This window comes from Notamacropus eugenii, chromosome 6 (genome assembly GCF_028372415.1).
Source record: "Notamacropus eugenii isolate mMacEug1 chromosome 6, mMacEug1.pri_v2, whole genome shotgun sequence".
Classification (NCBI taxonomy): Eukaryota; Metazoa; Chordata; class Mammalia; order Diprotodontia; family Macropodidae; genus Notamacropus; species Notamacropus eugenii.
The window spans coordinates 329170258-329746973 of record NC_092877.1 but is presented as its reverse complement, the minus strand read 5'-3'; the positions used below and the strand labels follow the sequence as shown (position 1 = coordinate 329746973).

The following is a 576716-nucleotide window of genomic DNA, read 5'->3' as shown; positions in this document are numbered from 1 at the left end:
AATTTGTCCATAAAATGACGCTATATTCAAACTACCAGTTGAGTGATTTCATCAGAGTATAGCACGGACTTCTCAAAAGAAAATTTTTGTACGTAGAGTTGATGGTGCCCTCCTTCTGGAGAGGTCTCATCACTTGGCTTCTGTGTCACTTTCCTTCTACATTTCAGATTACTCCTCTGTGTCCTTTATTCAGAGATGTGTAGGAACCAGGAGAGCCTATTGTTAAATTTTCAATGTGAGTATTTATACCTCAGAAATCAGTAAATGCTACAAATTAGGGCCTGATTTGCTGTTTTGTTGATTTTCTAAACTTAACAAAGTGATAAAATAAATATGTTAATCAATAAAATGTTAATAACGTAGATTAAGTTTTAAAGCGTGCTGTTCATATTTTCCTCCCTGGAGAACTGGTTGTTAAACATTTACCAGTGCATTTATTTTCCTGGAGAGTTGGTTGTTAAACACTTACCAGTATGCTCTAGACTTTATTGGACCATCCACTCATCTCCTATGCCCTCGATTTACTAGGGCTCAGAACTGGCCTTCCCCTCTATTCTCTTTATTGTTCTTGTTCAGTCATTTTCAGTCATGTCCAACTCTTCCTTTAGCTCATTTTACAGATGAGAAAACTGAGGTGAACAGGGTTAAGTGACTTGCCCAAAGTCACACAGCTGGTAAGTGTCTGAGGCCAGATTTGAACTCAGGAAGGTGAGTAGTCTTTCTGACTTGGGGCTGGTGGGGGGGAGGGGGAGAGGGAGGAGGTCTATTCATTGCACTCCCTAGCCCTTTTAGGGATTTCCTTAGCTTCTGTGGGTTCAAGTATCATCTCTATGCAGATGATTTGCAAACCTATTTAGTCCTAATTTCTCTCCTGAACTCCAGTCATGCAATGACTCCCTAATGCACATGTCCTTCGGAATGGAACATTGGAATCTCAAACTCACCCTGTTCCAAATGGAACTGATTACCCTGCTCTAAACCTCTCCTGACCAAACTTCCCCATTTCTGTTGAGGGCTTCATCAACCTGCCAATTATCCAGTTGTGCACCCTCAGAAACATCCCTGATTTTTGCCTTTCTTTCTCCTCCCCTAGAATGTAGGCTCCTTTAGGGCAGAAATTATTTCATTTATGTCTTCCTATTCTCAACAGCTCTATACAGGCTTCCATGTACTGGGCACTTAATACACGTCTGTTCAATTTAATGAAGGAACCTGAGGTTCAAAGAAATTAAATGATATGGCTGGCTCACACAGCCTCTAAATGCAATAGTTCTAGGTTTGAATCTAGTCTCCCCTGATTTCCATCCCAGAGCACTTTTCTTTTTTCAGATTTACTGTTGCTTTTTTTTTTTTTTTTAAAAAACACTAGTCATTTCCCCTTAAGCTCTCTCCTTCCTTTGAACCCTTTCTTGTAACAAATAAAAATATATCAGCAAAAGCAACATTGACTACATCTGCCAACTCATTCTGCATTTCTGTCATGTAGTCACCTGCCTCTTTACTGACCAGAGGAAGGTGGATTTCATTAGCAACTCTCTGGGATAGAGGTTGCTCATTTTAATTAATTAGTCTGACTGCCTTCGAGTGTTGTTTTCATTTATATTATTATAGACATGGTTCCTCTTTCCTCTTCCTCTTGTTGCTGATTTTCTTACTTTGTAAAGCTTATTTTTTGGTGGTTGGAGATGGTGAAAAGAAAGGAACCTTAAAGACCATTCACTCTGCCATCTTGTCTCCTGCTCTCTTAAATGATGAACCCCACCCCCAGTTGCCTACCCTAGATGATTCCTTTTTGCTTTCATTTGCCCTTTAACCAAATAAAATCATCTATTTTCTGTGCATTCTGGGAAGAAGCAGAAAAGAAAATATAAGGCAGGGAGTTTTTGAGTACCACTCACAATGTTCAGACATCAGGGGTTCTTAACCTGGGGTCTGTCTGTGGATAAATTTCAGGGGTCTGTAAATTTGGAACTTTTTGCATTTTGATAGCATTGGTTTCCTTTGTAGTTCTCTGGGATTTTGTGCATTTAAAATCATTATTCTGAGAGGGGGTCCGTAGGTTTCACTAGATTGTCAAGGAAGTCCATCACCAGCAAAAAAGATGAAGAATTTCTGTTCTAGGTGCAAGAACAAAAGGAGTGAGGTTGGTTGCCCTTACAATGGAGAAAAGAATGTCATGTTTGCACACTTGGCCCCAATGTCTTTCCTTCTCAAGATCTTGGAACATTGTGTACCCCTGAATTGTACTGGGTGGTGTTAGTGATGTTTGATCAGGAAAAGTGTTGCAGGGAGATTAGGTCCACCCTTTGGTATTCACAGTGAGTGAACATGTAAGAAGCACACAATGAAGGCCTTCTTATTTATGGCAGTGACCTTTACTAGGGAAGGGACCAAAGAAATCGTTTGTTGTATCTATTCATTTGTTGGAAAAAATTGGTTGTAGTCAGATCAAGAAATCACTATGACTGCCAGCCACTAGAGCCGTCATAAAGGTATTTTGTTGTACAAGGAGGCTTGGCTGGCTTGGTGTTCACTATAATGAGATTGTACCTCTAGTAAGGGAAAGTAGTGAGATGTCAGAGAAAGAGAACTGAACTTGAACCAGGTCAGGGGATCTGGGTATGGAGCAAGACTCTGATGTTTTTGAGCTGTATGATGTTGTTCAAGTTGGTTAAACTCTCTGGATCAGTTTCATCTGTAAATTGAGATTACTAACACTTGTACTATCTGTATCACAGGTTTGTTATGAACAAAATGCTTTGTAAATCTTGTAGAACTCTTTAAGTATAGGTTATTATTGATTTATTGAAATAAAAGAATAATTTAAGTTAAAGCATTTTGATTAATTTGAATGGTGACTTGGAAAGAATATTGTACTGGAGCTGGAAGAACCAAGAGCAAACACTAGTTCTGCCACTCAGCAACTCCTTAAACGTGTTTAAGTCAAGTCGACAAACATTTTTTGAGTGCCTACTGTGTGTTGGGGATATAAAGAAAGGCAGAAATAGTCCTGGCCCTCAAAGAGTTCACAATGTAATGATAAAACTCACTTGTAAATAAATCTGTTCCAGAAAAGTCATTTATCCTTGGCCTCTTTCATTATCCCATCTCTGAAACGGGGAAAGAGAGAAGGAAAAGGAATAACCATTTATATAGCACTGTTTATTTCCCAGGCATGTGCGAAGCACTTTGAAAATATTAACTAATTTGGTCTTCACAATAGCTTTGTGAGGTAGGTGCTGTTCTTACCCATATTCTAGTTCAGGAAATTGGGGCAACCAGAGGTTAAATTGTTTGCCCAGGGTCATATAGCTAGTCTGAGTCCAGACCTGAACTCAAGACATCCTGACTACAGGCCTAGCACTCTATCTATTGCATCATCTAGCTACTTGAATGAGTAAAACAAAAATAATGAAATGGGTGTAACAAAAATAATATTAATAACCATAGCACACATCTATATAACACTCTAAAGCATGTAAAGCATTCCAGACAGTATCTCATTGGAGTTTAACAACCACTCAATGAGGAAGGTACTGTAGTTATTATAACCCCTGTGTTAGAGATGAAAACTGAGTGAGGACACAGAAACTGGGTGCCTTGCCCATGGTCACAGAGCTGGTAGGTATAAAAGGTGGGATCTGAAATAGCCTTGCGGACTGTGCCCATCTCCTAGAGCCCTTGTGAAGAAAACAATGATTTTCATTCATTGGTATTACTGAAGAGGAAAGAGCTGAGTTTTCTCATTTTAAGAAAAATGAAATACTGAACTGAGAGAGGCAATTCAGATAGATGCAAAGGAATTCAAAGGATGGATAGGAAGCCCCTTAATTTCTCTGGGCCTCAGTTTCCCCATCTGTAAAATGATCGACTTGGACCAGATGACTGCCTCTAAGTCCTTTCTAGCTGTAAATCTGTGACCTTATGATCCTATGAACTGACAATTTAAAATATTATACACTCATAAACATATATATATGTATGTATATATATAACACTATACAGTTTGGAAAATACATATGTAAGGGTAGGGATTAATATCAATTAGTTACTCAATTAGCACAGCTGGATTAAAGTAGCTAATCAGATTCTATGCCTTGATAACTTAACCAGGTAAGAACACCTCTACTGAATCAACCAACCAACCAGTGAAAGGCTTTAAAATAGGGGTTCCTAACCCAGAGTGCATAGATTCACAAGGGTTCATGGACATATTTTGGGGAATCTATAAAATATAACCTGAATTTAAAAAATTTGATAACTGCATTTTAATATAATCAGCTTTCTTTGTAATCCTATATTTTTAATTTTATACAATTAAAAATATTCTTTTGAGAAGAGGTTCATAGGCTTCCCTAGATTGCCACTGGAGTCTGTGATACAAAAAAAAGTCAAGAATTTATTGATGGCTCCATCAAAAGTGCTTCTAGGAGCTGTGAAATATCCTCAGGTACATTTATCCTCATTTTACAGATGATGAAGCAGTTTCAGAGAGGTATGGGACTGTCCCTGAAGTCACTTCCCTGGTGTCAGATTTGGGATTTGAGCCTAAGTTCTTGAGACTTTTCAATACCTGGCAGTGGCTTTGTGATTTTTCAGGGGTCAGTAAAACTAAGTCACATAGGCCAAATCCAGCCTGCTTCCTCTTTTTGTAGGCCCAGGAGCTCAGAATGGTTTTTTACATTAAAAAAAAATAACACTTTATTGACCAATCTAAAACAATTCTTAGTTCACAAAAACAGGTAGTCAACCAGAAGTGGCTCATAGGCTTAGTCTGCTGACCCTGGTTTATATTATAAGTGAAGAAGATAACCCTGAGAATATGGGCTAAAAGAACTGAAAGCCCCTCTTTTATTGGAAAAGAAAGTTACACAACAGTGAGTGGCAATTCAGTGGAAGACCAGTGGGTGGCAGCAGTCAAAACCCACGGGAGGAGTTAGCAGGTGAGACAGAAGGCCAACATTGAAGCCTGGAGCATCTCCAACACTGGGCCAGCTAATGACATCATGGCCCCATGCAGAGGAGCCAGCAGCAGTAACATCAGAGAAAGACCAGGTTTCCTGCAGGGACACTGCCCAAGAAGCGTGAGTCACCATGTTTGCACATCAACAAACAAGCATTTTTTAAAGTATATATACATACGTCATATATGCATATATATCATATGTATATATGTATTAAATGTGTATACATATATACACACATATACACATGTACATATACATATATGTGTATACATATATGAAATGTCAGGTGTTATCCTGACATACCCTCTTTATAAGGGGTACCCTCAAATATTTTCGCTCAGCATGTTTCCTGTCCCACCGCAGTTTAGTGATCTGTGGGAGATTTTCTCTTTGTATTTGGAATTTTTACCATTTGTTTTACTATGATGTTTAATGAATGGTTGTATGCTCTGAAATAAATGTGCCCTCTTGTTGGACTGGTTAAAGTAAAAAAATTGCTGGGGGGTGGTCTTGTGATCTATGATTGAATGGATACTACCCCAAAATGTGCCTTGTACCTGAGGTAACTTTCAAGAGATTCCACCATTGAAGGAGGTCTGGGTCTACTTTTTAAATTATGAAGCGTTATGTAAGCAAGTATGTAAAAGTATTACTTGAAAATTTGAAATTCTATTTCCTCTCCTCTTCTAAACCCTCTGAAATCTGACTTCCGACCTCAGCACTCAACAGAAACTGCTCCTCTCCACATAGCCAACGATATATTGATTGCTCAATCCTTTTCCTTCTGACCTCCTTCAGTTTTTGACCATCTCTTCCTGGATGTCCTCTCCTCTTTGACTTTTTGTGACACTCTCTACCCCCTGACTGATCCTCAGATTTTACCTTTATTCCTGTCATGCCTACTAACTGTGAATGTTTGCCAAGACTCTGTTCCAGGTTCTCTTCTCTTTTCCCTCTACCTCATTTAGTGCCTTCCTTAGCTTCCACGGATTCAACGATCATCTCTATGCTGATGATTTTTAGATCTATTTATCCAGCTCTAACCTCTCTCCTGATCTCTAGTCCCACATCACCACCTGCCTGTTGGACATCTCAAATCAAACAAGTTAAAACAGAATTTGTTATCTTTCCCCCAAAACCAGCAAATGTTTTCCAAATCTAGCAATTGGGTCTCTCATTCCACATTTCCAAGTGTCTATTAAACATTTTTATCCCATGTGCATCTCAAACTCAACGTATTTGAAACAGAACTTAGTGTTTCACCCCAAATCTCTCCTGAGCTTCCTTATTACATTCAAGGACACTTAGAACAACCTACAAGCTAGGTGCTCTCATTACCCCCATTTTACAGTTAAGGAAACTGAGACAAATAGAGGTTGTGACTTGCCTATTTAGGATCACACAATTATTAAGATTCTATCACATTTGATCTCAAGTCTTCCTAACTCCAGGCCTGCAGCTCTATCTGCCATCTGAAAGATGATATTTCCATTCCTAATGTGGAATAGAAAGAATTCTATCCTCTATTTAACAAATATTTAATGGGCAGTTACCATGTGCAAGGCCTTATGTTGCAATAGAAAAATAGAGGCATATTATATAATGATATGTCTTGGGCCATATTTGAACTCAAGACTTCCCAACTCTAAACCCACTGTACCACCAGCTACTTCTGTTGTTGTTAGGGCTGGGCTGGGTTTGGGAAGGGGATTAAGATGATATGCTCATTTAGCATTCGTTTTATCCTCACAAGATATTGGGGTCTATATTATCCTGTCTTTTATCACCAAATTTATCTTTTATCATACTTAACTTATGGCAATTATTTCTCACTAATGGCACCACTCTACCCTGTCATCACCCATGAGCTTGCCCCTCCTCGCTGTCAGTATACACTACAAAAGACTGTGAATTGTCAAGCCTCAGTTTCTTTTCCTATAAAATGGGGGTGACAATATTTTGCATTACTCTCACAACATCGTTGTGAGGAAAAACTCTGCAGATCTTAAGTCACTATGTAAACGTGAGATGTTATTTTATTATCCTGGTAAACTCAGCAGGTTGTATTGAAGGCCTCTTGCTACAAACATGCTATTGTCCTTGGCAATCAAAGACAAGACAGAAACACACAAAAAAATAAATTTTTCAAAGATCAGTTTCTTGTTTTTTAGTTCTAGTATTTCACATAGATAATAGTTGGAGAGGGCATTTGCACTCACACCAGCTTAGCTGTCTTAGGGGAGGTGTCCTAAAGTCATGGTGCATTTTAAAGCTTTAATAGCTTTTAACAGCATTTATAGCTTAAAATTTAATTTGATTTAATTATTTTGCCATTAATGAGAGATGAAGGGAATGGGGGGGGTGGTCCCACAAGTTATTGTTGCAATCCAAAGTATGGCGAGACCTGGAATAATAAAATGAGGCTTTGGGTTAGCTAACATTTCTGGCAAAATGAAAATTCAACAGAAACCCCTTTGACTTTGTCAAGCTTTCTAAAATGCATTTGTCAGGTTTCTTGCTTTAGTAAGGATACTCACTTCCTAATTTTATGATGTACTGACTCCCTGAAAAGCTCGTCAAACAGACTAAACTCACAAGGGGAAGTACAGATGAATTTGTTTCTGTCAATATATTCAGTGTTCCTGGTGGAAATTGTCGAACTGGACAAACTGGTAAAGGTAGCAAGAAGCTTATTTAAGCTATCAAAATTGCACTGAGACTGAGATGCCCTGCATTTATTAAGCAGCCCTGAATGAAGTGGTGCAATGTAAATGGGAAAAAAGGGAGGATTCGTAAAACATTATCAATCTGCCTCTGAAGTGGAGGATAGGGCCCTTCATGGTCATTCTCCCCATGAATGGACAATCCATGGATGTCAAAGGCAGGCCAGGCTGGGTGGGGCCAAATGACAACTAACTTCAGGAAGGATCTAGGTGTTTACCTTAAAAAACAATGCAATCCCTGGTATAAGTTTGCTTTTTCATTCAGCTCCTGTTTCTGAAAGGTGCAAAGAGGCTGTAGACTTTGCAAGGTTCCAGTTTGCAAATGTGTGGTTGAGAGATGAATTATTACACAGAAAGATAAGCAGAGAATAATCTAAGTTCTGAGTATTCTATTTAGACCAACAAAGAAATGATTACTCAGAAGCCATGGCTACAAATAGAGTATTTTCTTGCTCTGTGCACCATTCCTGGACTCCCACTACAATGCAGTGGAGGGGAAAGGACACTGAATTTAGAGAAGAAGAGCTAGAGTTCAAATTTGAATTCTCTTATTACTGTGTAATATTGGCCATTATCACTTTGCCCTACTGTGCCTCCATTTCCTTATCTGGAAAATAAGAATAGCTAACATTTATATAGCATTTGAAGGTTTTCAAAATCCTTTATAGGTAGCATCGCATTTGATCCACACAACAAGCCTATGGGATGGCTGCTATTATTATCTCTTTTTTACAGAGGAGGAAGCTGAGACTGGGTTAGGTTAAGTGATTTACCCAGGGCCATACAGCTAGGAAATATCTGAGGAAGGATTCCTCTGGTATTCTTGACTCCAAAAGTAATTCTCTATCTCCTGAACTATTCAACTACTTCTTGAAGGACAAGATGAGGGATTCTTAAGTGGAGTCCATGAACTTGTTTAAAAAATTTTTTTATATCTATTTAAATATAAAGTGTTTCCTTTGTAATCTCATATGTTTTATTTTATGAATTTAAAAATATTATTTAGAGAAGGGAAACCATAGGTGTCACTGAACTGCCAAACAAACCATGCCATGAAAATAACTCCTGCTCTCTATGATCTATAAAGGTCCTTTTTAAACTCCTATTAAGAAATCCACAATATCAGGTGGCAGCCAGTTGGCTCAGTATATAGAGCATGAGGTCTGGAGTCAGGAAGACCTGAGTTCAAATGCGGACTCAGACACTCACTAGCTATGTGACTTGGGCAAGTCACTAAACCTTTGGTTAATCCACTGGAGAAGGAATTAGCCAACCATTCCAGCGTCTTTGCCAAGAAAACCTCATGGATAATACTGGTCCACAAGGTAATGAAGAGTCAGACATGACTGAACAAAAAACATTAACATACCAAAATGAATTTGTGAAAAGGGATTTTTGGGGAAGCCAAATGGAAAAGTGTGACACGAACTGGCCTTAAGATCTGAAGAGCCAGTTTGAATTGTTAAAGGTAGGCATTAGGAAAGAGAAGATGGTGACTTCCTAATTCTGAAGGAGGGCTCATGGTAAAGAATTCATTTCCCCTAAGGCTTCAAGGATAAAGTCAGATCTGCTCTGTTCTCAGGCTTGAGGAGGAAAGGGCTATGTACTAGAGGTGACTGTCTAGGCTTCTCCCACCCCAAAACATAGTGGCAACCACGTTAGCTGGCAGGGTAAGGGTCATCCCCTTGGCTGGTTGTTCAGATGCCACCTTTCTAAGTTCGTAGTATGGGTCATTGTGGCACTTTGGACAGAGCGACCTGTAGTCAGGACATCTAAATCCCAGCTCTTCTTATTATAGGACTGAGGGCAAATCACTTAACCTCTCTGAGGATGTTTCCTGCTAAACAGGAACATTACTTACAGACTTACTTCAAAGGACTTGCTTTATAATCCTTAAAAAATTATAGAACTATGAACTTGTTCATTTCCTTCTTGACTTGTTGTATGGACCTCTTGATACAGAAAGAATCCCTTTACCCATGTTAATCATACTTTTCAAGAAACTTGTAAGCCGAGGGTTGCCTGGGACGCGGAGATTAATTGACTTGCTCGTGGTCACTAGATAAAGAAAACGGCCTCCTGGTTTAGACTGATCAGGGTTCCTTTCTAGGTCCACCACATCGAGGATAGCAGTTCAGAGGACCCCCTAAAAGACAGACCAATTTGTACCATGTATGTTTCTGAAGTTGCTACTGGCTCCTTGTGGGCCTTTGGGCACCTCAGTCCTCTTCATATCAATTTCCTCATTAGTCAAATCTCACAGAATTCTCATGAGTATCAAATGATATTGAGAGCCCTTTTTGATTTATCAGCGCTTTTTCCTCTTTGCTTCACTCACCTAATAGTGATATTAATATCTGCTATCAATTACATAAAACTTCTATTTCCCAGCGGATTGGAAGATCTGTAAGGGTTGGGCTTTTAAAAAAAATCTCTGTTGCTTTAGCAAGTCATGGTGTCTTGCATATGTTTTAGGAGTCTGTCCCAGGCTTATAATTGTATTAGAATAGGAAATGCCCTATATGGAAATTCCTTCCACTTGAGCGGAATAACTGTCTGGAACTTAGTCTTAGAGGGTTATCTGGGGGCACTGAGAGGTTGAAAGACTTGACCAGGCTCATAGGAACATGTCAAAGGTAGGATTCAAATCCATGCCTCCCTAATTACAAGGCAGGTTCCTCAACTTACTATCACACAGTTGCTTCCCCCTTTCATGTAGCATAATTATTTTGTGAAACCTCAAAAGGTTCCATCAGTGTGACTTTGCCTTCTATTGGTGCAGATCGAAGGTTGTTCACATATTGGTAGAAGTTCTTCATGAGTTTCTGTGGTAAAAAAAAAAAAAAAAATTCATTCCCTCATGTCCCAACTTCTGGTGATGGGCCTCTGAGCTTAGCTAGGTTGGTTCTCAGATGATAACAAATTTTGCCAATAGACCCTTTTTCAAATCCATTCAAGGCTAACAGAACCTGGCAGTGCTTGGGCTCTGTGGACATAGCCTTTGAAAATCCAGGGGTACCATTTCCACATCATGGCAGAGCACAAAACTAAAACTTCAGAAGGATGAGAACTGGTCATTTTTCAAAATTATTTAAATCAATGATTTAGGTCCTGTGACTAAATGGCTAGAAAACTCGGAGTCAGGACGATGTGAATTAAGGTCTTACTTCTGAAGCATTGGCTGTGTGACCATAGGTAAGTAATTAACCTCTAAGCAACTTTCTAAGAGTAGACGTTGTAGAGAAGGGGCCAATCAGCATTTGTAGAGGGAGTTGTTTATATCTAGTGGAAAATTACTTATACCAACGAAAGGCCAGTCAGATAATTTTGTCCGTCAGAAAGATCTGATTCCATTCCACTTTTCCCTAATCAATTAAATACTTTGAAATTCTCAAGGTGCTACAAAAAAATGTAAAGCATTATTAGATGCCTCAGAAAAAAAGTCATTCATTAATAGGTCTAAATATCAGACCTTTTATGTATCACATATACCATGTTGCTGTTATAACAAGTTTTTTCTTTAATGTTTAAAACTATTTTGAGTAAATAAATGCATACCAAAAGGGATTTGGCCAAGGACACTCCTCCTCTGGAAGAAAGGCATTCCAGATGGCCAGAACAGCTGGAGGTGAGGGACTTTCAGATGAAAGAAAAGGAGGTGGATGAATTGTTCAACATCCTTCCATGCTTTTAGGAGTTACTGAGATGTAGGAAGCAGAACTATATAGGGCCATTATCTACAAGGTAGAAAAGGAAGACTGGCGAGAGGAATGAAAACCTCAATGATTTAAAAAAACAACAACCCAGAATGATTGAGGAAGTGTTGACAAAGTTCATTTAAGAAAAACAAAGTACTTACTGAAATGATCTATAAAATTTTCATGTGTGGATGCAAAGTTTGGAAAAACTTCATAACTGATTTGTTAGGCCTGATCCAAATATAGAACAGGAGTACAAATAAGAAACTGTATACTGTTGCTGGTAAACTGTTTAAATCCCTGATTAGCCAGGCAAAGTAGAATCACAGAATATTTCGAACCATGCCACCCCGCCATACCCATCAACATAAACACTAACTTGATAATAATCATGTATTAGCATCTTCATTTATTCATTCATTCCAACATTTATCAAACACCTCTGTGCAATGAACCATACTTTAAGATGAACCAAAATACCAGAGTATTTTGTCTTTCACGGTGCCACATTCTACAAATGCCATGTTCCTTCTTAGTCCTAGATTGGAAGATCACTGCCGTGTTGCCGTTTCACTGTGCATGAACAAACGAGGAAACAGAAATAAAGCAGGCAAGTCAAATGTTCAACATCAGTCTGTAAAAGCAATACTGCTGGTGCCTGCTGGTGCCAAAGAATGACCATTCAAGATATTTAAAAAGAGACTAGAAATCAGAATAAGCCAGCTTTAATCAAGCAAAATCGAGTTTATATTCATTCTTTCTAAAAATAAAATTAGACTTTTTCCAACCCTTTACATCTGCGTTTAATAATATTTTCTAAACAAAATACAGATGCTATAACATAGCAAGTGAAAGTCTATCATGTACAGCATACGATATGTTCAGTTTACATTTACGTCAGTTCTAATTTGGTCATTGGTACTCAACTCATTACTTTAACATAGGACTTAAAATAAATTTTCCACAATTGACTATAAACATTAAGATGCTGTCTTAAAACTGCTCAGCTAGAAACTGTATAGAATATACAGAATTACAAAGTCAAGGTGGTTTTTTTTTTGGTTTTGTTTTTTAATCAAAATATACAACCCTCCCCCAAAACGAACACAAGCTATCAGCATTTTATTTTGATTTTTATTTACGAATGATACAATTATAGAAAATATCTGTAAAATTATCTTTTCGTGTATAAATATTCTGCCATATTTACTTTGGTCTAGAATTATCAGCATACAAGTCCACTTAGAAAATATTCCACATGTGCAGACTGGAAGAATTCACTACTGATAATAGTGACTTCATAACTTGCATTGTCTGAAGCCAAAGGAACTAATGAAATAAAATACTTCTGGACACATAGCCCTCCATCTAGGGTAGTGTGAATCAGTGGACCGTGGGATTAACTATTCAATACTGTAGGTATTATTTCAACAAAGACTTTTTAACTTTCTTAAAAACTTTTTAAACAAAACCCAAAGTAAATGACTAGTGCGTGTGTGTTATGTATCAAAGAACATGTAAATTCACTTGTATTTTGCCCTTTATAATACTGCGTGAAAGTGGAAACAGGAAGTTAATGAGGCTGCAGTATTGTGGTTATTTAATAGCAAAGCACTACAAAATGAAAGGTCAGCTTCCATCCCATCCTTTTCTGGATTCTTAAGATGCATTCTTGCCCACCCAGTATAACAAAAGTCCTCTTCATAAAGATTTCAGAGTAGCACAAAGAGAAGGGCTAGAGCCCTTCAAGATCCTCCAGCAGATGCCAATGCTTGATACCATATTGGAGGGCCCAACAAACTCCAGATTAATTTCAGGGATTGCAGGGCACCCCTTGAGCTCTTGGCTGATGGCTTCCAGATGTGGCTTTTATGTGAGAGGACAGGTCAGGAATGTACCCTCTCTGGCAGGTGCAGAAAGTTAGGATCAGGGAGTCCTACACCTGGGAAACAACAACTTGAACCTCTTTAATCTGACAACCACGTGCAGCAACTAGTCAGTCTTTGGGAGAAAACGTTAAGGGTGCTTGTCAGCTGGAAATGATATTAGGGGGCACATATTGGTCTCTGACAAGGTATCTGTTACCTAAGACTGAAAAGAGGCATCTAGATTGGTGGTTCAATTTCGCAGGAGTCAGATAAGTAGAGGAGCAGTAAGCCTCTTTAATCATTCAGCATCCCACCTTTACAAACACAGTCCAGGAGTCAAATAGTGCTCATGTTTGGATTTAGGAGATTAAGGGCCTAACTTCCTCTGGCCAACCCAGGTGATCAGTGGAGAAAGAAATTCCACAGTTTCCCTAAGTATCTCACTCTTGCAAGGTAACTCATGTAGACTAACCAGTTTTTCCATAAGAAGGCCCACGGTGGTAGGGATTGGGCATTGTGGCACAATAACATGCTTGAAAGTTTACTACCAAAAGCTCATCTTTCTTTAAGGATTTTGGTTACTTGCCCAGTGGAGCTGGGAAAGTCCCATTTCATTTGAGCTCTTGAAATTGGATGGGTCTACCTTGAAATGGCAGCCTTCTGAGATTTGAATGGTGCCTGGAAGACTACAGATATGTTCAGGCAAATTTGACCCTTCATCTCAGAGGGGAGATGAGATGTTCTGAAGCTATCCAGAAGCAATATGCAGTTTAAGTAATTGCTGGTACATTTAGTAGTGTGGTAAAACATGTTTTGGGGGATACCAAGTAGAACACTGATGTCAAGATCTCCATAGTTGATCAGCCATAACTTCAAGAGAACAACGTTATCCAGTAGCACGCTCTGTGTTCTTAAATTAGGTATTTGGCTATACCGAAAATACCCTTTATCAATTTTTTCCAAATTCTCATTTGTAGAATGACCTATTTTCCCTCCATCACTTTCATTTTCTAACTCAACATGGACAGTGTAAAACTATGGGGTTTTGTTATTTTTTTACAAGGTTTGTTTTACAAGAAAAGACAAATGAATGCTTTCCATTAGGTTACTCATCTCCTAATTTTCCCCCAACCATGTAGAATTTCATACAATATCCAAAGTTTATCTTTTGAAAATTTTAACAGCGTTGAAATTGGATGGGGGGAGGGGGAAAGCATTGTAACATATTTCCTTCACCTTTTAACACACTGGTGAAGTTAACAATCTCATGTCATTTGAACTTTTAATTTCTTCAAAGTTATTCAAGTTCAGTGTTTCATAGCCAGTTTGGTAGCTCCTTATAAAGCTCACCAAAAAACACCGTTAGGCTGATTCTTTTTCTTTTTAAATTACAAAGTACTCACCGGCAGAAATATTGTAGCTAAGAATATCGTTTACCCTCACGTAATACTTGGGGAATACAAAGCTGTAGTTTTTATGCTCTGGTGCATTTTGTCTTTATAGTTAATGCTGAAACCTATGAATAGGAAGAAAAAGTGTCATGTTTCAGGAACTTACACAAATCTGAATTTCCTCTACACTTCAGCCATTTATGTCTGTTATCTAAAAAGAAAAAAAAATCATTGTCTAGTGGATTTCCCACCACTGTCAATCAAAGGAGAACATCTTCAGACATAGTATGTAGGGTTTCCTTCATCTTGTTTCCACCTGAGTCAGTGAAATGTTGATTCTCCAAAGGCTGAGGGATTTCATTGTCCCCATCCTCTTTTTTCTCCAGCTGACTGGGGCTTTTGAATAAATGTTTCTTCTGGTGCATCCCTAGGGCAGCTGCGGTTTTGCAGATTTTGGGGCACTGAAAGCAGGCATAGCCCTTCCCATTATGCTCGTGAATGTGCTTCTGCTCATGATTCCTCTTGGTGGACAGATACAGAAAGCTCTGCAAACAGAACTGACAACGATAACGTTTTTCACCCGTGTGAATTCTTTCATGGATTTTGAGGGTTTCATTTAAAGTGAATGCCTTATTGCAATACTGACAGACGAATTCTTTGACCCCAAGATGAATGCGTTCGTGTTTCTGTAAGTTCCCTTGAACGGAAAAACATCTTCCACATGTTTTGCAAGAGTAAGGCTTCTCTCCAGTGTGACATCTCATATGCATTTTGAGGTTGGAAGGGCTCTGGAACTGCTTTTGGCACAGTTCACAAGCATGAGGCTTAGATGTGGTAGGATGCCAGTGGGTCTGTCCTTGGTGTCCAGCAGATCCTTTATCTCCAATACAAAGCTCACAGTGAAGGTTGGGCATCTCCTTATTTTCTTCTCCTTCAATGACATTTTCCTTAGGGCTCCTTTTGACGGCAGAGTCCACATCACTAGAGTTTGTGTGTTCACTGCTTGGACTCCTGTTTCCATGTCTTTTCTTCCACTTGACTTTCTTCATTTTCTTTAATTGTTTGGATTTCTTCTTGGGTTTATAATTGTAGTATGGGCGCCATGGCTTGTCCGTGGAATCCTGGTCGCTCCCTTCATCAAACACTTCACTCATTTCCACACATTCAGATCGGCTCTGCCTGGCTGGGCTGCTTTCTCTCTGTTCTGTGTCACTTTCTTGAAGCAAATTGTCTTCCTGAGACTCGTGTTTGGATCTTCTCCCTCTTTTGTAAAATAGTTTGGACCCTAGAATGTGTCTTTTCACAATAGCCTCATTCCCAATTTTTACTGTTATTTGACAGAGCGGTGCAACGTTACTGTTGGTTGATGTTCCAGGCAAGGCCGGTTTTGCAATATATGTTTCAGTTTTACTGGTTTCCTCTATAACGCTAGTGGCTTTACTCAAAGTACCGCCAGAACTGGTAGCATACTTTGCTTCCTCAAATGTTTCTCCCCTGTTGTAGGGTGTAACTTTCTTCTTCTCCTTAATGCTTTTGAACTTGCTGGGGATTTTGCCAAAGTTCTCAGTATGCTTACTGTCATCTCTTGGGGAATGGTGAACAGCAGTGTTGGAAGAGATGGCGTTACTGCTTGTCATGGCAGCGACTGCATTACTGTGCATTATCACTGAGGAAACCCGGCTACTATGAACGATGACGGAGGGGGCTGAGCTGCTGTAGCTGATGACCGATGTGGCATTTTCACTGACATTACTGTAGGATGGAATTGTCACGTCACCTCCAACCTGTGAGCCAGAAGCAAGACTTTTTCCTCCTGAGGGAACTGGCTTCTCAGCAGGACTAAAGTTGTTTTTAACAGGGCTCAGCAGCCCTCCTCCTGGTACTGCCCCTGCTGCCACTGCCGCCGCTGCCCCTGCCACTGCTGCTGCCCCTACCCCTGCTGTTGCTGCTGTCCCTGCTGCCCCTGCTGCTGCTACCCCCCACAAGGCCTCATTTTGAGGATCTGTAGCTTGGTGGGCTTCTTTACCTGAAGAGGCATTGGGTGAAGTGGTTGGACTCTTTGACAGCATATTCACATTGTCTTGGAGAGCTAAAGTGGGCAATTCAGAGCTTCTTGGATTTTTAATAATGCAGGAACTAGGAGCTGACTCAGCAGGTTGGCTGCTTTCTTGTGAATTTTCATAGGAAGAATTTTTGTAGCTCTTATAGGGAGCTCTTTTGCATTTCATCGGCAGAAGTCTGTAAAGCTTGTAAGGATAGATATTAGGCTTCAGCCCTCCATTGGCCGTCTTCTTATTCACGGGAAGCCTATGGTCAATTGCATGGAAGGATTTCTGATGGTTTTTAAGGATATAGTAGGTCATAAAAGTCTCCAGGCAGAAGATGCACTGATACCGTCTCTCTCCGGTGTGCCATATTTCGTGCCTGGTTCTATATTCTGCCAAAGCAAACACTTTGTTGCAGTAGTGACAAGGGTAGGTTCTCCTCCACGAATGGACGTTGGCATGTCTTCGGAGACTAGATAGAGTCACATAACTGCGTTTGCACACCACGCACGTATAGAGTATTTGCCCATCCACAACCTTCACTGTATGTTCTACTTCTGGCAAGGTGCGGCTTGTGCCGGAATGTTCACCCACCTTATTCTCAGATGACTGCATTTCAGGACTTTTGTAGGAACTTTCAGTTTTTCCATCTGGAGATGAAAAGCTCTGTTGGTTTCCACTAGGAAGAGGGAGACGGTCTGAGTTCATGCAGATCTGCTCGTGTTTGTCCCGCCTGTTGGAAGTAGTAAATTGTTTGTCGCAGTATTTGCACATGAAAGCTTCTGGAGGCTTTGTGTGGAGTTGCAGGTGGGACTCCAGTAACGCTGGATTTTCAAATGATTTGGAGCAAAAAGTGCAGTCGTAAACACCAGGAGGAGGAGGAGGAAGAAGAGGAGGAGGTGGTGGTGGTGGTGGTGGTGGAGGAGGAGGAGGAGGAGGAGGAAGAGAAGGAGGAGGAGGAGGAGGGGGGAGAAGAGGAGGAGGAGGAAGGACTGGGGGTATGGATTCAGGAATGTTAGCCGGTGGGTTTTCATTTTCCTTAGGAAAATGGTTGTCTTCTTGACTCTTGTGAGAATCTGAAACAGAAGGAATGGCTGGATCTGGGTTTTTTTCTGGATGAACCTCTGTGCTGCTTGCTTGAGGGGGTGGTATTTTTGCCACCGCTGAACTGGAAGCTTGGGGTCTTGGGGGTGTCTTGGGGGGCCTGCAAGTTTGTGTCTTTGCTGGCGCCTCATCACGATTTTCTTCACTTCTTACATAAGGTGGGCTGGCAGCAGACTCATATGAAGGACGGCCTTGAAAAGCATCAGCCGCCGATGGGACAGCGTAGGAATGTTCAGCTAGCGTTCTGACTGGTTCAACCTCATTACACACATCATTCCTCTCTAGCCCAAAGCTCGAGGTTCTCATTGAATCTGAGACCTTTTTGAAACTCGCCCTCAAGTCCAGGGGAGAAAACATGCTGTTATTGTTTTCAGTTTCAAAGATGGAAAATGCATTTGTGATTCTTGGTCCATTTGCAATAGCTGGTTCTTCAGATAGTTTTTCGTTTTTTTCTTCTTTAACCACCCCTTTCTCTGTGATGCAAAATACATAGGGACCTGGAGAATTTGAGAAATTGCTATCTGTAAGATCTTCCAGAAATGATATTCCCAGCTTTTTTCCTGCAGCTGCAAGATCAGTCACTGTTTCCTGTTTCTTCACAACAACCGTGGAACTGTAGATATAATTAAGTATTTCTGTAAACACTTCAGCCTTGAGGTCATCCAACTCCAGGACGTGACTAGAAATGCAGATAGTACGGCTCCAAAATATATTTTTGAAATAAAGGCTGGAAGCTGCCAGAACATTGCTGTGGGCTTTAAATTTGGTGTCCTCCACGATGATAGTGACATCACATAAAATTCCCCGGATACGTTGTTCATTTAAGATGGAGAGCACTGTGTCGCTGTGAAAGTCATCTTTGAGGTCCTTTGAGTGGGACATGACTGTCATCTGGAATGACAAAAGGAAGATGGTGACTAGTATGTTCAGAGAGAGCGAAATTTTTCTTGAGCCATTTACAATAAAAATACACCTTAGCATTTATCCTAGAGGATATCAGTGAAGATTTAGAGCTTTTTCTGGAACTCTGTCATTTCTTTTTCTGTTTAGAAAGAGTATTGATAGATGGGTCATAGGTAGCTAGATGGTACAGTGTATAGGGTGCCAGACTTGGAGTCAGGAAGACCTGAATTCGAATCCAGCTTTATGTACTTCTTATCTATGTGACCTTGGTCAAGTCACTTAACTTTTGCCTCAATTTCCTTATCTGTAAAATGGGATAATAATAGCACCTACCTAAAAGGTAGGTGAGGATCAGATGAGATAATAATTGTACAGTACTTAGCACGGTTCCTGGTAGGGAACAAGTGCGATATAAATGTTAATTAAAAAATAAAATGGCAGCTAGGTAGTAGAGTGGATAAAGTCATCTTCCTGAGTTCTAATCTAGCCTCAGACACTAACTATATGATGTTGGGCAAGTCACTTCACCCTATTTGCCTCAGTTTCCTCATCTGTAAAATGAGCTGGAGAAGGAAACGGCAAACTACTCTAGTATCTTTATAAAAAAAAAACCCAAATGGGGTCAACGAAGAGTTTGATGTGAACTGAAAAGCAACTGAACAACAAAATACTTCCCCTCCCCCGCCAAAAACCCAACAACAGTTTATTGGTGTTGACAGACAGGGAGGAAGTATCTTTTATCTTTAGGTAATACTGACCACCTTATTTGACCAGAGTTTTGTTACCTTTTCAGGTTCACTTCATTCACATTGCTGTTCACTCGCCTTTGACCACCCTCATTGTGCTATCGATCTCAGAGATTCAGACAATACCAACACCAAAGCTTCCCAAATCGTTTAGACTCTTTCCCTCTCAATTTCTCCTTCCCATCAGAAAATCTAATTACTAAGTATCAGGATTAGGAGACATTGTGTGGATATAACTGAATTAGCTACCAATTTGAGGGAAGTTTCTTTAGTAGGTTGGTTTTGATCTGGGGGTGGGGGTGGGGTGATGAGTTTGACTTATAAGGTCATCTTAACCTCTTGTGATTAAAATCTTTCATCATCACCTCCCTATATTTTTCCAAAATTGAAGTTCTCTGTTGTGTCCACAGTTCATAAAAGAATAGAAAATAGGTCAGAAGGGAATCTTTTCTAAGAGACTAATGAAAAACAAAAACAAAATTCCTCCTGATATTGGATAAAGCAAATGCTTCATCCTTCTTTGGAATCTTTCCACCTTAATGTGGCAATTGGTAATCTTTTAAAAACTCTAGTTACTTTGATCACCAAAAAGTAGCTTTCATTTACAGAGTTGGCAGAAAAGAGTTGAAAACATAAAAGTAATAAACTATAGTTAATTCTGAACAAATGCTTGTGCTAGTTATAACAGAAAGATTGAGAAACTACCTCTTTTGCTATCCCTTTACACAAATCAGTTAAAGACTGGATGTATTGGGTCAAATTTTAGGTACTGGAATTCAGGTTTTTATACTTCATTCATTCATTCAGTGAGTACCTGCTACATCCAAGACAGTGTGAGTTCTGGATAAAGCAATGTAAAGGATGACATAAATAGTCTTTGCCTTCTGGTAACTTGAAGTTAGTTGATCCCATTGTTGGAGCCCATGCATTCATTCAATAAACATTAATTAGGCACCTACTATGTGTCAAGCACTGTGCTAAACATTGGGTTTACAAAAAGAAGCACAAGATAGTCCCTGCCTTCAAAGAGCTTATAATCTGATGCCCACCCTACAAATAAAAAATTGGAAAAGAATTTAAAGTTGTAGATAAAATTCCCAAATCCATCCTTATCAGTATCCTTCTCCAAGGTGCCAGTCTACCAATATTTTCTAGTAATAATAATTCTAGCATTCCCTTTTAAAAGCCAGATGAAATGAGAAAACACTGGGACTAAAAAGCAAGCATTTGTGGGTTTAAAAAAAGGACAAAAATAAAACACTGAAAAAACCCAAACCAAACCAAAACAACCCAAAGCATTTTATGCAAATGTGTCTGCTTCAAGAAAAATCAAAATAAAGCAACACAAGAGATTCATCACCATCACACTCAATTTTTCCTCGCAAAAAAAAGATTTTTTTTTTGTCCTTTATAAATATTTGCTCCCAGGTTTCTTTAGACATGTTATCTTCTGATATATATATATATGTATTCACAGATAAATATTAGAGGTGGAAAGAATCTTAGACATTATCGAGTCTGAGCCTTTTCTTCAGATAGGAATTGTGAAAAAAGGGGTCTTAGACTCTAATGTATTTTCAGCTTTGTTCATAATAAATCAAAGAGCCCTAGGAATAGAACTCACTCTCAGCTGTGCCTTCTTCCTCTCCACATCATAGCTGGCAATAATGTTTGTAGAGAAAGGCTCTGCCACCTCACCACCACCAATAGCTGCTACCAATGAACATATAAATCCAAGAACCTGGGCACAATGTGCTTCCCCAGACCACCAACCAGCCCTTTTTCCCACCTGGCCCCCACAGTCATCATCCAGTGGAGAACCCTTATGGGGAAGGAGCTTGCCATCCCCACCATCATTCTAACTGCTGAACCATCTGACACCAATGGACAGGCAAATAAGATCCTGGTTAGCCAGTATTTTTTGGATGTGATGGCAAAGATTGAGGGGGAGCTAGGTGGCATAAGCCAGGTAGGCAAAACCACTGCTACCACCTGGACCACCACCTTCCCCCAAACTCCAGTTCTAAATATCCTAGGACCCTACACACAAGAACCCCCCAAATATCAGTGCCCTCCCAGGTCCCTGCTTTCAGCACAGACCCAGTAACCATTATCTAGGGGGGGTGACCTTTGTGGAAATGGAATCTGTCCACTACCTCTGCAGGTGCTGAAGCCTCTACCTGCTTTACAACCACAGCTGTGAAAGACCCAGAAAAGAAAGTCTTCACTCATCCCTGGCAAACAATTTGACATTAGGAACAGATATGTTTTTATCCATGGAATTGACATTTTAAAAGGTGCCCTTGCACCGTAAGGACCACTGGAAACCTCCAGATCTTGTCTTCTTTTCCTATTTAGATGTGAGCTATAGGAGACCAGGAGAACTATGTTTCATTCCAATGCCCAAAGACAGTGACTTGCACATCATAAGCACTTAGTAAAGGCTTTTGCATTCCTTCATTTGTAGGTGAAGAGATTAAGAATCCAAGAACTCTGTGACTTGGTCAAAGCTCCACAATAAGAAAGTGACTGGGCTGGGATTTAAACTCACTCCTTGATCATTAACTACAGGACAGAAAACTGGAATTGTGGATCCATGTAACTTAAAGATGAAAGCTGGAGCAGCAATGATCTATCCAGAAGACTAGTAAAGCATCTTCCAAAATAACAAGGCAACTCAGTGGGAAAATCAGACGTGACTTACACAAACGTCATTTTCACCCAACTTTTTAGGAACTAGAGAATGTTGGGTAAAACTGGAGAATGACATAGCTGTTCCCTAGCTGCTATGGCATTACTGAGAAAACATTCCAAATAAATTTATTTTTAAATTATGTTTTGCATGACTTCAGATGCATAATGGCTGTTGGATTTCTTGCCTTTTCAATGGGAGGAGGGAATTTGGAACTCAAAATAAAAAAATGGATATTAAAAAAAAAAAGAATATTCCTAAGTGAGAAACAGCCTAGTGAAAATTATGAAGCAAGTCAAAAATGGGGCATTTTCTAAGCTTTTTTTCTCTCCATGGTTAATATTGCTATTATTCTGAATTTGCATTTTAGCAATATCCTTGTTAAATGAATGCCACACACATTCACACACACACACACACACACACAGGACTGGACCCATAACTTCATTGGAATTGTTGTTCAGTTGTTTTCAGTTGTGTCCGACTCTTTATGACACATTTGGGGTTTTCTTGGCAAAGTATTGGAGTGGTTTGCCATTTCCTTCTCTAGCTTTGAGGAAACTGAGGCAAATATGATTTTAAGTGACTCAATAATTACATAATTTCATTGAAACTAGAGATTTCTCTGACAACCTCTATTAATGCCTATTTGCCCTGTAGCTTCTTAGCTGGGGCCATTGAGAAGTTTATTGACTTGTCTAGGAACACATAGTCATATACTTGTGAGAGGCTGAACTCGAACCCATGACTTCCTGACTCTAAAGCCAGCTCTTAATTCATTTTGTCATAAGCTCTTACTCTATATCTTGCTATATAGGGCAGCTAGGTGGCACCATAGTGCAAGAAGACCTGAGTTTAAATCTGGTCTCAGACACTTACCAGCTGTGAGAACTTGGGCAAGTCACTTAACCCTGTTTGCCTCAGTTTCCCCATATGTAAAATGATTTGCAGGAGGAAATGACAGACCACTCCAGCATCTTTCCCAATAAAACCCTAAATGGGGTCACAGAGAGTCAGACACAGCTGAAGCAACTAAAGAACATCCAATAAACAGACGGGTTAGAAATTAGTAGTAAATGAGGAAACTCAGGGCCTTTTGCCTCATTTTCAGCATCCACATGACCTCATTATAGGTCCAGAGTGTGTCTCCATAACTCTCCCTTAAAAAGAGCCCCTATCTTCCCTCTTCAAAAATAACCTGAAACCTTAAGGATACCATTCCTCCTTATCCCAGTGGTGGATTTCTTTGAAAGCCTAGGAGGTATGTAGGTGTTTATATACAGGTAGATATGGGAGGAGGGCAGGGTTGGATTTGTTCTGCCTGACCCCAGAAGGAGGAGCCGCGAGAAATGGGTATGAGTTTCAGAGACCAGATAATAACTCAATGTAAAGGGAAAATGTCCTAAAGATTTAGAACTAGCCCAGAATGGAAAGGGCCGCCTTGACAGCTAGCTACAGAGTTTTAAGCAGAGTCTGATGATCACTTGTTTGGTATATGATAACAGCTTCTTGTTTAGACGTGGGTTGGAATAGAACGTTTCTGAAGCCCCTTTCCACTCAGCTTGGGTGATTTTTCTCTTCTGGACACCTAACCCTAAAGCCAAATCCACCCCCCTAATCCCAACCCCACCCAGGGTAGCAGTTGGTTTTATTAAGATTCCCTTTTCAAATGAGATGATATTTGAGAAGCACTTAGTAAAGTGCTTAGTATATATTAGCCATTTAATATATATTTGTTCCTCAAACAACCACCACCATTTTATAGGATAATGAAATTTGCAACTCTATTATGATCTGATCCAGGCTCTTCTGGACCTATATTAAGTTATAGCTATATAAGCTAAAGCTGTATAATAAATATATTAGCAATAGATAATAACAATAACCAGCATTTACATAGCACTTTAAGGTTTGCAAAGTGCTTTACAAATATTATCTCATGAACAACCCTGGGAAGTATTATTATTATTATAATAACCATTTTTTCAAATGAGGGAACTGAGGTCAGATTTGAATTCAGGTCTTCCTAAGTGCAGGTCCAGTGCTCCACGCACTGTGGTCTTTAGCTGCCTCTATGTATATGGGACACAGCTGTGGTTTCCTGCCTTCTGTCATGTCGGTAATCTATGATGACCTTTTTTAGATTATACCCTTTTAAGAGCCAAGTAAAATGACTTACCTTGTTACTATCAATAGTACGTCAGGGGACATTTAATTAATTTGTTTCAAGATGATGAGGAGGAGGAAGACGTTCTGACTCATGGTTCAACTGGTCTGGGATCCCAAGCCACCAACAGCTTTAACCAGAAAAGCCATTTGAGCCAGAGCTAAAAAATTAGGCCTACTGAAACTTAAGCTGTCTTTCAGAAAGTACTAGAGATTTCCAGGTTAACAATTTGACTAATTTTTTGCCTTCTCTAACTTATAAAAAAAAGTTCAAACTTGTCTGTAAAATAAAAAAAAAATGCGTATTTTATTTGCCAAAGCTAAAACCAAACAAACCCCACCAACTGAAAACAACGATGTGGACCCTGCCAGTTCAGATGTCCATGAAACTTGGGTAAGATACAAAGCAGTCAACACCCCCAGCATTCGAGAAGGTTAATTTTATCTTGTTGACCTTCACATTCAAAGGAGACATCGATGGCTATCTGGGTGTGTGGGCATGGCCGAGAAGAACAATGTGTGACCAACAGCTCTTTCTACCCTGTGCACGTTGGGAGAAACGTGCTCCTTGGTTTCTAACAACGGCCTCCATTTCTATTTACTGGTGGTCTTACTTGCATCACTGGCCCCCACACCCACCCTATATGTCTGTGTCACCACAAGCTCAATTCAGACCAATGCTGTGAAAGTAAGCTTTCCTGGACTCCTTTCTTTTTCTGTCTTTCCCACCTCCACCCCATTTCCCAACATTGCCTTTAGGCATTCACTGGCCCATGGTGGGATTGAGTTCAAACCTATGAAGAAACTCCTAGTAATTTGCTTGAGTTATGAGTTTGATTCAATGCAATGCTATAACACATATGAAAAACAGCACAAAGCAGTAGATAGAGAGTTAGCCTCAGAACCAGGAAAATCTGGGTATAAGACCCCTGTTCCCCCCAAAATAAACCCAAACCACAAGGGCTGTGCTCAGTGAACCAGAGCTTCAATCTCTCAGGGCCTATAGGCAGAGTATAAATTAACGACAAAGTATCCTGGTAGAGAGAGTTTCTTCACCTGTGACTGCTCTATACCAATGGAATCACAGGGTTCGTTCCTATTTCTATACTTAAAACACCACTTATTTATATGTCACTCTAAAGTTTGCAAAGCGCTTCACATACTTTCTCTTATTTATCACAACACTCTGAAGGTGATAGGACAGACATTACCATTCTTATATCTACCGAGGGCAGAAACTGAGGCATAGAGAGGTTAAGCAGGCCTTTCCCTCTTGGTTAGGCAACTAGCCAGAATTCAAACCCAGATCTTTCCAACTCCAAACCCAACGCTCTAAACATGGCACCATGCAACCTTTTTATTGAAATACATGAAGAATTTTTAAAAAATTCAGATTATGTTGCCTGTTAGAATTCTAAAGCTGGAGAAGCAAATATTTATCATTTTCATTAATATTGTTAATAATTGTAATTGTAATTGACCTAGTGAGATAAATTATCTTAACCGTTTAAAAGGGTAATATGAGCTTAGTTATGGATATTTCATAGGGAATATTTTCCAATATTTAATACATCAAAAAATATATACATATATAGCTATATATATCTAAGACCTTCCTAAGAGTCAGGCCAGTATGACCTTTTCCATTCCAAGGGACTGAGGAATGGAGAAGGCAGGTGATTTCTCCAAAGTCACACAGCAAATCAGTGGCAATGATGACATACAAAATTATGTTTTCACGATTCCTAGTCCACCAGACACAACTTCAAAAACTCCGACACGGCCACTCTCTTTTTTGCTTCTGATTTCCTTGCATAAAGAAAGGTAGATTTACCCCCACCTAATCCCATCACCCTAAACCCCATGAAAATAAGGAGATACTGTATTAGGATACTGACCTGAAGTTTTGCAGAAGTCAAGATCACTGTCCATTTTGGCCGAGGACAGGTTCCATATCAAAATGGAATCTGCTGGACTAGAAACCACTCTCTGTGGAAAGTTCACTGACAAAGGACAACACTTTGCTTCGGGCTATCGGGCCCCACCATCCCACACACATCCTCACAGTAAGTTTTCTTATAGACAGTGTTGGGAGATTACGTCAGACTTGCTCATGTGACAGGGTATTAGAAACACAGGCATCAGATCTCCAAAACAGATTTCAAAACAGAAGCCCTTTATAGCATTGAGCTGAGTCTAGGAAAAGGAAAATCCTCTCCCTTTTGCCGATCAAACACAACTAAAAAGGGCCCTGAGAAGTGCTATATTTACTCGACTTTTAGGGATCCAAATTATCTGGGTTCCCAAGGCATATTATGAAAAGCAAAGTTGTGCGGCAACGGATTAAGATTTATGCAGACTTAGTGCCAAAATAAATTAAGTGGAATTGTTCTTAGTCTATGAAGGGGGATTGACTCTCTTTGAATATATTATTTTATAGAGGTAAACGTCATGCCGCTAGACTTGTGCTTGCCTGTATGCAGAGGACAAGAATGAGTAAAGTTCATGTCCTTCAATGTTGTAACAAGCTTGGTTTTAAGATTTCATGTTGAAGTTTTTAGAGAGATTTTTTAAAAGGTGTTTCTCATCCCCCTTCCCCCCCTTTTCTTTGTAAACAGAGTAACCTTTCAGAGTGCTCCATATCACTTAGACTCCACCTCTATGTGTAGCTTGCATGGACACCAGCAAGCAGGTTTTAAGGTAATCTGAACATCAAGACCCTAGGTAGGGTATCTATTACTGTCTCACAAGAAAGAATCTGCCTCAAAAGCTCTTTCAAAGGCCATTTTCTGGGGAAGCTTATTAAAATGATGAGCTGATTTTCTGATAGTCTAGCCTGTTCCCAATTTTAAAACATTTCCTTATTTAGTTTTTAATCTGGATAGGGCAGTATTATCTACTACTGGACAAATCTTCTGGCTTTCGTATTTACAGCTCTCCCAAGTACAGCCACTGGCAAGAATGTGACATCCTAAAACCAGATAGAATACTTGCTGTTGTATTGGTGCCCCCCCTTCAGAGGGACCCCCCCAAAGTCACTGTACCATGCTTCCTCACTGACTTCTACACCAACCCGGAAGCCCACGGAACAACCACAATAAGTTTAATAGCTAACAGAGTTTCCTGGCCAGTGTGGTTAGAACTCTCTGTGCACGACATGAAGGTTCCCCAGGTCTGCCTGCCCTCATGTAAATAGATGAGGAACAATGATGCGAAACCCAAGGAATAAAGCATCCGCTGGAGTGCATGAAGATGTGGGCCTTGGGAAACAGGTGCTAGGTTTACGTTTAGTCTTCTGGTTTCTCCAGTCCACCCAATGCATTGCATAGTTCAAGGAGCACAGACGGGTAGTACAACTGTGTTGTGTCTCAGGGGTGTGCCCTGTTTTTTGCAGGGGTTGTCAAGAGCTAGCCACAGCAGTCCACCAATCATAGGACAAAGGGCCACACCTGGGTCTTTCTTATCTCAAGTAGCAGTACCAGGTTAACATGGATTTGGACATGCTTTACTACCCACCAGCAATTTTTGTTTAGACTCATTCTTTTCAGGTGGGCTCTATTAATAATAGTTATGACAAAAACCTATAACATCAATCAAGAAACATTTGTTAAGCACTTACTATGTGCCAGAACTGTGCTCTGGGGTCACCCTCATGCCTCCTGGAATCCCTCTTTCCAAGACTCAACACAAGAGCCATCTTGTCGTTGGGCCCCAGCTGCTGGTGCCCTCTTCTTTAGGGTGACTCTGGGTGCAACTTGTACATGTCTTGTACACACCTAGATGTTGTCTCCTGCACCAGAATGTAAGCTCTTCCATGTCAAGGATTAGCTGCTTTTGTCTTTGCATCTTCAGCGCTTACTGGCATGTAGCGAGCATTTAAGAAATGCTTGTTGGTGGATCGTTATCAATGTCATTATTGTTGTGGATGTGTACGTGTTTTCCCTTCAGAGAATTCTCATTTTAGATGTATAGCATGCTTACTCAGGGCTGGCATGTATTTGGCCCAAAATCATTTGTCTCCCAGTCTTTATTCATGCCCTACTCTCTACTCAATTTTTAATTCATCCAAGTTCTACTTGCCCCTCCGGAGGGGAGAGTCTACAGTTTCTATGTTTTGCACATGTGTATAAAACACACATAATGTACAAACATTATATAAACAGATATACACATGTGTATATGTGCATTATGTAAATAAAAACACAACACACAGTACCATACATACCTATGTCTATGCATGTCTATACATACACATGTATGCACTTATACAAGTGTAGATATATACATGTCTGCCACACATACCTTTTTAGGAAATTGAGTCATACCTCAGACATAAGCATGGAATCCCAGGTGCTAGGGAGGTCGATCAGAGCAGGCATTGTTGGGTGCTATTGCCCAATCCCCATGAGAAAGACTTGCCTCGCTTCAGATGTGTGGTCACCTTCCTGGACAGTGTTGCTTCACTAAGGGGATGTGGCTTCCAGCAGGTGCTGCTACTGTACAGCTGTGCAAACGACCACAAGCCACTCAGGCATGAGCTATGTTAGCTCACTTCAAATTGAGCGTGAGCAGGTGGACTGCCCCAGCATAGTGTCTCCTGGAGATTTGGACAATGCAGGCAGAATGGGTAGATGTGGTAGAGAGAAAGCTGAGTCAGCAGGGGTTAACATTCATCTTAATGAAAATGCAAAAGTCTAAGAGTAGAAATATTCTCCCTCCAAGACTCAGCTCCTACCTCCGATACATTTTTCAATCCTCACACGGTTGTTATCCTTGCCCTATTACTTTGCATTTTACTTTTACATACTTTGCATTATTTGCACATAAACATGTTGTATGTTGCAGTAGAATGTAAACCCCCTGTGGGTAGGGACCTTTCTGTTTCTCTTTGTCTCCCCAGTATGTAGCATAGACATAGTGGTGTTTAATGAAGGCTGTGATGGTTTAATTGTTCTCAAGGAGTTCACTATCCCTTCCCTGTTTTCCTACAGATCAGTCATCTGTCTTTGTGTCTTCTCTCTCAGCTAATCAAGAACTGGATTTAAATGGTCAGATTTGTCTTCTGACAGATAGAGAGGGAAATGTCCTTTCTCCCACTGCTGGGATTTTTCTTTTAGAGCTCCACACTCAAGCAGGTGCTGTAGAGACATGTTGTGATTCTACAGCTTGCTATCTGCCTGCTAGCTAATGCCAACCCCTACAGAGAGACTGCGCTGGGAGAAAATAGCAAAAAGCTATTTATAGAAATACGGAGGCTGGTGCCTCATGCTGGTCTTAAACACGGCCTTCAGAGAGATAAGAAGGGGAAGGACGACCAGTGAGAGCCTAGCCTTGTAGAGAGAGTCAAGAGCAAGGACAAAGGGGGAGGTTAAAGACTGCTCATGTGGCTGATCACACCACAGAAAATATACATACGTGTGTGTGTGTGTGTGTGTGTGTAAACACACACACAATTTTGTTGGGCTGGGTCCAAATTGGTGAGTCCATCAGCACAAGAAACTCCAAATGTGGAAAGTCCCTCCGCAACCTAAGATTTGCGACTTCTCTGTAACGGTCTCAGAGAGTTGCCTCAGGCAGAAAGGCTGTGACTTGCCTTTGGTCCCACAGCAGAAGATGAATTTGAACTCAAGTCTTCTTGATTCCAATGCTCCTGACTTTTGTGATATATAATCTTTCACTATAACCAATAAAGGTCACCAACATTTATATCATTATTATAGCTGGCCTGTAATGCAGAATTGTTAAGTTAGGTTAAATGGGTGTACGTGTGTGTGTATACATGTGTGGTGTGTGTATGTGTATAGACATGTTTATGTAGGCCAATAACACATTAGTCTGGAGGTTTAATTATGTTCACTCTTTAAAGGACATTTGAATAACCCAAATGCAATTTCAATATTGAACTCAATTTTGTCTATAAAACAGTACTGGACAAAGGGACCAAAGAGTCAGGAGGTAGACCAGGACCTGCGGCAGGGAGTAGGGCTAAACATGAGAAGTATGTATATATTTTATGTATGGATAAACACACATATGTAATTGCAAAATATTATTTCAATTTGTGGAGCAAAGGAAAAAAATGGCAAGTTTGCTGATTTTAAAAACATATTCAGAAATACAAAATCTCTTTGTGAAAGTGAAAATGTACATCAGCTGCAAATAAAGCATGCTATTTTCATCCGGGTGCCTGCACAGATGTGACTCAGTGTTACTGTATCTGTATCTGCTCACTGTATCTGCTCACTGTGCAGCTGTTAGCAGAAACACGATTGTATTTTTGGCCCTGTTTCTATCGCATGCTCACTATCAATTAATGTCATTTGTATTCAGTTCCATCTCTGGCAAAGTCCTCCCTCCCTCCTGACCCCCCTTCCTATCTTAATAGGTCTGTGGTCCTCCAGCTAGGTCTTTGCAGGAAGCCTTGGTCTCTCCAGCCTAGAACATTGAAGGTCAATTGTGGGAGAGGAGGAAGGAGTGGAGGAGAAAGGTTTTGACAGGAAAGACAAAAAACAATCAATGCCGATGGTCTGAAATGAAGCTGAATAGTATTTGGCTCGCATTTGTTTAAGAATTTATCAAACAAGTTAGAACATTCAGAACCTGGATTTTGGCTAGCCTGCTCTGGCTTGAAAGCAGGGAATAATTCCTCAAGCCCCAGTGATAGCCCAGTTTCAGTTCTGATGAACCAACACTCCATTTACCTTGCCACCGCCCTCCCCGCCCCCTTTTCTTTAAATTAGTACCATGTCCACCCTAGTCCAGTCCTTCGATAGTACTCCAATTCCCTGTGGTCTTCCAGAGATCACTGATGGGAGAAAGCTCACCACATTCACCAATTTTTTCAGGACCTTGGAATCTCGCTAGTCTGGGCTGCAAGATTTGAATTCCTCAATGAAAGATAGCTAAAGGCTCTTTTACTCATCTTGGCTTTCAATTACAGTAACTTCTATCCATTTCTTTTGTGCTGTCTTTTTCAGTCCAAGAATCAAAATAAGATTTGAGCAGCTCCTCCATCATCCATTATTATCATCCTATCTATTCCAAGCAGTGTTCTTATCTCCTCTCTGATGCTCTTTTTCTCCTCAGCATTGCTTTAAAAAAAACAAAACAAAACACCAAAACCTCAAACTCTCACCTTTTCATCATCTTTGGATTTCTCTGCCTGGGCTCATTTTAAGCTTTCAAACTCCTGATGCTCTTTTTATAGAACCTTATTATGCTACTATATGCACCCTCTGCTGTCTGCCTTTGCTACCATCTTTTGCATGCCTTTAAAAAAAATCTTAGTTAATAAATTTCCCCATATCCATACTGATCTTTTTTATACAGCCCCTCTCTTCTTCCTCATCAGAATTATTCTTTGCATCTTCTGAATTGTACTTTTCATGTCCCTGGGCTAACTTCCCCTGCAGCATAGTAATGGGATCATCACCTATTGTTAGGCTACTCATCTCCTCACTCAGCCCTTTCAATGCTCCCCAAAATCTGGGTGCTCAGCTTTCTTCTCTTCCATCACAAATTTCAAGGTGACATGTTCATTTTCCTCTAACATTTCCATCCTAGGAGCCAGTTTTTTCATGTTAAGAATCAGATCCAAAATAAAAGTTCCCCTGGTGAATCCTTTTATCTTTTGAAGGATGAAATTATCACAAAGGAAAATGATCAAAAAAACAATATTAGCTTTTCTGCTCTGGGCAAAGGATTTGGGTTCTATCAGATATCCAGATAATCAAAGTCCACTATCAATATAATATCATGCCTTGATGTGCTTATTATCTCTTTTCCATCCTTATTTATTTTCTCTTTCTGTTTGTAGTGTGTTCTAAGGATAATATAGTTTTATCCTTCATTGATAGTTTCCTAAATGTTCTCCACCATGTCTCCTTTCCCCTTTTGGTTCTTGGATCTCCTCACAAAAGGAACTATTTCTAGTATTCAATACTATTCCAACATTCTTTACACCTAATATTTTGAGTAATTTTGAAGGTTTTTTTTTTTTTTGAGTAAAGGTAAATATATCCTTCTAGGGCCATACTTCAATCACAGATTCCGTCCTATCAAACTTCAGTGACACCTATAAAGTCAAAACTTCCCCCCAAGTATCAGGATCTTGTTTGCCATGTTTCCTACCCACACTTTGTGTATTTGGGTTCTCATGGGAAAGATCAGTAATCAATGTCTTCAATGCTTTGCAATCATGTATCAACTACAATCATTTTAACAGTATAATAACTAATTGTGTCATATTACAAGAAGTTAGTCCTGGGTGAAAATCTTTATAAATAAAGGAATAGCCATGTTAGTTAACCTTAGGAGTGTGACTATAATCATTACGGATACATAGTAAGTATATACATATGTCTCATATATTATATATGTGCATTATATACCTATCTGCATGCACATATGTATATACATATATGGATACATTATATGTATCAAGTATGTGACCATGATAATATCTAGATCTTAATCTTTACATTAAAATGATGAAGAAAGGAAGCCTTTTGGAATGTAAAGGGCATTACTGGGACATCAAAGCCCTGCAAGAGGGCATTGTTGAGCCATACATGAACAAGTAACCTATAAATAAATGTGAATTCTATATGTTGTCGTGTCAGACCACATTGGGCAGATTGCAGACCGCCACCTTTGTTTCTTTAATAAAGGTTGACTTCTTTGCCCAGAAAGGTTTCCCAGTTTCTTTCTTTTCCTTCCTTCCTTCCTTCCTTCCTTCCTTCCTTCCTTCCTTCCTTCCTTCCTTCCTTCCTTCCTTCCTTCCTTCCTTCCTTCCTTCCTTTTTTTTTTCAGAGTATAAGCTCTAGAGGTCATGTTTGTTTGGTTTTTTTTGTTAGTGTCTTTTTTGGATTTTGTCTCTTGTGAACTTCTGGACATTTCCACTGCTTTCTTATTCTCACACCTGTACTTCCAGGCTTTAATTTGGTAGAAACACACAGGCAGGAGCATTCCATTCCCTTGCCCTTCTTTTCAGTTTAAAGTCCATTTTTTAAAGATTTATGACTAAAGGTAAACATTTTTACCCAATCTCATTCTCCTTGATCTCTCTGCAGCCATTGACACCGTTGATCACTCTCTTCTCCTTGATATTCTCTTCTCTAGGTTTTGGGGACACTACTTTCTCCTGGTTCTCCTCCTACTTGTCTGGCTATTTGCTCTTTTTCATTTTCCTTTGCTGGTTCCTCATTTGCATCACTCCCCCTGACTGTGGGCATCCCCCAAGGTTCTGTTCTGGGTCTCTTAGTCATCTATATTCTCTCCCTTAGAAAACTAATCAGATCCCATGGACTTTATTGTCTCTATATCCAGTCCCAGACTCTCCACTGTTTCAATCCCACATAAAAAATTGTCTAGTCAAATGGCATGTTAAAAACATCTAAAACTCAACATGTCTAAAACAATTCATTATCTTTCCCCCTAAACCTTCCCTTCTTCCAGACTTCCCTAATTTTGTTGAAGACAGTATAATCTTTCCAATATCACAAGTCTGCAATCTTAGCGTTATACTGAATTCTTCAATAGTTGCCAAATTTTGCCATTTCTACTGTTACAATATATCTAGCATCTGACTCCTTCTCTATACTCACAAAGTAGTTCAGGTCCTCATTGCCTCTTACCTAAATTACTGAAATAGCTTTCCATGGGGTCTCCCTGATCCCAGTCTCCCCCACTCTAGTCCATCCTACATATTACTGCCCAAATGATTTTCCTTAGTGCAGGTCTGATCATGAGATCAATAATTCCAGGGACTTTCTACTGTCTATAGGATATAAAGGTAAACCTCTCTGTTTGACTTTTAAAAGTCTACACAACATAGCCCTAATCTTTCTAGCTTCACTGGACATGACTCCCACCACCCACCATTCTCTGACATCCAGTCATACTGAGCTCTCCATAATGCCCTTCATCTGCCTCCACTTCATAGAGCCTCTCTCTTCTTTTAAGATACAGCTTGGCACCATTTTCTGCAAGAAGTCTTTCCTGGTTCCCCCAACTACCTTACATATACATACACATATATTTGTATCCATCAATTTATGCTACATTTATTTTTATATGTACCCATCATTACCTTCCCCATTAGAAGTTTGCTTATTGTTAATAATTATTGTTTTACTTTTTATACTTGAGTCCCTAGCACTGTGCCTTATATGGAACTTGTTGGTGAGTCATTCTTCAGTTGTGTCTGACTCTTTGTAACCCTATATGGGGTTTTCTTGGCAAAGATACTAGAATGGTTTGCCATTTCCTTCTCCAATTCATTTTACAGATGAGGAAACTGAGTTAAACAAGATTAACTGACTTACCCAGGGTCACACAGCTAGTAAGGGATGTGGCTGGATTTAAATTTAGGAAGATGAGCCTTTCTGTTTTCAAACCCAGTGCTCTATCCACTGCATTATCCTGCTGTTCTTGTATATAGTAGACACTTAATAAATACTTGTTAACTGGTTGATTGATATACTTTCTGTTTCCAGAAATAATTTATATTCTCTGCTGTAAGTAAAATTAGCTTTAAAAAAGGGTTTATATTTGCACAGACGTTTTAGCTTCCTAAGTTTTGTATTTCAGGGAGTAAGGCTCAAACAAACACTATAATTAAATAATAATGACAGAAAGCTTCCCTTATATAAAAATAACCTTTGGGGAATACAAGTGTGAACTGTGTAATCCATGGTTTGCTAACTGTGTTTCCTTTATGCATCATTCACTCAGTCTTTTGAAATGATACTCTCATGCATATTTAGTTATACAGACAATTCTAACCATTTTCTTTTCTCTCTTCCTGCCTCTTATTCTTTATGTTCTGTTAGCAGTTTTACTAGCAAGTGGACAGAAGGAAGGAGATACAACTCAAATGATCCAATTTTTCATTTTTAGCCGCTCTGGTCAAAATCTAGTTTGCTAGGGAAGGAGGTCAAAATGATTTCTGAAGGCAGAATTTTTAGACTATCTATGAATTTCCATCATTCACTTAAAAAACAAATTCTCTAGAGGTCCCACCCTATGTATGGGATATATAAACAAAGAAATGAAAGTATGTCTTACAATTGATATATCCCTCCTCTCTCAATTTATCTTTCTTTAAAAACAAACTACTGACTGGGCTATTGCCCATTTCACATAATTATTTTTTCTAACCTAATGAAAATTTTTTTTGGCTTGTTGCTTCTTCATATATAACAACGAAGGAAGACAGGAAGGGTTTTTCCTTTTCTTTCCCTCCCGCTCATAGTAGTCTTTCATAAAACCTTTTATACAGCAGGCACTCAATAAACATGAATAAATAGAAAATTTTTTTGCCAAGGCATCTTTTCATAGAAGCATAGATTATTAGACCTGGAAGGGACTTTAAAGGAAATCTAGTCCATTTTAAAGATGAGGAAACTGAGGCTCAGAGAAGATGACTGACTTGGCCAAGGTCATATAACTACTTAGTGGCAAAGGTGGGTCTTAAACCCATCTGCTGACATCTGATTCAGCATTCTTTCCATCATATTACTTCTCCCTTCTCCCCACCCCCTTCCACCCCACCACTATATTTCTCTCAAGTTGCAAAAAAGTATTCAATATATAATATTTTTTAAATCAAGAATCAAATGAAATGTTAATTTGATTTAATTTATTTTAGAGAATATTTGGGTGTTTGGGTTGAACAGTTTTAGAAAACAACTTGGTTCCAGTTTGAATTGGTTCAATAGTTTTTTTTTCTTATTGTAAAATGTTATTTAGGTCAATGTTCCATAAGATAAAATTTAGTTCCTGCAAATTTGTCCTATTTACTCTGGATTTTTTTGTCCTTGTTCTAAAATTGTTACAATTGCCATGTTATTTAGTTGTCATTCTCTTCTTATCTTTGCATTCAAGGCATTCATGTTCTTTTGATTCCGTTTTGTTCTTTTCCACAGTGATAATTTTATATTATAATAACAAATAAAAACTTTGTAAAAGTCCCATCCAAACTCCTCTAATTCTCTGTTTTCCTCCCTGCCCCACCCCCCTTCCATTACCAGTAATCTGGTGCTTGGTAGCATAAGCAATGTTAGAAATATGGCAGGATTGAGCAAGAAATTGGAGACTGCCCAGCAGTAGGAACAGAAAGATATGGGCTAAGAGTGGTTGGAGGATACTATTGGACATTTAATGGGGCAAGATTAAATTAGAGCTAAGCAGAACATGTTCAGAGAAGCTAAATTCTGTTCATGCTAACCTTTTAAGAGGGGAAATTAGCAAGAAAATATATAAACAAGTCAATGCAAAAGATCAGATAAACAAGGAATTGTGGGTAAGAAAGCAAGTGATGGCTCAGAGTAAGTGATACTTTATACAGTGTACCATCATGGGTATTTGGGGGAGGGGGCAGTCTTCTTTCTCATAGCAGCTACCATCCCTATGCTTTATCTATGGTGGTTCATGGCACAACTGCATTGGGTTGCCAGACCAAGGTTCCATTGCAATGGTGACCTTCTGCCTTCTCCCTAACCCTCAAGATGGATGAGCCATCCCTTCTTCCTAAGTATATGTACCTGTAGTCAGGTTCAGCTGTTTAGTTGTGTTGTTTTCATGACTCCATTTGGAGTTTTCATGGAATCTTGGAATAGTTTGCCATTTCCTTCTCCAGTTCATTTTTACAGATGAGAAAACTGAGGCAAACAGGGTTAAGTAACCTGCCCAGTGTCATCTACCTAGGAAGTATCTGAGGTCAGATTTGAACTCATAAAGATGAGTCTTCCTAACCATAAGCCCAGTTCTCTATCTAATGCACCACCTGCTGCACAGGTTCCCCCCCCCCCCCATTCAGTGTGTACCAGGCACAGTTATAACTACTTGTCTCTGATTAGAACCACCCACTGTTGTGCATTTTATAAATGCATGGAAACAAAGATAAAAATAACCAAGAAGTATACACAGGATATGCAAAGTTGGTAGTTCATGAATATAAAAATGAGTCTTCTTTTTTCAAAGGGGGAATCTTATACCTTGAAGATTAACCTTGTGATAATCCATGGTCTAGCTGAATTGGAAAAGCAGAATGTTATGGAGGGAGACCAAATGGGGCTTTCAACCTTATGAAAGGCCCCTAGTCACACTGATTATCACAAATTCATATACCACTCCTGTTTTAATATAAAAAAGGTGAAAAAGACCATCCTCATGTGCTCAAAATCCCACTAGGCATCAAAACTCACCAAAGCTCTTATTTTCTTGTATGAAAATAGGAATGATATTTCCTGATCTGCTTCACAAGAGTAATGTAGGACATATTAGTGAAAATACAGTATGTTGATGAATCAAAAAAAAGCCCCTCTCAATAAAATATTATTTTTAAAACAATCCATCTTCAGCTCATGTTGGGTTTGCTTGTTTTTAAGAATGACAACAGCTCACTTTTACATATCCCTTAAAGGTTAACAAAGTATTTTTCAAATACATTAATTTATGAGGACATTGTAAAATAATGCCTATGCTTTGGGTACTCATGTCCACAAGGTGGTGCTGAATTCACAAAAAAGCATGGGATTACAGATTTAGAACTCGTTGGTGACCTTAGAGGTCACCTAGTCTATACTATCTACTTAGTGATTTCATCAGCTCCCATGTATTCACTTATAATCTCTAGGCAGATGATCCTCAGATCTACATATCCAATCCCAGTCCATTTTCTGAGCTCCAATCCCACCTTTCCAACTGCCTATTGGACATTTCTAACCAGATTTCCTGTAGGCATCTCGATCTCAACATGTCCAATGCAGAACTCATTATCTTTCCCCCTCAAACGCTGCCTTCTTTCAAACTTCCCATTACACTTGACGGCGTCATCATCCTTCCATTTACCTAGGTTCTCAACATTGGCTTCATTTTCAACTCTCACTAACTCTACATAGCCCATCTGTTGCCAGATTTTCTTACTTTTACCTTTTCAACATCTCATGTATATATCCCCTTCTCTCCATTTAGCTCAGCTCCTCCTCATCTCCCACCTAACTTCTGCAACAGCCCAATTGGTTTTCCTACCTCAAATGTCTTCTCACTCCAATCTAGCTTCTAAAAAGATGTCCAACCTGGCCCTGGGGCCCCTAGGTTTGGAAGAACAGTGTGACTCCGTACCCTTGTGCTGTGCCCTCCTCACCCACAATGATAGTTTTCCTCCATTACCAAAACAACCTTGGGCAAACCCCTTTCTCTTCTTTGAGGGATAGTGTGGACTTTAATGGTTTGATTTGGGGGCCTATGAAGACAAGTTTTACTGAGGCAAAGGGAAACGGGATCTAGAGTGGCTGGAGTCTGGAGAAGAATGGGCTTGTCAGTCATGCAATCTACAAACTTTACATCATGTCTGTCTTGGTGTCTATCTCAAGGTGAGAGTCTGATTTTTATACGAAAGAGGAAATGATTTTCTTCTCATGTTTGGTTTGTCTAATACATATACATGTATGTGTATATATGTATATATATTTATGTGTGTGCATAAATGTATCAAAGGAACTTTAGTGCAGCCTGCTTGTCGTCTCATCTCTGATGTGTGTGTGTGTGTGTGTGTGTGTGTACACACACACACACACACACACACACACACACACACAGTTATATATTATTTTCGGTTTTCTCTCTTATTTTTTAGGGAGGGGGGAAGTGCTAAGTTGCATTGAGCTCCAATTAAGGAACATTTCATATAATTTATGACATATTTCTATACTTGCAAATTGTATCATTTTATGGGTATAAAGAGAATGCCTTTTATAAAATACTGTTTCTGGACAAAAACAAGATGCCTGAGTGATTTTCCCAAAGCATAGGTCTCATCATGTCACTCCCCACCCAATAATATTCAGTGACTCCCTGTTACTTCTGGGATCACATATAAAGTTTTGTCCTTTAAGACTTTTGGCTACCTTTCTAGTCTTCTAGACTCCCTGCAATACCCTATGATATGGCCATATCATATGGCTTACTTACTGCTCCTTATACAATCTCTGAACCTTTCCCCCGGCAGTCCTCCAAGCCTGAATTGCTCCCCCTCCTCACTTTCCACCACTTGATATTTCTGGCTTTCATCAAGACTCAGCTCAAATTCTATCTTCTTTAGGAAGACTTTTTTCCCCATAGTTCTCCACCAACCAACCTGCTCTGTATGACTCTTGTATGTATAGTACCTATTTATTTACATGTGGTTTCTCTTATTAGAAAATAAGCTCCTTGAGGGTAAGGATTTTTTTTTTTTACCTTTTTTCCTATCTCACTAATTAGCATCATGTAAGCAAAAAGTAATTACTTAATAAATACTTGCTGATGGATTGTCCAGCCCCTCACTTTATAGAGGAGTAATTGAGGCTCAGATATGTCAAGCAAAGCTGGTATGTGAATGGACAGTCTTTGCTTTCATCCTGTTGAAAACCAAATCTTTGATCCATATAGTGCCTTAGGAGTCTGTAAATAGACCCGAGACAGACATACACATCTCTTTTTGTGGAGGACCTAGTTGCTAAATGTATCAAAGAAAACTTAGAGTAGCCCACCTGTAATCACACCTCTGATATTTACCTGTGACATAAATACCATGGATTCCATCATAAAGAAGACCACAGTAAAGATGGTGTATGTTCCCTGTTAGATTGTAATACAATTGAATGTCCCTTCCATTATGCTCTGCACACAATAGTCACTTAATATTTGTTGATGTTAGTGATATTTAGAATGGACCATCATTTTAAAGTTTTACATATTGTACTCTAGAAATAATCTGCATTATCTTTAGATCATAAACTAGATTATGTAGAACAGGAATTCCCAGAAATAAGTAACATCAGAATCTCATCGGGAGTTTAGAATAATCTAGGAACAATAGTTATAAAGTTATGATACGACAGTCTTTACTAGCAACGTATTGGTAAATATTTAACAACTGGGTCTCCAAAAAAAAAAAAAAAGTACAAAGGATATACTTCAAAGTTATATTATTTTCCAACACTTTCTTAAGGCTAGACAATGAACCAAATAATAAATCAAACTCTGGTCACAGTATTTGCCAATTTCCAAGGTGTAAATGCTCACACTGAAAATTTAATAACCAGCTCTGTGAAACTGAGAGCTGGTGCTAGCTTTTCTCTAACTTTCTGCTCTCACACAATTTATAGCCAGTCCAGTAGAATGATAAGAATTACAGGAAGCAAAAACATACAGTAACATATCGGATTCAGAGCTAGAAGGAATCTTAGCAGATATAATGTCCAAGACCCACATCTTACAGGTAGGGGAATGAAAACTTAGAGAAATGAAATGACTTTCCTAAGGTCACACAGTTAGTACATTATAGTACCACGATTTGAACTCAGATCCTCTGATTCTATAACCAAGATTCTTTGCACTGTGCCATGAAGGGTCCTAGCTATATCATGGGATAGAAGAGTCAGCACCAGTTCTCACACTGTCATGTTACATGACAGCTTATCAGAGTTATATAATAACAAAGGGCTACATGAAGTTGAAAGCTTGATTTTGTGACTGTCTTCAGTGATTCTCAGCAACACAAGATCAGAAGTGGAGAAACCTCTTAAAGGGTCACATAGCTACTAAGTATCTGAGGTCATATGGGAATTCAGATCTTCTCAATTCTAGGTCTGGCACTCTATCCACCATGCCACCCAGCTACACTCAATGACCATTTAAATGATTATATCTCAGTTCCCTTTCTCAGTCTTCTTCGTTATTTGACTTTCTGTAGCATTTGGCACCTGAATTCCCATTCCTCCTGGATACCATCTCCTCCACTGACTTTATAAATTTGTAAAATTAAGTTTTTTTCTTGAATAATCCTTGCTTTCCTAACCTGGTTTATTGTCCTCCTGCCATTTTCTAAGGGAGAGTATCCTACAAGGCTCTGTGAGCCCTTTTTCCCTCTCTTCATCCCCTTCTTGGGTCATTTCATCTGGTCCCATGGAAAGATTAGAAAGCAATATCACAATGGATGCTTAGCTGTCAGATCAGTTGCACCTCTGGGCAGATGATGTACAAATGTACCTATCCGGCACTCATATCTTTCACGAACTTCAGTTCCACATCTCCAGATGCCTACTGGACATCCCACCAGCACCTCAAACTCAACTTGTCATCTTTCCTTATAAAACCGTGATGTTTCTAAACCTTCTTATTTATGTAGATGGCATGACCAATCCTACCATTCTCCCTATCTTTGCTAGAAACCACAAAGTAATCTTTGACTCTTCCTTCTCTTTCACTCCCACCCAACCCCCAATATCTATTCTAATGTCAAGACTTGTCAATTCTGTCTTCACAATATTGCTCACCCTGGTGGAAAAATGCTATCACTTTATACCTAGTCTACTGTAATAGTCTCTCTGTCTTCTCTTTAATCTATCCTTCACAAAGCTTCCAAAACAATGTTCCTAAGGTGGCTTTGTGGATAGGGTGTAATACTTGGAGTCATAAAGACCTGAGTTCAGATTTGGGTGTAGATATTTACTTAACTATGTTACTTTGGGCAAGTTGTTTAATCTTCCAGCCTTGATTTCCTCATCTGTAAAATGAGGATGACAATAATGTCTACTTCACAGAGTTGTTGTGAAGATCAAGTGAGGTAACATACGTAAAGTACTTTGCCAACCTTACAGCACTACATAAATATAATTTAAATAGCTACTGATAACTGATGCTTCTTCTCTGCTCAAAAAGCTTTAGTGATTACTCTTCAGCCTAAAATTAAAAACTCACTAACCAGATATCTAAGGCCCTCCACAATCTAGTTCAAGATATTTTCTGGCCTTGATTAACATTAATTTATTCTTTGTGGCCTATGGGCCAGCCAAGTTGGACTGCTATTTTCCAAACTTACATGTCATCTCTGACAATTCCACGAATCTCAGACTTTTAGCACTCTTGTCTTTCTTCAAGGCTCAGTTGGGACACAGTTCTATCCATGAAGTCTTCCTAGATCACTCAGCTAAAACTGTTCTTTCCATTTTAGCATTTTCCCAAGGCACATGGTCTAGATCTCTGCCATGCCGCATCACTTCCTTTCTCTAACTGTATTTATCTTTGTACATGCCATATACTACCCTGTAGACTATAAACCCCTTGAGGCAGGAGCAGAGTAATTTTAAAAAATCTTTGTCTTACTAAAAAAGAAACCATGAGGCATAATACAGTGTCAGACTTGGATTCAGAAAGACTTTGATTTAAATCCTACCTCTGACATTAGCTATGCAATGCTGACCCGTAAATGCATCAGATAGTTCTCTAAAATTTATTTACTGGTAGGAGTTTCCCATGCTGATTGTCACAGATCTTTTGCATGTCATTTTTATATTTGTTTATATTCCCAGTGCCCAACCCAGTGTCTTATTCACAAGAGGAAGTTAATAAAGGTTCATTGTATTGGAGGTCTCTCAGCAAGACAGCTCAGTGAATAATTGTGTCTAAGTTAGTTCCTCTTCATCATCTTCACAAAACAGCAATATATAGATATTGAGATAAGACAGACAGATAGAAATAGATATAGGATGAAATAACAAAAGAGAGAAAATGAAAGATTATAATAGGAAAAATATCACAGGAAAAACTAGGAAGTAGACTGAAGAAACAGGTAAATAAAAAATCTCCAACTTGATAAATAAATACAATGGAGTGTGTGTGTGTGTTCATCCTTTGTTGCCAAAGAAGATCATGCCATCAGAGAAATAATGACATGACTTGCACTTGACTTTGTTTTGAGTGAGGGAGGGCTGTGCAGGTCACCAGCCTCACTTCTCCTCCGGAGCCATCTAAGTCCAGTGAGCAGATATTCATAAGGATGACTGGAGATGACCCAGGATGAGGCAGTTGGGGCTAAGTGACTTGCCCAAGGTCACACAGCTAGTGAGTGTCAAGTGTCTGAGGTGAGATTTGAAGTCAGGCCCTCCTGACTCCTGCACTGGTGCTCTATCCACTGCATCACCTAGATGCTCCTAAATACAATGGAGTAAATAAAAATAAAAATAAATCTTCAGAAAGGACTATTGTTGCAATATAGTAACTACAACTCAACTCCCCCAAATGGAAACGCACTCTTTTAAATTCTTTTATTGAGCTCACAAACTGCACTGGAAGAGATAATGAGGGAAATTAGAACTCTTGAAGTAGAATGCAAGAAGACAAATAAGGGAATCCCCTGCTTAGAACATATGTTGTAAGATTTTAATAAATTTGTCAATGCTCTTAAAAAGATAAAGACAGAACATAAAAATGAGCCAAGAGAAAATACTAAAGTTAACTTAAAAGACAGCAAAATAATAAAAAATAACAGCATTTATATAGCATTCTAAAGTTGGCAAAAATGCTTTATATATGTTATCTCATTAGATCTTAAGGATGACATTATGTGATAGGTACTGTTATTATCCCCATTTTATACATGAAGAAACTCTGGATGACAGAGTTTAAGTGACTTACCAAGGGCCACTCACATAGTAGGTATTTGAGGCAAGCTTCAGCCTGAGGTCTTCCTGATTCCAAGTCTAGTAGTCTGTCTCTAATACTGCTTAAAGGTACTTGAGTTCTCTATAACACAGGGCAACTGAATTTCCACATAGCACTTAAGATAATAATCTAAGAATTACTGTTTTTTGACAAAAAATTATAAGAGCCAAAGTGTACTATTCCAGGAAATCATACTCTCCCTCCCTGTTGTTTGCAAAAGGTGCAGTATTGGAAATGGCAAAGTACAGAGAGCTAGAATCCATAAGATAGCAACAGGGAGGAACCCTGAGTTTAACTAATTCAGTAGTGTTGCTACCCAGTTCCTAAGACTCAACATCAAAGATAATATCTTAAAAGCCACAAGGAGGAAGCAATTCACATATTAAAACAAATCAGCTCAAATAATGCAGGATTACTCACCAAATAACAAGAAAAGGTTAGAAACTTATATACCAAATACAATGAAAATAATCCATAATCACACAGTCTGTAAAACCAAACATACCACATTGTGAGAAAAAATATATATGTAATATTTTGTTCTGTTTGGCCCTAGAGGAGCATAACTTGGAACAATGGGTAGGAATTGCAAAGAGGTTAGCTTAACCTTGATGTGAGGATGAAATTTCTAACAATTAGAGCTTTATAAAAGTGGAATAGGCTACCTTGGGATACCACTGGTTTCCTTTCACCTGAAGCCTTTAAGTAAAGACTGGATAAACATTTGTCAGGTATAGAACTAGATGGCTTCTGAGAGTCCTCTCTAAGTCAGATCCAGCAGTTCTATGTTTCTTATCAGAGCTGGGCAAGGGAGGTATGAACAAAGAAATATTTTAGTAAAAATAAAACGTAGGAATCTGGGTCTGCTAGGAAGAACAGTATATATTTATATGTGATGGCAGTTTCTTTTAAGCAAGATGAACCTTGTGATGATTTTTTAAAAAAGTAATGTAGCATGGATAGAGGGGGAAATACACTTAATAGTTATAACATTGGATGTCAATGGAATAAACTCACTAATAAAATGACTCATTGTTCTAGCTCCAGCTTCTCTACCTCTAACTCATTACTCAAGCTCTCGACCTGATGCACTGGCTCCTGGTGGTGAGAGTTCTCTACATCAAGCCCAGACCTAGACCCATTACACTACTACTCTCTGGTTATCTTCTAGCAATGATCACCCCTCTGGCTCATTTCCATTCCCCTCCTCCCTCCCTCCCTCCCTCCCTCTCTTCCTTCCTTCCTATATTTCCACATTAGTCATGTTGTGAAAGAAAAACAGAACAAAAGGGAAAAACCACAATAAAGGAAAGAGGGAGAAAGAGGGGGAGAGGGAGAGGGAGACAGAGAGGGAAGGAGAGGGAAAGGGAGAGAGAGAGGTGGGGAGGGGGAGAGAGGGAGAGAGAGAGAGAGAGAGAGAGAGAGAACAGTATGCTTCAATCCACATTCACACTCCATAGTTCTTTCTTTGGATGTGGATAGCATTTTCCATTACATGTCTTTTGGAATTTTCTTAGATCATTATATTGCTAAGAAGAGCTAAGTCTATCCAAGTTGATCATCACACAATGTTGTTACTGTGCACACTATTCTCCTGGTTCTGCTCACTTCACTCAGCATCAGTTCATGTAAGTCTCTCTAGGTTTTTCTGAAACCCTCCTGCTCACCATTTCTTATAGCAGAATAGCATCCCATTACATTCATATACCACACGACTTGTTCAGTCATTCTCCAGTTGCTGGGCATCCTCTCAGTTTTCAATTCTTTGCCATCACAAAAAGAGCTACTATAAATATTTTTGTACATGTAGGTCCATTTTTCTATTTTTATGATCTCCTTGGGATACAGAGCTAGAAGTGGGTATGCAGTTTTATTGCCCTTTGGTCATAGTTCCACATTGCTCTCCAGAGTGGTTGGATCAGTTCACAACTCTACCAACAATGCACACCCTCGCTCTTTCTACCTCTACCTCTGGTAATGACAATCAGACAAAATCAATTCTACCATTCCCAATAGAAAGAGGAGTCAATCAATTGCCCAAAAGCTCTGCTTATGATTTCAGTAACTTCCCAGACCAAAATACTTCTAATCCAAAATATCCCTCCCTTTCTTCCATTTCCCTACATGTGTACTATTCCCCCATTAAAATGCAGTTCCCTTAAGGTAAAGGCATATCTTAGTTCTTTTACCCCTTAGTACAATTTCTGGTCTCATAATAAATGTTTCATAAATGCTTTTCCATTCCTTGTTACTCCAATGACTCTATAGTCTTATCCACATAGATATTCTCTCCAATGATGTAGACACAACCAGCGCCTGCCTGCCTATCATTGCTAACTCTTATTTGTGTCCTTATAGAAGTTTGCCACAAGGCACTCACCCAACATGCTGGGAGTACTCATTTCATTTTGTTCATATTGCAGAGATCATGTGGACTATCTACCATTCTCACTATGGACCCTGTCCATATTTTTTAATTAATATTTCGTTTTCATTTCACCTTCATTTCTGGATACTTGTTCCTCCTTCCCTGTCTAGCAAGCCATTTCTTCTAACAAAGAATTTTAAAAAGAGATTAAAAACAGTTCATCAGCTATTAAAAAGCAGTTAATAAAAACTAACACATTAGCTGAACTTGACAGTTCATGCAGCCTTCTAAACCTGTAGTCCTGAGCCTCTGCAAAAAAAAAAAAAAAAAGGTACATTTTATCATCTCTTACAATGACTTCTAAGGTACCTTTCAGTTCCAGATCTATGACTCTATGGCCAAAGTGGGACATTATAATTACCCAGTGTTTACTTTTGGTATTTTTATTCTTTGAATTTGCATCATTATAATCACTATGTATGTTTTCCTCTGGTTCTGCTTACTTTACTCTGCCTCAGTCCATATAAATCTTCCCATCCTTCTTTGAATACTTTATATTCACACTTTCTCATCGTGCTATAGTATTCCATTACTTTCATGTACCACAATTTGTTTAGCCATTCTCCAATTGATGAAGCCACTATATTTTCAATCATACACGTTTGATGATATTTTTCACACTTCTTCCATTTAATTCTATCTTTGTATGGTACTGCAGTCTCCTAATGTGCATCCCTTCAAAGACGGCATTTTAGGTGATATTTAATTTTAATCTTGAGAAACTGAAATGTTCATGATTTGAAGTCATAATACATTAGCAGAAGAACACTGGTTTTAATTATATAGGCCTTAGTGTGAGGGATAAATTCGAGGTTATTAAAAAGAACTTTGTACTTTTCCAAAAGCAACCCATTCTCTCTCCTTTTCCTGTCCAGTTCTGAGCCTAGATAGTTCATATTAAAGACATTTTATTTTATCCCAGAAATGTTTTTTGGTTTGCATATATACACATCTATACACACATACATAAATTCAAATTCACAATAATGATAATTAGTATTTATAGAGTGCTTCAAGTTTTGCAAAGCTCTTTGCAATCATCTTTTATTTTCACAACAACCCTGGATGGAAGGTGCTATTATTATCCCAATTTTGAGGAAACTGATGAGAAAACTGAGACAGATAGAGGTTAAGTAATTTGCCCAGGGTCACACAGCTAGTAAATTCTGGATTTCAACTGAAGTATTCCTGACTTTAGGTCTAGCACTCTGTCCACTGCACCATCTAGCTGCCCAGATAGGAGAACTCTATGTGTTGTCTAGACTATGATGCGTGACTGGGATGGACAACAGTCAGTTTTCATAAGTTTGGATTTTCCATTAAGATATTATGGTCAGATTCATTTGTTTATAGGTATCATTTATGAAACTTTGTGTCTAGCCCCAGGAAAATGCAATCAATCCAATGCCATCTACAAACAGGGGCATCTATAATGAATCTCCCTTTTAACTTGGACTTGACACTGGATTTCCTCTATGGAAATACAAATATCTTTGAGAAACAGTTCTCTACTTTATACTTTTTCTGATATCAATGAATGATCAGAGGATTGGGCAGCTAGGTGGCACACTGGATAAATTGCTGGGCTTGGGGTCAGAAAGACTCATCTTTCTAAGTTCAAATCTGCCCTCAGACACTTATTAGCTGTGTGACCTGGGGTGAGTCACTTAACCCTGTTTGCCTCAGTTTCCTCATCTGGAAAATGAGTTTGAGAAGGAAATGGCAAACCACTCCAGCATCTTTACCAAGAAAACCCCAAGTGGGGTCACAAAGAGTTGGACACAACTGAAATGACTGAACAAAGAGGATTGAACAAGATCTTCTCTGTCATACCCTAGAAGGAATCTTGAATATGTAGATATGTTCATAGGAGACATCCTGGGCAATTAAGGGATTATTTTTGCTTTATGTAATCAGATGCTTTTTTATAGCAACACAATACTTGCAGGATCTTAAATTCTCATCTTTCAAGTCAATTGTATAATAGTAAAGATGTGGTCTACTGCGCCATATCATTTGTAAAGCCTTGCTTATCACTACCTAATTCTCTCATAAACGAAGTCCTCAAAACATTGCAGATCACGGGAGAAAGATTTAGAGGAGGAAGGGACTATAGAGGCTATCTAATCCAAAGTGTTATCATAAAAATACCATCAGGATGATAAAGAAGGGTTATTGATGTTCTCTTTGTTACACTGTGGGGTGAGATAGTCTCTTACCTTCTGGTCTATTCCATTCCTTCAGATACCCTGAAAATGCAGTCCTTGATACCTTCAAAATTATGTCACCTCCAGCACCAAACCTCTGTATATTGGTTTGGTGCAATTGTTTCTCCCTTTTTTGTTCTCTTTAATGTCTTTCAGGTGCTCAAGAAACACAACTAAGACTGTGATGGTAGAGTCCAAATGTGATGGCTCTACCATCCTTGATATGAAAAGAGTTCATTGTGGGGGGGAGGGGAGAAATAGAGAGATACAGTCTCCATCCTTCTTCTGGGTGTTGTTTTCTCTATTTTACCCTTGAATGCCTTCAGAATGATCTGGCTTAGTTGGATCTTCCACTACATTTTCTATAAACTGGATTTTCACTTCACTGTTTCTCTCTGCACTTTGATATTATACTGCTCATAATATTTGATCATCTTTCTCTAGAATATTTAATGAGCAAGTTTATATTCTAAACTATCATTATTTTGTTTGCCATAACTCTCTACTTGACAAATAGATCAAGCGTTTGCTGAGTGAGGCAGTTTTTAGGTTCATTTGGTCTCCTTGGTATGGCAGCCATTTCACACAGTTCTGTCTAATCAAATTTTTAAAAAATGTCAGTATTCTTCTATCTATTTCTATATTTTGTCATCAATACTTTGTTCAAATAGGCTAGATGTTAATTTTTAAATTGTGTGTAATATATTTTTCTCATTTTTTTCCTTATTTTTATTAATTTTTATCTTTGGTCTAACAAATTACTGGGCTGACTAGGCAGACTTCTTATTTGGGGTTAATGCTAATATCAATGACAAGTTATTTCCTGTCTGTTAAAATAGAATAAATTTCATTTTATGGTGACATTCTTTAGGGCATCCAAATATTTTTCTTCTCTTTATAGGTTGCCTTGTCTAAAAAAAATTAATCAGTTAAAATATTAAAAGGACATGGTGGGTAGGTTTGAGCCAGTTTAATTTTCTTATGTATTTAAAGAAACCCAGACTTAGCAGACCAATCTTCTTTTTGAGCACCTTGACTTGGGCTCAATCTATTGGTAAATGATTTTGGTTGTCAAAATGTAGACATCCCTTTTACTGTTACCAATGAACTGTAGTTAAGTGAATTATTAGCATTTAAAGTTCTTCACAATCTGGTCCCATCTTAACTTTTCTGCTTTGTTGTACATTACTTCCATTTCATCTTAACTTTTCTGGTTTTTTTATATGTTACTTCCATTCATATACAATATGATCTAATAACCACTTCCTATCTTTGTATACTAGGCCTGAAACGTTCTCTCTTCTGACCTCTCTTCCACCTGGAATCCCTGCTGCCTTAAACTAGGAGACCAAAAGAACTTGACACTTCTCATATAGCCAGTCTTTCCTGCTCTCCCCTGCCACCAGCTACTTGTACTTTATATTTTGTTTTCATGTGTTTTATATATTACATACATACATACACAAATACATGCATACACACATACATGTGTTGTCTCCCCTGGAATTCTTCGAGGGTACAGATGGCTTCATTTTTGTATTTGTATCTCTAAGATCTAGCAAAGTACCTGGCGCATAGTATGGGCTTAGGATATTTTTGTTGATTGACTGGTAAACTTTGAAGCGCTTTTCCTCATAGGCTCTGAGATTCCTGAGCAGTATAATTTGCCAATTTCATTTTCCTGGAAAAATGGGAGAGCATAGGACCTAGTGTTCAGTCTGATATCGCACAAATTTATGGCATTAGAAAGACAAGAGTCCTGAGTTGCCTTCCAAGCACAGCTTTGTATGTATGCTACCTCACCAATAAAATATAAGGTCTTCGTGAGCAGGGAATTGTAAGTGACCAGCCTGCTGGTGATGAATCTCTCCACACTTAGCTAGACTGTCCCTAGGAAAGTCTACTGCTGGGACCATATTCAAAGCCTTTATAGCATCATAGAATCAGAGTCTGCACTCCACTAGTATAATCTTTGAGAACACAGGAACACCTTCCCGCCCAGATGAGAGTATAGCTTCTTTTTCTTTTTTAAGCATTTGATTTTGAAAGCTAGAAAAACAACAAATTAATAAGCCCATAACATGCAACATAAAGGAAATTTTTAAAAGGAATAATAAAATTGAAAAGAAAGAAATTAATAAATAAAACAAAGGGCTTTTTAAAAAAAATCAGCAAAATGGATATGCCAATTTTACCTGTCCCCAAAAGAGATACATTTTGTTTTCCTTTATCATAAATGAAAAAGAGGAAATTCACACAAAAAAGAAAATAATTAACACAGAAACTATATACCCAAATAAGTTAAATGAAATGATTGAATAGCTACTAAAATATGAAATAAGCAAATTAATAAATCTAGACAATCCATTCTCAGAGAGAAATATGGAACAATACATAAATCACTTGCTAGGAAGCTAAAAAAAAGAACATCTTTCTTGTCAAGATTGAGAGAATTTGCTTCTCTCTTTTCTGTAAAAAGAATTCACTTATATATTCAATATTAAACAAAGAACAAATATTCCCTATGCTACATAAATCTCAAAAGCCAGAAAAATAAAGTACTTTATTTGGCCACTTCTATTAGTTAGATAAATATTATTTTGATACCCAAACCAGGGAGGGATAAAGAAGAAAATAGAAGACTAGTACCACTAGTGAATATTGCTGCAAAAAGGTAAATAAAATATTACTAAAGACACTAGAGCAATATATCCAAAAACTATTCCTTATTACCATCTTGGATTTTTACCAGATTACAAGAATAGCTTGCCATTAGAAAAACTCAGCAATTATAGGTAAAATATGTCTTAGAGTTAGATGGGAACTCAGATATCACCTAATCCAGTACTTTAATTATATAAATGAAACTGAGAACCAGAAATGTTAAGTAACTTGCTCAGAATTACACAGGTACCAAGGATTAGAGAAGGATTTGAACCCAGATTCTCTGATTCCAGAACCAGTATATTTTGCATAATACATTTTATTACAACACAAGGCATTTTATAACAAAAAATGTATGATTGTATCAATGGATGAAGAAAAAACCCATTCAGTGAGATACAGTATCTATGTTAAAAACCGTAATGAGCACAGAAATAAAAGTATCCTTTCTTACATGAAAGAAATGAAGGATGTTTGACTTCACCAGATCTTAAAGCATATTACAATATCATATTTATAAAAACCATCTGGCACTAGATTTTTTAAAAATAGAAAATAAATGAGTGGACAGGACATGATAAGCAAATATAATCAGCTGTCTAGTCTTCTAAAAACTAGTCAGGAAGGGAACCCTTATTCAGTAAGAGCTGTTGGAAAAACTGGGTAGCAGTTTTGTAGAATTTAGATTTAGGCCACTAATTTGTGTCATATGCTATAATAAAAACCAAATGGATAAAAGACCTAAACTTAAAAATCATATCATTAAAAGGCCAGAGGAGCATAAAGGGCTGATATTTTTTCTCCCCCTGCCCTCCCCTTCCTCTCTTCTTGTCTCTGTCTCAATCCCTCTCTTCTCTCTTCCCTTTCCTCTTTCTCTCCCACAAATAGGGGGGAAATTCATAACCAGAGATAGAATAGAGAAGGGATTATGAAACAGCATACAAGTAGACAATTTTGAACATATAAAATTTTAAAGCTTTTGCTCAAAGTCAATATAGCTAGAATAAAAAGAAAAAAATACAGACTTGACGCAAAAACTTCTGACAACCAAAATTCATTAAGATGTCACTAGTCTTTAAGATAAAGAGGCTTTCCCCAATTGATGTACAAGAATCAAAAGATGTTAAACAATAGTTTTCAAAACAAATAATAACTATTAAGAACCATATGACAAATTATTCAAAAATCACTAAGAGAAATTTAAGTAAAATCAATTCTGGGATATCACCTTGTAACACCAATGCAATACTAATACTGATAGCAGCCTCTACGAATATGCATGCATATTTCCAGGGTATATTTGCAAAATATAAATAACTCTTCCTCAAAGATGAAACTAAGATATTTCTTCAGATACCAGAAAGCCAAATTCGCCATGGTAACAAAGAAGGTTACACACATCACCAATCCAGAGCGCTGATATCCTCAAGCCTTCTCTCCATTAGGCCTCCCCACAAACAAGCCCCTCCCTCTCTGGCTCACACTACCTGCTCTGCCTCAGCTCTTTCTCACCCTCACTTCAAGCTCCTCCCACCTCCATGGGACTGAAGCTCCATCACAGCAGTCAACTGGACCCGAGCTCAGGTCACATAGGCCCATCACGGGCAGGAAAGATCTTCCCATTCCACTAACATTACACACCATATCCATAAATTGATAAGTGATAAATATAGAAAGGATTATGGGGAGATAGCCAAGCTAAGTCATTGCTCCAGAAGCTGTGAATTAATTCAACTACTCTGAAAAATAGCCTGAAATTATGCAAGAGTATATCGTTTGTGCCATTTGACATGGAAATTCTGTTGTTCTGCTTCTACCCCAGTGGGCTTAATAATAATAAGGAAAGACTCAACTGTACAAAAAATTCATAACAACATCATTGCTAGCAACAAAAATCTACCAACTAACTTAATGGTCAATGATGTTGGTACTCTGAACAAATTGCGGCCTGTGAATGTAATGGAACAGACTTGTGCTCTAAGCAAGGTTAATTCTGAAGAATTTCTAGAAACATGGGAAAGCACATAAAATGATGCAGAATGAAGAAAGCAGTCAAAAGAACAATATGCCCAACAACTGCCACAGTGTAAATGAAGAAATTAAAAGGCAACTATGTTAGGGTAAATACAATAAGTGATGCCATCAAATCATTACATATTTCCTTTTTTTTTTCTCAACTTCTACAGAAGTGGAAAGTCAGAGGTACCGTCATTTGCAATCAGTACAATGGGAAGTTTTACCATTTATATGTTCACTGAATATACTTTTGCCAGGGGCTGGCATATTTTTGGTGACAAAATGTGCCCCCACAAAAGGACAATTTTTTAATTAAAAAAATTTGTATTGCTATAATTCGATTTTACATCACCTGTATTTTCTAATGTATACCATCTCTTCATTCCTCCCAGACAGAAAAAGATAATTAAAAAAAAAGATTTTCATACGTAATGTGCAGATTATCTTAGGTGCCTGGTGGTTTCTGATAAGACATAGCCTAATTTAGTAGAAATAACACTGGATTTGGAATCAAGGGGCTTGGGTTGAAATATCAGCTTTGATATTTTCTAGCAGTGGAACTTTAGTCAACTTAATCTCTTTTAGTCTTAGTATCCTCATTTGGAAAATGAAGATAATCAAAAGTTCACTATCTTGCAGAGTTCTAAGAAAAGCAAGTCACAAATCTCAAAGCACTAATGTAAATGAGTTATTATATCATTCCTTTTTCTCTGGCTCACTTTTTCACTTACCACTCTATCTTGAAGACTATTATGAAACATTTTCCCCCAGAAAGTCCCCATTTAATTTCCATTTTTGCTGCTTTGAAAGTGTTGCCTTCTAAAACCCCACAACTTTCAGAAAGATGATGGTGCCACCAGCAGCGAATTACTGAATCCAAACATCGTTGGTCAAAAGTCTTAAAGATCTTTTAGTCTAACCCTCTTGTTTTATATATAAGGAAATTGAGCCACAAGAATTTAAAGGGTCACATAGCTAGTCCACCGGATATCACTGTGAAAACACAAACCATCTCTTCCTAGAATTCAGAGGAAGCACCATACTTGCCTAATTCTCAGAAATCCAGCCTCTAGAATACGGTCGCAATTAAAGGTCAAGTGTTTTTATATGTGTCCTATAGAAATCCCTTTTTCCCCTCTGATGATGGAGATGGGTAATTATTTTGCAGTTTGCATCTTTAAAAGTTACCTGGGGTACTGAGAAGTTAAATGATTTGCTCAGGGTGATACAGCCAACGTTGCGTCAGAGGTAGCACTTGAACTCAGGTCTTTCTGAGTCTCTCTATCCACTTTGCAATGATGTCTCTCAAAGAAATCTTAGAAAAACATGTCAGCGTCACAGCTGGGGATATAGTGATCTAAACAGAAAGAAAAGAAAGAAAGCAAAAAAAGAAAAGGAAAGAAAAAGAGAAAAACATTGAGAGACAAAGTCCATTTGCTACAAGTTAGTTTTTGTTTTATTTTGTTTAGAAAATGGTAATCACTTTCAACAGAACAACTTATTCTGGTCAAAACCTATTTTCCACATTCCCAGCAGCCCACAGTGAACATACTGAAGGTTTCTGCCTTCCCCAAATAGTTTACTTTCTTGAGTTTATCAAACACTCAGACATGAAGTTGGCCTGTTACTTGCTTTAAAGAGGTCACAAATTTAGAGATGGGAGGGACCTTAGTGGCCAGAAAGTCCACCCCCCCACCTCATTTTACAAACAAGGGAACTAAGGCACAGCTTGTCAGTGTCCAAAGTGGGCTTTGAACCCAGGTCTTCCATACTTCCAAGATGAGTGGCCTATTGACTATAATACGCTGGTTCTTGTTTTTTTTAACCTGTATCAATCATTTAGTTTCCCATTTTTTTTAACTAGAAATTCTATTTTTTAACTAGACATTGAGTAAAGATTGAGACGGCATGTCAGTGGTACAACTTTCCATTCTTTAAGAATGAAAATTAAGTTATCTGGAATGGAAGTCAGTGAATACTCACCAAAAAAGCCTACAGAATATACCTACTTCCCTACCCTGCATATACATGCTGTTTTGGATACACCAATTTTTAAAATGGGGGCACGCACTTTTCCATAGGACAGTGTCTAGTTTCTGTCTGTGTTTTACTTTCAGAACAAAGGCCCATGGTGTTTGATTGCACAAGAATCCAGCCGCACAGAAAATGGCCACAACATGTTGGAAACGTCAACACACCAGGCAGGGCGGGAACCATCGGGGGAATAACAGGCATTTAACTTTCAGAAGGGCAAGAGTCTAGGGACCAGGTCGATCTCACACTAGGGCCAAAATATTTGTTTGCTAAATACCACAAAGGATGACTAAGCACTGGAAGTTGGGTTTTTCTCCCTGAGCAGGCAGGCAATGCCTCGTGAAACAAATCGCAGCAACGATGCAGGTGGCAGTTAGGATTTGAGGGAAGAATTTTTTTCAGAGCCAATTTTTTTTTTTGAAACCTCAATAGGGAAAAAGGTTTTGTTTTGTTAAAAAAATGAAAACAAACTAGGGAGAAACTAGAAGCCCCTTATCAGAAACTCTCCAGCCCTACAAAAGAACAGAAATGCTCAAAATAGATTAGTCAGATGTGATTAAAGTTCTTGATATATTTCTTGGAAACATTTAAAAGAAAACAGAAAATTATATTAAGTATACCACAGATGCACGCCAAGAAACTCACTTCACATATAGACATGAGCAGGGAAACAGTTGGAGAAAAGAGATCCATGGAAGGAGACAGAGAGCGGTTGGTCAGAGATGGTAGAGAACCAGGCTTTAAAACAGGGTCATGTCAGGGAGAACATATCAAGAAGGAAAAAATGGTCAGCACTGTCAGAAGCTCATCTATAAAATATTAGACTAGATTGACTTTAAGGGTCATTCCAGCTCTAATATTTTGTGATTTAATGTGTTGGCAACTCCAGGATCACAGATTTAGAACTGGAAGAGACTTTGGTGTCAATGAGTCCAAACCCCCTCATGCTACAGATAGGAAACTGAGTCCCATAGTAGTTAAATGACTTGCCCAAGGTCACACAGGCAGCGACAGAGCTGAGATTCAAACCAAGGTCCTAGGACTCCAAATCCGGTGCTTTTTCCATTGTAACAAGCTGTCTCCTGTATTTCTGTGCAGTTTAGCAAACCATCCAGTTCTTCAGGCCTTTGCATATCATTAAAGTTGCTCTACAGAACATTGTTTTTATAAGTCAGCTCCCGGATTGCTGCTTGCCAGGAACGAAAAGTGGTTGCACCCCAAATAGATCTGGAACCATGACGTTCAGCAGTCCAAGTTACTTGTCGCTGATCCTTTTCTTCTTCACAAGGGAAAGGCCCCTCCTCGATGTCTCTCCACCGTCCTCTCTACCCTCCATTTTTTGCTTTTCAGGCAGGCATCAGTGCATGAGTCGCTGTACTCTGCTTATCCCCACGAGAGGCTCCTCCCCAGCAGGAGATGAAAGCCCAACCAGCCTTCAGGGAGCCAAAAGGGAAAGGCCTGAGCCGTCTATGGAATGCGTTTGCACAATGTTCACAGAGGAATTTATAAATGCCTTTGGTTACAAATGGTCAGATACCCATCTAACGCACACAGGAAAAACGACAATAATAAAATGGGGCCAGGGTCAAGTTCAAAAAGAAGGAAGTGACGGAGGGGAATCATCCTGACGAATCCCTGGGCGCCTCCTGTTTGTGCAGGGCGAAGGGTGGGGCCAGCTGTACCCCTGGGGTGGCTGAAATGCTCCAGGACGTGGGCCACCGTGAGGTTTCCTAAACAAGGAACACACAGCCAAGAGAGGGGCCAAGCCTGAAACTTGGCATTGTGTACCCTGATTGTCTATGGATAACCGGAGCCCCAGAGACGGGCCAGGAGACAGATTAAGTGGGAGAAAGAGCCCTAGGCATGCAACCTGGAGACCTGGGTTCAAGTCCCCTCTGATACTCACTACCCAGGGTGGTCTCAGTGGACAAGGTACTTGCCTTCAGAGTCAAAGTATTTCTTTCACTATGAAATGGAAATAAGACTGCTTTATTCTCTCTACTCCACAGGACTGCTGTGAAGAAAGTGCTTATAAAAATGTGATCTATTTATTATTATTGTTAGCCTCCATATTGCCCCAGGCTATTTAATGCTTCTCACAGTTTAATTAATATATAACTTGGTAATTCCTATTTATGGAAGAAAGGCGGGGGGAGTCTTAAAGGAAAAAAATAAAAGAAATGCTACCAACTACATTAATTAGCATGAATCCAAATCTTCCACACAATGAAAAATTAAAAACCACCTTGTCCTGCTGTGCAGTTGCTAGAAATATGGCAGGGAGAGCAGAGGATGATCTCTCTTGGAAGAATATCAACATTCCTTCAAGCTTTGCTTGCTGACTCTGGCATGCTCTGACCCTGCTCATACACTATATTAGGACAGGACCAAGGTGATGACTGGCACACTTTAGACATCAGAGCCTGGTCAAAGAGAGTGCCCACTGAGTGGGAGTTGGGAAGCCTGAGGGAGGTGGCCTGAATCTGCCGCTAACTGTGGGGCCTTGGACAGGTCATTGAGTCCCATTCTCTTCACTTATAAAATGTGAACGCTGAGCTGGAACGATCTCTAAAATTCAGTGATTTCCCCATTTTGTTATGTTTCCGGTGATCTGAGGTCACTGACCCAATTTTCTCAAAATATTCCGCTTTTCCCTCCAAGCAATATATTGTTTACTCTTGGGAAAGAAGAAAGAATAGGTCTCTTATTTAACTCTCTCTCCTTCAAGGTCTTTTCCTATTCAATACTTATCAAGCATCTGTTGTGTCTGAGACTTTGGGGCACAAAAAGATTAAGAATTAGTCAATCAACAAGCCCTACTATGTGCTGGGCACTAGAAATAGAAAGTAAAAATTGAATTAGTCTCTGTGCTCAGGGAACTTACATTCTATCAGGGGAGATAATATGGATAATTATAATAATTATGAACATATTTTTATTAGATTGGAAGTTCCTTGAGGGTAGAGACTGCCTTTTACTTTTCTTTGCACTCCCAGTACCCAATACTGTGCCTGGTACACAGCAGGAGCTTAATAAGTATTTATTAACCATGATAGTAGAGATAAGTAAAATATTTACAATATAAAACGCAGCATAATTTTTGAAGGGCAATCACTAGCAGCTGGGTGGGGGAGGGAAAACCTAGAAAGGCTTCATATAGAAAATGATTCTTAAGCTGAGTTTTGAAGGAAACAAAGGATTTGGGGAGGCATAGGTGAGGAAGCAGTGTATTCCAGGTAAGGGGGATGGCCAATGTAAAGACATGGTGGTGTGTGAGGAAGATGGAGAAGGACAGTTTGGAGGGACTCCAAAATACACAAAGGGGAGTGATATGTAACAAGGTTGAAAAGGCCAGGTTGTGAAGGGTTTTAAAGGCTGAACAGAAAAGTTTAAATTTGATTATAGAGACCATAGGCAGCCATTGGCAATTAATGAATGGCAGAGTGATTTGGTCATGACTGTGCTCTAAAAAAATCCCTTTTTAGCAGCAGTAAGAAGAGGTGAGAGACTTGGGGCAGGGAGCCCAGTTTGGTGGCTATTGTAAGAATCTATATGAGAGGTGATGGAGGTGATAGAATTAGGATGGTGGCAATGTGAGAAGAAAGCACTGACATTTAATTCTGGAAGAAACTTTAGACATTATATAGTCCACTGTTTCCATTTTTTAGATAAGGAAACTGAGGCCCAGAGAGACGCTTCTCAGAGTCCCTACTTTCATGGACCTTACCATCAATAGTCTGGTTCATACTGACATGTTCAAACAAACAATAGCCTTGGCACATGCTGGGTTAATTTTTTTAATAGCATGATTCAGATTATGTTCCAGATGGGAGTTTATTCTGACAACTCTCTTATTCACTAATTCTCTTTGTTTTTATATCTTTTATTAGCATGTTGTTACCAAGGAAACAAACCAGTTTTGACGCAAGATCAATTATAACAAAAGTATCAGCCCCTACTTATTAATTCTGTGACCTTTTCAGTCTCCATCCTCCTTTGGACACTATTGGCCACCATTTCTTTTTTCCCCATGGCTTCCATGACTATGTTTTATCCTGATTCTCCTTCTCTGACAGACAGTTCTCCATTTCATCCACAAGTTTATTTTCCTTCTGCCCTCTAAATGTCGATGGTCCTCAAAGTCCTGTCCACCTTTTTTTTCTCTAAACACTTTCAGTCCTAAAAAAAGATCATTTATTTCTACAATTTCAACTCTCATTTCTATGTGAATAAACCCCAATCAGTAGTCATAGCTATGGCCTCTTTCCAAGCTCCAGTCTTACATTTTTAACTACATGCTGGACAGCCCAACCTGTAGGTCCAACTGCTTTCACATTCTCTTTCTGACCTCCCTGCTTCTGTGCATCATACCACAATCCTTCAGGTAACCAACACTCTAAACTTCAGAATCATCTTTAGACTTCTCTCTGAGGTCTTCAAGTCATAACAGTTCTTCCTTCATGATCCTTTTCAAATCTTGACTGGCACAACTCAAGATTAGGCCTTCATTAGCTCCTAATAAATAGTCCCAGGTGAGAGCTAATGAGGGCCTCATCTAGGCTTGTGCTAGTTGGGACCGTTCAAGGTCATTAAAGGTCAATGAAATAAAGGTCAGTACAATATCAAATAAAACCATCTATTCAAGGTCAAAGATAATGACATAGAATTGTAGCATTGGAATGGACCCACAAACCTCACTTCATCCTACAAATGAAGAAACTGAGGCCCAGATGAATCAAATTATTTATAGGACATATAAATAGTAAGGCAACAGAGTCATGATGTGAACTCAGGTTCTCATACTCTAAATATATTGCCTCTTTTCATATACTGCCTGCCTTCCCAAGGAAATTAGTAGCAGAAAGAGGATCAAAATTCACACAAGGTCATAGACTGAGAGCTAGGAGGGATCTCTGTGGTAATCTAGTCCAATCCATTTATTTTACAGTGGAGGAAATGTGTGTGTATGTGTGTGTGGGTGCAGTACAGTTAGGTGAATTGCTCAAGGTGACCGAGATATTAAGCAACTTGCCCCTACATTCTGTTCGTCACTATGTCTCATCTAGACTCACAGTCCTGTACTTTTTTCCATGACTTGCCTCATAGGAGAAATGCATCAACTATTATTTCAAGGTCATTCATCAATTATAATGACCCCAGATCATTTTTACAAAACATATACTAAAACAAAACACTTGCTCAACTCTATTTAAAATAGGACTATGATGTGGTTGTTCCCCTCCAAAAATGCAGATTACAACCTATGCCAGTTTATTTTGTTTGACTTTTATCCATTCCCTCCCCCAAAGTTTGGCACAGGGGATAATCCCAAAGTAGAGACTTTCCCTGCTTTCCCTTGATAACTCCCTTTTAAGAAGCCATGAAGTATGAAGAAAAAAAATAACTCCTTATACTACTTTATGGAAAACGGGGAAGGCCTTGAGTGTATTTGGTACAATTAGAAAGACATTGACCCTTTTAGGGTTAATACTTCTGGTGGGGAAAAATTACTTAGAAGTTTCTGGTCCTGAGTTCCTTACCTCTTCCAAATTAGGATTTGGAAAATACTTCGTCCCAAATGCTATATTTAGATTCTGAATTACTTCCCATGACGAAACTCGTGACTTACTATGACAAGGAAAGCCTCTTGGGTCTTAGATTTTTACTAAAAGTTTCTTTGAAAGTATTAAAAAAGTCTCTCCTATGCTTTTGACTAAGATAACATCATATTGAAGTTACTGCTTTTAACTGGGAAAGAAATCTTTAGCACTTAAAATATGTATGACCCCATATATACATCATGTATAATAGATATTTTAAGTGGATATTTTCTTAGGGCCATAGTCCAGAACGAAATTATTCACTTACCTATAGCCAGGAAGTAGTCATAAAGTGGAATTATGTACAGGAAATCACAGCTCAGATGATTTATTATGCTCTAGAAAAATAATTCTAACTTTGTGCAGTTGTTTTGTATCAACAAGGCAAACCTAGCTAGTCAAGAGTTTGGGCCAGAAAGTTTTGTTTATAAGGATACGTAATTGAGATTGTAAACCCCTGGGGCAAGGACCATGTTTTTGCATGTACAGTACAGAACTGAGTGTGTTTTTGGTGCTCAACCAAAGAAATAAGAAGGTACTGGTAGGGTTGAAGGGACTGGTAGGAGGTGGGGGAGGAGAGGGCACTGAGGGGGTTTTCATAATTCTGTCTCATGGTCAATTACATTTTCAGAGCTCACTTAAATCCAATCGGCTAAATTTTTCATCTCTTTAAATGTAAAAACAGCTAAAGCTTTAATTTTTTATTTGCTTTTTCAAATAGAAGTCCAATTGTTTCTTTAATGCAATATAATCCACCCTTGTTTCTAAAACTCTTGGGCTAAACAAACAATACCCCACCCATGCTAGAGGAAACTGCCTCAACACCCGTGATTGGTGCATTTGCACAATAGATGTTTTAAAGGGATAATTTCATCCGTTTGCAAAAGCTTTTAAAAAATTTTTTTTCCCCTAATGATATGAAGTTGCCTCATGACTTATCTGTTGCTTTCAGTCTGTCAAAAAGCGATGCTGGAGCAGGAAGTCTGGGAGATTTAAGCTTTTCTATCTATTTTCATATGATCCCGTTGAGCTCTACCAAGTCAAGAGAGACAGACCAGTTGCATCACTGAGAAAATGGAAGCTGTATGTTTTTTATTTTATAGATAAGTGTAGATAGATACCCTTGTGTTTCTATATAAACTGATCATAGAATTTTACAAATGAGGAAACTGAGGCCCACAGAAGAGTGATTTGCCCAATGCCAGAGAGGCAGTAACAGTTGACAGTTTGTGTCAAACCCAGTAATCCTACAGACTTTTGCAAACACCGAGGTAAATGTCTGACCAGTCAGCCTTAGCCCTGCAAGTCCACAACTGTTCAGAGAGATTTGCTGACTCTGAGGAATAAGGCCTCATGAGGCCCTCTGTTTAAAGTGGAAACAGGCAGCTTCTGATTCGTGTGCCTGGATGTAATAAAGCAATGATTTTTAAAACAAAACCAACACCAGCTCCTAACACAAAACCTCATACAACCAGCAGACAGCTCCTTTGCAGTGACCAAAGGCCTGAGAGATGAAGAGCCAACAATGGAAGGCAATTAACAATAAATGAGTAGAGAAATCCTTGTTCAGTTTCAGCACAGAAACTGGTTGACACAGAAACTCCCGGAGAACAATTCCCAGGACCAGGGGAGGCAGGCCCACAATGCACCAGGGCTCTAAGCTCTCGTCAGTTGTGTCAACTGTCCAAGGTCTAAAAATTCAAAAGCAGGATTTTGAGTTTACACCACACCACACGAGTGGTAGAGTCTCAGTCCAAACCCCAAGGCTCATTCAAGACCTTCAGAGAATCTTCTAATGATAAAGGAGAAGATAAAAGAATACTAATCATTAAATAACTAATCAAGGCTTTTGGGGGGGAGTCAAGAAAGTGAAATAAAATCTAAACCAATCAAAAAATACAGAGGTTGCAGCAATAGAGCAAAAACAGCAGAATTTTCAGATGTTTATAGCTACGCATTTATAACAGTATACACACGGAGACGTTCATGGTCAAGTTTACTCCAGCCCTTGTTTACTTGGGCTTTACAAAATCTTACAGCCTGGAAGAAAACAGCATTGGAGAGAGAAACGGAATTCTAAATATATAATCTCAGGAAATAGGAGATGAGAAGGGAAAAAAAATAAACTCAAAACTACTTACCATTATTCTATTCAGAGATAATTGCCAAGAAAGCATGAAGATTTACTATGATTCTGTTTTCAAGTCATAACCTCCCTGGACATCAGCTTCCTCATCTGTAAAATGAGACTTAGATGACCTCTGATATCTCTTTAAGCTCTAAAGTCTATGTTCTTCTGATTCTGGTATCAACTTTGTTACATCCTATTAACACATTGTTAAATTGAATAGGCCTTGGGTTTATTTTCCATGCTTAGCAAATTAATGTTCTCTACTTTCACATGTCAATATTGAGGGGAAAAATTTTTTTTAAAAATTGTCATCTCTTTCCAGTTTTGATTTATATGTCCTTCAGGAACTTCTGGGTTTACCAACATTGTTATTAATAATTCACATATTCCAGCAACATATTCGGATACCAGGGCCTCTGCTAATAGACTGAAATATACACAATCAGCCTCAGTTTGCCACTTTTCTAAAAGTTTCCCCATCTTCTCCATGATCAATAGCATTCCCTTTCTTACCTAGCCTTCAAAGCCAATTATTCTCTTTCTCTTTTTTCCTCCTTCCTTCCTTCCTTCTCTGGCTTACCTTCAAGCCCTTAACAACCCTAAATCATACTGTTCTATCTTTCTTTCTTCCTTTCTTTTTAAAAGTGAAACAAATAGAATCTGGTCATCTTTCAATGGATTTCACTGGCAGCACTTTCTTCCCGTCCTCTTCCTACCTCTTTATCCCTCCATGGCAGTGATCATGCTACTGTCTCTCAGTTTCTGACGCCAGACATTTGGTTATTTTTCATCTGGGTTGCTTCTGTATTATTCCTTCTTTAAAAGTCCATTACTGCTACAAATACCACAGGTCTGTTCCAATGGCTTCCTTGAATATCATACCTGGAAAATCATCAATCCATCCCAGGACCACCTGCATCCCCTCCTTTTCTGCTCCTCCAAAAGCCAGCCCTAACCTTGTCTTGGAGTAGATAGGATGCACCTGGGAAAAAGAGTTCTGAATTTCCAGAAAAGCCCCCAACAGGAAGATGTAAGCAACTTCTGCTACTTAAAATGTCTATTTTGAATGTCATTTGCTTCCCATTTGTAAATATTCTCTACTATTGAAATAACTGAAATCAGAATGTCCAATCAAAACCTATCAGTGTAGGTGTATTCCTCTCCCCCATTCAGAATGTAAGCTGGTTAAGGGCAGGGACTATTTGACTTGTTTTCCTGTCTCCAGCACCAAGCAGAGTGTCTTGCATATAGTAGGCACTCAGTAAGTTTTAATTGAGCTTAAATAATTTGTTAAGCTGAATTATCTCTATACCAAAGAAAGAACCTAACATCCCCCCAAAATAACAAAGGAATCTGTATACATTAATAACCATCTCAACTAGAGGTTCTGAACTTCAGGTCCATGGGCTCTTTTTGTATGTTTGTGTATTAAATTTTTTTATAATGAAATTTCAATATTATTGGTCTTTTTTGGTAATTCTACGTATTTTATTTTATGTGTTTAAGAACATTATTCAGCAAATGTGTCCATAGGATTTACCAGACCTCCCAAGGGGACCATACCACCAAAGAAAAAAAAAAAAAAAGGGATCCCAGTACATAGAAAGTTACTCCTGGGATTCCTTATGGAGGCTGTGGCTGGAAAAAGGGAGAGAGAAAAGCTGAAGGCTGTATTGCAATCAATAAGTCAGCCCCTGCTAATAACCCCCACGTGACGATGAATCAGCCAGGCCAACCCAGTGGCAGCAGCTGTCAAGAACATAGTTTTACACCATCCCTACCCAGCAGGCTCACAGACTGTGTTTATGGACGGCTCCCCTGAGCCTGCAGAGTCAAGTTAAGACTTCTCCTCCTCCACAATCCCCTACCCCCACTCCCTAGCTGCCTAGTCTCCATCTTCTTTTGTTTTGTCCAGGCCTGTGCCCTGACTGTTGGCATTGTTCAGTCTCTGTATTTTCCACACGCTGCCCTGCCCTCTTGGCCTAATAGCAATCTCTCCCTTTTTTCTCCGTGCCAAATGACTACCCTTTCCTCTTTCAAATTTCTTCCCCAATAGTCTCACTTTTGTAGAAAGTCTTTCAAACAGTGACAAGGCTCCTTCTTTTGCCCTAATAAGGGTCCCCCCTCCAATCCTCCAGAAGAAAGAAAGCTACTGCTGCTCTGGGATTTCACCACATTCTAAGTTGGCGATTTGTGTTTTTGTTCTCTTTCTCAATAAACATAGAAGGCCTTCCAGCAAGGACTCCATATCACCCTATTGAGCTGGTAAAGGTGAACATGATTGCTAGGCCTCAAATAAGGCAGGAGTTTAGATCTGGTATGAGTTTGGGGCAGGTTAGGAAATATGAAGAGTCCTAGCATATTGGAAATGAAAGGGAGTTCAGAGACCACCTGATCCACCCCCTTTCCTTTATATAGGATTTCTTTGGTGCCCACAGGCTGAGGGTGGAGCTATTTTTGTTTCATTATTTTAGACAATAATGAAATAAATGCCTGAGGTTTTTCTATATTTGAATTGAGAGCCAGGAGTGGATGAATTCAGGGCCTTAACAGCAGCTTCTATAGGCCTCCAATGGCAGCTGATATTTGGGGTGTCAAAGACTCTTACAACAAGAAAACACATAAAAGAAACATCACAAAGGGAAAAGATGCATGAATTAGGCATCAAAAGAGCCATCCTTCAAGTCAGCGAAGTACTTGTGCTAAGGCAATGATATACAAAGGTAATCCAACAAGCACAAGTCCCTGGGAACAGGCTTTGATTTAATGATGCCCACAGAACTTTCCAGGGACAGCCAGCAGGGAAGGGATATGACCCATAGTCAGCACTCCTACATTTCAAAAGCAAAAATCACCTTGAAAAAGCAAAACCACCTCACGTGCATCATCAATCCATTCTAACCCTCCAGTTCTCATCCTCAGCTATGCTTAAGATGGCAGCAATTTTATAGAAGGCATTGGCATACGAGGACAATTGGCATAGAGTGCAGCAAGGATATTGGTGACTATTGGCTCATTTGGAACCACACTGTCTCAGGAAGCCCAGGAGAAGAAGAGGCAGATTCCCAAGTAGCAAATTCAGAAACATGTGTGTGCATGTACACACACACACACACACACACAAACAAACAACAATCCAAGGACAGTCTTCAATATAACAAAGAGGCCAACGATCTAGCAAAAATCATGAAAAATATTCCAAAATAGAGGGTATCTATAAAATGGGCATGTCAGAATATGAAGCCTTTCATTTGAAGTCAGAGGACTTGGGTCTATGATACGATGACTCCTCTTTCTTGCTAGCTGTTTGTGGTAGTTAGATGCAATCTAAGTCTCAGTTTTCTAAGGTATAAAATGGGAGTGACGATATTTTCCCTCTCAACCTCACAAGGCTGCTGTAAAGAAAATGCTTTGTAAGTGATAAACACCAAATAATTCTTACATGTACAAGAATATATGCATATTGTCCTATAGCCCATACGCAGAAGCAAGGCTTTTTACAGATAGGGCATACTTCTCCTCAAATATTCAGCTCAGTCTTGGTCAAGTGTGGAAAACTATTTTGGACCATTCAAAATGAAAATGATTAATCAGTAAATATTTCCTCAATACTTTCTATAGACCAGAAACTGTGCTAGGTACTGTAGGTACAAACACAAAAATGAAACAATCCTTACTCTCAAGCAATTTATGTCCTATCACTAGATTTTGTCAATATACTTTGAAAGATGATTCATAATGTAATTGTCAGATCACCTCTGACAAATGAAAAAAAGAATAAATCTAGCTATGAAGTGAAAAGCAAAACTGAACGATGCAATTTTAATGAGCAAGCTTGTTTCTGAAGAGGAAATGAAAAAGAGTACCTCCTTCCCTTTGGAGAGGTGGAGGACTATGGGTGTGAAGTCTTGCATAGACCTTAAGACTTAGTTGATGTGTTGATTAGATTTGCTTATCTGATTTTTTTTCCTTTAAATTTTTTTTTCTCATAAGAGATGGTTTGATGAATGAGAGGGAAGAAGAGATATATTTGAAAATTAAGGTGGTGCAAAAAAAAAATGAAAGATAGCAATGGAGTTTTTTAAAATTAAAAAATAAAGTGAAAAGAAATTCAGCTCTGAGAATTTGACTTTGGATGATGCTGAAAGTTGACGTTTCTCAAATCAGATACTATATGTATAACCTGCCCAAGGAAACCAATTCCCATTGGCCTCCCAACCATCATCAGCAAAACATTCTGAACAAATGGCTGGAATGTCTCTAAAAGGATCCGATTATTCATAAGAGAGAGCATAAAAGCTTTAACAAGAAGGTCATTGCTGTCAGCCAGGTTAGAAGGAATTATTAATATATCCGTAAAACCACTAACAGAAAAGAGCATTTGTCTCGAAGTACCAAGGTTTCAATAAAACCTGAATATAACTTCATTTGAGAAGAGGGCCTGGTCAATCAGTCAGTCAACAAGCATTTATTTAGCATCTGTGTAATGCACCAGAAATACAAAAGAAAGGCAAAAGACAGCTACTTCAGAAAAAAGTTCTTCCCTTTACATGAACCAGAAAAAAAACATTTAAAAAATACCACAGAATTTTAGAGCTAGAAGAAATCTTAAAGACTCCCTTCTCCAAGTCCCTCATTTGACAGATAAGGAAACTGAGGTCCAGAAAGGCACAGCAAATGAGCAGGAGTGATCTTATGATCCCTAATCCAGCTGTCTTTCCACTATGCCACGCCCATGACATTTCATGACTTGAGTGGTCCACGGCAAGATGAGTTTCCTGATCTGAACTGGATAAGGTTTCATCTCCTTTTTAGCTCTCAATCTAGATTTAAATTCCAGAATTCCCCTGCAAAATACTCGAAAGTAATACCCCAGAAATTTCCTGCAGACCTCCTCCACACACACAAAAGCCCCTGCTTCTCTGGATCCCTAAGAAGAGCAGGGACTTTTTAAAGAGCTAGAATTATATGCTAGATGAATGTTACGATCACATGCTGAATGAAAGCTGCAGTATCTTCAGTTACAGTGGAACCAGTGATTATAGGGGACAATGGAAACCAAACTGCATAGTAGCCCCAAAGTCACTTTAGGAAATTGGCTTCTGAAGCCTTGGTCTACCTCCCCCCACAGCCTAGATCTGGAATATTGAAGAGTAAATAAACAAACAAACATCAAGAACAACAACAAAAGCTTTCCTGTTTGAGCATCTATCAAAACCAACTACTTCTACACATATTTTAATATTAAAAAACTAAGAATACTTTTTCCCAGGGGAAATGGATAGCATGAATCTGACACATCCACAAATGTGTTTGCCCCATACTAAGTGTGATTTAATGCTAAATTCAATCCAATAAGTATTTATTTCACGTCTGATTCTAGGTGCTGCAAATACAATATGCCTTGCTCTCCATGAGCATAACAGTCTATTGGGAGGAAAACACATGTATCACAGAAAAGTATGAAAGTACCAAAATACATACAAGTACATACAAAGCAATTTTAGGTGGAGGGAAAGAACACTAGCAAATCAGGGAAGGCTAGATAAAAGAAGTAGTCCCTGAGTTGTGCTTTGAAGGAAGCCATATGAGATTGAGGCGAGGAAGGAAACCATTAGGAATGGAGTCAGCGTAAGAGAAAGGTGTTAGACTCCCTCTCCTAGTTCCTTTTCTCCAAACCAAGCAATGAAGGAGAATTCTTGTTTAATGATACCACTATACTGTCTACCAGTAAAACTAATAAATAGGAGTGGTCTTGGCAGACAGACAATACAATACAATTGAGGGCAATGCCTCCGATTTTCTGCAAGGCAGAAAATTTTGAAAGATAAATTTTTTTCCTCCTCCAAAAAAAGGAAAAATACTACATATTATCCTCATGGAAATCAGAAATTCATCCATCTGGGATGAATTTTTATCTTATTATACTTTCTTAGCTAAACCTACTCTGTCTTGACCTTCAAAACACCTTAGCCATAAAAGGGGTAGGGAAGAAAGGCAGAGAGCTAAGGTCTGACCTTCTAAATAATAGAAACTTACTTTCTAAGAGACATCATCTTTATCTTGGGCAAGAATTGTCACCCATTACAATTGACAGGAAGCTTTCGTAGCCTCCTGGAAAAGCTGCAATTATTATTAGTAGAGAGGCTAAGAAAAGCTCTAGGATTTGTTGTAGGTGGCCATCTGAAACAGAAGGGCAAGTACGAAGGCCAAAACACAACAAAGAAATCAAGAAGAGTCATGCTGGATTACTCGATTACCTTTTTTTCCATCCAGTATTTGTTTTATATGAATTACAATGTGCTATTTATTCTCCATCACACACATATGGCTTTCTATTTCTTTTAATTTTCTTAAACGTCACCCTGAGCAGTAACTTAATAGAACATTGACTTTGCAATCAGTCTAGAAACATCTCGAAGGAGGCAAACCTATGACGTAGTAATGCCCACTGTTTTCAAGTTAAAAATAAAAAGGCTCACCTTCCTTCTGAACCCTGGAAAATCTAATGTGGGACTGATTGGCTTTTCTTTGAATGGTGAAACAATTTTTATTGTATTTCTCTAATCCAGTAATTAAGATTCAAACAGGTTCAAAAGGGTTAATTAGTGATAGCCTATCAAAATAGCAGACATGGTAGTTGTAATCTTGTTGAATAGCAATGATGTTTTAATTACAAATGCAGGGCTCATTATTTGTTCCAGAGTAAGCTACGATGCACTAAGTACTAGGGAAATTGGTCCTGTGACTCGTGCTAAAAACAAATGGGCATTCGCTGCAATAGTGCAGCTCCTAGTTCCTTTCAGTTTGTGGTCCTCTGCTTGAGTCGGCAATGCACAAAATGTACTTAGTCATTTTCAAGTCAAGGGTAAGAAAAGAAAATGGCTTCCGAGCAGTACAGATTTTTTTTTTTTAAGCTTTGCAGGAAAGATATTTCAAGCTCAAGCTCAGAGAACGGAGCCATGGGGAAATGAATCATATTCTAATTGCAATCAGCCTGAAAGATTTCTCACAAAATATTGAAACCTACTTCCAAAAGGACATTTAGCCCACACAGGTCTGATTTTTGCAGATACTGCCAAGACATGTTAATCGGGCTCTATGAATACAGCCATTCTTGACTAAAATAGCTCTGAATCTCCATAGTCTCCATCCACATCAGAGAGAAAGGTGTCAGGTATATCTTCACTTTTCCTTCCCAAGCATCCCAACCCAAACATGTATTCACTTGAGGGTTTGGGCTCTGATTGGGGTTCTTGTATCCTGAAGGCTCTGTGGTTCCCTTTGTGCTAAATAAAGTGATTATAGGGGGAGGAACCCCAGGCAGAAGCAGATTCTGATTCTCAGGATTTCTGAAATGCCTTTCATGTTAAAGGTACTGGTGCACCAGTGATAATGAAACTATACCTTTGTACACAAACGTTGGCCAGCATCTCTAAGCAGGTTATAAAGAAAACCCCACTTTTGACAGTAATGAGTACAGAGATGGAAAAAACCCTTCAGCCTTCAAGCTTTTGGCATACATGCAGCTTCTGAGGCAAAGGGCATGGGTTTTTAGGGTCAAGAAACCGCCTGGAAATCTCAAAACTAGATCATCCTTCTTTTGGAAAAGGAACGAAAAGAACTGTAAAATTCCTATTTCATATTTGCATCAAAAAAATTTAATGGGCTTCTTTTGCATATTTATTATTGCATTTTTAAACAGGGTTTGGTTGCCAAGGAAACAGGTTCTGGCCCAGTATTAATTTGGAATTAAAATATATTTGAGAAGTTGTGCTCAAAGGAAAGAGCCTGTAATAATTCATCTGAGAAGGGACTAGAATTTAGGTTTTACGTAACCATAGCTGTTTATTTTCTGGTCCTTAGCTACTTTTTATGAAATAATCCATTACAGTGGATCACTGAGACTTGGTTTCAGCTTTCAGGGCCACCTATATCTTTCCTCTTTCCTCCATTGAAAAATCTACCCTCTACAGCCTAAAAAATTAAAGAAAAAAAACCCCACCTAATGTGCTTATTTCTGCACATTTAACAAAACTACCTTTATTGTCCTCTTTTACATAGTACGTTTAAAATCCGTTTTAGAAAATTTAAATATTTTTCATTTCCCTTATTTAACTTGTTTGCGTATTTTGACATTTTCACCAGAAACCCAATAATTTTCAGATTCAGGTTTAAAATGGGATTGAATGAAAAGCCTTTTCAAAAATTCCTTTGTTAACTAAATAGCGCCACACCTTTCCTACGCGATTATTTTCAAGGATGGAATCTTTCTACTTTTATAGCAGAATCTGTTTACAAGTTTAAAAAAATAACAACAACTCTTATCAAAAGAAAAGGCTGCCCAATTTAAGTTGCTAGAAAAAAAAAGCCACAATTGTCCTAGTGCACTGTTGTTCCAAAAGCCATACTCTAACCCATTCCTACATTGACTTGAGAAATCTACAAAACATGCAAATTTCAACCTACCTGCAATTTCAACTTCCCTCAATGCCGTGCCAGCATGGTAGCACACTCTGCCATCTTTATGTAAAGCGATGGAGACCAACTGAACTCCCCGTCTTCTTGCTCACAATTTTTAGATGCAGTTGTCAAAAAATCATACGGAGAACAGCTTGAATGTACTGTCATCACCAGAACTGAATTTATCAATAGGGAAACAGGATGGGTTGGGGGGAATGTCTTCATCCAAGATTTCTCTGAAGCTGCAACCAAGGAGGTGGGTTTGTTGGATTTTTTTTCCTTGCTCCTCTGAGAGTTGGAAAGCCTGGAGCTGACCACTGCAAAGGCCACTTGTCACATTTGCTGAAAATCAACCTATGGCTACCAGGGCTGAAAATCTAAATTTGAGAACCAGAGCCCCATCGACACACGATGTGTACTGCACAAGAGTTAAAAATAGATTTGACGTGCCTCCTACCTGCATAATAAAGATGTAAGTTTCAAATGCTCTAATTTGATATTCACATTAATTAACAATACAACATTCATTATTTAAATGACAGCAAATGCAGGAAGAAAAGGGTGACACCATCTGGAAGCAGTTTTTTGGTTGTTGGGTTTTTTGTTTTTGTTTTTTTGGGTTTTTGCTTTAAAAGGGGAGGGGGGGGGGGGTAATGAAACTCTATTTTGAATGTGACGACAAGCAAACAGCCAGGAGCAAATGAAAACAGAACTGAAAGGTGATGCTTAAATATCTCAGCCCTTACAGAAGCAAAAACAAGTCTTCCCTACCAGATGATATAGCACACAGAGCATTTACATACTCACATTTGAAATACTAGGCAACGTATAATGAATTCTGTACACAGCATGCACACAGCACAAGCAATGTTAATCCTGCCTGCCCTTTTCGGCTGTCAGGGGGAAGATACATACTGCAGCATGGCTCTAGGAAAGGAGGAGGCAGGAGACCGCTCACCTTAAATGCAGTATCTGATTAATGTTGTAAGTGACATTGCATATCAGCTACAGTCTTGGTTCAACTGGGTAGGAGGGAACAAAGAAAAATGTCATCAACTGGTGATGCAAGATGAGTCCAATCACTAAACACCGCTTGGTAAACTCCAAATTCTGCAACCACACAGTGGTAGGCATTTCAAGCCCTTTTCCAAGCGGCTGGATCTTCCTGCTTCTGAGAATAAAACAAGCCTTTTGCTAATGAAGAAAGACTGGCAAGCACTCTGTAATATCCTCTTCTTGAAGAAAGAATTCAGACAGTATGTATTTGGTCCTGGGTGTATTTCATAGATTGTGAGTGTTAAACCTTAGATTTTGTTTTAAAAAATGTTAAAGATAGCATAGGCATTAGATAAATATTCATTTTAATGGATGGTGGAGCATCTCGACATCATTTTGCAGAATCCTTAATGGTACTGATAGGACTGTAGAAGGACGGGGTCTCGGTGCATGATCAGCTGTCTCTGTCTGAGCGATATGCTGCTAACCACAACACGAGCAGAGTAAATGTATCTGCTAAATATATCAGCTAAATATGCCGAGGTGGCAGGTACTCTCTTGGACAGAATTTTGTTGAAATATGAATAGTTTGGTTTCATTTAGGAGCACAATAAAACACACTAAAGGAAAATGTATTTTGTGCTGGGTTCTTTTCAATTTACGGCAGGCTATTATAAAAGCGAACCTAAAGGATATTGACCTACATATAACACACAGACTAGCAGCATGCCAAAGACTGTTAGAGCAAGGGAAGGCAACAATCACTATTTTTTTTCTCCTCCCCCCAACCCAGAAAAAAAATTAAATTGAAAGTCCCAACTCACAACTGCGAATTCCAGAAGGCTAGAGTACATACTGTACGTGAAGAAACCATGTTATGCTGGGATGCTATCTTTCTTTGTTTTTCTCCGAGGCTTTTCTTAGCTAAGATTAGACAGTGACATCATGGAAGTCAAAGCCGGCACTAAGGTGCTAGAGTTTTTAGGGCTGACATGTTTTTGGAACATTATGTCTCATCTGTCCAAATACCCAATTTCATACCACCATCTTTCTCGACATCTCTCCTCCCCACCGCACCCCACCACACCCCCTGGTCTTCAAGATTAATGGGATCTGGTTCGACTGGATATAATAAACTGGGACTGTCTTCTATGAAGATTGCAAAAAGTAAATAGTGGGAAATAAAATTTTGTAAATAAAATAAAAATTTCAAGCATCTTTCTACATCCTACTATTTATCCCTTCCCCTCGAGAAACACAAGCACACGGATGCACACACACACACACATACACACACACACACATACACACACTCCCCTCTAAGCTCAAACGGCATAAAAAAAATGCTTTAAAATTACCAGATAGAAAGGACTGCTTATTCAGGGTTTTGAACACATACCTAACAAGCATATAGTAGTTGTCTACATCTCCACTGTCACCATGTCCTCAAAGAGAGCGAAACAGCCCAGCTTACTGGAGATGCTCCCTCAAGACTATGCATGGTCAGATAAAGAACTGAAAGCGCTTAATTTACTATGTTGTAAAAAGAAAGGAGTCTCTTATTTTTAAGGAAATAGAACAGACTCCTCTTCCTCCTCTGTGCTAAGCCACAAAGAAACAATACCCTCCCCCACCCTTAGAACCTGGAAAAAAGCCAGGACATTAAAAAAAATGCTCCGAAGCTGATTTTGAATATGTGCTATTTATTTGGTTTTTGTCAGTTTGCTCCTCTTCCCTTCTCACCCCCACCCCACCTCACCCCACACCAAAGAAGACTTTGTTTATCTGTCGTACTGTTGGATAAGCCAGTGTTAATTTTGCCTAAGTTTGAGAAGAAATGGGCAATTTCTTGAATTGAGAATCACTTTTCTTTAATAGCCTTTGTTTTCTCAAAGGACTAGATAACAACACTCACGTTATCTGTACAGTCAAGTCCACTGGAAAAATCTTCCAAAGGAAAGAAAAACTCAGGTGCCAGATTTCACAACTAGGTTCCTTCCTTCCTTCCTTCCTTCCTTCCTTCCTTCCTTCCTTCCTTCCTTCCTTCCTTCCTTCCTTCCTTCCTTCCTTCCTTCCTTCCATCCTCTTTCCTTCCCTGAAGCTTCAATGATTTTAATGCATAGAAGTAACCAATAAGCCAAATACTTTCAAAAACCAGGAATTAGGTCATCCAAATAGGCATACCTTAACCATGTAGATTTTCTTGCCCAGTGGAGCACATCTCTCACATTCAACTAGTTCCGCAACAAATGAAGCTCTGACAAAAACCACTAGCTACTGGCATCATGTCCACTGGTAGAACCTTGTTCTCTCTTCCCTCCTCCTCCCCTCCCCCACTATAGAAAGAAAGAGAAAGAAAAAAAGAAAAGCTAGTCGATATCAGAATGAAACCTCTCAGGGCACTGGATTCCTCTACTGTCTTGAGAGGCCAAGAACTGTATAAGATATCAGGGAAAATACTTCTGATACCAAATTAATGGTAAAAAATCTGGTGATAAGCAAAGCACGTTTGATCACTTCCCCAGTTTCGCCTTCTGTTTTTTATAACTGCTATGGTGGCTAAATTCATATGACTAATTGTAGAAGACCCTATATCCCCTTTGATGGTACAGTAACAATGGCAACCAGAGTAATCCATACCAGTCTCCCTTGAGGTAAGCAAATACCATTATTTCCACTTTAAAGAGACAGAGTTTGGCTGAGTGTGGTCAGGTCTTTCTTACCACTCAGCATGCCAGATGCCAAGATGTACAGTCAGTTTGCTAGGCCAAGCTGCTTCCACATCTCCCTATGGAATTCATCATTATGCCCTTTTCAAACAGGGTCTAAAAAACATTCATTGGTTTATTTTGCAATATTCCAAAACTCTCTGTACAAATGTGGAATATTTCTCAAAGACATTTCCTGGTGGTGTTAAACAAATTCAGATTATTACTTGAAAAGTTGAGTTGGGCTTTGGGAAATATCCATTCGTGCACTTTTTTTAAAAGAAAAGAAATATGCTTATCTGTTAAACCAGAGATTCTTTATCTCTTTTGATAAGACCCCTTCAGACCTTATGAAACCTTGAGATCCCTTCTCAGAATAATATTTTTAAATGAATAATATAAAATACATAGAATTATATAGGAAGTCAGCTATATTAAAATATAGCTATCAAAATAAAAAAAAAAAGGTCATCTTCCTTAAGCTTTTTCATGACTACAAATAGCAAAGATTTATCTTCATTTATGAGTTTTTTTTAAATTTGCGAGCTCTTTCCACAGTCTTCTCAATGTATAAGGCTTGTTCATCATTTTTCCTCCTTTTAAAAAAGAGACAACTCAAAAATCTCTTTCTTCATAGACTTTTTAGAATAGGAGGAGTAGTCAAAAAAGTGAGGTCCAAGAATCATAGAATCATAGATTGCAAGGAACCTCAGAGGACACTTAGTCTGACCCCCTCATTTTAGAATGAGGAAAGTGAAGCCCAGAGGAGTTAAGTGAGTTGTCCAAGGTCACACAGGTTGTAAGCCTCAGAGGCAACATTTGAACCCAGGTTCTCTGATCCCAGAGCCAACTCTTTCCAGGAGTGACAAACAGAAGCTTGGATGATTAGTCATTAATGAAGCCAGAATTGGAACTCAAGTCATCATTCTACAAGTTTCATAGATCAGAACTGGAATGGACCTTAGAGATCAATGAAAAAGTCTCATTTTGCAGATGCAGAAAAAACTAAGACTGAGACAGAAGGGACTTAATCAAGATCATAAATACAATAAGGAGCAGATGTGGGATTTGGACCCAGGTCTGTGTTCTGATTTCAAATCCAGAATCTCTTCTATTTATACCGCACAGCTGTTCTCAAGTCAGAAGAATCAGGGACAATTGTTAGCATCTTAGCGGTGACATTTCTAGAGGTGCTGAAGCCCAGGAGCCCGAGGAAGTTTCTGTATGATAGATTCCATTTTTCTTTAGTATTAAAATGTTTATGTGCTCACAGCTTAATTGCTTTGGGCCTGAGCAAATTGCTTTCAGGCCTGTGAACTCAAGCCAAATTGCATGGCTCCAGTAAAAGTACATAATCTGTGCATTAACCGTGTCTGAAGCAATCAGCGATAGCCGCAACAGATAACACAATCATATGAGGACTCTAGCCCCCAGGTTGCTGTAGTGCCTTCCGTGCAGGTCATTTTAATCAGAGAGGTTTTATGCTATGTGCTTCAGGTCAGCCAATTAGAGGTTCGTCCAAGCAGGAGAAGCAGGGGCTTGCTGAGATGAGGATGAAGTGCTAGATTCCTAATGATGTCCTCACCAGGCCTGTCTCGCTCAAAACCATAATGGGGTTTTTGTTAGAGAAGATTGTTATGCTTGATAATACCTTTAGGATGTATTTATGTTGCTACCAATTGTATTTAAATAGAACCTTTATCCTGAGGAGTTCAAAATATTATTTAATTCTCAGTCAGTCTGGTTCCTTGACCTTCAGGTTTAAAATTCACTCTTCCCCTGTGGGATTTATAAAAAAAAGTATTTTTCTCTAAATCCCCAGATCCCTATTAAATTAAAAGGAGAGAGAGAATTGGATTGATGATTTCCATCATCTCTATAGGCTTTCCTTGTATGAAAGTAGGGACCAGTGTGGTAAACTGGAAAGAGTCTTTGATTTGGAATCAGAGAACCCAGGTTCAAATCCTAGTTCTACCATTCATTACTCACGTGACTTGAGAAAGTTATTTACCCTCTCAGTTTTCTCAGCTGTAAAATTATGAGACTGAATAATCTCTAGGGTTCTCTCCAGATCTAAATTTATCATCCTATGAACTTTATTTTATAGAACAAGGAAACTGAGTCATGAGGGCAAATGACCTTGGGCAAGTCAATTAATATCACTAGACTTCAGTTCTCTCAATTGTAAAATGAAGGGGTTGGACTATATGGCCCCTGAGGTCCCTCCCCTCCAGCTCAGGAGTGGTGATCTTGTGAAATTTAGCCATGATCATACAGTGTCGATGGAAATTAAGTAGAACTAATGCATCCTGGAGATTGGCATATAAGGGTAGGTCAGGGTGTCTTTCATCTCTATCAATGTAGAGTAACTTTATACATCATCCAGATGGCTCCCCAAACACCCCGCAAATCTCCCTAATTGGCAATACTAGCTATACTCTGTCTCTGAACACATATGGGGTGATCATGTTACCTACTTATGTAGAGTACTCACTAGTGGTTTTAACTGCGCATCGAGACTCTGCCTTGCCGCACATCCAGTGGAATGAGGGAGTTAGAAATTGAAGGTGAAATATCACAGATGGAGTGGTCAGGAATCTGGACCTGCAGAAAGAAGGACCTGGATGAATTCGCTTTACTGAAAATACATTTATTAAGTATCTACCACATGCAAGGCACACAAGTCTAGGCTGGAAAGATATAAAGATGAAAGTTGGTATTGTCCCTACCCTGAGAGAGTTTATAATGTAACACTTCAGTATAAAGGTGGGATTCAATTAAATTCAATATGTATTAAGCAGTTGCTGTGAGTACCACACTGGCTAGACTTTTGGTGTTCAAGTTCAAAAATTGAAATGTCTGCCCTCCACAAGCTTACATTATCCTGGGGAGAGGGGAGAGAATACTATATACACAGAAATAAATATACAGAGATAAATGTAAAATATGCACAAAGTTACGCAAGGGATGAGGAGAAATATTATGCTAGAAATAACTATAGTAAAAACGATTGCATACGTAGAAAAGGCTAAAACAGAGTGCCTTTCGAGAAATCCAAGAAGGGAAGGATCACTTCCAGATGGGGAAGGTGTGTATACAGGGGCAGCGATGTAGCACAGTGGATAGAGTGCTGGGCTTCGAGTCAGGGAAACTCATATTCCTGAGTCCAGATTGGGCCTCAGACACTAGTGTGACCCTGGGCAAGTCACTCACCCCTATTTGCTTCAGTTTCCTCATCTGTAAAATGAATTGGAGAAGGAAATGGCAAACCACTCCAGTGTCTTTGCCAAGAAAATCTCAAATGGGGTCATCAAGAGTCAGACATGACTGAAAAAAACCCAATAACAATGTATATGGGGACATCAATCAATCAGCCAGCAAACATTTATTAAGTGCCTACTACATGAGAGATCTGGGAACTTTGTTGTTTAGACCTCTCTGACTCTCGATGACCCCATTTGGGGTTTTCTTGGCAAAGATACTGGAGCGGTTTGCCATTTCCTTCTCAGGTTCATTTTGCAGATGAGGAAACTAAGGCAAACAGGGTTAAATGATTTGCCAGGCTCACAAAGCTAATATGTGTCTGAAGCCAAATCTGAACTCAGAAGGATGAGCCTTTCTGATTCCATGACAGGCTCTCTGTGCACTATGGTGTGATTTAGCTGCCTAGGAGCTAGGGATACAAATATGAAAGGGAGCTTACATTCTACTTGAATTTCAGGGAGGAGAGAGATTCAAGAGAGGCTTCATGGACAAGGTGGCACTTGAGGTCAAGGAAGCCAGTAAGGATGCTATCATGGCAGTCCCGGTGAGAAGTAATAAAGGTCTGAACAAGGGATGGTACCTTAGGAGAGGTAAAGAGGGAATAGATGGAAGAAATACTGAAGAAGGTAGGTCCACAGGCCTTGAAAGTTAGATGACTTATGGGAAGAGACAAGAGTGGTGACAAAAGTTCACACCAAGGTTTCAAACACAGGGGACTACGCAGACAGAGCTTCTAATGGGAGAAAGCTTGCCGGGCAAGTTACTACGTAAGATTTTCAGTGTTTGAGAAGAAAGTAGGCAAACTGGAGCCAAATACACACACACACACACACACACACACACACACACACACAGAGCAGAGGCTGGCCATCCTCCGTTCAAGCATCAGCAAAATTGTGATCATTGTCTTCATCATCATCACTTTTTCCCCTTGTGAAATGATGTCCGAGTGTTTTCAGTGACTATAATTGGTCAGGATTCTGCTCCTCAACAGTGCCAAGAGCACATAATGACTAAATGTTTATGGGGAAGAACATTCCTGTATTCCAAACTGGACTTTTGTCTGCTATCATCCAGCTCTGGACCCTGTAAACCAACAGGCTAAGTAAAAGAATGGGATTTCCTATCACTGGAATCAGCAAAATAAAAAATCAATCGTGGCATGGGTCTGGAAAGGGAGAAGGATCAAGGAAGAGATAGGTTGGAAAGTGATGGTGGGTAGGTGAATGGGGGAGAGGGAGGGAGAAGAAACCTTGCTGAAAGAATCTCCCCTGAGACCTGTTAGCCTAGGTTCTTTCCTACTCTTTCCCCACGATGGGTAATAATGACTCCAGAGCTCAGCCTAAGAAATACCATCTTTTCCTTTAGCCAGATGACTCTGATGACCAAATGAGACCAGTCAATAAATATTTATTAAGCATCTACTATGTGCCAGGAACTATGCTAAGCCCTGATGATATAAGGAAAGACAAAAGATCATCCCTACCCTCAAGTAGCTCACAATCCAGTGACAGAGACAACTATGTTCAAACAAGCTGTAGGCAGGATAAAGTGGAGATGAACCAGAAGGAAGGCAGGGGAATGAAGGGGGATCAGGGAAGGTTTCTTATAGGATTTTAGCTCAGATTTGAAGGAAGTCAGGGGGTAGAGATGAAGAGGGAAATCATTCTAGGCATGAGGGGCAACCAGATAGTGAAAGTGCCTGGAGTCTGGAGATGGGCAAAATATGTTCTTTGAGGAACAACAAGGATTCCAGTGTTACTGGACCACAGAGTAGTGGGGAGGGTGTAAGAAGACTGGAAAGGTATGGAGGGTTGTTTGTGAAAGGATTAACTTTTTTAATTTTTAAATATAAAGGGAGGAAAGTTTTTCTACAGTCTCTCCAGTCTGCTGAGAGGACTATTTTTCTGGTTTCAGTCTCCAATTGTCTTCAGTACAAAACACACACCTCTCCTCCCATCACAAGTGTGGAGGGATCAAACCAAAGCCTTTAGCAAGGCGTCCAAGCACAGCTACCAACAGAAGGGCCAGAGCACATGCCCAGCTCCATGGGAAATGTTCCCATCCCACTTCTGCTACACTATTAAAATACCTTGCCTTTGCCAATGTCATTGAGCTGCCCTGATGCATGAAGTAAGGACTCATACTTCCCACTCAATGAACTAAGAAGAATAATGAGAACTTAGCGTCCCTTGGCTGCGTGAAGTCCAGAAAGCAGTCTTTTGTAGGATCATCAACCCCCTTTCATCTTTCACTGTAGGTAGCCTGAAGATTCATTACACCTGGGGTCTACGAATTCCACACTGGCAACTGAGACTAAGTTGTATCCATCTTACAAAGGGATTTGAATGCCAAACAGGTTTTTATGTTTCATTCTGGAGGTGATAGGGAGCCACCTTAGGTAGTGTGGGAAGCGTGGCAGGCTGTCATGATCAGAGCTGTACTTCTAGAAGATCATTTTGACAGCTGAGTGACAGGTTCAGTAGAGTGGGGAGAGATTTGTGGGAAGCAGACCAGCCAGCAGGTTATTACAATAGTCCAGGCTCGAGGTAATAAAGGCCTGCATTAGAGTGGTGGCAGTATCAGAGGAGAGGAGATGTATGTGAGTTGTTATGAAAATCAAATCGACAGGATGTGACAACTAATTGATACAGGGGAGGAGTGTGTGAAAAAGAGTAAGGAGTAAAAGATGTAAAAGAAACCAGTTTTGGTTTCTGTCCTAAGTGACTGGGAAGACAGTGGAATCCGAAACACTAACAGGGAAGTTAGGAAGAGGGAAAGGTTTGCAAGAAAGACGAGTTCCAGTTTTCAAAATGTTGAGATAGCTAGAGGACATCCAGTTCTAGGGCAATAGTCAGCTGGAGATATAATACGGGGAGTCAACAGAGATGTAAAGAGTAGATAAAGAGATCTGAAAATCATCAGCATAGAAATGATCACTAAATCCGTGGGAACTGATGATATCACATAGTGAAATAGTACAGAAGAAGAAGACAAGAACCCCATGGGACATTGAGGCATGACCTGAATGAAGGTCCAGAGAAAGAGAATATGGAAAGGCCAAACAGAGGAGTGGAGAACCAGGATTAAAGTAGCATCATGAAAACCTAGAGAGAAGAATGCATCCAGTCTTGTCACAAAGCTATGTTTTCACTCCCTTTTGGGGAGTGTTTTGGGGAGACTGTTTTACTCAATCTTTCTGCCTCTCATTTTCTCCACTCCTTGCTTTTTGTCCCATAGCTATCCTCTCCTAGAATACCTTCCCCTTTCTTTCTGTCTATCCAAATTCTACCCATAGCTTAAAATTGAGTTATAATCCTACTCTCGGAATTTTGGAATCAAAATTGTCATTAGACACTGTGTGTCCAGCCCCATCATTTTGCAGGTGTACTAGCCTGTCAATCTCACTGGGAAGCTAAAGGCCCACAGACTGACTAGTCACATCAGTGTGAAGTGACTCCTGTCCCTGTTATAAAAAATTGTCTGTATTGTCACAATGACTAAGAGGTTAAATTAGCGAACAAGGAGGTTCAGGTAAGTTTGGGTCTAAGGACAAAAACTCTGATAATGCACCTGACAACATAATATAAATACTGTTCTTTTCCCTTCTCATCCCTCACTTGGTAGGAAAGATGGCTATGTTTTTCCTATAAATGGCTGGTGATCTGAGAATTAAGGAAGATAAGAGAGGGGAGAAAGAAAAATAAAATATAGTAACAAGAGATGAAGTGTAGCAAGACCTACAAGAGAACCCAAGGATGTAGACCCTCTATTGGAGCTCACTTTTCTATGGTGAGGATGTTGGGAGATATGCTGATGACGGTTTAAAAAGGCAAACAACAGCTAAAGTCGGCCATCTGAGAGGGATGATTGAGTGACCTTTAGAGAGGTGTGATGCCTGTGAGCATCAAGGGATGGGAGGAGAGTGTCATCTGGCTTAATGAATATAGAGCCTAATGTTATGCATAAGTTCTCAAACCTGGGGGGTGCTGGAAAGATCCAGAGGCAAAGGTAGTAGCCTCTGGTGCATTTGGGAGGCACTGAATAAGAGGTCAGTGGAAGCATTAGGAAAGAAGAAAAGAAAAATTTGAAAAACTTTTGTACCTTTTCATCTGTTATCAGTAAAAGAGTTAAAGTCATAATGATTACATTACTTTCCAAATAAACACATAAAGTGCTCATTATAACTGATCAGTGGTCAAGTTTGCTGACAGGTCTTAACAAGCAAGGGTTGGCAGGTCAGCCTGCTGCACGTTGTTAGAAAGTCTAGCATGCATCAGCAGGAATATGTGCATGTAATGATTTATTTACAGTGTGACATTATATGGTTATGTGACACAATATCGCATCATCAAAATTTCAATGCAGGAAAAAACTCAGAAATTTACAATAAATTATTAAATTTAAGATGCATCATTTAAAAAAATTATATTTTTGAGATGATGAAAATTTTTTTAAATGCTAAAGAGTTAAAGAAAGTAGATTTCCAAGGGAGTTCCTAGTAATTTTTTTTAAAGGGGGCAGTAGGCCAAATAAGTTTGGGAACTTCTGATCTAGAAGGAAAAGTCATTCCCTAGAGCTGCTTATCGGATCCATGTAAAATCAATAAACATTTAAGTGTGCTGTGTTGCTGTATCTGCCATGACTCTGGCTCTTTATGGAATTTACCAAAAAAGGGGTCAAAGGAGTAAGGAAAGAAGATGGAGATGTAATGTCATTACCATGAAGTGTTCCCAAATTGGAATACCATTCAATTGGTATTTTATCTTGCCTTATCCCATCACCTCCCTCATTGTCTTGAAGAGTTGCTAACAGTATTTATTGTTATTTTACTTTTAATAGGATTAGACTTTGTCTAAAACAAGGTCCCTGCTCCTTATGACCTTGCAGTCCCATTGGGGATGCTTCTTTATATTCCTCATAGTACTTGTCACAGAACTATCCAGGTTCTGTGAAAAGCGTGTCTCTTTACATCTCCCATAGGACCTAAAATAGTGTCTCACCCATAGCAGATAGTTAATAAATATTTGTTAATCTATCTATCAATACCACAGAGGATAAATATTTGTTAATCTATCAATACCGCAGATAGTTAATAAATATTTGTTAATCTATCAATACCACATTAGGGTATGAGGTATATTGACTTGAATGTTGATCTTGAAGTCAAGAACTTCTCTTGAATCTCACTCTGATGCGTATGATGTGTGATTGTGGGCAAGTCACTTAAGTTTTCCGAATTTTACCTCCCTAATTTGTAAAATAAGGGTAAGTAACATCCTACAATTGTAATCATAGGATAATAGAATATCAATCTCACAGAGTTGTTGTGAGGTTTAAATGAAAGAAGGTATAGAAAAGACATTGCAATTTTAAAGTTGTATGTTATTATTAAAGTTTTATATTATTATTGTTGTTAATAATAATAGCTATGATTTGGAAAGATCATTGAACCTGGATTCAAATTCTACTTTTGACTCAATACCAGTGAGTATTGATCCCCAATGCAACTAACTCAATACTCAATACAATGGGCAAGTCATTTAACCTCACTGGGCCTCAGTTTCCTTAACTATAAAATAAAGAAGAAAGATCTGGATGACCTCTAACATCTCTTCTAGATTTCTAGATCCTTTTCTATTATTTCAACCTGAATTATATTTATTAATGCAGGTCACCAGGAGCAAAGTCTGAGGATCAACCCCTTGGATTCTCCCAAAGGAGTCCGAGTTGTACCCCACAATAAATGATTATTGATGGATTAGGTGTTAGTCAAACGTTACTTGAGTGCAATTGTGAGCAAAATAGCCCTTCGGTAGGAGGTTAAAAGTGGGTGGAGATCATAGGACATCTTAGGAAAATTCAACCACAGTAGTAGTGAGTTTTTACTAAGTTAAGGTGAGCTGGCTAAATTTAGCAAGCTGCAATAAAACTCACTCACCCCCACCTCTCCCTATCTGATTTGCAAAGAAACAGCTCATCATGTTAGCATGAATAGCTTTAAAAAAAAGTCATCACAGGCTTCATTTCCCATCACCTTCATACTTAGATTTTGAAACCAAAAGGTGCAAAACTGAAAAGGCCACATAAACACCTGCAGGAAGCCTTGAGTGTTCAAATTCTCACCCTTGGGGCACCCATTTTCCAACTCCAGGTTATAAGGGCTATTTAAAAAGGCAGGCTTTAATCTCATTGGCCATGGTCTTTGCATACCCAGGCCCAGTGAGGGGGCTGATCACTAAGGAAGGCACTACTCAAATGTGGAGATAAATGGTCAGAAACCTCAGTGCTGAAAACAATTCCTGAAGGGTATCACTGAGGGGGTAAAGCATTCTGAGAGCATTCCAGATATATCACTACCACATATACCCCTTGAGAGAAAGACCTAGAATGGTCACAGATGGTGCTGGTAGGCCCTCAGCAATTTGGTTTCCAACCTCAAGTGCTCTCTTCAAAATCACCAGTGGTCTCTTAGTTGCCAAATCTAACAGCTTCTCCTCCTTCCTTCTCTTGACCTCTTGGCCACTTTTGACACTGCTGATCACCTCCTCTGGAATATCCTTTCCTCTCTATGTCTTTGTGACATTGGTCTCTCCTTGTAGTCCTCCTACCTGACCACGCCTTCTCAATGTCCTTTCCTGGTTCTTCTACTATGTTACGCTCTGTGACCTTGGACAGGTCATTTAACCTCTATTTGCCTCAGTTCCTCATCTGTAAGATGAACTAGAGAAGGAAATGGCAAAATACTCCAATATTTGCCGAGAAAATCCTATGGACAAAAGTCCACGGGGTCACACAGAGTTGGACATAACTCAACAATAACAAATACCATTCACCTACATATTCTATAATGTAGCCCCACTGATCTAATTATCTCTCACACATGACACTTCTATCTGCTGACTACATGACTTAGCACTGGTAGTTCCCTCATGCCTGGAATTTTCTCTCTCCTCATTAGTGCCTCTTAACTTCATCTTAAATGCTAATTACGGCAAGAAGCATTTTCCTGCCTCCCCAGCTGCTACTGCTTTTCCTTCTGAGATTATCCTTCATCTACTCTGTAAATATCTTTTTTCCCCCAGATCTGTACTTTAATACACTCTCCATTTTACATGACAGACCACCAGGTACTTCTTTAGTGGCAGGTATCTACACTTCAGTTGCACCCATCAGCATCCTAGGACATTTAATATTATCCTATTTGTGGCATACTGTTAAGTTATTCTGTATCTATCCTGTATGCACCTAGTTATTTACATGGCATCTCCCTTATTAAAATGAGGGCAAGGGCTGTTTTTTTCCTGCTTAGCACACAGTAGGCACTCCCTTTGTACCCATCTCTGCTCACTGTCTAGACTTTCTCTCAGCCCTTCCATCAGTCTTGTCTTTATGAGAGCATTCTCCCCTCACTCACAGCCCCCTTTATGTGTAGTCTTCCTCAGTAAAATGTAAGCTTCTTGAGAGTAAGAACTAGTTTGCTTGTATTTCTACCATTTCCAGCACTTAGCAGAGTTCCTGGAATATACTGAATGTATACTGAATGCTTAATCTATTTAGACAATTCATTTACTATTGTAAGGTGATAGCCTGGGTGCCACACACTCACACATGCACACATGCACACACACACACACACACACACATTTTTTTAAAAACCAATCTGTAAAAAAAAAAGAAAGAAAGAAAGAAACCAAAACCCCAACTCCTGGTGGAGGAGTGGGTTGGGGGACAGAAAAAATCAGGTAGAATAACCACAGATATTAAAAGAGAGAAGAATTACTTCTATCTGTGGATCTAAGAAATCAGGAAAGGCTTCAGGAAGGAGGAGGCATTTGAATATGGCGTTGAAACAGAAGGGAGACCTCAGCAGATAGACATGGAAGGAATTATATTAGGCAAGGGGGATGGTATGGACCAATGTAAGCACCTGCAGAGGAAAACAAGTATTTAAGCAAGTAGTGTGGTTGGTGCAGAATGTGGAATCTGATGTTTCTAAAACAGAGATCTGACCACATCACTCCCTCGCTCCAAAGACTCCAGTGGCTCCCTATTGTTTCTAGAATGACATACAGATTTCTCTGTTTGATATTTAAAGCCTTCCACAGTCTGACTCTAGCTTATCCTTCCAACTCATAGGACTTGACTGTCCTTGCCACAATGTAACAATGGCACAAAGTCTACAATGTAGCCAGAATGATCAAGTTTCTGTTTGTCACACATGACCTTCCATTCCTCAACTCCATCCATGCCTATATAAGGGCTATTATCACCCATGCCTAGCCCTCCTTGCCTCCATGTTTTCGAATTTCTAGCTTTCCTCAAAGATGAGCTTAAAGACTCCCGCCTACATGAGATATTTCCTGATGCCCACCTCCCCCAGCCCCTAGACTGTCAGTGTCTCCCCTGTAGTCAATGCCTTGAATATTTTTTGTTTCCTTATACAGTTACCCCCAATTGAATGTAAGGTCTTCAAAGGCAAGGGCCATTTCATTTTTATTTTCATTTAAGTCCTAGAGCAGATAGAAATGCTTATTGATTCATTGATTGAAAGGAAGCACTCTGAAATCAGACAGGAGCCAAGTTTAAGAGGAGATGAAATGCCAAGACTTAGAAGATTTGCATTTCCCTCTAAGTGACTGGGAGCCACTGAAGGTTTTTTGAGCAGAGGGGAGTGACACCAATGAAATCCTATATTAAAAACATTAGTTTGGCACTTTGTGAAGAGTAGATTAGAGAAGGACCAGATTATATTAATATGGATGAGAGGTAATGGAATCCTGAATTATTCTGGTGGTAGCATGAGTGGAAAAGAGAAAAACATGTCACTAAGTAGAACTCTATGTTACCAAGTCAATACAGGGGAGTTGAGTGGTCCTTGCAATGAGTTTCTCCTGACTTTACAATGTTAATAAACTAATTCAATGTCATATATGAAACTAAGGAAACCTAAGTTAAAGTTTAACTACAAAGTTGTCTTTCTGAGGCCAACCCCAGGGGGAAAACTGTTTAACAGATGCTTTAATGAAAAAAAAAAAGTTGCACCTCTTAAATGGCACTATTTCAATAAACTAGATTGAAAGGAAATACTGAGTGCAGCCTTCTCCACTAAATCAATCAATCAATATTTAAGTGCCTACTATGTGCCAGGTACTGTGCTACTTAGATAACTGATGTGAAAAGAATTTTTAAAGTCTGTTTGGGAGGTCCTACCAAGTAGGAAGAGTTTAGAGCACAGCCCCAACAGGAGGCACAAAGATAGAGGTAACATTTTTGATGGCAGAACCAAGTTTTTTAAAAAAAGGCTAAAATGTTGAGCTGAAGCTAATAAGATGACATTTTAAAGGAATAAGAGTAATGTGGGTTTATTTTTAATTCAACATTAGAAGTATAAGATAAAGGAAACTTGACAACATTAAGTCTAGAAAATCTGGGGGGGTGGGAATAGCATGTCATAGTCTCAAAATGAATCAACAATGTGATCTGGCAATTCCAAAATCTACGTCAAGGGAGGCATACTATCAGATCGTCTGGTCAGACCACAGCTGCAGTGTGGCTTTCAAACATTCTGCGTAGGAAGGACAGTGATATGTTGGGGAGCATCCAGAGGAAGGTGATCAGGGTGTCAAGATCATGACTTAGGGGGAAGAACTAGTAATGGTTAACCTGACAAGTGATTGACAGCAGTCTTCCAAGTATTTGAAGGGCTGCCATGCAGAAGGAGGATTAGACTTTCTCTATTTCTTCTTTTTTCTTTTTTTTTTTTTGAAGGCAATTGGGGGTTACATGAATTGCCCATTGTCACATAGCCAGTAAATTTCTGAGGCTGGATTTGAACTCAAGTCTTCCTGACTCCACAGCTGATGCCCATTCACTGTACCTAGATGTCCCAGATTAGACTTTTTCAGCTTGGCCCCAGAAGGCAAAACTAATTCACTATGAACAAAGAGGCTGATTTAGATTTAATAGAAGGGGCCTAATTAAAGCTAAGCCCAAGTAGCAAGAATTGCCTCAGGAGAGGGTGGGTTTTTCCCTTATTGAAGATCTTCCAGTACAGTCTGGATGACTATTTGCTGGCTATGTTTGTAAAGGTGATTCTTGCCCAGGTACGGGTTGGATGATGGCTGCTGACGGTCCCTCCAGCTCTGAAATGCTACCATTCTCTGTTTTTTCTCAATGACAGTCTGTATCCACAATGTATGTCATTTTTTTTTTTTACTCTCTCCTATCATCTGTTCTAAAATGGCTCCACTCCAGTGCTGGACACACTGTCCAGGGCCAGTGTTCTCACAGAAGAGCAACTTCAAAGACTTTTCAACAGACAGAGCACACAATATCCTTTGGGGCACTCAGAAGCAACTCTTGAGGTGCAGAGATCATTCAAATCTGTCCTCCTTTATAAAGTTCAGTAAATCCCAGGCATGTGTAAATTAGGCAGGCCAGAAACTGGGTGGGGTAGTATGCCTGGAATAAAATTCTTCTAAAAATTCCCATAAAATTTTTAAAAATTACAAAAAATTACATTATCTTGTTCATTTATTTAGGAAATGATAATTTGTGAATTTCAAAGAGATAACCAGGTAAAAAGACACAGAAAAAAACCCCCAGAGGGGAATTACCATAATACCTAGAGCCCAAATGTTGGTGCTAACAATAAGTATAGTCATTCCCTTTACGGATGCTTTGAAATGACAGTGGGCCTAGATTCTATGTTACTCAAAATATTAGACATATATTACTTCCCCAGTGACTCAGCTTCCCTAAAAATGTCATCTATGAAGTCAGGGTGGGGATCTTCTTTGGTCTGACTGAAACAGAGAAGACATTAGGGTTAAAAACAAAACCTCAAAAGTAGTCCCACTGTATGGTTCTTGAAAAAATTCCAGTTGGGTATTTTCTAAGTCTGTTCTTTAGGAGAAATGGGGGAATTTAAGTGTGAGAAATTAAAAGCCCACGCTGCAATGGATGGTTGGCCCTAGTGAATCTGTAAAACCTCCGACCTTTTTAAAGGCAGTGTTAGAGGGGTTGGGGTGATAGGAACGGAACAGTATTCGTAATGTTGACCTTGAGGGGTAGGGTGCTTGATGCTTCTGGAGTGTTAAGGCTGTAAAACTATGGGGAAAATACCACTGAAGGAATTCATATTTTAGCCTCTTCCTCCTGGCTACTATATGCAACCTTGCATTTTTGTTTGAAAGCTGATAAGGCAGTAGATAGAGCTCTAGGCCTGAGTCAGGAAGACCTGAGTTCAAATACAAGCTCAGACACTTACTAGCTGTGTGACCCTGGTCAAGTTACTTATCCTCTGTTTACTTCAGTTTACTCACCTGTAAAATAGGGATAATGATGACACCTATGTCACAGGGTTGTTGTGGGGATCAAAGCACGAAGAACAATTAAGGTATGTAGTAGGCACTATATAAATGCTAATTTACTCCTTCCCTTCTCTGATTATCGCTGTCCAAACACTCAGGAAGTAGGGCTGGGGAATCAAGTCTCTTTACAACACTCGGCACCCACCATGACCAAATGATGTATCTCTGGCTTGTTCATCCTCCACAATAGGACGTATCTATTACTGTGATACACAGCAATCAACCATTAAGTCATTCTTATCAACATCAACTCCTATGTGATCAGTGTTTTTAAGAGACTTGGCTTCAACACATCAGAGATAAGGGATTTGGTGAGTGTGGGTACTCCCTCAAGCAGCATAAGGCAAAATCCCTCTATGACTTTGAGTCTTTGTGTGATGTGAACCCCATTGACAGTCTGGTGAAACCTATGCACACCTCAGATAATGGCTTTAAATGCATAAAATCAAAAATATAGGATTATAAAGAAAACAAATTATATTAAAACAAGGTTATAAATTTAAAAAAAATACCTCACAGACCCCAAGTTAAAAATAATCTCTGATTTTGTACAGGGTCTTAGGAAGTTGCTATGACTTAAAATGCATCAGCTTTTAGCCAGTCTGGCAATGAGCCTTTCTTTAGTAAGTGAGGCTGGTCCTTGGGCAAGAGGCATGCAGTGTGTTACTAAGGCTTTCCAGCTTGGTCAAAGCCTGCCAGGGCTTGAAGCCCATGCATTCTTTTAGCACAGCCTTCAAGAATCCTGGGTCTCTTCTATGCCACAATAAGGCATCAGAGTGATGAAAACAATAATAATAGCTAACATTTAGCTAGCATTTATATAGCACCTACAATGTAACAATCATGGGGTTAAGCGCTTTACAATTATTATCTCAGCTGATCATCACAACAACCTTAGGAGGTAGGTGCTATTATTATTCCCAGTTTACAGTTAAGCAAACTGAGGCAAATAGAGACGTTAAGTGACTCTCCCAGGGTTATACAACTAATAAGCATCTGAGATCAAATTTAAATTCAGGTCTATCCAATTCAAGGCTCAGTGCTCAATCTACTGTGCCACCTTGCTTCCTTTAACATGAAGGAGGGAGAGGCATCTTTGACTCTTCCCTCTTTCTAGTCACCCATATCCAACTATTTCCCAAGGATGGTAGATTCTGCCTCTACAACAATACGGCTTGTCTCTGCTCATGATGTGACTGCTCCCTTTTGAGTGCTCATCACTTTCCATTTGGACTATTACAAGTCTCCCAAGTGGTCCACCTCTTTTAGTCTTTACTCTTTTCAATTCATCCTCCTTCAAGATACCAAAATAAAGTCCCAAAGACACAAGTCTGACCCTTTTACTTCCCTACTCAACAAGCTTCAATGATTCCTTTTTTCCCTCTATGATAGAATATAAACTCTTTTATAATTTAAAACCCTACACAATCTGGCTGCAACCTACCCTTCCATATTGTTCCCTCTCCCTGTTGTTGTCAAATTGGACAATTGGCTGTTCTTGAAACTCAACGTTCCTTATCCCAACTCAGTGCAGTTGTGCAAATGGCGCCACATGCCAGGAATTCCCTCCCTGCTCATTTTGGTCGCTTAGAATCTCTGTCTTCTTTGAAGGGAAAGTTCAGGTTCAAACTCTTCTATGAATGTTTCCATCAAAGCTTTTAGTAGCTTTTTTTTTTTCCATGCCCAGTACAAGATAGCCCAACCTAGATAAAACAGACAGCAAATCTTCTCTAAAATCAACTTTCTAAGACAAATTCAGTCTGTGGGGGATGGGGCAACTCTAGAGTATTGTGAGGCTGCCTAGCCATGGAGTGGGGAGAGGTGGGTGCTCACTTAGGGTACACCATTCAGGGGGAAAACATCTATTAGCTCTCTGTTTTAAATAAATTCTAAAATTACTGCCACTTAAACATTTAATTCAGCTGCTTCTCCACGGTAAAAGAGTTTAAGGGCTTTTAGCAGACCTCTAAATTTCAGCACCCTGAGTCAAAACCCCAGTTACTTCATCCTAATCATGGTTCTGCTTTCCTTGATCTACTGCTCACTCTCTTCTCAAATTATCTTGTATTTGCTCATCTGTGAACATGTTTTTATCACCACCCCAAGTAGAATATACCCTTTGAGAACAGAGATTGTTTTGTGTTTGAATCCCCAAGTCTAGGACTGTGTCTGGTACGTAGTAGGAATTTAATAGCTGTTTGTTGAATTAGAGATGCTAAACCATCTGAAAATAAGCTAGTACCCTGTATATTTTTAAGGGAGTGTCTACCAATGATAAAGGAATAAAATCGATTACCCAATGATCCTTTGCAGTAATGTCCAAGGACCAATGAGCCCTCTGCAATACATAGGGAATCACTAAAATGGGACAGACCCTCTGCCTTAGATAATTTTCAATGCAATCTTTCCTTAAAACAGGGTATCTAGAATGATGCACTAAACCTCTTGGGTGATCCTGACCTTTCCACTCTACCATTTTTATCTCATTTCATGAGTGTTCCATTTCTCTTATTAACTATCCCAGTATCTAGTTTGCTTGTCTGAGATGTACAGACACTGAGCCATTGGTTTTAAGTTACTTCCTAGATCATTTCCTTGATTAATGAACTGCCATCAGAGAATTTACAAAGACCATTTTTTTGAGCTCTGATGTCTCATCTTTGTACTTTAAAAAAGTCTAACCTTCTTTCATGAATGGCATTGTATGAATTTTAATTTTAGGTATCAAATGGTAATTTCAGGTTGCTCTTTCAGAGATTCCTTAATCCAGCCTCAGATATTTACTAGCTATGTCACCCTGGGCACTTCACCCTGTTTGCCTCAGTTTCCTCTTTGGTCACATGAGCTGGAGAAGGAAATGGCAAACTACTCCAATATCTTTGCAAGAAAATCCAATGGACAGTATGGTTTCTGGGATTGCAGAGAGTTGGCCAGGAACAACTGAACAACAACATAATGTTTTCATGAATAAATGGATGTATGGATGACAAAACATTTATTAAGCACTCACTACATACCAGGCACTGTGTTAAGTAGTAGAGATTCAAAGACAAGTAAGATGGTTCCTGTCCTCAAAGAGTTTGTATTTTAATTGAGGAAAACACAAATAAGGGAGAGGTAGCCTGGTAAGCAGGTTTTATTCAGGGAAATCACAGTGGTGGAGACTCCAGTCATAGGGCAAGCGATTGGTAATGTCCTATCATTGATTTAATTATTGTTCCCAGAGCTAAAAGTGGAAATTGGCAAGGGAGGAGGGGCATGATGTATGGCTACTCTGGGATAGCACTGGAAAGAAGCAGCATGCTGAATTGGGGTCAGGTTAGTTTTGGTGACCACTCATCAGTCAAGAAGCCTGGGGGCTCTGGGCAGGACTGAACTTCAAGTGTTGGATGAGAGGTGGATTCAGGGGGGCAAAAGCATGTTGTGAAGATGAGCAGGAGCAGCAGTGAATTTTCCTAATCCCTTTCATTCTAGTGCCCTTTCTCTGGTGATTATTTCCAATCTGTCCTGCATAGAGCTTGTCTGTTGTTTACTTGTCATCCCTTCCACCCTCCCCTCATTAGACTGTGGGTTCTGGAAGAGCAGGGACTTTTTGCCTTTGTCTCTCTAGTGTTTAGCACAATGCCCAGCAACTAGTAGGTGCTTAATAAATGCTTACTGACTGACTGGAAGTTATACATTCATTCATTAACAAATATTGATTTAGCATCTAGTACAGCCATGAAACTTTGCTTCAATTAAAGACAGTAACCATCTGAAAATAAGTATGCTAGAGTAGAACGGACCTTCTCGGTCATCTGGGGCTAATTTCATTTATGCCAGTACAGTAGCTCTTTGAAGATGGGATCCATATTTATAGCTAACTACAGTAATATAGATTAGTATATGTGTGTGTGTATATATATACGTATATATATATAGTGTGTATATATGTATATGTGAGTGTATGTATATATACTATGCATGTATTTACGTATATGTGTATTTGTGTGTGTATATGTATATGTGAGTGTGTGTATATATACTGTGCATGTATATATATGTGTGTGTATGTATATTTGTGTGTGTATATATATATATATATATACACTCATACATATGTATATGTATGTGAACACACACACATATATACATATACATATATGCATGTGTGTGTGTGTGTGAAATGGCTTATTGTTTAGAGCTTCTGCCCTGTACTCAGGAAGATGTGAGTTTAAATACAGCCTTAACCATTTACTAGAGTCACTTAACCCTGTTCACCTCAGTTTCCTCATCTGTAAAATGAACTGGAGAAGGAAATGGATCTTTGCCAAGAAAATCCCAAATGGGGTCACAAAGAGTCAGACATGATTGAAATGACTGAACACTATATATATATATATATGTATATATGTATGTATGTGTGTATGTGTATGTTTGCACATGTGCACATGTGCATATGCATATATGATGACACTCAGCAAACATTTAAGACATTTATGCCAGCTTCTGTATACATGTATACATATATATACATACACACATGTATATGCATTATGTATACATACACATACATACATATATATGTATATACACATACATTTATGTGTGTGTGTGTATGTGTGTATGTATTCCCAGAGGTAGGCATAAATATCTTAAATATTTGTTGAATATTGAATAGATAAAATGAGAAAACTGAGGCTGCTAGAGTTTAAGTGACTTACCCAAGATCCTACCTAGATAAGACCACTGCATTGGAAGGTCCCTGGTCCCAGCCCCTCCATACAGCCCAGACAAGTCAGCTACGCAGGACGATGCACATGCAAAGTGCTGTGCAAGGTTCTGCAGGGCAATAGGAAAACAAGATGCACTCTCTTCCCCGCAAGGAACAGACAATTTGGGAAGATGAGGTGCACCCACAAATGATGGGCTGTTCTAAGTGCCATCTGAAGGTTATGATGTGCTGTGGAAATTCAGAGAAGACTTTGCAGAAGAGGCAGCCTGTAAGTTGGGCTTTGAAACATGTGGAGGTGGGAGTAAACGGGAGGGTATGTCAGTTGGAGAGAAATGGCCCAGGCAAGGAACAGGGAAAGCCCAGGGTGTATTTAGGGAACAGTCGAATTATGTAAAGATGTAGAGAAAGACAAAGCTAGAAAGGTAGGTGAACAGCCTCTTGTCTTAATTTTCTGTCTAAGAAACTGGAAGCAATAATTCCACCTTCCTTATAATACAAAGACCTCAGTGGTGGAACATGAACTCTATAAAATATTCTTTAAAAAATAAGCATTAAAGTAACTGTCAAAAATTCGAGATACTACTATTTCCCTCCTTGCACTCTACTGATGTGCATCAATTAGCTTATAATAGTTTTTATTTAGTGCTTACAAAAGGAACAAATCAATCCTCCCCTGGTTTATTTGACCTGAAAATTAAAAAGAGTTACCCTCAGCATTGCTCCTGAAAACAAACAAGAACGAGCTTCCCTACCTGGGCAGTTTCATCACCAGGCCTGACGCCAGAAAGGGAGAAAAATTCCTAGATCAGTTTAAGCTTCACTGTAAATACTGGGGGTAAATCCAGAATGTTCTGTGGCTTATACTTGTGTAGCCAGAGCTGCACACAGGCAACCAGAGAGAGTGGGTTTTTGCTGTTTCCCTTTCTTCTTACGGCTACACAGTCTGGCCTATAATCTTGACGGTTCACAGCAGGGAAAGGCCATGTTAAACATAGCACCGAATGGTGTTACGTAACTAGATAGAGGTCCTATTTCAGGATTTTTCAATCCCCTTTCTTTCATTTTTAAAACCTGGGGACTACTTGGTTTGGTGGGACAAAAGATCTCACTCATTTTCAACCTCTCTTCAGTGTCTGCTGTCTGAAAATAGGGAGTCTAAGGCTTGACCATATTAAGGGATTTGCCCAAGGTCATATAGTATGTCAGTGGCAGATGCAAGCTTCCAGTCTCTTACTATTGCCCAAAACAGCTATTACTACCACAATAAAATGCCCCAAACAAACCAAATCCACCACCAACACCAACACCCTCCCCGTGCAAAAACAAAAGCAGAACAGTCATTGGGATGTGGGGGGTGGGGAGGAAGGGGCACACATTTCTCATGAGATCCTCATTAGGTAGGGCCTAGTTTTTGTGTTTAGACTATTGATAAGCTTTTAATTCATTTCAGAAATATAGGCATCATCACAGACTCCCTGGAGGGTCCCCACGGATCAGCCTAGCTCCCAATCCTATCTGAATTCAGAGAAGACAAGCCATACCATACATGGCCCAAAACACTGACTGGCACACACAGAACTCACAGAAATCGTGGCGGACCAAATGACTATCCAGAATGCCCTGAGCAGTCTTGGAATCATTCTCCATCTCTCAGTTCTATAAGGGAAGAAGGAGGGGTGGTGGTGGGGATGGTGGTGGTGTCTTTCTTTCCTGGTAGAAAAATTCTGAATGTGCCTCTCCTGGGAGGGTGTCTGTACTCTTTAACCCAGAGACTGAAGAAGTCAGTCTACAATCAGCATTAACTAAGCACCACAGTGTGCAGAGAGGATTGTAGGAGGATCCAAAAATAAATTGCAGACACATTTCCTGCCCTTAAGAAGCATACTTGAGTTAATGACGTAGGTAAGGACTGAATAGGAGAAATGCCAGTAAATCTGGGGGGGAGGGAGGGACAATGCAAACTTTGAATAAATATAATGTGTGTGTCTATGTGTGTGTGTGTGCGTGTGTGTTGATTTCTGAAACTATTTGCAGACCGGTTCTAAACCAGGATGGGAATATGAATATAGTTGTGTCCAAGTGGAATAGTTCTGGCAGAGTAGGAAATCCAACCCCTCCCAGAAAAGTCCTTTTTTTTTTTTTTAAAGAATCTTCTTTGGGAAGCATAGCATTCCTGGCTCCCATGACAAGAGACTTCTGCCCTAGGAGATCCTGAGACTAATAATAATGATATTAATAACTATTTAGGTTTACAAAGATCTTTACAAATATGAAAGAACCACCATGGGGCACATGAAGGAATTCCACCTCCCCTATAATTTCTTACCCTTACCCTGGTAATAGTAAGCAAATCAACTGTGCCATTGCTTCTGGAAAGGGTGTGTCTCTAATCGACCTGTCCTACATCTCCACTCACCATTCCAGTAATTTTCCAGATAAAACACTCGTTCCTAGCCACAGTTTCTTGTATGCAAGTTCTCTTCCATTATTATGTAAGGGCAGGGACTATCTCTCTTCGGTATCTGCTAACCTGGGGCTTACTACTAACAGTAAAAGCATTTATAGAATGTTTTAGGGTTTGCAAAGCACTTTACAAATAATATCTTACGTGATCCTCACAATAACCCTGGGAAGTAGGGGCTACTTTAGTTCCATTTTCCAGGTAAGGGAACTGAAGCAGACAAGTGATTTGCCCAGGGTCACACAGTGAGTACACATCTAAGGCTGGATTTGATCTCAAGTCTTTCTAACTCCAGGTCTAGCTCTTCATCCACTGTGCTACCTAAAACCTTGTCCAAAAGGCATCTTTCTTCTGACTTTCGACTGCTCTTGACTTTTGCCCACTAGACCTCAGTTCCAAATACCTGTCTTCTAGATGCATAGTCAACTGATCCTACATAATAACCTGTTTGTCTTGGGAGGGTTATGAGGTGAATTGTATGTAACCTGATACAAGGCTCCCATTAGAGCAGGAGTCTCTCAAAGGGAGGTATGTGGTCCTCAGGGAAGGTGCAAAGAAAATAATAGAATATCTCAGTGGTTCTTAAAGTGGGACCAAAGATAGAATTTAGGGCGTTCAGGAACCTCAATGGAGGGGAAAAATTACATCTATAATATTTTCACTAACCTAAATCTGAAATTTAGCATTTCCTCATTTATTTGAAAATGTCATTTTGAGAAAGAGACCCCAAGCTTCCCAAACTGCCAAAGTGATCCGTGTGTTTCTCTCTCTCTCTCTCTCTCTCTCTCTCTCTCTCTCTCTCTCTCTCTCTCTCTCTCACACACACACACACACACACACACCCCTCAGAACTCTTGGTCTATTTGTTTTTATTTTAAAAATTAAACTATATTAATATTTAAAGTAAGGATTGATACTGGCAGCCTCATTGAGCCTTTAGGGCAGATGGGCACATGTCCCACCTGGTAGGTGAGGAAATATCATGTGAGAAGAGAGGAAGGTCCGTATCCTGACAATAGTCTCCTCCCTTTACTCACTAGCTTCAGGGTTAAGTAGGTTTACAGACCATATTATCTAGTTTTAAGTAAACCAACCTTCACAAAATGGACAAATGGTTTAGAAAGACTCCTGCAAAAAAAAAAAAACAAAACTGCAGACTGGGCATAATACTAATAATATTGTGAGCATGAGTAAATGTTATGAAAACTGACGGATGATATTTTTGCTACTCTAAGTAAGGGTTCTTCATCAGTCTCATTGAAAGGTAAAAACAAGGACATCCTAATCAGAGCTGACAAGAAGTTCCCCCCTTCCATCCTCATTAGAAATTATTGGAGTTATTTAAAATATGGATTTATAGTCATTTGCTTTGCTATGAACCTTGTGCCATGAAATATTGAGTGGTGGAGTGGATAGAGTGTCAGACCTGGAGTCAGAAAGATCCCTCTTCCTGAGTTCAAATCTGGCCTCAGACTCTTACTACCTGTGTGACCTTGGGCAAGTCACTTAACGCTGTTTGTCAGTTTCCACATCTATCAAATGATCTAGAGAAGGAAACGGCAAACCCACTCCAGGATCTTTGCCAAGAAAACCCTAAATAGATTCACGAAGAATCAGACATGACTGAAAATACTAAACAACAAATGAGAAATCATCACAATTCACAAAGCATTTAAAAACTAAGACTTTGGGACTGAAAACAACATGTGCTCCTTTAAAAACTCTCATTTCTCTACATTTTAAAAATTGGAAACAATTTTCCAATCTGTTAAAAGTGCTTTCAAGTGAACAATTTCAGTGAGATTCAATCTCATTTGTTCAAAATATGAAAAAGCAACACCCTTAAATTAATTTGTAAGAACCGCTGGACATGGGAAAGATGGAAATTAACTAGCTGGACTTCAACAAAAATCTTTTTGTGATTGGCGAATAGAAATATCATGCTTTAATATTTTTCCATTTGAATCTTTGAATCTTTATAATGTATTTGTTTTCATCTATGGAAGTCATTAAAACCAATGATCAAAATAAAACATCTTAAAACCAGACCTTTGAATCTCTACATCACAAAATGTTAAACCAAGATTTTCAGAAATAATGAAGGATATATAAGTACATCATTCTCACTAAAAATATTCTTACTCATGTTTTAGTAATAGCAAAAGATTTTTGCGTTTTTCAAATTGTATTAAAGTTTATTTCCTCTTTATCTCATATTTTAAATGGTGTATGTGTATTTTAAAAATTGCAACATATTAATACTATTTATCTCATATTTTAAAATGATTTATATATATTTATAATATATACAATATATTAATATAGTGCTACATACATAGAATTTATAAATATGTATATATGTAAAGAGAAAGTTTAGAAGTTTTTTATTAATGGGTTATATGACCAAAACAAAATTGGCAATGACCACTTACAAGGTAGCAGATATAACAGCTGCCTATATTTATAAGACACTTTATAAGGAATATATGTACACATATATTTTTATATCCCATATGTATGTATATTATATATGTATATATATATTAATGGGGGAAAGAGAGAGAGAGAGAACATAACTCTTAACTCAGGAACCACATATTAGCTGCTCTGGACTCATGCAGATCTGCATTTAATCTTGAGTGTCTTACTCTGTAACCTCTTTGGGTTGTATTTTGAACCAGGGTTTCCCCTGGGAACATCAGACTTTGACTAGGTTTCTACAAAAAAGGAAAAAAGACACTCAACTCCTATGAAAGCACTCAAGGCAACAAAACATCTAAGAGAGGACAGACTTTATTTAAAAAGACCAGAAACACTAAGGACTTACATCAGAGCTCATAAACAGTCACTCCCATTCATTCTCCTTTCCCCTTTTGCCAGCCTTTGCCTTCCCAGGACCTTTACAATTCTCCTAACTTTTGGTAATACTTTGGATGGGCCCGGGGCAGCTACCACAAGGGGAAAGCACACTAGAAAATACTGTCACCAACTCCCTAGCAACGAACTCCATCATCAATACAGTTATCAACTCATTGATCTTAGTTGCTGCAATAACTCCAAAGCCAGGAATTTGAGTCAATGCCAGAACACAGTGCCATGTTAATGGAGCACCCAGGGCCCCAGGCAAGGTGAGTTCACATATTGTAAAGGAGATACAAGGAGGAGTAGGCAGAGGCTTGCTCAGCTTTTCCTGAGGCAAAACTCTAACTGATAACCATATATTATCTTATTTAATTTTTACAACTCTGTGACGTAGGTAGTGCAAGTGTTATTCCCATCATCTTTCAAACAGAAATCTGAGACTCTGTCACATTAAGTGCTTTTTACAAGGTCATATAATAATGTGTCGGTGGCAGACAGCTCAGGTCTTCTGACTATATCCAGTGGGTTATTATTCTATAACACCTTGCCACCTGAGAGCTAGTGGTAAGTAACCCTATTTGCTTCCATTAGAACCTACCAAATGATACAGCAGCTGATTTGGGGGTTACCAGCTATCCCTGTTCTTTGCATTTAGATGCAAAGATGTTTCTATTCTCATTTCCTTTCATAGAAACTTAGAGCTTGAAGAAATTTAGAAATTATCTCGTCTCATGTTATACATGCATAAACTGAGACTGACAAGCAAAATAACTTGCCCAAGGTGACACAGCTAGTTAGTGGAAGACCTGGGATTTCTGACTTCCAGGCCATGATGGCTTTTTCCTAGTAGGATCAAGGTGAGATCGGAGCAGGTGTTCTTAATTTGGGATCTATGACCTTTTTTTTTTTTTTAATATTTTGACAATTGTATTTCAATATATTTGGTTTCCTTTGAAATAGTATATATTTTATTATATTCATTTAAAAACATAATGGAAAGGGTTCCATAGGATTCATCAGACTGCCAAGAGTCCTTGCCAAAAGGAAAAAAAAAGAAAATTCCTGCCTTAGAGAGGCCTAGTAAAGGAAATTCTGGTAATCCAGAACACAGGAACCAGTCTGAGAGATTAGTCTCATCCATGTCCCTGTCTGTCCCTGTGTTCCAGGCCACCATTACATCTAGAAATTTTCCAGAGCTTAGAGTTTAGTGTTTCCAGTCCCTGAGAATTCTGCATTTTCTCCTCTCTTCCTTTCTCTCTGAAGCCCCTCTGAATTCTTGTATATGTTCTTTAATACAACTTCTATGTTCCCTGAAATCTTACCACATGCAAGAAGATTAAAGGTCCTAGAACCAAATGAAAACAAAGTTTTAAGGTCCAAATGACATTTGTCCAATCAGCGATGGCCCAAACACTTTGCCACAAAGAACTGTAAGGCACAAGTATTACTAATTTGAAGATAGCCCTTACATGTCCCCCTGTCTCTAAAGCTTCAGACTTACAAATCAGATAAAATTTGGGATTTATTTTACAAAGAGGATTCACCTGTCGCCATAACTAAGGTAGACAACCATTACTTTGCTCCAAGGAGCGGAAATTTACAAAATGCTGACAACACTTCTATCCTTCAGAGAATAAAAACACGTAAGCTTAGCACCTAGTTAGCAAAAATAATTAGTTAGCATAGGAAGCGACCAGATGGCTCACTTCCTCTCGCCCACCTTAAAAAAAAAATTGATTTGAGGGCATATTTCATGCAGCTTGCCAGAAGTACAGGTTTTGTGAAGACTGCCCTGGGCACCAAAAAAAAAAAAAAGTGGTTACGGTCAAGGAATTGCCACTAGTTTCCTGTAAATGGTCCGCTCCTCCAAAACACTTAAAATACAATTCAGTTTGGCAAAAAAAGAAAAAAGAATCAGTTGACCCCCCCTGTTCTCATGACTATGTTATCTAAAATGAGGTGAACCCGTACTCGGTTGGGGTTTTTCTCTAAATTTACCAATGCGACAATGGCATTTTATGGGCAACAAGTTGGAGGAAAGGAGGATGTTTAGTCAGGTCAATCAGAAGACATTAGTAGGGGTTCCTTTGTGTTTGTATACAAGTTTAAATGCTTTTGCTTTTGTTTTCCAGGGAAATCTGTCTCCTTGCAAAGTGGATTCCAGCTAACTGTCACCATCTAGACGTTGGTGACATGGAAAGTATTCTAGACTCAGATTCAGATAACGTGAGTTTGAGACCTGGCTATGCCACTGTATTGCTAAGTGACCTTCAACATATGGTAGGATTTTAGACCTAATAAAGGAAATCTCAGGGGTCATCTGGTTCAACCTCCTCATTTTATGGATGAAGAAATAGGGGCCTAGACAGGTCAATAACTCCCCCAACTTCATGCAGGTAGCTAGACAGCAGAGCCAGAATCGGGCTCATCATTTGATTTCCAGTTAAGTGCCCTATCTACCATGATACCACATCCTCCATCTCAACCTCATTTACCTCATCTGTAAAATGGGAGTTAAGAGGACTTGGATTACCGACCTCCCAAGATTAGTGTGAATATTAAAGCAAGGTGATGGGGAGTGCTTTGTCACCAGAAATTATCATATAAACATGAGCAGAGTTTGCAAAATGAGAGGCGAAGTGAGGACCAAAGGTTTGCGGGAACTAAAGTGTTAGGTAGAAAAGTACAATATGCGGTAAAGACAAGACACCCTACGCAGAATTCTGGCATCTGCTCTTAGGCCAGATGTGAGGGCATACGCAGGAGTAAAAATAATCCTTCTATAAATAGGGCACTGGACAGTGGAAGCGAGAGTAATCAGGTTAGCAAACTCGGGGCTACGTTTCCACAATCTGCCGATGCAGCCTGGGCCCAGCAGTTCCATGCCTGGCTTGCGGTCTTCCTTTGCCAGCTGCTCCAGGTGGGCAAGGGCCATGTTAGAGACAGAGGGCACCAGCTAGCAAGAGGGTTTGTTTGGAAGTGGGAACTCTTAGTTCATGACCTAGGAAGTAAACTCTCCCCAGGTCCATGAAGACAGGCAGGCAACGCTCCAATGGTCCCAGCCAAGGCTGGGGGACCAGAGAAGGGGAGAGGAGGAGAGAGCCCTGAGCCTGGGCAGCCTCCCTCTGGGCTGCAGCCCTGGCACCTTGGATCCTGGAGGGCTCAGGCCCCCTTCTGCAGGCCAGATGGGAGCCCAGGCTGGCATTGCAGGCTGGGTGACTGTGCCCAGCCCAGGCCCTGTTGGCACGCCTGCCTCTCCCTGCCCCTGCCTGCATTCCAGCCAGTGCCAGGCTCCCAGCCTCCCCAGGCCTTGAAACCTTTCTTGATCGCGCTCTCTCCCTCTCTCCACTCTCTTGGCCTTGTGCAGCTGCTAGCCGGTGGCTCTGGGAGGGGGCCCTGGGCTAGCTGAGGGGGAAGGTGCAAGGGGTCGCCCCGCCACACTTACTCTCTGTGCAGACTCCTCTGCTGCCCGCTCCCCCAGGCTCAGGGCTCAGGAGCGCTGCCTGCTTTTACCTCTCTGTCTCTCTCTCTGGCCCTCTGTCTCTCTCTCTCTGTCTCTCGGGCTCCTTCAGCTGCTGCCCGGACCAGCTCCAGATATCTGCCCGCTGATGTCACCACTGTGACTTCCTGCATTGCTCATGTTGAGGAAAGTTGGGGCGCTACAGCCCAGCCTGCCTTCCACCAGGGGCTTAAAAAAAAAGCTGGGAGGGGAGGAAGAGGAGGAGGAGATGGGCAGGGGGAGGAGATGGGCAGGGGGAGGAGAGCAGAGGGGAGGGCAGGGCACAAGAGGCGTTTACCTTACTTTGAGATTTACTGCAGCTGCTACTCCCATCCCCCCAGTCCAATTTCCTGGCTGCTGGGGAGAGGCTGGTGGACGGAGCAAGCTCTGATGACGTCAGGGGCAGAAGCTCACAGTATCTGACTCAGCAGCAGCCGCAGCCGCAGCAGCAACAGTGGCCTTAGTTACAGAGCTGCCCTGCTAAGGGGAAGGGGACAAAAAGAACCTTTGAGGGCCTCCCTCTCCCCTACCCCCCACGCTTGGCTCGCCACCACATCCTTGTCCTCTTGGTGGTGTTGGGAGCTGGGATACCCTGGGAAAATTCCTTTTTGTCTTCCTAGGTCTGCCTCTGCCTTGGTACTGGCTGAAAGGGTGCCCTGGATGGTGCCAATCAGCCTAGAGATTTACAGTCAGGGGAGCTACGTTTGAATCCCAACTGGAGTTACTAGCTGGGTGACCTTGGGAAAGTCATTCCTTCTTCTGCCCTCACTATCTTCATATGCAAGGAGTTGAATTAGATAACCTCCAAGGGACCTTCAAGCCCTAAATCTATATTCCCTGTCACCCTCACTGGGCCTCCGGTTCCTTATTTGTCAGTCAATTAACATTTATTAAGCCCCTACTATGTGCCACCTACACTGTGCTGAGCACATTTGTCAAACGAGGTGATTGAACTAAATGATCAAGGGTAGTAGAAAAGAGTACTTACTGGATTTGGAGTCAGGTCTTGGGTTGGAATCCCACGTCTAACAGCACTGTGTGATCTTGAACAATTCACTTCATTTCAATAGGCCTGCTTCCATTTTCTCATCTGTAAAATGAGGGGGTTGGACTTAATGACCTCCAAAATCTTTGCTTGATCTAAATTTGTGCTACTGTGTGTCTTCCAGCAGTAAATCCTTAAATTCTGAGGGCAGTGCACACACGAGTAACCCTCTAGGACCCATAGCGTTGCTAAAGCTTTCCTCGGTACAACTGGCAAGTCTTACAAGGTGATGATTGGTGATCCCTCACTCTCTTTTCTGCCATCCTTTCTCTCCTTTTGGTGAATGCCCAGTTTAACTCTTGGGGTTGTTGGAAGAAGCCTATCCAAGTAGCTATTGTCCAAATCCTCAACCCTCTTACACTCATCAAAAGTTGTCCATCCCATGTTGGATTCTCTTGGATAACTGGATAAGGTTAAACAGAGTCTTTCTTATGTTGGACCCCAGAATTCTTGGTTGTGGATTATTAATTCACTTGCTTACCCACAGAAAGCTATTAGAGGACCTCCACACTTTATTCCTGACAAGTAAGTGACTGAACCCAGTGTGGCTGAGCTGTCTTACTGATATGGAAAATCCCCCAGCTTATTTTTGTCCCTTTGTCATCCCTTTCTATTGCCCAGCATGTGGAAATGGCCATGGGCACTTGGCCAATGTGCAGATGCTGGCCTGCCTGGAGGGTAAAGGTATAGGTCTGTCAACCAATGAAATTTTACTCTGCTTCCTCTGTATCATCTCACCAAAAGCCATAAAACCAAGGCCCCAGAGAAAGGGGGCATCTCGGATCATGAGGAAAATCTGAGGCCTTATACATCAAAAGGGGCCAGGTCCCTTTAATAATTCTGGGGCTCCCAACACAAATATCAAAAGGAACGTTTTGGCCTTCAAAGAGCTTACTTTCTATCTGTGGAGACATGCACTCAAACAGACTTACAAAATGCACACACACACACACACACACACACATCCCAAAACCAAAAAAAAAAAAAAACAAACCTGAAGAAAATGACTGTAAAGGTACAGTTTCAGGCCTTTTATAGCAGACTAGCAGAGGACTTATGCCTAGTCAGGGTTATCTTGATATTTTTTGAATAGTAACATGAAGGTTGTTTCCAATTGTACCTGTGTGAGGGGGCCAGCTGTGAATCCTGGGGCCTCTCTCTTCAGATTAGTCAGTTTTTCCACCTGTGATGGCAATAGAGGCAGGAAATTGGCCTCACCACTGGGAATTCTGCCAGTTGCTACTCAGAGGAATCGCTTTCATTCCATGGAGACTTTGTTCCTGAAGTCATTGGGATTCTATAGCCAGAAGAGCAGGTTGAAACCAACTTCTTTCTCTCTGTGCCTCTCTGTCTCACAGTCTCTATTATTATTTTTTACTACAAATAAACTTATTTTACAAAAGAAAACAATCTTGTGATTATTAAATCCTTTCTGATCATTACAGCTTCTTCCCATATCCTTATGGAACTGTGAATTCATTGGAATTTTTCTACTTGAGCAGAACAGCACCTTTTCTGCAAAATGTAGTCTTAGAGGATCCTTTCTAATTGAATCAGACACCTCTGGTCTAGAGCACTGAGAGGTTAGGTAACTTACCCAGAACCACCAATCTATAAAGGTTACACAAGATTTGAGCCCAACTCCTGGCTTCCTCCAGTTCTTTATCTATTATTCTGCTCCTCCTCATATTGTTTTATAGTCACCACAATTTTTACAGAGTTATAAATTAGTGCTAGGTGGTGCAATGGATAGAGTGTCAGATCTGGAGTTGGAAAGACCTGAGTTCAACTCCAACCTCAGATACCCAATAGCTATGTGACACTGGAAAAGTCATGTAACCCTGTTTATCTTAGTTTCCTCATCTATAAAATGACTGGAGAAGGAAATGACAAACCAAAAATGAGCTGGAGAAGGAAATGGCAAACCATTCCAGTACCTTGGTCAAAAAAACCTCAGATGGGGTCACAAAGAGTCAGATATAACCTAAACAACTGGACAACCACAAAACAACAATGCATACGTACTACTTTGGATTGTATTTTTACCTAACAAATTTTTCTTATATATCTTTCCATATGTTGACGGACTCCACATATTTGACATTTTTTAAAACCAGATAATACCTCATCATGTGAACATATTATAGTTTACCTAGCAACCAAAACAAATTCCAAATATAGATAGTGCTTCAAGGTGTGAAGAGCCCTTTACATGTATTAGCTAAGTTGATCCTCATAATAATCCTGTGAAGACAGTGTTATCATCCTTATTTTACAGATGAGAAAACTGAGGCCAAATCATGTGTCCCTAGTCACAGTTAGTACATTTCAAAGGAAGTCTCAGTCTCTCCCCACCCCAAAGCCAGCATTCTTTCCATTGTTCCATACTCCCACTGTACAGAAAACCCCAAAGTATTTGTCACACATTACCCCCCAACCCCCCCAAAAAAGCAAAGAAACCTTAGTTTGATTCACTTTCCACATTCCCACATAGCTTGGTCTTTGGCAGAGAACTGCTTTGAAGTCATGTACATCTTTAGAAACTTGTTTATTTGACCTCTTCTTTCCACTTTTCCTGTTCCCCAGAGTCTTGGTAGTTTGGGCTGTTAGTCAGATAAGGGTATCTCCCTACTTAGATAAGATTTAGATATATTTTGTGATACTGGAATAACATGAAATGGAAAAGAAAATGAATAGTCCGGAACTGTTACTAATCCCAAGACACCAGCTTTCTTTTTCTGTTTTCTCTAGGGCTGACTTTAACCGTGGAGACCAAGAGAAGGCAGTAGACAAGGCATCTAGCGGGGTAATACAAAGAAGCTCCTGAAATTACACCTCCTTCATACGCTGCTCATCCGAACTCGAAACCATTGGTAGCACCCACATGCTCCCTGACCCACAAATGCCCCCCATGTTTTACTTGTGCTATAGACAATCTAAATAACTATACTTAATGTATTTTGATGATATAATAGATTGTGTGGATATGTTATTAAGCACATTAATGCTTTGTGTATGGTTTGTTCACGGGTGTCCTCTTTGGGGTTTTCTGTGGCTATGATGTCAATCTGAAGCTAGGAGCTCTGGAGGGACGCTGAAATCATTCATTTGGTAAAGTGTGCTATGACATTGTCTGGAATTGAAAAATAATTAATAGAATATTTTTTTTTAAAAATAGGAACATAGTTTTCATTTTAAAAAAACCTTCAATAATGTGGATTAATTTAACAGTGTTGCCAAGTAGATGAATGGCTTGGCCTTGTTGAATAGATTCATTTATAATTGATAATATAGATTGCTTGTATACAAACAATTAGTGTTTTGTGTGCTTAAACCCCTCTGTTCTCACAGTAGTGTTCAGACCTTCTTCTTGCAAATTTGTCCATCTAATTGTTCGACAATTCTATTACAAACTTTAACTGACTCGGATTTGAATGTTAAGAACAATGAGAGTGTTTATAGAGCACTTTGGGGTTTACACACTCTTTTGAGACACATTACTTCATTTGATCTTCACAACAACCCCAGTGAGGAGGTATTATGGCTATTCTCTCCATTTTACATAGAAGGCACCTGAAGCACAAGAATGAAGAGAAATGCCCAGGGTCACCCGACTAACAAGTAGTAGAGGCAAAAATCACTGAGGTTTTACTGAATCTGCCTTTTTAGATGATGAGACTCCTATCTGTTTTATTGGTTTTCTCTCTACTCTCATAGTCCAGCCCAAAGAGCTTCATAGAAGACAATCATGTGTTTAAACCATTATGCAGTCACTATAACCAATTCTGTTACTTCTAATATTTTGTCATTTCAATATATATTCTGGTCAGGGGAGTCTTTCTGGCTAGAGAGGCAGTGTGATGATGCAGTGGATAAAGGGCTGGTTTTGAAGACACAAAGACATGGATTCAAATCTTGCATTTAACTCATAGTGGCTGTGTTTCCCTGAGCAAGTCTCAACTTCTTGAAGCTCTCTAGGTAACTCTTTAAAGAGACTACAAGCTGCCGAGAAGGTATTAAGTTGCAGCTCCTTATGCCAATGATGTTATAATTTCAGTCCTTTTCCCACTCTCTGTAGCTATCTAATGGGGCAGCAAAGCGGTGTCACAGTGCACAGAGCACCACGACTGAAGTCAGGAAGACTCATTTTCATCAAATTCAAATCTGATTTCAAACACTCACAAGCTGTGTGACCCTGGCAAAGTCGCTAAATCCTGTTTGCCTCAGGTTCCTCATCTGTCGAATGAGATAGAGAAGCCACTCTGATATCTGTGCCAAGGAAACTCCAAATGTGCTTGTAAAGACTGGGAGACAACTGAATGTACTGGACATCAACAATAACGTGCTTCCCTAATGTATGCACTAACCATTTGTTTTTAGTATTTGGTATTTAGTAAACATTGTAACATGTAAACATAGTAAGCCTATTTAGTAAACATTGAGTTGGAGGCAATTAAAAGGAGAAGGAAATATCGTATGCAGATTAGATTTCTTGATCAGGTAGAATCAAACTCTAACCAGCATTACAAATACAGAACTTTTAACATCTTGCAACAAACTAGATTGTAAATTTCATGAGGAATGCCTACTAGTTTGGATCTAAAATTTCATCTACGTAAGGACTTCCCCAATGTTTAAACTCAGAGGGCCACTGCTCCAAAACTATAATTGGAGCCTTAGAGGGTTGATTGAGGCACTGAAAGATTAACTAACTTTCCCATAGTTACGTAGCTAGTATCTGTCTAAACATTATTCCACACTGCCTCTAATCTCCTAGTAGCTACTTACTAAATACTTGAGTGATTGATTGACTGTTGAAATGAATGTATCTCTCATATTTGGTTACTATGTCATTTCCAAGGAGTCAAGAAAATCTGAGATTAACAAGGGCTACTTCTCATTAAGTAATGGAAGGATATAAACAAACCATTTTTAAAAAGAATTGCAAACTGACAATGATCATGTTTTTTAAAAGTTTTGGATCATTAATAGAAAGAAAAACATAAACTAAAACAACTCTGAGGGCTTATTTTCATATCTTTCAAGGTGGTAAAGATGTTTTTTCTCTCCTTTGTTCAGTTGCGTCTGACTCTTCAAGACCCCATTTGGGGTTTTCTTGGCAAAGATACTGGAGCATTTCTTTCTCTGACTCATTTAAAATGAGGAACTGAGGCAGAGGGTTAGGTAACTTGCCCAAGGTCACGCAGCTAGTAAGTGTCTGAGGCCAAATTTGAACTCATTAAGTTGAGTCTTCCTGACTAGAGTCTGGTACTCTAGCCAGTGTGCCACTAACTGTCCCAGAAAAGATGTTAGCAGATGAAAATCGTTGGGTCAGAGGGTCTAATATAAGCACACTAACATGCTATTTTGGAGCTGTGAATTGGTTCACTCTTTCTGGAAAACAACTTATGTGAAACAGGTCATATTCTTTGACTCAGGGATCCTATTTTTGGGCAAATAAGCCCCAAAAGGTCAAAGACAGGAAGAAAGACCCCATAAAAAGCAAAATATTCATAGCAGCACTTTATGTAGTAGTAAATCAGAAACCAAGTGGGCGCCCATTGCTGAAAAAACTATAGCATATGTATGTAATGGAATTTTATTGTCCAATAAGAAATGAAAAATTGGAGACATTCAGAAAAATATGAGAAGACATATAAACTGATACAAAGTAAAGTAAACAAAACCAGGAGAATAATGTATACATTAAAAGGGAACCAGATTCTGGGTAATTGTAGTGACCAACCAAGATGCCAGAAAATGAAACATTCATCTTCCTTCTTAAGGTAGAGGTACGGGACTACAGGGACAGAATGTTGCATAAATTGTCAGATGCCATGAGTGTATTGGTTGTTTCTTTCTTAACTGTTTTTCTTTGTTACAAAAGAAGGGTCATGATGGAGGAGAGGCAGGGTAGATGATTTATGTAGAAATCACCATGATACAATAAAGAATACCAATAAAACTTTTTTTAAAGCAAAAAGAAAACAAACAAATAACCTGGAGATTAACTAGCAAAAATGGTTCTGTGGAAATGCCATTTTCAATGAAAATTGGCTGTCATCTCTGTTAGGACAGAATTGGGCCCTCAGGTAGAGGATGAGTTTTCGGTTTTGAAATAGGATTAAGGTCACTAAGTAAGACAGAAAAGGAAGAAAAGGGAATTGGGAAGATATTTGTCCTCTGAATTTGGCAACTATGGAATTGGTTTGTGGATTATAAAGTTTCAGATGACTCAATTTCTTATGCCAGGCCAGTGTACAGCGATATTTTACTTCCTAAATTAGTTATAACGGAGGACCTACATAAATCTGGTAAATTAATGCGTCCGAACAGGTTTGAGTGAATCATTTCTTTTCCCAAAGGGCATCCTGCATTCGGAGTGGAGGACGGAATGGCAAATGTCATAGATAATGCTTCCCAAAACGTTTTGTACATGTTTAGTTTTTTTTTTCCATTTGCAGTTTTATTCGTTAGAATTCTTTGCAGGTGCAATTTGGTCAAAGATGGATTGGATTTACCAGGTTGCAAATTATAATGGAATGAAAACTTGATTTTCATGGCTCTGACTGGAGCTGTTGTATCATTTGAGGCATTAAATGCCTCATGTTCTTGGATAAAAGTTCACTCTGATATCTCATTTTGGTATAGAAATGACCCTATTCTTGATATCCATGACAGCCTCGTACAAGCTCTGGATCAGGTGCTTTGATGGTGAAAAAGGCTTTGAGTAGTCTCCATCTTCTTTTCAAAGACCATCTCAGCTAAGTATAGATACCTTTTTCTCCAGAAGGCTAGTTTCTTGGTAATGAATACTTTGGCTATGGCAACACATGAACCAAAGAAAAATATAAGATGACTATCAGATCTGTTTGCTCCTCTTCTATTTTCTAGTGTCAGTGGTAGAATAGGGCAAGGTTGTTAATAATCACAGATTTTATGTATTTTTTAAATTAAAAAAATTTTTTTTTAACTGGGTCTCCAATTTTCACCCATAAGTGCAGTGACCACTCATGGATCTGATCTGGCTACTGATTTGCAAGGAAACTTTGAATGGATGCATATCCAATCTAGGCCAGTTCTCCTTTCCTTAGGCAGCTTTGCCCTTTCCACCCCACCCCCTCACCATATTGGTGCCAGACTTAGTTTAGACACTTCATCATCTTAGCCTGCAGGAGAACTCCTGAGCTCAAGCAATCCACCAGCCACAGTATCCTCAAAAGCAAGGATTACACCTATGTGTTACTATGCCCAGGCAATCAGATTTTACGTTGTCTATAACCACAAATGTAACTGTTGATACTCTAAATGTCAGCTCCTTACCCAATCAGTAATGAGTGGAAATATTTCTATAATACTATTATGCTTCCCTATAAACAAAATAAAAAAACAGCAGGAAGTTACAGCTAGACAGAAGAATGACTTACAAGTTCTACTTGAAAAATAAACAGTAAAGTTGGTTTTATTGTATTCCAAAGGCAACCAGGAACATATTTCTATATCTGTCCAGTCTCAGATCTCCAACTATGTTTCTTAGAGGCTATTTTCCTGTCATGTTACCATGAAGGAACTCCCATCTACCCCAATCATTTCCAACTCTTACTCTGGGAATCATAATCAAATCAACACTGCCATTAACTTCTAGAAAGGGTGGATCAGTGGACTATCCTGTGGATTTACTCATCGTGCGTGTAATTTTCCAGAAAAAGCACTCTTTTCAGCCATCACTCCCTTGTCTTTTCCCTTAGAATGTAAGAGACTCTCTTTTTTTTTTTAACCTGTATCCTTATGCTTTAATAATTATTGCAAATATTTAATAATGTTTTTAGGTTTGAAAAGCATTTTGTAAATATTATCTCATGTGATCTTCACAACAACCCTGGGAGGTAGGTACTATTTCAATGTATTCTCATTTTACATATAAGTGAACTGAAATAGACTGAGATTAAGTGACCTGCTCAGGGTTACACAGATAATAAATATTTGAGGCTAGATTTGAACTCACGTCTTCCTGTCTGCAGGACCACTACTTTATCCATGGTACCACCTATCTGCCTAGTGTTATACTTGCCAAATAGTAGTGCTCAATAAATGCTCATTCATTATAAATAATGCAAATTCTTTGGATCACATTAAGGAAATATCTTTTCATTCCAATGATTTTTTAGAATCATTTTTTAGGTAAAAGAGAACTACATTTTTTTTCAAATGCCTTTTCTGTGTTTGTTAATACAATCACAAGATCTGTTGGTTTTGCTGTTAGTAAAATTAATTGATTAATTAATAATCTAAGTTTGAGACATTTTTGGCATAAATACAACCTGGGCATAATGAACATTTTTGAATATATTGTTTCCATTTCATTTGCCATTTTTGTGTCAATATTCATTAGTAATGTTGGCCTATATTTCTCTTTCTGTACTTTATTCTCCATCACCACCATGGTTTAGATACCAAGACCACAAAAGGAGTTAGGTAGGGAGCCTTTTTTGTTTTTGAGAATAGTTTGTGTGGCATAAGGATTATTTATTTTTAAATGTATAATAGAATTTATTTGCAAACTCATCTGGGTCAGGGTTTTTTTCCCTTTAGGAATATATGATTTACTAAGCTCCCTTTTTGAGTTTAGGTTGTTTAGATTCTTTATTTCCTGTTGTGTTTATTTTTGGCATTTTATAATTTTGAAGATGTTCATTCATTTCATTTGTTTTTAGTTTTTTAGAATATAATTATAAGTATATAATATATATTATATATGATATGTAATATTCGATATGGAATATAGAATATTCTATATTGAACATATTATACATAGAATATATAATATTCTATGTGAAATATATTCTATGTAGAATATAGAATATATAAAATATGAAATATATACTATATAGAGATGATATAAAGAATATTTCTATGTATTAGTCTATGACATTACATATAGAATATAAATATTATATATAGATATATATAATATTATATATATTATATGTTTCTGATAATTTTCCATACTTCCCCTCCATTTTGTGGTCTACATTCTCATTTTTATATCTGTTACTTATTTTTCTCTAGTTTAAAAAATTAGTACCTTATCTTTTAAAAATTGTTTTGTTGATCAATTCAATAATATTTTTGCTTTTTTAGTTCTTGTTACATTTTCTTTATTATAATTTATATTTTGCTATTGCCTTATTGTGATATGGTCTTCTTGCAACTTATTTATGACTTTAGGCACAGCATAATTGGTTTTTGCAATAGTGCTACATGATATGGAAAAATAAATATACTTTTATAATACAGGTTAGAGAACATATTTGGATTTGTAGTTCTGAGGATCAAGTAAGTACTTCATTTTAGCCCAGAGAGGAGATCTGGACTGTCACGATCCTTAAGCTGGGACATGGACTTGAGCAATACCCAGGAGTTTAGACAAAGACGTACTGCCTGTGAAAAGCCAGAGCATGGGAGGAGATATAACTGAGATGGCCGGAGTTAAGCAGCAGCAACAGACACAAAGAGATGATACCCTCTGCCCCACCCAGCACTTAATGAACTGGGTTGGAGTAGCTGCCTAGGGGCAGTGGGAAAACAATGTTTGTGGTTGTGGTTTGTCCTTCCTTCTCGAAGAAGACCATGACACCAGGAAGATGATGCCATGACTTGAAAGTGAATTGGATTACAGTGAGGGAGAGCTGTGCAAAGTCACCAGTTTCACTTTCTTCTCCAGAGCCATCTAGATCCGGTGGCTAGATATAGATCAGCACAACTGGAGATGACCCAGGATTCAGGAGACCTTGCCCTTTTTAAGCTGCTCTTTTCTAATTCTCACTTTTCTTGAGGCAATCCCCATTCAGTGACTAGGGCCAAAGGAGGGCCCTTTTAATTAAAAAATCATCAAACTGGGAGGAGGAGACCCACAGGAAAAGCAGAAAAAAGAGAAAAGAGTTGATGGGGAGAGAAGTGTCATAGTGGAGCCATTGGGAACACGCTAGTGCGTTAGAACAAAGGTTTTGGACTGAAGTTGTTGGCTGTAATTACCTCTAAGAACCAAGAAAAGTTCTAAAAGAAAAACAAAGTTCCCTCTTTCACTGACTTCCCAGCCCCATGCCCACCTTTAGCGATTCTTCTTGCTTTTTTATCAAAGCTGTTCATGGTATCCTGATTTTGTTTCACTTATATATAAAGAAATCTCGAGTTGGCCATGAATGCTTGTGTTATATACTTAGTATGTGCCAGGAAAATGGAATAGAGGAAGTCAGAGGTTAGCTGAAAGGAGACAAATTTAATTTTGTTGTAATACGATTAGAAAGATCAATCTATGGTAATGTTAGGATAGAGAGCTAAACCTCCATCTGAATGTTAGACATTTTCCTAACTGGGGCTCCAAGCAATTATAATTTTAATGGTAATTTTTCATCTGACATAAATTCTATAAAAGAGCAGAGAAAGATAACATCTACCCATGAAGACCGTTATATTACCCCCAGACTAATTGTTATAGCAAGTTGTGGCTGACTGAATCCCTGAAGTCTCTGAGTCAAGACAGGAGGACAGAGAGAAGGGGATAGTGACTCAAGAGAAGGCCTTCCCTTAAATGGTCCTAAGAGAAGAGACAGGTGAGGCCTGGAAAGATTCAGTCTCAGTCTTTTCTAGGAGGAATGATGGAGAAGAAAGGATCAAGTATCTCCTGTCACCTCTCACCTCTAGGGCGCAACCGCTGGTGCTATGCTTCTTTAGGGTCAATTTCAATGATTGCTACATTTCTATAAAATCTAGTTCCCCCCTCTATATTCTCATCAGAACCACAATTTCCTTCTTGCTTATATTTCCCTTATATAGTTATGAAAGAGATACGTTAAAGCCCTTTTACAAGCCAGGTCCTTTTTCATTTTAGCTAGCATTTCCTTTAAGTACTTAAACGTGGTACCATTCAGTATATATATGTTAGATTATCTATGGTACCTTTAAACATAATGTAGTTTTCCTAATTGTGTCTCTTGACGATGTTTATTTTTACTACTGCCTTTTCTGAAATAATGCTTGTGACTCCTAATTTTGTAGATTCAGCTAAAGTAAAGTAAAGATTTTATTTTTATATACAAATATATTTTATTCATATAATATAAATATATTTATGCAACAGATTATATGTGTAAGATTTTATTTTTTTAAAAAATTTATTTTTCTGTTTTAAAATGTATTTATTATATGATACTCCTTGTTTGCACTTCTAAACTTGCACTGGTACACAGCAGGTACACACCAGGTACGACGCCCACAGGATGTTTGCTATTCTCATAGATTCTAGGATATTCAGTGAGCCCTTCTGGGCAAATAATATTCAAGATTTTTCTTTCATTTTTCATCAATTACAATAGTTCTTATAATTTAAAATGGTCATATTATCATAGCTTAAGAGCTAGGAAGAACCTTAGGGATCATCTAGTTTAGCCCTCCACCTGCAATCCATCATTTTACAGGTGAGATAACTGAGGCCAGAGACCCGCCCAGTGTCACACACATAACAATTAGCAGAGTTGAAGTTTGAAAACAGATCCTCCAACTACAAATCCAGCTCTTTTTGTATATGAATTTCTTCCTACTGGATGTTTACTTCATTTGCTCCCTAATATTGAAAATTGGAGATTATATTTTTGGATGAATTAAACTTGAGGTTTTCCAATGATGTCATACATTCTACTGATCTTAATCTTGTCCTCATTTTCTAATATTTCCAGGAAATTTGTTTCCTCAAATATGGTATTTGGGCTCTTTGTCTTATAATTCTCTGATTATCTTGCTGAACTCCGCTTTCTAGGTCAAATTGTTCTGGCCTTTGAAAGTTAGAAGAGTTCCTCAAATTTTTCTATCTTTTAATTTTGCTCTGACTTATTGAACCATTGTGGCATATTTCTTTCATTTCTCTGCAGTTCTTTCTTTCAGAGTATATATTGCTTCATTTAAATTCTGCATTGCCTATTCTAAAATAGTGGTTCTCCTGTTTACCTCTGATAAATTTCCTCAAAGTGTTCTCATTTCCCTCTCTGGCTCTTCTTTGGACAAACATTGTGACTTAACGCTGAATCCAGCCCATAACTGAACAGGTTCAGGAAGAGAACAAGTTGTTTGCTTCTCGAAAATAAAAGATTCTCCCTGAAGCAAAGATCCATGTTTTTTAACATAAATATTCTTTCAGTGAAAGTGGTGGTGGGTCAAGGAATACCCAGTCTCTGAAGATAGATAGGACAATGGAGGTAGATATTGGATATGAGAAGGCTGAAACATTTTACAAATGATGAATTGTATAAGAGAAGAGGCATGATGGATTCATCAGAGTTCGATGCTCAGAAAATGAAGTCTGCCGCTCATGTAGCTAAAGTCAGCCCCATGACTGTGTACATTAGGTCAAGAGATTGAGGGCTGGAATTCTTGACCTGGGTAGGGAACTTGGGTTTTGCTTTTTTTTTTTTTTTAATTTTTTGATCATCATATTTCAATATAGTTGGTTCAATATAATTGTAATCCTTTGCATTTCCATATATGCATATAAAAATATTCTGAAGGGCAGCTAGGTGGCGAAGTGAATAGAACACCTGCCCTGGAATTAGGAGGATCTGAGTTCAAATACAACCCCAGAGACTTGACGCTTACTAGCTGTTTGATCTTGGGCAAGTCACTTAACCCCAATTGCCTTGCCTTCCCCTCTCCAAAAAAATATTCTGAGAAGGGGTTTGTCGTGGTCACAAGACTAACAAATGAATTCATGTCACAAAAAAGGTTATTGAGCTTTTATTTATGTGGTTATCTCTATTAATATTTACTTTGTGGGAAATTAAAACTGATAAATTTAAAATGTTTATTTATTTACTTAAAATAATATTGAGCTCATTACATGTTAACATAACTTTTTTAATGAAAAATACCTATTTTCCAAAACAAATAGTGGGAAGTATAGCATTGTTTTATATATTTTTCAAGTCTTTTTAATGTCTGACTTAATAGAAGACAGCTGACTTCTCAAATAATAACTAACATTTGTATGGCACCTCCTATGCTCCAGAGGCTATGCTAAGCACTTTACCAATATTCTGTCTGTCGTCACAACAACTCTGGGAGGTAGATGCTACTATTATCCCCATTTTACAGATAAGGAAACAAGGGCAAATAGAGGTGAAGTGACTTGCCCAGGGTCACACAACTAGTGTTAAGTGTCTAAGGCCTGAGTTGACCTCAGATCATCTTGATGCCAGGTCCCTCGCCACCCACAGAGTCAATACACAAATCAATATGGAAGGAATAAGTAGAAAAGTTACAGTTTTATACTTTAGTGGATCTATTATTTCATCCATTGGGTAAAGCTGGTCATAACTCTTCCAAATCCTTCTCATCCTGTGTACCTTTTGTTCATGCCTACTCACAAATCCTTCACAGAGATTCCTCCTTCCAAGGTGATATGGTTCTCAAAGTATGATCCTTGAACCCTGGCAGTGCCCAAGACCCTTCCAGGGATTTCATGAGGTCAAAACGACTTTCAAAATGCTAAGATGTTATTTGCCTTTTAAAATAGCCCTGTCTTTTTCAACTACACCATTTTTAAGAGGGCCAGATTTTCTTCATATTCTTCTACCAATAACATATGGCAATGGATTGAATACAGAAGCTGAAGTGAAAACTAATTTCCTTAGTCTTTCTGCTGGTTTTTTTCTAAAAAGTTTCCTTTGTACAAATTTCTTACTTTCTCATCTTTTTTTCACTAGTTTTTTAAACTTTATTTGACACATTTCTTGCTATTAGATGATAAACAAGAGCTAGGCTTATGCATAACCACCCATTCAGCCTTCTTGCTGGAAATCCTAAGAAAAAAAAGCCCATATTCTTTCAGTGATGCCATAAGGCCTCAAACCACAGACCACCATGATGTCAGAGGAATCACAATTACAGGCACCCTAAAAGGAACTGGAAAGATGTGCAGGGAGTTTCAACTGGCGGCAGCATATTGATAAAGACAAACTGTGTATGGGAAGTGGTATAAAGAGCACTATTAAAAACTTAAATGATTGGAGAAGGCAGGAGAGGGGGAAGATGACACATCAAGGGAAGCTAGAAGTTGGGAGGGGGAGGGAGATGCTGGTAAATGTTTATCAATTGACTTGAAGGGAAAAAAAATATGCTGCATATACTTTCAAGTTTACTTTGCATTATTAGCATTTTCTCCATCACTTTCTTAAGTCTGGACAATAAATCAAGCCTTGATTTGTAGCATTTGCCAGTTTTCAAGGTATAAATGCTCACACTGAAAATTTAACAGGAGCTTGTATTGAGCTGGTTCCAGCACACTTGCTGGGGGAAGGTTGACTTTTTTACTGGTTCCAATGTTGCACTGGCATTCACAAACATTGAAAGAATCCTATCAGGAAGCCTCCAGTCAATTGGATGGATTCTCTGTGGAGGATTTATGGAAAGACACAGATCTGTAGGTGATCAGGTACAAAGGAAAAGAACTTCTTCATTCTAGAATATTTATAACAGCTCTCTTTGTGATGGCATAGAATTAGAAATCGAGGTAATGCCAATCAATCAGGGAATGACTGAATAAGTTGTGGTATGTGATTATGATGAACACTACTATGGTCTAAGAAATGATGAACTGGTTGGTTTTAGGAAAACTTGCATGAAATATTGCAGAAAGGATTTTAGGAAAGACTTGCATGAAATAATGCAGAGTGAAATGAGCAGGACCAAGAGAATGTTGTATACAGTAACAGCAAAGAGGAACTGTGAGCGACTAAGCTATTCTGAGTTACATGAATATTCAAATCAATTTACAAAGGACCTATGAAAGAAGAAGCTATTTACCTCCAGAGAAAAAACTGATACATGCAAGTATGTATTGTGTAGTTCTACATATGTGTGTGTACGTGTGTGAAATGTTTGCCTTCTCCAGTATGGGATTGGGAGAAAAGAAGAGAAACAGCTTGAAACTTAAATGAAACAACAGCAAAAAAATTAAAAAAAAAATAAAGACACAGATCATGCAAGAGGAGAAGTTTGCAATCTGGACTAGCATAGGGAGTTCTCAATCACCACAAGATTATGTTCCTGTAGAGCAGAGGTGTCAAACACATGGTACCCAAGCCCATATTGCCCATACTACTCTCTTGTGAGGCCCAAACCAGATTAAAATGTAACTGGAAATAGTTAATAAAATAAATAAAAATATAATAAAACATAGATAACATTACATTTTTTTAAAACTCAAGGTTATGCTAATAAATCAGTATTCTACCTGTAGGAAGCCTTAGATACCAATGAGTAGCCTGAATTCTATTTGAGTTTGACATGACCATAGTTGAATATTAATATAAGCATTAGGAAATTAAAGTGGTATCTCTTGCGGGACATTTATAGTTTAGCAGCTATCAAAGCCTTACATCCAAGAGATAAAGTCCTAATCTAGAATTTGAGGCATCAGTCATGATTGGAGGAGGGTCCAAGAGATATTGGCATCTTCTGAAATCATACCAAGCAATACAGACTATCCTTATTCCCCCCACTTACACAACCACATCTGATGTTCAACATCCCTCTAGAAATATGAGGTATGCCTGAAAATTCTTTATTTCAAATAACAAAACTTTGAACCTCTCTGTCAATCCAAACATTGAAATTTCACCTGCAGGTCCTGTCGAGTGTCTCCATGGCACCTCAGAAAACAAATATTTTTCAGTTGTTGTCAATCATCACTGTTACCAAGTGTTATTATTATCATCACTGCCACCAATAACTATTTCTTGTGTCTCCATTCTCAGAACCAGAAACATTTTAGAACCCAAAGTAAAAACAAGTCTGTTTCACTATTCATGTAGTACAGCACGCCCCCTGGTGGCCATATGGGAAAATAGCATGCTCTGAAGGTATGTTTAAAGTTAAAATTGAATATAGATGCAGTCATGGTGTTCAAAAGAGACTAAAAAAAATCTGATACAGCCCCTTCCTTGCTCAATATAGGCGAACACCTAGCTACAGAGAAATACTTCTTTTATATCATAGTTCCTGCTCCAAAAACCCATTTCTTAGAGCAAGAATGCACAAATATTGTGTCTGAAATGACACATCATTATCAATCAGTCAAAAAGCATTTATTAAGTGCCACATTTGTATCAGGCACGGTGAATTGTTACAGTTGCATCAATTCAATGTACAGATATCTGTGTTAATGTGTCAGGGTCCTCTTCTACCCCAATGAATCACAGAAAGCCCGGATGTTTCGATTTATTCAATCAATCAAAATTAAAGTAGGTATAAATAAGTTCTTAATCAATTTGAAAAGATCCCAGGGCTTTGTATCACTAGATAAAAATAGATGACACCACACAGGAAACATCTTATGATTAGCAGAAAGGAATTAGTCATGCCTCCTGTGGCTATGCATAAAAACAGTGAGCTAGTTTGGAGACAGTCAGTCTAGTGGTGGTCAAATCCAATGATAAATGACATACGAATTGCTTTTGGAGAAGGGGGAGGTGAGAGCATATTCTCTCTCCCTTTCCTTCCCTGTCCTTTTTGATCAGGTGCACTTTGAAAGGTCAGACTCACTGGAGTTCCCATCACCATTAGCAACAGATTTTACTGACGCTGGTAGTAATGTCCCTGGAGCGGCAGTGGCTAGCATAATTATCAGGAACTAAGAGATGGTCTGAGGACCAACTAGACACACGGAGAGAGGATAACTTCAGGAATCTATGAGGGTACCAAGCTGGAATCCAAGAGGAAGCTACACCTTAAAGCTCAAGAACTTCCCAAAGAGAGACAGAGACCTTTATGAAACAAGACCTGAGAGATAACCCTTTAGTTACCTGGCTGTCAGAGTTTGAACCCATGCCTCCAGGGCCCTTATATGGACAAGGGGAGATTGCACTCCTGGTTTAAGGAAAATGCTTCTTTTTTTCCCCCCTTTATTTAATAGCATTTTTATTTTTCCCAATTACATGTAGAGATAGTTTTCAACATTCACTTTTCTAAGATTTTGAGTTCCATATTTTTTTCTCTCTCCCTTCTCCCCTTCCCAAGACAGCATGCAATCTGAGATAGGCTATACGTTACATGTATAATCATATTAATCATGTTGTGAAAGAAGAATCAGAACAAAAGGGAAAAACCACAAGAAAGAAAAAAAAGAGAGAAAATAGTCTGCTTTGATCTGCATTCAGACTCCATAGTTCTTTCTGTGGATGTCAGTAGCATTCTCCATCCTGAGTCTTTTGGAACTGTCTCAGATGATTGTGTTGTTGCGAAGAACTAAGTCTATCAAAGCTGGTCATTGTACAATGGTGCTGTTACTGTATACAGTGTCCTCTTGATTCTGCCACTCTAGATCATGTCAGTCTTTCCATCTGTTCATCATTTCTTATAGAGCAGTAGTATTCCATTACATTCATATACTGCAGCTTCTTCAGTCATTGTCCACTGATGGGCATGTCTCTGTAACAACTCTCTTTGCTGATCCTGCTTAGTAAATAATATTTCTAACAGCTAATTAAGTCTAGGTGATAATCCATAAAGAGCACACCAGTGTAACCTTACGAAAACTCATCAAACCTCAAGGTTACCCTTTAGAACCCTAAAGAACGGTAGTAAGTGTCCTCTGGAGATCCCAACTGCCAATACAAATGGGAGCTGGGGGAGTACTCCCAGAGTGAGTGCTATGTGTATAGCATAATATAATACAATCTCATTATCAAAGAATCACAGTTAGAAGGAACCTCAGAGATTCAGCTTGGCATAACATCCCTGACAAGTGGTCATCCATCATCTACTTGCCGGGTAATATTAATAATACTTAACAATCATGTAATGCTTTCAGAGTCACAAAACGATTTCCTTAGAGAAACTCTGTAAGAGTCCACAAAGTTCTCTAGAATTTTCAGTGCCTGTATATGGTTTTTGAACAAAGAATAAGTGAGTGCCAAATTTAAAAGCAATACTTGGGACATCTGCAGTTTCTTGCACATCTGCTGTTTGGTGATATCAGCAGGGTTCGGTAACAAATTAGACAAAACATTCTGATGGCTCAAAGACATGTGTTTGTTTATACAAATGGAGAATTATACTTAGATTGCAAGTTCCAAGGTTGGATGGAGGAGTTCTCTTAGAATTTGAGTTCCCAGGCTCCAGGGTGCTACAGGCTACTTTGAATAGTACTGACTCCATTTTGAAACTGAATTTTTCACTCCTGGAATCTACACATTTTCCCTTATACAGCGATACCCTTTCTTCCTTTTTGTGTAGAGGCAAACCACTCAAAATTTCTAATGTTAAAAATGCTCAGTGCATAACTTGGAGATAAAGCTGGATATCAACAGTCTGCATTTCTCCCTTTAGATTCCCTTTCCATTGAGTTGCCCTATCTAGTCTATTGATTACCGTCTCTACCAGGGGCTCTAGTTTGGTTCATAGGAGCATGGATTTAGTCCCAAGATCATATGGCTAGTATAATGCAGAGTTCGTATGCCAAACCAACTTATTGTTACATATGTTGACTAGTGTTATGGAGCGGGGTCATTGCCAGTCCTCCTGACCTATGTCTTGCCATTGCACTACAAAGACTGTGAAGGAAAGAGTGAGGCTGATGACTTTTCCACAGCTCTGCCTCACTTAAATCCAATTCATTTGCAAGGCAAGATATCACCTTCCTCATGTCATGGGTCCTCTTCAAGAATGAAGGACTACCACCACCAACAAAACAATATTATAGAAACATTAAATGAGACTTATGGGGATATCTAGGTGTCACAGTGGATAGAGCACCAGCGTCCGAGTCAGGAAGACCTAAGGCAACTCACTTAACCCTGATTGCCTCCAAGAAAAAAAAAGATATGCTTATCAATGTATGCAATCACTTTTTATTAATTGACAGCGGGCAACTGTCTATTCAACAATACAAACATTAACTGTTCTAAGAACAAGTTACCAATCTGAATCTTAAATGTTCTGGTATGCCGAGCTCATACCAAGTCTCATGAGAAGGCCCTGGAGAGGCCTTCTGGCAAGTTTCTGTCAATTAACAAACAAGTCACCTCAAATTTGCTAGAAATTTCTGAGTGTGGGGAATATAGGAGTCTGTCCTAGGTTCGATTCAGGAGATGGCTGGGATCTCAGGTGGATTTTAAAGTTCTGGTTAAGGGCTTTTACATTTGAGTTCTGATTAGGAATTGATCACCTAAACTTAAACTACTAATGGAAACTTTAATTTCCAGATGTCATTAGCAAATGTTTATCCGGTTTTTACCAGATTTGAGGAACACACATGTCATTACAAAACTATATGCAAGTGTTTTATAACAGAAAAAAAAATGCTTACTAACTATTTAATCACAAACTATAGGCTTCAAACCAAATGGAGCTGCTCATGAATAACCACTAATTACTTGCATGTAACAGGTGGTATGACCTTTTTTATTTGATATACTTTTGGAAATGTAGATCTTTTTATTCCAGAGACTGAACTGACACTCCCATTGCAAAACTTTCCTTGTTCCTGGTTGGTCCTTCACTTCTGTCTCCTGTTGACTCAGCCACCTCTGCCAAGACTAGGACCCATCAACCCATCATCCCATATCAGGAATGGCACACTGGCTTCTTAACCAGACTCCTTGCTTCCAGGCTCTCCCTCTCCCAGTCCATCTTACCTGCTACCACCAGATTAATTTCCTCAAAGCACCATTTTTATCATGTCTCTCTCCTGTTCCGCAACCAGACTCTTTACCCTGTCACCAAAGGCTCTTCAAGATCTAGTTTTCCAGCTTTCTCTCCCACTCCACCCCTACAAATATCCTATAGTCTAGTCAAATAGGGTTCCTTGCAAATCTCTAAACATACTCATGAAGTTTCATCTCCCTTTGATGTCTTTGACCATTCTGCCCCACTTATCAGATTCCCATCTGTCCTTCAAAGGTCAGCACAAATGCTATCTCTTTTATTAATGCTTTCCCCCAGGTCCCAGCCAGGAATTTAGTCTCCAGTATCATGTTCTATCACCCATATAACTCTTACCTTATATTGCTTTAAATTAGAATTATTTGAGTATGTGTTTTCCCCTCTCTAGAATATATGCTTTCTGAGGGCAGAGAAATAAGCATATAAGACACCTCTATAATCCTTCTGTCACTTAACAGCTGGCTTTGCACATGGTAGGTGCCCATTCAATATTTGTCAAATGAAAGATGGAACTCTTTCCACTCCATGTTGGGAACTGAAATGTCAGCTCTTAAGTTGCCTAGAGCCAGGAAGACCTGAGTTCAAATATGGCCTAAGATACTTATCAGCTGTGTTGTTTTTGTTCAGTTGTTTCATTTGCTTGAGCCAACTCTTCAAGACTCCATTTAGGGTTTTCTTGGCCAAGATACTGGAGTGGTTTGCCATTTCCTTCTCCAGCTCATTTTACAGATGAGGTACTGTAACTGCCTTGGCAAGTCACATAACCACTGTCTGCCCCAGTTTCCTCATCTCTCAAATGGGAAAAATAATATCCCTTTCCTCCCAGGACTGTTATGGGAATTAAATGAGATAATATTTGTAAAGTACTTAGTGCAATGTCTGGCACATAGCAGGTGCTTAATAAATGCTCATTCCCTCCATATCTCAGATTTCATTGAACCTAGAACATATCAACCTTCTCTGATCCACTTCTTGCCAGGGGACTGGGAGGATCATTAGCTGACATCCCAAAAGACCTTTCCTCGGAACTCCAACCCTTTCTCTCCCATTCCCAGTGGGCTCTAGACTTTAGAAATATGCCATTGAGGGCCTCAGGCAATGGGTTCTTTCCTGCCATAGAGGAAAGAGAAGCTAACAATGCTTATGAAGTTCTATGCCCACCCTTTTGGGGACAATTTAGATCTCTGACCAAGAGCCACAATATGGACACTCTATTGCTAGGTAAAGAAAGGCAAAGACAACAATGTAGACATTTATTCCTTCGCAGGCCTTCAGATCAAGATGCTGAACATTGTCCTTGGACACTCCCACCTCGAATGCCCTGTTTTGTGAGGAATCCTGGTGTCTGTGGGCCTTCCCTCTACACTTTTTGTAGCTCATTTTGTACTCCTTTTCTCCCTCTGCTTACATTATCCTGTCATTATTGACCTTGGGATCCTCCTCGGGGTAGAGATGGGATTGTTTTAACTTCATTTCCCCTGGCTTGGACACTTCCTTTGTTTCTAGTTTGGTTCCAAGTGTACTTTGTGCTTCCCCTGCTGAAATCTTATCAATCAAGCCATTCATTCACCAGCCCCCTCTCCAGTTCATCCTCTTGGCTGCTGAATGTTTCTGTATCACTCTTAAGACTGTCAGGCCAAGCTTGGCAGTATTGTTATCAAACCAGCAGATTCCTGTTCCCGGTGTTTTCTCTGTGACTTAAGTGTTCCTGAACCCTTGAAAACAGACAGCTCACTCCCTATATGCATAGGGACACATGCTTCTCACAATTTTTAAAATTCAAAGTGCACAATTTTTAACTTGGGGCCAGGGCTACAGACCAGCAGTTCACTGACTTTTTCTATATCTTGACCTTTGGGACTTCCCCTTTAGACCATCTACCACCTTTAATATGGGTTACATTCTTGTTAACGCCTTATAGTTTAGTCTCAATTAAGAGGCTTTTCTTATAGTATCATATTAGGGTTTGAAGGGACCACTTTTTTCAACCCCTCCATTTTACAAAAGAGAAAACTGATACAGGTATGTCGGGGGCATACCTGTAGTCCCATTACTGGAGGAAGCTGAAGCTAGTGCCCCAGAATTCTGAGCTGCAATAGGGCTAAATTCTGTCTAGTATATATGTTAAGTCTGGCAATAATATGGCCAGCCCTCTGGGAGAAGAAGACCTCCAAGCTTCCTAAGGAGGAGCAAATTGGTCCAGATGAAGAAAAAAAAAGAAAAATTTAAAATTTTCAACACTGAAATTGGGTCTGTGATGGGGCAACTGAAATTCCAGCCTGAATTAAATACTTATGTCTAGTCTCAAGAAAGGGAGGTGGGGAACCTAAACACAGGAATGTTAGACTTGCCCAAGTCCAAGCAAATGATGGAGACAGGGACTGAATGCAGGTTCTCTGATTCCAAAACCTGTTTTACTTTTCCTCTCTACTGCACAGATCTGTCTATTTGTAGGCATCTCTAGACTGGGGGGTTTTCATCTGGAGGTCATGAATTTGGTTTTTAAAAAATATTTAGATAATTATATTTTAATGTAATTTCTTTGTAATTTCAGGATAATGGATTCCAATATAATTAATTCTTATCCTGTGGACTTCCTTTCATGCTTTCAAAACTCATTATTCTGAGAAGACCTCGCCACACTGCTAAAGAAGACTGTGATACACACATAAAAGGTTAATTACTATTCTAGACTGTATCTGCTTTAAATAGGGAGGGGGCTCCCAAATTATGTTCCTGTCTTGCCTTCCCCTCTCCTCTCCTTTATCTTGTCTTCTCCTCTCTTCCTCTCTTTTTTTTCTTAGCTTGTCTTTTCCTTACCTCTCCTCTCTTGTCTTCTTTTCTCCTCTCCTCTCCCAGACTTTCCTTTCTTCTCCCCTCCTGTGCTCTCTTTCCTTCTCCTCTCCTCTCCCTTCCCTTCCTTTTCCCTCCTCTCCTCTCCTTTCTTCTCTTCTCTCCTTCCTCCTCTTCTCTTTTTTCCTTTCCTGTGTGCTATTAAAGGACTTTGAGTATAATCCTGGTAGCAGTTTTTCTGCTAAATATGTAGTTAAGTACATATAGGATAAATCAGGTGGCACAACGACTAGAGCTCTGGACCTTGCATCAGGAAGATCTGAGTTCAAAAGTAGCCTCAGACATTTACTAACTGTGTGACTCTGGACAAGTCACTTAGTCGAGATCTGCCTTAGTTTTCTTATCTCTAAAATGGTGACAGTAATAGCACTACCTTCCAGGATTTTGTGAGGCTAGCATGAGATAAGTGCAAAGTATTTTGTAACTCTTAAATGTGCCATAAATTCCAGGTCTTATTATTCATTCCCAGAAAATTGGCCACTTAGTTGATAAATTCTAGCGCCATTTCTGCATCATGTAAAAGCTCCAGATCTAAACACAGAATAAATTCTAAAGGTAAAGGAGCCGAACAAAGTCAATATTCATATCCTTGCTACAAATGGAACCATGCAATATAAAGACCTGGTTTGCAGCTTTACTAGACTCACTCAAGCCCCGCCTCCAAAAAAAAATCTCTACTGGAGGCAACATGATTTTAAAAGCACTGATGGATTGATTTTCAAGACTCTGAAAGAAAGAAAGGTATTGAACAAATCCAGGACAATATTCTTTTTTTAAAAAATTTATTTATTTTAAGTTTTCAACATTCATTTTCACAAAATTTTGAGTTCCAAATTTTCTCCCTATCTCTCCCCTCCCCCCACCCCAAAGCATTCTAATTACCCCTATCACCAATCTGCCTCCCTTCTAACATCCCTCTCTTCCCTTATCCCCATTTTCTCTTTTGCAGGACAATATTCTTGCTGAACAATGTGCATCAGTAATTTCCAACCCATCTGTGCCTAATTGTTTAAATCTGTCAAGTCTCTAAGAGTATAACCTACACATATCAAGAACAGTCTTAAGGAAATAAGAGAAGGTAAAAAAAGTCAGACCTTGACAAACTATGGTCTACTGCAGACCACACCATCATAGTCACACAATTACCGCAAAGTGTAGAGTCTACCACAGCCTATTGTGCTTATTATTTATTGATTACTAGAGCTAAATACAGCCTTTAAACTTCCTCTCCAATGTGGTGTTTCTCTTGCATAGATAATAGTCTATGTCTTGTTCCTTGAAAGATGCAATTGGTGTTTCACAGAGAAAGATATAAAACTGGGAGGTGGATGCTTCTGCAAGGTATTCATCATTGTCACAAAGAAGGTCCTTCCAAATGGAAGAGGCATTCCCCATGGATGGCGAGATTCACTCAGACCATCCTGTTTGCAGAGGATATGGTTATTAATGCTATAAGGCTTTTTCAGTGAGATTCACAACCACTCAAAAAAGATTGGTTTAACTTCCTACACTGGTAAAACCAAGTAGATGAAGAATAACTTGACATTCTGTGGAATGATCTAACCATATATAGGATATGTATATCTTGACCAGGAATGGTAGATGGGCTGTTAACTAGAACCAGAATGAAAAAAGAAGCCTGGGTTGTTTTTGGACCATTGCACAGAATTCATGATGATCCCAAACTGCTCCATCACACAAAATTTTCTGCCTTCTCCTTATGCCTTCTCCACTGTTTTTTTATCATCATCATTACTTAGATTTCATTGGATTTTCCTTCTGTACATTCTACAAATAGATTGGGAAGAAAATAAAAGAAGGTAAACTGTGTTCTTTATAATCCCAATACTCTCCTTGTAATGCTTTGTGGCTATGATCATGGATATATTCTCTAAAGAGTCAAAATGGTGGGTATTCTAAAGAACAATGGAGAGAATTCGAGAAGGTGTTGATAGGTTGCAGAATATTACCAATGAAGACTTGCACATGAGAAAGGATAACAGATGTTCAGGAACCTTACAGTTATATGCAGACTAGCAAAGGTAGCACAGAACCTTACCCCTGGAAATGGAGCATAGGCAGTCATGCAGTGAGTACAAAAGATCTAACAGATTCATACATCGAGGATTACACTCATACCCACCTAAAGGAAGGCTGTCATCATATTGGATTCGTTCCTTCACAAGAGAATCTGTGGGAAGGCATGAATAGGAGTCACACAGGGTGAGGTGACATGGAGGGGGTGTGACGTGCACTTTCAGCTGTACTTGGTAGCTATTCTGCACAATGGATAGAGCCCTGGGCCTGGAGTCAGGAGGACCCATGTTCAAATCCAGATTACTAAGCATAAGTGCTTAAAAAATGCTTAGTTTATCTATCTCTAGGGTTCCACATCCCTGATTGTTTCCTGGGGAAATGGGACACGAACTGGTCCTTGAGGGAGAAATTCAGATGGATGGGAAGGAGACAACACACATGAAGAAATCAAGAATTAAATGGAAATATTGTTTTCATGGAATAAGGAGGAGACTGGTATGATTGAAGCTTTGTATTGGAGGAGAAATGGAGAATAACATTGTGCGTGTGTGGTGTGTGCGTGTGTTTATTGGGGGATGTTTGGGTAATGTGAGGTTTTCAAATGCTAGGCAGAAACATAGATGGGAGTAGCTAGAGTTGGCAGGGACCACTTGGTAGAGGCATGGATGCTGTGTCTGCCTCTGGTGAGGCTCTCAGTGCTTAAATTGAAAGCCATTATAAATCCTATTCAGCCAATGGCCTCAGGGAAGCCATTTCTCTTTTTAGTGCATTATCCTAAGGCAGAGAGTAAAAGTTCCTCTCCTTGTTCCTCACTTTACTTTTTAAGTCCATTAGTATGAGACAGGAAGTACATATCTCTTCTACCCATTTCATTCCATCACCCCAAGAATCTGCGAGGGAGCCAGGAAGAGCTATGCTGTCATTCAGTTGTTTTTCAGTCATGTCTGACTTTTTGTGAACCCATTTGGGATTTTCTTGGCAGAGATACTGGAGTGCTTTGCCATTTCTTTTTCTAGCTCATTTGACAGATGAGGAAACTGAGACAAACAAGATTAAGTGACTTGCCCAGGTTCACATGGATACTGAGGGTCTGAGGCCAGATTTGAACTGAGGAAAATGAGCCTTCCAGAATCCTGACCCAGCATACTATACAATGCGCCACCCGGTTCCCAGAAAGAGAGATAGGAGGATACAGTGGGTGGAGATTAGTCTCCCTAGGGGACTATTTAATCCAGTTTCCTTTTCACAATGTCCTATAGTCTATCAACTAGAATTTTTTAAGCGCCTATACTACGTGCTAGGAACTGTGTTAAGCTCTATGTATAATTAACTATGGAATCATAGCACTTCCTCCACCTCCCAAAAAAACAGAGTTTAGACATGGATCAGGACAAAACTATTGAAGAGTCTAGCACAGGAGGGAGACATGATCAAAGGGCCCTGGATTCCACTCCGGGTTCCCCTCTTTGCCCCTTGGCATTCACGTAGCACTTTATTTTGTACCTCTATTACGTCATTATTGTGTACACAGTATTGTATACTATAATATCTCTAGGGTTCTAATCACCTAATTGCACGTATTTTTGTTTATGTGTCTGTTTCAGAGTACCATAATAATAGCCAACATTTATACAGTGTTTATTAAGTACCAGGCACTCTGCTATGTATTTTACAATTATTAATCTCATCTGATACTCATAACAATGCTGTGAGGTAGTATTATTTTCAGGATAAGGAAACTGAGGCAAACCAAAGTTAAGTGACTTGACTAGAGTCACACAGCTAGTAAATGTTTGAGGCTGGATTTGCACTCAGGTCTTCCTGATTCCAGACTCAGCACTCTAGTGCCTGCCTTAGATGACAAGTTACAGGGATCCTTAGGCTACATCAGTAAGTCAGATAACAGTGCTGGGGGTTGGAGAGTGTGGACCATAGAGGCAGATTACATGATAAGGCCTTTGAGATGCGGTGTCAAGGTGTGTCACATATGGTAAAGTCTGCATAGTCATCCATCTCATGGGAAGGAATTGAGTTGGTGTCTCCTATCTCTTCCAAGTTATGTGAGCAGTTAAGCAGCTCGGATCTGCTTGGGGTGGTCTCTAAAAGGGGAGTGGCCAAAGGGGAAAGCCAAGGAGACGAGATATCCCAAGTAGTGATGGGTTTTCCCACTGCTTGGTTCTCCTGGATAGGTTCTGGGACAGCTTGAGGCCAAGGCAGCAGTAGGGGTGGGGACAAGGTACCTAATGGAGGTGGTAGTTCTTCCTCCTATCTCCACAGATACAAGGATCACCTCCATGCCATGAGGAATCATTGAAATACTACTAGAGTGGAATATTTGCATAGGAGCATAATATCTGATAAAAAAACCCCAATTCATCATGTCCAAAACCGAAATCATTATCTTTCCTCTAAATCTACCCTTCCTCTTAGCTTCTCTCTTTCTGGGGAGGGCACTAAGATGTTTCTAGTCAACCAAGTCATAAACTTTGAAACCATCATCTACCTCATTCTCCCTCATTTCACTTATCCAATCAGTTGCCAGATCTTACATTGAGAAGCTTCCTGTGATGAACAAATAGTTTAGTAGCTAATGAGAGTTACTGAGTTAGTGGGTATTTTTCTCACTTGATTTTCCCTTTCTTGAAGAAATGGCAGCATAGTCTGAACAAAATCATTTGCAAGCAAGATTTCACTTCTTTCTGATGTCTTACGATATCTAAAGACAGCATCTGTGTGTTATTAAGTCTGCAAAGACTCTAGATCTGATCAGTCAGCAATAAAAAAAGCCAGAGAGACTAAACAGGACTTGGATGTCTTCAGGCGTGTGTAATTTGGGAGCCTGTTGAAAAGTGCTGATCTTAAGGTAAACAGAGTCACCAAAGCCAGAGATGTCTGTTGTTTGCCTTTAGTTGTTTTTTATTTATGCTGATACCAGCACTTCTAACTATGGCAGTCAGAGCTACTTACTTCAAAGAGTTCAGCCATCCCTCTTCCCTTTGTTAACTTGGCTTTCTGTCTATTGCTGAATTACCCAAAGAATTCTATTTGCCTTCTCTTTTTTCTTCCCAGTCTATTCTTAGAATGGCATAATAGTCTAAATGAATGGAAGGAAAATATCCAATTAAGTATAAATAATTATGATGATTAAGGAGATAGTGGAAGAAAGAGCTCAAAATTGGGTGTAGGAACAAAGAATTTTAAATTGGAAGGAAACTTAGATGTCACCTAATGTGACCCCCTTACATTGCAAGTGAGGAAACTGAGGCGGACTTAGAGAGGGAAAGAGACTGCCCTAGATCCTAGACGGAGAATTTGAACTTCAGTTTCTGACTTTCAGTCCCGTGCCCTTTTTACTTTACTCTGCTAATCAAATGAAAGGGAGGATTAATAAAAGAGTGTGTGTGTGTGTGTGTGTGTGTGTGTGTGTGTATGTATGTGTGTGAAAAGACTGCCCTTTCAATTTATATAATCATCAGTCCAGAACTAGAAAGGATTTTAGAGACCCTCTCTTTTATAGATGAGGAAACTGAGGCACAAAGAAGTGAAATGACTTTTCTAAGGTCACAGAGCTACTAAGTATTTGAGGCAGAATCTGAATTTAGGTCTTCCAGACTCTAAGACCAGTGACCTCTCTGCTACATCACAATGCCTCTCATTGGACATGTTCATTTTAAGTAGGCCTTCCATATATAATTATTCATTAAAAAATATCCCCTACTAAGTATATGTGTCATATTTGTCATCATATGTGTAAGCTCATGTGGAAAGCATGAATTTAGTATTGATTGTGGAGAGTGGGGGGGGGGGAGTGTCTTGATATTTCAGCTACTGAAAAAGTTTACATGCTTTTCTTCTGGATAAAGTGATTCCAGCCATGAGTACTGAAATTTAAACCACGCTAAGTGTCACTGAGGCATGAATAAAACCACACAGGAATTTTTTTTCAATGATCTTCCCTCCTGGTTTCAATCCCATATTGCCAAAAGCCTGTTGGACATCTCCTGGATATTCTTTGGATACCCCAAATTCATCATGTCCCAAACTGAAATCATTATCTTTCTTCTAAACCGGTCTTTTCTCCTAGACATTGCCATAGCCAAGTCATAAACCCTGGGACCATCCTCAGCCTCATTCTCCCTCATCTCACTTATCCAATCAGTTGCCAAATCTTATCAATCCCCATCTCTCATATCCATTCCCTTCTCTCCATTGAGGTAAAGGCCACCCTAGTTTAGGCCCTAATCCCTTATCACCTGGACTGCTATAATCCCATCCTAACTGGTCTCCCTGCTTCCAGTCTTTCCCCTCTCCTATTTATACTTCTGTTAACAGTTAGTCAAAAACTTTTTAAGCTTTTACCATGTGCAGGTATGTGCTTAAGCCCTGGGGATACAAAAAAAGAGGCAAAAATATGGTGCCTGCCTTCAAGGAGTTTACAGTCCAGTGGGGAGACAACCTGCATAGCTTCAGAGTGTGGTAAAATAATTGTCCTAAATCACAACTGCTACAAAAAACAAAAGAAGGGAGAACAAAATTCTTCAGTGGCTCCCCAGTGCCTACAGGGCGGCATTTAAGTCTTTGCCAGTCTGGTTCCCACCTCCCTTTCCTGCCTTGTGGTATTTCATGCCAACTTCCTTCCTGGACTCTCTTTTTTAGCTAAATTGGATTATTAGTCATTCCCCAAACGCAGTACTCTATCTCTTGCTTCTCTGCATGCCTTTGCATAATGTTTTATAGCTCGTGTCAATAAGAGGGCGAAGCAGACTTAAACTAAGTGTAAGAAGGTAAGTTCCTAGTCATCAGAATACCAGACCTAGGGGTGGAAAGGCCCTAGATCCAATTCTGTCTTTGACATTTACTAGTTATACGAGCATTGGCAAATCGTTTAACTTCCTTAAACTTAAAACTTCTTCACGTGTACAATGGGATTAATAACACCTGTCATATCTACCTGACAGGATTGTTTGTAAGAGTCAAATGAAATGACGTATATAAAAGACTTTGCAAACTCAAAATCACCATATACATATGAGCTATTGTTAAAGGTCACTAGCTTCATTCTTCACTTTTTAGTGTTGGGTAATTGATTAATAAAAGAGTTGAAATGTTGATTAGTCCTAAGCATATTGACTTAGGTACTTCCACTAGAATAGTATTAACAATGACCTCTTTGGGAAAGAAGTCCCAGCAGCAGCAGATGGTTCCAGAAGCTGGCAGCAGATGACAGCAGTTCATCAAAGAAGGGTCAGGCAGAAGGGAATAACAATGAGAAGGCACAGTGGAGTAGTAATGAGGCTGGGAATGAGGATTCAGAGAGTTAGAGCTCTAAGAGTTGTTCTAGCCAGGATGTAATGCTAGGACTGTGAGTTGTCTGCTACATATTCCCTTTACCTTTCAGTGTATAACGGGATTTCCCCTGGTTATTTTCTTTTCTGTACTATCCCAGTTAAGAGTTTCGTGGTTGGATTTATGGCTCCACTTTTACTGGTAGAGAATTTATCCAATAAGGGCTTGAGCTGAATTTTCAAACATCTTATACTGAATTTGGGGTAGTCAAAAGTTCCATTGATTATGAGAGTCATACTACACCTAAAAAATAGCCCATTCTCATTTTCATCTTTCAGAATCTTTGTCTTCCTTCAAGGCTCATCTCAAGTCCCTTTTCCTCTAGGAGGCCTCTCCCATCTACCTCTCCCCTGAATTGGGAATATTTTTTTCCCTCCTCAATTTTCTTTTCACTGTATCCATTCAAGTGGTATCATGACATAGTAGAGAACGGAACTTGGAGTCAGAAAGACCTAGATTCTGATCCTGACTCAGATATTTATTAGCTGTGTGACCCTGGACAAATCACTTAAGCTTTGTCAACCTTGGTTTCTTTCTTTTATAAAATGGAAGCAATAATGACACCTATCCCACAAGATTATTGTGAGACTCAGATAAAATAATACATATAAAGTGATTTGCAAATACTAAAGTACTATGCAAATGTGAGCTTTTACGTTGCTTTTACTACTCCCATCCAGTAGGAAGCAAACTCCTGGAGGTCAGGGAATATTTTGTTTTTATCTTGAAATGATCAGTACCTTGCACATATTATCATTTGGCACCTAGCAAATATTTATTGAACTGAATTGAATTGAATCCTGATTCCAAATTCAGTGAATTTTCTACTATGTTAGTATCACGCTACATTTCTCTATTCATATTCATGTCATATTCATGACAACCAGTCATATTGAACTACTTTCTGTTCCTCTAACAGGACTCTCTATCTCCTATGTCCTATGCCTTTGCATTGACTGTCATTCATGCCTAGAGTGTCCTCCCTCCTTACTTGGTAGTTTCCCTGGCTTCCTTCAAGACTTAGATCAAATATTACCTTCAGCAGAAGGCTTGCCAAGCCACTCAACTGCTAGAACTGTCCCTCCTAAGGTTGGTTACCTTCCCTCTGCTTGTATGTATCTTATATGTACACAATTATTCATTTCCCTATTAAAATATACGCTCCTGGAGGGTAGGAACTGTCTGTGTCCTTTTTCGATATCCCCAGGGCTTGGCATAGTGCCTGGCATGAAGCAGTCATGTAATAAATGCTTATTGATTGGTTGATTACAAATACAAGAACTTCTAACCCAGAGATGGCCAAGATATAGAAAGAAAGAATATATAAACAATCTGTGTTGTGTCGAGTTATTGGTTCATACATTTAGTGCTGTAGGAACTTCAAGGAGGAAGACATCACTGTGGGCTAAGGATGCTGGGAGGATGTTGGAAAGAAGCTGTACTTGACCCTGGCTTTGAAGGCAGGAGAAGATTTATGTAGGTGGTATGCATGAGGGACAAATGTAAGAGGGAGGGATTCCCAAGAAGGGGGAGCAGGTAACCAAAATTCAAAAGTAGAAACTCACGTGACATGTTGGAGGGACAACGAGTAGATTAGTGTGACTGACTGCCACATAGAGGGCTAATGAGCTAGTTTTCAAGGGGAAAAGCTGGAGACAGCTTTTGAATGACCAAGAGTCAGTCAGTCAATAAATGTTTGTTCAGCACTTAGTATATGCTACACACTACGCTAAGCATAAGGATACAAAAGAACGGTAAAAAGCAAAAAAGAGTCCCTGCCCTCAAAGACCTTCCATTCTAACGGAAAAGACAACATGTACCTATATAGATATAGGTGACACAAGGAAGATACACAGAACCACAGTAAGAAAGGAAAGGCTTCTTGCAGAAGGGGGCGTTTGAGCTGAGTGTCAAAGGAAGCTAAGCAGATGTGTGAATGGGGAATGTAGCAAGCACGGGGGCAGGCCAGTGTAGCAGAATTGTAGATTTCATGGAATGAAGTGAATTATAAAACTGAAAAGGTATGAAAAGGTGTATTGCTAATGTATTTTTGATGGAATGGGAAGATCTTTCCCATCCATTAATAGGCCTATGTGACCTGCTTAAGTCATATGGTAGCCTAAGTCACATAAGTTTGAGACACATGAAGCCTGGGGTGGGAGGAGTTTCCTGAATGGGTGGAACAGGAAGAGGCAGAGCTGGAGCAGAGCTGAGAGGAGGTTGGTCAGACTAGTCAGAGCTAGGAAGGACAGAGGAAGCAGGCAGTTGGCTATGAGGGAGAGAAGGGCACTTTGCTTAGGGGAACCTGTTTGTGGGAAGGCCTGATAATGTGTATAGACTTCTTGGTTACTATGATGGATTTCTTCATTGCTATGATGGATCTGGTGTCTGAATAAATGTTTTGGTTCTGCCTTCCATGTGGAAAGTCTGTTATATTTTGCAATTCAGAACTGTGTGTGCATATTCATAGCTGCTGTAGGCTCTGTGAATATTACGTTGGCACTACAAAATGCTAGACTATAAATAACTTTAAATGTGGGATAGAGGCATTTGCATTTGATCCTGGAGGCAATAGGGAGCCATAGAAATTGATTTCATAATTTTTTCCTTACTGTGATCCTTCTTTTTAACATCTCTGTTACTTAGCTGTGGTGGTTAATTGATTGGTTTGTATGAGTGAAGGGACATCTAACAGATAGATGGTCTCAAAATCTTCCCCAGACTTATGCACTATTGGACTGTATAGAAAGTATCTGAGCTTAAGAATTCTGGTGCAAATGACAAGATAAAACCGAATATCCATGGGAAGTAAAGATGAAAAACGCATGTGATAGGAAAGGATATATTGATGGGAGTTGAGGCATTTCTTAAAGTATATATTTTGGTGAAATATTATGGCTAGGTTAAAGCTCATTGTCATTCTGGACTTTTATCCTTAATATAGTTCTTTTAATAGAGACAGAAGGAAATTAATACTAGAGCTTCCATCTTGAGATTATCTCTTATTCATTCTCCATATATCTTGTTTATACATAATTGTTTGCATATTTTCTCCTACATCTGATTGTAAGCTCCTTGAGAGGAGGTGCTGTTTTTGCCTTTCTGTATCCCCAGCACTTAGTATAGTGCCTTATATACAGTGAGCACTTAATAAATGCTTATTGACTTGATCTGACTATTGAGTGCAGGGGCTACATTTTAGAGAAATCACTTGGGCAACTAAAAGGAAGACAGATTGAAGTGGGGAAAGACCTGAGGCAGACAGACCAATAGCAACAGTCCCAGCATGCATTGATGAGATCTTGAACAGAAGTGACTGATATGAGTAGAGAAAAGGAGACAAATTTAAGAGATATTGCAACAGGAAGTTAAAAAATGAGACAGAAACAAGATCAAAAGGAAATATAGGCAATGAGGAGGCATTGAAAAGTGTTGAGTGAGGTTAGGAAAAACAAAACAATCCAAACCCAAGATAACAAACACAATACAAGAATCCCTGGTGTTTGATAAGGATCTTAGGCTAGGCAAGGTTGCTCCATCTCTCTTTCTGAAAACTGAAGATGCTATCACTATAAAATGGATGCTTATTGCCAAGCTTAACAATCCCAGGCTCATTTGTAAATCTGCATGATCTGGGAAAGGCAGATCTAATTCATCAAGGAACCTTCCAGAAATTGGATGACTCACCCTCAGTCATGCAACTAGAAAGAGATTCCCAAGGCTCTTGACTCATAATCTTTCCCAGAAGAATCCCTTCTCTCAAGAGCTCATCATTTCCAACTACACTTATTAAGTGCCCATGCAAATGCATTCTCTCTAACAGTTCCCTGGCTCTCATACTTTTCCCTCATGCTCAAACTTTTGAATGGAAAATGCCTGCTCCCTTCCTATCCACACTGACCACCCTCCTTTACCTGGATCCTTGGACCTGTTAGCAAGTCACTTAATCTCTTGGGGACTCAGTTTCCATATCTGTAAAAAAAGAGATAATCGTAGCTGTTTTGCTTATCTCAGTGTTGTTGTGGGAAAACCTTTGCCAGAGCCAAGCTTCAAGTTCATAGATTGTGAACTCCTCAAGGGTAGAGACTGTCTTTGTATTCCCAAACTTAGTACACATTAGGTACTTCATAAATACTTATTGATTGACTTGACATCTTTTAACTTCAAATCCAGAAGTCTTTCTACTGTTTAAAGATGAAGAAGTAGGGGTGGAGCCAAGACATTGGAGTAGAAAGATGCACAAACTCTAACTCTTCCCTCACAGCCCATAAAATACCTGTAAAGAAAGACTATCAACAAATTCTAGAGCAGCAGAAGCTACAGAACAACGGAGTGGAGGAGATTTCCAGCCCAGGGTAACCTGAAAGGATGGGAAAGATCTGTTGTACCAGATGCAGAACAGAGCAGAGCACAGCCCAGCCATGGCTGTGCTACAATGGGAAGAACAGGGCTGTAGCAGGCATCACAGGCAGAATCCCCAGCAGCAGCAGAAGCAGGTCTCAGATCCCTCAACCCACAGGTGCTAAAGACACTTCAAAGGTCAGTGAGAGAGCTTTTTCACCTCTGTGAGAAAGGAGCAGGGTCTTCCCCTAGCCCCCACCCCAGGTGGTGGTGGCCACAGCAGGCAGTGGCTGGCATTCCTTTGTTGAAGCCTTAACTTAAAGCCCCTGGGAGAATTGAGCAGCTGATCTGATCCTTAGCCCTGAGTGGGGGTTCTGCCCCCACCAAAAGCCTCTGGGGGAATTGAGCAGCTGATCTGAATCTCAGCCATGAGCCTGGCCAGGGAGTATGCTCCTCTCCCTTGATAGTGCCACTTTGGAGGAACTGAGATCTTACAGGTCCCCAGAGTATACCCTACTCCTAACAAAGGACTCAAAAGTCAAGTAACTGATTGGGGAAATGCCCAAAAAAGGGAAAAAAAATAAGACTATAGAAGGTTACTTTCTTGGTGAACAGGTATTGTCTCCCATCCTTTCAGATGAGGAAGAAAAATGTTTACCATCAGGGGAAGACACAAAAGTCAAGGCTTCTGCATCCAAAACCTCCAAACTAAATATACAATAGTCCCAGGCCATGGAAGAGCTCAAAAAGGTTTTTGAAAATCAAGTAAGAGAGGTAGAGGAAAACTTAGGAAGAAAAATAAGAAAGATGCAAGAAAATCACGAAAAGCAAGTCAACAGTTTGCTAAAAGAGACCCAAAAAAATGCTGAAGAAAATGACACCTTTAAAAATAGGCTCACTCAATTGGCAAAAGAGATCCAAAAAGGCAATGAGGAGAAGAATGCTTTGAAAAGAAGAATTAGCCAAATAGGAAAGGATGTTCAAAAACTCACTGAAAAAAATAGTTCTTTAAAAATTAGAATGGAGCAGATGGAAGCTAATGATTTTAGGAGAAACCAAGAAATTACAAAATAAAACCAAAAGAATGAAAAAATAGAAGGCAATGTGAAATATCTCATTGGAAAAACAACTGACCTGGAAAACAGATCCAGGAGAGATAATTTAAAAATTATGGGACTACCTGAAAGTCTTGATAAAAAAAAGAGCCTAGACATCATCTTTCATGAAATTATCAAGGAAAACTTCCCTGATATTCTAGAATCAGAGGGCAAAATAAATATTGAAAGAATTCACCAATCACCTCCTGAAAGAGATCCAAAAAGAGAAATGTCTAGGAATATCGTAGCCAAATTCTAGAGTTCCCAGGTCAAGGAGAACATATTGTAAGCAGCCAAAAAGAAACAATTCGAATATTGTGAAAATACAATCAGGATAACACAAGATCTAGCAGCTTCTACATTAAGGGATTGAAGGGCTTAGAATATGATATTCCAGAAATCAAAGGAATTAGGATTAAAACCAAGAATCACCTACCCAGTAAAACTGAGTATAATACTTCAGGGGAAAAAATGGTCATTCAACGAAATAGAGGACTTTCAAGCATTCTTGATGAAATGACCAGAGCTGAAAAGAAAATTTGACTTTCAAACACAAGAATCAAGAAAAGCATGAAAAAGTAAACAGGAAAGAGAAATCACAAGGGACTTACTAAGTTGAACTGTTTACATTCCTACATGGAAAGATAATATTTGTAACTCTTGAAACTTTTCTCAGTATCTGGGTAGTTGGAGGGATTACACACACACACACACACACACACACACACACACACACACACACAGAGAGAAAGACGGAGAGAGACAGAGAGCACAGGGTGAGTTGAATAGGAAGGGATCATATCTAAAAAAATAAAATTAAGGGGTGAGAGAGGAATATATTGGGAGGACAAAGGGAGAAATGGAATGGGGCAAATTATCTCTCATAGAAGAGGCAAGAAAAAACTTTTCCAATGGAGGGGAAAAGAGGGGAAGGTGAGAGGGAAAAAATGAAGCTTACTCTCAGTACATTTGGCTCAAGAAAGGAATAACATGCAGACTCAATTTGGTATGAAAATCTATCTTACACTACAGGAAAGTAGGGGAGAAGGGGATAAGCAAGGTAGGGGGGATGATGCAAGGGAAGGCAAATGGGAGGAGGGAGCAATTAGAAGCAAATGTTCTTGGGGAGGGACAAGGTCAAAAGACAGAATAGAATAAATAAGGGGCAGGATGGGATAAAGGGAAATATAGTTAGTCTTAGACAACATGACTATTATGGAAGTCATTTGCAAAACTACACATATATGGCCTATATTGAATTGGTTGCCTTCTCAGTGGGGATGGGGAGGGAGGGAAGAGAAGTTGGAACTCAAAGTTTTAGGAACAAATGTTGAGAATTGTTTTTGCATACAACTGGGAAATAAGAAATACAGGTAATGGGGTATATAAATTTATCTTGCCCTACAGGACAAGAGAGAAGATGGGGATAAGGGAAGGGAAGCGGTATTAGAAGGGAGGGCACATTAGTGGAAGGGGCCATCAGAATGCATGGTATTTTGGGGGGAGGGGAGAGATGGGGAGAAAATTTGGTACTCAAAATTTTGTGGAAATGAATGTTGAAAACTTAAAATAAACAAATACATAAATTTAAAAAATAATAATAAAGATGAAGAAGTCTAGTGACCTCTGGTGAAACAATTAGATTTACCACAATTATGGAGTCTTGGGCAATAAGTCTCTATGGCTTGGAAAATTCATGTCTTCATTAGATCCTGAGAAACTTAATAACTGGTCAACTGATAAACATGTATTAAGCACCTCACATGTGCCAAGCATTGGGCTAAGAAATGCAGAAGACTGAGGAGTTCTCTGATAAAGAACTCTTACTAAGCACCTATAATGTGTAGCACACTGGCTAGGCACTAGAGGAGAAATAAAATTTAGATAAGACACAGAATCACAGATTTACAACCGGAAGAGACTTTTGAAATCTCCTAGTTCAAGGCTCTCATTTTGCAAATAAGGAAATTGAGGCTTAGGGGAGGTAAGTCACTTACCAAGTTCACCCAGGTAGCAGGGATTCAGAACCAGATCCTTTGACGTCAAATCTTGCAACTTTTTCATTTGCACCCTTAACACATTGATTCTTCCCCTCAAAGAATCTAATGTAGAAGGATAGGATGTCAATAGACATGACTATAATCTAAATTTACATGCAAGGTCATATTAGAGAGTTATCAAACAAAATGTTATGTGAAATCTAAGCAATCTCCTAACGAGAGAACAGAGCAGATTTGCTGGAGGAGATGACATTTGAACTCTGCTTTAAAGGACGGTGGGGATTCAACAGATGAAAAAGACAAATGAGAACCTTCTGGAAATAGGGGAACAGAGTAAGCAAAGGTGTGGAGATATGAAAACACCATGTTTGGAAGGCAGAAAGTTGTCTAGTTTGAACAAAGCGCAGACTTCACAGATGGGAGTAATATTCAGGAAGCCTAGAAAATTCTCATGGCACCATCACTTTATGAGACAGAGTAAAGTAAGTAGCCACTGAACATTTCTTAGCAGAGAAGTGAATGAACGGCCTTCCCTGGTGTGCGCCTGTCTCTGTGTGCCTCTCCAGTGGGCCGACCTATGGCATGGTACCTGGGAGCTGTGTGTTTTCTCTCTCCTTTGTTTTCTCATGGATTATGTCTATGCTAACCCTTCCTGATCAGGTTTCTAGTGGACAGGTGTCTGTGACTAAGATTAAGACTCTACCCTATCAACCTTGGGTGTGGGGAGCAGGTAGATGTTTGAGAATTCCAGACATAGCACATTCCACTTTGGGATAGCTCTACTTGTTATAAGCTAGGTGGTGCAGTGGATAGACTACTGGATGTGGAGTCAGAAAGACTCATCTTCCTGAGTTCAAATTAAGTACTTACTAGCTATGTGACCCTGGGCAAGTCACTTAACCCTATTTGCCTCAGTTGCCTCATCTGTAAAATGAACTGGAGAAGGAAAGGCAAAGTGCTCCAGTATCTTTGCCAAGAAAATCCCAAATGAGGACACAAAGAATTAAATATGACTGCAAACAACTGAAGAACAAAACTTGTTACAAAGTTTTTTCTTATGTTGAGCCAATCTCTGCCTCTCTGCAAATGTCCACTCATCACTCCTCATTGTGCTTCCTGGGACCAAGCAGGACAATTTTAATTCTACCTCTATAGAAAAGTCTTTTATGAAGACAGAGATCACATCCCCCTTAAGTCTTCCCATCTCCGGTTAAGTATCCTGTTCTATCCCTCATTCCTCACAGAACTTCGTTTCATTCAGACCATGCTCCAGCTTATTAATATCCTTCCTAAAGTGTGGGGCTCAAAGTGCAACACGATTCTCCAGATGGGGACAACCCAACCAGGGCACAGGATCTTCATCCCTTGTGTTGGATGTTATGCCGCTATTCATGCCACCAAAGAATGCATTGATTTTGTGAGCTGCCAAGTCACAGAGGTGAAACATATTGGGCTCATAGCCCAAGAAATCCCCCCATTCTTTGTTTATTGTGCTATTTTTTCCACATTAACTGTGACCTACCTATACCTCGCCCATCACACATAGTTAATTTTTTAAACTACAAGGGTAGGATCACTTGGGGGTGGGGGTGGGGGTGGGAAATCAAATCAGCGATTCCATTGGTAGAGGAACCGCCTAGTGAAGAAAACTCCCTTTGTCAAGACTTATCAGTGCCTGCTTTACAAATTATTTTCTTAGGCACCCTGAGAGGCTAAATGACCTGCCCAGAGTCACACAATCAGGTTGTACGAAAGTTAGGATATGAACCCAGATCTTCTCAACTCTCACTCTTTTCGCTCTGCCACACTGGAGTTTTCCATTTATACTTACTGAATGTTATTGTATTTTGGAGCTGTCATTTTAGCTCATCAAGGTCTTCTCAAATCCTAGTTCCATCATGTTAGGGGCAGCTCTGTGGCATAGGAGACAGAATGGACAGTGAATTCAGGAAGATATGAGTTCAAATCTGGCCTGAGACACCAGCCATGGGACTCTGGGCTAGTCACTTAACCTCTGTTTGCCTCAGTTTCCTCAACTATAAAATTGGGATAATAATAGTATCTACCTTAAAGAGTTGTTGTAAGGATTAAATAAGAAAATAATTGTAAAGTGCTTAACACAGTACTTGGTACAATGAAGGCACTCAATACATGTTAGCCATTGGTGCTATCCCAGCCTCATGTCATCTGTAATTTGACAAGTGTGCCACTTACAGCATCATGAAAGTCACTGATTAAAACAAAAATCCCTTTATTCTCAGTCCCCTGAGAAAGGCTTCTCATAAATCAGAAGTACAATTTCAGGAAATCACAAAAAGAGAATACTTATTCCATTTTCATTACAGTCATCATCAGGGAACAGCAAGGCAGGGTGAGGACTAAATGGCTGAGTCACAGCTGATGTGAAAAACCAAACAGCTGAAAATGGAGATGGAAGGATATTGGAGATCGCATCATCCCCTGAAGTCAGAATCCTTCTCCAATGAGAAGGACCAAAGACAGCAAAAATACAGCAAGTAGAATCTTCCAAAAAATTAGCATAACGAAGCTATTTCTTTAAAAATTAATTTTGTTCTCCCTATGAATCAAATGGATTTACATATACGTACACATAGGCACACACATATATATGTAGCTTCTTATAGACCTTAAAGTGCCACATACATACCAGCTACTATTATTATTAATTTTTTGAGTATTTATTATGTGCTGGAAATACACACACAAAGCTCTCAATGAGCTTATTTTTCTAATGGGGAAGACAAGTTCATATAAAAGTATATACATAGCATAAATACAAAGGTAACATATACATATGTATTATACATGCATATATGGACATGCATGCATATTTGTGTCCATATGTGTGTACACACACACTTACATACAAAGTAGTTAAATACAAGGTCCTATGGGGGGAACTAGTGATTAAAATGAATTCTATTTGCCGTTGTTCCGTCATTTCAGTTGTGTCTGACTCTTTATGACCCCATTTGGGGTTTTCTTGGCAAAAATACTTAGTTGTTTACCATTTCCTTCTCCAGCTCATTTTAGAGATGAGGAAACTGAGGTAAAGCAGGGTTAGGTGACTTGCCCACAGTCACACAACTAGTAAGTATCTGAGGCCATATTTGAACTCAGGAAGATGAGTCTTTCTGATTCCAAGACCAGTGCTCTATCCATTGCACCACCACATTTCAGTATATTTCAAAAGATCCATGATTTCTTAGTAGCTAGGTGATATAGTAAAAAGAGAGCTGAGTCTCAAGTCAGGAAGACTTGAGTTCATATCCAGCCTTAAACAGGTATTAGCTGTGTGATCCCAGGCAGGTCACTTAACCCCTGCCTGCCTCAGTTTCTCCAACAGTAAGATGAGAATAAACAGTGCCTACCTTCCAGGGTTGTTGCGAGAATAAAACGAAATATTTGTGAAGTGCTTAGCATAGTGCCTGACACACAGTAGGCATTTAATAAATGTTTATTCTTTTCCCCACCCCTCCTTCTTGGCTATACTCTCTATTCCAGTGCCTTAGTAGACAATCTACAAGTGAGCAATAAAATTCATCGCCCGGTAGCCAAGGGAAGGGACTTTCCACATTTAATGGGGCGGATTCTCAGATGACAGACAGTCTAACTCGAAGCCTGACAGTTCAAGCACTACCTGTTGTAGGAGGCCTTCCGAGGTTCTCTTAGGCGCTAGAGGCTTCTCCCCACAGTTGTTCAGTCGCTCTTCGGTAGTTTTTCAGTTGTGTCTGGCCCCTCATTTGGGGTGTTTTTGGCAGAGAGACTATAGTGGTTTGCCATTTCCTTCTCCAGCTCATTTTACAGATGAGGAAACCAAGGCAAACAAGGTTAAGTGACTTGTCCAGGGTTACACAGCTAGTAAGTGTCTGAGGCCAGATTTGAACTCAGGAAGATGAGTCTTTCTTCCTCCAGGCCAGGCACTCTTTCCACTGGGCCCACCTGTATTTGTATACTCATATACTTGTTGTCTGCCATACTAGAATAAAACTCGAGGGCAGGGATGTTAAGAAATGTTTCTGTATCCTTGGTGCTCTGCACAGCTCTGGCCCTTAACAAGTGTTTACAAAAATGTTGGTTGATTGGTTGATTGGCTCAGCACCTGCCAGGACTGATGTAGGACTTGAAAACTAAGGTTCACCCCTATTCCTAGATGAAGTAACAGGTCATAGGTCATAAAAGATAGATCAGGAGAAGACTCTTGCTGTCACATATTCTAGCCCAGTCACTTTACAGATAAGGAAACCAGGGCCAGAGAAGTTAAATGACTTCTTCATCCTCACATAAGTAGTAAACATCACAGGTAGAATTTGTCTCTAGGGAACAAGGCTCTTTCCGCTGTACTTTCATAAAAGGCTTTCTTTCCATGACACTTTTAAAAAATGATGATGAGATCAAATTTTGATCAATAACAAAATTAATTAAACAGACATTTACAACTATGAACACTTATAAAAAAAAGAAATCCACTGCTACATGGTTGGTGGAGCTGTGAATCAGTACAAACACTTAGGGAAGTAATTTGGAATTATGTAAATAAAGTGACAAAAACATCCAGAAATTATCCAGAAATTCAACTACTAGGCTTCTACCAAGAAGAGGGCATTGATAAGAAGAAAGCTCCTGTATACTCCAAAATATTAATAGCAATACTTTTTGTGATAGGGAAGCTAGGTGGTACAGTGGATGGAATGCCAAGCTAGGAGTGGCCTCAGACACTATCTGTATGACCCTGGGCAAGTGACTTACCCTATCTGCTTCAGTTTCCTCATCTGTAAAATAAGCTGAAGAAAATGGCAAACCATTCCAGCATCTTTGCCAAGAAAATCCCAAATGGGGTCATGAAGATGCAAAAACAGCAACAAAAACTTGTGCTTTTTTTCTGTGTGTAAAAGAATTGAAAATAAATGCCCATTTGGGGGTGGAGGGATGGCTGGACAAATTGTGGAATGGAATTGCTGTGTTGTAAGAAGTGGCAACTATGACAGCCCCAGAGAAACAAGGAAAGATTTATGTGAGCTTCTATAGAGTGAAGTGAGTTGAGTCAAGAATACAATGTACATGGTAACTACAACAGTCTAAATGGAGAGAACAGCCCCACCCACAAACTAATAGAAAGTGATTGCCACAGAATTGTGACAAACAAGCGAGTGGTGAAAGAAGAGATGGAAGAAGAGCCTCCCACGTCCCCCCCTTGGTAGAAATGGAAGAGTCCCAAGGGGTGTGAATTGCACAATATTTTCAGACTTCATTTTCATTATATTGATCAGTTATTCTGGGTTTCTCTCTCTTTTTTGGGGGGGGGTGTATTTAAAAATACTCTTTGTTGTATGGGATGGCTCTCTGGGAGATGGGAGCAAGATCTAGGGGAGAAACTCTGGTGAAGTAAAACAAAAATAAAGATATCCATAGAAAGTTATTTTTCAAAAAATGAATTCCAAACATGCAATTAAACTCATCTCTGATACAAAATTTTCTCCTTGGAAGAAACCCCAATACTGATCTCACTTGGCCTTATGGGTGACAATTATTTGGATCCTTATTAAAACCCTCTTCCCTGGTTCTACCCCAGGGATCCCCCAAATCATTGTTAAATGCCAGCCTGCCCATGAAGAGAGACAGAAACTGCTAAATCCCGCTGTAACTAATATGATAAACTTGAATTAAACTGAATAGATCATGGGACTGTAGATTCAGAGTTGAACAAGACCTCAGAGGCCATCAAGTTCATCTCTCATTTCACAGATAAGGAAACTGATATGGAGATTAAGTGGCTAGCCTAGGGCCACACAGCTAATCAGAGGCAAGGTTTAAATCTAGGTCTACATCATGGGATCCCAAGCCAGTGCTTACTGAGGAACTTCCTTCAAAGTTTTCTTCCCCATCTTAGCAAACATCTAGTGAAGGAGTGGGGAACCTGGGGACTGGAGTCCACATGTGGACCTCTAGGTCTTCAAATGTGGCCCACTGAACCCTTGATATAGTGTAATGGAAAGAGCCACTCAGCTAAGTCAGAAGGCCAGCATTCTGGACCCCACAGTTCAAACACTGACCCTGCTTCCACCAGTCATGTGACTTTAGGCAAATCACTTCTTGGGATGTCAGTTTTTTCATCTGTAAAATCAGGAACGTTAAACCAGATAGTTCTTAATTCCCAGCTCTAAAATACTATGGCATATGTCTCACCCTTGGGACCCATTTTGGGGGTCCTAGCAATCCCTATGTCTTCAATCCACCCCAATCAACTCAGTCCAGGTCTACATACCTAGCGCTGGCTTAGAGCCATGATCATTCTCTCATGCTTAACTTGTCAGTGCCCCAAGTAATTCTCTAAGAGTATAATTTACTGACAAGTTATAATAGTGGACATAAGTGGAGGTATTTCTTAAGTTGGAATTCCTCATAGTTCACACCAAAACAGACAAAAAATTCACATAAATAACACCTCAGAATAATGAGTATCCAAGGGTGAGAGGCACTGAGGTTTCTTTAGTTATTGGGACACTAGTAAAGCACAATACGAACAAAATTGATAAAGAAACATATATTGGCCCAGAAAAGAACTTAGGGACTTTCTGGAGGAATAAGTAACAAGATGAGCAATTGTTCGCCTGGGCACCCATCCAGAGGCACGCAGCTCACTGGCAGGCTTCCATATAAACACGAGGTGGGGCATGCAAGATTTGGAAGCAAGAATGAGATAAATGGGGATATCCCTGGTGGGAACAAACCTCTCCCAGAGAAGCAAAGGGGAGTAGAAGGGGGAGCTAGGGCATGCTTGTGAAATACCAAGTAGCTAATCAATCAGCATTTATTAAATGCCTATTATATACCAGGCATTCTGCTAGGTAAACACTGATGATAGAAAAACCAAAGGAAGATGGATCTGTCCTCCAGGAGCCCAAGGTCTAGTGGGGGAAATAAGACCTACATATACAGATGTATACAAAACAGATAAAAAATGATGCAAAATAAATTTGGGGAGAAGGGAAATGCACCAACATCTGGGGGACAGGGGAAATAAAACAGGAATCATTTTCATGGGAAGCAGAAGTTCTTAACATTTTGGGTATTTTAGAATGCTTTGAGGAGGCTCTATGGCCACTTCTGAACAGTGTTTTTAAAATAACATTATCCTTCTCAGAATGCTTTAAATTCATAATGAAGGAACAGCTAAATTGACATTAGAGGTTAGTAAAAATAAAGACATAGTTTTTTTTTTTTCCCATCCAAGTTTACAGACTCCCCCTGAAATCTATCAATGAACTCATGTGTGTACCAAGGATAGGAAACTTTTGGCTTGGAGACCACATATGGCCCTCTAGGTCCTCAAGTGAGGCCCTCTGACTGAATTCAAATTGCCCCAAGCAGGTCAGGGTGCTTGCTTTCCCAATCCTCATAGCTTTGCAGGAGCTAGTCTCATTTTGCTTACCTGGGGAAGTAGAAAGAGATGCTGTTTATTTGAAGAATGTGGCCAATTGGTGGTTAGAATATAGCCCTGGCTATTGGTCACAGAGTCAGGTGGGATAGCCAAGATCACAGGGAAAAAGGGAGGGGCCACCTTGGCCTGGGCAGGGTCCTCAAGAAAGGAAGGTAGACCCTTCCTGGAGATTCCTTTGGATTCATATTCTATAAGATGTGTGGCTCTCCTTGTAGCATCTGAGTATCCTTTAATCGTCTGCCCCCAGAAAAGCTCCCCTACATTTGAATCACTCTGTGGGTCAGTCCCTACTCACATTTATACAAAATGTGAGACATTTAAATGAACAAAAACAAATGAAGTGATGAAAAAAGATTCCACTCTACCTACATTCTAGGATCATGGATTAAGAGCTGAAGGACCTCAGAGACCACCTAGTGAAACACTCTCATTTTTACAGATGAAGAAACCAAGATCCAGGGAGCTGAAATAACCTTTCCAAAGTCACTCAGGTAATCATCAGGGGTAGAATTTGAACTCAGATCCTTTTACTCCAGAGGCAGGGCTCAGGGCTCCTTCCACAGAACTATGCTAACCACTAGAGAGGGGTATTCTTATCAGTTGTCAATATTTATTAAATACTTAATATATGCCAAACACTGTGCTAAGAATACAAATAAGAAAAAGAAAGACCATCCTTACCCTCAAGGAACTTATACTTTAATAGGGTAAGACAATATACAAAAGGAAGGTGAAAAGGTGGGCTGGGAAGGGTGCCAGAAGGTAGCAGGTTTAGGGGGCATCATATTCTTGGAGTCAAAATCAAGCGCAACAGCACATGGGAAATGGATTCAGCTAGAAAATTCTGAGCCCTATATAGAGGATGGCTTTGGGAGGAATTTATGGCTCTGCTCGCCAACTCTTCAAGCAAAAGTGAAAGGCAAGTGAAGGTGCTGTCTAAAACGCAATTACCAGGGAACATGTATGGAACACAGTCAAGTAAGGGCTTGGGAACCTGTGAGAAGGGCACACACCTGGAGGGCTCGCACAGCAGAAACTTCTGGGGCCAGGGCACACGTGCATGTAGCAGTTCACACCTGGGGATATTTGTGGCTCTGTTTTTCATTACTCTCTAAAGGGCATCATGTCTCTATTTCCGGCTGTATTTTCTCAGCTGAATATCTTCCTTGATCTTCTTAGTCTCCCAAATGGCTCTCTACTACCATCTGCTGGACTTTAGCTCTTCAGGATGACCTGTTGCTCTCTGTTCCTGGTCACAAAGGTGCAGGGAGGGCTACAAAGAATGTCCTTAAAGAGAGCAGGCTGACCCTCTTTAGTGACTAGTTGAAGCTGTGGGTCAAGGAACTCATGAAAACCAGCAGAATGCCCCAGGTGGGTAGTGAATTCATGCTTTTGGCTACCTTCTTCTACTGCTGACTTGAAAATCTTTGGTCCCAGAAAATTTTCTGACTTAGTGTTGGGCTAGATCTGACTCTAGTATTCCGTTAGTTCAAGTTGGATTTGGGACAAAATGAGGCACTCATAAGTCATTGAATAGTTTAACAAAAGGAGGTTTGGTTAGCTCTAACATTGAAAGAATGGGCAACAAAAATACAGTGGCACTTTGACTTCTGTAGATATGGCCTACCTCATTTTCATATGGAAATTTATCTGGTCAGTAGGATTTGATAACTAGTAGTCTAGAGACATCCACCAAGTAGGAGTATAAATTCACATGGGTGGGACTTTTTAATGCCTTTAGATGACCAGAAAGGAGTCAGGGATAAATTACGTCTCTGGGACAATAGGGACAAGTAATCCTGTTGCAAAGGGAGGTGAGAGAGAGGGGCAAAGAAGAGAACATTGATAGATAATGGTCTTTTCACATACCACCCCCATGATGGTAAGGTTATAATGAGCTTCTAGACAATGTTACACCATTTTAATGTTTTCAGGGCTTTTACTGGACAATCCTCTTGGCACAGTAGTACTAAGGGGAAAAGAAAAAGAAAGAATTGAATATCCCCTTTCCCCAAAGAACATTTTTCAAAAATGTGGAGGACAACAGCCAGAAATCCTATGCTTTTCCTCCCTCATTCTGAAGGACTAAGTCTCAGATCTCAGGGGTCTGGTCCATAGGTGATGGATGCCACTTCTTTGCAGTTCATAGTGGGTCTCCTAATGCAAGGCAGTGATTATAAGCTGATAAGCAGAGCAGAAGCAGGATATTAGGGACACTGCAAAGACGTCAACACCTCCAGTACAGTCACAGATTCTTCTCCCACTATGACATAAGCAAGAGTAATACCAAGGCTATGAGAGCCATGCCACAGATGATGACTCTTCTGGCAGAATCTGTTCTTTATCATCATAAAGTCATAAACTTCTTGTATGAAGCCTGTCCTGGGACAGTTGATACAGATTTTCTTCCAGTACTGTTGCCCCCTCAGTATTCCCTGATTCAGTCACCAAAACCTCTCCTTCCCTAAGAGCTATTATCAGGGAAATGATATGATATTTTTGTGCCCCCATACCTCGATTTTCAGACTACGGTCAGGGCTGTCTCCTTTCTTCCACAGGGACTAAATACAGATTCTTCCTCACTCTCACCTAGTAATTCACAACTGCCACTAAATCAGGTAGGGGATCCCCTTTCTTCCATGTAAATACATACTCACCATCATTATACAGCAATAATTCTATCTCCTCTCTGCTATTAGAAAGCAGGACACTTCTCAACACCATTGTCTTGTGGTCCTCCAAGCCATTTCTGGGAAGGAGTTGTCTGAGCCATGCCAAAGGAAAAGAAGCCTGCCAACTGAGAGGAATGTGAACTATTTTTCCAAAATATATGGAGCCCTCTAGAGAAAAAAAACAAAAAACTTTGTGTCTAAGGTGACTGTGCTTGGGAGGAAAAAAGGAAGGATTACTAGAGCTATGTTTAAAAATGGTCCATTCTTCTCAAGTAAATCTTCCTGGAAACTGGACGCTGGAAGCCACTGGGATAGAGAAGCCATATCCTAAGGGGATATTCAATTGTTTCTTGATGGTATTTATTCATCATAGACATGGTTTCTAGGAGACTAGATACCTAATCTATGCAGCACAGGTATTAACAGGAGTGAACTTCTTTTTCAGAGTTGAAAGAGTACCATTTTTCCAGTTGGGGACAAGCCAAAGTTCACTTGGATCAGACGGGAACTTCTTCTGGCACAAGGAGCCCATGTGGGCAAGAGTAACTGTTATTATGACTAGCGCAACATGGCACCAACACCTCTATATTCTTGTTGGTCTGGACTCAGGGAGAGACCAGGGGAAATTATGGCGATGTTTTTAAAAAGTCATCATAAAAAAGTTACTTTTTAAAAATCCCCGGTTGCTTATTTTTCCAAAATCAATTTTAGTTACTCTCTTCCTCACCATTCTACAGGAGCTAGGAAGGGGCTCAAGATTATGTAACTCGATTGGTTTCTCATTATTGACTACAAGGAAGCTTTGATAATTGTCAAATGGTGTCCTTGTGCCTGCTGAGGGACCTTGGACCTGATTTGTTGTGCAACTGCTAGCCTTGCTAATAAATTGATATGCTTGAACTTGATTTCCCCACTCTTTATCAATTTCATTCACAACAGTTGGCAAGCCAGTCAGGAGGTTGAGAAGGGGATCCCAGTCTCCAAAATATCCTTTTAGCAGAACTTCCAGAGCATATTGGGAGATTTCTCCATGGACGACTGACCTGGAGTTTAGATTCCCCCTCTACGTTGATCTCAATTTTCTAAGCTAAGGTAAGCCTCCACATTAGTGGAGGAGTCCCTGGAAGTAATAAAGTCAAGGTAAAGTGCTTAAGAGAATAATAAGATCCAGTAGCTGCATACTGAAGGAAATGGAATTTTTTGAGACCATGGGAAGTTCCCAGTTCAACGATGAATGACAAAAAAAAAAAAAAATTCACTATTGTGTAAAACATGGTCTAAAACTAAAAGGGATTTAGCTGATAAATTATTTGGCATTTTGATTATTGTATATTAAAGAAATCAGAATTGACCATTGAACAATCCACTGCTAGTAAATGAACAATTTGTTTGTTGAGGTGCCCTGTCTAAAGGGTCATGCCTTCCAATTCCTTGAAAAACCCACTCTTATTTGTCAAATTAAAGATTTTGAATTTGCCTTTTAGAAAATTGTTCTAACTGATTTTTTAAATTAAACTTTTAGTAGGAGATTAGAAGGAAAAATCTTGCCAGCAAGTAAATCTAAGTGTCTATCTTATCGTGTTGTCTGTATCTTGATGAATGTTGCTGACTTCTTCTTGTGGTCTGATCAGCCAAAAGAAAGAGTATATTTTTCTGAGAAATTTTCAAAGTCTTCAAAAAAAATCTCTCTCTCTCTCTGTCTCTCTCTCTGTCTCTGTGTGTCTCTCTCTCCCAGCTGGAAGAGACTCAGATAACAACGAAGGGAATCTTTGTTACCAGTATGTAGATATTTATAGTGTTATCTACTAGAGACTAAAATTTGTGACTGAAATGTAAGTTCTCAGCTGTACATTTCCAAATTATAGTTTGAATATTTTTAAGAAAAGGGAAATTGAAACTAGTTGGAAAGTAGTATCAGAGAAGAAAATTTGATTTGGGTAAATATTTTACACTACGGTTGCCTTTTCTTCTGTGAATAATATAACACAATATAATTGTTTAGGTAAACTAGAAACAAACTCCTCTAAAAAAATTAGACTGGACAATGTATTTATAAGACTTTAAAAACTGGAAACGGTAACAGTATTGAAATTAAATGGTGTTGGATAAGGAAAACATGTGCAATTGCAAAGGAAAATTTCAGTAGAATAAAGATAACGTGAATAAAAGGTTTTGAACTTTGAAAAGAGAAATTTGAGGGTTTTGATCCCATTGAAATAAGAAGGATATAAGAAACTTTTAGAGAAATGCCAGTCAAAAATTTCAGATAAGCAGTATTCTATCAAGTCAGAAAGTTTACCAAATGGGGACTCTTAGAAGTAAAATTTTGCAGTATAAATTTATTGGGGTGTATATGCTAACATTATCCTTGAAATGGTAAATCGCAACCCATAGGGCCTCCCAAGAATCAAGGCAGGGGGATGGAAATGCTCAGTTGAGGGTTTCCCACAGAATAATAGATGCCTGAGGATGGGGGGAGGAGAGGAGATAAGACGGGTACATTATCCATCCACTAAAAGCATTGGAAGGGGCTTGATTAAGAAAGGGGCAGCTAGGTGGCTCAGTGGATAGAGGACCTGGTTTGAGTTCAAATATGACCTCAGACACTTGCTAGCTGTGTGACCCTGGGCAAGTCACTAATCCGCAGTTGCCTCAATTTCCTCATTTGTAAAATGAGCTGGAGAAGGAAATGGCAAACCACTCTGATACTTCTTGCGGAGAAAACCCCAGTTCAGGTAAAGAAGAATCAGACACTACTGTAAATGACTGAACATCAAAATTAAGAAAACACAAAGGAAATGCTTTGGTTCGTTGGATGATTTTGAGCTAACTAAAAAAAAAAGCGAGTCCTAAATTTTGAAATGTTAACTGTAAACAGCCTTTGGGAAAATCGAGATTCTGCACATTACTATTTGAGATGGCAAACTCAAACTTGACAGGACTGAAATTTTGTTCCGAAACTATGTGACTCATTTACAGTGAGAAATGTTCTCCTATCAGGGAAATTGTAGAACTTAATATAAAATACATTTGCTATTTTTACATATACATACATTTATATATACTACTCTGCTGAAAAATACATAGATCTAGGAAACAAGTTAAAAATCCAGTCTCAAAAATTTATCAACTGTGTGACCTTGAGCAAGTTACTTTATCTCAGTTTACCTCAATTTCCATACTCTGTCAAAGCAATAATAGTAAAAGCATCCACCTTCCAGGGCTGTTGATCACATGAGTAATAAGGTATTTAATGCAGTGCCTGGTTTATGCAGAGTGTGAATGATGCAATAGTCAAACCTTGCAGGAATTCAATTGGACAAAGTATTTCTTTGGTAATATTCTACCACCAAGATTGCTTTTCTAAATTGGCATCGACTCCGTTCAGATTTAGGCCTCGTAAATGGGAAAACTTAAGTCTTACTACTTATAACTGCCCTGTGATATAGGTTAGCAAATTATTGCACTGATATATTTAAGAAATTCAAATAAAACTAGGAAATTTTTTAAAAAAAGAAACAGTTTTAAAGTACTATAGAAGGTAAGGTTCTGAGTCACTTTAAATAGCAGAAAAGGTATGGTATGTGGTAATCACCATATAAAGGTTAACTGTTGTCTGTGCTAGATTACTCTGTGTTGGGTTTGACGTGATGAGGAATGCTAGTATTGATAAGATGATAAGGCATTCAATTTGTTGCTTTGGGCATTTTACACTAAATATATTCAGCTGAATTATGTTACCATGTTTTTAAATTTTCTTTTATTGTGAAATTTGGTGTGGCATTGTATCAGAAGAGCTGTTGGAGTAATAGAGAAGTTACAGTATCCAAAACACTTATTTCTCTCTTGATCTCAACACTTTTCTCTTTTAATCTGGATCCCGTCAGATTATGAACTGAGCTGTTAAAAGAATGTGATACAAATGTTTGAAAACTGTTAAATATTTTAATGCGGTTTATTTTTGTGCTTAAAATGGATAATAATATTAATGGCTTACTTTTGAGAGAAAGAATAGCAGTCTTTTTAAATTACTGTTGTCTGTGAGGTTCCTAGGAACAACCACTTGGGCTGGATCATAAGATCTGATGACCACTTTTGTGAAATTCTTAAGTCCTGAGGTCTAGGAACCAGTTCAGGGATAAGGAATCTGCCATAGGTTCCCTACCCCTGAACTAGGACTTCTCCCAGTCAAAGTGGGGAAATTAATTTAAAGAGTTTCATCTCAGATCATTTAGAAAATCATGAAATTGTATTTGTAAATAAATAGATGTAACTTCAACAAATAACTATTCACTGTATGGGTGAACTAGTATGCACTGTATACGTGTAAAACTCAAGAATATAATTGCTCTTAAATTATAAATGAAGGATAATTGAAATGTCTTTATATTTGTACCATTGTTAACTGTTGTTGGAACATGAAAGAAATGCAATATTCTAGCCCTAAACTGTGATTAGTGAATCTTTGTTATCTGAGGTAAAAAATAAAAATCTCATGGGACTGTAACTGAATATTATTACAAGTTTTGATTTTAAGCATGATTTTCTGAAGTCTTAAACCAATGCACCATTATTCAAAGGGAATTCTATGTAGTGCCCAAAGGGAGCACAGTCTAAGAACTACTACAGGTGAATGTCTATGCCAGGGAAAAGTTGAGGTGACAACCTTGGGATAGGCAAAGGTAAGAGCCTCTTGACTCAGTTTCCCCATTATATATTTCCTTTCTGAATAGGAAAATTTCTCACCTGGTTATTTCTTACCTTGGCTTTTGATAATCTGTGATAATATGGAAATTTGCTGTAGGTTAGCTGGCAAATATGTCTCATTCCTACAATCAAACAAAGTTAAGGGATTTTCCCCCATTATGGCTTATGTTATATCAGTCTGTGCGCTTGAGGGGACAGTCTCAATACTATCATAACCATGTCCCTCCTTTTTCCTTTCCTAAAGTGGAAGTTCTACTGTTGCAGTACTAAATCTATTGATTAATAGATTAATGCTAAAAGATGAGTTGCTATAATAGGATAAAAGTATGAAAGATGTTACTGTTTTCAACCTGAATTTGTAGTCAAGTCCATATCTTAAGCAAATAAGTAAATTAATTCCTAGCTTTGCAGCCTCATTGTTACTAATTATATATTCTTGTTTCTAAGATTAGTCTCTTGAAGTATCTCATTCTTTCAGAAAGATAGGAGGACAATATCCTCAAAAGTGAGAAATTAAGTGAAGTCCTAAACTTTGAAATTGCAATAGCATCCGACTGTTTTATAATGGGTTTCCAAATGTTTCTAATAGGATATTCAGACCTTGAGTAATTTTTGAATAACGAGGTCTAAAAATTAGATTAAGGATTTTACATATAAAATTGCATTAATAATTATAATGTTCTTCTAATAGCTCTGTTATTTATAGGATTAGAAGAATAAGTTCTTAACTGATTTACATCACATAAACCACTTACTGGATAACCAAATTTAGGAGCTTGTATTAAATTGTGTTGAGTATTGTTACTGGCAGATTTAAGCAACATTCCTAGGAATCTTTGTAAATGACTTGGAATCAGAGAAGCAAATCTTCTAGGAGGAACCCTTTCAGAACTGCCCTGAGGAAGAGACCTATTGCAGAATATCCAACAAAGATGTTTCTAGGGACCAAATAACGACATGGAACATCTGGGACTCAAGATGAAATAAATGTGCTGCTTAGATGAACATTGGAATGGGTTGCTAGGTTGCAGGGAGAATTTATGTTACTTGATATTGGTGATCATTACCGTATTGTGCTGGCCTTTTGGTTCATGGTGTTTGTGTTTACTAAATTTTCTTGGTGAACCGTATACTAGTCCTGCAATAAAAGTCCTCTGGTTCATATCTCCTTATTGGAGTCACTGCCATAAAGTAAGAAACCAGAAATCTCTCCCTTGAGATTGAGATGTTGGCCTAAGCCACAAATGAGTCCATCACTTCCCTTCAAATTGAAATAGATTCTTTGGCTCAAATGGTCATAAAAAAGCATATGGTCTTAGACTTTCTTATAGTTTCACAAATAAGTGTCTACCCTACATCAGTCAATACTATCGCTCTTGTGCTAATCAGGTAAGATTGTAACAAGTTTCCACAAAATTCAACAGGTTGTAGCAAAAACTCAGTTGAAGATACCCCATGGCAGAATCCTTCTTCCTAGTTTTCTTGGCTATCTCCCAGTTATAAGGAGGAGGCATATTGACAATCATAAACAAATGGGGTCTCACTAACTATCTTCAAGTCTCATAATTGTTTTTTGGCTTTGTGTTAGATGTTGTGCTGCTTGTTGTCCTAAAGTTGTTCAGAACTGGTTTCTGATAATCTGATGATGCTTCAGAATACCACTTCTAAATCTACAACAAACCTTATGCACTTGGCATTGGATAAGGATCAAAGGGGGGAATGTGGTGAACAGCATTCATCTTGTGACTTAAGGTTCTGTATCAGCTTTGTTCATATAATTTCAGGGAAATATCACAAAATGTTTTGGGACAGCTTTTACGGGAAGTTTGCGGTTGTTATTTGTCCATTGTTCTCAAAGCAGACCATGACCTCAGGGAGGTGATGCTATGACTTGCAAATGAATTGGATTTAATTGAGGAAGGCTATGCAAGGACACCAGCCTCACTTTCTCCTCCAGAGCAGTCTGGTCCAGTGGCAAGGTTCAGATCAAGAAGACTGAAGATGGCCCCACCAGGGGAATATAGAACTTAGTACAAACCACAACTTTTCTGGAAAATGTTCTGCACATCTGTAAAGTTAATGGTAAGTGGGGGAAGAGTTAAAAATCTTCCCCATCCATTAATAGGTTTTAGATATCTTTTGTTAACTTCTAATGAGGCACAGGGTCACAAAGGTTGTGCCTTCCAGCCCTGAAAAGAGTATGTATACTCTGAGGTGAGGTTTTGCTTTGGGGCTTATTTTTTGGAAGAAGGTTGTGTGCCAGATGAGACTCTGGGCAGCTGTTTTAAGAAGCCCCCCAGCATTGAAAACCCAGATGTTGGTGCTTCTCTCTCTCTCTCTGGTAATGATTTATGAATTGTCTATGGTCAGACAGTTGGAAGCCCTGCCCTGTCTGTTGGTCTTTCTGTTTGTAATTTCTGTTTGTATTTTCTCTGAAGTTTAGGGTGCTGACTTTTTCCCCTGAACTACATGAATGATATATGTGTTTGATTAAAGTAGATTGCTGGCCCCTCAAAAGTTGCTTTCCTTTTAGAAAAGCAGATCTAAAAACGTGTACAGCAGGCCCTCCTGTGTATGCCAGGGTCCTTGCTGTTACAACATCTGGTGATTGTACCCTTTGGTTTTGTTATATTTTGGCCAGTCAGAAATTAGAAATGCCTTTGTTGCTCAAGATTATGTAACTTGATTAGTTTCTCATCATTGATTATAAGAAAGCTTTGTTAACCACCAAATGGTATCCTCGTGCCTAGTGAGGGGCGTTGGAACCGATTTGTTGTGCAACTGCTAGCTTTGCTAATAAATTGATATGCTCAGACTTTATCTCTTCAGTTTTTATCAATCCATGACAGTAGTACCACTGCCCCACACTCAATTTGGAGATAGGAATAGCCAAGATGCTGCTAGAAAAGTAGTAGTCTGAGTTTACAGTCAATTAATTAACAAGTATTTATTAAGCACTTACTATGTACCAGGCAGAGGAGAAGCTTTGTGAGTTCATATGTATCAGAAAAGGTCTAGATTGGGGTCTCCTTGAAGGCAGGGAGTGTCTTTTACCTTTATTTGTATGACCAGTGCTTATCACAGTGCTTGACAGATAGGAGACACTTACTAAGTGCTAATTGACTGACTGGCCTAGATTTATTACAAGGATGGGAAGTAATAATAGTATTTTATTTTTGTAAGGCTTTTAAAAAAAATTTACAAAACCTTTTATGGGTATTACATCATAACAACTTTGAGAAGCAAGTACTGCTAACATTTTATAGATCAGAACTAAGGCTGAGAGAAATTAAAGATTTATCCACAGTCACACAGCTAGTAAAAGTGTTTGGAAGCTGAACTAGGTTTGTCCTGACTCTAGAACATCCATCTTTTTTTCTATCGTACTCCAAGTTGGTGACTCGACTGGAGCTCAGGAGAGACCAAGGTTTAATATATAGATCTGGGAGTCGTTTTCATAGAGATAGCCTCAGAGATCCCTTCAAGTCAAATCAAGTCAAGTCAAGCTAACGAGCATTTATTATTTACTGTGTGTCGGGCACTGTGAATAGCCTGGAAATATAAACGTAAGCATAAAGACAAGCCCTGCCCTCATCCTAATTTGGAAAGATAACAAAAAGGTGCTGAAAAAAAAAGTAGGGGAATCCTGTGATGGTGAAATTATTATTCTGTAACTTTATTCCACTTTCACGTATTGTTACTTAGAAAGCCAGCAAGGATTGGTGTACAGAGACCCTACCTCAAAGCCAAGGAAATCTGGTACATGCCACTTCTGACACATATTTACTGTGACCCTTAGATCTCTCAGTGTTTCAGGCAACTTTCTAAGATTATAAATTGCAATAAAGGTGCCCACCAGCACTGATAGAGTCTGCTTGCCTAGGAGTCAAGAAGAATTAATTAAGCACCTGATATGCCAAGCACTGTGCTCAGTACTAAGGATACAAAGACAGGCACAAATAACCCCTACTTTTATGGAGCTCAGAGTTGAATGGGGAAGACAACATGTGAACAACTACACACAAACAAGACGTGCATATATAGGAGAATATAAATTAGAAATAATCTCAGAGGGAAGGCATTAGCATTGAGGGGAAGTTGCTTATAATGATGAAACTTTTAGTCCTTCTCCCTATTCTAAGATAGTATGTGTTATAAAAAATATAATATTCTTAATTTTATTTGAATAAAATATCAGCTGATAAAATCATTTGCATAGATTGCATTATGAAAAGTATAGAGAGTACTCCAAAGAGATTTTTTAAAAATAGGGGAAAAGGAGTTATATATATGAAAATAATTATAGCAACTCTTTGTGTGGTGACAAAGAAATGAAAACTACAGAGGTCTATTCATCAATGGGAGATTGGCTGAACAAGTCATGGTGGATGAATGTAATGGAATACTATCTTATAAGACAATGAGAGGGATCATTTCAAAGAAATCTAGGAAGAATCACATGAAATGACCTGGAGTGAAATAAGCAGAACCAGCACAATTAATACGGTAACTCTGAAACAACAACTTTCAATTGAGATAGACAACTTTGAAAGACAGTGCAACGACCAACCACAGTTCCAGAGGACTACTGATGAAATATGCTTCCTACCTCTTAACAGAGAAAAGACAGACACAGAGTGAAGATTAAGACATTTCCCCCCAATGTGTCCGCTGAGGAAATTTGTTTTTCTTGGTTATCAATGTTTACAATAAGGGATTTGTTTTTCTTTCTTTCTCATGGGGGCGTGGGGGATTGGAGAGAGACAAGGTAGAGTTATTGATTAAAAATTAATTTTAAAAAAGTATAGGGAGCATGATGATCTTTTTCCTTAAGGGGAATATTGTTACATATGGTTTAGAAACTGCTGCCTTAGAACGGTGTCAAGGGGGCATGCAAGAATGTAGTGGTGTGGAATGACCAAGTGATGATACTTTAGGGCACTGCCTCCCCAAATAGCAGAATATTGAATTTCACCCATGTAGGTATACAATTTATCCCCTAATACAGGTCCCAATCTTTCTTCTGTCCACGGGGCAGGTAGGTGACACAGTGGATAGAGCACTGGACCTGAGATCAGGACGACTGAGTCGAGTCCAGCATCAGATGCCTATTAGTTGTGTGACACTGGGCAAGTCACTTAACCTGCATTTATTTCAGTTTCTTTCATTGTCAAATGAAGACATGATAGCGCCCACATGGGAGGATCAAGTAGTATGGTAGTTACAAAGTACTTGGCACAAAGTAGGTACCTAATAAATTCCTTTTTTGTGTGGCCAAAAGAAAAAAATAATCATCCCTTGATAACTACCTTTTGGAGGAGCCCCTCTACTTGTAGTTAGGTTGCTTCTCCGATAACAGCCCTGCAAGTCAGTCCCAGGGTCCTCAGTATGGTAGAACCTGACAGAACTTGAATTCTGCTCTCATACCTTCAAGAGTCCAGGATTACTTTAATATCTGCCATAAGACAGAAAAGAAAGGCTTAATTGAAGGTTTTCCAAAAGCCCTTGTTAAAATCAAAAAGGTTTTATCATAGGAAGAATATATCAATAGATTATCATTTCTAGGGTACAAATGTAAGGATCTCTGGTCCTTGGGCTACAGGCTGTGTTCGTTTTTAATAGCAATTTGAGGGATCAAAGATATCAGTCATGGCTCTAAGGCCTAGGCCCTTCAGAGAGGAGGACATCCATGGGGACCCATGAAGGCATTTGACCTCAGAAAAGTATAGATGAAAATCTGAGGGAAAATGTTACATCCCACTCAGCACTGGTGGGTGTTATAACACTTTGTAGTAGTCAATGAACACTTATTGTATCCTGTATGCCAGACATTGTGCTAAGAGCTGAAAATGCAAAGAAATGTAAAAGGTTGAGGAACTCATAGTCTAATGTAATTGGGACTGGTGCTTTCCACGCACAGAGAGCATCAGCTTGCTTGGCTGATGGAAATTTGCCCCTTGGAAAAAGCTAGGGAGCCTGCTTCCACCAGAATTGTAATGATAAGGAATGGAGCCCTGGAGAGACCCAGAAGCACACATCGATATTCTGTAACTGGTTTTGGTCTGCTGACAATATGGTTAGGAGAAGCCTTCTCCTAAGGCTATACATGCACTCCCAAGGGAATCTTCAGAAAGGTCTGAGTGAGCCTTGACTGAGGCTCTTTGGCGGCTTCCTCTTGGAGGATCTTTAAACACTTTCCCTGATGGTGTCTGATGAGAAGACTTGACACTTTATCCTTCTCCCTGTCAAGGTCATAAGGCCCTGAGAAATGGGCCTCAGTCCTTGGCCTCTGCCTTTGTTTTTTTCTATTTCAAGTGAAGGGACTAGAATCTCTGATCTCAAGAGTTTTGAAAGGTCAGGTGAGCACCCAGATATTCTATTACCCCAGAATCTGAGTTTTGCAACATCGATGTCCCCAAAGCACATGGAGTACCCTTTAGGATCCAGCTGATCCATAACTGTGACTCATCTGGCAATCATGCCACATCTGGACATGAACTTGGTAGGACCAAAGCTATGTAAGAACTGAGCCAAGTTTGAATCTATTCTCCCCAGAGATCAAGGTGGCATAGGGGAGAATGTTCCCTGAGGCAATGGCGGGGAGGATGTTTTCACTTTTGTTCTTATTACAACTTTAAAAGAAATATCTTTTGGTTATAAAAACACATGCTAAGTTGTTGAATGAAACTGGGCACTACTCACGGTTCATAACAGTTGGGGTGAGGATAGAAGACACAACAGGTTGGGGCTTGAGCAGAGAGTTTTAGACAAAAATACCTCAAACATCTCAGGGTGGTCAACTAAATTCTAGCCTTAATCCTAACCCTAGAATTCAGAGATGAAGAAATAGCTTCCTGGCAGCAGGTCACAGTGTGCCAGACTAGGAAAACACCAGGTTTTAAAGAACCTCAATTACTCCTGGGAAGTGTAGGAGAATGGGTCTAATGTGAACCAAAAGATCAAATTAATATTGCCATCACTACTGGAAAAAATAGAGTCACTAGACTCTCCTTAAGTCTCCTTTCACCATTCCTGTGAATTCCTAACCAAAATCCTCCCCCCTGATCATCATTCCCTTCTGAATGTTGTCTGTACTATAGGAATATAAATTCCCAGAAGTCAGGGACTATTTCTCATTTGTGTTTGTATCACCTGGGTTTAGAACAGTGCTTGGCACTTAGTAAACACACAATAAAATGCTTTCATTCATTCATTCATTCAAAAGGGCATACTGGGTTTGTACCCGGATGTCTTTGAAGTACCAAAGTCCCTGGAGCTGAAAGCTTTCTTAGCTCAATGTACACAAACATATGGCAAGCAGGATTTGATCTGTAGTCCATAGTTTGCAGATCTCTGGTCTAGGACATTCAGAAAGAAGAAAATCTGAGGTGGTCATTAGCATCACTAGGGTCTAGAACAATTCTGTCCAATATTTGGCAGCCAGGACAAATCCACATTGAGGCTATTGGATGTTTTGTCAGGGAAGGGAGAAGGGGAGAGACTGTGAGAAAAGAGGAGAAAGTCCCTGTATCAAAATATTTCTCTAGAGACCCACATTAGAATTCTATGTCTGTCTGTGTATGTGTGTGTGTGTGTGTGTGTGTGTGTGTGTGTGTGTGTGTGTGTGTGTGATTTATCCAATAGTCATGAGCTTCTACAGTTCTCACTTGTAGGTTGGAGCATACTTTACAAATATGCCCAGCGAGGCCTCTGAGAAGGACAAGGGAAATGAACAAGGTTCCCTAGGTTTCCCTACTGTTAGTAGAAAAGCACAGATGGCCATGTAAATGTGGATGACAAAGCCTGGACTTCTCAAATGATAATCCATATGGAACCTGGAAACAGTATTTACACCTGGGGCTAAAGATTAAACAAATTTCCCTTGTGGGGGGGAAAAATCACACCTTCCATCTCAAATTGCTGACTGTAGTGAAAAATGAGCAAAGTGTGGAATTGCAATTAAGCTCTCCAGATGGCTGGAGTTTTTCCTTCTCCTGTTTTTTTTTTTTTTAAATTAGATGAGTATTTCACACAACATCCCCTCCCCCCTTGGGGTGGACCTGGCAGAAGCCAAGCACTGTATCAACTATTTTATTCCTTAATAATAAAAGCATTTGGGTGAGCATTGGGGGGGCAGCTAAAGCATGTTCTAATCTAGGTCCAGGGTTGGCATGCTTTCTAAAGTAAAATGCCAAATTATCATTTATTCATTGGGTCATAGGGGTTGGGAAGACTGGGAAAGGATGTTATCTAGGAGTATGCTGGCCAATGTTTAACAACTGGCTCCCCACAGCAAAAAGTGCTCAGTTACACTTTTAAGTTTAATGTGCATTACTAACATTTTCTCCATCAATTTTTAAAGTCCTGACAATCAACATAACAATTAATCAAGCCCTGATCTGTAGTATTTGTGGATTTCTGAGGTGAAAATGCTCACATTTAAATTTAAATATTACTTCTTTGTATCTTATTCCAGCAGGCTCCAGCACACCCCTGGCTATTATCTAGATGACTGCCTTTGAATTTTCAACACTTTTCCTATCTTCACTTCTAAAAGACAAAAACCTCTGAAAGGGGTCATACTCTATATCAATACTTTATCATGGGGTTCTTAGCCTTTTTTTTATATTATGGACTCCTTGGGCTGTCTGGTGAAGCAAACAGACCCCTTCTAAGAGTAATGATTTTAAATGCACAAAATAAAATGCACAGGATTACAAAGAAATACAATTGTATTGAAATACAGTTATAAAAATATTTTTTAAACAAGTTCAAAAACCCAAAGCTAAAAATCCCTGATATATCAACAGTTAGATGAAAAATGCTCCAAATTACTAATCATCAGAAAAATACAAATTAAAGCAAGTTTGAGGTTCCACCTTACACTTATCAGTCCGGCAACAATGACAAAAAAATTGATAAATGTTGGAAGGGCTCCAGGAGCACAAACCTATGAATAATGCAGTGTCGGTAGAACTATGAATTGGTTCAGCCATTCTGAAAGCAATTTGGAACCATGTCCAGAAAATGTGTCCATACTCTTGGATCCAGCTATGGAACTATTAGGTCTATAGTCCAAAGAAATCAAAGAAAGAGGAAATGGATCTATATGTACATAAATATTTGTAGCATCTTTTGCAGTAGTAGCCAAAAGTTAGAAACTAAGAGAGTGTCTTCTTATTGGGTAAACTCTGATCAATGCAAGGATAAACCAAAAGTCCAAAAGAATGAAGACAAAACATGGCACTTATCTTCTAATAAGGAGGTGACAGATGGAGTCAAAATGAAGAAAGAGACATACATTTTTAGACATGGCTAATTTGGAAATTTGTTTTGCCAAACCAAGGGATTTGTTCTCTCTCTTTTTTTCCTCCTCTTGGCTTCCATGAGGCAGCCTGGTGGTGCAGTGGATAGATCATGGGACCTGGAGTTGGGGAAGACTTGAGTTCAAATCTTGCCTTAGATACATACTAACTGACCCTGACCTAGCCACTTAAATCTGTCTGCCTCAGTTTCCTCATCAGTAAAAATGGGAACAACAGTAGCACCTATCACCCAGGGTTTTTGAAATAGTATGTGTAAGGCACCTAGCATAACACACATTTGTCACTGTTCAGTCATTTCAGTTGTGTCTGACTCTTCTTGTCCATTTGTGTCAGCGACTCCATTTGGGGTTTTCTTGGAGTGGTTTGCCACTTCCCCTCCAGCTTGTTTTACAGATGAGGAAACTGAGGCAAACAGGGCTAAGTGACTTACCCAGGGTCACATAGCTAGTAAGTATCTGAGATGGGTTTTGAACTCAGGAAGATAAGTCTTCCTGGCATTTCTGTCTACTGTGGCACCTAACTGCCTATAGCACACACAATAGGTGCATAATAAATGCCTGTTTCCTTTCTTCTTAATGGGGTAGTAGCAGGATGGTCAGATTCATTTTTAAAAGATTACCAAAACCAGTTTCCTCCCTCATGACAGGGAGTTAGGGGACTACAGTCTACACTGTCAGAAGCATTCTCTGTATTGAATGTTTCTGCTTAATCGTATCTAGCACAGTGGATAGAGCCCTGAGCCTGTAGTTAAGAAGATCTGAGTTCAAATTTGACCTCAGACACTTACTTAGCTATGTGACCCTGGACAAGTCACTTGATCCTTTTTGTCTCAGTTTCATTATCTGTAAAATAAGCTGGAGAAGGAAATGCAAACCACTCTAATATGTTTGCCAAGAAAATCCCAAATAGGGTCATGGAGAGCTGGACATGATTGAAAATGACTGAACTACAAAATGGAGTAATAACAGCGCCTATGTTGCAAGATTGCTGCAAGGCTCAAATAAGATAATAGTCTAGCACAGTGCCTCACACGCCCAAAATAAGCACGTAGGCTCGCTCCCCTCGCCTTCCCTTCTTCATCAGTAGGGAAGGGGATTAGGAAATGGTTAGGATGTGAAGACAAAAGGCACAATAAAAAATATTTTTGAACAAGGATAAAAAGAGCCCAAGTGTCCATCAGCCTTTGTGGGATTAGGAGCAAGGCAAGGCCATGCAGCAAGCATCAATTAATCACATGCTGTATGCCAGGCACTGTTTTAGGAACTTGGGATATAAAGACAAAAACTACAATTGTCTCTGCTGTCCAGGAGTTTAGATTCTACTGAAGGGAATCAGTCCAGATAATTAAATATAAAATAATCCTTAATTTAATTTGTTGCAGTGGAGAACACTAGACAGGATCAGGAAAGCAAAGAGGAGGATTCCCAGTAGCAGAGGAGTGGGCGGAGGCATGGTCTAGCCAAGGCTGAGCAAATAGGCCATTTGGCTGGAAGACAGAGTATGTGAGGAGAAATTATACAAATTTAGTCTAGGAAGAGAAGTTAGAGGCAGATTGTAAAGGGTTTTAAAAGCCAGACAGAGGAGTCTGGATGCAAGAAATGAGAAAAGATGAGAGCAACTTTGAGAGAGAATGTGGGAAAAACAAACCACCTACTTCACAATTTTACCTGTTACCCATCCTGGTGTCCACTACATACCTAATCCCTCAAAGGCATTAATTTACTACTAGGATGTTAGCTGAACTCTGCTTTTATTTTTCTTGTTTAAAAAATATATTTTTTATTTTTAAGGTAAAAATTGTCTTTAACTTATAATCATTACCTACTCCCCTTCCATATTGACAAAGAAGGGAAGGGGAAGGGAAGGAGCTGTGTCCCATCTAGCCACAGTCGTTGGGCTACTGACAATCATTCCTTGGCCCCCTGTGTTGGGTAGTACTACAAAGAGAGGCAAGATGAGCAAAGCTTCAACCAGATGATCCTTCCTAGCTACCAAAAACAATTCTGGGTGACCCTCACCCCTGTATCACTGCAGTGAGAGGATAAAGAAAACCTCTTTTAGCTTTGAAGTATATAGAGCCTCCCCTGGCAGATATCAGAGGGCCTTCACCTGGAATGCTTGCTTCACCAACACCTGCCAGGGCAGAATGTAGCAAAGGAGAGCCAACAAGTCCAGCCCAACAGCTTGGGATCTCGTCACAAGAGACCAAGTTCAGAAATGTGCCTGCTGTTGAAGACATTCCACACCTTTACCACAGCATGGTGTTCCAATTGCTTTACTTTCTTTTAAAAAATTTTTATATATTATTGATATTTTTCACTTTCATATCACCTTCATTCCTAACTATGCCTCCCTCCTTCCCTTACAAAAGATTTTATTCTTAAAAGAAAGGGAAAAGTTGCTCACAGAATCCAATGAGCACATCAATCACTTCTCATATTTATTCCACATCCATAATCCCTTGTAAAAGCATGGAGGTACACTTTCTCAAATCTTCTCCTTTCTTTTTGCTTTTTATCAGCTATGGGTATTTAGGTTTCTAACAGAGTATATACATATACATACGTACATGTATATATATATATTTCTATCACTATCTAACAAGGTATATATATGTATCTCTCAAATTTGGAACATCCTTTTGTCAACATATTGTCTTTGCAACGAGCAAGGGCACTCTGCAACCTTCAGAGAAGTACTTAGCGGAAGTAGGGTTTGTGTGCTCTAATGAGTCATGGTATTTTCTTTGGCTCCCCCAGTACCAAGGGACAAATGGGGCTTTGACCTTGTGCCTCACTCTCTAGCCAGGCCACAATTCCTCCCTCTGCCTCATGTTGAGATTCTCCACCACTCACCAGGGTTCTCTCTCTATGGTGTCCCTCTCCCTGGGCCCACCTTTCCCTCATTCCCAGTTTTCTTGGAGGTCAAAGTGCTCTCCCAGCACCCCTGTCACCAGTGATATCCACTGACTTGTCCCGTAGGTCTAGCACCCTTATCTGAGGCTGAGGATGTTAAATGACTTATCCTGGGTCATATATCTAGTAAGTGCCTGAAACAGAATTTGAATTTAGGTCTTCTTGACTGCAATCTACCCACTGAGTCCTCTATGTTCACGTGCTCTAACTCAGAATCAATACATAGCTTCCATTCTTCATGCAGCAGAATGTAAGTTCTTTGAAGGCAGGGGCTGGGTTTTGCTTTTTGTTTTAATCTGAATACCTTGTCACACAGTATCCTGCACATACAATAGTCAGCATTTAATGGTTGATAGTAAAATTGAATTAAGTATAACATGCATAAACGAATATTAAATCAGTGTCCTCAAAGACTTTCTACTCTGTTGTTTCCTGAGTGTGGCAGTCTCTGAAATCTAGTGTAACCAGGTTGGATTGAGTGCCAAGTCTGTGTCCTGGTTATGCTGGGCCACTTCTCAGGAAGCAGTTAAGGGTTGGTGCTGGAATGAAGAAGCCGCATCTGTCCTGGCCTCTTAGTGGAAAGAGCAGCAGTACTCCCAGATATCAGGAAATGACTTCAGCCCATCTCCTTTTGACTTGCACTTCTCTCTATTCATACAAATGCCACGAACCTGGCTCAAACTATCACCTCTTTAAAAAAAAAATAAGTTAATTTATTTATTTTTAGTTTTCAATGTTTACTTCCACAAATTTTAAATTTCCTCCCCCTCCTCAAGATGCCGAGCAATCTGACATAGACTCTACATATATATTCCTATTAAACATATTTTCACATTAGTCGTATTGTGTAGAAGAATTAGAACCAATGGGAGAAATCATGAGAAAGGAAAACATAAAACAAAACACAACAACAACAAAAAAGAAAGTAGTCTGTTTCGATCTGCATTCAGACTCCATATTTCTTTTTCTGGATGAGGATGGTATTTTCCATCATGAGTCTTTTGGAATTGTTTTAGGTCCTTGCATTGCTGAGAAGAGCTAAATCTATCAAAGTCAGTCCTTGCACACTCTGGCTATTACTGTGCACAATGCTCTCCTCGTTCTGCTCCCTTCAGTCAGCATCAGTTCATATAAGTCTTTCCAGGCCAAACCATCACTTCTTGTCTGGACTGCTCTAATAGCTTTTGAATGGAACTCCCTGCCTTACGTCTCTGCCAGGCCTAATCCATCCTCCACTCAACAGTCCAGGCCAGATGGTTGTTCTAAAGCAGAAGTCACTCCCTGCTTCGTGGGCTCCTACAGCTCCCTCTGACCTCTCCAGGACCAAATATAAAGCCCTCAATTTGACTTTTAAAGCCTAACCCAAATGGATGCTGGCCTGTTGTTGTCATTTTTTCAGTCAAGTTCAACTCTCTGTGACCCCACTTGGGGTTTTCTTGGTAGGGATGCTGCAGTGGTTGGCCATTTCTTTCTCCAGCTCATATAACAGATGAGGAAACTGAGGCAAACAGGGTTAAGTGACTTGCCCAGGGTTACCCAACGAGTAAGTGTCTGTGGCTAGATTTGGAATCAGGAAGACTCATATTACTGATTCCAGGCCCAGTATCTATTTATTTATATATAGATAAATCTATATGCATATTTACATATAGATATAACTATATGTATAGACTCCTGGTGACCCTATTTAGGGTTTTCTTGGCAAAGATACTAGGTTGGTTAGGCATTTTTTTTTCCACCTCATTTTACAGATGAGGAAACTGAGGCAAACTGGGCTAACTGACTTGCCCAAGATCACCCAGCTAGTCAGTATATGAGGCCAGATTTGAACTCACAAAGATGAGTTACGTTACTCCCCTGTTCCCATTCTGAGATCCAGTGACACTGGCCTACTTGTAGTTCCTTGGACAGATGACTCCTTCCCCCTTCTCTGTACTAGAACATTCTCCCTCTTAATTTCCTTGACTTTCTTACCACTTTTTGCAAATGACTTATCCTGATCCTCCAGCTGAGAAAGCCTTTTCTCCACTCTGAATATTATCTTTTTTGTTATTTATGTGTTGTCTCTCCCATTACCATATAAACTCCCAGAGGACAGGGATTGGTTTTTTTTCCTTCTTTTCCTTGTATCTCCAGGACCTTACTTAATAAATGTTGACTAAGTTCTTCAGGAAAGCCCTCCTAACTACTCTGGCCCACGTGGGAGGAGGGAAAGGGAGGGGAAAAGAAATATTTATATACCACCTACTGTGTGCCAATCACTATGCTTTGCAATTATTATCTCTTGTATTGCTAAGGACTGTTGATTTCATCACTGCAACTTCTCCTGAATGTGCTTCCTTCTTTCCTCTCCCATGGTGATTACTGTAATAGCTGCTAGTGAGTCTGCCTGCCTCAAGTCTCTCCCCTGCTCCAATCCATCCTCTATTCAGCCACTAAAGGGATTTTTTCCTAAAGGGTAGGTCTGACCAGGGTACCCTTCCCTACACAATAAACTCCAGTGATTCCCTATTGTCTCTAGGATCAAATATTATAATTTGTCCTTCATTCTCAAGGAGAATCATGACATCAGGGAGATGATGACATGACTTACATTGAACTGGATTTAAGTGAGGCAGGCCTGTGCAAGGTCACCAGCCTCACTTTCTCCTCCAGAGCCATCGGGGTCCAGTGACCAGATATCAATCAGAATGACTGGAGATGACCCAGAGGGTCAAATATAAATGTTCTGTTGGACATTCAAAGTCCTTCATAATGCAGCCCTCTCCTGCCTTTCCAGTGTTCTTCTATCTTACTCCCTGATGCTTACCCTTTGATCCAGTGACATTCACCTTCTGGCTGTTTCATGAACAAAAGCTTCTATCTCCTGGCTCTGGGCATTTTCTCTGGCTCTTCCCATGCCTGGAAACTCTTTCCTCAACTCCACCTACTGACCTTCTTGGTTTCCTTTAAAGTCTCAACTAAAATTCCCAGCTAAAGCAGAAACACAGGACCAAGTAACCCAGAAGCCCTGGTGCTTGCAGCACAGAAAAGCCCAGACCTTTTGTCAATTTAGGTAAGTTCTTATTGTGTCTGCTGAATTTGGGCTAAGGGTGGGGCCTCGAGGCCAGGTGTTACCCTCTAGGTCCTCAAGTGCAGCCCCCAATAGGCACTCAGGAGGGGATACTGGATCTCAGAATCTCATCTTGCACTGGAAGGACAGAGCTCTTAGACAAAGATCCAATCTGTGTCTTTCGGCAGGTCTCTGGAGGGAACTGGAGAAGTGGTCTTAATTGGTCAGATTGGGAGGGAATAGGGCATATGATGAGGCTAGCCACAGAGGAGTACCTGCGATAATAGCTCCGAGGTGCCCCCTTTCTCACCTTGCCAGTATAGTAGGTGCAAGAAAAAAAGAAATACCAACTAGATGATTAAACCCCTATAATAAGCAGGTGCAGCTTCTTACTTCGTAACTCTCCCCTTTTTTGTTGACTGGTTTCTGCTCTTGTTTCCTAATAGTTAGGAGTGATCACACACACACACACACACACACACACACACACACACACACACACACACATACTCATCCCAAACCTTAGAAAACCTAAGGAAGCGTATGCTCTTAAGAAATGAGAATGAAAGGAGACATGTAAAACTCTGTCCTTTTCCACAGGGGACCCAAGTAGAAAAAAATCCATTGGCGATGAACCAAGGCAGCAGCTGAGCCAAGCCCCGTGAGGGAAGAAAGAAGGGCACAGGGAATAGGCCCAGAATTCTGAAGGGTGCCTCATGCTGGCAGGCACTACCATCCTTACCCTTTTGTCTCCCTACACCACGCACCGTAATTCAGTAACCAATGAGACATAGCTTTACCAGTTTGATTTTGGCAATGTCACTTGAGGAGCTTCTTGGGATAACCACACTTAGAGCTGGAAAGGACTTTAGAGATAGGTGCTCGTCTACAAAATGGAGGCAGGAGGTTGGATTAGATGAGCAAATGAGGCAAAGACAGGCAAACCAACAGAAGGGCAGGAATTAAGAGCGTTTCTAATTTCAAATTCTCACAATAATAATTACCGTAAGAATCATAATTAACACTTGTTTATCACTCTCAGTTTTACAAAGCACGTTACATATATTACTTATTTGATCCTTACAACACTTTTGGGAGCTAGATGTTGTTATTCTCCCCATCTTAAAGATGAAGAAACTGAGACTGAGAGAAGTGTAACAGCTTATCCAACGTCAGGTAATATATGTATGGAGCAAGAGTCAAATTCAGATCAGCCTGGCTCCAATCCCAGGCTCAATCTAATATGGCTCCTTGGCATTGAGCCATGAAGAAATCACCTCAATACCAGCTAGTAGCATATAATACCTTTAGGGTATTTTCAACCAACATGTTTCAAAACTACCTGCTAGAGAATCATGCTAAATGCTGGGGACATCCAAATGTAAATAAGCCACAGTCCCCATCCTCAGGAAACCCACTCTACCTTCGAGTTCTCCCCCTGGTTAGTCTCTCTTTCCTGTTGCCTGCTTCTCATCCCTTAGTAAGGGATTCATGTCACAAAGCTTGTCTGGATTGACACCCTGATAGAGTTGATGGCAGAGAAAGAATGCATAGCCAAGTTTTCCAAACCTTTGTCTGAAGCAGAGAACGCTGTGTTCCACTCCTCTGGCTTGGAGCAGGACTTGAAGGGATCCTTTATTTTTGTCTTCCTCTTCCTTCATGGATAAGCTTGGAGAAGAATGGAGGGGAACCTACAAAAGCAGGATTGTGACCCTACCACCACCAACAAGTACATGAGCGAGTCTGGAGAGGCTGAGCAGGGCAGTTCTGGGTTTAGTAACTAGGCCCTCTAGCAAACCAGCCCCCCAGAAAACCACAAACGCACACCGGAGGCCAGCAGGATGGATAGGAAATCAGCAAAAATCTGATAAAGGCATGCTGGCAAATAACATTTGCAGCAGGGTAGCAGTTAAGAATGAACCCAGGGGACCAGAGACTATATAACAGGAAAGCACTAGCACAAATTGGCAATTAACCAGGGTAGGCAAATCAGGAAGTATATGTAGCATGAATGAATGAATGAATGAATGAATGGATGAGAAAAACATTTCTTAAGTGCCACTTTTGTGCCAGGCACTATGTTAAGATCTGGGGATATAAATACAAGAAGTACTCATAGAATTTTATGTTTTCATAGGGGGAGCTGACCCATGTAGGGGACTGGTGCCCTGGGGGGAACTTTGGGTCTGAGGAATCACCAGGATGATGAGTGCTCCATTGGTCAATTCTTTCCATACACAATAGTAACATGGATTTGATTACTGTGCCCAAAGCCAGAAGGGGAAAGTAGGGGAAAGGGTTAGGAGGGAATACTCAACAGTGGCGGGGAAAATAACAAGATGGCCGCTGCTGGAAGGCTAGACTTTATGTGAAGTACATCTTGAGACCAGCTAGATATAATAGGTTAAGTACATTTACACTCAGTCTCCAAGCAAGAAGGAAATCCTCCCAGGAAAGGCACTCCAAAGTTGATTTCCTTGGTCAGGGACCCACCAATATTTTCTGACCTCTTATATGTGATAGGGAAGCTGCTGTCCAGTAGAAACTTGATAGGGGCATGAGCTCCCTGAGCTTCCACATTAGAAGCAGCTGTACCCAGACTGAATGATTTAGGAGCAATCAATACTCTGTCTTGAAGCTAGCCCCATAATTGCACCATTGTGACAGGAAGCAAAAAAAGGGAGCAGGGAAACCCTAGATGAAGTAAGGTACCTAGGATGTGGCTGTCTACTCCAGAATCCTGGTTCCCCTTTGTATATTTTTGTCATTGTTGTTTCCTTCCAAAAAGACTTTTCTCTAAGGAAGACTCAGGGATGGGGGGTGAGATGGGGTTGGGGGAGAGGGGTTGTTCCTTCGGGTTAAGTCCAACATCATACTCCTCCCAGGCAGGGGTTTATCAAACACACAAATGAGGGAAGGGTCGCTCGTGTTTTGGGGAAGAGAAAAGAGAGTGCTATCAAGAGTGGTAACAAGAGGAAATAAAAAACCAGGCAGGGCTGGTACCAGGGTGGCTACGGAAAAGAAATTCAAGGGCAAATGGAAAACCAGTGGCTGGAGTCGAGATTCAGGCTAGGGAATCCCTACTAGATTAGAAAGCAACACATACTGAGTATCAAAGAGCTAACTCTTTAATCTATCTCTCCAAAGCTCCAAACCTTTACATGGAAGCCGCTGATGTTGCCATCTTGTCCTTTCCCCTCCCTGTACTGGCATGTTAGTATAGAGAGGGGTAGCTTCTGCCATCCCCTCTTGTGACTCAACCTGCCCCTCAAGCCCTGAGGCTTGTGTGCCTATACCCCATCAGTTGGGCAGCTCAGTGCCTAGAGAGTCACCTCAGAGACACTGGCTGTGATTAATCATGCTGCAAGGCCTGTGGAAACCAAATCCTGTCACCTTCTTTTTAGCCATCCCATGTCTGTGTCATGCTTGGGGGGCCCCTGACACTCTCCTCAGCCAGTTGTGGCTACTTACCTACCTGCAAGCTCCAACCCATTCACAGCCCAGGATCCTCTGCTCTCCTGATAGGAAACTTCAGGGGAGACCCAGGACTGAACCAGACCTTAAAATCAATAAGATTCCTATCATATCACCTGCTTTTATTGTGGACCTTCTACCTGCTCTGTTCTTACATACCTATCTATTCCTTACGCTTGGTCTTGACTGCCCACACTATTCTCTTATAATTGGGTTAATTGGAGGTATATTGCCATGTGATGTAAGAAGTCTTAGCTTGAAGACTTCTACCCATTGCTCCTGCTTCTTTGGAGACCCTAAGGAAATCAGACTTGAAGAAGAGAAAGTTCAAAATGGTGGTCTTCAACAATTTGAAGGACTATCATGATGAAGAAGGATTTGACTAATTAATTTGACTTGGCCTCCAAAGAAGCAGAGGCAGAAATTGCCGAGAAGAAGGCATCAGTTCAGTATGATGAACAGCTTCCTAACAAATAGAATTATCTCAAAATGGATTGGGCTGCTTCGGAGGTATGGAATTCACCGTCATCAGAAGTCTTCACACTGAGACTATTTGTCAAAGATACAATTCAACAAACATAACACTGAGTTATCGTGAGGATCAGATGAGAAAATGAATGAAACTACTCAGCAAAACTTAAAGTATGGCGTAAATGTAAGGCATTAATATTAATAAAGTGACAAAAAAAGAAATTTTTAATGTTAAGATTTGGAGAGGTCAAGGAATGGGAAGAAGGGGGGTAGGGTGGGGAGAGTCCACTTTAGGCAATTCTAAAAGGCAGGAGTTGAAATATTCAGTTCATGGAACAATCCAGTTGGGTTAGAACACAGAGACACAAAGCGTGTGTGTGTGTGTGTGTGTGTGTGTGTGTGTATTCTCTCTTCTGGAATTCTGCCACAGCTTAAACTCTCAGGGTGAGTCCTCTGAGAGATGATTACCCAAGTTCAAAGTACTTTGTTGATTCTCATTCCTAAAATGAAAGCTCATAAGCCCCCACTGACACACTGACCTTCAATAGTTTAGCCAAAGAGCACGATTAGCAGAAAGAAAAGGCATTTACCACAGTGGAATAGTAAGGACAATAACTACAAAATATTCCACCACCAGCCCCTCCCCTTCTCCCTAGAAACCTCAAGTTCACCCTCGTACAGAATCATATATTTTTCAGTGAGAAGAATGGACATATCCATAGAAGAGGCTTCACAGAACCAAGACAACCCATTATAGGGCCCAAGGTCCCTTCTCTTTTTCTGGGGTCTTTATGATGCTTTCCCAAGTGTCTCTGTTTAGCAGGTCACTCACTCTTTTGAGTTCTTTGGGCCTATTCCTTGACACAGCTCCTCTTTATTCTACAATGGCCTGCTCTCCATTGGGTAAAGCAGCTCCTACTGAGTGAATCACTCTGCTGTAAGGCACAATTTCCAGCAACAAGAGTGGGGAAAGGACAGAGAAATCTCTTCCCCTGCCGTCTCACTCCCATACTCTGAAAGAAGAATGAGGGAAAAGATGAAAACTTCTCACCTTCTGTAATTCAGCTGTGAAGGATATTCTCCCTTCAGAGCTTACGTTTGCTTTTTAAGGGTCACCAGGGATGCAGCTGACCTTTCAGCTAGCCAATGGCCAGATGTCCTACAGGGAAGGAAATTGAATGAGGAACTCCACCTCTTCTAAAAGGAGCAAAGAACTGTAAAAATTTCTCTATGCCTCCTTTACATGTGAAAGGAAGTAATCAGAGCTTGAAAGATGAAATGAAGTTAGATTGTAGAAGGTTTTAAATGCCAAGTAGGCTGAGGAACTTGTATTTTGTTGTTGAGTCATTTCGGGTTTTCTCAGCAAAGATACTGGAGTGGTTTGCCATTTCCTTCTCCAGCTCATTTTACAGATGAGGAAACTGAAGCAAACAGGGTTAAATGACTTGCCCAGGGTCATGTAGCTAGTAAATGCCTAAGGTCAGATTTGAACTCAGGAAGATGAGTCTTTCTGACTCCAGTCCCAGCATTCTATCCACTACACCAACTGGCTACCCCTTATAGTTTCTAGTAGAGGAAATAGCCCCTAGAGATTTTGAAAAGGGAAATGACATAGTCAAAACTTTGGCTCAGGAAGATTATTTTGACTGGTATGAAGAGGATAGATTGGAGGGAGAAGAGACAGGAAGCTTTACATTTGTAACGGCAACAAATGATAAGGTTCTGTCTATGTCATTAATTCATGTATAGAGAAGATAATTAACAGAGGAGAGATTATGGAATTATATTCAGTTAGATTTGGAAACAGGATGTGAGGGAGAAGAAAGAGACAAGGATGTCTCTGAGGTTATGAACTTGGGTGAATGGGAATGTGAAGATGCCCTCAATCAGTCAACAAGCTTTTATTAAATGCCTGCTGAATGCCAGACTCTGTACTATGCATTGGAGATACAAACCCAGAGAATGAGACAATCTGTCCTCTTTTATAGACTTGATAGAAATAGGAAACTTTAGAGGAGGTACAGATTTAAGTCTGAAAGATGATGAGTTTGGGCTTGAATCAGAGATGCCAACAGGATATCCAAATGCAGAACTCCAGTAGGCATTCAGAGATGGGAACTGGAGGAAGGAAAAAGATAGATATACATTTGGGAACCATCTACATAGCCTAACCCTTGGGAATTCATGTTGGAGGTGAGAATCCTGTTTAGGTTGGACTGGATCAGGGATTGGCAAATTACAATCCATGGGCCCAGACTATCACCTGTTTTTGTATAGCCTGAAAGCTAAAAGTATTTCATTTTTTATATTTTTAAATAAAGCTTTATTGTATTTTATGACACAAAAACCATTCTTAGCTCAAAGGCCTGACAAAAACAGGTGGCAGGCTGGACTGGGCCTTTGGCCATAATTTTCTGACCCCTAGGCTAGATAATCTCTGTGATCCCTTACAAAAATTCTGATTTTGGTTAAATAAGAGAAAGAAATTTTTAATAACTAAAGCTCATTGAGAGAGATAGATTGCCCCATAAAAGAATAAGTTCCTATTCACTGGAGCTGTTCAAAGACAGGCTGGATGACTGTTTGTTAGAGATGGAGGTAGGGTGGGGGTGGTGATGGTGAGGGAGAAGTGTGGGGGGACTTGCATGAGTTGGACTGCATCAGTTCACTGTCCTCCAAGGTGCCTTGCAAAGATGAAATTCTAGGCGCCTAAGATAGCCCTCTAGTGGTGGAAAAGTATATTAAATATGGCATCCCTTAGCATCCTTCAACTGCTGGTACTCTTTGTTTTGATTTGCTCTATAAATTAGGTCACCTTCTGATCATTTATTTAGTCTCTCAACTAGGTTTTCTTGCCAGAAAGAAGAAAATACTCTAACCATCTAATTCTTATTGATTATTAATAACTTAGTCATTCTTAATAACTCAAGTAACATGGCATAGAACATAGAACACTAGAGTTGACCTTAGGAAAATCCAAGTTCCAATTCCAACTATGAGTCAATTCCAAATATGATACTTACTAGCTATCTAGCAAGCAAGTAAGCAGTATATCCTCAAAGTCATTTATAAAGCATGGTTTTTAGTGCAGCCATTACTATCCTAATTTTTCAGATGAGTAAACAGTCTCAGAGAGGTGAACTGATTCACCCACAGTCATATTGGCTAATTAGAATTGGAAGTAACAGGTCTTCTAATACCTAGCTCAGTATGCATGCCTCTTTACCAAGTCCCTGCCTTCTGTTGTAAATAACAAATTTGCATTCCAGCTAAATAGCCGAAATGATTCATGTGAGTGAGTTCATCAGAAACTCATTTTCCCCAGGTGGATGGAAAAAAACAAGTTTCTGATCTAACAACGACAAAGCCTATACCCTGCAGCAGTGGTTAGGATGATAGTGATTGTGAAGGGCCCAGCCAGGCAGCTCTGCCTTTTTTTTCTCAAGTAGTTGGCTTAAATTGGGACCATTTGGAGCAGTATAGCAACAATTTCTTCTTTTCCTGGAAAAATGGGAATATCTGATCACAGTAGAGACTTCTTAGCACTCACTAGGAGGTGACCAATGAGCTACTAACAAACAGGGTGGTGTAGGACATTTATTGGTGCCTTTTTTTTTTTTTTAGTTTTGGAATTTTTTAATACTTTTTTTTTTTTACAAAGGACCCTAAGACAAAGATCCTTTTTTACATTTAATTTTCATTTTATTTTTTCTCAATGACATGTAAACAAAATTTTTTAACATTCTTTTTTTTAATTTTGAGTTCCAAATTCTCTCCCTCCTTCCCTCTCCTTCCCCTCATTGAGAAGGCAAGCAATTTGGTATAAATTTGCAGTCATGCAAAACATTTCCATATTAGCCAAGTTGAAAAAGAAAATGCAGACCAAAAATAAAACCCCACAAGAATATTAAAGTAGGTTAAAAAATATATTTCAATCTGCATTCAGATGCCATCAATTCTTTCTTTGGAAGTAGATTTCATTGTTCATCATATATGTCTTTGGATCACTGCATTACTGAAAATAGCTAAGTTATTCATAGTTGATCATCATACAATATTGCTATTACTGTGTTCAGTAATTGCTGTATGCAGGTGTTCAAGAAGAATTAGCACTTCCGGTGTGAGGGTTTGCTGAGCTCTTTTCGGGGCTGCTTATCCTCCTTTAGGATCCACCTGGCCCTCAACTCTCATTTGTGGCTTCAAGAAACTGTAGCATGCCCAGCAGCCATACCCTGGTAAACCATCTCCACAGAGGGCTAAACCAGGCTACAAACGCTTTGGTGAATTGGGGTGGGCTGTGTCTACCCCAGCATGTGAAGACTTCCTCTGGTGGAATGGGTGGATGAGAACAATTTGTTCTAATGGCCATGAAGGTGGCTTGGTCAGACATCAAAGACACCACTACATCCCAGGCCGTCACTAGTCATCCTGTCTTTTGTCTTGCCACTGAACTCCAAAGACTGAAAGAGTGAGGTTGAAGACTTTATGCAACTCTGCTTCATTGAAAACTGCCACACAGGTCAAGACACCACCCTGTGATATCATTGATTCTCCTAAAAAACTAAGGACAAACAACAACTGTGTACAATGATTCTGCTCATTTCACTTTGCATCAGTTCATGACATCTTTCCAGCTTTTTCTGAAAGCATCCTGTTCATCATTTCTTATGGCAGAGTAGTATTCTATCACTATTATATACCACAACTTGTTCAGTCATTCCCCAATTAATGGGTGTCTCTTCAATTTCCAATTCTTCATCATGACAAAAAGAGCTTCTATAAATATGTTTGTACATGTAGGTCCTTTTTTTTAGTGATCTCTTTGAGATACTGACCTACTAGTACTATTGGTGAATCAAAGGGTATGCAGTTTTATGGCCCTTTGGGCACATTTCCAAATTGCTCTCCAGAATGGCTGGATCAGTTCACAACATCACCAACAGTGCATTAGCGTCTCTATTTTTCCACATCCCTTCCAACATTTGTCATATTCCTCTTCTGACATATTAACCAATCTGATAAGTATGGGGAGGTACCTCAAAGTTGTTTTAATTTGCATTTCTGTAATCAATAATTACGAGCATTTTTTCAAGGATCTTTTTAAGATCTTTTGTTATCTATGTTGTGTTTTATGTACAGATGGGAATCAATTGAATCAATCATCTTACTTATAATAATTATCCAGATACTTTTACCCTGATACTTTTACCAGCTGATAGTACCTCTAGCAAACGAATTCATCAAAAGCACTAAAGGAGATGTGAAAAGTCCTTGATTGATTTGCAAGGAGTAAAGTGATTGATGCCATTGAATGAAATGAAAGGATTGATTAAGTAGGTTCAGTCATGTTCTGTAGGTCCAGGATAAAAGAGTAAGCTTATTTGGAATTCCTGAGTGGTGGAAACAGTTCAGAACAAGCCCCTACTAGAGTATCCCTTGGGAGCAGAAAAAAAGAGAGGCCCTGCCTTCCCCTTAATGTGCATATGCCAGTCTGCCAAAGGGATCCATCACACATACACATACACAGACACACAGACACAGACACAGACACAGACACAGACACAGACACACACACACACACACACACACACACACACACACACGGTTTAGCCAGAAAATGACCTTGTGAATTTGAAAAGGCAGGAAGATATTGAATTTTCATGAACATTCTAGAAGTATCCTTGAAACAGTGGTATCTGTAATAGGAGCAGAGAACTAACTAGACTTTTCAGGATGCTAAAAGAGCCAGGCAGAAAGCTACAACATATCTGAGAAGAACTGTTTCACAAGGATTCCACAAGGAGAAAGAAGGACTTTTAGAAACCAAGAACTCTGAGTTTATCCCTTTGCCAAATGAGCTTTTTAAACTTAAGTCCACCATCTTCTGAACTCTGTTTATACATAGGAAAGAGACAGTGTATTCCAGACTTTTGATGGGATTGTTTTAAAACAATTGTTCTTATTAAACAAGCCTTAGCAAATATTGGTTTCTAAAAGCTACTTAAGTCTGTCTGGCTAATTGATACCAACTTAAGGGAAGCACACTGGTGAGGGCTTGTGAGTATTGGCATTAGAAAGATACCACCAGAGACTTAGCCCTTCACAGCAATGCAAGGACCTAAAACATTCCCTATGGACTCTGGAGGCAAATGCCATCCACATTCAGAGAAAGAAATATGGAATTGGAACACAAAATAAAGCAGAATATTTTCTCTTGTGTTATGTTTTGTTCTGTTTGAATTTTTCTCATGGTTTCTCCCATTCTTCTATGCAACATGACTAATATGCAAATGTATTTAATAAGAATGTATGTGTAGAACCCATTTAAGATTGCATGACGTAGCGGGAAGGAAGGGTGGAGGGAGGGGAAGAATATCTAAGACTTATGGAAGTGATTGTAGAAAACTGAAAATAAATCAATTAATAAAAAAAGAAAAAAAGATACCATCAAGCCCTCAGGATTACCCCTTAGAACCCCAGGGAAATAATAGCCAGCTTTCTCAAATGGGATGCCCAGGACTGAACACAACATTCCTGATGCTGGTGAGCTTCATGATTAGTGATGGTAACAAAGGCTCCTAACCTGACAGACATCTGGATTGAGTTTTGGATTCCTTAAGATTAGAGGGGGACATCCAAGCCCCTGGAAACATAGTGACCTTAAAATTAATTGTAGTCAAATATATCTTTAGAAGTGTACTGTAAATGAAAGCAGGGTCAAATAAAGAGGAAGAGATATTGTAATTATTATATTATACTTAATAATAATAGATAGCTTTACAAATATTATCTTATTCTGTTATGACAACAACCCTGAGAGATAGGTGCTATTTTTATTCCCATTTTACAGATGAAGAAACAGAGTCTGAATAAAGGTTAAAGGGACTTGCCCAGGGTCATAAAATTAACAAGTGTTCAGATTTGAACTCAGGTCTTCCTGAGTCCAGGTCCGGGGCTCTATCCACTGTGTCACCGAACTGCTAGCACTGCTTCAAAAACCAGTTAAAAATTTCTGTTTGCTAACAGATGCCATTTTTTTTACACAACACACAGCTCAATAGTATTAAAAGATCAATGTTATAGAGATGTGTGCCTTAAAACACTTAAACAGAACTTAATTTCATTCTTTTAAATATTTCAATTTTATCTCAGGCCACAGACTTCATTTCTTCTCCCTCACAAGTTGTTTCTTTTACCTTGAAGATGGCTTTTAGTGATTCCATGAATACTTATTAGACATCTCCTGTGTACAAAGTACTGTGAGGGCACTGGAAAGTATCATGTTTAGATAAGACATGATCTCTGCTTTCGTAGAACTAAAGTTTTAGATCTAAGGGGGAATAAGATACCAAAACAAACCACTATGTGTGATACAGTGGAAAGAGCCCTGGATTTTGAGTCAGAGAACCTAGCTTAAAATTCTGCTTTTGATACTGCGTTGTGCCTTCGGGTGAGTCAAGTAAGCAATCTGGGCCTCAGTTTTCTCATCTGTAAAACAGAGTTTAGACCAGATGGCTTCTATGGTCTTTTCTAGCTTTGGATCTAAGATCCTATAATAAATACAAATGCAAATACATACAAAGGAGTGCCAAGGAAGAAGGTGCTACTGACCAAGGCGTCAAGGACAGGGGACATTTCAAGCTTAATAGTGTGAATTCACCAAGGTGACAAGCCAGGAAGTCTCAGAGGAGATTTTGGGGAAAGAGAACAGAATCGATGAATGAAAGGAAAGAGCTTATAAGTGAGTAGTATAACATACACCAAATTTAGAGACGGTATTGGTAAAGCACTTAAAATGCTATATAGACAATACGATGGTGGTGGTTTTTGTGCCTGTAAGGCCAAACAAAGGAGTTTGATTGCTTTTCTCTCACAGTAGAGAATCATTGCTCATTTTTTAGTGGAAAAGAGGTATGGAGGACAGATTAGGGAAGAGAAAGAATTGAGATTGGAAAACCTGTCAGAAGGCAGGCAATAGTCTGAGCAGATGGCAATTGGAGAAGAAAACCCGAGCAAGGGATGGATGGAAGAGATTATGGAGAGGTAGGATTAACAGGATTTGGTAATTAGTTGGGTAATGAATGAACTGCAAATTCAATATGAATCAAGAGTTCAACATGGCAGCCAAACATACGAACAAAGCCAAAAGGCAACAAAAGAATCAATCTTAGGCCAAATTAAAAGGCTTACAAATTAAAAGGGAAGTGGTACCTGTTGACACCTGTGAATTCTGCTCTGGCCAAACTGCATATGAAGTGTTATGTTCCATTTTGGGAAAGACATTGACAAGCTGTTCGGTACTGAATGGAGGCCATCCAGGGAAGTTAGAGGTCTCGAGGTCCTGCTATATAAATATTGGTGGAAGGACCTGGGGGTGTTTACCCTGAGAAAGAGAGAATGTAAGAGTTGAATGATAGCTACCTTCAAGTATTTAAAATACCAGTGTATGAAGAAAGGTTGTACTTGTTTCACTTGGCCCCAGAGAACTAATAGAGCAACAAGTCATGTTGCAGAGGGAAATTTTGAGTTAGTGTCAGGAAAAACTCCCTAACAACTAGAACAGTCTGCAAATGAAATGGGAGGTCTTTGGAAGTCTTTCACAGGAGGCCAGATGGTCACTTGGGTATGTTCTGAGGGAATTCTTGTCCAGGTGCAAGTTGGACTAGGGGGTCTCCAAGGTCCTTTCCAACACTCACATTCAAGAATTCTGTGATTCCTGTTTAATGGTTTCACCTGAGGCTCATACTTAGCATTAAAAGACCTGTTTCATAGGGAAATGGACAGCTCATGTTTCAGATATGGTATAATGGGAATGGCCCATTGAATGTCTCTAAGGGACCATGTGATACCTACTCTTTTACAGAGCAGGAGGAAAATCATGACTGATCACTCATGCCTTCATCCTTCTATCTTCAAGGGGATTATTGGACTAGAATTATATTGATTTGTTGCATGTCAGATATTTTGTTTGGAGGTTCAGAAAAAATACACTTTTCTTGGTCACTCTAGAGGGGGAAATTAACAATTAACTTAATATTAGCCAACTAAGCTCCTTCTTACCAAAGGCTTATTACACAAAAATCAATCATGATTAGCAAGTAAACTCATTTATCTAAGTAAACCATAAAAGAGAAATTGGGAAAGTGACATAGGTTAGTGGAGACAATGGAATGAGCAAATGACCTCTTCCATTCAGGAATGAGATAAAGTCTCAGCTCAGCTAAAAAGAGAACGTTCTCACTTGGAGAAGTCTGATCTTTTTATTGTCTCTGCTAGTACATGTACTAGCAGTCAGTGTGTTACAAGGTTGACTTTCTCCATGTCTGTTACTCTACAAAGGTCTCTCATCCATTATTCTAAGTTGACACCTCATTCTTTCAGTCTCTCAGAAGGGTCTCCATGGGTATTCAGCATCATGGGCTCAAAGGTATTTCAACCAACCAAAAATCAAATTTTCCTGCATGTACAAAGAATGCTGTATCATACATATGTCCTTCAGGGAAACATCCCCAAACCTCTCTAGGCTGAGACATCACGTTTACCTTGGGGCATTTGTCCTATGCCTAGACTAGTCCAGAAGTGACTCAGCTCCCGAGAACAGAACCACGAATGTTGGGTAGACATTGCAAAGTGGCAAATATAGGCTTGATGTCAGCAAAAACTTCCTATTAATTATTACTTATTCATTTCAGTCCTGTCCAACTCTTTGTGACTCCACTTGGGGTTTTCTTGGCAAAGATGTTGGTTTGCCAATTTCTTCTCCAGCTCATTTTACAAATGAGGAAACAGAGGCAAACAGAGTTAAATGACTTGCCCAAGGTCACACAACTAGTGTTTGAGGCTACATTTGGATTAAGGAAGATGAGTCTTCGTGACTCCAGGCCCAGCACTATGTCCACTGTGTCAGCTAGCTCCCTGTCCTAATAATTAGAGCTGACCAAGAGTACAATGGATCTCCTGGAGAAATAACAGGTTACCCCTTCAAGGAGGTCTCAAGAAAAGGCTAGATGACCATTTGTTGGGTATGTTATAATGGGAGATTTGTCTGATACATGGATGGGACTAGATGACCATGGAAGTCCATTCCAACTCTCAAGTTCTATGATTCTATGGTTCTGAGCAGGAAGAGTATTATGGGGCCAAAAATTCTTGGAGTAATAGTTAGTGGAACATTAAAGCGGAAAATCATGGGGTCACTGCTAGGTACAGAGGCAAGTCCACCTGCCAGAGATAAAGAGTTGGACTGCATGAGTAGAGACGAGTCACAGTAAAGACAAAGTTATTTTACTGGACACAAGAGTAGGAAAGGTGGTGGTTAAAGAGTAGGTAGTAGTCAGGGAAAAAAATTTCTTTATGTTCCTGATCTTGAATTAATTTGATAACTAAAGCTCCCAACCTCATCCTCATCTTCCTACTCAGTCTAGTGGGAGTCAACTTGTGTTCCTTACTCCAAAGATTCTCATAAGTATCACCAAAGTATACATCCCTAAATGAGCTACAGCATATTCCAAGGATGTCCTACTTAGGGAAACAATATGGTTTATTTGTAGTATTTATAGTAAATAATACTGGAAATGGGAAAGCATAGTTATTTTGTGCCACAGTCCAATTATTAAGCATCTGATGCATGCATGGTACTAGACAAAACAAAATAAACAAAAAACAAACAAATCAGTCCCTACCCTTAAGATGCTTTCATTTTTCTAAGGATTCAACACATAAACATATACACACAGATGTAGTGTGTGTGTATATATATATATATATATGTACACACATATATACACATATATGTATGTGTATATGTGTGCCTGTATATATGTGTGTGTCTATACATATATATATATGTGTGTGTGTGTGTGTATATATGTACACACATATATACACATATGTGTATGTGTATATGTGTGCCTGTATATATGTGTGTGTCTATACATATATATGTATGTGTGTGTGTGTGTGTGTGTGTGTGTGTGTATATATATATAAATAATTTAGGGAGACAAGTGACGTCTATGATTAGGGGAATTGGAGAAGTCTTCCCTTAGGAAGTGACCCATAAGCTGAACACTGAAGGAAGGAAGCTAGGGTTTCTTTTTTATTTTTTTTAAATTAATTTTTTTTTAGTTTTCAGCATTCACTTTTATAAGATTTTGACTTCCAAATTTTTTCTCCCTCCTCTCTCCTTTCTTCAAGACAGCATGCAATGTATGTACAATATGTGGAGATAAGTCTGTCAGAGTTGGTCACTGCACAACCTTGTTGTTACTGTGTACAATGTTCTCCTGGTTCTGCTCACTTCACTTTGCATCAGTTCATGTGAGTCTTTCCAGGTTTTTCTGAAGTCCTCCTGCTCATCATTTCTTATGGCACAATAGTATTCCATTACATTCATACACCACAACTTGTTCAGTCATTCCCCAATGTATGGGTATCCCCTCAATTTCCAATTCTTTGCTACCACAAAAGGAGCTGAAGCTAGGCTTTATAAAAGGGGGAAAAAAGCAATCCAGAAATGGGAGGGAAGGGGGATGGTGGAGTCAATGGAAAGTCAGGGGCGGGAGATAGAATGCTGAGTTGTCAGAATATCAAGTAGGACCAGTTTTACTGGGATATAGAGTATGTGAAGGGGACTATTGTTTAAAAATAAAAAAAAAGAAGCAGGAAAGGTCATCTAGAAGTATATTGTGAAGGGCTTTAAGTGACATGGCAGAGAATTTGTATTTTATCCCAGAGGTAAATAATGATCAGCTGAGGTTTTATGAAGAGGAAGGTGAAATAGTCAGATTGGTGCTTTAGGAAGATTATTTTGGCAGCTGAGCAGGGAATGGTTTAGAGAAGGGAGGAGGGAAGTGAAAGCCAGGAACCCAGTTAGGAGAATGTTGCAATACTCCAGGAGAGCCAGAAGATGGTCTGATGAAGGAGGAGTTTTGTGTTAGTAGAGAGAAGAGAATGGATGTTGGAGATAGAGGGGAAGTCACATCAACAAAACTTGGTGATGGATTGAATATGCGAGAGTGAGAGAAAGAGGGTCATCAAATATGAATCCAAGGTTTGGTCCTTTATAAGGAGAGTAGTCTTCTCTTTATAGTGGAAGGAGGCTTCAGCCTCACCCCAACACAGACATACAATTGAATCCATTCAAAACAGGTAAGATTGCTACCTCTGGTTTGTGCTAAGTCTGAATAGCAATTAGTTCTGTGACAATTTTTTGACCTTTTCTCTTTTTAGACAAGCTCACAGAGACTAAACTTTCTTTTTCTTTAATTTAATATTTTATTTTTTCCAATTATATGTAAAAACAATAATTTAACATTTAGAATTTAACATTCTTTTTTTCAAATGTTGAGTTGAATCTAGTCTTTCTTGTTTTATACACAATTTATTTATTTTTCAGTCCTTAACATTCACTTCCACAAGAATTTGAATTCAAAATTTTCTCCCCATTTCTCCCTACCCCACCCCAGAATAGCATGTACCCCATGTACCCCTTCCTCCAGTCTGTCCTCTCTTCTATTATCCACCCTTCTTCCATCCCCAAGGCAGATAGAGTCTCAGACAATTGCCATATCAGAAGTGTAGTCTAGCCTATCTCTAGAAGGCCTTATCTCCACAGACTTGTCTACTCAGTAAAGAAGATAGATTCCCAGACAGTGAGGAAGTACCAAGAAGAACTAACTATCGCCAAGGCAATATTCCCAGCACTGGTGGTGACTATGAATAGGCTGGCATAGTTCTCAATCACAAAGTATAGCAGACTCTCCATGCAGAAGGCAGAAGAAAAGCATTTATTCAGACACCAGAAAGCCAAATCCCCAAACCAGAAAACCAATCTATCACATAGTAGCCAAAAAGTCAATACACATTATCACTGCAGGGGAAAAAGTCATTCCCAAGCCTCCCCCCAAACTCCCTTCCCACAAACAAACAAACACTCCTGAGCCTAGCTGTTGGCTTGCCTGTGTCCTCTCTCTCCACCCTAACTGCTCTCACTTGCTTCCTTTCAGTTCTACTCCACCCTTCCTGTTCTACCCTTTCAGCAAGCTCCTCCTACCATGTGTAACTTAGGCTTCCATGTGATTTAAGCAGGTCACATGGGCCTTTTAATGAATGGGAAAGATCTTACCATTTAAATTACCATTACACTAATCCACAATGCATGTCTAGAGAGAAGGGAAACATGGAAACAACCAATATAGAGGTCTCATACCTTCTATCTCATGGGCCAATATCTGGAAGACAAACACAGAGACAGACTCATAATCAGGACAAACTCCTGGAGATACCAGATAATGGAGTCATGTGGATAGCAACTCCTGAGGCTTACCTGGTACAAACAAGTGGATAGGAACTCATATCTCTAAAGCACTTAACCACTGGAAACCATTTCCTCCCAACAGCCTTGTGAGGTGGGTAGTACACGTGTTACAGTTCCCATTTTATAGGTGAAGAAATCAAGTATTAGGTGAGAACACAGAAAATACATAAAACATGTATTTACTATTCAAAGTACACCATGCCCCAGATGCAAAATTAGCATGTTGTGATGCTGGTTAAATGATTTGCTCAGGGATTCACAGCTAGCAATTGTTGAAAACAGGATTTGAACCTAGGAATCCTGATTCCAGTTTTGTCTATGTATTCCCACTGTATCAAGCAATCTCTCAACTGAGTCTTCAAAAAGACTCCAAAGTGGTGGCTACCCTATTAGCCACCAGCAACAGCTAGACCCGATGTTCCTGGTTCCTTCTCTTCCTTAAGCCTCTCCCACTATATTTTATCTCCATTTTCCCATAAAGGCAGTGCTCGGCAGCTCCACTATAATAGGCAGTCTTGGGTCTCTCCTTTGATCTATGGTATGGACCCCAATCATTGCTCCCAGCTAGGCCACAACCGCTGGAATGGTATTGACCTAGAGAGGCCGGGTCTCTGCAAATAGAGTGACTTCCATTACACACTTCACAATGCAGATGTGGTCAGTCATTTCAGTCATACCATACTGTTCATGACACCATCTGGGGTTTTCATGGCAAAGAGTAGTTTGCCATTTCTTTCTCTGGCTCATTTTAAGGAAGAAACTGAAGCAAACAGGGGTAAGTGACTTGCTCAGGGCTACAGAACTAACAAGTATCTGAGACCCGATTTGACCTTACTAAGATGAGTCTTTCGGATTTGAAGCTTAGTGCTCTATCTACTATACCACCTAGTTACACCCCCACCCCCACCCCATAGTATGAATAGTACCGTCTTATTTACTTGTATTTCTCTCAGAACTAGGTTTTCCAAATGACTGTGGTTTTTAGACAATTAAAGACTAATACTTAAACCACCATAAAACTTAATTTTAATCATTTTTGATGGAAGTCATTCTAGTGTACTATATATTTCCCTGCCTTAGGAAACATAGTACACTTAATAGTACTTAAAGTAATTTAATATTTCCTAGATGACTTAATGTCTCTGTTATGAATATCAATTATTGCAGTGTGTTGTAGGAAGAATAATGCAATTTTCATAGATACAGGTCTTTACAAATCACTTTCCTCTCAACAACCGTTTGAGTTACATAGTATAAGTGGTTGGGGCCTGTCCCCGATTGCCTGGAAGCTTACCTCTCCTGTAAGCCAACTGATATACTGGTCTTCCAACGGTTCCAGCCCCTCCTGTGGGGGAGGGGAATGACCAAACAGTTCACCCAAGGAGGTTGCTTACTGCACTTTATTGCTTACATCACTTCTACCCGACCTTCCCTTGTTCCCCCCTATATGCCCCGCCATAGCTCCTCTCAAGTTCCCTCCTGGAGGCAGAGCCAGCTCTGTAAGGGGCGTTCCCAGCACCCGAAGGTGGGTTCTCACCCCTGGGCATCTCCGGGCTCACCAGGGGGCCACGGTCCAGAGCTCGGCCCTCTACATATAAGTATTGTATTCCTTTTTTAACAGATGAGAAAACTGAGGCCTAAGAGGCCAAGTCACTCGTCCACCCATGCAGCTAGGAAGCTTCACATTCCAGATTTGAAACAAGGTCTTGTTAACTCTCAGTACAATGCTTTTCACGAACTACCCCACACTCTCTTGATTGCAACATGGAACTTGTAAATGGAGATTATTTGGGCCTTAGAACTGATGGGTACCAAGCATGTGAATGGCTCTGGAAATTATGTTCTGGAAAAAGTCCCTGAGGCCCTTCTGCTCTTTTGTCTTTTGTGTCTTTATAATAAAAAGGGAGTGAAGGGTACTGAGCTTCAGGGGCTCCAGAATGTGATAAAATGGCTGCCTTTCTGCAAAATTAATTATTAGATCAAGGACCAAAGCTGCCTTCTGCCAAGTGATTTTCTTCCTCTACAGAAAAATCTTTTAAAACATTTTTTAACACAATTAAAACATCTTAAAACAAGGGTTTTTTTTTTGTTCCATTCACAACAATCTCCTTGTTAATTTCGGTCCCCTTTCCTATATTGCTTGTATTATATTTTTTGAAGGTGTAAAAGAAGGAATGGTGTGGTGAAAAAAAGCACTGATTTGGGATCAGTAAAGATCCAGGAGCAGCTGTTACCACTGACATTTTCTAGTTGTATGACATTAGATAATCACTTAACTCCTCTACCTCACTTTTCCTTTTCTGTAAAATGGGCTTAAGGCACTATACAGTTATCTCTTTCACATCATGACTTTCTCCATTGTGGTTTCAATATGTCATGGGAAATAAAAATTAGAAATTGAATGGGAATTTTGGGAGAGTTTTACAGAAGCTGCAGAAGACAGGCAAAGGCCAGCAGATGGTAAAGAAAAAGTTTGGAAACTCAGAAATGCATAAAACATATGCATGGTATTATATCAACCCAAATTTTACAATAATGTATTTATATATTATATATGTATGTATAATATAAATATATATTATTATATAATATTACACTCAGTAAAAGAAAAAGAAAAAATTCACACTCTTTCTCTGGTATGAAGGGAGGGCCAAAAGAGGACTACATGCCCCTAACCCCAAGACATGGAAGGAATAAGTGCAGCTCCTCTTTCATAAGGTTGTTATGTGAATTAAGTGTATGCAAAGAGCTCTGTATAGGTTAAAGTACTCAATATATCAGTTATTAACAACCACAATTTTAAGAGATGGTGCTAATACACTATTTGCTCTCCTTTATGGTTTCGTTTTTTCTTTCTCATGACTCCTACCATTCATTCCAGTTCTTCTGTACAACACGACTAATGTGCAAATATGTTTAATAAGAATGTATATGTAGATACACGCATGTGTACATGCATAGATGGGTATGTACCTATATCTATCTATCTAAACAGACACAGACAGACAGATATAGGTAGGTAGGTAGGTAGATAGACAGACAGACAGATAGATACATAGATAGATAGATAAACAGTCTATTTCTTGATAAATCAAAAAATGAAAACTTCTAGGAAATTCTTCAGTAGGAATTCCCTAAGTCAATGAATTTCTAAATCAGGGCAAAGACAAAAACTTAAATGTATATCACTTAACGAATATGTCAGTAGTTCATTGATAGACATTATGCTGTAGTGTATTCAGGGCTAAGCTCAGAGTCAGGAAGACCAAGATTTAATTTTGTCTCTGACACTGACAATGTGCCCCTCCTTTGCTTTTCTGTCTCAGTAAACTTTCTTGGGCTTTACTAGGTTATAGAGACTGTGACCTGAGTTAGTAGTGGTTTTTCCTATACCAGGAGTTCTCTAGATTGATGAAATTTTCATTTATTCAGATTTTTTTTTATCTTAGACCCTTTCCCCATAAAGCACTTTCCTGTTCGATTTTCTTATCTATCCATTTTTAATGTTGCCTTGCCTGAAATCATGATTGCCATTTTGCATTCAGTTGAGACAAAAATAAATTTTACTCTAACATCTTAAAAAAAAAAAAAGTGTATATGTAGAGCCTATAATTGGATTGCATGCTGTCTTTGGGACTGAGTAGGGATGGTGGAGAAAACTTAAAACTTATGGAAGTAAAAGTTAAAAAGTAAAAATAAATAAATTTATATTAAAGAAAATGAAAAGAGTTGGCAACAGTATTTGTTGGAGAAGTCATACTCCAAAATTTAAACATATTTTATTATCAGCCACCATCAGAAAATATTTCTGTTGATATGATGCCAGGATGCAATATTCTCAAAGTTTTTATTCATGTTTCACCTTTAATAGAATTCCTGGAACAAGGGAGAAATTCAAATTTTGTCTTTAAGGCAGGGATTCTTAACCTAAGGTCCATGAACTTGTTTTTGATATTTTGAGAATTATATTTCAATAGAATGTGTTCCTTTGCAATCCTATGTCCTTTGTCTTTCGCATTTAAAAACATTGTTCTGAGAAGCAGGTGTATAGGCTTCTCCAGGAACACTAGCACCAACTCTTTCTTTTATGCAGAAATGAGCATGAGGAAAGAAAGAGCATAAGCACAAAATGGGGCAGGGGAAGGGTACAGGCAAAGGATATAAGACATTGAAGATAGAGGCATCCTTTATACCAGGGTGGGGGATAATCTAGGAATACTTCATGGAAGAGGTGGTACCAACATTAGACCTTGATCAATGGCAAGGATTTCAATAGTGATGAGCATCAAGGGTGGTCTATTCTGAGCATGTAAAATGGTATGAGCAAAGCTATGGAGATGAGAGAGTCAGGACAAGATCAGACAATGGAGAATTATCCCATTTGGTTGGGATATAGACTGTTTGAAGGGAAGTTATATGAGAGAAGACTGGAAATAAAGTTTGGAGGTAGATTGTGGAAGATCCATACTGATAGGATGAATTCTTTATCCATTGAGGAATAGTTGAGAGTGTAGAACTTGGAGTGAGAGAGATCTGAATTCAAATTCTATGACATTTACTAGCTGTGTGATCCTGGGCAAATCATTTCATCTCTGTGTACCTCATACAGCTCTCAGATTTTCTACTAGCCAGTTGGACAGAAGTCAAGTCATCTGGCCTGTTGAACTCCATGCTCAAGTCTTGAAAGAATTGGCAGAAGTGACTGGTAGACATAATGCTATGACACTTGTCAGTAACTTATGAAAGATCATGAAAGATGGCAGCAGTACCACAGCAATGGAAAAGAACAAAGCCCCTGATTTTTTAAAATACCAGAGAGAATGGAATCTTCAAAATGTAGGCTAGAAAACTTGGCTTTGATTCTTGGCAAACCTAAAATGTGTTAATAATGAGAGGCCAAGTGAACATCCTGAAAAGGAAATGATCCCAAAGAACTAACATTCCTTCCCCAAGAACAATCCATGCCAAACTAACCTTATTTCCTTTTTTTTGACAAGGATATAGACGTCAGAGAATGTTGGAAATATCATTTACTTAGGTTTTAGCAAAATATTTGATTAGATATCTCTTGTACTTGTGGAAAAGATGGAGAAATGTAGGCTAGATGACAAGCCAAATGAACTAAGAGCTGGTCTCATAAAAGACTTTCTGCTCATAAATAGAGCAGAAAGTTGCTTCATTTTGCATAAACTAGCACCCTTGTTTCACTGGAACCTACTTGAGCAGAATTTGGCAAGCATGGACAAAAAAGTCTTCTCTCAGCAGCATTATACAATTGTACAAAGGATTACCTATTCTTAAAGGTAATTTTCAGAAGAACCACAAAATTTTTCTGTGACCATATGGTTTGCTCACCATTTAGCATTAAGAGATGTTTAAATAAAACATCATTTGCATGCAGCAATATTTCTGGATTTACACTAAGGAAATTCTTAAAAACCCATTTTCCCTGGAAAAATCATCATTCCTACTGAAGTAAGGATTATAGGATAAGAAACTTCAAAGAGTCTTCAATGGACATACCATTTCATCAATGTTGCTACCTTCCTCTAATAGCGTAGGCACTGGTTCTCAAACTTCTTGGTCTCTAGACCCTTTTATACTCTTAAAAATTATTGAGGACCCTCCCCTCAAGAGATTTTGTATATGCGGGTTATATTGATAGATATTTACCATATTAGAACTTAAAATGCCATAGCATTCTGTTAGGGTCAGTTAGGTATTACCTTGGATAGGATACTGGCCTTGGGAGTCAAGAAGATCTGAATGTAAACTCTGACTCAGACACTTGCTAACTGCATGACCCTGGGCAAGTCTTTTAATCTCAGTTTCCTCATCTGTACAGTGGACATAATAACAGTATTTGTTATGAGTATCCAGTGGGTATCTCTTTGCAAGTATTTGCACAGCAGAAAAGCCAGTGGCCTTGAAAGAACTGCACCTTACAACCAAAACCAAAATATGACTTGAAAACAAAAAAGGTCAGGAAAAGGGACTGATTCAATTATGTTTAAGGGCAACCATTAAATAGATCATGAGGGAGGCTAAATAAATAGCTTTCCTCCTTTCTGGACAACATGCATGATCATCCATTTTCATATTTACCTCAGATGAAGACACTCTGAACAGTAAACAAAGAAAGCTGTCATGGAGCCAGGGGCAAAGGACAGTCGAACCACCACATTGTGTGCCATTTGCAATCATGTGTTTAATTTATTTCATGCTAATGGCAAATGATCTCTCGCTGTGTATAAGAGACAAAACATTTCTTTTTTTTATTAAGGTACATAAAATATGAAAGTATATAGTTTGTTTTTCTATATTCTTACTTATAGCATTCTTAAGAAAAAGTTTTTGTGATTACAAGTCCCTCATTTAAAATCAAAAAGCTACCAAAGAGATTTATTATTTTCAAATGATTTACATGGCACAGTAGGAAAAGCACTGGATTTGAGGTCAGAAGACTTTGTATTCAAATACTGGCTCTGTTACTATCTGTATGACCCTTGGTAAGATAACTCTGGTCTTCATCTGAAAAATGAGAACTTGGGACTAGATCAGGAGATCTGCCAACTTGTTTCTTAATGTTTTGATAATTATTTCCATATAAATGATTTTCTTCGTAATCCTATGAATTTGATTTTATGTATTTAAAAACCTTATTTTGAGAAGAGGTCCATAAGCTTCTTGTCCAAGACGGGGTCCAAGATACAAAAAAAGTTAAAAAAAATCCATGGCCCCTTCCATCTCTAAACTTATAATACTTTTTCTCCCTAGCTAAGTGGTCTTATCTTCCTTTTTTTTCCTTTACTACTCCATACAGGAATAATACCCCTTGATGTGATATAGAATGTTAACTGCTGTAATCATGTAGACTTTATTTCCAGAGATGTTCATGATTCAGGGCCAGGTCAAATAACACAATGGCAAAGTAGGTGAAATGTACCTTTAGCACCTAAGAAGCTCCCTTTCTTGGCACACATCTTATATCATGGAATAGTGAAAAAAAACACTGGGCTAACCATTCAGGAGACTTGGATTCTAGTTCAGGCTCTGTGACTAATCAGCTTTGGAACCTTGGTTAAGTCATTTAAACTTGCTAAGTTCTCAGTTCCTTTATGTGTCAAATGAAAGGCTTCAAAGAGTCTTTCCAAGGAGAAAAAGGGGATGTGAGAGGGAAAAAGTGAAGCTTATTCTCATCACATTTGGCTTAAGGAGGGAATAACATGCACACTCAATCTGGCATGAAAATTTATCTTACACTACAGGAAAGTAGGGGAGAAGGGGATAAGTGGGGTGTGGGGGGGATGAGAGAAGGGAGGGCAAATGGGAGGAGGGAGTAATTAGAAGTAAACACTTTTGGGGAGGGACAAGGTCTAAAGAGCGAATAGAATAAATAGGGGTCAGGATAGGATGGAGGGAAATACAGTCTTATACAACATGACTATTATGGAAGTCTTGTGCAAAACTACACATATATAGCCTGTATTGAATTGCTTGCCTTCTCAGTGGAAAAGGGTGGAGAGGGAGGAAGGGAGTGAAGTTGGAACTCAAAGTTTCAGCAACGAATGTTGAGAGAATTGTTTTTGCATATGACTGTGAAATAAGAAATACAGGTAATGGGGTATAGAAATCTATCTTGCCCTACAAGAAAAGAGAGAAGATAGGGATAAGGGAAGGGAGGGGTGTGATAGAAGGGAAGGCAGGTTGAGGGAAGGGGTAATCAGAATGCAAGATATTATGGGGTGGGGGGAGGGGAGAGATGGGGAGAAAATTTGGAACTCAAAATTTTGTGGAATGAATGCTGAAAACTAAAATAAATAAATAAATAAACATTTTAAAAAATAGTCTTTCCAAGAATTTTTTGATATTTAATAAGTCTGTAACTAGTGACCAAGGGCCTCAAACTCTGACCTGAAACAAATCTTAGAAAAACTCCCCTACGAATATCACTTTTTCTTTGGTTTGTTACACTCTTGCCCAAAATTTATTCTGGGAAAATTATCTCAGAATACACATCATATTTAGATCTCCACAGACATGAGTAAAAGTAAGCACTCATGGTAACAAATGCATTTTATTGGGTACAGGACAGCCTTTATTGCACTTCAAAATATGCAGAAGACTCAAAGAACTCACAGGAGTCCATAAATAATACAGAAAATATGTAAAAGATTCACAATAGCTCACAAACAATCAATACAATATCATTCCCTCTAGGTGGGTCCCACTTTTCAAGAGGGTCCTGAGTCCTCTAGAGTCAGAGTGTTCACAATGGTCTGCAATTCCTCTTGAAAGTCTCAAATTCCTCTGGAATTCATCTTGAGTCTGCTATAAAGACAACAACTCAACATTCCTTTTTAGCCCCCCCAAGACCTGTACAGATTTGATTCCAAATCCAGTGACCCTCCCCCTATGCCATGCTGCTTCCTTCAGCTCTAAGCTCTTGCAGTTATATGACTCTCATTCGCTAGAAAGGCTCTGCTCTTAATGAGCTACAAAATAGCTAAGAACAACATATATAAGGAGTAATCTAGTGAGGCTTAAACTCTCTCCAGGGATGTTTGCATTTTAGTAGGGATTTTGTTGACCAAGAAGCTGCCAAGGAATTGATTCCCAAAGCTATAAATTTCCAACAGTAGAATTTCAGGTCTCCCGTAAATTCCTACTTTGATGCCTCCTTTTGGCAGCTGAGTTATCTTGGATGATTCCTAAAGGCCATGGCAGAAGGGTATCAGCGTGGACAGGTTCTTCCAAGTCAGAAAAGCTTCAAGTATGGTCCCAAAGACAGTTTGTCTGCTTTCCAAGGAGCTAAAAGTGGAGGGCCTCATCATCAGAGACCCATTACTAAGTGACTAAGTTTTTAGCTATTGTAACCCAAGAATCAAAGGAAAAGATAATAGGGAAAGGATGAAGGAAAGGGGAAGGGAATATCAGGAGTAGAGAACTTTCCACTTCGAGGCCACATGTGACCCTCTAGGTCTTCAAGTGCAGCCCTTTGCCTGAATACAAACTTCACAGAGCAAAAGTTTGGATTCAGTTAGAGGGTCACATGTGGCCTCAAGGTTGCAGGTTTCTCACCCTTCCATTTATATATCACCTATTATGTGCCAGACTTTGTACTAAGTGCTTTTTACAAACATTGCCTCATTTGATCTCGACAGCAACCCTAGGAGGTAAGTACTATAATTTATTCCCATTTTATCATTGAGTAAACTGAGTTAGACAAAAGTTAAGTGGATTGCCCAGGGTTACACAGCTATTGACTGACTCCTAGTCAGCTCTCTATCCACTGCACCATCAAAATATGATTTTTAGTCCTGAGAGGCCCCTTCTCTTTCTGTAGTGAAGGTAGCAGAAGGATAGAAAATGAAGTAGAAGGCATTCAAAATTAGATTGCTTTTAAGATATCTATAAATACCAGTTGGTACTCTCAATGCAGCTGAGAGATGCAGTGGGTAGAGCACTGGAGTGGAGTCAGAAGACCTGCCTTCAAATTCAATCTCAGACACTCATGAGCTATGTGACATCCGGCAAGTCATTTGACTTCCAGTCAGCCTCAGTTTCCTCATCTGTAAAATGGAGATAATCATAACACCTACCTCCCAGAGTTCTTGTGAAGATAAGATGAGATAATACTTGTAAAGTGCTTTGTAAACCTTAAAGCACTGTATAAAAGATAATCTATTATTATTGTCCATTGATCAACAAATAAACATCCAACATTGAATTCTTGCTTTAAAGGAAACCAAAGAATAAAAGGGGGGTTATAGGGAGATGGAAGATAAGTTAATTGGTTCTCTTTTTTGAGAAGCAAAGAAGGGAGCTTGCAAAATTGGTTCTATTACATATCCAAAGACAATGAGAAACATCCATTCAAAGAAGAGGTAGTCAGCCTTTCTCAAATGATATTCTTCAGAACACACCTTTATGGTCCAACAATTGACTGAAAATCAAAGAATTAGCATGGCTTCGTTAAGAACAGTTTCTGCCATTACTAAGTTCATTTCCTCTTTTGCCAGTTACTAAGCTAGTAAGGATCCCAGGGGTAATACATCGGAGTCAACACTGAACAATTAATGACTATTCTTTGGGTCTAGTCATTAAGCCAGTTCCAAATCCATCTAATTGTATTGTCATCTAACCCATCTATCTCCATTTTCCACAGAATAACATAAGAAATTGTGTCAAATGCTTTAATAAAATCTTAGTAAGCTCTATCTACAAAATTCCCCTGACCAACAACTGTAGTCACCCTTAAGGAAAAATAAAGTTGGTCTGGTAGACCTATTCATGACCATACCAGGAAAGTTTTTTATGGTGACCACTTTCTTTTCTAAATGTTCATTAGCCATCTTTTTAATAGCACACTCTAGAACAGAGGTTTTTAACCTTTTTTTTATATCATGGACCCCACTAGAAGTCTGGGGAAGTATGCAATGAACCTTTTCTCAGAACAAATGCACAAAATAAAATATATAGAATTACAAAATCAACCAATTCTATTGAAATAGTATTAAGTAAAAGGGAAAAGGACTTACATATACAAAAGTATTTATAATGGCTCTTTTTGTGGTAGCAAAGAATTAGAAATTGAGGGAATGTCCATCAATTGGTGTATCAGCAAGGAACCCAGCAGACACAGGAGGGCCTGCAGTACAGGTTCTTAGTTCTGCTTTTCTAAAAGGAAAGCAACTTTTCAGGGGTCATCAATCACTTTAATCAAACATACATATCATTCACTTGTGTTTGTCCTTCATTGCTGAAGAAGATCATGACATCAGAGAAATGATGACATGACTTGCACTTGACTTTGTTTTGAGTGAGGGAGGGCTGTGCAGGTCACCAGCCTCACTTCTCCTCCAGAGCCATCTGAATCCAGTGACCTGATATTCCTCAGGATGACTGGAGATGACCCAGGATGCACTGGGAGACTGGCCCCTTTAGGCCAAGGTCTATGCAGGTACTCACTTAGGGTGAGGTAACTCCCACTCATTGAATAGGCCTGTTTAAGAAGTAGCCAGGGCTTGGCCCCTTTAATGAAGTAAAGAAAAAGACCTCAGGATGGGAGGGAAAAGCCAGCACCCTGAACTTCAGAGAAAATACAAAGAAATAATAATCAACAGACAGGGCTTCCAACTATCTGACCATAAGCAATACATACATCACAGATGCAGACAGATGCAACTGTCTGACCATACATACGTAGGTACCAGAGAGAGAAGCACCAACCTCTGGGTTTTTAAAGCCAGGGAGTGGCTCCTTAGAAGCTGCCCAGAGTCTTGTCTGGGCAAACAAACACTTCCAATGAGTAAGCCCCAAAGTAAAACCTCATCTCAGAATATTTATACACTTTTCAGAGCCAGAGGACATCACAACCCTTGAGAATCAGTACCTCATTAGAAATTAATAATAGGTGTGGGCTTTCCCTAAGCAAGCTTCCCTTAATGGGCAGGTCCATCAATGGGTGGGGAATATCTTTAACTGTAATTAACATTACAATTGGGGGATGACTAAACAAATTGTGGTATATGAATGTAATAGAACACTATTGTGCTATAAGAAATGATGAGCAGGCAGATTTCAGAAAAACCTGATGCTAAGTGAAGTGAGTACAACCAGGAGAACATTGTACACAGTAATAGCAACATTGTGTGATGATTAGCTATGAATGATTTCATTCTTCTCACCAATGTAATGATCCAAGACAATTCCAAAAGATTCATGATAGAAAATATTATCCACATTTAGAGAAAGAACTATGGAGTTTGAATGCAGATCAAAGTATACTATTTTTTACTTTTTTTTTGTTTCAGTTTTTTTTTAATGGTTTTTCCCTTTGGTTCTATTTCTTCTTTCACAGCATGACTAATATGAAAATGTGTTTAACATGATTGCACATGTACAACTTATATCAGATTGCTTGCCATATTAGGGAGAAAAAATTTGGAACTCAAAGTCTTATGAAAAATGAATGTTAAAAATTATCTTTATATGTAATTGGAAAAATTAAAATGCTATTTACAAAAAAATAAGTATTAAGTTATTTTAAAAAAAGAAAGAAAGAAAAAGACCCCAGGTTAAGAACTCCTATACTTGATTTTTGTCAGGAATAAGTCAAGATCACTGGCATCTAGTTTATAGATTCCATTGTCTTCTCTTTCCCCTTTTTCTGAAAATCAAGAAGACATTTGCTCTTCTCCAATCACTGGCTACCTCTCCAATCTTCTTTCAACAATTATCAACAGTGGCTCAGCAATCATATATGCCATTTCTTTCAGGACCTGAGTATGGACTTCACTGGGCCAGGTGACTTGAATTAACTGTTTGCTCTCTTACTATATAAATCTTATTTGTCTTGGATACCAGTTCCCTATTGTCCTCTTTTGCTCTGTCCTTTCTAGCCTAGAGTCAGTCTCCTTGGCAAGGAAAATAGAAGTGAAGTAAGAATTGAATAACATATTGCCTTCTCTTTCTGCACTATCCACACCTATAGTGGCCCTATCCCCTCTTTCCTCTTCCTCTTTCCCATGACATAATTAAAAACAACAACAAACAAACAAAAGAGACCCCTTCTTGCAAACCATCATTTATGACAATCGTTTCCTCCCTGTTGGTGAGAATCATATTGAGAGTCAGATCTTCCCTACATTTTGAAAGATGGAATTACCATTAAGCCAAGTTAAGAAATCATTAGCTGCTCTAACTAGCACCCCAGCAGATGTCCAGATAATTGAAGTCTTCCATCATTACTACATCTGCAACTGAGCCAAGCTTGTGACCTGTTTCCCACAGTCCTCATCTGCTCTTTCTTTCTGTCTAGGTAGCCTGTAGGATATTCCAATGATGAAATTGTTTCTGTCTCTGTCTCTTCTGGGGCAGATAGGTGGTACAGTGGATAGAGCACGGGGCTTGAATCAAGAGGACTCATCTTCCTGCATTCAAATCCATCCTGAGACACTTTCTAGCTGTGTGATGCTCGGCAAGTCACTTAACCCTACTTACCTCAGTTTCTTCATCTGTAAAATGAGCTGGAGAAGTCAATGGTAAACCACTTTGCCAGGAAAACCCCAAAATAGCTTATGAAGAGTTGTACACAGCTGAAAAAGATAGAACAAAAAGCCTCTACTGATCTTCACCCATATATTCTCCATTATATTTCTGTTCTCAGGTTCCTGGATTTCCTACCTTCTCCTCCCCTTTTTGATATATAATTCTACCCTGCCTCCTCCTCCCCATGTTTTTTTTTTTAAACAAATCCCATTTCTTCTTAATAAAGGATCTGCACCCAGACCCAGATTCCAGCCAGTTCTCTTCTGATCAAATTTTAGTGATATCTATGAGCTTCTTTGCTTACCTCTTGGTGTTAGCACTTCTAATTCATCTTGCTTATTACCTACAATCTGGGCATTTGTAGGTTGACATTGAGGTCATTGGTTTTTCTGCTAACTCTTTTCTTAAATTTTGTCTCCCATGAACATCTGGGTATATCAACTACTCTTCTTCTTCCTCCATTGTAGCCACTCTCTGATATCTGTTTTGGTGGATACACAGAGACACTTTTCTCCACCTCTAAAGGTCATTCATACAGTCTATGCCTTCACCTGCGTGGCTGATGGGTTTGGTTGTTTCCATATCTGCTTGTCACTTTCTTAATTTATTAAGTCAAGGCATGCTCTGTTGCCAGGAATCACTTCTAAGGAATCTGGAGATACTGTGAGCTATGTTTATACAAGTACAGAGAACTGAAGAACATTGAGTCAAGCCAAGTCAATGAGTTTTTATTCAGTCCTTACTTCATGCTAGACACTGTACTAAGTGTGGGAATTATAAATATAAGCAGAAGGAAAATATAAACAGAGGAAGCCAACATATATAAGGAAACTGAAAAGGACGAAGTACCCACGCAGGGGGATGTGGTTGAAAAAGTCTGGATAATGAGAGCACAGTGTCAAAAGAAATAAAGAGAGGGCTGGCCTGGGCATCTTGCTTCAAATGCAGATTCTAGGAGGAATCAGGCAATCAGAAAAAGAGACTTCAGAGACAGAAGGTACTTCTAGTATGAGAATTTCAGGGGTGAAGTGAATTTTCAGGCTGGCCTGGTAGAGAAAGTCTACCATGTGGCTTCATATACGTTGGTCAATAAAGACCCAATAAACCTTTGTTCCCCCTCAGGAATAGGTCTTAACTGTTTAACCCCAATTATTTAAGTATATGCCTCAATTATTACAAGTTTATAAATTCAGAGGTGGAAAAGACCTGAATGGTCATCTAGTCTAGTCTTCTTTTTTTAAATGCATAATGAGAACAGCCATTGAAGGCTCAGTCTTAAGAGCATGAACAACATGTTCTGCCTGGGGTCAACCAAGTATCGAGCTTTGGTGAGTCTGCTTTGAGGCCTATATATTAGAAGGGTCCATTTTCTGATTCAGAGAATGTACATATATCCTGACTGCTTCTTGTCAGTGACAGAAGACCTAGAAAGTACTTTCTGAGAAGATGTAGTAAGAACTGATCAGAAATCTCTGAAAGTAGGAACTCCTTCTCTACCACCTCTGTCCCTGAAGAGAGTAAAGCAACATACAGGTTGCTCCCTTGTTTGTAGGACAAGGTGTTTCAGAGAGTGGATGGATCCATTGCTGGATTGGGCCAAGCAGTTCACTCCTCAGCACTGACTCCTCCCTGAGCTCAGCTGATGCTGCTACCATCAAACTCCAGTGTTGTATCTCTGGAGGGCCCTCAGATCCCGGAAAGCTCACCAAATCACAGTCTGATGTATTCCATCTCTAATACGCACTCATCTTTGATCAAAAAAGTATAACTAGAAGGGGAGAAGAAAAAATCTCAGCATTGGGGATTCAAAGCTACATGGCGACCCCAATGAGACAGGTATCTGACCTCTGAGGTACCACCCCTACTCAGAGAGCTAGAGAAGGTCTTCCTCCTCCTTATGCAAAAGCAGCCAGGAAAGAGAGAGGTTTCCCTTGTTCTAGCTTTCTGTATGCTCACCCAGTTATGGATCAGCAGCCAATTCAAGGTCTTTTTGTCCCCTAGTGGAAACTAACCCTCAGAATACCTGTGTATTTGAATTGAGTTGGTTTACCTTTTAGTTTATGCATTTGAAAATATTGCTCTGAGAAGGCGTCTGTAGGCTTCACTCTACTTCCAAAGGGATCCACGACTTCCAAGGTAAGAGAACTGCGGGTGCTTATTGAAATCTTGGAATCATGGAAGCTAAGGGTTAAAAAGGATCCCATTAGCTGGTTCATTTCATAGATGAGGAAATGTTCATCCTAAGTCTCATTTTCTCCTTTGGAGCTCAGCAGGGTATAAGGAACAAGCCTTCCTAAATCTAGAGGAAAGTCTTAGCCCCTCCTACCTCACCATTTGTCCCTGGAACAGTCTCCATGCCCATCAGTTATACAAGCAGCATAGACTACTGCCAACAAAGGGGAGTCCAAAAAGATAGCCTGCCCACACAGAGTTTCATCTTGGCCCCTCCTACCCTCAGTCAGCCTCCTTCAGGGCTGCATGAGCAGGTCTGCATTCAGGAATAAAAGCCATATGTAAAGGGAAGCTATACTGTTTCTCCCTCAGACAAGGACTCACCATGGATTTCTCTCAGCTGGAATGAAACAGCCCTGTATCTTGACTTCTGGGGGTGAGAGGGTGGAGGGGAATGGAGGTACATAGGCAAGGACTATAGGGTAGAATGGGTATGGGGCTAGAAGTAGCAGGGGGTTGAATTGTGGCCAAAATTATCATTGATCTTTGACTTGAGAGTGGAATAACCTGAGAGGGTGATAACCTTAGCCTCCCCAAAGTCAATTAAGTCTCTCTTCAACTTGAATCATCTCAAAGAAAAAGGAAGTATCTGAAGGTCTGATAATTGAAAAAATGTACTCCTGAAAGATTGAGTAACTTGAGCTACTCCTTGCTGTAGGAGTTTCCAATATGTCAGTCCCCAACAAGAGTGGGCATGGAAAGTACTTATAGTTCCTGAGTTAATTGGCACAGGTTATGTGTGGACATGATCGAGACGCATATATAGATATATTATTTGTGTCTATGAAGTGTATACAAATATAAAAAATCCCACACAATTCATGTATAATTAAAATGTTTAGATGTGTGCATCTTATATGTACATGATATAAACATAGATTAGAGATCTTGATATGATATATATAAAATATGTAAATATTAACGTATCTATAAGCAGCTTAATAACTTAAACTAAACCATTAAACTTAAAACTGTACTAAGAGTTTTAGGATATTCTGTATACAAATACCTAAATAATATAAATTTATATAATATGTACACATATACACATACATACATACATACACATAATTTCTAACCTTTCTAATTCTATCCATTTCACTTTAGGGATGAAATTGATAAATAACTAAATTATGTCTTTACCCTTCAGTATTCCACTAAAACCTCAGGCAGATGGTGGTCAAGTTCCTCATCCCTAAATAACCATGTGACCAACTGTCTCCCCACAGGTTTTTACCTGTTTCTCATAAAGAACTTGCCAAGGACTGGATAAAACAGGTACTACAGGTTAGAATGGTCTATCAAGAGGGCTTGGATCTGCTTTGTAAAAGCTGGTGGCTTTTGCGTTCTGTTTTCTTTTTAATTAGTCAGCAAAACCTTAACTTCTACCACCATCAACACTAAAGACAGAGGAAGCTGCTTCTTAACTGGGTTGAGGTGCTGTTCATTGTGACTGATGCCACCCTTGCCCTCTGAGGTTACCAGTGCTGGATAATAATGATGATGGGTGACATGTTTACAGATAGCATTTTAAGGTTGCAGAGCCCTAAGTGGGCACTCTCTTATTTGATCTGATGAGCTAAATGTTATGGGAATTATTAATCCTTTTTTACACATGGTAAAACAAAAACTGAAAGGTTAAATAGTTTGCTAATTCGTTTGTTAACTAAGTGGCAAGATTCACCCACCCTTCTCTCCTGGTTTCAAGTGCTGGTATGGTCACTAGGAGGACAACTCCTCACAAAAATTGGAAAAATACCCATGATATCATGCTAATCAGATTATTTGCAGATAATCTGATATGGGAGGAGTGTTGTAAAGAAGTAAAGGGCAAGCCTTCCCTTAATACCACTGAAAAAATATCCAGAAGTCACCCATAAAATGCCCCTTTGCTATATTCATTTCCTGTAAATTCATAATCTAAACTTTGAAAGAGAAAGAAATCAAAGGCTTTGAACAGAGATCAAACAACTACGTGTTGCTATAAATAAAATGAGCACCAAATACATGGAACAGAATGAAACTGGTATAGTACAGTTAAAAGATGGAAGTAACATCCATTTTGTAGGCAAACTTTATGATTCTGGATATTTATTGTCATATTTTGTTGAGATATTAGTGTTGGGTTTGGGAGTAGGGCAATAGGAGATGGTTGGGAGAGGCTGATGGTAGGGGAAGCATGATTTGATTGACTGTGTTATGCTGGCTCTGTTATCTAATGTGTGTACCTGGAATGATTCATCATTTATTTAATAGCATTTATTAAAGGCCTGAGGAGAGGTATTAGGGAAGAAACAAAATTTAGATATGACAAAGTCTCTGCCCTTATGGAGTTAACAGCACTTCCTTGAGTTGGGTACAAATACAAATAATCAAAAACAATCAATTAAGTGCCTTCTATGTTCTAGACATTGTGCTAGAAGCTACAGATCCTAAGACAATAATGAAAGACTTTGCCCTCATGAAGATGGCATTCTTTCAAATGTATACGTACAAGTATAGACAAAGTTAAAAAAGGGTAATTTGGGAAGAAGAAAAACACTGGCAGCAGAAAGGGATTGGAAAGGGTCTCATTTCTGTCCATTGTATCAGAGATGCTGTAGTAGCAAACACTCTAGCACACCTAGAATGGCCTGCTAGCACAGGTTCTTTGATCTACTTTATAAAGGAAAGACCACTTCCAAGGGGTTAACAATTCTTTAATTAAATGTATATAAGTCATTTGTTAGTTCAGTGGAAAGGTCAACACCCTGAAATACAAGCAGAGAAACTAGCACAAAAATTCAACAGAACAGAGTAATACAACCACCTACACACACCAAGAGATAGGAGAGCACAAACCTCTGAGTAGTGGGATGGGGGGGGGAGGTGGCTTAGAACAAAAGGTTACTCAGAGTCCCATCCAGGGAATCAAACAATCTTTCTCATAAGCAAACCCCCAAAGCAAAATACCAACCTCCCAGTATATATAGTTTTCCATTAACAGGCTCAGAGCTAAAAGGCATCACAATCCTTGTGACTCAGCAAAGCTGTGAACTACCAGGGTTCAAAGGAGATTGAGCCTTCAGATGTTTTCAATGAGTCTGGGAAACTGAACTCCAAAAAGAAAACAACAAAAAATCTCACTTTGCTTGCTCTTAGTCAGACAACGGAGGCAGGAAGATCCATCAGGAGGCTATTATAATATTCCAGAGTGTGCTAGGGCCAGCTTCAGATGGCTCATGACAGCTATTTATTGAATTTTCAAATACCACAAATCAAGGTTTGCTTTGTTGTTTTTGACTGTCAAGACTTAGAAAGTAAATGGAAAAAATTAGATACAACTTATATTAGTTTGTCCTATTTTTCAGGGAGCCAATCGTTAAATATTTATCAATACAACCATGAAGAGGGTAGTAAGAAAAGCTTGTACAATTAGTTCTGCTATAACTGCTATAACTTGACATACATGTTCTTAAAACTCACCACACTTATGCAAAATTGCTCAATAAAAACCATAAGGCTTAGGGGGAAAATGGGGTAGGAACATAATCAACTGTGCCATAAAAAAGTTAAGAATCTGGGGGGCGGAGCTAAGATGGTGGAGTAGAAAGACATACATACTTTAGCTCTTCCCCTACAGCTCATAAAATATCTGTAAAGAAAGACTCTCAACAAATTCTAGAGCAGTAGAAGCCACAGAAAGACAGAGTGGAGGAGATTTCCAGCCCAGGGTGACCTGTAAGGCTGACAGAAAAGGTCTGTCGCACCAGAACTGAAGAGAAAATTTGATTTTCAAGCACAAGAATCAAGAGAAGCATGAAAAGGTAAACAGGAAAGAGATATCATAAAGGACTTTCTAAAGCTGAACTGTTTACATTTCTACATGGAAAGATAATATGTGTAACTCTTGAGACTTTTCTCAATATTTGGGTAGGTGGAGGGATTATACACACACACACACATACACACACACACACACATAGATAGAGAGCACAGGATGAATTGAATCAGACAGAATGATATCTATAAAAAATAAGATTAAAGGGTGAGAGAGGAATATATTGGGAGGAGAAAGGGAGAAATGTAATGGGGCAAACTATCACTCATAAAAGAGATAAGAAAAATCTTTTTCAAAGGAGGAGACAAGGGAGGAAGTGAGAGGGGAAAAGTGAAGCTTACTCTCTTTACATATGGCTTAAAGAGGGAATAACATGCTCACTCAATTTGGTCTGGAAATCTAGCTTATACTACAGGAAAGTAGCTGTTAAGGGGGCAAGTGGGATGGATGAGGGGAATGATAGAAGGGAGGGCAAATGAGAGGAGGGAGTAATTAGAAGTAAACATTTTTGGGGAGGAACAAAGTCAAAAGAGAGAATAGAAGAAATGGGGGGCAGAACAGGATGGAGGGAAATATAGTTAGTCTTACACAACATGACAGTTATGGAAATCTTGTGCAAAATGACACATATATAGCCTGTATTGAATTGCTTGCTTTCTCAGTGGGGATGGGTGGGGAGGGAAGAAGGGAGAGAAGTTGGAATTCAAAGTATTAGAAACAAATGTTGAGAATTGTTATTGCATATTACTGTGAAATAAGAAATGCAGGTAATGGGGTATAGAAGGGAGGGCACATTGAGGGAAGGGGTAATCAGAATGCAAGGTATTATGGAGTGGAGTGAGGAGAGAGATGGGGAGAAAAATGGAACTCAAAGTTTTGTGGAAATGAATGTGGAAATCTAAAAATAAATAAATAAAACTTTAAGAAAAAAAAGCCAAAAAACAAACAAACAAAAAGTTAGGAATCTAATGAAAACAGTGACACAGTTTTATACATGTTAAATGGGTAAGAAATTCACATTTCTACAATAAATAGTTGCACAATAACGGTCTCAGACTGATGCTCTGCCTTTGACCTGGCTCACTGAACTTCCAAAGCTGGTATCTATGGGATGTAGGGGCTGGGCTCAGTCATGGTGGAAAGTGGCTTGGGGTGTGTGTGTGTGTGTGTGTGTGTGTGTGTGTGTGTGTGTGTGTGTGTGTGTGTGTGTGTGTGTGTGTGTGTCTGTATTTGGGGGAAGAAGGAAAGGGTTTGGAGTACCTTGGTGTTGACTAGTCCTCCTCCCACAGCACCAGAGGATACATAATAAACATTGAAGAAGAACTGATGCTTGTTTGTGGAAGTGATAATGAAAGACATTGTGAGCTACTAGGGCGGGATCTGCATTCTTGCTATTTCTCACAGATGAAAATAGCTCATAAGCAAACTCAAAATTCATTATGCTTAATTTATTCCCTGAAATATCAGTCATGTTGGAACAAATACACATTTTCAAAACAGGAGTTATAGAAAACTGATGGTTCTAGGAAGAAAGAGGTGTCTGGATAGGGAGATGTTGGGGAAGTAGAAGGCACGGAAAAGTCCTTATGAAGAAGGCAGTATTTAAAATTGTCTTTGACTGAAGGGAACCTAATATTGGCCTTAAAGAGAAAGGCAAACCTCCCCAAATACTTTATCTTGTTAGCATTAATTATCTTGTTTCCATCTTTTCCAATAAAATTCAAAGAGAAAAAGTCCTGTGATGTCACTATATCTGTGTACTATTGTGCAGGTAGATAAAATAACAGCTTTTTTGGTAAATGAATAAAAATAGTGCTGTGCAAATTCATATTCAGTAAGCTCACTGAAAGATTCTTCAGGATACCTCCAGAAGTAGACAGGATGAGAGGGGCTTCCCCATCCAACTAGTTGGTGTAGTGGATAGAGTGTTAGCCCTGGAATCAGGAACACTCATCTTCCTGAGTTCAAGTTATTAGCTGTAAGATCCTGAGCAAGTCTTTTTACCCTGTTCGCTTCAGTTTCCTCATCTGTAAAAGGAAGTGGAGAAAGAAATGGCAAACCACTCCAGTATCTCTGCCAAGAAACCTCAAATAGGGTCACAAAGAATCAAACACAATTGAAAAACATATATTTGTGTACGTATATATGTATATATTTTTTAAAAAGCATCATTTACTATAGGCCAACATTTTGAAAGTTTTTCATTCCATGTAGATTAAAAATCATAAGTATTTGATGTAGTGATATCTATGTTATTCTTCAATTTTTCTGAATCAATTCAGGAAATAATGGGCATTAGTATATGTAGGATAATGCTCTGGTTTAATTACAGTTTATCTGTTGAATTCTCAATGCTCTTTTGAGTTCTGTATTTGTAGTATAGAGATGTGTTGCTTTTTGATTATACTCTTGGATCTTAATCATATTAAGGTATCTATATGGAAGTAAAACTCTTCTGATTGCATTCAACAAATCCATTGGCATGTACCAATTTTTAGTCTTTACTATGGCTTGAAAGAATGATATCTGCTTGTTCCAAAAATATTTCTTTTTCAAGTTTTTATTGATATCTTTTTTTAATGTCACTATAATTTTCCCCAGTATCTCTACCTTACTTCCAGAGAGCTATCCCATGTAATAAATGTAGTTTTTTAAAGATAAACAAAAAGAGGAAAAATCAGTATAACTGATCAACAGATTGAAGGAATCTGAAATGTGTGCAGTGTACAACGCCTGTGGACATCTCACGTCTACAAAGATGTGGGGTAGGAGTGTCTTTGGTAGTAATGCCATTTTTATTATATTGACAAAGCCATGAGCACTAAATATTCCTCCAGCTATCTAAAGTGTTCTTTATTTCTTTAAGGAGCACTTTATAATTGAATTTATACAAGACTTTTGTGAGTGTGGTAGATGATCCCCAAATATTTTATGCATTTTGAATTTCAAATTGTATTTCTCTTCCTGTTATTTTTTCTTGGAGTTTATAATTATTATATAGAAATGAAGCTGATTATTGAGAATTCAGTGAATAGGCCTGTTTAAGAAGTGAGTCTATGGATGACCCTTTTAATGAGAGGGGGAAAGAGAAATAATCAAACTGGGAGGGGAAGACCCTCAGGGTTGCTGGCCAATTTACAGTGAATTTACATTCATTCTGCTTGGGCAGTGATCTATTATTGTCCAATCAAGGAGAGCCAGAGTGAATTGGCTTTAAGGTATGGTCTTTAAGAAATAAATCCCAAGATAACTAGGCAGACCATCAATATTTACCTTCCTTTTGGCAGTACACCCTCAGGTAAGGTCATGATACTCCATGTGGGGATGGAAGAAGAGAAGAGAGGAGAGTACCAGTTGAGTTGCCCAACTGGAACTGGCCAGCTAGGTCCCCATAGAGACAGCTTGGATTATTTACAGGTTGTGGTTTGTCTTTTGTTCTCTAAGAGGAGAATGACATCAGAAAGATGATGACATGATTTGTAATTGAGTTAGATTTGAACAATCCTATTCACTGAATGGGCATTGCTTCACTCAAAGTGAAAGCCTCAAAAGACCTTAGATTAAAAAGGCCAGGGCCTCCCACTGTATCCTGGGCCATCTCTAATCATCCTGATCAATATCTGACTGCTGAACCCAGAGGACTCAGGAGGAGAAAGTGAGGCTGGTGACTGCACAGCCTTCCCTCGCTCAAATCCAATTCAATTGCAAGTTGGGTCATCCATTTCCTAATGTCATAGTCTTTTTTGAGAACAAACGCCAAACCATAACCTGTGAGTAGTCAGAGCTGTCCCAATGAGGACCTAGCCATCAAAATTTACTTTCCTTTGGGCAGAACATCCTCAGGTAAAGGCATGATACCCCATGTGGAGAGAGGAGAGGAGAGGAGAGAATGGGCTTAGTTGCCCAACTGAAATTGGGCAGCTGAGTCTTCATTGTTCAGTGCCAGGAGGGAGAAGGGGACCACTGTTAGAGTAGAAAAAGAAACAAGAGAACACGCAAAGCAAACCTAACTTATACTTTGAACTGTCCTTACATGTGGCAGTTCCTATCTACCAAGAGACCTCTAGAAGCAGCATGGAAAAATAAAAACTGGATTTGGCATCAGAGGGCCTAGAACTGAATCCCACTTCTGCCAGCTTTCATCTGTACGACCTTGGTAAGTCACTTAATGTCTTTGAACTTCAATGACTTCATCTGTAAAATGAGAATGATATGATGATCTAAGAGAGATTAGATAAGGCATGACCTAATGACTTAGATCGAGATCTAAGGGCCAGGACTCAAATCCCCAAAAACTTGGAGTAGAGGTGAACTAGGAGCAGAAAATCAGATGTGTCACTTGCATGAGGACATTAGGACTTTTCCCCTGGGAGTCAACATCCAAGTGGGTAAGCTTCCTTTCAAAATCACTGACATAGGTTTGACATGGAGGATGCACATTTGGCTCTAGTATTTAGTGCAGTGCTGGGCATATAGTAAGCATTTTAGAAATTCCTGTTAACTTGACTGACGTGCTTTGCAGCCTGGGATCTCTTTCTCATCTCCCTCTTTCTCCCCCCCCGCCCCCCAAAACCCAACTCAGACACTAGAATTTTCACTTACCATTCTGAAGGAAGAGTAGGGGCCACTTACTCCAACCTTCTCTTCACTGAGAAAATAAACTATCACATGTATTTTCATTGGGGGTGGGGGACAGGAGAGAGTTAAGAGGAAGAACATGTTTTAGAATTTGAGAATTTCAACAAGAGCAAAGCTATGGTAAATATTTATTTAGCTTGGATTATCCTGCCCAGGAAATTCAGAGAGGCTTGAACTTCTCATTATTTATCTTCAGTTTCATTTTTTTATTCTTTCATCATAGCACTTTCTCTTTTATTCATGTCCCTTTTTGGTAAATTGGATAAAATGTTATCAAATTATAACTAATCTATAGGGGCAAATAAGGAATTTAGTACAGCATCTACTAATAGCTTTAAGTCATATGTTAGACCAAATGCTTTTTAATATCTGAATGTCTCAGTATGAATTCTCAATACCTAATGTAGAAAAATGATAGCTTGAGTTTGGGAGCAAGAGTGCTTAGAACCATACAGGAGATATCTAAGTTTTAAGGAGATGCCCTATACTTATTTTTTTAACTTGGGTTATTATAAAGTAATAACTTGTTCTCACCAGCAGGCAGGATTGGTCAGACTCTTAGGTGCTTCTTGTGAAGGTGAGCCAATCATCAAAAGTCTCCCCAAATCAGTCATAAGCCAAGATCTTATATTGTCTCTAAAACTCATCAGGGAGAGCCAACTTTCAATAGAATCTATGAATAAGTTGGCTCTTTCAGTCCATGGCTAACCATAGCTCATTGATGATAAAAACCACAGAACGTGAATGGACTTTAGTAGCCATCTAGTCCAACTCATTCAGGATAATGAATCCCAACAGCAGCACGCCTAGTGAGTGCTTGTTCTTTCTTTGCTTGAAAATTTCCAATGTGATGGAGAATGGAACTGAATAATTGCTGAAATTCCATCTCCATGATGAAAGGTGAGAAGAAGTCAACCAGGTTCCTATGGAACTCTTTCTGATTCTCCCTGCCATATTCTCTGGTTCCAGACAATTGTAGCAGAATTATCTGACCTTTTAGAAAGGCCATTGATGAACCAGAAATTAACCAGATGGTAATTAATTAATTAATTAATTATTTGATGGCATCAAGAATGGTAAATACTACTAATAATAGTTAGATAATTTAAGATTTGCAAAGGACTCTACATATATTATCACATGTGGTCCTCACAACCCTGTGAAGCAGGTACTTTTTACAGATGAGAAAACTGAGATTGAGAGGTTAACTGACTTGCCCATGATTTCATAGCTAGTAAGTAATGGAGGCAGGATTTGAACTCAGGTCTTCCTTGTTGCAAGACTGTCACTCTATCTACTGTATCATTCAGCTGCCCTGTTATGCCAAAGGATCCTGTGCCTCCCCAATATCCTGTTCAGAATCAAGAAAGATTCTGAGAGTATCAACCTGGGTGACTGGAAAGAGAATGGTGAACTCTCCAGAGAGCACTGCAAAATTCCAGGACAATATTTTTGAACCAATTATCCATTTATAATATTATATTTACTATTCCTTATAATACTGTATCACCAAATCACATGGTTTCTAAAATCTAATTAACTTTCGTTAGAGTTTGTCTACATGTGCCTTATTCATTCACTCATTTGACAAATATTTGTTAAATAGGAGCTGCGTTCAGGATGCTTTGCTAGGCTGGGAGGGAGATGGGTTGGCAGAACACAATAAATACAATCCCAGCCTTTAAGAAACTTAAAATCTTTTTTGAAAGAAGAAGTGAGAGGACAAAAAAGTAGTGTAAACTAGAATGTGAAACTCTGTCTGTTGAGAAGAGAGAAATCATTTCTGGCAGGAGGAGAGATAGGAGACCATGAAGAGGAATGTAAGAGAATGTCAAAGATAGACTTTATTAACTTTACAATTCTACTGGGGGCCAGCCAAGTGAGTAGGTAAATAGCTTGCCTTCCAATGCCTGGGGGCCACCTATGCAAAAATTTCTTTTTTCCTTCCTGCTTCCCCAAACTCAGTTAACCACTTTTCTAAATTCTACCCTCTCTACTCTTCTCTGATCTTATCAATTTTCTCCTAAGTTTGCATGAGACTGTTGGTATAGTGCAGGGGTAGGGAATCCAAAAAGTCATACTTTTAAGATCTAGAGGGCCGCATGTGGCCTCAAGGCCAAAGGTTCCCCATCCCTGGTATAGTGCAATGAGAACCCACCACAAATCAAGGAAAATCTGGATTCACATAAATTGGTTGGTTGATTCTGGATAAATTGACCCGCCTCTCAGTGCTTTAAGAAACTCTTTAATAATGATAATATTATGACAACACTATGAATTATTATATGTTATATTTATATTATATCATATCATATCATTATATTACATTACATTACATTATGTAATTGTATTATATTATGTTGCGTTATATTATAAATTACATTTTGAATAATTATAATAATACTATAAATTGTAGAGAAGGTGTTGACCTGCATTGGTAGAGGAACTTTCCTCACCTGGAAATTCTCCCAACCAGTGAAATCACAGGTTTAATCTCTTTCTCTGCCCACGTTTGCTCCTTTATGTTTTTGCATAAACAAAGTGATGAGTAGGGCTATGTCCTGGCTGCTCCTTTCTGGTAATTCTAAAGCCTGTCTTCCTTCAGCAATTCCCTACCCAAACAAGTGAGAAGATGATTTCTCACCATCAGCTTTGCTTCAGGCTATTTTAGCAAGTGAACCAGCCAGTTTTCCATGGAAGAACGATTTCCATAAGAGTCCTGTAGAGTACAGGGTGTGCTCAACACACCTGGCTTCTAATGAGCTGCATTACATTCAGAAGGCAGCAGAAGCTTTGCTTCATAATAGCTCCTTAACATCTAGTGGATGTCACAGCCTCAGAAGTTCCAATAGCATGTCAGGGCAATGGGGTAAAAGGAGGAGAGTGGACTTCCATATGGCCTGGGTATTTGAGCATTAAAATCAGCCACTTAACTCTAGCTTCCAGTGGTTAATTAAATCCTTAAAGTGGGGGAGGGAGAGACATGATTTGGGTTAAAATAACAGTATTGCCTTCTTGTGACTCATGGGGAAATGACGATAATTTCAAAATTGGTCAATTCAGGATCTGATTATTAGAGACAGTGTTCTCCTTCAATTAGAGCTATTTGAATGAACTATTCCAAAATGATGGACAAAGAGCACTTTGTCAGGGGATAAGGTCAAATCAACCAGGTTCTATCCTACATTTTCTTTTCTTCTCTCCATGTACTATCTCTTTTGGTGAGTTCATTAACCAGCACTTGTTCAATCACCTTTATCTGGATGACCTTCAGATTTATACCTATATAGAACCTCTCCCTAGAACTCCAGTCCAATTACTAATTGCATATTGCCACCTAGACAGCCCACCTCAACTTCAACAAATCTAAAACTGAATTAAGCAGCTTTTCTTCTAAACTTCCCTCTAATAGCTCTGGTTCTAAGAGGATCAACATCTCCATCCTGCCAAGTCATCAGGCTCATAATGTTGGAGCCATCTTTGGTTCTTCCCTGTTTCACCTCTCATGATTCCAGTGTGTTGCTAAGTCTTGTTTCTAACCCAACAGTATCTGTCATTGGTCCCTCCTCTCCATTCACACTGTACTCACCCTCAGGATCAGAATGTCCAAATCTCAGTGTTGGGATGAACCTTAGAGACCGTCTATTCCAACCCATACCTGAATAAAGATCTCTCCTACTTACAAGTGGTCATCTAGATTTGCTTTAAAATCTCACATGAGGGGAATCCAATACTTCTTGAGGCCGCCCATTCTACAACTCCATCTGCTAAGGGAAATAGTGGGACAGTTCCCAATCTGCTTTCAAAAATATCAATCCTGCCCTCCAGGAGCCTATAGTCTTATAACGGAGACAGAAAATCACAGAACCACACAGAATTTCCAAATAAGTCTTTTAACTGGTTCAGCTTCTCTTCTGGCTGAAGCCATAGCTAACAATATAATTCTTAGACAATTCATCTCCCATATCATAAGAGAAGTAATCTTCTCAAGTAATGAGTTATTATTTATATAGCATTTTAAGGTTTGCAAAGTATTTTACATATACCATCTCATTTAATCCTCATCACAGTCCTGTGAGGTAGATACTATTATTATCCCTATTTTACAGACAAGGAAACTGAGGAAGAGAAAGGCTAAGGAATTACATAGGACCACACAGCTAATAAATGTCCAAGGCCACATTTGAACATGAGTCTTTCTGACTCCTAAGTCCACTGCTCTGTTGGTGGTGACACCTAGCTGCCTCAATGTATTGCCATGAGTTTGACACTTCTCCCATTAAAATTTAACTTCATCCATTAAAATTTAAACTCCTGATCTAGCCATTCAAGGACCCTTCACAATTGTATTTTCCAGTCAAATTAAAGTACTATCCATTGCCTTCTCATCCTTGCCTTTCCCATCTCCTACTGTCTTCTTGTGTTTGGCATGGCCTCTCTCCTGCCTAGTCTTCATGTGCTGGACTGCTGGCCTTTCTTTAGAGTCCAATTCTACTGCCAACTCCTCTGTGAAACCTTCCTTTACCACTTCCCCCATCTTAGGAAATGTAGTCTCTTCCTCAAATTCTAATAACAATGTGCCTGGTTCTCCTTTGCTCCTAACACAGGGACTCTCTTCTATTTGTATCTCCAGCACTTATTAGCACAGTGCTTTGCACGTAGTAAGCACTTAATAAATGGTTCCTTAATTTATTCATTTATACCTACTACAACCTACTACATGTAATAAATGTGGAATTGAAATGGAGGCTTCCATGATCCCCTGAGCAAGAGCTGAAGATATTTCCTTCCTCTGAATTTCCAGTTCCCTTTATGATCTCCTTTGTGCATCTACACAGTTCTGCTTAATTTCATTCTGAATTGTGTAATTGTTATTTGTGGGCAGATGTTACTAGTTGTAAACTTCTTTTTAAAAAATGCTTATTCTTAGTTTTCAGTATTTAATTTTATAAGACTTTGAATTTTAAGTTTTCTCCCCCTTCCCTAACCCCTCCCTAAAATGGTGTGCAATCTGACATAGGCCATACATGTATAATCATATTAAACATTTTTTCCCATTAGTCATGTTGTAAAGAAGAACTAGAACCAAAGGGAAAAAACACAAGAAAGAAAAAACACAAAAAGGAAAAATAGTGTGCTTCAATCTGCATTCAGACTCCATAGTTCTTTCTCTGGCTGTGATTTTCCATCATGAGTCTTTTGGAATTGTCTTGGATCATTGTATTGCTGAGAAGAGCTAAGTCTATCAAAGTTGGCCATCCCACAATTTTACTGTTATTGTGTACGATGTTTTCCTGGTTCCGCTCACTTCACTCAGCATCAGTTCAAGCAAGTTTTTGCAGGTTTTTCTGAAGTCTGCCTGCTCATTGTTTTTTATGGAACAATAGTACTCCATTCCATTCATATACCACAGCTTGTTCAGCCATTCCCCAATTGATAGGCAGGTTGTAAATTTTTTTAAAAGAAAGGATTGTGTCTTCTTTATCTTTCCCCTGTTACCATTATTTGGTGTACTACACCAAGTATCTACTATGGTAGATACTCAGGAGCTTTGTATGAACAAATGAAAGATAGAACAGGAGTGAAATGAAATAAAAACACCCATTCAACTCATGAAACTCAAAATAATGCAAACTGAGAATTCTCACTTGTGGTTCCCCACCACTGCAATATGAAGATGTGCATGTACTCTACAATCATCTGGAGTCAAACTTGGTCATTCTAATTATACAATGATTAGTTCTATCTGATTGTTCTTTTATCTTTTTGTAGTCGTTGTGCATTACAGACTCTGGAGGAAAGAGTGAGACTGATAACTTCGTCTGAAGTTCTGCCCCAAAGATGAACAAAAGCTTTGCTTCCAATCTGGCTTTTCCTGGCAGCCTGGCATGATTCTGGGCTACCTGCGCATCATGTCTTAGGGTAGGTTCTTCCTCCCACTACTTAGTGGCATTTATTTTGTATTCATTCTTAATAACTTCAATTTCACAAGTGGATGACTGGATGACTTTTGTAGAATGGCCCAGGTCTTTTGCCATGAAGCAGGGGCCCATCTTTTTAACACCAACATTCTCCTAATAAACAGAATTGAAGTTGAAGAACCCCAAAAGGGAGTGAGGTGCCTGCTGGATGGGGAATAGGCTGCAAATTGCATTACAAACAGAGCAGACTATGATACAAATAAAGAATTGCTCAGGAGAAATGGAATGCATCAAAGAAATGGATAACTGGGAAGAGAAATGGATTGATCATGTATAGAGAAAAAGGGATATAAATGGAGGGACATCCTGCATGCTTCATTAGCAGCCACATAAAGTCAAGAGAAGGAGACGGAGGTTCCCAGAATATAAACACTGACCCCCTAGGGCAAACTTATGGGGCAAGAATGACAGAGTGGGTGGGCATGGATAATTTACAATCAGGATCAGTGGAGGGACTACAGACATCTTGAGATCACAAATTCCTTAATATTAAATATGTTCATTTTACCTTATCCTCAAATTATCCTTTTGAGCACTCACATTTACCTATGAGGGGAAGGAGAAAGTGAGAGAGGGTGGGAAAGAGGAAGAAACAGGGAAGAAGAAAGGGGAAGGGAAGGAAAGACAAACAGGGAGGAGACCATGAGCAGAAAGAGGTCAGGATTCTAAAGAAAGGAATGAGATTAGGTATACAAAATAGGCCAATTCATTACATTCAATTAATCTTCTTAGGTGACATGGGCAAATCCAGTAAAATGAGGGGAAAGGATGGGGATAATCTCCCCTGATTTGACCTTACATCATAATCATCTGGAAGAATGTGTTCTACCTAAGTGGTTCTCAATGTTTCTTAGCTTTAGATATTTAGGGACAAAAACCATTCTTCTCCACCCTCAATTTCCCCTCAATCTTTTACCACTGTCCAAAATGCGTGGTTTTTTGGAGCACTAGAGGGGGTGTTGGATTGGAAGTCAGGTGACTTCTCATAAAGGACCCCTGGATTTACTCTGAATGGGGATGGGGGTGGAGTTGCAGATTAAATTCGGTTCCCTGACTGAGTTAAGGTTCACAATTAGCTAGTTAGCTGTCTTAGTGTTAGAGACACATGTGACATGCTGTCTCGTGGAAGGGGGATTTGGATCTGTTCTCTGGGCCCCAAAGGACAGAATTAGCAGCAGTGTTTGAAAGCTACAGAGGCATATTAAGACTTAATGTAAGGGAGTGAAATTCCCTAACAATGAGAGCTATTCCAAAGTGGAATGAATTAGGTCAGGAGGTAGTGAGTTCTTCATCAATGGAGGTGTTCAAACAAAAGCAAGGTGACCAATTGTCCAGTATATTGTCTGGATGGAGGGGAGGGATTCTTGCTTAGGTGTGGGTTGGACTAGATGCTAGGCTCTGAAGTCCCTTTTCAACCTTGACATTTGGTGATTTGGGGAATCATTATAATTTATAAATAGTTGAGTAGCTACTTAAAGAAGCCTATTCATTGAATGGGTGTATCTCACTCAAAGTGAATATGCCACAGGACCTCAGCCTGAAAGGGCCAGGGTCTCCCATTGCATCCTGGGCCATGTTCAGCCATCCTGATGAATATCCAGCCACTGGACCCAGATGACTCAGGAGAAGAAAGTGAGCTTGGTGACCTTGCACAGCCCTCCTTCACTCAAATCCAAGTCAAATGCAAGTCATGTCATCATCTTGATGTTATGGTCCTCTTGGAGAACGAAGGACAAACACAACAACAATAGTTTATAAATAACATCTGTGTGAGTTAAGGATTGATTACTCATGTACCCACTTCACAGATACCTACCTTAACAGTAAGGGGAAAGGGAATAGGAAATAGCGCATTTATACAGCTCCAATATGTGCCAGGCACTGTTTGAAGTACTTAACACAAGCCTAGAAAAAGTATTTACTTATTTACCAAGGAATAAACAGAGGTGATCCATTTCCAGGTTAGAACCATAGCTAGTGTTTTATTAAAGGGACCTCTTTCTAAGCAGCTGAAGGCTCATATAGCTAGGTGGCATTAAGTCTTGGACTTGAGGTCAAGAAAACTTGAGTTTGAATCCAGCCCCAGACAGTTACTATCTGTGGGACCTGGGGCAAGTCATCTAATCTTTCTCCCCCTCAGGTTTCTCATCTATAAAATAGGAACAATAATGAAAACACTACGTCACAGGACATTGTAAGGATAAAATGAGACAATATTTCTAAATATTTTCAAACCTTAAAGCTTTATATAAATATCAGCCACAATGAGAAATCTGGGGGAAGGGGGTCTGAACCTGAGATTTCATTTGTGTGGGGAACTCCCAATGTGGAGACTTTCTTCACCAATGCTAATAGGGCTACTCCTCTATAGCTTTTAGTCTTAGAGAGTTGATTGGAACACTTAGAGGTTAAGTGATTTGCCTCAAGGGATGCAACCACTTGTTGGCCCTTCTTTTTCAAAGAGGACCAGTTACATCAGGAGGGTAAGATAGACTTGCTAATCAACTGGATTTGTGTGAGGCAGGGCTGTGTAAAATCATCAGCCTCAGGCTGTCCTCCAGAGTCATCCAAATTCAGTGGCATGACATGCAACCAGTATATATGAGAAGTAGGACTTGACCCAGGATTGTGATGTTTAACAATGGGTTCACTAGAGAAAAAAAAATGTGTTCTGGACACACTTGGAAGTTTAATTTGCCTTATTGACACTTTCTCTATCATTTTCTTAAGTCTAGATGGTCAACAAAACAAAAACAAGCAAGCTTTGATTCTGCCAATTTTCTGAAGGGTAAATGCTAACCAAGATGGTTCCAGAACACTCTTAACTCAAACTCAGATTTTGCTGTGACCAAAGCTGGCCACGCTAAAATGACCCACCATGACTCTTATTGAGAATATTGCCTATGATTATTAGTGTGAAGAAGGAGCTGAGAAACTGGAGGAAGAGATCCCAAGACCCAGAAGATTTCCTTTCTACTTACTGCATTGTCTAAATTGCCTAAATCCTATGACATTCTAGAAACTCACAATTTGTTTTGCTATTCATTTAGCTCTGTGGCACCTGTTCTCATGGCTTGGACTTTGCAAAATGTTGATGTCAGCATGAAACAAAGAAGGGTGGAAATATGGAAAGTTCTTTCCACCACCAGATGGAAAGATGTGACATAGCCCTCAAGTAAGCGCTTAGTCAAAAGCCTATAAGTTCATTCTGACTTTCCTACTTGATTATAAACTACTTGGGAGCCAGGTCTGCTATTTTTGATCTCTGTATTCATTTCTAGCACAGCACCTTGTATGTTGTAGGTGTTTGATAAACATTTGTTTAATTGAATCATATAAAACTGAATGACTTTCCTTTGTGGAAATGTGGCTATGGTAGAAAAAGACTACATTTCCCAGAATGCTATGGGCTTGAAGGTACATGGCTGAAACAGAAGGGAAAGAAAGGGAAAAAGGAGTCTCGGGGATGTACAGGACAAAGCAGAAACCAGAGAGTTGACAAATTTTCAATGAGAGCAGTTACACCTTGGAAATGAGCAAATGCTACAATTCAATATACACTTTATTGTTTTGTTGACTATCTAGACTTAATGAAGAGATGAAGAAAATATTAATAATTGCAGGTTAAAATTAAAAGAGCGTCCTAGGTACATTTTTTCAGAGATTTGGTTGTTAAACATTTATTATCACACTCCTGAGAAGTAAAACAGAAGTGTCTGGGAGAATGGTGGATTCAAAAACTATCTTCAGGATAAATGGTTGAGGTTCCTATGCCAAGGACCTCCAAAGCCAAGTATCTTCAAGGACCAGGTTGCGATGACAGAGATAGCATGGCAGACAGTGCCTGAGGTTTACTGACCTAAGGTAGTAAGGCTCCGTAGAAGTTAACGTGAATTTCTTGGACTGCTCGCTTGAGTGGGAGCCAAACAAACATGGATGAGATGCATAGAGAAGCTCCAGACTTATCCATGTTTCAATGACTTCCTTGTTGATGTTTGGACCTTAATGCTAGGCTTGGGCTGGAATCCCATTTATATCCTCTTTGGGGTTCATAGTACTGTAAATTTACTTATGTTACATCACCCACTGTTCTCTCATACTTTGCTCCATTCTCTGAAGAGGAAGTAGCTCTTTGCCTTGCGAAAGTCAACTCTTGAATCCTTGACCAGTTCCTCCAGGGGCTTAACCCTTCAAATGTTCTTCTCTCACTCCCTCTTTGTCTCTCTCTTTCTTTTTTTTAACTCCTATTCTTTTTATTAATTATTTTATTTTTTAGTTTTCAACATTCTCTTCCATCAGATTTTGAATTTCAAATTTTTTCCCTATCTTTCCCCTCCCCTTACCTCAAGATGGCATGTATTCTGATTATCATCTCTCTTTCTATTTCTGTCTTTTTCTCCTAATCTACTAGCTCCCCTGAAACTAAAATCCTATAGCTTTCCTCCCTTTCCTAACCAAAATCCTAGAAAAAGTCATCTATACACATCACCTTTACTTCCTCACATCCCACTCACTTCTCTACCCCTTTCAGTCTGATCTCTGACCCTCCCATTAAAACTAGGCTCTCTAGGATTCCCAAAGATTTATTGATTCCTAAAGCAAAAGGTCTTTCTCAGTCCTTTTTGACCTCTACATATTTCAGCTTCAATAACCACTTTCTCCTCCTGGATATTCTCTCCTCCCTCAGTTGTCAAGACACTGTTCTATCCTTCTTTCCTGTCTAACACTTTTGAAAGATCCTTATCTATCTCCAACCTCTAAATGTGAGTATCCACCAAAGCGCTCTCCTGGGCTCTCTTTCCTCTTTACATTCTCTTGGGGATCTTATCAGCTCCCGTGGATTCTATGTTCATCTCCACATAATGACTCCTAATTCTGGTTATCCAGTCCTAGTCTCTCCTGAATCCTTGTCCCACATTTCCAGTTACCTGTTAGATATCTACACTTCCACATTTGCGTGGCATCTCAAATTGTACACATCTAAATTGGAACTCACCACCTTCCACCTTCCCTCAAAAATGCCCCCTTTCTCAAACTTTCTTATTTCTATTGAGGGCACCACTGATCTTTTCAATCACCCACAGTCATCCTTGACCCTTCCCTCTCCTTTAGATTCTCTTATCCTATTAGTTGCCAAGTTTGTTTGATTCAACATATCTCTACAACATTTCTAGAATTTGTCCCCTTTCTATTGACGTGTGCATCTCTCACCTCAATCGCTACAGAAATGGTCTCCTACTTGGTCTCCTTGCTTCCAGTTTTGCCCTTCTCTAATATTCCAAACAGTTGCAAAAATAATCTTCCTGAGGTTAGACTATTGCCTCCCCCCCCGCCAACTTCTTCTGGAGCCTTCAAAGTCTCTCTCTCTGTTTCCTCTAAGATAAAAATACTAATTCCTCTCTTGTGGCCCCACCACAATCTGATTCCATCTTACATTTCCAGATTTTACTCCTCATGTTCTCTCTGTTTCAGACCAACTGGTCAAGTGGTTGTTGTCCAAAACTGGCATTCTTTCTACCTCTTCATCTTTGCTCAAGCTATCTTTATACATGGAAAGCCCTTCCTCCTTATCTCTGACTCTTGAAATTCCTGACTTTCGCCAAAGTTCAGTTCAGGAGTCATATCCTATGGGAAACTCTTCCTGGTCTTTTTGTCTGCCATCTTGCCTTCCCCCAGTTACCTTATGCTTAGGTGTTTACATAGCACATCTCCTGTTAAAATGTAGGCTTCTTAAAGGCAGAGATGGTTTTTCCTTTTGGTCTTTGTACTACCTGCCCCTAGCAGCATAATAAATACATGTTAAATCAAATTACTAAATATATTCAAAATGCTTGTTGGTTACCTCAGTTTCTCTCAGGTGACCTGTCTGAAAGTCAAATTCAGAAGATTCCAAAGGAAATCCTAGGTGGGGGCATGCACCACATAGAAGCATTATTACTATTAATAAGTTCATATATTAAAACTACTCTGTCTGTCCTGAATTTACACACCAGGTGCACATCTCTGGCTTCTATAGGTTGAAAGCCCTTTCTCTGACACCCAGGAATCTACCTGGAATGGGCCAGCCCAGACTTGAGAGACTTCTCAGAAATGATTCTACTTTCTTGTTCTAGAGATAGCCATCCTCCCCATCTCTGTAATCCAGGGCTCATCATTGACTCATAATTGAAGTAGATATCGTGAGAGTGGAGAACTGGAGGCATTTTCAGAGCCTATTAGTTCACAGACCTCCTGGAATTAATCAGCCTTGAATAGCTGATTTACATACCTACTGAATCCATTCTTGCAGTATAATTCAAAGGTTTTTATAGCAAAGTTCTCAGGACAGAGATTCTGTGATGAGCTGATTCATTTCTCTAAAATCTCCCAAAACCTGGCCTAAAATATACTTCCTCTAGGTAGCCATCCTTGATGGGCCTGTTGAACAAATCTCATTTGTTGATACATTAATTTGTATTTTTGAAATAGTTTTGTGTGGTTTTCTCTAAGGTTGTTTTTTTTGGGGGGGGGAAGGCGAATGGTATCCTTTCTATACGACTTGGTACAGTGCTCTGCACATTGTAAACATTAATGTTGTTTCCTGACTGATGCCATGACTAGGTGAGGCTGGGATACCTCTTTTGATCTCCGTTAATTTGGGGTGAGAGTTACTCTCTCTGAGTTGAGGATGGTTGAGTTGTGAGTCATTTGGTGCTCTGTCATACCTCAGCAAGGCTTTCATTTTCAATACCTTTCATGCCACTCTTCTAGTCTTGTGCCCAACTGACCCCAAAGTCCAGACCTAGAATAATAATGATAGCTGCTAGGTGGCATGACGGATCAAGCACTAGGCCTAGAGTTAGGAAGACCTGAGTTCAAATCTGGTTTCAGACACTTAACAGCTGTGTGGCCCTAGAAAAGTCACTAAATCTCCATTTGCCTCAATTTCCTCCACTGGAAAATAGGGATGATCATAACAGCACCTATTTCCCGGGGTCGTGAGGATCAACTCAAATAATAGTTATCAATCTTTTAGCAATGTGTCTGGCACACAGTAAGCTCTAAATAAATGTTAGCTATCATTATTATGTTAATAAGTAATTATAATATTCTGGTTAATTGCTGATGAATCATAATAGCTGAAACTTTATAAACGATTTCATCCCCTTCTTACAACAACCTTGTGAGGTAGTTATTATATATACTAACATATAATAATAAATATTATTTATGATAATCTATGATTATCCCCATTTTACAAATGAAGAAAATGAGGCAGAGGATAAGTGACTTGCCCAGGGTCACTCAGCTATTTTGGGGAGTGGGCTTACTGATTTCAGGTCCAGCATCTCACATAGTGCTTCCTAATTGGCACTCTGTCCGTGATGCTTTTGCTCCATTCCAACTCTAATTACCATTCCGCTCCAACTCCTTATACCACCAATCTTTTCACTTTTGGTCAGCCTTGGTTCTCATGACTACTTGCAGGGACTATTGACATAAGTGAGAAGAGTATCCAGCTTAAAGTTAGGAGAACTGAGTTAATGTGATAGGACTGAGAAATGCTGTGTCACCATGGACAAGTCACTGAAGGTCAGTTTCGTCATCTAGAAAATGGAGCTAACACTTTCATGACCTACCTCACAGGAGTGTTGCTTAGGAGGGAATCACTTAAATTTTAAGTGTTTAATTTAATATGAGTTTTTGGCCGCCCTGGGTCCCCATCCTATAGCATCAGGACAGACTCCAGGCTGAGTGTCCACAGGAACACCAGCCCCAAAAGCAGATGGCAAGAAGAAGAATGCCATCTGTTTCCTTGATTTTCTTTTCTTTCCTGGTTGTTGGGTTCCCCCCCCCCCCTTTTCCCCATGTGTATGCTTTCTGTTTTTATTACTCTCCCTTCACATCAGTCTGATATCCAGTCACAGAAGACCTATTAGTAAAACATAACTTGGTTCCAATGGAAAAAGAATGGTCTGCCAATTTTTACTTCTCCCCAGGATGAATCTAGTAACTTCAAAGTGTCCTGTAAAATTATGGAAAATGAAAATTTGATTAATCTTCTAAAATTCCATGCAGTCTTCAGGGGGGAAAGCAAGAGAGGAGAGGAAGAAGAGGGAGTGAAGGTAGGAAGAATGTGATAAAATGGTCATATTATGACTCCCCAAGGCCAAGAATCCTTCCTGCTCTAAACAAAAATCAGTAGAGCTACCATTAACATCCCAAGAAAATTCAGAGAAGTCATTTAACTTCTTTATCAAAGCTCTCCTCTATAAAGGGGAGACATGTGGGTGCATGCATGTAAGGATGCTACTAATTATAAAACATTGCTTGTGGGGACTTATAAAGAAGGAGCAGGAGTGTGTGTGTGTGTGTGTGTGTGTGTGTGTGTGTGTGTGTGTGTAGAGCAGATGTATGCCTTGTATGCCCTGATTTCCTGGTTCATTCTGCAAAGAACTACTATTTTGTATTGCCAGAAACATTCACAGGTTTGAAGGTCTGACAGGCTGATGAGGGTGATAATGCATGTTAATGTATGATACGATAAAATGATAATACATATGGTAGGAGTGATAACACATTGTTAGATTTCTTTGAAGAAGCTCTGTGTGTATATGTATATATATATAATATGTGTATACACATAATTTATATATAATATATAAAATCTATATCTCTAGATAGCTATAATCTCTAGATATAGATATATATCTATAGATATAGAGATATAAAATCTATAGAGATATACCTATATCTCTCTACATAAAATCTACAGATATCTATCTATATAGCACTTATATAAGATTTATAAATCTATTATTATAAATCTATTTGATAATTGCCCTCCCTCAATTACCCTGGACAGTAAGTATTGACTACTGACATTGTAATGCATATTTTAAAGATGAAGAAAGTAGAGACTCAGAGTCTAAGTTTGCCCATGGGCACTTGCTAATGACATCCATAAAAACCATACCAGCCTGTCTCTATCACAACAATATACTTTAGAAACCCAATGAAAGATGCTCAGAAATTGCATGAGTAGACATAAATGGTCATTGCTTAGCTTTAGAGGTCATATTTCTGGTCATCTAGCTCATTTAGAGTTCTAAAGGGGTCACCCAACTCCTTAATTTTATTCAATTACTTTAAAAGACGCTTTATTGATGACGTCTTTTGTTTTAACATCATTTATTTCTGTAAATACCTCTTCCCTTCATGCAGCCCCTTCACTTTACAAATATGGAGAGGGAGGCCCAGGGGGATTCAGTAACTTGACTGCCCAGTAAAAGGATAAGCCCTGGAACCCAGGTCTTCTGACTCCAAATGAAGTAGTTACATAATACTACACTGCCTCTCTTTCTTCCTTGGCTTGCTGAAGATATATTTGTTGAGAACCACTACTAAGCAATGAGTCAATCAACAAACATTTGTGATGTGCCTACTCTGTGCCTGACAGAGGACGTGGGGTAGTGAGCGGATAGAATGTTGTTTTCTGACCCAGGAAGCCCTGAGTTCAATTCTGCTTCTGACATTTATACTACTTTTTAGGACCCTGGGCAAATCATCTCACCTCTCCAGATTCTAAGACTATAAATTACAGACGAGGTGCATTGGTGAAGAGAATTTCCTCCTCAAGAAGTTCCTTATACCAATGATTTAAAATCATAATTTCAATCCCTAACCTTATTATTCTGCCAAACTCGGTTCTGGAGATACAAAAACAAACGAAACAAAAAGACCCTGCCATCAAGGGTTTAACCTGGGGAAGGGAGAAGACAACATGTACACACAAGTAAATAAAAAATATATACAGAGTGAATAGCAGTATTTGGGGTGGGGGACAGTCAGGAAATGGAACTGAGCCGCGCAGGGAGCCAGGGATTCTAAGAGGCTGAAATGAGGCTTTGTTCTCGGGCAGTGAGGAGATAGGATACAAAGTGTACAAGCTATGGTGGGACCTTATCGTAATATAATAGCTAGCATTCCTATGTTGCTTTAAGGTTTGGGGAGCACTTTGCACGCTATCCATTTGATACAACACCCTTATGAAGTAGGCATTATTACTGCCACCCTTTTACAGATGAGGACACAGGCTGAGAAGGGTTAAATGACTTGCCCCTGCGTCTAGAAGTTAATATCTGAGGCAGGATTCTAACTCTGGTCATTCTGACTCCAAACCCCTATCCACTCTGCCACCCAGAGCCAGTCGGGACAGCCACCTCTCTGAGAAAAGAGGATGTAGGCTGAGCAAAGGCAGAGAGAAGCTTGCCCCAGCCCTCCTGGGGAAGGTAGGCTTTCAAGTCCCCTTTCTTCCTTGTTCTAAGCAAACTGTGCCATCTACAGTTTGGGCTTGTCCTTTGCTGACCCACCCCAGAGATGATTTCGGATGAAGAGTCCCCCCCACCTACACCCGGAACTCGGGGCGGATGCTGCTCCATCAGGACCAGTTCGCAGGCTGACAGCCCAGCCCCAGCCCTCGCCATAAACTTCAACCAGCCACAAGAGTGTGCCTGTGAGGTGACTGCAACATTTTTCCTGCCAAACCAGAATTAGCCGGTATAGGAATGAAAGACTGTGGAGACTTGGGCTTGCACAGGCTGGACGCTCAGCTCTTGCCCCAGAACCCCCGAGCCCCCCGGCTCCGCGGGGCAAAGGGCTGAGGACGGCGGGGGTCGCTCCACCTGCTCGGACCAGCCCGGGGCTGCGGCCAAGCAGAGCTGGAGGGCCAGGGCACCGCAGCTACAGGATGACAGGCTTCACTGCAACCAGGCTCGGCGTTCGGGGGGTCCAGGGGCAGCAGCGAGGAGCTGGGGAGCCTCGGAACTAATGCCCTGCGAAGCGGCTCACCCGGGGCTGGCCGGGAGAGGTAAGTGCGCCCGGGGCTCGGGCACTGCCCCTGGGGATGGGGGCCCAGCGGCAGCCGGGGCCACCGGGGTCCTGCTGGCAGCGGCGTTGGGGGCTGCCAAGAGCAGGGGTGGGGGGAGGAGGAGGAAGGATGCACAGGACGGAGGTGGGGAGAGGGGTGCGCCCCCCCGCCCTGCGAGCCAGGAGGGGACGTGTTCCCCGGCCCGGCGGCTGCAGCCTGGGGTAACTGCGGGTCATTGTCTGTGCTGCTGGTGGGAGGGAGGACAGATGGACGGACGGAAGGAGGGGATGCGTGCTCTTTCCTTGCGGTCTTTAACGCGGGGGAAGCCGGTGAGAAGCTCCCGGGCCGACATCCATCCCCGCTCCGCCTCCCGGGAGCCCCTGGCCCGGCTCCCCTGGTCCCACGCCCAGCGCGGTCCTGCCCAGGCCCAGCTCCGAGGGTAGAGCAGGCTGAGCCGGCGCCGGTTCTGGTTACTGAGGGACAGACTAGAGATGCTATTTATGGGGAGAGGGGGAGGAGCGGGGGGCGGGAGCAGTGCGGGGAGGGGGCAGACCGCGGCTCCCAGGGCTAGCTGGCCGGGGACTGGAGGTGCCTCAGTTTCCTACGGGGACCGAGGCTCTAGTAGAAGAGCTGACGGGCCTTGGGAAGAGAGCCCGCTAGGCTCCGCGCCTGCCGGGCTCTGGGCCGAACCTGGAGATCCCGACTTGGGGGTCTCGGAAGAGACAGGAGGGGGAGGTCATGGAGTGCAGAGCCAATGGGAATGCGAGGATGGTGAGGGGGCCCTGGGGTGGAGCCCCCCGGGCGAGTCTGGCCCGCCCTCGTTATCCGGATAGGCTGCGGCGGTCTGGCCGGGAGGCGGATCCACTCCCTCCCTCGCCATCCCTCCATCTCTGCATCCCTTCATCCGTCCCTCCATCCAAGAGCTGGGCTACAGCTACCGCTACAGCCGCTCCCTCGGCTGCACGTATATCCAGGCCCCTCTGTGCATTCAAACCCCGCACCTCGGGGTCCAAAGCAAAGCGCGAAAATGAGACAAATCCCTTTTTATCCCCTGCAGCGAGTTAGGAGGCCCCTACGTGTCCTTCTCATCCTCCTCGGACCGTGAGCTGGGGGGGACCACAGAATCCAGCCTCCGCATTTTGGGGGTGCGGACATTGAGGTTCAGGCCCTGAAGTCACCTGTGTAATGATGGGCAGAGCTCTGGCCCTGATCCGAGCCCTCGGACTCAAGCTGGTGCTCTTTTTCCTACATCAGAACTACCTCTCTCCCTGGTCATTTTTGGTGTCTAGGTGCTGAGACCTAGGCACCAAGCCCCGAGCAATTAATGTTCATTCAAGTTCATTGAATCACAGTGTGATTATACTTTATCACTGAAACAGTTTTCTGCAATCCAGTGACACCAGTCTCTTTGCTGTTGCTCACACAAGACCCTTTATCTCTCAACTCCAGGCGTTTTCAGTGGCTGTCCCCCATGCCTGGAATTCTTTCCCTATTTGTCCCCACCTGCAGGCTTCCTTCAAGTGCCAGCTAAAATTCCACCTTCTACAGGAAGCCTTCCTTGATCTCTCCTGTGCTGGTGCATTCCTTCTGTTGATTACCTCAAATACATCCTTCATATAGCTTGTGTTCCTGTTGTCCCCCTAGACTGTGAGATCCTCAGGGCAGGGCTGTCTTTTGCTTCTCTGTATCTCCAGTGCTTCTTAGCATAGTATCTGGTACATAGTAGGCACTTAACAAACGTTTATTGAGTAGCCTTGGGAAAAGAAATCCAAGGCAAATTAGAACTTCCTGGATTCTCCCTTGTCTTCAGTGGAAATGCTACAGTTGTCCTTTGCCATACTTATATAATCTTTTCTGATATGGTGTATGTAGAATATCATCAAACATTCCATACCTGCCAGTATTCAACATCAAATACATCCAATTGAAATCATATTTACTTTAAAAACAATTATTGGATAATAGCTTGAATTCTTCAAGATATTATTCTCTCAGGGTCATGAGGATCAAGTGAGGTATTTATAAAGTGATTAGCACAGTGCCTGGCTTGTAGCAGATGACTAATAGATGCTTCCTTCCTTCCTTCTTTCCTTCATTCCTTTCTTCCATCCTTCCATCCTTCCTATCCTTTTTCCATCTTTTCTTCTTTCCTTCCTTCCTTCCTTCTTTATAGAAAAGTATCATTTAAATGAAAATAGCCATCATATGGACATTCAGGTTAAACAGACTAGTTGGAGATTATATGATGCTGTTTCACATCGCAGTTCTAGCCCTCTCTTCATGAGATGTCTATATTTATAGATTTTAACTTAATAGATCCCACCTTTTCACTTAAAACTAGAATACCAGAATTTTTACCAAAGAGAATTAGCCAAGTTAAAAACAGATGACTGCTTTACTTGTGACTTTATTCTTAGAAGAGACTTGGGCAAAAAAAGAAAGAAATGAAAATTTTGGATTCTGATGCTCTAGAGTAGGATATATTGAATGTTCCACAGCCCATGCATGGCTAACAGTGAATATATTAGATTAGTTGAGCTGCTTAGCATTATTTAACAGCTTGCACCTGCTGCTTTCTTCTGTCCATGTAAAAGGAAATTTGGATTTGAGGAGAGAGTTATTAAGAGGAAGAAAAAGAGCCAGGGGCAAATGTGACTTACAAAGGCCATTTAACCAAAGACAGAGCTGACTCGGGTTTTGTTTATATGCAAGTCAGCGTGTTTATTAAGTGCTAAGCACTGGTGATAGAAAGGAAGAGAAGACAGTCCCTGCAGTTAAGGGCTGGTAAGGAATCCCTTGAACTTGTCTTTTTGAGATGCATGTTCATTTCTCTTGTAATAAACCTGGTTTTCACGTAAGTCTCCTGATGTTGTGATTACCTGTAGACACTGCCCTTAAAGTGTTCAAAGTCTAATGGGAGAGATAGCATACAAATAGAAAATGAAGGAAGCCAGAGAAACTTAAAGGAAGAGATGAGGAGGGCATTAGTTCCAGGCACAGGGGGCGTCCAATACAGAAGCACAGTCTGGAGATGACGGAACAACTTGTGTAAGAAACAATGAAAGATGCCTGTGTCACTGGATCATAAAGTATGTATGTGGTGGGAAGTCAAGAGTAAGGAGAGGAGAAAGGTAATGAAGGCTTTAAGAGCCAAACCGAGGGTTTTATATTTGATCCTGGGGATAATAAGCCACTTGAGGTTACTGAAGAGGGATGACATGGTCAGACCTGAGTTTTAGGATGGTCACTTTGACAGTTGAGTGGAGGATGGACTAGAATAGGGAGAAACTTAAGACAATAGTCTTTAATATTCACTTTAACTTATATTCAGAAGTAGTCCTTAAGGTTAAATTTCCTGAATCAGATCTAATTGTATTCAGAAGCTTATTAATAGCTACTATCATTACACTAATGATGAAGTTTGAGATAACTCTTGCTTTTTAGTGTTTTATGGCAAATAATCTAATGCCATACATTTTTAAAGTCACGAACTAATGATGATACAGTACACTATTCTTTTTCATATCCAAAGACAGGTATGACATTCAAGTGCTTCATTCAAGACATTCAAGGCAAAGGCTGCCTTTCTGGTAGACCTCTGAAAGTTTGCTTCCATTTACCTAGTGAAAATCATACTTCAGGACTCTGAAGCAACAACAAAAAGTCTAGTTAAAATGTATCATGTGTTCAACAAACATTTTCAAACCTGGTATGAGCAAGGCCTCGTACTAGACCATGTGAGAGATAAGAAGATGGATTCACCACAGCCTGGTCCTTCAAAGCTCAGAGAAATGAACTGTGTACACAGTATAGAGATAGACACTAGTACTTCCACAGATCTGTGATCTCACTACCCAAATATTTCTTCTAATGGAAATTACCACTCATCCTTCTAAGACAGTATATGAGTAGGAAGTTAATAAGTGAAGTTCCCCGAACAACTTCAAATTTGTATTTACCAAGCACCTGCTATTGCCAGGCTTGGGCTGGTATTGGATATATAAAGACAGGAATAGACAGTACCTACCCTAAAGAAGTGTACATTCTACTGGGGTGGGGGTGGGTGGGGGAGGGCAGGTAAGAGTGAGAGGGACAACAATATGCACCTAAATAATGAAATGCAACATGTGTACGAAATAAACACAAAAATATTTCCATTATATGAGTTGGATTTACCAACCAGCAAAATAATGCAACTTTCCCTCATTTGGGTGGAAAGGTGGGAGCAATGAGTGGTAGAATGTTGCAGGTCCAATGTGAAGGGGGCTTTCTTCTAGTAACCCTAATTTTTTTTCCTTTATCCAAACCACAGATTTACTCATAGAATGACTGTATGTGTCTGCAGGACTGTATGGTGGAGGAGAGGGGGTGGGGAGGGGAGAATAATTCACTGGAGAGGGAAGAGTGATTTTATAGAATGTTTATGAGCTACAGAGAATACATTATCTGGTTTCTGTATTGTCTGTGAGGTGGAGTAGAGGTTGTTCTGTACCCAATATGCAGTTACTTAGAGCTGCTGTATGAGAATTAATGCCCCTTTAATTCACCTCTGTGGAGACCTAGTCATGAGCTATATTTAAAGATTTTTCCAGCATAACCTTTGAGTAGGGTGAGGCAAGCCAAAAAGACATTTTGGGGGGTCTGACCCTCTGATTGGACATGGTCTGTATAAGGCCAGAAGGGTTACAAATCCTAGACTGCAGGTCAAACGTACAAGTGCCCATATACTCCTGTAAATCTTCCATAAGTGGTCTACCCAATTTATTGGGTTGGAGGTGGAGCTTCCTCTAGGTTTCTTGACATTGTGTGGTAAGGTACTGGAGCATGTAGGCTATCAGATATCACTAGGTCTCATAACACCCTTGGGCAACCTTTATTTTGAGTCATTAATTTCCAAAACACAAATTTTTCTCTATAATTATTTGTTGGAAATACGTACTCCAATGCCCTTTGGATGTCTTGCCATTTACTATTTGGAGACAGTACTATCTCATTTCTCTTATGTACCATAGAGCTGGCTGTATCCCACAACAGTTCAATTAATTCATTCCCTATCATTGAGACCCAGCAATGGAAGATGCCATCAAAATCCCTAGCATCCCAGCTATTCATTAGTAATAGAAGAATACTGAGTCATTAAAAGCACTGTAAAAATTCCCAAAAACCACTCAGCTCACTTTCTATTCAATTCTGGGCCATCTATAGTGTCTGTCTGAGGTCTGCGTACCAATAGATTTATAGGTTGTTCATGCAATAATAGTACATCATAATCTAGAAAACAAGCTTTTTTCATCCACTTGGTTTTCCTATACAAATAATATATGGATAAACCAGACTCTTTTAGGTATGACTCTTGTTTAAAAGAGTCCGGTGTTCCGGCACAAAGTCATCTGCAAACAGAAATGTCTGAAGGGCCGGTCATCTCTAAGGATCTACATTTGGACTTTGCACTGAACATCATCCATCATTGTAGGAAATGTGTTTGTTAAGCAAAATCTCCCTGTTTTTTGCCTCATTTGATACAAACAAGGAGGATCATTGGGTAAATTATCTATTGTTATCTTTTTCAAAGAACTTTGTGTGATTTTCACATATGCATGTGAATTATCTTGTTGGAAGAGAGCCTTTAAAGGTCTACCAAATCAAATGTTGGATTTTTGTTAATAGTCAACAAACAATGAACACAGTGAGATCCTATATTGTCTACACGTTTTTGTAAATTTTGTACCTGTAATGATATATTTTGCTGAAGAATGCTGTTTGAAAAAGCCTCCTTGGTTCCTTCTCATGCTTTCACAGAGATGTGGATATTTGTGTAAACTATTTACATAAAAGCTTTATAAAGATAGGACATATGGACTGGTCAATATTGATTTTTTTTGTTTGCCTATTTCTTAATAAAAATAAGGCTTGAGATTTTCCCTCAAATGTTTGGTATCCTTTCATTTAACTACCACAAGAATTAATCTTTCAAAAAGCTTTCAAAAATTATGTTATCCACACAGCCTGAGACTATTTTTGTGTATATTTGGCCTAATCAGTTGTCCTCCTCATCTTTGTTTTCTCTGGTGTCATTTCTTCTTCCTCACAAAGCCCACTGTCATCTGTGATGACAGAATATGAGTATGATGTTTCCACTGTGATTAAAGGAGAAAAACATTTCTATTTCTCATCTGCTCATTTTCCACCTTTATTTCTTCCTTGGTTGCCCTCTGGGTGATCAGGCTTAGATGAATTTCTCCCCAAGCTTTCTGCCAATTTGTTTTTCCTTTTATTTCTTCTTGTTCTTTTATGAGCCTCTCTTGCTTATAATCTTCCATCATCTTGTTCTACAAGAGTTTGCAAATTAATTTATGTTCCAAATCAGTATTGCTCTTGGCTACCATATATCTCTGCTTGGTGAGGAGATCAGATGTTTCCTGGCTGAGGTGGTTTCTAGAAATTTTTGGTTTCATCATTGATGTGCATCAATTAAACTTCCCAAGGAAATTTTGACAGTCTTTGCCAATATCTGTTCTTTATCCATTTCATGTGGGGGGAAGGGAGGCATTAATGGGTTATTTAACAGACCAAGTGGTTCTTGTTCAGTTGCGTCCAACTTTTCATGATCCCATTTCTTGGCAAAGATACTGGAGTGGTTTGCCATTTCCTTTTCCAGCTCATTTTATAGATGAGAAAGCTGAAGCAAAAAAGGTTAATTGACTCGTCCAGAGTCACGCAGCTAGTAAATGTCTGAGGCCAGATTCGAACTCAGTTCTCCTGACTCCACTCCTTACACTGTATCCACTGCACCACCTAGCCTCTGGCCAGGTTGGACTTCCCTTGATTGTGTGTCATATCTTGTTATGTTCTTTCATCTCATGTCATATCTTTTCTCTAAAAGGTTGATGATCTGACTGTATGTGGGTAGTTAGTTTTGAAATGACATCCCACATAAGCAACCAGTTGTTCTTTATTTTAATAGAGTGTTCATATTTGTAGTGTTCGTTGGTGCTCACCATGCCCAACGCCTTCAAATTTTCTTCTTGATGACATTTTTCATTATATATATGGACGTGAGACTTCATATAGTTCACAAGCCTTTGATTCTTGTTTCTTCCTCCTCATCATGTTTTCCAACATACTCTTTCATTACCCCATGCCCACCATTGCATTTAAGTCACTGAGCAATAAAATATGTGTTGATTTGATTTGGGGGGGCAGGAGTTCTCAAGTTCTTGGTAAAGTGTGTATACCTCCTCATCATCTGTAACAGATGTTTCATGTTAAGCTGCAATTATCTTTAAGGTAATCTTTTTACAAATGGTTATCCATTGTCTTGAAAAGGAAGATTACCAGGTAATTATGTCTGGAAAGTTTAATTGTCTTACTTAACTGCCTTTGGACACGTAATAGAACCAATGCTGCTAGTGCCTTTATTTTCCTCTCTAAGAAGAATCTGTAAGTCATTCTTACATTAGCTATGACTTCCTTTTGCCTTCTTGTTTCATTTATAGTGACAATGTTAATACTGATATTCATTTCCTCTAGTACTGTGGTCCATGAACTTTTAAAAAATATTTTGATAGCTGTATGGCAATAAAATTGACTTCCTTTGTAACCTTATGGTTTTTTTTTTTATTTTATGCATTAAAAGCTTACTTCTGATAAAGAATCCATAGACTTAGACTGGTAAATGTTTAACAGCTGACTTTCTTGGGGGAAATGTACATGGGATGCACTTTAGAGTTTAATCTGCAATATTAACATTTTCCCCATCACTTTCTTTAATCTAGACAACCAGAAAAACAACAAATCAAGCCTTGACTTGTATCCTTTGCCAATTTCTGAAGTATAAATGCTTTTGCTGAAATTTTTTATTACTAAAATTTAAATACACAATAAGAAAAAGAAACATATTATAAATTTAAATATTGCAACTTAAATATAAAAAAGTAAGTGCACAGTAGAATGTAAGAAATGATTCAGAATATATGGCAATAAATTTCCATTTCAAGAAAGTTTATATAATAAATACTACACGTTGTGTTGAGAGACGTCCATCTTTGCTTCCTTGGAAGTTTTCTTTTGTTCTTTGCTGTGCTCTTTTTACTTTCTTCTTTTTCCTTTTCCCTAACCCACCCCAGGCTACAATTAAGCACAGATATATACATATGTATATATAGATATATACATATATATATGTGTGTGTATGTATATATGCAAACATATATACATACACACACATATATGTCATGTACATATACACACATGTGTATGTACATGTCTATATATATAGACATATACTTTCCCTAACAAATTCTACTTCTCATCTTTGTTTTTATATTTGTGCATATCTCTTATTTCCTATCCCTCTTAACTCCTCTTCTTTACTTCTGCCCACTACCTTGCCCTCCTATTATTTAACATACACACCCTCCCTCCAGGATCCCTCCCTTATTCTCCCTTTCCCATAAATCTAAATACCCTTCTATACCCTCCTTTGATCTATTCACTCATCCTCCCCTCTAAAGACCCATTTTCATCCTCCCAAGGAGCCCTCCCTTATTCTTCCATTACCATTATTACACTGAAAATTTAACAAATAACTCCTGAGCCAGTATGAGCTGACTCTAGTCCACTCCTGGATACAATATACAAAAAGGTGAACTCCTCCTTAGTAACAGGTAATCTTGTTCACTGCCCAAGAATTTGACATGTAAAGTACCAGCATGTATATGGACATGTTATATGTGGATAGTCAAGAAAGTATTGCTCTCTGCCCCATTTCCACTGTACTGACTTTGGCACTGCAGGAAGAAAACAGGCCGTTTTATATTGTCATTTGCATAACACTGGTGGTTGAAGGTGTCTCTGTTGGAGGAGCTAGTGGTCTCCTTCCTACCCCTTTTCTATTTGGAATTTAGTCGTAACCTGGTTACTTAAACTTGCTCATATTTTTTTACTAACTTAGGGTCACTATGACCCCTTAGGTCCACATAATTCTCTTTTCTGCTGCTTTTATGGTTCTATATTATACAAAAAGTTAGGAGTGTACAGTGAGCCTGGCCCAAACAGGAAAAATCCCAAGAGTTAGGCAGAAATTAGCTAAGTTTTGGTCTCTTTATGATTGAGGTAAAATGTAGGAGTAAACAAATAAGGAGATTATGTTATAATGTCTGTTCGTGGATGGGGGAGGTTAGGGAAAACTTAGGGCAGACGTTTTCTTGTAACTTCCTTCTGTCCTTGAAGAGATTGATACAACTGGTAGCTTCAGCCCAAGCCTTCTCTTCTAAGATGCCTATAGAGACCAATGGCCTTTCTTGACCTTTTTTTTTTTTTTTTTTTTTTTGCTGATATTCATCTCTGTTTTTATTTTTCTCTTTACTTGTTGCTTTTGGCCCTGTGATTCTGTCTGGCTCATCTCTTAAGTTCCCTTTCTTCCTCTTGGTTCATTTCTTAAAGACTCTGGTGTGTGCCTTTTTAAGAATTTCAAGGCGTGACTCAGTTCTGCTTTCTGTCTCAAAGATCTAGATAATCCTAAATCATTCTCAAGGCTAAGAGGGGATTGCTTGTCCTCCTGAAATACAAATCTCAAGATGCTGGTCAGCTCTCAAATTCCCCATTATATTCTTATGGCTTCTAATTTCAAAGGATCAGTCACCTAGGGACCAGTTTGATAGTGATGTACTTATCTAGGCTGGTCCTCAGAAAGCAGACACAATTTGTCACCTTGGAGTCAGGAAGACCTGTGACCTATGACAGGCATGACTCAGAGTAGGTCCATGACTCAGGGTAGGTCCACCAGTTCAGACTTGGGAATGAAACAAAATGAGACAGTCACAGACCATCTATAATCTTAACACAAGACAGCTTATTCAGTAAGAACATGGAAAAACCATTTAGCAAAGATGTAGTGTTAGTTTGGTTAGGTAGAGTATGTCTCAATTTCCCCTTTGCCATGGTGGTTCTGCTCATCAGAGGGTTGGCTTGACTTGAAAGACAGTGGGAATGCTGTCAAGACAGAGGGTCTTGGGTGACTCTTACAGTGAGTGAGCTTTTATGTCTTAGGCCACTGGAAACCTCCTTAACAATTTGAGCCTCAGTCCTTTGAATGAATTAAGTTTGGACGACAGTTTCATTTCTGTTTTAAGAAAAAACTAGTCTATGTGACAGAAACTTTCCAGTTTTCAAGGCCATGCATGGTGCATTTCTAGCATGATGGTACCTACTTCTATGGGTTCTGACCAGATTAGGAGTAGATACTGTTTCTATCATGACCACAGTACAAATCCTGTCTCAGACACTTACTAGCTATATGACCCTGTGCATATCACTTAACTTGACTTTAGTTTCTTCACCTATAAAGTGGTGATAAGAAGACCAACTTAACTTGACAGGCTCAGTTTCCTTGTTTGCAAAATAGTAATAACAACACCTACTTCACAGGGGTGGCAAAGTGCTTTGTAAACTTTAAAATATCATGTAAACATTCGCTATACATGCCTACTAGACAGCCTTTAAAAACCCAGGTTCACCTCCATGCTATGATGGGTCTTTGGAGAGGAGCTGTACACATAAAAGGCAGCATAGGAGGGACAGTGGGTCAAATGAGTGATACGCATGGCAGACATAGGAGCTCCAAGGACAGAGATGACTGGAGCTCAGGACTCCCACTTATTTCACATTCCTCCAACTCACACAGCATTAGAAGAACTCAGGCTATCTACCTGAGTAGAATAGAAACCTGCTCTACTCCATACCCATGAAGTATTCATCTAGCCTTCACTTGGAGACCTCCATTGAGAGGGAAGCCAGTTACCACCTAAGGAAGCCATTGCATTTCTGGTTCGGTATCATTGTTGAGAAGCATTTGAGCTAAAGTCTGTCTCTTCTTCATATTGTCTCCTTTCCAGACATACTGGTCCAATGACTATTTCCTCACCTCATCCCACCCTTTCCTACCTCTAGACATCCCCATCACAATAATAATTCACATTTCTATAGTGTTTAAAGGTTCACAAAGCATTTTCCTCATAACACTCCTATGAAGAAGATAAAGGTGAGATTATCAAACCTGTTTTACAGATGAGCAAACTGAAACTCTAAGAGCTTTCAAGAGACAGACATGTGGTTACATAGCAACTATGTATCTGAGGAAGAATTTGAATCCACATCTTCTGACATCAAGTCCACCACTCTCTACTATGGTACTTGGATTATCCCAGGCCAGTCCTTGAAGATAGTTTTCTTCATTTTTTTCCTGTTACTCTTTCTTCAAGATCTGGCTCTGGTGTCCCTATCCCACGCTGTTCTCCCCTCTCCCCACATTGAAAGTGATTTCTCATTCTTAAAATTTTCTAACAACATCTAATCTGAATCTCTCTTTTGTCCTTATCATGTTCTACTTTATAGCATTCTTCTGGGGAGTATCTTTTTATATCCCATTATTAGATTGTAAAGTCTTTGAGTACAGGAACTGTACCATTTTTTTCTAATCTTTGTTCTCCTAATGCATCAGGACATGGTCCACGGTAGGGAATTAATATATGCACATTGAATTGACACAAATTGAATTGAATTCTATTTTTCAGCTCGAGTATGCGTGTGTGTGTGTATGTGTATGTGTGTTTGTGTAAAGAGAAGAGGAAGGGAAGGAAAAAGGGAGGGAGGGAGGGAGAGAGAGAGAGAGAGAGAGAGAGAGCGCGCAATTCCTGAAGATTGTTTTCTTAAGGAAAGTTGTTGAGGCACATCCCCCATTACAACCATGTAGTGAGAACACCTTAGTTCTCACACAGAGTTCCTCCCTCGGATAATGCTTCCATTTCTTGGACGCTGGCAAATTTCCAGATTTGAAGATCTTGGCATCCAACTTTGAGTAGGAAGGCTCAGTGCTTCCTTGAGGCTAGCACTATTGTCTGTCATCTTACAAGCTTCTGTATATAGGAGGCATGGAATGTCAGGTTGTTCAGGTACTGATCCTTAGCTCCCTGACCACAGTGCCCTGCCAAGACTCTGGAAAAGCTGGACTTGGTCCAGTGATATTGAAACTCCAGAGATGCTGGTTGTATCTGGACATACTGGGGCCACACCATCCACCATCTTGGTGATGCTCACAACTTTTTTAAGGGATTCTAAACTCATTATGACATAATTCCAATATAGATGACCCTTCTCCCCCAGTCCACAGAGGTCTTACTCCCCAACCCCACCTCCAAATTATAGAACTATATACTGCATGGGGCCTTCATAAAGTGAAAAGAATGTGACCATTACTGCGCAATGAAGTAGCTTGTTTTTCATCTTTGATCTTCTTCATTCCCCATCACTCCTGGATGGTGTCCTCTGACTCCAGGTGGAAAGGACTTAGGAAGTGGAGCAAAGATTAGGTTCTTAAGGTCTCAGAGAAGCCTCTATCCTTGACCTTGTCTCCATTTCCCTATTCCAACCCAGTAGAATTCAACTTCTGAAGAACCAGTTCTGGAGAGGCAGAGCCAAGGTGGAGGACAAAAAGCAGGCAGTTGCCTGAGTTTTCCCCCAAACCCCTCTGCATATCTTTAAATAATGCCTCAAAATAAATTCTAGAGTGGCAGAACCCACAAAAGGATGGAGTGAAACAATTTCCAGCCCAGGACAACTTAGAAGGTCAGCAGGAAAGGTCTGTCACATCAGGATGAGAATGGAACACAGTCCAGGGCAAGCTAAGCCAGTTCAGACTGGGCCCCAGCAAACCATGAGCACATCTTGGGATGACTGAATCAGTGGCAGCAACCACTGGCAGAAATCGCCATGGTTTCTGGAACTCTCAGTCCACATATGGTAAAGGGGGATTGGATAATTGATCAAAAGGAGATTAGAGGGGTCTCTTTGTTGGCACTGGGGATAGGACTCTGTTGCATTGACCGTATTTGGATTTTAGTTGCAGTCCTGACTCTTAGTTCCAGGGCAAGAAGGAGCACTAGCACACCACAGCTTGAGCCATAGGGGAGTGGGGACCCTCCAGGGTGCTTGTGGTCACTCATAGACCAGTGCATGGTACAGGAGAGTAGTGAACACATCTCTCCCTAGATGACTGCTCCTTGGAAGAACCAAAAACTTACAGGTCCCCAGAATTATCTCTGAAAATAGTTGCACAAAAAACCTCAAGCTTGGGACCATGTTCCCTCCACTCCAGAAGCAGAGCCCTACTTTAGCATAGAGTGAAAAGTCAAGAAATGAGCTGGAAAATGAGGAAACAGCATAAAAAGATCCTGACTATAAAAAAGGGACAGGGAAGATCAAAATTTAAACTCAGAAGAAGACAACAAAGTCAAAGCTCCTACATCCCAAGTTTCCAAGAAAAATATGAATTGGCCCCAAGCCATGGCAGAGCTCAAAAAGGATTTTGAAAATAAAGTAAGAGAGGTAGAGGGAAAATTGGGGAGAGAAATGAGAGTGATGCAAGAAAATCATGAAAAACAAATGAACAGCTTGGTAAAGGAGGCATAAAAAACTACTGAAGAAAACAACACCTTTAAAAACAGACTAGGTCAAATGAGAAAAGAGGTCCAAAGAGCCAATGAGAAGAAGAATACCTTAAAAAGAATTGGCCAAATGGAAAAGAAGGTCCAAAGGCTTCCTAAAGAAAATAATTCATTAAAAGACTCCACCTATCACCTCCTGAAATAGAACCCAAAATGAAAACTCCCAGGAATATTACAGCCAAATTCCAGAGCTCCCAGATCAAGCAGACAAAAAGAAACACTTCAAATGTCATGGACCCACAGTCAGGACTATACAACATTTAGCAGTTTCTACATTAAAGGATCAGAGGACTTAGAATATGATATTGTGGAGAACAAAAGAGCTAGAATTACAACCAAGAATCACCCACCTAGCAAAAATGAGTATAATTCTTCAGGGGAGAAAATGGATATTGAATGAAAAGAGGTCTTTCAAGCATTCCTGATAAAGACCGGAACTGAATAAAAAATTTGACTTTCAAATACAAGACTCAAAAAAAGGATAAAAAGGTAAATAGGAAAGGGAAATCATAAGGGATTCAATAAGGTTAAGCTGTTTACCTTCCTACATGGGAAAATGATACTTGTAACTCCTAAAAACTTTCTCATTATTAGGGTTGTTAGAAGAAGTATATATAGAGAGAATACACAGGTATGAGTTGAATATGATGGGATGATTATCAAAAAATAAAATAAAATTAAGGTATGAGAAAGAAGAATGCACTGGGGGAAGGGGAAAGGGAGAGTCATAATAGGGTAAATTATCTAACATAAAAAGGGTCCAAACAAGAATTTATGATGGAGGGGAAGAAGGGGGAACACATGGGGGGCGGGGATCCCATTAACCTTACTCTCATTGGAATTGACTCAAGAGGGAATAATATACACCCTCATTTGGGTGTGGAAATCTATCTTACCATACAGGAAAGTAGGAAAGGAAGGGGAGGGGGAGAGGAGATACTGATAAAAGGGAGGGCAGATTGAGAGAGATAAAAGTCAAAAGCAAAACGCTTTTGAGAATGGACAGAATAAAAGGAGAGAGAGAGCAGGATAGACAGGGTGGATAGTAGGATAGATAGGATGGGTCAAAATACATAGTTGGTAATAATTACTGTGAAAAAAATTCCTACAGCAAGTTTCTCTGATAAAGATCTCATTTCTCAAATATATAGAAAGTTGAGTCAAATTTATAGAAATAAGAGCCATTCCTCAACTGATAAATGATCAAAGGATATGAACAGGCAGTTTTCAGACAAAGTAATCAAAACTATCTATAGTCATATAAAAATGTTCTAAATCACTATTGATTAGAGAAATGCAAATTAAAATAACTCTGAGCTACCATCAAACACCTGTCAGATTGGCTAATATGCCAGAAAAGGCAAACAAAAAATATTTGAGGGGATGTAGGAAAATTAAAACACTAATGCCCTGCTGGTGAAGTTGTATACTGATTCTGCCATTCTGGAGAGCAATTTGGAACTATGCCCAAAGGGCTATAAAAGCATGCATACTCTTTGACCAAGCAATACCAGGGTGATACAATGTCTGAGTCAGGATTTTAATCCAGACCTTTTTGCCTCAAAGCTCAGGGACCTTGCTATTATAGGGCTATCCACTGTCTTCTACTTCCTTTCTTGTTGTTAGTCTGTCCTTCTCAAAAAGGGCCATGGCATCAAGGAAGTGATAGCGTAACTGCAAGTGAACTGGATTTAAGTGAGGGAGGGCTGTGCAGAGTCACTGGTCTCTTTTTCTCCTCCAGAGCCATCTGGGTCCAATGGTTCTTCCCCTTCTTGACTTCCTTTCTAATATTATCCTAAAGAACATGGCATTCTGGCAAGATGGCAATCCTTTAATGGTGATGGAGAGGATGAGGAGAAAATTAAAACATTTTTTTTGTCATGATTAGTGAAATAATTTGTTGTTTACTTTTCAGAATATTGTAGAAAAATGTACACCAGTCATGAAGATATTGGGTATGATTTTGAAGATGGACCAAGAGAAAAGAAGACCCATCAACCTAACCCCAACATTGATGGCGGATGGGCTTGGATGATTGTCCTTTCCTCTTTTGTGGTGCATATACTCATTATGGGGTCCCAGATGGCCCTAGGTGTGCTGAATATGGAATGGCTCGAAGAATTTCATCAAAGTCGAGGCTTGACTGCCTGGGTTAGCTCTCTCAGCATGGGAATCACGCTCATTGTTGGTATGTCTGTCAGGGTCCTGGAAACACTAGATAAGTAGACATAGCATGGAGATTCTTCTTTTCCCCTTACTAGCTTCCCAGACCTTACTAGCTTCCTTATCCCATTTAGGATTTTCTTGGTAAAGATCCTGGAGTGGTTTGCCATTTCCTTTTCCAGCTCATTTTATAGATGAAGAAACTGAGGCAAACAGGGTTAAGTGATTTCCCAGGGTCACAGAGCTAGTAAGTGTCTGAAACTAGATGAATTTTCCTGCCTCCAGGCTTGGCATTCTATCCTCTATACCATCTACACTATCTTTAATTATCAGAAGAATTAGAGAGAGGACAAGGATTGAAAGTAGTCTCCGTTGGTGTGTGCACATGATGCAAATTACATGCCAGTCATACACCAACTGACTTCTGACTTCTGACTTACCTCTTTTCACCCCAGGTGATTGAGGCCTTTGATGCAGTGTCACCAAAAACAATAGTTATGACGTTATGGTAAGACCCGCATCAGCTAAGCCATATACTATTTCTTGTTTTTTTAAAAATTTTTTCCCATATCTTTTGTCTCATTTCACAGGTGAGTACCTCAGAGATCATTATCCTTATTTTACAGATAGAGTAACTGAGGTTAAAGAGACTAAGTGACTTGGCCATTCTCACCAAGTTAGTGTGTATTGAAGTAGGATTTGAATCTGGAGGATTTGGGTCTTCCCATCTCCAGCACTCCAAAATACTTCTCTATGAATGCATGAATGCATTTATTAAGAAATATGGAAAGCACTGTACTAAGCCCTGGGGATAGAAATGAAAAAAGAGAAAGAAAAAACAGTCCCTACTCTCAGAAAGCTCACATTCTAATTGGTAGGAATGACAGAAAAAAAGAAAATCCAACTGCAGGGCAGGCCTGTCAGGTTGATGGCAAGGGTAGCTTCTGTGGGGTGTCTGGGAACAGAAAGTCAAGGAGGAAAACACGGAGAGCCTAGAAAAAGGGAAGGTGGTAAGGATGAGGACCTTAGGATGCAGTGCCCGGGCTAATGGTAAAGCTTGGTGGTCCTCTACTTCCCAGAAATGAGTAGTTAATCACTTCAAAAGTTAGGAACAGTCAAGCAACCCAGACTAGGTCTCAACAACCCCAGGACCAAAGGAAATGCAAGGAGAAATGGTACCCTGGATAGAGGCGCATATTCCTGACATCTGGCCAGCCTGGACAGGTCCTAAACATATTTTTATTATTGTTATATTTTTTAATTCCAGATATAAAAACCACAAATTTTGAAAGCCTAATTTGTAAAATATTTATAAGAAGCCCTAAATTTAAATTATGTCTTTTCCAAAAGGGATATTTTTACCTTCCCAGTTATTTCTGTAATGGTAATTGGAACAGATAACTTCAAAGACTTCATCCAGCTTAAAATTCATGGTTTTATGAAGTTAATTTAACTATCTTCAATAATATGCTGATTTTATCTAGATGTTAACACAGCATTTTTTCGTAGGTCTGGAGTTAGAAGTCTACAGCGATTATATCATCTAACCCCTAACTTGATGGCCTTCTATGGTTGTGCACCTATTTTTAGATCTCAGATTTAAAGGTAGAGGGGATCTTCAAGGCCATCTAAGTTCTCACTGAAGAAACTGAGGCCTGGAGAAATTACGCTTTGTTGTTGTTTCGTCCATTTCAATCATGTCCAACGCTTCATGACCTCTTTTTAGGGCTTTCTTGGCAGAGATACTGGTGTGGTTGGCCATTTCCTTTTCCATCTCATTTTACAGATGAGGAAATTGAGGCAAATAGAATTAAGTGACTTCCCCAGAGTCTCACAACTAATATCTGAGGTCAGATTTGTGCTCCAGGCCCTGAATGCCTTTGTATCCCACATACAATCCAAGTTTCTTTTCGACATGATACTCCTTGAATCCTAGCATTTACCATTTTTCTTTTTGGGCACTAAATTCAAAAGATATTTTTTACTCTAACATTAAAAAACATAAAAAAACTGTAACATAAAAAAAACCCAGTCCATTGGAAGCATTTGCTTATGAGCAGTTTCTGGAGCATAGGGAATATAATCAGACCATTGAAAGTGGCCTTTTCAATTCTAAAAAGGCCTATTACTAGACAACTGACAAGCATGAGTTTCCCCCCACACCTTTACCCACTCATTAGAGTTTCATTTATATAGTAGAGTAATTTGGGTCTAGAGTCATCAAAATCATTGTAAAAGATACAGAAAAATGTCTTTAACCTTTATCTTAAAATTCTTTAGGATTTATCATCATTTGCCCTTAATAGTTCTTATCAGAAACCCAGAGGGTCCCAGGACTGATCATGTGGTCATTACCCATCTTCATGCCTATCTTTATTTTAAAATGTTTTTCTGCTGCCAGATTGTCTCCAAGATAGGGTGAACAAATGCAATCGCTGATTAATTCTCCATCATCACTGTGTTTAAGATTCAGGCTTCTCATGCATTTATGGATTACCGTCAAAGATAGCCATTAGCAAAGCAAAGCTATATGTATCAAGTAAGGTAATAGAGTAAAGCCCTTAGTCAAGTGTCTGGCACAGAGAGAGCAATATTTAAAAGTCGCTGGTGTTGTTATTCTGTTTCTATGCAGATCTTTAATTTTGCCTCATTTGGGGATGAGGCAGAGGTTCCGTGTAGATTAATGCTGACACAGCACCTTCCCTCTGCCCCAATTCCCACCATGAAATTCAGGCTGCTGGGGTTTGTAAGAGGCTCCGATGGAATGTAGGGTTAGGCAACTCTCCAAAAGGCCTAGAGCAATTCTCAAAAGGAGAATGACGAGGCTATAGCTTGCCATAGGTCAACTAGGGGGTGCTACAGAGTATAGAGAGCAGGGTCAGGAGCAAAGGAGATTCATCTTCCTGGGTTCAAATCTAGCCTCAGGCATTTCCTAGTTGTGTGGCCCTGGGCAAGTCACTTCACCCTGTTTGCCTCAGTTTCCTCATCGGTAAAATGAGCTGGAGAAGGAAATGACAAACCACTCCAGTATCTCTTGCCAAGAAAACCCCAAATGAAGCCACAGAGAGTTGGACCTGACTTAAACCACAGAACAACACAAATTGTCATCCTAATAAACAATATACACAACCTCATATTTTGCTTGATGGATGAGCCTATGAAGCAACGGACCTCTGGATAGCAATTCAGTATTCACTCATTTTCATGTGAGAAATATAGACAACAGGGTAACCAGAGGAGCCACATTTGTTGCATTAAATAATAATAAAAATAAACTAATATTTATGAAGATTCAGCTGGGTGGCATAGTGGATGGAATGCTGGACCTGGAATCAGGAACACCCAAGTTCAAATACAGCCTCAGCTAGTGGTGTGACCCTGGGCAAGTCACGTAACCATTGTTTATCTTTGCTTATGGAATAATAACTCTACCTCCCAGGGTCGTTATGCAAATCAAATGAGCTAATATTTGTAAAATGCTTTGTAAACCTTGAAGAACTGTATATTATATATACTATTATATAATATCCTATATAGTATAATATCACATAGGCTATATTTGACACATTAGTTGATATATTACATATATTATCTCTATTATTATCTATATCTATATATTATCTCTATTATTACATATAAAATAGATATCTATTATATATGATATCTATTATATGTTACATCTATTATATGTTATATAACATATTTATTATTATATATTATTGTTATATTATATACCATACCTGTTATAGGATATAACATCATATATCTATTATTATATTTAATATATTATACCTATTAGTATGTATGATATTACATATTACATCTATTATTATGATATATACCATACCTATTATTAGATATATTATATCTATTACTACATATCATATTGTACATTATATCTATTATTATGTAGCCCTTTAAGGTTTGCAAAGTGCTTTCAAATATTAACTCATCTGATCCTCACAACGGGAGGTGGGTGCTATCATTATCCTCATTTTAAAAATAGGGAAACTGAGGCAGACAGCATCACACAACTAGTTAATGTCATAGGCAGGATTCTAACCCAGGTCTGTTGGACTCCAGGTCCACCACTCCAGCACTGGTCCTTGTTGTATAACTCTTAGAAAAAAGGATAAATCAGCATATTTACCTCACAGGATAATAAACATAAATAGGGATGGGATAGACCTTAGGCTGAGCTCACTTGGCCCAACCTTAGCTCTTGTTACAGATGGGGAAACTGAAACACAGAGCTGTTAAGTGACTTGCCCAAAGTAATAGATGGGAGAGCCAGGACTGGAATATATAATCTGAATCCAAAGTTTTCCACTGAAATTCACCATGTCTAATCTACTTAAGTCAGGTAGAGAAACCTCAGAAAACTTTATACATTTCTTGACAAATGACATATCAGGTGTTCTTTCAGATAGATTACTGGAAGTGAGCTGGTTTGAGTTTATTTGTTTGAATGAGGTTTTTTTTTTTTTAAATATTATACAGAATTAGCAAGTTGGCAGGGTCGTCAGAGGTCAGCTAGCTCAACTGTTACCTGAATAAAAATCTCTTCTACAATATTACTGGCAAGTGGTTTTCCAGCCTTTGCTTGAAGACTTCCAGTGAAGGGTTTCCTATTAATAAGTAGCCTTTATATATCACTTTAAGGTTTGTAAAGTACTTTCCATATATGATCTCATTTATCTCATAAAAACTCTAGGAGGTAGGTATTATTATCCCCATTTTACAGGTGAGGACACTGAGGTTATCACATGCCCAGGTCCCATAGCTAGTAAATGTCTAAGGTAGAATTTGAATTCAGGTCTTCTCTATCCACTCTATCCATTGTACACCTATTTGCACCTCTTGAGGCAGTCCATTCCATTCTAATTGATTTAAAAGTTCTGAACATCCAATCTAAATCTTCATCTTTCCAACTCTTACCCTAGCTTTAAGAAACTTTCCAAGTTCCATAACAGCAACTATTATGTTTTAAGGCAATTTGTTTTTAGTTGCATTCTGGTAAGGCTTTATTAGGGAGGAATGGTTCATTCTTTTTGATGTTCCCTGACAGGACCTTTCATTGGTTTGTTCATTAACACATGTGGCTGCCGCAAGACTGCAATTATTGGAGGGATTCTGAATGCCCTGGGCTGGGTGCTGAGTGCCTACGCTACCAACGTGCATTATCTCTTTATCACATTTGGAGTGGCTGCCGGTAAGTGATGTACCTGCCCGGAAATCGAGCTTCCTTATTTTTATTGTGCCTTTTAGCAAAGGGGTTGATTGTGGAGGAGAAAACATCCCTCTAAATCACCTTACTCTATGTTCTCTCATCTTTCATAAGAGTAACAAATGCAGTGAGTGTGATAGGAAAGGAAAGAAAGTTCATGTTGTCTTTTCTTGGCACATGGGCAAGACTTCTGGGAAGGCTACAGTGGAAGCTTGGTGCTGACTGCCCCTCTAAAGCCTTCCCCATAAGAGATGGGCTGTCTCAAAGTATGTCTCTATCCTGTCTGCTTACTGCCTTGCTTCCAGAAAATCCCTTGGCTTTAATAAGCCCCCTCCATGAGGTCTTTCCTGATTTTCTCAGCTGTACTAGTGCCCTCCTCAATTGCCTTAGCATTTATTTTGTATTACTTACTTTTAATATATTCACGTATATATAAAAACATACATATAAATACATACATATACATGCACATGTATTGTCTTCCTCTTCAAACTCTAAGTTTTTTGAGGGCAGGAACAGTTTCATTTACGTTTTTGCATCTCCAGCACATCCTAAAAATGAATAGTCATGGCACACAGCCTGGCACATAGTAGGCACATAGCACGTAGTAGGAACTTAACAAATGTTTATTGATTGGTTAACAGGTATTTAATAGATGCTTGTTGAATCATCAAGTATTCACATTTTAGAAGGGAATTAACTCAGGTTACAAAAGAACTAAACAATAAATTATTTCTTGGGCATACAGATATAATGCTTTAGGCCTAGAAGGGACCTCAGAGGCCCTCTGGTCCAAGGCCTTCATTTTCAGATAAAAAAACTGAACAGACTCGTTCAAGATGACAGAGTTAGTATGTAACAGAGAGGGAATTTGAACTTGAGTCCTCTGGCTCCCAAACCAGTGCTTGTCCTACTGTACTAATGTGTTTTCACTGTTACTTCTTTGAAAGAGGAGCTCATTCAAGGGTAGGCAATTGGTTTAAATGAAACATATGCATTAAGAAAGTTTCTCATTTGATTTCTGTACCATGACTTGAAGTACAGCAGTTTTTCTCCCTATAGTCATGTTTGACTTAGTGAGATATCAGTAAAATGCATGTGTGTTTATGTGAGCAAGTGTGTATTTGTGTATGTATATATGAGTGTGTGGGCATGTGTGTGTGTGTGTGTGTGTGTGTGTGTGTGTGTGTGTGGAAAGAGGCACTTCAAGAAGTCCATCTGAGGCAGAATGTTTATTCAGGAGTGTGGAGGTTTCAAGTGGTTTCCGGGTGACCCACGTGTGCTGTGTGGTTCTGCTGCTACGGCCCCCCCAATTTCCTCTGGCAAAAGGCAGCTTCCTGTATCGTGTTTAGTTCTGACCACATTATGGTGTACATTTGGCCTCTGAACGTGAACTACAGAGTTTGAATGACAACATCTCTGAAAGTACATCTTTGTTGTTGCAAAGCATTTTAGTGGCTAATCTCCTCAATCTGGTTACAGGATCGTAGGCTCTCAGAGATGGAAGCGGCCTGGTCTTACCCATGCTAAAACATACCTACATCTCTGGGCCTCACTTTCCTCATCTGTAAAATACTAGGGCTGGATTAGTTGGCTTTTAAAACCTCTTTTGGCTCTAAATTTAGGTGGTGCCGTGGATAGAATACTGGGTCTGGAATCAGAAGACTCCTCTTTGTGAGTTCAAACGCAGCCTCAGACACTTACTAGCTGTGTGACCCTGGGTAAGCCACTTAACTGTTTGCCTCAGTTTCCTCATCTGTAAAATGAGCTGGAGAAGGCAATAGAAAACCCCTCCAGTATCTTTGCCAAGAAAGCCTTAAACGCAGTCTCAAAGAATGGGAAACAACTGAACAACATTTATATGGTGCTTACTATGAGCCACCACTGTGCCAGGCACTTTACATTTGATCCTCTTAACAGCTCTTGGGGGTGAATTCTATTATTATCCCCATTTTACAGAATAGGAAACTGAGGCAATCAGAAGTTAAGTGACTTGCCCAGGGACACACAGCTAGTAGGTGCCTGAAGCCAGATTTGAACTTAGGTCTTCCTGAATCCAGGCCCTATGCTCTCTCCATGGCAACCTTCCAATGAGAATGTTTTCATGTTCACCTCCCAAAACCACATGTTATATCAAATGTTCTACAAAGATTGTGAACGTTTCTTTGGAACTGAGATTAGTCACATCATCCTTTGCCCTTTGGCTGCGTCAAACTGAAGAGAACTTTGCAGAAAAACAAGCCAGCATTAGCTTCTGAGAGCACAAGGAAAATTTAACACTTAACATTCAGAGTTATCAAAATATAATGTTCTGTATCTAAAATGTTCATTATGTTCTCTTTATAATCAGACTTAATTCCAACAATAATCAGAAAGACAGCTGTACTTTTAGGTTATAAATTACCTAGCTTAACAAAATTTTAGCTTCAGACCAAAGAAGACAGCCAATCTGGAAGGCAAGAAGACCTGCGTTTAAATCCTGCCTCTGACATATTGGCTGTGTGATCCTAGATAAGTCACTCAACCTCTCAGTGCATTTGACAACTCTGTAAGATTACATGTTGCAGAGAAGGTGCCAATCAACATTGGTAACAACAATTTCCTCACTTGGGAGTTCCCTATCCCACTGAAATTATAGGTCTAATCCGTTGAGGTCAATAATTTGCTGAAAAAGCTGCAGTAAAGAGGGAAGATTATGAGATTTCCTATTAGAGGATTTGTACTTAAATCCCAAGCCTGACCCTTACTAGTATGTCACTTTGGTTAGGTCATCTTTTCCCCCTGTATAGGCTGGGCTGTGAAAACTCATGAATGAAAAGATGGAGGAGGATTTACTTAGTGTTTTCTCTGTTTAAAGAACTGTTCTGAGTGGATACACATAGAAACGTAAGCACATCGTGCTCTCAAGAAACCCATATTTATTTTACCAAGGAAGACCTCAAGTGTTCAAGATGGCAGGTGGCCTACTGCTCATGGCTTCCACAGGTCAGGTTCAGTTACATCATACACCAAATACTCCTAGTGCACTGGCATTAAAAACTCACTGTATTTGGCACTGGGGAGACAAAAAAAGGCAAATTCGCAGCCCCTGCCTTCACGAAGCTCATAATCTAATGATTATTTCATTATTATATAACAAGTGTAAACAAAACACATACAGACTAGAGAGAAGGTCTTCTCAGGAGACTCACGACATCTGAGATTCCATCTCAACAGACACTCGCTCTCATCCTAGTTGTACTCCAGTAAACAGTGTTTATGAGCCGTTTTCAGGCAGCGAGGTGGTGTTGTAGATAGAGTTAGGAAGACCTGAGTTCAAATCCAGCCTTAGACACTTACTAGCTGTAAAACCCTGGGCAAGTCACTTAACCCTCAGTTTCCTCTTCTGTAAAATGAGCTGGAGAAGGAAATGGCAAACCACTCCAGTATCCTTGCCAAGAAAACCCCAAATGGAGTCATGAAGAGTCAGACACAACTGAACAACACACAAGCTGCTTTGGCGAAATTAATTCCTGCGTTTGGTGGCTAGCCTTCTAGCAATAAGCCTCTCGACACTTAGTCTGATCTTTGAATGATAAGGGGATGCTCTGTCCACTGGGCCATTTTTAAACTCTTTCATTTTATCAGAGATTTCGTTCCATGAACATAGCCTTGCAGAAGACAAGGTCAATTTCCTTGCCATATAGGAAAACCTCAGAGTAGAATATTAACTTGAGAGAAGTTCAGACCTTTTTCAGCTGAGGCTGGGACATATTTTCATTTCATCAGGGGTTCTCAATCTGGAATCTGTGAACTTGTTTGTTTGTTTTTTAATTGGGGGTGGGGTGAGGCAATTGGGATTAAATGACTTACCCAGGGTCACACAGCTAAGTAAGTATCTAAGGCCACAACTGAACTCAGGTCCTCCTGACTCCAGTGTTCTATACACTGCACCACCTAACTGCCCCCAGAATATTTTTAACAGCTTTATTTTAATATGATTAGTTTCCTTTTGTAAGCCTTTGTATTTTACCTAATACATTTAAAAACCCTGTCCTGAGAAGGGGTTCATATGCTCCACCAGACTGCCAAGGGGCCATAACACAAAAAAGATGAAGAATTCGTGCATTATGTGGAGATTTCCACATAATTTATTTTAATGGGAATCAGGACTGTAGCTTACTCACCCAAACACATGGATCTATTAAAAGTGCCCTCCTGAGAGGTTGCATGAAAACATTTTATTGCTTCATTTCACAGGAGTGAGGTTTTTGACATTCATTTATATTTTCAAGGTACCTTTAAAATGAAAGATGAGTTACTGCTGAAGGTCCTGGGGGAAAAACTAGAAGATCAAGGGATTTTTTTTTTCTTCCCAGCCCAAAATATTTTTTCCAGATTTTTTTTTGAGAGATGAGGAATGAAAAATCACAAAGAAAGCATTTTTTTCCTGAATTTTTCTTTTTTTCTTCTGGATCTTTACATCTCCAATTACTACAAATGAGGCATGTCTATATTCTATCAATTAAGTAGGAAAAATCCAAACTTGTTATGTGATATTATAGAGACACAAAACAGACATTGGTTGACTGAATTTGTTTATTTATTTTAACTCTCAAGGGGTTAGGTTGACTTACTTTAGATCAGAAGTTAAGTTGTTTGTTTATTTTTTTTGTCTCATAGACCCATTTGGCAATCTGGTGAAGGGTATGATCAATCCCCTACTCAGAATAATGTTTTTAAATGCATAAAATAAAACATATAAAATTACAAAGAAAACCAAATTGAAAGTTATCAAAATATTAAAACAAAAAAACAAGTTCCCAGATCCTGGATTAAGGGCCCTCAGCTGAGAGGCAGCTGTTTCTCATAAAGCAGATGGGGATATTTGCCCCAATCTCTGAGAAAAGAGAACACTCAGAAATAGAGAAGATGCAGCTGCTGCTTAGTGGTTAACAGTAAGTCATTCATGTCCTGTAGTGCATTCTGAAAGTCAAAGAAGAGATGAGCAAAATGGAAAACAACCCCAAAAAAAGGCATTAAATTAATAAACAAAACTAGGAACTTCTTTGGGAGGGGCTGGAAACAATAAATTTTCTGTTCCGGTGAAAGTTCCGTAAGGTCAGGAAATGTCTTTTTTTTTACTTTTTTACCGTATGTGTTCCTTCTACATCGTAAGCACTTAACAAATGCTTATTGATTTGTTCACTTGATAAATCATTAGCTAGTGTGATTTATAAAAAAGAGGAAAGCTCAATTACCAGTAACAAAAATAAAAAGAATTCATAACAAAATAAAGATGTTGATTCGGATTGTGTTATAAAGTATGGACAAAAAAAATTGTGCAGAAAATACTTTTTTGGGGGGGGAGGAAGTATTTCTTTTTTAAAATGGATTTTTACTATTATCTTTTTTATCACCTACATTTCTCCCCGTATTCCTTCTCAGAGTCATTGCTTATAACAAATAATTTTTTCAAAGAAAATGAAAAAAAATCTGACATTATATGCGGTGTTCTACATTTGTGAACCCCTACCTCTGCAGCAGTAGGAATAGTATGGAGGAAAGTCTGGCCCTTCTTTGACCTCTTTGTACTGAGCCCCACAAGCCCCTGGGCCTTCTGTGAGCACATGGTTCTTATTATAATTGCTAAAATATACATAGAGCATTAAGGATTAAAAGTGTTTTTATTCAACTCTATAAGGTAAGTACCAAAAATCATTATTCCCATTTGACAGATAAGGAAACTGAGACTGAGAAGTATTAAGTGACTTACCCAACATCCCATAGGTAATAAATGGCAGAGCTGGAATTCAAATTCAGGACAGTATTGACCACTACATCCCACTAATGTGAGAGCAAAAACCAATCAATTAGTTAATCAAAACATTTATCAAGCGCCTATTGCAGCTCAGGCACTGTTTGGAAAGGGCTAAGTGACAGCAGAGCAGATGTGGCATCATTATTCAGTTCAATAGTGAAGTAAAATGGGATTAGATATTATTTTGTCCACTGATCATTTTCCTTCCTGGGACAGAAACATACATACATACATACATATATATATATATACATACATATATATATTTACTGCACAGAGGATTAGAATCACTTCTACACTTGTGTTCAAACTTCTGAGACATCTTTTTTTTTTTTAAGCTACTTCATAATTTTTTTTATGTAGAAATTTTTGAAGTATTGTGTTTATACTATCATCACAAAACACCTATCCAAAATAATGCCAATAGAGGATAGAGGGCCCACCTCAAAGCCATGAAGATCTGTGTTGAAGTCCAGACTCTGACGCATATTGTGTGATCCTGGGCAATAACTTTTCGGTGACTCCAGAAAACTCTCCAAGACAATAAACCACCAACAATTTGCATTCTGTGTGGGTGAAAGGGAGGAGTTCCTCACATTCAGGAATCACAGATTCGGACCAAAATATTTCTTCCTTTGTGTATGTATGTATGTGTGTTTGTGTGTGTATAGATTAGATACATATATACACATATACATATTTATCTCTATGTATACATGTAGTCACCCATATCTAAATCTGTTTATCTATCTAGATCCGTCAACATACATAACTTGCACTTGCGTCTTAGCTATAACACTCAAGTTTCAAAGGTAGTCTTCGTATGTTTTCTCCCTTAAGCTGTAGGTAATAAGACCCCCACCAGTGAGCAACCCTTCACTCTGAGCTAGTGGACCTAGGTAGGTCAACGCAAAGATATTTACTGAGACAGCATAATTAGAACAGTAGTTACTTCCCTCTCTATAAACCTGAGGTACACTATCCCCCAAATACATATCAAATGTAGTTCTAGTTTACTTGAATCATTAAGATTTAGAGAATCATTAGGTATTTGGAGATTAATGCCTTATGTGCCCTTGGAATTTGGGTGGTTGGGGGCGGGGAGTTGCAGGAAGAAAATCAGGATGTATGATTTTATCGTTGTGGAAACATTTTCTATATAGGCAGATCAATGACTCCTCTGTAATGTATAGTCTTAGGAAATTGCCCAAGCATTGTCCAGAGTCACATAGTAAGAACAGGAAAGAGGACTTGGTTGGAGATCTGTGGATGGCCCTCCCTACTGTGTGGCTTTACCTCTCCTTGGAAGCCACACATGGTATTTATTTTAACCAGTTTTCTTCCATATTCTAATGTTAGGTCAGAATTCAGGGTCTGAACTCTGGATCAGCAACACCTCTGCCAGGTGATTTGCAAGGATCCACTCCGTGCTTTCAGGCATGGCCCTCTGGCCCAGTGGTGGTCATCCATTGGGTCATCAGGGATGGCCCAATGACTCGTATCATCCAACATCTGAGTACTCTATTTCATAGGATACATAAAAAGACGGTAGCACAGAAACAGCCTTCTTTTCATGCCTAATTTAACTATCAGAGCTGTCTCTATAAATGAGGAGTAACAGAATTCTGTAAGAGACCCCAGTTACTAGGAGACCAATTCAGAGAAGGTTCTTAACCAGGGAGGTGAATATTGGCCAGATCTGGTTAAAGGTCTTTGCAAATGAAGGTAAAAGCAGATGCTGTGAAGTCACACAATTAAGCCAGATGTTATGGGAGACAGACAGAGCTCTCCAGTCATCATTCATAACACCACTCACATTTCTATAGCACTTAAGTTTTCTGAAGCCCTTTACCTGCGTTTTCTCACTGTGAGGTAAGTGCTATGATTATCCCCATTTTGCTGATGAGGAATCAGGATCAGAAAAGTTATGACTTGCTTAAGGTCACACAGCTAATATCTGAGATGGAATTTGAACTCAGGCTTCCTGACTCCAAATGCCCTCTGTCACCTAGCTGCCTCTTGTCATTGACCACCAGAGGTAGAAATACAACTAAGCACAAGCACTTTCAGTATTGCAAGGAGGAATCAATAAATAACAAGTTCCCTCTCCTTTGAGAATCTGCTTTATTTTGGAACTTACAAGTACACAGGGACCTTTATGAGCTTTGTGTTAGAGGGCTCCAAATGTGAACCAAACCTATGCGCTAACGCTGAAGTATCTGGACAGGGGCAGGATGGTTCAGTGGGGAGGGGTCTTGTTCACCCCACGTTCAGGGTAAGCTGCGAGTGAACAACAAAGAAAAGAAACTATGCTGTTTTCAACAGTCTATGGTGTTCCTCTTCTGAAAATGGTGTACTTCTTCTCAAAACAAAGGCATCCAACAGCTTGGCCAGTTTGTAACAACTTGCTTTTCATTGACTATTAATATCATTACCAAATTATGAAATAGAGCAGAATGAGACTTTAGAGTTGACCAAGTCCAACCCTGTCATTTTACAGATGAGAAAACCAAGACACAGTTTTTACTATTTACTATTAATATAGTTACCAAATCATAAAACATATCACAGAAATAGGCCTGGAAGAGACTTTAAAGGTTATGAAGTATAATCCCCTCATTTTGCAGATGAGGAAACCAAGACTCGGGGAGATGAAATCAAGTTGACGAGCATTTATAAAGTATCTGTTATGTGCCAGGGACTGTGGGAAGGGATGGGTATACAAAGAAATGCAGGAAGAAACCTAGGCCCTGCTGTCAAGAACTCTCACTCTAAGGGGGTGACATAATTAGTAATGTATACAATATCTTTACATGGAAGGTAATTGCAAAGGAGAAAATATGAGCAGCTGGGGGGAAGGGCAAGACCCTGAGAAAGGGCCATTTGCAGATGTGGTAGAGAGACTTGAAAATATCCAGGGATTCTTAGAGGTGGAGGTCAGAAGGGACAACATTCCAGGAATGGGGGCATCCCAGGCAGTACAAAGGCACAATGATGGGTGATGGAATGTTGTATGTAAGAAATGACAAGTTCATGAATCATAGAGCATATGGAGGGGAGTAAAGTGTAAGAAAATTGGAAAGATGGTTATAAAAAGTTTAAATGTCAAAGGACTTTATAGTTCATCCTTGAGGCTAGAGTAGTTTATGGAGTTAGGAAGAGGGAGTGACTTGGTCAGCCCTGTATTTTAGCAAATCACTTGGGCTACTGTTTGGAGGATGGTTTGGCATGGGGAGGGACTTAGGGCATCCTGCAGCAAAAAAGTTGAAGAACTACTGATAGAGATAAAAACCCGAACTCCCAGCTCCTTACACTGTGATTCCAGTACATACTTATGCCCTGATCAGATTCCTGACTTCAGTTTCTTTTTCTAATAGTATTTTTTCAATTACATGTAAAATTTTCAACCTTCACCTTTATAAGATTTTGAGTTCCATACTTTTTTCTCCCTCTGTCCCTTTCTCCTCCTTCTCCAAGACGCTAAGCAATCTCATATGGGTTATACATGTACAATCATATTAAACATATTTCCATATTGGACTGTAATTTCTGAAAATTACCCCCAAATGTCTCCTGGTCACCCTTATAAATAGTTACTTGCCTGGATGCCCAAACAGAAAATCTGTAAATAGTGTTATTTAAATGTATTTTATCCTTAGTCTAGTATGTATTAGCGAGAAAGCGAAGTTGAAGTGGAGGGAGGAAATACCACCTTTCTGTGGCCAGAAATTGCCTTTAGGCTTTATCTACAGGTAGCCAAAAGTGCTTTAAATATACTCAAATCAAAGCATGCCCTTTTATGTCTCATTTTCCTTTCCATAATCCATTGACAGGGTTCGGCAGCGGTATGGTCTATCTCCCTGCGGTGGTCATGGTGGGGCAGTACTTTCAGAAGAGGCGAGCCCTAGCTCAGGGGCTTAGCACTACCGGGACAGGATTCGGTACCTTCCTCATGACCGTCTTACTGAAGTATCTTTGCTCAGAATACGGTTGGCGAAGCGCGATGTTCATCCAAGGGGCCGTGTCTTTGAACCTGTGCGTTTGCGGGGCACTCATGCGGCCTCTCCCTCCCAACGAGACCCAACACAAGGAAATCCTTACAAGCAAAGGTGGGGAGAGGGATCTCCAAGTCCCTCTGTCCCATTCAACGGAGTCCATAAAATCGAACGGGCACTGTAACAAAACAGAAGAGAGAGAGGACGGGCCGGCCAAGGAAGAAATGCTCAGTAACTCCCCAGCCCCGGACAGCAAGGGCCAAGACAAGGTGCGACTTGGAAAGAACATGTATGCCCTGCGGGTTCTTAAGATCGTGAGCCGACTCACCCTCCGAATCAGGAAGGGCTTCTGGGACTGGTACTCCAGCTACTTCGGAGCCGCGTCCCTGTTCACCAACCGCATGTTCGTAGCCTTCATCTTCTGGGCTCTCTTCGCCTACAGCAGCTTTGTAATTCCCTTTATTCATCTCCCAGAAATAGTCAAGCTGTACAATCTGTCTGAACAAAACGATGTTTTCCCCTTGACCTCGATCATAGCAATAGTTCATATCTTCGGAAAAGTCATCCTTGGCATCGTGGCCGACTTGCCCTGCATCAGCGTTTGGAACGTCTTTCTGCTGGCGAACCTGAGTCTCGTCATCAGCATCCTCCTTCTGCCGCTGATGCACACCTATGCCAGCCTGGCCGCGATGTGTGCCCTGATAGGCTTTTCCAGCGGCTACTTCTCCCTCATGCCGGTGGTGACTGAAGATCTGGTGGGCATAGAACACCTTGCAAACGCTTACGGCATCATCATTTGTGCCAATGGAATATCTGCCCTGCTGGGACCGCCGTTTGCAGGTAAATAGCTTGTGGTCTGAGTAGTGTTCCGGTTACATAAATGACCCCATCTCTTCTTGGGTTGGTGATCACACAGTATTAGTCTATAAGCTTTACATTTAGTTCATGGCAAGTAAAAAAAAAGAGGCAGCTACAGTTCAGGGGCTCACAACCAGTTAATCTCATGGGCAGTGAGTCTGATGAAGCTCTGAACAGATCCCGTCTCAGAATAACATTTTCAGATGGATAAAATAAAGTAAAATACCTAGGATTACAAAGGAAAACAAATGTATTGAAATAATTATTTTTTAAAATTTCAAGTTCAAGAACCTCAGATTAAAACCCTCTGGTAATCATCATCATCATGGCAGCTAACATCATTATATGGTACTTACTATGTGCTTGGTGCTGCACTAAGCACTTTACAATTATAGTAGTAAATAGGGCACTAGACTCAGAGCAGGGAAGATGTGGGTTTGAATTCTCCCTCCTTTACTTGCTGCTGTGTAATCCTGGGCAAGACTATTCACATTTCTAGGTTTCAGTCTCTTCATTTGTAAAATCAGGGAGTTGCATTCAGTGACCTCCAAGGTCCCTTCAACTAAATTGATATGAGATTTACAAATAACTGCCTTGTGTAGTCTTTTTTTTTCAAGAAATGAAATAAGCTGTAAACCCTTTTTTATGTATTCATGCTCCCTTTTTCTTTCCCATTCCTTCTGTGTTTTCTTGCCCCTTAGTATTTAGTAAGTTACCAGGGTCTTCCTTCAGGAAGGATTTAAGCACTATTTGTTTTTGGTTTATAATAGCTCTCATATCCCTGGAGGTACCTTTTTAGAGTTTCTATGATGAGGATATGGGGCAGCTAGATGGCTCAGTGAACAGAGTACCAGCTCTGGAATCAGGAGGACCTAACTTCAAATCTGGCTTCAGACACTTGCTATCTGGGTGAACCTGGGCAAGTCAGTTGCCTGTTTTGCCTCAGTTTCCTCATCTGTAAAATGAGCTAGAGAAAGAAATGGCAAACCATTCCAGTATCTTTGCCAAGAAGACCCCCAATGGGGTCATGGAGAGTCAGACACGATAGAAATAACTCAATAACAACAAAAATAATGGTGATGAAAAAATTTTAGAAAGCACTGATGACTGGTAGCTGGAGCAGCTAGGCTTGGTCAGTCTGGGCTGCTGGTCTAGGTCATCAGGTATTAAGCACTATGGGTACACGGGCAATCTGATTGGGTTATCAGATGTCAAGCTACCAAGGAAGGGTGAAGAAGCCCAGTCTTTAAGTAAAGAAAGGTGTACATCGTTCAATATCAGGGTGATCTCAGCAGACCTTCCTGGAACCTGTGGTCACAGAAAACAGGAAACAGTCATGACTGAGGACTTTTGCTGTCCTTTAAACTAGAGGCCAGACCTGTCTGCTTGGCCTCGCCTTCTGTGTCCAGCTACTTAGAACTTAAAATGCCCATGGTGGTGTGTTTAGTGAAGCTCCTTCATTCTGAGTCTCCTCTCTCAGGGACATCTTCTCCACATAGATTGGGAATGGAAGTATGCCAGAGGACTAGGTATTGGATGTGTGGTTTCCTTGACATTGGGAGGATTGTGTAATGGCCCCCTTCCTCCATGGGGACCCTAACATCATCCCTCTTCTCATTGCTCCAGTGGTGGGGTCCTCAAAACCTAGGTTAATCAGATCTTGTATGATGTAAAGATTGGGTCACCCAGGATATATTCCCAACCCTCCAATAGACCTTAAACTTATAACCCTTCCAGTCAGCCAGGCATGTTAGTATATGTGGGAATTTCTGGTTTTCTGGACTTTGAATTTTGTGTTTGATATAGTTCTGGATCTCACTTTAAAGATGGTGAATGAAGTTGTGAGAGTTTGAGATATGTAGTCAATGGGACTAAAGTATGAATGGCCAGGTAGGCAGGCAGAACTTGCCCTTGGGGCAATAAGCAATCGATGGTAATTAAGAGATTCCTGGTAACTTTGGAGAGAGTCATTTCAGTTGAGTGGTAAGATCAGAAGTCAAATTGTAAAGACTAGATGAGAGGAGAGGAAATGGAGGCAAGAGCAAGAATAGCTTTTTTGAAGAGTTTGGCTGACAAGGCCAGAGAATATAGGACAAGAAGAAGGAAAGTTGGGATTCTAAGAGGCAGAGATAAGGAGGAGAGCATTCCAGGCTTAGGACTCAGCAAGGGCAAAGGTACAGAGGTGATGCACCATTGTGTATATATAGAGATGTTGGGTGAACCTCAGCAGCCTCCTGGAAGATTCCATGCTGCCATAGTTGGCTTGTCAGAGAAATCTTCAGTATAAAGAATTGTGGAATGAACCACTGATCATATTGGGCAAATCCAAGAACCTTTCAATGTACTTGCCACTATGGAACAGCAGAAGATCACTGACTTTCCAGGGCACCATCTGTTGAATGCATGAGAGGAATTCATTTTTTGGAGGTTGATGGTACATTGTCCTAGTTTAGTACTTAGTATTCAGGATTGTGGGCTATATCTTTGTTGGCCTTTCAACTTCACAGACATGGTGGTATTATTTAGAATTATGACAACAGACAAATTTCAGGCCCCCGTATAGTTCCCTGAGCAAGTGAGCTTTTAAATCCCTGTTGGCCAGAGCCCGCAGCTACTCACTATGACCTATAATAGTCAGGGAAATAAAATCTACCACTGCTGTTGTTCAACAGTACATCTTGATACCTAGCATTGGTACTCTGTGGTTTTCATTCAGAACCTGTCCCTGCCTCTCATTGATCCCAACTTGACTGTGAACTGGACACTTGTGAGTGGTCCCCATTAAGCAGACCTATTTGAGGATGGAATAACAAATGAATGAATGAATGAGAGTGATAGATGGGCAGATTGTCTCTTTTGTAAGCATACTTACTTCTTTAGGCTCTACAGCCAACTGGGAGACTTTTTGTCATCATATAGTACTGGTCCCTTAATCCCACATGACCTAAAATAGGCTCCCTGACAGGTTTCCATGGGGTTACTTGGACTGGAACTAGACAGAAAATGTTTGGGCATGCTTCAGGATTAGGCCACCATAGGCCAGTCCACTTGTGCTCAAGTGAATGAATGAAACATTGATTAAGCACTTACTATGTGCCTAGCACATAGTTCCAAATGCTGAGAATTTAAATACAAAAGTGAACATAGTGTCTGCCCTCAAGGAGCTTATATTCTAAAAAAAGAAACAATACATATAGTGAAGAATGGTGGCTACAGTGAACATTGAGTGTGAAAAGTTTCAGGGACGGTGAGCAGAGTGATAAGGGAGCAGATTGACACATCCTTTCCAGTAGCCATGGAAGCATTGTTATGACTACAGTTTGAGAGCTGGAAAAGGATGTAGGGAGAGGAGCATCTGGTGAGATGTTGGGGATTGGGTAAGGGGAAATATAAGATAAAGCATGGCTGGAAGTGATCTATATTGTAGGCCCATGAAAGAAAGGGTCCATAGAGGACACTGAGGAGAACTCATTCATTTTATAGATAAGAAAGCTAAGGCACTGGGAGATGCAGTGATTCACCCAAGGCCATATAGGTTAATTATTGGTCTCACTTGGATTTAATTCCAAAGTCAAGTGCTCTTTTACCACACCCTGCTAATTACCTCTGGCTCATCCTTGGTATATTAGCCTAGCTCAGGGGTGTGCCTAGCTTCTTCCTTGCATATTCTATACCTGCCCTGACCTTGATGAAATTTATCTCTACCTGAATCTCTGGTTTCATCCACCTAGATTGTTAGCTATATGGTACCTGTCCTTGACTCTTGACTGCCCCCTAGTGAGTCCTTGCAGTATGACCTCCTGTATACATTTAGTCTTTGAAGGTATGTTGTCTACAGTTATTCAGAGCAAGCAACTAAGAAATCATTCAAACTGATTATGACAAATTGGTCCAGGAAGCCCCAGAACTTGTCATTTTTTGCTAAAAGTTAGACAAAGCATCAAACAAACCACCATACACTCAACGTGCCCATTTTGAATACAGAATGTCATCTTTCATTCACCATTACTCTATGGATAGATGACAGCTGTCAAGTTCTCACCCATTAACAAGTTGAAAGGGTGGAACAAACACCTGAACCTGGGGAGATGGGACCATAGTTTAGGCCAAAAGGAAAGAGAACACTTTGATGAGGTTAAGGCCAAAAAGTACTCACAAACTTGACCAGGCTCAAGAGCTAGCTACTAGGAGCTGCTAGGTGGCACAGTGGATAGAGTGCTGGGACTGGAGGCAGGAAGACTCATATTCCTGAGTTCAATTCCAGCCTCAGTCTGTGTGACCCTCAGCAAATTACTTAACCCTGTTTACCTCAGTTTCCTCATATGTAAAATGAACTAGAGAAGGAAATGGCAAACCGTTCCAGTACCTTTGCCAAATGGGTTCATGAAGAGTTGGATATGACAGAAATGACTGGACAACATCAACAAAAGAGTTTTTACAGTCATAGAATGGGAGCCCAGAGAGGCTTGTCCATAACTGAGGACAGAGCTTCATAGAACAAGAAAGCATAATAACAGAGGAAGCACAAAGCACCTTCAAATGACCAGTTGACCCACCCAGTGTCAGAGAAATTGGGTGCCATTTTTCAGTAGGTTTAATTTTACTGTTTCACAGAAGCATAGAAGTTTAGAGATGAAAGGAGCCTTAGTGGCCATCTAACAGAACTCATCCCTGAAAAGGCATCCCTGCTACAACATATCCTACAACATAGCCCCAAAGGGGCCATTAAATCTCTGCATGAAGACTTCCAGTTAAGGGGAGCCCATTATCTCTAGAAACAGCCTGTCCCACTTGCAAATAGTTCTAATTATTGGGAAGATTTTCATAACATCAAGCCTCGGTTTGTCTTATTTTTTTTAAATAACTTGCACCCATTGCTCCTGATTCTACCCTCTGAACAAACAGAATGAGTTTCATCTCTCCTTCGGAGGTTGGCCTCTGAAGTCCCTTCCAACTCTCAAACCTGTGATCCTATGAAAGACAGTTTGTTTCCTTCAGAGTCTCTACCCAAAGTTCCTATGAGCCACTCTCTACTTGCATCAGCACCTTGTGGTCCATGCACCTCACAGATCTAGTTTGGTGATGGTTTCATAAATGCATCTCATATGATTAAAGATAAAGTCCTCAAGCGCCCTGTGCTTGGTGAGTGAATGCATACAGCCCCTTGGGATCTCTATTTCTGAGGGCCGAGTGTAATGGTGTGCTCATGCAAGTATGCAGGGACAAGGTGTCTGCTTCAGATGAGTGGAGAAAGGATGTGGTGATCATGGTAGTCTTCCTGCAAGGACAGGTTGGTTTCCTTCTTGATGATGGCCTCTGACTACTTCCTCTTGTAACCCCCACCAAGGACATCGGCCCAGTCTGGGACTGAAGGGACCACCTGAGAGTCCTACAAATAGCCAGGTCATGCATGTTAGCCTTTGAATGCTGAAGGCCATGTAGGAGGAAAGAGAGGAATAGGTTAGGTCAAAGGTTAACACCTTCCAGGGGCCCCCACCTTGGTTTCATGGGTGACTGGGCCCCAAGACGATTAATCAGCCTTTTTCAGTAACTTAAAGTAATATTGGTAAGTTGGGATGAAAAGATGGAAAGAGTTTGGTATAGTAGAAATAAGGGGAGGGAACAAATATTTATTAAGTACCTACTGTGTGTCAGGTATTGTGCAAAGGGCAAAGAGCCCAAGTTCTGGTTCCAACTACATCACTAAATTGCTAAGTGACTTTAGTTAAGTCCCTTGATCTCTGGATCTTGGTAACCTCATCTGTGAGATGAAGGGCTTGACATAAATTTCTTCAAGTTGCCTTCCAGCTCTTAACATCTTGAGATTTTAGCTGGGAAAATGGGGGTGGGATTCCTTATGTCTGATTGATCCTTAAAGAGTTGGTTTGGGAGATGATATGTGTTGTTGGAGGTCCCCATGGAGTCTTTAACCTCTCTCTCTGAATTCTTCAGACTAATCATTCCCTTTAGTGCAGGTATTCCATAACAGACATATCCCATAGTTTGTTCAACCATTCCCTCATCATTGGGTATATATCTGGTTTCCATATTTTTCTTATAACAAATAATGCTGCTATGAACATATTTGTCCATATGGCTTTTTTCTTGCTGTCAATAAATTCCCTAAGGGTATGTAGTCTCAGTAGTGGACTCTCTGGATTAAAAAGTAGAAATTATTTGATAGCTTTCTTTGCACAGTTTACAGTTTCATCTACAGTGAATTAGCATTTTTGCCTTTCCACAAGCCCCTCCAATTGGGATTTTCTTGTCTTTTGGCATCTTAGCTAGCTTGGTAAATGTGAAATGATGCTCATAAAATCATAGACTTAGAGATGGAAGGGGCCTCAGAGGTGATCTAGTCCAATTCCCTTCTATTACAGATGAGGAAACTGAGGTTGAGAGAATTTAACCCACTTTGTCTGAAGTCACATAGGTAGCAAAGCCCAGACCTGGGGATTTGAGCTCAGTTAGTCTGACTCCATGTCAAGTATTCTTTCCCCATCTGCCTGAGATGGCCTATCAGGGTTGTGTTAGCTTACATTTCCCCTAATATTTGTGATTTTGAACATCTTTTTTTAGATGGCCAGTAATTTGTTTCATCTTTAGAAAACTGTTCATGTTGTTTGGCCACTTGTCTATTGGTCATCCATTCCCAGTGGCTCACCATATTGATGCCAAACTTAGTGCAGACATCAGTGCCCCTTACACATCAACTCCCTATAAGTTTTAGATGTCAGACACATTCAATGCAAAGAATCCTCCTCCCAATCTGTATCTTTTCTTCTGATTCCAGTTGCATTGATTTTATTTTTTGAATGCTTTTTAAATTTGCAGGTGGCATAAAGCTGGGAGATATAGCTTCCACATTGGATGACAGGGTCAGGATCCTAAAAGATACTGACAGGCTCTAGAATATGGGGGCCAAGAGTAATAAACTGAAATTTAGTAGTCATGTTAAGTCTTACACTTTAGGTTCAAGATGATAGCCTCCAAGGATCCTTTCAGCTCTAAATTTATGATCCTATGTGTCTGGGCTACAGTTCATCTAATGAACTGGATGTTTTTAGGGCACTAAAAACTGAATGTGAGCCAGCATTATGATATGACAGACTTTTAGCTAATGGAATATTAAATTACATTAAGGGAGGCATAGTCCTTAACTAGGAAAGTGAGAGTCCCACTTTACTCTGTTCTAATTAGACCATATTTGGAGTATTATATCCAGTTTCAGATTCTACATTTTAGGAAGGACATTATTACTGAAGAATGTCCCAAGGAAGACTTGATATCATGCCAGATGAGAATCTCTTGAAAACATTGCATTGGCAGAAGAGAAGATTTAGGGGGATCTGATAATTATCCTCAAGTATTTGAAGGACTGTCATATCAGAGAGGATAGATTTATTCTTTCTGACCACAGCGGGAGGAGTTGTGAGAAGTCAGATTGAAACATGATGTAATAAACCATCCAGATAATGGACATAATAAATTTAAGCTTGACATTAATAATTAGACTATCCAAATAATCTTAATAATTAGACTATCTAAAAATGAATAAGCTGCCTAGGAAGATAGATGGGAGGTTGGATGGGTTATGGGGTATCACCATTGTTAACTGTTCTTCATAGGACATTTTGTAGAAGAGATGCTAGTTCAGGTATGGATGGGTTGGACTGAGACTTTTTCCAACTTTTGAGAGTCTATGATTCTGCCTGGCAAATAGATTAGTAACTGCTCATTGGCTCCCTGAATAATGGGCATATCTCCTTGGCATGATCCAGTTAGTTGTTCCTAGAGCTCAGTGCTGACTTAACTGTAATTACTGGAATTAGGATTGTAGTGTCCAGGCCTTCTCTGTTCATTGAAGGGGGTTTCCTATACTACTCCTTGCTGTAATATTGATAAAAGATGTGAGGATCTTTGTTATTAGGCCCTTCATTCTGCCAACCTGACCAGATGGTTAGAGATAACAGTTTGGGATTTCACATAGTCTCTTTGTGGCTTGTCTGTTATGATGGATTTTTTTTTAAATAAAAATTTAATTTACTATTTTTTGAGACGATGTCTCCCTGCCTCACTGAGTAGTTCAGGAACCACTCATGGACCTGACCTCTCCACTCTTTATTAGTCATAGGAGCTTTGATCTTCTCCATTCCCATCCCTAGCTGATTTACCCCTTCTGAGATAACCTGATGCCCGCCCCCCCCACTCTGAGGGGCTCATCACATTGATGCCAAACTTAATGCAGATACCAGATTAGCATAGCTCAGAAGTCCAGAGCTTGAGATCTACCAGTCTCAGCCTCCCTGGTGCCACCGTACCCAGTGAGCGTATCATGACAGATTAAACAAGATAGTCATGTAAGCAGAGGCTTCTACTCAGAACCCCTGTAGCAGGGCAGGTGCTTTTACCCTGGCTTTTACTAGTCTAAGGATCTAACGTAGCATCCTAGAAGTCTAGAGAATAGATCAGGGGTCCCTAAATCACAGAATACTAGAACTGGAAGCCAGGCACCTTAAAGATAACCTAATCTAATCAATTCCATTCATTTTGCTGATGAGGAAATTGATAATTAGAGCAACGCCATAATGACATGCCAGGAGATACAGCTAGTTGGTAGAAGGTTTGGGTCTAGAACTCAGATGTCCTTATTCCCTTACAGTTCAGTGTCCTTTCTATTATATGATGGGCTTGGAAAGGCTTCTGGCAGTAGTGGTTATCTCACAGGGCTTTTGCTGCCTTTTAAGTTATACCTGCTCAGCTCCACCAGCCCTTAGCCCCTCGAATTTAAAAAACTTTTAATAATCCCTAAAAAAAAGTTTCTTCATTGTCAGTCTCTGTGGAGGAAGCATCTCCTAGAAATGGATGGACATTGTTGTTGGGTTGTATCTGACTCTTCATGACTCCATTGAGGTTTTCTTGTCAGAAATACTAGAGTGCTCTGCCATTTCCTTTTCCAGTTTATTTTACAGATGAGGAACCTGAGGCAAAGACTTGCCCAGAGGCACACAACTAGTAGGTTTCTGAGGCCAGATTTGAACTCAGGTAGATGAATTTTCCTGACTCCAGGTCTGGTGCTCTATCCACTGAACCATCTAACTGCCCTACCAAAAAAAAAAAAAAAGATGGTGGATCATCATAAATACCCTAAGGGATCAGGAATTCTTCCCTGACCCTGAGCCTCCTCATTTTAGCTATTGTCCGCTAGGAGTTGTATGATCACAGGACCTTAATTAAAGACATTCTGTACTTGTACTATCAAGAATCTATCTGTTCTGTAGGATAATCACCTTCTAAGTCAACAAGCATTTATTAAGCACCTACTATTTGCTAAGGGCTGATGATACAAAGAAAATTGTGTGACCCTGGAGAAGTCACTTAAAATCTTCCAGAGCGTCCCACTCCTCATCATGAACAATCCAAGCCCTCAAAGATCTCACAGTCTAAAGGAGGAGACAACATGCCAATGACTATGAATAAACAAGATATATGCAAGATAAATTGGAGATATTTGTGTAGTCCGAGTGGCTAGGATTTCTCTCGCCAAGAACCACCTTCCATGTAACTGGAATTTTTAAAATGTACATTTTGGAGGAAATGTCTGAGCCCAGAATACAAACTTTTCCTGCCTCCACGAAATTGTGTGTGTGTGTGTGTGTGTGTGTGTGTGTGTTTGTGTAAATGAACTGGAGAAAGAAATGGCAAACCACTTTAGTATCTTTACCAAGAAAACTCCAGATGGGATCATGAAGAGTCAGACTTGACTGAAAAACAATACATATATGCACATATGTACATATATGTACACATACCAAGAAACACTAACTAGATTATAAACTCTTTGAGGGCAGTACTGCTTTCCTTCTATCCCCAGCACCTGATCCACAGTAGGTACTTAATAATGCTTAATGACTATTTATTTCCAATTTTTGTGTCAAGCCACCTTACATGAATCAGAAATTCAGGAAAAGTAGGGAAGAAAAGTGAAACCTAATGATCACAGTGCTGCTAGAGTTGGTGGCATCTCTGGCACTGTCTCCCCCAAAGCGGGACAGAGGCAAGGCAGGAGGGGTACACAATTGCACCACGTGCCAACTAGAAATCACAACTAGCTCAGGCTTTGCCACAAAGAATTACAACCACAGATGAATTGGGGGAAAAAATTAACCCAGGAAAATGAATTTATTTCTTTTTTACCCCCAAAAAACTTAGACTGATAACAAATGCTCAGTTCCAGTGTTTTTCTAAGACTCAGGAAAAATCACACAGCTTTGCTATGAAAACTTGAGAACAAAACCATACTTCCAATTAAAAAAAAAACAACCCAACAAACAAACAAAACCAAACCCTGGCTTCTGGTTTCAGCATCACCATTCAGCTCTGGGAACTTTAGGACCCAATTTGCCTCTAGCATTTCCAGGCATTGTCATGTAGCCAGTCCAACAAAACATACTCAGTTCACTTCTTTCAAAAATGTACAAAATAATCCCAAACTCAGAAGTCAGATTGCACTGGACAAGAGTCTACACATAAAAACTAAATACCAAATAGTATTTTTTTCATCTCAAGAAGACAATTGCCTGTTTATTTTGTTCACCAGGAAAACAAGTTCCCCTCCTTTTCATGGTGGTTTCACATGAAAAGAGGATACAATTAACATGGTTGGATGGGGCGAGGGTGGCGTTTATTTTGAAGATGTTCTGAACTACTGATATGAGCCAGTTGGGAGGCAAGTTTGGGTCCAGTGCAAAGAATTACAGTGTTGAGATCATATCTTGGGAGAGCAGTGCTGGAAAGATTTATTCAGTACATTGATTCTTAGAAACTTTGTCTATGGAAGTGAATCATTTCATCATGGAGGTCAAGGTCAAAAACTGCCCCTAAAATACCATCCATCCTGCCCTGCATTACCCAATGTGTGGAGGACAAAGGATAGGGAACATAAAGGCAGGATCTGAAAGCAGAGGTCAGGGTCCTAAGAGTTCTGGAAATAGACCTGCCGATTATGTGTTCCTTGAATTGAGGACCTCCCCTGCATATGAGTGATATTTGGGCTCTGTGTTGAATCCTGTTTCAGATACTAGCTGTGTGACCCTGGAGAAGTCACTTGAAATCTTCCAGAGCATCCCACTCTTCATCGTAAAATAGGGATAATGATGTTTCCTAAGAGAGTTATCATAGATTCTATAGAAATGTGAAATGCTGTTTTTGTTGTACTGTATGTTATTTTTGTATTATATTTGTCCCAAGAGTTATTTTGTCACCAGGAAAATGACTTTCCCTCCTTTTTATGGTGATTTTACATGAAAAGAGAATACAAGTAACATGGTGGGGCAGAGGGTGGGGAGGGATGTTTATTTTGAAGCCGTTCTGAACTTCTGACATGAGCCAGGTAGGAGACATTCTCTGGTAGAACTCTTCACAGGTGACAAAAGATGGGATTTCCTAAGAAATCTTATTTTGCTTAAAACAATTTACTCAACTATGGCTCCATAGCTGAAGATTTAGAATACATTTTTATGCATTTAGTCTTTGTTTTTTGCATTTTGTCTTCATTTTTATGCATTTTCATCTTTTGAAACTGGGAACAGGAAATTACATTTTAAAGTACTTAATTATAACCTCATCTCTCACGGAGGCGGCGAGCAGATAGATCTTCAGATCTGGTATCAGGAACACCCTAAATTCAAATCCAGTCTCAGACATTTACTAGCTGTGTGATCCCAGGCAAGTCACTTAATCCGTCGGCCTCAGTTTCTTCAAATGTAGCATGGGGATAATAATAGCACCAGATCAAAGGGTGGCTCTGAGCATCAAATGAGATCTATTTAATGTGTTTTACAAACCTTTTAAGTACTGCATAAATGTTCATTATTATTAAATCACTTGTTGAAATGGAAGAACTTAATGCTTAACATTTAAATGTTCGAATTCTTTTCATAAATAAAATAACTTCGATACAGCTTAGTCCTGTGGTTCTAATTAAAGTCTGCCTGTGAACTTCTGTGATCTAAGGACAAAAACCCAGGATGAACCCTTAGAATTAAAAGCAGAGATGGAAGAATGACAAATGAAGGAAATGTTCCAACAGTCCTGTTGAAACATTACCAAGTAAAATGATTTTGCCTTATATATATATTTGTATTAAGTGACATAGACACATAAAGAGGGATGGCAGAAAAACACAAAAAAGACTTCTTGGATTTGTTTTTGTCATGGGCTGTACACTGATTCTCCCCATTTTTCTTCTTCTTGCAGGTTGGATCTACGACATCACCCAAAAATATGATTTTTCCTTCTACATATGCGGCTTGCTTTACATGGTGGGAATGCTCTTTTTACTTATCCAGCCTTGTATCCAACTAAAGGAAAAACCAAGAAAAAAATACATAGAAGGCACACATGTTTAGTGCCATTTGAAACGGAGTTCTCAGCACCCCATTGCTACCCTAAAGAAACAAAGGTATCTCATTTAGGGCACTACTCTGGCAGGCACTGTTCTGAATGCCAGCTGAGTTTATACAGGTGACATGATACATCAAAGCTGAGCTATTCAAGAATTTCCAGAAACATCCTCATAAAAGCAAATACCTTGTTGCACATAGGGCCCTCAGAGCTTGCTTTTTTAAAAAAGAGAAAGGTTGTTGGTTTTTTTTAACCTCTTTACAATCACTTCCTTTGTGAGCTGGGGGGAAAAAAGAAGAAAAATTTATCAGACTACTTAACATAAACAGGCTGATAAATTGGTTTGTAAGCACAAGACTGCGGCTAGATTTCTGAACCAACTCTTACCTGTAGAGAATTACTATTGTATCAGTGTACAATAAAACTGGCATATGCTCAAGATTCAAGTAGTTTTGTACAACTTAAAAATATTTCTACGATAAAGAAATGAATGCAGTTTATATTTTTCTCAAGAAATTCTGAAGATTATAATATTGTCACTCACAAAAAACGATCTCAGTACATTTTCAATAGTCATAGGTAACTAGTGATCCAAGGGCTATTACCTTCTAGGCACTTTGATTCTGATAATGCCTGTCTCAGATTTAAGGGCAAAACTTTGGGTAAATAAAAACTGGGAGTGGGGAGAGGATTGTGGGCTGGGTGGTGGGACAACCAGTGTCATGGTTTCCTTGTATGTGAAGTATAGAATCCTTTATGACCATCCTGAAAGGACGGTTATGAAGATAAACTGGTCTTTAAAAAACTCCTTGTCAATACAATATAGCAATGATAAAATGAAAAGTTACACATGTGTGTCCTTTTAAAACAAGTTAGCTCTTCATTCTGGTGATTCCCATTACCAAGCAGATAACCCATTTACTTGTAGTCTCAACAGTTTTGTAAGCAGTTCTGTTGACAGGTTTCTGAACGAAAGAGCTACTATATATGACATTGGATTAGGTTCTCCTTGAATCATCAAACTATAAAGCTACAAGATGCCTTGCCATCCACCCAGTCCAGAAGTTTTAAATTGTCTTATCTCTGGTGTTGGTTGCACACAATATAAACAGAAGTCCCATGAGAAAACTTGAATTTCAGTGATACTTTCTCTTTAAAATACTCAATGTGATACCATGTACGTGTTCAAAATATTTACTATGTATGGCATTTGGGGTGTGAGAGGCAATGAAAATTGAATTAGTTTCCATTTTTGTGCTAAAATCTCCCTAAGCCCCTTTTATCCTACAGTAGGGGTGGGGAACCTGCAGCCTTGAGACCACATATGGCCCTCTAGGTCCTCCAGTGCAGCCCCAAGGACACAGGTTCCTTACCTGTAACCTACAGATAATCTACATAGCAAATGAGCTTTAAGATGAAGTCCAAAACACTGGACTATAAAGAGAAAAGTATTCCAAACCAAGATTCACTTATTTACCAATAGTTACGTGCTTGGGAAGGATGGTTCCATCACCCTGCTTTTGGATGATATTTATGGGGTCTGTCAATACGTTTGAAAGCAAGTGTTCCATGATCAAAATAGTTTGGCAAATACTTGTCTAATTCAACCCTCTTATTTGATAAGTGAGGAAACTGAGGTCCAGAGAGGATAGATAGGTGGCTTAATCAAAACCACACACCTAATGAAGAGCAAACCTGGAACTAGGTGTGAGATCTCCTGACTCCCACTCCAGTGCCTGCTGTCCTACATACCACACTGCCCACAATAATCCATTTTTCTAAGTCAAATCTTTGTCAGATTGCAGAATGCTCCAAAAGAGATTTTGGAAATTTCTGGCTGCCTTAATCATTTATGCATAGCTTAGAACTGTACAATATTTCTACTAAAATGTTTCCCATTACAAAATTATTTCAGTTCCTCAGGACCTAAGACATAGAGTGAAATGTGTCTAAGGAACCTAAATCTTGTTCATTCATGGTAATATAAGACAGAAATAGCTCCAAGAATATATGTGTGTATGTGTGTGTGTGTGTGTATACACATAAATTCATATGTGTATATATACATATATTTCTGTATATGTATATATACCTATATGCATTTATACATATATATGTATATCTATGTGTGTGTATTTAAATGACCAAACCTAATTTTAGCCAATAGTTTCAATCTTCTACCAAACCTTTCACTAGAACTGTTAGCAGGTAATAAAATGGACTTATTTCTCTCACTTCCATTTTTCTTGCCCCTCTCTCTGGTAGAAAGGGTTGAACAGTAAAATGAAAACAGTTGATGAAAAAAAATAAACCAAGATACTTTACCTGCTAATAATCAAAAGCTATCCAATAGATAGAAAATAGATTGCATGTCATGCTCTGTTCAGTTTAATGCTTGTTATAGTTACTCGTTCTGTCACTGTTAAGTATTAGAGCCTCTTCTGTATAGTTAATATAGAGTTTGGAATATAATCAACAGCATGGAAAAACCACTGTAGTCATTGTAGGACATTACTTAAATTTTCTGATGAAACCAAATAAACAAGGGATGATATTGTTGACGGTGTCACTGGTGCTACAGCGAATGCATTCTGATGGGTTTATCATTGGCTTTGTATCACCCAGAGGAAGTGTAAGGCATACAGATTTTTTTCCCTAACTGCCTGTACTTCCTCTATTTTGAAGATCAGGTTGTTCAGGTCCAATGTGTTACAGTTGTTCGTTGAGTAAACATCTGTATGGGAATAATCATTTCTATCAAATGGTTAGAATTGTTTGCTTTATAAAAAAATGAAATTTGCTGTCTGTATTGTTGTCTTAAATATATATTCACATGCATATGATTTAATGAGAATGCCATAAAAATCAAGTAGAGCATACACGTGTGATGCCTCCTGCTGAATACATTCTATGATTTAAGTGCTCAGAATACTATTATTGGGGATTGGGAGCTAGTCATATATTTATATAATTTGTTTTATAATTTGTCTCTGATTTTTTTTTAGATATGCCTATGAAATAAAATTTCATTTCTTAAGAGAAGTTCATTGTGTCTTTGTGTAATTGTAAGGAGCTACGGAATATAAATCTCCACAATCCGCCCAGCCAGGCTGGCTATAAAAGTCACCAGAACACTCTGGGCAAAGATTCCGTTGATGTTTGTGCTCCAAAGTGCTGGCCTGAGGTTCCCAGCCCAAGCCATCTGACTTAGGGTTAGAAAATTCCTTTTAACTCCTGATCTTCAGCCTATATACCCCAAAACTCTATTGTGGACTCTATCCAACAAAGTTTTACAGGAATTTTATAGATGGAGCCTTCCTTCAGTTTCCATCATGCTCCTTGATTGGCAGGCAGATACATCTAAGGACAAGATTAAGAAGTCTAGCTAAAGCCAGCAGAACCATTGTCCTCCAGTCCAGTTAAACAATCCTATCTTTCTTGTGCCAGTATTTCAGCAACAACATCACATTTTGTTGATGTAAGAATTTAGAGAAATAAATTTCCCCCTAAGTACTGCTTTGGCTGCATACCATAAGTTTTGGGATATTGTCTCGTTGTCATTCTGTTTCATTAAATTATTAATTATTTATATGATTTATTCGTTGACACACCTATTCTTTAGTATTATTTAGCGGTCATGAGGGGTTAGACATGACTGAAACAACTGAACAAAATTTATCACCATTTACCTCCTATTGGAAAAATATCAATTGCTCATGGGTAGGCCAAGCCAATATAATAAAAATGACAATTCTGCCTAGGCTAATTTACCTCTTCAGTGCTATACCAATCAAACTACCAAAAAAATTATTTTATAGAGCTAGAAAAAATAACAAAATTCATCTGGAAAAACAAAAGGTCAAGATTATTAAGGGAATTAATAAAAAAAATACAAATGAAGATGGCCTACCAATACCAAATCTCAAACTATATCATAAAAGAGTAATCATGAAAACTATCTGGTACTATGGCTTTCTTGGTGAAGATATTGGAATGGTTTGCCATTTCCTTGTCCAGCTCACTTTATAATAAGGAAACTGAGGCAAATGGGGTTAAGTGACTTGCCCAGGGTCACCCAACTAGTAAGTGTCTGAGACTGGATTTGAATTTAGGAAGATGAAACTTCTGGCCTGGTGCTCTATTATACTATGCCACCTAGCCTCCACTGACATAATCCAACTAAAAACTCTGAGGAGTCCCCAGTAATTTAAGAGTGGAAAGAGGTACTGAGACCCCAAATGTCTGAGAACTACTGCCCTATGCTAATGAAACCACAAGTCCAGTCTTCAGCCTTAATTTTATGTTAAAGGCAATGATTTTGTCAGCTTACTTGTTAAACAGAAAACTGACCCCATTGATTGCAGCCTTCCATTCCCAATCTTTCACCTGCTGCATCTTTTCTTTGCATCCTCATAGCCTTTCTTGATCCATAATTGTGTTTTGTCAGTCAACAAGTGTAAATGGAAGACGGGCCACCGCTATATTGTGCTATGTTTCCAAACCAGCAAAGGTTTACTAGAGTACACAAAGTTTTTCCAAAAGTGGTGTGGGGTTAAAAAAAAATGGTCCAATATGGTCCCTGCTCTCAAGAAGCTTATAATATGTTTGTACTTGGAGAGACAAGACAGAAACATGCAAAAAGTGGGACAAGAATATAAGAGGTAAGTAATTGTTCTTGACAACTGTGGATATATCACCATAGGACTATAATTAGGTCAGGGCATTGGTACCAGTTAGGAAACTGATTTGATACCTAGTTAGCCAGACTAGGAAGCTCTTTCCTTTGGCCACACCCCTGTGAGCCCCCCCTACCCTATCCCAGCTCACTTCCCTGGCAACAGCGACCTTATTGGGGGTTCTTCAGGCCTCTCAGTATCTATGGGACTCACTGTTCTGAGATCTCTCTCTCCATTCCCTACCCAAGAGGCCTTGTATCTCAATGTCCCACAAAAACAACAGGAAAACAACAGCATTTGTCCTAAGGACCAGAGCTGGCTGTTGTGGCTTGGGTTGTCCCTGAAATTCCTGGTACCGAAAGTTCCAGTGGGGCAGAGGGCAACCTAGCTGCTGCGCCCAGAAGAAAAGATGCAAATGGACTTACAGAATGCTCCAGCTGCAAAGGCCCTCCTCACTCCTTCCCTTTTGAGATGAGAAAATGGCAGCCCAGAGGTGCCAAGTGATTTTCACAAAGCCACACAGACACAGTTAATAGATCAGGTGAGGGACTAGCATTGTAATGTTCCCCCTAGGTCCAAGGGTGTGGGGGTGGGGGGTGATGTTAAAATAAAGAAGAAAATTAGATAAAATAAAACCTGAAGAACATTAGGGGCACCTAGCAGGGTGCCTGGAACATTCTAGGCACTTATAGTTAAACTGCTTGTTGAATTAGTGTGGTTACAACTCCAACATAGTCTCCTATTTTTAGAACTGAATTCCATTGTTTAGAGTTGGAAAAGTCAGTACATATATAGAGAGAGCGCATTTAGGGTTAGAATAGAGGCTGAAAGAATCGAGGGTCAGAATCGAGGTTAGGGTTAGAATCAAGGCAGATAGACAGACAGACAGACAGACAGATAGATAGATAGATAGATAGACATAATAAGTATAGATATCTCACTTTAAACCTAAATGGTAATTGAGTTTTGAAATGAATTCCAAGACATGAGACTCTGGAGACAAAAAGTCAAAGTAAGTTTCATTGGCCAAGAGTTACATGTTTCACAAGATCATTTCTATCATTCTACATTCTTATGTGAGTCTGCTCTTAGTAATAAATAAAAACTTCCTAATGGAATGTAGGAAAGGAATATTTGGCCCTAAAAATAAGTATTCTTGGACCAATGAGAGAGTTCAATTAAACTGACATATACTTAAATTTAAGGATGGTCACCATCAAAAAGGAACATTTCTCTGTATAAGCAGCTTGTCAAAAATGATAAACATCCCATAACTATAGGGAGACATCAGATGTTCCTATATTTGTAAAAAAAGAAGGAAAAATTAGCAAGGGCCTCTATTCGTTACTTATGGTCAGTCCTTGAAACTGAGTTTATTTTAATTCTATAGCCCTAAATTTAACGCACTCATGGAATTCTATTCAGAAAAAAAAAGGTATAGATCAATAACCACAGTATGTAAAAGCATATTCATTCTTCAGTGCATGAGTTTTATGGGGGTGGGAGGAGAGTGGGAATTACAATCTACACGAGATTAAGAATTACTCTTGCACTACTGTAAGTATTTCCATACCAACATAGGGAAATGATGTTTTGTAGTCCTGGATACTTATTTCAAGTGGGAATTTGACTAATAAATATGGTTTTGTAGTAAGTATGTCTAGCTGAAAAGTAGGTATATAAGATTTTTTTTAAAAGGACATTGATTTACCAACATTTAAGCCATAATAGAATTAAGTTAGAGAATTCAGTAGCATTATCCTGGCTTACCCCCCAACCATACTTCTACCCTATAAAGATGAGGCTGGAAATACTGCCAAACAGATACCTGACAGAGCTTCAGATTTCATGACCCTGATTATACTTGGGCAAAAAAATGGTGATGAGGGAGGAAAGAATATAAAGCACTGTTGGAAAAACTCCAAAGACTTTCACCAGCTATTACCACTTTTCTCCCTTTCAGTCCTATGTAATAATAATTCTTGAAAGCAGCAGCTATAAGATTTCTGACCCTTAGATTTACACACAAATATCTATATAATTTGTAAAGCTTAGTTTTATGCCATTAAGAGGGGGGATTGCACATCACTGGAAGTACAGCGTCTTCAGATGCATGCTCTGTGAAGAAAGTTAAATATTGCTAAAAATTAATAGATAAATAAAGCACCACAAATAATGAGTAAGGAAGAAAATTGAATGTATTTAAAAACCAGACAGATTTCTTCATTTTTGTCTTTTCAGAGTGATTTTACATATTTTCACATTTTCTAGGTATCTGGGTGCATCATTATTATGCATGACAAAACCTGGCGATTGTTGTTTAGAAGTGGAAACATTACAAACGAAACCTTTTGCTGTTAACTTTTCAGATGAAGAGTTGGTTCAGTCTGTATCTACCATTGTGTGTTAGCATTCTGAATCATTTAAATGTTTACACAGAACGTTGATGTTATTGTTTGGGTCTAAAGGCAGGTCACCCTTTGCCATATCTCCAGCCAAAAACTGGCTTGTTATCTTTCGGGCTTATTCCTCTTTCCTTCCCTTACACACTCATCCACACACACACAGAGACACTCAAAAGTGACTATCAGGGCGGCTTTACATCATCCAAAGTGACATAGGGAAGTAGTTACTTATCAGCTTGGGGACAACTCAGTGACTGCTTTTGGCATACAGTCACATGAGCTCATTTATCTAACTCTGGATCAGAGTCCTAAGTGTGGAACTCTCAGTGTGCCAAGCACAGATGGGGGTAGGGGATCAAGTTGGGGGAGGAAAGCAGAGTTAGTTTCCATATACCGTGTTCTGTCTGAGAATATTTAGTACTCTCCACAAGAACTGGCTTCAGGAGCAAGAAAAAAAAGTCAGAATGGCCAATGACCCTTCCCATGCTGCCAAAAGTCATCTTATGAATTATTTTTAAAAGGCTTATCAAATGAATGACTCATTTATGCTTACTAGAACCATGTTATGTGAATGGAATGGGAAGATAAGGGAAAGATGCATCTTGGAGACTTTCTGCCATGTGGTGAAAGAGACCGGATGCCTGATGTTTTGCTGTGTAGCTAGAGGTCATGATTTAATCCACAGTTTGGCTGACTCCATGGTATTGCTAGGTAGCATCTAACAGATTTTGATTAGGTTTCTGTTTGGAGACTCAACACTTTTTTAAAACTTCTCTGATCAGCAAAGAAAAAAAAATTCCCAGTACATTGTTGTCAAATCAAGAATGTCCCAAAGAACGAAACAATGATGAAAACCCCAGTCAAATTGTGAAACTTCTGTCAGAGGGGAGGTAGGTGGGTGGGAAGGGGAAGGGGTTCAGGACCCCAGGGATGCCTAGGTCTCCACTGGCACCTCCTTCTTATCATCATTTTTTTGTCTCCTCTTCCGAATCTGCCGCTGAAGTTGGAGTTTGTTGGTAAAGAACAGTTGTCTCCAGCCAATGTCCTTCGCCAGGGCTTTCATGTCTCGAGTGATGGTGTCGCATGTTAAGACCACAATCTGCTCCCACAGTTTGTCAGAGGTGCAAAGCTATCAGTGGGAAATGGAGAGAACAGATTATGTCCCAGACTGATCTCAAGGGGACTCACAACCCTAGTCTCCATCCCTGGCATATATTCTGATTCATTAATCCATATTCATTGAGCATCTTGCCCCCAGAAGGTGCAGAATGAATGAATGCCAGCCACATGCAAGGGTCTGCACTGTGTATAAACGTGTAAGACACAGAAGGAGAAACCCAATAAAAACAACTGTTGACATTTATTATATCACTTTAAGAGTTACAACACAGATCTCATTTGAACTCAAAAAAATTTATGAAGTGAATATAACAGTATTATTATTAGCATTTTAGAGATGAGGAAACGGGCTCAGTCAAATTATGGGACCGAGGTCACACCCTAAAGAAGTCCAGACTGGAATAACTAAAAGTTGAGACGTGATAAATATGGACAACAAAAGATTTATAAGGATTTAGAGGTCACCAGTCTTGCCCAACACACCTCCATTTGCTGTCAGTCATACACACCCCTTCTACTGCTGTCCATAGGAACAGACTGTGAGAACACAACACCACACCTGTATGCAGCAAAGTACACACAGTGCCTGCCTCTACTGATTACCTCAGCCGGTTTGGACAGAATTGTTAGCATTTTGACTCCCCCTCAAAAAGGAGTTTCAAGAGCATAGACTATCTTTTTGTATTCCCAGCACTGAGCACAATGCCTGAAATACAGGAGGTACTAGATAAATGCTTACTGACTGACCTGCTGGTAAAGAACTTCTCAAAAGCATCTCACCAGAAAGGGAACGAAAAAGTTAGTTGAGATTATTGGATTTATTTTAGAGCCTCTACCTGACAAGTAGAGGGGCACAGTAGAAGAAATACTGAACTTGGAGGAGGGGAGCCAAGAGACCTGGGTTCAAATCCTATTTCTGCTCCTTAGTAGCTGTATAAATGAGTATTCAGAACCTCGTTTTCCTCACCTGTTAAATGGGGCTCATCATACCTACTCATTGAGTTCAAATGGACTCTATACAAGCAGGCATGGTAAAGTGGTCAGTTTCATTATCTGTTTTCTGGGAACTTCGCTGAATTTTTAATTACCCAGAGTTCAACTTCCTTTTAGAGATATTTTCATTTCCCTTGCTGTGGTCATTATGTGTACTATATCTCTTGTTTCTTGTTGCATAATGAAATTCCATTATATCCATAGCTGTACTGTAGTTTTTCTTCCCATTCCCCAATCAATGGACACCTATTTTTCCCCCATTTCTTTGCTGCTGCTTCTACTGCTACTACTACTACTACCGCTACTACTACCATTACTACTACTACTTGTGTGTTCATCCTTCATTGCTGAAGAAGACCATGCCATCAGAGAAATAATGACATGACTTGGACTTGACTTTGATTTGAATGAGGGAGGGCTGTGCAGGTCACCAGCCTCACATCTCCTTCAGAGCCATATGAATCAGTGACCAGATATTCATCAGGATGACTGGAGATGACCCAGGATGAGGCAACTGAGATTAAGTGACTTGCCCAAGGTCACACGGCTAGTGAGTGTCAAGTGTCTGAGGTGAGATTTGAACTCAGGTCCTCCTGACTCCTGCACTGGTGCTCTAAACACTGCACCACCTAGCTGCTGTTACTACTACTACTGCTACTACTACTACTACTACTACTACTACTACTACTACTACTACTACTACTACTACTACTACTACTACTACTACTACTACTACTACTACCACAAATATATACCCACTGTTACAAATATCTTGGTCCATATTAGATCTGTTTCTGTCTCTGACTTGTTGAGGGCATGTCCCCAACAGTGGATTGCAGTAGGATACGGACAGTGAAGGATTTTTCTTGCATAATTGCAAACTGGTGTCTAGAATTTTTGGATCACCTCACAGTTCCACCAACGATATCCTCACGACCTTGTCTTCCTACAGGTCCTCTATGTCTGACTATTCTCACTTTTTGTCCTCTGCCAATTAACTGACTCAATTTTTTTAAAAGATAGGCACATAAGATGAAAATATGGGCAAGCAAGTAAGGAGATATACAAAATACCAGCATGGTCCTATAACATCTAAAACCCCAAACACACAAAGGCTGAAGATCGGTGCTACAGATAACAAAAACCATTGGGTTTGAGGATGTCTTTGGGAGGTGAGAGTGGGGACGGGAGAGGAGTTGGCCTATGTTGGGAACAAGAAGACAGTCAAAGAAGATATAAGAGCAATTAATGTTCAGTGAGTGATGATGGTGAATAACAGTGAAAAGACTAGGCTATGTTTATGTGTCCTGTTCCAAGGAAAATGATCTTGGGACTAGGGAGGAGAAGGCAAAAATGTTTTTATCAGGGAGTAGATTCTCAAGGCAAGTAAGGAAATGGACAGAATGTCACTGCCCCGAATGAATTCGAGTTACACCAGGCCTAGACAAACTACATCATAGGATGTGATTGCTGAGACACTCTTGGTGTTACTGAAAGATTTTGGATGAGTGAATTAAGGACTGGAGGAAGACAAAACTTGTCCCAATTTCCAAAACAGGGAAGAGAATAGAATTTGCAAACTATGAATGAGCTTGTGAGCATGACTTTGATTCTGGACACTATCCTAGAACATATTTTTAAATGAATGGTTGCTGAGCACTGAGAAAGGGAAGCAGTTATCATCAAAAAGCAGCCCAGCTCCATTGAGAATAGGATATGCCAGGCCAACGTCATATCCTTTTTTTATTAGAGTAACTGGTAGACTGGAAGACCGCATATCCGGGTTTCAGCAAAGCACTTGACAACATCTCTCATGTTACACTTGTGCATAGGATGGAGACAGATAGATTAGATAATAGCACAATTAGGTGAATTCAGATATTACTGAATAACTAGACCTAAACAATAGTCACTAATGAATGGGTCAGTATCAGACTAGGGAGAGGTCTCTGGAAGAATGCTCCAGGGACTGGTCCTTAGCCCTAGAGCTATTCAGCGTTCTTTATCTATGCTTTGGAAAAAGCTATAACCAGCTCAATTTTTTATGCTTATAAAATCTGTAGATGACACAAAGCGAAAACAGATAGCTAACACCGAATCTGAGGAGAAGCAAGATCTAAAAAGAACCTGACAGGTAAGGATGACATGTCTAATAAAATAAAAAATGAAATTTAATTTTTAAAAATGTAGAGAGTTCCACACTTGAGTTCAAAAAACATACTTCAGTCTAAGGAACAGAGTATTGCTTTACAACAATTCCTATGTAAAAAAAATTATGGGAATCTTGGGTAAATACAGGCTCATTATGAATCAACAGGGTGACAAAAGAATCATAGTGATATTCATTTAATGATTAGCAAATATATATTATCATCTGATTCTACAAAAACTCTTATTATTCCTATTTTACAGAAAAGAAAACTGAGGCTAAGAGAGGTTAGAGTGATGCGGCCAGAGTCACACAGCTAGAAAATGTCTGAGGCAGAATTAGAACTCAGGTCCTAAAGACTCCATGACCAACAACGTAACAGGCAAAAATAAATAAAAAGCAAGGCTAAGGTTGTGGAGGCATATTAAGAGAGGCATAGAGTCTGGGACAGAAAGCTCATAGTTCTGTCCTCCTATGCCCCAATCAGGCCACATCTGTACTAGTGTTTTCAGTTTTGGGCATCATATTTAGGAATTCCATAGATAAGCTAAGAAGGATGGTCAAGACTACAGAATATGTGCCATGTTGAAGGAAACTGGGTATGTTTCACCTGAAGAAGGAAGAGATAAGGATGTGTAAGAGCTATCTTCAGTACTTTAAAGGGGAGAGGGATTCCATTTGCCCTATTTTGCCCCAAAGGGAAGATCTAGGAGAAATAAGGGGGTTGCAGAGAAAGAAAGAGAGAGAGAAAGAAGGAGGAAGAGAGAGACGGAGACAGAGACTCAGTGTAAAGAAAAAAATTCCTAACGATTAGCTCTATCTAAAATATGAAATATGCTGCCTCTGGCACTTACCAGTTCCCCTCTTGTTGGCCATCACCAGAGGCTGCATGACAACTTTTGGGGAACACTGTAGAGAGAATGGGTTGATATGGGCTAGACAAGTTGACCCCTGAGGGCCCTTGTACCTCCAAAACAAGGTAGGGCAATATAATCAAAAGCTCACTATTACTGGAGTCAGAGAAGCTAAGGTCAAATCCTGTCTTCAGCTAACCAGTATGACCTTAGGCAAGTCACCCCCGAGGCTCACTTTGCTCATCTGTAGGATGGCAGGAGCCTTCCTTGGTGGTACCAGTTCTAAATCTATGATCCTAATGCCTTCTGTGATTCCATAACGCACAAAGTATATTGTACCAGGTACTGTTTTGGATGTGGTTGTCTCAGGGATAGCAGTGCCAATCCACATAGAGGGTTGTTGTCTACTGCTTTGGGAGAGAAGAGGTTGGATAAATGTCTTTTACAGAAGGGACCTACCTCTAGTCCCAAATCCTCATTTTACAGGTAAGAAAACTGTGGACTGGGGAGGTCAAAGACACATGCCCAAAGTCACACAGCTCTCTTGGATCTTGAGGTATGGGAGTTTGCATCTGAAAATCTGGATGTGGTTATGGTGATGTCACTGGTAAGTTTCAATATAAATTCCATTCCTGGTTCCATAATACTATTTAGCTGACCCTGGGGAAATTTACTTTCAGCCAGAGTATATTCACTGGTATTCCATTCATTCTCCCCTCTTGAGGTATCTAGGTTTTCCTTGAGCAGTAGCTATTTCTACAATTGATGTCTTAAGGAGACATCAATTCAAATTTCAAACCGATCCCTGGAAGGTATTGCCTGTTTAGCTTCTTCCATTCTTTTTAGCTCCCTCAGGCTTCACTCATCTCTCAGATTAATACAAAGGAAAGAGAAGTCAAGTCAAGCCAGGATCTTTCTACAAACTCTCTATCCTTTCCATCAGAGAAGGATAAAAATTAGAATTATTTTAGCTTAGAAGACTATCACTTTCAACCTCGGATAAGGTAAAGAAAGATCAAATTTGTGTCAATAAACTAAGAAAGATGCATGCTTCCAACATTTCCTTAAATGCTACTAAACTTTGCTTTGCCATTTGAAGTAGGTAGTGTAAGAATGCTCAGCATACTAGAGTTGTGCTAGTCTTAAGTGTCTACTATGTGCCAGGTACTGTGCTAAGCACTGGTAAACTGAGTCAAGGCCCAAGACATCAAAGTCTAGAAAACCTATGGCTCTGAAATTCCAAACGCCACTCCATGCAAGTCTCTATCATATAAAAAAGGCAGAATTATTGGAACTGGGAACAAAATGAGAACTGCAATGTTATCCAAGCTGCAAACACAGCAGTTATAGCATCTTGTCAAGAAGTGATGTAGATGAATGGACAAAACAGTAATTGGAGAATGTGTTCTAACTCCCCGACTCTCCCTTCGATAAATGACTTTCCGAAAAAGAACAATGCTCCTCACTGTACTCGTGACTCATGCCTTAGTGTGACAATCAATGAGGATTTAAATAAAATACATACATATAAAGCCGCTACACACTCATCATTAGTCATACTTTTTTAGGAAGTACATTCCATTCTTCAGGCCACTTTTTATTGTTTAGCTTTCCTATTTTTTATTGCATAGTCACAAGGTATTAGACATCAAGAATTTTGTTTAAAAAATTTTTTGAGTGGAAATCCCTTGTGGGCAGAGATTGTTTTATTTTTGACTTTGACTAAGTACAATACCTGGTAAAATTCTCAAATGGGTCTGTGATCCCATCAACCAGGAAGTTTTATCCAACAATGCAGACCACAGCACAACGCTCATCCTGTGGAACTCTGGTCCATGACCTCCTTCCTGTTGGTCACTCTTGGGGGCCCACCCAAGGAGCAGGAGGCCTTCTTCACTTTCTCCTAACGTTGTAAGGAGACCATAGAAACATCTTGGCTGTCGCTCTCATGCCTGGCAAGTAACCAACCCTTCTCTTCCTGTCATATAATACCTCATTGGCTACATGTTCACTAGGTTCCTCTCTATTGTGATTTGTTGTTGTTTAGTTGTGCCCAACTCTTCACGATCTCATTTGGGTTTGGGTTCTTTTTTGGTCAAGATACTGGAGTGGTTTGCCATTTCCTGCTCCAGCTCACTTTACAGATGAGTCACTTTTAATTTCAGAGACTATTATATTCAGAATCATCTTCCTAGCAATACTAGTAGAAAGTTAGTATTAAAAAGATGGGCTTTGGCTTTCATAATCTTAGAGTCATTAAAGTTTTGCAATTTCTTTAAGAAAATCCACATCACTCTCCTCTCCTTTTTCAACTCTGGGTCCCTTCACTCATGGTCCATTCATTTCTACTGTTTGCTCAGATATACATGCCAAAGGATAAGTTCCACAGGGCATGCATACCAATGCATGTTATAATCTGAAAAGTGGGCATTCTTCCTCCACTTAGTTCTTCTGTGGATGATCAGAAAAAACCCCTCTGAATGATTATAGATTTCTTCCAAGAGGCTCTTCATTGCTCCAGAGTTTGATGTGATCAAAACAACATCACAGAGTAGATGCACGACCCCACTGGCCACAAGAAATGCTTCTTCACCTTAGACTCTGTGCTGAATCTTCCCCATCACTTTTGGTGAGCATGTCTCCCTATGATCAGAGAGCTGTTAAACAGGATCATTTCTACTTTCTTGACTTTCAAGGAGTCTTGAATGATTTTGATGTATGAATGGGAGACACCTTATGGAAAAGATGATGCAAAGTAGCATTTTGGTCTACCAAAACAAATTTTTTTTGCATAATCACCAACAGTAAGTACAGTGGTGTCTTCAAGTCTCTTTCATTCAGAACAACCTTTAGTTGTGAAATGTTAAAGATGTTGCCCACTGTCAAATATCACTGATTGTTCCCTATGAATGCCCCATTGAGGACGCTCTCAATTCATGTGTATAGATAACTTTCATAAAGATCTTGTGTTGATGAAAGAGTAGACATATGGTGGTTGGTAGTTGCTGATGCTCTCAGTTATCCTTTTTGAACATTAAGGTCCAAGATTTTCTCTACATCTTTGGTTATCTTTCTCTCCTACTGATCTTTCAATGCCCTCACAACTGTGTGGACAGTCCTCCTCTGTCTACACTCTAATTCAGCTGCTTTTCTAATCTTTGTTCTTTAGCACCATTTCTATTTTTCCAATTAGCAAATGGAAACGGTGGTTAGGGTCCAAGTATGGACTCCATTGACTATGATGGAGAGACAGTTTATAATAAATTTTGCAAATCTCTTTCTTTTTTTAGTTCTTCCATTTTATCCTTAAATACCCCTGGGAGACTTCTGTTTAGTTGGATGTTTTGCCAAGCTTGCTCTAAATTGGTTTTACCTTCCAGTGATTCTCTCTGTTTTATAGATGACAGTTCTGAGGTAGTAATTGTCCACTGTCCTACTTTATGAGATTTTACAGAAGTCACTATATATCTGGTCTTGCCTTTGGTAGCCTCCTCTCTGTCTGGCAACTGCCAGAAAAGTTTACTAAGATACTGCTGGGCTCTTTTGGTCTCTTTGTTATGGAAATTAATTTACATTGGTTTGACTTCTGTATAAAATTATCATAATTAATATCAAATGTAATTTTTGTTGTTCATTTCTGATTTTTGAAGGTCAATTATGTGTTCTGGATGGAGTGGTTTCAATAGTAGTCTGTATTTTTCTCATTATTAATTTTTCTTGCTTCCTTTCTAGTTCTGATCATAGCTCTGACAAGTCAACGGTCTCACTGTACACAGAGAGCCAATTACTAGAAATTCACAATTTAAAAGGGGGAGAGACAACTAATGAAAATGAGCATTTCCCAGTCAAGAACCATGATTGAGGTCTCAGAATCTCCTAACCAGATAACATCTTTTCCTGACTATTAAAATACAACACATTTTAGTTATTTAATGATATTATTTGATGTTCACCAAGTCCAATGACTACCAATTATTTTCCTAAAGGAAGATGTGAAGTTTCTGGTAATCTATGACTCTTTGGCCTCACTCATTCCTTTATCCTGAATCATGCTTTCCCACATATTTCTCTTTATCCTCACCATTTCTTGCTTTTTTTAATGAGATCACCAAGTATCTTAGTGTGTATTGATTTAATTTAGAAGATCTTCAGTTCTTCATATAATTTTTCTTCCTTTTCATCATGTTCAAAGTGGTCTTCTTGTAAATACTCCTCATCACTAGTATTATAAATCATAATAATCAAATAGCACACACAATCATGTTTCTTGTTGCCTTCGGGAGTGTGGTGGCACTCACTCCACCAATTCCTTTTTCTGCTTCTCCAATAAGAATCTTGGAGTAAGCTAGTCAGTTGCAACTTCTTTCTTCTGGTTTCACTTAAAGCAAGAATGTCGAGATGAATATGATTCAGCTTCTCTGGCAACATTTCCACTGGTTAGTCATTGGACAAGAATCTCAAATTTAGAAATGGTCAAATAAAAGTTTATAGATGGTCTGAAAACTGCCTGATTCTTGGCACCTGCTCTCCCCTTTCCTACCATCTCACCACTGTGGCTGTTGTTATTCTTGCTCGTCCTTTTTCTCCAAGAGGATCCACGATCACTGCAAAGGGGGGGATGCCCTCGGAAGACTCGTGGCCAGTTTGTATTTTTCTTTCTTTCATAAATGCTGGGGCCAAGAAAACCATCACCAAGTGACCAAGCTGCTGGCCATGAGCCTCTTCATCCTTAGCTGGTTGGTCCTCAGAAATCAGGCTTGTCCTTATGCAAAGCCTTTTCAGCATGGATGAAACTACCAGAGTCTATAGTCTTGTGGCACCTGTCTTTGAGACCCCAAGGTCACCTCTACATTATAAGGCAACAGAGCAAACTTTTGTGGAAAACTTGATAAATAGGGAGTGTTTAACAAACACTTGTTGATTGATTCCTTTCTTTTCTTCATTTTGTCTTCTTTCTTTTCATAAGGGGGAAGGGGACATAATGTTAATGTCTCCCCCCTCATAAACATCCATCTCACCAAGTGTCATAATAATTTTCTGAATGCATAGGTCAGACCATGTCATTTGCCTGCTTAAATGTCTTCAGTAGAGTCTCATTATCACTAGAATACAATACCATCTCTCTCTTTAATGGGCATTAAAGATTCTCTAACTTCAAACCCACAGGATCATCTTTGGCTCTCCCTTCTTCGCCTTCCATATCCAATATTCTACAGCTTCTGTTCCAGCATTTTTAAAATGGTGATAATAATAACACCATGTAGGTTGTTGTAAGGATCAAATGATATAATGTATGGAAAGTGTGCCATGAACCTTTAAGTGCTATAGAAATGGTAGCTAGTGGTACTATTCTAGAACTGTGATACAACCTCCAGTCTCTGCTTCCTGTTCCCATCTCCAGAACTTTCACTCAAAGCATTCATTACATTTCCCCTAGACTAATACAAGTGTCCTGACTGATTACACAGCTAATCTCTCTCTTTCCACCACTCTTCCAAATCCATCTTACTCAATACCACTAGATTAAGCTTCCTCGTACATGTCCTTGTTAAAAAAAATTTTCACTTGACATTGCCCATTAAATGAAATACAAACCTTCTTTTCTTGAATTCAAGGCCCTTTAAGGGGACTCAGCCATTTCCCATTTCTGAGCCTTTGCCTATACAGTTCCCTATACCTGCAAAGCCCTCCCTTTATTAGCTGTATTATTGAAATCATCCTTCAAGACCCAGATCAAATGCCATTTCCTGACTTCCAGACAAGATGGTGTATTGCTAATGTAATTTTTTGCTTAATTTGAAGATCTTTCCCATCCATTAATAGGTCCATGTGACCTGCTTAAATCACATGGAAGCTTGAGTCACATGAGCCTGTGGTGGGAGAAGTTTGCTGAATGGGTGCAGCAGGAAGATGCCTCTGTTTATGGGAAGACCTGATAAGGTGTGCAGACTGCTTGGTTACTATGATGGATTTGGTTTCCTAGTGTTTGAATAAATGTTTTGGTTCTATCTTCCATGTGGAGAATCTGTTGTATTTTGCGATTCAGAATTGTGCCGGCATAGTCATGGCCACCATAGGCCCTGTGAATATTGCATTGCCGTTACAGGTGGTTACCTGAACAAGAGACAGACCACCTGGCTTCCATAGACCCACTTTAGAAAAACCCTGAAGTTTGCATCAAACTGAGTAATGACAAGAAAGTCAATGAGAAATTTTAGTCAGTGGTTTTTTCCTACCTGAAAACTGCACCAAAAGTAAGCCAGGACCCCATGGATAATAATAGGAAAGCCCCCCCACCTCCCATGAGCAAAGTTAGTACTATCATTGGATAACCTCCCAGGGTAACCACAGTCAAGACACATAAAGTCTACAAAGAACTGTGACCAGAGGAGTCCTCTGAGAAAGCCCCAGGGTAATCAGAAAAATCCTCCCTGGAAGTTCTGGGGAGTGGCAACAGGTCACTTAGTCCAACCAGAATGTCCTCTCAGGGCTTGGAGCAGGGCATGCAGGGCCAGGGGGTGGGGCGGTTTCTTGGGTCCCTGACACTCCATCTGGAGGTGATGGCACACTGAACCTCCAAGATCCAGGTGTGCTTGATCCCTGGAGGAAAGAGCCAGGTCAGGAACCAAGGGGACCCCAGGCTAGATCAAGCAGGGTGGACCATTCCAGCAAAAGATGCAGGAGGGTACACAGCTCTGAGACAAAGTAGCTGATGAGCAAATTTTAAAGAACACCAACTAGGGGAGAAAAAACACAGGAAATGGTATCAGTAGATCTAGGCTTGAATCATGTTTGTACGACCAAGACAAGGCTTGCATGTCTCCAAGTCTCATTTTCTCATTTATAAAATGAGAAAATTGGACTAGATAACCTCCAATCTGAATGTGGGCATCAGTCTTCCAACTCTAAATCATATGAACTTAGATATTATTTGTCAACAAGTCAGTTCTGATTCTGGACTACAAGCTTCATAAGGGCAGGGACTCCTATCTAATTCTTTTCTGCATCTCTGACAGAGACCAACACAATATCTTTATACACAGTAGGCATTCAGTAAATACTCGTTGAGTTTATGAATAAATCTGTGTACTGCATCTTCTCTCCCTTATGGGTAAGGGTCTTATACTTGTCCTTGCCTCCCCCTCAGTGCCTAGCACGGTGCTTTGAATATGTTGTTGTTGTCATTTGGTCATTTTCAGTTGTGTCTGACTCTTCATGACTCCATTTAGGGTGTTCTGGGCAAAGATACTGGAGTGGTTTGCCATTTCCTACTCTGGCTCATTTTATAGATGAGGAAACTAAGGCAAACAGGGCTAAATGACTTGCCCAGGGTCACAAAGCCAGTAAGTGTCTGAAGCCAGATTCGAACTCACTAACATGAGTCTTCCTGAATGTAGTAAGCATTTAATAAAAATCTGCTGAATGAATTGAAAGGAAAGACAAGTGAGCATCTCATCCCATAATCAGCAGCTCTCTGAGGCTTAGTTTTATACAGTCAAGATATGACATTCCCTAAATACAAGCAGCAAAGGGAAAACCTCAGAAAGTTAATGAATTTATTTTTCCAATCAAACCTCAGGCAGAAATGTGACATGATCACATGATAGTTACAAGGCAGCCTGGGGCATGTACGTGTTGGTGGAAATAAAACTGTAAAAGAAATAACTTCCAACAATAAGTCATTCCCTTAATGTCAGGATCCCCTAAAAGAGAAATCCTGTATTTCAAAAATATTCTAAAATGGCCATCAGTTCATTTTTCTCCACCCCCATAGGAATGAGCTCGGGGATCCATCAGAACAACAGGTAAAAAGATGATGGGTAGGGGGCAGGAATGAGACGCTCCTCCCACTCCTCCTCTCCCTTCCTGCCCCGAGGTGTGATGGATAGCTGGTTGGTACAGCCTAGCCCACTCTGTTAGGCTCACGCCACACTCAGCCCACAGCAGAGCTAGTGAGGGATTTAGCGCCCTCTGGTGACACTTTGCTTATTTAACACTGGTAACCCTGGATATTTAGAGTTTCAAAAATTGTGGTGATTTAGGGCTGAAAGGAACCTTGCTAGTTGTGACACTTGGGGCAAGAAGCTTTACTTCGATAGGTCTCAGTTTCCTCATCTGTAAAATGTAAAGCATTGACCTAAATGACTTCTAGAGATTCTTCACCCAACCCCCTCATTTTGCAGATTGGGAAATCGAGGTCAGAGATGAAGTGACTCGCCCAGGATCACATGCATAGTTCATAACAGAGCTGACCTCTTAACCCTTAGCTAGTATTTTTGCTGCAACATCACCCTATATGCCTGGCCTGCAAACAACTCAGCATACAACCAGCCTGTGATGATTGTCTAGTTCACAATTCCTTTGACTTGAACAAAAAATAATCCGTTTGTACGGCCCATCCTTTAAAAGCTAGGCAACTTGAAGCCCAGGAAAGGACAAGATACTCCGAATGAGCTAGGTACCAACCCACCCCTCCAACACTCTCGATGCTCCCACACCTCCCACCACTGCTTGGTCGGTTCTGCATACCCAGCAATGCCCTCCCGACTCACTTTTGTCTCTGGAGCCCCTCTGTATCAGGCATTTAAAAGCCAACTCAAAGTCAACCTCCCCAAGAAGTCCGCACTAATTTTTATTTATTTGTTTGTTTCTTTTCTTGTTTGTGTAACTTATTAAAGGCCTACTGTGCACCAGGCAACAGTGATACCAAGCAAGGATTTGGTCCTTACTTGCAAGGAATTTACATCCCCATAAGACTCCACATTTTCACCTCTCAGATGTCAGAGGCAGTTGGGTGTGTCAGCAGATAAGAGGGTTGGGTCTGGAGTCAGAAAGATCTGAATTCAAATCCAGCCTCTGACCTTTACCAGCTATGTGAAGTCGGACAAGTCTCTTAATCTCTGCCTCAGTTACCTTAGCTATCAAGTGAGAATACCAGCACCTACCTCCCAGTGTTGTTCTCAAGATCAAACGAGATCTATTTGTAAAGTGCTCAGCACAGTCCTGGGTACGATGTAGGCACTTAAATGCTTATTCTCTTTCCCTTACCATGGAGCATAATAAATATTTATCTTGGTGCCTTTGCCCATGTTATAAAGTTCTTTTGATACAGGGAGCCCCTGCCTTAACTGAACTCCATTGTCTCCCTTCTCACTTAGCACAGCCAACTGCCCCACTGTTGACACTTAATTAATGCTGACTGATTGTGGATAAGCAGGGAAGGGAGAGTTAATTTCACTGTCTCTGAAAGTATGGTAAAGGAAAAGCTACCTCATTTAAAGGCCCCCAGAGTGAGCCCTTCTGTGTCCTCTAGAGCCAAAATGGTGAATCCAAAAGAAAATCGAATTTTCTCAGCTTGGCTTTTCTCCTAACTGGCTGCACGACCTTAGATGAACCTTTTAACTAGCCTCAAGCTACCCATTTGTAAAATGAGAGCATGACACCAGGAGATCTCCAAGGTGTCTTTCAGATCTGACTTGCCAAGTCTCTGAAAACAAATACCCCAAACCAAAAATAACAATAAAAATGAAAAATAAAAATCTCTGGCTATTAAAATGTGGTTAAAATGAATTTTCTTTTCCAGGAATATAAAAATAAATCCAATCCTATTACTTTTCCTTCTGGAGTAAGAAGAACTCTGACTTTGGAGTCAGAGAACTTGGGTTTAAATCCAAGTTATGCATCTTATTCTACCCTTGTGACTGTGGGCAAGTCATATCATTTCTCTGGGACTCAATTTCCTCAGGTGATCTAGATGATGTCTAAGATCCTTTCAAACTCTAAATCCTTTGATTACCTACCTAGTAGGTAATGGTTTTGCTGTTGTTAAGTCATTTTCAGTCATGTCCAACTCTTTGTGACTCCATTCGGGATTCTCTTGGCAAAGATAATGGAGTGGTTTGCCGATTCCTTCTCCAGCTCATTTTACAGATGAGGAAACTGAGGTAAACAGAGTTAAGTGACTTGCCCAGGGTCACACAGCTAGGCCAGATTTGAACTTAGGAAGTGAGCCTTCCTGACTCCAGGCCCAGCATTCTATTCACTGGGCCACCTTGGACCCTTCTACAAACAGGGAAAATGTCAAAAAAACCTCCTGATGGGAGGAGTTTAGATCCTTGCTGAGAACCCTGGGGCTTATAGTGTTCCTTCCTCTTCTTAGCCTTGGAAGAACACTCTATGTGGGCTCATGCTAGAAGGGAGATAGAAAGAGGGGGATCTGGGTTGTTATGGAGCTGAGTTACTACAACTGGGGACCCTGAAGGTCTTTGGCAGTGTGTATTCTAGGATAAGAAACTGAGCAAGGAAGTCAGCTGCTCAAAGAATTCAGTGGATCAAAGAATTCAGACTGAACTCATGGCAAGTGGTCAATTTTTTAAAAAATTCAATTTTCAGCTCCAAATTCTCTCCTTCCATTGAGAAGGCAAAAAATATAAAACTTATTACAAATATGAAATCATGCAAAACAGATATCTGCATTAGCCACGTTCCCACCCTCACTTCAAAAAAAAAAAGGAAGAAAAAGAGAAATATGCTTGAATCTGCCCTCAGAGTTCATCAGCTCTCTCTCTGAAGGTGGATGGCACTTTTCATCATGGGTCCTTTGAAAATGTTGTGGATCCTGGTCTTGGTCAGAGCAGCTAAGTTTTTCCTAGTCAGTCATCTGTATGATATTGTATTACTGTGGATTATGACCTCGTGATTCCGCTCACTTCACTTTGCATCCGTTCATACAAGTCTTCCCAGTCTTCTGAAACCACCTCCTTCATCATTTCTTACAAAACAACAGTACTCCATCACAATCACTTATACTGAAATTTGTTCAGTCATTCCCCAATGGATGGGCATCTCCTTAGTTTTCAATTTTTTAGCTCCACAAAAAAAGCTTCTCTAAATATTTTAGTGCATATAGATCCTTTTCCTTTTATCTTTTTAGGATACTGACCTAGTAGTGGTATTACTGCATCAAAGGGTTTGTTTGGGGGGTTTTTTGGACATAGTTACAAACTGCTCTCCAGAATGGCTAGATTAGCTCACAACTCCACCAAAAGTGCATTGGCATCCCTACCTTCTCACAGCACCTCCTCCAGTGTTTGCCGTGGTAGCTACTCTTTTTAAGAATTGTAGAAGGTGGGGGGAGGAGCCAAGATGGCAGAGTAGAAAGATACACATATGCTAGCTCCAAACCCACAGCCCATAAAATACTTGTAAAGAAGAACTCCCAACAAATTCTGGAGCATCAGAAGCTACAGAACAACAGAGCGGAGGAGATTTCTGTTCCAGAGAGACCTGAAAAACCAACACCAAGGGTCGGTCACGCACCAGACCCGGAGCAGAGACCAGCCCTGCCTTGGCCGAGAAGCACCAAGGGGAGCAGATCTGAGCAGGCTTCAGGGACAGAATCTCCAGCATCTGCCCAGGTCCCTCCACCCACAAGCACCAAAGGTCAGTGAGAAAGTCTTTTTGGCTCACTGAGAGGGGAGCAGGGTATCCCCATAACTCAGGCCCCTTTGGGAGGCAGCAGAGGAGGCAGCAGCAGACAAGGGCTCCCAAAGCAGGCAGGAGCCCAGATCCACTGTTGAAGGTCTCTGCATAAACCCCCTGAGGGAAATGAGCCCCGTGTGGCAGCCCTGTCCCTACCCCAGCAGCTGAACTTAAACTCACACTGAATAGCAGCCCTGCCCGCGCCGAAAGCCTTGAGGCTGGGAAGCAGCATTTGAATCTCAGACCCCAAGCTCTGGCTGGGTGGATCTGGACACCAGGTGGGTGTGGAGAGGAAGCTCAGAAGTCAAGTAACTGGCTGGGAAAATGCCCAGAAAAGGGGGAAAAAGAAATAAGACCATAGAAGGTTACTTTCTTGGTGAACAGATATCTCCTCCCATCCTTTCAGATGAGGAAGAACAATGCTTACCATCAGGGGAAGACATAAACGTCAAGGCTTCTGTATCCCAAACATCCAAAATAAATATTCACTGGACTCAGGCCACGGAAGAGCTCAAAAAAGATTTTGAAAATCAAGTTAGAGAGGTGGAGCAAAAACTGGGAAGAGAAATGAGAGAGATGCAAGAAAAGCATGAACAGCAGGTCAACACTTTGCTAAAGGAGACCCAAAAAAATGCTGAAGAAAATAACACCTTGAAAAATAGGCTAACTCAATTGGCAAAAGAGGTTCAAAAAGCCAATGAGGAGAAGAATGCTTTCAAAAACAGAATTAGCCAAATGGAAAAGGAGATTCAAAAGCTCACTGAAGAAAATAGTTCTTTCAAAATTAAAATGGAGCAGACGGAGACTAATGACTTTATGAGAAACCAAGAAATCACAAAACAAAACCAAAAGAATGAAAAAATGGAAGATAATGTGAAATATCTCATTGGAAAAACAACTGACCTGGAAAAATAAATCCAGGAGAGACAATTTAAAAATTATGGGACTACCTGAAAGCCATGATCAAAAAAAGAGCCAAGACATCATCTTTCATGAAATTATCAAGGAAAACTGCCCTGAGATTCTAGAACCAGGGGGCAAAATAAATATTGAAAGAATCTACCGATCATCCCCTGAAAGAGATCCAAAAAAGAAACTCCTAGGAACATTGTGGCCAAATTCCAGAGTTCCCAGGTCAAGGAGAAAATATTGCAAGCAACTAGAAAGAAACAATTCAAGTTTTGTGGAAATACAATCAGGATAACACAAGATCTAGCAGCTTCTACATTAAGGGATTGAAGGGCAGGGAAAATGGTATTCCAGAAGTCAAAGGAACTAGGACTAAAACCAAGAATCACCTACCCAGCAAAACTGAGTATAATACTTCAGGGGAAAAAATGGTCTTTCAATGAAATTGAGGACTTTCAAGCATTCTTGATGAAAAGACCAGCGCTGAAAAGAAAATTTGACTTTCAAACATAAGAATGAAGAGAAGCATGAAAAGGTAAACAGCAAAGAGAAGTCATAAGGGACTTACTAAAGTTGAACTGTTTACATTCCTACATGGAAAGACAATATTTGTAACCCTTGAAACTTTTCAGTACCTGGGTAGTTGGTAGGATTACACACACACACACACACACACACACACACACACACACACACACACACAGCACAGAGTGAATTGAATAGGATGGGATCATACCTTTAAAAAATGAAATTAAGCAGTGAGAGAGAAATATATTGGGAGGAGAAAGGGAGAAATGGAATGGGGCAAATTATCTCTCATAAAAGAGGCAAGCAAAAGACTTTTTAGTGGAGGGGAAAAGCGGGGAGGTCAGAAAAAAACATGGAAGTTTACTCTCATCACATTCAACTAAAGGAAGGAATAAAATGCACACTCATTTTGGTATGAAAACCTATCTTACAACAGAGGAAAGTGGGGGAGAAGGGGATAAGCAGGGTGGGGGGGAGGATGGAAGGGAGGGCAAGGGGAGGAGGGAGCAATTTGAAGTCAACACTCTTGAGGAGGGACAGGATCCAAAGAGAGAATAGAAGCAATGGGGGGCAGGATAGGATGGAGGAAAATATAGTTAGTCTTACACAACACGACTATTATGGAAGTCATTTGCAAAACAACACAGATATGGCCTATATTGAATTGCTTGCCCTCCCAAAGGGAATGGGTGGGGAGGGAGGGATGAAGAGAAGTTGGAAGTCAAAGTTTTAGGAACAACTGTCGAGTTCTGTTCTTGCCAGTAGGAAATAAGAAATACAGGTAATGGGGTATAGAAAATTATCTGGCCCTACAGGACAAAAGAGAAGATGGGGACAAGGAAAGGGAGGGATGATAGAAGAGAGAGCAGATTGGTGATAGGGGCAATCAGAATGCTTGGTGTTTTGGGGTGGGGGGAGGGGACAAATGGGGAGAAAATTTGGAACCCAAAATTTTGTGAAAATAAATGTTAAAAGTTAAATAAATTAATTTTAAAAAAAAAGAATTGTAGAAAGCTGTTAAAAAAAATTTTTTCTACCCAACTTCCCCCCCACTACCCCTTTTCTCCATAATTGGGTACCACCTGGAACTTCTGATCTGTCTCTTCATTATGTTTTTAGTCATTCCTTTATACTGACTGCTTTTTATCTACATAAATATATAAATAATCATGAAATGTCCTGCACTTTGGTCTCATCCCTAGAGTATAAACTGTGAAACCTTTGGTTAATTGACTACACAGAATTTAACTGGCTGTGAAGTTTCCTTTCTATCTTGGTACAGGAAAGGAATAAGCATTTATATAGTGACTACTCTTATGTTGGCACTGTACTAAGCATTTTTTACAAACATCTCACATATATTTACAAATCTTATCTTACATGATCTTCAAAACAGCCCTACAGTATAGGTGCTATTATCACCTCCATTTTACAGATGAGGAAACTGAGGCAGGCAGAAGTTAAATGACTTGCTCAGAGTCACATTGCCAGTAAGTGTCTGGAACAGGATTTGAACTCAGATCTTCCTGACTCCAGGTCCCACATTCTATCCACCGTACCACCAGCTGCCTCTGTAACTTGGCAGCTGGAGGCTGCCTTAGGGACATGATAAATTGTTATAAATTGTACTGGTAACTTCCATATCTAACTAAACCTCAAAAAAAGCCAAACTTTAAACTGAATTTGAGACCTTTTTTTTTTTTGTCGTTAGAATAATAAGTCTACCCACTGTAACAAGGCATGTTGGGTATGATCTCTATCTCCTCACTCCATGGTACCAGAAGGGCACCAGAAGTCCCACCCCTGAAGCAGCCTGTCAGAGAAGGCACGCATGGCATTTTTCCAGAAAGGGTGAGAAGACAAGGGAGTTCCAGGAGGTGGTCTAGCTGTCCCTAAGCAGAAGTGGTGGGTATTCTTTCCTTACGTGGGGAGATGCCCATCGTCAGGCATGTCCTAGCTGTATTTGTAAAGTTGGTTTTCCAACCCAAATGTAAAACTTCACACTTCTCCTCACAAAATTTCATACTATTCGATTTGGCCTGATTGTTGAGATTGCTTTTAGGCCACGGAGATCCCTCCCAGCTCTGGAGTTCTGTGAGCCTTGGTTGGGCCCCTGAGCAGCTCACTTAATGTCTCACTGTCCCAGGTGAGATCAGAAGTTATTGGACTGCCTGCAAGTTTGTTTGTTGTTGTGATTCACCCTTCATTCTTGAAGAGGACATGAGGAGGGTGATATCATGACCAGCAAGTAAATCGGGTTTAAGTGAGGCACCAGCCCCACCTCTACTCCACAGTTGTCTGAGTCCAGTGGCAAGGCCTAGGTCAGGATAACTGGAGATGACCCTGGATACAGGGGGAGACCTTGGTCTATTTAAGATAAGGTCTTTCCCAGGTCTCAGTTTGCCTGAGGCAACACCCATTCAGTGATTCAGTGACTTAAGGTAAGAAATGAGGCAAAAGATGGCCTAGTTTGCTTACTCAGAAAAAAAATCTCTGGGAGAGGATTTCCCTCCAGAACAACAGCTATTTACACTTGAAAACACAAACAAATGACTAAATTCTGTAGGATCTTTTCCCCCAACTAAAGCTTGAGTGATCAGGTTTTGTTTATTTCTCTGATCTAGCTTTGCCTTAGTCCCACTAAAATCTGAACCCTAGTATATTTTCAATAATGACACAAAATAAAATGGAAGTACCAAATGCTTTTGTTTCTCTCCCAACAAATATTCCTTTGGGGGGAAAATACAAGTTAACTGTTTATCTAAACAAGTAAGAATTCCAAGAAATATGGAACCAAAATCTTGATTTTTTTTTTTTTAAAGAAAGCTAAGCTCAAGGGGAGGAATCAGAAGACCTAGTGCTTTATTTCAGAAAATCCCTGATTTGGGGGATGCCAACTTTCTGTTTCATATATTTATACCTGGAAATGGACATCTGCTTTCTTTCCCCAAAGGAGAAAAGAATAGCTACTATACTCCCCATAAAAAGACCACATAAAGTTCCTTCTGAGGTGGGTATTTTTCAATGGACACTGGCCCTCCGTACCCTGTGCTAATGGCACTCCTCTGACAATAATAATAATGATTCTGTGTTACGGAACTTTTCATTTTTAGAAAGAAACTGGTACGTATAGTTAGAGATTTAACATAACGTCCCCTTCCCTCTCCATGTGATTCCGGAATTGGTTGCATTTGTAAGCTTGAACGTTTTTATCAGTGACTTATCTAAAAGGCACAAAGGGTGAGACTACAAAAGAGGCAGATGACCCCAAGCTGGAAGGGATAGCTAAGGCATTGGATGGCAGAATCAGGTTCCAAAGATGTCACCGGGCTACCACAGTGGACTCAAGCAAGGACAATGGAGGTTAAGAGAAATAAAAAAAATTAACTTTCCCAGTACAGGATCGGGGAGTGTGTGACTAAAAAGATCTGAGGGTGTCAGTGGACTGCAAGCTCAAAATAAAGTGCAAGGGAACAAACATTTATTAAGCATCTACTGTGTACCAGACTCTGTGCTAAATGATTTGCAAATATGATCCCATTTGATCCTCACAAGGTAAGATCTATAATTTATCCCCATTTTATCACAAAGTGTGGCTTGCCCAGAATCACATAGCTAGTAAGTGTCTGAGGCTACATTTGAACTTAGGTTTTCCTGATTCCAGGTCTAATGCTCTATCCATTGCACCACTCAGCTAGCTGACTCTTTAGTTTTCTACCCCAAATATAAAACTTCACACTTATCCTCACAAAATTTCATCGTATTAAATCTGGCCTAATAAGCTGGGATCCTTTTTTGGATTCTGCCCCCTGCCAACTGCTAACTATCCCTTCTAACATTCTGTCATCTGCAAATTTTATAAGTGTGTAATCTATGCCTTTACCTAAGTCACTGATAACAATGTTAAGAAACAGCACAAGGCCAGAGAATCTGTAGGGCCTTTCACTGCAGACAAACATGCTGACAAGAAATCAGTAATAGTTTGTTAATCTTTACATCTGGCCATTCAATGGGTCCTGAGGCCTCCTGGATTCTATAGAAACATAAAATAAGGCAAGATATCATATGGAGGTACAGAAATATAAAGCATGGATTCTATAGAGATATAAAATAAAGCTTTTGAAATCTGTGAGATGTCCTAGAACCTAGCAAACCCCTTCTCTCCATCTGTCCACAAAGCTGGCATAACAGGACTCTGCTAAAATCCATATAAACTATATCTACCATATTCCCCTGATCTGCCAGTCTGGTAACCCTGTCAAAAAAGGAAAGGGGCTCAGTCTGGTAAACTCCCTGTCTGATGAAACCCTGCTGGCTCTCTGTGGCTCACCAGTCGTCACTTTGATGACAGGTTTGAAGATGTTACCAAGAACTGAAGGCAAGTTCGTTAGTGGATAGTTTACAAGTTCCTTTCTCTTCTTAAAAACAAAATCAGAACCAGTGGTGCCCTTGCAGTCCCTCTCCTGGTCTCAGTGACCCTTCAGATATAGTTGACAGTGCAGTTGCAAGCTTTATTCTTTTCTATTCTATTCTAACCCCTATTCACTGGATGGTTTAGAATGAAGACCACACAGACCCAGGGACTTAGACCCGTCAAAGGTGACCGGGGCTGTCCTGCTGGATTCCTACTTTTCTTAGGATACCTCATTTGAAGGCAAAGTAATAATTTTTAAAATATACCTAAGAATAGTAAATACATAAAAATAAAGTGATGAACTCACAAAATGCTAAAATAACAAAAATCACAGGGGTACTTTTGAAGAGACACATCAGATTTCAGCTCAAAAGGGCCCCAGGTCCAGGTCACTTGGGCATAGAAAAAAATTTGTTCTTTCTGCACATAATAACCAGTGATCTCTACTTTGACTGGAAGAAAGCATATGTCTAAGCAGTTTTAGCACTGCTTTCATTATGCTTTCATTCTGAAAGAAAAATGGTGAAGTATTATTCCTCAAACTGGGGGCATAGAACAGTTACAATGGAACTGAAGACAGAAGATACCTGAAACTCAAATTAAAGAGTTGGCATCTAGGTGGTGCAGTGAATAGCACACTGGAGTCAGGAAGACCTGAGTCCAAATCCAGCTTCTCTTAGTAGTTTTGTGGCCCTGGGCAAGTCACTTAACCCTGTTTGTCTCAGTTTCCTCATCTGTCAAATGACCTGGAGGAAAAAATGGCAAACTACTCCAGTATCATTGCCAAGTAAATCCCAAATGGAGTCACAGAGAGTTAGATATGAAGGAAAATGACTGAACAACACATGGTAGCAGATGGCCTTGGAAAAACATGAGTTAATTAGTATCACTTTGCCTAAATATGATTGAAGGGAGGTAGCTTCCCTGCCTGTAGAGATGAGTAATGAACGCCAGCCTTTGGACCCCAGAGAATCAGGGTCAATCAACGATAAGGTTGTTTGTTTGCAAAAGCATCAGAGACTTATAACCCAACTCTAACACTAAGTACTTTGTGAGAAGGACATGAGGTTTATTTGATTTATTCCAAGGGAGAAGACTTAGGGATACCCTGACCATAAGTAAGTGGAGATCTGCCACTTGGTCTTACATTCCAGATGAAAACAAACAAACACTGTGGATCAAAGTCTGAATTCTAGATCCCCAAGAAAACTTTTCATAAAAGCCTATGTCCAAATGGGCTGATCTCCACCTGAGAGAACCGCTACCTGCGATGTTACCAGCTAATATTTCATGTGAGTGTCTGTCTTCACATCACTTTTAACACAGAGGACTCCAAACAGGTACAAAATTAAGTATTGTTATTATTATTACCTTTTGAAATCTGTGAGATGTTTGAGAGAGCCTGGCAATGTCTTCAAGATCCAGGTAAGAAATGATCCGCAGGAGCAGAGGGTCGGAGAGCCGCTCGAGGAAATCATATTTCCCTTTGCATAGATTGATGACATACTGCAGGATTTTGGAACCAAATATTAAGGCAATTTGAACTGTAATTCAAACAACAGGCATGAATGTTAGGCACTGCCCTTTACATATGAAGACCAGCTGCTGCCACCTCGCTCCTAACTCAGGTAAGGCACCAGCTCTGGGATGTTTCTCTGGGCCTGGTGCTAGGTTACAGAAGTCATATTCGCCTTTCACTCCATTGCCTGGGTGACAGAGGCCATCTATCACTGGGTAGCTCTGTAGTGCTGAGAGCTAGGGAAAACCATCTTTCCCTATACAAGAACCAAGGCTCCCTCCCTTTCAAACCCTTTCCCTGTTAGGTGGTACCATAGTGCACAGAGCACCAGGCCTGGAGTCAGGAAGATCTGCGTACAAAATCAACCTCAGACACTTCCTAGCTGTATGACCCTGGGCAAGTTACTTACCTCTGTCTTTCTCAGTTTCCTCATTTGTAAAATAGAGATAACAGCACCGACTTAGTAAGGATGTTGTGAGGATCAAATGAGAGGTTTATAAAACATTTAGCCAAGTGCCTGGCACCTAGTAGGCACTTAATGTTCATTCCCTTCCCTACATGAACACATTATATGGTCATATATAAACAGTTTAGCCCCTGCAATCAAATAAAACTTCCCAGATTAGTCTGAGACATATTAATAATGTGCAGGGGAAGAGAGGGTTTATACTTAAATATTCAGAATCTGTGATTTGATGGGAGGGGATCCTTCCACACTAAAGCAGATCAGAACCCAGCCAGACCTTAGCAGATGACCTTGGGCACTGCTCATGGTTCAGTAGCCAACCCTTTGAGTTTGAGTTTTTCCAGACTCTGGTTAAGTTCATCCTTAAAAAGACAGATGATCTCTGAGCCCAACCCTGAAGCCTCAGCAGCCTGCAGGGATTTGCTCTCCTCCACTGGTCTAGCCTTGGAGAAGCCTGGCCAGGTCCTCCTCAGTGCTCATGCCCTCCCTAGATTCACTCTCTTCCTCTAGTCTGTCTGGTTAATTTTTACACAGTCTCCATGAGACTGGGAGCAGCCTCAGAGCAAGGACTGTCTTTTGGCTTCCTTTGTATTCCCATGATTAAGTTAAGTGCCTGACACACAATAGGTGCCTAATTAATGCTTGTTGACTGACTGAGCACCCAGTACTATCTCTGTGCTGAAACCAGCTTCGACCAGATTGAGTGAGTGGACTGTTAAATTTTCAGTGAGCATTTACACCCCAAAAACCAACAAACGCAATATATCAGGGTTTGATTTCACTGTTTTACAGATCATTTCGACTTAAAAAAGGGAGAGAAAATGTTAATAACTCAGATTAATTTTAAAATGTATCCTACAAGCACCCCCACCCTCCAACCCCAGTCACTTAAACATTTACTAGCACACTCCTGCCTCCATTCAATGATAAGACAAGAGAGCAGGAGTTTCATGGAGGAATTGTTATTCTGCAAATAGGAACCAACCATAAATCATCAACAATTCTCCTAAATTCCTGTGGTTAATACTATTTTTTATGCAGTCAGACCAAGCTTTTACTTCATTCACTTCTGTATCTATAAACATAGATTCATAGCTCTAGAGGTGGAGTTATCCAGGTCAATACTCAGCTGAGTTATGTCTACTCCTCCCCTTCCAGTCTAGCATCTCTTGCTGGGGAGTGGGAGCGAAGGGGGTATGGGTATCTCCTCTCTCCTCCTTCATCCTCAATGACACCAGGAATGATAACACCCATAATGTTTTGGTCATTTTCCTTACCAACAGCTGTGTTATCATGGGAAGAACATTGTACTTGGACCTGGTTTCAGCTATGTGACCTGGAGCAAATTATTTTACCAAAATATGCCTTAGTTTCTTAATCTGTACAGTGGAAATGATGATAATCGAATAGCCTACCTTATGGGGTTGTTTTGATAACTTCATGAAATAACTCATAAAACACCTGTAAACTGTAACGCACTGTATACATATCAGCCACAATAATAGTAGCTATTATATTATTATTGTCTTTACTAATATGAAGAAGTGTCCATGGTTGTTTACTTTCACTTCTGAGGTCAAAAGGTACTTTGAACAGTCCCTCTCACCTCTGTTTTTTCCCCTTTTCAATATATTATCTGTACCAGGGCTGAAAGAATTCCTGTGGACTCCAGATTCTAGACCTACTATTGTGTAGTAGAAATGAAGCTTGGCTTTACTGCAAAGGTCTACGGGGAGCATAGATATTGCTACCCCAGAGGATGACAGGGAAGTGATTTTCTATGGGAAAACTTCAGTAGAACAATGGGGATGTTTGCTGAACTTGCTATAATCAATTGTCTATTAATATTTTACCTTCTTCTCAGAATACTCCACCCTACCCCCCTCTGTTTGACTGCTGAACCTGACTTTATTATATGATATACCTTCATTCATCTCCCAAATTGGAATACCCCCATTAATCTCCTCCCAGGACATCACCCTTAATTGATTTTGTGTCTCTCAAAATATTATAAAAAGATTCCAGCTTTGCTCTAATTCGGCGAAGCATTTCTGCGGGGCACTAAGATTTTGTGTCTCTGGAGCAGATCTTCTCTTTCAGTTCCAAGAAATAAAGTAATAGTTTAAGCAAATTCTGCTCAATTCTTTGATATTTCACTAAATGCATTGCCATGATTGGGTCATGTTGTACTCAAATAAACTATTGGTGGCTTCTCAGAGCTTTATATTAACTCAGTTCAATTTAGGAAAATGCTTCATAGATACTGTGATCCATAAAATCACAGAATTTTATGACTGGAAGGGACTAAAGATAATTTGTCTAAAGTCAGTGAATTTCTTTTCTTTGTTGTTGTTCAGTCATGTCAGTCATGTCTGATTCTTCATGACCCCATTTGGGTTGTCTTTTTTTCTTTTCTTTTTTTGGCAACTGGGGCTATATGACTTGCCCAGAGTAATACTATTAGTAAGTGTCAAGTGTCTGAACCTGGATTTGAACTCGGATTCTGCTAGCTCCAGGGTCAGTGCTCTATCTACTGCACCACCTAACTGCTCCCTATTTGGGGTTTTCTTGGCAAAGATACTGAAGTGGACTGCCATTTCCTTCTCCAGCTCATTTTACAGATGAGTAAACTGAGACAAACAAGGTTATGTGATTGGTGCAGAATTGCACAGCTAGGAATCTGAGACCCAGATTTGAATTCCAGAAGAGAAGTCTTCCTGACACCAGGCCTGACACTATCCACTGCACCACCTAGATGCCTGTTGGAATTATTTTTCTTTTCTAAAAGAGTATTGAGTTAGGATTGTCTGAGGGAGAGTGCAGAAGTACATTAAAAAAGAAAACATATACATATGAAGATATATATAGAAGGTACATGATACATATAAAAGAAGATATATATAGGCTATATCTATATTATATATCATATATTATATATTACGTATATAAAATGTGCAATATATATGATATATAATACATATATACACACACATATATCTTCTTAAAGCTTGTGAGTTCTATGCTCTTATATTACACACTGCTAATTTTATACTGATGATTTGAATCAAAGGAAGCATGATATGCAGGAAGAATGTGTTGTGCAAATTATTCTTTTACTGCAACTTAATACCACTCAGTACAGAAAAATAAGCTGACCTATTCCTGGAAAGTACCTTTACTATGTGGCTTGGGTCTAGATCCAAGAATATTTGGTTTCTGTTAAGATATTTCATGTTTGCTTTGGTATCTGAATTTTTGTAACTTATTGTCAGTGTTGCTATTTCATTAGAAATTTATCGCACTTCCTCCAAAGGTTTTGTTTAGAAGATGTAATGCATTCTTAAATACAATTTAAATTCTGTGTCCCCATTTCTTTCCTGTGGAGGTTTAAGGCCAAGGTCAGAACTGAATTAGGACAACAGCAACTGCAACAATAAAAAATAATTGCTGACATTCATGTATCACTTTGGGATTTGCAAGATGCTTGACATACATTATCTCAGTCAATCCTTGAAACAATCTTGTGAGAAAAGTACCACAACTATTCTGATTTTACAGATAAGGAAACTGAGACTCAAGGGAGGTCAACTGACTAGGTAGCATCAGAGGCAAGGCCCTCCTAACTCCAGTCTGAGCGCTCTCTGCTCTAGTCTGTGGCAGTAGAAGTTACTCAAATTCCATGTCCCTCAGTTTCCTTTTCTGGTTGGACCAGATGAGTTCTAACTTCCCTCTTAACTGAGAATCTATCCTCTACCAAAATGGGGAAATTCGCTTGGAATTTCCTATTTGTTCCACTGTCTAAGAGCTCCCCCTAATGTAACTGAAATGGTAACAAAGAGGTTAGTTGACTTTTCCAAGGTCATATGCAGAGGCTGGTACAGGATGGCTAACTGGGATTATATGGCATAGGTATTTCTATGGGGTATGAGGATATAAGAAGGGAACCTTTATTCTGAATTATCAACTTAAAAACCATGAACAAACACCAATATTCAAATATGTAAAGAAGGATTTTTAAAAATATTGTATAGGGAACCATAAGCTATTATCCCATTTGTTTAAAATCACATATTAAGCTGCAAATTTAAATTGTTTATATTCGTTTTACAAAGTAATAAAGCATACTTGTTTGTTTTAGAATTCCTTTTTGAACTTTTTTGGCTATATTTCTAAACTTCGTGACCATATTATTTATTATTATTATTGCCTTTATTTTTGGCCAGATATGATTGAATTGGTATAGGAAATTCTTGTTGAAACACTTCTTCTAAGATGTCCATGAGAAGTTTCTCTGAAATCTATCAATTAGCATGGAGCCCGGCACATAGGTGCTTAATAAGTGTTCATTGATTGACAGAATGACTGATTGATTGACTTAGAGCCTTAGAGAGTTGCCTCTAATAGTGAGAAGCGACTTACCCAGGGTCACCCAGCCCAGAAAAGGGTGGGACAGTTGGGGGGCTGTAGCTGTAGAATGTTGCCTGTGTTGTCACATAGTTGATTTATGAGTTGGTTTTGATGAATTTATTTTTTAACCTTTGTTAGGAGGGAAGGGTTGCTGGGTATTGGTATATTTGGAAACCAATGTGATGAACTGGGAGAAGTAAACCCTGATTTTGTATTAGTTTCCTTTCTTCCATAACTGGGAAGAAATAGGCCTCACAAGATCTATGCAAGGGCTGTTACATAAAAACAAAAGGCATCTCAAAAAACATCATGATAATAAGAGCTAGTATTTATATAGAGCTTATTTTGTGCTCAGTGCTGAGCTAAGCACTTCACAATAATTATCTCATCTGATTCTCACAATAAATCTGGTGGTACTACTGTCCCCATCTTACAGATGAGGAAACTCAGGCAAACAGGTTAAGTGACGTGCTGGGGGTCAAACAGATAGTATCTGAAGCTGGATTTCAGCTCAGGGCTTCCTGACTTCAGGCTCAGCACTCTATCCACTGGGCCACCTGACTGCATGCACCTAGCAGTAGTCACTGCATGACTGCAATAATGAAAATTAGATAATATTAAAAGGTAATTGAGCTCTGTGTTCAATTGAAATGAACCATCTCAGTCCTGACAACAAAACATCTCCAAGGGGTGAGGTAGGAGACCAGGGGTGTGGAATGTGGTTTGTGCTGCCAAATGCAGTCACTAAATTTTGCCTGAATGTTTTTCTTTGTCATGAGGGAGGGTTAAACTGGAGTTCAGAGGTGATAAGTGGAAATAACTGCTGTATGTAAACAAATGGCAACAATTAAGCAATTAAAAATATTTATGGCAAAAGTTTTTGTTACTAATCTGGTAAAAAATACTTTATTTTTACATAATGAAAGTAATCATGTTTGTTTGCTGAATAGCTAAAAATGTTCTAAGTCTGCCATAATCATGATAGATATTAGATTTTATTATCTTACAGTTTTAATAAAAAATTTAGAATTGATCCATTTGGAATTTGTTACAGTATTTGGTATAAGATCTATATTTAATCTCCTTATTTAGCATACTGCTGTTTTCTTCCTGACAGCTTTATTGAATAACGAATTCCTTTCCCAGTAGTTTGTGACCTTGGATTTATCAAACTTTAGTCTACTGGATGCACTTGATGCTAGTTCTTGATTTTCTAATACGTCCTGATCCATTTTAAAATGTTTGCATAAAGTACCAGATTGCTTCAATAGTAACCACTTCATAGTGTAATCTGAGATTAGTTGGTACAAGTTTCATAGCCCTGGACATTTTTGTTAATTTGTTCTTTCATAAACATTTTGTAATTTTTAAAACATAGTTCTGATGGGGTGCTTGGGTGCCTGTGCTTGGACCCCAATTCTAAAATCACATTTCTCCCTAGCCTCAAAACACTATCCCAGGCAGTGTCTCCTCACCCCAAGGACAGCCTGCCCTAGATTTCTCTTCCTAATACAGCAATCAGTGGTACCTATAGCATTTATTAGTTTGAACCAGCTGTGCACTGGCTGAACTGTCCATGTACTGAGTCATAACGACATTTCCTACTCACTGACCAATCATACGTCCCCTAGACTTAGACATGCGTATACTCCCTTACATTTATCTTGCCTAACAAGACATTGATGGGGGCAGCCTGGGTATTTCTCAGTCAACCCTGACCATTAGCTGACTTAGCTACATCTTAGGCCTAAAACCACACCCCCACGTAGTCCCCCATTTGGGTTATTTCCCGATGAACTCTGGGTAAAATACCTGTGCAGTAGATACTAAAAGTGCATGTTCCTTTAAGAACTAACCACTCCCTAATCCATCCCTGAATCATCTAATTAGCATATTTGACACAGGTTTTACTATAGAATATCCTATATAAACTTTAACTATACCTCTCTAAGGTTGCAGGTTTCCTAAGAACTCTTACCCACTGAAAAGTGTAATAAATCTTTACTACCTTGACCTCAAGAATGCTTGAGTCTGCGAATTTTCTCCAGATGGCCCATGCAAGGAAACACCAGTCTTGGGGTTCCTATATCTTGCCAGCCCTTGTCAGTTCTGGGGAGTATACGTATTGGCACTGATTTTCATTGACACTGAATTAACTATATAGCTTAGTTGAGGTGTTTAAGGATTTTCTCTCTAGAGCTAAAAGGAATGTTAGTGGCCATCTTAAGTACATTGATTCAACCTAGCCATGTGCATCAAAGCTTTCCAATTATTTAATTCTTCCTTTATTTCTGTCAAAATTGTTTCATAATTATATTTATAAAGGTCTGTCTTGGTAGGTTTCTGACCAAATATTTTGTCTATTTTGTTGTTTTTATAAATTCTATTTCCCTTTCTAACAATTTCTTCTGGTTTTGTGAGAAACATGTAAATATTGATGACTTGAAGGGGTTCCCAATAATTATGTTAAATTTATTTAGTAAATTTGCTAAAGTTATTTATTCTTTTGACCAATTTCTTTGTTGTGTTGGATATGGCTTTTTACATAACTACATAACTATGCCCTACAAATAGATATTTAACATATTCTTTACCTGCACTTGTCCCCTTATTTTGTTTTCCTTGCCTTGCTGCTTTGGCTAGCATTTCTAAAACAATGTAAAACTGCAATGGTGAGAGTAAGCAGACTTGCTCTACCCTTGTCCTTATAAGGAAATCCTCTGGTCTTTTTTCCATCACAAACCGGAGGGAACTGCTTGGAGAAGTACCAGGTTGGGTCACTTGGCAGTTGGAGGGGATGAGGAAGACTGAAGTCTAACTAAGTCAGATACAGTTATAGTGAAAATTCTATTGGAATAACCAGCAATTCTCGGTGGTGGACGAATGCATCCCAAATTCTATGGTAATTAATAGGAAAATTAATTAAATCCATAAACATTTGCTTACCTTCTATGTGCATAACACTCTACTAAGCATTATATGGGTAATGCAAGATAAACCTAGTTATATGTAATCCTGGGTTAAAAGCCAGAAATCAGAAAACAAGGATCTAGCTTCCCTCAAATTTTCACCAACTCTACTTCCCCACAGGCATGCAGCACTGAGTCATCAATTTCCACCAATAAGAACAGTCTTATGCAAATAAGCTTTGAGTCAGGGGTCCCATATGCTTTAATCTACAGAAACTTGCTTTGTAGTAATCTCTTCAGAATCATATCTGTTTCCTAAGGGTTTTTTTTTCCATTAAATGATGACTTTCTCCAACCACCAGACAGATAACAAGAAGTTTAAATAAACAAGTTATGCACAATGGTAGGAATTTAGATGAAGTCATAACTTATTTAATCAAATGTTTTCAGATTCAAACTCCCTAACAACGCCCCCCTCAAAATCCCTCATTTCTAGCTCATAATATTCAATGACAGAAGGTTTCAGTAAAATGTTGATCACTTGCAGATGCCCATGCAAGTTGTCCTGATTTTATGGGAATACATAAAAGTTAGATACAAATGGGATGTAGTTCTGGTGGTGACTGTGGTTGATGCTTCTGAGGCTCAGTTTCACCAAAAGTCAAATAAAAAAGTTAAAAAGAACTAAATGGTCTTTTATATTCCTCTTACTTCTAAAATTAGTTCCCAACTATTACCTTTAATCTTTTCTTTTAAAATTTATTGATACATTTTATCTTGACCCAGCAGATATTTCTCAACAAATGCTCAACCACATACTACATACTACACAGCAATCTTTGAAAAGTTAGCTTATTGACTATTAACAGGAAGAAGGAAGAAGACCATTAGTCTGGATATCATGGAATTAACCCCGACTGTTAGATGAGAGCTTATTACCTCTCAGCGCTGACTTTTTTTACACCATTGTGGTCACTTTTTTCCAAAAACACTATTTGATTAAGAATGTGTTTCAAACGTATTATTATATTACATATTTTATATATAAGGTGAATATTTAATACATGAGCTATATATTTTAAATATACATAGCTAAAATACAGGTTAAACTATAAGATACACATTTTTAGAGAAAAAGGCTTGCAAATCATAAGCATTTATGGGAGAGAGAAGGATAAGTAGCAAAATGGAGCAAATAGACAGACTATTAGGCTTAGAATTAGGAAGATAGTGCTTCACATTTTGTCTCTGACATTTACCAAGTGGCCTTGAGCTTCTCTTAACCTCTCTCAATTTCCTCATCTGCAAAATGAGAATAAGACCTCACAGAGTTGTTGCGAAGTTCAAATCAGAAGACGCATGTAAAGTACTTTGCAAACTTGAAAGCTATTATTAAGAAGCACTAATAATTGATAAAATCACTAGCAAGTTCAACATGTAGGAAGTTTTTATTTAGGGAAATGGTAAAATTCACAAAGTCAGTAATAAAAGTATTTAATATATCCAGACTCCCCAAGGAATCAAAGATTCAGTGAGGTTTTTGGTTATGCTTTCTAAAAATATTTTCAAGCTATTTTTAACAAAGCATTAAAGTCAAAGCTACATTTACCTTGATACTCTTATAATTATATAGACCTGGGCTATTGAACATTTAGCTATGGTGCCCTAAGAAAAGAGGTATATGTTGTGTTCTGTTTCACTTACTAGCCAATATTCTATTTTTCTTAAAATATATCACCATGTACACAGGATGTTTGAGAAAGCTTTCCTCCAAAATGGTCCCTCCTAAGTATATGGTTGATCCACTCCATGATACCTGGGAGGGACCATGGAAAACAGAAGAGGGAGAACACAAGATGGGAGAAGGGTAAATGTTTTATTTTAAAAATAGAAGAGGACAGTTTGTAAACTATAGGTCAGTGAACATGACTTGGACTCTTGAGGAATTACCAAATAGATCATTAAACACTTAGTTGGCAAACCTCTAAAGAGAGAAGAGGTGAATACAGAAAGCCAACATGGAGGAATCAAGGGCAGTGATGTCAGACTTACCTCATTTCCTTTTTTTTGCCAGGATTACTAAACTACTGAATGAGGGGAATGCGTTGGACATAGTTTACCTAGTCAGGGGTGGGGAACCAGCAGCCTGTAATAGCAGGGACCCCAGTATACACAGGACATCCTGCTATACAGGTTCTTACACCTGCTTTTCTAAAAGGAAAGCAACTTTTGAGGAGTCAAAAATCTACTTTAATCAAGGATGTATATCATTCACTTAGTTCAGGGGGAAAAGTCAGCATTCTGAACTTCAAAGAAAATACAAACAGAAATTACAAGTAGAAATCACAAACAGAAAGACCAACAGATAGGGCTTCCAGCTGTCTGACCATAGATAACACATATATCGTTATCAAAGAGAGAAGCACCAACATCTGGGTTTTCAAAGCCAGGGGACTCCTTACTGGTTCCCCAGAGTCTCATCTGGCACATGATCCTTCTTCCATAAAATAAGCCCCGAAGTATAACCTCACCTCAGAGTATATATACACTTTTCAGAGCTAGAGGGCATGACCCTTGTGACCCAGTGCCTACTTAGAAATTAACAAAAGGTATCTGAGGTCTATTAATGGGCAGGGAAGAACTATAACTCTTCCCCCCACCCACCATTAACCTTACATTAACATTACACAGCCTCAAGGCCACATGTGACCCTCTAGGTCCTCAAGTGAGGCCCTTTGAGCAAATCCAAACTTCACAAAACAAATTCCCTTAATAAAAGGATTTGTTCTGTAAAACTTAGACTCAGTCAAAAGGCCACACTTGTGGACCTAGAAGGTCATGTGTGGCCTCATTGCCACAGGTTCCCCACTCCAATAGATTTTAGCAAAACTTTTGATCAAAGTTTCTTTTATTATTGAGGAGAAGATGGAGAGAAATGGATTCAAAACCAGCTGGATGACTGGCTAGACTTGGAGAAGAGTTCAATGTCACTGGAGCAGGAGGTCTCCAGTGAAGGGCCCTAGGGGTCTGTGTTTTCCCCTGTGCTAGTTAATATTTTTTATCAATGTCTTAGATAAAGGCATAGAAGATATGTTCACCAAATTTGCAAATGATACCAATCTGGGAGGGATATTTAACATATAAGATGACAGAATCAGGATCTAAAGTGTTTTGACATTGATAATAAGATGAATTCAATAGGGATAAATGTTAAAGTCTTTCTGAAAAAGATCTAGGTGATATTGTGGATGATATAGTGGTTCAATTTAGTGATGTAGCTGCCAATAGGAAAGGCATAACTTCCAAGAAGGAGGAGGTCATTTAAATCCCACTGTACTCTGTCCTCATCAGACTCCATTTGGAGTGTTAACAGTGTTTCATTGTGGACCCACAGTGGAAGGACATTGATAAGCTGTAGAGAGTACAGGGAAGGACACCCAGGATGGGGAAGAACTCTGACTCATGCTACATAAAGGTAAACTGAGGGAACTGGGAGTATTTAGTTTGGAGATATGCTATCTTCAGTCTTTGAAGGTTTACTCTGCTTGGTCCTGAGAGTCAAAATAGGAAAAAGAAGGGGAAGCTGCAGGAGGGCCTTCCTATCCATGAGGGCTTTCCCAAAATGTGATGGATCCCTTCCTTGGAGATCTTCTAGCAGAGGCTGGACAACCACTTATCCAGTATGCTATATTGGGGAACCCTTTTGTGTATTGATTAGTTGGACTGGCTGGCCACTGAGGTTCCTTTGAATCCAAATTCTCTGACTCCATGATCACACATATTTTCTAGATGTATATAACTACTGAGATGACTTTTGTCAATGCTCCTCTGAGGATGAATACCAAACATAGCCCTAAATGGGAAAATATGCCTGCCAGAGGTGTTTGCCATTATCATGGATGTTAGAGACAGGTTTGACACTAATAATGTATCAAGGAAAATTTATTGCAGCAGAGTTTAGAGGAATTGAACACCTTTGGCCAAAAGTGGGCTCAGCCCCCCCCTTAGGAAGGAAAAGCACTGGATATAGAAGCGAGATGGGTTATATACCATTAGTTCAAGACAGATTCTCCCACCAGGAGACAGATTGGTCTGTTCTCTATTAGGTCACCATCTTCTCTTCATACCCATTATGTAATCACCCTTGGTGTGATTCCCCCCTCCCAAACATGCTTTAACATAGGACCCAAGATCAGAAAAGGGAGGGATAATTTTATGCAGATAATGTGTCTGCTTATATACATGAGATTCATTAAGCAAGAGCATTGAATAAAAACTTTCTCCAGGTTATTCTAAGTCATTTTTCCTGACTGATTCAGACCAGTTTCAGGCCTGGACTTTCTTATCAAAAATTCTGTGACTTTCTGAAGGCCATTGCCTATCTCTTGATTGGCTGAGTCCACTTGCGGTCTGCTGGCTTTCTTATTATCTGACTCATTCTCAATGACTTCATCAACTAATAACTTCTGTGGAAACTTCACTTTTTGCTGTCTCTCCCAATGGAGGATGACCTTCCCAGGGTATAAAGGGAAGAGTGATTCTCTCTGTGTTGTAGGTTCCTCCTAAATGCCCACGTTTGAGATGATATCATGTTGATTTTCATCACCTCTGATAGTAAGGCAGGGCATTCTCAGTAAACCACTCAAAACCACTCAAAAGAATCTGGCCTATTGATCCATGGGACAAAAATTAGATGGATGAATGATGAATGCCTATGGTTCAGAATATCTCCTGTATCTGGATAAGTAGACCATGAAGTTAGTATATTAGTGTACATCTATATCTATATCTATATCTATCTATCTATATATCTATATCAATATCTATATATGTGTGTGTGTGTGTGTGTGTGTGTGTGTGTGTGTGTGTGTGTACATCCTTGAAAGTCATTGCATTTAGGTGGTTTTAACACTGAAAAGAAAAAGAAAATCAGGCTCAATTGTATTTGGGAACTAGCTCCATTTTTTCAATCATCTCAAATTGTTCCCTTGAACATGAAAAACCATCTTCTTAGATGAGTGTTTTCCTAGTTATGGTTGGGGGCTATGAATCATAAAATACAACTATAACCAAGGAATCAAAATCTAGGTAGACCACAAGGCAAAAGAGGGAAGTATGGGGGGCATAAATCTACTACAACTTATTACCACGGTAGAATGAATGCAACCAGTGTCCTATGAGTCATGAGTTATTATAGAACTATATCATCAGAAAAGGTGGACCAGTCAGGTCATGGGAGAGGCCCAGAAACCTGACTTGGGAGATCACTGGTGCAGGGAACTTCCAGGGAGGTCCACACCTCTTCTTGAAAGGTTGCCTAGAGCATGGACAGTTTCCAGGACTTTCTTAGGTCACAGAGTCAATAGGTTTCAGAGTTAGGACTTGAATAAGTCTTCCTGGTTCTGAGGCCAGCCCTCCTTCCACTACACCACAAACCAGGTAGCTTAATTACTGCACTGAAATACGTGAAATGCTAAACAGTGGAAGAGGAAGGCTTCCAGTGCGTTGGATAGACTCTCTGGTGGAGGACTGGTGGGAATATACGGACGAGAATAGCACAAGATGAGAAGGCGTGGATGAGTCACAATGTGAACTAGTGGAGGCCCTACTCAAATCAAGGAGAACACAGCTCTACTAATGTATTATTTTAAAATATAATATATTTTACTCTTCTTAATAACACTTAAATTTTATAGAGCACTCAGGGCAGCTAGGTAGTGCAGTGGACATAGCCCCAGGCCTAGAGTCAGGAAGTATGAGTTTCAATCTGACCTCACACACTTACTAGCTTTGTGACCCCTATGCAAGTCACTTAACTCCATTTACCTCAGTTTCCTCATCTATAAAAATGGAGAAGGAAATGGCAAACCATTCCAGAATCTCTCCAAAGAAAGCCCAAAATGGGTCACAAAGAGTCAGAGATGACTAGACAACAACAACATTATAGCACTTTAATGTTTTTAAAATACTTTACAAATATTATTTCATTTTATCCTTACTCGGGGAGGTAGGTGCTATTCTTATCTTCATTTTACAGGTAAGGAAACTGAGTCAGGCATAGGAACACAGAGCTGCTAAGTACCTGAGATGGATTTTAACTCAGGTCTTCCTCACTCCAAATCTAATGCTGTATCTACTATGCAACCAAGCTGCCTTGTCAAACTGTTTTTTAGTGAGAAAGAACAGACTCCCAGTATTATTCCTATACCCTACCTTGAAGATTCACATCATCCAAGAAGTCTTCATAGCATTCTTTAGTCACTCCAGGTCTGTTCATACGGTGGTCATTTCTCAGGGAGATCCTCCACCATCTAAAGCTGACCTGTAAGGAGAGAAGTGGTGACATTGGCCAAGAGTCATTGTCAGTGTTGATGGATTGAAACATAGGTTTCCAGTTGTATAAACTATTGTACTAATAATACATCATTATGGTGGTGACTTGAGTGGCCAACAATATGAAAAGAGAAAGGGACTAGATAGACAGAGACATGGCTTGTCCACTCACTGATTTACCTTGGAAAAGTCACGAAATTTCTCAAGTCTACTATGGTCTATAGATATTCAATAGTATCATACAAGATTCCTTCATGGATTGTAGCCACTAAAATTACTGTGGGACAATTTTCTGATTATCCATATCAAGTGCTATGTAAACCAGGGCTATGGATGCCTAAGAAAAGTGACTGCCCCCATCACAGAGAACCCAACTCAGATGCTCTCATTTGTGGACAGCATCATGGCACCGGATATCTGCAAAATGATGGGATGGGACCAGACAATCTCCCAGACCACTGTCAGCTTTAATATTTGAGGATTCCCAACCCTTTTTAATTCTAATGCCTTCTTTCTTTTAATTATTTCCTCTTTATCCTGTCTATAGCTTGTCTGTCTGTATTTGCTTGCTTGTTGGTAGACTGTAAGCTTCTTGAATTCTTGTGCCTCTTCTTGTAGCCTCTGCACTTAGCACAGTGCTGGTGCATAGTAGGTGCTTAATAAATGTTTATTGATTGATGATTCTATGATCTTATGTGTATCAAATATCAGGAAAAAATAAGACAATAATTCCAAATTTGATATGATGTCTAATCGTGTACTTGTACACATCTGTATTTTGCTTCAGGAGATCTGTGAAGCTGCCCTATCCTTGCCAGGCAGATAGAGCAACCAAAGGTGATGCCAGCTTAGAATATAAATTGTAAAAATGTTGTGGAAGATGGCAACAGATTATCAGTAATGCAGGCTCATAAAATGGAATTAAAAATACATTTAAAGAAAAATTGGTGAGAGAGCCTTCTAAGCAATTATTTCCTGAAGAACAGGGATTGCCTTTTGCCTCTTTTTTACTCCCAGCACTTGGCCCTGTTTCTGGCACTTAGTAGGTGCTTAACAAGTGTTTACTGATTGACTGATCCCAAGGGCATTCATGGATGAAACTGGAAGAACAAACAAAAGACAGAAAATATCTGCAAAGACAGTGATACCACATTCAAGGCAGCAGAATCTGTAGTCGACTGAGTCAGAGAGACCTGAATTCCATTTTGGCCTCAGATACTTACTAGCTGTGCAACCCTGGGCAAGTCACTTAATGTCTCTCGCTCTCAGTTTCCTCATCTGTAAAAAGGGGGTGGGGGGGAGAGATAGTAGCACCTACCAAGTAGAGTTGATATGAGAATAAAACAAAATAGCATTTGTAGAATGTTTTGCAAACTTTAAAGTAGTGTATTAATAAGACAAGAGGAAATCCCCTCTCCTAACGCAAATCAGCAACCATTCTGCAACTTATACTCTTAAAATATTGTACTGAAAGACTGAGACCCTTACCTAGGGTCAAAAAGTCAGTTGAGATGGGTCTTTTTGCACTACTGAGTCAAATGCATTTTCTTATTTAGAGTTAAAAAAAGATAGAGGGCAATGTGACTCAGTGGGTGAGATCTGGTCTTAAGAATCATATAAGATACCATGAAAGATGCAATAGATATCACTTCAACTACCCTCTGATTTTTAACATCAGAGAACAGGGAGAGTTACAGACTCATCAAAGGTGTCTGCCATTGTCATGGAGAGGGATGAGTCAGAGAGGGATTCCCTATAAGTGGTGAGGTCCCACAAGTGGTCCTGCTTTTGGATGACACTGTATTAATTAAATCAAGTCCAGGAATACTGCATGTCTCCTAAATGAGATTCATAATCAATCAAAGCAACTTGGTTTATCAACCCCACAGAAAAATCAAACAGCTGAAGAATGTCTATTGTCAAGACTATAATATAGATTTAAATGACCACCTATAGTACTCGTCTATCCACATATAGGTACTGCAAATGCACATTGAACTGGGCCCAGAATTGTACATGAGGAGAAGAGACCCAGAAGGCTGTCTTTGGAATATTTCAGAGTTCTTTAAACTAAGATTCTCCTTAAAACAAAGGACCATCTTTTTTTTTTTCTCATTATTAACACTCTTTCACTGACTCTGTATGGTTATAAGATAAGGGCATACACAAGGGATGTGAGGAACAGAATGAGAAAGATGTGTGACCAGAAAACAAGGTGAGCTGAGTACATGGTAAAGTGAGGGACAACCAACGTATAGACCACGTGTCTGCCAATAATAGTGACATAGCTAACAGCCATCATTAATATACCATTCTACAACCTGGCACATCATAACATTCTATACCATAGTGTTTAGTGTCAGTGAGTAGTCTGGGGTGACTGAAAAGTGCTTGGCCTTAATGTAGTCATCAAAGAGTCATACACAAATGGGAGCATCCAGAGTTCCTCACCACCTGCCCCTCTATTGTTTCTACTCCACATGGCAGTGACAGATAATGCCTTTCTTGAGCATACATGGCCCTGGCTTATATCACACTTGATATGCATAATCAGAAAATTGTTCAACCAAATTAACTTTGCAGTTATGTCAATTAAGGAAACTTGTATATTAATTTGTAATGGAAGATGCCTTGCTGGAAAGTTTTTATAACTGAGTTTTGTTCTACTGAGTCAATATTTTTTTGTAATCAATAAGCAACAAATGAAGAGGTCTTACATTCTCTATGCCTTTCAATCAATAATGTGACAAATGATGCTAAAATCACTCATATTTTCATCGAAGTCTCTGGTACATGTGTATAAGCCATTGTCATAAAAATGTTATGGCTATGAGAAAATAGGTGCATAGTCATCATGTCTGCTTGGTGATCTTATGTTGGTTAACAATACTGTCTGTTATTCTGCGCCCCCCCTGTTTTTTTGATATTTTCCTCTCTCTGAGCTATCTCAAAAAATCAATTCTTGTATTATCTTTAAAATTATATCCAGCAGATATTTCTTTGTATACTTAGTCAAGTCATCTACTCTTTCCAATTTTATCTTCTCAAGTTCCACCCCTCTTCCAGGGCCTAAGAGGAGAAATGTCACCTGTGATGACAGTAGTGAGGATATCCCTGGGTATGCTACAAATCCTATATACCAGCTAAGAGACCTTAGAAATGGCCTGATCTTTCTAGCCCATGTTTCCTCATGTGCAAAATGTGAAGGTGGAGATTAGATGATCACTGAGGTCCTTTCAGGCTTCGACTCCCATAGTCCTCATTTTAGAGAAAGGAAAACTCAGAACCAGAGAAATTAAAAAGATTTGTCCAAGGTTACATAGCTATTAAGTCGGAGAGGCAGAGAGTGTGAACCCAATCTGTCTCCCAACCAATGTGACCTTTGTAGTTCTGTTTATTGGCAATTAGGGCCTGAATATCTTATTTCCCGGACAATCTCAATTGCATTACTAATGGAACTACTTGACTATGCCAAATCACTCTGTTTTCTCTGACTGGCCAATAATAGGTCCCAGCCCAAGACTCACTTCTACATTATTTAGGTTCGGATGGCTCAGAGTGAGTAAAAATAGTAATTGTCTCTGTTCTGGTTAGAAACCTTGAGGGTCTTCCCCTCCCATGTTGGTTCTTTGTGAAGGCAAACTAGGCCATCTTTTGCTTCACTTCTTACCTAACCTTTAACTACTGAAAGGGCGTTGCTCAGACAAACTGGGGCCTAGGAAAGACCATTGCTTCCAGGGCCATCATCAGTCATCCTGACCTATGTCTCACCAGTGGATTCTTGGAAGACAGAGTGAGGCTGGTGACTTTGCACTTAAATCCTCACTTAAATCCAATTCACTTGGAAGTCAAGACCTCACACTCCTCTGAGAGAAGGAAGGATTAACAACAATTATTTACATGTAGATAATTCCCTTGAATCCAAACACTTCCAAGCACTTAGTAAAGCAGGACAGTTGAGTGGGGAGACAGCATTTGTATCAGTTTAAGGAAGGATCAAAAGTTGGAGTGTACACCACTATGGTCAGTTATTCAGATTACGCAGGCCCCATGGGAAAGGAGGTCGACTCTCTAGTGCCCTCATGCATACTTTCAGAGATGGCAGGAGCTGAATAATGAGAACTCCAAAGCCCACATGCCCCAGTAGTTAATTGAGTGCCATAACTGAACCAAACCTCTTCAATGAAATGTCAGCGAACCAACAACTGCCTAAGATGGCAATACCCGTTACTGCTGAAAGTATATGTCCTCAGTTATCTCAGTGGGCATGTTCACACTTTGTATAATTAAATCTCTTCAGACTATAGCTGGTCCTACCCTTTATAAATGCATTTTCAGTTTGAAACCACCGAACTGGACAACGATATGGTACAGTGGATAGAGCACCTGTCCGGGAATCAGGAGGACCTGAGTTGAAATCTGGCCTCAGATACTTACTGGTTATATGACTCTGGCAAGTCACTTAACCCTGACTGCCTCCATAAATAAATAAACAAATAAATGAAAAATGAAACTACTGAACTAAAATAATTTCTAAATTTCCTTCTATGTCTGAAGTTCTGTAATTCTCTGCAATACTCTAACCTAACCTTACCTTGGTCCTCTAAGGTAGACTTGCAGTGAAGGACCTTTTTAAAGCAAAGTGGATCATGTTCTCTAAGAAAAAACAATATAACAACTGAAAAGGAGAGAAAGGAGTCAGGGGGAAGAGAAGGCAGGCTGAGAACCTCAACAGGCATCCCAGCTATATCCCTGAACCTTAACCACATCCTTCACCTGTCTGCCATTTTGAACTTCAAAGAAAGGTCAAGGAAGGAAAGGAAAGAGGGTGGGTTCACTAGGGCAAATTTCACATGCTCAGGAATGAAAAATTAGAATTAAATGAGGAAAAGGACTAAGAGTACTATTAATAAATATGTATTGAGTATGTACCATGTGCCAGGCACTGTGCTAAGCCCTGGGGATTCAAAAAGAGCCAAAAAGATAGGTCCTGCCCTAAAGGAGTTTACAATTTAAATTAATAAAGCTTACATGCTAGTAGCACAGTGAACAGAGTGCAGGGCCTGGAGTCAGGAAGACTCCTCTTCTTGTATTCAAATCCAGGTCTCAGACACTGAACTAGCTGTGTGACCATGGGCAAGTCACTTCACCTTGTTTGCCTCAGTTTCCTCATCTGTAAAATGAGCTGGAGAAGGAAATGGCAGACTACTCCAACATCTTTGCCAAGAAAATCCCAAATGGGGTCAGACTGACCAGAACAACAACAAACAATACTGCCATCGTTGACTTTAAGCATAGCATTTGGCTGGCTTCCCCTTGGTGGAAAGGAAAGTGACCCCATTTCTGCCTCATATAGGGGCAAAATGGGTTAGGGATGCTGAATGGAAGTGAGGGGAAAGGGAAAGTGTCTTTTCCTCTGGGCTTAGGCACAGTGGATGAGACCCAGGGTATGGCCAATGTGCTTTCCTCATCACATCCTTGTTTCTTGTAATAATGCCTCTCTAGGTCACTTTTGCGGCACAGGAGGAAAGACCTTTGTCCAGCAAACAGTTCTCTGCCCACTTAAGTAGGGAAATGAAGGATCCAAGAGGACAAGAAGCACCTGTTCAACCTTCCCCACTGCCAGAAGCCTATGGACAACAGATTAAAAGGACAAGGCACGCAGTGTTGATACTATACTGTTAAATGTAATGTGAAAAAAGAAAAAACAGAAACATGAGGGTGATTAAAAGTTTCATATTCAAGCCTCATTTTATTCTTTGTGTAGGGGAATATTTGTTGATGTTTGTCAAGTATCCAATGAAAAAAGAAAAGAAAAGAAAATCTGGGGGAGGAAACATTTCTTGAGACAGGAAAATCATCAGTTAATCACAGGCTCTGACAAAGTCTTTATAGGAGCTGTCTGGTTACCGGTTAATGGAAAGCTTTCCTAGGAGGAAAATTAATATTATTCTGCATCATTTAGTAATTCACGTTACTCTGTAATCCATACGTTTCCCCATTTTGTCAGACCCCAAGTCTAGCTCACAAGGTGTGGTACAGTAATGTGATCCCTCCAACCTAGCTAACTAGTTTAAGTGGGACTCTCATCTTTATGGACAGATAAAGAGAACCAGCTTGAGCTGGGTCCTCCCTAGAGGACAACACCCCTATCCTATCTCCTTGTTAAAATTAGGGGTGATTTGGTCTCTCCAAAGTGGGGGCCAAACCAGAAAGAACCTGATAAAAATGGCTCTGATTTTCTGGCCAAGATTACTAGCAGCACTTGGGTTCCATAAAGCAATTAACATTCCTTAATTGCCAGAGAGCCTCGTGATGAGCCATACCTGAAGGCCAACCCACTTTCCCAGCAGCCGACTAATCTTCCCAGAAGGTTAACAGAGAGGAGCTAAGGTAACTATTAACTCACTTCCTCATTAAAATGTCTACCAGTCAGAACTGTCCTACCTTTGCCAGGGGAGATCCAAATGATGTACCGTCAGGCCAATCAGAAGGAAGACACCCCCAGGGTTTAAAAGATCATGTTGGCCCTCACTTGAAGTTTCTGGTCACTGAGAGAGGCCATTGACTCAAATGATTGGTTATTGCTAGCCTGACTAACAAACTGATCATGTTCAGGTCCCTGGCTCTTTGGCTGGGATGGCCAATATAACCCACATTTACTAACACTTTACATATCACTGCTAATAAACTGTTATCATATGAGCCACAAAAATTCTGTTGGAATTTCTACCATATGGCATGCTAAAGTGTGAACCCAAGTTGGCCATTTGTAAATCAAAGCATACCTCTGGCCAATAGTTTGTATGATCAATAGAATAAAGAGATGTAATCTGCAAAATTGATAAACAAATTGTTATCTTGCTCTGGATCTCTGCTTGCCTTTGTTACAATTTTGCTCCCTAACACCTATTAATTGTTAACTTACGTAATACAAAATTTCATCAATAATTTTAGGGAGAATTTCTGCTAGGATTTAGAGTGATACTTGACTCTGCACGGCATAGTGGCTCACAGAGCTGGCATCAAAAGTCTAGAAGACCTGGGTTCAAGTCCTACCTGTGACCAGTACTGGGTGGTCACAGCCCAGGGCAAGTCACTTAATCTCTCAGTGACCCATTCCATAAACTTCAGAGTGGGTGTCAACCTGCTCTAGCAGTGTTCTCACCAATTCTGAAGCCAATTAAATCACAGGTATAGTCCTTATATCTTACCTACTTTTCTCCCCTGGCTGCCCTACTCTGGGACCTCACTCCCCCACCAGCTCTAAGAGCAAGCAAAGTGGGATTTTTGTTGTTTTCTTTTTGGAGTTCAGATTCCCAGGCTCATTGAAAACATCTGAAGGATTGCTCTCCCTTGAATCCTGGTGGTTCACAGCTGTGCTGAGTTACATAGGTTTTGTGCCTACTGGGAGTGGGCCAATCAGGAGTCTCATCTTTGTCATATATACTGCTCAGTACCAATATCAAAAATTAAAAGGGTGAACTAACCTCCAATGGGCAGGAAATTAAAACAAATTAGAAATTACTTTTCCCAACTGTATGCCCATAAATTCAACAATCTAAATGAGATGGGTGATTATTTCAAAAAATACAAATTGCCCAGATTAACAGAAAAGGAAGTTGAATACTTAAATAACCCCATCTCAGAAAAAGGAATTAAACAAGCCATCAATGAACTCCCTAGGAAAAAAAACTCCAGGGCCAGATGGATTTACAAGTGAATTCTATCAAACATTTAAAGAATAGTTAATTTCAATATTATACAGACTATTTGGGAAAATGGGCGAAGGAGTCTTACCACATTCTTTTTATGATACAAATATGGTTCTGCTACCTAAACCAGGAAGAGCCAAAACAGAGAAAGAAAGTTATAGACCAATTTCTCTATTGAATATAAATGCAAAAAATTTAAATAAGATATCAGCAAAAAGAATACAGCAACTTATCACAGGAATAATACATTATGATCAGGTAGGATTTATACCAAGAACACAGGGCTTGTTCAACATTAGGAAAACTATTAGCATTGTTGATTGTATCAACAAAAAAAAGAAACCACATGATTATCTCAATAGATGTAGAAAAAGTTTTTGACAAAATACAACACCCATTCCTATTGAAAACACTGGAGAGCATAGGAATAAATGAAACTTTCCATAAAATAATAAGCAGTATCTACCTAAAACCATCAGCAAGCATTCTGTGCAGTGGGGATAAGCTAGATGCATTTCCAGTAAGATGAGGGGTGAAACAAGGATGTCCATTATCACCACTATTATTCAATATGGTACTAGAAATGTTAGCTACAGCAATAAGAAAAGAAAAAGAAATTAAAGGAATTAGAATAGGCAAAGAAGAAACTAAGTTATCACTCTTTGCAGATGACATGATGACATACTTAGAGAATCTCAGAATCAAGTAAAAAACTACTTGAAACAATAAACAACTTTAGCAAAGTTGCAGATTACAAAATAAACCCACATAAATCATCTGCATTTCTATATGTTACTAACAAAGCCCAACAGCAAGAGATAGAAAGAGATCCTGTTTAAAGCTATGGTAGACACTATAAAATATCTGGGAGTCTACCTGCCAAAACAAACCTAGGGACTATATGAACACAATTACAAAACACTTTTCACACAAATAAAATCAGATCTAAGTAAGTGGAAAAACATCAGATGCTCATGGGTAGGCCAAGCTAATATAATAAAAATGACAATTCTACTTAAATTAATTTACTTATTCGGTGCCATACCAATCAAACTACCAGATAATTATTTTCTTGAGCTAGAAAAAATATCAAAATTCATCTGGAAGAACAAAAGATTCAGAATATCAAGGGAATTAATGAAAAGAAATGCTAAGGAAAGTGGCCTAGCCCTACCAGATCTCAAATTGTATTATAAAGCAGTAATCATCAAAACTACTTGGCACTGACTAAGAAACAGAGGGGTAGACCAGTGGTATAGATTAGGTACTCGAGACACTGTAGTCAATGAATATAGCAATCTACTGTTTGATAAACTCAAGGACTCCAGCTTCTGGGATAAGAACTCACTGTTTGACAAAAATTGCTGGGAAAACTGGATAACAATGTGGCAGAAGCTGGGCATAGACCAATGCCTGACACCATACACAAGAATAAAGTCCAAATGGATACATGATCTAGGTATAAAGATTGATACTATGAAAATTACGGGAGCAAAGAATAGCATATTTGTCAGATTTGTGGAGAATGAAGAAATTTTTGACCAAACAAGAGATAGAGAACATTATGAAGTGCAGAATGAATAATTTTAATTACATTAAATTGAAAAGTTTTTGTACAAACAAACCCAGTGCAACCAAGACTAGGAGAGAAGCAGAAAACTGGGAAAGAATTTTTGCAACTAGCGTCTGTGATAAAGGCCTCATTTCTAAGATATACAGAGAATTGAGTCAAATGTACAAGAATACAAGTCATTGTCCAATTGATAAATGGTCAAAGGATATGAATAGGCAGTTTTCAAAGGAAGAAATTAAAGCTATCTTTAGTCATATGAAAAAATGCTCTAAATCACTACTGATCAGAGAGATGCAAATCAAAACAACTCTGAGGTACCACATCACACCTATTAGATTGGCTAACATGACGAAAGAGGAAGATGATAAATGTTGGAGAAGATGTGGGAGAGCTGGAACACTAATTCATTGTTGGTGGAACTGTGAGTTGATCCAATCCTTTTGGAAAGTCAGTTGGAACTATGCCCAAAGGGCTACAAAAATGTGCATATCCTTTGACCGAGCTATATTGCTTCTGGGACTCATAGAAATGGGAAAGGGTCCCACATGTACAAAAATATTTATAGCCGCTCTCTTAGAGGTGGCCAAAAATCGGAAATCAAGGGGATGCCCATCAATTAGGGAATGGCTGAACAAATTGTGGTATATGAATGTAATAGAATACTATCATGCTATAAGAAATGATGAACAGGAAGACTTCAGAGAGGCCTGGAAGGACTTAAATGAAGTGATGTTGAGTGAAAGGAGCAGAACCAGGAGAACTTTGTACATAACAACAACCACAATGTGCGAGGAATTTTTCTGGTAGACTTAGCAATGTAAGGACTTAAAAAACTCACAATGGACTCTTGAGGCAAAATGCCTTTCACATCCAGAGAAAGAACTATCAAATAGGATTGCAGAATGAAGCAGACCATTTCCTTTTGCGTTATGTTTTGTTTTGTAGTTTCTCCCATTCATTTTAATTCTTCTATGCAATATGACTAAGGTGAAAATGTATTTAGTAGGAATGTATGTGTAGAACCTATATAAGATTGTACACGGTCCCAGGGAGGGAGTGGGGAGGGAGGGGGAGGGAGTGGAAAAAAATCTAACATATATGGAAGCGATTGTAGAACAATGAAAACAAATAAATAATTTAATTTATATATATATATATACACTGCTCGGAGGTTGGTATTTTGCCTTGGGGGTTTTGCTTATGAGAAGGACCTTTTGCTTCCCTGAATGGGACTCTGTGTTCTGAGCCCACTTTGTTAAGAGTCCCCATGCCCCCCCACTACTCAGAGGTTTGTGTTCTTCCATCCAGTGGTATATATAGGTGGTTGTATTACTTTGTTGAGAGGGTAAGAGCCCTGTCTGTTGAATCTCTGGGCTAATTCTCTGTTGGTATTTTTTCTGTTTGCATTTTCTCCATGCTCAGGGTGTTAACCTTTCCCCTGAACTAGTGAAAAACTTATATATGTTTAATTAAAGGATTGTTTACCCCTTTGAAGCTGTCTCTCCTTTATAAAGCAGATCAAATAACCTGCGCTAGCAGGCCATCCAAGGTGTGCTAGGGCAATTGCTAATACACCAGCCATGCTCCAGGAAGCTTGTTCTTGGGAGCGCTTCATCATCCTATAAGATCTCAGTCTTGGGACTCTGCCTCATCCTTCCCCTCTTCTCTGTCTCTCTGAGTAGAGGGTACAGCCATGAGCCCCAAGCCACCATTTAAGGAGGGAGCTCCCATTTGTCACCCAGCTGCTCTGCCATGCCCCCACCTTGGCCACCTACCTTGTGTGGAGTCTTTCACCATCAGAGCAGAAGCAAGGACTGTCTTTCTTTTTTCATATTTGTTTCTGCTGGCACATAGTAGGTGCTTCATAGATGTTTATATGACAACGACCGTTTATCTATACTTCTTGAAGGTAAAGACCTTTATTTTTTCTCTTTGAATATCCAGCACCTAACCACTGTGCCCTACTCATAGAGATTTAATAAATTTTTGTTGTTGAACGAACTCACATTTATGCAGCACTTTCCTCACAACTAATTTATACTAATTTATACTTTCCACATACTAATAATAGCTAACACTTATACAGTGCTTACTATGTGCCAGACACAGTGCTAAGCCCCTTACAATTATTCTCATTTGATCCTCACAACAACCCTGGGAGGAAGGTGTGATTATTAGTCCCATTTTACAGATGAGGAAACTGAGATAAACAGAGATCAAGTATATTGCCCAGGGTCACATAGCTAGTAAAGCTATTAAATGTCTGCAACTAGATTTGAACTGAGGTTTTCCCGACTCCAGGTCCAGCATTCTATTTTCCACTGCACCACCTCACTACCAGATAGATAATTGCAATGATCATTTTTATAGATAGGGAAACTGAGGCTCAGAGAGGCTGAATAAGCAGGTAAATGAACAAGGCAAAGTGTCAGACCTGGGATTCAAAACCGGATATGTTGGCTTCTCCAGTGCCTTTTTCCATCATACAAAGAAAAAGAACTTGCTTTTAGAGAGAATTTCTACAAAGTAGATGCCCATGAATTGAGATGGCTAACCATGTTCTGACACAAGAATGTCATGGACTATTACCGTGACATAAGAAGTAAGGATTATGAAGAATGTAGAGAGACACAGGATGCCCTACATAAACTGATGGACAGTGAAGTAAACAGAAGCAGGAAAACAATATACATAATGACCTCAACAACATAAATGAAAGGAAAACAAACCTGAACACTGTAATTAGCTCGTCCAAGCTGCTGGCTCCAGAGAAGAGTGGAGAAATCACCTCCTCCCTTCTTTGCAGAAGGAGGAGGCTATGAGTATGGAATACTGCATATGGTCTTCACACAGAGTCAATGTGATGGTTGGTTGTCCTGAATGTTTTTTTGTTTTAAATCTTCATTATAAGGGATTGCTTCCTGGTTAATGGGGGGGGGGGGGGGCATATATTTTTTAAATCAAAGTGATATAAAAACCAAAGAAGTCAATAAAAATAAGATTTTTGAAAAAGAAACTGTCAACTTTTTTCTTGATCAGAATTCCCTTGGCACAAAATGATTGAATTTTTCTCCCCAAAATGAAATTTAGAATAAACTACTTTGAGATTGTGGACACCTTATCTCTTGTACCTTGACACAAATCTCATTTGACACATTATTCTGTACACAGTCCAAATGCTAAAACTAATCAAATATAATTAGAAAGCTATCTCAGCCCTGAAAGGTAATTTCTAAATCATATTCTTTAAAGATGGTATTCTTGTATTTCTTTGCTCATACCTCATCGTTAGACTTTTCCTAACCACTGATCAAGAAGAGATGCTCCAATAAGGAAACAACTGACTCCACTCAGCAGGCTGGAGCAGTTTTAACTCTTTATATTGAGTTAATAAGCATAGCTTCTAATGAGTACCAATATTCATCGATTGACTACCCACATCCGATCCCCTCACTGGGCATTCTAAGGCTGCCCAAACATCTTTCTAGGAAATGGTTTCTCTTACTTAAGCTCTGGCTACTCATTGTTCATTCATGGTTTTCTTTTTCTGCGGAGTATGTGTATTCTCAAGACAAGTTTCTCCATGATTTCTGAATCATGGATAATCAAGAGATTTCCCATAGTGTTCAAATACTTTATTTAAGACTAGACTGGGAAATTAGGTCCTCTATTAAGTGAATGGGATTATTTCAGAATGCATGACTGAAAAATTTAAATGCATTGTTTCCATTTAATATTGTATCCAATATAACTGTTATTTTTAAAGTCTGTAGTAAATGTTCACCATTCACTGGTATTCCAAATAGCAAACACTTTATCTCCCTGAAAGATTATGAAGCTACTTCTCAGAAGCCGTATTTAAATCAGAAATAACTTAGATATATTTTCATGGGAATAAATATTTGGACTTTGCCATGGATTTGAGGGCCATCTCATCCAGTATCTCTTCTAATATGGCTATCAAGAAAATTTCACATGTTTAACAAAGGTAATAGTGCTATTAAGTGGTACAAGTAAAGCTGGAAAAAAAATTGGTTTGAAGCAAGCAATCAGTCAACAAGCATTCATTAATCACTCACCAATCACTGGATAATACAAAGAAAAAGTGCAAAAAAGTCCTTGCCCTTAAGGAACTTAATATTCTAAGGGGAAGACACATGTAGAGGTATATACAAGATATGCACACAGTAGACACCAAGGAACCAGGAAAGATCTCCTGTAGAATCTGTAACAGGTGAAGGTGAGGAGGCTTAGGGAACAGATAAGACAGAGGCAAAGAGATGAGAGATGCCAAATTGTGAATGAGAAATGGAAGTGGACAAGTATGATTGAACTACAGAGTATGTAAAAGTGTTCAATGTGTAAGAAGAACAAAAAAAAAAACAAATTGTGGTTCATGAACGCAATGGAATATTACTGTGGTGTAAGAAATGCTGAATATGATAAATACAGAAATAGGAAGTCTTACATGAAATGATGCAGAGCAAAATAAGCAGAGGCAAGAAAACAAAATGTGCAATGACTAAAATAATGTCAGTGAAAAAACTGGCCACTACAAAGCAACTGAAAGTGGAACGCTGCAAAATGATAAGGAACAAGCAAAGGGCTAAAGGAGAAATGTAAAGCGACACCTTTCCCCTTCCTTTGCAGAGGTGAGAAGTCCACTGTTGTGGAACATTGCATATATTTTCAGATTTTTTTTGATGGATTGATTGATCATTTTTTTCCTATATTTTTATTCCTATTTTTTTTTTTACTATTTTTATACATAAATATGTTTATTTTAAAATATATATAAATATTTCCTATATTCCTTTTTTTTCCTATTTTTCTTTAAAAAAATTTTTTGTTATATGAGATGGCTCTCTAGGAAAGGAGAGAAGGAGGTGGGAAGGGATTCTAGGAGAATTTTAGACAAAAACAGGAGATAGCAATAAAAAATCATTTTTAAAAAAAGACCAGAAAGGTAAGAGAGGGTTAGATTGTAGACTTTCAAATGCCAAAGAAGATTCTATCTGATCCTAGAGGAAATGGGGACCCATTAGAGTTTATTAAACAAAGGGGTGACATGATTAAATCTGCACTTTAGGAAAACCACATTAGCATCTGAATAGGGGATGGATTGGAGGAAACCTAATAATTAGGAGGCTACTGTAATAATCCAGGCAAGAAGAGATGATGCCCTGTACTAGTCAGGAACTGTGGATATGGTTTAGAGATGATGTGGCTTTAGAAACCAGAAGCTTGAACAATTGACTGTCTATCTAGTCTGAGGAAAGATAAGGAGAAAATGTTACCATAGTTTCAAACACTGCGTGACTGGAAGGATAATGGTCTGACAGTAAAAAGATCAACATTCTATCAAAAAGACATAACATTTTTCCTTTAGTTTATTAAGTTTCTCCTAAAATAGAAGTGTGTGTCTTTGGTCCTTGAGGGCAGGGACTATCCTTTGCCTCTTTTTGTACCCTCAGAACTTAGCACAATGCCTGACACATAGTAGACATGTAATAAATGCTTATTGACTGACTGACTGCCTTCATAATTATTCAACAAGGATTTATTTAGCATCTAATACATGCCAGGTCCTCATTTATACTCATTCAATTAATCAATACTAGATGCTAATATCTTCTAGGACCTTGCTATGTAATTCACTCTGCTAAATCTGGGACCTTAAGACAGGCCCTTTTGGAGGTGGAGGACAGTCTCAAAACAAGTACCATAATCAAATGTGACTGAAAGATGTCTTCCTCACAGACTCTGCCCTTACCAGATCCACTGTCTCACAAGATGGCACCTGGTTCTGCCAACAGGACACTATTAAGACATACCTTCTCTGTGGTCATGGCTCCTTCCCAGTTAATGAACTGCAGAAGAGACATGAAGAGGCATTTCTCCTTGAGACACCCAGATAAGGTGTCTCATAGTCCCCCAGCCCCTATACTCTAAAAGCTCTATTAGATCTTACACTTACTCTGTAATGAATCCAATCAACCTAAAAGCAAAAAAGTCATCCAGGCTACTTAAAGCCATTGTGCATCCCTAAAAGCTCATCCTCATGGAGCCCCCATTTATTTGGGCTATGTTACTTTGTCCTATCTGTATGAGATGGACTAATTGTAGACTCTGCCGGTACTGCTGAGCAGAGAAGAGGGCTACTTCTCTTATGTCAGTGCTAATTTAATTCAATTCAACTCCCCAAGCACTTACTAAATGCCTGCTATGTAGTGGTGCTGGGCATACAAAGATATATAGCCCAAGATGTACCAAGATGTTCTCAAGGAGCTTAGATACTGGGTAGACAAACATGCATATAATTAAATCTATAAGACCTTTCCATCTATAAAACAAAAGTCTAACTTATGAGTAAGGAGTTGTGGTGGTACAGGGTACAATCCAACTATGGGTTTAGTTGTGTCAGAATCTCCAGGGAGTCCAACTGGTACCACCATAAAGATTAAGGGAAAGATGGGCCCCAGGAAAGGGGTACCATAGTGACAGTAGCTCAATACACTGCACAGTCCCAACAGTCATCATGGGACACCTCCTTCCCTCCATCTACAACACCCCCCCCCAAAAAAAAGATGCCTGCTTAACAGAGAATTTGTGCTGGTGAAAAGTAGTTTATATTAGCTACTGTCAATAATAACTAGTATACAGATAGCACTTTGGGCAGCTAAGTGGCACACTGGATAGAGTGCTGGGCTTAGAGTCAAGAAGACTCACCTTGAGTTCAAATCCAGCCTCAGACACTTACTAGCTGTGTAACTCTGGGGAAATCACTTAACCCTGATTGACTCAGTTTCCTCATCTGTAAAATGAGCTTGAGAAGAAAATGGAAAACCCCTCCAGTATCTTTGCCAAGAAAACCCCAGTGGGTCATGAAGAGTCAGACATGACTGAATGACAACATAGAATGCTTTAACATAAGCAAAACACTTGACCTACATTATCTCATTTGATTCTCACAACCACCCTGTGAGGTAGGTGAGGTGAGGTAGGTATTTTCCCCATTTTAAAGATTTAGAAACTGAAGCAGATAGAAGTTAATTTCATATAACTAGTAAGTATGGGAGCTGAAATTTGAACTCAGGTCCTTCTGCCCCTAGCACTGTCTCCACCATGTTATCCAACTATCAAAATGATAATAATCATGCTACATTTGTATATAGTGCTTCATGGCTTATAAAGTTCTTTCTTGACAAAAATTCCAAGTGTAGTTTGTGCAAATGTATTACAGATAGGTTTGAGATTCAATTTACAATCATCCTTTCCACATTGCAGGGGTCAAGGTTACAGTACTCTTGTGATCTGGAAAATCCATGTAAAAATCTCTTTGTACTAGGGAAGTCTGATTTTTTTCCTTTTTCTTTTATGAGGTGTTTACAATATTTTGTTGTAAAATTTGTGTTGATATTATACCATACTGTACATATATTTTATGCATTTCTGAGTTTCTCAACTTTTTCTGTGTCATCTGTTGGTCTTTATGTGTCAGTCTGTGGCTTCCTTAAAACTCCTCCAAAATTCCCATTTAATTTCTTATACCTATTTGTAACATATTGAAATGGCGATGGGGAAAGTCATGATGGGGAAAAGGTAACTGTACTTGCCAAAGTTGCAAGGACACTAGTTTGCACCAGAGGTGGTACTTGAACTCAAGGTTTTTGATTTTTTCTTTTTACTTCAGTCATTGATCTTTTGACCACAACTATTTCTTTTACACAAAAGAAATGTGTGGAACCTGCTATAGGAAACTTTGAAGAAATAATGGGCAAAAAATCCTCCCAGAATACTTCATAATGATATTATGAATACACATAATGATTTCATACTTGGCCTGAAAGAAAAGATGAGAAAATATACCTTCCTTCCTTCTTTGGGTAGGTGAGTTGTGTTATGGACTGTGAACACTTTGTCAGACAAGGCTGATGTGTTGCTGAGCCCTGCATGCTTAATTTTTTTCTTTTTTATTCATTTTATAAAGGATATAACGTCTATTAGAACAAAGAACATTGCTGGGTAGCAGATGGAAGAATATACTAAAAAATAAGAATGCTGCAAAAACACAAGATAAATTAAATGTGAAAATTTTTTAAAAATTTAAATGTAAGTTTTAAATTAAAAATTTTAATGAAAAAGGATTATAGCAACTTATCATGAGAATAATACACTTTGATCAGGTAGGATTTTTAACAGGAATGAAAGGCTGGTTCAATATTAGGAAAATCATCAGCATAATTGATCACATTAACAACAAAACTAACAGACACCATGTAATTATCTCAGTAGATGCAGAAAAGACTTTTGACAAAATACAACACCCATTCCTACTGAAAACATTGGAAAGCATACAAATAAATGGAGCCTACCTCAAAATAATAAGTAGTATCTACCTAAAACCATCAGCAAGCATTCTATGCAATGGGGATAAGCTAGATGTATTTCCACTAAGATCAGGAACGAAACAAGGAAGTCTATTATCATCACCGTTATTCAATGTAGTACTAGAAATGTTAGCTTTAGCAATAAGATAAGAAAAAGAAATTGAAGGAATTAGAATAGCAAAGAAGAAACTACATTATCACTCTCTGCAGAAGACATGATGATATACTTAGAGAATCCTAGAGATTCAAGTAAAAAACTACCTGAAATAATGAACAACTTCGGCGAAGTTCCAGGGTGCAAAAATAAACCCACATAAATTGTCTGCATTTCTATATATTACTAACAAAATCCAACAGCAAGAGATAGAAAGAGAAATCCCATTTAAAGTTACAGGAGACATTATAGAATATTTGGGAGTCTACCTACCAAAACAAACCCAGGGACTACATGAATAAAATTATTAAACACTTTTTGCACAAATAAAGTCAGATCTAAATAACTGGAAAAACATCCATTGTTCATGGGTAGGCCAAACTAATATAATAAAAATGACAATTCTACCTGAATTAATTCACTTATTCAGTGCCATACCAAACTACCAAAAATTATTTTATAGAGCTAGACAAATAATATCAAAATTCATCTGGAAGAACAAAAGGTCCAGAATATCAAGGGAATTCACGAAAAGGAATGCTAGGGAAGGTGACCTAGCCCTACCAGATCTCAAATCATATATTATAAAGCTGCAATCTTCAAAACCACTTGGTGCTGAACATTATGCACAGTAAGAGCCACAGTGTGCAAGGACTATATCTGATAAACTTAGCCATGTACAACAATGCTAGGACCTAAAATGTTGCCAAAGGACTCATGACACAAAATGCCGTCCATATCCATAGAAAGAACTATAGTGTCAGAATGCAGAATGAAGCAGACTATTCTCTCTTGTGTTATGTTTTGTTTTGGTTTGGTTTTTCTCATGGTTTCTCCCATTTGTTTTAACTCTTCTATGCAACATGACTAACGTGAAAATGTGTTTAATAAAAATGCATGTGTAGAATCCATATAAGATTGCATGCTGTCTTGGGGAGGGAGAAAGAGAGAGGAGGAGAAAATTTAAAACTGATGGAAATGATTGTTGAAAACTGAAAACAAATTATAAAAAATTTTAATTTTTAAATTAAAAATTTTAATGAAAAAAGCTTGATTTTTAAAAGCTGATTTTATAATAAACTGATATTATAATAAGCAAGGAGTTGTTAACCTAGCATTCATGAGTTGAAAAAAAATATTTTGATAACTCTACTTCCACATAATTGGTTGTCTTTGTAATCCCATGTACTTTGTGTATTTAAAGGCAGGATTCTGAGAAGGGGTCCCTAGACCTACCAGGCTGCAAAAAGAGTCATTGACACAAAAAGATGGAGAATCGCTGCTCTAAACAGTTCATTGAATAGCAAGAGTCAAGGTTATTACACATTTGCACAGCAGATTATTTAAAGAGATGATATGTTTGGACAACTAACTAGTTAGAAATATTGTTACATATTTGCTGGCTCTGCTTCCTTCCTACCCCTGACTGCTGGCCTTGAAAGTGGGGTGGAGGAGCTGGATCATAAGATAAGTAAACCTACTGCACCAGCACATAATAGAAAGAGAATTAATTAGATTTGGACGACCTGGGTTTAAATCTCAATTTTGCTTCTTAATGCCTCTGTGAATTTGGACAAGGCTCTTAATTTTGGGAAAATTACTTTGTTTTAGTCCTCACTGAAAGGAAAGGTGTAGAAGCCCTAAATTTGGAGAGGATCTGGATTCTATGTCCTAACTCCTTAGGAAGGATTCCACGTGACCTAGTTGATAAAATGTTGGACCTGAAGGCAGGAAGACCTGAGTTTAAGTCTGGCCTCAGGCACTTACCAGCTGGGTGACCCTGGGCAAGATGACAGCTGTTTGCTTAAGTTTCCTCATCTGTAAAATGGGGGTGATAATAATAGCACCAACCTCCCAGGCTTGTTGTGGAGATCAAATAAGAAGATATTTGTAAAGTGCTTTTACAGACCTTACAATGCTTATGGACTTATACAGACCTTAAAGACTTAATAGATGCTTGCTGGTATAGCCACGAATCTTAGTCTTGGTATCATTCAAAAGATGATGGAAGAAAAGGAAGGGATGATGGAATGAGGAAATACAGTTTGTAAATGCGAGCTATTGTTGCAATTAAAATCAGGCTCCTGGCTCAGTGCCATTAGGACAAATGCTTTAGGTTGTTTTCCCGCATTAGGGATGAGTTTATACTGATTCATCCATACTCTTCTGCTCAATCCCTCTCTGAATCAAAATATTTCGAGACAGATGGCTGCAGACGGACCTGTGCTGTGCAACAATGAAAGAGGCTCCCAGCTGTCATGCCCACGGAGGGATTGGATCTATGACCCTTAGTTAGCATGGCGCTCAAACCAGTGAGGTAAACTATGCACAAGCTGCCCTGTGTGTACATTGTAATCAAGAGGCATGCTATGGGCAGCCCTCCAGTTAATTATGCAAATATTAGATCAAAGACCCAGAGATGGGAGGGATCTTTAAAGGTTATGCAGTCCCACCTCAATTTACAGATCAGGAAATCCAGGTGTCTACAAGCATTTATTAAAGGTTCACCATGTGCAAGGCACTGTGCTAAGCAAATGAGGCCACGAAGCCAAAAGGGAGAGTCCTTGCCCTCAACACACTTACCTTACCTTCTATAGGGGAAACAAGAAGCACAGACAGTTATACACGAGCACAGACGAAGTGTATAACAACTTTATCTTGTTAGGCAAAGCGGGGAAGACAAGTGTAGCTGAGAGGTCACCCATCTAGCAAGTGTCTGAAGCTGGATTTGAACTCCTGCTGAGTCATGTTCTATCCACTGTGACACCTAGCTGCCCTGTTTTAGCTAATTCTTAAAGGAAAGCAGCATTCTTAAAGGGGCAGTAGTGTTGCAGTGGACAGAGTGCTGAGCCTGGAGTCAGGAAGACCTGAGTTCAAATTCAGTCTCACACACTTACTAGCTGTGCAACCCTGGGCAAGTCACTTAATCCTGTTTGCCTCAGTTTCCTCATATGTAAAATGAGCTTGAGAAGGAAATGGCAAACCCCTCCAATATCTTTGCCAAGAAGAGCGCAAATGGGTTCATGGAGAGTCAGACACAATGAGCAGCGACTCAACAACAAAGGAAAGCAGGGATTCTAAGAGGGGTGAGGTAGGAGGGCACTTCAGACATGGTGGACAGAAATAGAGGATGGTGTGGGGGATGCAGCAGGGAGGGCAGCTTGACTGGTCTGGATAGCATTGATTTGTAAAAACACTGGAAAGGGAGGGAGGGGCCCCTTGTGAGGAGCTAGAGAAGCTGCTATGTGAACCTAGGGGTACTTGGCAGCTACTGGAGTTAACTGAGTTGGGGAGGGAGGGTGGTGATGTGAGAGATTAAATGACTTGCCCAAAGCCCCACAGATCTTACTTAAGTGGCTGAAGTAAAGTCTGCACTTGGTTCCTGTAGACTGCAAGTTCATTCATCTTTGCACTGTAAAGTCAGCTCCCTGCTTTGAATAATGCTAATAAAGCTACACTGTCATTTCTCTTTCCTAGTGCTTCCTGGCAAAATATGTGGTTCTTTATTCTTGTAAGATTTAGAATTTCAATTCAGGACAAGTCCACAGTGCTTAATGAGCATCTACCATGGGCAGGAGATACCAAAGTCGTCCACAACACAGCCCTTTATGATGGTTAACTAAGGAGAGAGGATCTATACATGGGAGACCATTAGAGAACATGACAGGCTATATATATAAGAGCTGAAATGTGCTGGAGGACCCAAAGCCTCTGACTCCAAAGACAGTGGCTAGTCAACACAGACTCTGGGACCTCTCAGCTACAAGTGTCTTCCCTTCTGCCTGCCTCAGTTTCCCTATCTGCAAAGTGGGGATAATAACAACACCTGCCTTCCAGGGGTGTTGAGAGGATGAAATTAGATAATATTTGTAAAGTGCTTTGCCAACCTTCTTTTAATTATCATCACTGAGTTTACATCCACAACATCTCCTGTATTCGGCTCTTCCTCAGCTCACGTGACTGTCACCATAGTTTACACCCTCATCACCACTCTGTGGAATACTGCAGTAGCCTCCAAACTGATCTATCTGTCTCCAGTTCTCTCCTCTCAACCCATCTCAACCTCTCAACTCTCAACACAGCTGCCAAAATAATCTTCCTAATGTAGGTCTTTGACCACGTTGTTTCCCAGTTTAAAAAACAAAACAAAACCCAATACCTTCAGTGGCTCCCTACTGCTAGTAAGACAGGGATTTTTAATCTGAAATCTAGATTTCAGGGGGCCTGCAAACTTGATTGAGGAAAACATATCTTTATTTTCACTAACCAAAACTCAGCATTTTCTCCAGTTATTTCAAAACTTCCTGAACATGGGTCTATAGGCTTCACTAGACTTCTAAAAGGGCCCATGACCCAAATAAGGTTAAGAACTCAGTGCTCAAGGATAAAATACAAATTCCTCAGCCTGGCATTTAAGAGTCTGATCTACCTTTCTAGCATTGATTCACATTATTTCTCTTCACATACTCTACATTCCAGTCAACATGGACTATTAGAGGTTCCCAAACTTATATATTCTACCTCATATTTCCACACATTTGCCTATCTCCCCAATTTGGCACTAAGTGTTGGCAGGCTGGGTCCTAGCAGTATAACTAGACCAGGTTCAAAAGTACTTTGTGGGTCTGTACTGCTATAACTATAGCTTGTAAACCCCTAGTGGTGAGCTTCCTTTAAAAGTCAGCCAATAGAAAAAATTAGCTCCGAACCAAAGCATTTACTAAAATGACAAAGTAAAAACGTGGCTACAAAATATCCCCCTTATAAACTTAAGGCACCCTCTCCCACAAATATGAATAGAATCTCTGGAAAGAAGAGGTACAAACTTAGAATGCACACACAGGCAAAGTATGTGGCTACAGGATGTCATGCCTCTGGTAACACAGGGCTCTTATATAACCCTTTCTTGCTGTTTCCTTGTGCTGCTCTGAGAACAGCATCTCTGTCGGGTGGGGATTCCTTTCTATTGATTAATTCTCCATTGCTGAGGCTTATTCTCTCTTGAATCCATAGTTGGTTCTCTGTGGTCCCCTGAAGATGCCACAGTAGATGGGAGGTAGGAGGAGGAAAGAGAAATTCCCTCCCATGCATTGATCTCTGATAGAAGGGTCAGTTATATTCTTAAAAAACTGTTCCTAGCTTCAACCGACCCATCGCCTGGGAGGATTACCTATTTTAAAACTACCAGGAATGTGGCCAATTTTGAGCCAGAAAACGTCAAACTCCCCTTCCAGAGGAATCAGGAACACTTTTCCACACTTCCTAAAGGGATAACAGGGCAAAGACACTTTTTTTTACACTTAGTTGACTATATTAACACTTCATTACCTCTGCTATTGGCCCCTTGCTTTCTGCAATTAAAGCAGCTAAGCAAGTCCATGAGGTGGACAATAACACAACTCCCACCTACTACATGTTATCCATGTTTGAAATGTTTTCCTTCCTCTTTTTTGGTTTTCATAATCCTATTTTACCAGCTTCCCATGGCTCTTTCCTCTCTTCCTCTCCAATGATTTCCCACAAATAGATGCGAATAGTCAGATTTCTGCAAAGCTTTAAAAAAAACTAACCACCTTCCCTCAGGAGTCAATTGGGGAAAAAGCAACAATGATGAAACAAAGAAACCCTTTGTATTAAATATTGTGATAAGGGTCTGATAGTGAAGATGTCTAGTTAGCTACCGTAAATACTTAAGGCTAAAATAAATGGCATTCATTCCCCAATAAATAAGTAGTCTACGCATATGAAGAAACGATTCTCAAAGGGAAAAATATAAATGACTAACAACTATATAAGACATGATACCAAATCACGACCAATAAAGAGAAACTGAAATCGGAACCACTCTAAGGCCTTACCTCATACCCAGCAATTTGACAAAGGCTCCCGAAGGTATTGTGGAAAAGTAGGAACAATAAAGAGCTATGGATTTCTTCAATCATTCTGGAAAGGAATTTGGAATTATGATAGAATGAAAAAAATGATTAAATGTTCACTACATGCAAAGTCCTGTACCAAGCCCTGGGGTGAAAGTGCAAAATCAAACACAATTACAAAAAGAAAGTTTCTGAAACGCCCATAACTTTTGATCCAGAGATATCACTTCTCGGCATATACCTTACCTCAGGGAGGTCAACGATTAAACAGAAAGGGTCCAGAGACACCAACAAATTTTAGTGGCCTTTTTGTAGTTACAAAGACCTGGAAACAAAATAAATAGATGCTCATCTTTCCCTCTGCCTTATGAATCCTAACTCTTCATTCTCATTGTGACCTCCAATCCTGCCTCCCCTCAATTCTTCCTCCCCAAGCCTTCATCCCCTCTCCTCATCTCCCCACATTGGGTACTTGGTGAATCTGCTTGAGGGCAGGTACTCTCTGACTTCAGGCTCTCCTCAATGTTCACCTAGACTATTCTAATGGTAATAGAAGTCTTCTAGATCTTCTTCCGGTTTCCAGTCTCTCTGCTCTTGGGTCCATCTTTCTTACAGTCGATAAGTTACTATTCCTAACGCAGATCTAATCATTTTGCTTCTCTACTCAAAGTTGCTTCTAAGGCCAACCCCTTAGCCTGAGATTTAAAGCCTTTTTAGCACAGGACCATGATGTCATTGGGCCTCTTTGAAAATGATGGACAAATGATAACCATAGAGTCACCATCTACCTTTCTTGCCTTACTTTTATGCCTTCTATATCCTGTCCAAACTGACCTAGTGACTGTTTCTTAAACTGAGCATACCACCATCTCCCACCTCCAGATCTTTGTACAGGCTGTGCCCTGCGAACCAGTTTCTCTTTTCTACTTCTTACAACTCCTAGATTCCTTCCAGGCTAAGCTCAGGTTGTTCTTGCTTTCTCCTTCCTGAAATGTTCTTATATTTATTTCTGTTGGTCCACGCTGTATTTCCTTAGGTCTGGTAAACTTCTTATGGGCAGGAGCTGTAACTGTTTTCATGTTTGTGTCTCCAGTACCAGGCACATAACAGACAATTTGCAAATGTTTACTAGATGGAATTGAATTGAAATGAGCACCCACTGAAAAATCCCTTTTATGTAATGTTTTAAGTTGAGCATTTTAGAACAAAAAAACTCAAAAAACGAAATAACCCCACCACAACACATCTAAAACATCCTGTACTACTGAGCAGTAAGGACATCTTAATGTGGAGTGTCTGAAAAACCTCTAGTAATTTAATTTGTGAGCTTTTAAAACTGAAGTTACATCTTGCCTGGATAAATTATAAGGCAGGAAATGACAAAAAGGTGACCTGGAGGTTTCCCTCCCACTCTAAAATTTACAAACCTAGTCAAGTCTTAATCATCCACACAAATGGATCAGAAGAGGAGTGCCTGTGATCCACAATCACACTAATCCAAACACCATTACATTTAAAATGGGACTGACGTGTTCTGGTAAAACCATAACACTTCCAAGAAAATAATGATGAATACAGAAGAATCCAGCTTCCCCAACTAATACACTCTCCCCCATCTCTGCCCTTCAAAACACTGGAGATAAGCAACGTGGTTATCTCTTAGCCCACCCTAAAACAGAGCTAGACTTTCTCAGAGTTGGCTGTGTATGTGTTTGTGTACACATGTACACACATATGTGATGCTCCAAAAATGAATGGTCTTAATAGTCTAATATACACACACATTATGTACACACAGATGTGATGCTCCAAAAATTTGAGTGTAGTTTTAATAGTCTAAACAGTGTGTCTATTTACATATTATGTACACACATATATTATATATACTTATAGATATTATACATATATGTTATATATACACAGAGGTAAACATACATACACATACATATACCCATCCACTCTCTCTCTCTCTGTCTCTCCCTTTTTGTATATATGTATATACACATACACATTCACTTTCACATGTACACATAAACCTAAAGGGCATGGTATATGTGACAAATATGATTCTTAGATTTGCATGCATTAATACGTGTATGTGTTTACTTACATGTATACAGAAGTGTATGAACCACGCTCCTTCTGTCTACAGATGTGAGTGCACATATGCAGGCATGTGTAAACCTAAGAATATATATATACATATATACGTGTGTGTGTGTGTATGTGTGTGTATGTGTGTTTATACTCCTTAAGTTTGAACAGGCCATTGACAGATTGATTTTAAAAGACTTTCTCACTGGGCTGCACCCTGCATGGGGGAGTAACAATAAATGACATATAAGAGAATAGCTGTATCAAAGTACTTTACCATTCACTCTGCTTAATTAGGTCAGAAAGAATTAGAAAACAAGATTTGCCAAGGATAATCCTGACTCAGAGAGTTGCCTGCAATACAGGGCCAGGAAACAAAGACAAAGCCAATAAACTTTCCAAATGAATATATGATCAGACTGGGTGAAATGTCTGAGCTGGACTCTGGGGCCATGTCATCCAAAGTCAGAATTCACCTCCTTATCCATCCAGCCCTCAAGACACAGGCAACAGTGGCAGAAGCACTTTGGGCTCTTGCCTTAGGGACAGACCACTATCATCTGCTCAGACACCCTACTCCCCTGAAACGGGAAACACAGGCTTCAGTAAAAGAAATAAAACAAGTCAAGTAAAACCTCAATTAACCAGAATGTAAAGCAACTAGAGTCACCAATTAACACAAAGTGGGATCTTGAAAAGAAGATAAATGACTGATAATTAATTTTCTTTTGGGGCAGCTAGGTGGTGCAGTGGATAGAGCACCAGTGCAGGAGTCAGGAGGACCTGAGTTAAAATCTCACCTCAGACACGTGATACTCACTAGCTGTGTGACCTTGGGCAAGTCACTTAACCCCAACTGCCTCATCCTGGGTCATCTCCAGTCATCCTGATGAATATCTGGTCACTGAATTCAGATGACTCTGGAGGAGAAGTGAGGCTGGTGACCTACACAGCCCTCCCTCACTCAAAACAAAGTCAAGTGTAAGTCATGTCATCATGTCTCCGATGGTATGGTCTTCTTCGGCAATGAAGGATGAATACACATACACAATTTTGTTTAAAAACACCTTTTAGTATTAGTACAAGGTGAAGGTGATACATTCAGATCCTCAAAATCTCATCTTTCTATCTCTTCAATTTTTATAATATATGACAATTGTCTAGAGAGTAAAACCTTCAAAATGCTTTGCAAACACTATTTCATTTGGTCCTCAGACCGAATGGGTGAGGTACTAGTATAATTCGAATGATTTTGCAGATGAGTAAACCGAGACTCAGAGAGGTCACACAGTTACTAAATACTGGAGACTGAATTCAAACCTTGGCCTGTCCTTACTGCCAGTACAGGGCTCTCCCCCAAACACCACTGCAATGTACAATTTGGTGTGTATAAGGCAATGTATCATTTTGGAAGCAGCGCCTAGTCTGGAGTCAACAAGACCAGAGTTGAAATCCAGCCTTAGACACTTACTAGTCATGTGATCCTGGGCAAGTTATTAAATTTCTATATGCCTTGGTTTCCTCAACTGTAAAATGCAATTACAAAAGTACCTACTTCGACAGGGATATTATGAGGATTAAATGAGATATTTGTTAAGTACTTAGCACAGTGCCTGGCACAAAGAAGCTGCTTAATATATGCTTATTCTCCTCCTTTCCTTCCCCCTAGCATGCAGTGATGTTTCAAGATCCTAAATCATCAAAGGACTGTTCCTTGTACAAGACATGGAGGATGCTGACAAAATAGAAGATGATACTGGGGAAGAAGTAGCTGAGAAGCTTGTCATCTGATGGTTTAGAATAAAGATGATGCATTCTTGAAGCCCTTTAAGAAAGACGGGACTGTTTGATGGGATGCAATGTGGAAGCACATGGAAGAGGAATGTGAATGGAACCAGATGAGGGTGAAGAAATTGCAGAGGAAATGAAAGAGAAGGCTACTTTGTAATAGAATTGTAGTGACTTGCACTAATTAGGAGGCATTGAATTTTAAAATCTGATTTGAGAAGAATCTAGAACACAGTTAAGAATTTCCAGGAAGACCACATCTAATGTAATTGCCTACTTGTTTATGGATTTTTGAATTTTAATATGACAGTGATCTATAAAGAAGTTTAGTCACCATACTAAGGTTATTGTTTTTCACTAATGTCAGGAAAAAAATGTTATTTTGTTGGTGTGGGAATTTTTTCCACCAACATAGGTCTAAATTATAACTAGGGGAGAAGGTGTCTTAGGGATTTTTCTGAGTCTCTGAGAGGCTGATTTGTCCAAGGTCATGTGCCAGAGGAAGGAGCTGCACCCAAACCCAACACTTTAACTCCTATGTCATACCAGCTCTCTGATTTTTGTTTAAAACCTGCAGCACAGTGGGATGGATAGAGGACTAGATATGGAATCAGAAAGACGGGTTCAAAACCTGATACCTTATTAGCTGTGCAACTTGGGACAAGTCAACTAAGCCTGCTTCCTTATCTATAAATGGGATGCTAATGACATCAACCTCACTGGATAGTTGTGAAGCTCATATAATATAACCGATGCAAAGTACTTTGTAAAGGTTAAAGCACTATATATGTAAATGTTTCATCAATAATAATAGAAAAAATAATTTTTCATCAATAATATAGGGAATAAGAAAAATAGCTTCCAAAGAAGTCAACGGACATAAAACTGTACAAATTAATAATAGCTGAGCTTTACTCAATGCTTTCAGGTTCTCAAAGTGTTTTGTTTCATACATAGTGTTACATACATATTCACGATGGACTGAGTGATGGAGAGAATGAAAATGTCATCATACCCATTTTATAGGAGAGAAAATTGTATCTAGGAGAAGTTAGTTGATTGCCTATGGTCATCAAGACAGCAAAAAGTTGGGCTGGTCATATGGAACACAGAGCTATAGAATTTCATCAGTAGAATTCAAGGAGATTTGTACTTAATTATTGTTAATGAGTTAATTATAAGCATAGATGATTTTTTAGTTTTCCTCACTGATCAGGTTAATGTCTTTTACACAACTAAATCTGTCTAAGAATCATTAAAGTCAAATGCTTTCAAAGGAACTGGGTGGCTTTAAAAAAATATTCTGCCACCACTGACCCACAAAAAACATCAATTAAATTGTTGTTGTTGTCTTTAATGTGGCTAAGGACTAAGGACTGACCTTTTCTGTGGGTCTGGTACTCAATTACTTCAATAATTCAAGGGAGCAGTGATCTCATTCCTGTATGGGTAGTCTCTCCACCAGTGCAGGTCACCAGCTATCTGTGGCTCCCCATCCTGCGTGACAATTGTCAGATTCTTCCCATCAATCCTCCTTCTTCTGGTTCTTTAGACATTTTGTGAATACCAAAGCAGCCTTGTGGTTAAGTTCTGTGCTGGATAAATCCCCATGTTTAGAAAGCACTCCCACCTGATTTTTACCATGCAGAATCTTCCTTCTTAATTCCCCCACCCCACCACATTCTTAGTACTTTCCCCTTCCTCAGTTTATCCTCTGTTAAATGTTACTTTGTACCTGTTACATCTCTGCTCTCCAGGAGAATGTAAGCCCTTGAAGACAGGGACTATTTAATTTTTGAAAGAGCCTGGCACATAGTAGGTGCTTAATGATTGCTTGTTGCTGAAATGAATTTTAAGGTTCATTTTAAGGTTTTGTTAGAAAGTCAAATTACATGAGTTCAATAAATCCATAATCCTTTATTGTCTTTAATATGCCAGGCAATCAACAAGAATGTAAATTGTAGTAGGGTCTATAGTATATATGAATCTGTGAATCCAAACGTCACAAAACAAATCCCCTTCATAAAAGGATTTAATCTATAAACCTTAGACTCAGTCAAAAAGTCGCACCCAAGGACCTAGAAAGCTACATGTGGCCTGGAAGATGCAGGTTGCCCACCCCTGGAATATACTGATCTACGTGGGGGGAAGGGGGAGAAGGGAATAAGTATTTACATAGTACGTACTATGTATCAGCACTGTGCTAAGCGCTTCACAAATATCACCTCATTTCATACTCACAGCTACTCTCGGGGTAGCTGCTCTTATTATTTCCATTTTACAGATGAGGAAACTGAGGAAGACAACAGGTAAGTGACTTGCCCTGAATTACACAGACTGGGTTTCAACTTAGATCTTCCTGAATCCAGGTCCAGCACACCTATCCACTGAACCAGGGTGTTTTCTCACTAGGTGTTCCCTAATCAATGAAATCATATGTTCTCAAGGAATGCAGGAAGGCAGGCAGGCAGGCAGGAAGGAAGGAAAGAAGAAATTCCAGGTAATGGAATTCACATCCTACCCTAGAAGCAGGGGCTCCAGACATTTAACTTGCCAAGACATTTAACTTCTAAAGCCCGAGGCACTTTTCTAACCTTGTATGTAACAGGTCAGTCATGGGCATTGGCAGAGAGTTTCTTTATGGGAGCTGCCTACACCAATGAAACTACGAATCTAGACCCCAAACCAAGCCAAATCAAGTCTAAAGGCTCATATTGTTCCTCGATGGATGGTCTCTTTCTATGAATTGTTGAGAAGTCAAAATAATGCTATAATTTTTTCAGTTTTGGACTCCAGAATGGATCACATGTGAAGTGGGAAGGAAGCTAGATTGGGGTACAGGAAATGTCACACCAAGAGCACTTTGACTCTCCCATTCCCCCCAAAAACTTAAGACTTTTCTAAAATTCAAAGCTAAAAAGGTGAAAACAAAAGGGATGCCCCCTTCCCAAACCCAAATGAACTGGAAGAACCACATGGATATTGAGCCTAGCTTCCTAGGGGAACCTTCATGATTTAAACCATTTAGAATGATGACAATTTCTCAGGTCGTAATTTTGTTATGGACACTTAAACAAATTAGATTATCAGAAATTGCAGAAGTTCCACAAAGGAACCGTCCTCCTGAATTAAAGCAACCCCTGTTTTCAGATGCATTTCAACATCTGTTGAAATCTTTTCCCCCCTTAAGTGTAGCCTTATTTTGCTCTAAGTAAGTTAAACTTTGTTTTCTGATGGATGGAGGTCATTGCTCTGAATCATGTTTAAAAAATCCAAAGCTAGATCAAGGCTATATTTCAAGAGAGTTGAAGAGAGTTTCATCCAAAGAGCTGACTTCAGTCCCAATGAGTAGCTGGACAAGGAGCTAATTGGGGGCAGAGGTACTCATGGGCTGCCTTTCTGAAGTAGTGAGTGGGGTTGTGACAGGTTGTAGATGAACAGTATAGTAATAACCCAGAATTTGTTCTGCCTCATCTTAAACCCTGCTCAGGCTGCATTATTTAAATGAGTCAAAACACCCTAGGTGAGCACATTAACCCAACACAAAGGCTAAAACCTTTCACATGTAGGTCTTCAGATTATTTTCAACGCCATTTACAAGCTTTTAAAAGCAAAGCAAAATTACCAATATAGTTTTTTCCCCTTTTAAATTGGAAAATATTCATCAAACTTTAAGGAAACATGGGGTTCATAAAAGCAGAGGTGTGCTTGAGCCAGCTAAAACCAGCCTTTACGAGCTGATCGTTAAATTTTCAGTGTATTTACACCTTGTAAATCAGCAAATGCTAACAAATCAGGTCTTCATATATTTCTTTCTTGACTAGCTAGACTCAGGAAAGTGATGCAGAAAATGTTAATAACACAGATTAAATTTAAAAGCATGTCTGGCATACATTGTTCCCCCAGAGAACTAGTTATTAAATGTTTACCAGCACATCCCTGCATAAAAAGTAATAATTTTCTAATGTTTTTGTAATATTAGGGGAACTTACATGATTTAAAAAATCTTACTTAAATCTTATAAGATTTTAAAAATCTAATAAACTCTTGGCGGGGGCGGGGGGAGTGTTAGTTTTATTACTGTTTTTCAGGAGTAATTTGAATTTGTGTTCCAGACCTGCCCCTGGGTGCACTTCTAGCCTGGGGAAGGTTACTTACTGCCTCCATCCCTATAAAGGCCCCAGTGAATAGGTTTGCATTGAATTTAAATGCTTTGTGTTGATTATATTTATATACACTGGAACTATGACTTTGGGAACACAGATTAAAAATATACAACCTCACAGTTTTCCAAACAGGTGTTTGGAGATTAGCTGGAGCAGGAAAATCTTGTAGGTTTCCCCTAAGACAGGCATCTATTATTACAGAAAGGATGACATTTTAAAAACTTCGACACTTCAGTACTGCTAAAAGTTCTGTCACTAAAAATTACTACTTGGGCATTAACGAATTAACTAGCTTATTGGCTCTTGGCATTTATTAGTCATTGCTATAAGCATGCCCCTAAAAAGGTAAAAATGCAGAGTCACAGGTGGCTAAGGGCTGCACCTTTCAGAAGATAAATAATTTCTCTTTTCTTTTTCCAAATGGGTGGTACCCATGATCAGCTGTTGATGAGAGAGACAAAACAGGAGAATAAAAATGGGTTATCCAGAAAGACTGCCATCTGCCTTCCAATTATTCATTGGCTCAAAGATTTAGGTTACATCTGGCCATTAAAATATCTACACCTGCCACAGTTCCCCAGAAAGGTGAGGGAGGAACACTGCCGAATTGCTTTTAATTTCTCATCTGCCTTTCCGCTACAAGTAGTGCCTCTTTGTTGAGTGACTAGCTAGCCTAGAGAAACTAATTTATCAAATGTATCCCTCCAAAAATTGTGTAACTTACAGCATTTGAAAACAATAAAGTTACATAAATCCATATGTGGGCAACTAAACACTTTTCTATTCACTGACATTTTTGAAGCTCTTTGCAAAAAGGGATATTTCATTCATTGTATCTGCATTCCCATGGTACTACTCACTGGAGTGAGTACTACTCACTACTCACTCCAGCAAGTCACCTAAGCTTTATTAACTGTAAAAAGATGGATGGACTAGAATTCTGAACTCTCCTGAATGCTTCCAGAACCAGATGAAAATGTCATTGGGAACTACTTAACAGAATAAACAAAAATGCAATAAAATAGATTTGAAGACAAGTCAATGTGGGTCTGCAGGGATCTTTATGTATAGATAAGTGGCTCCTGTTCCTATTTGAGTTTGACAACATTAGACTAGGTCACTTTTAAGACCCCTTTTGACTGTAAAATGATGTTGGTGTCAAGTATCAGTGATCAGTTACCTTTGAAGAGAATCCAGCAAAGCACAAGCACCAAAAAATGTATCAATAATGCTCACTGACTGCTTTGCATGAATCATATTCATAGCTGTAGAGGGCAGCTAAGTGGAGCAGTGGATAGAGCAACAGACCTGCTGCAGTCAGGCCTCAGATACTGACTAGGTGTGTGACTGGGCAAGTCACTCAACCATGTTTGCCTCAGTTTTCCCAACTGCAAAACTGAGATGGAAAGGGAAATGGCAACTATTCCAGCATCTTTGCCAAAAAAAATGCCCCAAAAGACTTACATGAACTTGTGCTGTGTGAAGTGAGCAGAACCAGGAGAACATTGTACACAGTAACAGCTACATTGTGTGATGCCTGACTTTGACAGACTTAGCTCTTCTCAGCAACGCAAGGATTCAAGGCAACTCCAAAAGACAAATGTCGGAAAATGCTATCCACATCCAGAGAAAGAACTAGAGCATCTGAATGCAGATCGAAGCATTTCATTTTCTTTCTTTCTTTTTCTCTTTCTTCCTTCCTTCCTTCCTTCTTTCCTTCCTTCCTTTCTCTTGGTTATTCCCTTTTGTTCTGATTCTTCTTTCACAACATGACTGATGTGGAAATGTTTAATATGACTGTACATGTATAGCCTGTATCAGATTGTATGCTGTCTTGAGGAGGGAAAATTTTAGAACTCAAAATCTTATAAAAGTGAATATTGAAAACTAAAAATTGATTAATTAAAAAGAAAATCCGGCCACAAAAAATCAGACATGACTGAAATGAGTGACAATAAATAATAATAACCATATGTATATACACTACATAATGATAATAACAAACAAAATTTATACAGAATTTACTATTGTGCCAAGTGCTTTACGAATATCATCTGATCCAACAACGCTGGGAAGTAGGTGCTATTCTTCTCCCCATTTTCAGATGAGGAAACTGAGACATATAAAGGATAAGTGACTTGCCTAGGTCCAGAGATTAAAGTATTATCAGTTTTCATAGCCCCATGGATTGGATTTTTTTTAAAAAAGGCTTAACTGAGCATGATTATTGATTCTTCAAACGTAAACATAAACCTGGGCAGGACATCACTTATATTCAAGGTCTACCTGGCCCAAAGCCTGGCAGGAAGAATTTGTCTTCTTTTTATATCCCTCAGTACTTAGAACATACTTGACATTTACGTGTTGAAAAAAAGATTTTAGAGAAAGAGAAGTCAGGAAGGTTTTTGTGGTTGTTGTTGTTGGGAAGAAGGAGGGGTATGACTCTAATCCAATTCTGTCCTCAGCCCCATACCCCCTTTTTTGGGAGGAGAGATCTGGATTTGATTTCCACCGTTGACACTTGCAATGGTAAGGGAATTTGAAGATCTTCCCTGCCCCTTAATAGGCCTGTATGACCTGCTTTGAGCTCTGGGCCAGCCCACACAGCCTGAGTCACATTGAGCTGATAGTGGGAGCAGCTTGCTGAATGAGTGGAGCAGGAAGGGTGCAGCATGGAGAGAGTGAGGAGGAGCTGAGAAAGAGTGGAGGCAGAGCTGTGACGGAGCACAGAAGCTAATGTGAGTGAGAGAGGAAGTGATTTTGCCTAAGGGAGTTTGTCTGTGGGGAGGCCTGATGAATGGAAGGCTTGAGGATGGCCACGATCCCTGCATTGTTAATGTGCGTAGATTTTTTTGTTACTATGACGGATTTGGCTTTCTGGTGTTTGAATAAATGTCTTGGTTACCTGTTTGAGGAAGAGTTTATATTTTGCAAATTTACCTTGGAAATACACATGCATATACATAGCGGCTGCTGTGGGTATCAGATAGGTGCTATAACACTTTACCACTGTGTGAAGATGGCAAGTCTTTGCTTATCTAGCTCAGGGATAGTGTAGAAAAGACTGGACAGGTCATTTAATCTATCTAAACCTTAGTTTCCTCATCTGTAAAATGAGCAAAATGGGGGCAAAGCCAAGATGGCGGAGTAGAAAGACGCACATACGCTACCTCCGAACCCACTGCCCATAAAATACCTGTAAAAAAAAAGAACCATGGGCGAATTCTGGAGCAGCAGACGCCACAGAATGGAGCGGATGAGATTTCTGCTCCAGAGAGCCTGAAAACCTCTCTCAAAAGGTCCCTCGCGCCCCGGACCCGGAGCAGAGCCCAATCCTGCCTCGACGGCACAGCGCGGAAAGGAGCAGATCCGAGCAGGCTTCAGGGACAGAATCTCCAGCAGCCGCGCGGGTCCCTCCACCCACAGGTGACAAGGGTCAGTGAGAGGGTCTCTTTGGCGGGTCGAGAGGGGAATGGGGTGCCCCCATAACTCAGGCCCCCTCGGGAGGCAGCAGCGGAGGCGGGAGGAGACCAGGGCTCCCCAAGCAGGCAAGAGCCCAGATCCATTGTTGAAGGTCTCTGCATAAACCCCCTGAGGGAACGGAGCCCGAGAGGTGGGCCTGCCCTGACTTGAGCACCTAAACTTAAACTCACACTGAATAGCAGCCCTGCCCCCGCCCAAAGCCCTGAGGCTGGGAAGCAGCATTTGAATCTCAGACCCCAAGTGCTGGCTGGGCGGATCTGAAGGTGAGGTGGGGGTGGAGAGGACACTCAGAAGTCGAGTCACTGGCTGGGAAAATGCCCAGAGAAGGGAAAAAAAATAAGACTATAGAAGGTTACTTTCTTGGTGAACAGGTATTTCCTCCCTTCCTTTCTGATGAGGAAGAACAATGCTTACCATCAGGGAAAAACGCAGAAGTCAAGGCTTCTGTATCCCAGCCCACTCAATGGGCTCAGGCCATGGAAGAGCTCAAAAAGGATTTTGAAAATCAAGTTAGAGAGGTGAAGGAAAAACTGGGAAGAGAAATGAGTGACATGCAAGCAAAGCATGAAAAACAAGTAAACACCCTGCTAAAGGAGACCCAAAAAAATGCTGAAGAAAATAACACCTTGAAAAATAGGCTAACTCAATTGGCAAAAGAGGTTCAAAAAGCCAATGAGGAGAAGAATGCTTTCAAAAGCAGAATTAGCCAAATGGAAAAAGAGGTCCAAAAGCTCACTGAAGAAAATGGTTCTTTCAAAATTAGAATGGAACAGATGGAGGCTAATGACTTTATGAGAAACCAAGAAATCACAAAACAAAACCAAAAGAATGAAAAAATGGAAGATAATGTGAAATATCTCATTGGAAAAACAACTGACCTGGAGAATAGATCCAGGAGAGACAATTTAAAAATTATGGGCCTACCTGAAAGCCATGATCAAAAAAAGAGCCTAGACATCATCTTTCATGAAATTATCAAGGAAAACTGCCCTGAGATTCTAGAACCAGAGGGCAAAATAAGCATTCAAGGAATCTACAGATCACCATCTGAAAGAGATCCAAAAAGAGAAACTCCTAGGAACATTGTGGCCAAATTCCAGAGTTCCCTGGTCAAGGAGAAAATATTGCAAGCAACTAGAAAGAAACAATTCAAGTACTGTGGAAATACAATCAGGATAACACAAGATCTAGCAGCTTCTACATTAAGGGATCGAAGGGCATGGAATAGGATATTCCAGAAGTCAAAGGAACTAAGACTAAAACCAAGAATCACCTACCCAGCAAAACTGAGTATAATACTTCAGGGGAAAAATGGTCTTTCAATGAAATACAGGACTTTCAAGCATTCTTGATGAAAAGACCAGAGCTGAAAAGAAAATTTGACTTTCAAACATAAGAATGAAGAGAAGCATGAAAAGGTAAACAGCAAAGAGAAGTCATAAGGGACCTGACAAAAGTTGAACTGTTTACATTCCTACATGGAAAGACAATATTTGTAACTCTTGAAACTATTCAGTATCTGGGTACTGGGTGGGATTACACACACACACACACACACATGCACACGCACATGCACACACACATAGAGACAGAGTGCACAGAGTGAATTGAAGAGGATGGGATCATATCTTAAAAAAAATGAAATCAAGCAGTGAGAGAAATATATTGGGAGGAGAAAGGGAGAAATGGAATGGGGCAAATTATCTCTCATAAAAGAGGCAAGCAAAAGACTTATTAGTGGAGGGATAAAGAGGGGAGGTGAGAGAAAAACATGAAGTTTACTCTCATCACATTCCACTAAAGGAAGGAATAAAATGCACACTCATTTTGGTATGAAAACCTATCTTACAATACAGGAAAGTGGGGGATAGGGGGATAAGCAGGGCGGGGGGGATGATGGAAGGGAGGGCATGGGGAGGAGGGAGCAATTTGAAGTCAACACTCACGGGGAGGGACAGGATCAAAAGAGAGAACAGAAGTAATGGGGGACAGGATAGGATGGAGGGAAATATAATTAGTTCTTACACAACACTACTATTATGGAAGTCATTTGAAAAACTACACAGATTTGGCCTATACTGAATTGCTTGCCCTCCAAAGGGAGGGGGTGGGAAGGGAGGGAGGAAGAGAAGTTGGAACTCAAAGTTTTAGGAACAACTGTAGAGTACTGTTCTTGCCACTAGGAAATAAGAAATAAAGGTAAAGGGGTATAGGATGGAGACAAGGGCAGAGAGGGATGATAGAAGAGAGGGCAGATTGGCAGACGGGCAATTAGAATACTCGGTGTTTTGGGGTGGGGGGAGGGGACAAAAGGGGAGAAAATTTGGAACCCAAAATTTTGTGAAAATGAATGTTAAAAGTTTAATAAATAAATAAAAATAAATAAATGAATGAATGAGCAAAATGAAGCAGAAAGGGCAGTCAAATAGGAAGCCCCTGTCTTGCTCTGAATAGAGCACATCTCATGAAGTTTAGAGTCTGCACACTTCTAGGAAAACATTCTTGAACCTTAGACTACTGGCTGCCTTGGTTGCCTTGTGTTTTATTTCCTGAACACAGATGACTGGAGAGAGATCCTGAGATGGATATTTCTAGCTTTGAATGTAACTCCCAGTCTGAAAGGCTAAGGAAGGAAGGAAGGAAGGAAGGAAGGAAGGAAGGAAGGAAGGAAGGAAGGAAGGAAGGAAGGAAGAAAAGGAGAAAGAAAGGAAGGAAGGAAGGAAGGAAGGAAGGAAGGAAGGATGGATCAAATCTAAGGTCTAAGTTGTCTCTTCTCAGGGCCCTGGGGTAAGGGTATAAAGAAAAACAAAATAAGGAGAGGGAGAGGGGAAGAGGGAGAGGAAGAGAGAGAGATGCGCACAAAAAAGAAGTGCCTCAGCCTTCTGGACCAGCAGCCAATCAATCAATAAACACTTCTTAAATGCATACTATATTACCAGGCACTGTGCTAAACACTGGGGATACAAAGAGAGGCAAAAGACAGTCCCTGCCCTCAAAGAGCTTACAATTAATGAGGGAGATAACAAACAAACAAATATACACAAAGCAAGCTGTATCAAAGATAAATAGGAAATAATTTACAGAGGAAGACCAATAGGTGGCAGAGTGGATAGAGTGTTGGGGCTGGAGGAAGGAAGACATATTCCTGAGTTCAAATCCAGCCTCAAACACTTGTGAGCTGTGTGACCCTGGGCAAGTCAATTAACCCTATTTACCTCAATTTCCTTATCTGTAAAATGAGCTGGAGAAGAAAATGGCAATCCACTATAGTATCTATGCCAAGAAAACCCTAGTGGGGTCACAAAGAGTCAGACATGACTGAAACAACTGAACAACAACAAAACTTACAGAGGGAAGAGTCAATGCTCCTTTCATTGTTCTAGAGGATAATACTTATAATAGTAAAATAGATTTTAGAATTGGAAGGGACTTTAGAGGTCTTCTGGTTCACACCCTTTATTTGACAGCTAAGGAAATTGTTTAGCAATTTGACTAAGGGTCTAATGGCTAGCTAATCAGTATCCTAACTCAATTCTTCTGACTCTAAATCCAAGAAGCCCCCTTATACCTACCTCAGGATTTCTGTGAGGATCAAATGAGTTAATTTTTAAAGAGAATATTTTTATAAGCCTTAAAATCATACAGATATCAGCCATTAGAACCCTCTGGACCTCAAGTTTCCTCATCTGTAAGATGAGGGGATTAGACTATATGGCTTCTGAATTCTCTTCCAGCTTGAAATCTAGGATTTATGATTTCATTGGGATAAATATGAACCTCTCAGAACAAGGAGGGTGGTACTGATGGGGGATGGAACTATAATGTTAGTGAGAGTTATAATCTTCCTCACCCATTAATAGGTCTCACATGGAGCCCATTAAGGAAGCTTGCTTAGGGGCAGGTTTGCTTGCTTGAAGACTTTCATACCTTTTGGTAATCAGGCACTGAAGCAGGTGGGTTGTGATGCCTTCTGACTACATGTATTCTGAGGTTAGCATTTTGCTTGGGGACTCATTCATTGGAAGAAGGTTCTTGTGATTTGGCCAGATGAGACTCTGGGCAGCGGCTAAGGAACCCCGCCACCCCTCCCCCGTTTGAAAACCCAGATGCTGGGGCTTCTCTAACTATATATGTATGTAATGGTCAGACAGCTGCATGTCTGTTCATCTGTGATGTATGTATGCTCAGACAGAAGCCCTGTCAGTTTTTATGCTGTTTTCTCTCTTTATATTTTCTCTGAAGTTCAGGGTGCTGACTTTTCCCCTGAACTAAGTGAACGATATATGTGTTTGATTAAAGTAAGACCACTGACCCCTTAAAAGTTGTGTTTCTTTAAGAAAAGCAGATCCAAGAACCTGTACCAGCAGGTCATCTTGGTATGCTAGAGTGCTTGCTGTTACAGGGACCTGGACCCCTAAAAGGAAAAGATCATGTCTTTGCCCTTGAATTTTCCCACACATTTCTACCTAGATATTCAATAATCCTTTGAACTATCCTTTCCTTGTGGCTCTCGGACCACTTAACTCCTTTCATTGTCTGCACCTGGCCCAGCCCAGACTACCTGCCACTCCTTAATCCCATCCAGATCTTCCCACAGTCTTTTTCTGTATAAAAGTACCAATCTTACCCCCATTCAATAGTGTAGACTCACTAGGAATCTCACCCACTTCTACTGGTGTCACAAATTGTGTAGATTTTCTAGAAATCTTGCTCATCTATTGTGTTATAATAAAACCTCATTACTTCTACTGAAAGACCTGAGTGGTTGAATTCCTTCGAGGCAGACCCACCCTGTACCCTTGCATTTTGAGGTTTCCAGTACCCCAAACCACAACAGAAAAATGTCACCCTTCTTTTAGTGAGCTAAGCCAAAGTCTAAGTGGGGTGCATGGTTTCTTCTTTAGAAGAAACATTTACTGGGTGACTTGGGCAAGGTTGTTACCAAATGCTCTGGGGATGCCAACTAATAATAGAAATACTGATGGAGAGCCAATACCCTGGCTGTCAGACCTATCAACCATCTAACACTGCAATATTTCGAGGATTTGTCTTTAATCAGTGTGGGTACTCTCACAATCCTCCCACAGTTTAGTTAGTGGCAGGTGACAGTGAGATCACTCTGCTGGTGGGTGACAGAGGTCCATTTCCCTAGCACTGGGACAATGTGTTGCTTACCCTATGCGCATTCGAACTCCAGGGGTGTTACCCTATTCATCTGGCTTCCTCACTCCTGTTCTCTCAAAGATCATCCTGGCTGTCTTACTGACAGTCAATGGATTTTTCTCAGTTTTAACCCTTTTTTCCCTACCCTCTTTGCAGGATCTGATTCTTTTAAATACCTCTTCCTTCTTCATACTCTTTTCTCCCTTGGCTTTTGAGACACCACACTTTTTATTCTTCTTTCTCCTATCTCTCTGACTACTCTTGTATCATTCATTGTCTCCTCTAAGATTCTGTGAATTTGAAATATACTGGGGAAATTTCTCAAAATGCAAACTAATTACCTCTGTTGAATGGGTTCCTCGTGTCTCTGGATTCTATTTAGCAGGACCTCAGGTTTAGTGTAGGGTATTTTGGTCAATCACAAGTACACAAATATACATTAAGCTCTCACTCAGCATATTCTTTATAACAGAAGGGGAACCAAAAATCAAATAGCAAGCTTTTAATTAGGGCAGAATACTACAGCAAATAACAAATAAACAAACACAGATTCTTCACACAGCTACAGTGAGCTTTTGTCCGTCCTCAAAGGCAATCTTGTCCTTTTTGGGGGAGACAGCCTAGATTAGCCTAGGGCTAACCAACAGGAGTTTGCCTCTGTTAATCAGAATGGGAAATACACCCTCTGGATGCACACAGCCCCTCAGGTCAAGATCCCCACCTCCCAAAGTTTATATAAGCCTTATCTTTTTAAAAAAAATAATATTTTATTTTTTCCCTACTTGCATGTAAAGACGATTTTTAAACATCACTTTATTTTTTTAAAAATGAATTTCTTTTGGTATTTTCTGTTTCTCACAGCATCCTAGTATCCCTGGCATCTTCCCCTTTCTCTCTCCCAAAAAACCATTCCATATGACAAATAGTATTTTTTAGAGAGAAGAAAAAAGTCAGCATAACTAAAACACTGAAAAATTCTGCGAATATGTGCAATGTACAACACCTATGCCCCCCTCCCCCAAATTGCTGGATTGGGGCTTTCTCATATCTCTTCATTGGAGCCTCACCTGCTCTTTATAATTGTTACATTTACTTTTGGTTTTTTGGTTTGCCATTGTTCTTTCCATTTAAATGACTGTAGTTACTCTGTATATTGCGTTCATATAGAGCTTTCCACACTTCTGTGTATTATATACTTCCTTTTCTTTTTTTTCCTTTTTGGTTATCAGCCTTATCTTAAACGGAATTCCCCCAGGCTTCCTTGATAAATACTTTCAACACCTGTCATATCCCTGGACCTAACACCAAGACAATGAAAATGGCCCTGAAGTTTCCATAAGCTCCCAGGAACATGCGCATTGAGGGGAGGGGCAGTGAGGAGGATGGCACTAGGGACTTCTGCCTGGTATTCCTAAACCTACGTTCAAGCTTGCTTAAAGTCTAATCAAAAGAGCAATGTTTTTATCACCTCCTTGGGAAGATAAAAACTAATACAAAAGAGAACAGAGAATCAAGATTCCAAGTGCTATGTGGAGGCTGGAAAGCTAGGTGAAAACCAAATGAAAATGTAGAGGGAAAAATGCAAAATCTTGTATTTAATATTCAAGAATGTAACTGTATAAGGACAGCATGAGGGTAACTTGGCTTAGAAGCAGCCCATGTAAATAAAATTGAGAGGTTGTCTGACTACCAATTTAATGTATTTTTATTTATTAAAATTTTTTATTAACACTTTTTATATCACCTTAATTTCCAAATATATTCCTCTTCCATCAAGCAAGCCATGCCTTGCAACAAAGAGTAAGAAAAGAAAGAAGAAAAAAAATCAATTCAGGAAAACCAGTACAGTTTTCCAAAAATCTTAGCATAGTCTTAAGCTTTAATATTTCAAACAATTCCATTTAAACTTTAAAAGCTTAACACTGTGCTAAACTTTTAGGACACCCTGAATACCAACAGAATCAGATAACATCTGCAATGTTTCACACCAATATAGCAGTCCGCCTCTTCTTTGGGGACAGACTTGGTTACCAGTTTTTTTTTCCATTAACATGTTGACATTGTCTAACTGGTTCTCCTTAATGCATCAGCTCAGTTCATATAAATCTTCATATTTTTCACTGAACTCTTTATGCTTCTTGTTTTACTTTACGGTAACATTCCATTCCATTAATTGGTTTGGCAAGGTCCCGATCAATTGATGGCACATTTTTCCCTCCCATTCTTTGCTACCACTATGAATATTTTATTGTATGTGGAGCCTTTCTATCTTTGATCTCTGTGGGGTATATGTTTAGGTTTGAGAATTCTAGGTCAATGTGTATGGCTATATTAGTTATTTGTTTTACCATAATTCCAAATTGCTGTCCAGACAGGTTTGGTCAGTTCACAGCTCCGTCAACAGTGAAGTTATGTTTCTCTTACTGCAAAAACTCCCAACGCTGCCCAATTCCATCTTTGGTTATCTTTGTTAATTTGAGTAATGGGTGTAAAGTTAAACCTTGGAGTTATTTTGTTTTCTGTTTTCAGAAGTTCTGGGAAGTCTTCTTGCATTATTTTTCGCATTATGATGTTCAGGTTTTTTGACTTGTGTTCTGGGAGGTCTATGATCCTTAGGTTGTCTCCATGTACTTGTCTTATAGAGCAATGTGTTTTCCTTATATAGAGGCCATGAATTCACTTAACATTATTGAGGGGTTTTTTGCTTTTTTCTTTAAGATTGTCCTTCACTTAGGATGTTTTTATTCCCAATCCATTTTTCTCTCTTCTACTTCTTTGCAGAGACAGTGGATTCAAGGTTTTCTATTAAGATAATTAGCTTGATTGTGCAAGTTATAGAGTCCATCATCTGTTCCCACCTAAATTCTTTTCTCAAGGCTCTGATTTGTCCCTTGACCTATTCAGGAACATCCTGCTGTGATTCCATGCTCTCTCCTCTCCCACAATTTTCTTTTTCCAATGAGCTCTTCTCAATAGCACATATTGGCCTCAGGCATAGCTTTCAACTGACATGGTACTGCTGCCCCATAAGATAGTTTTTCTATCCTTTTAAAAAAATGTCATAACCAATTTTAGCTTTTTTAGAAAGAAAATTCAGGCCTACGTTCAGATCTGGTCATAAGATTAGGGGGAAAAAAGAAGAGCCTTTTCTTCATTTAAGAGAGTGATCTGTCAGCTCCTCATGTCTTGGTCCTCAAAGCTAAGCTCTTTTCAAACACAGAAGAGCCAAAGAGTTGATTAGAACTTAGTCTGTTGTTTTAACTTACATCTTCCTGCTAACAGGATCAAAGGCTCTATTATTTTGCGCCTCTTAGGTTTATAAAGTTCCCTTAATTCATTAATTTCCTTTTATAAAGTTAAATTTTATGTTTAAAATGAAAAAAAATTCATTTTTTTTTTTACCCAATCCTACCTTTAGGAAATAGTGAAATAAAATAAAATAAAAACCTTGCAACAAATATGCCTAGTCAAGTAATACAAATTCTCACATTAGCCATGTCCAAAAAGGATATGTCTCATTCTGCACCCTGAATTCATAACCTCTCTTTTAGGAGACAGGCAGCATATTTTCTTATCAGTCCCCTGAAGTCATGGTTAGTCACCGCACTGATCAGAGTTCTTAAATCTTTCAAAGTTGTTTGTTTTTACAGGGTTAATTATTGTATAAACTGTTTTTCTGGTTCTGTTCACTTCTCTCTGCATCAGTTTTTACTAGTCTACTCAGGCTTCACTGAAACCATCCCTTTCAAAATTTATTATGGCATAATAGTATTCCATTACATTCATAATTTGTTCCGCCTTTTGCCATTCCACAAATGATAAGCACCCCATTAAGTTTCCAATTTTTTTATTACTATGAAATGAACTGTTATAAATATTTTTGTTCATATGGGTCCTTGTACTTTTTCTTTGATCTCTTTGGAAGCACAGGCCTAGTAATGGTATTGCTGTGTCAAAGGGTATGCATAGTTTAATTACTTTTTGAGCACAGACCTAAAATGCTTTCCAGAATGGCTAAACCAATTCACTGCTCCACCAGCAATACCCTTCCAACATTTGTTATTCTGCCTTTTGGTCAACTTGGTCAATTAACTCACTAATTCCTAACTGAAAACCTGCATTCCTTTTCAAACATTATCTCTTCCCTTCCGCATTACGTCAAAGAGGCTATGTGGGTCTGAAGCAGTTTCCCTCAGCCCCTCAAGATACGGTGGGTTTTGGCAGGCAAAGGAACCAGAGGAAAAAGGCATCAATTAACGAAGAGGCTGGGAGCAAACAAGGCAAACCTATCTTCTTACATCTCAAAACCATAATTGTAAATTCCTGCCTTTTGCATGCAAATGTTGCAGGCCACAAACCTCACAGATTTTGAGTCACCTTATTTGAGTGACCTCACAGACTTTGAGTCACCCCAGCTCTGTGGGGACCAAATTATCCCTGAGGAAGCTCTCAAACAGACCTCTCCAAGATGTGGCTGAGATGGGGAAAGCACAAAGTCCATGGGATGGAAAGCTACCTTTCTGAAATCTAGAGAGAGACCAGGCCTGCCATGACCCAGGGTATACAAGGAGAGGAAGAATCACCTTGATTCTCCATCTTCTTGGCAGAGTAGAGAGGCATGGGATGGGCAAGATGGGCACATCATCTTAGTCCATCAGGAAAAGGAAGCGATTGCCAACAATTGCTGGCAAGCAAAGCACAGGCAGTCTGCAGAAGTGTTTTATCCTAATTAGAACTGCATAAAGAGACTGTACTCTGTAGGATTTTTAATAAAATCTTTCTCTGAAAAAAAGGGGGGTAAGGCATAAAGTAAGTTTTAACACTGGACTAGAAGCTGTTGGTCATCTTCTGATGGAAACTAAAATCAAACTATGGATAAAAGTACTGATGGAAAGGACTTTTCAGGGAAACAACAGGCACCTCTCATCATATGGTCATTTCATATACAGAATTTTGTATTGTTACACTGAATTTCTCCTTCTAAATTCTCAATCTGTCTCTGATTCTCTTTCCTTTGTAGTGAAAAGGTTGAGAACAACCAGTTCCCTAACTAAGTCACTTTCTCCACCATGCCCATACTCTCAGTTAGGAATGAAAGGGAATTGGAGAAGAGAAGAGCAGTTGAGTTGAGTTCCTGGGAGAACCCTGAACCCCTTGGCCCTCAAGTTCTCTCCTCTGCACAAGATCTGGACTTGGGGGCTGGAGAGATTCTGCTCCCCGAGTTTCTTGGTATCACCTCTATTCTATTTAGTTCTGTGGTTTTTTGACTCCTGACACCTTCTGCTAGGAGCCCTTTGAGCAAATACTGTAATAATTATTAAGTATGTGGACTTAGGGTCACGCTTTAGTTACACAGATTTAGTTGCATGATAGATGTTAGTGGGTGTCAGGGACAACTTTAAGGTAAGGGATTGTATTTTTGCCTGTGTTGTGTGAATGAACTTTTTTTCCCTTTCTTCATATCATGGACTGCAACTGGTCTGCTTTCCCAAAAACACCTTCTAAGAGTGTATACAGAGCAGGGTTTTATCCCTGGAGGCTTCTCCAGGGATGGATTACCTTTGGAGGTTTCCTTGTATTTTTCCAGCAAACAAGTCCTCTCTACCCCACCCCCACCCCCAGGATACATCGTGCCACTGGGTTTTTGTAGGGTAGGACCACTCACGCAACTCTGAGACAGCCTCACTACTTGTTGGGTCTGGTGCATATGTTGGGTCAGTAGTTATCAAATCTTTGGCTTGAGTGTGCTTCCAGTATTTTCTTTCACAAACCAAATCAGACTGGACCCAGAAAGGCATCATTAAAAAGCATTTAATGAAAACAGGGTTACCCAGTCAATCAAAGGTATTGAATGAAGCAGTTACAAACTCTTGGCATCCATACCAAATGAATTCCCTCACCAAATGTCTCCTGGGAAAATTAGTTTCTTACTCAATTAACCCTGACCTCTCTACATTTCAACCTAACCAGAGTGGGTCACAGTCGGTACAAATGACTGGGCACAGGTGTTACAACCCACTTTGTTGGGACTCTTTGTCTGCAGTCTTGCCACTGTAGCAAGTTTGGGGTACATGGGCTTTTGGGTGCATCTCTCACACATACATCTCTTGTCATATCTCTCAGACAAACCCATTTTAGAACAATAACTACAGACCATTATGAAGAAGACTGTCAAGCTCTATCTAAGACTGCTGCCTGACCAGAGGGAGACCATCCAGCTCCCATGTGTCCACTCCAGCAAAACCTGAAAATCTGTACTGGGTAAGGCAAATAATAATGATCAAGAAATCTGATGGAAACTGTAGCAATTTCTTCCCCCACCCTCAAACTGCCAGAAACGCATAGCCAAAAGAAAAGAGAACTGTCCACAAAGTCAGTGTCAGCCCAGGACCCCCGGCCAATGTGCATTCAAGGACACAAGAGCCAAGCCAGAGACTCTTGAAGCCTTTAGAACTCTATGTATGCAGGAAGTAAGAGTGCAAGGCTTCCATGAGAAAGCTCAGAATCATTGAAAATCAGCTCTTGGAAGTCTGGGCAATACCCCAGGACAGCACTCAGACTTGGGCAGTCCAGGCACTCAGAGGCTCCAAGTTCCCTGAAACTCTGTCCTCAAGTGCCACAATGGGCCCTGAAGATCCAGTGCACTGAATCCCAAATATCAAGCATAGCTGAACCTCAGGAGGTAGAAATCAGTACAGAAACTGAGGTGATTCATGGGGAACCAAGCAGAGCTGACCACTCCACACAACAATGCAGAGATCAGGTGGTGAGACCTAGCCCTAGTTCAGGAAATAAAGTTCAGGGGATGAGTAAGCCAAAGAAGGTATCAATCAGTATTTTAAAAAAATTAGACCCAGAGATCCCTCTTCCCCATTCCCCCAAGGACAGAGTAACTTTATAACAACTGCAAGGAGAGACACATAGAAAAAAATGGATTTTCTAAAATGTCCATGTGAATGCTTAGAAGAAATTAAGAGAGATAAAAAAATGAAATAAAAGCTTTTGAGGAAGGAAGTGGAGATGAATAAATAATTTAAAAGAGAAAATGATCAATCTTACTTAAGTAACAGATTCCCTGAAAACTAATAGGCCAAACAGAAATCAATAACTCCAGGGGACATCAAGGAAAATTAAGACAAAATCAAAAGAATGAAAAAATAGGAGAAGATAAAGGATATCCGATATGAAAAGCAACTGGCAAAGGAAACAGGTCAAGAAGAGATAATATAAGAATCCCTAGAATTCCTGAAAACCATTATATGTGTGTGTATGTATATCTGTATGTGAAATAGAGACCGTGATTAACTATACTGATGCCATAAAAAGGAGGAGGCTATTGAAATATATGTATTTTTAATGTACAGAAGAGAACAGAAGGCAGTTCAAGGAAGGATGGACAGACAAACAGGACGGCTCTGAAAGTGAGATGTGGCATTTATTACACACTTTTAAAAAAAGCCAGTGGTATGAAATAGACAATCATAGTTCATATATAATCTTCTTCTGTGATTTGATATACATATACATATGTATTCATATATGTGTATGGAAGTAGTCTCTTGAGTGTATTTAAATTCAGAATTCAGAAATAGAATTTTTAAAAAGAGAGGGCTGCTGGTGTATGTGCCAACTGTGGTGGCCCTAGCAAGCTCTAGACCCCTCCTTCTTTATTTGTCTCTCTTCCCCTTTTCTCCCACATCTCATCTTTTTATAAGGCTTTTTTCTAAGCATTTTCCCAAGTCCTGACTCCTTAACTGTTGTTAACCTGCAAACTTATAAAAAATTTCATGAGATCCTCTGAATTAAACCAACATATAATCATGAGTGACCAAAATGGAAAGGTGGCAATGGAGGAGACAATGCTTATGGGGGAATGATGTCCAGGAAAGGACACTGGAAATATCCAAAGGGTTTGGAAAATTAAGGGGATAAGGAAATGAGGTCAAATAGGGATAAACTGACCCAACCTCATTTGGCTCAATGACAGAGTTGATTTGATTATGGATTCAGTATTGCAAAGGATGGAAAGGAGAAACAGAGTGAAGAAAGGCCAAGGAATTACGACTGAGTCAACCATCAACTCAGATCTTTATGGATTAGTGGAAAGCATGGAAGTTATGGAGGAGAAGCTGGGGAGGAAATTATGCAGGAGGAAAGTGGAAGAATTGTGAGCTTTGTCAGCTCTTATAACAGTAAAAAGTAGTGAAAGGAAAAATAAATGTACCAAAAGCATGGCAAAAGATCTAAAAAAGAAAATTTAAAATCTAGGATATTTAAACAACAAATCAAAAGATGAATGCTCCAAACCACTGATAATTAGAGACATGCTAATTAAAACAACTTTGAGGCTCTATTTTGTGTTCCTTAGGTCAGCAAAGTTAACAAGAGATGAAAATGACAAATGTTGGTGGGGATTTTGGCAAGGCAGGCTAGTTACTGGTGAAGCTGTGGAATGGCCCATCCATTCTGGAAGTAATTGGGAACTATACCTCCAAAAGCACTGAACTGTGCACAACTTTTGATCCAGCAATACCACTACTAGGCTTATGTCCCCAAAAGATCAAAGAAATAGGGAAAAGGTCCATATTTGCAAATATATTTACAATAGTTCTTTTTTTTCTTTTTTTCTTTTAGCAAAGAACTGGAAACAAAAAATTTAGTCAAACACTGGGGAGTGGCTGAATAAATTATGAATATAATGGAATGGTCATGCTCCTTACTTCCTGGCAGAGAGCTGATGGTTCCAATGCGCAAATGAGGCATTTACTTTTAGACACAGACAACGTTTGAGTTAGTTTTGCTTGACTATGTATATTTATTACAAGAATTTTGCCTTAGGATGGGTGGAGCCAAGATGGCGGAGTAGAAAGACACACATGTGCTGGTTCTCCCACCACAGCCCATAAAATACCTGTAGAGAGGGATTCTCAACAAATTCTGGAGCAGCAGAAGTGGAGAACAACAGAGTGGAGATTTCCACCCCAGGGTGACCTGAAAGGCCAACAGGAAACGTCTGTTGCACCAAAGCGGAGCAGAGCCCAGCCCAGCCTTGGCCTCATGGCACGAAGCTCACAAACTCGGGGCAGAATCTCCAGTCACAGTAGCAGCAGTTCACAGATCCCTCAACCCACAGGCGCCAAAGGTCAGTAACAGCATTTTTTCAGCAGGCCAGGAAGGGAGAAGGGCCTTCCCATAGCTCCAGCCTTAGGCAGCGGCCACAGAGGCCATATCTGGCAGGCAGCAGCAGTTCCCACAGCAGCCCCTACAGCTGCCTGCATCCATTATTGGATCGTAAAAACCCTGGGGGCACTGAGCATCTGACTCTTACCTCAGCCCTGTGTAGAGGCCCTGCAGCAGCTGATCTTTATCTCACACTGAATGGTGGTCCTGCCCATGCAGCTTATCTGAATCTCATCCCCCAGTGCTGGCTTGGTGGAACTGGAGGCCAGGTGGCTGTGGAGAGGAAACTGCTAAGATTCTGGGCACAAAAATCTCTGCCTACTCCCAAACCAGTATACACGGTTGATTGTGCCACCTTGGAAGAAATGAGATCTTACAGATTCCCAGAGTATGTATACCCTACTCTTGACAAAGGACCCAAAAGTCAAGTAACTGGTTGGGAAAATGCCCAAAAAAGGGAAAAAAATAAGACTATAGAAGGTTACTTTCTTGGTGAACAGATATCTTATCCTATCCTTTCAGATGAGGAAGAACAATGCTTACCATCAGGCAAAGATATAAAAGTCAAGGCTTCTGTATCCCAAATATCCAAAATAAATATTCACTGGACTCAGGCCATGGAAGAGCTCAAAAAGGATTTTGAAAATCAAGTAAGAGAGGTGAAAGAAAAACTGGGAAGAGAAATGAGAGAGATACAAGAAAAGCATGAAAAGCAGGTCAACACTTTGCTAAAGGAGACCCAAAAAAATGTTGAAGAAAATAAGACCTTGAAAAACAGGCTAACTCAATTGGCAAAAGAGGTTCAAAAAGCCAATGAGGAAAAGAATGCTTTCAAAAGCAGAATTAGCCAAATGGAAAAGGAGGTTCAAAAGCTCACTGAAGAAAATAGTTCTTTCAAAATTAGAATGGAGCAGATGGAGACTAATGACTTTATGAGAAACCAAGAAATCACAAAACAAAACCAAAAGAATGAAAAAATGGAAGATAATGTGAAATATCTCATTGGAAAAACAACTGACCTGGAAAAATAAATCCAGGAGAGACAATTTAAAAATTATGGGACTACCTGAAAGCCATGATCAAAAAAAGAGCCTAGACATCAACTTTCATGAAATTATCAAGGAAAACTGCCCTGAGATTCTAGAACCAGGGGGCAAAATAAATATTGAAAGAATCTACCGATCATCCCCTGAAAGAGATCCAAAAAAAGAAACTTCTAGGAACATTGTGGCCAAATTCCAGAGTTCCCAGGTCAAGGAGAAAATATTGCAAGCAACTAGAAAGAAACAATTCAAGTTTTGTGGAAATACAATCAGGATAACACAAGATCTAGCTGCTTCTATATGAAGCGATTGAAGGGCAGGGAACATGGTATTCCAGAAGACAAAAAAAAAAAAAAAGAATTTTGCCTTACCATTTTTCTTTTTTTTCTATTCAACTGGGAGCAAATAATAGGGCTAGCAATTGTATTTGTCAAACTTTATTGTCAATTTGACAACTGTATTGTCAAAAAAATAAAAAAGAAAGAAAGGTATTAAAAGCATTTTAAAATACATAGAAGCAGACTGAAGGAAGTCTGGAAAGAAAGGTAGATGAACAAAGCATTTTTGAAACTAATGTTGAAGCTAGCTGGGCCTGGAGTCAGGAAGGGCTGAGTTCAAATACAGCTTCAAACACTTAAAAGCTGTGTGAGGATAGGCAAGTCACTTAACCTCTTTGCTTCAGTTTTCCCAACTATAAAATAGAAATAATAACAGCACCTAGACCTCCTAGTGTTGTTGGAGTTGTTGAGGATCAAAAGAGATCGTAATTGAAAAGCACTTAGCATAATGCCTGGGACCTAGAAGTTACCACCAAAAATGCTTCTTCAAGGCCTTCCCTCTTTACCAAATATTTAAAAGGAAAGTAAACTGTGACAGAGATTTGCTACTTCTTGTAGCATTATCATTAGTAGCTCATGTGGAAATGCTTATTTTACTTGGTGTTTCTTAAGCTCACAATAACAGTAATTTTAAAAGAATTGACCAGGGTAGCCTGTGAGCTCTTCTGATATCTATGTAAAATGGAGGAGCCTAGAGGAAGGCTTGTGAGTGGACTGAAAAGACCCCTTAGGAGAATTCCTAGAAAGGAAAGGCCATCAGCTGCCTACCCCACCTGGCCTACCCCCAACTGATGACATCAGATCCTCCCAAAGTTCCTATCATTTACACCTAAACAATGATTTCTTACATTTCAGTCATAATCAAATCCAGAACCAGAATTTTCTCATGAATTCTTCTAGCTTTTGAAGGGCAATATTATCATGAAGGCAAGGAAAACATTATCATTTGCTTTGCTTTTGTAAGAAAATTCCAGCAGATATGAGAAGCAGCCTGGTAGAGCAGAGAACACTTGTTGTGGAGTCCAGAAGACCTGAGTTTGAATTCTACTGCCAGTATTTACTAACTCCATTACCATGGTCAAGTCACTGAACGCTTTTCTGAACCTCCATTTTCTTATCTATAAAATGGTGATAATACCCATCATACTTACTTCTACTATGTATGGATGGTATATGTTAAACAGATACTTGCCTCTTTCATTAAAAGGCTGGGTTCTCAAGGGAAAAGACTATTCTTGCCTTGCCTCACTCTATCTCCATAATATGATAGATTTTTATCAAAAGCTTTACTAAGATCTAGGTAAACTCTATTTATAGCCTTCCTTTTCCCTCCCCCTCCTCATCTACCTCTTTTAGCAATTTCATCACAAAAGGAAATGAGGTTAGTCTCGAAGGACCTGTTCTTCATGACACTATTCTGGTCCTTTGTAATCACTGCTTCCTTATCTAGATGTTCTACAGCCATCTCTATCATGATTCATTTTAGAATTTTCCCAGGAATTGAAGTTACATTCACTGGCCTATGGTTTGCAGACTCTGTTCTCTTTTTTTTTTTATAAATAAAATTGGGCTATTTGCTTTTCTCCAATCTTGTAGCACCTCTCCCGTTTTCCATGATCTTTCAGATACTGCAGATGGAACCTCAGCAATCCCATCTTGTGGTTCTTGTAAAACTCAAGGGTGGTCTTCATCTGGGCCAGGTGACACAAATCTCTCCAGGGGCAACTGGGTGCTGTCTTCCTTCCATTTACTTGTCTTCTCCACTGTCACTTTTCTTTTTTTGCCCCATCCACTCTGTGCAAAGCTTGTGTTTCTGATATTCCTTTTTTTCCCATTTTTTTTCTCTTTAAAACTATAAATTGTAGAGACAGGTGCCTATCTACCTACGGAGAAGCAGTTTCCTTATCATGAGCTCTCTACACAGAAGAAATCACAATTCTGGTTGAAAACATTTTCATGTGATTTGATTTGATCTAAGACGTGGAAATCTTTTTTTAGAACTCTGACCCTGTTGTCTAATTGCTTAGCTATACCTATCAGATTAATTTCATCTGCAAATCTAATAAGCCTAACATCTACGTCTCTAGCCATATCATTGATTAAAAAAAAAATATTACATTACATAGGACCACAGATCCCCGGGGCACATTTCTTTCCAAGCTGACATCAAACCATTAACAATTGTTCTTTGAGTCTGGCCATTTAACCAATTCTGAATCCATCTAATTGTATTATCATTTAGCCTAGCCCACATCTCTACAGCTTTCATAATAATAATAATAAATAGCATTTAAATAGTGTTTTAAGGTTTACAAAGCACTTTACAAATGCTATCTCATTTGGTTTTCATAACAACCATGGAAGGTAAGTGTTTTTAATTGTCCAGTTTTACAGAAGAGGAAAACTGAGGTTGGGAAAGGCTAAGTGACTTCCCCAGGGTAACACAGCTAGTTAGAGTCTAATGTGGGTTTGGAACTCATCTTCCTAACTTCAAATCTAATACTCTATCCACTGTGCCATCTAACTGCCACACAAGAGTAACATGACTATCAACTATGTCTATGGCATTCCCTTGATCCACTAAGCACTCACTATGAGCCAGATTATGTAAAGTGCTGGGGATATAAGTACAAGCAGAAAGGAAGACAGTCCCTGCCTCAGAGAACTGACATCCCAGTTTAGTTAAGGATAATCTGGCAAGACCTACTCTTCAAGAAGTCATGCTGGCCCCTTGGTGAACATCGCTCTATTTTCTAGAAATTAATTTCTTTAAATTCCACCTCTTCAACGAAGCCTTCCCTGTCAGGTGGCCTGGCTCCTTCAGATCTTACAGAGCACATTATTCTGCTTCTTTCTAAGGCACCTTTTTATGCATTTCGTTCTCTGCATTTTACTTAGCATTCCCCAACTAGACCACAAGTTGCGTAAGGGCAAGGGCTGTCTCTTACCTTTTTGTTTGTCTCTTCCAGGGAAAGGGGTGATTAATAAATTGAATGAATGAATCAAAGTACAGAATCTTGGAGTTGGATGATAGTTTAGCCATCCTTTAGCGCAACACCCTCATCAACCAATGAAGAAACAGGATGAGGGAGATTAAGTGGCTTGTCCTAAAATCCTATCATTCCCTATTTACATAACTGGGACTAGGTTATGTGATTCTCAGTCCAAATGCTCTTTCCCCTGTCTTGCTCTCCTAATCTAAGAGAAAAGATTGTGATAAACGGAAGTGAAAATAGTAATCTCTCTATCTTTCTTCACTTTGAAGATAAGAGAGAATGTTGATTATTCAAATACTCAGTCATGTAATGCCTTGAAATACCAGTTACATCATTTCAGACACTGATTGCCAACCTTTCTGGAGTATGACATTATTTGTTCCTCTTTGCAATGCTTGCTTTCCATACCTTAGAAGTACCATCGGGAATTTCAAGAAAATTAGAAGGAATGAAAATTGTTATTATTCAAAACTTTATTTGAGTGGAGATATACATGGGTGTCAAAAGGCTAAGTTTGGGAATCTCTTCTAAAAGATTAGGAGTACAACATGATCAACACCTTACATGACTCATGTAGAATCAAAGGACATACTCATTCTAGTTAATCTGCTCAGAAACAACCATCAAAGAAAGAAATCAAGACATCAGGAGAAACAACAATGTCCTCAGCTCTGGGGCTCTGCAGAGGAAAGACAGACTCAGAAAGGAAGGAAGCTTTAGTATTGAAGGGTGGAAAACCAGAAACCATGATGTGAAAAAGGAATGAGAGGACTGAGATGACAAATGAATGGTGGTAAGCAGCAAAAAATGTGAAGATTCTGATTCAATTCCACTGAACAAATCCATACTTAGTGCCTACTTTGTACAAAGCACTCCTAACAACCCTGAAGGAATAAGAGCAGTAATGTGAAAATATTCTGGCTGAGGCGAGAAGGTAGCTCATGGAAACAATGAGAAGGATTAGCATAGAGTTTTATGAAAATGAGAGAGAGAGAGAGAGAGAGAGAGAGAGAGAGAGAGAGAGAGAGAGAGAGAGAGAGAGAGAGAGAGAGACTATGTAGAGAGAAGGGTAAGGTGAATAGCAGTTTTAAAATAACCTCTATAGGAGGATGTCAGTCAGAGCAAGGAATGGCAAACCAATTAACTAATTATACATTGGTAGAATCTCAGAGTCAGAAGAGACCTTGGGGACCAACCAGTCTAGCACATAACTGCACAAGAGCTCTCCAAAATCTACTCAGGGTGCCAGTCACACAGCCTTTTAAGACCTCTTACCTCCTATCCACCACAAAGAAACTCTAAGTGATAGCTGTAGAACAGGGGGAATCTGTGGCTCTGAGGGCACATGTGGCCCTCTAGGCCCTCAAGCACAGCCCTCTGACTGAATCCAAACTTCACAGAACAAATTCCCTTAATAAAAGGATTTTTTCTGTAAAACTTGGACTCAATCAAAAGGCCACACCTGAGAACCTAGAAGGCCACAGCCTTGAGGCTGTGGGTTCCCCATCCCTGGCCTAGACCCTTGGAAAGTTATTTTTTATATCAAGCGTAAATTTCCCTCTTTGCAGACTTCCACCCACCGTTCTGGCTTCTCTCCTCTGGAAGAGGCAGGGCAAGTTTAATATTGGATATGTCATTATTTATTTAAGAGAGGCAGCAGAATGTGGTAGTTGTGGACAAAGAGCTGGCCCCTAGGATTGCAGGCCACTTTCTCTCAGATTGTGTGAACCCAGACAAATGACTTGACCTCTTTAGTGCCCAAAGAGAATCTCTAAGGCAATAAAGTGTAGAAGAGATGCTAATGGGCACTGACAAGGAGAATTTCTTCCCCAGGTAGTTTCCTACTGTGTCTAGACCAAAACAAAACAAAACAAAGTTATGTTATTTAAGGTTAGGGTATTAAGATGTGGTCGAAAAATTCTCAAGACAGTCTTGAAATAAAGTTGAATTCATTTTAACATACCAGTAACACCTTCATCTGAATAGCACTTTACAAAGCACTTTCACCCACAGTATCTCATGGGCACCTCACAAGGGCACTACCAGTAACTCCAGTCTATTTTCCTCACAGGATTTCTCTATAAACCTTAATATACCATATAAATGCCAGTTGTTATTGTCATCATCATCATCATCATCATCATCATCACAGATTTGCAAATGGTGGTCAGATGGAGACTGAAACCCAAGTCTTTGGATTCCCTATCCAGGGCTGTTTCCATGACATGCTGCTTCGAATCTCCATGTGTTCTAAGTATACACCTCAAGGCAGAAGACTCAGACTGAAGCTACTGGGACTGAAGGGAACATGCATTTAATAAAAACACCTACTGTGGCCAGGCACTGGGGTAAACACTTTACAAAAATATTACCTTATTTGCTCCTCAAAACAACCCTTGTATGTAAGTGCTATCAGTATCCCCATTTTACAGTTAAGGAAACTGAGGCAGACAATGAGATGACTTGCCTTGGGTCACATAGCTTTTAAGCGTCTGAGGACAGATGTAAACTCAGATCATCCTGACTCCAGTCTTAGCACTCTACCCAGCACACCACCTAGCTGCCTCTTCTATCTCTTCTAATACTAAGAAAAAGTACTTAAAAAAAAATCTCTGTTCTTTCCCAACTTTCCTTCCCCATGCTTTCCCAATAACATCTATTGTTATGTACTCTTTTCTTTAATGTAAATGTTTCCCATATTTTGATTTTTGCTGCAAACATAGAGTACCCAAGGGTTAGCTACAAATAAAACAATTTTTTTTTTTAAATCAGGGAAGAAAGTATGGATGTTAGGAATTTTTCTGACTGGGGGCTCTGAGCTACTATGAGTGTATGAAAAGCTTTTTCTCTGAAATAAACTCCTTAATACAGAGAAAAGGATCACAAGACCTAAAGGCTGTTATATTGAGGGCCCAAGTATAGCAAGCCCTTCCATGACTCACTTTCCTAATTCTCATTCTCACTTACAGGTTGAGTTCTCATAGGGGCCTATGATCAGTACTCCCCACAGGCTTCTAGGGGATAACCCTGAGTGGACAGTATTTTCTAATACCACGCACCCTTCAATGGCATACTTCCCATTGATTGTCTGCCAAATTTAATTTGCTTTTGGAGAGAGCAAACAAATATAGTAAGGCCATTATCACACACACAAAAAAATTTGCCCTGCACATTTTCACCTTGTATACACAAGGTCCCTAGAATGTGTGGGCTCATATTTAGAGAGCCAATCATTCCGTTTGGCATGAGGAGAGGGGTGCTGAGAGAGAGGAATGGAGAGAGAGAGAGAAAGAAAGAGGGGAGGAGAGAGGGAGAGGGAGGGGGGAGAGAAGAAGGGGGGGAGAGAGGGAGAGAGAGAGAGAGAGAGAGAGAGAGAGAGAGAGAGAGAGAGAGAGAGAGAGAGAGAGAGAGAGAGAGGAAGAAATAGATAAGCAGGGACAGAAATGGAGACAGAGAGGGAGGAGAGACAGGGAGAGAAACGAACAGAGACACACAGTTAGGGAGAGGGAGAGAGAGAGAAGGGAGAGGGTGTACCATTAATGGGATAATAATATCTTCCCCGTCCATCAATGGGCTTCACATGGAGCCCATTGAGGGACAGAATTGCCTAAGAAGGAGCTTGCTTAGAAGGAGACTTGTTTGTGGGAAGGCTTCCACACCTTTTGGTACTAAATTGATTAGGCACTGAGTCATGAGGGTTGAGATGCCTTCTGGCTCTGAGAAGTATTTTACTTTGGGGGTTTGCTTATGAGAAGGACTGGTTGATTCCTTGATGGAAACTCTGAGTAGCTGTATGTTCAGACTCCATCAAATGTTCAAATGTAAAGACTCTCTAGATCTTTGGTGTATGTAAAATGTATAGCAATATTGCTTTGATTTCAGACAGTCAGGGTCCCATCGGTTGGTCTTTATGCTAATTTCTCTGCTTGTATTTTTTCTGTTTGTATTTTCTCTGCTTGTCTTTTCTCAGATGTTCAGGGTACTGACTTTTCCCCTGAACTAGTGAATGTAATTAAAGAAGATTGTTGACCTCTTAAAAGTTGCTTTCCTTTAAGAAAAGCAGATCCAAGAACCTGTGCTAGCAGGTCATTCTGGGTGTGCCAGGGTGCTTGCTGTTATAGAGAGAGAAAGAGAAAGACAGAGAGACAGACAGAGGGAGAGGGAAAGAGAGGAGGGAGGGTGGCAGGGAGAGGGAGAAAGGGATAGAGAGAGAGATTACATTCACATCTGATTATGGGGATTAACGAAGGCTTCAAAAAGAAATAGTTTTGAGAAATGGGTAAGATTCAGCTCCTCTAGGGTAAGAGCTGTTTCTTGTTTGAATCCTTCTATCTCTGGAACTTACAAAGTTCCTGGTATATGGCAAGCACTTAATAAAAGCTTACTGAATTGAATTGACAGAGTGGGAAGGGGAGAGAAGGGAAATGCAGGTCAAAGGATGTCACTGAGGGAGAGCATGGGGGTCAAAGATTGTGGGGTACCGTGTGTGTGTGTGTGTGTGTGTCTAGGTAAGGCTGAAAAACAATTTGGATTGGGAACTAAAGAAGGTTGCACTTAATTCACTCCACAATGGAGAGCCATTAAAGGTGGATGAGGAGGGTCGAAAGGAGAAAGTTTCTCAGTCTGAGAAGTAGAGAACAAAACAGGGATTGAAATCCAAGAAGAGTGAGGAGATTGCAAGCATATCCCAGAAAAGCTCTCCAAGTCACCTGGTCCAGCTGAATTTTATTCCAAAGTATAGAAATAACTTGCAAAGGTGAATGATGAATTATTCTTGAAAGGTGAAAACCTCTAGAGGTCTAGGAAAAGTCCTGATTTTCCAAAGGGGGGAGAAGTTGTATTCTTCTCCCAAGTGTCCCAATCTGAAATTGGATTCTTGACGGAATTCTTGGGATGATCCGTGAGCTCTTGGAAGGTGGTGATCTCTACAAATTGATGTGGTTCTTCAAGAAGAAGACACGCCAAATTCACCTCATTTCTTTTTTGGGCAGAGTTACTGGTAGATCAAGGACATGTCCTACTAGATGCAGCCTACCTGGGCTGGAGTTGGGCATTTGACCTCTGCCTCCTGGCTTCCTTGGCTTCCTTTAGGTGTCAGCTCAAATTCCATCCTCTTGTTAGAAGACTTTTCCATCCTTCCAGGTTCTAGTGCCTTCCTCCTGAAAGCATCTTTCATTTACCCTGTATATTCTTTGTTCACACACAGTGTGCATGCTGTGTTCCCCTTTACATTGAATTGTGAGCTCCTTGTGGGCAGGTTTTTCTCTTTCTTAGTGTTACCAGCACTCAGCATATTGCCCAACACATAGTAGGTGTTTCATAAATGCTTATTGACTTACCTGAAAAGATGCATTAGTAAACTTTGTTTTAATATATACAAATACCCAGCATACACCCAACTGAATTTGGCAAAGCAGTCTCTGTAACATCCTTACCATCCTCTATCTTCACTCCACTTTCTCAAACTCCTAAAAAAAAAAAAAAAAAAAGAGGTCTCTACTTCTTCCCTTCAGTTTCTCATCTCCACTTACACTGCTCTCCTTCATGTCTCCACTCTTTGCAATCTGGCTTTTGTCCTCATCACTCAACGAAAACTACTCTCTCCAAAATGACCAGTATTTTATTAATTGCCAAACCTGATGGCTGTTTCCCCCAGGACTCACCCTCGAATGTTCCACAAGCATCTCACCCTCAGCATGTCCAGACAGAACTCATCTTTTGCCCAAATCCCACTCCTCTTCCTTTATTTTTGTCAATCCCCTCAGTTTCTCCGGTTTACAATCTCAATCTTCACAGTGTCTTACTTTCCCTCACACCACATATCGATCTAATCGAGTCAGTTGCTAAATCTCCCCCAACACCTTTAGCATTTGATTCCTTCTCAAAACTCACAGTCACACCTTAGTGTTGGCTTCTATTACTTCTTGGCTGAACTATTACAATAGCCCCAGAATTGGTCACCCGGCTCAAGCCTTTCTTCCTTCCACTACATCTTTCACATAGCTGAAAACATGATTTTTTCTTAATTGTAAATCTAACCCTAATGTCATTTACCTACTCAAGAAACTCAAAATAAGGTCCCTATTGGGGAGTTCTGTTCCCAAACAAAAACTCGTCTGTTTGGAATTGAAAGACCTTCATAATCTGCCCCTGACCTACCTTTCTGACCTCATTATAGATTACTCCTTTTTCTGCATTCTTGCCTTTAGTCATACATGACAATATCTTTATGCTCTTTTTTCATTCTTGGAATACCTTTCCTTCCTCATTTTCAGTTCTTAGAATTCCTGTTCTTAAGGTACCACCTCACACCTATGAGATTGGCTAATATGACAGAAAAGGAAAATGATAAACATTGGAGAACATGTGGGAAAACTGCAACTAATGCACTGTTGGTGGAATTGTGAACTGATCCAACCATTGTGGAGAGCAATTTGGAACTATGCCCAAAGGGCAACCAAACTGCTCAACCTTTGGTCTAGCAATACCACTACTAGGTCTATATCCCAAAGAGATCATAAAAAAGGAAAAAGGACTTACGTGCACAAGAATATTTGTAGCTCTTTTTGTGGTAGCAAAAAATTAGAAATTGAGGGGATACCCATCAATTGGGGAATGGCTAAACAGGCTGTGGTGTATGAATGTAATGGAATACTATTTATTGTGCAAAATGGAATGATGAGCAGGCAGATTTTAGAAAAACCTGAAAAGACTTCTATGAACTGATGCAAAATGAAATGAGCAGAACCAGGAGAACACTGTACATTGGAACAGCAACATTATAGGATAGTCAGCTATGAATCAATGAGCTCTTCTCAGCCGTATAATGACCTAAGCCAATTACAAAGGCCTCATGATGGAAAACGCTGTCCACATCCAGAGAAAGAATTGATGGACTCTGGAGGCAGACTGAAGCACGTTATTGTCACTTTATTTTTTCTCATGGATTTTTTTATTTTGGTCTGTTTCTTCTCTTACAACATGACTAATATGCAAATGTGTTTTACATGACTATACATATATAAACCTGTATCAAGTTGCTTAACATTTTAGGAAGGGTGAGGGGAGAAAGGGAGGGAGAAAAATTTGGAACTCAAAATTTTGCAAAAAATGAATGTTAAAAATTGTCTATATATGTATACATATATATAAAGTTGGGAAAAATGATTTTAAAAAATCTGGGTTCTCTTCTAAGACTCAGTTTAAGCACAACCTTCTAAAAGAAGCCTTTCCTGATTCTTCCAATTGTTAGCCCCTTCCCCAAACTATCCTTAATTTATTTTGTATATATTATAGTCTATATGTACTTTATATACATGAACAACTATACACATACCTACATATACACATGTATTGTGCAAGTATACATACACATATGTACACACATACACATGTCAGTGCTTACATACACTTACCTTTTGTCCCCCTGAAGCTTCTTAAAGGTAGGGTCTGTTAATTTTTCTTTATGTATCCCTAGTGGCTAGAATGGTGTCTGGCATATAGCAGTAGGTCAATAACTGACTACCTGATAAGATGGAGGTCCTTTAATAATAGAGGGATAAAGAGCTAGTTAAAGACCATCTCCCAAGAATGGTAATTAATGAATTGAATTCTGATCTCTGCTGGGGTTCCACAGAACTATGTCCCTGGCCTTATTACAACAATTTAAATAATTTGGATAAAATCATAGATGGAATAATAACCAAATTTGTGGCTGATGTGCAGTTTGGTATATAGGTAAGTAAATATGTAAAGAGCATATTGGATGGCAAAATCTAGAGCTAAAAAGATTTAAATGGCCGAGAATAACAGATCAAATAATAAGATGAAATGTAACAAGGATAAATATAATGCACTGGATTTGAACTCAAGTTAAAAAAAAAATACAAGTACAGAATAAGGGAGATGAGCAAGATATCTTGTTCATGTGAAAAAAGGCCTTGAGGTTTTGGTGGACTGTTTGCAGTCCTAACTTAATCTATCTTCACACAATCCCACACATTTTCCATTACTTCTAGCAGTTTCTTGGCCTGCCCTTCATAACCTCTTTTATGTTAGGATATTCCTATGTGCTAACAATCAATTAATTCAAAATGAGTTAAAAGTATGTAACATGTAGGCCAAAAGGTGAATTCACTTTTAGGCTGCATGCATGATGGCAGGGTAAGCTTAGAGTGAGGCTGCTGGTTGTCCTGTGGCTGCACTTGAAGCTTGGATCCCTCTGCCTGTGGCGATTGGAGATATTTTAGGAATGCTATTGACAAACTTATGAAGAGGACAGTGACCAGGACTGCGAAGGAAACGGAAACCTGGCATGTGAAGATTGTTTGAAAGAACCAGATGAGGATGTGCAGTATGGAAAAGAGATTTTGAAAATCTTTGAAGGGCTGTCATATCAGAATCGATTGGTTTGTTTTTGCTTGATCCTAGAGGAAATGGAGGAGAGAACCAGTATCAACAAGTGGAAGCAGATGAGCAGCAGATTCTCAGTTTAATACAAGGAAAATTATCCTACAATTAAAGCTTCGGTAGGGAAGCTTTATTTATTTCAGGCTAAATGTGTTCATAAAGTTGTTACTAGTCCTTTGAAATTTGTGTTGGGCATAAATCCCCTTCTAAGGGGTCCTGTTTTTACAGAATCAGTGAAAACCAGGGGCTTTTCAGAGCCAGGACTGCCCACTCTTTCCCTATCACCACACAAGGGTTGGGTCTGAGAGTTAGTAATGAGACAGCTGTGGCTTCTCATTGGCATCACAGCCTGGTACTTTTCCTCGATGCCATGGCCCAAAGGCAGCTTAAATATTGTGAAGACTGATAAATGCTGGTACTTCTCACCTTTGCTCCCAATTCACTCCCAACCTACTACAGCAATGATGTTTGTCTCAAGGTTGAACACAGTCCCTTAGAGGGAGGTGTTCACGTGATCTGCATTTTGTAAAAGGGATTCCTACCCAGCCATGGACTGAACTAGATGAATTCTGAAGCCCCTTCTACCCTGAGATTTTGTGATCACAGCTGTATTTTGGGAGGATTAATGGGAGCTATTGAAATAGTGCTTGGAGAAATGGTTAAGGCTTAGAGGAAGATTGCCAAAATTCTAAAAAGAAAATACACTAAACTGAACACCAGAGAAGAAAAAATAAAAAAGTGTTACCCTAAATATGGGGACAGGGGGGCAGGGAGTGAGATCTTTATGAACAAATAGGGGGAAGAGTCTGTTACCTGCTATGTGCCAGGCCCTGTGCTAAGTAAGCATTTTACAAATATTATCTCATTTGATTCTTACAATAACTGTGAGGCAGCTGCTTCTATTATCCCCATTTTACAGTCTGAGGGAATGGAGGCAAACAGATTAAATGACGTGTCAGCTAGTATGACACTGGACATGCATGACCAGTGACAGAGCCAGTAAATGTCTGAGGCCAGCTCGTACATTATGTATGTACACATACAAACATGCAATAAACTTAAAAAAAAATTGTTTACACTGGTAACTTCTGTTTCTCCCCCTGTTCACTGTATGTCCTCTTGTAATTTTTGCTCAACAGGCCCTGCTCTCAAGGAGCTCAGAAGAGAGACTGGGGCTGGATATAGACAGCTGGGAATCATCTGCATTGGGATAATCAGGTTTTCCTGGCTCTGGGCCCAGCGCTCGGTCTGCTGAGCCACCAGCTGCTCTATATACATTAATAAGTTTGTACCTAGATAAGATTCCAAATATTGTGAGAGAGCAACGTATGAGAAATAACACAGAATTAAGTGACTCTATTTCTGACCAGCTAGAAAGGACTAAGATGTGTCCCTAGGCCCAGAGACAGCTGTGGGCTGCAAACTTGAGGGGTCAGTTGGTCTTTCTTCCCCTTGATGGGCTGCAGGCTGAAGCAGTGGGCAGGGCTAGTGGAGAGGTGGGTTGTGGCATCAATCAGACAGCTACTTTTATTCCTCATGTGGTAGCAGGCAAAAGGAGCTGGACAATTCTAGCCTTGAATGTCCCCATAATTTCACAAACTCTCTAGAAAAGGAATAAGTGGATGGAAAATCAAGGAGTATTTTTTACTTCATTATATCCAGGAAGGGAGTTCCAGGGAGTCTAGATTTTGTTGGGAGTGAGTAAAACGAACAGCGCTGATCAATTATGGGCCCTCACAAAGATGATTAATTTTTGGAAATACCCAGGAATGAGGGGGCCACAGAGAAGATTTTCCAAAAGGCTGTGGACTTTTTATGGGAAATAAGGCCCTGGGGGAAGTATGCAGGAAAGAATGCACAGCAGCTGTTGGACAGATTGAGGGCCCCCCCACACTTGTGGACCTTCCAAAGCCCCCAGAGGCATATTCAGAATTCAAAATATAGGTCAGTGAGCACAAAGGTCCTTGCTGTGATTTGTGGGGACTTCAAATTTTATCTAGGAGGAAGAACGTTGGGGATAGGACCAAAACAACACTGTTCAATCCTGTTTCAAACCTTTTCTTTTTTCACACCTCCTAAAGTGACCCCTTCTTCTGAGGTAGAAGCAGCATTTACCCTCATGTAGGTTAGGTTAGGTTAGGCAAAAGGCAAAGAATTGTGCTTGAGATTTAACTGGTGCAGGGGGACTAAGACTCAAACTATTGACATAGTTTCCTAGTTCTAGCATTTAGAAAAGTGTAAAAGCCCAGAGTATGAGCCATCAAGGGCTCCTCCAGCTTGATACAGGCTGCTGGCTGGGTGCTGTGCCCAATTGAATCAGTGCTGTATCCCTGATGGAGATCCTTCCCAAGGTATTAGAAACTTATTTTGTGAAATGCTAAATGATTACTGTCCAGTTTCATTCTAATCTGAACCACAAGGCCTGTCTGACTCCCTCCCAGCAGATGATATTACTTCCTAAATAGAAACTATTTCATATCACTCCTCCTTTCCCCTCCATTCTATGCCTCAAAATGTCTTGAAATCACCTCCTCTTTTCTCCAGTGGCTGATGAAGAGGTGGTCCTTCCATCTTTAGGAACCACACCTTTCTCCCCAAGTCTGCACTCCTGTCCCCTTCTCTTGATGCCCCTCAGGCATTCCCTTTGTCTAATCTTCAATGTGTCTGTATCTATCAGTTCCTTCACTGCTATCTAAAATCATTCTCACAATTTCCCATTCTTTAAAAAACAAACAAATCCCCCCAAAACACTCTTCCTGTTACCCCATTGCCTCATCAAGTTATCAACTTACATATGTATATGTGTGTGCCATGTATATGTATGCTGATACTGGCATGTATATATGTGTGTTATATATATAATCATATACGGCATGTGTATATACACATACATGTTGATATGTAGGTGTGGGTATGTATGTAAGGGTTTGTGGACAAATGTGTGTTTGTATATGTTGATTAATATATGTGCATGTACATGTATGTTGGTTTATAGGTGTGAGTATATAGGTATGTTAATGTATGTGCAGAGATGTGTATGTGTGTTGATTCATGTGTGTGGGTATACATGCATACTGATACATGTGTATATGTATATCACTATAGGTATGCACATAAACACATGTTGATATCGATGTGAGTTGATATGTGTATATATGAATATATGTGCATATCTGTACATACATATGTCAACACACATGTGGACCTGCATACTCACCTACCTATCTACCTATGTATGGATGTATAAACTCCCAGAAAAGGGGGTCTACACCTGTAACTTCCATGTCCCCTCCTCCTGTTCACTTTGTGTCTTCTTGTCATTTTTGATCAATAGGACTGGCTCTTAAGGAACTCAGAAGAGGGACAAGGGCTGGATATAGACAGCTGAGAATCACCTGCATCAAGAAGACAAATGATATAGTACAAGAGTGAAAAGAGAAGATGGCTGAGGGCTGTGCCTTGTGGGCATGATGGTGGGCATGATGGTGGGGATGAAGAGCCCCAAAGGAGGCAGAGGTGTGGTCAGCACCAGAGACACAGGAAGAGAGAGCAGTCAGGAAAACCCAGAGAAGAGAGTCTATAGAAAGATGATTACATGCCATGGAGAGGTCCAGAAGGATGAAGACTGATGAGATGTTATGAGATCTTCTGATGGAGAGAATGCTGCTAGCTGGGGAGAAGAGTTTCAGCTGAAAGGTGACCCTCAAAGCCAGACTGATGAGGTTGCAGAATTCTTAGAGATCATCTTGGTGGCCAGCCTACTTTACAGATGACAAAAAGAGGCTCAGAGAATTTTAAAGACTTACTCAGTCTTCTGAAGGGAGCAAAGTAGCAAGACCTGGATTTAAAACTGAGTTCTTCTAATTCCAAAGCTAGCAAACACTCACTTCACATTACCAGCTTGATCTCTCTCTCTCTCTCTCTTTCCATATGTGTATGTATATGTGTGTACATATACATATGTACATATATTCATTAAACTACAAATTCTACCGTTGTTTGGATTACATATAAATTGGTCTATGGGAAAACCTGTTCCCTTTATTTAGGCTTCTTACTGTAAGCTCAGCTGAGAGATAAACAAATCAAATCAACAGAAACTTCTTTCCTGAGTTATTCTTGATATCTCCTTTTTAGCAACTAAGTGTTACATCAGCATATCTGCAATGATATGACTATGTTTCAATAAGTGCAACTAATGAATACGTGGTTGTGTATATTGGAATTTATGCTATTCAGAGTTTTACTTGATGTAAAATAAGGTAATTGTGGTTCCAGTCTGGAAGCATGCAGCGTGAATTTGAACAATGCAATCACTTCCAGGGATTCATTATTTGTACTCATTGGGACCTAGTTATACAATATAAAGGGCAGGGGAGAGAATAAACAAATTTAGACCAAGACAGATAGGAGATATTCTCCAGTAAGTCTCATAAAAATTTGAGTAAAACATTTTGTAAAACTTAAAGCATTCTAGTTGAGTTGTTTTTCATTCATATCCGAGTCTTAATGATCCCATTTGGGTTTTCTTGGCAAAGATACTGAAGTGTTTTGCCATTTCCTTTTCCAGCTCATTTTACAGATGAGGAAGCTGAGGCAAACAGGGATAAGTGACTTGCCCAGAGTGACACAGCTAGTAAGTGTCTAAGGCCAGATTTGAACTCAGGAAGATGAGTCTTCCTGACTATCCACAGTACCATCCAGCTGCCCAAAGCATTATAAGCATTATTTAAATGTGAATTCTAGTTAGTAGTGTGGTTCCTGTTTGCCTTTTGACTGTCTCAAAAGTTTCATCATCTTGGATTGCAAAGAACATAGTTCCTCGAGGGGGATGTGGGGATGGGGTAAAATATTCTTGAAATTGTACAACTATTCCTTAATCTATTTAATTAGCCCCAAATTGTAAGAACTGAATCTTTCCTCTTAAGAAAAGCAAAATTCTCTTATTATAACAGCAATACTAACAACAATTGACATTTGCGTAGTGCTTTGAGGTTTGCAAAGTACTTTGCCTTTATCCCATTTGATCTAGGATTTACCTGTTATTATAATTGCCTTGCTATTTAATGTGTGTATGGCCCAGAGAGGCTACTGATGAACCTTTTCAAGAAAAGGATGTGATCTGTCCAGTGAAAGCATAGGCTCCCTAGCCCTTCAAATGGGGGCTGGAGATAGATGCTCTGCTGGCACCATATCCTGTCTTCTCCAAGCACACTCTGGTATTCTTGATCTGGTTTTCTATTTCTGTCCATCAGCATATGACTGGTCCATGTATTGCTTGAGTCAGATTCAGCGAGTTTTTGGTTTCCTCTGGCCAATGAATGTTTTCCGTTGTGTAAAGACTTCCCTGGTGCAGGCTGATAGTGGCCTTAGCCTTAGTGGTCCTCAGGTTTGCCATGACTCTTACAAGTCTACGGGCAGTTTCTGTGCTTCAAAAGCATAGGCACATTCAATCACAACAGCTCCTGGATGTTTCATGTGCCTCTGATGGGTGCCACGGCCTACTGCACTGAAAGGATTTCTCAGGTGACCGAGAGCTATTTTAAACTGGCTAGGGACTACTTGACTGCTTCCTTGATCAGGGCTCAGTAAAAGCAGTCAAATATGACAAAGCATTATGAATATACTTACCTTCTATTATTTTAGTGATTTGGGAATGACTAGGTGCTAAATGGATAATTAGCCCAACATTTTGCCCACTGCTAAGGGCACACAGAGTAAGCCTTAATAAATGACTAACATTATCAATTGTGGCAGATCATACCATATAGATTAGCTCCAGTATGTCTGAAAATTTCTTGGAACTGTCCAACCCACAAGCATTTATCAAGAGCCTACTATGTGTCAGGCACTGTGCTAGGCTTTGGGGACAATATAGGGAAAAAAATTATGTCTACCCTCAAGGAGATTACACTTAATAAGAAAGGCCCAAATATGTGCTAGGTCTACTATTTTTTAAGCTCTACAAGCTCACTATATAATGATGGAGTCAATTGAGTATGCTGGTCCTTATATCTGAATGAATGGGAATGAAGTCAAAGGTGCTCCAACTAAGGACAAAAAAGCCTCAATCAATTTATATCTGGAAGGTAAACTAAAATGGAATGCTGTGGTACAGAAAAAGTGGTCGACTGGCTGCAGAAACTGAGTTATTTCCTGTGGGTATTCTACAAAAAGGAGAGTGGCATGGATGAATGAATGTTCTCGTCAGTCCCTCTGAACAGTGGCTTGGTAAGGAGGGGGGGACTTCATCTTCTACCTCTGTGGTCATCTGCCCTCCTTCCCTTGTTGTTTGTCTTTCATTTTCAAGGAGGACCAATGACATCATGGTGACATCTTGACTTATTCATGAACTGGATTTAAGGGAGGTAGAGCTGCACAAGGTTGTCAGCCTCAGTTTCTCTTTCAGAGTCTTTAAAATCCATAGAAGTCCAGTGGCAGGACAAGAGTCAAGAAGATTGATGACGGCAGTGGATGCGGTGGGTGACATTGTTGTCTTCAATGGCTGACCAAGCTCTTAAGCTCTCCACAGCACCTTCAAGGCCACTGGAATAAATTGTTCTCATTCGTTCATTCCACCAGGGAAGTCTTCACACGTTTGGGGAATACATCCCCTAAATCACCAGTAGGTTTGAGGTTTAACCCATTGGCCGAGATGGTTCTGTTGGAGTGTGGTCACTGTGCACACGGCTTCTTGGAGCCACAGGTGAGAGTCGGGGGAATCAGGGGGACCCCCAGGGTGGATGAGCAGTCCTGAAAAGGGCTTGGCAAGCCTTCTCACCAGAAGGGTTAGTCCTCTTGAACACCACACACACCCTGATTTCCCCCCCAATAACAGGCAGGAGTTGTGTCAGAGAATTTGGCTGGGGACGTTTAGTGCCAACTGTTCTCACTATGTCATCTCAGTAACCAGATCTTTCTAAAAACTAATAGAGTCTGACTACCTAAATGATATCAACAATCATGACAAGAAGCACGCTGGTGAGGGCTCGTGAGCTTTGGTGTTAGCAAAGACAACCCCCTAGTGCACTGAGGGGGTCTAGGAGCCCTTCTATGAGAACCTGACTAGTAAATGGGAGGGGAAGTTGGGACGGCTGCCTCCCAACATTGGCTACAACCAGGAGGATCTGGACGCTGTTATTCACAGATCACTTCTGTTGTTAGCATTTATACAGCTTAGGTAAAGTTTACACAGCACTGAACAGAAACTACCTCATTTAATCCTCCCAACAACCCTGGGAAGTAAGTGCTATTACTATCCGCATTTTACAGATGAAGAAATGACATGGAAGTAACGTTTTGACTTCAATAGAAAAGAATATTGACTCAAGAACATCCGTAAATATCTTCGAAACTATCTTCTTTGTTATGATTTTCTGAATTAACCTCAGGGCAAAGTAATTTCTCCTCTCAATTTAATTCAATAAGCATTTTTTTTTTTATGGTTGGGTGACAGACACTTTCTAGGTGCTGGGGGTACAAAAACAAAAATGAAAATAACTCTGCAGCCTCAAGAAGCTTATAGTCTACTGGGAGGGTGTAGGAACAACCTGTATGCAATGAGCAAATGCAGAATATGCGCACATATGTATATACAATTTTTTGGGGGGGAGAATATGAATAATTAGTGGTAGTGGGGAATCAACAAAGGCTTCATCTGGGAGCTAACTTCTGAACAGAGCCAAGACATATTGCTAACGTAGTATTGTACATACCCTTCATTTTGCAACGAGTTAGATACTGCCTGGGGAGATTTCTCTTACAGGACTGTTGCTAAATAACAATTCAAGAGTTAAATTTTTATGTACAGTTCACCTTCCCAAACTAAACTGTAACCCTTCTTGGAGACAGGGACCACGCCTTATTCTTCCTTGTATCCTCCACAATACCTAGCAGAGGGCCGTGCTTACAGTTGAGGTATCTATATCTACGTATCTGTTAATCGATGAAAAGGAATGAAGCAAGAAGAGCCCTGGCAGCGGCCCCCTCCCCCCCCACATGCGTCATTCGGCGGTAAGCACGGCCCCAGGTACAACACATCTCCACCTGGGCACTGCGGACAGGCCCATTTTCTGGATCCGCAGATCTGCTCTGATAACGCACTGCTCTTATCAGCTTCGTCGCCTCCTAGCAGCCAGCCTTTAACTGTAACCGCCCCGGACAAGCTGGAATGCACGGACAAGCACGCACGGCACACACATGTGCATGTCCACGCTGGCTTATCTGCACACGCTCACTCTGAAAGTCTTCATCATGAACATCCGTCGTGCTAACGCGAGCGAAGACGTCTGTACTGCACGTGCGCTACGACACGAGTCACACCGAAAACACCATTTATCTCATGCCGAAAACAGCCTGGCTGGATCTCCTGAGTGGGACGACAGAGCAGACGCGTCCTAAGCCCACACGGCCGCTGGGCCTCCGGTCAGCTCGGTCAGCCCCGGAGGGCCACCAAGGTCGGGCTGGGCCACCTCGCTGACGCGGCAGGGGCCTCGGGGTCACCTGGCTCGCCCAGGTCGCAGAGCTGCTCCGGGCCACCAGGTCGGACCCCAGGCCCGGCGCTCCACGCTCTGAAGCCTGCCTGCTCGCTGCCCAGCGCTGGGGCACAGCGGGGGGGCTGCGGAACACGCACACCCGCCGCACTGCGGAACAGCAGAGGCCTGCGGGCGGGCACGAAGCGGGGAAGGCCTGCTTCCCCACATCGAGCGCTTGGCAGCTTATTAAGGCCTATGGTCAATAACGTTCCAGGGCTCCTCCGAAGCCCACAGACTCATTCTGAGTGCTTAGAAGGCCTGGAGGAAGGAGCAAGGCACCTTCACACACTCTTCTTTTTGGAAGGATCGAAGTCGTCCAGAAGTTCCAGTCTACTCTCATCCGCACGTGATTGACGCCCGGCCACCCCAGGGCAGCACTTCCTCCATGCCAAGGGGTAGAGGTGTCTTTGAGGACACCATGAGAACACAGGGTTATCGTTCTCAAAAAAAAAAAGGTACAACGTGCTGGCCATGTTCTGGTTTCTACAAGGTCCTAGACCTTCAACAAATCTGTTTAAATTTTGACCAATTAAAAAAAGGCTTTTAAAACACTTTCGACTTAAGAGAAATGAGAATTTTCACAGCTGGAGCTCTGGGAAGACGCACGATACAATAAAACCCTGGCCCGCTCTCTCCTTCCGAAGGCGTCTGGGGCGCTCCAAATAGCCCACCCATGGCACCCCGGGGGTCCGTGCCTGGAGCGCACCAGGCCCCGGGCCAGGCGCCGGGAGGGGATCCTTCGGCCCGCGCCTTCCCCTCAGGGAGCTTCCCATCTCCTGGGGAATGTTTAGAAACCCGGAATAGGGAGAACGCCCCGACCCCGGGGGTGCTCCCGAGGTGCCCGCGGCGGCCCCCCCCCCCCCTCCCGCTCCAGGCCTCCGCAGGGCCGCGGCCAACAATGGGGGGGGCCGGCGGCGGCGGCGGCGGGGTGGGTCCCGCACTCCCCCGACGGTCCAATCCTCGGTCACATTGTTGAGAAGCAGATGTCATTATGGGTGGAGCTGACACTGCCGAGCAGCTGAAACATTTTTCTAGCCCAACTCACTCCCAGCCTGCCCCGGGAGAGGGTCTGCGCCCCAGACAGGTGAGTAGAGCTCCGTCCAGCACCTTCTCTCCCCAGCACCGCCCCCCGCCCCAGCCCCCACCCCCTTAAGGGGAACCCGGAAGTTCTGACCCGGGCGGCCGGAGGCGTAAACGCTCGAGTGAAGAGTTCAAAACTTGCTCCGGCCTCTGGGCGCCCGCGCAGACTCGGGCCCCGGAGCCTCCCCCAGCCCGGCTTCTCCGCGGGACGCTCAGGAACCGGCCGTGCTCTGGCTCTCTCCTCGTTTCCTACTGCGGGCCGAGGCCTGGAGGCAAGCAGGGGTGGGGAGGAGGGAGACCGGGGCGAGCCCGAGGCAGGGCCGAGGCGGCCTCTGCGGGCCTGTGCCTTGGCCGCGGCTGGGATATGACCGAGGGAGTCTGTGCGGTTGTTCAGAGCTAGGGCTAGGGAGCTTCCGGCCCACTCGGGCAGCGCCGGGGGGCCGTATCTGGGGTGGGGTCGAGCGGGGACGGGAAGGTGACCCGAGTGGGCGTTCCACGGTTCGCACTCGCCTGGGACCGGGTGATCTGCAGCTGGTAGTAGTCTTTACTCGGCGCCGGGCCTTGTCCGCCGGCTTCGAACAGAGTCTCTGGCAGCAGCGACGCCATCTTGGGACGCCACCGCCGTCGCCTCGGCAACCAGGAAGGGGCGGGACTTGGGCTGGGGTCATGGGGCCAAAGTCCTGGTAAATCGGGGCCCAGCTTAAGGGCTAGAGGGCTTCCAATTTAACGTGCTCCGGGCACCCCTTTATCCTCTGTGGGGCCTGGTTCAAACCACATCCATGAAGCTTATACTTTGGCGACCCCATTGACCCGAAGGGGAATTAGTTCCTGCTACCAAAAGAGAGACGGGTGGGGGTGGGGGGGGTGACCCCGGCGGAGGGATACCAATAGAAGCCTACACATCCCCCTTCCTGGTCCCTCGTAGGGATCGGGAGATCTGAAAGCGGTCGGGGGGGGAAACGGGGGTCGGGCGGTGGGGGGGTGGGGGGGGGTAATGTGATGTGCCGCGGGTCGGGCAGTGGGGCCTGTCCCGCGGGCATGTCCCTGGCGAGGAGGATAAAGTAGTTCCTCGCCAGAGTGTTAGAACGGGTGGGGGGGCGGGAGGGGGAGGGAGGGAGGTGAAGGCGGAGGGGGACGCTCGGCGCGGTGCTGCGGCTCAGCTGATAATTGAAGGGACCGGAGGATCCGCTGCCGCCGCCACCGCCGCTGGGGGGGGGTGGGGGGTGGGGGAAGAGAGTGGAAGTTACTGCCGCGCCACGGAGTCCGGAGCGGAGACTCGGGGCCGAACTAGGTAACTGAGACGCGCCTGCCGGGGCCGGGCTGGGAGGCCCGCCGCCGCGGGAGGGGGGAAGGGCCGCTGTGGAGCCGGGGGGAGGGGGCGCGGGAGACCTGTGGGGGGCCGGCGGGCGCAGAAAATCCCCGGGAGCCTTGTCGTGTCACCGCCTCCATTCGGCCCCATCTCGGGCCTGCTGCAGGCCGGGCCCGAGGCGCCAGGCCCGCGGTAAGGGGCGGGAGCTGCACTGGAAAGATGAGTTGGAGAGGTTTAGGATTCGGGGCCAGGGGAGGGGGAGAGAGAGTGGGGCAGGGAGCGCCCGCCGCCCCCGGAAATGAGGGTCCTTTGGAGACAGTTAAAGGGGGTGTGTGTGGGGGAGACGACAGGAGAACTGGGGGTCCGAAATGGGGGTTCAGTCGTCCGAGGGGGGTGTAGGAAGAGAGTAGTGGGGGGCCGGAAGTGCAGGTGGGGGGGGTCTATGGAGACGGAGAGGGTTCCCCGGAAATGGGACAGGGGGCCCGGAAATGGGGGGGAAAGGACCACTGGGAGGCCCGAGGCGGCCCGGAAAGGGAAGCCTGGGAGCCGGCGGAGGCACCCCGGGGCTGGAGGACAGCCGAGGAGCCGAGCGGGGCTGAGAGAGGCCGCGGGCCCTCGAGCCGGGGCCGACCGCGGTGTGTGCGCCGCGGAGCGAGGATGGAGGCGGGGAGGGGGCGGGGACGCGGAGACCCCGGAGGAGGGGGCGAGCCAGGGCTGCCCCCCTACGGAAAAGTGAAAAGTTGGGTCCGCCAAGGCTCTCGGGCCCTCGGCTCGGAGTGCTGGCCACGGCCTCGGCCTTCCCCGGCGTGTGTGCGCGCGCGTGTGTGTGTACGTGGGCACGTGGTGCGTTAAATAAACACCGTCTTGTCGCCTCCCGGCCCCCCCAGCACCCCTCTCTCCCGGAATGCTTGTACAGGAGGGAGTTTCAGTGACAGTGCCCGAGGACACGGACCCCACGCGTTCTCGCGCATCGTCCACCCACGCGGCGAGCTTCTCCTTGGAAGAAGCAATTCCCCTTCCTGCTGATTTTGAGGGGGGGAGGTTAGAGCCCAGCCCCCACCCCAGACTGGTCTAAATGACGCCGGTGCCCGAAGTCCTGACGGGGGTGGGGGGATTGGTTTCTCCTGGGCACTGTGGCGTACCGAGAGGCTGCTTGCAGTTCGCGAAGAGGTTTTCGGGTTGGTGAACGCCAGTTGGCCGTGGAGGTGGGCCCTGACGGAGGTGAAGCGGGATTGCATTCGGAGGAGGAGGAGGAGGAGGGGCTGGGGGCTCCGGGCCCGGGCTGGCGCCGGGCGCGCTGTGGGTGTGCTCGGACTCTCCCGGGCTGGCTCCGGGGCTGCCCAGCCACCCGATTTCCCTGCTTTCCCAGCCTCGGTAGGCCCCTGCCTGCTGGCTCGGAACTTTTCATTCTGCTCGAGAGTCTCTCCCGACCGGTTAGGGGGCATTGAATCTCTCAGGCTCCCGAGAGTTGAGGCTTAAAATCCCCGTTCTGAAATAAAGGCAAGTTTAGAAAGTTGAAAGAGCTATTGAGTAGGGAAAAAACCGGCTCTTGGAACAAAGGTCCTAGTTGTGTGGGAGAAGGCAAGAGGCCTGTCTCCGAGGCCTGTGTGTGTCGCATTTACACCGTGGGGGAGGGAAGCGTTCAGGGCTTGCTTTATTGGTTGGAGTGATTGCTGTCAGAGGTTAGTACATAATTAAATGCTGAGGATGTTTTTTAAAGGTTTGTTCGCTATATATAGTTTGCTCTGTGTACAGTGCCACAGTTGAGTGTGAATTTTAGTGTAGACAGAAGCTCCAATTCTCTTTTCACTTAAAGTACCAGAAATACCGAATAATTATGAATTTAATGTCATCTTTGTAAATGTAATTGTGAGATTCCCCGTATTTCATTTATTTTCAGTTTTAATATGTACAATATTGTTGGAGTTTGTTGGGTTTTATACATGTGTATGATGTCTAAATGTTTTCTATCCATCTAGAATTAAAGTATACCTATAATTAAGAACCTGTGATTTCTATCTTACAGGCTGTTTTTCAGGAGTTTGAATATGTTGTTTTAAGCTACTTAGTTAAGTTGTCATTTACTTTGTATGCGACATTTTTTGTCATTTTTATTCTTTTAGAAATATGTACATTTATATGTTTACAAGCCTCTAACATGAATATAAATTAGCAAATTTTGGAAGTTGAGAAACTGAAGGTTAAAAATTTTGAAGTCCTGAATCAGACCTAGGTAATCTGTAAAATTATTACATTGACCAAGAAGTTATTTAAATGCTAAAAATTGTGAAAATTCACCATAATCAGTTTTTGTAGTCAGAAATTGAAGATTTGAAAATAACCAGCAGGAAATTCTTCTGAATTGTGTTATTTAGTTATATTATTAATATTTAAAAAATACACTTGAATATAAAGTTATTTTAAAAAGACCTGCTTTACTTGTAATTTATGCATATGTTATTTACGTGTCATATATATCCTTGTGCAAATGTAGAAAATATAAGAATGAAGTGAATTGATTTGATGAAGTCATTGAAGAAAAAACACTGGACTACGAATGAGAAGACCCAGGTTCTAGTCCTGGTCTTATTAAAAACTACTTATCAGCCACATGAAACTTGGGCAGATTGCATTATCTTTGAGTATCAGTTTTATCTGTGAAGAAAATGGACTCGGCAATCTCCAAGGTCCATTCTCACACTAAACTTTTACTAGTTCAGGTAGAAGTGAAAGTAGGGTCTAAGGGCTATTCAGAGCTTCTTCCATTAGTGTTCAAATGAAATATGAATTTGTCATGTGACACATTAAAAGTATAAAGAAAATTGTCAATTAAAGAAACTTGAATTTCAATTACTAAAAATATCAATTTTTGTGTTTATGTAGTATTATTTTAGAGGAAGGAAGGAAACAAGTAGTTACTAAGATACTTCTACAGGAATTGTGCCAGGCTCTTTACAAATATTATCTCATTTGATCCTCACAACAATGCTGTGAGTGAGGTGCTATTATTTATACCCATTTTACAGTTGGGGAAACAGACTGAAACAGGTTAAGGGGCTCTCCAGGTTTACACAGCTAGTCTGAGGTCAAATTCAAACTCTGTTCTCCTAGACTCCAGGCTCTAAGCGGTATCTAGAAGCTGCCTAAGAGTTCAATTAACCTTCAAGTAATCTTAGTCAAGGTAAATGAATAAACCTGACAGTTGAAAGTGTCATAACCAGAGAAATAAAACGACACTTTAAAACCTAAAGAATCAATAGGAGCTTCAAATTAAATTAACAGTGATTCTTTGGTTTTTGGATATTTTTTCTTACAGTCTAGATGGTAAAAGAAAATGTTCTATCCACTCCTCTCCCCCTTTTTGTCCTTGATATATTAACTGGGAAATATGAATCCTTGTTATGTTTCAAGATGTATTGCGTTCTGTCTCTTATTTCTTTACGGTTTCTCCCCCTCACCCCCCATTTATAAGGTCATGCCCTTTTAAATAGGGACCTCTTTGTTCCTCTGTATATGCTTTCACTCATACAGCCCATCTGGAATGTGCTCCACTACTTCAGATTCTATACTGCATTTAAGATGTGGTTAAGGCTCATCCCTCCAAGAAAACTTTCTTAATTCTACCACAAGGAGTCTTTCTTTTGAATTTTCCTAAATAACATGTATGAGATCTATACCTGCAGTATTATGAATCTGCATCTTGCCTCATAATTGTTATTCAGTTGTTTCCTCACCTAGGTTGTAAACTTTTTGAGGGAGGACAAGGATCTTCCTTCTAGGAAAATGTTATCTAGAGTGCAGTGTTTCCTAATAAAAAATGTACTGTAACTGTTGGTACTTTTGTCAGCTAGGACTGCACTTAAGGGGGAAAGTGGGTTGGATATTTGGAGTTTCAGAACCACATGGAAACTGGATGAAAGAATAGTTCAAGTTTATAGCAGTTTATCAACAGGGAGAAATTGCTATAGTGTACTTGCATAGGATTTCTCCTTCCTGCATACCCTTAGCAACTCTTAGGACTTATTCTTGTCTTAATTCTTCTAGATCAGTATAGAGAGGCAGAGTGGAGGAAGTATTTATCCATTCTTGAGTTAAACCACCCAGGTTCAGAAATCTCTCACAAATACTGGCTGGGCCTTTTGCAAGTCCTTCAATTTCCCAGTGCTCCAGGCAGTGTTTTATATAAGATTAGAAGTTGCAGAATAGTTAGACATCTGCAAAAGTTCCCTACAGTCACAAAACCAAAAGGCTGTCTGTCTCAGGACCAAAAATTTCCCCAAATCTTACTCAGAGCTCCTGGTTTTTTTGTCTGTAAAATGGTGTTAATATACCACTTACAGGGATTTTGTGAGGAAAACTGTGTACACTTTATTATACAAATAGAACTCTTATCATCATCATCTCATAGGATCATAGGTTTGGAGTTGGAAAGAACTTGAGATGTGAGACTGAGAGCTTAGGGTGATTGGGCAGAGGTTTGACGCAGGCAATCAAGAATTTGCCCAAAGCTCTTTTACAGATGCAAATTTATATTATTTCCCTAAATAGGGAGAAAGTAAAAAAATGCAAAAGGTCTAAATATCGAGTGTATCTTTTGGACTTTTTGGCATCTATTTTTACACTCTTCCCATTCTGGTTGTGGACTTTTCCTTATCAAGGTAAGGACAAGACCCTATTTACTGTTGATTTTGACTCTTCCATAGCATAGTGACTCATGCTTTGGGCGCTTGGTACTCTCTGACCATTCTCTCCCTTCCCCTTTTTCTCCCCACTTTATGAACTCCATGATCTGTTATTTAATACTTTTCATAACTGTAATCTGGCCTTTTTCTGTTCTTCCTGCCTTACTCTACAGCTTAATGCTCTAACCTCACCTCTATGATCCAGCTATACTGACCTACTGACAGTTCCTCACATTTCATCTTCATTGGCTTTGTAGCAGTGAGCTGTCACCTTGTATCTCACTTCCTTTTGTGTTCCCTGGCTTCCTTCAAGACAATTCAAATATTCCCTTTGGCCTTTTCAGCAGCTAATGACTTTACTTTTTAGATTACTTTGATCTCCCTACTTTCTCCAGATCTTATATGTCCCTAGTTACTTACATATTATTTCTCCCATTAGAATGTAAGCTTCTTGTAAGCAGACTTTTTTTTTCTATCTTAGCATCCTCAAGTGCTGCCTTTCATGTTGACTTGATGGTGTTAGCTGCCTGGGATAGTTAGGCAAGTATCCTGGTAATTGTGTCACATTATCAGTTGGTTATATTTAGTTTAGATATTAGATATTGTTAGACTTTATTTCGAAAGTGTTCTACAATTAAAGTTATTATGAAGCAATATATGTGAAACACTTTGCAAACTTTTAAGCACTCCATGCAAGCTGGCTTTTAGTAATAAGCGTAAATGAAATACTTAGGTACTTGGTATTTTTAGTAGAATTATTTCTTTTTCACATAGAACATATTAAATATTTTGAAAATAATTTTTAAATGTTCATGTTTTGTTTATGTGGCACCCTTTGTCTTTATGGAGCATAGAGAGTGCTGGACTTCTTGGAATCAGGAAGACCTAAGTTCAAGTACAGCTTTGGATAACTTAATAGTTATGGAACCCTGGACAACTATGGATTCTGTCTCACTTTCCCCATCTGTAAAATCGAGATGATGATAACACCTACCTTTAGGGTTGTTAGGACCAAATGATTGTAAAGTGCTTTTGCAAGCCTTAAAAGTGCTATATAAATGTTAGCTATCCCTCTCCCTACCCTCCCTAGTAGACCATTTTTGGTAATGATAGAAGAAAGGGGGAGGAGGGAAAGCAGTTCAGCAAAACCAGTCAGTTTATCAGCCACATATGACAGAATGTGCAGTATTCTGTACTCAGTGTCCTTTCACTTGTAAAGTGGGTGGGGAGGTGCATTTTCCTAGCTCTTTTCTTGCACCCAGATTGGTCACTATAACTAGATAGTGCTCACTTTTATTCTTTCCTTTTACGTTGTTGTGGGTTTTCCTGGTTCTGCTTCTTCCACCCTGTGTTATAATACTTCTCTCAATTCATATTTATTGTTTTTTTTTATAGGGGATCAGGGAGCTTTAAAACTTGAACGGGGTCTGATTTCGGTGTGATTTCTATGACATCATTAAGTCAACTAGGCTGGATAAAAGAAATAAAAACTGATCTACTGGACTCCCATATTTTAAGTTTGGACCTTGGGGTTTGAATATTTGTTTTGAAGTACTGGAATCATCAGGGCTATGTTACTTTGTTGTTGGTTTTTTTGGCTAGTTTTAGAAGGCTTTTGGGACTAAGGGTTTTTAAAAGAAGATTGCTTACAGTTATTGATACTTTATGATGATCCCTAGTTCTAGTGATAAAATACCTTTAAATTGTCTGCTGTAATAAACTACACTTGACAAATTTTTAACATCCAAGTCATTTTGCTTTGCTTACTTAGTGCTGTTTCAGAAAGTCTCTTCTGTCTGTTGAAAATGAATTTTAATAATAAATATTAGTAGAACACATTTGGTGCTGAATTTGCTTCCAAAACATAATAATGTATCATAAGCTGTATGAATTGTTTGCATTGCCCATTGCAGATAATTGAGTTGATTGGATAATTTGAAATTTACAGTGAAGGTCTAAATAATATGCCCTGCTGCTATTGTTAAATAATTTGAGTCTCCAGCAGCGTTAAAATGGTAGGTTAGCTTTAGCTCATTCCCATTGTTTCCTGTTAGAAAGAATACTCTTGTTGCAGCAAATGTAATGATGTCATTACCCATACATAGATTCTGAAAGCTTTTATTTATTTGTAAGCATAAGTGCCAATCACCAGTCTTCTAAGACCTATTCAGTTTGAATTTGTATTTTAATCAACTTGTCAAACACAGTGAGTTTTGGAAGTATTCCTTTGCTCCTACATATTAAGTCAGTCCCTTCTTAACTACATCCGCATAAACAGATTACTTTGTGCTATATATTTTAGGTCACTCAGTCTGATCAATTTTAAGAGTGATTTGTTCATTTAGGACTTTCTACTGATCAACAGCATGTTTGTGCTTTAATGATCTACAAACTTTTCAGGAAAATAATTTTAGTTTGTGTTTACTTACCTGCAAATTACTGAACAAAACGTAGTAATTATGTTCTATCCCCAAATCCACTTTCAGTGTTATTCAGATGTTATCATACTAATCATTAATGTATTATATGTATTTTATGTATCAATATATGTATACATATGTATTATGTATGAAAAGTTGAACAAAAACAGAAATTTAAAAATGATGCAAGACTGATTAATATTTAACCCCAGAACAAGTAAGGAGTCATTTAAGTTAATTGAGTTGAGAGTGATGCTATCCAACTGGAATTTTAGGAAAAAACACTTTGGTAGCCAGGTAGGTGATGGTTTGGAGTGGGAAGAGACTTGGGACAGGGAAGGATTACTAATTACCAGGCTATTTCAATAGTTCAGGTAAGAAGTAATGAGACCCTGAACTAGGGTGGTGACTGTGAGTGAGAAAAGGGAACAAATGCCAAAGATGAGGAGGTAGCAACAGCAAGATTTAGCAACTGATTAGGTATGTGGGGGTGAGGGAGCATAGAGCAGTGGAAAATGACACTTGAGGTAGTGAACCTGGGTAACTGGAAGGATCATGGTATCCTTTACAGCAGTGTGGAAGTTTGAAGAAGGAGTGGAGGTGGGGGAAGATAATGTAATAAGAACCATCACTTGCATATTATAACCCATCCAAGCTTACTCATTCTGTCCCACTCAAAAAAAGATGGGACTTTTACTCATTGGTCACTCACTTCCTGGGCAGCTCCGCCTAGGCCACTGGCTGATCTGTGGGTAAGGGGGTGGTTATACTGAGTTTTTATGGGTTATGCTGGCTGTTCCCAGTGGCACAGCTGTTGTTAGTTAGGAGTATGTGTTAGTTGGGAGTATGGACAGTGGAGGGAGAATTTGGGAGTCTGGAAGTGTTGGGGTAAGGTGTGGTTAAGTTGGACAAGGTTCATGATGGGGTTGGTGCAACATATTTTTCCATTTTCAGATTGGTTAGTTATAGTATTAGTTAGGTAACAGTCCCCAAAAGGGTTTAACACCCCCCAAAAGGGTTTAACACCCCACTTTGGAGATTGTTGTTCAAGGTCAGTGGCCATGCATCCTTTCTGAAAGTCACTGTGTTGTAATAACTTGTCCATATGACCTTGAATGGAAAGTTTGTGTACTGTAAGTTACGATCTGTTATTGGAGAAATAATTGAATAGCTGCTCTACGGGGAAAAAATACGTTTTATGTCAGAGAGGCAGGATGTGTGTATAAGAGAATTGGCCTAAAAGTTGAGAAATACAGTGTTTGTTAGTCAGGTAAATTGATGCAGTGGATGGAGTGCTGGACCTGGAGTTGGGAAGACTTGAGTTCAAATCCAGCCTCAGACATTTAATAACTGTGACCCTGGGCATGTCATTTAGGTCCTGCTTTAGTGCCTCATCTCTAAGATGGGGATAAATAATAGTATCTATCTCCCAGCAGAGATCAAATGAAGGTAATATTTGTAAAGACCTTTGCAAACCTTGAAGTACTATAAAAATGCTGCTATTATTATTAGCCAGAGGGAATGCAATAAACATTTCTATAGCATATTCTGTGGGTCAGGTGCCGAGCTTAATAAATGCTTTTATATATTGATGATATGACCATCAGTTAAACCTCTCGTTTCCCTAGGCCACTTTCTTAGTTCAAAAATTGTAGAAAAGGCCTCCGTTTGCATTGATAGTAGAAATTCGTTCCTGGAAGTTCTCCATCATAATGAAATCAAGTTAAAAAATTGTTATGGTTATATTTAGTACTACTTCAGACACAATTTTCTTGGTAGGCAACCTATTTTAAGAAAAAAGTAAATTCTAATGGTGTACTTAAGTAAGATGGTATGTCACCATCATTTCAGTGATGAGCTTTACTTTTGCCTATCTTTGTAGAATTTTTCCTAAAGCTCCTTGGTGCATTCCAAAGTTGGGTGGCTTATGATGACAGTCTAGACGTTTCAGAGTTAATTTTATTTATCATTAGTAGACACAAATCATGTAGAGAATTTTTAGGGCAGTGGAAAATAGTCTTTTAGCTTTTTCAGTTTCTTAGGAAATGTAAAATTCAAATATGTCCAGCTGGAATATTGCTCTCTTCTCAACTCCTTCAGTAGATAGGAATAGCAGTGTATAACATTTTGACCTTTAAGAAAAATGAGCTCTAATATAGATAGTTAGAAGAGTCCTTAGAAATCATCTACTTCAGTTGCTTCATAGTCTCTTGGAATACAGTGTAGGTAAACCCTGGTTTTCACCAGATTTGATTTATGGAAATTTTCTTTAAAGATAAAGAGCTGTGGTTTCCGTCTGTTTGATATGAGGACCATTGTTAGCATTAGAAAGTTTGCAGATGCTTACATGATAGTATTTGTGATATTAATATGTTTATTGAGGGAATTCATAATGACCAAAAGCAGCTATGAATTGAATAATATTTTTGTAGTTTTTAGTGATGACTCTCTTAAGTGTGTTTATATTAATCATAATAGCATCTACATAGATGTGAAAATGGTGGTAGGTATTGTGAGACATTTTTTTGTTTACAGCTTATAGATTGGCTCATAGCTTCCTAGATGTCTCAGAATGACTCTAGCTGATTACCAGTTTGGGAATTGTTGAATTAGGTTTGTTATTCATCATTTTATAAAAGTTGTACATTTAGGGTTCATTCATTTATTTATTGAGTACCTGCTTATGTTCCTGGCATTGAGGTAGTTGCCTAATTTCTTCTTTTGGTCTCCTGAAGCCAAGGATAGTTGGTTAGGGAAGGAAGGAAGACAGACACAAATGAAATAGAACGAGAAATGTGACAAGGCATGGATCTGCTTGTTCCACATGAATGACATTTACAGGAAGAAATTATTATTTCATGGATGAAAAGGTCTCTGGGGTTTGAAGTACTAAGATGAGGCTTCATTTAGTGAATTGGAGACCACTCTAGGATTTGTTTGCATAGGTGGTTTGGAGGGCAGGCCATTTCTGGTTGAGTCAAATGGACTTGGTGACCATGGAGGTTGGGAAATCTGTGGAAGTTTTTGAATAGAGGAGTGAATAAGAAAGTAATTCTAGGAATATTAACATGGCAAGTTGGCACAAAATGAGTTGTTTGGGAAATTTTAAATTACTTCAACCTGGAAAAATTCTTCTTAAACAGTTTTAAGGAGTATTTGTCAGTCAGCTGCCATTTTTAAAGCTGTATGGTAGGAAATGTGCAAAGAACTGGGGATCCAAAAAAAGGCAAAAGAAACCTCAGTTCTCTAGGAGTTCAGTCTGTTGTAGTGTCCTGCCGGGCTTTATTGTCAGAGGGGACTGGGAGGGGTCAAATGTGAGTTATGCCCTGAGCCAGGTTAAAATAATTAGGATAGATAAAAATACCATAGGACATAGATAATGTCCATATGTATTTTTCTAGGTCAGTATGGGGTCTGCAGGAGTCCTTATCTATACTTTAGTGACCCCATTTCTTTTTGAGTTTGATACTTCTGTTCTAGAGAAGGTACATACCATGCTATAAAAGCTTTAACCTTGAGGGGGTGGGATGGGTCTGCAGATGGTCTGGACCAGCCTTGACAAGTTTTGGAGAGAGAGAAATCTGGCCACTGGGTGTTCTCTGTTTGTTACTCTGCTTCTGCCCTTGAAACTTCCTTTCCATGGCAGTGTGGAGTTATGATCTACGTTGGAGAATAGATTCTTACACCAGTGAAACTGCAGAATAATTGAATGGAAAGGTACTTACTATTTGCCAACCACTAGGATAGCCAAGCAAGCCAGTTCTTGCCTTGAGGAGTTCAGTCTTGAATTGGAGAAGATAACACCTTAAAGAAGGTTTAACTGAGAGGTGGGTGGAAAGGCTTCATAAATGATAAGGACAGAGGAGTGGGGCATATGTCCAGTGATCTTTAGAATTCTGTAGAACTTTGGAAGTATTAATATTGGTAGCGTAGGATAGGTCCAAATACCAGTAACTATTGAAATTATTTTTATGTGCCTCAATCCTTGGGCCAGCTGCTATATAAAGAAAGCTGTATACAAAGGCTATATAAAACTGGAAATCTCTGACCTCATGAAACTTGATCATGCTGGGTAAAGAGATTTGGAATAGTGGAGATGAGTTGAGTGGGGTTGTATACGGTTTTGAGGAAGGTTGTATGAGAGGAAAAAGGAAGCCTCTTGTTGGGGTGAAGTAGCAGTACATAAGATTGTGTAAGAGGGCCTCTATTTCTAGATTGAAATGTTTTTATAGAAAGAGGCCATTTGTTTGCCCTCAAATGTGGTAATGGCATGAAGAGATGATGTATTAAAATAATTCTTGTTTGAAAGCAGATCAAAGGAGAAATGAATAGAAATTCTGTATATAAGCACTATTTGGATTACATATTTCTTTTATTGAATAAGCTCCATCTCTTTTCTCCTAATTTTTCCTTTTAAATGCTATTTTATTACACCAGGAAAAGCTTGCCAGTTGTTTAAACTAGTAACCTAATCACAGAATTTGTTCCAATTCTAAGTGACAACCAATTTGAGCATATGTAGGATTGTTTGGTCAATGAGTTTATTAATACATTTCTATATATGATATGTATGCTTTTTTGCAGAGTGAGACTTATAGTTGTGTTAGGTTTTGTAGATCACACACTGGACTCTACATTTTCAGTCCTATTTTTAGGAGGACTTTCTCTCTTGGTTAGTTAGCTATGTGCAGTGCAGTGAAACAGTATATATAGTAAAAGTGAGTACTTGTTAAATGTTCAGTTCCTGCTTTAAAAGTTGATTGTTTACTCAGTTTTTATCAAGAAGTAAACACTTTAATATGTTTACTTTATAATGTGTAAATCTGGTCCAAATGGTTTTGATTTGAGGTTGCAGAGGACTTGTGTTTATAATATTTAACTTTTCTAGGTTACATTTTACTTTTCTGATTAGATTGTTGATGTGCTTTTATATTATTTGTTGATGTGGCTTTTATATTGTAGTTTTTATTAATTTGAATCATGGATACTTATAGTTGGTTTATCAATACAGGATATATATCCTTTTATGGCTTCATAGTGGAAAATTCCATCTTTTCAGTGTTAGAAAGGTACAGCTAAGATGCTAGAAATTTCTGCATGTTTATGATAGTCTTTTATGATACTTACATATTGCTGTAAAGAGCTTCTGGTGAGGAAGTTTCCTTTGCCAGTATAGATTGTAAACTGTTGCCCAGGATCAAACAGCCACTTTGTGGCAGAAGTGACTTGAACCTTTGGATCTTCCTAGCTGAGGTAGTCACTGTCCACTCTGTTATACTGTCTATCTTGATTGTCTTGTGTGCCAACTCCTATTGTAATCTGCCAAGATATGTTTAGGATGGTGCTTTTTGTCAACTTAAATTTAATAAATAGCATGAAAAGTTTCAGCTATTCTAGTATTAGAACAAGGAGCTAAGTTGATCATATTTCTGCAGTGTGTTTTCCCCATGAGGGAAATCCATCCCCTACACTGACTCGGATAAAGCAGATTAACTCAAGAAGAAATATTAGAACTCACTAACCCTAAAGTTGGGCCAAATGCATTTGTTTCCTTCCTCCAGTAGATGGCAATGGATATGTTAACTGAATATTTTACAGTGGTTCTTAAATTCTTGAGTCCTTTTTTTGCTAATTATGTTTTTTGAGGGTTAAATTCTTAGATGTGATTTGCAGTAATTCTTTGTCTTTGCCCTGGTGATGTTTGTCTAAGAAAACTAGATAGCTGGTCATTGTTTTGCGTTTTCCTGTTTCCTCAGTTTCCCCCGTGTGTTGGAAAAGCTTTATATTTCCAGTTGTTCCTGGGTAGTAGTAACATGTCGATGCTCAGGCAATTCAAGGATTTTTGGTTTGACTTGTTAATATGCTTCTGTTTCTTTCTGGCTGCTTGCTACTTCTATTGATTTCTGTTGTCTGTTCATCAGACTACTTTTTTCCAAGTAGTTTCCTTTATCACCTCTTACGTTCTATTGGGTAGAAGGAAATTTATCAGTTAGATGATAACATATGCTTTGCTGTCCTTGTAGCAACTGTTTTTAATGGAGCTGTTTTATTCTATGCTGGACAAGTTTTTAGAGATAGGTATAACAGTGTAATTGCTTTACTACTTTCTTTGGGACAGCCAAAACCTTATTGTTCATATATATTGATAAGATATGATTTGCTCTGTGGGGCTCTTGTGTTCTGAGTCTTTTTTTAAAGGTAGTTGACAAACTTATCTTGAATATGCCATATAATAGTAAATTACTTAGAAGGCTTACGTTCCTTGTCGTATTTTTTTTTTTTAGCAGAACCTTAATATCTATATTTTTAGTGTTCGTATGGGGTTAGATTCTTCAGAAAAATAAGTTAAGTGACTGTTTTAGTTAGGTTTAGAATAACTTCACTAAAGTGTCTCCTCCTATAGAACAGAGATAGATGTGAGTTCTTTGAAGATTTTACTAACAGAGTGCCAGGTTCCTCACCATTAGACTGTGTTTTCATCTTTTGAAGGTGGGGCTTTCTGAGTTTGGAAAGACTTGATAGGTTATCAAATGATTGGCCACCTAATGATGAATTTTTTTTTTGGTAGAACAATTTAATTTAAGATAGACACCAAGATTAAAATAGACATGAAAATGAGGGTTTTGTCTGTTCTTAGAGGTAGTGCTTATACCTACTAAATCAATAATTGAATGCCTGAAATATATTTATTGTAAAATTATTTTAGGAACTAGGTCAGTTTTTCCTCCTTCAGAACACAGTATAAAGATCATTTTTTTTTTTATCAGTCTGGTATTTATTGAATGTTGTCTTGAGAGAGAGAGAGTTGTGCACATGTGTGTGCGTAGTGGTATAGTACAGAATGATAAAGAAGCTGTGCCCTCAAGAACCTTACAGTCTAGACTAGGTATTAGCCTGTTTTATTATTATTATTTTTTTTGTCTTCATGAACTGCCTTGGCAGCTTGTTGAAACCTATGGCACCTGCTTAGAATAATGTTTAAGCATATGAAGCAAAATACATAGGAAACCAAAGATTACTGAAAATAAAGACTTTTTTTTTCCTCATAAGCTCATGGACCTAAATTCTGATGTCCTGCCTTAGTAGATGTATGTTATTCTTTTATGCAAATGAAACAGCAAATGATGAATTACGAGGCAGCATTGCAGGAACAGTGGAAAAAAGTGTTGGTCTGGAGTCAGGAGGACCTGAATTCAAATATTGCTTCAGGTACTTACTGCCTGTTTGACTGTGGGCAAGTCAGTTAACTGCAGTTTGACTTAATTTCCTCATATATAAAATGGGGATAATAATACCTCCTACCTCTGGGTTATTTTGAGGATCAAGTGAGATGATATTTGTAAAGTACTGATACAGTGCCTGGCACATAGTAGGTGCTATGTAAATGCTAGTAATTATTATTGTTATTACAGATTAGTTGCTTTAGTGGCTAAATAAACAGCTAAAGGGTTGTGTAAATAGAGACAGACTCAGTCTGTTTTTTACTCAACAGCTGGATAAACTTACTGATTCCATCTTGAAGGAGGTCTCCACCATTTTTAGAGATCTCTTGCCCCACCAAGATATTCTGATGGAATTATCAACAAAGAAAACATTCTCACTAGAACAGACTTGATCTTTGTAACTTCTGAGATCCCAATGTTAAATTATTCTCCTCCATAATCCTGTCCCTATTACTCAGTCTCCCAAATGAGGAAAGTGTCTGAACAACCCCATGTGATAGGCTCCTTTGACCACTGGTGATATCTCCCTAAGCCTGTGTAAAAACCTACATATATGTTATCTCCCTTTGTTCCTTGACTTTGCTGGCCACCTGGCAACTGCCCTATCAGCTGATGCTAATTAAACTTCTTGTATTCTAGCTTTGGCCTTTGATTTATTGACCTTCAGTCAGAGGTACCAAGGTGGCATTATTCTCCTGGAGGATCTTAGAATCTTTAGGTTGATAAGCCTTGCAGAAAGTGGGATTTGAAATTGAGGCTTGAAGAAAACCAGGTAGTGAAGATGAGAAGTCAGAATGCTTTAGACTCAGCATTATAGTCTCTGAAAAATCAATAAATATTTAAAGGCTTCCTATATACTAGACTCTGTGCCTAGGCACAGCTATAAATATGAATTGGACAAAATAGATTCCAGACCAAAAGAATGTAGCTAGTAGGAAATGAAGACATGGCCAGCTTGGAGAGCTCTCTTTATAAATGGAGGTTTTGGGGAGGGATTGGTTGTTTGCTCTGCTCTCCAACCCTCCAGTTAGAGGGGCAGAAAGTACTAATGACGAGTGAGTACCAAAGCCTAAGGCAACTCTTAAGGTGATGAATTTCCTGGGGCCATCCATGTTAGAATCCAGTCCTAGGGAGATGTGAGCTGTCATATACAAAGATTACCAAGATCAGCTTAATCTGATCATCTGGATCAGCTTTTAATCAGCTGGATCAAGAGAGACAAGTGTGAAAGAGGCATAAAGTGTTAGAAGATGGGCTATGGGAAGGTGGTAATAGCATTTATATTTGATCTTGGAGAGAAGGGAGCCCCTGAAGATTTTTGAGTTGGGGGAGTGATATGTGCTTTAGGAAAATAGCTTGAAGATCTGAGTGTAGATAGCCATGGGAAGGGGAAAGGAACAAGTATTTATTAAGCACCTACTATGTGCCATGCACTGTGCTTCACACATGTTATCATTTGATCCTCAGAACAACAGTAGCAAACCTTGTAAGGTAATTGCTGTTATGATCTCCATTTTCACGTGAGGATACTGAGGTAGGAATGTTCAGTGACTTGTCCAGGGTCACACAGCACATGTAAGTGTCTGACTTCAGATCTGAGCTTGGGTCTTGCTGACTCGGTGTCTAGTGTTTCATCTACTGTGTCACCCAGCTTGTCCACCAGGAATAGAGACCAGGCTTGACCCAGATCAAGACTGACCCGGGGTGGGGGAAAAGAACAAAGTAAAAAGTGCACCACAGAGAACAAAGGGAAGCAAAGAAATGATGGACAGCTCGCTGCACAACGTGTAGTACTTACTATGTGAGCTTTCTTGAAATGGAAGTTTGTTACTATGTATTTTGAATCCTCTCTTACATTCTGCTGTGCATGGATGATTTTTTCTTATGTATTTGTTTTAGTATTTAAGTTTATAATGTTTTTTTCTTATTGTGTATTTAAGTTTCAGTAATTAAAAAAAAAAGGAAAAAAAGACTGACCCAGAGTTGTCTAGCTTATCTTCTAACTTTGCATACTTCCATGCTGTCTTGGAATGAGATACAGCAGTTGGCCCTCAAGATGAGATCAGTCAGGCGAGGGAACCCAGTCATTGGGTAGTTTATTGACCAGATGCTCAAACTAATGTCCCTTCTTTCTTAATAGTTTAGAAATCATGCAGTTCATTCCTCACAGAATCCTTAGAATGGTAGACCAGTTACACAGCACTTCCCAGTTAAAATCATCTTTTAGCAGAGGACTATGCCATTCTGCTGCTGCTTCAGTGGTTCCTTGTCAAACTGCTTGACTTGGCACTGAAAACATTTAACAATGTGACTCTTCTAGACATTTCGCAATATGCATACATTCAGCTCAGCCAAACTGGTTTCCTTGATGTCCGTCCAAACAGCATTCCATTTTGTGCCCCTGTAACTTAACAGTGTGACTCTCCCTGTCATGTCTGGGTACCTCTAAGCACATCTTACCTCTGCTTCTTCTTAATCCTGGATACCACCTCCCCTTCAAATTACCTGGTTGTTGATGTATCAGAGTAGAGTACCACACGGTAAAGGTAAACTTCTTGAGGGCAAGGCCTGTTTTTTTTTTCTTCTTTGTAAATAGTATTAGCACACAGTACCTTGTATATAGAAGGCATTTGATAAATGTCTGGTAGTGGTAATATAACTTTCTCATGTTCCAACTGGCATTTTGAACCTTCATTGAGGACCTTGACCAACTTATTTTTTTTAACTATACGATGTCTGTGTTTAGGCTAATATTTGAATTGACTAAAAAATAAAACAAAAGATTAACAGTGCATGTCAACTTGGGTAACAAATTTTGAGTTTTTGTCTGGTTTTCTACTTACTTTTACATAGTGGAGTATGTATACTTGGGTATACATAGGATAAGAAACTTTAGAGGAATTTGTAGGTTCAGACGTCGGTTCTATGTAGGTAATGTTTTTGTTTTAATATCTTGATCATGTTGGTCTGACAAAGTAAATTTGAATAGGAATTTCCTGAGGAACTAGAATTTAACTAGTCCAGTGGCTTCATTTACAGAATTTGAGACTGGAATGCACTTAGGTTCCTTCAAGACTCAGTTCACCTCTTTAGTTCACTGGCCTCTTACTACTAGAAACCATAGCTAGTACTTTGCCTCCTCAGATTATCTGATTTTTACTTGTTTTGTATACCTGTACTAATATTCTCTATTCTCTTGATGGCTTGGGTGTTTTTTTTTTTTTCCTTTTGAGGGAAAGAGGTCAGTGTCTTGTATACAAGTTTGTGTTGCTACTGGTTTTTCTTTGTTTGATGTGATGCTTGAATTTTGGCTTTTGATAAAAATTTAAATTACTGGATGATAGCTGTTTTCCCAGGTCACATTTGTATGCCGGACTTGTTAGGTATAGAATTGATATCAGAAGCACAATTTAAAAATTGTTGCAGATTTTCCATTTGGTGATTTAAAAAAATATCTGGGGCGCAATCTGTAAATTTGAGTCATGCGTTAAGTTTTTTTTTCTTTTTACCACTGTTTACATGTTCTGTTGTATATGATCAATGTATGATAATACATTTTTTATAATTGTTAAAAGCCCTTTTGGAAAATAGTAGCTACTTAGACCAGTAGCACATTCTTTTCATCGTGTTATGATCTACGTTAAATAGATACATTTTCTTCCACATAGGCATACTAAAGTTTTTAGCTCAGGTTGTTGTAAAAAGGTTAATGATACTACATGGTAATACTACCTAGGTGATTTTTTTTCTCCCAGCTAACTGCTTAATTCTATTCAAGCATCAGAACTCATTTCAAAGCTATCAAAAATAAACATGTTTCCTTAAGCTTTTTTTTTAAACAAAAAAAGAAATTTGGTTTTACTGGTGTATTTTGTTTTTAATATTACAGACATTTTCCATCTTCTCCAATTTTGAACCATCTCTTTTGACAAATGAAAACAAAAGCATCTGAAATGGTGGTAGTATCTAACAATATACGTAATATTCTATTTTAATAGCTCCTCCTTTTTTCTGCTTTAAGGGAAGAGGTATGTTTCATTATTTTCTTGTCTGAATTGAACTTCCTTTTTGGTGATCTCCTTTCGTTTGCATTATAGATGTAGGATCCTAGGCTTAGAAGGACCTCAAAGAATGCCTAGTACAACCTTCTCTATTTACCAATGAGAAAACAGACCTAGGGATGTTAAAGGACTTGCCCCCAAGGTCATAAAGGTGGAATTCAAACTGAAGTCCTCTAGAGTAAGTACTCCTTCCATTATGTTTTTCTTTCTTTGTTCTGCTTATTTTGCTTTACTAGTTCAAAGAAGTATCTACACAGTTTTTCTGAATCCTTTTTCTCTCTTTAAAATAAAAACAAACTAGACCTATGATTTCATTGGAAGAGGGTAAGCCTGATGAGGAAATTATCTCCCACAGTACAAATTGGTACTTGCTCAAAATTTATAGTCTCAGAAAGTTGCCTGTGGCACTGAGAGCAGAGATTAAGTGCTTGCTGGGGATTTGTAATTATTTCAGTTGTCAGCTTCTCCTTTTCCCAAATTTTCTCTGTTGTTCTCTAGGACATCACTATTTTAACAGTTACCCAGACTTCAGTTTCATTGTCATTCTTAGCTCCTTTCTGGTACTTATTCCACTTAGTCTGTTGCAAAATCTTGTAGGATCTATCTTCATAATGTGAAAAATGGAGAGTCTGCCTAAATTATCTCTCCATTCCAATTCATCTTCCACTCAGATGCTAAAGTGATTTTCTGTCAGACCAAGTTAACACCTCCCACTCTCCACTCCTCCCTCCCCCATCTCCAATGGCTGTCTTATTACTTGTAGGAACATAAAGTTCTCTTTTGTCATTTAAATCTCATCATAATTTGACTCTTATGTACATTTCCAGTCTTATACTTTATGGTGGTGTCATACAAGTCTTGTTGAAGTTCCTTGAACACAAAACTCTTTCCTGACTACCTTACTTACCTTTCTGCATAGCCCTCCCTCACTCAAAAACAAAGTCAAGTGCAAGTCATGTCATTATTTCTCTGATGGCATGGTCTTCTTCGCAACGAAGGACAAACACACACACCTGCCTTTCTAGTGACTATCCCCCGTGCCTGGAATGTTCTCTCCCTTTATCTCCATTTCCTTCTTGGCCTTCTTAAGGCCTCAGCTCAAATCTCACCTTCCACTAGAGATCTTTCTGACCCTCTTGTTTGTAAATAAATGATTCTGTGTTATCTCCATCATAATATAAGCTCTTTGAGAACTGTAACTCTTTGCTTTTCTTTGTATCTCCAGAATTTAACTTGAAATAAATGCTCCTGTCTAACAGGGTGGTGGTAGTAGTTGTTATTAAGTTTTCCTGTCTCTTCCCATACTGCTGCTCTCTTTGTATCTGAAATTTTTTCCCTATTCATTTTCCATATTTGCTTTCTCTAATCTCTCATATGACTAAATATGCTAGAATTTTGTGTAAAGCAAAAGTAACAAAGTCCAGAAGGAAAGCCTTAGAGAAATGGGGGAGATTCTTTCTGTCTGTAAGCATAAAGAACCGGGCTTAGTCAGACAACAAATATTTATGTCCCAGACCTGTGCTAAACTCTGGGGTACAAAGAATGGCAAAAACAGATAGTTCTTGTCTTTAGGGAGCTCCCATTCTAATGGGAACACATGTAAATTGCAAGGTACATATAAGATGTATATGGTCTAGGAGGAAGGTAATTTCAGAGAAGCCGGCAGATGGGAGAGTCTTAGGAAAGGCCTTTTGCAGAAGGTAGGATTTGAGTTGAGTGTTACCAAAAGCCAGAAAAAGCAAGCAGTAGAGGAGGGAGTGCTCGATAGTGAGCGTGTTTGTGTGAATCCTCATGTGAGCATTCTAGGACTTACTGTTTTGGTGTCTTAAAGGATTTTTGCTGTTTAGTTTTCAGGTGTATTTTTCTTTCATTAAGGCTTCAAAATAACTGATGTATCTAACAAGCTAGGAGTTAAGAGACATTACTGTTCATTATTCCACTACATTCTAAAATAAACATTTTATTGATAACTTCTCTTTTACGTGACTATCACTTCCCATTAACCCAAATTTTCCTCCATTTGGTACCTTCTTCCATAACAGAGAAGGATTTACAAAACATTTGTTATGTCTTACAATTTCTGCCTCAGTTTGTATTTACAGTCTCCCAGTTCCTTCTGAAAAGGGGGAGGCAGGAGCACTGTTTTATTACCAGGTCTCTGCACCTAGTTGATCAGAGTTCTGGTAATCTTTCAGTGTTTTGTTTTTTTTTCAAACTGTCCTTTGTGCAGCTTTACCAGTTTAAGTTTTTCCAAATTTGTCTGAATTCATTATTTCTTAAAACACATTAATACTTCATTACATATCTGTATCTTAATTAAAACATTCTGTAAGTGATAATGATCCATTTTGTTTCCATTCTTTGCTGTCACAGAAGTGCTACTACCAATATTTTTGTATGTATGTGATCTTTATCTCTCTTTGATTGCATGTGTGTACATGCCTGTTAATATTAGTGCTACCAGGTCAAAGAATATGTACAGTTTAGTGGCTTCTAAAATAGTTCCAGGTTCAGATCAGTTCAGAACTCCACCAGCATCATATTGTCTTCCCACAGGTATCATTTATAGCTTTTCTCCCTTTCCCTCCTTTTGCCCCTCCCTGCCAAAAACTGGTGGATATATGAGGTAAAAACTCATAGTTTCTCTTATTTGTGTTTTTGCAGTATTCTTTCATGGTTCTTTCATGGTTGTTGAATGTTTCCATTTCTTTTTTTGTAAATTTTTAAAACTTCTTGTTTATATTCTTTGACTACTTGGCTATTAGAAAATTGCTCTCATTTGTATTTATATCTGCTCTCTGTATATCTTGGATATTGGACCTTGCTGGATATTTTATGTGAATTTTTTTTTCAGTCAACATCTACTCTTATTCTGAGTGCATTTGATTTTGTTTGTACTAAAGGTTTTTTTAAAGAAACATAATAGAAATTCTTTTATGACCACATTTATCTCTTTAAGAATTCTCCCTGCCATGCAAGGTACCTTCTTCCATTTTCTTTAAAACAAAAGATAGGACTTTTTATCTTAAATATTGGTTTTTATCTTTGTTGGTTGCTAGTTCGATACTAGTTAGTTAACTGTCAAATTGCTTTCCAGTTTTCCTAACAGTTACTATTGCAGAGGGAGACATTACCCCACCAGGAGTTTGTTCTTGAACTGGCTGGTTGGGTGTTCCTTGTTCTTGAAGAGGACCAAAATGACATCTGTGTGTGACAGTCAAGTTATAGTGTGTCTGACTGGCTAACTGACCAATTGCAGCTCAGAATGCCCTACCAAGGTCAAGCATAAATAGTCCCTGTGCACATTTGAGGTGGATTCTCTAAATTTCCCATCTTGCTTGTTAAGCTAGTCCAGTTTTGCTTTGCTCATAGAGCACAGCACCTTCTCTGATGTGGGCATGCCATGCTGAGCGGTCCTGTGCCAGTGAATCCCATCACACAATCAATTCCAAAGTTCTTAAGAGAGACTTTGAGAGTCTTTATCCCTTTTTCTGACCACCATGTGAGTACTTGCCTCTGTGCATTCTCCATAAAATGGTCTTTTAGCAAACATGCATTTGGCATTTGAACAATGTGGCCAGCCCATCAGAGTTGTACTCTTTTCATTAGAGTGTGAATGCTTGGCAGTTTAGTTTGAGAAAGGACCTCAGTGTCTGGTATCTTGTCCTATGATGTGATCTTCAGAATCTTCCTAAGACAGTTCACATGGAAGCAGTTCAGTTTTCTGTCAAGGCAGTAGTAGACTGTCTGGGTTCCACACGAGTACAACAATGAGGTCAGCACAATGGCTCTGTAAATCTTCAGTTTGGTAGTCAGTCTAATACCTCTTCTCTCCCATACTTTCCTTTGGAGCCTCCCAAACACTGAAGTAGCTCTGACAGTTAGTGCATCAACCTCATTATCAATGTGGAAAGTATACTACTAAGGTAATTGAAACTTATACACAGTATTCAAAACTTAACCATTTGCTGCAACCTGTTAGACTGGACAACTCCAGAAGAAATACCTGGAACAGAACAGAAGTCTCTACACAATGTTTGTAGATCTGAAGGTCTTGTGGAAAATTATTTCAAAATTTGGTTGTTGGAGAAGTTCATCAATATTGTACGTCAACTTCATAATGGCATGCTTCTCTAGGTTCTCTCTTCTGCTTTCCCAGTCACCAATGTGAAGTGTGAGTGGAGTGAAATAAGGCTGTGAACTTGCTACCATGCTTTTTAGTATGATATTTTCAGCCTTGTCAAAGGCCTTCAATGAGGACAAACACTGAGTCAAGATTAGCTACCAAACTGATGGTAAATTATTCAATTTGAAAAGACTACAAGCCAAGACTAAAGTGGAGCCAGTATTGGTGCTTGATTGTTTTGTTTGCAGATGATTGTGCACTCAGTGCAGCCTCTGAAGCTGAGGTGAAACAAAGCTGCTTGTTCTCCACCCCAACTTAATAGTACTTTATTTTTCCAGTTACAGTTAAAGATCGTTTTCAACATTCACTTTTGTAAGATTTTGAGTTCCAAATTTTTCCTTTCTTTTCCCCAAGATGGCAAGCAATCTGATAGATTATACAAGGACAATCATATTAAACATTTCCGCGTTAATCAGGTTGTGAAAGTGCTGCTTGTTCTTGAATATTTGTTATTGAATATTTGACTACCATGTTTGCTTGTTGGTCTTGTTTACCTACCTGTTTCATTGGTAAATTTTTGTTTTTTAAATCAGTACCAGGTAGTTTTGATGATTACTGCTTTATGATATAATCTGAGATCTGTCAATTATTCATTTGTGTACCAACTTTCCTTATTTCTTTTTTTGTTGACTTTTTGTTCTAGATAAATTTCGTTGTTTATTTCTAAAGAGTAATCCCTTGGCAATTAGATTGATACAGTCCTGAGCCTATACATTAATTGATACAGTTCTGAGCCTATACATCAATTTTTTAATATAATCTTTCTGGTTATTTGTTTCCTTTTATTTTTATAAAGAGTTTTTTGTGATTGTAATGAAGGCCTTAATGTATTTTGGTAGGTTAGCTACCAGAATTCATTTGTGTTATTATGAATGACTTTTCTTTTTCTATCGCTTCTCCTAGGCCTTGTTGGTTATCGGTCAGAGAAAAAAACATTTATTTTAAGTACTTTACTATTTTGAGGCACTTGCACTAATCACTGGGGATTCAAAGAAAGGTACAAGACAAGTCTGCCCCTTGGAGGGAGCTTTCAGGCCAATGGGGAAAAGAGAACTCAAAGAAACAAATATGTACAAACAAGTTATGTACAAGATAAAAAGAAAATAATTAATAGAAGGCAAGCACTAGAATTTAGAGGGATTGGGAAAGGCTTACTGTAGAAGATAGGATTTTAGCTGGGACCTTGAGGAAAGCCAGGAGATGAAGGTGAAGATAACAGCGGTGGAGGTGGGGTGGTGAAGTTCTTTTAAATCGAAATAAATAGAAGTTGTTTTTTCAGTTGTTTTTTTAATCAGATCCTTGTTGAAAATGACTGTGTCATCTGAAATAGAGATACATTTTTGCCTTCTTTTATCTGACGTTTATTACTTCAATTTCTTTGTCTTTTATTGTTATGGTTTTGATTTCTATTTGACAAAATAGCAATGGACACTCTTATTGTTCACTTACTTATTCAGTCTTCATGACCCCGTTAAAATACTAGAGTGGTTTGCCATTTCCTTCTCCAGCTCATTTTACAGATGAGGAAACTGAGACAAACAGGGTTAACTGACTTGCATAGAGTCCTACAGATATTAAGTGCCTGAAGCCTGATTTGAACTCGGTAAGATGAGTCTGACATCAAGCCTGGTACTTTAACCACTGCACCACCTAGCTTTACCTTTGGAAAGCTTTCTAGTGCTTCTGCATTACCCCTAATGCTACTCTTAGTTTTAGAGACTTTCTTGCCAAGGAAAAATCCATTTTGTTCTTGTGTTTCCTTAGTGTTTTTAGTAAAAATAAACTCTGTATTTCGTTGAAGGCTTTTTCTGCACCTCTTAAAATAATACTTCTATTACTTTTATTATTAATGTTATATTGAGGTAACTTCTAACTCTAAAATTTGGATTCCCTGCATTCCTGATATATCTAACGTAGTTGTAGTGAATATTTTTAAACGATTTCTGAAGGCTGTTTTAGTCATGGCTTTCATCACTTAATAGCTAAGTAACTGTTAGACCTGTAGACCAGTCACTTATTCTTTCCTACCCGTAGTTTCTCCTATAAAATGGATTATCATACTTGCCTTGGTTGTTTCATAGATTTGCTGTGAAGCTCAAATGAGAAAATATGTATAAAGTCCTTATAAATTGTTAAAACCTACACAAATTAGCGAGGTGGTAAAACTTTGAAATTTATTTCTAGTATACCAGTATTACTAGAAAAGAGACTTAAAATCTCTTCCCTTTTCAACCTTGCCAGTTATCACTTATTCTTTCAACTTATTCCTCATCTCTGATTTTTTTTTGGAGGGGGGTCTGTTGGCATGTTATTGTATGATTTTATCAGTCTTACACCATAATTTAGATGGAAGAATCTCATCTGAAAGCTATTCCTTCCATATCTTTCTCTACCACTAGCATTTTTCAGTGTCATGGAAATCTTCCATTTATGTATTTATGCACATGTAGTGTGTGTAATACAAAACAATGCATTTGATTCAATAATTCAACAAGTGTTTTTTGAGCACACCCCAAATTTTTAAAGCACTTGCAATTTAAGAAAGCAAAACAAAATGCTAAAGTATTTGGTTCACAATAAATCTGTTGAAGAAAGGTGGTAGTGCAAGGATTATCCACTTTTTATGGAAACGAAAACCTAAGCTTAGATAAGGTGTGAAATGTCTTGCCTGAATTTTTGGACTTTTCAAACCTTATTCTTTCAACTTCAGTATTTATACTATGCATTATAGTAATTTATGCAAAATAACTTGCAATGTAATATTTCTAGTCACAATAAAAATCACAGAACTTTTTGGGAAATGGGGTTAAGGATACAGCACATGACACTTTGTCAATGATGTACCACAAAAAAAGATGGAAACCTTATAAAATGGCAGCACGGTTTTATCTGCGTTAAAAGTGTTTAAGAAATAAATACTGCAATAAGTAGTGTCAGGGTCCATGTCCTTGGGATGTTGATAGACTTTGGTCTGATTTTGGGCAGGTTACGATACAACTCCTGCATCAAGGCCAGCTGCTGTGGCAGAAGATGTTGGCACAGTACACTAGCCCTCAGCTTGCAACTTCTATGGCCCTGGAATAGATAACAATAAATATGGTACGGTGCCTTGACAAAGACCTGCTCATTGGAAGGTTTACAGCTTGAGAGTTACTGTGCCTTGGGGCAGTTTGCTTTACTCTTGCTGTTGGAAGAAATTCTGCAGAAGTAAACTTGAAATTCTTAAGCTCATCATTAGTACAAATTGGTGTTTTTGAAATGAACCTCACGGTATAACTGATTGTATTTCAGAAGTGTCATGAGAGTGTATATCATTATTTTAACATCATTTATGTGAGAAGTACATGTGCCTTCACTAGAGAATACATTTGCCTACAGTTCTTCCAAACATGGTATGTGAAACAAATTTCACATTTTCTTAAACCTCTTTTTTTTTTTTTTTTAAATATTGGAGCATTTGTCAAGGTCACAACAAAGAAATTTTAATTTTAAAAAACGAATCTCAAGCTTTTGCTAGTTAATACCCTATTCTTTGAGTTGAAGATAGATGACCTTCCCTTTCTGGAAGTAATTGAACTTAATTTTAAAAATTGAAGTGATTTCAGGATGTTGAGTTTACACTTAATAAATTGAATGTGCTATAGTGAGTTTGATTTACAGAATCCTTTTTAGATTCTTCCTTCTCAGTCTGAATTTTGTTGTAGAGGTATTAAAATTTTAAGCTATTATGTTTAATAATAAAATGAAGGTATAGGGTGACATTTGAATAAGAACACTTTCACTCTTTCCTCCAATTGAGATTAATTGATTGGTTCTGGGTATTTCAGTCTCCCCATTAATCATTAAAGTATAATTTGGTTTTTTAATATTGTGATTTATATTTGAGAAATACAACTGGGTAGTATAGTGGATGGAGAACTGGCCTTGTAACTGGGAAGACCTAAGGCAATTTTAATGTCCTTGGGCACTGGGCAGCTCAAAACGTTGAAGTTTCAGAGGACATGCAGAGTCCCTTGTACTTTTGAAATCCCAAGTCTGCTTTTTATCCTGTTATGGAAATGTTTGCATCATAACCAAGGTTAGAAATGACTGTGGGGCATAGAAAGATCTGTCTTACCAAGTGAATGGCTTTGAATGTGCTAAAATTCAGTAATTTTCTTTTGGGTTCCTTTAAAAATTATAGAATTCTAAGAGTTGAAAGGGACCTCTGAGGCCACTGCAGAAGCTTCTGAGAAGGCCAGACCTGTACTTGAACAAGGTCCTGCCTTATTAGATTGAGATTAAATCCTTCTGCTTTTTCCTGAAGACTTTCATTTGGAGGGAGGAACAGCTTTCTTATCTTAGGAGGCAGCCCAGTCTAGTTTTAGATGGCTTTCACTGTTAAAGGATGCTTTTCCCTCCAAGCCTAAATTTTGCTTCTTTGCAATTTCTACCTGGGTGTGCCCTGAAGCCAAGCAGAACAAATCTTTTCTCTCTTCTTTACGATATCCCTTCAGATATTTTTAAGATGGCTCTATGCTTCCAGTGATAGTTAATAACTGAAAAGTGATTTTAAATAGAATGGAATTTGCTTTTTAAATACTTTTTTTTTGGGTAGGCAGGGCTTTTGGGTTCACATGAGTTGGGTGAATAAATTTCAAATAATTCATTTGGTCACATGGAGTGTGACCCATAGAAGCTTCCTTCAATCCTGTCAGAGGACCACATAGACTTTGTGGAGAATATAAAGGCCATTTGGCATGAGCTTCGTCTTCTCCCTTATCTCAAAGCTGTTTGATATCTTATTTATCTCATTCTCTTCTCTTTTACTGAAGTCAGTCTCTGATGAAGAGGAGGCCCCCTGACCCTTTACTTGTACTACTTCTAGTTTCTTCTGACAGATTATTCCCATAATCAGGAGTATTTAATCTGCCTTTCCTTGTCTCTCTTCTCCTCCCCTCTCAAACACCTGTAGGTGTCCCCCAATTTTTTTAGGCAGTTGGGACTTGCCCAGGGTCATGCAGCTAGTATGTGTCTGAGGTCAAATATGAACTCAGCTTCTCCTGACTCCAGGTCCAGTACTCTATGCACTATGGCACCTAGCTGCCCCTTCCCCAACTTTTAACCTCTTCCTGGTACTCTCTTTACTCTCAGACTACTAGAAAAAACTGTCAGAACCTTTGGCTTCCATCTCTTCTTAAACATTTACATTCTGGTTTGCGATATCATCAGTCAACTTAAACTACACTTTCCAAAATTACCAATGACATTTTAATTGCCAGAAATGACCTTTTTCTTAGTCCTCCTTTACTATACTCATCTCTGAAACAATAATAGCCAGTATTTATATAGCACATTAAGGTTTGCAAAATGCTTCATATGTGCACAACAGTCCTTTGCAGTAGCTGCTGTTGTCCCTCTTTTACAGATGATGAAACTGAAGTTGAAGAAAGTTGTGACTTGTTGTATGGGGTCACCCCAATAGCAAAACTGAAGATGTGCTTCCTGCCTTACAGGGCTCTTGTGAGCATCAGATCAAATGAGAAAACACTTAAAGTGCCTTGAAAATCTAACAACGCTGTAGAAATATTGCTGATACTTGTTCTGAAGCATTTGATGGTGTTGACTACCTTCTTTTCTTGGGTCACTTTTTCCTTTCTGGGTCTTTGTGATAGTACTATCTGCTGGTTCTCCTCTAGCACACTTGGATTCCTCTCAGATTTCTTGACTTCCAAGGGACTATCCTGGTCCCTCTTCCAACATTCTCTTGCTTATCTTAACGGTTCCCTTGAGTTCAGTTATCTCTCTGCCAGGGATTCCCAGAACTATTTAACCAGCTCCTTCTGCTGTACCTGTAGTATGTCATCACTAACTACATACTGAAATTTCTTGCTGTACGAATCTCAACCTCAACATGTCTATAATAGAACTAACCCACATTTCTCTCCCCTCCACCCCCAGTCCATCTTTCTCCCAAACTCCCTATTTCTTTACAAATTAATACCACCTTTCTAGTCATTTAGGTTTGTAACTTGAGAGTCACTCTCACTTCTGTCCCTCAGCTCTCGTATCCAATTCATTGCCAAGTCTAGAGGATTCTACCTCCAGAGTGTTTCTCATCGTACCCAATCTTTCAAGCCATTCTGCTGGTTCAGGATCTCATCATCTCTCAGAACAACTATATTGCAAGTAGCCTCCTATTTGGTTTACTGATGTCCATCCTACACATTTGTCAAATTGATATTTCCAAAGCACAGTTTGCGCCATGTTATTTCATGTTATTGCTTAGTAAGCTTCATTATCTCCCCATTGCCTTTTATGATCAAATACAGGTTTTCTTTGGTATTTAAACACTTCACAACTTAGCTTCAGACTACATTTTTTGATACATTACTTTTGTGCATGCTTCAGATCAGCTAAACTGGTCTTGCTGTTTCTTGCACTTGACTTTTCCTCAAACTGTTCCTTCTGCTTGGAATGCTTTTCTTCTTACTCCAGCCTCTTAGAATCTCCCTCTCCCTTCAGATTTCAGTTTAGGTGGTACCTCTGGAATTAGAACTTTATTCATTCCTCCCTTATAGCAGCTAGTGCCTTCTCTGTACCACCCATATTTACCTTGTAAATCGACATTCTATAGTGGAGAATGGGCAGGGATCATTTCACTTTTATCTTCTTTCTGTTGGGCCTAAGGGTGTACCCAGCATATAAAAGGTATTCAAATGATAGTTAAATAAAATGAACTTGTACCCTGCCCTATTATTCTTTCTCATCCTTAATCTTTTTCTATGTTTCAGTTGTTCCTTTATTGCACACAAACTTTCAGACTTGTCTTCATCCTTAAAAACACAAATGAGAAGACCAGTAACACTTTTCACCTTGTAGTCCTTTCAGGTTATTAGATTACTGTATTCCACTGCTGGACTTCTTGAATAATCAGTTACTCTAGTACCTCTACTTTCCCAGCATCCCCTATATCACTTTTAAAATTGGACTTTAGGAACCTTGTTCTCTAAAAAGTGGGTAAAGACTCTCTTTACCGCTCCTATATGGTGACATTTCTCAGTCATCATGTACTCAGTTGTTTTCTTAGCTTTTGATACTGTTGGCCTCTCTTCTTTGATAACTTATTGTCTTATACTTTTGCCCTGTTCCCCTTTATTACCTCTCCTCATCTTCAAGGCTCACTTGAGTTTCTTTGTTCTCTACAAAACCTTCCTTAACTCTCTTTCACCTGTTAGTGTTAACTTTCTAATTTTCCTGGAGCACACGCAAATATTTTCTACACATCCTCCTTTCTATGCATAGTTATGTGTGCATGTTAATTGTTGTTGTTGTGTTTCTTCTACGTGACTTGCAGTTGACTGATTCCAGTAAGGGAGGGCTATTTCATTTTTATCTTTATAGTTCCAGCACCTAGTACAATATCTTGCACATGGCAGACTCTTATTAAAGTCAATGCTTATTGAGCACTTAAAATCACTGTCATAGCTCCTGGGGACACAGAGATAATTGACCTTAGTCAGCTTATATTTTGTTATTTGGATTGAACTGAATTGGAGGGGAGAGAGATTTAAAGCCAGGAGACTGCTGCATTGTCTGTGTGAAGTGATGAAGGCCTGAACAAGGATGGAAAGGTGTGCATATGTTTTGAACCAAGATATACAGTGTTAGGCATATATCTTTTAGAGGTCAAAGAGAAAGAACCCATAGAAGAAAAAATATTTATTATAGTACCTCATTTAAAAACACTGGCAATGAACTGTCAAGAAAAATGGTGCTTATTGATAAGAGATAATGGCTGAATTAAATTATGAAATATGAATTTAATAGAATATTGTGCTATAAGGGTGACAAATATGAAGAATTTAGAGAACTTGCGAAGATCTGAATGAACTGATAGAGTGAAGTAGACAAAACCCTGAACAAATTTTACACGATATTCATAATGATATAAAAACACTATAAATGAAAACACCTTAGAAAGACTTAAGAATTCTTGCACATGATCAATGATGACTTTAGAAGATTTGAAAATAAAGCATGCTTTCTACCTTTTGACCTACATGGTGGTGAGTTGGTAGGGAATGAAGCAAACCTTTTCAAACCTGGTCATTTCTTTTGTTTTGCCTTGACTCTTTGCTCCAAAGGAGAAGATGCTATAGGGAAGTTAGAGAAGGTGGGTTTTTTTAAGTACATCATATCTTTTTAAATGGTAGAGATGTGAGAAAGATTTTAAATGAATAATGGACTTAAGTTTATTTGCTTAGAGTGTTGTATATATTTGAAGAAAAAAACCTTGAGGGTGGGAACCGAGTGGGTGTGGTTTTGTAACCTCAGGGCCTAGAACATACAGTAGTTGCTTAATAAGTGCTTATTAATAAGTTAATTGATTTGATGAAAGATCTGAACATGTCAAAGTTAAGGTTTTAAGGTTTGGGGGCTTAGGCTATTTGGATATTAATATCATTAGAAAAAGGGTGATATGAGAGAGTTGGGGAAATTATATCAATTATTGGTGTGGTGGGTTTGAGGGGATGGAACAATTTTTGTGAAATTGGTCTTATTTACTAGGAGTTGAAATCACATATAGGAATACTGTAAGAGATTTTCAGGAATAACCAGTGTAGCAGAAGTAATCTTTGAGATTAGAAGAGAAAAAGAGTTCAAAAATGGCAGCATAAACTATGAGTAATCCTATTATGTTAGGTGTTTAAAGAAATCACAGGCAACTTTTGTAAATTGCCATTATAAATCTACTGGTAAGAAAGCCTACTTTTTAAAAGGGTTATTCTGTGACCTGGTGAAGTAAATAATCCCCTAAACTTTCCTTTCTCTAAACTTGGGATTTCATTTGTAATATTACTTGGTTAAGTGAAATATACAAGTAACAAACTTAGATGCCAAATCCTTCCATTTAATTAGCTTATGTGGCCTCCTGCTTATTAGTTTCTATGACATAAGAGGGTGGAACCAGTCTCTAGTCTGTTTTTTTGGACATCTTTAATTTGATTCTACTTACGAGATTCTGGAATAGAAACTAAAGAGGTAAACTGATGAGGAGTAATTTTTTTTTCCACTTCTCCCCCTGTTGTTTCTTCACCTAATATACCCTTGCTTCTGTAGTTGAGTTCAGTGGACACCCAAGACCTGCTCCCCAGTTTGTGCAGGTGCCTGCTTTAGATGGTCGGGAAGTAGAGGTGAAAAGTACCCCTACTTAAAAGTGTAATATCCTTTAGAATGTGACTAAGGGCCTAAGAGTAGCCAAAAAAAAATAGCCTAAGATTCCAAGATGGAGCAATCTTGGGTTAGGTTTCATGGAAGCAGTTACACCTGAGCTGATGTTTGAAGGAAGAGAAGTATTTCAGCTTGAGGAAACATGAGAGAGTCTGTTTACAGTCGTGGCCATCAAAGGTGGAAGAAGACAAGATGAAATCAGGAAACTGGGAAGTTCATTTTGGCTGGATCAAAGATTATGTGAAGAGGAATTTTATGAAATGCCAGGATCATGTCTTCATATTTTAGCCAATGAGAACCACTGAGGTTTTTTTTAATAGAGAAGTAACATCACATATGTCAATTAGAAAATTTGTTTTGGCAGCATGTATGAAGGATAAAAAGGCAAGAGATTTGTTATAGGAGACCAATAAAATACCTAGGGAAAGATGATGAGCACTTGAGTTAGAGTGGTAGAAAATATGAAATGGAAGGAAATTGCGTTTAAAAAGTTATAGTGAAACCTGGGAGTTTGTGAAGATAATTGTTAGAGACATGTAGTTTTCATGTAGAAGTCCCTGCCATTGCTGCACTGTGTATGGAGATACTCATTTTGTTTCGTGTTGTCAAGTTCAGAATTTTTACAAAATGACAACTTTATTCAATCAGTAACCTCCTTCACCATGAAGTATTAATATTAAATTTGTTTGGCTCAGTCACTAACCCTTTACACAGACTATAATTCAGACTCATGAATTCAGTGTGATGGTCTTAAAGATATTTAGAGTTTATACTAATAATGTTCATCATTTAAACAGAGATGGTTTTTTTTTTGTTTGTTTTGCTTTTGGTAACTGTTAAAACACTGGATAAAACTTTTAAATGTGAAAAACAAATCCAAAAGGTCGATCAGAGTAAGCATTTTATTAATCATTTGCTATCGCTAGGCTCTAAATGCTTATTCTTAGCATTGTGGATAAAGAAAGTCAAAAGATGTCCCTGTTCACAAGGAGCTTATAGCGTAATGGGTGAACCAGTATGCAAACAACTATAAATTGAAGTTCATTCTCGAAGATAAGACATTATTATTAAGGGGATCTGGGAAAGACTTCTAGCAAAAAGTGAAATATTAGCTGAGACTTGAAGCCAGGAGATGGAGATGAGGAAGAGAAGTTTTTGGAATGGAGACGGACAGTGAAAATACAGAATCTGGAGATGATCTTGTTTAACAAAGTAGCCAGGAAGGACCATCTCCTCTCACTGGTTCGTAGAGGGCATAAAAGAAGTGACGTGTAAGAATGGAAAATTAGTAAGGCGGGTAGGGGTCAGAATATGGAGTGTGTTAAATGTCATATGGAGGTTTTATTGTTTAATCCTGGAGGCAGTAAGGGGTGCCAAGATAGAATGGACATGACTGTCAACTGCCTTTTAAAATGTGGTTCCCAGAATTGGACATGGTACTTTAGATGTATTCTGGGGGCAAAATACAATGAGACTTATTACTTTCTTGCACAGAGGAAGCCAATTCTATTTGAAATCATGAAAAACAAACAAACCAAAAGCTCACAAATTTGTGGATGCTAGGTTAAGAATGCTTTAGAGAATTTATTTCTAATGATGCAACCTAACATTGAATTAGCTTTTGTGGCCTCCATCTCACACTGCCAATTCATTGTGCTTTCAATCTACTAAACTCTCTGCTCCATTTCTTCCAAATTCAACAAAACCCTTAAAGTTTTGTGAACTATTTTCTAGCCATCCTTACCCATTCTATATATGTGTACTTGATTATTTTGAATCCAGGTTCATTATTTCAAGTTTATCCCTATTAAATTTCATCTTTATAACTTGAGCTTCTTGACACCCAAAAATTTTACAAGCATAATTTTGAGGATTTTATCCAAGTCATTTATTAACATTGAGAAGAGCATGGTAAAGTTCAGAGCTCTGGAACACTCCACTAAAACTGTCCTTTCAGATTATCATTTATTAATTAATCTAGCCTAAAAATTGTGAAAAATTAAGATCTGTCCAAGTAATAAAATACAACCTTTCTTATGAATATAATTATTTTCTGCCTTTTGTCATAGTCCAGGCCTGCACAACCTGTGGCATGCCGAAGAATTTCAGGCGGCCTGCGGAAGATGTAGAGTAAAACATTTTTCATTTTTTTGATGGTTTCTGGAAATCCTTTGGTGTGCCTATGGGCCACAGGTTGTTTAGACCTTTTATAGTTATTCCTAGCAAAAGTTCACTAGTATTTATTTTCAAAGAGGTAAACATAGTTAGAGGAACTTGAGAGTTTTAGTTGGCTTGTTTTGTTTTTGGTGAATCAAGTGATTCAGTGGCTAATTAAAGACTTTAGTTGATCAGTAGCATTTCTAGTACACACTGCAGACTCTGGGACATGAAGGTGAGTTTTAGTTGATTGATTTCCCTTTAGAGAAGAGGGTATCCCTTAAGCATGACCCACCCATCTTATTGGCACTTTTCACCTTTTATCAGTGTTAGTTTCTGGAGTCATATCAATCTTTCCAGAGCCCTTATCAGGAAGGCTTAATGCCACCACACGTTTACATTGGCACTACCATGAACTATAACTTCTGTTATTTTGGGGCATCTTGGTGGTGCAGTGGATAGAGCACCAGTACAGGAGTCAGGAGGACCTGAGTTCAAATCTAACCTCAGACACTTGATACTCACTAGCTGTGTGACCTTGGGCAAGTCACTTAACCCCAATTGCCTCATCCCGGGTCATCTCCAGTTATGGAGATGAATATCTGGTCACTGGATTCAGATGGCTCTGCAGGAGAAGTGAGGCTGATGACCTGCACAGCCCTTCCTCACTCAAAACAAAGTCAAGTGCAAGTCATGTCATCATTTCTCTGATGGCAGGGTCTTCTTTGGCAACGAAGGACAAACACATATTAATCAGTTATACTTATAGTAATTTAGTCAGTTCTAAAGCCCCCTGACTATAATGTTAAAAGTGCTAGACTTAAGTGAAATTTGGGTTTGAATCCCATTTTCTGCACTTGATAATGGTATGTTCGTGGACTTTGCTGAGTCTCTGTTTTTTTCAGTAAAATAAGGTTTAAACAAATGTAATGCTAGTACCAGCGTACTAGAGTTGCTGGTGAGTCCAAAGAGAGAGATAATAATTCCAAAATGCTTTGCAAACCTATTCACTATGTCTGCTTATTTATATACATGAGATTCGTTAAGCAAGTGTAGTGAAGAAAAGCTTTCTCTTGGTTATTCTAGGTCATTTTCCCAGACAAGTTTAAGCTAGTTTTAGATTTGGTCCCTTTTATCAAGAACTTTGTAATTTTCTGAAGGCCATTGTCTGTCTCTTGATTGGTTGAGCCCACCTGCAGTCTGCTAACTTTTTTATCTGACTTACTCTCAATGACTTTAGCAACTCTGTGGAAACTTAACTTTTTGCTCTCACACTATAGAAGAACATTAGCTCAATAGTCCATTTTGTTGATGATGGGGAAACAGTTAAACAAAACTCCTAAGGCTCACATACCCATTTATCAGTAATACATCCATCAAAAAAAATGAGCTTTAGGGAATTTAAACAGGTGATAATAATTTCATAGATAACCCTGACTCTTGTTGGATTCATGTCTAATTTATTAGTCAATGAGAGGTATGTTTTGTTCAGAAGGAAGATTAATTAAGAGAGTAGTTCTGTACGTGAAAGTTAGTCACTTACTAAGAAATGACATAGTGAACATTTCGTTTAAGGATTGAAGGAGAAATTGAGATGATGTCTGAAGTATTGGAAAATGCAATAATAAGCCCACTGATAAACCTGATTGATAAGTTTTTGGTGCAGATTGAAAAGTTGTGGGAGACTTAAAATATCTGGATAGACTGTTTTCTCTACTAAAAACAGTTTGACTAACTTTTTAAAAAAATTTTTTTCTATAGTGTTTTTCTCCTCCCCTTTTCTTCCTTCCTCTTAAAAGGAAAATAAAACTTTGTTTAAAAAACAAAAACTCATATTCAGCACAGCAAATTCCCATGTTAGCCAAAAATGTGTGTTTGATTCTACATTTTCATTCTCTGTTAAAAGAGAGGAGCATTCTTTACCAGTTTTTTTGTAATCATGATTGAACATCTACTTCTCCAAAATTGTTTGATTTTTATAATGTGATATAAATTGTTTTCTTGATTTGGCTCGCTTCATTCTGCATCAGTTCATAAAATCTTAGGTTTCTCTGAAACTGTCTTCATTTCCTACAACAAAATGGTATTCCCATATTAAGTGCATTTAGAGTGGTTTTCAGTAGTAACTGGCTTTTTCCCTCCCAGCTTGATTTATTTTTTTTTTCCTTTTGCTTATTAAAGGGGCCATTTCCTGATTACTTCTTAAACAGGCTTATTCACTGAATGGGCATTACCTCACTCTAAGTGAGTACCTGAATAGGCCAAGGTCTCCCATTGCATTCTGGGCTTTTTCCAATCATCCTGATGAATATCTGGTCACTGAATCCAGATGACTCAGGAGGAGAAAGTGAGGCTGGTGACCTTGCACTTGAACAGTCAGGTGCAAGTCGTGTCAGATGACATGATCTTCTTCGAAAATGAAGGACAAACAGAGTCCATTATATTTATATACTATAATTCAACCATTCTCCAATTGATAGGCACCTCAATCTTAGTTTCTAGTTCTTGGACATTACAGAAAGATATTTTTGCATATCTTGTGGTGGTTTCTTTGGAGTATAAATATAGCAATGGTGGTTCTTATTTGTCCTTCATTTGTGGGCAAGGAGAATAGTAATGGTCAAATAGCACATATAGTTTACTAACTTGGGCATGAATCCAGATTGTTCCCTGGAAGGCTTATGGCAATTCCTAGGTCCAGCAGTAATTTAGAGAGTCCCTCTCCTCCCTCCTTCCCTTTTTTCTTAATCTTTCTTGTCCCTTTCTTCCTTGAAAACTGTTTTTTCATATTCTTTGATCATTTATCAGTTGGGAAAAGGTTCTTATTATTACAAATGTGAATAAGTTTCTCATATCCATTGTCTTTGAATGAAGCAGTGGAAGCAAATAGAAGAGTGCACTGATCTGGATCTCACTGAGCCCAGTGGCTGGCAGAGTTGAGGTGGCAGTACTCAATAGATCAGTAGCTTATAGTTTACTAGGAGGAGAGCAGCTTGGAAACACTAATTTTCTTTCCCTGAGGTCTTAGAGGATGAGATAACTTCTTTTCATGTCAAATTCTTTATATGCCCTTGATCACGTTCATTGCCTTTTTGGTGCTTACTTTTCAAGCATTCTTTCCTTTTCCTTTTCTAAAACTGTCTTTATTTCTTTCCTCCTCCTTCATGTGCTCATCTCCCCATCCTTTTTAATATATATTTTATTTTGATTTCCTTTGCAGATGTACAGGCTTTTGAATTATATAAGCAAGAAATTAAGAAAAAGTAGTCCCTAGTTGAATGTATGGTTTATAGCTTTCATTATAAGTAAGACTATTAATTTTTTTAGCACCTTTATAATGTCTTTCTTCTTTGAGAGAAGAAAAATCTAGAAATCTTCAGAAGGGATGGTTCAGTGCTGTAGAGATGTTAAACTCAGACATGTCCCAGCAGAACCAAAATAAAATGTAATTGGTGAATATTTAACAAAGTAAAAATAGAATATAGATAATAATTTGTGATTTTACAAGTTAGTATGTGGCCTATTGGGGTCCATTTCTATTATTTGGGTTTGATGATACCAGCACTGCTGTGCAGTCAAACTCAAGTAGAAGGGGGACTACTAAACTGTAAGGATTCCTGAGAGCTATGTATTTTCTTAGAAAATTACTTATTAACAGTCTCTTGTTTTGTATATTTGTTAAATTTCCCAATTACATTTTAATCTGGACCTGACTCAGAAGTATTAAGGAAATGTTGCCAGGCACATTCACCCTCTGAAAACTTTGGTGTACAGTGTCTGATGCTGTAAAAAAGTCAGAAAAGGTGACTATGAAATTCTCACAGACCAAACTACAAGGTAGTTGCCTCCCATTTGTAGTGTCTTTCTTAACTGTCAGACCTTTGTTACTTGAGCCATAGCTCTGATTTTTTGATATTCATTCCCCATGCTGATCTTTTGAGTGCTATAGTTATACAGTTACATAAGTCCCCTCTTAGGTTGTGGAATTAAGATTTTACCAACCTTGGTGAGGCATGTCCAGAAAGATTTCCTAGCTGGAGGAGACTCTAAAAAGGGACCTCTGAGGTACCAGCCCAGTGGGTTGGATTTTGTAAGTGTGGGGTGATGGGAAGGAAATGAGGAGTGGATGACAGATACTGAGTAAATATTTTAAGAATTAATGTTGATTGATATTTTCATTTATTCACATTTCCTGCTTTAGTTCCTGAATTGGAATTTTGTGCCAGGACAACTTGGAGAGCTTGGGTCATTTAGTTGGCCCCTGATCCACTTTCTTCCTGCACTGATCTCTTGTTGGGATTAAACTTCTTAAATCTTCAAGGTTCAATATTCTGGAACTTCAGGACCATCTTGGACATCTCAGGATGAATGTTAGGAACCTCTGAAGCCCAGCCTTCCAGAGGGTGCTGTGGTATTGTGCCTGTTTGATGACCTTTGCCTTTCCCTGGGACTTTCTGGTATCCCTAGGTTTTCTGATACTTTCTTCTTCCTACCCCTCCCTGTTTCTTTCTAACTCACCTTTGAATCCTCCTCCTCCTACCCTCTTTCTTGGGGGACTCTCTAGTGTCCCTGTTTTTAGATCTTAGAACCTTCCAGGCTATCAGTATCCCTGTTCATCTCTGCTCACACTGGAAGGGAAGGGTATCCTGCACTGACACTTACTTGACAGCTCTTGCTTGTTGGCTTCTGGAAGAAGTTACTTGTTGTAGTTTCTCATTGTATTTCTTCATTCTAATCTAGTTTGCTTGGAATTTTAGGGTTTTATTGAGGTAGGCATATGTAAACTGGGTTACATGGTCTGGGGAATTTAGTGACTAGAAGTCTCCATAAAAGGCTTTCTATGGACATTGATGCTTGGCTTTTATCTGTTAGGCAAAGGTGAGGAAGGCAGTGTGAGGTATGCTAACTATAAAGGCTCATCGGAATAGGAGGTGGAGTCCCATGTGTGAGGTACAGAGAGAAGGCCAGAGTATGGGAAAGGGAGTAGTATAAAGTGAGAAGAAAATGGTAGATTCTGGGCCTGGTTGTGAAGGTCTTATAAAAACCAAACAGAGCCATTTAGAGCTGACCCTAGAGGCAATAGATAACCATTGGAGTTTGAGCAGGAGAGTGACTTGTTCCTCTCTGAGTGTAAGCCAAAAATCACTTTGGTGGCTGCACAGATCAAGATTTGAGGTGTACGGAAAAGGTCATTACCAATAGTCTAGGTAAAAAGTGACAGGTTACTGAACTAAGATGTTTCTTTTTACCAACAAAGTTAACTAATTTATCAGTTTTGTTAGTCTCATCGGAAATTTGCTTTCGAAGATTTTCATATGACCACCACAAAAGGTTTACTCATTTTCTGTTCATAACTATAATTTTCTTAAACAGAAGTTTATATGTTTCTGTTGGATTTGTCAGGGCCTGATTGAAGAAGCTGGTCTCCTACAAGAGCAGATAATCATAGATTTAGTATGGGGAGGGGAGAGCCTTTGAGATACTAGTAATATTGCAACGTACTATTTTGGTTTTGCATTTCATTTAACCTTTCTTCTAAGAATTTGGATTCTATACCATTTACTCTGTGTGTGTGTGTGTGTGTGTGTGTGTGTGTGTGTGTGTGTGTGCATACACATATGAATGTATTGCATAATATATTTGTACACTGCCATAATTTTTTCATCATCTTACAACTTCAAATGTTAATTTCCTAGTTATTCATTATTTGCATTCTAGTCTTATTCTCCTTTCTTAATTTTTAGTGGTTTGTCACGTTATACATCAAAAGACCTTGGATTAGTTTTGTTAGGAGGAAAGAATGAGTTGTTTCTTGAACATTTAAAGAATCATGGTACTCAGTTTTGCAGGGTAAGCAGTTTTCAGGTAGAAGATGATTTTCCTTTTGGGGCATTCTCATTTTAACCCTTCCCTTTTTGTAATTGTTGAGTAATCTTGTACAATTAAAATTGATGCTTTCTGATAAAAATTTCTTTGGAATATTTGCAAGATGTTATATTTGATAATCAGATTTGTGACTTGAGTATATATCAAAATACAAGGTTCCTTTTACCAGGTATCCTATGGATTTTATTAAGTTTTACTTTTCTGTTTTTTAAAAAAATTATTTTCCTCAGTTAACAGAAATACATATTCTGTCTTCTACTTCCATCCCCACTTCCAAAGAAAAAGAAAGAAAATGCCCTTAGAGCAAATATGCAGAATTTCACAAAACAAATTTCCACATTGACTGTGTCTCAAAAATGTGTATCACAGTCTTGACTCGCAGTTTATCAACTCTTGTTAGGGAGTTGGTCATTGCATTCTCAGAGTCCTTATGTCCTTCAAGTTGTTTTTCTTTACAATGTTGTTATCTTTATATAAACTACTCTTCTGGGCCCTCTTTCTGCACCAGTTCTTAGGTGACTTCTCAGATTTCTCTCAGGCCTCATTTCTTAACAGAACAATACTGTTCATATACTATAAATTAGCCATTCCTCACTTTATATGTACTACTTGTTATCTCAAAAAGAGATACTATTAATAATTTTTTGGATAGACTTCAAGAGATAATGGAGGAAAGGACCTTTGGCTTGCTGTGGTCCATGAGGTCACAAGAGTCAGACACAACTGAAAGACTAAAAAACAACATGAATATTTTTGTATATGTGGGTTCTTTTTCTCTTTCTCATATTGCTTAGTGAATGGGTATTCTCAGCTTAATACTGAAATAGTTCCAAAATGCTTTCCAGAGCAGTTGTGCTAGTTACCTAGTTTATACGGTACATCATTGTGATTGTTTTCCTTGCCTTCTGGCATTTGTCATTTTCCTTTTTGTTCAACTTTAACCATATGCTGTATGTGAAGTTGAATCTCAGAATTGCTGTGATTAACCTTTCTCTAATTATTATTGATTTGCATCATTTTTATTCATGGCTATAAATGGCATAGGTTTTTTTTCCCTTGTGCTGCCTGTTTCTTTGACCATTTATTAATTTGGGAATGATTCTTGTTCACATAAATCTGAATTAGTTCCTTTTAAGTCTTAGAAACAAGACCTTTATCAAGAAGTACCTGCAAAGATTCTCTGCCCCCTCTTCCTCATTTACCCCCCTTCTCTTCTAATTTTAGCTGCATTGTTTTTGTTTTTCTAAAATCTTTTTGATTTTATAATAGTGTGTGTGTATGTATGTATGCCATTTCTCCGTTTTCTAAAACCTTTTTCTCCATTCTATTTTTAATTTGTCATTTCTTCCTCTATCTATAGATCTGAGAGGTTATTTCTTTATTGCTCCTTTAATTTGTCTTCCTTTGTGTTATGTCATGTCTCCTATTTGGAGCTTAGCGTTGTATATATAGTGTGACATGTTGGTCTATACCTAGTTTTTGCCAGAGTGCTTTCCATTTTTTAGAGGTTTCTGTCATATGGTGAGTTTTTACTCCAATATCAACATATATTTGGGTTTATTAAATAAACAGTAGGCTAATGTGCTTATTTGTTTCTGTATATTGTATACCTTTACCGTTCCACTGATCAACTACTTTTTTATCCAGTATCAAATCATTTTGGTGATTACTAGTTTGTAGTATGGCTTAAAATCTAATACTGCCCCATTCCTTCCCACATTTTCATGATTTCCTTTGAAATTCTTGAATCCCCCTGTACTCAACCACTGTCAAAATGGAATTTATTAATTTTTTCTAGCTCTATATAGTAATTTGATTGGTGGCAATGAATTATTAATTTAGATAGTAATATTATTGGCTTAAAGAAATTAATGTTTCTTCGGTTACTTAGATCTATTTTCATCTGTGTGAAGAATGTTTATAGTTGTTTACAAAAGGTTCCTATGCCTGTCTTGGCATGCATATATTCCAAGGTATACATTTGTATACTTTAAATGGAATCTCTCTTGTACACACAGATACACGTTACCGTTTTTTGTTCAGTCATTTTCATTTGTGTCTGACTTTTTAACCTCGTTTCTGGTTTTCTTGACGCAGATGCTGGAGTGATTTGCCATATCCTTCAGGATATACATAACACATGTACACATATGCATATTTACAGATACATGTTGGTGTGTATGCATATGTTTATGTATAAGTATATGTGTATATACACATGCACATAAATATACATATGTGTGAATACATATACATGCATACAAATATACATACATACATGTGTGTTTTGTTTGTGTGCATGTATGCCATTTCTTTTTCCAGCTCAGGGTTACACAACTAGTAATCATCTGAGGCCAGATTTGAACTCAGAAGGGGAGGCTTTTTGACTCAAGACCCAGTGTTCTATTTCTGTCACCACCTAGCTTCTGGGTTTTGTTGATTATTTAGATATGCTGAATATGTATTTTTTTGTATCATTCAACTCTTCCATAGTTACTGTTTGGACTAATTTTTCATTGATTCTCCAGGATTGTTAAATAAAGCATTGTATCATATGTAAAAGGTGATAATTTTGTTTATTCTTGTATACTCTTTCCCTCAATTTTTCTATATCTATTTCAAATAGTAATGATGATAACGGTCATCCTTGTTTTACTTGTTGTTTGACTGGAAAGACCTCCAGTTTATCCCCATTACCTATAGAGGGAGAAGGGCAGGGTAGGAATAAGCATTTACATAGTACCTATTAAGTGCCTGATACTGTGCTCTAAGCACTTTACAAAATGGGTCTTATTTGATCCTTGCCACAACCTTTTGATGTAGGTGCTGTTATTTTAGTTTTACAGTTGAGGAAATGGAGACACACAGTGATTACGTGATTTGCTCAAGGTTACACAGTGAGGATGTATCTGAGGTTGATTTTGAAGTTGGGTTTTCCTGATTCCAGGTCCCACATTTTATTTACTACGCTGCCTAGCTGCTACTTAGCCAGAGCTGTTGGGTCTTGGTTTTATATAGGTACTAGTCATATTTTGGAAAGATCTGTTGATTTCTATGATCTTTCTCTTGCTCTTTTTTTTTTTTTTTATTAACAGGAATAAAGGATTGTTTCTTGTTAAGTGAGTGGGGAGCTAGGTGGCACACTGGATAGAGCGCTGGCTCTGGAGTCAGAAGAACCTGTGTTCAGTCTAGCCTCCTTTCAATAGCTGTGTGATCCTGGGCAAGTCACTTTAACCCTGTTTGCCCCAATTCCTCATCTGTAAACTGAGCTGGAGAAGGATGTGGCAAACCACTTGAGTATCTCTGCCAAGAAAATCGCAAGGACAGAAATTTTTTATGTTTTTTGTTGTTAGAATAATTTTTTTTTTAATTTCCTAGTTGAACTATACAGAATTCCTCATATAAATCCAACCTCATCATAATGTATAATCTTTATGAAATTTTTCAGTAGTCTCTTTGCTAATATTTTATTTAAAGTTTTTGCAGAATTATTAATTTTGTTCCCTTATTTTGACTTTCCTTGATTTAGTTGTCAAGACTGTATATCAGAAGGAATTTGTTAGAATACTTTTTCAATTTTTTAAAAACAGCATGTAGTATTTAAATTACTTTTTGTTTATATACTTGATGGAATTCACTTATAAATTCATCTAGTGTGTGGTTTTTGTTTTGAGGAACTCATTTATGACTTGTTCTGCATTAATTCCTCTTGTTAATAGCGTTTTTAAAAATTATTCTGTTTCATTTATATTATAAATTTTATTGGTGCATAGTTGGGCAAGTAATTTATTTTTTAAATACTATTTTCAATTACATGTAAGGACCATGTTTTAAACATTCATTAAAAAAAAATTTGAGTTCCAAATTTTCTCCTTACCTGTCCTCCCCCTTCCCTAAAATAGTAAGCAATTTAACATAGGTTATATATGTGTAATAGTGTTGATATATTTCCATGTTAATCATGTTGTGAGAGAAGAAACAGATCAAAAAGGCAAAAGCTACAAAAAAAAAAAAGAAATGAAAACCGTATACTTTGATCTGCAAACACCAATTTTACTGTTACTGTGTACAATGCTCTGATTCTCCTCACTTTGGCTATATAATGTATACATTGTGCCCCTGGTTCTGCTCACTTTATTCAGGTCAGTTCATATAAATCTTTTCTGGTTTTTCTGAAGTCCGTCCGCCTGCTCATCATTTCTTATAGCATAATAATATTCCATTATATTCATATACTGCAACTTGTTTAGCCATTCCCCAATTGATGGACATCCCCTCAGTTTCCAGTTCTTTGGAAAAAAGAGGTGCTATAAATATTTTTGTACATTGTGAGTCCTTTTCCCATTTGTATGATCTCTTTGGGATGCAACCTTAGAAGTGGTGTTACTGGGTCAAAGGGTATCCCTTAGGATTACTCTCTTAGATTTATCCTTATCTATTTGTTTTGTGTTTGTATTTCAGGATTTTCATGCAACTTTGGCTTTTTTTAATCAGGAATGTCTGGAGGTCCTTTATTTCATTAAAAAGGTCTGACAGAATCTTTGGACCCATTCTTAGAATGATGTTTTCAAAATGCATAAAATAAAACATCTAGAATTATAAAAGAAAGAGAATTTTAGTGAAAATAATAATGTAGTTTCCCCCCATCCAAATTCTTAAGATCCCCCTGAAATCTGTGTATAGATTACTTTGGGTTCTGTGGACCGTAAGTGAAGAATTTTTACCCCTGAAGGATCTGCAGTTTCTTTGGTGCGGGTACTCTTTACTCTTTACCTACCTCAAAGTCTGTCATGTGAAGATTTGTTATGGTCAAAAGCTTTTTCACTTTGAGGCCAGATAGATGAGCAGTTATTCTTACACAAGTCCATTTGCAAGAGTTACTTATTTCCATTTTGGTTTGCGGCACGCACCAGTCTTCTTTATACTGTGATGAAGCTTTAGAGATGACTTTGGGAGACAAATCTTAAAATTAGCATATGTGTATATACATACATACATACATATATATACATATATAATACTTCCTGATGAAAACTTTCTCTTACCAAACTTTTCTTACAAAATTTCAGTTGGAATTTGTTAGAAACAAAATGGTTATTGTGAAATTATTAAAAGCATAACAGTAGACCATGCCGTGCTGTTAAACTTTAGACATAGGAGTTGTGGGGTTGGGAAAGCAATATAAAGGAAGTAATTCAAATTAAAATTCATTTTCTGTTTTCAAAACACCAGAAAAAATGGAATGCCAAGCATTGAAGTCACTTAGCAATAATGAAAGTGTATTCTACAAAAGATCTTAAAAAACTACTCTTCCAGGTTAAGTAAATTTAAAATGAGTTAAGTAGTAAGGGAATTTAGTGCAATTTTTATGTAATAGTAAGTTTGTCTCAGAATTGTGTCTTAGAGTCCATTAGTTTATCATTTTGACATCACTGAATTTTCAAAATAGAGAGCTTTACTAATTGATATTTAATCTTTTAAAACCAAAAAAAATTGTAATGCTTATATACTATGTAAGGCCGATGTTTGAGGCAAAGAAAGCAAATAAAAATGATTCCAAGTTTAAAATACTATGTGTCTTATGTGATGACTCTGGTGTTTTATTTTCTTTTTCAGTCAAATTACAGAAAAGTAGAAAAAACTCTGGAGGTAGCACATTATTTGAGAATGGCTGTCAATAGGAAGACTTGTATGAAGTGGCTAACTATAGGAGTGTGCATGAAGAGTCAGTAAAACGCTGGTCAGATCAAGGCAGTGTTAGTGCCATCCTGTCAGTGCTGAAAGTGGATTAATTTATTGGAGGAACTTTTGTTTTTAGGAGACTTACTAGAAAATACCTTTTTAAAGCAAAATGGGTTAAGAAATTTTAAAAGTGAATTTTGGAAGTTTATGCGGAGTAGTGGAGAGATGGGACATGAGCTTCAGTGAAAAATTCTGTCCTTAAAATTAAGCAGTTCATTACTTTTAGTAGAATGGCACTGTTTTCTCTCATTCTTATCAATTTGACACAAGCTTTAGCTTAAATATCTGTTGGTAGCATTAAGGCGGGGTGCTAGATTTAGACTCTAGAATCTAGAGTTGGTACATTGTATTGGTATGATGAACCGATCTCTTTATTTTTTTTCTGGGCCTCAGGTTCTTCATTTATGTGTTGAGGGACTTGGATTAAATGACCTCTCAGGTTCCTTCTGTGTCTAAATCTGTGATCCACTGGGTTTGTTTTTTAATAGTTTATGAATATTGATTCCACAATTGCAAATACAATCCTGTAAAAGAGACTACAATAATTCTTCCAATAAATAAGTTATTTTGGCCAAAAATTAATTTATGCCAGTGCTAGAAAAATGGATTCAACATTGAAAATTCCACTATATATATTTTTAAATTTATTTATTTTTTATTTAACTTTTAACATTCATTTTCACAAAATTTTGGGTTCCAAATTTTCTCTCCTTTTGTCCCCTCCCCCCACCCCAAAACACCGAGCATTCTAATTGCCCCTATCACCAATCTGCCCTCTCTTCTATCATCCCTCTCTGCCCTTGTCTCCATCTTCTCTTTTGTCCTGTAGGGCCAGATAACTTTCTATACCCCTTTACCTATGTTTCTTGTTTCCTAGTAGCAAGAACAGTACTTGACAGTTGTTCCTAAAACTTTGAGTTCCAACTTCTCTTCCTCCCTTCCTCCCCACCCCTTCCCTTTGGAAGGCAAGCAGTTCAATACAGGCCATATCTTTGTAGTTTTGCAAATGACTTCCATAATAGTCGTGTTGTATAAGACTAACTGTTTTTCTCTCCATCCTATCCTGCCCCACATTACTTCTCTTCTCTCTTTTGATCCTGTCCCTCCCCATGAGTGCTGACCTCAAATTGCTCCCTCCTCCCCATGCCCTCCCTTCCATCATCCCCCCCACTCTGCTTATCCCCTTATTCCCCACTTTCCTGTATTATAAGATAGGTTTTCATACCAAAATGAGTGTACATTTTATTCCTTCCTTTAATGGAATGTGATGAGAGTAAACTTCATGTTTTTCTCTCACCTCCCCTCTTTTTACCTCCACTAAAAAGTCTTTTGCTTGCCTCTTTTATGAGAGGTAATTTGCCCCATTCCATTTCTCCCTTTCTCCTCCCAATATATTTCTCTCTCACTGCTTGATTTCATTTTTTTAAGATATGATCCTATCCTCTTCAATTCGGGGTGTGTGTGTGTGTGTGTGTGTGTGTGTGTGTGTGTGTGTGTGTGTGTGTGTGTGTGTGTGTGTGTGTGTGTGTGTGTGTGTGTGTGTGTGTGTGTGTGTGTGTGTGTGTAATCCCACCCACTACCCAGATACTGGAAAGTTTCAAGGGTTACAAATATTATCTTTCCATGTAGGAATGTAAACAGTTCAACTTTAGTAAGTCCCTTATGACTTCTCTTTGCTGTTTACCTTTTTAAGCTTCTCTTGATTCTTGTGTTTGAAAGTCAAATTTTCTTTTCAGCTCTGGTCTTTTCATCAAGAATGCTTGAAAGTCCTCTATTTCACTGAAAGATAATTTTTTCCCTGAAGTGTTATACTCAGTTTTGCTGGGTAGGTGATTCTTGGTTTTAGTCCTAGTTCCTTTGACTTCTGGAATATCCTATTCCATGCCCTTCGATCCCTTAATGTAGAAGCTGCTAGATCTTGTGTTATCCTGATTGTATTTCCACAAAACTTGAATTGTTTCTTTCTAGTTGCTTGCAATATTTTCTCCTTGACCTGGGAACTCTGGAATTTGGCCACAATGTTCCTAGGAGTTTCTTTTTTTGGATCTCTTTCAGGCAGTGATCTGTGGATTCCTTGAATACTTATTTTGCCCTCTGGTTCTAAAATTTCAGGGCAGTTTTCCTTGATAATTTCATGAAAGATGATGTCTAGGCTCTTTTTTTGATCATGGCTTTCAGGTAGTCCCATAATTTTTAAATTGTCTCTCCTGGATCTATTTTCCAGGTCAGTTGTTTTTCCAATGAGATATTTCACATTATCTTCCATTTTTTCATTCTTTTGGTTTTGTTTTGTGATTTCTTGGTTTCTCATAAAGTCATTGGCCTCCATTTGCTCCATTCTAATTTTTAAAGAACTATTTTCTTCAGTGAGCTTTTGAACTTCCTTTTCCATTTGGCTAATTCTGCTTTTGAAAGCATTCTTCTCCTCATTGGCTTTTTGAACCTCTTTTGCCAATTGAGTTAGCCTATTTTTCAAGGTGTTATTTTCTTCAGCATTTTTTTGGGCCTTCTTTAGCAGGGTGTTGACCTGCTTTTCATGCTTTGCTTGCATCTCTCTCATTTCTCTTCCCAGTTTTTCCTCCACCTCTCTAACTTGATTTTCAAAATCCTTTTTGAGCTCTTCCATGGCCTGAGCCCATTGGGTGGGCTGGGATACAGAAGCCTTGACTTCTGTGTCTTTCCCTGGTGCTAAATATTGTTCTTCCTCATCAGAAAGGAAGGGAGAAAATACCTGTTCACCAAGAAAGTAACCTTCTCTGGTCTTATTTTTTTTCGCTTTTCTGGGCATTTTCCCAGCCAGTGACTTGACTTCTGAGTGTCCTCTCCACCTCCACCTCCACCTGGCGTCCAGATCTGCCCAGCCAGAGCTTGGGGTCTGAGATTCAAATGCTGCTTCCCAGCCTTAGGGCTTTTGGCCTGGGTGGGGCTGCTATTCAGTGTGAGATTAAGTTTAGGTGCTCAGGTGGGGGCAGGGCCGCCTCTCTGGCTCAGTGCCCTCAGGGGGTTTATGCAGAGACCTTTAACAATGGATCTGGGCTCCTGCCTGCTTGGGGAGCCCCTGTCTGCTCCTGCCTCTGCTGCTGCCTCCCGAGGGGGCCTGAGTTATGGGGGCACCCCACTCCCCTCTTGGCAAGCCGAGAAGACCCTCTCACCAACCTTTGGGGCCTGCGCGGACGCTGGAGATTCCGTCCCTGAAGCCCGCTCAGATCCGCTCCTCTCCGTGCCGCACAGCCAAGGCAGGGGTGGGCTTGGGTCCGGGGCGCGAGGGACCTTTTGCGAGAGGTTTTCAGGGCTCTCTGGAACAGAAATCTCATCTGCTCTGTTGTTCTGTGACTTCTGCTGCTCCAGAATTTGTTGGGAATTCGTCTTAACAGGTATTTTATGGGCTGTGGGTTCGGAGCTAGCGTATGTGTGTCTTTCTACTCCGCCATCTTGGCTTCGCCCCCCGAAAATTACACTATATTAACCACATTAAGAACACAAAACATTCAAAACTGCCTGATTATCCCAATAGAAGCAGAAAAAACCCTTTACAAAACACAATCCCCATTAATGCTAAAATCTCACAGACCATGGGTATAGAGAGCACTCTTAAAAAACATGAAAAGCATCTCTCTGAAATCAAAAGAAAGGGTTTACTACATATACAATGAGTGTATAGTAGAACCCTTCCCAATAAATGAGAGTAAAGTAAGAGTGTACTTTAATCATACTTTTAACTATTAATAGCAATAAAATATGAGAAAAAAGTTATATACATATAGTTGAAAAAGGCAAAAACTATTCTTATTTCCTAATGTTATGATAATTTACCTGGGAAATCCTAGAGAATCCTCAAATATTTTAATTGATGTAATAGAGATCTTCAGCAAATTTCAAGGCTAGAAAATATGCCCTCACAAATCAACTGAATTTTAATTCCACTGGTTTTAAGTAATCAATCTTGTTTATTATTGTTGAGTGGGATAGGTTTAATGAAGACTTCTCAGATTGTAATTCTTCTCCCAGGGGTGAGGTAAAACCTAGAGGCTCAAGGTTACAATATTTTTAGAATAGAATAGTTCCATATAAGGATATAAAACTGTGTAGTGTATTAGGGTCTCAATGATTGGATAAAACTTACATAATTCCTCAATGTCTTCATTTCAGAAGGGATTGGTTAGATTTCTTGTCTAGAATGTAAGATCATATTCTCAGCTAATGAGGATAATGGTCAGTGGGGGGAGGAGGGACTTGCGTTAGGGTCTATATAAATCACTGCCCTTTTCTTTATCTTTGTTGTTCCTACTCCTACAGGTTAGCCCCGCTTCTCAAGAATCGAGTAAATCACTTTTCTGTCATCACTTTGAGAGGCCTCTGAGTAATTGATTTATGTAGGGACCTGAGCCATCCCACACATTGTGCATTGTTTGAAGAGAAATTTAATTGGAGCTAAATGAGTGTTTAGAAAAGTTAAGGGAAGGTAGCCATTATAGCCAGCTTTTGGTTCTGATAATTTTTGGTTTCAATTTGAATGACTTAATTTCTCAGAAAAGCTTAAAATTTCAGCTTAAATTTTTACACGGCATCTTAATAAGTAGCAAAGTTTATAGCAAGTTGTGACGGTCAAGGTTGTTGGTGTGTTTAGCCATTCCACACTGCCTTCGGTATGGTTGTCTGAGCCAGTACCTTTTTAATGTTAAGGATCTTATTAACAGCAAAATAACCCGTTCTATTTACATACAGTTTTGATTAATGAGAAATTCTTTACACTGAGCTAAAATCTGATGCTCTGTAATTTCTGCCTACTCTGTCTTCCGTAAATATTTCACACAGCATTCCTTCAAACATTTGAAGACAAATATTATTTCTAAAGGTTTTTCACCAATCTTTTCAACCTGTTACTATGACCTTGGTTTCTGGTATCTTAAATTTGCATTGGGTTCTTCTTAAAATGTGGCGCTTTGATTTGAGCACAGTAATACTTCTCAGGTGTAGTTAACTATAACACGCTTGTGGAAAAATTAAGATCTATCCAAGTAATAAAACTCAACTTTACTTCTGATTATAATTATTTTTTTCCTTTTGTCATGGTCCAGGCCTGCACAACCTGTGGCATGCCGAAGAATTTCAGGCGGCCTGCAGAAGATGTAGAGTAAAACATTTTTCATTTTTTTGATGGTTTCTGGAAATCCTTTGGTGTGCCTATGGGCCACAGGTTGTTTAGACCTTTTATAGTTATTCCTAGCAAAAGTTCACTAGTATTTATTTTCAAAGAGGTAAACATAGTTAGAGGAACTTGAGAGTTTTAGTTGGCTTGTTTTGTTTTTGGTGGATCGAGTGATTCAGTGGCTAATTAAAGACTTTAGTTGGTCAGTAACATTTCTAGTACACACTGCAGACTCTGGGACATGAAGATGAGTTTTAGTTGATTGATTCTCTTTAGAGAACAGGGTACCCTCTTCAAGCATGACCCACCCATCTTATTGGAACCTTTCACCTTTTCTTAGTGTTAGTTTCTGGAGTCATATCGATCTTTCCAGAGCCCTTATCAGGAAGACTTTCTGAGAACAGGCAATGTCTTCCTTTTTTTAAAGAGCAAAAATATTTAACATATGATGATATTTTATTTTTGGTCTTGGACTTTCTTAGGTTTTATGATTCTGCTGTGGCCTTGCAAGTTTAGTCTATACCAAATTGTTTACTGGAATAGATTGTGAACTTTAATTCTGTGACATGAGGAAGGGAATAAGTACCAAAATACTGTCATTATTTTTGTTCTTTGATTTATAAAATGACAAAATTTTAGAACAGCAAAAAGGAGGGGGGGGGGCCTTAGAGATTTGTTCATAAGAAAAATATTATGTAGGGATTGGTATTAGATAACATTTCTTGCCTGCAGTGGTAGGTACATTATAGATGCTCAACAAATATTGTTAAATAATGGGTTAATTTTAGTCTGTTAATTGAAACATGACTTGGAGACATTTCAGGGTTATATGCATTTAGTGAATGTCGAGTTTCTTCAGGGGAGTAGGTTCTTCTCTTTTTAGTTGACCTTCATAACTTTCCAAGTCAATTTCTGGTACGTTAATGGACTGTTTTTCTTGCTTATATTTTTAGTTAATAAGTTTTCGGACTTGTGACAGTTAATTCAGTTGTGGTTTGCACTCTTCTAATTGTAGTTGAAAACTAATCTCTTCTAAGCTGTTAGGGGAATACAAAGAAAGACCACTTATTAATTTGATTCCTATTCCATCTAAATTAGCAGAGTTCATCTCTCCTACTCAGTTTATAGGCTTTTTCAACTTGAGATATTTTTTGGTAGCATTTAGTTTTTAAACATCTTGTTAACTAGAAAATATGCTTATTTGTTGGCTATGGCAGTGTCAACTGAGGAAGGCTGGACAGAAGGCAGTCCCAGAAGGTGCTAAACTCACGGGTGTGGCTACTACTACCAGTCAGGGAGCAACTTATCAGTTCTGTTTTGGTATACCAAGGTCGCAGAAGTCCAACTAACAGGTAAAAATTAAATTGTGATTTGTCCTTAAGTGCTTAAAATACAAGTTAATTTCTACTTTTTAATGTTATATACTGATTTGTAGTTTAAATGTCAGGTTTTGTCAAAATAGCACTTTGGGATATTGGAAATCTATCCAGTATATAATTATTTGGCACGTAGTTTTGTTGGACTTATTTTAGAATTTTAGTAAATATATTATAAGTACATTTCTAAGAGATTCTATGTGCAAAAATACATTGATGACCCTGTTTGAAACATTATTAAGCTAATGAAGTTTCCACAACAAATTTCTTAAGGGTTTCAAGTAGGTTTTTTTGGTTATACTTTTAGAACTGTCATATGTTAAAAATATAAAAAGAATTTAAAAAAATAAAACATTTGATTGAAAGGGTAGATTTTCAGTGATTCAGTTCAAGGAAACTGTTGCTAAAGCTTTCCTTAAAGAGCAAGCTATTGCATAAGTTTTTTGAGGCATTCATAAAAACTGTAAGATTTTTATTTTATTTAAAAACAAAGGAAAAATTTAGTGTATATTTATATATATATGTATATATATAAAATATAATCAGACTGCTCTCATGAGCTACTCATGCACCCTCATATTGACTGTCAGAAAAGGGTATTAGGGTAGCTGTGGGGCATAGAGGAGATATGTTGCCTGAATTTAGTTAATGTGGAAGTAGGAGTGACTGATGCCTGTCATCTGGGAATTTATAGCTTTTCTATGGAGATATTTGTTATGTTTTTATTTCTTTTTTAAAGAAACATCTCTAACATTTCCCCCAGTATTCCTTTACCTGCACTTCCCACAAAACCATCCCCACATAACAAGTAGTATTTTTCAAAGGTGAAAAAAGAAAAAGGGAAAAATCTTACAGAACAGTACAGTGAAAAAAATCTAAAATCATATGTGCAGTACACAACACTTGTAAGACTTCCCATTGCTGCAGACAGCAAACAGTGGACTTGGGAGGGTCTTCTTACATCTCATTTTGAGCCATACTTGCTCTTTATAAATATGCAGTGTTCACTTTTGATTTACTTTTTTGGCTTCTTTTTATTTACATTGTTGTAGCCACTGTGTGTAGCAGCTAGGTGGTGAAGTGGATAGAATGCTGGGCCTGAAGTTAGGAAGACTTATCTTCCTGAATTCAGATTTGACCTCAGATGTTATTTTGGGTGTGATCCTGGACAAACCACTTAAATTCTGCTTGCCTCCATTTCCTGAGCACTTGGGGTTCTTAAGAGAGAGTTGAGGAGAGAGTGCTTTGCAGTCATGGTGGCCAACCATGTCATAGAGACTAGTTATGGAATAGTTAACTTGTCTGGAATGTTGAGCTTGTGAGAGGAATTACTGCATAATAGTAACAATAGAAAGGTAAGGTCATAGGAGCATAGATTTAGCAGGGACTTGGGAGACCATATTGTCTAGCATCCTCATTTGTACAGAAGAGGAAATGTTAAGGCCCAGGAAGCATAAATGACTTTCCCAGGAGGACCACAAAGCGAGACTGCTGAAAGGCTTTACATATCAAATATAGTAGTGTGTGTGGAATCCCAGAGGAACTGGGGAATGACATGTGGTCAGAGACTACCACTTTAAAAATACCAGTTTGACACTATGCGGGGGATAGTTTAGAGACAGGACAGAGATCAAGTAAGAGACTTGTAATGATGCAGTTGAGAGGACATAGTCTGAACTCTTAGATGGTTTCTGTGTGAACGTAACCAGAAAAAGATGGAGTCTAGAGATGTTGATTTACCTTCAGGACTTAGTAGCTACTTGGATATAATGGGTGAAGGAGCATGGCTTTGCTTAACTTGAAAGTGTGGGTTATTGGAAGAATAGTGGCACCTTTACAGAGTTAGAAAATTTGGGAATAGATGGATAAATTTTTATGGAAATAGTATAAGTTTTGAGTTTTGCATAAACATCTAAGGGGAAATGTACAGTTCATCGGTAAGCTGAGACTAGAGCTCAGGAGAAAGACCAAGCCTGGATATATAAATCTGGTATCATTTACATAGAAGTGAGGATTTAACCTTGGGAGCTGATGAAATCATCGAAAGAGTAGGTCTATAGAGAGAGAAGAGCTCTTAGGACAGAGCCTAGGGTACATCTTACTTCAGGAATAAAAGTAGAAAAAAATTACTTATTGCATAGCAATGTCTATGTTATTGATAAATGAGATGTTTCACATAAGTTGAATTTTCAAAAAATTGGAATCATAAATTATGCATAGAGTATGAATTTTAAAAAATATGAACTTTCTGTCTTTAAGTGCCAGTCATATAGTACTTTCAGCATTTTTGCTGGAACTTTAATGGACTTAATTCATTAGCTGTAAGTCTCTGATTATCTTTTACACTGCTTTTGATGCAAAAGAGAGCTTTCTGGAATTCATCATATAATTTTCAATAAACAATATACAAAGTGTAATATAATAATTCCTTGCTTTTTGACTCAGGGTTGTTTGACATGTCAGTTACTGTTGCTGTTTTGTGCTGTAATATTTTGATAGCATCATTATGAAGTTTTTACCTTGATAATAAATGCTAAAAACATTGCTTTTTTTGAGTTCTTTAATTATGAATTGTTACTGTAAATGACTCTACCTTTAACAGTTTCCTGACCTAAGTTGTTTTGCTTCTAATATGCTTTAGCCATTCATTAAGATTGTAGATTGTTGTGAGGGCCTTAGAAGTTTACCTATCAGATTCCAATATTTCTGCAACTCTGCCTCCTTTCTTAAAGAAATAAAAGGAAAAGGAGTTGTAAATCTTAAAGTGGTATGTGAGTATAAACTTTTATTTACTTATTAATTTAGCTACTCTAATATCATTTTTGCTTATTTCTACAATGTAGCCTATGTTTCCATTAATTGAGATTAGTAGATAAAAGATGACTGATCAAGAATTTTACTGTATGTATAATCAAACTCAATTATTTTATTTGAATTATTTATAGTGAAACTTAATTCCTGTTCAGCATTCCCCATGTAATTTAGTATTACCTATGTAATTTAGCATATTTCTGAGTTTCCTGCTACTGCTAGCAATTGTATATTTAGAAAATGTCCGTTAATTTTGAGACTTGCTTAAATAGAGATTTGGTAGAAAAATAACAAATTTGGGCCAGTTTTCTTTTTAATAGCCATAACACATTTCATTATTAACACAATTTTTATACTCACATCACTAATAAAATATGTTTTTATTTATAGTACAGTTTTAGAATGATTTGGGTGAATTTTGAATTGTGTATTTAGAGCTGAAAGAGATGTTAAGAGCAGTCTCCAGTCCAACCACCTTGTTTTCTGCTTGATGACATAGGGTGACTGGCCCAAGGTCTTGCAGCCATTTTAATTAAGTCCAGTGCTGGAGGTCTTCCTGACTACTAAGTTCAGTGCCTTATCATCCACTATGCCATGCTGCCTCATTAGGTGATAATGCTTTTACTTTAGCAGCAAATTCTTAATCATCTTTGTAATGAGAAGCAAACAGGAGTGTATGGCAGAGCAGTAAATAACATGGGAACTTTTTGAAATACTTAGAAATTTTCTGGTAGAAGATAGACAGTTTTAATATTCCATCCCTCATAATCTTAAACTTTGATTGTTTTCCCTGTTTGATTGTTTGCCGATTTTGCCAGTGAGGGAGTGGAGGGAAGAACCGATATCTAGGTGGCTGGCAGGGGGCTTGGGGTGGGAAGTAAGGCCCATTGTGGAGCATGCTGCAGGCGCTCACCTCAAAATGGGGGGAGCCTTCTTCTGATTCCCCAGCTGCTAATGCCTTCCCTCCCAGACTACCTTGTATTTAGCTCACTTGGTGTGTATTTTTATTTATTAACTTTATGTTGATGCTGTGCATGGTTTATTTTGTTTATTTGAAGTTTTCTCCATGCTCTCATACATTCTGTGCTGTCATCTTTTGGAGTTCTGATTTCACTTTAAAAACTTTGATTAAGCAAGCATTTATTAAAGCAGTGTGCCAGTTTATGCTTCTTGAATACAAAGAGAAAAATGAAACGCTCATACTTCCTGCTCTCCAGGAGCTTCGTATCTAAAGAACCACTTGTTGCTTTGTATCTCAGGTGGCATCATTCTTTTCCAGACTGATATGATGTCAGGTGTATTGTAATCATTTTCTTGTTGTATTCACTGCTTTGGGGGACAGTTACTAGTTTTGCATTTTTGGGGAGGAGTGTGGGGGTAGAGTGTGGTCTTTTCCATAGTTAGCACTATGTCTGGTTTACAGTGGGTGCTTAGTAAATGCTTACTGACTGTTGGAACACAGACCTTTTATTTCCATTTTATATCAGAATTACTTTTAACAGTCTTGTCTGTTGTAAAACAGTCTGGATGCTTACAAGTTATTAGAACTGTATAACCAAACAGTGTTCTTGTTGTGGGGTGCTTATCTCTGTTAATAGATTGAAGGACTTTTGCCTTGAAACAATACTTTATTAAAACTGTACTTAACTTTCTGAGATCACTAATGTGATTTTTGCCATCTATTCTTTAGATAACTAGCAATCTCTGATATTGGGTCTGACTACTATGAAATCTTTTTCTTTTTCCCTCCTAGTAATAGACTGTCTTTAACCCAGTAATAAAGGGTTTTTTAGATTGATTTTATTTTAAATATTTATCCAGATACTTTGTGTAGTTTTGGTTTTGTGATTTTAGATTTGGTCATACTCTGGCTGTTAAATTATTCTCCAGCCTTGTCTCAGGCAGTGTTTTAGGTCTTGGGGATTCAGAGACAAAGCAAAATACTTCTGACCTTTGAGTTGCTTCCATTTACAGAGATTGCAAGCTAGTAACAGAAGAGGAAGGTGACAAGCATTTGTGGGAACTATGAAAGGCCTCTTTCAGTTGGTGGTGCTTGAGTTGAGTCTCAGATGAAAGCAGAGTTTTCTAGTCAGAAAGGTGAGGCAAGAGTGCATTTTAGGCATAGAGATAGCTAGATGCAAGGTGGAGTGTTGTATATGAGGAATAGAGAGAAGGCCAGTTTGTCTAAGAGAGTAAGCTATAGTAATGCTGTAATGGTAGGACAGCATCAATCAGGAGCTGTTGCAGTAACCATGAAGTAGTTGATGATGGAGATGGCTATAGGTGGTCTTTATGTGGAGACAAGGGTACTTAAGGGAAACATAGTGATTACATGTGTGACTGTACAGAAGGATGATTGTGATATCAACAGAAATTGGAAGCTTGGAAGAGAGAGGGGTAGGTTTGAGGAAATGATTGAGTTCAGTTTTGGACATGTTGAGTTTGAGGTGTCTGGCAGATATCCATTAGGTATTTGGTGACAGATGCTAGGGAGATGAGCAGGAAAGTACCCACATGGGGTCACAGTGGTAAAGTTCAGTGAGTCAGAAACAGAGCTGGTGGTGTGGAATGTAGGATTCTTAGCCTGAGTCTTTTCCCAAAATGGAAACCTTGGAAGGAACTTGCCAATGGAAGAATGGGTCAGGGTAGGGTAGGAGATGTTCTAGGGTGAGATAGTAAGGTAAGTAAGGTAGTGAAGTCCAGAGAGTCAGAAATCCAACAGAAAGTTGGAGTGGAAAAAATCATGCTACAATTGTGACTGGGTCCAACACAAATTTATATTAATACAACCTTGACTAGGCCTTCACTGCTGTTAGGTAATTGTATCCTATCTCCCTTATCAACTCAGTATCCCATTCTCTACAGCTAGTCTTCTAAAACTTTTCCTCCCTCCTCAAACCTCCTATTGCACCTTTCTCTCCCCCCTCCGCCCCCACTGGGCTGAGAACCTCACATTACATTTTTACGGAAAAAATGGAAGCCATTGTCTGTGAACTCCCTCTTCTCCCTTCTTCCTTACCTTCTATCACTCAGGTTCTTTCTGCCTCTCTACCTTACCAAAACTTACCCTATTTCTGTTCAAGTGATCTCATTTCGTCCTGTCTCCTCCAACAGGCTGCCCCCTGTCATTCCTATTCATTTGGACATGTTGTTCCCTAGTTACTTATTTTCAATTTCTCTCCGACCACAGGTTCCTTTCTTACTGCCTATGATTATACCCATGTCTTTCTCATTCTGAAAAACCCGTTATGTCCTATATCTCTTGCGACTTTTGTAGGGAAATTCCTGGATATAATAGGCCTCCACTCTCTATCCTCTCACTGTCTTCTTAACACCTTACAGTCTAATTTTGGACCTTATCATTCCACCAAAACTGCTAAATGATCTAAGTTACTAAATGATCTTTTAGTTGTCAGAGCCAGTGGCTTCAGTCCTCATTCTTCTTGATCTCCCTGAGGCCTTTGACATCATTGGTTGCTCCTCTGATATTCTTTAGGTTTTCAGGACACCACTCTGTCCTCATTTTCCTCCTACCTGACTGTCTGCCTGTTCCTTCTCTGCCTGCTTGTTGGATGCTCTTTCAGATGACATCCCTTTAACCATAAGTGTCCTTCAGGATTATGTCCTGGGCTCTCTTAACTCTTAGTGATCTCATCAGCTTCCATGGATTGAATTACTATCTCTCCCTGCTGATTCTCAGATCTTCCTCTGCTGCCCTCCAATCTTTTATATCCAACTGTCTTTTAGACGTCTTGTCTAGTAGACTACTTCAACTCAATGTGTCCAAAATGGACTTTATTATTGTTTAAGTATTCTTCTCATCACCATAGTTAGGCAAAATACTTTCTTCCATTTTCAGTGTATTGTTTGTTTTAAATTTTCTTTATTCACTCTGAACTTGAATACAAAAAAAATTCATAAAATTTTTTTTTACAGCATTACACAGAGGATTCAATATGAAACCATGACCCTCCATTTCACAGTTTAATTTTTTTGAAAAAGCTATGTAATGCTGCTGCTGCTACTACTGCTACTACTGCTACTACTGCTACTACTACTACTACTACTACAACACATTGTTTTCTAAACTACCCTGCCTTTCTCTGCATCCTTCTGAGTTTTCTTTTCTTCTCTGCTGTGTACTTGTAATTTTTTTTCTTCCCTTCCTCCATTCCCCCACCCCACATTAGAGATGGCCACCATTAGACCCATGCATGTATGAATATGTAAAACATAGTATATATGCTTCTGTTTATCAGTTGTTTCTCTGGAGGTGGATAGCATCTTCTTTTGTAGGTCCTTTGTAGTTGATTTATAAAACTCATAATAACTTAAGTCATTCACAGTTGTTCTTTAAACAGTATTGCTGTTACTGCATACAACATTCTCTTGGCTGTGCTCATTTCACTCTTCATTATTACCTTTAAATCCTAATCAACCAGTTCATTATTTCTTAGAGTATTAGTAGTATTCTTTCACAATTATATATCAAAACTTGTTTAGCCATTCTCTGATTAATTATTGGGCATCCCCTCAATTTCTGGTTCTTTGCCACTGCAAAGAAAGCTTCTATAAATATTTAGAAGACGTGAGTTCTTTTCCTTTTTCTCTAGCTGTCTTTGGAAACAGACCTATTAGTGATATTACTGTGTTAAAGGGTATAGGCAGTTTAATAACTCTGGGCATAATTCCAGATTGCTCTCAAAATGGTTGAATCAGTTCTGTTCACAGTTCAGTTTGTTTACATCCCTCCTAACATTTGCCATTTTAGCAAATCTAATAGGTATGAGATTGTATCTCAGAATTGTTTTAATTTCCATTTCTCAGATCAATAATAATTTAAAACGTTTTTCCATATTTTATATATGGTTTTGATTTCTTTATCGAAAAACTACCTGTTCATATCTTTTGACCACTTCACATTTGGGGAATGGCTCATTCTCATAAATTTGACAAAGTTACCAATGTATTTGAGATTTGAGACCTTTATCTGAGAAATTGTATATAAAATTCCCCCCATTTTTCTGCTTTCTTTTTGGTGGTTTTATTTGCATAAATCATTTTTTAATTTTAATCTTACACTCCATAGTGCTCTGATCTCTTGTTTATTCATAAATTCTTCTATCCATAAGTCTGATAAGAAGTATGTTCCATATTCTTCTAATTTTCTTATGATATCTCCCTTTATATTTAGGTCATGTATTCATTTTAGTATATTTAGTAAATAGTGTAAGTTATTGATCTATGCCCATTTTCTGCTAGATTGCTTTCCAGTTTTCCCAACAATTTTTACCAGATAATAAGTTCTTATCCCAAGAACCTAAATCTTTATTTGTCAAACACAAGATTGCTATAATCACTTACTGCTGTGTATTTTATGCCTGCTCTGTTTCACTAATCTAGCCCGTACTCGAAAATTTTGATCATTACTGCCTTTTAATATATTTTAAGATCCAGTACTGCTAAATCAATTCCTTTGATATTCCTCATCTTTTGTTTTCCTATATAAATTGTTACTTTTTCGACCTCAATAAAATAATTTTTTGGTAATTATAGTTGGGATGACATTACATAAATAAGATGGAGTTATATTGTCTTGGCCTATCCACGAACAATTCTCCAGTTATTTAAATCAGATTTTATTTGTATAAAGTGTTTAAAAAATTGTGTTTGTAGTTTCTGTGTTTGTTTTGGCAGGTATACTTAAACAGATATTTTATACTACCTACAGTTACTTTAAATGGAGTATTGCTCACTATCTCTTCTTGCAGGGTTTTGTTAGTGATAAATAGAAATGCTGATGATTTATGCAGATTTATTTTATATCCTTCTGCCTCACTAAATATATTGTTTCCACTAACACTTTAATTGAATTTCTAAGATTTTCCAAGTATATCATATTATCTGCAAAAGTGGTATTTTTATTACCTCATTGCCCATTATGATTCCTTTATTTTCTTTTTCTTAGTACTATTGCTGGCATTTCTAATACAGTATTGAGTAATATTGGTGATGATGAACTCTCTTGTTTCACTCTCTTACTGGGAAGGCTTTTAGCTTATCCCCATTACAAATAATGCTTACTGGTGGTTTTAGATAGAGGCTTCTCATCATTTTAAGGAAAAATCCATTACTTAGGCTTTCAGGTGTTTTTGATAGGAATGAGTATTGTATTTTGTGAAAAGCCTTTTCTGCATCATATCGTTACTTTTGTTACTAACATAATTATGTTAATAGTTTTACTTAGTGTTAAAGGAACCTTGCTTTCGTGGTATAAATCCCACTTAGTCACAGTGTATAATATTTGTAATATATCATTGTAGTCTCCTAACTAGCATTTTATTTAGGATTTTTGCATCCATATTCGTTAATGGAATTGGTCTTTAATTTTCTTTTTCTGTTTTTCCTCTTCCTGGTTTAGTTCTCAGTGCCATATTTGTTTTATAAAAGGAGTTTGGTAGCGCTTCTGCCTATTATCCCATTTAAATGTTTGGTAGAATTCACTTCTAAATCCATCTGATGCTAATGCTTTTTTCTTAGCTCATTTGTGATCTGTTCAATTTCTTTTTCTAAAATAGGTTTATTTAGATATTCTTTTTTTTCCTGTTGATCTAGGCAGTTTGTATTTTCTTGAGTATTCTTCCATTTCACTTAAATTGTTAAATTTATTGGTGTATTATTGTGCAAAATAACTCTTTATAATTGCTGATTTCATTTTTATTAGCGGTATGTTCACCCTTTTCGTTTTTCATTTTTGATACTACTCATTGGGTTCTGTTTTCATTTTAAAAATCATATTAACCAATGATTTATTTTATTTTTTTAAATAAAACTAAATCCTAGTTTTATTCATTAATTCAGTGGTTTTCTTACATTCAATTTGATTAATCTCACCTTTAATTTTTAGGATTTCTAATTTGGTGTTTAATTGGGGATTTCTAATTTGTTCTGTTTTTTAAAATTGCTACCCAATTCATTGATCTTCCTCTCTTTTATTGATGTAAGTATTTAGAGATATAAAATTTCCTGTAATTACTGCTTTTACTGCATCCTATAGGTTTTGGTATGTTGTTTCATTACTATCATTTCTCTTTAATGAATTTGTTTCTATAACTTGTTCTTTAATATTAGGTTATTTTGTCTCCAGTTAATTTTTCAGTCTTTTTCCATAGTCTTTTATTAAATATAAATTTTTATTGTAATATGATCAGAAAAGAATGTATTTTAATATGCTTTTCTGAATTTAACTATAAAGTTTTTATGCTCCACTATATGGTCAGTTTTTGTAAAGACCTTGTACTGGTGAGGAAAAAGTTTTTCTTTTCGTTCACTTTCAGTTCTCTCCAGAATCTATGATATTTAGCTTATCTCAGATTCTGTTCATCTCCTTCATTTCTTTCTTACTTATTTTTTGGTTTGATATATCTAGTTCTGAGAGGGGAAAGTTGAAGTACCTCACTATTATAGTTTTGCTATCTATTTCCACCTGTAATTTATTTAGCTTTTCCTTTAAAAAACTTGAATGCTATAATGTTTGTATATGGGCAGTATAGGTTTAATATTGATATTCTTTCATTATCTCTGTTACTTTTACCATAATGCAGTTTTACTCTTTATCTGTTTTAGTTAAATCTATTTTAGCTTTAACTTTGAGAGCATGATTGCTACCTGTCCTTTTTTTGTAATCAGCTCAAGTGTAATAAATTCTTTTACAGCTTGTTAGTTTTACTCTATCAGCTCTAATTCTTAGAATATGACATTTTATAGTTAGGATGAATATCCATTTGAATTGAACTTTGGTATATAGTCTGAGATGTGAATTTAACTCTATATTTTACAAAACTGATTTCCATTAGTTCTTTAGTTTATTAAACATAGCCTCCATGTTTGATTACTTGTGGGTCTTGCTTGCCTAGTCTATTCCATTGGTGAATTTTTTTTATTTTTTCACTTGTGCCACATAGTGTTGATGATCACTGCTTTAAAATAATTTGTTATTTTGTCATTTTAAGTCTCTGTCATTTGCCTTCTTTTTTCTTTACTGTTTCTCTTGAGGTTCTTGAACTTTTGATTCTTAACTTTTAAGTTCTGTAATCCCTTGATAATTGAGTGTGCAGTAAATGTTTAATTTAGGTAGAATCATCATGCTTATTGTTTTGTAGATTTAGTTGAACAGTAGGAAGGCAGATGAAATTGCCTTTGCGAAATTACAGAACTCCTTTTATGAACCAGAACTTATCTTGAAAATGAAGGTACTTTTAAAAAAAGTACCAGTGTTTGGCCACTATTGCTGTTTGGAGGCAGAATACAGACTATAGCAGAGGTGTCACATTCACTTGGGTAAAACTCTCGGCCAAAATCAGATTAACATGTAATTGGAAAATGTTTAAATAAAAGTGCAGTATGACATAGATAATGTTAATTTGTGGTTTTCTAAATTAATATGCAGTCTTACAACAATCTCTAGCACAACTGAAAGTGATTATCCCAGGTAGAAAAATGGAAAGAAGGTCCTAGTAGAAGTTAATTTATGACTAGTGAGGAAATAGGAAGAACCTGTAATAAAAGGTGCTTTGAGGGAAGATGTATGATAAGAAGCTTGGCTACTCATGTATCAAAAGGGTGATAAATGGACAATCATAATGCTCCACTGTGTTTGGTGGACCTCCTGTTGCTAACTTATCGGAGAACATGAAAAAGATTGGCACAGAATAGGTGGTAGGTGTGGACAGTCTGTTCTCCGCTTCATGAAGGAAATGTCACAATAAATAACATTAAAGCTATTTTAGTATTATTTTTTAGCACAACGATGAACAGTTATTTCTTTCTTTTTTTCTGCATAATAAAAGTGCCTTGTAGTTGCCTGCCATATTTGTTTGGGGGGAGTGTATTAGTTACCAGATTTTGAAATTTTTTTTCTTTTTCATTTTGCTTCATTTTGTTAGGAATATACACTACTCTTGTTTCTATTTGAAAGGTTTCTAATGTTTTTGTTTAAAATTATGGTAGCTTTCTATTTCAAAAATGTATTGATTCTACATTAAGGAATATTCCATTCATCCTATGCTTTTTAGTGTCTTTAGTGAAAATGCTGAATTTCATTGAAGGTGTTTTTCTACATCACTGACATATGATTCTGTCAGTCAATACAGTGCCTTTATACCTTGGATGCCAGACTAGATGTGGATGTAAAGGGTATTTTTTTGTGGGTAGACTCAGTGTTCTTTCCATAGAACCACTTGAATAGTGCTAATTTCCTTCTTTAGAGAGATAGTTTGCATAAGATAGGATCAAAAAGACTTGGTTTCATTTTCCTCTTCTGACAGTAGCTTAATAACGAAGAGGCAAGTCCTTTAACTCATTGGTGCCCATGGAAAATCCTTGTACTTAGAATCTGGGAAAGATCTGGATTGAGCTCTTGGAGCAAATTACTTCACCTTAGTTAACACCCTAGAATTTATTAATGGAATTCCATATAATCTGGCTTTGGTTTAAGAAAGTTCTAGTTTCTCCAAGATGACAAAGTCACAAATCCTTTTAATCTTTTTAAAAAGCTTGTTACTTGTTTAGCTCTTAGCTTCTTTAGGGATTCTGCCATTTTTCATTCTTATTTCTGAGCGTCTGCTTCTTTTTATTAGAATGCTGGAGATGTTTATTGACTTTCCTTTATGGTATTGTATTTCTTCATTGTATCATGGTCTTCTTTGTTCGTTTTGTTCATTTCTTTAGTGTCTCTGTTAGTTACTCTCTAAGTCTGAAATGGTGTAGTGGAAAGAGCACTGAGCCTTTGGTCAGGAAGACTGGAGTTTAGATATGGCCTCAAACCCTTATTATTAGCTGTGTGATTGTTACACAAGTTCTTTAGCCTCATTAAAAAATTGTCTACATTACCTTCCTTAGCTGTAAAATGGGGATCATAGTAGCACCTACCTTCCAGGGTTGTTGTGAAAATCAGGATGAGATTTGTAAAGCACTTAGCGTAGTGCCTGGTTCTGCAGTCATCCTGATGAATATCTGGTCAATGGATCCAGATGGCTCAGGAGGGGAAAGTGAGGCTGGTGGCCTTGCACAGCTCTCCCTCACTCAAAACAAAGTCAGGTGCAAGTAATGTCATCATTTCTCTGATGGCATGGTCTTCTTGGGCAATGAAGGACAAACACAGACAGACAGCATAGTGTCCTGGTACTTTTGGTTAGCCACTTACATATTTTCCCCTTTTCTTTGTTTTACTTTATTTGGAATGTTTCTTGCTATTTTGAGGTAATGGAAGGGAGCTTTACAAAAATGCATTTTAATCTCTTTCTGTAAAGGACTTCATTCAACTAACATTTATTAAGTGTTAATTATACGGAAATGAAATGCAGATTTCATAATTTGTAGAAACTTCAGTTTTTAGTGTCCTGTTGCCTATAAAACATCAAAATGTTCCGTATTTTTTTGGTTTATTAATTGGATTAAGTCATTAAACTTAGTGATAGTAGCCCTTATAAAATTCAAGAGCTGTGTGCTTGGTATGCATGCTGGTATTGTGAGTTACTACAGGGTAATGGCATTCCAAAGTAGTGGCATTCATTGTCTACAAAAGCTGAGGACATTCCTGTGTATGAACCTTGGTGGTAGTAAGGCAGTGGGTTGTATCATAGGTCTTTGGTGAAATTAACTGTCTGTTTAAGATATATTAGAAATCAGAACATGTTCTTCAAGTGTCCTACTTGGTACTAAGGTAGCAGATCAGTCTTCAAGCATATATGTGTTTACTCCAGGCCAGGTACTATGTTAAATTCTGGGTATGCAAAGAAAAAAGTTAAACAGTCACTACCTTTTATAGCATGTGCTCTTACAAGGAGATGCACCACAACTAACAGGTAGTTTTTGGAGTGAATATTTGTAGCTAGGAGGAGGGAAGTTGGGAAAGATGTAGAAGATGGTCCTCCAGCACTTTTGAAGGAAACCAGGAATTCCAAGAGGGGAACTAAGGAGAGGAATGCTAGAGACGAGAAAAGCCTCTGTAGAGGCTGAGAGAGAGAGAGAGAGACAGAGAGAGAGAGGGAGAGACAGACAGACAGAAAACATTTATTCACTGAGCAGTAGTATTGGGAGGGCTGTGTGTGTGTAGATAAGAAACTTAAATCTGCAGAAAGATTTATTGTTTAAAGGAAATATGACTATATGTGTGACATTTTCTTAACGAGATAAACAACAATATTTTTGATGAGAAATCTTAATGTCACCTGACATTCAGTCTGTGAAGCATTTGTTTGTAGTTTCCATAGTTTCAATGAATACTTTTTATTTTTTTCCCAAATTTATCAATTTATTTGTTTTCAGTTTTCAATAATCACTTTCATAAGTTTCAAATTTTCTCCCCCTGTCTCCCCAAGACGGCATACAATCTTATATGGGCTCTACACATACATTCCAGTTAAACACATTTTCATATTAGTCAGAATGAATACTTTTTAAAAAATAAAAGATGATTATTACTAAAAAGAACTCAGCAAAAGGACTGATTGCATGTCATACTAATCAGAGTCACACTTTGGGTTCTTACAAGTCTAAACTAATTTCCACTTCTTGAAACTTAACTTCATATCAGTGTCCTATCAGTTGTCAAACTCTGCAGTTTGACATCTCTCTACACCCCTAAAATGAAACTACTTTCTCAAAGGTCGCCAGTGACTTTTATGGTCCTGACCATAGCAGTTTATCCACTTGCACCGCCCAAGCTGCTCATCATAATAGTGATGTAGTTCTTTAATATTCTTAAACCCCAGATTGAATACTGTGTGCAAAGCACTGTGCTAGGCATTGAGGAAACCAAGACCAAATTCTGAAGAATCCTTCCTGTTCACTCCCTGGTGGAGGAAAATGGATGAGTGGATGCCAGGAGCACTAACAACTAACATCAGTAAAGGTTTCTCATAGGATATGGTGACATATAGAGGAGATATGATAGAGAAGAGTGCCAACCAAGGACAGTCATAAGTATATGCAAAGGCATTGATGGAGATGGAAAGTGGAGGGCAGGGGACTGCAGATGTAGGACCTTAGATTTTAGGGAGTGAACATTTTGTTCATTCTTTCCATTTTACTTATGGGAAAATAGAGGTCTAGAGCAGTAGATTAATTTACCCTAGATTACACAGGCACTAAATGGCAGAGTCAAGATTTGAGCTAGACCTACTGACTGCAAATTCATATCGCTTTCTTCTCTTATCAAAAGTTGCCAACTTGGGTAGAAAACTTTACAACTAAAATAATTCATGACTTCAAAATTTGGGAGATAGGTTTTATATCAAAAACAAATTTGTTAAACCTTGATATTAAACATTATATAGCTGCTATATGTGTTTTAGAACATAGAGGTTCTTTGCCTTTTCCCCAGTCACCTAATAGTGGCATTGCTGGGTCAAAGGGTATGCCCCTACCATTTCTAAAACGTAAGCAAAATAGCAAAAATGCTACCATCATCATTACCTGTTATAATGTCCCTTTCATGTATGAAGAGGACAAATTCAATAGTCAGTTTTATTTGTGGTTGCTCAGAGGTCAAATCTAAGAACTTTAGAACCAAATGTGCTGAATTGTTGAGCGCTTCTATCCCAACAGACTTTTTACTTTCTTTTTATCTCCAGTGCTTAATTGTGCCTAGAACTACTATGGGAGGTACTTAATGGAAACTTGTTGACTGAATGACTGACTAAATTAATTGCTGTTTGAGTGCCTAATATGTACAAGACTGTAACCTAATTGACATCCGATTACAGTGAATTACTGTATGTATATGTAACTAATATATTGAAGTCTTTCTTGTTATATGTAGAGAGATAGATATTTGTAATATGTTATATTAGAAGCGTACTACATGTCTTGGGATTGATAAGAAAAAAGGTCTAATGTACATACACACATACATACATATATCCATATATATGTATATATACATACACACCTACAAAGCTACATTCTGAGATCCAGCTCTAATAAATTATTCTTATGTAATTACTATATATAATGTGTATACTGTATATACGTATATACTATATATTGTATATTATATATCATTCTATATTAATATATAGCATATATAATATATATTACATATATAATGTATAGTAATTACATAATTACTTATGTGTATGTATGTGTACTCTCTCTCTTTTGTTTTGATTTAGCCAGACTCAGAATTGCATTCAGTGGCATTTGGGTGGCTTGAACACACAAGATCAACGTGTTCAATGAAACTATACTGGATTAAGTTTCTAGGGAATTTCTAATACCTTATGGGAAATACTGCAGTATTTGGAGGTGAATATTGCCATTTTCTTCACCTCATGTCAGGAAATGTGTTAGCATTCTGTGACACTTGAAAGATCAATGGCTAATCCAGAACCCTTTGAGTATTTAATATGTGTCATGTGAAAGTGAAATGTGTTTGACAGAAGTTGAGTGCTAAATTCTGATTTGTCTACAGTTATACTAGTTAATTATTTTTGACATTACTACTACATTATCAAATGAATAATACCTAAACAGATCAGTAGCCACAGAGGGATTAGGTTAATGATATTGAAGCTGTATCTTTTAATGATGGCATGGTTTTTTTCTTTATGCTCATGGTCTGTCCTCTTCTCTACGGTTTTCTCATCTGTCAAAATGAGGGTGTTGATTGCTTAGTGATCTTTGAGTCTATGTTAGATTTAATCCTAATCTGGTTTTTAGGATTATCACAAGATAATGGATTGAAAGTTGCAAAGGACCTTAAAAGTCATCTGACTCAACTGCTTCCATTTTGAAGATGTGGAAACTGAGGTCCAGGGAGATTAAGTGACAGTAGAGAGTAGGTCTTGGATTCAGAAGTTGGAGATAACATGTATCAGAGATAGGTTCTACTTGGTTCCATAGGGCAGGTTTTACCTGTAAGAGAGAAGAGTAACTGAGAAGACAGATTATTCAATAGGATCAGTTGCTCCAAAGATCAAGAAGGATGAGGAGTAAAAAGGATCAGATTTTACAGTTAAGAGATCATTAGCAACTTGGGAGGAAATTGTTTTAGTTTAGTGATTAGGTCAAAAGGCACATTGCAAAGGGTTGAGAAGTGAGTGAGTGATAAGGGATGCAGTGATGAAAAGTAGGTTTAAAAAGGAGTGAAACATAGGTATTTGTTTTTATACATACATACTTGGTGTTAAACACCAGCCTCTTTTGTCTTGATATACCCAAACTGTACCATAGTGCTTAGCACCAGAGATGCGTAATAAATACTTCTGGACAGAAATTTTATAATTATAATTCTTCCTTGTCCTCTCAGTTCTTATAATTCTGTTTTTTGATTTTTTGTTGAGCTTAAAAATTTTTTTCTTAAATGATTTCCAGTATAGAAGTTCACCTGACAGCTAGATTCTGTGTTAAGGCAGCTGCTAATGATGAAAGTAGTTGCCAATGGGCCTGGGTAACAGACGTACAAGCCACAGGTTACAGAAAAAACTTCAGCTCCTTAGAATGGTGTCGGTTACATGTGTAGTTAGTGTTGAAGTTAACCTTCTCTCAGAATTGTTCCAATACTCAAGTGGTCATTTAGTAAGGGGAAATGGGGAGTTCAGAACTACTGACCCTACTTCTGAAGAAGGTAATCTTCCCTTTTGCTTGAAAAATTCAAGCCATTATAGTCATGCTGTATTCATACATTTAAATAAAAATAATACTGTTAAAGATTGATGCCCTATTAGAAGGAAGATCATTAAGTAGTGTTTCTCATAAACCACCTCAACTAGGTTTCTAGTAGATAAATTTTATATTGAATTCTATAGTAAAGTGACTTGAGTTTTTTAAAAAAGAATTCTTTTAAAAACTATTTCTCTAAATGGAGGTATGGGTTTATCAGATTTCATCTTAGTATCTTTGTCTGCAGGTACAAATTCCCAAACTCCTTCTCTCCGCATTATTGATCATTTTAAAGGCAGCATGGTAAAGTGGAAAGTAGTATTGGCTTGAAGTAAGACCTGTGTTTAAGTCTGGCCTCAAACCCTAAGTACTACCGTAGTGCAGGTCACTTAATTTCTCAATGTTGGGTAACTGCCTAGGACTTGCCCACCTTATGTTGTAGGTTGAAGGAGTTCCTAGGTTTAGGAACTAATGTATTCAGGTTGAATAAATACGTCTTCCTGGATGCAGATTACTATCAAATAACTATATACGTATTGCCCACAATTGCATATAGATATACAGTGAAGTACAGCTCTTTATTTTAGAGTTGAATTAACCTGAAACTTTCATCCTTTTTTAAAATCCATCTAACGAGAAGGGAGAAGGGAACGAGCATTTATTTATTTATTTTGGGGCAAGCATTTATTAAGCACCTACTATGTGATAGGCATTGTGGTAAGTTCTCACAGTAACCTTGTGAGAGACTGACACTTGTGATCCCCATTTTACAGTTGAGGAAATTGAGGCAATCAGGTTGAGTCATTTGGCCAAGGTCACAAAACTAGTGGGTGTGGCTGGATTTGAAATGAGTAACTGTTTATATGAATTACAGCATTATCATTCTCCCAGAGCTTTAAAAAATCTTGTATATGTTGTCACCTGCATTTGATAAAGATTTTATCTTTCTTTTTTTCAGTGAATGGTAGTGTCTAGAAAGGGTATGTCCCTTCAGGAGAGAGGTGCCAATGTCCAACCGGCCTAATAACAATCCAGGGGGGTCACTGCGACGTTCACAGAGGAACACTGCCGGGGCCCAACCACAAGACGACTCAATAGGAGGAAGGTATGTGTTTATCAAATGTTTGAACTCAGTTTTGAATATGTGTGCTAAAAACTGTTTGTAAAGGCAGAGACTTGTGTAATTTAGATCTTGTTTCATCGTGTGTTTTTTTCCCACTTCAGTTCCTTTGCTTCATTATACAGATATAACATTTTATTTAGAAATTTTTGGGCTGTAGATAATTCTTCACCAGCTCAGGTATTTAGTTTTTTTATATTTGAAATACATAGAGGTAAGAATTGTTTAATGCCCTAACTTTAAAAAACAATAAGTATACATGTTTGACTAATGCTTAAAATGTAGCTTTTGTATTTTCATTTGATGTTAGATTCTCTTTCAGGCTCAGATATTTGGTCAGTATTCAGCTTTGAAAAATGTTTTGTCATTTGTAGATTATTTACTTTTTTATCCTTCTTGCTTGTCATTTTAAACATATTCCTTCATGTGTACATCCATCTATACCACTAGTCGTCTTTTTCCTTGGAAATGGTTCTATATGAACATTCTTGATAATTAGGAACTACTTTTCTGTTTGTTTGAGTTATTCCTTTATCATGAGATTTACCTTTATTTAGATTTTGACGATTTTTTAACATGACCAGTTATTAGTTTGCTGTGTGCAAACAAAAAGCCAAAGGGGCCTGTCTGCTATTCTAGTTTGGTGATCAAATCCATCCATCCATCCATCATTTCATGAACTATAGGTTACAGTGTTCAACAGTTTTCCATGAATGGAGGTGAAGTGAGGCCTGGAATTCTGTTTATATCTTTTTGCAGTAATCTGATCAAGTCTTTATTTGTATGCTATTTTCAGCTCAATGATTGTTTTTCCCTCATTTTCTTAAACTAGAATTCATAATTTTAAGATTTGATAAATGAACTCAGAGACATTATTTAGGGATACTGAGCATACAGAGATCCAAGGAGACGGGAGAGAGAGAGAGAGAGAGAGAGAGAAAAGAAAGAATTGAGGGTGCTTTTTGGTTCATTGACATCGCTTTCCTTTGGGACATAGATTCTAATAAGAGTATTTCTGAAGGTAAATATAAAAATGAACTTAAGGGGAGTGAGAGAAAACCAGTTTCATTATTGAATTTGTTCATTTTGCCTTAAAAGTAAGAATGTTGCGTCCCCACTGACCTATCCCCAAACCATGACTAGCACATTCTTTGCTTCTTGGAAGCACCAGTATTTTGTCATTTGGGTAAGAATTGTTACTAGTGGCTAATTTGAGAAGGGAATTGCTGTATTTCCATTCTGAAAAATCAGGCTTTTGAACTCTCATAGCCACTGAATGAACAGTAAAGGATTTCTAGAAATGAGGGAAACGTTGGTTTGTGACCTAACCTTAGTGGCAGTGGCCATAATAAGAGGCGTAGATAAGGAGTGGCCTCCCAGCAGAGAGCAACAAGGAATCTGTTAAAAGAGAACAAAGTTACCTCAACAAAATCTGTCACCACATTAACAGTCTAATATTGTATATAATGTTCCACTTCCATAGCTCTCTGCCTCTGCAATGAAGAGTGACAGGGATTTTGTCCAGGACTGGTCATTGTAACTACTCAATGGAAAATTTCTGTTTTTAAAAGTTTTTCTTTTAATGAAACTTATCTTTTGAAGCAATGTAGAGTTTCTTGTTATTTCCATGCCCTTTCGGTAGTCCACAATTTTCTGTTTTTTGGTTAGGTTCTATTGGTTCATTTACCTTCATATTATAATATTTGTCAGGAGAGCTTTGTCTTTTCCTTGAGACAAAGTCTTGATGATTTTACTCTGCTGGCTTGTCTGCATGTGCACTGGGCCTTTTTTGAGGCTTTTTAGTGGCCCTCTCTCCCCTCTCTTTCTCCAGTCACTCTCAGTTGTCCCTCTGCCATTACTTGGAAGCAGATCCCTAACACCAGTCTTCTGGGCTGTCTTGCAGTGGCGGGGTGGGGGTGAGGGTTTATCTGCTTAGCTCCTGCCTAGAGTAACCTCTAAAAGAACAGCACTGATTTCCCCCATGCTATTTTCATGGGTGTTCACTTTATCTTGGTTCCTCTCTCTCCTCCCTTTGACCCTTACAGTTACCCGTGGGAGGAGTTTTGGAAGGTTTTAGAGACCTTTGTGCTTTAAGACCAAACTTTGTAAGAAGCCTGATACTGGGTTTCTCTTTTATTCTGAGTGGGGCATTGAAAGAATGCTGTAAGTAATAAGGTTTTTCATTCTTACTTTATAAAAGATTTTGCCTTCTGTGATATAGTTTTGATCACTCTGTATCTGGTGCATAATCCTTTGGGGAGGGGTGTGCTGGACAGTTTTGGAGTAACTAATCTTCCATGTTGCCAGTCACATGACCTGTAAGCCATTCACTTCACTCTTATTAGTTAATAAGTCTTCCTGAATTTCTCTCAGAATCCCTCCTCTTCCTTGTTTCATATTGCATTCATTTGTCACAATTTGTTTAGCACCCTCTTGCCCCTCCCTCCCCACAGCCCCACTCCCTCATTGATGAGTCTCTCTTTTTTTAATTTTTTTTTTTGTGGATCCAGTAATTAGTGCCTATAATTTTGAGGGAAAGAGCTTGATCTAATATTTAGGTCATGCATGGAAATGCGTAATTCATCTTCTGCTCTCCCCTTTCACCCCAGTTTAACATAGCCCCCAGTGCAATTAAACAGTGCAGGATTTAGAGTTTTCTAGAGTTTTCACATTGTGACTTTCAAATCTCCTGATAGTCTATTGAGGACTACAGGAGCAGCTGGTGGGAAGAATGTTCTTGTTCAGTTAAGTTTACCACTGCTGCTAGGGAGATTCTGATTTACCCGGGGTTAGGTAATTAAGGGAAGTTTTGACTCTTTGGTGTACATTATTCCATCATAGGCATTGATCTGGAAAATCTCCATCTCAACTCATAGTTGCATAACTTTCCTAGTTTGATGTGATTATATGCGCAGGGATGGTGTATTCGTCCTTCTTTGCAGAAGAAGACCATGCCATCAGAGAAATAATGACATGACTTGCACTTGACTTTGTTTTGAGTGAGGGAGGGCTGTGCAGGTCACTAGCCTCATTTCTCCTTCAGAACCATCTGAATCCAGTGACCATATATTCATCCAGATGACTGGAGATGACCCAGGATGAGGCATTTAGGGTTAAGTGACTTGCCCAAGGTCACATAGCTAGTGAGTGTCAAGTGTCTGAAGTGAGATTTGAACTCAGGTCCTCCTGACTCCTGTACTGATGGCTCTATCCACTGCACCACCTAGCTGCCCCAAGGGATATGTTCTCTCAGGTTGCCTATGGTCATCAGATGTATACCTAGATATTGAAGTTAATGGGTCCCTTAAAAATGAAATTTTGGTATAAAACCAGCTGTACTAGAAATTAAATGTTCTCACTTTATGAGAAGCAAGACTGCCTGAATCTTGAAGGAGGCTGATCTTAGGCAAAGTGGTAAAATCTATTGTAATTTTTTTAAGCTTCTAGTTTTGTACGAAAGTGATTTTCCTACCTTTATTCAGATACTAAGTGCCCTCATGTTCTCTTCACCCTCTGTAAGACTTTGGCATTTTGCTTTGATTACTGACGATCTGTGGGCCTTATATTTGGACTCTAGGCTATCAGAGGACAGGCTGGACTAATTCATCAGAGAGTAATTACAGTCATGAGGAACCTCAATATATGCATTGCCCACTTGTTAAAAATGGGTAATTATTCCTCATTATCTAGTTTTATATCACTCATTTCTCAACATTTACTTGATTGCCCCCGTATTATACACCCACTTCCCATTCTCATTCTCAATTGTTTTCTTTTGCTAAAAGTAAAATTGATAATCTGTGCAATACTCCTTATCTGTAGTTTCCTAACTTCACTGAAAAAAGGAGACGGAACCATTCACTTTGTCAGAACTCTTTAATATTCAGTGTGTCAGATATATTTGTATATTTTATGCCAGTTACCAGGTTGTAACATAAAGTTTTTCTGGAAGATTAAAATTTTACTCAGGAACTAAGCTTTTAATTTCTTAACCAAAGCAGGAATTCTTAATCTGGGGTCCATGAACTGAATTTAAATAGTTTGGTTAACTATTTCTATATAATTTATTTTATTTGTAACCTTACACATTTTATTTTATGAATTTAAAAACATCTCAAGAAAAATGGATTCACCAGAATAGTACTCTTGTAAAATTTAGCTCTTTGCATAGCTTTATTTTCGTTGAAGATTTCAGTTGTCCACTTGTATGATTGCCACGTGTATCTCTTATTTTTGTCCATGGAAATTTCTTCACTAGATTTCAAATATTATTATTTTGATTTCCCCCATTCCCCCCAAAATACAAGTGTTTATTTTCTGTTTGGCTTTATGGGGGAGAGAATGCTTAGTTTAAGAAGGAAAAAGTTGTGAAATATGTGGTTCTGGCTTGTATTGTACCCATTTGAAGCATTTATGATTTGCCTTTGCAGTTTAACCTGCTGTAACTTCTCACTTCACCTTTCCTGTTTTAAAATATTCTTTTAATTGAAGCATAAGCTTTCTTACTTGAACAGATGTGTTAAAATAGCTGTAGAAATAGCTAGGGCATACTTGCACTCTGCCAAGTGTGAGATTGCTCTTGGCTGTTTATATTTTTTTGAAGAGATATTCTTCTTCTCAGTCATGCTGTGCAACTTGTATTATAAATTCAACCAGGCTCCTTAACTTGAGTAAAGGCACAGATTTTAAGACACTGACTTGTTTAATCATGAGTGTTTCATAGAAAATAGACACACACAATGAGTACTTATGCAGTATACACATAGATGTGTGTATTTATATTTATGCAGTGTACACAGACATGGGTGTGTGTATACCACCTGGAATCCTTGAGCATAAAAATATCCCTTTATACGAGCCTGATTGTACATCTCTGTGCGTGGTGAGGGCTGTAACAGGATTGTTTGACCCTGCAGCCCTTTGTGGAACCACTTCCATCGTGCTGACTGTTCCTCACTAGCATGTGCATGATTGAGTGGTCAGGTAGGAGATACTTGCTCTTTCTTTTGCTTTTTTAAAATCAACCAGATGTTATGTTATTTTTGAGCTTCTCTTTGAATACTTGTTTGTTTTTCAGGAATATGGATGAAATACGACTTAAAACAGACTAATGAATGGGAGGTGTTCTTGGATTGGTATTCCGCAGCTTTAATTAAAGATAGTGGTTTTTCTTGCTCTTTTGCCCTTAAATTTATATGATTCTTAAAAAGCAACAACTATAATAATAATGTTTACATCCAAACTATTTAGTTATCCAAGCCAGCATTGAGATGTCTCATTTGGAATTCCCTACAGAGCCAGTTTTATTACTGCTGTTTGTTTCCTTTTGGAAAATATTTCCTGATCTCACCCAATTTGATGTTTATTATTGGCAGGCTCCATTCCCCTGCCAGTGAGCAGGGGAACCTTGACCTGATTTGTTTCTAACTGGGACTCATTTGCCCAGGCAGTCCTGTTGCCCTCCTATCTTGTTCCTTATGACTCCTTAGGCGAATTTCTGAGATGCCAGACTTAGTATGGACACCTGGCTCATACACCTAGCACCAGCTTCCCCAGAAGGAGGGATTAACATGTGCACCACCAAGCCTGGCAACTTGGCTATTCTGAAATAAGTATTACAAGATTTTAATGCTGGATTTTGGCCTAGGTTCAGAAGTGCCTCATTTGAGAGGATTAACATGTAAGTTATGGTTAGAAAAAAGACATAGCTGCTTCACTGTCTCTTTTCACATTGTCCTATTGAAGAAACACCAAAAGAAGTCTGAAGTTAGTTGGTCTAGAATTCTTTTGGAAGACTACCTTAAAATGGTTTATAAAGAGGAAATATTTATAGTCTATTACTTGTACTATGGAGCAGTGAGTGAGGCAAAAGTTTTAGGCAGCATAGATAATTCACTTAAACAAATATCAACTCTACGAAGTTCTGTGATAGGATAGGTACTGAGAATGTAAAGAAGAAAAATGGTAATCCTTGTTTGAAGGGACCTACCAGTCTGTTGGAAAATACATGTAAACATTCTCAAATATATAATACAGGGTTAAAAGGATGAAGAAAAAGGAGGGGCTAATATTGCATGCTTTGTGAAAATTTGAGGGATAAGAATGTTCATATGAGGAAAATCAAGTAAACCTTCATGGAAGAGACAGAACCTAATTTCAACCTCAGTGCTGAGGAAGAGAAAGTTATTTAAATGATACAGTCAATGGTGGGAGAGAAAATGTTATTTCCATGGGGATTGAAGAATAGCAGGAAAAGAAGAGGCATCAATTAGTCTAATTTGGTTGGGATATAGAGTATATGAAAGGGAATAATGAACACTAACAAAATCTGATTTGGGCCTTCCACAGTATCTTAAGAAAGAGGTTATCCCCCTTTGCATAAAGACTTCAAGGAAGTCTTCCTGTTAGGCCCCAAGGCCGTCTATTCTGCTTCCAACATCTCAGAAAAATTTTGTTTCAACATAACAGACTTTCAGTAGACATTCAAACCTACCCCACTTCTCCCTGGTTTGTCAGTAACAGAAGTAGGGATTCTGTCCTTTTAGATTTCATCCCACGGTGGTGGTACTGCTGCTGCTGCTGTTACTGTTGGTACTAGTTAGCATTTATATGGCACTTTGAAGCTTTCTAAGTACTTCACATATATTCTCATTTGATTTCCACAAAAGCCTTGAAAGTTAGAAGCTACTATTATTCTCATTTTAAAGATGAGAAAGCAGCCTCAGGGTCACACAAGTTAGTAAGTCTCTTAGGTGGGATTTGAGTGTTGTATTTTGCCAAAAGTTGGTCGCCTTTCCATGTGGGCTTTATTACTTAAGTTGTTAGAGTCAGTGCGTATTCAGTTGGCTCTTTATTTTGCATCATTTCATATAAGCCTTCCCATGTTTGTTTGATTTTTTCTTACCTATCATTCTTTCCTTCACAGTTATATTCCACTGTTTTCATTTATCATTTAGCCTTTCTCTGTCAGTCATACTTTTTGTTGTCATAAACAGTGTTGCTTTGAATGTTTTTCTGCATTTCGGTCTTCTCCTTTCATAACCACCTTGAGAAATAAACCTACACAATCTGTTGAACATTTTAAGAACTTACATGATTGCAAATTGTTTTCCAAAAGGGTTTGACCAATTGTGTTAGCAAAACAGACCTATCTTTCTAAGATGGAATACAATATCTGGAACGCATTATATAGACATAGTTTGACATATGCATGGCATATTGGGGCAGCTGGGTGATCCAGTGGGGAAAGGGCTAGTCTTGGAGTCAGGAGGAACTGAGTTCCAGTTTGGCCTCAGACACTTACTATCTGTGTGGCCCTAGGAAGGTTACTTAACCTCTTTGTCTCAGTTTCCTGAACTGTCAAATGGGGGTAATAACAGCATCTACCTCTCAGGGTTGTTGTGAGGATCAAATAAGAGAATAATGGTAAAGTACTTGGCACGTAATAACTGCTTAAAAAATGCTAGATAGCGTCATCACTGTCATCATTTTCATCATCATCAGATGATATTCCACATATCCAAGAAAGTAGTGCTGCTGGCACCTGAGGGCTTAGCATTTTCTCATTTGAATTAATCGTCGTTATGCATTATCTTCCTTCTAAGGCATATAGAGCAAAACCTGTTCAGCACTCTTTGCTTTGAGCATCTAAACTCATCAGTAATGAAGGACTCAAGGTTATGGAGTGTTTAAGGTTTTATAGCATCAGTCCTGATTATTCTCACATATATTTTTATACTCTGATCTTTAGTTGATTGTACCTGCTTCTGTTTTCCTTATTTTTCATTTTATTGAGGAAGGAAACATTTTTTCCTCTTTTAGCTCTTGGTTGACCATTCATACTTAAAGCCAGTGTTTCTTGAGTTTTGTCTTCTAGGAAATCATTTCTACCTAGACTTGTGGTAGTTTGTCTTTAGCCTTTTTGAGCTTGTTTAGTGGATTCAGTCCAGAATCCATGGTTTGTTGACCTAACTTGTGGCATAGTGGATAGAGCACTGGGCCTGGAGATACGAAGATGAGTTCAAACACTGACTTTGACACTTACTTGCTAGGTGATCCTGGACAAGTCATTTAACCTCTTTGCCTCTGTTTCCTTAATTGTAAAGTGAGGATATTAACAGTGCTGACGTAGGAGGATCAGATAAGATATTTGTCAAGTGCTTCACACAGTGCATGGCATATTTATGTTTAGCTTATTCTCTTCCCTTTCCTTTTATTTAATGGGCTCTTCACTTTTTGTTTTGTTTTTACCTTTTAAAGAGATCTGTAATACATTTTTTTTTCTTTCCTGATAACAGTAGATCAGAACATATCTCATCTTAGAGAATAGTATTTATCAAGTTGTTATAATTTTAAGAACTAAAAGTATTTTCCCATTACTTAAAAAAAACTCAGTATCTATAAAGATCCAAAGGAAATTAATATTTCATTTTTTTCTCCAAAAATTACTTTTTAAAATATTCTCTTCCAAAGATATGTGGAACCTATAGTTATTTACTTAAACAAGTTTACATGGCATTTCCCATAGAATGTTTAATGTATGTCAGGGAAAAGACTCAAAAGGAACATATTAAAATAGGAAAACAGAACAATAATAATAAAATAAGAAGTGACTTTGAGTATCAGATTAATCCAGTCATTTTACAGTTTAGGAATCTGCAGCCAAGAAATTGTTATTCCTAGTTATTGGTTATTCCTAATTATATACAATTATACATACATACATACATACATACATACATACATACATACATACATATATAAGCAATACTTCGCCTAAGCATTAACTTTTTTTAAAGTTAGTTGTTTTCATCTTACAACTCCTTGAAATTATCTTCCACTTTCTTGTGTTTTCCTTCATTCTCCAACAAAGAAAAGGTCTTTCTTTTCAAGGCAAACCTCAACTCCATGTACATTTAATCATCCCATTCCCTTTCACCTTCCTTAGTAGCTTGCATCCTCCTTCATTTCCCATGTTCTCAAATTTTCAGCCTTTCTCTGTCAACTGGTTTCTTCCTTACTGCTTTCAAACATGCCTAAGTTCTCTCCCATTCTTGAAAAATCTTCTCTAAATCCTAACATCCCCTATAGTTATCTTCCTTATGTCTTTCCTCACTTTCTCAGGCAAAGTTCTTGAAAAGCTATCTGTCCTCTTCACTCCTCAACACCTTGCAGTCTGGTTTCCAATTTTACCACTTAAATGAAATTTATTTTTGCAGATTTACCAGTGATCTCTTACTTGCAAAATCTGACTGGCTTTTTGTCAATATTCATCCTTCTTGACCTTTCTGCTGCATTTAACACTATTGACCATCATCCTCTCCTGGATTCTCTCTCTGGGTTTTCATGGCATTGCTTTCTGCTTTTCCTCCTACATGTCTTACTGCTCTTTCTGTCTTTGCTGCCTTATCATCAGTATAATGTCCTCTAACTTGGGTGTTCCCTCAAGGTTCTGTCCCTTGCACTAACTCCCATGGGTCTAACTATCATCTCTGAGCCTATCATTCCCCCCGATCTATTCATCTATCCAGCCCCTTGAGCTTCAGGCCCATTGCACCAGTTGGCAATTGGATATTTCATACGGCATGTCCTCTGTATTTTGCCCTAACTCTTCATCCTTTCATTTTCCCAGTTTTGTAATCTTGACATAATCAAGCTTACCACGGTGCCTGACACGTAGTAGGCCATTGGCTATTGAAATATCTATGAATATATGTGCCAGTGAATTCTACTGAGTAAATGTTTTAAAGTAGAAGTGTCAAGCTCACAGGGTCAGTCCAAACCAGATTAAAATGTAATTGGGGGAAAGGTTTAATAAAATAATTAAAAAATACAATACAGCAGAGAAAACAGTATAGAACAACAATATAGAAATTTCTAGTTTTTAAAGCTAATATGACTGTGGGAATCCCTTTCTATTTGAGATTGACACCATGTTGTAAAGTACTAGTAGAACTAACTTCTTTGTAGTAGACTTCATATTATATTCCTGATTCCTTGCTTAATAAGCAGAAATATGTTCAGGGAATCTGGTTTTCTTGGGGTGATTGTCTAGCTATTCCTGTTAAAGCCATTGGCCTACTCTTCTAACAGTGTTTCCTTTTATAGAGAATAGCACAGAGGTCTGAACGTTGGAGGATATTTTTAGCAGCTTTTATAGTAGGGAATGGTTCTTGAGGCATGTGTATAATTGAGGGTTAACTACTCAGATTTGGGATATGTAATTATACTCATCAGTTTGTATTGCTTTGACTTGGTGAAGGAAATTTTATGTATTCTACAGATTTTGGGGAAGGGTAATTACATAAAACTCTTAAATAATCGTTCATATTAAGGATACCTATTTGTGTAAGTACTACTAGTGAAGCTTAAACTTTTTAGCCACAGAGTTGTTATCTGGAAGTAGCTTCCACTGTCCTTGTTGTAACAGTAGCTTATGGAACTAACCATGTTTCAAGGTTTAGCTCTGTTACATATCTTATTGTATTTATCTGTAGGATTGCTGTCCTTCTTCCACATGTGGAAGGAGAATACCAGTACTGTTGAGAATTCAGTAGGTCTCTGCATTGGTGAGGCTGGGGAGGTGTACATTGTCTCCCACCTGCTCCAGATTTTCACTGAATGAAAATGTGTCAAATATTTATATGTAACTAAAAAATAATGCAAGGAGCAAGATGAAATAGAAATTATAATGCAGAGTCAAATTTGAACTTATAGGGATTACTGATAATCGGAAGACCAAGACCCGTAATTGGAAGATGGCCCTGGAGGATTGTAGTGTGTGTGTGTGTGTGTGTGTGAGACAGAGAGAGAAAGTAAAAGAATAAGGTGGGGTGAGAAAGAGGGCAAGGTAGCATTTTATATTTTAAAAAGTTATATAGTCTTATGAAGAAAACTAGCAAATAGAGGGGATAAGTACAGTGATGAAAAGCATTTGAGTAAAGACCAATGTGGTCAAAACAGAAGTACTATCATGTCATCAAAATATACCATGTATATAAAAAAGAATTTTAAAACAATGAAGTGTTAGGAAAACAATTCACAAGCCTAGTTAACAAAGAATGCATGGTTATCTCATAGATGTTATGACTAACTCTCTGGAGATTCTCTCTCCTCTTCTCTTTCTCTCTCCCTCTCCCTCTCCCTCTCCCTCTCCCTCTCCCCCTCCTCACCTTCTCTCCCTCTCTCCCCCTCCCTCTCCCTCCTTCTCCTTCCCTCTGAAGCATCTAATACCTTTTCAACTTGCCTACCTTATTTATAATTTTTTTTTCTTCAAAAGGTGCAGGGATTGACAAGCAAGAATTTTTAAGTTGTAATTTTCACCAGTAAGGAGGAACTGGAGATAGTGCCATATGAAATTTCGTTGAAGTAAGTGGGGGGAGGATGTTGAGCCTGAAGATGGGACAGCTTGGGAAGGGCTTACTTTCATGATAACTGCCTTCAAGTATTTGAAGGATTGATTTGTCATAAGGAAAAAGTGTTAGACTTCTTCAGTTTGGCTCCTCAGGAGCAATGAGTGGAAGCTTGAAAGAGGGAGATTAAAAGCAAACTGGGGGCAGACATGGGTGGATTGTGATGTGTATCATTGGCAGAATTCCCAAATCACTGAGATTATAGATTTGCTGATGTATTTAGCAGTCAGGAAAAACTTCTAATTCTTACAGCTGGCCAGAATGGGCTGCTTTAGCTGCTAGTGGGTTATGCTTCATTGGAAATCTTCAAACCGAAACTTGATTATCATGATCCCTTGTTGAGAGGGGTTGAAGAAATTAAGGGTTGGGCTGATTATGATTGGAACTGAGGTCTTTTACAGCTCTGTGCAATCCAAATTATTTTCTAACCTTTTCAAGTTTGTTCATAATCTGATCCTTACCCTTTTTATTCTAACATTCTTCAAAATGAACTCAAAATAATACCTCAGTTAACTGATATGATTGAAAAGTGAAATATCCAGGTGAATTTATTTATTTATTTTTTTAGTTAATGGTAAAGAAAACTTGGAAGTGCAGGTAACTCACCTTACCTGGACATCACTAGTGCCAGAGAAATTAATTTTTAAAAAATATGGAGTAGAAGGGAAAAGCAACACTGGGATTTTTTATTGGTAACTTTTAATGCAATGATCACTTCCCAATAAATGAATCACTCTCATAGTTCCTTATTTTTAAAGTCAGTTAACATGAGTGATTGTGACTGTAGACATACAACTTTGTGTACTTAAGAGTTTATCATTTCTCAATAGAAAGGAAGTGCTGACAACAAAATAGTTATTCTTTATTGTAACTGAGTGTTTGTTAACATCAGTGAGCGTCCTCTTTTTGCTGTCTGAGCTGGATTCTCTTCATCTTCAGTTCTCTTATTATGGTCCTTGAGGTTGTTGTTCTCTTGCTTGTTCCTCAGTTCATACACTACCCTCGTGTTTCTCTGAATTCTTTGTATTCCATGTTCTTTAGAGCATAGCAAATATTCCTTAAATTCACTTTCCACAGTTCTCATTGATGGACATCGAATTTTCCAGCTTTTTTGCTCCTCTAGTTAATATTGCTATGAATATATTAATGCCTTGGGAACCTTTTTTTTCATCACTGACCTTGTATTATATACCCACATCAATAAATGTTTTTTAAGAGACACATGAATGCCAGACACTGTGCCTCGGTGCTAGAATTACAAAGAAAAAAAAGCTATACACTACTTGCCTTTAGAGAGCTTACATTTCATCATTTAGTCAATGAGCAATTATTAGATATTTACTGGAGGAAAGGGCGCAAATATAGCCTTTGTCATTAAGAAACTTTCTAAAGGTGAGACTGCATAGCATGTAAACTACTAGGTAAATAGTGAACAGAAAACACAATGGAAGGAACATTGAGAAGGGAAGACCTCTGGGAGTAGATGGGATTGGAACTGAGACTTTAAAGCAAGTCAGGGCAAAACTGAAGTCAGATGATGAGGTAGAACATTCCAGGCATGAGGAACAATGAGTACAAAGGTATGGGAATGGTCATTGGACTGTTGTCTTACTGGAATGAGGAATGTGTGGAAGAGTTAGGGTTTTGAAGATCATTAAATTTTTTTTGTTTTTTAAAGTTTATGTGGATCCTGGAGGTAAATAGGGAGCCACTGGAACTCAACTGATATGGGGTGAGTTTAGAAGATCTGGTCACTTCAGTAACTGAGTGGAGAATAGATTGGATTGGGGAAACCCTTTAGGCAAGGAGACAAAGTAGATGGCTATTGAAGTAGTCTAGAGAAGAGGTGATAAAAATCAGCAGAGGTGTCTAAACAGTGGTGGGACAGATAGCCACATAACCAGGAAACAGAAGAGCATAGTAGAAGCCTAGTTGGGGGGTGGGGTGGGGTGGGGTGAAGAGGAAGAGCAGGAGGATAGAAGGGAGAGAGGGAGATTTACAGTATAAACAGGTTTGGAGGATGAGTGAGAAAAGGCTGCTGAATTTGGTAATTAAGAGATCATTGGTAACTTTAGAAGACAATTTAATTTGAGTGGTGGGACCATAAAGTAGATTACAGAAGATTTACCAAGGAGAGGAAGGAGACACACCTGATGTTGGGGTGGCTTTCTTAAGGAATTAGCCACAGAGGGAGGAAAGATACAAGACAATACCTGGAGGGAATGTTAAGATGAATTTGTAGGCAGCTGGGAAGGAGTCAGTGGATAGGGAGAGATTGAATATGAGAGAATGGGGCATAATGAGAGTAATTTGCTAAAAAAGTTAAGGTTTTTGATTAAATGATTGGTTAAAGATGTCTCTAGAGGAGTTGGCTTTGTCAAGAAGGAGAACAGAGAATGAAGGAGGGAACAGTAGGGGAAGATCTTGTCTGAATGAAGTGAAGAGAAGAGGGAGCTCTCAGTAAATCTCAAGGTTTTTTGGTGAAAGTTGAGGCAAGGAAAGGCAACAGGCCTCTATCTTTATGTGTGTGCGTGCGTGTATAGATTATGTTCCTATGTCATAGATCTAGAGCTGCAAAGTACCTTATGCCATCTAGTCCTATGCCTTCATTTCATACATGAGGAAATTGAGGCCCAAAGAAGTTAAGTGGTTCACTCAGATTACACAGGGAGCAGGAGTCATAGAAAAGATTTGAACTCAGGTTCTCTGACTCCAGACTCAGTTGTTTTTTCCAGTATGTATATTCTACCTCCAATATATGCAAAATAAATATAAGGGAATTTGGAGAGGGATGGAGCAACTAACAACTGGGGTATGGGAAAAGGATTCATGCAGAAGTTTGTGCCTTATGCGAATCTTGAAGGAAATGAAGGATTCTAAGACTCAGAGAGGTGAGGAGGGAGTACATTCCCAGCAGTTGAGGACAGCCATTGCAAAGGCCATGTGGAAAATGAAGGAACAGCAAGAAGGTCAGTTATTCTGTATGTAAAGAAGAATAACAGCAGTTGTAAAGGCAGATTACATTCAGCTTGTGAGTACCAGATGTAGGAGGTAATATTGGATTCTAGAGATAATAGGGAACCCTTGGAGGAATAAGGGAGAGAAGTGACCACTTTGGCAACTGCGTCAAGGATAAATTGGAGTCAGGTGAGACTTGAGGCCAGTGAGACCAGTCATTAAGTTATTGTCATAGTCCAGATGAGAGATGATGAGGTCCTAAACTCTGGTGGGAGAGAGACCGGAGAGAAGTGAGATAGATGATAACAAGATTAGACAATTGAATGAATACATGCAGTGACAGAGAATAATGATCAGGTTAATAACAAAGTTGCACACTTGGTAGTCTGGAAGATTAGTGGTGCCTTCAAGTGAATGGGACGTTTGGATGTAACCCATTTAGAACCTTTTTTCCCATATAATTTGAAATTGTTTCCATAATAGTTAGACCTATTCATTCCTGTACTGGTAGTTTATTTTATTTATTTATTTTTTAAATTTATTTATTTAACTTTTAACATTCTTTTTCACAAAATTTTGGGTTCCAAATTTTCTCCCCACTTGTCCCCTCCCCCCACCCCAGAACACCGAGCATTCTAATTGCCCCTATCACCAATCTGCCCTCTCTTCTATCATCCCTCCCTTCCCTTGTCCTCATCTTCTCTTTTGTCCTGTAGGGCCAGATAACTTTCTATACCCCTTTACCTGTGTTTCTTATTTCCTAGTAGCAAGAACAGAACTCAACAGTTGTTCCTAAAACTTTGAGTTCCAACTTCTCTTCATCCCTCCCTCTCCACCCATTCCCTTTGGACTGGTAGTTTATTAATGTACCTATTTTCATGCAGCCCCTCTAACATGAACATTTCCATATTTTATCATATTTGCACATTTGATGGGTGTGTAATGATATCTCAGAGTTGTTTTAATTTGCATTTCCTTTTGAAAAGGGCCATTGTTTCTGGTGGTATTTATTAGTATATCTTTGTTTTTCTTTTGAAAACTTTGTTCCTTTGCTTTCTCTTGGGTAGTGAGTTTGAGTCTTAACCTTTATAATTTTTATAGTTTGTAGGGTGTCAATTTTTTTTGGGGGGGGTGTACCAATGTGGAAGCTGTTGGAATAATTTAGGCCAGGAGCTGATGGCGGCCTGAGCTAACATGGCAGCCGTGTGAGAGGAGGTGTGGTGTAGATAGAAACAGTATGATTTAGGAAGTGATTGCAGATGTAGAGGTGAGAGGCAGTAGGAAGCTAAGGATAATGCCTTGGTTGCAAGCCTGTGAAACATTCTTCAGTGTTGCACAAGCATAGGGGAGCTTGGAAAAGGAGAGGGTTTGAGTGGTCACTGTGGTGAGTGGTCCTGTCCTTCCCTGCCTCACCTGGACTAGTGAGGCTTCCCATCTTCCCTGCTTAAATAAATGAATTTAAAAAACCTGTTCTTTCTGGCCCTAGGTTCTTCATAGGATCACAGATTTAGATAGGGAAGGGACCTCAGAGGTGCCCTAACCTAACCCCTTCATTTTACACATGATGAAACTGAGGCACAGGAAGGTGAAATGATTTACCATTTGTCCATTATTTGAATGTCACATGGGTAATAACTAGAAAGGCTGAGATTCAAACCTAGAACTTTTGCCTCCTCATCTCTGCTGTCTCTCACTGTTTTTTTTTCATCAGGAATGCTTGAAAGTCCACTATTTCATTGAATGACCATTTTTTTCCCCTACAGTATTAGTTTTTCTGAGTAGGTGATTCTTGGTTTTAATCCTAGCTCCTTTGACTTCTGGAATATCATATTCCAAGCCCTCCAGTTCCTTAATGTAGAAACTTCTAGACCTTGTGTTATCCTGATCGTATTTCTACGTTACTCAAATTGTTTCTTTCTGGCTGCTTTGCAGTATTTTCTCCTTGACCTGGGAACTCTGGAATTTGGCTATAATATTCCTAAGAGTTTTTCTTTTTGGATCTCTTTCAGAAGGTGATTGGTGGCTTCTCTCAATATTTATATTATCCTCTGGCTCTAGAATATCAGGGCAGTTTTTCTTGATAATTTCATAAAAGATGATGTCTAGGCTCTTTTTTTGATCATGGCTTTCAGGTAGTCCCATAATTTTTAAATTGTCTCTCCTGGATCAAAATTTTCCAGGCCAGTTTTTCCAATGAGATATTTCACATTGTCTGCTATTTTTTCATTCCTGGTTTTGTTTTATAATTTCTTGATTTTTTGATAAAAGTCATTAGCTTTCCATCTGCTCCATTCTAATCTTTAAGGAATTATTTTCTTCATTGAGCTTTTGGATCTCCATCTGGCCAATTCTGCTTTTTAGGGCATTGTTCTCCTCATTGGGTCTTTGGATCTCTTTTGCCATTTGGGTTAGTCTATTTTTTAAAGTGTTATTTTCTTCAGCATTTTTTTGAGTCTCCTTTAGCAAGCTATTGAGTCATTTTTCATGATTTTCTTACATCACTCATTTCTCTTTCCAATTTTTACTCTACTTCTCTTTACTTGATTTGCAGAATTCTTTATGAGCTCTTCCATGACCTGAGACCAGTTCATGTTTTTCTTGGAGGCTTTGGATGGAGGAGCTTTGAGTTTGTTTTCTTCTATTTGTATGCTTTGGTCATCCTTGTCACCAAAGTGTAGGATTCTATAGTCTGATTCTTTTTCCAGTTTTTGTTCATTTCCCCAGCCATTTACTTGACTTTTGAAATCTTTGTCAAGGTAGATCTCTGCTTCCAGTGGGGGTGGGGGGTGTGCTGACATCCGCTGGATTCCCCTACAATCTGTGGGTCTAGAGCTGCAGAAACAGTAGCTGCACAGTTGTCCCTGCTGCTGCGGCTGCTGCTGGTTCCTCTGCCCCTTCCTCACTCTGTGCCCAGACCACTCCACTCTCCAGCACAGGTCCCACAGGCTTTTTCCACTGACCTTCCAATTTGCCCTCAGCATTTTGGGGTCCTGAAGTCTGGAAACTGCCTCATGTGTGAGTGATTCAGTCTCCCCAAGGCCTGCTTAGGTCCCCTGTGTGCATTCTTTACCCTCACTGGACTGTGCTCCTGCTCCCAGTGTGTTGCGATTAATACTTTCTGGAGACCATCCAGACTGTCTTGCACTGGAGATTTGCTTCACTCTGTCATTCTGTGGGTTCTGCAGCTCCAGAATTTGTTTAGAGCACATTTTTACAGGTATTTGACTGGGCTTGGAGTCAGCCCTCTAGAAAGTCTGTGCTGTTACTCCCATCTTCCACGTTTTTTGTTTGTTTGTTTTATATAAAGCAGGGATCCTAGGATGTTTTGAGTTGCCTCTAATTGCGCTTGTAAAAGATGCCATTCTATTATCTTCTGCTTAAAAAAAGGCCTTTTATGTTTAAGCTATCCATTTGAAATTGGGCATATTTGTGCTGTGTTAAGGTACTTATCAAAACCTATTTTTTACTCCAACTGTTGTCTTAATTTTTGCACTATTTTTTGACAAATAACGAGGATCTTTCTAGTTCATTGTTTATTATTTGGTTGTTTCAAGTTCTCATTTGTTCCACATACATACTTTTCACATATATACTTTTCAGTCTATTAAACTAATACCAGATAAATTTTATGATTATTGTTTTGTTGTGTTTTTCATGATGTAAGTAATGCTAGGCTTCTTTCAATCCCTCCTCCCCCTGCCTTTATTTTCCTTTAATTTCTTGACTTTTTGTATCCATATGACTTTTGTTACTTTATCTTATAAACTATCCCCATCTCATCTATTATACAATTTTATTATGTTGATGTGACCTGGTCATAAATATCTATTATTTGTCCAATTATTTAGGTTGTCCTTTATTTGGTAAATACTTAGGCAATTATATAAATAACTTCTGGTAAGTAACTTAAGATTTAATGCATTTTGTGGTTTTGGTTATTTCCCACTCACTTTTTCTTAACATATAGAAATGGTAGCTTTAGTACGTAATTTTACGTTCTATTCCTTTGCTGAAATTGTTAATCCTTTCAACTCATTTCGTTGTTGATTTTCAGCTGTTTCCAAGGAAGCCTTCTGCATATGCAAATAATTTTGCCTCTAGTTTTCTAATTTTCACTTTCTTTTGTCTTATTGTAAGAGCAGCATAGCAGAATGAATACAGTTCTAGCTTTAGAACCTGGGTTTTCTCTCCTCATATTGACAGTAGGCAAGTTACTTAACCTCTCAATCTTCCTTCCACCACCATCCCCTCAGAGGATAGATGCCTATCTACTTTGGTAGTGGGCAGTTTCCTTTCCTGCTTCCCTCTTATCCTTCCTTCCTTCCCTTACTTCCTATCAGTGAAAATTTACTTTTTCCCTTATATCCCATGGAGCCTGCAGTGCCCTCCACCCCCAAGAAAAAGAAAACTCTTCACAAACATGTATGTATGGTTTTAAAAAAAAAAATCCTTAATTGGCCATGGGTTGTTTTTTTTATTTTTTAAACTCCATCTAAACTCTTGAGTCTGTCATCTTTCTGTCTGGAGATTGGGTAATCTATTTCCATTTGAGTCCTGTGGAATTGTGGTTCTTCATTGTGTTGATCCAAGTTTTTAAGAAATTTTTCTTCAGCAATATTATGAATTTATAAATTTTGTTTTCTTTCGCCAGTGAAATCCCAGGTTCATCCAGACTAAAACCAGCATTTCTGAAACTCTTGTCAAGTCACAGTGGAAAGAGATAAGGCAGTCGTGCTTCACTCCTGAAGTAACTGGGATTCCGTGTGTGTGTGTTTAGAAATAATGGTTTTACTCAGCAAAGAGTTTTTAAGAGCAATAAGCCAAAATTCTGTAACTTAATTCTTTTTTCTCTTTGACTCAATTTAAAGTGATCTCTCCAGAGCTACCAGTAATCTCTTACTCCTCAAGTTTGCTGGTCTTTTCTCCATCCTAATCTGTTTAGATCTGTCTGTGATAGTTGATGTTGTTGACTCATACTTTCTCATCTGCATTTCATTTTCACTGTTCTCTTGGTGCTCCTCCTGACTGTTCTTTCTCAGTCACCTCTATTGAGTCATCGTCTATACCACAATATCTAATTGTGAATGGAATTCCTCTCTATGCCAGGTGATGTAGTAGACTCGGAATTGGGAAGACCTGACTTCAAATTTGGCCTCAGACATTTAGCGACCTTGGTCAAATCATTTAAACTCAGTATGCCTCAGTTTGCTCATCTGTCAGATGGGGAATAATAATAATAGTAGTATCTACCTTCCAGGTTGTGGTAAGGGCAAAATTCGAAAGCATCTGCCAGAGTGCTTTGTGAACTTTAAAATGCTAGCTTATTATTTTTATTTGCTGACCTTTCTAACTCCCATGGGTTATTTTCAATATCAGTGTAAATGAGTCCCAAATAGGTTATGTCCAGGAGGCATTTCAAATTAAGCATCTTCAAAAAATGGAATTCGTTGTCTTTACCCTATTATACCACTGAAAGTTTTTATTTCTTTGGAGTATACTGCCATATTTTTAGTTACCCAGGTACACAACTTCTTTTTCACCCTTAACTCATTTTCCATCATCCCAGATAGCCAGTCATTTGCCAAATCTAGTAATCTCCCCTTCTGCAACAATATTCTTTTCACAATTCACTCTTTTCCTTTTCTTATCATCATTGCCTTCCTTTTCCTCTTTTCTTCTAGATTGTTGTAGTAGCATCATATCTCTTTCCTTTCCAATTCATCCTGCTCCTAATTGCCAAAGAAATTTTCCTAAATTTTAATGAACTCTGGTGGCTCCCTTTTGCCTCTAGGATTAAGCTTCTCCATGGAGCTTTTAAGGCCAAGCCCTTCACTGTCTGGCCCCTATCTAATTTTCTGTCTTCATTATATACCAGTCTCACATTCTGTGGTCTAGACCTGGTGACTATTTTACTTTATCTCACACACTGGTAATCTGTTTCTCTTCTCCATTGCTTGGCACTGGCTCTGTCCTCTATGTCTGAAATATACTCTTAGTTCATTACAACCTTGGGGACTCTTATTTCCCTCACTACTTTGCTCGAGATACCTTGTACACAAAACCTTTCCTTATCTCCACATAAAAATGTGAGATAGACATTAATTTTGTATATTTTTGTATATATTTATTGATAGGTAGTTACCTCCACATTAGAATATATGTTCTTTGAAGGCAGGGGCTATTTTATTTTAATCTTTGTCTGCCTAGTGCCTAGTATGGTGCTTGGTACATAGTGGGACGCTGAATAAAATGCTTGTTGATGGATTCTCTTCAGATTTTAACTGTTACTTGCTTTGTCATTTTTATAAATATGTATAGATAATTTAAAAGTGCAGCTTGAATTTTGCCCTTTTCAATTATTGTACTTTTACATTCTTTATAAGATTATCTTTTTAAACCTATCTGAAAACTGTCATGTTATGCTTCTACTTCATTAACATCTTCTTATTTGTTTCTTCTTCACAATTCCAACTGCTTCTGTTCTACTTATTTGAATGTTATTTACTATAATTGTAACAATGAAGATCTCCCTTTCTTTTCTCCAGTTTAACCTCTAAACCACTAAATAATGACATATAGACCATGCTATCTCTTTACCTAAAAATCAGACTCCCCATTTTTTTCAATAGCAACAAAAAAAGAGGGCTAAACCCTCTTCAGTTCTTATTTTCCAACCTTTGGGTCTGACTAACACATGCCCTTCTTCCCTTATCACTCCTTAAGGTTTTCCAGGTGAAGTAATTTACAGTTCTTCTAGTTTCCTCCCTCTATACAGTATATTGTTTACATTTTCTCCTTGACCTGGAATTTTCTTCATCCTCTCTTGTGCTTGTTCTGTGTATTGAATCACTTCCCATCCTACTACCCAGGTCAGATGTGACATACATATTGATACTCCCTCAAATACCCCAGCCTTCCAGTTCCTTAACTTGCTAAATTTCTAGAACCTACTCTTCCACTTTACTAGAGCTACACATAATGATTACATGCCTCATCCTGCCATCACCCAAAAATGTTCCACATCTATATTCATTACCTCTGAAGTTCCTTTATCTGGTCGTTATTCATCTTCTCCCTTTGCCTTACAATCCTGAATCTTGTTCTTTGTCCATGCCATGACCTCCAGTCTCTTGACACTTCAGTTCTTTGCTACGTCATCACCTCTGCACTAGCTACACTCTTTTCTCTTCCCTACCTTTTACTCTTTGTGAATCAGTTCACCTCTATACAGTCCTCTTCTCTCAGATGAAGAGTTTGCCTTCCCAAATCTCAGCCTTGGATTATTTTCATTATAATCTGCATTCATGCCTGCTCAAGTTCTGAAAATTATGGACCTATGTTGAGTCTAACACAAGTTTGTTATATGTTCTCAATTGCACCTTCATTGCTGCAAGGCACTTCTTTTATACCTCCCTAATTGATACACTGTCCGACTCATCTGAATGGTTCTTCAAAACTTTTCATCCTTCCTCAAACTACCTATGGTCTGCCCTGTCAGCTGAGAATCTCTCCTCATGTTTCAGTAAAAAAAAAGCTGGGTCATTTGCAGAGAGCTTCCCCTCATTTGTATCACACTCTCTTGCTTCACCCAGTCTCAGATAAAGAGGTGACATTTCTTCCTGTCTAGGCACATCCCACTTTCTATGCATAAAAGATCCCAATTACTTCCCATCTCCTCTAACAAGTTGCCCCCTCTACTAAACCTATTCTTTCACTAATCTTTGCTCTCCGGGGCTTCTCTGTTGCATAGCAAATGGAGTGCTAGATCTAGAGTCAGGAGGACTTGAATTCAAATATATCCTCAAACATTAATTACCTGTGTGTCCTCAAGAAAGTCACTGAATCTTTATTTGGCTTAGTTTCCTTAACTGAAAAATGTGATAATAATGACACCAGGTTTGTTGTCAGAGGAGATAGCTGAACAATACTTAGTGCAGCGTCTAGCACATAATATTAGTAGTTGTTATCATTGTCTGAGGCTTCCTTCCTACCTCCAAATTTCTCCCTATGCTCAGAAAGTTCTCACATCCTTCCCTGCTAGCTGTTGTCCAGTATCTCCTCCGTTTCGTGGCTAAATTCCTTGAGAAGATCCTCTACAATATGTGCTTTCACTTCCTTTTCACTTTCCTCTTTGCAGTCTTCTCTCTTTGTCATTCAACCAAAATTGTACTCTCCAAAGTTATTAATGATTGCTTAATTACCAAATCTAATGGCCTTTTCTCTATCTCCCTCCTCCTTGAGATTTCTCTTCTCCTTGATACTCTTTCCTTCTCCTTCTCTTACCTCTATTGGACCACTGTCTCCTTGGCTGGATCTTCATCCATGTCACACCTTCTGTGACGTGACGTTATACTCAAAGCTGTCACTCAGGTTCCCAATATAGGTTGTCGTCTGCCTGTGACAGTCTTCCCCATCTTCTCTGTCTCTTGTGGTATTTCTTTTTCAGCTAAAGATCATAGTTGGATGTTTGGATAAATAAATGTTGTCATATTGCCCTACCCCCAATCCTCATCCTCCTCCATTTGGTTTAGGTCCTTTGAGATTCTTTTATCGCTTAAATGAAGGAATCCTTTGGCTTTTGTTTGTCCTTAAAGAGGGGGGATATGTAAACAAATGTTCATTTAACAATAACTTTGAATTGGATGCCAAATTTCAGTGTCATTGACTTTTGGCCTTTAAGGGCCAAAGACAGAATTGGGAGTAGTGTTTCCTCTTATCTTGTCTGCATCCTTTGGGGCCCAGCACTGGATATTGATTGAAGAAAGTGGTTCCAAAAATTTACATATGTTAGAACTTCAATATTAAAACTATAAGGGACATCAGATTATGTTGTTCAGGATCCTTAATTTTATAGATGAGAAAACTGGAGTTTGAGATTGAAGTTAGTTTGCATAGTGTCACGTGTGGCATAGCCTATAATCAAACTTTAACTTTTTATTCAGATAGTGGTCCTACCACTTATGTACTTATGTAGGTTTTAATAATACAACCTCTATGAATTTCAAGCCTCGTTAGCTCTTGTCTGGGCTTTTTTTTTTTTTAATGCAGTGAATGATAATACATCATCCTATTAAAATGGAGTTAGAATAAAGCTAGAATAGCTAATGAATTTCATACATTATTTTTTGTTTTGTACACACACACACATATTTGAGACAGAGAACTTTTAAAAATAGATGAGATTTTTCAAGGGATAATCCAACATATTTGCCTTAGAGAATAAACCCTTGTTTGGTATTGATTCATCAACTATTCCCCTTGTTCTGAGTAACTTTTTTTAATGTTAAGGTGTGACTCCTCCCTTTGGGGTGAAGAGAGAAAAAACGTGTATAATATCTTTAAAGTATAAATGGGTTGATTCCTTTTAATGTTTTTTATTCCATTCCATCTTCCTTTCCTAATCATTCTATTTCTTGTTGTACCCATTTAACAGAAATCATTAAATATACACAATTGCTGATTTTGCCCCACAGCTTCTAACTAACCCCTTACAGTTTTTCTGCTCCCTTCCCCTACTCTCTTCTACCTATTTTCAGCCTAGTCCCATGGAAGGACTGAGTGGAGGAAGGAATTGAGTGAGGTATAGAGGGAAGCTTGAGTGTCCTAAATGGGGGTTGGAGGAGTGTTGCCAGCCAGGTATGTGCTTTTTCTTGGTGGGGCTTGACTTATTTGCAGAATGTGAAGGTTGGTGTCAGTATGTGCCAGTATTCCTATAAAGGAGAAGCAGAAATACATTTATAGCATTCACATTTTGTATAGTAATAATTTGTCCTTATGACCTACCTAGTCTTCTACATATATATACACTGATTTCCAGTCTGCATTACTAATAGGGATCCAGGTACATTTTGGGTCGAATGGATGGATTCTTTTTTTTTTCTTTAATTAAATTTATTTATTTAACTTTTAACATTCATTTTCACAAAATTTTGGGTTACAAATTTTCTCCCCTTTTATCCCCTCCCCCCCTCCCCCAAACACCAAGCATTCTAATTGCCCCTATGACCAATCTGCTCTCTCTTCTATCATCCCTCTCTGCCCTTGTCTCCGTCTTTGTCCTGTAGGGCCAGATAGCTTTCTATACCCCTTTACCTGTATTTCTTATTTCCTAGTGGCAAGAACATTACTCGACAGTTGATCCTAACACTTTGAGTTCCAACTTCTTTACCTCCCTCCCTCTCCACCCCTTCCCTTTGGAAGGCAAGCAATTCAATATAGGCCAAATCTGTGTAGTTTTGCAAATGACTTCCATAATAGTTGTGTTGTATAGGACTAACTATATTTCCCTCCATCCTATCCTGTCCCCCATTACTTCTATTCTCTTTTGATCCTATCCCTCCCCATGAGTGTCGACCTCAAATTGCACTCTCCTCCCCATGCCCTCCCTTCTCTCATCCCCCCCACCCTGCTTGTCCCCTTATCCCCCACTTTCCTGTATTGTGAGATAGGTTTTCCTACCAAAATGAGTGTGCATTTTATTCTTTCCTTTAGTGGAATGTTATGAGAGTAGACTTCATGTTTTTCTCTCACCTTCCCTCTTTATCCCTCCACTAATGAGTCTTTTGCTTGCCTCTTTTATGAGAGATAATTTGCCCCATTCAATTTCTCCCTTTCTCCTCCCAATATGAATGGATGGATTCTTAAATTTGATTTTCATTTCATTCCAAAATAATATTTCACATGTTATCATTGTAAAGTGAGGACAGTTTGTGACTTTGTGAGCCTTTCTTGAAATGAGATGCAAATATTGCCTTTCCAGAGCTTTTGTAATGAGTAAAAGAATTTTGCCTGGGATGTGGATATAAAATCAAAAGTATTCAGTAAGTTTGGTTCTACTACTTTTAGGAGATTTTTTTTTTTAAATAAAGGGTAAGACTTTCTATTTCTCTGATTTGAGAGCTTTCTCCATTTTCTGATCTGAAATCAATTCAGACCAGATCACTTTTGGTTTTAAAAAAACAACAGAAACACCATGGATTCAGTTCTTTCAGAACACATTAATTGGCCCTACTTCCTGCATAGCAGTGATGTCTTGCACTCTGCTGTGAGAGTAGCATAGGGTGAAACTTTTCTTAAATAACTAAACCCCTTTGTCTGGGGTCCAAGACAATGATTTACCTTGTACTGAAATTTACTCACTAGAGTAGTAGGGATGGTTTTAATGGCAAAATTGAAAATTCTTCATTTATGCCATTATATTTTGTTTCTAAAGATAAGCTTTGAATCTTATTGTAATTTTGGATGAAATGATAAGGTTAAAATCTTTATAAAATGAAGATTTTTAACCTAATGTGTAAAATCCTGTCTAGCTCTTGGGTGGGCAGATAGGTCAATAATCTGTATTTTTATTTATTGATGCTATGTGTCATGGAGGTCAATTAATTGGCATTTTGAACCTTAAGGCAGTTGTCACATTCAGTCCAAGTAATGGGAGTCTTATGATTTACAGTTTAGGAATGAATCATTCTATTGGATAACATCTACTATGTGGCCTCCCTTTCTTCTTCCAAACAAAGTGCCTAGTTCTGTTTTATGTATTAAACACCGGAAATGAGATAGCGAACATCTTGTCAGACTTTTTTCCCCCTTTGAATATGCTAAGTAATCACTAAGAAGGACAGGATAGATGAATTAAATAATCCTCTTGGCAGTCCCCATTCACCTCTGGTAATTTTTTTCTTCTCAAACCCCCCTGCCCCACCTCCTCTTTGGGGGATGGTGAGAGAAAAATTAAAATGAAATTTATTAATCATCATTTGATAATTTCGTTGCATATCCACACATCATTAGTTGACAATGGAATGAAGTTTTGTGTTTTGTTTTTTTTTAAACACAAGAAAATTGGTTTTTAATGAATTGTGCAGATGTTAGATACTGGGAAAGAAGCCAATATCAGTAATGGGAAACTAGCTAGGGGGTGGGGATTAATCTAAAGGTAAAGGTTAAGGATGATATTGCTTTAGTTGGAGATTGGTTAAAAGTTTGTGGGGTAGGTAACCCAATGGCCAGTTTGGGCACTGTAAATTTCCTGTTTTTCCTTTTGATATTCCTTTTGAGTTTATTTTTAGTATTCTTGCTGGATTAGCATTTTAAGTTTTATTTGTTTTTGTTTTTTTTTTAAGAAAATTTGCATTCTAAGTGATTAAAAATAATTATAGCAGACTGGCATTTTTTTCCTCAGAAAGCAATTTTATCAAGGAAGTCAAAGGATTCTACTGTAAGTAATGTTAGGACTGCATATATAGATTGTCATATTTTCTTAAGTGTGTTAGATGGTAATGCCTAGTGTATTGGTAGATGCTTAGACTTATTTGCTTTGTGTACAAAAATGCACAATACAGTAGTTGAGAAAGTAAATCTGGAGTCAGAATGCTTTTATATTTTAACATGTAGAATATTAAAGAAGTACAAAAAGCAGTGATATTTCTGTCCAAAGAGGGAACATTAAAAAACTCTTAGCACATAATCAGTGCAGGATGTAGACTTCAGATGATTCCAGTTGTTTTTATGACTAATTTTGAGGATCTCTTCAAATTTCAGTGAAAAAACTGGAAGATTGGAAGGAGTGGAAAAAACTATTTATTCTTTTTGAATAGGTCCTGGAACCAAACCACTAATATGATCATTTTTGGACATGCCATAGACATGCAGTTTGTTAGACTAAAACTTGTTTTTTAAGGCATTTAGTTATTGTACCTTAGAAGATTCCATGTTTTTAAAAGCCACCAAATAACTTTGTCCTTAATGAAACACTTCTTGATTACAGGGAAATAGTTAAGTGTATGGTCAAAGGCATCATTCTCTCTCTCTCTCTCTCTCTCTCTCTCTCCTGTCTCTCTTTTCCCCCCACCAGCCCTTGTACCCTCTGTCCCATCTTAGGAAACTTTGTTATTGTTACAGAGGTAAAATAGCTTCTTCATCACTTCATCATCTGAACAAATTTAATGCTTTTACTGAGTATCATGGAAACATACTCTGTTCCCTTTTTTTGCTCAGTACCTCCTCCGTTCCCCTCAGCCTTTCACAGGCCATTTACAGTAAAGGTTTTCTGCTTCACTATAAGTGTTCTGAATCATTTCAGAAAAGTATCACTTGCAACTGCTCTCTAAACTCTTTGTTTTTTTGCATCACAGTGCTTCTCTGAAGAAAACTGCATTATACTTTGAAATGATTTAAGATCTAAGTTTGGAACTGTTGCTCCTCTACCTCTGTACTCAGTATATGAGCATGAGTTGTGTTGTATAAGCCTGTGCAGAAGTATTGTTTCAAAAATAATTAGAAAACTTTACAGCAGGTGTCTTCTAAGATCCTCATGACTTTGTTGTCTTTGAGTACTCAATTTGCAAAAGAAAATTATTATCTATGTTCATTAAAATCACACGTTTATACTTAATGTGCTTTGAAATCTTGACAGTTTTAAGCGCCACAGTAGTGCTATGTAAAAGTGAATTGCAGAAGAAAATTCTACTAATGAAGAAACCTTAACTGCTTCTAAGTGATTATGATTGTTTAGTTTTAAGATGCAATTTGGTGTTATTTTATAGAGTTTACAACTTAATAATTTTTGGTAATGTGGTTACAGAAAGGCAAAACCAAAATAAAGAATTGTGGGCCTTCATTTCCTATTTTATGTTTTTAAAAAAATTACGTTACCCAAAGGATTGTATTTGCATCTCATTATCCTGATAGCTTTCTGTTTTGGTTTTCTGCTGACAGGTCACATTTAGGGCAGGCAAAACATAAGGCATATAGCCCTCCTGAGAGTAGAAAATCTATTTCTAAGGCACCCAAAGTGCAGTCTAATACTGCTTCTGAACAGTCAAGGGGACACATTTCTAAAAGGTAAATCTTCACATTGCTTATATATTTCCAAGGCATAATTATTTGCACTTGAATTGCATATGATTTAAGGTCATCAAATTACTTTAAAGTTATGTGTTAACGGTTTTACTGTCCTTGGAAAAGTTTAACTTTGAGAATTGAAGTTTTTCTTCTCTTCATTGATATTCAGTGAGTCTTGGACAATCAATGGAAATGTAAAAAATTTCTCTTAGTATGATTTTGAGATTATCTTTTTGTTTACCAAACTATTATGTAACTAAACACCATTAAACTTGGAACTTATTTCAATTGTATTTGAAGCTGCTGTGTTTTTGATTTTATGTCTCTTCTCCTCCACTTAAGATTTAATTGGTAGCAGAGGTAAGTCTCCTAGAAAGAAACTATTAGTGGTTAACAAAGTCCTAGAGAATGCTTTACTTTTTTGTTTCCATTCCCAGTACTGATATTGCCCATCTATCCTTTTTTTTTTTTTAAAGTAGTGAATTTAGATATCATTGTCTTGATTGTCTCATTTTCTATGATTTTTTTCCCTTTTAATAAACTCTTAAATCCATATTCTTAGTTTTTGACAAGAAACATTATGTGTAAGTGCCTTTTGGAACAAAAAAATTTTTATATTTTAGCTATCCTAATCAATAACGCTAAGTTATAGCTTGAGCATGTATGTACAATGTACAAAACAGACACCCAGTTTTGTTTGAATCCAATTGTGAAGTTCTGTGTTCTATATGGGACTTTTTGGAAAGTGTGGGTTCTTCAGAACCTTTTAATATTCAGAGCTCTGAGATATTCTGTGAATCCACAGGAGGAGTTACATAGTAACTTTGTTATCTTCTCTCTTCATAGAAGCTGTAGTTCATCATCTGCTGTCATAGTTCCACAACCAGAAGATCCGGACAGAGCCAATACTTCAGAAAAGCAAAAAACGGGGCAAGTGCCTAAGAAAGACAGTTCTCGAGGAGTGAAACGCAGTGCAAGTCCAGATTACAACAGGACCAATTCTCCGAGCTCTGCTAAGAAACCCAAAGCTCTCCAACATACCGAACCTTCCTCAGAAACCAACAAACCCCATTCTAAATCAAAGAAGAGGCATTTAGAGCAGGAGCAACAGCTGAAATCTGCACCATTGCCATCAACAAGCAAGGCGCACACCAGAAAGGGTGGAGCTACCGGCAGTTCACGAAGTCAGAAAAGGAAAAGGACAGAAAGTTCTTGTATAAAAAGTGGTTCAGTGTCTGAATCAACTGGTGCTGAAGAGCGATCAGCAAAACCCAGCAAGCTGGCTTCAAAATCGGCCACCTCAGCCAAAGCTGGGTGTAGCACCATCACTGATTCTTCTTCTTCTGCCTCGACATCTTCCTCATCCTCTGCAGTCGCCTCTGCTTCCTCCACTGTACCGCAAGGGGCCAGAGTGAAACAAGGAAAAGATCAAAACAAGGCCAGACGGTCCCGGTCAGCATCTAGTCCCAGTCCCCGAAGAAGTAGCCGAGAAAAGGAGCAGAGTAAAACCAGCGGCTCTTCTAAGTTTGATTGGGCTGCTCGTTTTAGCCCTAAAGTTAGCCTGCCTAAAACAAAACTGTCTCTACCAGGGTCTTCTAAGTCAGAGTCGTCAAAACCTGGACCTTCAGGATTACAAGCTAAATTAGCAAGTAAGTTGAGAAACTTGGTTTTTATTTGCATTTATAGGAATTAAAAAAGTGGGGTCTTTAACACAGTCCATTGCAATAGTAGATTTTTTCATTTGGAAGGGGTGACTTGAGATTTGCTTTGATCATTTAAATAGATGTATATCCATTTTCTTCCTGAATAGGTTAATCTGCTTTTTAAGTGCCCTAAGATTAAAAAAAATTGTTTTGTAATGTTAGTTATAATAATTGCCATCTCATTCACTTCTTAAGAAATGGACAAATAGGAAGCTGATTCAGTTTATATCATAGTCTAGTCTAGTAAATTTCTTGATTTTCTTTATTTTTGCTTCCCCAAATAATGTTTTATCTATTTAATAGCATTTACCACATTCCCAGAATATGAAGATCTTGAACCTGATTTATAGATTTGAGTAGTTGTTGGTAAAAACAAAGTTGTTTCTCTTAGAGGAACTGAATGGAGTTTAGATTGGGAGATGAGCTTTATTTCTGAACAATTTAACTCTTGTCAATAAGAGAGAATAATAATAAAACAATTACAATTAAGTGAAAGAATAGTGTGTCACATAAGGAATATTTCGTTTTTTCTAAAGTCCCTTTAACTTTGGGACTTTGGGATGAATTGGCTGGGTGAAAGTGGCATGCTGGCATCTTTTGCTATTGTGAATGTGGCTGTTTTGTTTGGACTCTTTATTTGGAAGAGACACAGGGGTGGCTGAACTGGAACATCAAAAAACTTGTCAGTGCCGTCTTCCCAACCCTCCAGATACCCTTTCCCCTCATTGAAGACCATTCTGCTCCTAGAAGGGCCAGTTTAAAAAGAAAACAAAATTTCATCGTGTTCTATTTTGACATTATAAGTGGAAAGCAAATTTTATCCACCAACATAACTGAAGGGCTTGTGGTAAGAGGTGTACTGTTCAAGAGCTCTCTATCTTTTCTTTAGTATGTGAAGGGGAAAAAGCCGCTTGGGTAATTTCTTCTGGTGTTCTTCTTCCGGTACTAGTTCAGTGGAGATGGAGGTTATTCATTTGGTAGGAACGTTTCTGGGATCTGTCAGTAGTTGCTGATGGTTGGAATAACTAATGTTCTTTTTCTTTTTGTTCAGTATTGCAGCATGTATTGACTCTCATTTCCTTGACTGTTTCCTATTATTTAGGAAGATAGCAGTTGGACATTAAATTAGGAGATTTAAGTATAAGATACTTTAATGTCCTTTACCTCACCATATTACGGAGGAGACCCTAGGTTGTTGAAGGCTGTGTCATCAGAACACAAGTTTTGGCAGGACCTACCAAAATGGTAAGGCTTCAAGTTCAGGCCCAGCATTGGACTAGGTACCTGACCTGAGAGGGCCCATCTAGCTACATTTGGAGAGTTTCAGCAGCCAGAAGGTTGGCCTTCCGGAAATGAAGGTTTTCAGCCACCACAATTCCTGAAAACCATCTGCTAAGGAGGAGAGGGGTTCAGCTCTGCCCCTGTGGAAACAGGCAGCTACATTGGTGCTATTTCCTTCTTCGATTGAAGAACTTCCTAGCTTAGCAATGTGCTTCTTGAAGCCCTGCAACTAAGTAATGTTTGGTTTTATCCTGTTCAAATAATAGGTGATACTGAAGATAGCTAGCTGGACCTGTGTTAAAAAAAACAAAGGAAAACAAAAAGCTAGGAATAGGATATGGTATTCTTTTTACATGCCCAGCGACCTGTTATGGAAACGTTATCATGGCAGTGAGGCATTTGGTTTAACTTTCAGGTTTGCTCTAATCACTCGCTCCATCCTCTCTTCTTCATAGAGCACATCTTGGTTCACTTGCTAGTGCAGGAGGTATTTAGGGCTTGATATCCGTGTGCATCAGATGTACCTTTTAGCATCATGACAGTTAAGCTAGACATCCTTTCCGTTTCCCCTTTTCCTTTCCTTTCCTAGTCTATGCAAATATTTTTTTTCTCAAAAGTCTGTGTCTTTTAGGAAGACTTTAAGGTCTAAGTGTGAAGCAATTCTGCTATGTCACTCTCCTCAGTAATTCAGGAGATAGGGAATTTCTGCATCTTCTTCCTGTACACAGAGGAGTTGACAGATAAGGATCATACCTGAACCTGGCCAGTATGATTTCCTGGACTGCAGGAGTGTTGTACTTAAGAGTTTTGATATGACCACTGTACTAAGTACAAGCAACACCATGGTTGTTAACATAGTAAGTAGTTTTTTGATGATAAAGCAAAAGGGCTTCTGTTATATTCACTTCCTAGTTTATCCATCCCAAGTAAATGGGAATTATTCAATACAAATAATTTCACTTCTGTATGGCTTAATAATTGGAGGTTTTTAAAGAGCTAAGTCACACACCTAAGCAGTACAACCAGTTGACTTTAAACAGATTTTCAGACTTGTTCTCCTTAGGAGCCCAGGAACTTCACATTACACTTTATCTTAAATGTCAAGTCTATCCCTTCCATGTATTCCTTGCATTTAGTGAAGTGTTATGATTGTTTCCCCAGTAGTTAATTGGTTCTGTGAAAAGCATGAGGGCATTTCCATAGGGATACTATTATAAATGGACGATTTGTTTGATAATCTCTCTTACTCAGATTGCTTTATTTTAAGAAAGGTATATTAGAACTTTAATGTTGTTAATAACATGTAAAATATTTACGTAAAACAATATGCAAAACTGTGAAGTTAATTAGTACATTTTGAAGTGAAAAAAGGTCATTTGGTTGGGTGGGCTTAATTAGAGAAAGTCTTTTAAAGCCAAGTTGGGGAAATGACATCTGTCATTACCAAGGTACTGGCTGAGCTAGAGGAAGAAAGGGAGGAAAGCCATCTGAACTACCCTAAGGATTTAGTCCAGGACCTCTGCCTCATTAGCACAGTATTCTACCCAGACAACCTCACCAGCACTCCCGTGCTCTGTATGAGTGTGATTCTTTTTAATGGAGGTCTTGGAGGAATTGTAGAATTTAGCTTGGGAGGGGAGAGGGTTTTTTGGTGAGTGGAATTAGGAATAGCTTGAGAGAAGGCATCAAGGTAGCAATAAGCAGGGCACATAAGGTGCCCAGGAATGAATGAGAAAGCTAAAATGCCTCCAATTCTAACCCTAAATGCGCTCCAGTTGTAACCCTAACCCTAAATGCAATTCTGACTTACTACTACTATATGCAAAGCATTTAGCTAAGTGCTAGGCATGCAAATAGGAAAGCCAGACAGGCTCTGCTCTCCAGGAGCTCATGTTCTCAAAGGGGAAAACCACAAAACTAGGAAGTTTTGGTTGCAGGTCAGATGGAAAGGCCCTGGATTAGTTAGGGTTCAGCAGAAATGCCAGCTATGCAATACGATTGAAGAGTATGATGACCCAAGCTGGAAAGACTCCATTAGTACTCGACTCCAGTAAATAGTCAGGATCCTCTGTAAGTTGTGGAGTAGGTTGAGTGCTATCATAGGAGGTCATTTTATAAAAACTGAATCCATATAACCTGCTACAATCAGGCTTCATGCCCAGTTAATGACAGGTGACTGAAATAACTCAGCAGCAGGTTAAGTAACACTGTGCTGTCTGTGAGCTGGAGTTGATGCAGCAGCGTTGCAAACTCTGTCCCCTCTGGTGGGTGTGGGCTTAGAAGTAAACTAAGTCGTTGCAGTCAAGCCTGTGGCCTGAGTGCTCTTCCCTTCTCGCTGCCCACAAGTTGTGCTCTGCACATTGGTAGATGCACCAACGTAATAATCCCTTGACATTCTGTATTTGGAAAATAGCTTTTGATGAGTAAGAAAATGGAAATAAATTTCTGCAGACTACACTTTATGCACATGTACACACACACACACACACACAATGGGGAAAATTATGGTTTTAGTGTATGATTCTGCCAATTTAATTTTTGCTTAGTTTTCATTAAGCCAGTATTAAAATTAGTTGATTCTTTCCCAAGCACACAGTTGGCCAGTAGTAAGTGAATGGTCTGGGTTTGTGTTACAGGAATAGCTAACAGAAAAGATTTTCTCATACTAGAAAGTAAAATCATCTAGGTAGCCTGGAGAAAGTATACTTCTGCTTAGATGAATAGAGCTTTGCCATCAGTCTGAAAAGTGATATGGTAGGTTATTAGAACTGGAAGGGACCTTAGAAATGTGCTTTCTTCTAGGCCACGGAGGTTTATGTGGTAAACTTCTAGAGAGAAGTGTTGCTATATTAGATGAAATAAATGCAGTACGAATACAATAGTGACTTTGCTGAAGTCACCTAAATTCTTTTATGGATCAAGCCAAGATTAGACTCCAGCTCTCCTGCCGCTTACATGGAGGAAGAAGGATCTTTTAAGTGTAACTGAAAACTTGGCTGACTTTCTGGTTTCTCCCTTAGTTGGGAGTTTATAAGTTTTCATAGTAATGTCATAGTGATTTTATCTTCCAGGTTTTGTCCTGGGTTTATTTTTTGTAGTTGTTTAAGGCAAAAAAAAGGGGGGATTTCAGTGGGAAGGTTGTTTGCAGGTTTCATACTTATTTGAAGGGGTTGAGAATTGTGAGGATCAAATGAAATATAACAGATGTAAAGTGCTTCTGAGATTTTAAAGTGCTATGTAAGGACCAGCAATTATCACTGGTGGTTTCAGCTTTAGTTAGGAATTTTCTTGTGGTAACTCCTCCTCCAGGACACTGAGAGGTTAAATTAGTTAAGCATCTGTTATGTGCCTGGCAGCAAGCTTAGCCCTGCATATACAAAGAAAGGCCGAAGAAAGACCCTCAAAAGGAAGACTTTTCTTCTACTGTACTCCAACAGGGGCCTTCCAATATTCTAGGTTACTACCTCTCTCTCCCTTCCGGCCCCTCACCATAACCTTCTTCCCCAAGTGCATGTTTAATAAAATTATTAGGGGACTATTTAAATGTATATATTCACTAACCGGCTGCCAGTACATGGCCATGGTTATAGCCTTTTAAAATAACTTTGATTTTTGCTGTTAGGCCTTCAGAGAAACATTTACTAATAAAGGTTTGGGGCTACTAAACTGAAAAATTGCTAAGTGTTTGTTCACATAGTAACATAAAAAGTGGAATTAGAGTTACTGACAGTAATTTGTAATTTAGAGGTGAAAGTTTGAGGACTAGTTTGCATTTCCCAGTTGCAGTGAGCTACAGATGAGTTGAGGAGCGTACAGAAAACTATTAACTAATCTACTCACTGGTATTCTGGTTAGCATATAGGGTGAGGTATGTGGTCAAATTGATGCCTGGTTCACTGGAGTACTGCACACATGTGTATTTTTCTGTGGCTTTTGGAGAGGGTGTTGGTACATTCTAATCCCAAAATTAAAAATATATTTTTGTTTATAATGTTCCTTAAATGAATACGCAACAAATGAAGAGTACCATTTCAGGTCATATCATGGTGGTCCATCACTAGCAATAATGCTGTAAAATGTTATTATGAATTGGGTGGTAGAAAGAGCACAAGAGAATCAGGAGACTAAGAATGTATGTGAAAAAAATTGATGTATGGATATTGATATAAACTATGTAAAATCATGTGTGTGATGCTAACGTCAGTAAGATTACTAGAGCATATACCTTTGCCATCTTTTTTCTTCTAGTGAGCATTTCATATTGAACTCTAACTTTTCTTCATAGATTAGGGGTGGTGTTGTTGGGGAACTTTTTAAGGCTATTTAAATATTTTACAATGATTAAATTAGTCTGGAAGCTTAAACTTTTACTTTAAAACTCCAAAATATTGCTCTTATCAATTTCTCTTGTTAACTGCCTATTCAGTTCTAGCTATTAGAGCAGAGAACATGAGAATCATTCTAACATGGCTGGAGTAATAGTGGAAATAATGTCAGCTCCTCTTTACCTAGAGGATATTATAATACGTTAGATTTATTCTCGTGCTCTAACCATTTTCCTCTTGAGAATAAGTGGAATAGGTTAGAATACTTACTTTGAGGGACTGATGCAGGATCCACTTCAGCCAAGTTTCCTTTGCAGTGTGATACCAGTTACAAACCCTTTTCTATTCTTTCCTTTGTTCTTCTTTAACATTATTATCTTAAGTTTAACGACCTGTTTAAGGTGTGATTTTATACAAGTGTAAAGACAAAAATGGTAAGGAACGGGTAGTTCACCCTGTACTGAATAATTTATTAGACACATATCTATAGTGAAAGTAACTATTTGAACTTTTATCCTTTTCTTTATCATGATATGTATGATAACACCTTAGTATAGAATAAAGTTACTAGTATTAATGACATTGTTAATGCAGCTTTCAGCTGTATTACAACTGAAAGCTAAATTACAATTGGGTTTCTTGGTGATTTAATAATATACTGGCACTTATGGCGCCTTTTTCTTATGAACTAAAGTATTTTATATTGTCTTATGCTTTTTCTCTCAGATTCTTTAGGTAGACCTTTTAAAAATTTTTACAAAAAAAAAAAATTAGAAAATACTGAATACCTTAATATTATAGCCCAGTTATATGGAGGGTGGTTTATTGGTCAATCAGTGTTCCCAACCAAAATGTTCAGATAGCCAGAGGACTCCCAGGAGCTAGGTGAAATGTTTTGTGATGTCAGCCAGAGGTTTTATGAGCTCATGGAATAATTAGTCTTCTAGAGTCTATATGAAAGAGACACTTCAAATCTAAAGTGGCTTGTTATTATCAGTGTTTTTAATAGATGATTATTTGCTATTCGCTTTTTATTGGAATATATGTTCATAACTAAAGAGAACTAAAAGTTAAATGTTTTAAAGCTGTTCTTTTGTGTTTCCCCACTTAAATTTTTTTTTTTTTAATTTTGTCACCTTGCTATTTTCTTTTTGTGCTCATTCATCTTTTGTGCTAAAGTAGATCAGGCATGGCCTAGCTAGAATGCTTACATGTTTACAGAAGTTTTATTTGGAAAAATAAAGTAAAACAAGTCACTAGTTCAGGTTAAATATTGCAAGAGGAGAGGAGCCCAGAATAGTAGTCTAAATTATAGGATATGTGTTTTAAAATATGTTTTTATTACTTGCAAGAATAACTTCAACTGTTTGCTCACACAGTGTCCTTCATAAACACACCAGATGTGTGTGTTGGATTAATAAAACAAGAGAATTTGCCAGTCCTGCATTAATGCTGATTATTATTACAAGTGATTCATTTCTGATTACCAGTAAAGTAATTAGGTGAAATTCTCACTTTGCTTAAAAAGATTAAATAATCCCATCTATAATCTTTTTGCCCTTTCTCTTTCCTAAACATGTTTTTCTATAAGGGAAAGCTTCAAATTTCCAGGTATAGTTTGATCAGTTAATGTGGTTTTACTATAATACTTTTTTTCTTACATTCTCAAACTTCTTAACCAGAGTCCATAACAAAGTCACAAGAATCCCAAATCAGAATTCATTAACTTTGCTTTTTACATCTCACATCTGCTAGGTTGGTGATTTTGGAGGTGTGGGAGGTAGGAGAAAATAATCACATGAGACAAGTGCTTCATATTTTCCCAAGGAAATTATAGTCAATTTATGTATTCTATAGTATTAGACTGGACGTAATCAGCTGCTCAATAGGGTAGTCAAGTAGGAGAGAAAATATAGACCCAGGTATGGGAAAGACTGATAGAAGAATTGGATCTTAAAATATACTTTACAGGGGTTGGCAGATTATTGAGATGAGCAAGGAGCTGTGAGACTGATGGAGGAGTGATGGGTAATATTAACTTGGATGTAAAGCTGGAAATGAACTGAGCTTCTAAATACAGAGTGTTCTAAATACAGAATGTGTTTAGAAGTAAAGGGTGATCTTGCAGGACCTTGAACATTAGGAGCTTGGACACAGTTTTTAACAGTGGTATCATGACCTTTCTCCCTTCTAAGATTTAGATCTTTTTGGGGGGGGCAGTGTATTTAAAATATGTATATTTTATTTTTATACATACATGTATATGTACATTTAAAATAGTATATTTCATTTTTTCCTGAATTAGCATGTAATTTTTAACATTTGTTTTTTTAAAAAATTTTGAGTTCTGAATTTTCTCTCTCCCTGAGATGGTAAGCAATTTGATATACATCTGCAATCATGCAAAACATATTTCCATATTAATCATGTGAAAGAAGACAGACCCAAAGGAGGGGGGAAAAAAACCCATGAAAAATTGTATGTTTTAATTTGTAGTCATACTCTATAAGACTTTAATTCTTATTGATTTTTGTTTCTAAAACTTCTGCCTTTTTTAATATATAGGTTTAAGAAAATCTACCAAGAAACGCAGTGAGTCACCACCTGCTGAGCTCCCCAGTTTGCGGCGGAGCACACGCCAAAAGACCACGGGCTCCTGTGCTAGTACCAGGTAATTATCATTGTTGAGGATTCCTTTCCTTCTCTCATCATAACAACACCCCTTACCTCGTGTCAGTTCTCCCAGTGAGGAAGCTCTGTCCCAAAGCCCATCAGCTTCTTAAAGTTGTACATAATTTACCTGAGACACTCAGCCCAGGGTGAGTCAGATTGAACACTTAACTGTCAAAGCATGATCTGGATATTATGTTTTCCTGTAATTAATTTCTGTTTCTCAGTTTGCAATTTTTAACTTTTACTGGTTCATCACCCTCATTTTTCACTTACCTTTTTTTCTGTTTCTCCTATTCTCTCCACTGTACCTATTAAGATTCTTTCAGTCACTGAGTGGTCCAAACAGTGAGGCTTAATTGGTTATGCATGTTGGAGAATATATCGTCTTTCTTTTTTTAAGTATCAAAAATATATCTTTTTTAAGAAAAACTTTGAACATCAATAAAGCATGTTATTTTTTCAGAATATATTTTTAGATAAACACCTGAAACATCTTTCTTCAACACGGTTTTTACTTACGCTTCAAATCTCCTTTTGCCCTATGTCTCCTGCTTTCCACTCCAAGGATTAGTTTCAATTAATGACCAATAACTGCTGCTTATTTTTCTCTTCCCTGGCACCTGTGGCTTATTTACTCTACCTAAATTGTTCAAACTAAATGAAGAACATTAGTTTGCTCTCCTTCCCAGAAGACCTGGTTCTTTTCCTTTAAAATAGCTTGGAGAACAAAAAGACAAAAATTACTTGTTTGCATGTGGCTGAGGAAATAGACCTTGATATTTTTTTTAACAGGTTAAAAATATTTTGAATTATTCCTTTCTTCTGTCAGGAGGTGCTTATCTCTTATTTTTAAAGTTCATTTCTATCAATTTGGCATACAGTAACTGTAGTTAATTAGTATCTCAAAGTTTGTGATTTGTCTTGAATGCCTCTTATTATGACATCAACTCAAATTATGAAGCTTTATGGAAGGTCTGTTCTTTTGGTAGTTTCAGTATTTAAAGAATTCATGACTTCTTTGGGATACATTGTGGTCATGAGAAGAAGGAAGGGCAACTTCTGAGTGTCTTAGAAGTTAGTCTTCATGAATTGCTGTACTTGAAACGTTCAGGACTCTGAACAGCCTTTCGTGCCTTAGCTAAGCTGATCCTTGAACATTGGGCTTCTGGAGCACTATTGGAAGTATTTCTCCCACATGTGTGTCTATGAACACTTACGGTACTCCATTGATGTAGCATTGCAAACCAGGGTCAGTTCTACACATCAGCGTAAGACTTAGGTTGCAAAGAATGTCTTACAACATAATTTTAATGTAAAGTATTTTTAGAGAGTCCTCAACAATTTTTTTTAATAGCTTGATAGTAATCGTAACTAGTATGCAAAGTGATTTAATCCAGCGTTTAAATTCACAACTCAGAATGAGACTGTCAGATTGAACTATAGACATGTTCATGTCAAATGAATGGTTTGTTAGGGCACTAAGAGGTCATTAAAGGGGGAAAGAGACGCAAAGAAGACTAATACTAAATTTTTTGAAGATTGAGTATACTAGAACAGGCCAGCAAGTTAAATTTTAGCATCTAGAGCACTGATTAATGTTTCTCGTAGAACACTGAAGGTTTATTCTAATAGATTTAACTGGGAAGCAGAATTACACAATAGAAAATGATTGATAAGCGGACAAATATTAAAAAATTATTAGCCTTGAGAGAGACTGTTATCCTGTCTGGTGAGGCGTCCTCCATTATGTCCATAGGACACCCACCTCAGGCTAAGCATTCTTTCCGTCTTCTACCACAGGAGTATCTTTTTCATTTTTTGAGAGATACTGTGGAATGATGTGGAAAAAAGAGCACAGAGCTTAGCACCAGGAGACTTTTCAATCCCAGCTTTAAATTGTTATTTCTGTGATTATGAGTAAGTCATTTAACATCCCTGAGCCTCAGTTTATCTGTGAAATGAAATGAAGTTTATGCTACTTAACTCATTGTTGGTGATGAGGGGGAGAGATCTTTGTATGTTTTCTCATTGTTGCCTTTTGGCTCTTCCCAGTCAAACCTGGTGTCCAGCCCCTAAAGTATTTGAGTTCTGAGTTGTAACCTGCCCTAATGTTCAGGAACAAGCACAACTGGTGAAAGAGGGGGCTTTCCCATTTCCCACAACTGTCTGATTCTCAGTATGTATTCTACTAAGGGTTTTCCCCCACTTGTATATGGCACAGAGCGCTGATCACAGCCCCTACTGCTCAACAGTTGGCACAGGCAGAGCCAGAACAGATAGTGTCTTTGCTGAGCGCCACCATCAAGTTTTGCCCATACAATTATGATCCTTCTACTCTGCTTTTCATTAACTCCTTGAACTGGGCAACCTCTCCCTTTGGTATTGGCAGTTCTTTCTAGGGTCAGGGCTACCTGGTATGACTCTCCTACTCCACCATTACTCCATTGAGCCAGGAGCAAGGAAGGAAATAGGAAGTACAGGTTCAGCAGTACCAAAAAATAGTGTTGAGGAAGAAATAAAAAGAGGTTCGGTTCTAGGGAAGATGGGGGCATTTTACTTTCCCATCTCTTAATACTTTGATCAGTGGAAAAAAGACCTGTGTGTTTATGGCTGCTTTCTACCCTGAGAGAGCTGACTGTTCACAGACTTAACTTTTTATGGCCCAGTGCAGTCTGTTTTCCATACAATATAAATGCTTTCTGTGACCATGCAAGGCCTGGATGATTCATCAGGTTACCTGTCCTCTGCTCCTGACCTATGATTATAAATAGAAACTTAGCATCTTATTTTGTTAGAGTTATGTCATTGGGAGTTAATAGACTGAGATTCTTGACTTTCTTTTCCCTTCCTCTCCTGTTATTGTTGCTTCTCTGTGGTTATAGACACGCATCAGACTTGCATTTGATGTGACTTGTTTTCACCCAGTTTTGGCTCAGGGAGGACTGGGTCCGTACTCTGCCCAGCAGGGCCCTTCTCAGAAGCCTGAAGCAGTGCTGGGACCTCTCTTCTCCATCATATGCATTTGAGGACAGAGGAGTTAGGGGTAGCTGTGGACTTGGGAACACTATGCACTCCCCAGAATTGTTCCATTTGGACTGACCTCTATGTTTTCCTATGTTCCCATCACCTTTGTGATTGATTAAATACTCAGTTAAATTTCAAAACACGTCCTTAATAACAAGTCTTGTTCTGTATGCAGGTAATCTTTCTTTGACTTATTTCAGTCTTATAGAGTATAATTGTGTGAAATGTCAGATTAAGGGGCATAATGGAGTGTTTGTCAAACTAGTCAGTATCCCCTTAAAAAGTTACTTAGAAATACAGGACTTGTTTCCTTTCCTTAAGGTAAGGGATCTGAAAAGGTGCTACATGATGAGTAACACTGCTGTTTGACACCCTGGCATGTAGTGGAATGATTTTTTAAGGGTATATGAGTAGATTTAATAATACATTATTCTATTCACACAGATCATTAAAGTGACTTCAACAAATCACTGCTCACGTAGACTTCACAATGGAGAGGGGCGGAGGGGGGGGGTGAGGCTTGTTTTGTGGACTTCAAAACACTATCAATAAAGTTGGTTGAAGTTGCTAATTTGCATTGGTGGAGGAATTTTCAATCCTGGGAGTCCCAGCTGAAATGAAATGACAGCTCTCCCCCACTAAAGAATTAAATAAATCAAAATGATGAGGAGTAGGAAGCTGGGAGGACATGAAGAGGTACAACTGGTGACATCTGCTTCCTCCCAGACTAGGTCACTTTGGAAAGGAAAGTATCAGCCAGGATTCTCTGCCCTATCACCTCTGATATCTAGTTTGCTATATTCCTCACTTTTACCTAGTCCTTGCGTTAAATCTAGTAAAACATCCATCACATTTTTTTGATTTTGACATGTTGAATATTAGTTTAAATGGATTTGCTAAGAAATTCAAAAGGAAGATCATCCCATGTTATCTAAATGTTCTATTGGCCCAGCCAACTAACAGAGAAGCCTGCATGCACATAGTATGTTCTTGATAATTGCTGTATTGAATTGATTTAATTACTGTAATGTTTAATATCCTCTTATTATTAAAGGGACATATGTAATGATTAGTTTAAACAAATTGTCATTGAACTCCTGAAGTTGTTATAGGCACGGCATGATGGAATATGATTTGTGGTTTTCTTCAAAAGAGACCAAGAATTAGGATTTTTTTTTTAACCTGGTTCATTAGGATTTTGGTTCTTTGGATGGCACAGAAGTTTAACAAAGGCCAGTCCATAGGGAATTTAGAAAACTGTCTTTCTAAAAGTCTATAACCTGAAAAAATTGGGACATTTTTAAGCCTAACCTCAGCAAAAGAAAAATTCTATTTAGGAATCTTTCCACTTGCTGCTCTATGGGTAAGCATGGCCTTAGCATGAATATCGCTATGCCAAGAATCTCTGTGGTGCTGTGGTTTTCCAGAAGCATTTGTCTGACTTAAAAAGAAAAAAAGCAAGTGGAGAAACTACTTTTATATTATATTGTGGAATTATTTTATATAATTCTGACTTTTTTTGTGATTGGATTTGATTGGTTTAATGTTTTTGTGTTTGGATTTGATTGATTTAGTATAATGTGCCTCAAAATGAATATGACTATTAAATATTCCATAGTTTAAAGCAAGAAAAAATTTAATTAAAAAGCCATCTTTGGTGAAAAGAACCTTTCATTTGCTCTCAAACCCTAAGTTCAGTTTCTGGGTTTTTACTTGTTTCTGTGATCTTGGGTAAGTCGCCTGATTTTCCTGGCCTTCAGCTTCCTTTCTTATAAAAATTACAGTGGTACTAGATCTCTAAAATAGGTTCCAACTTGAGTTACTCTGACTTTCCCATCTTTACGGTGTGAGTTTGTGCTATATTTGCTAGAATATAGTTCTTCTTTCTTGATCACTTTGCCTAATTGGTAATAGTGCATATGGCGGCGTTTGTCCCTCTAGTCGGCGAGGCTCTGGCCTGGGCAAAAGAGGAGCGGCTGAAGCTCGCCGACAGGAGAAGATGGCGGACCCTGACAGCAACCAGGACGGAGTTAACTCTTCGGCTGCACGCACAGATGACCCTCCACAAGGAGCTGCAGGTAGGCATCATGGCTGTGGGCCTGCGTCATCTCTGCTATGCCACACAAAACGCAGGGTGGAGGTGGGTGGGCACTTAAGGGCGATAGTTCAGGGTATTGTTTTTTTTGTCATTTTCACATTAAAATTTGATCATGTGCCATTATAAACTGTTTAAATGTGTACTAATTATACGCAAAGATTAGTTTGGGTTAAAAGATGGGGTGGGGATACTTGTCAGCTAACACTTAAGAATTTAAGTCCAAAGTAAGAACATATTAATTATGTTAATTAGTGAAACTGCTGGCGTTTTTGTTTTCTTGGTGGGGAGGAGGAGTGTTCAGTGTATATGTATTTACATGCAACTTTTTTTCCAGGTACTGCATTTTAAATATTTTTCATTTGAACCTCAATTCCCATTAATGAAAGTAACTTAAAATTCAGATGTTCCTTTTTCCAGATTTCAAAGCACAATACATCAATTATAATTGTTATCCTTTTTCATTAGCCATTAGAGTTAATGCAATAGTGAACAATCCCTCAAATCTTTGATTCCTGGTAGATTTTGAGAATTGATTTTGTGTAAAATTTTTGTGACTCAGCACTAGCAGTATGCATTGTTCACTTTAGCTCTAGGAATTCACAAAACAAAAAAGTCAATAAAAAAGGGTGAATTTTCATTTTTTTATTTTTTGTTGCATTACAGTGTAATCGTGATGCTGTTTGTATAGCATTGACAGATTTTGCATTGTGAAATGAACAAGATATTTTTTGCTGAGTATTTTCTCAGCAATATTGATGCCATTAAATTTCCCTACATTAATTGACTCTTGGCGTGACATTCTTACTTTTCTACAAAGCTGTTTCTACCCCCAAACTTCATAACCATTTGAATATATACTTAATTCCTTTTATGCTTTTGTTCATGTGTGTCTATGTCTAGGTCTCAATTATTTGGCAACAAAAATAGTCAGATCTTACCACTTCTTTCTGAATACTTTTTGCTAGAGTTATCAATAACTTTTGACTAGTGTATATTTTATAAACACACCTCCACTGTTAGAGGTGTTTTTTGCACATATTCCGTCCATCTCAACATAATGGAGGTCTAGTTTAGACCTTTTGAATTTCATGACAGAAGATAGAAGCAAGGAGATCCTTATAGAAAGCCAGTTAATTTTATTCAGATTCCCTAGTAGAATGCGTAATTGTGTGTTTTTCATATAATGCAAACTAAATCATGTCCCCTAAAATATGGCACAGTTTTAAGGTTGGTATTAGCCATATTCTCCCACAGAGGGTTCTGCCATATTTGGTTAAGTGCTACATATATACTTTTCCAAAGACCACACTTATTGTAAGTAGTAAAAGATGAAATTTTTAAATATTATATTCACAGATATGGATGAATATATAGATGATTATTGTAGAGCCAGTGTAGCCTTGTTTGATTTATAATGGAGACTGATAGAAATATTTCTCCCTTAACTTTGATAATATAGGCAAAGTGGACAAGTTATCAAATATCTGTGCCTTAGTTTACCCAATTTGTCAAATGGGCAATATTTGACCTTTGCAAGTATGATGTAAAAGTGGCTGATCATAGCAGTTTATATTTTGTAGAACTCTTTCAATTTTTAACATTTATTTTGAAATTTCTATAATAATAGAAGTGATCCTTTGGATTTTTCTGTGTAAAAACTCCCTCACCCATTTTAACAACTAATTTCTCCATTTTGCTTTGTTTTGTTATTATCCAAAAAATGACTGTTTTTCCCCCAGCCTACACTGTGTCTTACTGGTACTTAAAATGATTTCAGCTTCCTTGGTAAATGTAGTGGGTCCATACTGTATCTTCCAAATGTGAATATTTGGAATTCCTTGCTGTTTTTTTCCAGTTAGCCGCAAACTAGAGAATGGTCTAGACCCTTTCTTGTTCATTCTCAGTTATTAGGTTGCCAGATAAGCGTGGTCATCCTTAAGAGAAAATATGAGGGATTTGAAAATTGCTGCTCCAAGAATCTGAGTCAGATTGATGTTAGTTGAGTCTTTGATTCTGCCTGTCTATTTGATATGACCCATGTTTAATTTGAGATAGCCCTTTTTGTTTCTGACCCAGACCACAACTGGGGACACTGCTTCCAAACTCTCTTCCAACTCTATTAACTCAATTGCAAAATCCTAAAATGGAAAAAAAAAAAAAACCCATCATGAATACTAGGAAATTGGCAATGTTTTTTATCTATTAAAGAGACACAAATGCACACAGTATAAACACGTGTACATGCATACATATATGCATGTGTCTATATGTGTACTTGTTATGGCAAGAAAAAAAGTGAATTGGGTTTTTGCACCTCCAATTTGCTTTAGTTGCATTGTTCCTAATGTGTGGTTAAAGCTAAAACAAATTTGATATTTATTATCTCTTTCTCTTTTCTAATAGTCCTCATAATAAATGTGGCTCTCATGTCCACATTAAGTCATGTAGAGCTAGTGTTTATTACAGCTTGTGACACCCATGTCCCAGAATTTCAGTTGATAGCCTTTTGTAATCTCACGAATTTTAGGTGTCATGAATTTGTTCTGATGACATGAATCTTTTTTTGAGAACACAGTAATTTGTATAAGTTCCACAAAAGTAAGCAGTTACAGGATGAAAACTTTCTTTAAATAGATTTCATGTAACAAATTTTAAGAGTTTGTTGTGCATTTATGCATATGCCTTTTGAGAATTTGTTAATAATGTCTTCATATAGTACTATAAAATTCAGTTCACCATAGGTAGGGAGAAAAGAATAAGTAAAGAATAAGACACTAGAGCTCAGCTGAATGTTGAACAACTTTGATTGCAGCTTTAGTAGCTTTTTATAGATTATCACCTGGAAAGTAAATTTCTGTACTCACACATCTGGATAATAATAATTCTTCTTCCTCTAATCCCTTATTTCAGCCAAAATATTCAGAAGATAGGCAGCAATAAATGCTTCTCTCTGCCTTCATCCTGTTAACACTTAGAAGCCTTCCTCAAAATTAGTTAAATCTACCTAAGTTTAAAGCATTTTTAATCCATATTGGCAAGTTTGTAAAGGGACATAATCTCTTCTCAACTGCTGGCCTGTCATAAGTATAAAGGACTAAACATATAGGCCAACAGCTGCAGAGAAGAGACTTCTTCAAATAATATCTTTACCAAAAGGTGGAACATTTGACAAGGAAAGCACTTAATACATCATTATCAGTATGCTTTATTCATAAGCTCTTAAAGTTGTGGAATTAGGTAGAATTTCCATTCATCTGCTCATAATTTCCACTCAGAGTATGACTATATTTGTTGTTATAGACCTTAAAATGTTGATGTACTCTTTCATTACAATATAGTTTTAAATTTATCCCTGATGTAGTTGAAGCATTCTTATAAGTAACATAAAAAGTGCTACCTCTCCCTTTTTGGAAGCTGTCTGGCAGGGTGGGTGGGACTTTAGATTGCTGACAACTCCCCTATAACTGGCAGTCTTAGAAAATTGCCTTGAGCACCAAAGTTAGAGGTTATAGGACATTTCTCTCAGTTCTTTCTTCATCTAGGTCATCTATCCATTCTGCACCTCTCCCTATCAAGACTTCCATTAGTACACTTAATTTTCGTAATCATTATTATTGATGATCATACATTAATAGTCAAAGGACCCAGAAACTGAATTTTTGAGAAGTCTTTAAGTGGTAGGCATGCGTGCGCGCACATATGTGTATAATATCAGGAATAGCATTCTTGCCCGAGCATGTTGGTTTTTAAGATTTTATATTACCAGCTATAAGTGGCTTTTTTTCAAGCGCTTGTATTAGGTTTCATTTTCTATGCTGAAATGAAATTCCGCTTAGTCATTTCATATTCTTGCATTAGCATCCAGTTCTGAAGCATAAGCTTTTATAACATGGGCAAGACTTTAATTCTGATAAAATGAAATACTTGGTTTTGTGTTAAGAAGACATGAAAATAATTTGGGTCTTGTGGTATTTTGGTGTTCCCATATTTTGTCTTTTTAAAATTTAACTTTACTATTTACATTTTATGCACTTTACTTTTTAAAAAGAATAGTAGCAACATTCTTCCTAGTTAGATACCCTTAGTTCTAATTTTAGAACTAAGCTTGAAAGCAATTCAGGTATGTGGCTTTAGATGTGCTGGATGATATGTGATCTGAGGTAGGCCAGGTGCAAAGGACTGGATTTTATTTTCAAACAGAGGATGTGAGGAAGTGTAAGTAACTAGTTCTACAAGTGTAGGTCCCCTTCTGCTACATTTCATAATAAATTTGAACCTTTATTGGGTGTTATTCTGAACTGGTTGCTAGATTGGCATTTGTGGTTTTAGGATTTTCCTGAGTAGATGAGCTATTGTGTTAGTTTAAGCATTGATGTGGACATTTGCTATTTCCAAATAGTGCTTTACTAGTCAAAGGTTGTAGTCATATATGTAGCAGTACCTTCATCCTGAAGATGCAATCTTCTCACAATCTGGAAATAGAGAAATCATTTTGTCTACCAGGACTAGAGTCCAGGAAGTATGATGAACAAAGACTCCCTAGAAGGCACATCACTTTGGAGGAGCATTTCCCCAAACTAGCAGTTTCTACTATTTCTGAATGCTGCCCTGGAAGGTCGGTCCTCTGATTAAACATCATCCCAGTCTTATCATTCTTGTCTGAGTTGAGTTTGAGCAGTCGAATCCAGGACAAGATTTCATTCAGGAGCAGTTTCAGAGAGACCAGCTCTCGGCCAGCTGAGAGGGACTCGTGGATGACCTGCAAAGGCTGCGCTCTGGTGCTCATGCTGTAGAACACACACTGCGACGTCTGACTCTTCCTTTGAACACCAGAGGACACAGTGCTCAGCTTTGAGGGCAGAGAAGTGACTGACTCACCATGATCCTTTGTGATCTGTTAAACTTTTTTTAAAAGAGAAGCCAATCATACGGTGATTAAGTAATCCTCCCCCCTCCCCCTTTTTTTTTTCTTCTTTCCAGCTTCTAGTTCTGTTGCTGGGGCTGTAGGCATGACCACCTCTGGTGAGAGTGAGTCAGATGATTCAGAGATGGGAAGACTGCAAGGTAAAAACAAGACAGTTATTGGGCTTACAAGAAACTGCTGGTAAATCCACAAACCATTGGTTCTGGTTCTAACTTTGGGTTCCTGAAATTCATTCAGACAGCTTCATTTGTTATGCACTTTAATCGTCTGAACATGTTTCTTCTAACTGTGTCTACACTTCGGAGAAATGAGTCCTTCTCTCTAGAGACTTGAGGATTTTGCAGTATAAGAAGAAACAGCTGCTTCCATTATTTCTAGTGTGGAACTAGGAAAGTATTGTTAGCGAAGGTCTTGCATAGTTGGTATTTACATTGCTTATGGAAAAATACAGGATTCTTTGGCTGATTTTATTTTTTTGGTGGTGGTGGTGGTGGTAGTTTATTTACCATGTGCTTTATTTTAGTCTTTCAGTTTTGTATGTATAGGAATCAGTCTGACAATATAGAACACCTGTTATTAGATCATAATTTTCCCTTTTGGAATAAGTCTATGTAGTTGTGCTCTTCTATGACATTTTTTAAAAGGGGAAAAAATATCAAAGCAGTTGGTTAACCTGTAATATTAAACTCATGTGCCAATATCACAGTAATACAAGTATAATAATGTATGTACATATTTAGATGTTGTTTTATTCCTTTTCTAGTTGCTCACTACAGCATATTTGTACCGTTTTTGAAAGAAGTAGAGAACCAAGAAAAGAGTTAAATTAATTTAAATTAATTAATTAAATTAATTAAATTAATTTTTATAGTATGTTTATTCTTTTCCGAAATCTGCTTTGACCGTCAGTTTAATAGAACAAGTCTAGTGCTACACCTGCCTTTTTATGAAAAAGTGTTTTTTTTAACTCTTTAAATCTGTTTGACAGAAGAGACTTGTTCTAAATATAGATTCTTTTCAACCAGAAAAACAACCCTCTGTGAGAAGAGTTATAACAGCTCTCCAACCTTAATCTCACAAGAAACATATTATTTGTAAAATGGTTTTTAGGTAGCTTGTGATATTTCCTGAAAGAATTTAATCTTCCTAACTTCATGACTACTCCAGCTTTTGAGTCATGAACTTGCCATTATTAATTCCATTAGATGCATAAATCACTTGAGGACCTTTCCTCCAATTTGTTAAAATGTTGTTGCTGACTTGCACTTTTTAAAAATTAACATGACAAAAATGAAATTGGGGATCAAACTGATTTTGAAAATGTACCTTAGGATCTATTTGAGAACATAATCCTGAGTCACTGACAACACTGTTTTGTTTTTCTTTTTTTTTTTGTTTTGTTTTGTTTTTATGTTTTGGTATAAAATGGGAAAATTAAAGAAACACAAGGATCTTAAAGTATAAAGGTTGCATTGACAGTCTTAATGTAGGATCTGTATTTTTACAAATCAGTAATCGTCAAATAAATTGTGTTAGAAATTTTTGTGTATGATCAGTTGCATTAAGCCAGCTCATAATTTTCTTTTCTCTTTGTTTTTGTTTTGTTCTTTTTGTTTTTGTTTTTGTTTTCGTGTGTGTGTATATGTGTATATGTTTTGTTTTGTTTTTTAGCTCTGTTAGAGGCTAGGGGTCTTCCTCCTCACCTGTTCGGCCCTCTTGGTCCTCGGATGTCACAACTTTTCCACAGGACAATTGGAAGTGGAGCTAGTAAGCCATAGTTTTAAATTAGTCCTCCCCTCCAAACCCTCATTAGTTTAGTGGTATTTCAACTAGTTAGTTTTTAATGTAAATATTAAGAATGGAAGTGAGTCGTCATAAACCTTCATCTGTTTTTAAAAACACAGTTCACTTGTTAGCAGGTGACATTAACTCATAAAGTTAACATTTAATGTTTTGTTTTCAGACTTATATATATTTTAAGATCATGTTAATAGTATACCTAGAGGTTATATCTTGGGTTGTGCCAGATGAACTTGTGATAGGTGGAACAATAAAACAGCTGATCCACTCAAGTTATGTGTTTGATGGTATGCGTACGCAATAGCCAGCATCATTTGCATTTATATGCAGAGTTGAGCTTTAAAGTTCTTTATCTATATGTGTAAATCTATTTTAAAGATATTTTGCGTGTTACAGACACAGATATGCACTTTAGAGTAAAAATCTCCTAGCTTTGTTTATGTTCTAGGTTTATTTCAGATTGGTGTTCTTACATTGTACTGTAACAGAATGAGAGACTACTTAAGTCTTAAATTTAGAGCTGAAAACTTTGTAAACCACAAATCATTTTATGCTTTTCACAGAATGCTAGCTTTAGTCTCTTAAAAATAGAACTTCTGTTTTATTAAAATAGTATCCAAACGCAATTACATCTATAGAAATTGAGAATTGTTTCTCAGTTTCTGAAGTAACATCAGAGTATGTTAATGATAAAGTGATCTATTAAATATTTCCAGTTTCATTTATTCTTAAGGTAAAATTGAGTGAGTGAGAGTGTGTGTGTGTGTGTGTGTGTGTGTGTGTGTGTTGGGTGGCTGTGTATGGTATTAGGACAAACCTTAAGTTTATATTTTTGGAGTCTTTTTAGTTTTCAGTTTATACTGATATAAAGAAATTGGAGCTGGAGCCCTGATGCTATCAGACTCCATTATCAGATAATCTACAAGAAAACTTCAAGGTTCTCATTGTCCCTTAGAACTAGCCTAGTACCTTAATCACATGTTTCTTTATTTCACTTCCTAAACAAATGATTCTCTGATAGAAGGACTTCATAAACATGGAGAAGAAGGCCTACTCTCAGCGTGTCTCCCTGTGATGCCAGGCCTAGTGTTGGTAGGGATGGGCCTGGAAAATGAGATCAGGTGCTAAAGAGCCTTTTCCTACTTGAGAGAAACTGCTTGTGCTCTTTGGTATAAGCTCTTTGTGTTCTGGGCACAGTGTACATGCAGGATGTGGCCGATGAGAAGAGTTCCCAGTTTGCTGGCAGGAATGTGGTAGTTGTGTTTCTGTTGCAGGTTGTGATTAGCGCACAAGCTCTAGTGTGCCCTATTTGTGGATTGAGTGATCTGAGGCACAGAAAAGTGAGTGACTTGTCCAAGCTCTCATGGATTGCAGCCCATACTTTCTAGTTCTTAATTAGAAAATATTTCCATTGGGCACTAATGTTTTTACATGGTCACACTTACTAATCTCTTCTTACTCTAAAGTAAATGCTACCTTTAAAAGGAATATTAAGTAATACTGTCCTTTCATGCTAATCTTCTGGGACTTTGAAAAATCATTTCTAATGTAAAATTCAGTATTTTATCACCTGTTTAGAATCAGTCAGGATCAGAAACTAAGTCTTGGTAAGTCTAAACCCCGCACTACACCAGGCTGTCTTCTGATGCCAAATGCTGTTATGTACAGTTGGTTTTGTGATAAAGATCTTAGTCAAAAAATTATATGCATGGGGAGGGCAGGGAGAATACCAAGTCACCTCTAGGAATAGTAACTCACTATATTATTGTGAAAGGTTACCTTATCTGGAGCTCACAGTGTCATATTAATATACTTTTTAAAGGTTAGCAATAATCAAAGAGCTTTCCCATTTAATAAAGGCTCACTATAAGCATATTCTTTACTACTTTTCTGAATATCACTTAAGCTTAATTGCAGTCTACATCTCCAGATCCACTCTGGAATTCTAGCATGAGGCTAACAGCTAACATGCAGACACTTGAACTTTTACAGTGCGTTTTACATTATTTTATTTGGTCCTTATAACCATCTTGTGTTGTAAGTTCTACAGGTATTCTCCTCATCTTATAGATGAGGAAATAGAAGCCTAGACAGTCAGTGACTTGTACAAAATGTTGGAGTTTGGAGCTTGAACCTCTCCCGAGATCACAGGGCTATAATCTGAGGAGCGGAGAGTAGAATCCCAACTTGGCTATTCATGGTCAAGGGTAGCAGCCTTGGACAAGACACTGACTTTCTCTAGGCCTCCAGTTCCTCATTTGGAACATGAATTTGTAATATTGGTCATGCTCTGTCGTCTCATACCTCAGCACTGCCTCCGCTAGACCTCTCACTTTTCAAGTTGATTGATAAGGAAAGAGAGCAAATTCAGTTGCATTGAAAGGTTAATATTTTAAAAATATATTCTGTAAGGAAAGTGAGAAGAGGTAAAATGTTACCAGCTTTGATTGTACATTGTAATTTGATTTGGATTGGACAACTGGCTAAAATGTAAATGGTTTTCTGTATTTCTACATAAATGAACCTCATAGTAGATGACTTCATAATGCCTTTTTTGCAATGGAATTTCAACGAAAAATAGATGTGCTCTGATTCATTTTGTCATGCTTTTTAGGTTCTCACTGTTGCAAATTAATTCAGTGAATTCATTCTGGCTAGGTCCTAACTATTTTGCCATTTCCCTTTTGGTTGCAATTTGAAGCCAAGTGGAATTTTAGAGCATTGTTGAATTGCTCTAAGGCATCACCATAGCACTTTTTGATGCAATTAAAATAGAAAGCTTTAGTTCTGTAAAATGTTGTCTTTACAGTATTCCTTTTTTCTTTTAGAGCTTAGTTCTATATGCAAAGGAGCAATGCAGCAAAAATTCATGGTTCTACACTAATAGATTTACAGTTAAGCCCTTATTTGTTCCATAAGCTTAAAATATTAGTTGAAAATCTAATTAAAATGCTTAAGATTTGAGTCTAATGCCAGCTTTTAGTCTAATTAAAAAAAAAACCTAATAGCGTATCAGCTGTTTATTCCTTTTAAGGTCAAATATGTACTAGATTTGTAGAATTCTCTTTTGGGCACTGCTTTTCATACAAAAGAAGGAATTTTTAAAAATTTATATGGAAAAATAGTAGAGCTTAGAATACCTGGATCATATTAAAGCCGTGGGTGCTGATAGAGTTGATAAAGATGCTCTGCTCTTTATTTTAGCAATTCCATATTTTGACCCCTAGTATAGGGATGGTTTGTTTGTTTCTTTGTTTTAGTCTAAATCAAAAGAGGAAACCCAAAGGCTCTTTCTCCCAAGCCTTTTTAATCCCAAGGAATCCTGGTGCCTTACGTGTAAAGCAAGGTTCTTTTTCTTCTCTAGGTTCTAAGGCCCAGCAGCTTCTACAAGGACTACAGGCTACTGATGAAAGTCAGCAGCTTCAGGCAGTGATTGAGATGTGTCAATTATTGGTCATGGGAAATGAGGAGACATTGGGAGGGTTTCCAGTAAAAAGTGTTGTTCCAGCTTTGGTAAGAATGATAGGATTTTGGTGGGCTTTTAAAATGGTTTTTGTGTCTTTCCCATAAATATCCTTTTCTTTGTTAAAGCCTCTTATATATTGCATTTTGTTTATTAGAATAATAGTTGAAGTTTATTTAGTATTTTAAGATTTGCAAACTGCCTTATTTACATTATCTCCTTGGAGCTTGACAGCTATGGGGTGAAGTAGCTACAACAGGTAATGTTAAGAGATCAGGAAGCTGAGGGTTGGGGTTGAAAGGACTTGCCTATGGTCACAGATTATGTGTTAGAGATAACATTCAAACCCAAGTCTAGAACTCTGTCCTCTATGCCACACTGACTTTATACTGGGCAGTTAATCTAATTGAAAATGTATCATTTGTTTATATTAAAGGGGACACAGGGCTTGTAAAAGAACTGGGAGAAATGTGCTTAGGTGGAGTGACAGATGAGCTGGCTTTCCCTCAGCCTTTCAAGAATATCTAATTGTGAGGTGCATGTGTATACATGAGAGCCCAGCTAATAAATTGGTGCCTGGCATGTGATCTCTAGCTGCTCTTTGTAGGTGGCTGGTTGTACTCAAAGTCCAGATCACAGCTCTGCCACTTACTGTTGGCTTGACCTTGAGCAAATGACTTGACATCTCTGGGCCTTCGTTTCCTGATTTATGATATCAAGGGGTTAGGTTGGATTAAGTAGCTTCTGGGAATGAGCCTGTGAAATAGATCACATAAGGTTTTCTTTCTCCTTTTTTATTTGTGTCTGTTTTGGAAGGGGTAGTATTTGGGCCAGTTTCTATTTGATAGCAATAGCATTTTTCCTGTATTTCCTAATGTTCCTTGGAGGCTTGGATTACTTTCTTTTTAAATTCTACACATCAGTATATCCTGTAGTCAGTATATCCCGTAGGTTCTACCTTTGTCTTTGTTTCTGTGTCAATCATTCCCATTAACGTCACTCTAGTATAGCCTGTTATTATTTCTTGGATGGACTACAGCCATAAGTATGGTCTTTCTGCTCCATTCACACTATTGCTGGAATTATCTTCCTAATACACAGGTCTGATCTTACTGCTTTACTGTTCAGAAACCTTTGGTTACTTCCCATTGCCTATCCAAACTTTATTTCAGTGCTTGACACTTAATTCCCCTCCACACCACACCACACCACATTACAACACATTTTGACTTCCTGTGCAAACTTGCACTGCCTGTTAGTTGTGGTACTGTCTTACCTCTGTGTAATATGTAGATATCTTGCCCTTCCCTATCTTTGTGTTGATATACTATGTTCTTACCTTATTATGAGATACTGGGAAAACATTGATATTTTAAGTGTGTTTTTTGATCTATGTTTAATCATTTTGTTGACAATGTCAAGGAATATTAAGGCAACCAGATTTTTAATCATATTCATGATAATGTTGAATGTCTACTTAAGGAAAATGTCCTTTAAGCTATCACTTATGTTCATAATGTTTATAACCATTCCTTATTTTAATCCTGTAGTTACCTGATTTTTGAAATATAAATATTATTAGACAGTATACCATACCAAAAGGCTGAAATAACATGGATAATGTGTGTCAATTATACTTTTGTATTGGAAATGACATCTAGTCTAGTTTTAGTAATTTATAAAAGGAAATCTGAGATTTTGTTTCCCGTAGTATCCATGTACTATCCTAAATTCCAGGTTTAATACAACACCTTTAATAAGGTGTTGAATTAGCAGATTTCAGGAAAGTAGTATTGAATTCAGTATGAAATTTGGAGGCATGTGGTTCTGTATAGAAAAAGGATGAGCTATGGAGACAGAGAACCAGGGTTTGAATTCTGGTTCTCCCACTGACTACATGGCTGACCTTGGGCAAGTCATTTTATTTCTCTGTGCCTTGGTTTCCTTATCTGTAAAATGAGGGGGATGGACTACATGGCCTCTATCTAAGATCCCTTACAGCTCTTAAGTCTAGGATCCCATGATCCTCTTCATTCTGAGTAAATTATTACAAAATGGCTTGGCCTCAAAAGCGGTCCTCTCATGAATTGTGAGGACAGTGGTTTTTGGTTTTTTTTTTTCTTATGTATTTCAGTAGGAACCACCTACATATCTAGATATTAAAGAGTTTAACTTGTAAAAACCTGGCCAGGTATTTGACATGAAAGTTTTGATCTAGTACAATTTGACCTATGTGATAGCTTCAAAGTTTGATTGTTTAAATGGAAGAAAAAGAATTTTTTGAGGTGTTTTTTCTAATAACATTTCAGTGATTTAAAGAAATATTTCCTTCGCAGATAACACTGCTGCAGATGGAACATAATTTTGATATTGTAAGTGTGCAAAATTTCTTTTTTAAAACAATTCAATTCCAGTTTAAAAGATAATGCATTGGGAGTAAACTATCTCAAATTTTTTTAGATGAACCATGCCTGTCGAGCCTTAACATATATGATGGAAGCACTTCCCAGATCATCTGCTGTAGTGGTAGATGCCATTCCTGTTTTTTTGGAAAAGGTAATTACTTATTTTGATCCACTTTTGAAAAGCAGGTACAAGAGAAATATGTAAAAGAATTAGTTCCCCTCCCATAAAATGCTGCATGAAAATATGTCTTTTGGGGGGCCCTTATCACCTGTTACAATTACTTAAATAAGCCCTTCAAACTGACCTCCAGAGATCCTTGACTGTTCAGAGAGATCACATATGAAGTGTACACTTTATAGTAATAACCCTGTATTATTATTGTACCTTTTCTGATTTTGATAGACATAAAATCTCATCATGTCTAAAGAACATCCCATTGAAGATGATAGACACTTAATACTTTTAAAGCTAAGAACGTTGAGACATAAAGTTCATAAAATGAATTAGTGGAAGAAGGATGCTTTTTTCATATGGTCTATAGTGTATAGATCATGTTTCTGGGCTGTCATACATACTTATGGCCCTTTTTAAAGATTTGTTTGGTGAATTTGTATGGAAGTTATAATGCCCTGTTTCATGAAAATTTTTCAAAAAGTTTTCTGTTATAGCTGGATTTTATTCTGTATTATACTATGTAGGTTTTATTTTTGAGAGTAGTAGGCAAGAAGCAAATAATTTTAATTGGTTAGAAAATTATGTTGTTTACATTCATTCCACCTCCTTCCCAAAATGATAGTTTGCTTATAGCTTCCTAAATTGATTTCTATCTATGTAACATGTATGGTCTTAGAAATTAAAGTGAGCATTAACTAACGTAACTTGAATGTTGTAGCTGCAAGTGATTCAGTGTATTGATGTGGCAGAGCAGGCTTTAACTGCCTTGGAGATGCTATCGCGTAGACACAGCAAAGCCATTCTGCAGGCGGTGAGTACAGCTCCTTGGGAGTTAAGGCCCTTAACCTTCTTGGTGTCCTAATGTGCGGATTCTGATTTGTCTGAACCTCAGAGGGTGGTTTCCAAATTAGTGAACATGCAGCCATTTGAGGACTTTGTTGCTATCAATAAAGAACTTTTCTTCTAACAGCTTTCTTTATTGTAGGGAGGTTTGGCAGACTGCCTGCTGTACCTGGAGTTCTTCAGCATAAATGCCCAGAGAAATGCTCTAGCAATTGCAGCCAATTGCTGCCAGAGTATTACACCAGACGAGTTTCACTTCGTGGCAGATTCCCTACCCTTGCTTACCCAAAGGCTCACCCACCAGGTAAAAGAAAAATATTTGATATATTTCTGTACTTTAAAAAGGTTTTAAAATTTGCTTATTTCTTTCCTGTTGGATTAAAAAAATTAAGAATATTTATCTTATTATATTCTTTAGTGTTATTCTGTTTTGCATAATTTTGGGCTTACACATCAAATTGAGATGAGAGTGAATATAAAATATCTATTCAGAATAAACAATGTTTGTAAACATTGAGATTAATGGACATGTTTGGCATCTAGAAATTAATTGACTTACGGTAGGATGAAGTTGTTTATAAAATAATTAGTTTTGAAGTCAGCCTCAGTGGTATCTAGGTTGTGCAGTGGATGGAACATGTTTGGCATATAGAAATTAATTGACTTATGGTAATTGCCTTATTTACATAAATACAGCCAGCATCAAATATATATCATGTACCAAGAAATCTACTGTGCACTAGGGGATGCAGACAAAAATAAATCTGACTTGCCATGACCTTACGTTTTAATAGGGGAAACCAGTACATATGTTATATGTGTGTGCACAGCATAAATAATAGGAGACACACACACACGTATAGATGTAATTAGGAATATTTGACTTGAGCTTTTTTGTGTTTTCTGAATTAATATTGATTGAAAGACTTGTCCCAGGAGCCACTGGGGGAAGATGGAGGGTGGGAAGGGGCAGTGATATAGAAATACACATTATTTCCTGTTATTGAGTAACATTTCAAATTACTATCTTAAAAAAATACAGGACAAGAAATCAGTAGAAAGCACTTGTCTTTGTTTTGCACGACTAGTGGACAACTTCCAACATGAGGAAGTGAGTATTTTATCTAATATGTAACTTTAATGAAAATTGAAAACAAGGAGGCCATTGGGTGTTTTAAAAAATACTTTATTTTTTTCTTTCTAAGAATTTGCTTCAGCAGGTCGCCTCTAAGGATTTGCTCACTAATATTCAGCAACTGTTGGTCGTTACTCCACCAATTCTAAGCTCTGGGATGTTTATTATGGTGGTCCGCATGTTTTCCTTGATGTGTTCTAACTGTCCAACTCTAGCAGTTCAACTTATGAAGCAAAGTAAGTGCCAATATGTTTTCTACTTTGTTTTAAAAAGTAGAATGTCTTATCTGTTGCGGATAAAAACATGGGTCACAAAAGTAATAGTTACTAGAAGAGGGCTGGATTGGTAGTCAGAGGACCTGGGTTCACATGTCAGTCCTTTACTGGACTTGTGTGACCTTCTCCAACCTGTGGAAAGAGCATCCCAACTTTTATCATTTACTTTTTGTGTGGTTCTGAGCGAATCATTTCCCTTTTCTGTTCCTCTGTACGATAAAGGCTGTGGACTAGATGACTGAAAATCCTTTTCATCTCTCAATATATGGTACTATTATCTTACATCCTTATAGTCCTCTATGTATGCAGTTTAATGAAACAGGAGAACAAATAGGTCTCATTCATAGGAACTGGAAAAAAAAGATGACAATTGTGTAGTGACAATGCAGGATAGTACAAAATGTGTAGATTTAATGGACATCATGGTTTTCAATATGTTGATTTGAGAGTGCCTGTGCTTGGAGTAACTTCTGTTTTGTGGCAACCTGCTAGGATTTGTTATTGAAGGAACGGGGGTGTGTGTATGTCTGTGTTTCTGTGTGTCCGTGTCTCTGTGTACACTTACATTTAAATGTATGTACATGCAGTATGTGAATAAACCATAAAGGAAAAAATCTAGCCAAATTAAAATAAAAAATACACATGCTTAGGCTGACGTTGAACCATATTTTAAAATGTTTGGTTATTACTATTAATGCTAATTTTAAGTTTACCAAACCCATGGTCATTATGTGATAGAAAATACTCATCACATGTTTGCATACTTGGGTAGAAGAATTTCAGTAATAATACAGGTTGCTGCGGAAGAGTTGAGAAAGACAATGTGTTTCTCTTCACTTTCTTAGAGAGTCTGTGACTTATTTTATATATATATATATATATATATATATATATATATATATATATATATATATATATATATATATAGGAGTACCTATATTGACGAGGTTCACAGATTGTTGAAGTATTTGTCAAATACATTTGACTTCATAGGAATTACGCCTTAGAAGCTGTGATTTAGAGGCTTCATAAAGACGTGCTAAACTTTGGCATTCAGAGAACTGTAGAACTGGAATTCTCCATTTAGTTAGGGGGCCCTTAAATTGAGGCAATTTCTTACGAAAACATAATTGGGGTGATAGAAGTATGAAACAATGAATTTTCTGTTTGTTCTCCCCTGCAATGTAACATTTAAATTGTTGTATTCTTTACATATAGTGACTTACTCTAGAAAGTGAGCCCTTAAAAAATAGTATCCATAAAAGATCCGTTATTCTACAGGATTTACTAAACATGAAATTAACTTGCAGTGTCATAGTCTTTACAGTGTTATTGTGTGAGTCAGATATATTTGTTCTTCATTGTTATTATCATTATACTTTGGACTGCAACCATGTTGTAAACAATTCATTTGATTTTGACTTAATATTAAGCCAAGAACTTCAGAAATGAATCTTATGGAGTAAGTTTTGCACCACAGTGGTTTTATAAAACATATTATGCTTAAACAAAAATTAATTCTAAAAATATATTGAAAAGGTAGTGTATGTGTGTTTTATTAACATGATTACCCAACCAAATGATTTTTTAAGTGATGTTAGTACCTGGTTTTAAGTCTTTCTACTTCATCCTCAGGTTCTTTAGAAATTGTTCTTCTGTCTCTGATTAGTCACCCTACGTTAGTGCATTCAAATCTTGAAGCTGATCCGAAGTTCTGTTACAGTTTGACAATATTTTTTTCTCCATCTGCTCTAGCAATTGTTACTCTTATTCTGTTTCTTTTTCTCTCTCTCTTTCACTCTCTGTCTCTCTCTCACACACACAGACACACACAAAGTTTAAATAAATTCTTTCTTTGAGTGTCATTAACAAGGATTATTTTCGGAAACCATTTATTTCTTAATTAGAACACTGCTTGTTCCTATCGAAGATGGACTTTTATATAAATGAGGCTTTCTCTGGAAAGGGGTTGACTTTCAGAACTCACAGAGACTTGGGCAGGATGTAATGTTCAGAGTGTTAGAAGAGGAATATCTGGAAATTGGGAAATAAAGAATTATAATAAGCTGTGGGACTACTGAAGATTTTTTAAAAATAATTTTGTGGTAATAAATGTATTATATATTTTTAAGTGATGCCTAGAACACATAAACTTCTCATCAAATTAGTGAAGATAAAGAAGAGATTAAAGCTTAGAAAGAGTAGGAAGTCATATATTTCATCTTAGTAATTTCTTTTTATATTGATCTCTTATATTTTACAACTTAATTTTCTAAAAATATCTCCTTTTTTACAGATATTTTTGCCTCTCCCACCCAGTGAGTTTCTTCCCTTATAACAAAAATTTAAAAAGAAAGGAAGAAAAGCATTCAGCAAAACTTATCAAATCTTCTACTACATCTGCTAGTGTTATACAGTGTACCCCAATACAGAGTTGGGAAAGGGGGCTAAATTTTCCCATCACATCTTTTTTTTTTTTAGCCACCTTTGGTCATTATAATATACAATATTGCACAGCATTCAGTTTTGCTTTTATGATGGTGGTTATTTCAATTCACATTATTGTAATCATTGTGTATTTTTTTTTCTAGTTCTGCTTACTTCTCCATACTTCAGTTCCTTTAGATCTTTGAATTCATCAGTCATTTCTTTGTAATACACTCATATTTAATTATATTCTTGTGCCATAACTTGTTTACTATTCCACAAACAGTAGGGACCTCCTGCCTTTGACTTTGACATTCTCAGGGTATATATCTAACCTAAACTCTGAACCAAATTTATGAAGAACTTAGTTATTTTTTAACATGACTCCAATTTGTTTTGACTAATTCACCAAGTCAATTGACAGTGTATCAGTATACTTGGTTTTCTGCAGTCTTTTTCTCGTTTTGATAAGAATTTCTTTTTAATATTAGTGATTTTGAGTAATTTTTCATATGGTTTTTAAAAAATTTGTGGGGGGGTTTTTTTAAACTATTTGAGATTTGTTCATAGCCACTGATCTGTTGGGAAAGTCTTAGTCTTCAGTGATTTCGGTTATTATCAGATATACTTCGCGCAAAGATTTTTTTTCCTATTACTATTACTCTTCTCAGCCTAGTTGTATTGATTGTTGTTTTCACAAGAGCTTTTCAACTTACCTATTTTGTTATCTATTTCCCTTGTATGTTCAAGAATTCTTCCTCTAAAGGTACCTGATCACCTTAAATATACGTATCTATTTTCAACCAATGATGAAGCATTTACTTACATATTATGGCGAAGGTATATACAAGGTAATAAGTGTTATTATAAGTAACTGGAGATACAAAAAGAGAAGCAAAACAGTCCTTGTCCTCAAGGAGTTTGTATTCTAACCAGGGAGTCATGCACGAATGCATGCATGCACGCATGTGTGAAAACACACACGTGTGTGTGGTCAAACTGAGTTTGGTTGTTGTGTGTGCAAGATGAATTGCTGAGAGTTCAGGTAAGAACACCAGTTAAGAAGCTTTTGCTAGTCCAGAGTAAGAGTTGATAGGGAACCAAACTGGGGTAGTGACCCAAACTGATTGTGGAGAAATGGTGTGGAGGTAGAAACAAAAAGATGTGGAAATTTTACGTTTGGTGAGGGAGAGTGCAGGGTAGAGAATGATACTGAGGTTGCCAGCTCTGTTAACTGGAAGAAATATGGTGGTAGTTTCAGCAGAAATAGGGAAGGTGGGGAAAGAAATGGGAAGTTATAAGGGGAAGAGAAGTGTGATTTGAAATTCTCTGAAGTTGAGGTACCTGTGGGATATCCCATTTGTGATGTATAATAGACATCTGATGGTAGAGGGTTGGTACTCAGTTTTGACAAGGGCTGTATCTGTAGGTTAGGAAATAATTGGTATAGAGATGATTAAACCCATGAAAGACTGGTGAGGTAACCCAGTAAGATTATAAAAGGAAAGAGAAGATCCAAGACCTTGGCCTTGCCTACGGTTTGTGGACGTTTCATGAACCCCAGCATAGCATGTTCAGAAGTAATCTTGTAGGTTGGGGGGAAAAACCCAGAGAAAGAAGTGTCATGAAAATCTAGAGGATAGAGAACCCTCCTGGAGGAGAACATTAGTCAGCACTTTCAGGTGCTACATAGACTTCAGAAATGATAAGGATTGGGAAAAGACCCTTAGATTTGGCCTTTGGTGACTTTGGGGAGAACATTGTCATTTGACTAAGTTTGGGGATTGCTGAGGGTTTATAGAAGATACAGTGGCAATGAGTTTGCTCAGCTGGTGCAAAGAGTTTGACAAAACTGGGTAGAAAGATAAAGGATGATAGTTTGAGAGGTGTTGATAAAGACTTAGGTATGTTTGTGTGCAATAGGGATGGAACCTATTGATAAGGGAGAGATTGATAATTAGAGTAAGTGAAAACTTTTTGTGAAAACAAATCAAGCAAGAGAAAAATATTTGTATCATATTTTGGATAAGGATCTGATAGCCAACATAGGTAAGTAATATAGTGGCACAATTTGCTGGACAAGGAAGGAATATTAAGGGTACATGTTTAGCACTGGCAGAGATCTTATTGTAGTACAGCATATGACTTAAGATGTTTTGCCTTTTTCTTTACAGTATTCGTTTTACATGTCATTTTGTAGGATATTTCTAATGGGGCTGGCTTGGTTTTCTTGAGAAAAGAGAGATGACATCAAAAATTGGCGAGAAAGAGTTCAGTCCTTACTTTTTTACTGTATAATTTGACTATAATAGACTGGACAAATCATTGTCCTGAACTTTTGTTGTACCAGATTATTTCGTTTTCTAACTCATTGTAACTGAGGCACCAAACTATTGTTCTGAGCCTTCTGTTGAGATAAAGGAATAGCTCTGTTATTAAAGAATGCTTCATGTTGGTATTTTGTTTATTTTATAACAACGCTTAAATTTATGTTAAAAAGCAGGTAATAACACATTCATGTTCAGTCTATCCATCATTGTATATTATTGAAGAGTTAGAGAAAGCTCCAAACTCAGTGTGATAAAGGAGACCTACCATAATCCCCCTTCAGGATGACCCTGATTTGACCCAATAGGACATATTTTGGGATGAAAGATTTAGAATTTGAAAGGATTTCTCTTGTGGTCATCAAGTCTACCCCTCCCTCCTTTTTCATTTGAGCTTTTTCTTTTTAATATTTATAGTGGTATACTTGGCCTTGAATTAGAGTAAAATTTTGTGGAATGACTTCCAAATAAAAATTATAAATAAGTTTTGATACATGTCTGAATGGATTTATTAAAGACAGTTTGCCTGACAACCTGAATACAGGAAAAAGAAACTTCATCAAACTGATGTAGTAGTTGTTGGCATAAATGACCCTCCTACCCCCACCCTTTTTTTTAATGTCAGACATGTAAGTAATAACCGTAAAGCTTATAAAATCTTACTTTCCTTACTAAACATTAAAAAAAAGGAACCCTAAACTGTCTCAGTAGTTTTAATGAGTATTGCCATAAAATGTCTGCTTCTCTTTTCTCTAAGATTATCTCCAGTTTACTCTGGTATGTTGGTATCTCCCCCGTTAGACTATAGGCTCCTTGAGGATAGGGATTACTTAGGAATGGAGGTTGAATGTGACTTCTTATTGTTTGGTTTGCTTTTCTTTATATCCGCAGCAGTTAGCAGTACCTGACTCAAGTAGGCATTTTATGAAATGTTTGTTGACTTGCAGAGTCTGTGTAATTCAGATATACCATCTCTAGACAAGTTGTCAAAAATAGCTCCTTTTCATGTATACTTAAAAGTTTTGCCTTTGCTCATGAAATCTCTCTGCCTGGTCTCTCCTTGCTCCCTTTCCATTCTGCATTATAAAATTCAGGTCTGATCATGTCATCTTCCTACTCAGTAAATGCTAATTGTTCCTTATTACTTATGGGATTAAATATAAAATCTACTATTTCTCTTTCAGATTCCTTCACAACCTGATTCCTTCCTCCCTTTCCTGTCTTCTTTTACATTATTAAACACTTTTCCTCCCCAAACTGTCACCCAGCTCCACCAGCCTACTTTAGCTTCCTCTACCATGGCACTCCATCTTCCACCTCTGTACTTTGGCATGGCCTGACTTCCTTCAGCGTTTTGCTAAAGTTCCATCTTCTCCAGAAGGTCTTTGGATTACCTCCCATTTACTGTGTGTGTGTGTCTGTGTGTGTGTCTGTGTGTGTTGGCATGTTATTTACCGTTACAAATAGGAGCCCCTTGGAAGTAGGAGCTTCTTTGTATCTCCAAAGCACTTACTTACATTATCAGTCCTTAGGACCTACCACATTGTTGACCGACTGATTTACTTTCATAACAGTTATACATGCAGAAATTGATGGGGCTAGTAAACAAATTGTTACCTAAAGTTCTTTAAAAAATTTACTTTGCATTCTTATCCTTGGTGCTTTATAAATTCAGTTTAAGATAAGGCAGTTCATCAGTGATGGCTAGTAATCCCAATAATTTATTATGTTTTTGGTCTGGACCTGTGATTTTATCAGTGTTAAGAACTCTTGGTTCTTGGTGTGAAAACAAATTCAGCTTCAGTGTAACTTAGAGTCTTAGGGAATTGCTTATGACACTGAAAAATCCTGATTTTCCTAAAACCTTACAGCTAGTATGTTTCATACGCAGGACTTAAAAGTTGGCTCTTGCTGACTGCAAAGACCAGTCCACCTCACCTTACTTCATTTTCCTTTTCAAAATTTGGAGGAATATTGTCATGCCAGTGAAAGGAAGGAGTACAAAATTAACAGATAATTCTCCATGAAATTTTTGATATTTGGTTTTCTAGATTCTTTGTGCTTGTTTCATTTTTTTAATTTAAAAATTTTTTTAAATCAGTTAACTTGTCTCCCACACTTTCCCATCCCATGGATTGTCAAGAAATTGATGCTTTGTTGCTGTAATAATTTTTGAAAAAATGGTCATTAGCATGCTGTTTCAGATTTATTTGAAGTGTAACTTTGTCTCAGAGCCTTTGCCCTCTGTAAATGTAGTGGAAGTTATTAGACAAAACTTCTTGCTTTGCAGTTAATTAAATTCTCTATAATCTTCTGAAGAAGTCATCCTAGTAAGAAGTTTAGTAACTTTGCTTTTTAATTTGTGTAGTAATTCAATTATATTTTTAAAGATATTGCAGAAACACTTCACTTCCTTCTGTGTGGGGCCTCAAATGGCAGTTGCCAGGAACAAATTGATCTTGTCCCACGAAGTCCTCAAGAACTTTATGAGCTGACATCTCTTATTTGGTAAGTCCAACAATACATTTCTCAAGAAATTCTATCCCCTTTACCATTCGTTCTATGCCACATAACTTAAGCAGTATTCTAAGATAGAGATCTGACCATGTCCCTCCTAAGGTCAAGAAGGCTTCTTGTAGGATCACATATGGACTCTTACATTGGGAATTTCAGTGTAGACTTCAGCCTGCATTTTCAGGCTTATTATAGAGTTTGTCTCTTCATGCACTCTCCATAGTAGCGAGGCTGTCCAGCTCACTGTGCCTCCCATGGCTGCCCCATCTCCATCCCCTCCCAGTGCTTTGGAGTGTTCTCCGTCTTCACACTCACCTCTTAGTTTCATTAGCCGCCTTCAGCAATCAGTCTAAGTATAAATATAAACTATTTCTTCCATGTCTCCCCCCGAGCAACTAGCACATTCCTTCCAGATTTACATTGTGTATGTGCATTTTGTCTGCTTAATTTGTGTACATGCTGTCTCCTAATTGAGTCCTTGAGAGTATATTCCCAACACCTAACAGTGCATAGTCAGTGTCTAATAAATGCTTTTTTAAAAAATTGAAATTACATAATGCTGGAAGTTTTCAAAATATTGATACATTCTTTTCAGTGAATTGATGCCATGTTTACCAAAAGAAGGAATTTTTGCTGTTGATACCATGCTAAAGAAGGGAAATGCACAAAACACTGATGGTGCAATATGGCAATGGCGAGATGACAGGGGTCTTTGGCATCCCTACAACAGGATTGATAGCCGGATAATTGAGGTAGTAGTTTCAGTACATTTTAAATTGGTGTATTTTGGGTCAGGGAATTTTAATTGTTTCCTTGTCTTCTGTTTTTAACTCAGATACAGACATCACATTATCCTTTCGTTATTTGTCAGACTGTGACCTCAGGAAATGATAAAGCATTCTGTTCTCTTTGAACTGGCTAAGAATTCACCTTGGGCCATTTCTTGGCTCTAGTTTCCTAGCTCTAAAAGTTGAGGGGGGTGATTATGTGCTTTTCTCTCCTTTACTTGAAAAAAACCTCTAGTCTTTTGTAATAATAGCTCAGAGAATAGTGCCATGTTTCTGAATATGTAATGTGTGCTGTGAATTAATACTTCTGTTAAAATTGTGTAAAATTCTTCATGTTTTCTAAGTTTTCAAGCTTTTTTGTAAAGAAACAAGGAAGCTTGGAAATTTCATCTTTTCAACACATTGTTTTCCTCATTTGTAAAAAGAGAGTCCTTCAACATTTAGATCTCAAAATTCAGTTCTATCAAGCAGATTTCTAAAAATTAATTGTTTTTATATTGGTACATTTAAAAATTAAGGTCTTTGTGGACATTTCTCTTAGTTTGAGCATACAGGAAGAAACTAGAAGGATGAACCTTTTCATTGCCTAGACTATTACACCATTGAGGAGTAATCATACTTGCTTTATTTAGCCTTCCTTATTTTTGTTACGTTTTCCCTATTAAAAAGTTCTCTCCCATAGCATCTCATTCCTAAATCAGAGATTGTCTTTGCTTTCTAGGGCTGCCTGCTCTCCCAAGAATGTATGTCCAAGAAATTTATGTACTCTTATTTTTCTTTTGCTCATAATACTTACTCTTTCAAGTAGAAATAGGGGAGAGGTAGTTAAATTAAGACATCCAGTATATTTTAAGTTTCTGATTTATTTCAGGCACCTACTAGTTTAATGTTTATATTTAAGATGTTTCCTTTTTTTGCTTTTAGGCAGCTCATCAGGTTGGTGAGGATGAGATAAGCTTGTCCACCTTAGGACGAGTTTATACTATTGATTTTAATTCTATGCAGCAAATCAATGAGGACACCGGAACGGCACGTGCTATTCAGAGAAAACCTAACCCATTAGCCAATACTAACACTAGTAAGTACCTTTTGAATTAAAAGTAACATTAAATATTATATTATAATTGAACTTATGAAAGAAGGTGCTATCCGCTGTCAGAGAAACACATGACAAGTACAGAAAAGCATTGTATAGGCTTTATGTGTGTGTACGCACGCACATGCACATGGTTATAGGTGTCTGTCTACATGTATAATATAAGTATATATATATATATACACCTACATACATACATCTTCACTCTTAATTGTAGCCTTATTTGGGAGGAGGGGGAAAAAAGTAAAAAGTGCACAGCAGAGAAGAGAAAACCTACAAGGAAGGAAAGAAAAGTTGTACAGCTTTGAAACTATGTAGCACTTATTATATAGGTTTTCTTGAAATGGTAATTTATTTCTTTATGTTGAATCCTCTCTTGTTCTGTTGTGTGGAAGTATGAGAAATAATCATCTTACCAAAAACTGCACGTGGCTGTCAGTGAATTAAAGAAAGATTTTATTTATCGTTCTCTTGCCAAAGACTGCAGGAGACTGGGTGACCCATAAGGAGACACACCCTTTCAGACAGTTACAAAGCTTTTATGTTTTATACTGATTCACATTTCGCTCCTGTTCTCCATTGGCGGGATACAACTTCGTGAACTGCTTGTTCCATGTTCTTCTCCCTTGTCATTCATTACATGTTCATTTAAAATAGCTAGCTCTACCCTGCAGAGGGAGAGGTGTTGGTTAATATTAAACAAGTCATTAAGCATTCATACGAGCTTCTGACCTTTTACTCGATCAGAAGCCTGGTTCTGCCATGTTACAACTCTGATTAGAACCAGTCACTTCTGACTTACATCCTGTTAGCATTCTTGTGGAGACAGAACTCCTCTTTCTTTTTCTCACAGATAGTAATTTTTTTTCTTGTTGTACTTAAATTTAAAATTTAAAAGCTTAGAAATAAAATTTTAAAAATACTTTAAAAATTACACTGTAAAGGAATGTAGCTGTTATTGAAGTGTCATCCATGCATTGGCCAAATCTGTTTTGGACCTGTATATTTTTCTTCTACATTAATCCTAGGATTAAACAAATCCTTTCACTCTTTTATTTCTAGTTCAGACATTTATTCTCCCCATTCCTCGTCCTTCTTCCCAGAACCAGTCTCTGCAGTAAGGGTTCTTAACGTGGGGTCAACAGAGTCCCCAAGGAGTCCATGGATGGACTTTTGAAGTGGGAACTATGAACTTGAATGAAAAGATAATGACATTTTTATTTTCTCTAGCCTCTAACTGAAATTTAGCGTTTAAGTTATTTAAAAGCATAATCCTGGAAAGGGCTCCATAGAATTCATCTATATAACAGAGATCCTGTTAGGGTTAAGTATACTCCTATCCTTTCCTGTGGCTGAAACCTAACTTGAATCCTCCAAATTTTCCCCAAGTTATGAGATCTTTTTTTTTTTCCAGAATAGAAAAGCTGATAAGATTTCATTAGGAGGTTCCCTTCTTTTCCTCATTTGTAGCCACATCTGCTCTAAGGCATCTCTTCGGTGTGGTCATTGTGGAGAGTCTGTTTGCTTCCCTTCAGTTCTCTTTTACTCTCCTCAGAGATGGCAGCAGTTGATTCTGTCCTATCCTCCTCTTGAATTAACTCTTTGTTTTTTTGAATTCTGTTTACCAAACCACAGAATTCCCACCACTTATTTGCTTTTTTTCATTTTTCCAAGTATTTCAGTAATTCAAAGTATTACCACCTCTTGTGGCATATTCTGTTGGCAGATGTGACTGGAGTAAGACAAGGAGTTTCTCAAGGGGAATTCTTTTCTGAACAGCGTATTCCAGCTAGTACGTTTTATAAAAAGTAGTGTGTTGTAACAAAGACCTGGACTCAAATTCAGAACAACTTCCTTCTACAGGCCTCCTCTGGGCAAGTCACTTAACTTTTTTTTGCTGCAGAAAGCTTGCCAGGAATAAATTGGAGGACAGTTGACCTACATTTTCATAGGAGTTGTTTCCTTGCCAGGAATTTCCTTTGCTAATGAATTCATAGGTTTAGACCAAAACCTTTTTTTTAACATTGCAAAAATAGTTTTAATAGGAATTGATTATTTAATTAGACCATGGCTTGAATTTTTTTTTTCTAAGTTATAGAATACTTTTATTTTTTTTCCTTTTTTTGCCTCTTTTTAAAAAAACATTTTATTTGTTTATCTTTTTATGATTATAAATTGTTTTCGGTTTTCAACAATTACTTCCATAAGTTTTAAATTTTTCTCCCTCTGTCTCCCCCCCTTCCTCTCTGAGATGGCATGCAGTCTTATATGAATTCTACACGTTTTTATTAAACATATTTTTACATTAGTCGTATTGCATAAAAGAATTAAAATGAATGGGAGAAACCATGAGAAAAAATAAAAACACAACAAAACACAACATAAGAGAGAATAGTCTGCTTCATTCTGTGTTCTGATTCCGTAGTTCTTTCTCTGGATGTGGATGGCATTTTGCCTCAAGAGTCCTTTGGGAATGTTTTAGGTCCTTGTATTGCTGTGAATGGCTAAGTCTTTTCAGAAACAATCCTCGCACACTGTGGTTGTTACTGTGTACAAAGTTCTGCTCATTTCACTCAGCATCAGCTCATGTAAGTCCTTCCAGGCCTCTCTGAAGTCTTCCTGTTCATCGTTTCTTATAGCACAATAGTATTCCATATACCACAACTTGTTCAGCCATCCCCAGTTGATGGGCATCCCCTTGATTTCCAGTACTTGGCCACCACAAAGAGAGTTGCTATAAATATTTTTGTACATGGGGGACCTTTTCCTATTTTTATGATCTTTTTGCGATACAAATTAGAGGATTAAGGAATAGTGCATTTGTCAGATTTATGGAGAATGGAGAAAATTATGACAAAACAAAAGATAGAGAACATTATGAAGTGCAAAATGGATAATTCTGATTACATTAAAAAAGTTTTTGCACAAACAAACCCAGTGCAACCAAGATTAGGAGGGAAGCAGAAAACTGGGAAAGAATTTTTGCAACTAGTGTCTGTGATAAAGCCCTCATTTCTAAAATATAGAGAACTGAGTCAAATTTACAAGAATATAAGTCGTTCCCCAGTTGATAAATGGTCAAAGGATATGAACAGGCACTTTTCAGAGGAAGAAATTAAAGATATCTATAGTCATATGAAAAGATGCTCTAAATCACTATTGATTAGAGAGATGCAAATCAAAACAACTCTGAGGTACCACATCACACCTGTCAGATTGGTTAACATGACAAAACAGGAAGATGATAAATAAAAGGAGAACATGTGGGAGAGTGGAGCTGTAAGCTGATCTAATCTAATCGTTCTGGAGAGCAATTTGGAACTATATCCAAAGGACTACAAAAATGGGTATACCCTTTGACAAAGCAATATCACTCCATGACTTGAACTCTTTAATGATTTCTGCATCCTTATCTTTAGGTTGTGTAAAACATTTGCATTTTCTTTTACAGGTGGATATTCAGAGTTAAAGAAGGATGATGCTCGAGCGCAGTTAATGAAAGAGGACCCAGAACTCGCCAAGTCTTTCATTAAGACATTGTTTGGTGTTCTTTATGAAGTGTACAGTTCTTCAGCAGGACCTGCAGTCAGACATAAGTGCCTTAGAGCAATTCTTAGGATAATTTATTTTGCGGATGCCGAGCTTCTGAAGGATGTGCTGAAGAATCATGCTGTTTCAAGGTGTGTATGTTTTCTGTCGTGTTTCATACATCTGTATATTGTTTAACCACACATAATTAGATACCTGCACAACTAGGTGACACAGTGGATAGAGCCCTGGGCTTAGAATCAGAAAGACTTATCTTTGTGAGTTCAAATCTGACCTCAGATACTTACTAGCTGTGTGTGATCCTAAGCAAGTCACTGAACCCTCTTTGCTTCAGTTTATCATCTGTAAAATGAACTGGAGAAGGACATAGCAAACCAGTGTAGTATCTTTGCCAAGAAAACCTCAAAAGGGATCTTAAACCATGAGATGTGACTGAATGACAAAATCTAGATATCTGCCAACTTCCTCATTTGTTCCTGAGTATGATTCAGGATTCACTAGGCAGGTGGAAGCAGTTATGTTGAGAAAGATCAAGGGATCTTCCTCTTGGTGGAGGGGAGGGGGTTTGGTAGTTGTTTTTAGATTTACTTCTCATTGTATTTTACACACACACATATGCATTATTTGATACTTTTAACTCAGAATCTTTGTGTGCTTACACATTTTATGTGCTTTGTTGTTAGTCACATTGCTTCCATGCTGTCAAGTCAAGACCTGAAGATAGTCGTGGGAGCCCTTCAGATGGCTGAAATCTTAATGCAGAAACTGCCTGACATTTTTAGTGTTTATTTCAGAAGAGAAGGTAAGGTTATATTGAATTTCTCTTTTCCAGAATAAACTAGTTTTTAGCGGTTATTTATTAGTGAATAATATTTTTAGCATGAAAAACAAAGATCCACATCCATAAAGAGTTAAATAAGAGAGTTTGAGTAGGTAATCTGAAATCCATTGTTTACTTTTTCTAAAGATGGGACTAGAGATCCTAGCTCTAGAACTGGAAAGATACCTTAGGGGTCATCAAGTCCTGCTTGTTAATTTTGTATGAATAATCATTTATTCTTCATTAACAGTGGGTAGGTGGCATTTTCTGAACCAACAAGAAACAACCATCTTAGCTTTTTAAATGTCTGAAAAGCTAGAGAAGTACTAAATTTGTAGAGAAAGCTTACTAACAGTAGGGTATAGTCATGATAAAGAAGTGTATGTCTTCATTATTTAGTTCAGGAAATAGTTAATATACTAGAACACAGCACCTTCAGTGCAGCCCTCCTTTTAGGCAGTTGAAGTTCTAAGCCATCCATGGGAGATAGTTTGTTCTTATTCTTAAAGCAGTGGAACTAAAGGATCTCTAATGTCCTTTCTAACTCCAACCTTCTGAGATTTTATTTACACAGCAAATTTCTTCGACTTTTGTAGAAGTCTGTTTCCTTTTCACTCTTCATCTTATGCATTGATGATAAGAAAGAGATCATCTCAGTGAACCACCTAAATGTTTTTAGCCTTTTTATTAGAGTTTAGACAGTTTTTTCATAGAAATTCATCTAAAATTTCATTGCAGGAAATCAGTTTTACATTCCTGTTAACACAAAACATAATACAGAAAGATTATTTTTCAGGCTTTTGTGAGTTATTTGAATATATTCCAAAATCAGGTTAACCTTTTTTGCCTACAAAGCACATATATTGCTGGCCCATTTAGCTTGCAGTCAATGACAACCTCTTTTAGGTCTCTTATTTCTAGTTATTTTTACTCCATTCTAAATTTATTAGGGTATGGCTTTGTGAATATAATTTTGACCTTAGTTCTCCCATAATATCACAAGTTCTGCCAAGCTTAATATTCTCCAGAAAATTGACTGATTTTTTTGGTGCTTGGCATGGTTTTTTATTGCATTAAATTTCAGAGCCATAAGAGACCTATGGATAATTTAGTCCCATTTGCCACATTGTAAAGGAAACTTCAGAAGTCAAGTTTCCTGCTTAGTGATGTTACACAGCAAGATAGGAGTAAATAAAAGATTTTTTCCTCTATAATAAGATGTCACTTTGTATTATTTATTTTGTCTCTCCCTTCTTGACTTTTCTTTTCCTGGCATGAAATTGGGAATTGTCTTCCTAGATTTTCATGAATCAAACATATACGTGCCATTTTATTTTATTTTTTTGGAAAACCTAATTTATCTGCACTTTCCCTCTGTTAAGGTGTGATGCATCAAGTAAAAAATTTAGCAGAGTCTGAGGCTCTGCTAACAAGTCCACCAAAGGCATGCACCAATGGATCGGGGAGCTTGGGTTCCAGCACCACAATCAGCACTGGGACAGCCACCGCTGCCAGCAATGCAACTGCAGACTTGGGCTCACCCAGCTTACAGCACAGCAGAGATGATTCTTTAGACCTGAGTCCACAGGGGTAAAATAATCTTTTCCAGATCTTTTCTTTCCACTCTTAATTTGTCATTTGCTTAGCTCTAATGGAGAAGAATCTTCTTTTAAGCCTTATAATGAATGTGTGATGTCAGTCTTTAAGTTATACATGGTAAATACAGACAAAATAAACTGTACTTTTGTTAAGGTGCATTTATGTCCCAAGAAATGATAGGGACTTAAGAAAAAATAACATTGATTCTTAGCTTTAGAATCCCATATGAGCCTGTGGTTCTTATCCCATACAATTGCTGTGGAATATTGTAGAATTCAAGGTGTCCCAGAAATCTTAGTGCAGTTTTGTGACTATTCTCTATATAAAATAGTTTGCAAAAATGTCAGCTGCTATTATTAATAGCATGAAAGTGAGAATGGATACACAGGGGAGAATTATCCAGGATGCAGAGCTGCTAGGTGGCGCAATGGATAGAGCACTGGCCTTGGAGTCAGGAGGACCTGAGTTCAAATTTGGCCTCAGGCACAACACTTACTAGCTCTGGGACCTTGGGCAAGTCACTTAACCCAAATTGCCTCACCAAAAAAGAAGGAAAAAAACATGGAATATATAGATCAAAGAAAAGAAAGATGGCTAATGTTGGCCCAAATGTAGAAATGAGCAAAGCATCAAAACGATTTAACATTATTATAAGAATAGCCAGCTAAAGTGTGCCTGAAGCACCAAATGGAAAAAGAAATAAAGCACAAGAAATCCCAGCTAATGTCCTCAAATATATAAATGACATTCAGAAAAACTAAGCAAGGTTTGGAAGTACTAAGAATCATAGAGCCAAATAAAAGATCTTGACAAAAAATTTACAATACTGAGAGATTTACAGAATTCTTTAGAGAGTAATGATAAAAATTGGTGCTAAAAGTTATGAAGCAGTAAGTCAGTGGAACAAAATTTCAGACATAGAAACTGAATCCAATATCTATAAAAGGTGTTTGATAAGCTCCCACTTAAGTTACCACTCAGTAAAAATGGCTGGATTTAAAAAAAGAAAGCAAACCCTAATATATCTGTACTAAAAACAAAGCTGAACTTGGAGTCATATTTCAGACCAGTGGAGATAGGCCTGGGATTTTTTTAAATGTAGAAGAAAGATAATACATTGTCTTAACCTTGGCTGCAGAGGGATGTTTTTATCAGTGAAACTAGGAACCCCTGGAAACAAATCAGTGGTTTGATTTTTATAAAGTTAAAAGGATTTTGCATAATAAAAGAAATATTTCTAAATTTAAGAGAATGTAACATTGGGAGCCAAGTATTCTCCTCAGATATATCAAATAAAAATATGTGAAGCTGATAGCAGAGGACATGAACACGTATGTGATGGAGAAGATAAAAATTGCTGTTAATTCTAGGAAGAGATGTACTAATTGCATTATCACAGTAAAACAAAAACAAGACAATCCTAAGATATAATTTTATTCCACTAAAATAGCAATAATTTTTTTTAAGTATTAAAAATTGAATATTGGTTAGGTTGTAGAGGAATAGGCCACCTCACCAGAAACAAACCTTTTTTTGGACTTTGAAAAGTAGTCAAGCAAATACTGGTGATAGCTTTTCATGCAGTGATTCCATTTCTAAGAAACATAACATGAGGGGGAAGAAGAGCTTGTCCATATAAAAATATTAGTAGCTGCTGTTAGTCATAGAAAAAAAGATACTAACCAACAGTTAGAAAATGAGTGAATAAATTCCTAGAATTTCTGTGATATAAAGAAACCATAGATACACAAAAAGTGAAATCAGCAGACCTCATTTGTAGATATGTTGGATACAATTATGAGAGAAACCTTTCAGAGGTATCACAACTTTAGATTTTCTTTGTTTAATTCGTTTGGTTGTAGCTAATTATATGGTGAGGATTTCATTTAATATTTTGCGTACCATTTTATGATTTGATTACCTTTTTTGTTCTCATGAAGTTGATGATTTTTTAAGAAGTGAAAAGAGGGACTTTTGAACATAGTAAACCAGAAAATGTTATGTATAGACTATTCCCACCTGCTTTTTTCCCATTGGAAAACTTGCCTGAATCTTTGTGTTTATGGTCTTTTGAAAATATGACTTAATCAGTACTAGTACTTCCCTGTTCACCACCTCTTCTTCCCAGAAAACCCCACAAACACCTCATCTTAATAATCTGAGTTTAAAAAAACAAACTGTGCTTACTACAAGATTTTATCTTGCTTCATTGTTGAACAGTAAGTATGTCATGATTATATCACTTAGGGTCTACTGAGAAAATATAAAAACAACTGAGTGTTGAAATTTAAAAACTATTATGATTATCACCTTTTTTTTCCCCTCAGTGTTAGCTTACTGATGAAAAGATATAAATAGAGTGCTGGTTATTGCAGATGAGAGCTAATGCTTTTTTAAAATTTTTATTTTCAATTAGTGGATTTAGGTTGTTATAACCCAAATCAATCTGTAATTTTCTTCCCTATGCATTAGCATTTTCTTTTTGAATCATTTGTATATACCAAAAGGTAAACCCAGTTATGAAGGAAAATTTTAAAAATTCTTCCTTCTTAAGAAACTAGTATGAATAAGTATTTTTACAGCATTTGTTGAAAATTTACTCATTCAGGTTTTGCTGTATTAGAACAGCAATGTAGTAGTAGAAAGATGTCTGGGTCTTTAGTCAGACAACCTGGATTCAGATCCTATCTCTATTACTCTGATAGATATATAATAGCCATTAGTGTTAAATTTATAATAAAAAAAAAATTCCACAAAATAAACTAAGCTGGTCTGGAATGTCTCATCTTGTTATTTTCATCTTAGTTAATTCCATTTCCTTAGGTTTATATATAATACTCATTAGAATGGATTTTTCCTTGTAGTTTTTAAAACTACAAAGCTAAACACTCAAGAAAGAAAACCTTGGGTTTCTTTTCATATTGTTTTCAAATTTACAATTTTTTGCCGTTGTGTACATTTAAAACTGCCATATGTACATATTCTACTCATCTGCTCCCAGTTTAGTAATAAAAGTTCTAAGTGATTCAGAATGCATAAGTTTAATCTTCACTATGCTAGATGTGGCTGTAGTTGTATAATTCATGAGATTGGGGTTTACATTAATTAAATCAGGAATAAAAGCTATGACAATTTTTTTTCAAATAAACTGGAAGAACACAGAAGAAAATAGAGCATAGCAAATTACACGTAACAAGTTTAACTCAATGGAGTAGTTGATGTCTCAACAGTCCCCTCTCCTCTTTTTTTTTGGGTTACTTACTAGTCGACTAAGTGATGTCCTAAAGAGAAAACGACTGCCAAAACGTGGGCCACGAAGGCCAAAGTACTCTCCCCCGAGGGACGATGACAAAGTAGACAATCAAGGTAATGACTTGTGGATGTCCGAAAGTTGCAGTCCTACTGTGTGCTGTAGATGCCCTGTCTGTTAAATTGTAATGATAATTGTTGATGTTTAGCTTAACCTGAACTCTTACTAACGTGCATTACTTGCTTATAAACTCTTATTTACTTACATTCTGACAACGTGAGAAGTGTTGTTTAAGTGTCTGTTTTGAAGATTTGTGGGAATTGTATTCGTTGTGTTTAAAGTTAATATTGTTGTTTTGTTTTTCATAGCTAAAAGCCCTACTACTACACAGTCTCCTAAATCTTCTTTCCTGGCAAGCTTGAATCCCAAAACCTGGGGCAGATTAAGCGCACAGTCCAATAGCAACAACATTGAGCCAGCCCGTACAGCCGGAGTCAGTGGTCTCGCCAGAGCTGCCTCAAAGGACACCATATCTAACAATAGGTAGTCAGTGCTGTCTTTCCTTAGACGTTTTCATTGGTCCAGCTTATAGCTCTGCCATAAAGTTAGAAAGTAGTTATTGATGTTTTCATTTAAAATATGAACTTGGGTAACAAAGGCACCATAATTAGCTCAGAGATTGCTGTGTTTGGGTTTGAATCTCGTTCCACAATCCAGTCCTTGCTGGTGGTGTGACTTCAGATAAGCCATTTAACTGTAATATCATAGTGTTATTGAGTCTCAATAAGCCATAAAGACTATACAAATGCATACTACTGTCATTCTGTATAGAGACTTGATATTATTCAGAGCCCCAAAAGATACTTATTTTCTGAGGAGCTAGCAAGGACAAAACCTTTTGAATGTTCTCCGTAAGTGCAGTGTTTATAATATCCCATCTAGTTTAATTTTTTGTCCTGAAATATTAATTTGTTTTCATCAGAATTTGTCATCACTTTGCTTTCAATCAAAGGGTTCAGTCCTGGAAGGGACATTAGAGGCTATCTCCTCATTTTACGTATAAGGCCTAGAGTTTAAATGACCTGCCCAGAGTTATCTAAAGCGAGAAGTTTGCCCCCACCCCCACCCCCTAAGTTTTGAACCAAGGTCTTCTGACACCAAATAAGGTTTTTATTCCAGTGAATTTTAGAAGATTATTACTTTACACTAATTTTAGATGACTGCATTAGAAAAATAAACTGTGGCAATATTGTTTTTCAAGAAGTTATAACCTTAGCTTATTTACTCATCAGACAGGAGGCAGAAAAACTAGGTGGTACAGTGGGATAGCATTCTGGACCATGCAAGAAAAAGCTGCATCCAGTATCAGACACTTTTATTTTTATGACATTAGGGTACATGATTTAACCTTGATCTGCCCCAGTTTTTCTCATCTGTAAAATGGAGATAATATCACCTACCTTCCAAGGGTGCTGGGGGCCACCAATGAGATCACATTTGTAAAGTACTTGGCAAATCTTTAAGGGACTTTATAATACTAGCTGTTACTATCAGGTACCATATATACTATTTTATTGAGATGAGAAACTCTTACATGCAGAAATGTTTTCTATCAGTGCAGATTGGCACTTCCTTTGCGAACTATCCAGAGCATTGATAGGTTAAGTGTTATGCCACAGCCAGTGTGTGTCTGAGGCTGGACTTGAACCCAGGTCTTTTTGGTTTGAAGGTCCTCTTTCTATCCCTGTCATAATGCCCGTTGAATAATCTCAGATGTCTGAGTTGTATTTGTGTAAATATGCACACATCCACAGCTTTTCAAAATAAAGGTTTATATTATTACTGAATTGAAACAAACAAAAATATTTTTCTTTAACCAAGCACTTATTTGCCTTTCTGTAAGTGAAATGAATGGGGAAAATAATGATGGAAGTTGAAAGTTCTTTTTGTTTTGCTTTTCTTATCCAGAGAAAAAATTAAGGGTTGGATCAAGGAACAAGCTCATAAATTTGTGGAACGATATTTCAGCTCTGAGAATATGGATGGAAGCAATCCTGCACTGAATGTCCTTCAGAGACTTTGCACTGCAACTGAACAGCTCAACCTCCAGGTAGAATTTGAAATGTGGTTGTCAGGGATTCCATTACAAAAGCCTTTTTAAGGCAAGAATGTTGCCTTGTTTAAATGTTACTGAATATGTACTAGATGAGATGGAATTTTATACCAATTTATATATAGTGATGATTGAATTAAGTTAATAAATAGATGCTGACTGTTCTTCATGATATCCCTGATTTGTCCACTTTATTCTTACACCTGACTGTGTTGAACTCCTTGTAGAGAGCGTAGATAGCAGCATACTCTCTAGATGGAAATTCATTTAGAAATAATTGAATTAAATATGATCTCACTTTAGAAAAAGATGTATATAACAATTTCCAGGGTGAGTGCTCATTTCCAATAGGCATTGATATCCTTTTAAGTTAGCTCAATTACTGGTAAAGGAATCTTAGGAAAAAACTGTCCACTTAGTGAATGATTGTTGAGTAATTGAAATCTAGACTCTAAACTCTTGCCCTTATTTGTAGGTGGATGGTGGAGCTGAGTGCCTTGTAGAAATCCGGAGCATAGTCTCAGAGTCTGATGTCTCCTCATTTGAAATCCAGCATAGTGGGTTTGTGAAACAGTTGCTGCTTTACTTGACATCCAAAAGTGAAAAAGATGCCGTGAGCAGAGATATCAGAATTAAAAGATTCCTTCACGTCTTTTTTTCTTCTCCGGTAAGTTATCTCTTTAGTTTTGGAGCAGCTAAGTCTGTTTCTACACTCTGACATTTTATACATGAATATTGAAGGAGAGCTGGGTGGCCCAGTAGCTACAACACTGGACTTTGGATCAAGAAGGTGAGAGTTCAAATCTAGATACTTCAAAGCTTGTGTGATTCTTGACAAATTACTTAATATCTGTTTGCCTCAATTTCCTCAACCGTAAAATGGATATGGTAATAGCACCTAACTTCTAGGGTTGTTATGAGGATCAGAAGCCCTGTCTGTAAAGCATTTAGCACAGAACCTGGCTCATAGTAGGTGCTATATAAATGCTAGCTAATGTTGTTGATAATTTAATGCTTGACTATCTCCTAAATTAGTGTTTTATAATTGTTGAAGCATTTGGCCATCTTGGATTGGGGCGGGGAGAAGATGGTAGAACAGTGTTCTGTTCCTTGTTGTTCTCCCCAACCCCTTTGATCAGCATCTGATCAGCGTATCACAGACCACTCTCCCTTTAGACTCTTCTCTATAACCTCAGCAGGTTGGCATATGGAAAGGGATGTGGGGTGAAAAAAGGTTGAAATTCATAACTCTGAGAATGTTTACTAATTTATTTTAACCTGGTAAAAATTGGTTGGAGATTCATGCTGTTTTGTGGACCAACATTTGAGCAAAGACTACTAGTACAATCTAATCAGTAGAACTGGGATTCAGGTAGCCCCCTAGAACTTTTCTGATGGGAGAATAAGGGCACCAGCAACTTGACTGTCTACACCTGCTGCGTCCATGCTGATAAACAACATTCTCTCTGCTCCTTCGCACATTAGGAAGAAAACAATCTTCTTTTTGGGTCACTTATTCCTCTGGTTTCTGAACTAGAGTCCTGTGGGCTCCCTTCCTGCTCATTCATACATACAGATCTTCCAAGTAGTTGTAAGTTGTGTGTGACTTTTAGGCATTACTGAATTTGAGATATTACTCAGTTGTGGTCATGTAGCAGATCAGTAGCAGAATTGAGTATATATCATAACTTTTCCATTGACCAAATTTGGCTTTTTATTAAACTTTACCCTATACAACCTCAGAAAAGATTGCATGTAACAAGACAAGTAGAGAGTTGACAATTAAAATTGTCAATTTGAATTTTTAAAGTTTTCCTATTTAGAAGTGTTCCCTCCTTGTAAAGTATCAACTAGTTGGTTTATTTATAACTTTAGCTTCCTGGAGAAGAGCCAATTGGAAGATTGGAACCAATGGGAAACGCACCTTTGTTGGCATTAGTTCACAAGATGAACAACTGCCTTAGTCAGATGGAGCAGTTTCCAGTCAAAGTTCATGATTTTCCAAGTGGAAATGGAACGGGGAGCAGGTAAGGATTAATGCTTAGGTACATCCTTGCCATCATGAGTTGAGGTGTGTTCTCATGTCTAGGAAAGCTGCAGCCCTCTCTCTCAAGTCAACAGTTATCAAGAGCATTGGTTAAAAGTGATGGGGACAAGCTATTATTGTTAACTTCCAACTCACTTTAAAAGAGATCTTAAAATCTGTACAGAGAGATTGAAATTATTGTAGCCATTTATTTCTTTTTAATGCCAGTAATAAGTTCTGTATAACCTAAGCTTCAAAAGTATTGCCCACATCCTTTCTTACAATGTTGTTGCTCCTGTGTTAGTGACTGACAGACTCAGGCTGTTTAGGTAAGCTTTATTATTTCCATATTTAAAGGAAATCCTATTGCTCTATAGGTTATAGGTTCTCAATCTATATCATATTTGCTGCAATTCAAAGGACACCAGATTAATGGTCAGGATAGTTGTGTACTCTAATCCATTACATACCACTAATTAGCTGTGGAAGTTTGGATAAGTCATTTTGCTCCTCAGTCATGAAATAAGAGACTTACATCTTCTCTGAACATGTAATGTTGTAAATAAATGGTTATATGATGATTTGTGCTGAATTCTGAAATTAGCAATGAAATTGACACTAATTCCAGTTGATCTAATTATTAACAGTTTAATCTTACTATTAATCTTTCTGATGATTTTTCAAAAGTAGCTTTTTATACTACAAAAAAATTGCCCTACAAAAATACTATCATTAAAGCAGTTTGATTTTTGCACCTTTGAAATGAAGAGTAATATTGAATAAAATCCATATATTAAGAAATTAATGCTTATCTTGTTGACTTGGGGGATATGTTTAATTTGTATTTTTTGGGGGGGAAAATAACGTTTGATTTAAAATGCCCACTAGTACAGTCATTGAATTCTTTACATGCTTTCTTTTTTTGATTTGGAAAGAATTTTTTTTACAAGTATTTCTTTTTGCCGTTTCATTAGCCGTTTGTGTATTCTGATAAAAGTCATTATGTTCCTTGTACTAATAAAGGAAAATATATATGTTAAAGGTTGTGAAGGCTATTGGATTTTTTAATGGATTTAAAAAGTCTTACTGATACATATTATAAGTTAGAAAATGAATCATAAAGCACGTATGTCTACTAGGAAACAAAGTTCATAATGTGATCTCTTGTAATGAATTTTTTTAACATAATAGCCTTTTTTTTTAATACTTCACTCTCTCCTCCATACACATGATTGTCAGCTCCTTGAAACCATTTTTTTCCTTGTCTCTCTGTTTTACCTTTCCTTTATCCCCTAGTTAAGTGCTTAATAAATAGGTCAGATGAGTGAGAACTCTTATCTTGTTAAAGTAATATTGCCTTACGGAAATTGATAATCATAGTTACTGTGTTTTAGCATCCTTAGATATGCAAAATATTACTATATCTATATTTTGAAGTGAAGAGCTTAATGCCAGAAACATGTGCTATTGCTTTACAGTATTGTGGATTAGCCAATTTTACACCCTTTAGGAGCCCTTAGATTTTAGCTCTAGTTGGACAAAATAAGCAATTATATATTTTATCAAAACTACCTATTTGGAATGCTGAAAGAAGAAGCAAAATACACTAAGAAAAATTAATAAGACTATGGAAGTCAAACTGCAAAAAAGAAAAGCAAAACAATAAATATTAAACTGATATATTGTAAAGACCCAAAGAATTATTTCCCTTCAACCTAGCTCATGGTTTATTTTTTATTTTATATTACTATAGTAATCTTTGCTAAATTAGTTGAGTTTGAAGACATTGTTGGTTTAAAGAGAAAATGTTTTCCCAATTTATATGTATTGTGAGATGAGAGATCAATTTGCATGAACTCCTTCCTTGCCATATTTGCATTTATGTATGTTATTTTTAGGATGACAAGTAATAGAATAATTGTAGCAACTTTTTTCATAAATTATCTTGAGTTTTTCTCTCAACAGAGGATCACAAGCTTTAAAATTTTTCAACACACACCAGTTAAAATGCCAACTACAAAGACATCCCGACTGTGCAAATGTGAAACAATGGAAGGGTGGACCTGTGAAGATAGACCCGCTGGCACTGGTGCAAGCCATTGAAAGATACCTTGTAGTCAGAGGTACTTCTCCACATCTAGATGTCTGCATATTGATTTGGAGGAGGAGGATTTCTTTTATTTCTTTGTACTGATCATCAACGTTTTTGTCTCTCATGCATTAGCTGAGCCAAGGAAACTTGTCTATGTTTATCTTTGTTATTAAAGAATAATCAGCACTGAAGAATTTGCTTTGCAAGAAGAATTGAAATAGTACATTCTTGCCCTCATGCCCTGTGGATTTCGTTAAATTTAGCGTTCCGTTTCTTAAGTTCATTTTAACAAAACCCAAAACCATCAGCTCATTCTAGTTGCCTTTCAAAACCCTTTCAAAAAATATTAACATTTTGCTCATTTATATTTTGTTTGTAATCATAGTAAATCTTTTACAAAAACAAATGGAATTACACCTAAAGAATCATCCTAAAGTGTTTACGGCATTTTTGATCTGATTGGTATAAAATATGATGTGTTCTTTAAAAAAAAAAAAAAGGAAGTGATTGCTTTTTGTCTAAGCCACTGTGGAAATTTACATTCCATACTGGTAAGCTATATTTTGCTAGTAAGCCAGAGAGTCTAATCTCAAATTTTTCTAGCTAACAATTATATAATAATATCTATCATCCAACTTCATGTCCAAAAGTCTCCTGAACTAATACCTGTAACTTTGTAGTAGAGAACAAAGAAAATATGTTAGATTTTATTGCTCTTTGTCAATAACATTACTGAATAGAAAATTTTTATTCTTACTGGTTCTCAGGAGCCATCTGTGAAGATGCACAATTTAATATTTTGATGTTTTATAGGGGCAAATTGCTCCTAAGCAATAAATCTGAGAACTCTTTGATTACAATAGCAAATAGTATTAAGATGAACTCTTCTGTCTTTAGGCTATGGCAGAGTAAGAGAAGATGACGAAGACAGTGACGATGATGGTTCAGATGAAGAAATAGATGAGTCTTTGGTAAAGTTCTATTCATATTGAGTTTTTGTAGGGAAAAGTAAAGGAAGTATGAATTAAACTTTTTTTTTTGCTTTTCTTTTTTTAGGCAGCTCAGTTCTTAAATTCGGGAAATGTAAGACACAGATTGCAGTTCTACATTGGAGATCATTTACTGCCATATAATATGACTGTGTATCAGGCAGTTAGACAGTTCAGTATACAGGCGGAAGAGGAGAGGGAATCTACAGATGATGAAAGCAATCCATTAGGAAGAGCTGGTATTTGGACAAAGACTCACACGATATGGTAGGGTTCCTTTGTTATATTTTCTTGATGCTTTAGTTATAAAGAGTGTTAAAACAGATTTATTTTGTCATTCTCTTGCCATTTAAAAATTTTTTTTATCTTGCCTGTTGTTCTGTAATGGTGCCAATTTATAAGCAACACAGAAGGTATTGATAAGGCCCATCTTTTCAAATAAAATGAATATGCAATTTATATTGTACAAAACAGTTGTTTTATAAAACAATTGAAAAGTAATAAAAGATAACTTGAATTTTAAAAATTTCACTTTCTCTTGAAACTTTTCTTTCCCATGCCTCTGCCCAAAAGGCCAGGTTATAGTGGGATATAGGAGACAGAACTGTAAGACCATTGCTGGCAAACTGAACCCACTTCACTTTTTTTAACCTTCCCTTTTTTTGTCAGTTATAAAGAAATCATGTGTAATATACAATAAATAATGTCTTAATATATTATATATATATAAAAATATATATATATATATAAAAGTATTGCTCATCTGTGAAGGTCACTTAGGAAATAAGTTGCTGCTTCAGATTTTAGAAGGAGGCAGAGATACAGTAGCACTTTCTTGTTTATAGATATTTTCAGGTTCGATTGATGAAGAGTCAGTGTGGATAGGGAAATCCCATTGTCCTAGCTACTGTGGAGAATCAGTTCTGCTAACTAGAGATATCAGTAGGATAGCTTTATTATGTAGGTAGAAAATTATTCTTACCCTGTAGCCTGTTCTAGATGACACCACAGTTTTAAAAAATTAATCATTTAAAGTTTAATTTTGAGCATCTGTACGAGTTAAACTTACTTAGTTATTACATTTTACTTATTAAATTCATTGAATTCTCATTTTTTAAAATATATATTGGGTGCTTTTCTGTCATCCTTTTAGGTATAAACCTGTAAGAGAAGATGAAGATGGTAGCAAAGATTCTGTTGGTGGTAAAAGGGGAAGGGCCCAAACAGCTCCAACAAAAACTTCACCTCGAAATGCAAAAAAGCACGATGAATTGTGGCACGGTATGTTTTCTAGAAAGCAATGATTAGAAACTGTTATCTCATGGCATCATCTTACTGGGTTTATCATTTTAAAAAAGTATTTACAAATATCAAAATATTTTTTGTTTTAGTGGGAAGAAATTGAATGAAATACATTTAAACTTTCTGCTGCCTTAACCCTGACATTGAAACCTTTTAAAACTAAAATCATTGAAACTTGAAAGTCTGATATTCTCTTTATGTTGGGTAAGAACATCTCTTAATGGAGAGATTCTTCAGACCATATTCAGTAAACATTTAGTACTGTTTGGATGTGAGGCATTGTGTGAGGGGCTGGTGATAAGGATCCAGTCTGTCTTGAAAACTTTCTGTTACTGAACCTGTGAAACATGTTTTTAAGTAATTTTTGTGTGTGAAGGTAATCCTTTGCTACCATTTACTTCTTTGGAAGTAAGATTGTTCTTTGGAGATCTGCCCTTGTGGAAGCAGGAGTCTTTTTAAAAAATTAATATCTTTTGCTTTTTTACTTCACCTTGATTTCCAAATTTATCCTCATCCATTCCCCACCCCTTCCCTCCCAAATGTTCTTTGCCAGAGCTCCCACCTCTGCAGAGGGGAAGAGAAATCCATTTTCCCTTTTTTTGTGGCTAAACTTGGTTATTTTAATTACATAGCCCTTAGTTTCATTTTTGTTTTCTCCCCTGCATTATTTTAGTCATCATGTGTACTTTAAAACTACCTGGTTTGGCTGGCTTCAGTTTGCATTGGAGTTATGGAAAATCTTCCCAGGTTTTTCTCTCTTCATATATTCATGTCTTCCTTTCATCACCTGTTGTCTCTGCATTAACCTGCAGATAGTCATACTTGAAACTCTGATTTTCTCCTAGTTTTTTTCTAAGATGGCTAGGATTGCATTTTCATACTAAACACACTTTTTTCAAAATTTTTCGTTTTTAATACTAAACACAGTAGCCCCATCTGAAACTAAGCTTCAGGTTATACAAAGTTCGTTAACTTTGTCATAGTCTATTAACCATCAGTTCTACTTCTCGAGCTTAAAAATGAGTGAGACTCACAAATTAATTAAGTTTAAAATGTTTGCTCTGGTTATGTAATTACTTAGTATCATGTTGGTGAGTCCTTCAGGTACATCACTTCAACTATCATCATATGAAGTTTTTGGGCTTACTCTCACTAGATGGTTAGCTATGAGGTTTGTTTGTACGTTTCAATGCATTTCTTATTCCTTGATGCCTTTTGCTAGTCAAGAGATTCCAGGAGAGGAAAAAATTCATTCTTTAGAAGTAACGTGAAGTTAAGTTGAAACTATTTCCTTAGTTTTGGCCATATTATGTAGATTTCGTAAGATCCATGTCCTTTTTTGTCTTTCATTACCATTAATACTTAATTCAGTATTTGAAGGATTCATCATATTGTTGGTGTAGGCATTTTTATTTACTGAGATGGTAACCTCTATTCTCCTTAATACATAGTATTTATTCATCACCCACTGGCAGATGAACTCCTCTAAAAAACAGATGACACTTACTGGGGATGCATTCAGAGTCTTGCCATGCATAATCAACAAGTAACTAGGGAAATTCTTTAGATTCACAGTAGCTGTTGTATTGAATGATAAATTATATTGGCTCTACTGGCTTGCCTATAATACTTTGACTTTGCTTTTTCTTTCTTTAGATGGAGTGTGCCCATCAGTATCAAATCCTTTAGAAGTTTACCTCATATCTTCCCCACCTGAAAATATAACTTTTGAAGACCCTTCATTAGATGTGATCCTTCTTTTAAGAGTTTTACATGCCATCAGTCGTTATTGGTATTATTTGTACGATGTGAGTAATCTTGATGAATAATGCAGACTCATTTGGTGTAGAAACAGAAATTGACTCTGTAGAATAAAATATTTATCTCGTGGAATATGACCTCAATCATTTTATTCCTCTCTTTCTTCTGGCCCATGATCTTACTTAAACTTTGCAACTCAGCTTAAGAATGTTCTTGCTAAGAACTGTCAAGTCACAAAATTAAGTCAGAGTATGAAATTTTTTTATATGTCTTTAATGGGAGAAACTCTAAATCAGAGTCCTGGCTTCAGACTCCATCCTTGAGAAAGACATGACCACTATCATTTGAAACACTTTTTCCTAATGCACAGAAGAAAATAGGAAGAAGTATTGAAAAAATCAAAGCAGAACTTGTAAAGTTAAATTATTGACTTTGTTTTATATTTTAATAGAAAAGCAGGCCATACAAAACAGAGACCAGCAGTTTCTTGTAATCCTCTACACTTTTACCTTTTACTCTTAAATATATAGAAATGCCTGTTGTGTTTCATGGTAAGTTCAGAATTTATAAAAACGAAAGGAACAAAAACCTCATGTTTGCCACTTACTTTGTAACCTTAGACAAGTCTCCTAACTTCCCCAAAGCCCTTAGCATCTGCAGAATTGGGGAGGAAGGAGAAGGAATGTGATAATAAGCATAGTATCTCCCTTAAGACAATATATATAATGCACTTGGCTAAATTTGACTACACAGATGCCCTTTCTTTCTTAGTATTTGTTTTTTGAAGTTTTATGCACCTTTTGGTCAAATATTATTTGAGCAGAAATAAAATGCTAATCTCAGTATTATTCATTTATTTTTAAATGGAATTTGAATGTACTGATTTGAATTCAATGGTGTTTTTATTTTAATGAAATAGCATGATAATTGTGACAACTTTTTGAACCTTGTTGCCAAAGTATTGGTCTGGCTCTTAATTTGTATTAGAATAATACTTCCCATATATTTTCATTATATTTTCAGTACACTCATTGACAATTGGATAAGGAGGAGGAAGGCACGAAGCCAAGTGACTTGTTAGAAGAACAGAGGGGAGGAAACCAGAAACACTGGCCCTTAGATTAGGCATAGTACTCTAGGAAGAGTATAATATATTGAAATATACTAATGACTTTGGTAAATGATAGATTCTAAATTAAGGAGAGTCTTAGTTATAAAAGGGGAGGAATATGTCTCAGAAAATGTTATTGTTCGTAAATAACACTCCTTTAAAAAATTTACAGAATGCAATGTGCAAGGAAATTATTCCAACTGGTGAATTTAACAACAGTAAACTGACAGCAAAAGCAAACAGGCAGCTTCAGGATCCTCTAGTAATCATGACAGGAAACATCCCAACATGGCTCACTGAGCTTGGAAAAACGTGGTAGGACTTGGCTTGCTTTTACAATTTGTGTGTGTGTGTGTGCGTGTGACAGAAGAATTAAGGCTTTTGTAGTGTGCTAGATGTATATATGTATAAGAAATACTAATTCTTGTCTTTGAGGTAAGAACCCATACCCTTGACCATTTGATCACACTTCAATTTTCTTTCCCAGATTTTGATTTCTTACAACACATTTTCAAACCAGCAATCCAGTTTCTGCATCAAATCTTAATAGGAACATTCAGTGATTGACTCAAAACCAGTAAGAAGCCAACTTTTGGGTCAGATTGTAGATCCTGGGAGTGCAAAACCAAAATGAGCTTTTTCCTTAATGAAATGTTCTATTGTTCAGTAGAATCATACTGAAAAATCATGTTGCCATCTAAGCACTAAAATTAGGAGGTGGACTGGATAAAATATTTAGAGGAAATGACTACTATTGTGGACACAATGCCGGCACATTTAAGATAATATAATGTAGCAATACAGTGTTCAGCAGATAGAGTATTTATGACTTCTCATGTATTTTAATTTTTAAACATTCTTTTTAGGCTGTCTATCCTATGTAGATCTCATGCTAAGTTGATACTATGAAATCACACAAATTGGAACATTAAATTTCTGGAAAACCTATAGTAATGAAACTAGCAGCTTATTTTGATTACCAGCTGCGGATAAGCCTGTAAGACAGATTGCATTTCAAACAAATAGTGCAAGTAATAGGCATAACTGTACATTAAAATGTTTATATAGTCTCTCATCCTGACTTTTTCAATTAAATTATATCCATAGATAGCAACAGCACTGAACACAGAATCATGATGACAATAAACTTAATTGTAATTTAATATATCTGCACACACACACACACACACACGCTGTTATTGTTGTTGTTGAGTTGTTTCAGTCACATTTGACCCTTTGTGACCCAATTTGGGTTTTTCTTGACAAAGATACTGGAGTGGTTTGCCATTTCCTTCTCCAGCTCATTTTGTAGATGAGGAAACTGAGGCAAACAGCGTTACGTGACTTGCCCAAGGATCACAGCACTAGTAAATGTTTGAAGTTGGATTTGAACTCTGGTCTTCTAGACTCTAAGCCCAGTGCTCTATTTAGTGGACTTTCTTTCTTTCTTTCTTTCTCTCTTTCTTTCTTTCTTTCTTTCTTTCTTTCTTTCTTTCTTTCTTTCTTTCTTTCTTTCTTTCTTTCTTTCTTTCTTTCTTTCTATCTATCTATCTATCTATCTATCTATCTATCTATCTATCTATCTATATCTGTCCGTCTGTCCATCCGTCCGTCCATCTGTCCATCCATCCATCCATCTGTCCATCCATCCATCTGTCTCTATAGGGCACTTGTCAATCTAGCTTCAGATGCTTACTAGCTTTGTGACCCAGGGCAGGCCACCTAACCTTTATTTGTCTCAGTTTCCTTAACTCTAAAATGGAGTTAAAAATAGCATCTGCCTTTTTTGTGTATATCAAATGTGATATTTGTAAAATGCTTAGCACAGTGCCTGATGTATAGTAGCAACCATATAGATGTTATCACTATATACATACATTTATATATATACATATATATGTGCGCATATACATCAAGTCTACAAATGTTTATCACATCTTAACACATGTTTAAAGAATTATGTAAATAGTGTCTTGGTCTGAAGGAGTTCATTAAACTAAAAGATAATTCAAATGATTCAAATTTTAAAATTATTAAAGGTTATTTTAAGAGCAGAGTTGAAAAGATAAAATTGGTTACATTGCAAAAGTAGTTTTAAGAGGAACAAAATAAAATCCAGACCCAACTAGCTATCACTTCTTTCTGACATCTTAAAATTCATTTCAGTTCGGCAGATATTTTGCAGCAGACATATCTGTGTTGGAGACACTGTGATCAGTTAGAGAACACAAAAAAACTACCCTTGACTTAACCATGTGCTTGCTTCGTTCTTGTCTTTACATAGTAGTGTTTTTCATGTTCCCCAGAGATTAACTTGGTAATGTAGGCTTTGTGTTTTCAATAAACCTAAACAAAATAATTTTATCTCACATCTTTCTAGCCCATTTTTCTTTCCATTTGACACTCGGCAAATGCTCTTTTACGTTACTGCGTTTGATCGAGACCGGGCCATGCAAAGGTTACTTGACACCAACCCAGAGATCAATCAGTCAGACTCTCAGGACAGCAGAGTTGCCCCTCGACTTGATAGAAAAAAGGTAAGTTTTTCAGTTTTTCTCTTAAACTTAAAATAATGTGTCCAATTGTGCTAAATGACTCCATTGATTTATTTCTTTCTTAAGTGCTAAGTGCTGTGTTTGATGGAGAATAGTAAAAACCCAAATGTTCCTGTCCTCAAGTAGCTTGCATACTTTTTGTTGGGGAGGGGCAGTTATTTGAGTTAGAGAGAACATAGGCACAGATAAATAAGGAAAGCAAATCTTTTTGCTGATGTTTTCTGTCACCAGTTGTGATATTGCCATCTTTTGTCACGTGGTTTTGGTCTTTTCTCATTCATTAAAGTTGTACTACTTCTCAAGTAGTTTTACATCACAGTATTTTCTTCTGTTCATCTCCATCATGACTTAGTTCACATTCTAACCTTTTTCTGCTGAGGTTAACATCTCTTCATAATTGGACTTACTGCAAAAGCTCAAGCTTATTAATAGCAAAAATCACCAGTTGTGGTTTGCTTTGTATACATTTTTCACATCTCAGCCCTTCTCTGCACTCACTCAGCTGCCCTTGTCCTTTCAAGACAAGGCACAGGCACTGCTTGCCACTTGAAAGCTGCTAGTTAATTCCTTTTTTTCAAAACTTATTTTTAGTTAACCCTGCAAATATGTTTGTGTTTACTCACTCTCTGGTTATGCCGCACATGCTTGCTTCTAGCTATTAATGAAATAGAAGTTCCTTCCAAGCAGAAATTATTCCATGATTTGTAACAAAGTTGAGTGGCCTAGCAGTACAGGAAGGGCATCTAGTAAGTACTCATTGACTGGTTGATTGACCAAGAACTGCCTGAACCTATAGCATCTCTCAGACCCTCATTGTCCAGAGATCATTTAATCTAATCCCTGGACGTCCATCCCTGACAGCTGACTTAGCTGACTTTACCAAGATGGTAAATACCAGAAGTGAAATTTGAACCTGCGTCCTCTACCACCAGAGCCAGTGTTACTGCTGTTCACTCTCTGAATTACAACCAAGTTCTTGATGGACTTCAAGCCCTCGTACTACTTGACTCTACTCTGTCTTGCCTCACTTCATCGTGTACTGTTTCCTACCTCTGCTTTCTGTACATGCTCAATTTAAACTTAGTCATTCTAGACCCACTTCTGACACATCTGAACCTTTTCTATCATGTCCCCTTCCACACAGGCTCACCTCAAGTCATGAACACCAGTACCCTCTCATTCATTTGACACTCAGCAATCCTCATGAGTGTCAGGAAGGAACAAATGTTGCTTGAGCTTAAAAAAGAAATGGAATATAAAATGAAGCAGTTAATGAGAAGTAAACATCAATGAACTGAAATCATGCCATTTCCCCCCTGCTCACTGACCACATTGGGATAGATAAGATAGCCTAGCTAAAACAGACACCTGAAGGAGAGATAGGGGACATCATTGGTGTTTCAGATGAATCATTGATAACACCTTGATGATGACCATCTTACCCCAGACAGTAATAGAAGTAGCCCAGGCTTCTAAGCCCAAGGATTCTGGGGGTAGCAGTGTCTTCCAGCCTGACCCTCATAGCCAGAATCTTTCAGCAGTATTACATGGCAGGTGCTTCTTTCAGCCCTCCTTAGCTGCCAGAACTACTTTAAAAAATTCATCTGTGGCATCCAAGACCTTGGTGCTGTCAAATGGTTCAACATCAGGGAGAATAGTGGTTTTACCAGTAAAAGTAACCTTAAAAAAGATTCATTGCTATCTGCTTATTTTGCTGTGCCCTTTATATCTTGACTTGTAATTGAAACTTTTTCTATATGTTGTCTTAATGAGATCCTTGAGGACAAAGAATTATTTTTCTTTCCCTAGTTTGCACCTTGAACAATGCTTTTTACTTTTTAAACGCTCATTAATAAATGCTTTTTTATTCATTAATACATAAGTAGTAACGAATGCTTTATTGGGAAATGTGACATTTCCCTATATCCCTGATATTATATAGGTTAATATGTAAATATATATTATATAATTATGTGTAATTATATAATATGTAAATATATGTTGTAGATTGACTATATAGTTAGTTGAATACGAGTGTATGTAAAGAGATCTAAAAAGAACAGAGCTAACAAAAGTATTAAAAGGTTTTGTAATTTTTTATCAACTAATATAGTTTACCTATCTCAGCTGTGCCCAGTACTTTCACCTTATCCCTAGGAGCAGTTGCACCTAGAGAGATAGTTCATTGAACTGCATTCCCAAGTTGCCTTGGGTGTAAGGATTACCTGTCAATTATGCTTGTGTCTGACATGATTATTATTTTTGAGAAGATTTAGAGTTTTTCCTTTAATAGACTTTTTTTTAGTGATATTTTTATATCCCCTAGACATCCCCCAGTACATTTTCCCTTTTCCCCTTCCAGATTGTGAGAACTTTGTTTAATATCATTAAAAAAAAAAAAATCTCAAACCAAAAGTAAGCAACATATGTTAATGGGATTATAGTAGAAGCTTTCCCAGTAAATAGAGGGATAAAGCAAGGATGCCCCATCTCCCCAGTATTTTTTGAGATAGTTCTAAAGATGCCAGCACTAGCAGAAAAGGGCATAAAGAAAAGAAACAACTATCCTTTTGGTTGATGACATGATGGTTTGCTTAGATAATTCTGGGAAATAGCACAGAAAATATGACAACTAATAACTTCAGGAGGGTTGCAGGACTACAAAATAAACATAGAAAAATAAATAATATTTCTATATAAATCTAGTAGGCAATAATAGAAAGGAAAATTCCATTCGAAAGAACTACAAAATGCGTAAAATTTTTGGAAGTCATTCTACTAAAGTATTCTCAATACTTACGTGTAGGCTTGGGTTAAAAAATGAGGAATAAGTTAAATAACAATAATAATGTCCAGTGCTCATGGCCCAGAGCCCTGCCGTCGTAGGAGAAATGAGAATACTACCAAAGTTCATTTACATTTTACAAAAAGGGTATTTTAGAGGTAGATAAAGGAATGATAAACTTCATTTGGAGGACAAAGAGATCTAGAATTTCAAGAGAAATAATGATCTGACCTCAGACTGCATTAAAAATCAGCAGTTTTAAAAACCCTTTCATGCTGTCTAGTAACTCAGAAAGTATGTTAATGGAACAAGGCTAGATTGAAAAGAATTAGAAAAAACAGACCTCCAATAACATAAATATTTTAGGGAAAATACTCCCTATTTGATAAAAAAACAAAAACTCCTGACTGGGAAAACTGGAAAGCAATTGGCAGAGTTTTAGCCTGGACCAACATATTATACCATTTTTCACAATAAATTCAAAATGGATATGTGCCCTGAATGTTAAAAATCATCATGTAAGCAATTTGGAAAAGAATCATTTACCTTTTCTTAGCTATGAGTGAGTAGGAGGATGAATTTTTAACCAAACAAGAGATAGAAACAATTACAAAAGATAAAACCAAGAATTCTTATTACGTGAAATTGAAATAACTTGCACAAGCAAAAGCAGTGCATCCAGGGCAAAAAAGAAAGTGATTGCCTGGAGGAAAGGTGTTGATATTACATTTCTCAGATAAGAGTTTGGTGTCCCAAATAACTCTCAGAAATAGATAAAACCAAAACCTGTTGTCCCATAGAAAAAGTGGTCACAGAACATGAGTAAACAGTTCTAAAAGAATTGAAAAATTTGAATTTTTGCCATCAGCCATTGTATGATAATAATGGATTAGCCACTTTTTATTCTAATCAAAATGATATTGTTGCAATTTGTTGTACTTGGAATCTCAGCTGCAGTTTTGTTTCTGATATATCACTTAATGAATATCTCATTTTTTCTAATAAACTCTTCTTCCCAGCGAACTGTGAATAGAGAAGAGCTTTTGAAACAGGCAGAGTCTGTGATGCAGGATCTTGGCAGCTCCAGGGCCATGTTGGAAATTCAGTATGAGAATGAAGTAAGTATCTTTTCCATTATTTGTGAACCAATTGCTTGATAAAACTTCTTTGAACACATTCATGGAACACTCCTATTACTCTTTGGAGTGGGAAAATTCTATGAAGTTCTTTTCAGAAAGGAAAAGCATTTGTTAGGGACTTAATATGTGCCAAGAGTTGGGAATACAATAGAAAAATAAGAATACTCCTTATATTTCATCACAATCACATACCACCACTTGGTCAGCCATTCCCTAGTTGATGGACATCCCCTTAGTTTCCAGTTCCTTGCTACCACAAAATAGAACTGCTATTAAAAAGTCTTAAACATTTGGGCCTATTTCCTGTTTCTTTGATCTCTTGGAGGTACAGACCAAGCAGTGGTGTTGCTGGGTCAGAGGGTGTGCACAGTTGCTTTTAGAGTGTAATTTCAGATTGCTCTCCAGAATGGCTGGGCCACTTCTCAGCTCCACCAAAAGCACAGTGAAAAACCTGTTTTCCCACAGGCCCTCCAGCATTTTTTGTTTTTTGTCATTTTTGCCAATCTCATGAGTTTGAGGTGGTACATCAGAGTTGTTTTACTTTTATTAGTTTTGAGCATTTAAAAGTAAGATTCACAGTGGATTTGATGTGGCTTTTGTGGGAAACTCTATGACCTTGTTTTGTTCACTGAGTAAAAGCACACTTATTCATTTATACTCCTGCCTCTGGTGGACAGCAGATATTAATATAGCATTTTCTTTTTCTTAGAGGAAAGTGCAGCTGGTTAAGTTTTAGATAGTATTGTCTTACTAAAAACAAAACATACTATCTTATAGTTGAGAGAATAACACCATTCTGGTGTTCATCGTCCTCTATAAAGTAGCTGAATGAATAGAGTGGTCCTAGATACTGGACAAGTTACTTAATGCTCTGAGTCTCAATTTCATTTACAAATAAAGGAGGTTGATAAGATGATGCCATCTTTTCCAGCACTAAATCTAATATCCTTATTTTCAACACAAGATGATTTCTGAGATCCCTTCCTACTTGCAAATGTAGAAAGAAGAACTTTTCATCTAATCAGTTTTAAAGACTGCTTTACCTCAACCTTAGGTTTGATTTAAAACAAGAACATGACAGCTTCAAGACATAGCCAGGTCTTTGCAGCTAGATTAGATTAGGATAATCCATTGGCTCATGTGTTGTCAAGGTAGTAGTCTGCTGAAGAGGCATAGGATGAGACCTTGGAGTTCCCCATGTCCATCTTCTCATTTTAAAGGATCATATTTCAAACCCAGGTGTTAGGGTCCTATTTTCTTTTCACATATATCGTGATCCTAGTATCTTTGGTTTCCTCCTCTTCCCTCCAGAAATGAAGCAGTTATTACATAAAGGACAATGGAAAATGGCGTAATACTGCCTGTTGTATGGCTGCTTTGGACCACACCTGTGGTGAATTGACTGGAAGATAGAGTCTGCATAAATTCTAAAATGGTTCTCTTTTCTCCCCTTCATTAGGTTGGTACAGGTCTTGGGCCTACACTGGAATTTTATGCACTTGTATCTCAGGAACTACAGAGAGCTGACTTAGGCCTCTGGAGAGGCGAAGAAGTAACTCTTACTAATCCAAAAGGTGATTTGGGGCAAAATCAAATGCTCCATAGACAACAGCTCAAACAGCTTCCCAGTTCATTATTTCTGTGTTTCAAGTAGCGTCGTGTGCTTCCTTACCTGAAGTCAGTCTCTGCAAAGTAGGGCTTGGACTAGAGGATTTCTTCCTTTCCATGTTTTGTGTGCTTCATTTAGGGACTGTAACAAGTAAAACAAAAATGGAGTTCATTTTGATAGTTTGAGACTGTTAGTTTGTCAAGAGCATAATGAGTTATCAGTATTTATTTGTTGTTACAGGAAGCCAAGAAGGGACCAAGTATATTCAAAACCTCCAAGGCCTATTTGCACTTCCCTTTGGCAGAACAGCCAAACCAGCGCATATTGCTAAGGTTAAGATGAAGTTTCGCTTTTTAGGAAAATTAATGGCCAAGGCGATCATGGATTTCAGATTGGTAAGTTGAAGACTATAATAATTTTTTAAAAATAAATACATATTTTCACAGAAGCATGGAATGTGAGCATTGGAAGGGACCTCAGTGGCCATTTAGCCCAACTGCTTCACAAAGGAAGTCTCCACATTATATACTCAGCAAGTGGTCATGCAGTCTCTTGTTGAAGGCTTCCAAGAAGAAGGAATTCATTGCTTACTGAGACACAGCCATCCCATTTTTAGAGAGTGGGAAATTACCAGGAACTTTTTTTCTGACATCAAGTTTACAGTGGCCTCTTGGCAACTTGTAACTGGTGCTTTTGGTTCAGCCCTCTGGCACCACACTAGACAAATCTATTCCATCTTCATGCAACAACCCCACAGTCCCAATCATGGACAGCTCAGAGTGCTGTCTTTCCTCTTACCTTGGGGTTGATAGGCCACCTCAGACATTTTGCTTCTGTTATTTCTGGTGTAAAGGTCATTCTCATTTTCTGAAGAAAGGTTCCCAGAAAAGGAGTCCTCTTCCTGTCCATCCTATCCCCTTTTTGAATGTTCTTTTTTCTCCCATTAACCTCAATAGAAACTGAACTTTAGCATTCCCAACACTAGTTTGTTTTTTTCTTTTACAGGACCATACCATGCAGTTAGACTCATCTTTTGTTACCTTGTCTTTAAAGAAATGGTTAGCACAGGGCAGTGGATAAAGCATTGACCCTGGAGTCAGGAGGACTTGAGTTCAAATCCAGCCTTAGATACTTACCAGCTGTGTGACCCTGGGCAAGTCACTTAACCCCAGTTGTCTTCCTCCAAAAAAAAAGAAAAAGGAAAAGGAAAAAAAAGAATAGGTTGACTGATTCCTGCACTTCCACAGTAATTTCTTCAGACAAAATCCATTTTTCCTCCTGGTTAGAATTGTTTTCCCTTGTGCCTTTGGAATTTCTTTCTTGAACATTTCCTGTGTGTCCTGGGCTGATTTTTCCTGAGGCATGTTTTAGTCTACGGGATCCTACCTGTCTTCTCTGGATCCATCCACTAAAACCAGCTTTCCCCAAAACTAGAATACAGGTCAACCTGTACCCAGTTTTCCTCTGCTCTATCACAAATTCAAGGATTGGTCACTTCCACACAAGATTTTTAATCATTTCTACCCCAGCAACCAGTTCCCCTGTTAGTGAGAATCAGATTGAGAAAATAATTTTTTCAAGGACAACATTATCACTAAACCAAGTTATGGGTTTATTATCTGGTCTGTTTTCAGCAGAGAGCAAGCTCTAGCAGATGAATGGCTAATTGAAGTCTCTCGCTGTGACTCCACCTTCCTAGTCATCCTTCCCAGGTTCTGATCTGTTTGTCAAATGCCTTCTCTCTAGGAGATGGGGTAAAAACACCTCTAGTCCTCCTTTGTCCTTTCCCTCTTCCACATGCTTCCTCTCTGGCTCCATGAATTCTGTGTTCACAGTATGAAGTGCTGCACACTTCTCCTCCCTATTTTTATCCCATTTTGTTTCTATGTATCATCCAGAGCCTTGGTCGAGTTATGAACCAAGAACTTCTGTTACGTTGGCTTGATGGACATGGGTTTTACTCCTTGCTCCTTTTGTCTTCTATGAATTTCTAGGTGTCTCAGCTCCTTTCCTTCTTTGAAGTGGTTCCAAATGTATTTAACTTTGCGATGTGCACCAGCAAATATGTTTCTCCTCACACTCTTGTCCTTTTTTCTTTAAAGCCTTTTTTGGCTAGATTTGCAAGATACCTGGCAAATACATTCTTATTATCCCGGTTGACACAGCAGATAGAGGACTGGACTTAGATTCAGGAAGACACGGGTTCAGATCTTGTCTCAGATACTAGCTGTAACTTTGTACACTGTATAATCTCGGGCAAGTCACTTAATCTGTCTTTGCCTTAGTTTCCTAATTTGTAGAATGAGGATAATAAAAAGGCACCTGCATCTCAAGGTTTTTGTGAGGATAAATGGCATCTCTACAGTACTTTCCAAACCTTACAGCACTATATAAAGACTGCTTATTGAGTGCATAACCAGTAGGTACATTCCAGTTCTGGTCAAGAGACAAGGTTGTTTTGTACCTTAAGCTTTATATCTTCTGAATTTTAGCTAATTTAAGTTGGATAAATTGTTTAGTTATTGGGAGTTTCTTGCCAAGTATTTTGCTTTAGAATATTTCACCTTTGGAAAAAGCAGTTTATGAAGTTGAATTGTGAGGAAAAAGATTTTATTGTTGTTTTGTTAACTTTTTTAACGAAACGCTATGCTGTGAAGTTTCATTAAAAACTAGTGTGATAATAGTACTCAAGCAGGAAAATATTATGAAAGAAAAAGAATCTTGTCACAGTGGCTCAGATTTCCCCAGACTGCTTTCTGTTTGGCAAATACTTATTAAAGCCCTACGTATATATAGTACTGCATTTTGTCTTATCACCAGGTACTCTAGTTTTTTTAGCCTTGGGTCTGACTTTTCTTTGGAGGTATGGTAGAGGGATGATGGTACCATATTGTTGATTTGACCAGTGTCAGAAAACTTGGCATCTTTGAGGTTGGCATGGAGTGTGGCTGTAGTCAGATCACTTAATCTCTTAGTACCCTCCATACGTCTAGGATGCATCCGAGGTGGGATTTGAATCAAGGCTTCTGGACTTAAAGCCAGCCTTCAGCTTCTTATCAGGTATAGAAATTCACAAAAGTACTCTTCCACTTAACCAGAAATTTCATCTTTTTATTGGAGATTTGGAAATTTCATATATTAAATGGTGGTTTTAAAATTTGTGAAATAGAGCAATCTGTCTTGCTTGTGGGAATACTAAAAATGTTGCTTAAAACTCTGGGATCTAAGCTACTGAACTCATATTATTGTATTTCTTGTCATCTTTAATGAATTATTGAAATGTCTTGTATAAAAATATAATTAGTAACAAACTTAGTCTCACTAGGGATTTTTTTTTTTTTACTTTTTATTTTTCCCCTCTAGGTGGACCTTCCCCTTGGCTTGCCTTTTTATAAATGGATGCTTCGACAAGAAACTTCACTTACGTCACATGATTTGTTTGATATTGACCCAGTTGTAGCAAGATCAGTGTATCATCTAGAAGATATTGTCAGACAAAAGAAAAGACTTGAACAAGATAAATCACAGGTAAGCATAAAATGAGGAAAATATTTCACATTTATTCTTACTTTTCGTAATCTTCATATTGGTATTTAGCTTCTTATAGGCATTTATTATTAAAGTACTTAGAATCATAATTCTAAGAATTACATATACTATGAGTATATACTATGAGTAAAAAAAAATAGACAACAAATTTAATAACTCATTACCATTGGCTTTACTTTTATTTTAATTTTTTTTAAAATTTCTTTTGCTTTTACATTATTTTCATTTTCTGTGGGTAAGGGAAGAGTTTATGAACAAGCAGAAGACAGAGAGGATCATAGGAGGTGAGGTGGATAATTTCGATTATAGGACATTAAAAAGATTTTGCACAAGTAAAACCAGTGCAGCAAAATTAGAAGGAAAGCATGAACCTGTGGGGAAAAATATTTTTTGCAAGTTTCTTATTTTTTAAATACTTAAGGATTTGAGCCAAATTGACAAAAAATATGCACCATGCCCCAATTGACAAATGGTCAAAGGTCATGAACAGGCAATTTTCATTTATTTATTTTTAAAATTATTTTTTTCTCAATTTCCAACAATCTATTCATAAATTTTAAGTTTTCTCCCACTCCCTCCCCAAGACAGCATGCAGTCTTATATGGGTTCTACACATATATTCTGTTAAACACATTTTTCACATTAGTCATGTTGCATAAAAGAATTAAAATGAGTGGGAGAAACCATGAGAAAAAACAAAGCATAACTTAACAAAAGAGAAAGTAGTCTTTCTGTGTTCCAATTCTAGTTCTTTCTCTGGATGTGGATGGCATTTTGCATCAGGAGTCCCTTGGAAATGTTTTAGATCCTTGCATTACTGTAAAGGATTAAATCTATTACAAAAAGCCCTCACACACAGTTGCTGTTACTGTGTATAACGTTCTCCTGGTTCTTCTCATTTCACTCAGCATTAGTTCATGATGCCTCCAGGCATCATTTCTTATAGCACAATTGTATTCCATTACATTCATATGCCACAACCTTTTTAATGCCCTGTAATTGAAATTGTATCTCACCTCCTATGATCTTCTCTGTCTTTTGCTTGTTCATAAATTCTTCCCTTATCCAAAGATCTGACAGGTAATATTCCCCATATTTCCCTCATTTACTTATATCTCCTTTATGTCTAAATCAGTTACCCATTTTGATCTTATGTATGATACACAGTGTGAAATATTGATCTATATCTAGTTTCTGCCAGAGTTATTTCTAATTTTCTCAGCAATTTTTGTCAGATAATAAGTTGTTACCTCAAAAGCTAAAATCTTTGAGTTTATTGAACACTGGATTACTATTGCCATTTACTACTGTGTACTATGTACCTAATTTATTCCATTTAACTGTTTCTTAGCCAGTACCACATTGTTTTGATGGTTATTACTACATTACAGTATAGTTTGAAATCTGGCTAGGCTTGCCTTCCTTCAATGAAGTAATGATATTGCTTCATTGTCTATAGTACCTTTTAGCAGGATATAGTTTCCTTTCTTATCTCTTTTAATTAGATCTATTTTTGCTTTTGCTTTGTCTGAGATTAGGATTGCTACATTTGCTTTTTTTTAACTTCAGCTGAAGCATAATATATTCTACTCCAGTCTTTTACCTTTACCCTGTGTGTATTCCCCTATTTCAAATGTGTTTCTTATTAACAACATACTGTAGGATTTTGGTTTTTAATCCATTTTGCTATCTGCTTCTATTTTATGGGAGAGTTCATCCCATTCACATTCATAGTTATGATTACTATCTGTGTCTTTCTCTCCATCCTATTCCCTCCCTGTTTATGCTTTTATTTCCCCTTTTCCCTCCTAAAAGAGTTTACTTTTGACCAGTACCTCCCTCAATCTTTCCTCCCTTCTAACCACCCCCTTTTCATTTTTTTTCCTCTCCTACTGCCTGTCAGGCAAGTTAGATTTCTATGCCTATTTTTTGTTGTTGTTGATCCATTAATATCTTTGACCTTTTGTTCTTCCAGGTGAATTTTTAAATTATTTTTTGTAGCTTCATAAAATAATTCTTTAGAGGTTGGATTGGCATGGCACACTGAGTAAGCAATTAATATTTCTCCAGTTGTTTAGCTCAGTCTTCATTTGTATGAAAAGTATTTTTTAATTGTGTTCATATAGTCCCTGAGCTTGTCTTGGTGGGTAGACTCCTGAGTATTTTATATTGTCTGCAGTTATTTTTAAAGGGAATTTCTCTTTCTTCCTGCTTGGTTTTGTTGGTAAGGTAACATGTAGAATGCTGATGGTGTGCGTGAATTTATTTTTTATCCTGCAGCTTTAATTGTTAATCATTTCAACCAGTTTTCAGATTGTATTGTTCTTGTGGACATTTCTCTTTGAACTGAACCCAAAGTAACTGTGGTCTATCTTTATTTTCTGTTTGTTAACCCTTAAGCTTTCCTTTTAAACCACAAAAAGCATAGACTACTTTTTTAAAGATAATAGTATCACTTAATGCTTAGTTGAAAACTTTTTTATCACATTGCAGTATCCCTGGAATTTCTGGAATGTTTCAATGGTTTGATTTCTTTATAGTGTCCTTCCCTTTCAAATATAGGACACTAGAGAAGGAGGATATCTGCTTAGGCCCAGAACTTCTGTTAGATGATTTAGAATTACTTGGTTACTTGTCTTCTTTCTTTGCTCTGGCATCTTTTGCTCTCTTCACTGGAAGACTTTATGGCTGTTGTATACACAGAGGAGGACCCGAGGCTAGGAAAAGCACTGTGTGGTGTCATCAGGTGACATTTTGTTGGACTCTTAGAACTTCATTTCATTGAGGAGTAATAAAAATCATTTTTCAATATTTTAAGGGCAGCCAGGTGGTGCATTTGATAGAGTACTAGGTCTGAAGTCAGGAAGTCTCATCTTCCTGAGTTGAAAGCTGGCCTCAGACACTAACTGGGTCAACCCTGGGCAAGCTACCTAACCCTGTTTGCCTCAGTGTCCTCATCTGCAAAATGATCTGGAGAAGGAAATAGCAGCCCACTGTCGTACCTCTGCCAAGAACACCTCACAAGGGATCCGGAGGAATCGAGTGTGACTCAAATGACTGAACAACAACAGTAAAATGAAGGAACCTCATTTTGTTAAACTGGCAGTTTATGTGTTTGTTTTGCGTTATCAGTGACTTAATGAATTTTTTAGGTATATTTTAATGTGCAATTAAGAAATAAATCTCAAGAAATCCAAATTAAAACAACCTCTGAGGTACCATATCACACCTATCAGATTAGCTAGCATGACAAAACAGGAAAATGACATGTTGGAGACGATGTGAAAAAAATGGAGCACTGATACATTGTTGGTGGAGTTGTGAAATGTTCCAACCATTTTGGAGAGCAATTTGGAACTATGCCCAACTACTACCAGGTCTGCATCCCAAAGAGATTATTAAAAAGAAGAAAGTACCCACATGTACAAAAATGTTTATAGCAGCTATTTTTGCAGTGACCAAGAATTGGAAATTGAGAAGGGGATACCCATCAATTGGGGAATGACTGAACAAGCTGTGATATGTGAATGTAATAGAATACTATTGTTCCATAAGAAGTGATGAGCAGGAGGATTTCAGAAAAATCTGAAAAGACTTACATGAACTGAGTGAAGGGTACAGAACCAGGAGAACGTGCACAGTAACAGCAACATTGTGCAATGACCAGCTTTGATAGACTTAGTTCTTCTCAACAACACAATCATCTAAGACAGTTCCAAAAGACTCATGATGGAAAATGTTCTCCACATCCAGAGAAGGAACTGTGGAGTCTGAATGCAGAGCGAAGCACAGTATTTTCTCTCTCTTTCTGTCTCTCTCTCTGTCTCGTTTTTTCTTTCTTGTGATTTTTCTCTGTTATTCTGTTTCTTTAACAAAACACAACTCATGTGGAAATATGTTTAATATAATTGTACATGTATAGCCTGTATCAGATTGAATGCTGTCTTTGGGGGGCGGGGATTAGGAAGGGGAAAATATTTAGAACTCAATCTTATAGAAGTAAATGTTAAACTAAAAATAAATAATCAAGAAAGAAAAATGAATAATCACTTTTTTGTTGTAAAAACTCTTCATACATTTCCTTTTAAGAATATGTTGGATCTTTTATTATACTGGTTTAAGTTGAACTCATTGTAATAGTAATTAATGAATTGTGCTTTGCTCTTTCACTCCTCCATATTTTTAGACCAAAGAGAGTCTACAGTACGCGTTGGAGACCTTGAATATGAATGGCTGCTCAGTGGAAGACCTAGGATTGGATTTCACACTACCAGGGTTTCCCAACATAGAACTAAAGAAAGGGGGAAAGGATATACCTGTCACCATCCACAATTTAGAAGAGTATCTACGAGTATGTAATACAAAGGAACTTTTTTAGGGGGAGGGAAAGTTTTATAAGTTTATAAATACTCAGTGCTTTTTTCTGGATATTTCTTACTGTACCAGTTTTAAAGTGTCAGTCTTGTATTATTTGGTGTAAAGGTATCAAGTAGTGTATTTAAGTATAACTTTGCTCATTATATTCTATATGCGTAATACTATATGTCATATATGAAAATCAGGCTTTGGACAAAGTTTATTTAATTATGTTGAGGGAATTAAAGGTAGCAAGTCACAGAATCTTAGGCTTGGAATGGACTATAGAGGCCATACCTGGAAAAGAAGATCCTCTTCTACATCCTGACTAGGTGATTGTCCAACCTTTGCCTGAAGACCTGATGACAAAGAACCTACTCACTATGTCCTAGAGGTCCAATCCCATCAACTTTTATGCAGCCCTAAACTATTAGGAAGTTTCCTGACATCAGACTCAGATTTGTCTCTAAAACTTGTTCCACAGCGTTCAGTTCTGGTCACCAGAGCTCTGAGGAACACTTCTGACGCCTCTTCCACAACACAAGCCCTCCAAGTACTTGAAAATAGCTGTCACTTTGCCTCTTAAGTATTCTCTTCTCCAAGCTAAATGTACTCAGCTCCTGGAAACAAAGTTGATACGATTGATTTGCTGGTGTTTAAATAAGTTGTGGTATATGAAGATAATGGAGTATTACTCAGTTGTAAAATAACAAGTGCAAAGAATCTGAAAGTCTAGGAGAATTGAGACAGTCTTAATTTTTGTTTACAAGGCCTTGGAGAGTGCAGGGGAAGGCTGTAGTTAGATATGAAATGTAGATATAGAGTTGGATAATGATATGAAAACAGAAGGCATGAATAAAATAGTTTTTTAAAGGAAATTGAACAGAGAAGTAAACTCATTTCTTCAACTGATTCCAGTAGGGAGTGAACTTAAGACCCTCTACCATCTTAACTTGCTCTCCTATATGCTTTCTAGCTCATCAGTGTCTTTGTAAAATGTGGTGCCCAGGCCAGGGCACAGTAGAGTGGCACTCTTCTCCTTATTTATTACAGAACAATATGCAGCCTAAAATTGTGTTAGCTTTCTAGGCTGCCATATCCCACTATTGACTGATTGTATTTGCAGTCCACCAAAAACAAATCACTTGAAGACGTTATTCATAATTTGTGTTGACTTAAAACTTTGCCATTTCATTTTTATCTAGTGAAAATATATAACTTGCTTGATGAATTATAAGAATAATTTCTAGATTCTACTTTTTTCTTGTAATTCTTTCCCATCCAACAAAAGCCAGATTTTTTTTTTATAATTGGATGGTACAATTTTAACTCAGCTAGTCTAGTATTAAACTTCCTAATTAAAAAAGTTAAATTGTGCTTAGAGCACAATAATACTTTAATCTCCACCCCTCTCTAGAGACTGAGGTGGTATAGGGAGCATACCTCCTGCCCTTCCCCCTCTCCCTCCTATTAGTGCTGCAGGGAAGGGAGCGCTATTATTAGTGCTATTTCTACATCATCAGAAATACCCGTTGTTGACTGATCTCTTTCTGGTTGGTGAAATATGAAAGGGCCACCAGCATGCTTCAGGTGCCAGCACAGCTCACAGAGTGGCTGCCATGTTTTCTTCCTGGCCTTTCTGAGATCATGACCCTTACTGTGTGGAGAAATAGGACCTAGAGATTCAGTGGATGGCAGGGTTTGGGTGTACAATAACTGGGCAGGGGAAGTTGGGTTCATTCCTCCTTCCAGGGTTTCCAAGGGTTACGAAGGGCCTCAAGATCACACAATGAAATTATGAGGGAGGGAGTCACAGAATTATCTAATTCCTCTTACTTTGCATTCAGTTAGACTCTGTGCTGTTGCTCATTTAACATAAACAAGTACGCATTGCTAGAATGCTTCCCAGTTGCATATCAGAAGTAGGTGTTCTACCTGCCTGGGGCGAGGGTAGTCTCAGATGACTCTCTCCATCATGTGAAAGTAGACCAATTCTGTGGGTCTAAAATGAAGCGTCAAGGTTCAGTGAGTAAAAATGGCAAAGAGGCAGATGTTGGACTGATGAAAGGCAAAGCAGAGCTGTCCAAAACTAGAAACAGCTGCCTGAGAGTGTGTTGGGCTCCTCATTGGAGGTCTTCATATAAGATGAGGTAGTATAGTGAGTGCTGGGCCTGGAGTCACGAAGACCCGGGTTCAAACTAGGCCTCGGACAATTGGCAGTGTGACCCTGGCCAAGTTGCTTAAATCCTGTCTGCCTTAGTTTCTTCAACTCTAAAATGGGGGTGATAATAGCACCTACCTCAGAATTTTTGTGCGTTTATAAAGCACAAAATATAGTGCCTAGCACATGGTGCTATAGAAATACAAGTTCTCGTGAGGTGGGAGTGATGATGCTTACATAGCATCGTTATCCAAGTCCAAATTGGATCATAGATGGCCTCTAAGGTCCATTTCGACTCTACATTCTATTTTTGTTGTTAGTTCTAATCCTAACTTGGCCTTGGTTTCTTCATCTCTAAAATGAGGGAGGGAGTCACAGAATTATCTAATTCCTATTACTTTGCATTCAGTTAGACTCTGTGCTGTTGCTCATTTAACATAAACAAGTATGCATTGCTAGAATGCTTCCCAGTTGCATATCAGAAGTAAGTATACTTCTTTGGCCAAGTAACTAATCATGAATGTGCATTCCAATAAAAGTTTCCTGTTACTTCATCATGCTATAATGTGTTTTCTATGAGATTCTAGCCCCATTTTTCTCAAACCTAATAGATTCTTTTGTTCTAATGTGAAAAATAATTATAAACAGAAATACTATTTCATGATTTATTTTCTTACCATAAATGATATTCAGGTGATAATTTACTCTTTTGATTAAATAGAAACTGTTAGGATAAGTTATTTCAGCTTCAATGAGATTTAGAAGTAAAACCATTTAGGGGAATGAGATGCAGACAGTCTTAAACGAATGATTTTGATGAATTATTTCTCATGTTATCTGAAAGGATATTTTGGTCTTGGCTGAGAATTTCTACTTTTTTTGTCAAGTCTAAACTGTATAGTATGTGTGAAGATTTTTGTTAAACAGAAGAAAGTTAGCCCTAAATACAAGCATAGATGAAAATTTTTCATTGTCTGAGGATCCTGATTTTTTAAAAGAAGCTTGATGAAGTTGCTTTCCAGTAAATTTTGTCAAAGGCCTTATAGCTTATAGAACAGCAATTTCATTATACTCTGCCACTCAGTAAATAGAAAAATTGCATGAAATCTCTTTAATGTCTAATTCTTTTTTTTAGCTGGTTATATTCTGGGCACTAAATGAAGGTGTTGCCAGGCAGTTTGATTCATTCAGAGATGGATTTGAATCAGTCTTCCCACTCAGCCATCTTCAGTACTTCTATCCTGAGGAAGTAAGTAATTTTTAGAATATACCACCAATCTTGGAAAGGGCCCACAGGATCCCATGTCCTTTCTCTTTCCCCCACCTCACAAGCACGTCCTCCTCCTCCCCTTCCTTGATTACAATTTCTAGCAGTTATACTACCATGAATTCCTAGATTTGTAAGCTTTAAGGGTCAGGCCACATGTTAATAATCTTTATATGCCCTACAATGCCTCACACAATAAATGTTTGTTGAATTGAGATGGAGAAGGGCAGGTGACCCAGATAGAACTGCATTGTAGATGTGAGACTGCTGTCCATGGTGAGGATTCATGTTATTTTGTTGAAATTCATTTATGTTTCTCCTCTTAAGTATCTATCAACTGAGAATCACACTACCTCCTACTTCCCAAACATTTTCTGTGGGAGTGAAGGTTAAATGTGGCTCAGTGGATTTAGGTGCTGAGAACATTATCAAGACATTAAAACTGGATTTTACACTTAATTAGGTAAGATATTAGTTATCCACAGACAAGGTTGGTATTACCATGACATGGAAGCAGTAATTAACTGCCACAACCCTGCGAAAGTAGTTGGTAATCTGGCATAGGAAGAGTCAAGTTATTGTGTAAAGAGCGCCATTAGTGCACCTGATCTTACAATGAAGTACATTTTCTTGAAAGAAGAGACTAATTCTGATATGGTTTAGAGCCAGTTTCATCCAGTATGTTCACACTGCCCTTCAAGTACCAATTTGATATGCTTCTTTTTCTAATAGAGGTGAACTTAGGTTTTTGAAGACTGCTGGGAGAGCCCAGGCTTTAAGCATTTATTTGCTTGGTGAGGGACTTGGGTATTTATCACCCACAAAAATACAGAGAGGTTCATCACCAGAAGAAGGCTGAAGGGGTGAGGAGAGGAGGACGTAGAGCAGTTCAGGAAGAATATGTGCTTAAGTGTAACAGAGAGAGGTTGTGATCTTTGTGAGTGGAGTAAACATTCCCATTGAGGAAATACAGACAGATGTGGGCTGCGGTTCACACTGTCCTCTCCCAAAACTTTTCCACCAGGGCATATGTATTAAGGTAGCCCATTGCAAGTTTGATTGCCTCTTGCTCCCTGGCATCCTTCTAGTCAAGCCCCATCTCCTATTTCTGAGGGCACTCCTTTTGCTGCCACTTGTATGAATAATTTCTTCCCATGTATTTGAACATGTAGCTGGATCAGCTTCTTTGTGGCAGTAAAGCAGACACTTGGGATGCAAAGACACTGATGGAATGCTGCAGGCCCGACCATGGCTATACACATGACAGGTAACAATGACTAAGGTCTATTGCTTTGAAGAACTTTTTTGTTGGAATTTGACACAGAGGCAGGCAGGTCCCAGTGCACAAGAGGTTTTCTAGCTTAAACAAGAAAATTTGTCTTAAAGGATCTCCTTCAACACATTTGTGAGTTTTTTACCTTAGCCTACTACCTAGTAAAAGCCCAGAAGCTCATTTTCAAGTGACAATAGAAAAGGAAAAGAGTTTAGGTTTCATTAAAATTAATATCAACAGAAATCTTGGATTCAAAATATCTAAGACAACCTAGGCAGTGACCTGATTATTAATGATAACTAAAATTTAGATAGTGGTTTATTATTTGCAGAATACTTTATCTGTTTCTCTGTCTACCTATGTATCCATTTACAGATATAGATGTTTTGAGTTTTATGTAAGTATATTTTATAGATTCTTTTTTTTATCTCTGTAAATAATAAGCCATTATCTAATTTTAAGTTGTCACTAATAAATAGGTCAGTACTTAGGTATCTTGGATATTGTGAAGCCAAGATTTTGTTATATTGATATTAATTTTTTCTCTTTTTCCTCTGGAGCCTCCCTCTCTCCCTGACTAGTCACTGGTAAAAGCTGGAACTCAAATATCAAAATATCTGATTCAGAGTCCAGTTTTGTGGACTTAACTATCCCTACCCCTTATCATTTTAGATAATTATTGTTAGAATTGTTGCTATTGTTACTTTTTCAATCTAGAACAAAACTATCTTGCTGACCGTGTTCATTACATACTTTTTTTGTTTTAGTCGAGCTGTGAAATACCTGTTTGAGATTCTCAGTGGTTTTGATAATGAGCAGCAGAGATTATTTCTTCAGTTTGTGACTGGTAGCCCAAGACTGCCTGTAGGAGGTGAGTATACGTGTAGTTGGCTTTTACCTCACGTCTCAGCTATTGTTTTTTAAAAATAACTATTTTAGCATAGTTAAAATGATGACTTCCATCCTTCTTGTAATTTATTCCAATTTTTCCAATTTAATTTACCAGACCTAGAAGGTAAGAATTAGTTGCTTCATAATAATCATTTTATGCATGACTTTAAATGACAAGAAAATACATGTAGATAGAGTCTTAATAAAAATAACTTCATTTTATAAGTAACATGGAGTGATTTGGTTATTTGAACTTTTTTATTGATAATCTCTTACAGTTTTCTTTCCTTTTAAATAAAATCCAAAGCATATGGATATTAAGAATGTTAGGAAAGGTAATGTCAGTTGTTGCTGACGAAAATAACTGGTCCTTATGTAGAATTAAATCTTAGTTATAATCTTATCTTCTATTTTGAGAGATAGTTTTTAAAGTATTTTTAAAATGTTAAATTTGACCTGTATTCCATACTGACTTGTAAAGTTAATGTGTATGTATGTATAAGAAACAAAATGAGTGATTGCATCAGATAGATCAGGACAGGTTTGATTACTAAGCCATAGAAGAAGGATTGGTAACCTGCACAGATGCTGACATTCCCATACTTTGATAAAGGTACAAGAAAGCACGTTGTTTGTGATTCCTTGCTGACCCTCCTCTTCCCCCCCCCCCTCCCTTTCTTTAATGGTTAAAAGAGTTCCACTGGGTAAAGTATCTGAACTTCTCTGATGAACCTACTTGGTAGAAATTGACCTGATGTACTTTACTTTTAGCAACAGCAAGCTATTTATTAAAGCACATTAAAAAACTTAATTATTGCCAGGGATCTTACATGCTTATTGATAAGTGCATTGGCCTTTTCTTCTTTTCCTCTCAATCAGGCTTCCGAAGTTTGAATCCTCCTTTGACAATTGTCCGCAAGACCTTTGAGTCAACAGAAAATCCAGACGACTTCTTGCCCTCAGTAATGACTTGTGTGAACTATCTCAAGTTGCCAGACTATTCAAGTATTGAGATAATGCGTGAAAAACTGTTGATAGCTGCCAGAGAGGGGCAGCAGTCATTCCATCTTTCCTGATCACAATGAAAAATGCAATGTCTGCCTGTTACAACAAAAGAGAAAAAAATCATGATTTCTTTTCTAAATGTATCACCTGAGTCAAGGAAACGTGTTACTCCTTCTTGTAGAAAAACGGCTTGCAGATTATAAAAGAGACACTTGGTTGATATTTCTTAATGGCCCCATGGACTTAAAGTGATCAGGCCCTAAAAAGTTGTTGTGACAAGGTTTCTTTAGCAAGTTCTTGTTTAAATTATCATTTATTTGATGAGTGAAGTTTTTAAACTTGCTTTGCTGTGTGAAATTTAAAAAGGGATGTTTTTCCAGGCTGGAACAATAAATGTCGCTGTGCAGTTTAATACTGGGCTGTGTGTATCCATCTAGCTAAGTCTGCAGTTTTATTTCCTCCAAAGACAACTTTTGTACATAAGTACAGAAATTAAAACTCACGTGTATTTGACATATAGTTTAGTAGACTAGCTCTCTCTGTACCTTCACTTGCCTCTGATTTTTCTCCCTCCATGTATTGTCTGATGTGCAATTCACATGGTTCTTTTTTGTGTACAGCACTCACAACAATTGTTACATTTTCGTTGGCATGGGCGTTTACCGTTCCATGTTTTTTTTCTCAAATTAAGATATAATTTAAATTTTACTGAATTAAAATATATTGTCAATATAACTCAGCCTTTGTAACGAGGTAGATTCTTTCGTATAGCTTAGTTTTAATGTAGTTGTAGGCTCTATTGGCGCTACAGCCTTTATCAGATGACACACTAGGACTGTGGACACAGTTATTTCAGGCAACAAAAGCCTCCAAAATGGAGGCGAGGAAGAAATCTTTTTTTGTGTGTGTGTAGTTGAAAAATTGAACAGATTGGGCTGGCCACTATTTATTATTAAATGGCCAGAGCATTTTGAGTTGATGTAAAGTTTTAAAAGTAAATTAGCAGTTTTCATTCCCTGTTCTAGAAAAACTTTTTTTCCCTTGTTCTTAAGTTCTTGCTTTTCTTTCATAGTTTTGCTTTCATTCCTTTCTCTTAACCCTTCCTTCCTTCCCTCCCCTCCCCAAGTGCTAGCTTGGAACAAACAGTTCAGCCTTTGTCTTGAACACAGATAAAGCACCTGTAAGCAATGCTCTGTCCAACTGTTTTATGTGCTGATTTCTCAAATCTGCAATAATTTACTTCATCAGGTTAATGTTTTTACCTGAATATAAATAAATAAAGTTTGCTTCACCTTTTTGTTTATAGTTTTGTACTGTATCCATAAGTTCAATTGTGTAAATTTATTTCAATGCTACTAAATCATTTAAATCTCCATGACTAATTGTCTATGGTCATGGCTGATTTGCTATTTAAACAAGAGTTTGCAATATATGCTATTAAATTCTGTGGAGAGATGAGTGAAGGAGATTCTTTCCTTCCATGGGTTAAAAATTTACAGTCTGCTACAAACATTCTTGAGAAAGAACTTTCTATGATTCATCTCTGAAAATCTGAGATGAGTTAATTATTTTTATTCAACTTTGAGAAATCAAATTTATTTTTAGTTTGATCACTTGTTCAAAAATTTATTTTGTTAATGTAAGAATTCCTATCTTCCTCCCCTTTTCATCCCTAAATTATCTTAGTGGCTTGTTTTATTTGGGTGAATGTGTCATTTTAGAATAAATTTAAATGGCCTTTCACAGATTTTTTTAAACTGTTAAATTAGTCACAGAATTTCATATGAAGCAAATCCAGCTAAGTGCCATTGAACTACAACTCAAATTTGTGATGAAGTATGAAATTTGAAATCATTGAAGAAAGAATCTAAACATTACAAAACCATATTAAAATTGAATAAAATAGTTACATTTCTACATATGACATTGGATAGCATGATTAATTTCATTTAAAGAAAGGCAATGTTAGAACATGGATTAATTTGTTTCATATTGTTAATACTTTTTTCTTAAACTAAGCCACAACAGTTTTGTGTTTGTAATGTCTGGGTGTAACTTTTTGTTCTGCATATTTTTTTAAGTTCTATATTTTAAAAACTTTAGATCTGTGTTGCCCAAAAAAGGGGACAAGTAATGTTTTATATTAAAATATCTGTATTTGACATTTTTTTAAAAAATCCATATTGTCTCCCTGCCTAATATGGCTCCATTGGTTTGCATCTAACATAGATATAATTACGATTTCAGATTGGAAATTCATAAGTGTGAATAAATCAGTCACCTCTTGTGACAACACCAAAAGATTATTATTCACAAATTAAGAAAAAAAAAACAGCCAAAACTTTAAATTCTTTTAGTGGTTGAGCACTCCTGTTACAAAACCAATAGATTTATTCATTAGCTCTCTAATGAAGGTTTCAGAGATTGACAGAAGGATATAAGCTGCTTCCTTCCCATTAGAAAACTTTTGTTGACCAGAGTCAAACATACCTCTGGGCCACTGGATGAAAACTTTATCTAGCAATGGTTTTTGCCAGGCCTTAAAGTTCCATCACGCTGCTCTCCACAAGCATGAGTCACTTTAAAAAGTAAATTACAGATAACAAGGTATTCAGTGAGGCTTTATTTTCTTTTGATTTCTGCTGAATGGTTTCAAATTAACATAGACCAAAGCTGAAATAAGTGTCTTGGCTTATTCAGTTCTCTAAAAAACACATCCATGCCCACAGTTAGTCTTACCAAGGTGTGGTCAAGTGAATTGATTTTTTTTTTTTTGGCAGAGCTATTTAAAACACAGATAAATTTAGGGGGGAGGAATTTAACCACTGCATTTTTTAATCCAGCTCACTTTCCTTCATTCATGGCAGAAGGGACTGAGTTAACATAAATGAAATCAACAGTTTTGTTGAAACTGCTGCCTTGAAGGAGCAGATCAATATAGATGGCTTACCAGGTTAGAAACCAGTCATAAGTAGATAGTAGAATTGGTTATTATCTTTTTTTTTTTAAAGAATACAATGATAGTCATAAGGTTGCTGTATATTGTACTTATATAGTACAGTACGAGTTACAGTTTTATAAAAGGATTGCTCTAATACATTGGTTCACATCACACAGCTCCTACGTACATAAAACACAGTTACTCTCTCATTGTCATGCAGCCTATAAAGAAGATTGATTCCTTGACTCATAAGTCCATCAAGTTATTTTTCACAAATACATCCCAAGGAACTACAATTAATCAACTCTTGATTATCCACTTCAAGAGATCTCTAGAAAATTTTAAATTCTAGGTTGCTTTCTTAACTGCCAGTGG

The 576716-nt window shown here is 38.6% G+C and overlaps 4 protein-coding genes and 2 long non-coding RNA genes across 37 annotated transcripts; 4 read left to right on the top strand and 2 right to left on the bottom strand.

Moving 5' to 3' along the window:
- Positions 1–12508: 12508 nt before the first annotated feature.
- On the bottom strand, positions 12509–103614 carry ZBTB38 (zinc finger and BTB domain containing 38). Of its 7 annotated transcripts, none has more exons than XM_072618118.1 (4): positions 103520–103614; positions 77536–77645; positions 54298–54466; positions 12509–18687 (listed from the first exon to the last, which is right to left on the bottom strand). In XM_072618118.1, exon 4 carries the CDS (start codon positions 18685–18687, stop codon positions 14908–14910), a length of 3780 nt encoding a protein of 1259 aa, XP_072474219.1. In that variant the 5' UTR covers positions 54298–54466; positions 77536–77645; positions 103520–103614; the 3' UTR covers positions 12509–14907. The 7 variants fall into 7 exon arrangements, with proteins under 7 accessions (XP_072474219.1, XP_072474216.1, XP_072474217.1 ...); XM_072618115.1 differs by lacking the exon at positions 103520–103614 and adding an exon at positions 103163–103476; XM_072618116.1 differs by lacking the exon at positions 103520–103614 and adding an exon at positions 103231–103388.
- On the top strand, positions 101850–107571 carry LOC140509958 (uncharacterized). The gene is made up of 2 exons (XR_011969020.1): positions 101850–101943; positions 107013–107571. It is a non-coding gene; the product is annotated as an uncharacterized lncRNA (long non-coding RNA).
- Positions 107572–189642: 82071 nt separating this feature from the next.
- On the top strand, positions 189643–222383 carry LOC140509954 (uncharacterized). 2 transcript variants are annotated; one of them, XR_011969017.1, is made up of 4 exons: positions 189643–189820; positions 212193–212306; positions 218561–218710; positions 221820–222383. It is a non-coding gene; the product is annotated as an uncharacterized lncRNA (long non-coding RNA). The 2 variants fall into 2 exon arrangements; XR_011969018.1 differs by lacking the exon at positions 189643–189820 and adding an exon at positions 207899–208136.
- A 6850-nt stretch (positions 222384–229233) lies between these two features.
- Positions 229234–273685, top strand: SLC16A14 (solute carrier family 16 member 14). Its single transcript, XM_072618114.1, has 5 exons — positions 229234–229618; positions 245036–245308; positions 250352–250495; positions 260144–261145; positions 273422–273685. Exons 1-5 carry the CDS (start codon positions 229579–229581, stop codon positions 273571–273573), a joined length of 1611 nt encoding a protein of 536 aa, XP_072474215.1. The 5' UTR covers positions 229234–229578; the 3' UTR covers positions 273574–273685.
- A 6739-nt stretch (positions 273686–280424) lies between these two features.
- Positions 280425–391394, bottom strand: FBXO36 (F-box protein 36). Of its 3 annotated transcripts, XM_072618112.1 has the most exons (5): positions 391223–391288; positions 378125–378157; positions 318611–318719; positions 304468–304640; positions 280425–281778 (listed from the first exon to the last, which is right to left on the bottom strand). In XM_072618112.1, the coding sequence occupies exons 2-5, from the start codon at positions 378125–378127 to the stop codon at positions 281584–281586; spliced, it is 480 nt and encodes a 159-aa protein (XP_072474213.1). In that variant the 5' UTR covers positions 378128–378157; positions 391223–391288; the 3' UTR covers positions 280425–281583. The 3 variants fall into 3 exon arrangements, with proteins under 3 accessions (XP_072474213.1, XP_072474214.1, XP_072474212.1); XM_072618113.1 differs by lacking the exon at positions 378125–378157 and having other exon boundaries at positions 391223–391394; XM_072618111.1 differs by lacking the exons at positions 378125–378157; positions 391223–391288 and adding an exon at positions 342421–342505.
- TRIP12 (thyroid hormone receptor interactor 12) lies at positions 390655–574691 on the top strand. Of its 23 annotated transcripts, none has more exons than XM_072618087.1 (43): positions 390692–390716; positions 443958–444092; positions 462550–462696; positions 490797–490922; positions 491769–492571; positions 500797–500902; positions 505870–506006; positions 511007–511090; positions 512622–512717; positions 516115–516263; positions 518550–518585; positions 518674–518769; positions 519512–519604; positions 519779–519940; positions 520679–520747; positions 520842–521007; positions 528191–528308; positions 528910–529069; positions 530027–530180; positions 533650–533878; positions 534431–534549; positions 535950–536157; positions 539432–539532; positions 539785–539959; positions 541385–541526; positions 542005–542196; positions 543405–543556; positions 545506–545678; positions 546545–546618; positions 546704–546903; positions 547790–547917; positions 549595–549746; positions 550983–551125; positions 553191–553347; positions 557170–557268; positions 558749–558863; positions 559139–559293; positions 562262–562426; positions 566634–566798; positions 570100–570213; positions 571404–571498; positions 572272–572375; positions 573275–574691. In XM_072618087.1, the coding sequence occupies exons 3-43, from the start codon at positions 462599–462601 to the stop codon at positions 573469–573471; spliced, it is 6207 nt and encodes a 2068-aa protein (XP_072474188.1). In that variant the 5' UTR covers positions 390692–390716; positions 443958–444092; positions 462550–462598; the 3' UTR covers positions 573472–574691. The 23 variants fall into 23 exon arrangements, with proteins under 23 accessions (XP_072474192.1, XP_072474205.1, XP_072474188.1 ...); XM_072618088.1 differs by lacking the exon at positions 390692–390716 and adding an exon at positions 390814–390984; XM_072618098.1 differs by lacking the exon at positions 390692–390716 and adding an exon at positions 391858–392003 and having other exon boundaries at positions 528910–529066; positions 545521–545678.
- Positions 574692–576716: the final 2025 nt, after the last annotated feature.

Bases quoted from the DNA above. Each gene is read 5' to 3' on its own strand.
- SLC16A14 (XM_072618114.1), top strand. From the start codon at position 229,579: ATGCCCTGCGAAGCGGCTCACCCGGGGCTGGCCGGGAGAG. The intron at 229,619-245,035 runs GTAAGTGCGCCC...TTTACTTTTCAG, and splicing joins CCCGGGGCTGGCCGGGAGAG to AATATTGTAGAAAAATGTAC. The intron at 245,309-250,351 runs GTATGTCTGTCA...GTTCCCTGACAG, and splicing joins GGGAATCACGCTCATTGTTG to GACCTTTCATTGGTTTGTTC.
- ZBTB38 (XM_072618118.1), bottom strand. From the start codon at position 18,687: ATGACAGTCATGTCCCACTCAAAGGACCTCAAAGATGACTTTCACAGC.
- TRIP12 (XM_072618091.1), top strand. From the start codon at position 462,599: ATGTCCAACCGGCCTAATAACAATCCAGGGGGGTCACTGCGACGTTCA. The intron at 541,527-542,004 runs GTAGAATTTGAA...CCTTATTTGTAG, and splicing joins CTGAACAGCTCAACCTCCAG to GTGGATGGTGGAGCTGAGTG. The intron at 571,499-572,271 runs GTAACAATGACT...TTTTTGTTTTAG, and splicing joins CATGGCTATACACATGACAG to TCGAGCTGTGAAATACCTGT.
- FBXO36 (XM_072618113.1), bottom strand. From the start codon at position 391,318: ATGGCGTCGCTGCTGCCAGAGACTCTGTTCGAAGCCGGCGGACAAGGC. The intron at 318,720-391,222 runs GCGAGTGCGAAC...CTCTCCTTACAG, and splicing joins TGCAGATCACCCGGTCCCAG to GTCAGCTTTAGATGGTGGAG. The intron at 304,641-318,610 runs GTAGGGTATAGG...TTTGAATTACAG, and splicing joins GGATGATGTGAATCTTCAAG to TTCAAATTGCCTTAATATTT.